Below are 544831 nucleotides of genomic sequence, written 5' to 3'. Positions count from 1 at the left end.
ATGATAACATTAGATCTATAATTCGGTTACATAGTTTATATAATAATACAATTTTTAACATAAGTGCTTTGTATCTTAACTGCTGACATGCATGTCACTAATCATTAACTATTATGTGTTAGTTGTTTGTTGATTTTATCATCAATCATCAATGATATTAATAATCAATAAATAATTAATAAATCAGATGCCAAATTAGTTGAGATAAATTATATATTATCATAGTAATGTTCCAAATGAGGAATCGTTAATTCATCAAAGTAAAAGATTAGAAATTTAAAGATTAAAAAATACACTTTTTTTCCCCACTATCTTTTAGTTTATCCCTTAATCTAATAAGGTAAAGAAATCCCTTATTAGATAATAAGTCAGTATTGTCAATTAGATAAGGTATACAATATTGCTTAATGGTTCCAGTCTCTAGAGTAAGTTCATGGAAAATTTAAGGAAAGTAGCCACTAATCAATAGTTTTTATTTTTATTTTTTATTTTTCCTTCTACTTTTCTTAGAAATTAAGCCACTTGCAGTTTCCAAAAGAAACCAACTTTAAATTTCCACAAATATTATAGATGGATAAGATTATTGAGAGCTCATTATAGTTAGTTAAGTTTGGGTTATTGATAAATACTTGTTTAATACTTATATTTAAGGGTGAGCAAACTCAATCCAACCCGATGGACTCAACTCAATCCAATTTAATTTTGACGGGTTGAATGAGTTATTATGGGTTAATTAGGTCAATTTTTTTGAACCCAATTAACAATTGGGTAAGGTTGGGTTAATTATGATGAATCCATTTAACCCAATCCAACCCACATCATCATCATCATCATCATCATCATCATAATAATAATAATAATAATAATTCTCAATTTGTAAAATCCTGAAAATCTAAACAGCTAATCTATTTTTTTATCCTCTTTTTATTTTTTTAATAAAAGAGACTATTTTGTTCTTACATTTACTATGGACTCTAATATCAGAACTAAAGTCACTTTCTTAAATCTCAATTCCCAGTCAACTAAGGTATTTCTCTGATTTATTCATTCTATATTCTTTTTTTTTTCAAATACTAGACCATGAATAGAATTTTCATGCTATAATATATTATATTTGATTTTAATAAGTTTTATTACAAGTTTCATATCTTCTTCTTTATTTAATTTTTAATTTTGATTCGATTTTCAACTCAATCAACCCAATCCAACTCGATGATTTAAGGTTTTGGTTGAATTGGATTGAATATGTTTATTTAATTGGGTTGAGTTATTTTTATTTCAATCTATTCAATAATGGATTGGGTTAAGTTTTCACAAACTCTTTCCAACCCAACCCATGCCAACCCCTACTTAAATTTGGAGTTAAATGATTGTTTAGTTTCTATATTTTAAAAAATGCTTCATTGCACCGTTGTTATTAATTACATTACATCATAACCTTACTTTTTCTTTGCTTTTACATAATATCCTTGTAATAATATTCTTGAAGACATTAGCGAAAAGAATATTAATTTATCAAATTGCCTTAAAAGTAAAATAAAAATTATTGTAAATTTTTTCCTTATTATATTTTAGGATTAATGTAAATTAATTTGTTTATAGAAGTTGGATGGTATTAATTTATTTATAAATAATAAGTAGCAAGATTATTGCAAGGGTACTGGAAATACTACTTCTTTTAAAATTGTTATTTATTAATTAAATTTTTCAATAGGTAAATTAATTGATATCAAGAACATTGTAACAATGATATTATTGCAAAAGTAAAGAAAAAGTAAGGGACAAATATAATATATTTAAGAGTAGTGATGTTTTGAGATATTTTTTAAAATGTAGGAGCTGAACGGGCACTTAAATTAAAATATAGGGATTAAAAGAATATTATCTATGATGGGCACGCAAAAAAGGAACTTCATAAAAATTTGTTGGAGGACAAAATGACACTAAAATCGCACACGTTAATTACCAAAAAATCAAAGGTGTAATGTCAATATATGAGATGATTTCTACTGAATGTATTAAGTAATCCATATTAATCACTGAATATATATAATCACTAAATAAATTAAAAAGTAGCCTCTAGGTTGGTTAATGAATAATGCTGGCTAACATTATTTGTCTTTAAGTTCATTTCGTGATCTAAAATGAGGGAATCAAGCAACTAAGGCCATGTTTGCTTGAGGGTACGGAAGTGGGGAGAGGAAAAGAATTTGATTTCTTTTCTACTTTTCACTGTTTGGTTAGACCAAGTTTAATGGAATTGAAGAATTTGTATTCCTTATCAATGATTAAAGATTTCAAATTTCTCATCTATTAAAACACAAATTCCAATATTATCCTCAAAACAAAATTAATTTTAAATAAATTAAAGTGTAAATAATTTATATTTATTTTTTAAATTAATAGGATAAACTTATTTGAAAAAAATAAAGTAGTAAAGTGAATCGCCGGAGAGTCATCGGAGACTCGCCGGAAACACGTTTTACCATAAAAAATGTACCAATGGAATCCTCATGAGCCGATCTACAACTATATGGAGTTAGAAATGTTAATAAACGTTGTTATTTACTTCAAGTCTTGTTTAAATGTTTGAGAAAATTTTTACTCTCATATTTCCTACTATATAGTGTATTTTTTGCAAAATTAACATTTTCAATGAGTAAATCATCAATTTCTTATCATTATTATGTATTTAACGCGATAAAAAAATGACAGTCAACTGCAGTCAACGGCACCGGTCAACGGTGGTGAGCGTCGGTCAACGTAGCTGCTGTCCATGACTTGATGCTGTAATTTAAAAAAAAGAAATCTCTATTTATAGATTAAATTAATTCATAGTTTAATTATTTTTATTTATTAACAATATTAACATTAAAGATAGTGGGCATATTTGTCTAAATAAAAAATATGTAATTTTTTTTCTTTCAAATTTAATGTAAAATAAAACAATAAAAATTAATTTTACACTCTGCTCCTCTCATCATCTTTCCACGCCTCTACTTTTTTCTTCTCCCCTTTTTTAAAACCAAACACCACCCAAGTAGTCTCTCACATAATGAGAGAGAGAAAACCACACATAGATGCATGCGCTTGATCTTTTCCTTTTTGTTTTTCCCTTTTCATGCTTTTTCCTTCCGTTTTCCTTTTCCCGAACTAGATAATTACATGCTTGAAAAGTCTTCTTGGTTATGTTGCTTTAAAGTCCTCTGTCTTTGTGGGATTGTGCAAATTATCTATAGTAAATAATAAAAAGGTAACAAGAAACGGCTAGAAGTGAAGAAACAAAAATAATTACTTTTAAAGAAACACATGAAAATAAGTGTAATATATATATATAACCGCAGCTAGCGATACAATTATATATCAGCCAACCAAGACTGTGATAATGGGAGAAACAAGAGTGATGATTGTGGTGAATTCCATAGAGCAAATAACAATATGCAAACTAAGTACGTTCTTAGAAGTTTCTTCTTCAACAACATTCTGAAAGGTACATTATTAATAAGAATATATCACAATTTTCTTTTGTTCGTTGTCATTTGTATTCAACAACATGCTTCTTGGTAAGTTGTGAACTATTTTACCATAACTCGTTAATGCACATTATTGACTATTTTTATCACTTTTTTGTGTGTCTATAATAATAAGAAAGCCTAAAAAATAATAATAACAAAAAGGGCACTGATTTCAAATAATAAGTCATTCTTTATATAAAATTCAATTTAAAAGTTTAGGATTTGTTAATTTGAATATATTAATTACAAGACAAAGACTTATCAAATTAGGTTTCCGATTTTATAATACTATTTTGTATTCAGTAAAATTAAATTAAATAATAGATAAATGTTATGACCCTAAACTACTCAAAAATTAATTTTAATAGAGTTTGCTTAGTATTTAATATCTATATAATTCAACCGAATTATCAAATATTAATTTGTAATAGCGAATCAATAATCGAAGTATCTACATAATTTTTTGTTATTAATTAAGTATTAATTATTTGATTGTTAATAAAAATAAGTAGAAAATGTAATTTAATTTTTTAACTAATAATTGTAAAATAAAAAATAAAAAAGATTTAATATTTCACTTAATAGAAAAATAACTTTTACCATGCTAAGTTGCTGACAATCAGGTAAAAGTGTTATTTGATTGTTGTTTGGAAAACATACAAGGTTATATGAAATAGAAGCTTCCGATTTGATTCTAAATTGTAAAGTATTGGCAAGCAAAAGACTAGAGAACTTGCAATGGAAGTTGTCGTGGCTCGGAAGCTGTATTGTAGGGCCGATATTGAATGCGTGGCACTGGGGTGGGGCGCATCGCATGTCCCTCAAAATTCATCTTCGCAATCACATTTTACTATATTAAATACAAATTTTTTTTCCCCCCTAAAATCCTTCGAAATTCTTTATATCATTACTGCATGGATACGACTATACAAAACATAAAATAACACGCTACGTGCACATGTCTACGTCCCACCCGGCAACCTGCACCATCATATCACTACGTAATTAGACAAATAAATCCCACGCAACGCAATAATAAGTAATATTAAATCATCAACCATAATCCTCTTTTCTTATCGTCCACCAGTACCATGGCCTCTCTTTTGTTGGTGCATAGAAGTGGTACCCTTGTTCTCTAGATTGCTTAATGAACTGGAATGAACATATAACCGCATTAACTAGTCCAGAACATTTTTCAATACTTGTTTAGTGTTTATATTTGGAGTTAAGTGGTTATTTAGTTTTAGTCTCTATATTTTAAAAAAATGCTTCATTACACCCTTATTATTCATTATTATACATCATAACCCTTACTTCTTCTTTGTTTTTACATAATATCCTTACGACAATGCTCTTGGAGATATTAATGAAAAGAAAAAAATATTAACTTATGAAATTGCCTTAAAAGTAAAATAAAAGTTAGTATAAACTTTTTTGTTATTATTTTTCTTTTAGGATTAATTTTGTAAATTAATTTGTTTATAACTTAATAATTAGTAAGATTGTTGTAAGGGTATTAAAAATTGCTTGAAGATGTCTGGTATTGATTTATTTATAAATAATAATTAGCAAGATTATTGCAAGGGCACTCGAAATACTACTTCTTTTAAAATTGATATTTATTGATTAGTTTACTAATAAATAATTAACTTTTACAATAAGTAAATTAATTAATATCAAGAATATTGCAGTAAAGGTATTATTGTAAAACTAAAGAAAAAATAAGGGAAAAAATATAATATAATTCAAGAGTAAGGATGTTTTGAGATATTTTTTAAAATGTAAGAACTGAATGGACACTTAAACTAAATTATAAGGATTAAAAGGACATTTATCCAGGATGGGCGCGCAAAGAAGGAATCTTACAAGAAGGTGTTGTAGGACCAAGTGACACTAAAATCGTACACGATACTTACCAAAAAATCAAATGTACAATGTGGATATATGAGATGATTTCTGCTGAATGTATTAAGTAATCCATATTAATCATTTGAAGATATATATATGTATGTATGAACAAAGAAGTAATATTTGAGATCTTATCACTAAGTAAATTAAAAAGTAGCCTCTAGGTTGATGATTAATGGAGAATGCCAACTAGCGTTATTTGTCTATAAGTTCATGTCATTTCCTGAAATGAGGGAATAAAGCTTACTTAACATGCGGGGTCTCCCACAAGAATTAGAGAGAGGACCGCACATGCATGCGTGCGCTCGATCTTTTTTTTTTTGTTTTTCCCTTTTAATGCTTTTTCCTTCCGTTTTCCTTTTCCCCGACTAGGCAACTACATGCTTTGAAAAGTCTTCTTGATCAACATTAACTTACGTCGTTATGTTGCTTTGAAGTCTTCTGTCTTTGTGGTATTGTGCAAATTATCTATAGTGAAAAATAAAAAGGTAACAAGAAAACAGCTAGAAGTGAAGAAACAAAGTTTTCTAGCCAGTAAATAATTTCATTAGTTACTTTTAAAGGAACACATGAAAATAAGTTTGCACAAATTTAGGTATCCAACTATCAAAAATAAAATTGAAAAAGCGCACACCTTTCACTGAGTTCATGTATTAAAAAAAAATAAAGCAAACCATTTAGTTCATTTAATTTTTAATATAAATAACAGCAGCTAGCGATGCAATTATATATCAGCCAACCAAGACAGTGACGATGAGAGAAACAAGAGTGATGATTATGTGATCGCCGATGAAGATACTAACGAGTGTTTCAAACAACTTCTTTGCCATCTGGAGCTTCTTGTTGCCTTTGGTCCATTTCTTTGTTTTCAACTGTTTTTTAATAGTGAAGAAATTGTAAAATTGATAAAGTGTTGCTGTTTGGCAACGGAGAAAATAGAGGAAAATTTCTTATTTCATTAATGAACTGTTATTTTGTACATAATAACAATCTGGAATATGTAGCTATTTATACATGTTTTTCATACTCTAACTGATTGCTCACTAACTAATTATTAAAACGAAATCTAACTCTGCTAACACATAACCAAATACAGAGTGTGCATTGTGAAGTTAGTTAGGCTGTTAACTGCTGCTGACTTGGATCTTTTGACGTGGCACTAATGACAGCTGGTAACTTGACATTCTTGATACAAGGCTTAACACCATGCTGATTCTTCTTCTTTACTTCTGCATAATGAGCTATCTTCACAGATAGGCTGCTGAACATTCTTGGGAACCAAACAATCATTACCAGAATCTGCTTTTTCCCATTTCTCTAGCAACATATGAGTGCTGCAATATGCATGGCAATTGTATGTCTTGCAAGCGGACACATAAGACCACCCTGAATTTCCTGTTACACTTCCTTTGAGCCTTTTCTTGTTGCACCAAAGGCACTTTCCCGATAACTCCTTATCCGAAAGCTCGAGTTCAGCATCAAGAATTTGTAACTTGATTGGAAGATTGAAACAACATGGATGCAAATCACACCCATTCTTTTCGCAGTGATACACAAATCCTGGTGTGGGTTTCACGCAGGCCTCACAGTATTTATAGCCATCTCTGGAGCCGCTGTACTTTGGAAGTTGAGTGAAGAATTGGAAAGTGGAGTCTTTGAAGTGGTCATGGTGCTTGTGGCTTGTAGTGAACATGCAGTCTGTGTGAAGATTAAAGTTGCAAAGCTCACATCTGTACATTAACCCAAACCCTTTGGTTCTGCAGCCGTTACATTCGAAAAGTGTTTTGTAATTTTTCAGATGGAGCTCATGATCAGGCCTGTGGCTTTCATGGACTGCCCTGCTTGGTAAAGTTTGACCTGTTCAAATTAAGATCCGGTTCAATAGTAATTAAGATATGTCACTATCGTCAAAGTTGAGCTACGCCACGTAGGACGGAGTAGTCCTGTTGCCCTGATCATTGGGTATGATCTCCCCCTTGTCATGCTGCCAAACAGCAACGCAGGAGTACGTCGTCCCCAGATCAATTCCGATAGCAACTCCAGCTTTTCCGGCCATAATAAAATAAATGGAAATGAAAATTTATACGCAAAATGTAGAAAAAGAAAACCGTTTGTATAGAGCAAACTAAGTGACTATATGTGTGCTGTGGGAGTGAGCTACGGACTGATATATACATACACACATACATATATATATGTTTATATATATATATATATATATATATGTATATATGTTTTTTTTTCTTTAAAAGAAAATTGTAGACCATAACGCGTTCATCGGATGATTCGTGCCATGTTCGTGTTGCTTCGGGGAGAAGCCTCACACTCTTACTTCTCAGTGGCCCGCTATGGCCTGAGTGGAGCTTCTGTATTTTGGAACAATAAAATTAAGACATATGTCCCAATTTTTATAATTTTATTTCTTTTAATTAGAGAGATTATTTACTGGATGTTACAGGAGCAGTATTGCTCCAAAAACTTTTCCCTTCTTGCTTGCATGTATCTTTAGAGAATGGAATATCGTGGCCAAGAAATGAAGAAGACGTACGAGCCTTCGCATCTGGAAATGACAATATTGTCCTTCGTTGTCTTCGAGATCCCAAACCTTCGCATCTAGCATCCCCTAACTCCTAGGCCCTAGCCCAACGTCTCCATGTGGCTTCTTTCCCTTCCTTTTTTATTGGGCTCGCCATTTCGTGTACTTTGATGCTCCAGCCTCATTGATACCCAGGTTTCGGGCTATAATGAACTTTGATTGATGTACCTCAATCTCTGCACTTACCAGAAATATTTTCCAATGACATTTTGGTCCTTCAATTAATCAAATTTATGTAATCAGTCCTACCAGTTTTTTTTATATAATTGTTTTTATTTTTCTGTTATAGAAAATTTCTAAAAATGATAAATAAATTTTAAGTACAGTCACATAAATAACTTTTAAGGTAACTTTAAATTTATAAACTCTATTACACTTCTTAAATAGTTATCTTGCTATTTTATGATAATATAAACTTTTATACTTACGGATGAAAATAATTTGAAACGCTAGTAGCTAATTATATATAAAGCAGTAACTTTTAAGTTTTTATTCTCTTATTTTTTTTTACTTGTCAATCTTCATGGAATTTTGAAAGGTTTAAATTCAAAATTTCTTAAGGATTCATGTTTTTTTTTCCGCTTACATTCTGGTTTCTATGATTGAAAAGTCTTTTTTAAAATAAGATTTTGATGAGCATGTCCGAGTGGTCATCAAATAGCTTTCTTAGATTAGGCACTTGAGTTCAAATCTTAAGAAAAACAAGAATTAATTTAATAATTATATTTGATAGTTGTTTCTTTAATTGATTTTAGATGATGGGGTGTATGGATAAGGATAAATCGATTGTAAGGGTAAATTAGGATTAATTATATAAGATTGATCGAGGATGAATTTTTTTTGAATAATAAGACATTACCATTAGAATCCTTTTGATATATTTATAATCGAGATCTATTGAGACTAACCTAGATTTATTCTATTAAAATGAATTTGGAGGAATATATTTATCTACGAACTAATTTGTGGAAGAAATATATATTCCACTCAATGATTGCCACCATTTAAATTATATTAATTAAACCTAGAGCTAATGAGATAAATTAAGATAAATCGAGGGACCACATTGTTTTCTTATTCCCGCCTCTTCCTCCCCAATTCTCATATTCTCTATTCACTTACGTATTACTTGGAGGGTTGGAGTGGCTATATATGTTTGGCAAGGTCAATCTGCAGATGCGTCCGTGTCATGGTTTAATTCCGTATATTTACATTTTTATATATTGGTATGTAATGTTGTTAAAGCAGGTATATTAGAAGAAAGAGCAGAAATTAATGGCAAGGTTTAGTGATTATGTACTGTGTGTACTGATTTCCGAGGCATTCATGAGAGATATCACTAATTAAGTTTGTCTCTGCCAATGATAAAATGTTAGTTAGAAAAAGATAAAACATGTTAGCATTGCTTTGTGACAGTGGATTAGAAATTTAATTGGAGTCACAATTCTACATGATTGTTTGTTTTTATGTCTGAGCATTAAATACGTTTCAGCTTCAGCTATTAAGAATTGAATATGTTTTAGTTTCAGCTATTCTGTTACTTTAAATGTAAGTTTAGGAGTAATGTGAGATAACTAAACTGTCAAAGCCGAGCTGTTAAGGTGTTTGGTTACACCTTGTAATTGGACTTTGGTAGCTCAACAACTTAAAAGCTAAGGTTTTTACTTTACAACTATGACTTTTACTCCACAACAGCTACAGCTTAAAAGTTACAGCACCTCACTCACAAACACATCCTAAATTCCTGAGTTTTTTAGCTAAATTAATTCCAAAAGTTTGATAATTCGTTGTGGATTATTGAATTTCATTAGAGTAAGCCGAAATATAAAGAAACAAATTATTTTTACCATTTTAATTATATGAATAGTTTTAAAATGAGAATTATAAAATAAGTAATTGAATTGTACTTATTTATATGACTAATTTAGTGACTTGTTAATGGCGGAGGTAGAGTAAATAGTTGTTTACATCACCTCAGATAAATTTTTGAGAGATTTTTTGGAATATACAGCATTGCTCTTTCAGTACACAACGTATTGAACTTTTTAGATAGAAGGATTATAGACTAAAATAACGAAATAGAGAGGAAATGATTCTTTATTATTATTAAAGGAGTAGTACAATTTACAAGGCTGTAGTACCTGCAATTATAGTGCAATTTATGATTTTGCAATGAATATAAACAGGAAACAATTAAGTTAACTAAGGAAACTAAAATCTTCTACAATTGCAAGGTAAAGCAGGTTGTCTTTCCTTTACAAACTGCTGAGACCATTGGCTTTGTTGTGCTGGAAAATCTTCCCAATTAATTTCTGAATTACTGAGGTAGGATTTGTATCTTGGAGGATCTTCAAAATCTTTTACATTCCCCCTCATGCGATAGGTTTTGGAAAGAACTTGGAGCTTACAACGAGGGAAATTAAATTTGTCGATTGAGAGGGGTTTGGTAAGTATATCAGCAACGTGATCTGAACTCAGGACATACCGAATTTCAAGCTGACCATTACTTACTTTGTCACAGATGTAGTGAACATCAATCTCAATGTCCTTAGTGCGAGAATGGAACTCTGGTTTTCTGTAAGAGAGGTAGCACTGTTGTTGTTGCACCAGAGCATCGGAGGGTGATATAAGGGGACATTTAATTCTCGGAGGAGAGAAGTGAGCCAAGAAATTTCAGCATTATGATGGGCAAGTGCCGGTATTTAGATTCGGGATTAGATCGAGCAACAACATGCTGCTTCCTAGAGCTCCAAGATACTAGATTACCTCCAAGATAGACATCATATCCCCAACGGATCTCCTATCATCCAAGTCACAGCCTTAATATGCATCATTGTAAGCCATAAGGTCCAATTTATCTTAAGATTGTTGGAATAATAGACCATGGTTGAGAGTGCCTCGAAGATATTGAATGATTCGCTTACAAGCTTAATAATGACGACAACGAGGTGTGGCTATAAATTGATTTAGTTTGTTGACATCAATGGCCAATTCAAGCTGTGTTGAGGTGGCATATTGTAATGTACCAACTATACTCCGATAAAGAGTAGCATCAGGAAAGACCTCGCCTTTATGCTTAGTGAGTTTGTAATATGTGCTGAATGAAGTGAAACATTATTTTTAGTTATCCATATTAACCCTGCGCAGTAAGTCTTGTAGATATTTGGTCTGACTTAAGTGTAAGGTAGATGCTGTCCTAGTGACTTATATTCCCAAGAAGTAGTGCAAGTCACCAAGATTTTTAAGAGAGAATTGTTTGTGCAGAGTAGAAACAAGGTCCCAAGGAGCTGTCGATTATGGCCAGTAAGAATAATGTCGTCCACATAAACAAAAGGATAAGAACAATGCCAGCTGGGTCATTTCGAAAAAACAAAGATGAATCAAATTTGGAGCTGTTAAAGCCCCATTGAGCTAGAGTTGATTTAAGTTTCTTGAATTAAGCTCGAGCGACTTGTTTTAAGCTATATAGTGCCTTCCATAATTTGCAGACATGATCAGGTTTGGATGGATCCACAAAGCCCTCTGGTCGTGCCATGAAAACATCTTCTTTGAGGTCCCCATTCAAGAATGTTATATTGACATCGACTTGTCGGAGGCACCAATTGAAATGACTAGCTAAACTAAGGATGATTCGAATGGTTGCAGGTTTGACGACGGGGCTGAAAGACTGAGAATAATCTATGCCAGGAGCCTGATGGAAGTCCTTTACTACAAGTCTTGCTTTAAGCCTGGAAATGGAACCATTTGGATGTTGTTTAACCTTAAATATCCATTTGTTACCAATAAGTTTGAGGTGGGTTGGGAGGGCACTAGAGTCCATGTGTAATTGTTAATGAGACCCTGATATTCGGTTTCCATTGCCGGTTTCCAATAAGAGTTTACTAAATTAGCTTTGGTGTAATAAGGAATATTAGTGGATAGGGTGGTGGCGTTGGTATGGTATAACTTAGGTTTGAAAATGCCATTTTTGGATTTTGTGGTCATATGGTGTCTCGGCTGTGGTGCTAAAAAGGGATCCGTGTGTTGGGAATTTGTTTGATCCTCTGTTGGTTGAAAGTTATTTGTAGGTGGTGCATCCTGTGGTTGGGCAGTAATTTGAGGGTTTGGTAAGGAAGAGAAAGGTACAGATAGAGTGTGTTCTGCAGGTTGATTAAGGTGGCCAGAGGTTGGAAAGTTGCTGTAGTCGTGTCCGAGGAAAAGTTTATATCAACTACTTGCTGCCAAATGTGTGCTTGTTAGTGGTGACACTTGTGGACTTAAAGATACATTTGGGACTTTGAATTGTGAGTGAGAGCTGAAGGGAAAGACAATTTCATTAAACTTCATATGACTGGCTAAATAGACTTTGCCTGATGGGTGTGGACACATATATCCTTTATGTTGAGGACTGTAACCTATGAAAGTATGGAAATCAAACTTGTGATGGTTATAAGGTCTAAGGTAAGGATAGCAAGCACATCTAAAAGTCTTTAAAAAGCTATAATCTAGCTTGGTTTGAAATAACTTTTCAAAGGATGAGATGTTGTTAAGAGTAGAAGTTGGCATTCTGTTAATAAGGTGACTAGCTGAAAAGAATGCTTCCCACTAAAAATTTATCGGCATGCTGCTTTGTGTTATCAGAGTGAGGCCAGTCTCAATGAGATGTCTGTGTGTTCTTTCCACAATGTCATTTTGATTATGGGTATAGGGGCAAGAGTATCATATTTCTATTCCATTTTGTTTTAAAAAAATTTGCAAGTATCTTAAATTCCCCTCCTATATCAGATTGTAGGGCCTTTATTTTTCTTTCTAATTTCTTTTTTATCATTTCTTTAAAAAAGATGAATGTTTAAAGGTGTCTGATTTGGAGACCAGAGGGTAAATCCAAGTATATCTAGACCAATCATCCACAAAGGAGACATAATATCTATGGCCATGTTTGGAGGGTACTGGTGAAGCTCCCCATAAATCAGTGTGAATAACTTCAAGTGGTTTTGTTGTTTTAGTTTCAGTGGTGCGAAAATGAAATCTATGAGATTTTCCATACTGACGTGCTTGAAAAAATGATGGAAGAGTAGCTGAACTTTTATTAATATGAGAATAAATATTACAATTTGATAGTATTATTTTGAGGACTTTTTCAATATTATGACCAAGTCTTCTGTGAAGTAGATCTAATGAATTTTTTGTCCTCTGCAAGGCTACTGTATTGTAATTTTTATTCTCTAAGCTTTTATGGACTCTCGATTCTAAACTGGAAATTGATAACATAAACCCTGGTTTGAGCCACAAATTATTAATGGTGACTCTAGACTGAGGATGTCTGACTGATTTTGGTGGATTTTATAGTTGATATAAACCTCCCTTAGGCATTCCTTGCAGCAGAATATTCCCCGTCCTCTTGTCCTAAATGAGACAGCAAAATTTAGTGAATTCAACAGTAATGTCATTATTGTCAAGTAGTTTGGAAATGCTAATCAGGTTCTTGGTGATATGAGATACTAGCAAAACATTTTCAATTTAACATGCTGCTGATTAGATATAGTAGACATATTGATTTAGCAAATATGTGTAATGGTGAGGGTTTGTCTACTACCTACGGCTAATCTTTCATTACCTCGATATTCTGACTTCTGGGTGAGGTTGTTTTATGTCATTTGTGATATGGTTGGTGGCGCCACTATCCAGGTACCAGGCAGCATCTCCAATAGTTTCAGGTTCAATCACATATGCCCCAGATCCCTGATTCGATGGCTGGTTCTGGTGGTGTCCATAATTTCTTCCCTAATTATTGGTATGTGAGGGCACATATTCTTTGTCAAACTTGTGATAACACACAGCAACATCATGACCATTCTTGACATATACTTGGCAGGAGAGTTTGGGGATTTCCTTTATCACTATTGTTGTAGCCTTTGCCATCGTTGTTTCTACCTCTGCCTCTTGCCCCTCGATAGCGACCTCTGATTTGGTTGGCCCAGTTGTTGTTGAAGTTTCTTCCAATATTTTGTTGGTTTCTTTTGTTGTTGTTCTGAGCAGAATTGGCTGACGGATTATTAGGGCCAGTGATGTTGCTTGCCACCAGGAGTTGGTCAAATCTACTCTCATGTGTCAGCAGCATAGAGAATACTTCCTGCAGGGTCAAGGTTTTAATCCTAGCAATTAAATTAACGACAATAGCATCATAATCATTGCCTACTCCCGCAAGGATTTGAGTCATCGATTCTTCATCAATGAGGGAACCTCCTGCAGACCTGAGATTATCGCCAATGGTTTTCATCTTATTGAAATATTCTACAATGGTCTTGTCTTGTTTTTTTGTTGTTATGGAACTAGATGTGAAGTTGCAAGGCTTTTGCTCATGATTGCGAGCAAAAAATTCTTTCAAGTGATTTCCATAAATTTTTAGAGGTTTCACAGTTCAAAACGGATGTTAAGATTCTTTGGTGATTGTTGAGAGTAGCCAACTGAGCAACAATTGATCTTTTCTCCACCAAGCTGAGAATTCAAGATTATCTTTGGTGATGATGTTTTCTTCATCATCTGTCTCGACCAAGGTGTGATTTGGACAGGGTTTATTTCTAATAAGGAATCCTTCAAGGTCATTGGCACGCGCACTAGGGAGTACTTGAGATCTCCATAGGAGATAACTGTTGTTGTCAAGTTTGGTAGGGGTGGTAAAGGTCAAGGTTGCATTGTTTGGATTGAGTGGGTTGGTTGTGTTTGTTGAGGCATTGTTGCTGGCTGACGTCTGCGGCCATTTCTGCTCTGATACCAACTAAAATAATGAAATAGAGAGCAACCGATTCTTTATTATTATTAAAGGAGCAGTACAATTTACAAGGCTATAGTGCCTGCAATTTATAGTGCAATTTATGATTCTGCAATGAACATAAATAGGAAATAATCAAGTTAACTAAGGAAACTAAAATCTTCTAGAATTGTAAGGTAAGGTAGGCTGTCTTTTCTTCACAAAGTGCTGAGACCATTGACTTTGTTGTGCAGGCAAATCTTCCAAATTAATTACTGGATTACTGAGGAAGGATATGTGTCTTGGAGGATCTTCAGAATCCTTTACACATAGTACAACTTACGGAAAGATTAAAAAATAAAAACCTGAAGTTTGTTTCAATAATCATGCCACATAATTAATTGTTTTGTGTACAGCAACATTGTTGGATCTTGGAGTATAAATGATATTTTGTCTTGAATTTATGAAATTATCTGGAAAATTTCCTTCATGTTGCTCTCTTTCCCCAAAATCAACTAAGCTATCTTTATATCTCTGTCGAGCCTAAAAATTGAATTGCACAAAACAATAAGTTTAATCCATTGCTGATTGTTGAGTGCATGAAGAACACCAGGTCGGCCATGCAACTAGTTCCATCCCAGAACGGATTGCTTCATCTCTTATATACGAGCAGAGCATGTGGGCAAGCATGAGCCGATCAGAGGAGAGAACAACCAGGGAAACATACCGACCAGAAATATATGCCGAGCCAATACTCATCCCCAGGAAAGCGGGAACACGATCCCACAAAACCGCGGTAGTTGCGTTTCTCCCAGAACGGTTGAAGGACACGCGAGATCCACGTTTGCCCACAATCTAACAGTTAGAGTCCCATGAGGGGCTACCACCACCCGAAAAAGGAGGAATCAGGGGCAAACGGAAAACGTGGGACAAAGGGCGGCTATAAAAGAGAAAAAGGGAGAGAGGGGAAACGCTGCCAAATTGCAACCAGGCCATTTCCTTACAAATTTCCTGAAATCATATTACACTGTTTTCCCGTAAACACCTTGTGCTAACTTAGGCATCGGAGGGTTTACGCCGGCAAAACCACCGGCGTCTCTGATCCGTTTTTGGTGAACGCAGGTCTAGCGAGGGAAAAGAAGGTGATTCCAGCCTGAGTGGTTCGAGCAACAGTCAATAACGTAAACGTTGGTGAAAGAATCTGGTCGGTCTAAGGACGAGCAGATTTCAGCATCAACATTTTGGCGCCGTCTGTGGGGAGCTGGATAAAAAGCTACCACCGAATTAGGAAGTACCGGAGAAACAGCGAACGGTTAAACATGGATGTGACGAGGAAGGACGCTCTGAGGGAGGATAACGAAGCTGGGGAGACAATCACTCTTCGGGAAATTGCAAATGAAGCCCGAGAGAGGATGACGCAAGATAGACTGGAGCGGATGGAGAAACAAATGGAGACTCTTGCGGCCGTATTGTTTGAGCTGAGGGACGAGCGGAGAAGAGATTGCGAAACCCCCGTGGGAAGAGATGGAGTTGGAGCAGAACCCAGCCTCCGGGGGCGTAGAGTCGGGGAAATCCCCCCGTACGGAGACCAACCTAACGGGGTGCATCCCCACCGAAGTACTGGTCGGGTCCCAGGGGAACACGTTGATGAAGGGAGAGACCAACCTCGCCCCGGACGGACACTGGAAATAAATGGCCGAGGGGCCAGTGTTGATGAAGGAGAGCTCAGACAGCGATTCCAGAACGCCGAGCAGGAGCGAGACCAGATAGCTGCACGTGATCCTGATCGTGCTGTAGAATTGGAGGGGGAGGTGCGCAGATTGGCGCAGGTGATAGAGGAGATGCAGGGCAAGAGAAAGCCCCCGAGCTGGAGGATAATGCTAGATGAAGAATCTCCGTTGTCAACGGAGATCATGAGTACCATAATCCCAAAGGATTTCCGCTTCCCCGACCTCAAATACTCCGGGCGAAGTGACCCGTTGGTACACATTGAGCGTTTCAACGACATGACGGGTGTGCAGGGGCTGACACCAGCTCAGAGATGTAGGGTGCTCCCGTTGACCCTAGAGGGACGAGCCCGAGAATGGTACCGCAAGCTGCCCCGAGGAGGAATAAAGGGGTATGAGCAGATATGCCAGGAGTTGGCCGAGCAGTTTCGGGGGGCAGTGGCCCCAGAGGATGACATGATGGAATTGATGGGGATGAGACAGGAGGAGCACGAGTCCCTACGAGATTTTATAAAGCGATACCACCGAGCCGTACTTGATTTGTGAGCTTTCAATCACCCGCAGGCGTTGAAGGGTTTAAAGGAGGGTGTGAGGATAGGCCGGCTATGGTATAACCTGAGAAGCCCCCTGGTGCAGAATTATTCAGCAGGATATGAGCAGGCAAAGAGAGATATCGAAATAGAGGAAGAAAAATCGGCAAAGATAAAGAGTGAACAGCTGGAGGAGCTAAGACGAAAGGAAAGGAGAACTCCCAATGGGAGCAGGTCGGGAAAGCGAGCTGGGGAACCCTCAGAAAGGGGCGGAACATCAGCTAGATCCCGCCCTTACCCCATAGCTACAAGATCACAACAGTTCCAGCACAATCGGGCTCAGCCTCCACGTCTCCCATTCCCAGATCGGCAGCGAGAATTCCGGCAGATAGCTGCCGACCCCTATCATAACACTCCCAGAGCATCACATGCAACCAATCCCAGGGCCAGACGACCAGATCAGTTAGCAACTATGCCAGCCCGAGATGACGTTCATGATAGCCGAGCCGTTCAGCTGGTAGACCAGAGCTTGACATATAGACAACACACTCCATTAAAGATCTCCATGGAGGAATTGTATGAGAGGATTGAGGGACGAGGCCTGCTATACCCCCTGGCCCCAATAACAAAACCAACTCACCGACGGGATAAGAGCAGATTCTGCAAGTTCCACGACACTCACGGTCACACTATCAACCAATGCCGTGACCTGAAGACTCAGGTGGAGGATTTAGTGAGGAACCGATACTTGGACGAGTATGTAGATGGAATATCCCCTGCCACGGAATCACAGTACACACGGGATGAAGGAGTTGAGAGGAGTTTAGAACGTGAGCAGTCGACCGTCCGTGTGATAGCAGGAGGGCCAACATTGGCCGGAGATTCGAACAGGGCGCGGAAGAACTATGGAAGATACGCCCTGACTAGCAAAGAAGTGCTTTTCAATTTGCCAGCAGCCAAGAGGGCAAAAGTACGGCAAGTTCCTATTATGTGGACAGAGAATGACGAAGAGGGCATTTTGTACCCTCACGAGGATGCACTGGTAATTAAAGCGTTGGTGGCCAGTACAGAATTACGGCGAATACTGGTAGATACGGGCAGCTCAGTAGACATTCTGTTTAAGTCGGCCTTAGATGATATGGGGATTTCAGACTTAAAGCTGGAGCGAACGAATACATCCTTGAAGGGATTTGGAGGGGGACGGTTAACTCCCATGGGGGTCATTGAACTCCCGATTACTGTGGGGACAAAGCCATTTGAAAGAACGATGATGCTGGACTTTGTAGTGGTAGAGGAAAGAAGTCCTTATCAGATGATATTGGGGAGACCATTCATGAGGATAAGCCAATGCGTAATATCCACGCATTATCTGGCGCTGAAGTACCGAATAAATGGAGTTGTGGGTGTAGTGAAGGGCGACCAGAGAATGGCCAGGAGCTGTTATGCTACAGCGGCCAAGGAAACGCTGCAGGTGACCTCTCTGGATAATCGAGGGGATTCAAAAAATGGCCGCCAGGAACCTGTTGAGAAGCTGAAGGAAGTTGTTGTAAGCAGGAGCGACCCTAGCAAAGTGGTTAAGGTCGGATCAGAATTAGGCGAAGCAATAAAAGGCGAGCTGGTGAAGTGTCTACAGTCCCATGCGGACATATTTGCCTGGTCTCATGAGGATATGCCAGGTATTGACCGCGGGATAGCTTGTCACAAGCTGGCGGTCAAAAGAGGGGCAAAGCCGGTGAGGCAGAAAAGGAGGTGCTTCAACCACGAAAGGTACGAGGCCATAAATGCCGAGGTGGAAAAGCTACTGAAAGCAGGATTTATAAGGGAAGCTAAGTACCCGGAGTGGATTTCCAATGTGGTACTGGTAAAGAAGGTCAATGGGAAGTGGAGAATGTGTGTAGACTTCACGGACCTCAATAAGGCATGCCCGAAGGACAGCTTCCCCCTGCCGAAAATAGATCAGCTGGTGGACTCAACCGCGGGTCATAGTCTGCTCAGTTTCATGGATGCCTTCTCCGGATACAACCAGATACCCATGAACGAGCAGGATGAGGAAAGCACCACCTTTATAACTAACATGGGTTTATTTTGTTACAGGGTGATGCCCTTTGGCCTGAAAAATGCAGGAGCTACCTATCAAAGGTTGGTGAACAAGGTCTTCAAACCATTGATCGGTCGCACTATGGAAGTATATGTGGACGATATGATCACCAAGTCAAGAGAACCGAGGGATCATGTGAAGCACTTGGAAGAGACTTTCGAATTGCTGAGGAGGTACAAAATGAAGCTGAACCCGGAGAAATGTGCATTTGGGGTCAGCTCGGGCAAATTCTTGGGATACCTGGTGAGCCATCGAGGTATTGAGGCCAACCTGGAGAAGATACGGGCGGTGATAGAAATGAGGTCTCCACGAACAGTTAAGGAGGTGCAGAGCCTTACGGGGAAGCTGGCAGCATTGAACCGATTCATTTCACGAGCCACTGATAAGTGCCACCCTTTCTTCCAAATCATAAAGAAAGGAAAGAAGATGGAATGGACACCAGAATGCGAGGAGGCATTTGGACAGTTGAAGGAATACCTAGCCCGCGCCCCGTTACTATCAACTCCGAGAGAGGGTGACCAGCTGCTTTTGTACTTAGCAATCTCCAAGCGGGCTACCAGCTCGGTCTTAGTGAGGGAGGAAGAAGGGAAGCAACACCCGGTATACTACACGAGCAAGGCCCTGGTGGACGCAGAAACCCGATATCCACCAATGGAGAAGTGGGCGTTGGCTCTGATAACAGCAGCACGTAAACTCCGACCATACTTCCAAGCCCACCAGATCGTTGTAATGACCGACCAGCCACTTCGGCAAGTACTCCAAAAACCAGATGCGTCTGGTCGGTTAGTAAAATGGTCCGTGGAGCTGAGCGAATTTGACCTGTCCTATAGGCCCCGAGGAGCAACCAAGGCCCAAGCCCTGGTAGATTTTATGGTGGATTGTGTTGAACCGGGGGAAGAGGTCCAAGAGGAACAACCGGAGGAGCAAGAGGATTCAAAGGGGACATGGCTGGTAATGGTTGACGGGTCATGTAGTGAGCAAGGGTCCGGAGCAGGAGTGGTAATACGGAGCCCAGAGGGAACCGAGATAACATATGCGGTGAAGTTCGAATTTCAACTCACAAACAACCAAGCTGAGTATGAAGCCTTTATCACCGGGCTCGGACTTGCACACGCTCTCAGAGCAGAAAGAGTTGAAATTCGAGCAGATTCCCAATTGGTGTGTAATCAGCTCAATGATCAGTTTCAAGCGAGGGGAGAAAAGATGGGCCTTTATTTGAAGAAGGCGAAGCAGATGGTTAGGCTTTTCCAAGCAGTGGAGGTAAAGCAGATATCCCGGAATGAAAATTTCCGAGCAGATATGCTGGCTAGGATGGCAGCCATTGCAGACCCAAAATTACCGAAATCGGTTCCATTAGAGGTAAGGACCTCACCAAGTATTGAGGAAGAAGCAGAGGTGATGAGAGTAAGTATTGGAGAGTCCTGGATGGACCCGATTCGGGCATATGTCCGCGATGGAGTTTTACCAGAGGACAAAAGGCAAGCAAGGAAATTAAAATGCCGAGCAGCAAGGTATACGCTACTGGATGGAGTGCTGTACCGCCGAGGGTTCACCTTGCCCCTTTTGAGATGTTTGGATGATGAGGAGGCGGATTATGTGCTGAGAGAGATTCATGAGGGAATATGCGGCAATCACTCGGGAGCAAGAACTTTAGCCTTCAAGGCACTCCGGCAAGGATACTTCTGGCCAACCATACACCAGGACGCCAAAAGGATGGCAAAGAATTGTAAAACATGCCAAAGCTTCTCCGAGGTTCCTGCACAACCCCCGGAAAAGCTGACGGCGATGACATCCCCATGGCCTTTCGCCCAATGGGGAATCGATTTGATTGGTCCATTGCCTAAGGGACGAGGAGCGGCGACATATGCAATTGTGGCAATAGATTACTTCACCAAATGGGTGGAAGTAGGAGTCCTCAGCCAAATCACAGAGAGGAAGACAACAGATTTCATTTGGAAAAATATCATCTGCAGATATGGGATCCCCTACGCCATCATCACAGACAATGGGAGGCAATTTGACAACGGCAACTTCAGGGAATTTTGCCGAAACCTGGGGGTGGACCTGAAGTTTTGCACCCCCGCACACCCCCAGGCAAACGGACAAGTGGAAGCGGCCAACAAGGTGATAAAGAAGCTCCTAAAGACTAGATTGGGAGAGAAGAAGGGAGCTTGGGTCGACGAGCTAGCAGGAGTACTGTGGGCCTACAGGACAACTCACAAAACCGCCATAGGAGAAACACCGTTCGCTTTAGCCTTTGGTCATGAGGCGGTAATCCCAGCAGAGATTGGAGTGGGAACACATCGGACGGAATATTTCATTGAGGAGCAAAATGACGAGCAGATTTGCTTAAGTCTGGACCTGCTGGAGGAGAGAAGGGAAGGAGCAGCACAGAAAGTGGCCCAGTGCCAGCAAAGGGTCATGCGTTATTACAACAAGAACGTACGCGTAAGGCAGTTCCGAGCAGGAGATTGGGTACTTAGGAGGGTGAACCAGAACACCAGAAATCCTAACCATGGCGCTCTTGGCCCAAAGTGGGAAGGTCCGTACAGGGTGATACGAGCCACTGGACCGGGAGCTTATAAGTTAGCGTACCAGGATGGACGAGACGTGAAAAGGTCGTGGAACGCCGAACACTTGAAGAAATATTTCCAGTAAGCAGAGTCCTCTACTGAATTCCCATTTTGATAAGTTATTTCTGTTAACCGCATGACGGCTTGATGCGCATGTAAATATTCAGTAGTTTTGTAATACACTCAAATTTGAAATAAAGATGAATTCAGCACGAAATCCCTTTGCTAACAAGCTCAACAAGAATTTTACTAAGGCCAGCGAGTGCCTATTTCTGTTCGGTCAGTGAAGACCAGCAGCTAATTTTCCTAAGGCCAGCGAGTGCCTATTTCTGTTCGGTCAGTGAAGACCAGCAGCTAATTTTCCTAAGGCCAGCGAGTGCCTATTTCTGTTCGGTCAGCGAAGACCAGCAGCTAATTTTCCTAAGGCCAGCGAGTGCCTATTTCTGTTCGGTCAGCGAAGACCAGCAGCTAATTTTCCTAAGGCCAGCGAGTGCCTATTTCTGTTCGGTCAGTGAAGACCAGCAGCTAATTTTACTAAGGCCAGCGAGTGCCTACTTCTATTCGGTCAGTGAAGACCAGCAGCTAATTTTACTAAGGCCAGCGAGTGCCTATTTCTGTTCGGTCAGTGAAGACCAGCAGCTAATTTTACTAAGGCAAGCGAGTGCCTACTTCTGCTCGGTCAACGAAGACCAGCAGCTAAAGCTTCGAAAATTCCACTAAGGCAACAAAGTGCCTGTTTCTGCTCGGTCAACGAAAGACCAGCAGCTAATTCTACGAGAAGTTTACTAAGGCAAGTAAATACCTACACCTACTCGGTCCACTAAGAAACCAGCAGGCAAGATCAGATAAGTCGTGCAATTATTTTGCAGAAGCAGTCTATGAGTAGACATTAAACAAGGGAGCCAATAAAGAACATCTAAAAATTTATTAATGTTCAGTTGGTTACAAAACTAATGAAAATCTAAAGTCTATACAAAAATAGACCTAAGGATTAGGAGGGACAGCGGCTTCAGCAGGTGAAGGATCTGTTGTCCCGGGAGGTGGGAGGTCAGTAATCTCGGGAGGAGGGGGCACGGACCCCTGTCCCACTTCAAAGACACGCAGCCCAGCTTCTCCCTCCTGCACCCCATCCGAAGGAGCATCCACCTGTTCCTGCTCACCTTGCTCCTTATCTGCTTGGTCGACCCCCGCCATATACCGCTGCACTCCGGCCTCCAGCTTGCTCATGTCCAGCTCGGGATATTCATCCTTAAGCACAGACATGATACACTTATAGGAGAAGGCAACCCCAGAATCATACTCGGCATCCAGCCGGTCGTCCACATCAGCGGATTTGCCTTTCTCCTCAGCCAGCTGCTCACCCAAGGATTTAATTTCCTCCTCAAGGGTGGCCCTCAGAGTATCCCTTTCAACTTGAGTAGCCTGAAGATCAGATCTCAGGTCACCCAACTCGCCCTCAAGCTGGGAGGAAGTGGACTCAGCAACTGCAACTTTCTCCTCTAGCTCCATATTCAGCTTGTTCAGCTCAGCCAGCTTCTCCTTGGAGCGATCAGCAGAGTCAGCCTTCTTCTTCAACTCCTGATTGTCGGCTTGAAGCTTCTTCTCATGACGCGCGGACCCGGTCTTGTAGCACGAGACCATTGTGGTCAGCCTGAAGGAAACTCTCTGAACAGAAGCAGCCAACTCGGAGAGGCTCATGCTCTCGATGTCCTTCACCATCTTGGGCCCAACCGATCTTTTATAGTCTTTCTGATATGGACTCAGGTAATCACCTTGATCCCGAGACGGGAGAGGAGAAGATCGGTCCCCAGACTGCAAGCTGACCTCAGGGCCCTTGTCGGAGGTTTTATCCCCACCACTCTTACGAGGTGGAGGAGGAGGCAGAGCAGGAATAGACGCCTTAGAAGGACCAACGCTAGGTTTCTTCGGAGGAGGAGGAGGGTTGCTAGAGCTGCTCGGAGCCCGACCACGCTTCCTGCTCATCGCGCTGAGGATCTTGTTATCCATTCCAGCGGCTAAATCCACTAGGCCCGAACCGACCAGGTTTGTTGGAGACAGGAGGTCTTGGCAGGTAGAAGCGTTCACCAGAGCAGTTTCCACCTGAAGCAAGGGTCGATCTTCAAGCCCCCCGATCAGACCCCACGACTCTGAAATAGCACAAAAGGTTAAAGAACCCAATAAGTAGCAATTTAATTAAGAATATAGGCAAAAATGAGCGACCTGGGGTGACAAAATGGGTGGGAAGATAAAGATCCCCACCAAGCGACCGAACTGCTGGGCACCATTTCCCTCCAGCAAAGAAGAATTTGTTCTTCCAATTTTTGCAAGAAGATGGAAACCCAGTGATCGGTTTCCTCTTTGCAGAACTGGACATAAAGTAGTACCAGCCCGCCTCCTTCGGGCTACTCCGCAGCTGATACAGATGTTTCACTTCAACAAGGGAAGGCTCCTCCAACCCGCACCTCTCCCACAACACAAACATTGCCGAGAGAACCCTCCACCCATTTGGGTGTAGCTGACCTGGGGCCAGGTGCATACCGCTCAGTATCTTAGCAAAATAAGGTTGGAGGGGCAGCCGAGCTCCTAGTTTGAAACTCTCCAAGTGCATCGTCACATACCCTTTCGGAGGCCGACTGGGGACATCCCCTTTTCCAGGAACTACAAGAAGAATCTCGTTGGGGATGTTGTAGAGATTCCTAAGTTTAAATAAATCGGTGGGGGTAGTGGCGCAAGCCAGGAAATCAATAGGGTAGGAATCAGCCTCCACCCTATGACTTAGGTGCCTTTTCTGAGCAGGTCGGCTCGGTCCGGAGCTGCTTCCCTCACCATCACCTACTCCTTCAGGGAACCCAACCCCACCAGAACTGTGATTCTCACCAGAGCCCGACGCAGGTCCACCTCTATTCCCTACAAGCTCTAATTCGGGGGAAGGAGAGATAACCAAAGGGCGTGGGTATTCAAGGGTACTCCTGCCATGGGAATGACCTACACTACTGGAGGGTCCTAAGTTATCAGTGGGTATTGGCACATCGAAGCCTGAGTCCCCTGACTCTTCATCACCCTCATCAACAATCAACTTCCTCTTCCGATTTGACATACCGGAATCCCAGAAAGGAAACAGAGAAAACTCGAGTATATGGACACAAAGAAGGCAACACAGAACCCAATCAACAAACAACCAGAGGAGAAGTTAAAAGGACTATACCTGGAATAGACTGACACTGATAGCGCCGCCGTGACACAGAAAACACCCGGCGAATGGATACTCCGGACGCTGGAAGTGTGAGCAAAGTACAGAGAGAATTTGGTTGACGGCGGAGAAACGAATAACAAAATGATGAAGACCCCAGTTTAGGGATTTAAAACGAAAAGGGGAAAAGGGAAGCATTTAAGTGATGGGATATGCCAGCTCACCCCCCCCATATATCGAGGACGGATAGCCCGTCGTTTCAAATTTCAAATACGAAGAGTCTGGAGATGCCGCGTCACCAACCGTTACAAGGGGCCAGGTTAGATGTAAGCCCAGATATGCTATGTACAGGTCACTTAGGCCCATGCTCAGATCGGGGCCTCCTCAGTAGAAAAATAATACATCAGGTCAGGCCCGTCTCAGTAAAAAGAGGGTCAGATGAGAAGCTCCCTGGGCTGGTGTGATTTGACCATCAGTTTCTACTCTTAACTCATTTCACTCGCCAGACCAGAAACTGGGGGACTGGTGTTGAGTGCATGAAGAACACCAGGTCGGCCATGCAACTAGTTCCATCCCAGAACGGATTGCTTCATCTCTTATATACGAGCAGAGCATGTGGGCAAGCATGAGCCGATCAGAGGAGAGAACAACCAGGGAAACATACCGACCAGAAATATATGCCGAGCCAATACTCATCCCCAGGAAAGCGGGAACACGATCCCACAAAACCGCGGTAGTTGCGTTTCTCCCAGAACGGTTGAAGGACACGCGAGATCCACGTTTGCCCACAATCTAACAGTTAGAGTCCCATGAGGGGCTACCACCACCCGAAAAAGGAGGAATCAGGGGCAAACGGAAAACGTGGGACAAAGGGCGGCTATAAAAGAGAAAAAGGGAGAGAGGGGAAACGCTGCCAAATTGCAACCAGGCCATTTCCTTACAAATTTCCTGAAATCATATTACACTGTTTTCCCGTAAACACCTTGTGCTAACTTAGGCATCGGAGGGTTTACGCCGGCAAAACCACCGGCGTCTCTGATCCGTTTTTGGTGAACGCAGGTCTAGCGAGGGAAAAGAAGGTGATTCCAGCCTAAGTGGTTCGAGCAACAGTCAATAACGTAAACGTTGGTGAAAGAATCTGGTCGGTCTAAGGACGAGCAGATTTCAGCATCAACACTGATTTTATTTATGCTTATCTTTTAATAATGTTTTGTCATGCATATATATTTATAACTAGGTGTATGATAATTAATTAATTAATTACATATTCTTATTCAATGCATATCAATTATAATTTTTAAAAACAATAGTTAGTAAAGTACTGAAATTATATTTGTCTATTAAATGACCTATGTTTGTTTTAATTTTTTTTTTAAGATTCAAAACTGTTAAAAAACTTACTTAAAAATCACTCGATATTAAACATGTGACCAAACAATTATTTGCATAAACTAATTTGATGCAAGCAAATAACCCACTCCAATTTAGCAATGAACATTTATTGATCTTTTTTTCCCCAACAATTAACTCGTAATATAAAGGAAGGAAATGGATGATCACTCACTCACTTGTCGAGCCTCTCAAAACCAACTCAATTGAGCTTACAGTATATGGGTTTCATCATATTTCTTTTCCAAATAATCGAACAAGCTTTGGATTTTCAGATGATTCTCAGACTCCAACTTATAATTTTACTATTAGGAGTGGGGTTGGTTTAAATCATCATTTAAAGTTTTGACTTTATGTGGATTTTTCATTTTTGGCGCTTTGATCACTTGATATTGAAAAATGAGAAGATTTTGGATGATGGAAGTGTTCAATGCATTTTTTTTGTAAATAAAATTACAAGCATATGATGAATTTTCAAGTAGCTCCCTGTAGGCCAATTGTCAGTGTCATGGTTAAATTCCTTGAACATACATTATTAATTCAAAATGTTGTTGTTAAAGCGGGCAGATTACTAGAAAAAGCAGAAATTAATGGCAAGGTCTAGTGGTTTACCCGATGAGTCGGTGGTCGAGATTCTTGCAAGGCTGCCTGTAGACTCGCTAATGCGATTCAAGCTAGTGTCTACGGAAGTCATGGCATTCTCTCATTGCAAGCCACAAATTCGTAGTTAAGTAATTCCGTAACCAGATTTATAATAGAAAAAATAGTGTTTTTCTCAAGTGCAAGTTCTGCGGGGAAGAAAGTCTAATTTCTTTCATCTTTGGTAAGAAAGAAAATGTCTTATCCTTGCTCTCTTTTGATTACAAAACGGAAAGGTCACTTGGTGAGGATCATGTTCCTGTATTTTGGAAGATTATTGAGTTGTCTAGTTATAAGAATAGCGGGCTTGTTTACATCTTGGGTCATTTCCATGGCATTATATGTCTCACTTCTGATGATTGTGGTGCAATTGTTTTAGCTAACCCATCCATTACCGGACTTAGAGAACTCCCTCAATCCCGTAACCGTCCTTCACACCAATTGCCATCTGTTCGGCCACTTTGTGTTGGCTTTGGTTATGATCCCAAATTTAATTATTACGAAGTCGTCCAATACCGGCTTCGAGGGGGTCTTGCAGGATTGAGGTGTACACCTTGTTTACAGATTCCTGGAGAGACCTCAACAACATAAACCACTTAGGAGCAAGGATTGGTTATAGACTCATCACATGGGAAATTATGGCTATATCACAATGATATGTTTTAAATGCTATTGCAAGAGCGTCTTCAATACAAGCCTGTGAAGAATTTTGAAGTCACTTTCCTCCTTGCTATTTGCAAGTGCTGCTTAGGCTATTAGATAAGAATTTTCAATGATAAGGACACATTGAACAAAAAGTAGCCTTAAAAAAGATGCATGAATTTAATAATATCAATTAATAAAATAAATTTAAGATTATTTTAAGAAATAACGTTATCAAAGATCTAATAATTTTCCTGTGGCTGGAAAACAGAAAGGGCTTCTGAGGTTGTATCTCTCCTTGTGTTAAATCTAATAACAGAATTGGGTTGGTGTTTGAACCTCAGCTTTCACAGAAGCCCAAGTTGATGGATGCAGCACAGACACAGCTCCATTTTAACTACTAACAGTTGGCAGGCCGAAGTGGGTCGCATAGCACTGTGATGTGGATCCTAGTTTGTCCACTGGTGCGAAAGATCGCCATCGCGTTCACAAAGCATGAACAAGTAAAGAGTAACAATTGATTAATTATTGGCATGCTGATTACACAATTCTTAAATAATTGGAATCTCCCTCACTGATCTTCCTTGAGACTCGCACGTGGCCAGAATAATCACCATCATATTTTAAAATACTTGCATATGTTGGCACTAGAGAGTTGTTACGCATTCTATATATAGTTACTCGATACCTAATTTTTTTATATTAACTTTGTATGGATGGAAATTATAAATTTTCATTCCACCTTCGTGACGCAATTTTAAATTCACATCTTTTTTTATAGTTTCATCATCTAAGAGATTTTTATCGTAGAACCAACTAACACTCGTTAAAGCTAAATAAAAATAATCCGACCTTAGAGCTTCTTGCATCAAATTTGATATCAATTGTCACCTGTAAAGTGTGATACGTCATCATACATGAATCTTTATATAATTTGTTATTTCCAAATTCCAACGTACTATTTCTCAAGGGAAATTGAGAAAGAGAGAGGAAGATGTGTGGGAAGTGGAGGTGACAGGAAGGGAAGAAAATAAAAGGGAGGCAAAAGCTGCAACCCTACCTTTGCTTTCTAAATACAAGAAGGGAGCTTTATTTTTTGCATGGAAACGAGTTAAAGATATGTTCCTGTTCTGCACTGAGACTAATTAGCTAGCTAGCTACAGGGAATTAGATTCCGACACCACTAACCTTGCTAGCTTCCCTTAAAAATAATTTTTCTACAGGTTTTGTTAAATTTTACCAAATAAAATCTTTATTATCATCATCGTGCATGATCTTCTCTCAATAAATTAAATAAACAAATTATAATACTTCAGCAAATTGGAAATGCTCTCACTTGAGTGTTTCTTTTGTTATTTTTATTTCCTTAAGAGGAATGGCAGCTTTAGGTCGGCTCTGTTTGGCTTAAATTATTCTCATTATATCTTCTAATATATTGTTGCTTTTCCAGTATTTGTAGTTGAGATTAATTAATTAGTCGCTTGATGGCGTAATTTCAACTACGGCATGTGATTAGAGATATGATAATAGACACTAAAAAAAATTATTATTTATTATTATTACTATTATTTTTTTTGTAAAATATAGATAGGTTGTTAATAGGATCAATATTCAAATAGGTCACCTAGTTGTGCAATTTCATTTCATTATCAAGTGAGGTGAAACATTATGTCTAAGATTTTTTTTAATTTATGAGTAATATTAATTAAGCGCAGGATTTCTGATTTTGATTTTATTAGAATAGAAAAAAGTAATACATGGCTATGTATTGCACCTTATATATGTGTATATATCTTGACATATTTTTGAAAACGAATTCTATTATTTAGGGGAATTTTTGCTGTTAATATATCCGTAAAAATTAAGAAAACAAAGCAAGAAATTTGCATAGGATGCATCATGATCTTCGGTGCCAAAACATTTTCTAAATTATATTAATTATTAACTTGGCTGAATGTCAGTGTATTTGAAAAGAATAATAGAAAAAGGCTTTTCAAAATATTAGGTTCTTACCACTTATGTGACCAGGGTTCAAATCTTAGACTTATTGTATCATCACAAGAGTTTTTACTAGTTAAATTAACTAGGTTCCACAAATTAAAATAAGCTAGTTTTATTAGTATTTGTTGGGGAGAATCATTTTTGCCTAAATCAAATTGGAAGTGAACACTTTGTATTATTAATATTATTGCTGAATGGGGAAACTGAATGTTGAAAAACGCGTAATGTTTAGTGTTGGGGAGTAAATTAGGAAGAATATTTTTGAACTAATAAATGAAAAATACGTGGACAATTACCAGGGTTAAATAGGCATAATGCTTGGAGAAGTATAAAGATATCATTTGGAAGAATTTACTACATTGGATGGGCTTAGGAAGTTAAAGGTTAAGGTTGGACACATCAAGATATTTATGAAAAAGAATAAACATAATACGAAAAGAATATTATTATCCTTAAATACGACACATACCCCTAAAAAGTGTTATCTCATTTTAACTTAAGGATGCCATCTAACCCTAACTTTTATGCACTCCCCTTATCACTAGCCTCCACTATATAAATGTCTTATTCACTCATATTGGAAGCTATCATCTCCTTGCCTCCTCTTCTCTCCTCTCCTCTCTCTCTCTTTCTCTCCATTTTTTAGATCATTATCCACTTCTCTATTTTGGGAGGTTTTTTTTATAATTCTCCACCTTCATCATCTTCTTCACCATATTATCACTTTCCATATTTTTATTCACCATCTTCATCCTTATCAACATCAAACATCTCTATATAGCTATCCAGCTTGTGTTATTCATCATGGATAATATAGCATCTTATATAGTGGATTAGTGATTTTTTACTCCTGTGGACGTAGGCCAAATGCAGAACTATGTAAACATTATGTGTTCTTTATATTTATATTTGTTTTTCTATATTTTCAATTTGAGGTTGAGATTGTGTTTCACGTGTAAGCTTACTTGAGCTATCCTAGTTACACTAACTATGCAGTGAGACCATCTAAGCTATCCCTTGAGTGCATCTGAGCTTCACCTAAACACATATTAACCCTCCATATCAAATCCTACGGGGCTCCACTAAGCTCTCTCTATTTTTCCTCATATGGCCAGCTTAGCTCACTATGCATATTACTTTATCTCACCACCTAGGATAACTCAGCTAAATCACATACCCTGAACAACAGAAAAACACACCTAAACTCAAACTTAGCACAACCTTCCCTCAAATATAAATTCATTTGTTTGACTCAGATTTGCGTTGGATCTGATAAGAACCACCCAATTAGTTTGATTCGGATCCTATCAAAAATCCGGTGAAAATATGTAGTAAATTAACAATCAAAATTGGTAATAGGAGGGACCAAATTAATAATTAATACAATCTTGCCATTGTTCTAGAAAACATGTTGAGAAGCAAGGCAAAAAAATTTGCATATGCCCCTTTGATTGATTCTTGTCATATAATGGAACTCTTAGTATTCATCTCAATTAGTCAATACACTTGACAAAAATTTAATAGAAGGTCGTGTAATGCTTCAAATAACCAAAAGTGCTTTATATAGAAAATACATAGATTTTTGAATTGGTATATTATTAATGTATGTTCGGTTTTGTACTATCTACACATGTCCTATATATTGACAACAATATTATACTACGTGTTTATCAAAATATTTTATGTAGCCATTGTATCGCATAACATTAGAGATTTGTTGGATCATCAATATCAATCAATTCAATTTAGGTTTACATTAATTAGTAGCTAAAATGATGCATCACGGGGGAAAAACAACTCGATAACCTTTCAATTTTAGGGAAATTGAAACCTATCTTCTAATTACAGGAAACAAAAATTTCCATTCTTAGAAGTTGATAGAGAGCTTATATTTGACTGAAGCTAAGGTTATATTATTAATAACCACGAATATCTTGTCTTAAATATATACTTAGACTTATGAGATGATTGGACATAATTGCTTAAGTTCAAGGGCATGTTTGGTATTGATGAGGTGTGGTATCTTTTATGTTACATATTGAGAAAAAATAGTAATTATAAAATAAAAATAATAGTGTGTAGTAATTATTATATTTGAATAATAATTTTTACAAAAATATTAAAGACATCATAGATTTTTCATCATATAAGTGGTGGGTCAAATCAATTTAATTTTAAATCATAGTGGTTAGTGTTTACTAAATTTTAATACTATAATTTAATTTTAATTTACAACTGTCTAATTTCATACCAAACATGGCTCAAACTGGGCCATATCAATACCAAACACGGCTCAAATCTAATCAATCAAGTTTCATCAATTGAGCTGAAATTGAAATCAGGAGGAAATCGGTGGCTTCACCTTGTGAACAATTTCAGGGAAAAGCTACAAATATTATATCACACATGCATAGCTTTTCAAAGCACATGGCTGATTGTAAATAATCCGGTATGTATTGAATGAATCCTGAAAGAAAAAGAAAAGATTCTGTTCCTTATTATATTTACAATGGCTTCTGCATGTACTTGGTCAATATAGGTATGATTAGCCCCAAGTAATCAAATTATATATGCAAAGATAATAATAAAAGAACTTGGACATCCATATATGAATATAATATAATTTTGATTTTGAGTTCAATTATGCTAAAATCCGGCAAAAAATGACTAAATGTCGATTGTATTATTTCTGTAGCGTGGGTGTTTGCACATATTAAAATTTGAATCTGAATCCTATACCATACTGTATATAACTCTAATTTAGCACTGAATAAGAATAATACGCAATTGTACAAAACTAGTTTCAAAATTTTATAATAAGTGGATGCCTGTATGAGAGAGAGACACGTGCATCAATTAATAGTTCGCCATAAGGTGATGTTTGTTGTACAAAGTGCTACAGGACCACTTACTTTTAATTTCCAATGGAAGACTGAATTGTGTTTCTTTCTTTCAGACTTTAACAGTGACAATGTCTACCATATATGTATCCATAAACCAGCAATATCACTACATGACTTTGAAGCCCAATTTTACTTCCACATCCATGCATGTTGCCATGTTTCTCTCTAGCTTCTGTGTGTTTTAATTTGCAATATAGATAATTGAGGAAGTGCTTTTATTGTTCACTGATTCAGCTTTTACACAATCGACTGCTAATTAACCTTTTCTGAGAAATCATCTCTAACTTTTTTAATAACACTAATATTACAGACAAAATAAATGGTGAATTTCTCTTTAGTACCTAAGGTTTGGCGTTCGATTCTCAGTGTTAAATGTTATAATTTTGGTGGGAGTTGGGGAAGTTATATTTTCATGAGCGATACGCATCATTTTTCATGTTACGGAAATTAATAAAAAAATTTGTAAACCGAAGACAAACAAAAAATTTCTTTAGTAATATATAATTTTTAACTCGGTAGCTTCCCAAAATCGAACTTGAGTGGCTAATAAATAAGCAAAAGATGTTGAAAGCCATTTGGCGGGTCTTTGGGGAGCAAAGACCAACTAGGGATTGATGCATGCCTGCCCTTATGGACAGAAAGTCAATTTACCCCAAAATATATATTACAGTTTCAATATTAAATTAAATTAAATATACCTACGTCTATATTTAATGTTAATTTCTAGGATCAATTTCTCAACCCCGCACACCTTACATTTTTCACAAGCCACAACTCAATGTTTCCGGCTAAATCTAGTGTATGGTTGGGGATATACCTAATTGAAAATGAAGGGAGACAATGATGTGCGAGGTCTCGGTGTAGTCCATGTGCCCTTTGCTTTATTACTCTAATAATTACTTAAATTTTCAATTTCAAATCGAAAATATATTTGCATCAAATGACGTTATTAATTAATTGTATGCACCCTTTAACAAATTAAGGATTAATTAATAAACAATGTAGTTGTTAAAACTAGAGTTAGATATTTGATTACGCAATGGTTACCAGTAAATTAGAAGAGGGTGTGTCATATCATGGTGTCCCAATCTGGTCATCAATCTAGCTATTAAAGTAGATTCGAGCTAGATCACTTATTCACTCTCTCATTCTTCTCTTCAACTCTTCCATTTCTTTCTATCATCTATTATTTTTGTGTGTATATTTGTTTTTATTTAAGGAACTAATACACATGTGTAGGGTATTTATTTCATCTATTATTTCATTGGATAATGTGATAATTAACTATTGGACATATTATTTTTAAAAATATTTAGAAGATCATGAAACTTTCAGCCGCTAGCCTAGAATAATTAATTAATTACTTGGTCTATCATGAAGAATTTTAGGACATTTTTCTATGTCAATTTTAAGTTTTGACTTATTGTTATTTTTTTTAAAAGGTAGAAAGTGGATAAAGTCAAATTAATTTTTTAATTCCTTACCTCTACCCAAATTTTAAATTTAAATGATCAGTGAAAGAAAGCTCCTGCGAAATTTTAACTTAATTGCTGTATGGTAAAATCATGCCTAATAATTAATATTTATAATCATAGGAATAATTAATATTTATAATTATAGGAATTGTCCAAGAAGACGATGCAAAAAAATAAAAAATAAAAAGCAATTGCAGGACACCATTTCATTTTCATGCATCATATAAATAATGCAACCAACAAAGCTTTTTTCGTACAACTACTTTTTGGTCCTAATATTAAAAAGGAAAAAACTAGAATAAAAAAAAATTATCATCGAGGAGCCATAATATGAAAGTTGCTGATGAATATTGAACGAAGCCACATCAAGATAATGAGCGATCAACGGTGGAAACTATAATGAATGAACAACGGTGGAAACTATAATGAATGATCAACGGTGGAAACTTGATCGCTAGGTAGGCAATATTTGATGCCATGATCTATTCATGCGTGATTACGAAAATCTAGGCCACATGTTTCATGAGGTGGGGACCTTGAGACCAATCCTTTTCACCGACCCAGATCATGGATACGAGAAAAAGAATATTATTTTGCAAATATTTAATTTAATTTAGCCACACCAAAAAAAAAAAAAACAAAACAAAAAAACGAGCATATAGAAATTAATGAAAAATTCTAGCTAGGGTTTTGGCCAGAGACAAGAAACTTACAAGAAGGTGATGTGGGACCCGTTTTGAAATCCTACGTGTCACCTAAAAAGATAAATGCCCCGACCGTGAGCATCTGATCTCATGAAGATAAGTCTCGCTTCCCCACTACATAGGGCGGCTTGGTCACCACCACCACTTTCTTTTCTCAGCCCTATTGAAGTTCACATATTTGATTAATTATATAAAATTATTAAAGTATAAATTTGTGTGAAATAGAAGTCCAGAATTAACGCCAATTTATTAAATTAGGCACATACTTTTTTGTTTTCTTTTCTTTTCGGTTTTAGCAGCAAAGAATAGAAATTTTAAACTGTCTTTAAATAATTTGTCACAGTAGTCAAGCGTTAGACGGTTAATCTCATGTTGATCGCTCATCCAATAAGCGTTCGACAAGTTAATTGCCTATCAATTGCTTGAGAATTAGGCACTCTTAAGTGTTGATCACTCGTTGATTGCCTATATAGTGAATAGATTAGTTCCAAATTTTTTTAATAGACATTTTTAGCTACTAAAACAAGAAAAATAATAAGTGGGGCTACTTTTATAAATTAGTCTTAATCTTAGGAGGCGATTTTCCAATATTTTCTTCAAAATTTGAACTTGTGATTTGAGGATAAAGTCTGAATTTGGAACGTGTTACTAAAGTTATAAGTCTTGCACTTGAGTTTAATTAATTGAATATGCATATAGGAAACAGAATATATAGGAAGCAGACTTTTCCAGCACATTGTACGTATGAAGAATATGGATAAAGTGTTGCCAAAATTTGTTTGGTGATTTTTCTTTTTTAAGCCGCCTTGATTAGTGGTAGAATTGGAAAAGCGGAAGAATCGAAGTCTTAATTGGAATATTCTCCAATGGCAGCTTAATTAATTAATTAATTAGATAATTTTGACTGACTAATTGTGACAATTTTTTTTTTTTCAATTTAAGCGATATATAGGTCCGTATGAATGGAGATTGACAGTAGGTTAAAAATATAAATGATCAAAAATGAAATTCAAGCAGATAGCATAGCAGAGCGTCCACAAATTCACATGCTTGTAATTTAATGTGTCTTCAAATACATCAACATCCTTTTCGTTTACTATTCAAGAACAAAAACATCGATGTGGAGATAAATTACGGAAACAAGAAATGGGCATGTAATGGGGGATTCTTTGTTTGGTTCTTTGAAAAATGCTTCAAAACTCAAAAATGATTACATTAATATATCATGTACCTACATTCCTTGATTAAAACAGGTGAAAGGTTTTTTTTTTTTTTTTTTTTAACCACGAAGTGGTCCTGAGTGGACCCCAACTATAAGAGGTACCTTTAAACCCGTACCACAACCCATACTATTTTGGTTGAACATTTGATAATTTCTAAACTATTTTGGTTGTGGCACATTATATCTTGGGCTACTATTCATTAAACGGCAGGGTTATTTAAACCTATTAAATTTCTCATATTCTCATTTTAAAAAATAAATTCATTATTAAAAATTAAAAATTTAAAAATCTCAAAATTACTCTTCACTAATCACTTTCTCTCTCTATCTTACAGTTGTATAGTCTCTTTGTACACTCACATTCGGCAAACTAAACACCCAATTTCACTCCCTTTTTGAATTTATGTTTTTTTCCTTTCTTAATATATCTCATGATCTATCTTTCATGCATTTTATATGTAAGAATTTTTATTTCTTTATATTCATTAGCTTTTGTATTTGGTAAAATTTCTTGATATTCATAAACTTTTATGGTTGATAAAAATTTCTTCATGTTCATATTTTAAATTATGGGTTTTGTTTCTCTTAGTTAGTGATACTAATTATTTTAAGCTGAAAAGAATATATTTGAATAAATTGATGAGAATTTGTGAAATTGAGAAGAAAAAGAGAAAAAAATAGTTAATTAAGTAATTTTTTTTCAAAATTAATTTGGATAATAGAATTCTTAATTAAAAGCAAAGGTAAAAAGGAAATTGTTGGATAATAGAATTCTTAATTAATTAAATTGGATCATTAGTTTACTGTGTAAAAAATTATACTACCTTGATAAAAAAAAAATAATCATAATCAATAAAAGGAAATTAAACATTGGGTCACATAACCATTCAACAGTCAAGCGGATTGTGAACATGTAGTTTCTTGGATCATGAATTAATTTGATTTTTTTAAAAAAATTAATTCTTTATTTAGATACCTACAGAATGTGTAATATCACTAAGTAGGGTATGTACTAATACAAATGCCTTTAATACTTCATCTCTTTTTTTATATTTTTGGCAAAAAACAGCCCAGAATTTGTTGCCAGCTTATAGCAATCCGTTTTCTTCCTAATAGTTGGTGAGAATTCTCACAAAGCTATCTGCAAATATGACCATATATAAAGAGCTTGATATTGTTTATAATACAGCTTACTCTAAAATGATAATCTACCTACTAAAGAACAGTAAAAAGTATATTAATTAATTTTACATGCATGCATTAAAAAAAAAAGAAAAAAATTGAAAAACTCTAGGACAGCCCTAAGAAACAAAGGTGCATTCGATCATGATATATCCACCCCACAAAGGTTAACCTTTTTACTTTCTTAATGACATAAATTTCATGTTGATTAACATATAATTTATATTAAATATTGAGCTTAGGGTTCCTTTTTCTTTCTCTGTGTCTACTTGCATGGTCACTAAGATCTTTTTTGAGCACTGTAAAACAGTGTATATATTAAAAAAAAAAAAAAAGCTTACATGTTAAGGAAACTTGTTATATACTGGTTTCCTCTACAAAACCCTAAAAATTTAATAAAAACAAAAAGATAGAGAGAACAAAGAACAAATAAATAAACCCCACTCCTTTATCTCTTTTCATCTCCTTCTCTCTTTCTCTTTCTCTGCAACTCTCTCTTCTTTGATGTGATTCTCCACCATATTTCAAAAACTTTACAAAAGAAAGAAAGAAAGAATTAAATTTCAATAATAACTAAGCACTATGGTTTTTTCATCAGTTCCTGTCTATCTAGATCCACCCAATTGGCAACAGCAGGTAGTGTTTTAATTTAATTTAATTTTAATTTCTCCCATTTTCTTTCTCTATGGTTACTCGCAAGCTTCTTCTCCAAAAAAGCAAATTAAAAGATGAATAATATTCCAATCCTTTTAAATTTATCTTGTTTTTGAATATACCATAGCAACTTGTGGTTACATGATTTTATTATTCTTTTTTTTTCCCCGTTGCTTCTTAATTTTATAGCAACCAACTCATCATCAGCCACAAGGAGGAGGAGGCGGCATAGATGGTTCTCAGCTTCCACTACCGCCGATGCTACCTATGGGTAGCGGCGGTGGTAGCACAGGGGCGATCAGACCTAACTCAATGACTGAGCGAGCTCGAATGGCCAAGATGCCACAGCCTGAAACAGCACTAAAATGTCCAAGATGTGAGTCAACAAATACCAAATTTTGCTACTTCAACAACTACAGTCTTTCGCAGCCTCGCCACTTTTGCAAGACCTGCCGGCGGTACTGGACTAGAGGCGGTGCACTGAGGAACGTCCCGGTTGGCGGTGGCTGTAGAAGAAACAAAAGAAGCAAAGGAAGGAATAGTAGATCCAAGTCTCCGGCTGTAACTGAGGGCCAAGCCACAGCTGGGACTAGCTCCTCAAGTGCGCTCTCTTCTCGTAATATTATAGGTCACATGCAAAATCCACAACAACAAATACCCATGTTGCCACATTTACATCATCTTAATGACTACAATTCAAGCGATATTGGGTTAAATTTCGGGGGAATTCAGATTCCATCACAAGGTGTTGCTTGTAATGGCAATGATATTGGATTTCAAGTTGCTAATGGTACTTCAAACTGCGGGTCTATTTTGTCAAGTGGACTAGTTGAACAGTGGAAACTGCAGCAATTTCCTTTTTTGAGTAGTGGCTTGGAGCAAGCAACTGGGTTGTATCCATTTGATACTGAAAATATGGAGCCACAAAGCTATACAATTGGTCAGCTGCGGTCTAAGCCTGCAGCATTGGATTCTGAGGCTACTCAGTTTGCAAATGTGAAGATGGAAGAGAATACTCAAAGTTTGAATTTGTCAAGAAACTTTTTGGGTATTAATTCAGCAAATGATCATCAATACTGGGGTACCAACAACAATGCATGGAGTGATCTTTCTGGCTTCACTTCTTCTTCCACCAGCCATCTTCTATGACTAATATGTCTTGAAAGGAAAAAAAAAAAAAAGGAAAAAAACCTTTTGTTTCATCATCGGAGTGAACTTTAGAAGTGGTAGGTTTCTCTAGTCTTGAATTTGATTTGATGTTCATTTTTTTTCTTGTATTTAATTGGTACGTTTGTAGGTCTCTACATGTGTGTTCATGAAGTTTGGTATCTGACATGAAGGACAAAATTATTATAATTATATGAATTAATATATAAGTTAAAGCATTGTTCATAACTTATTCATTTTGCTTTCCATCATATTGCTTCTTAATTATTTCCCAAATGCTCATTGCCAAATGAACTTCATATAATTAATTTTTGTTAACAAGTGTTTTAAGTCATGACCAATATGGATCATGTATAAGAAGCTCATGGATCAAAGCGGTCTTCAAAACAGCAAAAAGTACTCAGTGCTTCAAAGCTTGACTGATTTCATGAAATGTAAGCCTCTCCCATCTCCTGCAAAACTCTCTCTTTTTCTCTACTATTTTGCGGCACGCTTTGCTTTTTTGGACCAATTCATTGAGTAACTTCCCTTTTCTAGTGGGTTGTCAATGTTTCAGTATTTTTTATCTGTTCATGCATGCTTTTTTTCATCACTGTCATACTCTCTTTGATCAAACTGCAGAGCCAATACATCTAGTACTCTCTGTTCCTTTAATCATCTGCTATGCAATTTCAAATTTCAATGTCTCTTTTGGTCTCACATTGTTTTAGGATTTTTTGATTTTACCTTAGGTTAGTTATTTTCTACCCTCCCAAGAAAATATAGCATCCTTTTACTTAAGAGAGACAAAATTTTGACAATGATGATGATTTTTGCAAAAATAAGAAAATCAACTGAAGAGATGGTGCTTTACTTGTTGCTTTGTGACTTGAGAGTGTTGTGATGACTAAAATGATTGTGTAATTATAGGAATTTTGACCAAATTATCACAAGTACTTATTTGTTGTTTGTGCAGAGTCCAAGAAGAAGCGAAGAAAGGTAAAGAAAAGCCAAAATCCCACTCAAAACCATGCAAGAAAAACAAATAAATAAAAAGGATAAATCCATATAGGATTCTTCAATTTATGTTAGCAAAATTTCTAACGTAAGACCACAATAAAACAAAAGAGTCAAAAGTAGCATAATAACAACAAAGAAAAATTCTCATCCTTTAACTTTTATTAGCCTTTTGTTTGATTTTAGTTCCTCAAAATTCTTCTAATTATTATGAGTTGCATTTTATATAATTGAACGGAATCTGGGTTTTTTTTTTCCTTGATCTGCTTTTGCAATAACCGATGCTGTTTTACTAGCATGGAATAAAGCTACAACTGTATAAAGGGATAAAGTAGTCACTGTATTTTTTAAAAAAATCCAAAATATCCATGTTATTTTGGTAGATGATGGATTTGATTTTTTTAGGGTGATTGGTAGATGATGGATTTGATTTTTTTAGGGTAAAATAGTATTTATATTTAACATAACTCAAAATTTAAATAAATCTAATATGCAACAGGTGAAAAATAGACAGCATGGACCTTTTGAGTAATTTTCTAAAATACACAGACTATTTAGACAATTAGTTTGAACTATAAGGACTAAAGAGCCTTTATCCATTTATAAATTAATTGTTAAAAAAGCAACTTGTTTTTGGTCGGTTGTTTATGTGGTACTGGAAATTAAAGATAAAAAACCGAACATATATTGTCGATAAAAATGGGGTCGTTTCTGAGAAAAAGGAACGAAAAAGAAAAATAATTCAAGATGATGATGAAGAAGAAGAAGAAGAAGGAGAAGAATTGGTCAGAAATCCAAGCAAAGGAAATAAGCAATACTTCAGATAGTGAGTTGTATTGTTGACTGGCTGACGCCCACATGTAATGTGTATAGGCGTGAGATGTTCTTTCTGTTTCCATGGCAGCTTTCACTTTATGAATGTCCTTGTTTGCTTTGCTTTGCTTTGCCCTCTTTTCTCTTTCAGAGATTCCAATCTATGCCCTTCTTCTTTTCCTCTTCACAGTCATTGCACGTTCTTCCACATGTGCTCAATCATATTTGTGTTTAGATTCTTCTGCCATTTCTAGAACTTTGATTGGCTAATATAATTTGTGTCAAAAAGCTAGCATCGATCAAGATTGATTTATTATATTTTTATCGTGGATCATGACTTCTAAACTAATTACCCTACTTACATGATTACATCTATTAATTTAGAGTAAAACATATGTTAAAGTTTCCTCTAAAATTACAGTTAAAACTATATATTAAAAGTTTAATTCTTCCTTTAATCTTAGGGTTATACAATAATTACAGTTGGTCTTCCTATTTTAAAAACTTGCCAAATGATACCTTTTGAAGGAAAAGAAAAAAACTTCTTAATTAATCTGATGATTAATAATTGGATTTTTTTTTGTACCCTTAATCAAAATCTAATTTTTTAAATCTTTTAGAAAGTAACTTTTAACACTAATAGAAGCAGCGGTTAAAATATTTTAGGTCATTTTGAAAGTACGAGGATGAAGTAGAAAATTGATGCCCAGTCCTACGGATTAATTTTTTTTTGTTAATTTAAAGATAAAAAAAAATTGAGAAGTACTAGTGGCATATCAGGGGAGGCTATTAATTGGTATTACCTTGATCCATTAATTAATTGAAGGCTGTAATGATATATGGTTCTTTCTCTTTATTGTCGTTTTATTTACTACTACCTAATCTTGTGAGCCCAGGATAACTCCATGCATGCAATGAAAGCTCTTCCATTTCAATCAATCGCCTTCGGATTCAGTCGTTTATGGAAGCTTGCGTAATGGAGCATTAATTTCATGGATTTTATCTTTTATTCTTTATTGAAAATTTTGATATGCAGTCAATAAGGCAAACCCTTTTGGATGTTTCCTTAGTGAAGGGTGAAGATGACCAAATTAAAAAAAAAAAGAAAAAAAATCAAAACCTGTGCACAATTAATGGCATGAATCCATGAGAGCCAAACAATAAAATATAAAGTTTGATTCAAGATTTGGAGGGGGTAGTATTTGAGTGGTCAAATCTCTCTTTTTAACCGTCTCTCTCAAATATTTCTGTCTTTATTTCTCATGATTGAAGAATTGGAAGTTGAAATAGGACGATTTTTTTTTCTCCCTTCTCATTTTTTGAGAGTACAATTTCTTTTCTTTATCAACCTTTAAATGTTTCGACACTTTTCACTACGCACCCAAATATTTTAATAATTTATACTCCACACCCAACTCTGTTAATTTGATCGTTATTTTTAACGGAACTATTTGAAATTTAATTAAAAGTCCGAAATACCCGTATCTTGAATTAGAGAAGAATTAAATGAGATAAAATGCTAATCCAATAATTGATATTTACATTAAAAATTATTAATTAAAAGGTAATTAATAATAATCCCATCAATTAACTTATCAAATAAATTTAATTTATCATCATCAAATAATATTTAGGGTATGAACTTCCAAATTTACCCTTTAACTGTTAGATTAAACGGTCAAATTAGCGGATTTGGATGTGGAGTGAAAATTGTTGAAACATTTGAGGGCGCGGTGGAAAATATTGAAATATTTGGGGGCAGAGCGGAATTAACCCTTTTAGTAAAAATAAATGCATTAGTAATCATTAGCTATAGTCTTCCTTCATTGCAGATATTTTTATGCATACTAAAATATATATAGTGGTTAACAGTTTGATATTAAATTCAGTAGTTTAGCGCAGAATTGCTAATAACTTTTTTTTTTTGAAAATTCATACTTTACGAAATTGAAAAAAAAATTTGGATAGAATGAAATTAATAAACAGTGGAAACAATTTGAAGCGTCGTATGAAAAACAATTTCAAACTCAGATTCAATTTCTTTACTAACTATGCTAAGCATGTAGTGGCCCTATACGATTAGATTGGAGAATCGTGTGCCCATATAAAGGTCACATCTAGTGTACTCGGGGTCCATGAACTTTCAATTTTAATTTTTGCCACTTCAATTAACAACCAATCAATTTGTCTCCCATTCACAATTATATATATACCAATCTTTATGACCGATAATTTGTCCAAGAACATTCAACCACAGACGACTTAAATAATCAACTTCCAAAAATAGATGTTAATTACTAACTTAATTCTTAAGTAAATTAATTATATCGACCAGTCTTATCATCACCTACAAAAACAAGAAAGCAAAAAAAATCTCAATGTACTAGTACGCTATTACTTGATAAGTGAAGTAGTGAACGATGTAGACCTTAGTGCTAAGTGCTAACCCGTGTAGAACCCGATAATGATGCCGATAGGCAAACAAATTTTAATATATGCTTTGTCATTTTAAGGCCACGATGAACTTTGTCGAAAGGATTAACACCAATTGGATTTAAAATAAGTGTGGCTTTAATTTCTGTCATCATCTTCGTAAGTGGAGTTTGATTAATTAGAAGCTAATAATTAAATAATAAACAGGCCGTAAAAGTACCACTAATTGAAAGAATTGCAGTCAATGTGTAGCAATCGCAATAAGTCCCTTAATTTTATAGGATCAGTAGTTTTCGTTTGGCTGTATATTTTGTATATATGACACTATCAAGAGTCATCCTAAAACGCGTAATTGTTGGCTTTATTTTATGTCTCACTTTTAGTCCAAAGTTGATTGAATTATGCCACCACAGGATTTGTATTAAGATTTGAAATATCTTTTTGTCCTATATACATATTGACTCAAAATATATCAAAGTAGTGACAACTAAAAACAAAGAGGGTTCATTCTTGTTCCCTCTCCATCGATTCCTTTTACTCTTTTAATTTATCTTAGGAGTTAAGACGCTTTTTAATGTTCTAATTTTAATTGTTTTTCTTAAAGAGTAAGCTCCTGAACACTTGCTTGAAGACCACCAGATAATATTTTCTATAAAATCAAAACGCAAGATTTTGCTAATATTGATTATTGCATTTGATTTTTGATTTAGAGGAAAGCCTGGAATAAATCAATTTGCAAAATAAGCTTTTTGATACGGAACAAGTTTTTGGCCAATATTTTTCTTACGTAAAATGTGCTGCTTTTTTTTTAATTAAAAAAAATATTTAGGAGCAGAGAAAACACACATTAAATCTCGACTTGACCCAAGATTCGATCATCGATGAGCCGAAAAAAATTTGCTTCAAAAGCATCTATGAACATCATTAAAATCCAAGAGAAGTTAAAAATAACTTTAAATTTTATTTATTTTAGTTAAAAAAAATTGTCTTGTCTAAATGTTAAGAAAGTTTTGACGCAGGAGGAGAAAATGACTTGTACTTTAAGTGCAATTATTAGGACAACAATTTTCTGCTATTTATAGAAATCAGACTACACGTAGTTTTTACTTCTGTTAAAATTTTTGATAAAATAAAATTTTATATCTTGAAAAAATATATATATATATATATATATGGCACGGCATCAATTCTCCTATTTAAAAGAAAAAAGGTCCAAAACTGAATTTGGGTAACCTCAACTGATGAAGGGGAGATATTGACTAGCCCATTTAGTGGCCCAATTATCACTATGTGTGGCCATATATGGGTATCATCTTCAATAGTAACTTTTAGTCCGAAGCAATCCTGATAAATGGCTTCAGCTTGGAATTGACTAGACAACTTACCATGAGGTACCAGAAATTTAACCTGAAGATTGTAGCAGAGAAATAAAGAACTGACAGGAATCACAAACCAAATTAGTCCCATATATTTGATTTTTAAAGAGGCGCAATCTGTATCAGCAATAGCGTTTAGTGTTAAAAGACTGTTTGATATTTTGAGGAACCAAAGAACATAGGCAGTTTCTCAAACAATTTGCCGGTGAATAGAAGCAATAATTTGATAATCATCAAAGCTTCTGAAACAAAAATGACCAAACTAGCTACAAGATACTGAGAAAATCAAGAAACCCACATCAATGTGTTAAGTACACATCCGAGTTATATATCCATGAACAATCTATTGCTTCTTGTGCCTCTTATTTGCTTGATCCCCCTCTTTCCTCTTATTCCCACAATCCTCAGCAAAATTTGTGAAGGCCATTGACAGAACGAAGCTGTTGTGGCTAAGGTTTTGCTTTCCCGCCGCCGCCGGCTCTTCCTTTCATCTTTAGAACCACCAAGCATCACCTCTTTAATCTCTTTCTCCATGGACACAACTTTTCCTCAGCAAAATTTTCTGCTGTTTCTCCACTTTGATGACCATCAGTACCCCATATCAAGTCCCCCAACTGAGCCATTTCTAGGTCAGGGACAACTAAAGAACTTGAATCATCCCTTAATTCTTTCCCTTAAATCGCTCGGTGTAACATCTACTTCAAGCCAATGTGTTACGAACCATTGCAATGCATCGTCATCAACATATGCGTAATGCGTATGTCGATTATAGTACTCGACAATGGCCCTCAAAAGCCCTCAGAAGCCCATTCTGAACATTCATATCATTTTCCAAATGATCGAGATAAGGCTGTGATTGATCATTTGTTGCAATTTATTTTATCATCTCGATTGACCAACCTATAACCAATTTCTTTCATTTTTTTTTCTCAGAAATTGAACTACAGAGAATGAGGGATCTTGAAAGAGTATGTTATTCAAGAAATATAAAAATTTAAAGATTCAGTTTAGTTATGAGGTATATTATTGACGTTTAATCTGGTGCCACATTCGCAATTTAGCAGATTTCTTTACAACCGTCTGATTGTCAACTTAGTATCTGTCTCTGCATCTAGTCGAATTTTAACCATTAATCACATGTAACACTTCATCTGATGATGATCAAAATGTCATATTGTCGTGACTTCAAAAAACCGTTTAAAGGAGATAGTTGTTGAAACTCATATCATCTGATGGGAGTGCTACTAATAATTGATCGTTAAGATTAAAGTAGATAAAGAATCAGACGATAGTAAATAAGTCTGGTGAGCACAGGGCCACCTAATTGAAGCTCAATAAGATTCCTTGTAACAGAATGAGACCGCACAAACTTCTTATAACTGAATCTTGAAGTTCCTACATTTCCTGAAGAACATTTTCTTCCAAGAAACCTCTTCAAAACCCTCACGTTTTCTCCTTAAACCTCTTCAAAACCCTCACTCTTTCTCGTTCGCTTCTCAGAGAAAAAAAGAAAATGAAAGAAATGGAGTCAGATCAACAAGAAGAAGAAGAAAAAGCAGGAGGAAAGCAGCCACGGAGCAATGAACAATCTCAAGAAGAGTCTTCTAAAGAAGAAGAAGAAAAGAAGAACAAGGGTGATGGGTTAGGAGGCAATCTTGATATAAATATCAATATTCAAAGAGACAAAAAGAATCTTGATGGTGCTAATAATCGTACAATCTCAAGAAATGAAGAAATGCTTAATGTGTTGGATGGAAGAGAAACATTGATCCACCCTCAGCCTCAGCCTTGTGTGTCTTTAACATCAGAACCAGATTCTACATACATGAACCTGCAGGATATTGTTAATCTTGATGAAGATGATTTCAATTTTACTTTTGATCCGGAAGAAATCTTGCTGGAGTTGAATGGGCCTCAAGACAAGCCTGGTGAGGGCCCTCTGTCTGTGGAGAAGGATCCTGTTCCTCTGCTGGGCAGTGCTAGTGGTAGTGGGCAACACGGGCAACCAACACCAAACCCACAGCTTCATTCTCGCTCTGACAAAGGCGAAGGCCTTCTTCAAGATGAAAGGGAGAGTACCAAGCCTGTTTCTTTTACGTTGCCAATTAATCAAGGTCAGGGCATTCTTAAGGTGCACTTTAGGAACCCACAACTTGAACCACCACGGCTTCATTCTCCGAATACCAGTCGTTTTAAATGGTTGCATAAGCCAGGTCGTTTTTTGCGAATTCCTTCTGGGATCACCCAGCGGCAACTTAATAGTCGAGCCAGCTTACCTCCGGATTTGCATCATACTATCTCAACAGAGGACTTTCAGAAATCTGAGGAAGACAGGAATGATGAAGCAAATAACAAGAAGCTGAAGAAGTAAAGGCAATGAAGACAGCAAAGGAATTGTTTTGGATGCAGTAACTTGGACACTTTGATGTGGGTTTTTAATTGCCTCTACGTTCTGTAGTTTAGCCATTTTGATTCAGGAACGTTTTATTCAAATTGATGCTTCTATTCATCAGTGTAATAAGTGAACTGGCTAGTCATGATAATGGTTCTGTTTGGACTCCAATTTGAACTTTGAAGAATAAAATTGGAACTAATTCAGGATTAAAGTGCGTGTTCTTTTGTTGCAGCTAATGCACGTTTCCAAACACTATAATTCTAAATGATTCACGTTCAAACTGTTCTTCCTATTCTTTTCTGTGTATATCACAGCTAGGAAGGGCACTGCTTTGAATTTCAATTCATCCTAAATTTTCATCAAACAAAGAGATCTGTGTGATGGTTCATTAATGCGCGTACCAGTGTAGAATAATTTCATGTGCAATACAATGCAGGGTGTGCTATAGTTCTTCTCATATAATGCAACCTTGGGTTCTGTTTGACTGATTAAATGCACATGTATCATCAGATTAAGTTATCTAATTAGCTATGTGTTCAATGTTTGAAAACCTGACAGCTTATCTAGCCAATGGGGACTGTTTGATTCCGTTATGATTGCTAAAGGCTTCAATACTACTGTTTTGGGTAAGTGGTAACACGTGTGGTATCATCATAGCAGGTTAATTTGTTGTTTGTCACCCAAATGAGTCTTGCACACGAAGGGAATATTAAGGTCTGAAAGCTACAATTTGGGTACTTAAAGTTTTGAGATCAAATTGTAACTCAATATTAGGTCAATTGTTCACTCAATATGTATATAATATACATAGCTGATTGTCTATATTTGAGAGTTCATTAGCATGTGTCTTAATATATAAATATCAAATACGAACATATCTTGACCATGAATTTGATTCCATGTTGAGCTGAGCTTTGTGTTCAGACGGCTCAAGTTGCTAGTCCAATTGCCCACAATTCCAAGCCAAGAGCCTAAGACAAGGATAAGAGTGCTAGTTTGGGCCGATTCTGAAAATTTTTAGGCAACTCTAGCACACTCAAGCTTGTACATATCTAGAATTCTTTACTCATTTCTAACTCATATAAATATCTAGAATTCTAGACAAGTTGGTAGAATTCTCTAGAATTGTAGAACTTGTCAAGCATCCCATATAAATAAGGCATGGCATTAGGCATTTGAGTAACAAGCTTAGAATAAGCAACTCAAACACTTGTAAGCTCTCTTGTAATATCTCTTGCGAGTAATATAATTTCTCTCATTCGGCTACATTACTCTCTTCTCTCTAGTTCTTCGAAAACCTCTAGGCTTAGCTAGTCGAGAAGCTCAACGCTTACTTATCAACATTCGGCAAAAGTTGTCTAAGTGCTACACGGGTTCGTTGCGCAAAACACTTATCCTGTGACATTTGTCTATCTTTTTATAGTCTTTTGTTGCCATGCCATTCATAAAATTATACAATTAGAAAATTTAATTACAATATTATTTCTTATCTAATAACTACCAATCACATATTATAAGTAGCTCAACATAAAATTCAGCTCAACATTCAAATCCCTTGCCCATTGAGCTGTTAAATTGGCTACCTAAGCTGGTGCTGCCAGAGAACAATTCCGTTCACATTTATATTTTTGTCCCATATGTAACGTTCTGTGAAAAGCACACGTTTCATGTTTTAGATTAAAAAAATACTTACACCCAAAACCAATTGGGTTGTGATATTTTCTTCCTTCATGTTTTCAATTTGTGAAATTTTCTCTTCTCAATCTAACGACTGTAATTTTTAAGATTAAGATTAAGGAAAAAGATAATGGAGTTCTTTACTGTACGCTTGTAATCATAACATCGAAATCGAAGGCATCAAATCCTGATATTACATAAAGATTTTATTACACACATATCAGCAAAATAATAAAGAAATCTCAAGAATCAATGTACAAATAGCGTATGACATTGTGGCATTAAATGAAAATACCATAAAATAACTGGATCAAGATTCTCTCATGATCTGATAATGTCCTAAGCAAATAACTTAATTACTTATTAGTTGTTAATAAATAAAAAAGTAAAAAGATGTTAAATCTTACCCATACACTACCACTAAAAGACACATGTCAAAAGATCCTTAAAAATTTAGTAATACTTATATCAGAAGAGGACCATGTTCCAAAATAACTTCATGAGAAACTGCAGGTGATTAGTTTCCAATCCAATAACCACTAACCAACCGCCATCATTAACTGGACTCGGCAAAATACATACCTCTCCGTCCAATGAGGGATTCATAGTTCGGGCAAGCACTGGCTGGCCCCATTCAAAAATTATCATCGTACATATGCATGTCTGATAATTTGGCAGTAACAAGGTTAGGACAATTAAGAGTTTTGGCCTCTCAGCAGGAAGATTTTTAAATCAGGCTGTTGGTTTAAGATGTGTTTGGGATTGAGGTTAGACAGCTATAGTTTAAAAGATATAGCACTAAAGTGTTTGGTAAACACTAACTGCTGTACCTTACTACCTTAGAAGTTATGTTGATATGAGTTTTCACTTGTATGATAAAAAAACTATTATATCTTTAATAATTTTATCAAAATTATTATTTAAAACTTATATTTACTATATATTATTAACTTATATTTTATAATTATAGTTTTTTTTTCTATATTAACTATAGTTTAAAAGTTACAGCACCTCAATTTCAAACAAGACCTTAGGAAAGAAAAAGCTAACTAATAAATCATCAATGTATTAAGTATCTTGTGCATTCTTTTTATTATTGTAAAGTTCAACTATTTCAATTGAATATCACCTAATAAGGCTCCTGGTGTGGTGTTTAAAACTATATTGCTCCAAGGAGACTTTAGAATTTAATTCAAACTGTCCAAATCTGAAAATATCTAACTCGGTGGCTTGATCAATAGACAATTCACGTTCTTTGCATACAATGCCATATTTGTGTTACTACAATCTCAAATTTGGTGTAATTGATCTATGATCTTTTTTTTTCCTTTTTAGATTTTTCTTTAAGAATATTGATTTGATCAAATGATAATTTCAAAATTACAGTGAAAATGGTTTTATGATATTGATCATGATCGTTCATGGGAGGAGGCGCGTCTTATTGGATGTGGTAGTGGAATTTAGGAGAATTTGGGAACCTAATATCTGGTATAGTTCGATCAACAAATAGTGGAATGCTTACAAGAATGCCATGTGTCATCTCAGCCCAGGATTTGATGAAATGATGCGTCATAACTCCAATATGAACTCCTCTGCATTTAAAATGGGTTGCCTGAAAACGGCCTAAAATAAAATAAACCGATGGTGGACAAACTGAGCAATGAAGCAGAGGGAGTGAGTATAAATTAATTAATTAATCTTGTACCTTCGGATAAAAAGTGGATAAAAAAAAAAAAGCATCGTTTGTTACTCAACTGTTGGAACAAGCCGCATGAGCTTCAAGTGTTGTTCAATAACGTTACCGAAATCATCAATAACACACATTGTTTGTGCCCGTACAAAAAAAGCTCCCTCTCGATTACATTGTAATTTGCATCTCAGTTCTGACGTTTTCGTCCTTAGCCAATGAATCATCATCAACTTTTGGGTAATGCGTATGTTGATTATAGTACTGAACAATGGCCCTCAATAGTCCATTCTGAACATTCATATCATTTTTCAAACGATCAAGATGTGCCTGTGATTGATCATTTGTTGTTGCAATTTACGTTCAAGATTGGCCAACCCACCACCAATTTCTTTCATTTTTCGTTTTATCAGAAAGTGAACTAGAAAGAGCGAGGGCTCTTGAAACAGCATGTTTTTCGAGAAATATAAGAGTTCAATTAGAAGTCAGTCATGAGGAATCCTACTGAGCTTTAATCAGGTGCCGCATTGTCAACTTAGACGATTCCTTTAGAACCGTCTGATTATCAATTTAGTATCTGTCTTTGTATCTAGTTGAATCTTAACTTAACCATCAATCATAAGTAGCACTTCATCTGGTGACCTTTCTGTCACTATCCATATAGCTAACCGTTTCACGTTTGTTAAAAGCAGTGAAAAAAAAAAAGAAAACTAATATGAGCTGTTACAATCTGAAATCCCATCTGCATTTAATTCGCTTGTCTGTAAATGGAGGCAGTTGCTGAAACTCTTTATCTAATGGAATGCAATTAATAATTGATGGTTAAGATTCAACTAGATAGAGAATCAGACGGTTGTAAAGAAATCTGTTTAACTGAGCCCAAGGGCGCCTAATTGGGGCTCAATAAGATTCCTCATAACAGAATGAGACAGGGCAAACTTCTCATAACTGATTATTGAAGATCCTATCCTATATTTCCTGAAAATCATTCTCTTCCAATAGCCCTCTTCAAAACCCTCTCCTTTCTCGTTCACTTGCTCAGAGAAACCCAAAAAAAAAAAAGAAAGAAAGAAAGAAAGAAATGGACACAGATCAACAAGAAAAAGAAGAAAAAGAAGAAGGAAAGCAGCAACAGAACAATGAACAACGTCAAGAAGGGTCTAAAGAAGAAGAAGAAGAAAAGAAGGCGGGTCATGGATTTGGCGGCAATCTTGATATCAATATCAATATTCGAAGACAGAAAAGAAATCTTGATGGTGCTAATGATCGCACAACTTCCAGAGATGATCGAACACAGCACTATCTCGATAGCTTGCTCAGGAAAAATGATGTCAGTCTTCGGGGAAGGCTCGAGAAGGCAATTGGTGACTACTTCGATGAAAATGAGCGATACCCAGATGCTAACTATGGCACACTGACATGGTTTGTAACCAAGTGGCTTGATTTAGTTGATGTTCCACCATGTGATTTAAGGAATTTAATGCATGGAATTAAAGAGTTGAGGGAAAAAGATGATGATGCAGAAACAGTGTATAGTGTGGCCTTAAAGAGGATGGGAATGATGCCAAGAAATCAAGACTATCTTTGGGAAGAAGACTATTTTTTGGATACTTAAGATGAGGAAATGGTATATTTTGGGTCACACCCTCCAACAGAAGACTTTCAGGAATCCGAGGAAGCAAATAGTAAGAAGCAGAATAAGTAGCAGTAATGAAAACGGAAGAGGTACAATTTTGGATGCAATAACTTGGATATTTTGACGTGGGCTTTTAATTGTCTTTTATGTAGTTAAGTCATTTGAACTCAAATTGTTGATTTTTCATCAAGTGTAATAAGTGAGCTTGCCAAAACCATGGTTCCATTTGGACTCCAGTTTGAAGATAAAAAATTGTAGTTGTTTTGAATTTCAGTTCCTGCCAAATTACAATATGCATAAGAATGTGCAGCAATTTAATCTCAATACAAGAGATCGATGCAGGGTGTAATATTGTTCATGGTTCTTGTGAGTCTAAATGCATATGTGTCCTCAGAATAAAAGTCGCCAATAGGGACTGTTTGATGGTTAATTCCTTTATGACTATTAGAAAGGATTCACTATTAGCACTTGGGTAATTGGTAACTCGTTTCAATATCCTTGTTAACAGTTAACACCGAAATGGGTCTCGCACACTAGAGGTAGAGGAATATTATTAAGGTTTGAAATCTACTATTTGGGCACTTACCTTTGAGTTTATTGGATAACTCAATATTCTGTCAACTGGTTACTTAATATATATGTATATAAATATTGGTGGCGATATTTTCGTCCTGCAAGTTTTGAGTTTGTGAAAAAAGAAAAAGAAAAAAAGAAAATTGAAGTTTTTATTACAAACTTATTTATAACAGTGAAATTGCAGGAATCAAACACTCATATGACATCAACATTTTATTACACACATATCAGCAAAATAATAATGAATCGCGAGAATCAAATATCCAAAATATCACATTGAGGCATTAAGGAAAAATGCCATAAAATAACTTCTTGAAGAGCTGCAAGTGATTAGTTTCCAAGTCAATAACCACTGACCAGCCGCCATCATCATTTGGACTTGGCAAAATGCATACCTCTCCGTCCATATTGGCATTAACGGGTCGTGTAAGGAATGGTGGGCCCCATCCGAAGTTAACATCGTACATAGGCATATCTGCTAATTTGGTGATAACAAGATTAGGACAATTAAAAGTTTTGGCGTCCCGCATGAAGACTTTTAAATCAGGCTGTTGCTTTAGGAAAGCAAGCGCTGACTTCATGTACTTGTCATCCATTAGCTTAAGCGCCTTGTGAATTCTTTCCGTTGAATAATTCAACGATTCCGATTGAATATCACCTGCTAAGGCTATCGGTGTGGTGCTGAACACTACATTGCCCCAATACTCACATGGGATTTTAGGATTTAATTTAAAACGTCCGGATGTGGGAATATCTAACTTGGTAGCTTGATCAACGGATAACCCACGTGCTTTGCATACGCAACGCCATATATGTGCTGCTACAATCTCAAATCTGGTGTACTTGGTAGCAGATTCATGGTCTTTCTTAGATTTTTCTTTAAGAATTTTCATTTGATCAAGTGATAGTTTCAGGATTGCAGTGGAAATGGTTCCAGGGTTCTGAGTAGGATCATTCATGGAAGGAGGTGGGTCGTATTCGATGTGGTGGAATGCAGGAGATTTTGGAACCCCAACATCTAGTATAGTTCGATCAAAGAATGGTGGAATGGTTACAGGAATGCCACGCGTCATCTCAGCCCAAGATTTGATGAAATGGTATGTTGCTGTTCCATCTATCAACGTATGGTACGTCATGACTCCAATACAAACTCCTCCGCATTTAAAATGAGTTACCTATATTCAAAATAGCCCATAGTAAAATAAACCGATGGTGGAAAAATTGAGCAATAAAGTAGAGGGAGTGAGTATTAATTAATTAATTAATTAATTAAGTAATCTAGTACCTGCGTCATAAAAAGTGGATAGAAAGAAGCATCTTTTGTGTCATCAACAGTTGGAACGAGCTGCATAAGCTTCAAGCTTGATTCAAAGTCACCAAAATCATCAATAACACAATTTGCTTGGGCCTCTACAAACAAAACTCCCTCTCCGTTGCATCGTATCTCAGTTCTGCCGTTTTCATCCTTAGTCAATCTTCCAGCCAGTGGGTAAAACGCCACAAGAACTTTACTCAAAGCCTCCTTCAGCAAACCAGCTTCAAAGAATTTGGAAGAACCATTTGGCCGGCGGTAGAAATACACAGCAGGGATATGTTCTGACGGCATCAGCAGGTCCAAGACACTCATCCGTAGGCAATGCTTGGGAGTATCTTGGGCAGGTTGTATCATCGTTGACTCTTTTACATGAATTTCCATCGTGTGATCACCGCCTGCATTATAGCCTTGTATTATAAGATAACAGTTTTGGGCTTTTTTTGGAAACTTAAGTACATATACATTTATAGTACGTACCGCCCAGAAGTTTACTTCGCATATTTGGAAAATATATTAGATTTTGAATAAAGAAAACATTAACGTTTGTGTAAATGTTCGAAAGACAAGTGAAACAATGAGTTTGACGATAAGTAATCCTAAAGATTTAAAAATCAACAAGAAAATAGTTAAAAAAAAAAAAATCAAAACTTAGTAAGGGCATTAATTATCTGCCTCATCTCCGCATAGTGAGGCTCCGAGGAAGCTGGTTTGTGTTGGACACAAATAAAAATAAGATGATATATAAATTTTCATATCGATGTGATGATCATAATAACTACTGTTAATTGAGAGAAAATGAACTCTCCAATACTGCACAAAGCTTGGAAAGCTGATGAGTAAATAGAAGAAAAGAACCCCGTATACCTTGTGGCCGCTGAGAACAAGCTTTCTTGTGGTATATGAACAATGCGTTGATTTCGGATGGCCGATCAAGTTCATATTTTATACTGAGAAATTAATTTGTGTGCTAAAGCCAATATTTTTAGATAAATCTCTTTCGATGAAAAATATGTAGCGAGTCCACACACGGAACGATCCAACCACCCAGGTTCTGCTTATTTACCTAAAAAGCCAAGTGCGTATCCACCTAATCATTATCATTCTGTGGATTTTCTAATTCTGGGGGTGGGGTGGAGTTTACTTTGTACTTTATCTTAGGCTTTAGTAAATATGACTTATAGAGGATAAAATTATTTTGACTTCTAAATTATACTTACAAGTATTTACTACTATAACTTTAACAAAGTGAAAATATATCCAAAAAAAAAAAAAAAAGGGCACTCAGTGCTGTGATTTTATATAATTTGTTACATATTTGGTTATTTAAATTTGGAAAATAATTAATGTGGAATCGCAAGTTTCCAAGATTGAAATGATAAAAAGAGCGAAATCAAATCTTAACCACAAAATTTATCGATGGCACACATTATGATTCACAATTTGGTAGACAAAACTTTAATAATAATGAGAAAATACGTCAAAACATTGCATAAATACGTCAAAAACATTGCATAATGTTTTGCTATTCTTATGGTATAACTCTTATTCTCTTAATAATGATTCTACCTATAGCAAAGATTCAAATTAATGAAGACAACGGTGGCGTTAACGTAAATCAAAGTTTAAAAGTTGGTCAAAATAATCGACGAAGGTTTTAAAGTCAGTCAAGGTAAAAAATACAGGACCTATCTCAACCATTTTGAACTTTCTCTTATTAAATAGAATGTCTATATTAAACCTTGAGTTATTCCATTCGAAATAAGCACTTTTTCTCCGCTAAAGATATGTCATTCTCTTTTAGGATTTATTCTTTTCACATGATATAAATAAATAAGTAGTACTTATTGGATCCAAAACCTTGCGAATTAGTTTTCACTGTGCTTCCTCTGGAAGAAACTATCTCAACATATCCAATTCTTATCAGGTGATATAGACTTGTATTATATAATTTAATGTTGAGAATGTCAAATAAAATGGCATTGAGAGAAGATTTCAAAAGCATAATACGCACTTGTCAAGGGCAAGATCCGCACTTATCAAAGACACGATCCGCACCGAACGGATCGACACATTTCCTTCCGTAATCATTTATGTAATTTTTGAAAAAATATAGTCTCAGCATCTATAAATAACGCCCAGCGTATAATATTTTATTTAAGAAATGAAAACAAGTTTATTCATTTAAGTATATGAGAACGATTAATAAAGCCAATAATTAAGCACTGAGAAGTAAAAAATTGTCAATGTCATTAGCGTCAACGAAGGCAGCTGTTTACTTTTCCTTTCTATGAACGCCTAAGGAAACCACTATTATTATTTTTCGTGGAATAGCATGAAGCTTCGGGATGTTTACGAGAGTCTGATTGGACATGACTTACAAATACAAGTGGTAGTAGTGGAGGTGGTCCGGAGGACCTACCTATTCGGCCTGAGCCTCACTCTAATTTTTGTCACGCTCGATCTCTATAACCGTGTTTATTTTGACCATAATTTTATTTCCTTGCAAAATTATCAAAAAGGACTTAAAAGAAGAAAAAGGGCTTACAAATAGCCCAGATTTTTTTTTTAAAAAGAAAAAGTGGCTGTCAACTCTAAACTCTGTAACAACTTGAAGGAACGGATTAAGATTGTGGTGACTTTGTTGATGAAATAATCAGTTGGATATAAAAAACAGCTAGGTGTTTGTAAAATGAACGGTTGAGAGTGCTGAGGGTTGGTTTTTAAAAGTATAATTTATATATTTGGTAAATTCAATTAGTAGTATCATTTTATTTTACAAAGATACATAATAGTTGTTCAAATTATCTAAGTTGCAATGTAAGCTAAAAAGTTTGAAGATAAAAGTTATCAGACGCTGCAGCTCTAAAGGCGATTAAATAAAAGTACATAATTGAGGGTCCAGCTCCTCCACATAAACACCGGTTTGTACAAAATAATTCTTCACTCCTTTATTCATTTCACTAGTCGATAGATATAATATTGAGGTAAAGAAATCCATAAAATAAAGGTCATATCTATCAGGAAAATTAAAAGAAATCAAGAACATGCATAAAATAAGGAAGTAAAGGACCATTATTTGCCTCAATAAGTGAACCTTAACTCAATTCACCAAACCCGACTAGAGTTGCATGTAAGAACCACATCCAATTGCATAAAGATTGTAAAGGCTTCTGTTGGAATATTTTATAGTGGCCCACGTGCCACATTAATAAATTAGTAATAATAAAATAGACTGATATCTTATTAGTCAATTGAAAAAAATAACTGCCTACTTTGATGGAAAGGTTTTTATTAAAATTAATCCTCTCTCCATCCAATATATAAAAGGATATCACATTAATTTTTTTTTTATCAAAAAGTGAGTCAGTCTAAAGGGGTCAAGAGAGAGAAATTAATTTTGCTAATCTTTAACTTTTTGCAGTGAGATTTGATCAAGAAAAATTGCTATGGATTAAACTATGTTTTCTCTCAATTATGATGATGTGAAAATCATGATATTTTATGATCTTAGGGATTAAAGTTTATTTAAATTAGGATTTATTTGCTTTATGGGAATTGAAAAAATTCCAGCAATTGGTATTAGAGCATGTTTTGAGAATTCATGATTTTCCATTAAGATCTATAATAACCCTCTCATATTTTCAATTGTCCTTATGGATATGTGCCAATTTGGGTTATATTATTTTATTATAAAACAGTAAAGAAACAAAATAAAAAGGTATCGGGGGCGCAACACAAAGAATTCTCGGTGTGAAAACAGAGACGAGAAATTATGTTTTCTTTTGGGTATTTTCATTAGACCGCCTAAGGTTTCCATGATTTATGTTTTCATCCAAAGTTTAAGAATTTTATTGCATTTAAGTCCAGAAAAATTGACAACGATCGTAACATGCTGCTGTTGCTGTCTTAGGCCGAAATTTAGGAGTAAATTGCATGTAAAATTTTAATTTAGTCCCTGATTTTTTATTTTATTAAATTATAGATATGATTGATTGGGTTTACAAAAAATATAATAACTACATTTTGCAAATACCTCTAAATATTTAAAAAATATCTAGACTTAGATATTTTTAATTAGAAATATCTTCCATTCTTTATAAAATTCTTGAATCTTCCATGGATTGGGTCTTGAACTTGGGTTTTGGCAAATGTAATTGGATTGGATCGTTAAATTGGTGTTGGACTTTTAACACTTCCCCTCAACACTAACTTTCATCCTTTGATCCATATTGAGTTGCTAGCGGAACTCTTTAAACTTTGTGGTATTAAGACTTTCTGTAAATAAATCCGCAACTTGATCGTTTGTCTTGGTGTATCGCATTTCAACTTCATTTTGTAAGACCTTTTTTGCTAATGAAGCAATACTACACCTCCAAATGCTTAGTTCTAACATGAAAAATTAAAATTTCTACCAAGCTAATCGCCGATTGATTATCACAATACAATGGTACTACATAATCTATTGGTTGGTATAGATCCTTCATTAATTGCATCAATCAAGTGCTTTCTTGAGCTGCCACTGCTGCTGCCTTATACTCTGCTTCTGTCATTGATAATGATACAATTTATTGTCTCTTATTAAAAAAATTAATCTAAACCCAATTCTCAAAATATACTCAGAAGTTAATATTCTTGTATCATGATCTCCAGCGTAATCAGCATCACAATAGCCAGTCAACTTGTAACTTTCACCCTTGTTGTACAACAGACGGAGTTGATTGTACTTTTCATACATCTTAGTATTTGTCGAACTATTTTTGTAACACCCGTTCTTTTTTGTTTGAAGTTAATTATGCTTATCTATTTATTTGTTTATCTTTTGTTTGTGTAAATTTATTTTAATTAGAGTTATTTCAGATAACGTATAATATTTTTTTATTTTTTAAAATAAATTATAAGGGATTATCTATCTTTATCGTATAATGTATTTTTATAATGCCATGAGTTTTTATAAAACTTAAACTCTTCCTATCTCCCTACGATTTAAAACTCTTTAATTAAACAAACATATAAAAACAAATAAATTATAGGGTTTTCTTTTATGCACGTTTGAAAGAAATTTTGAGGTATTTATCCTTCTTTAGTATATGCTCACTATCTTATGTGTTTGATGATGAATGCATGCATTATTCTCCTTATCATGAATGACTAACTAGGCATTGTGAGGCATGAGCAATGTGGTTGGATTAGTGTTTTTTTCCTTTAATTTTTATTTAATTTCTGCATGAATTTTTCCATAAAATTTAAAGTAGACATCCTAAGGTTTTCAATGAATTATTTTGTGTAAAGAGATTCCAAGTAACCAATTTGTTGTGATTTTTGAAGTTGGAATAGTAGCATGTTCCGATTTCTATAACCAGCCAAATAATCTTTGAAAGTTATGGTGATTTTTTTATATTTAATCTTCATTATATCTACTTACATATGTTTAATTTCATAATTTTTGTTGAGTATAAAAATAATTAAAATTCATTATGTTCAACTGCTGCAATTTTGGAGACTACTTTCTAGAATTGCAATGGCTGATGGTAAAAATTACTTTAGGCTGTTAAAAGGCTTTAAAATGACCTATAAAAATTATATTCTTATAAAATTATGAGCCTTCTATGATTTAAAGTTTATTTGACTAATTTTCATTGAGTTAAGTTATGAATTTTTGAAGCACAAACACAAACCTAAAAAGTTTTTGGGCAGGTTTGCTGGTCTATTAACATAAATTTGTTTAAAATAGTTTCACATCTTAAATTTTTTTTGAAATTTTATATGTTGTTTTTTTTTGTTTCTACTGTTGTAAAATCAAGTGCTAATTTTATGAGTTTTATTAAATATTTTACAAAATTTCTAATTTAGTGACCTCTGTTTTTATCATTGTTGGACAGTGTGGATATTTGCACGTAAAATTCTTCTTGCAATATGTTTCTGACTTTTATTTCATTTTTTTGAATTTTACATGAAATGATAAACATGTTTATGGTTTTTTTTTTTAAGTTTTAAAAATTTTCAACATATGATTAGCTTGGTAAAAATCAGCTTGTGTGGGATGGTCAAGTTTAGACTAGCTTTGATGGTTTAGTACTTATGATTAAGTTTGATTATGTTGGATTTATATCAAGGTCAGAATGAGTAATAATATTAATAAGAATGTGGCCTGATGTTTTAGAATGAGAGTGAGCTTGGTGTTGAGGTCACTGTTATTTTTATTTTTGAGGATCGGGGTAAGTAGACTCATACATGGTACATGTATTTCATTATTAAATTACTTTTAATAGGAGATATGTATTATGTTGAATGAAAAGTATATGAAACTGATTTGTTTAGTCTATTAAAATATTTTGTTAAGTAAAATCATTATTTAAAATTATTTATAACAAAACTTTATTTATCAAAAACTTATGTTATAAATTGTCTTAAAAATGAAAACCTTTATTAAATTGTTTTAAGTTAAATACTTTGAAATAACTATTAATTATTTAAATGTAATTTATTGAAACTTACAAATGATTAAAAGTTTAAGGATGGTTTTAAATGATTTGGCTCATTGTCCATAGTGATGTTATATTATGTTATATTATGGAAGGCTAGCCGGATTTTGTGCACATATGATGTTAATGTTAATGATTTTTGCGGGGTATAGTACCCTGGATGATGATATATGGTTGGGTTATTGGGTTTACAAGTGATACTATATGACATGAGTTAACTATGTTTTATGTGTTTAAAATGCTTTTGTTATGTTTAAAGGATTTAAATAACTTTATGATGTTCTGATTTATTTATATTGCTAAATGGTGATTTAGAAAGGTAATCTCCCTTTTTATTGTTCATATCTAAGAAATTCCATTTATTATATTTTAATAGTTTTTAGTATTGCGCATGAATTTTACTTACTGAGTTGATTGCTCACCCCTCGTTACCATATTTTTTTACAGATAGAGTTGGATAATATGAGCTTATGGTCTTAAAAGGAAGAATAAGAGCTTGGTTTCATTTTGGGGATTAATGTTACGTTAATAATTTGTGAATATTTTAGCTCCTTTGGGATGATATTTATTTAAGGATATGTTATTTCATTACTTATTTTCTTTTGAAGGTTTAGAAATTTATTATTGGATTTTATTTTGGTGGTTTTAGAAAAAAGAATGATGAAATGCAATTTTGCTTCAATTTCATCTTTGTACTTTTGTTAGTGGAATGATGGTGTTACAATTTCTAAGTGACACTTATACGTGTTTTGTATGTGCCGACTCATTACACCCACTATACATGAGCTGTCGTTTTCATAGCTTCAACTCAAAACCTCTTTGGTATATTCTTTAAATATATCATATTTCAAAAAGTCTCTACTAGATACTGATTTTTCCATTTTGCTACGCTGTTATATTATGGTGTACTGGCACAAGTGAACTGATGGCACATCATATAGCGTTAAAGATACTGAGAGAACTCATGTGATGTATACTTTTCTCCATTGTCTGTTCGTAGACAACGAACCGTCTTTCCTACTTCTCTTTTGGCTATGTCTTTAAATTCCTTAAACTTTGAAAAAACCTTAGGTTCTTCTCTCATAAAAAAGACACAGACAACCTTGAGAAATCATTGATAAATGTGATGCATGCCACTGGTAGAAAATTGCTTAATAGGCCCAAACACATAAGAGTGAACTTCGACTTCTCATGTAGAAGTTGGTGAACCTAGTCATATTAATGCATTGCATACATCATGTCTACTTTCACATCAAAGTCGGACAGACTTCTAAGCATTAACTTATTCATTATCACCTTCAACTTATGATAGTTAATATGTCCCAACTGAGCATACTATAAATCTACTTTCTCATTCTCTCAAGTTTTGTCTACATAAGCAGACTCTGCTAAAGAAAAAGCAGAAAACAAGAAACAAATGAACTCAACTCAGCAACAACACCATGAAGAAGAAGCGGGTAATAAGTTTGGTGACAATCTTAACGTTCTTAACGTTAATATTCAAACAGTGATCAAGAATCTTAATTGTGCCATAGATGTAAAAGATATTGATAGTCAACGTTATCTTAATCATGTAAGGGGTGACATTGATATTGATGCTCAGATTCAGGTCTTGAGGGCCATTGGTGACTAATATGAACGAAATGGCCATTAATTGTGCCATAGATCCAAAAGATATTGATAGTCAACGTTATCTTGATCACGTAAGGGGTGACATTGATATTGATGCTCAGATTCAGGTCTTGAGGGCCATTGGTGACTAATATGAACGAAATGGCCATTAATTGTGCCATAGATCCAAAAGATATTGATAGTCAACGTTATCTTGATCACGTAAGGGGTGACATTGATATTGATGCTCAGATTCAGTTCTTGAGGGCCATTGGTGACTAATATGAACGAAATGGCCATTATCCATATTTCGATAAAGATACATTACAAGGGTTCATAACCAATAAACTTTAATTGGTTGATGTTGCACTAGAAGTTTTTTTAATAAAGGAATTAAAATGTTGCAATCTACATATAAGTGGTTAAGGATGATTATTAATGTTAATGGTGCGAGTTGTCTAGTAGGCCCTGAAGTTATGATGGTTCATTTGGGGGATGAGATACTTTGGAGTGTTGAATCAAATGATATGCCTTTAAACTGTTAATTCAAAGATAGTTTTTGACAAAATTGACCAAATGTTGGCCAAATTGTCAAAACTTCAGTGCCCACCAAACAAACTTTAATAATTTTAAAAGTTAGCAGCAATAGTGATACTATGCACTCTTATAAATATAGAAGAGTTTTTCATTTGTTTGCATCCTAAAAATTGAAGAGCTTAAGTGATTTAACTCTCATAAGAGAGTATAGATAATTGTAGAGCATTTGTTAGTGAGCTTTTAGAAAGTTTGGGAGAGCGTTTCCTTGGGTGCTTAGTTAGCCTCTGCAATATTTATAGAGATATGAGAGATTGTGTGTTTTGGGAAAGCTAATTCCTTCAATAATGTGTGAGAATACTGGTATTTGGGTATTTAGGAAGTGATTTTTCGTTACTCAAATTTATATTCTATTAATTGTTAGTAAAACAATTATTTCTCTCTTACTTTCATGGACGTAGGCATTATTACCGAACCATATTAAATTTTGTGTCCTTTATTTATTTGTGTAAATTTAGTGTTTATTGATTCCGTATTTGTGCACAAGCAGTATTATATCACAATAAATGATGCTTTTACAGCATAACAAGTGGTATTAAAGCCAATGGTTTGTACTTAAAGTATACGTCACTATTCACATATACATATTGTTGGAGCAAATGGTTTGTGCTTTGGGTATACATCACTGTTCACGTATACTACTGTTCATGAATATGAAAGTGCAGATGGTTCGTACTTAAAGTATACGGTATTGTTTATGTATACAATATTGTTGACATATACGATAATATTAATGTATACAATATTGTTCATGAATACTATAGAGCTAATGTTTCATATTTGAAATGAATAATGGCTTTGTGTAGTAGTGGTGATTTGTGCATATTTAGGAAAGTTCTGGCAAAAAGACATAACATCTAAAAAGTTTAGGTTTTAAGTGGGACCAGTGTGACCCCTTTAGTCTTTCTTGAAAACTTTCTTAATGTATTTTTCATATAAATAAACACAAAATAGATTGTTTTTCTCAAGTGTAAATAGTTATTGAAGTGATGAAAAGATGAATGAGAGATCTACCTAGATCTACCTAACTATTCCAGAAGTTGTTTGTACAAGTGCTAGATTAGAGGAGTATTATAAGAGGCGAGACTAGTCAACTCATCATATAGCACTAGTCTTAAGAACCCAAGAAAATTATTTTTGAAAAAGTTGATGGGAATAACTTCGGCATGTAAAGTGTGGGGTTATGGAGACGTTTTGGGTTCATGTGAATAAGAAGAGCTTTTTATCAAATTAAGTCTTGCTTGTTTAAAGAAGTGAAATACATGGTTTAAGATGTTGAGTGCATGATTGTTCTATGGTATACTTTAGATGCCAGAAAATCGTATTCATTCAATGAGCTAAGTGTATGGTTTTTAAATTAAGCCTGGGGTGTCAATGCATGCACATGTATCAAGATTATTTGAAGAATCTTGACGAAGAGATCATGAATGAAGTAAAGGCTAAGATTATCTTATACTCACTTTTAGAAGAATACAACCACTTAGTGACTATATTGTTGTATGAAAAAGCATGATCGTTTTAAAGATGTCGGCCTAGCATTGACTAATTTAAAAATTCAGAAAAATGGTAAATATTTCAAATGAGTATAGCTTGAAGCTTTAATGAGCGGAAGATAGACAATAAAAAAGGTATAAAGCACGGTGCAAAGAATTCTCGAATTAAATCGAGCAGCAGAATAACCTGAGATAAGTGTACCTTTTATTGTGGAAATGACTGTTAAAGGAAAGATTGTCCGAGACTCAAAAGAAAGATGAGAAGAAACTAGTAGCAGAAAACATGGCATATGATGAGTATTATGCTTATGGCGTATGTGGCAAGTTCAAACTAGTGGATACTTAACACTGGACCAGCCTATCATTTGTGTTCTTTTAGAGAATTATTAACGAATTTCCATGACATGAAATCCAGTATAGTTGTGATGAAGGGTGATCAACCTTGTTGCAAAAATGAAGATAGGAACAATTCGGGTCAAGACGTTCAACTAAGTGCTTAAAAAATTAGAAGAAGTTAATTATATTCTTGTTATAAAGAAGTATCTAATTTTTCATAGGTGTTTAGAGGCTAGTGCTACATGGTTATTATCGAAGATGACACAATGAAGTTTACACATGGGGATATAGAGATTCTATAAAGATGTCTAGCATTACAAGTTATATTATTGAAAATGAAGCACAAGTAATGATGTGAACATTTTTTGCACATAGTGACACCATCGAGCTATAACATGTATGATTGGGGACATGCATGAGAGAAGTCTTTGCAAATTGAGATAATGAATATACTTTTATAAGGTACCGAAACCTGAAAAAATAGAGTTCTATGAGCATTGTTTGGTAAGCAAGAAAACAAGGGTCAAGTTTAGCACAACTAATCACAATACTCATCAAATCCTTGAATGTTTAGAGCGATGTAAAATAACCAACCAAGATTGCATCAATTAGTGGTAATCATTATTAAGTTTCGTTTGTTTTTCTAGATATACATGGTGTTCACTATACGAGCATAGGATGAAGTTCTAGAGATGTTCGTGAAATAGAAGAAACTGGTGGAGGCCCAACCTGACAGAAAGATCAAAGTATTGTGTACTGATATTTAATGATATACTTATGATCCATTCTTGCAAATATGCCAAAATGAAAGTCTAAAATGACATTTTACAATAAGATGTACCAGTGTGGCTAAGCTTATGGATTGTACTTTACTGGAGAAAGTACAATGTATATTATCTAATGTTGGTTTAGATACGAGGTTTTAAACTAAGACCGTAAGCTATGCAAGTCACTTAGAAAATCGAATTTGCATTTCTGCTGCAAGTGGAGGTAAAAATCTTTTGAAGAAGTGGTCTGAAAAGCATATACAAGTCTATAATTCCCTTCATATGTTACCTTTGTGGGTTTTAAAGTTGGATCATTGGGATTTCAAAGATAAGAAGCTTGTGTATTGCAGAGATGTCAATTTTTATAAAGCTTCAATGCAGAAAGCTTCTAGTTCTCAACGAGTGGTAAACAAGGCCAGTAAGATATTGTAGCAGGTGGGAATTTCATGCAACTCTAAATGATTAGACAATTTTATATAATAAAAGAGTTCAACTTCAAATGTGACACCAAGAGTTGAAGAAGATGTTGTTTCTATTAATATCCCACAAAAAAAAGTTGACGATGTAGATAAAGATGATAACAACAAGAAGATAAGAATAGAAACCAAGATAGCTTACATAGTGCTAGCCTCTTGCACTTCTAGTTACCGATAATGATATCCCCAATACTTTCAGTGAAATAGTATACAACAATGAAAGTGAGCAGCAAAAGTTAGTTATAAAGGAAGAAGTGAAATTTCTTTATCAAAATTAGACTTGGGAATTCGTAAAGTTACCTAAAAGATTGAGGGCTATTGACAATAAATAAGGGTGCTCTAAGGAGTAAGGATCTCTAGAGCAAGCAACTTTTCGTTATAAAGCACGACTCATGGCAAAAAGATTTGGTTAGAAAGAAAGTATTTTCTCTCTAGGAGTAAAAAATACCTCTATTTGTATCTGACTTGCTTTAATTTTGGAATGTGAGTTAGAGTTAGCTCAATTGGATGTTAAGACATGTTCTTAAATGGAGATTTAGAGGAGGAGATCTAAATGACTCAATCTTATGGTTTCGAAGTTGTTGAAGAAAGAATCATATATGTAAGATGATTAAATCTTTATAAAGATGAAGCAGTTAAGAGACAAGGGTACAAATGATCACTGTGTTTACTTCAGAAGACTATAAGATGGAGCTCTCATCTATTTGTTACTCTCTATCAACGAAAGACTTATAGCTTCAAAAAATAGAGATGAAATTGAAGAAGCAGATAACTTCTAAGTTTGAGATGAAAGACTTAAGTGATGCACAAATAATACTTAGGTGGGATATTTTGCAGATACATGTTGAGTAGAAGGTTTATTTTGAAGAATGTGCTAAAAAAGTTTGGCATAAATGATAAAGACTAAACCAATTTGTGCTCATCTAGCTCTTAAGCTCTTTTTTATGTCGTTCTCCTCAATTGAAGCACGAGCATATGGCTCGTGTTTCATAAGCTTGTGCTATTGGTAGTCTTATGGATGTGATCATATGTAGAAGGCTCGATATGTCTCAAGCAATAAGCATGGTTAGTAGATTCGGGTAAAATTCACTAGCTTGCGATGATGTGGATTCTTCGATATGGCTATGGGATTATTTATGAAGGCATTTTCTTTAGGAATGGTGAGCCATGATTGACTTGATCCCAATAGCTAGGTACATAAGTAGTTGAAGCGACACAACAATTTTAGATCTTGAAGGATTACTTTGGGGATAATGGTTCATTAGTAGTCGACTTAGATTAAGATAAATCTTCACCGAGGCAGCGAATTGTTAAGTCAAAGAAAGATTTTGACAAAATTGGCCAAATATTGACCAGAATTTCAAAAATTTTGGTGCCCACCAAAAACATTTTGACAAATTTGAAGGTTAGGAGAAACAATGTTACCATGCACTCCAATAAGTAGCGAAGAGTTTTTCATTTGTTTGCATCCCAAAAATGTTAGTGCTTAAGTGATTTAGCTCTCATGAGAGAGTGCAAAGAATTGTCGAGCATTTGCAAGTGAGCTCTTAGAAAGTTTGGGAGAGCATTTCCTTGGGTGCTTAGATAAGTTCTACAGTATTTATAGAGATATGAGAGAATATGTGTCATTGTTTCCTTTAATAGTGTGTGATAGTACTAGTTGTATTTGGGTATTTGGGAAGTGAGGTTTCGTTACTCAAATTTGTATTGTATTAATTGTTAATAAAATAATTATTCTCTCTTACCCTCGTGGACTTAGATATTATTGTCGAACCACGTTAAATTCTGTGTCTTTTATTTCTATTTTTGTGAAAATTTGGTGCATATTGATTCCGCATTTATGCACAAGTGGTATTAGACACAACAAATGACACTTTTGTTGCATAACGAATAGTTTCAGAGCATAACACAAACTCAGAAGTTGATGATGGATTTGGCGGCATTCTTGATGGTGTTAAAGATTAAAGTGATGATGAAAAAGAAGAAGAAAGGGAAAACAATCAAGTGGGTGATGGGTTTGGCAGCAATTTTGATGGTGCTAATCAAGATGCAAGAGATGATCTTGATGAAGATTTTCATGATGATCCGAATTTTTCTATTGATGTTGAAGAGTTACTACCGAATTAGGAGGAAGATGAGCCGAATTGGAGGAAAAAGAGACTCAGTGGGAAATGTAGTAAAAACAGATAAGGTATCTAGCTATAGACTACTTAATGCAACAATTTGGGTACTTTTTATGTGGGCTTTTAATGTCTTTCCGCAGTTTAGTTGTTTTGTGTTGACACCTTCTATTGAACCCTGAAAAAAAGTAAGATAGTTTAAATCATTGTTCTATTTGTAATTCAATTTGAGAAGAAGTGTTGTAGATTTTCAGAAAATGAATGTTCTTTGGTTCATTGAACTTCTAATAAACTTTCCTGCACTACACACTTTTCTTGGTGTAGATTATATTTTCCAAGCACTAGGTTGCTAAGTCATTTAAAAGTCATTTATGTTCAAAGAGTTCTTCCAATATATCCTAGTGAATTTAATTTTGTTCTTTTCAAATACATGGTGAATAATTTGGTTGTGATTCCTCATAGTTATTCTCTTTCTTTGTCATAATCTTTAGGTTAAGTTTCTAGTATCATTTCTAATTTTAGTTGATATCAACATTTGAGAGGCAATGTATGCGATAAGTGATTTGGAAGAATTTTCCTTTCGTTAGTCATTTTGTATCAGTAACTTTGATGATGGTCAAATTAATTATTGCTTCTGTTCATCATCTGTGTAATAAGTGAGCTAGTGAGAGTTATCTATTTATTTTTCTCTGATTCAATCTTTGGGTTAAGTTTCTAGTGTAATTGCTACTCTTAGTTGAATCTTCTCCCATAGTAACACCTTGCCACAGTTGCTTGAATTTCAATAATGATCACGTTTTTCATTTTTTTGATTATCAATGTCAATAGCAATGTACTTGTCCTATAACGTAATCATATTGTTCTGTTTAATAAATGTTTATATATGATTAGACTAAGGCACACTAGCTCGTTATGTACACCAATTTACAACAATTTCATGTGGAATACAAGAGAAGATTTAACTAAGTTAACACGCATACCAATGTACAACAATTTCATAAGGAAGACGAGAGATGCAAGGCATGTAATTTTTTACTTTTGCAAAATAATTTTTGATGTTACTCCATCTAAAAGCACTATGTCCATTTGTATGTATATATACGGTTGCATTGGCATAGGAAGCAAAACTAGAGTGCCATTGGAATTAGGTTTACTTGTTTGGTACGTAATCAGAAGTTTTGATGATGATCAAATTGTTGCATCCTTACGAGCTACCCTTACTTCTTCCAAATCCAAGAAGAAGCGATTTTTCAGTCTTGGTGAAATGGTTTTGGAATTTGGTGTGTTCAGCTTATAATTCAAAGATTAGTATATGGTGGCAAATTTGGTCTATCCTTATCACTTAAATATCATATAAATTAAGGCTTACAATCATAAAAGGCTTCAGGATTATGCTATTAAGCCATTAATTGCCAGACCATCCAGTGGTTCTTGTTAGTTCTTATTTTGTTTTCTCTGTTACAACTTTTAGGTTAGGACTTTGGTGTCATTACTATTTTTAGTTGATCCTTCTTCTACCATTAACACTCAGAGAGACAATTTTGTCATAGTACAAATTTTACAGGGTTAACAAAAGTATAGTAAAAAAGAAATCTAATATTTAGAAGTGTTGATGCCGAAATCCGGATGAGTTGGTTAGTGACTCGATCTCAGATCCCTGCATTAGCATTAGATTTGTTTGGTGGGAAGCTGCTGGTTGATCTCCAAGAAGATCCTCCGACTATGAGCAAAACATTGATGAGAAGATAATCCATGAGCAGACAATCCATGAGCAGATGAACCATGAGCAGACAACCCGCGAGCCTGTGAGCACAAAAAACAATCAGGGGACGCCGGAAGTTTTTCCGGCAAAAATCCTCCGACGCTCAAGTCAGCGATTTAGGTCTATTTGGGAAAACTCATACCACAATACGCGTGGCTTAATTATGAATGCTTTAAACAAAAACCTTTAAGTAAATTTATGGGAAAACAATAGAAAATAATCAATCTTAAAGAAAAAGAAATCATAAGAGAAAGAGAAAATTTCCAGTGGTAGAGAGAGAGAAAGATCCAATGGGTTCAGTTGCCCAGCGAGAGAGAAATAAAAAAAATCTACCCTATTTCCTTCCCCTTCCCCGGGGTTTTTAAAGGAAATTATAGCGGGTTTTATCCTCTCCCCTAGAATTCTCAAGAAAACTACTAATTTTCAGCTCACTAAGAATATGGTCCCTAATATTTCGGAGAAAATATTTTGACTGAGTTGTGCTTCCTGGTAACCTCGTGGTCGAGATGATCTGGTCGAGGTGACCAATAACGTCCTGGTCGAGGTGATGTGCTCGAGTTAACCGATAACATCCTGGTCGAGGTGATGTGCTCGAGGTCACCACATATTATTCTGGTCGAGGTGACCAATAACATCCTGGTCGAGGTGATGTGCTCGGGGTCACTAAATAACATCCTGGTCGAGGTGATTTGCTCAACCATTTGCTCACTTTTACTTTGAGGAGAGCACGATAATGTATGAGCAAACACCTTATCTTGGATATCCTATTTCATTCCCCAAACAAGAAGTTAGCATGCAAGTATCGGATTTTGGTATGCTTGGTAAACGAATCATGATGGATGAATGAATGAAGATTATTAATTAATTGTTGTTGGCTCGTTCACATGCATCAATCCACTCAGCATATATATCGATGGGTTCGGTTAAAGCATGGATTTGGGTGCAAAACCTCTCAAAGCAATTCCAACAAAAAGCCTCGCCGATCTGAATCTTCTTGAAAATACGACATTCAACACTTGTTCCGTGGCCGCAGAATGGACATCGGAATTGAGTATCCAGTTTCCATTCCCTTCCTCTTCTTAACACCTACAGCCTTTGCCTTCCTTGACTTCCTCTTCCCCATTGATGCACAAAGATTTCAATCGAGACTCAGAGAGAGACACAGAAAGATTTTTAATTTTTGAACAGGAGGCTATATAAGCACCTGATTTCCTTATGCTGTCAGGATACGTTACCTTTCCTCGTGCTATCAGGATAGTATTGAGAGACGACAGTTAACTTCTGTCGTCTATCTTTACAGCAATGTCACCGACAGGTCGTGTAAACATAGACGATGCTGCAAACTGTCATGTAGAAAAGTAGAAGACGTTGTCGGTTCGGTCTGATTTGCGGTAGACTTCAACAGGATTACATGACCAATGTATGAAAGCAATCGAAACTAATTGAGGGAGCTAAGGTAGTTAAGTAATTGGGGGAGAACAGTTGTGGACTCTCTTTTCATCAGATTCAGATTGAGTGTTATTTAGGGTCGTTGGTTGAGATTTGATCTAAGACCCAGAAAATGACTCAATTGAGAATGCAACGGTTGCAAAGCGATCCATCAAATGTGCATTGTAGCACCCAACTAAAACTCAGTAAGACTCCTGGTAATAGAAAACTGTCTATTTGATTGTTATTAATAAAGGAGATAGATTTGACTGTTATTAATACGTAGTGTTGAACATGTTGTTGAGTGTTTTTATATTTCTGTCCCGGCAAGCACGCACATATATCATCACATTAACATGTTGATTACTTCCCCCAAAAAAAAAAATGGCTTATATATGTCAAATAAAATGTGAGAATGACTAAGGAAACAATTATTGGATGAATAATAACCAAAATATCACTTACAAACTTCAAAGCAAACACAACTTTTGATCTATCATAGATCAGACTATCTACCATACGTTGGGTGAAACCAGACCACCCACCCAGCGCTATCAGATGTTGGAATGCAACAAAAAGCAAGGAGGGGAAGGAATCGAGGGACGGCGGAGCATCCTCCCTTATCGAGCTACAAGCGCACACGCTTATTCAACAAATCCAAAAACTAACTCCAGAGGGAAGACATTCTAGCCTAGCACGTTGGGTGAAACCAGGCTCTCTTCGTATGGAATTGCTTGAGCTATACGGTAACCACAAATGATCAAACGTTCAAGTGTACTCCTATATTTAGGTTTAAACCTTATCAATTTCTCCTCATTGTTTAAGAATACAACTTCATCATCCTGATCAGCTCTTAATTTTGCTATAAAGCAGAGCGGTCTCAAGCTGTAGTGAAAATTAATTTCACGAAAATTCTCAGCTAATTTAAAGAGCTTCTGCCACCTTGACTCCACTCCATATTCCTTCATTGGCCATAACTATACACAACGACCAGGATGTGACGAATTGACTAAACAAATGCACCGATCTAGAACTGACAAAAGTCCTGAAATGTATCGGTGTTTCAATTTTAGGCATCGGCAATTCACTGAATTGCTCTTCTTTCAAGTCAAAAGCAGAAATCCTCAATGAGCTATGATAACAATCTATAAGCCAATGGAGGGTTCCATTCAATAGAGACCCTTGTGGGAGATCGTAGTGGCTGCAGTAAGCACTGCTACATTGAGGGAGACGGTCGTCATATATCAGCTCTCTCCAAGAATCTGTTTTAGTTGCCAAAATGCAATATCTGTAGTCACTATCAGGATCACAACAATGCCTTCTGGAAGAAGCTATAGTGGCACAGACAACCTTATAGTCATTAATGGATGAATCATAACCGAAGCCCCACATAAGTACATCCCCGATTAAATTTAATACTAAATCAGGTAGTTTCTTATAGATCCCAGTAGATGGGTTCCATAAAAATAATTTCCTGTTATTTTTTTGTTATCATTAATTTTAAGAGCCACAACTACCAAACCGTTGCAGGAGCCTTCAATCTCAATGCTACTAAAATTAATAATTTTATCATATGATGGAGGAAAATTAAGGTTTGTCAACGCTCGTTGGAAAGTGAAAGATGCTTTTGAACAGTCCAAGGATTTTAGACCAGAAGACGATGATATAAGAATTTTAGGGCCTCGAGACGCTAGCACGTTAGCGAAGATGGGATCCAAAATCAGGCACAGCAATGCCTTGCACAAGCATTTAACCCGCGGCAGAAACTTCACAGGCAACAGTGAAAGTATCTCAAACAAGATTTCACGAGGAAGAAGATTCAACATCATATCCTTCTGAAAATTTAATATTGATAATTGGATATTACTCTGTCCGTTCGTATATATAAATTCGTATATATAAATGGTGGCATTGCCGTTACAAGCAAAAGTAGAGTGCCGTTAGAGTTTGGCTTACTTGTTTTGTACGTCATCAGAAGTTTTAATGATGATCAAATTGTTGCATCTATATAGTCATAGTCATGCATGACTCTGTTTGGACTTCTAATTGGAGAATAAAATTTTAGTTTAAACTACATTTGCTTTTTTAATGCAAATTAAGAGAAGATTTATTATTGAATGCTATGAAAAAGTAGATTACAAGCAATAGCCCGATTGTAATTCTACACAAATAAATAATATGTCAAATAATCATTGACCCTCAATAATTAGACTTAAGTACTAAAATAAATACGAGTCAAACAATGAAACTAAAATAAGTAAACATGCACCACTTCATAAAAGTTTCTGGAGTTTTTGTTTATATTAAAAGAAAATTCTGGATAATAAAAGTTCGTAACCCATGTAGCTGCTAAACCCTAAAATAATCCAAATTACTTGTGAAGGAAGGAACCAAAAAACCTATATACATATTAAGAAAAAAAATCAGGTATTTGAAATGGGCATGATAATCTATTTGTTTCTATTAAAAAATTTTGAACTGCTAACAACATGACTCCTGAAATTGCGTGCATAAAGTACAAAGTTTAATGTTCTTTAACACGAAAGTTTGACCAAATGGCTTTTGAGCAGCTTTCTTCAACTAAAATAATTGCACAAAATTGTACAAGAAGGATGCACAGGGCATATCTCATTGATGTCTTCTTCTTCCACAAACTTCTAAAAAGAATGCTCCCGGTGAGACTTAATTACTACCGATAGTATAACCAAGTATGAATTAGTATTAAACTAACTAGAAGGTATAAAAATTACAAAAGCATATGCCTCGAAAATACCATCTGATTAAACTAAAAAAAAAAATGCTATGACCATGACTTTTTTTTTTTTTTTAAATAAAGCATGGCATCTAACCAGTGCCTGCGGTACTATTTATAATAAATGGGGAGTAACCCTTGAAATAAAAAAGATATAAGTCCGGTAGCTTTAAAACTAAGATGTTTTAACTGTGGGAAAGTATAGACTGAAAATTGCACTAGCCTTGAAATTGCCTTAAGGTGTAATAATTGTAATCCAATTTGCGTTTTGAAATCGTTGAACTTTCAACAAATTGGAAATTTGAAACTACAGATGAACCAATTGATAAGTTCTTGAAGTGAAGAGTTTTGAATAAGAAAACAGAATGAGAGGAACTATCTATCTATGCAAATCAATCATAATCTTGACCCCCTTTTTTTATGTGTTTCGCATTTGTAAAATTTAGGTATTTTTGGATTATATTGGGTAAAAATGTCTTCCAAGATTAGTGTACAGATAGTATCTTTGTACTTAATTAATTATAGTATGATTGAAAAAAGGAATAGATTCTCAAAGTACTTGCAAAAATGTTATATTGTTAAACGAATATGATGCTACTGTGTGTAAACTTTTGTATGAATGTTTTTAGTATGGAATATCAAAACTAGTCGTCGGTTGTGCAATATAATTCTTGTTGATTATTTCTTTTACATGAATCATGCAATTCATTGCTACCTAGCTAATTTATTCACATGCAATTCTTGTTAACTTTTGCTATAGAAAGGGAGAGTTTAATTAACACATATCTAGGGAAAAAAATGGAGAATCCTCAACCAAATCAAACTAGAAATTTTCCTCAAATTGGAGAACTGAAATACATATTTACGAAAAAATTGACATATGGTGATCTGAATTAGGCTTTGCGTCTCACTCGAAGCACAACTGATTATTCCTATGAATTTACAGAATCGATATTTGAAGATGGATTGTTGGTTAAGCTTTATACACCAGCAGCGGATTATGTAGTTATGCAGCGCTTTAGAGAGAAAAATAAGCTTTACTACAGGCTAACGAAGCAAACCTAGTGTGTGGACAATGGCATTGCCCATGTGAATGGCTTTTCTACTAGTGATCAAATCGATTGCTGGTGTGTCTACAATCTAGAGGGAGCTAAAGGAGAAGTCATCAGCTTACTTATTCAGAGGGTAACAGCCATTAATATGTATATACACATTATGTTTACTTGAATGCTTATGCTTGGCTTAATTTGCTTTGCTTTTTGTGTGTAGGTTCAAGAAAACTATCCAGCTGCACTGCAGCAAGGCTATTATCTATTTTAATTATCTAGATATGTTATTTTTAAAATAGTTACTGAAGGTGAATCAGTAACTACAAAATTTCAGCCAAAGTTGCAACAAAATCTTACAGTTACTGAAGGTCTCTCTAGCAAAGGACAGAGTTTCAGGAAAGAGATTAAGGCATCACTGTTGTGTTTTTCATCATTCTCATAATCAATCCACCATAACTCCTCTAATTTGCTAAATTGTACCCTGCAATGTGGGCAACTCAATGCTTGTAACAAAAAGTTCTAGATATAAAACATCCCTGCACTGAATGGGACAACAAAAGCAAAGAGAGCTACCTGTAAAGTGCAAAAATTGATCAAAGCATATACCTCATGAGTCCATCTGCATAATGCAAGAGTTTTAGCACTTCTCAAAGAAAATAGATTTTGGCTAAATTAAAAATCATTGATGCTTTTACTGGGACCTTTTCTCAAGCATGGCATCTTCCATGGACACACCATAATGTCTCAAAACCACAGGAAGTATCTCTCTATACCTCAAAGATTTAAGACAGGTCGCTCTAATGCCAAAATACATTAAGCCAGGGCAATCAAAGACTGATAATTTCAAAAGCCTTGGACTTGCAGTAATAAATAAAAATTGTAAGCCTTTGCATTTTGCAATAGTAAAACTTTCAAGAAATGGGAAATTTGAAACTAATTATGAAACTGCCCCAGCTGTATGATGCATTACTGATACTAAGTGAAGATTTTTGATTAAATTGATACAATGATGGGGCTCGTTGATAGGGATTCTGAAATTTAAAGCAATGGATATTCTTGTTCCCGGTTGAAAGAACTTTAAGTATTTATGTTTGGCAAGCGAGAAAGCTAAAAGAGAATGAAAGAAAATACAGAAATGAACCAATTGATAATATTCTTGTTATTAGATCTGAACGGATTACACAATTATTTATATTGTAAAGAGAGCAGCTTGTTACATTTGTTAGTAATCTGTTACACACATGTGAAGAATGCTTAATCAGAGTAACTAACTAAGCCACGTCACCAAGCCACATCAGCTGAGGGAGTGAATCTGCTGCAGTCAAGTACAGCTGAATAAACTACACTCGATTCCTCTGTTCTTCATATTAAGCAGCTTCACTAACATCCTCTCTTAAACTGAAGCTTCTTTTCTGTTCTCTACAAATCATCAGCTTCACTAACATCCCCTCTTGAACTGAGCCTTCTAGGATGAACATTTAACTTGCTACGCAAATAATGAAACTGAGTGAAAGTGAGAGCTTTAGTTAAGACATCAGCTGTTTGATCTGCACTAGGCACAAAACAAACAGTTAACTCTTTAGATGCCACTTTATCTCTGATGAAATGAATGTCCAGCTCAACATGCTTTGTTTTAGCATGATAAACTGGATTGTAAGCCAATGCTATTGCACCCTGATTATCACACCATATAACTGGTGTAGCACTTAACTCAATTTTCAGCTCAGCAAGCAAAGACTGTATCCAAATGACCTCTGCTGCAGCATGAGCCAAAGCTCTATACTCAGCTTCTGTACTGGATCTTGAGACAACTGCTTGTTTCTTAGAAGACCATGAAACTAGATTAGCACCTAGATAAACTCCAAAACCAGCAACTGACTTCCTATCATCTCGATCACAAGCCCAGTCTGAATCAGTAAAACAATTTATCTGCATAGCTCCACAGTTGTAGAACTGCAGACCAAAATGTATTGTGCCTTTTAGATATCTTAACAACCTCTTGCAAGCTTCCCAATGTGCAGTTCTTGGATTGGAAAGAAACTGGCTGAGCTTATTGACAGTGAAGGCTATTTCTGGTCTAGTAAGAGTAACATACTGCAGGGCTCCAATAATGCTTCTATATTGAGAGATGTTGGAAATCTCAGAACCTGAAGCTTTGGTTAGCTACTGGCCTGTGGACATAGGTGTGGGCACTGGACTGCAGGTGACTAAATCATGCTTTGCCAAAACATCAGCAATGTATTTAGCCTGAGACAAGTGAATTCCATTTTGAATTTTAGAAACTTCAATGCCTAAGAAGTAACTGAGTTCTCCTAGATCTTTCAAGGCAAAAGTCTGTTGCATATCTTGAATGACTTGCTGAATTTTTGCTGAGCAGGAACCAGTGACAATAATGTCATCCACATACACCAAAACCAGAATTAAGTGACCATTTTCTTTCTTATAAAAGAGTGAATTATCTGACTTGGAGTTCTGAAAATGCCACTGAGAAAGCATAGCTGTTTTAAGTCTAGCAAACCAAGCTCTTGGAGCTTGTTTCAAACCATAGAGAGCTTTCCTTAGTTTACAAATGTGCTGAGATTTATGAGGATCAATAAAGCCTTCAGGTTGTGACATATACACTTCCTCATCAAGAATGTCATTTAGGAAGGCATTGTTTACATCTATTTGTCTAAGAATCCAATTGTGCATGACTGCAATGCTTAGAACTACCCTGACAGTAGAAGCTTTTACTACTGGACTAAAGGTTTCAGTATAATCAACACCATGTGTCTGATGGAAACCTTTAGCAACCAGCCTTGCTTTGTACTTCAGAACAGTTCCATCAGGATTGTATTTGATTCTGAAAACCCATTTGTTACCAACTACCTTAACAGGAGTAGTAGGCAGAACCAAATCCCATGTATGGTTAACCTTTAAGGCTTTAAACTCTTCTTGCATAGCTTTGAACCATAATGGATCAGATAAAGCTTGAGAAACAGAGGTAGGCTCAGAGGTTTGTGCTAAAAGGACAGACAAATAAGACTTTGGCTTGAAAATACCATTCTTTGATCTGGTTGTCATAGAATGACCAATGGAATGAGGTGCAGGAAGAATATGAGGGGGAGAATTATGGGAATGAGAAGTAAATGGTGAGGTATCAGGTATGACAGTAGTTGAGTGTGATAATGAGGTATCATGTGCATGAAAACTTTGAGACAATACCTGATGAGAGTTGGAAACTGGAGAGATAGGATCAGCTGCTGAAGTTACTGTTAAAGGAGCTTGGAATTTGGTAACAGAAGAAGACTCAGGAACTGACTCAACTGAAGAATTGATTGGAACAACTTCTGTGACTGATGAAAAATCTATACCAGGAACATAAGGAAAAGATTTTTCATCAAAGACCACATGATTAGAAATATAGACCCTCCCAGATGAATGAAGACATTTATACCCCTTATGATGAGAGTTGTACCCAATAAAAAGACACCTCCCAGTTCTGAACTCAAGTTTGTGTCTATTATAAGGTCTAAGATAAGGAAAACATGCACAGCCAAAAATTCGAAGAGTAGAATAATTTGGTGTTTGATGAAAAAGTTTCTGATATGGAGAGATATTATTTAGAGTTGGTGTGGGAAGTCTGTTGATCAAGAAGACTGCTGTATGAAAAGCATCCCACCAAAAATGTAAGGGTAGGTGAGCTTGGGCAAGTAAGGTGAGACCAATATCAACAATATGCCTGTGTTTTCTCTCAATTCTCCCATTTTGATGATGGATGTGAGGACATGGATGCCTAAAGTGTATCCCTGAGTTATTTAGAAGAGATGAAAAAGACCTGAACTCCCCACCCCAATCTGTTTGAACAACCTTGATGTTTCTTTGTAGATGTTTTTCAATAAAATTTTTAAAATTAACAAAGACAGGTAGGGCATCAGATTTTGCACTTAATGGGAAAATCCAAGTAAACCTGCTAAAATCATCAAGTATGGACATGTAATAGGTGTAACCTTGGCTGGAAGCAACATGAGAAGGTCCCCAAAGATCTGCATAAAGAAGTTGTAATGGTGCTGTAGAGATGGTTTTAACAGAATTAAAATGAAGCATATGGTTCTTCCCAAACTGACAGGCATTACAGAATTCTAACTCTTGAATTTTATTGATATCAGCAAACTTGTTACATGAATTCAGAACTGTTTTTAATGTGTGAATGGCAGGGTGCCCCAATCTTCTATGAAGAAGATTTACATCAAGAGATTTTTCAGTCACAGCAGACAAACAAACTTTGACACTGCCCTGATAAGAATTTGAACTAAGTTTCTCACAAGTTGACTGAGGAAGATAAGCAAAAAGAGACTGAAACTTATTTTGACTAAGAATGACTTTATTGACAGCAGCTGACAGAGTGACAGACTGAGGATGGGAGGATGAGCTAGGACTTTTGATTTTATAGAGGCCTCCTTTAGCAACTCCTTCAAGCAAGATGATCCCGGTGCTCCTGGCCTTAATGAAACAAGATGTGCCAACAAATTCAAGTTTAACATTGTTGTCAGCAAGCAGTTTAGAAACACTAAGCAAATTTTTGGTAATTTTTGGTACATGTAAAACATGATTAAGAAGCAGTGATTCAAAGGTGTATGTAACAAGCTGAACTGATCCAATATGTTCAATAAGCAATGCATTTCCATCACCAACCAATAATTGTTCATTACCAAAATAAGCTTTAGAATTGACAAGCTTACCTAAATCATTTGTGATATGATTTGTGGCTCCACTGTCAATATACCATGAGGGATCTTCAACAATCTCAGGATTTGCAGCACAGTGTGGCTGAGTTGGCAGAGCTGAAGTACTAGGCATCCCATTAGTGAAACCAGGAGCATATGGTGAGAATCCATTAGTGTAACCAGGAGTAAAGTTATTAAACCCAGTGGGGTAGTTAAGAGGAGGATAACCAGAGATGATAGCACGATCTGAGTATGCCATATGAGCTTGAAAAGCAGCACCTCTTGGCACATAAGAGTTTCCAAAATTTGATCCAAAATGAGGACCAAGAAATATTGAGCCCCTTCCAAAACCATTAAAGGACCTGCCTCTACCATATTGACCTCTGAAATTTCCTCTACCAAAATTCTTCTGAGGCACAAAAGAAGAATTAAACCTGTTCTTGCACCTATTTGCTCCATGTCCAGGAATGAAGCAAATTTGACAGACAACATCTGAGAAATTTCTTCCACCAGCAAATTGAGATCCATTATTATTATAACCACCATTTGGATTATTATCACCACCAAAATTACCTCCAAAGTTTTTCTGAAAACCATTGTTATTTTTACCAGAATATGGACCTTTCTGAGCTACATTTGCTGACATGTGATGCATAACATCACTAGCAAGTTTACCTTTCTTTTGTTCAATTCTACTTTCATGATTTAGAAGCAACGAATACAGATCATCTAAGGTAATGGTTCCTTCTCTAGCTAAAACAGCAGTTGTCAAAGACTCATAATCAGAAGAGTCAAGACCAGTCAACACATGCATAACAAAATCATTAAGCTCTACTGATTTTCCTGCTAAGGCTAACGTATCAGCTATTCGTTTGATTTTAGTAAGATACTCAACCATACTCATAGATCCTTTCTTAATAGTTTGGATTTGCATTCTAAGAGTTTGAATTCGAGCTTGAGACTGAGAAATGAACATACTGTTAAGTGAATCCCAAAGCTGTTTTGAAGTAGTGCAGTCGATCATAGTTGACAGCAAGCTTTGCTGAATAGATGATAGCATCCAGCTCAAGAGGAGTTGATCCGATTTCTCCCAGGCAATGAAGTCAGGATTTGCAGATCGTAGCTCACTTACATTTGATGATGAAGCTTCACCAGTGCTAGTAAAAGGAAGAAATGGCTCTGGACATTTCAAACCACCATTGATGAAACCTTCTAATCCATTTCCTTTGACTGATGCTAAGACTTGTGTCCTCCACAGAATAAAATTGTTCTGATCCAATTTTACAGGTGTAACAAAGTTGTAAGAAGTATTAGATTGAATCATACTTGCCATTGGTGGCTCTGATACCATGAAAGAACTTTAAGTATTTATGTTTGGCAAGCGAGAAAGCTAAAAGAGAATGAAAGAAAATACAGAAATGAACCAATTGATAATATTCTTGTTATTAGATCTGAACGGATTACACAATTATTTATATTGTAAAGAGAGCAGCTTGTTACATTTGTTAGTAATCTGTTACACACATGTGAAGAATGCTTAATCAGAGTAACTAACTAAGCCACGTCACCAAGCCACATCAGCTGAGGGAGTGAATCTGCTGCAGTCAAGTATAGCTGAATAAACTACACTCGATTCCTCTGTTCTTCATATTAAGCAGCTTCACTAACACCGGTTGAAAAATCAAGACGAGGTTTATTACCACCCAGCGAAACAGAACATAATTGCACGTTGCCTTTGCCAAAGTTGAATTGAAATCCCCATAAACTGTTTGATTCATAATATAACTCTCCATAGAAGCCACAAACAGCATCAACAGCATCATCTGATGTTCCAATCCTCTCCGAAGTTATCTTCCAAAGGTTTCTACATCGGGTCGAAAGGAAGCTGCTTTTAACAGCAGATTTGAAAGGGAGCAATGAAATAATGCGGCATAGAATGTCATTCGGTAGACTGCTAAGAAGATCAACTGTATTTTCTTCGTTATGATCAATCTGTTCCAAAATGATTGGTTATGTACTTCACATGTGTGTTGAGATTCATCGGAGAGTAATTGTAGTAAAACTAAAATTGTGAAGAAATTAACAATTCTTACTTTGTATCATCTCCAATTTTTATTGGCTGCTTCTGTGATTGATAGAATCATCCCTCAATTTCATCTCATATTTCTGCCACAAGATTGTAACTCTTGCCATCAAATCTCTTGGCGTAACATCAACTCCAAGCCAATATGTTAAGAACCATTGCAGTGCATCATCATCAACATATGGGTAATGTCTATGTTGATTATAGCACTCAACAATGGCCCTCAAGAGCCCGTTCTGAACATTCATACCATTTTTCAAACGATCGAGATATGGCTATGATTGATCATTTGTTGCAACAAGATTGACGGACCCCTCACCATTTTTCAAACGATCAATTATGTTTTTCAAGAAATATAAAAATTTAAAATCATTCAGTATAGTTATGATGAATATTATTGAGCTTTAATCAGGTACCACATCCCCAACTTAGGAGATTTGTTTACAACCATCTAATTCTCAATTTAGTATCGGTCTCTCTATATCTTGTTGAATCTTAGCCATTAATCATATGCGGTTATTCATCTGATGATGATCAAAATGTCTTACTGTCACTCACACCGTAGCTTAAAAAACATCCGTTTCAGTGATTTAAGGTAGTTAATTAATTAAAATTATATATATATATATATATAATATGAGCTGTTACAGTTTGGAATCCCATTGCATATAATTCACTTGTCTGGAAATGGGGGACGGTTATTGAAGCTCTTATCATCAGATGGAGTGCTACTTATGATAGATGGTTAATATTCCACTAGATAGAGAATCACACGGTTGTAAAGAAATCTGTTTAAGTGAGCACAGGGGCACCAAATTGAAGCTCAAGAAGATTCGTAGTAACAGAATGAGACGGGGCAAATTTCTCATAACTGAATCTTGAAGTTCATATATGTCCTGAAAAGCATTCACTTCCAAGAAACCTCTTCAAAACCCTCACTATTTCTCGTTTACTTTCTCAGAGGGGGAAAATAAAAAAAGAAAAAGAAAGAAATGGAGTCAGATCAACAACAAGAAGAAGAAAAAGAAAAAGGAAAGCAGCCACAGAACAATGAACAATCTCAAGTAGTGACTAAAGAAGTAGAAGAGAAGAAGGCTGGTGATGGGTCTGGCAGCAATCTTGATATCAACATTGAAACAGAAAAAAGGAATCTTGATGGTGCTAATAATCGTACAGTTTCAAGAGATGCTCGAACACAACAATATCTCGATAGCTTGATCAGGATAAATGATGTCAATCTTCAGGAAAGCTTGGAGATGGCCATTGATGACTTCTTTGGTCAAACCAGGCAATACCCAGATGTTGATTATAATACAATGATAGGGTTTGTAACAGATTGGCTTGATTTAATTGATGTTCCACCAAGAGATTTAAGGAACTTAATGCATAGAGTTAGAGTTCTGAGGGAATATGATGTAGATGATGATGATGATGATGAGATAGGGCAGGGCACTCAAAGGGCAGAAACAGATTATTTTGTGCACTTTGATATGAAGAGAATGACACAAGAGGAAAATGCCAGAGGGGTTTTTGATCATGGGATGCCAAGAAGTGAGGGGGAATATTTTACTGCTTTGGATCAAGCAATTCGGAATACTCAAGATGAAGAAGTGGCAAATTTGTTGGACAGAGGAGCAACGTTATTGAGTCACGTTCAGCCTCAGCCACATAAGTCTTTAACATCCGAACCAGATTCTACATGCAAGAACCTGCAGGTTTTTGTTAATCTTGATGAATATGATTTCGATTTTCCTTTTGATCCGGAAGAAATCTTGTAGGAGTTGGATGGTTCACAAGACAAGCCTGGTGAGGGCCTTGTGTCTCTGGAGGTGGATCCTGTTCCTCTGCTGGGCAGTGCTAGTGGTAGTGGGCAACAAGGGCAACCAACATCAAACCAACAGCTTCATCCTCAATCTGAAAAAGGCAAAGGCCTTCAAGATGAAAGGGTGAGTCGCAATCCAAGTTCTCAGCCTCAGGCTCATATGCCTTTAACATCAGAAGCAGATCCTACAAAAATGAACCTGCAGGATATTGTTAATCTTGATGAACATTATGTGGCCTATGATAAGAAGGAAGTGATGCAACAGGTGAATCTTGGTGATGGTGGATTCTTAGATGAAATGATGTCAATAAATGAAGAAGAAAATTTTGCTGCTTTGGATCAAACAATGTGGAATACTCAAGATGAAGAAACGCTAAATGTGTTGGATGAAAGAACAATATTGCTGGGTGACCCTCAGCCTCAACCAACACCAAACCCACAGCTTCATTCTCACAACGGCAGTGACCGTTTGTCGCGAATTGTTGGTCGGAGGTCAGTGGATAAGAAAAAGCTTCAAGACAAAGCTGCCCAAGGTTCTGAGAGTTTCATTCGTTTTGAATATCAGCATTTTGGTGGTTTTTTGCGAAAAAATAATCGGACGAATCAGGAGCAGCAAGAAGTTGAATATCCTATGCATTCTTATTCTTCGGTGCCGGGCGGTGATGATCAGATTCCGGGCCATAATATGAATCCTGTTCCAAACCCGCAGCTTCATTCTCAAGTTGATGATGATGATCTACTACGTCAATTTATGCCGGTTGGAAAGGAGTCACAAGAACTTAAGCCGCCGCATCAGTCTCCGAATACCCGTAATGTTATCTGGTCAGCCCGGCCACCTTTTAGTAGTTTCTTGGAAATTCGTTCTGAGATCACTCAGCAGCAGGATCGGGATCACAATGTAGAGCGCCTCACGCAGCAACTTAATAGTCCAGGTAGTTTACCGCCAGATTTGCATCATACTATTTCAACAGAAGACTTTCAGAAATCTGAGGAAGACAGGAAGGATGAAGCAAATGATAAGAAGCAGAAGAAGTCGTGGCAATGAAGACAGACAAGGTATTATTTTGGATACAGTAACTTGGATACTTTGATGTGGGTTTTTAATTGCCTCCATGTTCTGTAGTTTAGTCATTTTGATTCAGGCAAATTGTTGCTCCTATTCATCAGTGTAAGAAGTGAGGTAGTTAGTCAAAATCATGGTTCCTTTTGGACTGCAAATTGAAATATAAAAATGTAGTTGTTTCAGAATTAAACTGTCTGTTCTTTGCCCCTAAGTGCATGGTCGGGTTGGTAACAACATAAAACTTGTAGTAGCTGACCACCCGGGTTCGAGCCTTGGGAGAAGTAAGGGAAAAATAAAAATTATTTGGGTTTGTCCCACCCCTTACCTTTTAAAAGGAAAAAAAAAATGTCTGTTCTTTTATTGCAGATTATGTATGTTTCTGAACTCTATTTCAATGTCACTCAAAAGTCATTCATGTTCAAACAGTTCTTCCTATTCTTTTCTTTCTATATCATACATAGCAAGGGAGCCGCTGTTTTGAATGTGAATTCACGCAAAATTTTCATCAACAAAGACATCTGTGTGCTGGGTTATATGCATATAAATGTACAGTAATTTCATGTGTTCATGGTCCACCTGTAATGTTATTCTTGTTATGTAGAGAATAATAATCATGGTTCTGTTGGACTAAATGCATATATATCACCACATTAAGTTACCTTAGCTATGTGTTAATTCATTAATTGTTCCAGAAATTACAATGTTCTTTTACTCTTCGACATCTAAATTCCTTTATGGATGTTGAAGGCTTAAATACTACTGTTTGGATAACTGGTAAGTGGTTTCAGTTACCTTTTTGATATCAAATTAAGATAATATATTCAACAAAGGGAAAAAAATATTTCCGGCATCTCTAAAATGACAGTCTCTTTTTGTTTATTCTGAGTTTTAATCTCTAGAATTATAAGGCTCATTTGATTTTAACTTTTTTTAAAAAAAAAACTATATTAACAAATAAATTCAAATCATTTTATTTACCTACTAACGATGAAAATACATTTTAATGTTAACAATTTCTGAAAGCAAACTATTTATCTCTTTACACTATTTTATAGATGCCAAAAGTTATTACATCCGTACAATGTGGGTTTAATGAATATGAAAGGAAACATTAATTATTAATTGTTCAGAAAAAAAAGGAGTACCATTTTCTCTGCTTTAATTTTCCTCATTTAAGTAGCTCCTTGTTACTTTTGTATTAAAGATTAAAAAAAAATGGAGTTGTTTATTACACACTTATAAGCGTAATATTTAAACAATCGCAGATCAAACCCAGATTTTACACGATTTTTTTTATCACACGCTTATCAGCAAAATTGTGAAATCGAAAGTATGAAAATCCAAAATTACATTCTGGGGTTCAAGAAAATTGCCATAAAATAACTTCTTGAAGAGCTGCAATTGATTAGTTTCCAAAGTCAATGACACAATGACGACCAACCGGCTGCCACCATTAACTGGACTTGCTAAAATACAAGGATTATGGTTCTCTCCTGATCTGATCATGTCCTTAACAAATAAATCAATTATTGATTAGTTGTTAATAAATAAAAAAATAAAAAAATTAAATTTTACCCATACACTACCACTAAAAGACACGAGATAAAAGATCATTAAAAACTCAGTAATGCTCAGATCAGAAGAGGATCTTGTTCCAAATACAAACCTCTTCGTCTAAATTGGCATTAATAGGTGGTGCAAGCACTGGCCGGCTCCATCCGAAATTAACATCGTACATAGGTATGTCTGCCAATTTGGTAGTAACAAGGTTAGGAATTAAAAATTTTGGTATCTTGCATGAAGACTTTTAAATCAGGTTGTTGCTTTAGGAAAGCAAACATTGGCTTTTTATATTTGTCATACATCAACTTGGTCCCTGTTTAGTATTGAGATGCTATAACTTTGAATCTACACTTATTATAAAAAAAATTATAATTATAAAATAAAAATTAATAGTATGTAGTAAATATAATTTTTAAATAATAATTTTGACAAAATTAGTGAAGATATAATTGATTTTTCATTATATAAGTGTAAAATCAAATCAATTTAGTTTTTAAATTACAGCAATTAGTGGTTACAAAATACTTTACTGTTATAGCTCTTAAGCTACAGCTCTCTAATTTCAATCCCGAATAGGACAAAGGACCTTAGTCAATCTTCTAGCCAAGGGGTAAAACGACACAAGAACTATGTTCAGATCCTCCTTCAGCAAGCCAACAGTAAGTGAGATTGTAGTATTTTGTGGTTTGAAATTTAGAAAGAAAACGGTTAACCGTTATAGATAAAACGGTTAGCCGTTTTCGTCCAGAGAGTAGGTTTTGAATTTTACAGAAAACGGCTGGCCCTTTTTTGAGAAAGCGGCTAATTGTTTTCGTCCAGAGAGCATGTTTTCTGTTCTACAGAAAACGGCTAACCATTTGGAGAAAATGGATAACCGTTTATTTCCAGAGAGCAACTTATTTTGACATTCTGAAATAAAACGGCTCTCCATTATTGAGAAAATGGCTAACCGTTTTCTTCCAGAGAGCGTGTTTTCACATCAACTGGAAAAACGGTTAGCAGACTTGAAATTTCAATTGTGAATGGATACAAATTTCAAACGAAAATAGTGTCTTTGAAGAAGTACCATTTCAAATGGTTGTATTCTTTCAAATAAACATCTTCTTCATTAAAATAGACACACATATTAGATTAAAATCAGATTTTTTTTTTTACAGATTTCTGTTGTGTTCTTGGAATACAATCTTATTTGCTAGAGATTGTATTCAGGATTTATTATATCTTAGGGGTAATTTGCCATTAAAACTCTATATCAAACCAATATTGGTGAGAACAAATAAAACCTTAAAGGAAAGTGTGCGAACACGTCTCAAATCCTATCAAATTCTCTTACTATTATTTGCCTCCATATTCGAAAATCCACCAATACCAACTTCAAAGAATTTGGAAGAATCATTTGGCCATCGTAGAAATACACAGCAGGGGATACGACCTGACGGCATCAGCAGGTCCAAGTCACTCATCCACAGGCAATGCTTAGGAGTTTCTTCGGCAGCTCGTATCATTGAATAATGTTGTGTTTCCTATAATCTTAATAATGATTGAATTAATTTTACATTTTAATGGAATTTATCGTGTAGATAATCATAGGCATAACAGTAATAATAGACGGCTCAAAAATTATCTATATACAGCGAAGATCCCGAATAATGAAGACAACGGTGGCGTTTTATTTTAATGTAAATTAAGTTTAAAATAATGAAAACGAAAGTTTAAGAAGTAGTCAAATCTCAAAAGCAGAGAGCGTATCACGAGAATTAAAAATGAGCTTATCCCATTAGAAATAAACACTTTTTTAGTCGGACGACCCTTTTAAAATTTTTTTTTTCATTTAATTACAAAATACTAATATTCATTCTATCTATACGTTAAAATAACAATAGAAAAAACACATACCGTTAAATAATAAATATGATATTTTCATCTCTTTTAAAAATAAAAAGTCATACAAAGTTGGATTCTTATCCTCTAATGAATAGTCTAATTGGTTGGTCTTTCATCGTATAAGCAAGAATAATTATTTTGGAGCGGGATATGAATGAAACAGAGTTGCTTAAAAAAGGGAAAAAAAAAAAAAAGAGAGAGAGAATTGCGAATTTGCTAGCTATGAATTAATAATATTAAGGTACGTAACGTCAACAAAGGCAAATCTCTTCCAATAATCTTCAAAAATAATCTAAAGAAATTAAGAAAGTAAAAAGTGGTCATTAGCGTCAACTGTGGCAGCTGTCTTCTTTTTCTTTTTCATAATTTGGGGAAACGATTATTGAGATTTCTAAATTTTTAATTTTGACCATAATTTTTTTTTAATTTCCTTGCAAAATTACTAAAAAGGACTTGCAAAATGCCCAAATCTATTAAAAATAATAATGGTAATTGCTGTCAAGTCTAAATCCTAAACCAACTTGAACGGATAGATTTAGATTGTTGTGACTTACAAAATAATCAATATCTATAATGCTGATGAAATAATCAATTGGAATTGTTGGTAAATATTGTGTTATTGAAAGGGCTGCTAGTTTTAAAATCAAAATTTATGCTTTTAGTAATTTCATAATAGAAAAAAGTTTAAATTGTCTAAAACTCAATGTGAGCAGCTAAACATTTTAAATCCCGTACAAAAAAAGTTTCAATACTGGTAAACATGTGATTGGACCACGTGATTCATAAATAGTATTTATGAAAATATAATATGTAATTACCCTTTTATTAAAATAATAGTTTATAATAGAAACTCTAAAAGAATTATCAATTATCCAATGAATTACTTAATTTATAAGAAATTTTAAATGTATTGTCAAAATAAAAAAAATATTGATTAAATAAATAGATTAAAAAAATTACTAAACACTTTTTTTATTAAAAAAATTATGAAATAAACTCCTCTATTTAAATAACAATCCCAAACAGGAAGGAAGGAGTGTCAACGCTAAACTCTAAACCAAAGGTATATATTTATTTAAAAATCTGTACAGTTCCCATTGCCCTGGCAGTTCTTCAAATCAACTTCTCATCGGATTAATTTAATTGTAAGGCTCTGTATCATATATTCCTTTATTTTTATTTGCTTTTTTTTGTATCTAATCCGACTCCTTACTAGCAGTGGCAGGCCTCTTCGGAAATTAAACTGTATTATATTTGAAGATTTTCTAAACCCTTGTGCAATTACAATTATTTGTGGTAAACATATCGTACGCACAGGAACTGAGTTTGAAGAATTTCCCCAGAATATTTTCTTTATTATATGAAATTCATATGTTTTTAGTTCCGAATATTATTTGATTGCCCTTCTTTCCTTTCCTTTTCTTTCTAGTAATAAGATGATGGGAATATAAGCATAGGTTATAAAACATTCTGTTCCTTAAATATGATGCTGATTAATATATGAATAATTTGAATATTAAATTACAGTACTGATTGCAGATTATGTATGCCAAGGGCATGGATCGAATAACGGAACTGCCTACGTTTATCATTCATCATATTATGTCTTACCTCTCTGCTAAAGAGATTGCTCGAACTAGTATCTTGTCAAAGAGATGGTGTCTGTTCTGTATTTCGTTTCCAATTTTGGAGTTTGACCAATGTTACTTCCTGGGAAAAGCAATAACGTTAATGGATATATCTGACGAAAAGAAATTCATGGCATTTGTGGATGCTTCCCTGTTTCGATTCTGCAAGCTTAGGTTTCGCATGCAGGAATTGAGATTATTCCAGAGCTTTCTAGATGTTAAGGGATCCGCTCCTCTTCTTGATAAATGGATAGGATTAGCCGTTGACAATGGGATTAAAGATCTAGTGTTGATGGTTCACAACATGACACAAGAAGACACTGTGTGCATTTTGCCTCAAACAATCTTTTCGGCAAAATCGATGGCTACATTAAGTCTATTTGGGTGCAGGATGGAGCAGCCTTCTGATACTACTACTATAAGTTTAGATTCTCTGAAAAAGCTAACAATTGAGAATGTCTATATCAATGATCAGATGTTCCAAAAGCTTACTAGTGAATGCCCATCACTTGAAGATTTTGAAATTTCCGCTTGTTGGGGTTTAAAGAATTTGTGTGTCTCTAAGGCTCACAAACTCAAGAAATTGGCGATTTACACATTTTACGAGGACATTGATATTGTTGAAATTGTTGTTCCTAGTCTTCAGCAGTTAACCCTTTTATTCTGTAATGGGGAAATGAGGCCACGGGTAGTTAAGGCAGTTAGGTCTCCACATTTGACAAAGTTGATGTTAACTTCTGTATGGTTTATGGATGAAGAATTTGACAGATTTATCTCAAAATTTCCCCTCCTTGAGGATCTTTTGCTGAGGTTCTGTCGTTTGCCCGAAATGGTTAAGATTGCAAGTAATCAGCTGAAGAACTTGCATTTTAATTCCTGCGAAAATTTGAAGGCAATTGACACTGATACTCCCAATTTACTATCCTTTACCTTTAGTTATGATTTTAATCCTATTCCCACAATAGCAATGAATGCTCTGTGTCCATGGAAACTTTGTTTTTCGTGTGAAGGTAACCTTGACATGCATTGGTACCTTCGACTAAAGAAATTTCTTGGAGTAGAAAAACAAATTGAAAACTTGAAACTATCTTTGGAAACATGCGAGGTATTGTACAAGTTTCGTATAATGCTCATTTACATTTTACTTTTAATATTTCATAATGTTTTTGCTGCCACTCTATTTGTTGATCTAGGTTTCATTTAATTTGGATGAACTCAGTGGATGTTCTCCTTCCCTTCCTTTACAAGTTGGGACTCTAGAGCTGTATGCAAATGTGCCATTATCGGATTATGAAGCTTTGTTGGATGGTGTTTTTCAGATTTGTTATCCTAGGACTTTGCGAGTTTCTACAATGTTTGAAGAAGATAAAAAACTCATAGAGGTATATATATCCACTTGTATTATATACGTGTCATAGTCTACATATTATCATTCATGTGTTTAGGGCAAGTACTATACAACAGCTGATTTTTTATCCGATGTTTGGTTGAATTACAGTGGCTGTATGAGCAGCTACGGAATAGAGATGTGACCTGTTGCAATCCTCATCATATCAAGTACTGTTGGCGGCATCACTTAGAAGATATAAAGATTCAGAGATACTTGCAAATCGAAGAGAGCTTCGTAGTAATAGAAGACAATAAAACATTTGCTGATTCAAAATATATGATGGATGGAAGGTATCCACTTACACGAGAGGTTTCGGAATTTAATCTTGATTGGTCTGTTCCTGTATCTAATGATGAGCAGTGTTGACTCTTGAGGTTTTCCTTTAACTTGTGATTCTAAAAAATCATAGAGCTTACTGAAGATATGGTGATTTGGTTGTATTCACCCTTTTTACTTCAGTAACAGGATGATGATGTTATTGAAACATTATATCAGTAAAGCTGACTGTTGATTTATTTCTAATATTACATGTTTGATGTGAAGGAAGTCTCGTTTCCCCGAATATATGATATAATAGTCCGATGATCAATGATAGATTACGAGCTGCTTACTTTCATGTTTTATCTTAGAAGCATGAGTTTTAGATAGTTTTGTACCCAAATAGCATTTGCATGTGAAGTACTGTAATGTAAATGTGATAGCTTGGTCACGATTCATTCAATAATGATTTCTGTATAATGTTGTACTGAACCACACATTAAGTTCATTTTCACAGTATATTTGACAGGGGAAAAAAAATGTTAAGCTATTTGTGCAACAAATTCAGAATCCATTTACCAGAACAGAACCATAAAAACACTCATCAAAGGTCTCTTGTACTCGAAAAGAAAATCATATGCATGTACTGTAGCCCACGCATCTCTTGTACTCAAAAGAGATGACAGCTTCTGCCCCAAATGACAAAGAGAAGGGAGATTCACCTGTATGAGTCCGTGGAGTAGTTTTATAAGACCATAGGACAAATGGCAACTCAGCTGGGCACATTCCTTTGGCTTTCTCTAGCTTAGTTCATGTATTTTTATAATTAAATATTTTTTAATGTAATTTTATAAAATTTACAAAAAAAACTAATTAAAATAAAATTTCAGTTGATGATACCCTTGTGGGTATCTGCCGAATTTTTGTTAATATCAAACCCACCTGCAGCCCCCATAATTACCAGCAGTGGGCAGGTTTGGGTGAACTTACATATACCAGTGCCATCCCTTATCATTCTATCCAAAAGCACACCAAGATTCACCTCATCTTTCATATTCTTCTTATCCTTCAACTTGGCAAAAGACCTTCCCCGCATCTTTCATCTTATCCTCCTCCATAACAACTGCCTTCGACTCGAATGATGTATGTAGGACAAGTTTATCCAGTGGTGTATGTTTTCTTATTTTTTTCCTATTTGTTTTATTTAGTTTTATTGTTTGACTAGTATTGTTATATTAGTATTTTAGTTTAATGAGGGTTATTTGGCTTATTGAGTAGAATTACAATCTGTCTGCCAATTATAAATTCAAATTTCCTAACTTTCAAGAATAAATCTTCATTCAATTGCATCAAAAAAGCTGAACAGTTTCAGTGCAAAAAAGGAAATTGCAGTTTCATTCTGAAACCACTACAATTTTACACTTCAAATTGAAGTCCAAACAGAACCATGACTATGACAATATAGAAGCAACAATTTTATCATCATTCAAACTTCTGATAACTTGAGAAACAAGTAAACGAATCCTAATGTACTCTACTTTTGCTTGCTATGCCAACGCCACCCAAAAACAGAACTATAAAAACACGAAACAATATTATATCCTTCATCTCTTGTATTCCAAATGAAATTATTGTACATCGGGAAGGTGTTAATTAAGGAGCTAAAATTAGCAAGGTGTTAATTAAGGAGCTAAAAGTAGCAATTATACCAGAAACTTAACCAAAATATTGTGACGGAGAAAATAAAAAACTAACAGGGATCAGTAAATCACAACCAAATTAGCACCAAAATCTGCATCAGAAACATAGCATATGGAATCTGAAAGCTTATTAAATGTTTAAAGGAACCAAAAAGAACATACTACGGCTTCTGAAAGAACTACAAGACTGCTAGCTAGCTCTGCAAATTGAAGTTCAAAACAGAGCCACGATTATCACAAGCAACAATTTGATCATCAATAAAAGTAATGGTAATAAAATGACTAAACCATACTACAAAATAGAGAGACATTTAAAGGACACGTAAAAAAATATTTAACTTGTTGGATTGAGTAGTTTATAGCCAGATACCTTTTCTTGTCTCACTACATCTTCCGCTACTTCTTTGTTTCTCGCTTCTCCATTTCCTCCCATTTTGGTAGTAACTGTTCCACACCGCCAAACCCATCACCAACTTCTTTTTCTTCTTGATCATTTTTTGCAATTTTAGCACTATCAAGATTCTTTTTCTCACTTTGAATGTCACCCATTTGCTTTTTTTCTTCTTCTTCGTCTTTCTCTTTAGACTCTTCTTCAGAGGGTGCACTATACACCGGCTGCTGCTGAGCTGAATCTTGAACTGAAATTATCTTGTCCCAGAGAAGTCTCATCGCCTCCAGGATGTCTCTCTTTGCTTTATCCTTGTCCATCACCACCAGAAGTTGTTCATCTTGAGTTGGGATCACTCTATCCAAAACTCCACCACCAAGATTCACCTGATCTTTCATTTTATCATCCACAGGATCCGTCAACTTATAATCCTTCTGCAACTTGCAAAGTCTTTCTCCTAAACCCGTAAAATCTCTGGATGGAAAATCAACAATCTCGCGGTAATCGGCTATTAACTTTTCAAATCGAGCATCATTTTGTCGACCACAGTAGTTACGAATGGCCTTAGAGAGCCCACTCAGAAGATTGATATCTTCGGACAAGATATCATGATATTGTTGGACTGTAACATCTTTAATCTGTTCTTGAGAGGGTGCAACGTTCTGCGACTGCTCTTCTCCTCCTTCTCCCTCTTGTTGTTGTTGATGCTTTTTTTTGGGGATCATTCTGTCTAAAATCCCACCAGGATTCACATCATCTTTCCTCTTCTTCTTATCCTCCCCCTTCGTGAAGGCCTTAACCTGGCCTCTCGTCTTCCTATCCTCCTTAGCAAAGGCCTTCGCCTCATCTTTCATCCTATCCTCTTCCATAACAAATGCCTTCTACTCGAGTGATATATGTAGGACAAGTACTTATATAAGTGGTGTACGTTTTCCTATTTTAGTTCTATTGTTTGATTCGTATTGTTATTTTAGTATTTTAGTCTAATGACAGTTGCTGATTGTTCGGCATATTATTTGAGTAGAATTACAATTAATCTACTGAATGTAATCTAGTTTTTCATACCTTTCAACAATAAATCTTCTCTTAATTTGTGTCAGAAAACACATGCAGTTTATTCCCCAACAACTACAATTTTACTCTTCAAATTGAAGTCCAAATGGAGCCATAACTTTGAACATATACAAGCAACAGTGTTATCGTCATCAAATCTTCGGATTACGTACCAAACAAATAAACGTATACCCATTATTTTATTTTATTATCTTTTTAACTTATCTTATCCTGTTTTCAAATTTTAAGTGTGATAAACCCCAAAAAAACTCTTTTATTATGTTAAAAATAAAACTCTTTTCTCCCTTTGCACAAACACTATTAGAGAGAGAGAGAGAGAGAGAGAACACTTTCATTGAAAGAAAGAGCAAGAGAAAAGAGGTGGTGTTGTGTTGTTGATTTTGGGAAGAATTTTGCTGGGAGTCTTTTACTTTGCTTTGGGTTGGCTTTGCTTTTGTAAGAAGGAGGCTAAACTCTTGAGGTATTTCTTGTTTAATCCGTGAACATGCTTTCTTTATGCTGGTTGGTTTATTTATAATTATCGCCACCTGGTTAACTCTCAAATGTGATGAGAATATGTTTTTGGTAACTCTATGATGCTGTGAACAGTGTGAATAATATACTGAATATCTTTTGATTTAGCTGGAATGATGCGAAATTAATTATATGTTTTTAAACTACATTTCCTAAGCTTTTGTTGATATGTTCATATTCAAGAACTTTAATATTTTAAATTGTTATGATTTTTCAAATTTGGAAGAGAAACTTTAATATTTCCGGCGGTAGTTCTCACTTCTACAATTTATTCGGTAACCCAAATAGTTTCTATGAATTATACGAAATTTTGAAACAATACGTCTGTATGTTTAAAAAAGATCAATAATAATGTTGCTGTTGTAGTTCCGGAGGCTGTTTCTCAGATTGCAGAGTTTGAATTCGAAGTCAGTTTGGGTTTCTTTTTTATCAATAAATGCCTTAAGAATTTAATACAAATTCCTTATTGTTTCCTTAGTTTGTTCAAACTGGAATTTCTATTTTTTGGACATTTGTAACCAAATATACGAATTTTTTTATTGTTTAATACCAAATTTGGAAATTCTAGATAGGTTTGTTATATAAAAAAATAATAGTACTTTTAAATTAGTTCCATAAGTCTATAAATTCTGAAGTTTATAGATATCTTTATTGGGCGTGTCTACTGACACTAGAACAAGTGAAATGAATTTTCTGAGTCCTAATGAATGTTTTATGAATTTTCAAAGTTGTAGACTTCGGCTGGACAGTTCCGTGATTTTGGCTAAAAGTTAGTTTTTCAAAGATGTTCATCACTTGTGTCAGTTTTTGTGAATTTTCATATGTAATGCCATAACTGTGCGTAATAGCTTAGTAAATTTTCATAAATTTCCAACATATGTATAGGTTATTTAATGGTTAGGTTTATGTTCAGTATAGTGAAGTGCTATATTAGTATAATATTTATGGAATAAGGACGTTTGAGGTTATCTTTGAGGTCATAATTGATATGTTATTAATAAGAATGTTTTTATTATGATTATAGGACATGGGTGAGTCTGTGATAGTGGACGACGTTCTCATTAATTTTTTGTTATTACAGTTGGAGGTAAGTAGGTTCATGCATAGAATACTATGTACTAAAAGTTGTTTAAGATATAAGAATTATGTAAAAACATAATTATTTATTTTTTAGTAATCAAATGAATTTTATAATGTAGAATCATCTTTGAGAAATATTCAATATAAAATATTTACTTAAATCAAAACTATCTTTAAATGTGTTTTTAAACAAATCTTGTTAAGAAATTTTTTAAAAAAATAAATGTTTTCTAAAGGATTCTATCAAAAGGTTTAAATGATTAAAGAGAAGATTAAACATTATTAAGTACTTTCAAATGTTATTTATGAAAAAGCATGTAAGATGGATTCAAATGTTGTGGCTCATTGTCCATAGAAATATATATTACGTTATGTTATGTTATTTATATATGGCTAGCTAGTTGGATGATGATATGCTATTTGATACTATGTTGTGAATAATGCGGGGCACAGTACCCTAAACAATGATAAGAACTTTGAGGCATAGGCTAACTCTATTTTATGTTTACATGTTTTTAGGAAATTTTGATTATTTAAATGCTTACATATGAATCCATCACTTATGCCAAATGATAATGTTCCAAAATGATCATTATGATGTTTAATTGTTTGTGATTAATAGTTTTTAATATCGTGAACGAACTTGCTAACTAAGTTGAGGGCTCACTTTTCGCCTCTAACATTTCGTAGACTAATTAAAGATGTTGTTTATGGTCTTCAAATATGGAGAATCTTGGGGAATACGCCAGTTTAGTTTTTAAAGGTGTTCTTTTAGAGGGTTATTTGTTAAGTTTATTATGTTTTGAAGTTTAGCAATAAGTATGATGATATAAGGTTTCATTCCAAATTTCTATTGTGTTTTCAAAGGTGAATTTGGGGTGTAACAGTAATTCTAATGTCACTTTACTTTTGTTTGCTCTGCCACCCTTTACACACACACACACACACAAACAGACGGAGTGTTTTTGATGGAATAATATTAATTTGAAGAGAGAAATTATCTTTGCACTATCTTTATTTTTGTCATATGTATATTTAGCCACCACAAAATTTGGACATGTTTTATGCACCACCTTTGTTACTAAACTTGCATCAGTCTACCACTTTGACATAAGAATTTAAATAAAATAATTATTTTGCTCCTAAATAAATTAAAAGACTATTTTATTCTACAAAATTTTAAAAATAATAAAATTATTATTACAAGAATACCTTTGAATTTAATAAAATAAATAAATCTCAAAATTTTGATGTTAATTTTTATAACTATATTTCTTAAATGATAATTTTTGTAATTATATTTTTTTATTATTCAAAGTTGGTTTAGACTAGTTTTATTTAGTGATTAGTTTAAACAATGAAAATTGTTTGATAATTGTGAAATCGTTTGATAATTGTAATTGTATTATTGATAAAAAGAAAAAGAAAATATTTGAGATAAGTATTACAAGTTTTGTAGGTTAGAGGATTAAAAAAATCAATAATATTTTATCAATTAATTAAATGATACTCACACACCCATTTTTCAACAACATTTCATCAATTAATTAAATGATAATAATAATTTTTTTATTTTTAAAAAAAAATTTGAGGATAAAATTCATTTAGGAGTAGGGTGGTCACTTTATTTAATTTTTTAATGTCAAAATGGTTGATTGATATAAGTCTAAAAATAAAATAAAGATGGTGTAAAAAATAAATAAAAATTTTGTAGTGGTTAAATGTACATATGACCAAAAAAATAGTAGTGTGATAATTTCCTATTTGCAAAAGCATGTTGATCTTCTTCCACATGAATTGTTGCTTTTATGGTTGCTAGTGAAGTTTCTGCCATGGATTAAATGCGTATGCAAGGCATTCCTGTGTCAAATTTCGGATCCCATCTTCGCAAACATGCTACTATCTAACGGTGGGCAAACCCAATCTAACCCAATAGATCCAACTCAACTCAATTTAATTGTGACGGGTTGAGTGGGTTATTATAAATTGATTGAGTCAACTTTTTCTAATTCAATTAGCAATTGAGTTGGGTTGGTTTAATTATGATGAATTCATTTAACCTAACCCAACCCACATAAATAATAACAACAACAACAATAATAAGACAACTCTTAATTGTAAAACCCCAAAAATCTAAAAGGCAAATCTATTTTTTATCTTCTTTTTATATTTTATAAAAGAAACTATTTCATTTTTGGATCTACTACACTAAAATTTTATTCCAAAATTAAAATTACTCCCTCAAACCTCAAATCTCTAATTTATTCATCCTATATTCTTTTAGTTTTATGTATCGAATACTAGACCATAAATAGAATTTTTATGTTATAATATATTTATATTTTATTTCAATAAATTCCATTTTAAGTTTCATATCATTTTTTTATTTAATTTTTAACTTTGTTTTGTTCTTCAAATCTTTAACCCAATCCAACCCAACCCGATGATTTAAGGATTAGGTCGGATTAGGTTGAACATGTTTAGTTAATTGGGTTGGGTAAATTTTATCTCATTCCATTCAATAATGAGTTGAGTTGGATTTTCACAAACCCTATCCAACCCAACCCATGTCCACCCCTACTATCATCTTGTGGCCTTAAATTTCTTGTATCATCATTTTTTGGTCTAAAATCCTTGGACTGCTCAAAAGCATCTAAATCAGACCAAGGTGAGTTGACAAATCTTGATTTTCCTATTAACGATAGTTGATTATTATGAAATTTTTTACATTGCTATTTGGTCATATTATTATTGTTAAATTAAATTATTTATTGCATATTAAATAGATTTTATGTTGTTTCCAAAAAAATAGATTAATATTATTGATAAATTAATATACTTTTATTATATATCTAAATTATTTATTGAAAGTTTCTAAATTAGTCAAATTCTCTCTCTTGAGGCCAAATTTTCAATGATGGGGAAGAGGAAATCAAGGAGGGCAAAGCCTGTGACTGTTAAGAAAATGAAGGGAATGGAGAAACTGGATATTGAATTCAGTTGCCCATTTTGCATATTTTGACGTGAAGATTTTGATTGGCGAGGATATTTGTTGGAGCTCGGTGAGAGTTTTTGCACCAAGTTCCATGTCTTAACCGAAATTATGTGATTTTAAAAGTTTCTCATACTTTAAAATTTCTGACTGGAACATTTCTATATATATATGATAAAATGATTCATGCACGTAAACGAGTCAACTACAAAAGTTACTAAAAGGAACCGCAACCAAATTGAAACCATAATTTATGAGATGTTCAAGGAACCAAATAGTTAAAGACATGCAGTTTCTGGTCTTATCACCACTAAAAATGAAATTGATGTCTCTTCAAATTGAAGTCCAAAACAGAGCCATGCATGATCATCACTATATAGCTCAGTTGTTACACTGGTGAATAGATAATTATTAAATCTTGTGATAAGCAGCAACAGTATGCACCACTAGTGTCTTGCGTTTTGTCCCCCAATGCCAGCTCCCGCCTATCACTCACCCAATATTTATCATCTTAACTTGAATGAATCACTGACAAAAATTATTGATGACCAAGTTTTTGTTCTTTAATATAGATAAAATTTCGAACTTGATGAAGAATTTGGTTAAAGATTGTAACAAAGAAAATAAACAGGTAAAAGGGATCACAACCAAGTCTAGGAACCAAAAGAACATATGAAACTTGAAATTTCTAAAACAACTACAAAGACTGATATAGATATACAGTGGTAGTAGAGAAGCCTAATCACCATTATGATCTCACTCTGCTCCTTGAGTCATCCTTCCTCTCTTCCTCCGATTTCGGCTGAGGATGACCCAATATATCTCTCACGAAATCGAGTTCTTCATCCTGAGTGCACCAAATTGTGTCCTCTTTTACTGGGATCATTCTATCTAAAAACCCACCAAGATTCACCTCATCTTGCATCTTCTTTTTGTCCTCCTCCTCAGCAAAGGCCTTCACCTGGCCTTTCATCTTCTTATCTTCCAACTTAGCAAAGGCCTTCCCCACATCTTTCATCTTATCCTTCTCCATAGAAAATGCCTTCCACTCGAGTGATGTATGTAGGACTAAGAGCTATTACAAAGTGGTGTATGTTTTCTAATTTTAGTCCTATTTGTGGTACTTAGTTTTATTGTTTGACTGGTATTGTTATGTTAGTATTTTAGCCTAATGAGGGTTATTTGGCTTATTGAGTAGAATTGCAATTAGTCTAATATAGTTTTTCATACCTTTGAACAGTAAATCTTCATTTAATTTGCATCTAAAAGCTGAACAGTTTCAGCGTAAAAATGAATTTACAGTTACATTCTGAAAGGACTACAATTTTACATTTCAAATTGAAGTCCAAACAGAACCATGACTATGACTATATAGAAGCAACAATTTGATCATCATTAAAACTTCTGATACCGTACGAAACAAGTAAACTCAATCCTAATGTTTCTCCTACTTTTCCTTGCTATGCCAACGTTACCCAAAAACAGAACTATAAAAACAGAACCGACATTATACCCTTCATCTCTTGTATTCCAAATGAGGTTATTGTACATTGGGAAGGTGTTAATTAGGGAGAAGAAGCAACTAAAAGTAGCAATTATACCAGAAACTTAATCAAAATATTGTGACAGAGAAAATAAAGAACTAACAGGAATCAGTAAATCACAACCAAATTAGTCACCATAATCTGCATCAGCAATAGCATATGCTATCTGAAAGTTTATTAGATGTTTAAAGGAACCAAAAAGAACGTACACAACTTCTGAAACATCTACAAGACTGCTAGCTAGCTCTTCAAACTGAAGTTCAAAACAGAGCCATGATGATCACAAGCTCACTCATTACACTGATGAATGAATAGAAGGAACAATTTGATCATCAACAAAAGTTCTGACAAAATAACTAAACTGTACTAAAAACTGCAGAGACATTTAAAGCCCACATCAAAAAGTATTTAACTTGCTACAATGAGTAGTCCATAGCCAGATACCTTTTCTGCTTTCACTACATCCTCCGCTGCTTCTTCGCTTCATTCTCCTGCTCTTCCTTCAATTTCTGTAGATACTCATCCAAATCATCAGTACGGAAACCTTCATCAAGAGAAGGCAGATCTTTTATATTCGAAATTGTCTGGTCCAACTCCAAAGAACCCTTATCTCTTGCTTCTTCATCGGCACCATCAAGATTGCCGACAAACCCATCAAAAACTTGATAGTTTTCTTCTTCTTCATCTTTGGACTCTTCTTGAGATTGTTCATGAATGTTCTTTGGCTCTTCTTCTTCATCTCCATCTCTTGCATCTTCATTAGTACCGCCAAGATTGCCACCAAACCCATCACCAACTTCTTTTGCTACTTGATCAGTTTCTGCAATCTTGGTACACACTTGCTTTTCTTCTTCTTCTTTTTCTTTAGACTCTTCTACAGAGGGTGCAACAGTCACTGGCTGTCGTTGAGTTGAATCTTCAAATGAATTTATCTTGTTCCAGAGAAGTCTCATCGCCACCAGGATGTCTTTCTTTGCTTTATCCTTGTCCATCACCACCAGAAGTTGTTCATCCAAAAACCCACCACCAAGATTCACCTTATCTTTCATCATATCCTCCACAGGATCCGTCAACTTACAATCCTTCTGCAACTTGCACAGTCTTTTCCCTAAACCCTTAAAATCACTTGATGGAGAATCAACAATTTCACAGTAATCGACTATCAACTTTTCAAATCGAACATCACTTCGTCCACCACAGTAGTTACGAATGGCCTTAGAGAGTCCCTTCAGAAGATTGATATCTTCGGACAAGATATCATGATATTGTTGCACTGTAACATCCCTTGCAATTCTATCATCTTTAGCACCCACTTGCTCTTGCTTGTTTTCTCCTCCTTCTTCTTCTTTTGTCTGTTCTTGAGAGGGTGCAATGTTCTGTGGCTGCTGTTCTTCTCCTTCTCCTTGTTGTTGCTGTTCTGCGGCCGCTCTCCTTCTCGTTCTCCTTGTTGAACTCATTTCTTTCAATTTTCTTTTACTCAGAAAGAGTGAGGGTTTTGAAGGAGGTTTCTTCGATGTTCAAGAAATATAGCAACTCGGAGATTCAAGATTCATTTATGAGAAGTCCCATTTCTGTTATCAGGAATCTTATTGGCCTTTTATTAGGTGCTACAGTGCACACACGATGGATTGCTTTACAACCGTTAAACTCTCAATTGAGTCGATCTTTTTCTGTGCATTTGATTGAAACTGAACCATCAATCCTATATGAAGCTGAATACAAAGTGTACAATTTTTTTATCACTAATGCTTAGCGCATTTTGCTCGCTAGCCAACAGGCCGCTGAGCCAGCATGCTTTGTCACGTGCGGTCAAGCTCGGTCAACAATCGGTTAGGCAGTTAGAAATGGCGGGAACTCACCTGGGTTTGGTTGGCAACAGCCTTTGTGAGTGAGTCAAATCGATTAGACTAGTGTTTTGAACATTTTTAAAAAAAAATGAAAATGATATTTTAAATTTGGTAGTTTTAAGACTCGAGATAATGGACCATTATCTCGGCAATAATATGAGCCAAGCTAGCATTTACGGTGAATCTGTGCTTGATTCAAGTACACAGAACATAAAATAAAGTAGGTCTTGGATGAATCAAACAGTGGCAAAATATTTATAATATAAGAGATGAATTAATCAACTGATGGCGTCCCTTAAATTTGATTTCTAGTTATCTCTATTCATGCTTCGCGTCTCATAACCGTGGCTCCCATTGTTTGGGTGTTACTATCTTATTTTTTTTCAAATTTAAGTTTTCTTGGGCTTTGTCCCATCACCGTGTGTGCCCCAAATCAGTATAAAACATCTGAACTGTTTCAAGGTTCGAATACTTTAACAGCCCAAACCCAAAAATTAAGTTTTGTTATTGGACTTTACAACTTAAATATATCAAATTAAGTGTGAGAGCCTATGATTTATAAATCATTCCGGAAACTCACTCGCCAATGAATATATTACAAACATATCTACTATGCTTTTGGGACGGAGTCAGTTCTATATGGGCGCCTTTGTTTAGTCTGTTCATGGCGTGCTGACCCCAATGTAGAGCCATGGACAATAAAGGAATACGGAGTGGAGTCAAGTTGGCAGAAGCTCTTTCGATTAGCTGAGAATTTTCACGAAAATAATTATCACTACAACTTGCGGCCTCTATGCTTTTACAACACAATTAAGAGCTGATCAGGATGATGAATTTGTCTTCTTGAACAATAAGAATGAATTGATAAGGTTTGAGGCTAAAGACAGGATACTTGAACGTTTGATCATTTGTCTTTCCCGTGTAGCTCAAGCAATTGTGTATGAAGAGTCTGGTTTCACCCTACGTATGATAGATAGTCTGATCTATAATACATGTATGCACTTACCAAAACAGAAATATAAAAACCACTCAACAAGTTCAACATTATGCATTAATAGCAATCCAATAGATCTCTTTGTTCGATGAAAATGTAGAATGAATTGGAATTGAAACATTGGGAAGCTGTTAAAATAAGAGATGCTAGAATCAACTACAACTAGCAATGGATACCAGAGACTTTAACAGAAAATATTATGGCAGAGATAATATGGAACTAACAGGAATCACTATCAAATTGGTCACTATATATTTGAAAAGAACATCAACTCCCTAGATAGTCAATTAAATGCTTAAAGGAACCAAAAGAACATATACAGTTTCTGAGACAACCCCAAGACTTCTTGCTAGATCTTCAATTTGAATTCCAAAACAGCGCCATGGTTATCACGAGCTCAAAATCATTACACTGATGAATGAGTAGAAGCAACAAATGATGCCTCCAACAATATTTGAGTACTGTCTCTTGATACCATGTCTTGCTTTACTGTTCCTTGTTCACTTTTCCCCGTTAGAATCTTGAACTGATTTTATCTTGTTCCAGATAAGTCTCAGGATGTCCTTGTCCATCACCACCAGAAGTTCCTCATCTTGAGTACGCCGAATTGTGTGCTTCAAAGAAGAGAAAAAACCTTGATCATTTGTTGGGATCTCATTTAATCATCCATACCAAGGGCCTTTGAAACTAGAGGTTTCTTATATGTTCAAGAAATATGGCGACTCTGAGAGATTCAAGATTCAGTTATGAGAAGTTGCTCCCCTTATAGAGCTTCAGTTACGTGCTACAATGCACACTTGAAAGATTGCTTTACAACGGTTAGATTCTCAACTGAGTCCTTCTCGACGTCTTTGATCGAATCTCAACCATATCCTAGATTACACTCCATCTGAATCTGATGATCAGAGACTCCATAACCGTAACCTCCAATTACTTAACCACCTTAGCTCCCTTAATCAGTTTCGACTTTCGATTGCTTTCATACATTGGTCCTGTAATCCTGTTGAAGTCGACCGCAAATCAGACCGAACGACGACGTCTTTTACTTACTACAGCACAGTTTGCAGTACCGTCTATTTCCGCACGACTCGTCGGTGACATCGCTGTAAGGACAGACGACACAATTTTGTTGTCGTTTATTTGTACTTAGGTAATGCACGCGCAAATCACGTGCAGTGCTTAAATCAGTTAAAGACCAAAACGACGGGGATTTTAGCGTTTTTGTCCACTCAAGCTTGGTTAAAAATTAGTTAGGGTGACTTTAGACATGGCGGGAACTCACCCGGGTTGTTTAGCTAATAATAGCAACAGCCTTTTGAAGACAGCCCGTCTAAAATTTTTATTGTGTAAGATTAAATTATTGTTAGTCAAATCATTGAATTCTAGCAATCAAGTTTTTAAATTGATTATTGATAGATCATAGATTAGAAGGAGTTATTTTCATGAAAGAGAAGGAGAAATGCTGAACCAATTGTCCAGATTATGTTAAAAGAATCAACTGATATTAGAAATGATACCAGAAACTTAACTTAAAGATTGCGAGAGAGAAAGAGCATAACTATGAGGAATCACAACCATATGCTTGAAAATAACATAATTAAATTCCCTAGGATATATTGAAAGGAATAGAAAGATCTCTTTGAACATAATTGACTTCTAAATGACTTAGAAACCTAATGGGCTCAGAAAACATAATCTGCATCAAGAAAAGCATGCAGTGCCAGAAAGAGTATTAGAAGTTCAATGACCAAAATAAAATTCATTTTCTGAAAATTCTACAAGACTTCTTCTCAAAATGAATTCCAAGGACAGAACCATGATTAAAACTCTCTCTCTCTTCTTTTCAGAGTTTAATAGAAGGATCAGTTTGATCGTCTTCAGAAGATCTTAAAACAAAGTGACTAAACTATATTACACAAACTGTAGAGACAATCAAAAGCCAGCATAAAAAAATATCCAACTTGTTGCATTAAGTAGTCTATCGCCAGATACCTTTTGGCTTCATCACCACAATTCAGCGTCCCTACTTGTTCAGCTGCTAGTTTGCTTCAATCCGCCCTCTTCCTTTAATTTCTGTATATACTACTCCAAATCATCATCCCAAAAAGCTTCATCAAGAGAAGGCAGATCGTTCATTGCAAAGCCAACGGCCCCCGAGGTTGAAGGCAGATCATTTGATACTGTACTACTGCCCACCAAATAAAGCGTATCTACCTTTTGATCTCCGAAAAGTATTGAACTCCAGTATTGATCTTTCTCTAGATCAGGGAGTTTCAAGTTATCCTCCAAAGCAAAAGCCTCCAAGTTTGAAGGCGAATCATTTATCCTCCACATTGTCTCCTTTCTTGGGATCCTTTCATCTGAAAACCCATGAAGATTCTCACTTTTCATAGTTGATTCACTATTGCCAAATGGTGAATCAATGGCCTTCAAGAGGTTAATCTCAGTGTCGATATCAACTTTGCTCCTCAAATTTTCAAGATAGCGTCGACGTTGATCAACTCTTGCATCTTTAGCACCATTCTTTTTCTCCATTTGAATATCAACATCAAGATTGCCGCCAAACCCATCAGCCACTTGATTGTTTTCCCCTTCTTCTTCTTCTTTAGGCTCTTCTTCTTCATCTTCATTAGCATCATCAAGATTGCCGCCAGACCCCTCACCAGCTTCTTTTTTTTCTTGGTTATTTGTTGCAATTGTAGCACCATCAACATTCTTTTCCTCGCCCACTTGCATCTCTTCTTCAGAGGGTGCAATACTCATTGGCTGTTGTTAAGCTGAGCCCATTTCCTTTTTTTTTTTTTTTTCTTCAGAAAGAGTGAGGGTTTCGATGAGGTTTCTTGGAAGGGAATGCCTTGACAGAGACGTTATGAGAATTGAAGTTTGGCGCTCTCTCATTTCTGTTACCAGGAATCTTATTAAGCTTCAATTTGGTGCTACAGTGTACATTTGACTTGATAGATTGCTTTATAACCGTCAGATTCTCAATTCAGTCTCCCTCACAATTTCTAGTTGAATCTCAACCATCAATCATAAGTGGAACTACCTTAGCTCGCTAAAACAGAGTTTTGAGGCAACAACAAAAAAAATAATAATAATAATACCGTTCTTATGATTGATGGTTGGGATTCAATCAGATACTAAATTGAGAATATCTGACGGTTCTGAAGAAATGCATTAAATACGCACAATGGCACGTGATTAAATCTGAGTAAGATTCCTCCTAACAGAAAGTTTATATATTTCTTTACATTCTGCTAAACATTATTTAGTGAATAAATAAAAATATGATGTTGATGGCTTCAATATATGTGTTTAGTTCATTTTACACTGAACACACACCGCCAATCCTGAAACACACACTGCCAATCCTGAAAAATAGCAACAGCTTTCAGAAAAAAAGGGTAGCTGCTAAGGATGCAATTAGGTAAAGTGAAGCATTAACAATCAATACCAGATCTCGTTTCATGAAAATTTGGCATGCGCTCAAATTCAACTGTTAATATAGGAGGAGAATCAACTAAAAGTAGACTTAACATAAAGATACAAGTAACAAGACTCGCAACCAAGTCTACTAGATGTTTAAGGAAACAAAAGAACTTCTATGAAATTTCTAAAACAACTACAAAGACTACAATCGGTATATACTAGAGAAGTCTCATCACCTTTATGCTGCTTCATTCTTGTCTTTCTCCGATTTCGGCTGAGGATGACCCAGTATATCTCTCACACTATCGAGTTCTTCATCTTGAGTACGCCAACATTGTATGCTCCAAAGAAGTAATTCCATTTGCGGTTACCGTAGAGCTCGAGCAATTCCATACGAAAAGAGCCTGGTTTCACCCACCGTATGAATGTATGATAGATAGTCTGACATATGATAGATCAAAAGTTGTGTTTGCTTTGAAGTTGGTAAGTGATATTTTGGTTATTCATTCAATAATGGTTTCCTTATGTATTAGTAACAGTCAAAAAGACAGTTTTCTGTTACCGGGAGTCTTATTGAGCTTTAGTTGGGTGCTACAATTCACACTTGATAGATCGCTTTTCAACCGTTAGATTCTCAATTGAGTCATTTTAGAGGTCTTCGATCGAATCTTAACCAACGATCCTAAATAACACTCAATCTGAATCTGATAAAAGGAGAGTCCACAACTGTTCTCCCTCAATTACTTAACCACCTTAGCTCCCCTAATCAGTTTCGGTTGCTTTCATACATTGGTCCGGTAATCCTGTTGAAGTCGACCGCAAATGAGACCGAACGACAGCGTCTTTTACTTTTCTACGTGACAGTTTGCGGTATCGTCTATGTCTACACGACCCGTCGGTGACATTGCTGTAAAGATAGACGACACAAGTTAACTGTCGTTTCTCAATACTATCCTGATAGCACCAGGAAACGTAACATATCCTAACAGCATAAGGAAATCATCAGGTGCTTATATAGCCTCCTGTTCAAAACTTACGAATCTTTCTGTGTCTCTCTCTCGTGTCTCGACTGAAATCTTTGTGCATTAATGGGGAAGAGGAAGTCAAGGAAGGCGAAGGCTGTAGGTGTTAAGAAGACGAAGGGAATGCAGAAACTGGATACTCAATTCCAATGTCCATTCTGCGGCCACGGAACGAGTGTTGAATGTCGTATTGACAAGAAGATTCAGATCGGCGAGGCCTTTTGTTGGAATTGCCTTGAGAGGTTTTGCACCCAAATCCATGCTTTAACCGAACCCATCGATATATATGCTGAATGGATCGATGAATGCGAACGAGCCAACAACAGTTGATTAATAATCTCCATTCATTCATTCATCCATCATGATTCGTCTACCAAACATATCAGAATCAGATGCTTGATGATTAGTTCACGCATGCTACCGTCTAAATATTAGATTTCTTTTCTACCGTATTTTTGTTAACAATGTAAAATTAGTATTAATGAAGTCAATTTATTTTTCTCCACTACTAGCAGATCCGACTTGCTATGTGTCTCTCTGAGTGTTAATGGTTAGAGAAGAATCAACTGAAAATAGCAATGACACCAGAATCTTAACCTAAAAGTTGTAACAGGAACCACTTGATCATGCTTTGGCAATTAATGGCTTATTACACATAGTCCCGAAACTAACAGTAGCAATTATACCAGAAACTTAGCCCAAAGATTAAAACAGAGAAAAATAAAGAGATCACTACCACTAGCTCACTTATTACACAGATGATGAGCAGGGGCAATAATTAATTCGATCATCATCAAAATTACCAAAACAAAATGGCTAACAAAAAGGAACATTGGTAAAAGATACTTGCAAAACACCTATCGCATGCATTGCCTCTCAAATTCTTTATACCCGGGTCTGTATATTAACATCAAACATATGCCCTTATTTGATGAAAATATGGCATGATTTGAAATCAAAACTGCATCAAACTACTGATATAGTAAGAGAATCAATTAAAATTAGAAACGATACTGGAAACTTCTTTGAGGTATCACAACCAAATTATTCACCACATATTTGAAAAGAACAAAATTAAATTCACTAGGAAATATTGAAAGAAAAGGAGGAACTCTTTGAACATAAATGACCCCCAAATGACTTAGAAATCTAGTGCTCAGAAAATATAATCTGCATTAAGAAAAGAATGTAGTGCCAGAAAGTGTATCAATAGAAGTTCAACGAACCAAAAGAAGATTCATTTTCTGAAAAATCTACAACACTTCTTCTCAAATTGAATTACAAACAGAACCATGGTTAAAACAATCCTACTTTTTTTTTGGGGGGGAGTTCAATAGAAGGTTCAATTTGATCATCATCGAAAGCTCTGAAAACAAAACGAGTGAACTGCAGTGAGACAATTAAAAGCCCACATCAAAAAGTATCCAAATTGTAGCATTAAGAAGTCTGTAGCCAGATGCCTTTTCTGTTTTCACTACGTTTTCCTCCTCTTCTTCGCTTCATGCTTCTCCTCTTCCTCCCATTTCGATAGTAACTGTTCCACATCAATCGAAAAATTTGGATCATCACGAAAATCTTCATCAAGATCATCTCTTGCATCTTGATCAGCACCATCAAGATTGCCGCCAAATCCATCACCAACGTCTTTTTCTTCATGATCATTTGGTGCAATTTTAGCACCACCCACTTGCATCTCCTTTTCTTCTTTTTCTTTAGACTCTTCTTCAGAGTGTGCAATATCCAATGGCTGTTGTTGAGCAGAGTAAATTTCTTTCATTTTTTTTTTTTAATCTTTTTCTCTGAAAGAGTGAGGGCTTTGATGAGGTTTCTTGGAAGAGAATGTTTTATTGGAACTTGTAGAATTCAGTTACGAGAATTGTAGTCGGTGCTCTCTCATTTTTGTTACGAGGAATCTAATACAGCTTTTCAGTTATTAGGTGCTACAGTGCGCACTTGATAGATTGGTTTACAATCGTCAGATTCTCAATTTAGTCTCTGTCTCAGTGTCTAGTTGAATCTCAACCATCAATCATAAGTGAAACTCCATCTCACGATCCGAGATTCCACAACTGTCTCCCAATAACTTAACTACCTTAGCTCCTTATAACGGTATTTTTGAAGCAGCAAAATCGTAATTAATAAATAAAAACTTTTCAGGGAGCTTCGGTCGTTAATAATTCGGAGACAGTTGAGAAAGCTCTTATCATCAGATGGAGTGTAATTTAGTATTGATGGTTGAGATTCAATCAAATACACAGAAACGTACTAGGAGCGCACTGTGGCACGTGATTAAAGCTCACTAAGATTCCTCATAACCAACTTCTCATAACTGATCTTGAAATTCATATATTCCTGAAAAGCATTCTCTTCCAAACAAAAACGAAAGAAATGGAGCAGCAGCAGCTTCAGCCAGAGTACTGCTATGGCTAGTTCAAAAAACCAATCAGGAATGTAAGTCTATTGTATGGCTAGTTTGAAGGGTTTATGATATAAACATGATTCTAGTCTTTTTTTTCTTTTTTCCTTGTATTTTCACATCACCCAAGCAGAATTTTGTGTCTAAAAATCTTCTAGTGTATGTCAGAATATTGCTCTTAATTTACAGCCTTGATATGGCTTGAACTTTGAATTGAGCGCCATACTGAATTTTCTTTGTTTATGAATATGCAGGACAAGCTAAAAGATGGTTCCTTGTATAACAAAATCTCAGAAATACTTTTACTGTCCGCCTATGCAGAGCTCGCTGCCTTTAAGAAATAAGTAGAAGAGACAAGCCCCTGGTATTGCAGGGCTGGTGGCCACCAATTGAGTCAGACAAGCTAGGATTTGAAGGGAGGAAGAATTTAAAATGATCAAGATTCAAATGCATTTGGAGGCAACATATTGAAATCTGAGGATGAGAAGAAATACTGAACTTTTGAAGATCAAAGTTTTGATGATTATCAAATCGTCACATATATTAGTCAGTGTCATTTATCACGGCTCTGTTTTGGAATTCAATTCTAAGAGCTAGCTAGCAAGTCTTGTACTTGTTTAACATTTTATACTAGCGAGGTTGTGTTCTTTTCTGGTGTCGTTGCTATTCTAGGTCCTGCATTAACACTTTGACAATATTTGAATTTCAATTCATGAGAAATTTCTTCATCAAACAAAAGAGATCTGTCTGATTCTTAATGTGGAAGGTTTAATCATGGTTCTGTTTTGGTAAATGCACATCATCAGAATTTGGTGGTGTTAATGGCGAAGGCTTCAGAAAGATTTCAAAGTACACAGACCCGTAAGTAACTAAATTAAAAGAGTAAAATGAAGAATATACAAACGAGTTTATAATCACATATTATATATGTCTGCTCATTAATGTAATTGATGCCTTGACAACACATTAATGGAGCATCAAGTTGGTGAATGAATTATGATTTAGTATAATTGAGTATGAATTAATGGTTATTGTATATTCTCATAAGTAATGACACCTATTCAAACTATGATAATTAAGAATGTTTTAATTCCTTAATGGAATCCAAATACACCAACTCACTTGACAATTTTCTCAAATCTCGCCAAAAAGTTTGCGACATTGGACCGAGTTGAAGAACGTTTGATTAAGCAATTAAAGAATTTTATTTTTTAAATGAAGCAAGGTGATCACCATACCTTCTCTACCTAAAAATTACCAACAGTCCTTTGTTTTATCGCTCTAGTTTGTATGTTTTTCAGCTCCAAACGTCGACATTCAAGTGATTCGTGCTTACATAACAATCAAATGACAGAGAAACGAGATAGAAAATATTAGTTCTTTGATAAGCATGATTAGTTCAGGAAAGGCCAGAAAGCCCTTGCTTGATTAAAAAAAAAAAATCTTAAATTGCACCCATTCTTTAAGTCCCTACTTATGTGAGATTTGTTGATAAAACCCATGAGTTGAAGTTGTGACTCCTTAAGCTTCATTAATTCTTAAATTTAACCCACATGAAATTTAAACGTATTTTCATAATAACAAAAGAGTTGAGTTTTCTCAGCAGATGATTAATTTACGGTCATGACAACTTGAAAGTTGAAAAACCAAAGGCAAGAGATCAATTAAGAAATTGATTCTAAACTGTTTGGGATTTGCACACAGATTATCAATTGTTAGTCAACGAACCCAGCACGTCTATCGCTTAATAACTTTCAAAGTCAACCCTCTCTTTGTTGTATGCAAGAACTAGAGAGTTAATCCAGTTGGCAAAAGCTCAAGTAAACGCTTACTTCGCTATAAATTGTAAGCAAAATGCTAGGCAAATGCCACCATATTAATCAAATTGCGAAAGCAAAAGCACTGGCATATTTTCGTTTTGCTAAAACAAGAAGAAAACAAGATCATTAAGATGGCGCCGCCACCACCCTCCATGAGTTGCCGAATTGCAGCACTATTTCTGAAGGTTCTTACCTTTGTTTGTCTTTTGGTTTCTGTAATTCTGCTTACTACCAATAAAATTGAAGAGGATATCGACTTTGAGACAATATTTAAAATGCGTTTCAACGATATTTACGGCTACAGGTAAATGCCTTGATAATACATATTCTTTTTAGACATTCACCTATCAACTTATATTTTTAGGTAAAAAAATTTCATTTTAAATTTTATGACCATCATTTCTGACCATGTTCTAAATAACTTTGAATCTTTGATTCTTCGGATAAGTAAAAGCACTTATTGTATAAGCACTTACAAACACACATGCATGCAGTACCAAAATCAAGCTCAACATTTGTTTGCAATTAATGTAGATACTTGCTGGCGACAACTGTGTTTTGGGCATGGCCTATACACTCCTGCAAATTGCCTTCACACTGTTCAGTATTAGCACCGGAAATCTCATAATCAGCGGAGATGGAAGCTTCACATTTGATTTCTACGGTGACAAGGTACGCACGTACATACAAATTAAAAATTGATATAAATGTTAATTAATCCGGTACTTTTGTTCTCTTAATCTTTAATTATGGTCGCGCAACCTTGCAAGCTCAATGTTCCTGATAATATATTTTGTTTAATCATTTTCAGGTAACATCATATCAGCTAGCCACAGGTTCTGCTGCAGCATTTGCGGTTACAAAGGAATTGAAGAGATCTGAGCCGATTGAAGGAGTAGAGGACTCCATCGACAAGTTTCTGAACAAAGGGTATGCATGCGCTAGTCTCGTCCTCATCGGGTTTGTTTGTACCGCAATGCTTTCTGTTTTCTCCTTCAATTCACTTCCCAAGAAGTGTAATTGAATTAATGTCATCATTTGAGGTTCTCTTTAGCTGTATTGTTGTTAATTTGAAGAGCTAGCTTGATGATGTTTTTCTTTTTCTTTTGTGATTGTATATTTTGCTAATTATCGTGATCAAATTTACATGTTGGTGTTTATGTTTGAAGCTTTTATTTATTCTCTGAGCACTGAATTAATTGTCCTAGAAGGTTGGAATTGCCCTTATACCAATATTTTTTATGAATAGTAACCCCTGATTCCCCCCCCCCCCCCCCCTCTTTTGGGTCAGAGTAGATTTTTTTTCTTTTTTGTTTTTCAGGTGTCAGAGTAGATTTGATATTTGTATTTGGTACATTCGCAAATGTTTAAAAAATGAGTAAATTGGGTCTAGCCCATTAGAAAAGAGTTAGTAGGCCCAAACCTTCTGATATAAACTGGGTCCATCACATTCCCCAGGTTGAAAAGAAATTCCAGGGCAAACGAGGCAGAAGGCGCCTTATACAAATTTTATGTTTGCCACCCTCAGTTTACATATTTTTTGTATTGGCCTCATCAACTCAGTAGTATGTTTATTTTGACCCTGTTGAACCAAAATCCCGGTTCCTCTTTTGACTGCGTAAGAATTAGTGTTGTATGAAATAGGTGGTTAGATGATGGAGAGAAACAAAAAATCAATGCGTTTACAATTTATACACCATTATTTGTATATGATTCTTGCCTTCTTGAGTAAATTTAGAAGTAGTTTGCAAATAAACATCAAGCCACGACGCCCGGTGCTCATTCCTCACAAGTTCAGGATATATTAAGCATGGTGCACGCATATTTTCTTGTTATATAAATTTACATAAAATTTTAGGCAATTTTCTCCCATCTTTGTTTGTGAAAAACGGACTAACTAAGGAAGCAGATTAAAGATTCGATAATATCTCTAAACATTATTTTTTTTCATTCAATTTTTACCATGTATTTATAAATATTTTCATGATTGATTGAAAAATAAATATGGCAAGCAGTGAATGATCAAAAAAGGAAATATTGCACCAATCCCACCGAAAATGTTTCTTAATTTCTACCAAATACAATAAACCCAAAAAGACGTATTACAATTTCTTTGAAGTACAAGTGTAGAATTCCATGGAAAAATCCCACACACATATGTAGGCTCCGTTTTTTTCTACAAGTGACGGTGATACGCGGTATGCACGACTTAATTAAACTAAAACTTGTAAGGAAATTACCAGACATCAAGCACACAATATGTAACATCATAACGAAGCTTGGCTGTTAATTTGTACACAAACCCTAGTATCAGTTTGCGACCACGTCGACAAGAAGCCCCGTGAGAACTACTGTTGGGTCACCCAGAAGAATACCCACAATAGTTTTGAACACAATCTTCACTACCTTCGTAAATTTGCTACTACTCCTTCGATTGCCACTCAAGTGTTGGCGCAGAACAGGAAGCTCCAAGTTCTCCAAAGCCGCCAAACTATTGCCATCTTGATTATTGAAAGCACCGTTCCTCCATCCATCTATTACCATGTCCATCGCGCAATGGACATGAAAATGATACTCTTTACATTCGGATACATAGGACCAGCCCCTGATGCCGGACACAGTGCCTTCAAGATTCTTCTTCTTGCACCATATGCACTTTGATGACACCTTATTGCGAAGCTTAAACTTAATATTTTCAATAGGCAAATTATTCGGAAGATTTCGGCAACAGGGATGAAGATCCCACCCTTCTTTTTCGCAATGGTAGTGGAAACCTCGAACAGGTTTTCCACAAGCGTAGCAGTATCTTTGGAAGTCCTGAGGTTGATGGAAGATTTTGAAGGTGGAGTTTTTGAAGAAGTCGTGGTGAGCGATGGGGGCTGCGAGCATGCAATCTTGGTGAAGATCAAAGTTGCACTTGTCACATCTGTAGCGTGCCCCAAACCCTAACTCCTTGCAGCCATCGCAATTGTAGGGTTTTTTGTAGCTTTTCAGCTCCAGCTTGTGACGGTGGATAGGATGAGTCTTTCTTCTACCTGTAAACCGAGACCTGATTTAAGACACAACATTAAGTCATAGATTAAAATTTAAAAAAAAAATTCTAGGGTCGAGATTTTCATATATGTATAAATTAATATATAAAAGGACATGTACAAAAAAAAAAAAAAAAACCTTAATCCAGAGGAAGATGAGAAATTGGAAGATACTTGCCCCATAATAAAATTAATAAAGAACAAAAGGGAACTGTATAGTGTATATATATATATATAATGGCAGGCATTAGAGGCCAAGGCTCATCTTATATGTCTATAGCTATGGTTATTCAAATCGTACTGTATTTTCTTCTCCTTTTCGTTGGAAAATAATTGGGTTGATAATGAGAAATTTCGTGGGAACCCCGTTGAATAAGATTATTAAGCCAAGAGATTGGTCATGCGTGGGGCATGCAAAGCTATTATTGTGGCAAGGACTTTGGGATGTTATTGAGTGCAGTTTGTTGACTACGTGTCCACTAGCTTGTTAGCTTAAAATTAGGTTGAGTCGTGATTATTTTATTTTGAATAATCTTTGGCGATTTTGTTGTCATTAACTACCGGTTAATGTTCTATTTGTTAGGGATATTATCTAGGAATTAGGAATGGTTGTTAATTTATTTTGTATTTAAATTCTTTGATAGTTATTAATTAAATGAGGCTAAATCCAATTAAAATTATTGTGGTCTTTTTCTCACCCTGAGAAAATACTATCGTTACTATATAATTTACAGCTTTGATTGGGACCTATCAATTGGTATCAGAGCTACGTTATCCATGGCAACTAACAAAGAGAGAATTGAGCTCTTGGAAGCTGGACTTGGCAGTTTGCAGGATGGCATGAACCGAATGGAGCTTGGAATAAATGACAGGCTACACCACTTGGCAGAAACACTCAACAAGTTAACGGAAACAATTATGGCATCCAAAGGAGCATCAATTCAAATCGCCCATGATCAAAGTGGCTTATCACGCCCAAATTGTAAGGAGCATGAAGGGGGGCGACAAAACTTTTCATTCAAGATGGCAAAACTTGAATTTCTACGGTATTCCGACGACAACCCAACTGAATGGTTTAATCGTGTTAATCATATTTTTGAATTTCAGGGTATCAACAATGAGCAAAAAGTATCTCTAGCCTCATTCCACCTTGAAGGCGAGGCTAATCAATGGTGGCAATGGTTGCGGAGATCATATAAGGAAGAGGGTAAGGAGGTGACATGGGAAATTTTTCATGATGAACTGTGGGCAAGATTTGGTCCTACTGATTGTGAGGATTTTGATGAAGCATTGTCAAAAGTTGAACAAGTGGGCTCCTTACGTGATTATCAAAAGGAATTTGAGCGGCTGGGAAATCGGGTACAAGGTTGGACACAAAAGGCTTTGGTAGGGACATTCATGGGAGGACTCAAACCTGAATTAGCTGAGGACATTAGAATGTTCAAGCCGAAATTATTGAAAGAAGCTATTAGCCTTGCCCGGATGAGAGTTGAGCAGCTGATGCGCCAAAGGGAACCACAAGACGCTTCAACCGATCAGTTGTTGATTTCTCTTCATCAACAAAATTCACACTTGCTTTAATTGTGAGGAGAAATTCACACTTGGTCATTGGTGTACGAGTCCACACCTACTACTCTTGGAGGGATGAAATGGGAATTTAGACGAGGTTTGTGAATGTGAACCTTGAGGACAAGGTTCCTGTCAAATGAGGGGGCAATGTTAAGCCAAGAGATTGGTCATGCGTGGGGCATGCAAAGCTATTATTGTGGCAAGGACTTTGGGATGTTATTGAGTGCGGTTTGTTGACTACGTGTCCACTAGCTTGTTAGCTTAAAATTAGGTTGAGTCGTGATTATTTTATTTTGAATAATCTTTGGCGATTTTGTTATCATTAACTACCGGTTAATGTTCTATTTGTTAGGGATATTATCTAGGAATTTGGAATGGTTGTTAATTTATTTTGTATTTAAATTCTTTGATAGTCATTAATTAAATGAGGCTGAATCCAATTAAAATTATTGTGGTCTTTTTCTCACCCTGAGAAAATACTATCGTTACTATATAATTTACGGCTTTGATTGGGACCTATCAGCTAGCTTCCTTCCACTTTCATTTCTCTGTTAAACCGGAAAATGGTAGCAAGAGATCTTGTGGAAAATAGGGTCCTGGTTATGCGTTTCGGAGAAATTCTCTTGAATTTCTTGTTGGTGTTTCTGAATGTCAATGAGTTGGCCTTCGCGTGTAGGGTCACGCGGTACATGAAATATATGACGACATATTTTTTGTATACAAAAGTTTGAGAACAGTTTGGTAAGATTGATTACTGCTAAAGTAGGTAAGGAGCGTGGCCTTGTAAAGAAGATGATGCGAGATTGGCAACAGTAGCTTGCGAGTGGGGACAAAACTTCTTGTCTTCAAATATGTGACTTGGACATGCTTGGTAAAACAATTTGATTCTGACTTTGGAATTGAGATATAATTTTAAAAACATCAAGTGTGTCACGATATCTATAATAAGTTTATATACATTTAGTCATTTAGGCGCATCAAGTTGTCATGATTGTTTTCAGTTTACTTTAACATAATATAATTCTACTCTTTTTTTGTTAATCTCAATTTGTGAAACTCTATATTTTTATTTTTGCAGCTGTCATGGTCATGGGCTACGAAGTTGAAACGGCATTTGCTGAATAAAAATGACTCTATCATGATGCAAGATGATGAAAAGATCAGATGATTATGAATATCTAATAAACAAAAAGATTAGCTAATGTATAAATTATCTCTAAAAATGGGGAAAAAGCAAAAATGCAATAATATTTTTTAATGCTCTTGTTCGGGAGAGAGAGAAATTTATCTAGATTTCTTATTTTCTTGGTAACATCTCAGTTAGGAGCATTTGGTTTACCGTTTAACATTTATGTAATATCTTTAGATAATTGGGAAAAAAAATTCTAAACACACATAAAAAATATCAAGCGATGAAAATGGTTAGGAGGCAAAAAAAAGAAGAAACGAAAGGAGCTCTTCGTCTCCTAAATGTACAAAGAGTCTGATAAACTTGAGAGAAATTAAATAGCAAACAACGTAAGCATGATTCTTTATGAAAAGTAAAACATGGCAGGCGAGGACTCCAGATCAGTTTAGCATTTATTTTATTTCGAAGGGGGCTCATTCAACATTAGTTTTCAACTCTTCATTAATAATAGCAAACATGACAATTACTACAAATCTCTGACTCGAGACATGGTTAATGAACAACAATTAACCTAATCAACAGGACTAATTATCTGCATATACGTGGATGAAGAGCTGAATTAATTACAGGTAATGGTTATACAGTTGCTTAATTAGGATATTAGTTATAGAGAAACGAGTCAAGATATTAATTACTTATCAAATTTCATTTCCAACCGCAAAACACAAAGCCGACTATCAATGTTGTGCGTGTAAGAAAGATTGCCCTTGTTTGGAAGCTAATGAGGTTTTTCTGCCCTGTTTCCTACGTTTCTCAATAAACATTACAACACTATTTTTTGAAAAATAAGTTTAAAAGAAAATAGCAGCGTTGACAAACCTTGATTTTCCTCCATCACGTGATGAAATTATTAATATTAGCAGCATTGAGATTGAAGGTTCCTGCAACGGTTTGGTAGGTGAGGCTCTTAAAATTAATGATAACAAACAAATAACAGGAAATTATTTTTATGGAACCCATCTACTGGGATCTGTCAGAAACTACCTGATTTAGTAATAAATTTAATCGGGGATGTACGTATCCGGGGCTTCGGTTATGATTCACACATTAATGACTATAAGGTTGTCTGTGCCACTATAGCTTCTTCCAGAAGGCATTGTTGTGATCCTGATAGTGACTGCAGATAGAGAATTTTGGCAACTAAAACAGATTCTTAGAGAGAGATCAACAATAGAGAGAAAATTTTTTTTCATCTGTAAAAAGTGGCTGTCCTCTTTCTTTTTCTAGAGAAAATAAGGTGGCGTTTGTTTTTTAACTTAATGACTTAAAGTGACTTAACTTAATTAATTAAGTTAATTAGAGATGTTTGTTTTTATAACTTAACGAGACTTTTTAGATAATTTTGACTTAATAAAATAAGTTAATATTTTTGGCTTTTTATTTAATGGAGAAATCTGAATTAAGTCAATTATTTGCTAATGTCAAAAATATCCCTGTTTTATAATTTATTTTTCATGTCTATCCCAAAAGGCCAAAACTCACCCGTAGATATTTACTCCACATAAAAATATCCCTGTTTTTCTTTCTTATATTATATACTATAAAATTTGAAATTTATGGTATTTTATATATTAAAATTCTAAAATAATTATGTATTCACTTGAATATAGTTTTACTTATAAATATTAAAATATTGTGGTATTTAATATATTATTTATTTGACATTCAAATTTAATAAGGATACAAATGTAAAAGTACATATTTTCAACTTTTTAAGTTGAAAAAAAACAAACAACTTAATACTTATTTTTCGAGATTCAGACGAAAAAACAAACATATTATTCAGATTCAGACATTCAGATCTATTCAGAATTCAGACTAATTCAGGTCTATTTAGATTTCAGACAAAAAAACAAACGCCACCTAAGTCTTTATATCTCCTTTTAGTGAAAACCCTAGACTCTAAATAATCTAGACTCCAAATAATAGAAAATAAAAGTCACTTTACTTGCTTTTTCTATAGAGAGCCCATCTTGTAAAATAACATAAAACCTCTTATACATAAGCATATTAAATAGAGCCTCCCACTAAATGATATATTTAGACTTTTTACCCAAATAGATACTTATCTTACTTATTAATCCAGTAATGGTGCAGTCAATTAAATGAGCTAACTCGGTGATCATTTGGGAACATACAATAGTGACTATAATAATTAGGCCTGTAATTAAACTAGCTCAATTATTTAATTCCAAATCTACTCCACTAAAAGATTGGAACTGACCTCCATAACTGTATGTTCGAATAATAATTCATCCCAAACTACATTCATTTCTTTACTGCACAATCTTTTGTACCACATCATTAATTAAATCGATATATCAATTGTCCAATCAATTTAATTACATCTTGTTCGTTGATTCTTATTGGTTTTCTCTAATGATCATTTTCAACATACTAAATATGTTGACACACTCTGGCCAGAGAATTCTATGATCCAGTGCTGAAAACTCATCAAGAGATGTGTTGTACAAATTCTATATTGTCAATATATAACTCCAAACTCATAATTGCTCCCACCAAGATACCGGGTAATCTTGACTACATGTATGTGTCGTGCCCATTGGTAACTCAAATGGAATAACAATTATAGTCATGAAATTATAATTAACTCAAGATTAAGATTACAGTAAAATCAATGCCTATGAGATTTAATAAGTCTAACAGTTATTACAAAGTTAATTAAATCTCATATGTGATCCTATTCAATGTAGTCGTACTACATCAATAAATTCATACATGATTAAGACAAATCATTCAATGAATTTATTACAGTCTATACCTAAATAAAGTGCCCAACTTTAGCCGAGAATGTCAGTTTGGTCATTTTTTCTTCTAAACAGGATTCACAGAGTGGCAATGATTCATTTTCTAATAGACCCAAAAGCCCATCTTTGATCATTCTCTGTATCCTATTTTGGTTGATATGACCCAAACGTAAATGCCAGAGGTAACATTAGTTGGAAGAAATATTTCTTTTCTTAGATAAATGTGTATGCTCATCATTATTGATCACTGTGTCATGCATAGAATGGATCATTGGATTTAAATGATATAAATTATCTTCCAATGTACCAGACCAAATAAGTCTTTTATTATAAAAAATAGAAACAGAGGATCCAAAATTTACAATGTACATTTGCTTTGACAAACAAGCTACTGAAATTAAATTCCTCTTAATGTCTGGAATATAAAGACAATTATTCAAAACTAAAGTCTCATTATTAAAAGATAATAAAACATATCCAGTCTTTACTGCTGGCACGAACTGTCCTGTCCCTAACTGCAACTTGACGCTTCCTTCACTTATTTTCCTAGCTTCCTCAAACAAATAAAAAGTGAATTACAAATATGATTAATTGCTCCTGAATCCAACACCCAAGTGTCAATAGGATTCTGAACTAAACAGACCTCAATTACAAAAAGATTTCTCATACCTGATTTCACAATCTTAGGGCAATCCTTTTTCCAGTGACCTTTCTGTCCACACTTGAAGCATTTGCCTTTCAGCTTGCCATTTTGCTTGATAGACGGTCTCTTTTTCCCAGCTTTCTTCTTACCTTTGCTTTTCGGCTTAGGTCTAGAAGAAGAACCTTTTTGAGCAATATTTATGCTTCTCAGAGATTTCTCAGCACAATAGATCTCTTTAGCAGAATGGAGTTCGTTCATCAATTCAGTTAAAGTCATGTTTCTTTTGTTCATGTTATAATTGACCTTAAACTCCTTGAATGTTTCTGGCAGAGATTCTAGCACCATGTCAATCTTTGAGTTATCATCGATTTGTGCTCATTGAATCTCAGCCTCATTCAAATAGTCCATCATTTTGAGGACATGATCACAAACTCTTGTGCCCCTCCCCATTTTATTGTTCATAATTCCTTTCAGCGCTGCTTGTCTCGCGGAGCGAGTACTCTGCCCGAACATTTGTTGGAGACTATTCATTATTTCAGTGGCAGTCTCCAAGTTCTGATGTTTGGTTTACAGAATATTAGAAATCGAGGCTAAAATGTAGCATTTTGCCATTTCATTGGCCTTTTGCCATTTTTCATAAAATCTCCTCTGATTTCTATCAGCATCATCCGCTGGAACTTGAGGGTATGATTGGGTTAAGACATATTTATAATTTTCAGCAGTCAGGACAATGAATATATTTCTTTTCCAATCTATATAGTTCTCTCCAGTGAGTTTGTTTTGACTCAGAATAATAGTAAGTGGGCTCAGGGAAGACATTTTCTGAAAAATAAAACATCCTTGCATAAATAATTTGAAATAATATTCACAATAAATGACAAAAATGCATAAAACCATAAATGCATTTTAATTTATTGTAACGATAATCTAGTACCGCTTTGACAAGCTATCCGTTGGGGAAGTCATGTCTACACTTACTAGACTCAATTACTCATTGGATTATTTACTTTCATGTAGACACATGATAAATAATTATCGTTATCCTTTTGGGCCTAAATTTGTTAACAGAGCTTCGTTGGGAAGGTTAATAACAAATATTAGTTGAGTGTATAACCATTGTTTCAATCTACGTATTTTTCATACAATAGTCACCGTTTGGGTGAACAATCGATTGAAAAATATTTTAATTTTATCTTTGAAGAATTTCATCAAATAAAATATCTAATATATATACCCTCCGAATGGAGCATCACCGTATCATAAAGTCGAGGTATATATATAATTTTATTATTGAACTAACAATGGAGCCTGTGGGAAAATTATCTTGAATTTTCCCTCTCCCACTCAATATTTTAAAATTGATTTTTTTTCTTTTAAAACATACATATTGTTAATTGCATGCTTCCTATAATATTATTTAGATGATATCCAATATTATTAAGCATATGCAAATTTCAAACAATATAATGAGATTCATAATTAATGAATGACATGTACCATTATGCATAGAGCGACACTATATATTCTATATGACATGTTATCATGGCATGTTATCATCCAAAACATAGCATATAGAAAAATAATTAAATAATCTTAATTCATAGATTTCCTAAAATGGAAAAATACATTAACCCTAAGCCTAATCTTCATTGGGCTTCTTGTCAATGTCCATCTTCCATAAGCTTGTCTTTGTTAATGGACTAGGGGAAATTTGGCTTTTAAATTTATTATTGGTCCAACTTTAATTTTAAAGGAAATAAATAAATAATTAAATTATTTTATTAAAATAAAATTTTGGACCAAAAATAAATTTAATGTGTTCAATTTTATCTATACATCTTAATCCATTAATCTCAATTTTAATTGGGCCTAAAACTAGGATTCATTAAGCCTAAAATTATTTTTGAACTTAAATGTAAAAAATTAAAACTTGTCAGTCCAAAGAGAAAAATTATAGAAATATAGGGACCTCAATGATAAAAATCATTGAAACCCTAAATCCAACTTTTTCTCTCTCCACCCACCATCACCACAAAGGGCAGCCACTGTTCACGCATCTCTAACGTCGATTTGACCATCGTCGCTGCACGGGAAAGCTACCAAACGACATTCGCCGCTAGCAGCAACCGCCTGCAATTTTCCATCCCCCGCGCGCGCGCTCTAGTTGCTGGTAGCACTGTTGACCGCGCGTTGCATCTGCTGTTCGCGAGGGCTGCAGCTGCTGCGTGTCCAGCGCTTGCTGGCAGCGTGAGCTGCTGACCGCTGCGCGTGCAGCGTGCACCGTAGGTTGCTGCTGAAATTTCCAGCCTTCATTCTCTGATCATTCGTCGCATGATAATTCTCCAGCGATTTACAAATTTCCTAGGCCAATTTTGGCTTACAAAAAATCTATAACAGTAAAATAAATCAAGAGGAAAATCTGGTGATAAAAAATCACCCCTCTTGTTACAGATCTAAAGAAAAAATACAGTGAAAAATCTAACTATGAATTAAGACAAATCAAAACATAATTTATTCATATATTAAACAAATAATATATAATTGAATAAATTGTGCCACTCTAATACATAAATATCAAGATTGATTTCATACGAAATTCTTAGATATTAATATGAGATGGCTCTGATACCAATTGTTGGAGAAAAATTAGTTTTTTAAATTTTTATAAAACCTTTTAAGATCGCTCTCATACAATATATAAGAATTTGTAATTTAGAAATCGTACCTTGAAAATCCGATTTGGCTTTTTCCCCTGAAATAATTTAGGCTCCCAGATCACGATCCGTCACCACCACTTCTGTTAGATCACGATTCATCACCACCACGCTTGTTAGATCACGATTCGTCACCACCACGCTTGTTAGATCACAAACTGTCACCAATGATCTTCCAGGTTATGACTCAGGTTTGATCTGCACTTGACGTGTGGGTGCCTTTATCACCACTAAAGCAACTAGTACGAGAAAATTTTTCTCTCAACAATAGAGAGAAAAATCTTTTTCTCTGATCTGTATAAAGTGGATGCCCTCTTTCTTTTTTTAGAGAAAATAAGTCTTTATATCTCCTTTTAATGAAAATCATAGGCTCCAAATAATAGAAAATAAAAGTCATGCTACTTGCTTTTTCTATAGGGGGCCCATCTTGTAAAATAACATAAAGCCCCTTACACATAAGCATGTTAAATGGAGCCTCCCACTAAATGATATATTTAGACTTTTTACCCAAAAAGCTAGTTATCTTGCTTATTAATCCATTAGTGCTGCAGTCAATTAAATGAGCTAACCCGATGATCATTTGGGAACATACAATAGTGGCTATAATAATTAGGCATGTAATTAAACTAGCCCAATTATTTAATTCCAAATCTACTCCTCTAAAAGTTTGGAACTGACCTCTATAGTTGTATGTTCGAATAATAATTCGTCCCAAGCCACATTGATTTCTTTACTGCACAATCCTTTGTACCACATCATTAATTAAATCGATATATCAACTGTCCAATCAATTTAATTACATCTTGTTTCTTGATTCTTACTGGTTTTCTCTAATGATCATTTTCAACATACTAAATATGTTGACACACTCTGGCAAGAGAATTCTATGATCAAGTGCTGAAAATCCATCAAGAGATGTGTTGTACAAATTCTATATTGTCAATCTATAACTCCAATCTCATAATTGCTCCCATCAAGATACCGGGTAATCTTGACTACATGTATGTGTCAAGATCCATTGGTAACTCAAATGGAATAACAATTATAATCATGAAATCATAATTAACTCAAGATTAAGATTACAGTAAAATCAATGCCTATGAGATTTAATAAATCTGACAGTTATTACAAAGTTAATTAAATCTCATATGTGATCATATTCAATGTAGTCGTACTACATTAATAAATTCATACATGATTAAGACAAATCATTCAATGAATTTATTACAGTCTATACCTAAATAAAGTGTCCAGCTTTATTTATCAACTGCGAACTAAATTTATTTAATCATAAGATAACTTGTATTTATGTCTTCTGTGAATCCACATGGTGATCACATAAATACATATAATATGATTAAATGGACTTTAATAAAAATATTAATGTAATTAAGATATTTGAATAAAATACCTCATTTATTTTATTAATCAGAAAAATTATTTATTATAATTAAATAAACACATATACTTTTAAAGAGCATATTTTCCCAACAGTTTGTACGGCAATGCTTTCTGTTTTCTCCTCCTATTCACTTCCCAAGAAAGTTTAATTAAATTAATGTCATCATTTGAAGTTCTCTTTAGCTGTATTGTTGTTAATTTGAAGAGCTAGCTTGATGATGTTTTTCTTTTTCTTTTGTGATTGTATATTTTGCTAATTATTGTGATCAAATTTACATGTTGGTGTTTCTGTTTGAAGCTTTTGTTTATTCTCTGAACATTGAACTAATTGTCTTAGAAATCTGGAATTGCCCTTATACCAGTATTTTTTATGAATAATAACCACTGATTTTTCCCCCCACTTTTGGGTCAGAGTAGATTTTTTTTCTTTTTTTTTTTTTCAGGGGTCAGAGTAGATTTGATATTTGTATTTGGTACATTCGCAAATGTTTAAAAAATGAGTAAATTGGGTCTAGCCCATTAGAAAAGAGTTTATAGGCCCAAACCTTCTGATATAAACTGGGTCCATCACATTCCCGAGGTTGAAAAGAAATTCCAGGACAGACGAGGCAGAAGGCGCCTTATACAAATTTTATGTTTTGCGCCCTCAGTTTACATATTTTTTGTATTTGCCTCATCAACTTAGTAGTATGTTTATTTTGCCCCTGTTACACCAAAATCCCGGTTCCTCTTTTGATTGCGTACCAATTAGTGTTGTATGAAATAGGTAGTTAGATGATGGAGAGAAACAAAAAATCAATGTGTTTACAATTTATACACCATTATTTGTATATGATTCTTGCCTTCTTGAGTAAATTTAGAAGTAGTTTGTAAATAAACTTTGAGCCACGAAGCCCCTGGAGCTCATTCCTCGCAAGTTCAGGATATATTAAGCATGGTGCACGCATTTTTTCTTGTTATATAAATTTACGTAAAATTTTAGGCAATTTTCTCCCATCTTTGTTTGTGAAAAACGGATTAACTAATGAAGCAGATTAAAAATTTGATAATATCTCTAAACATTTTTTTTTCATTCAATTTTTACCATGTATTTGTAAATATTTTCATGATTGATTGAAAAATAAATAAATATTTTCATGATTGATTGAAAAATAAATATGGCAAGGAGTGAATGATCAAAAAGGAAATATTGCACCAATCCCACCGAAAATTTTTCTTAATTTCTACCAAATACAATAAACCCAAAAAGACATATTACAGTTTCTTTGAAGTACAAGTGTAATTCCATGGAAAAATCCCGCACACATATGTACGCTCCTTATTTTGTACAAGTGACGGTGATACGCGGTACGCACGACTTAATTAAACTAAAACCTTCAAGCACACAATATAATACATCAAGAAGAAGCTTGGCTGTTAATTTGTACACAAACCCTAGTATCATTTTGCGACCAAGTCGACAAGAAGCCCCGTGAGAACTACTGTTGGGTCACCTAGAAGAATTCCCACAATAGTTTTGAACACAATCTTCATCACCTTCATAAATTTGCTACTCCTCCTTCGATTCCCACTCAAGTATTGGCGCAGAAGAGGAAGCTCCAAGTTCTCCAAAGCCGTCAAACTATTGCCATCATGACTACTGAAAGCACCGTTCCTCCATCCATCTATTACCATGTCCATCGCGCAATGGACATGAAAACGATACTCTTTACATTCGGATACATAGGACCAGCCCCTGATGCCGGACACAGTGCCTTCAAGATTCCTCTTCTTGCACCATATGCACTTTGATGACACCTTATCGCGAAGCTTAAACTTAATATTTTTAATAGGCAAATTACTCGGAAGATTTCGGCAACAGGGATGAAGATCCCACCCTTCTTTTTCGCAATGGTAGGAGAAACCTCGAACAGGTTTTCCACAGGCGTCACAGTATCTTTGGCAGTCCTGACAATAATGAGAACATTTTTGAGGAGGTTGGTGGAAGATTTTGAAGGTGGAGTTTTTGAAGAAGTCGTGGTGGGCGATGGGGGTTGCGAGCATGCAATCTTGGTGAAGATCAAAGTCGCACTTGTCACATCTGTAGCGTGCCCCGAACCCTAACTCCTTGCAGCCATCGCAAGTGTAGGGTTTTTTGTAGCTTTTCAGCTCCAGCTCGTGAGGGTGGATAGGATGAGTCTTTCCCATACTTGTATACGGAGACCTGCTTTAAGACAAAAAATTATTTCATTAATTAAAATATAAAAAAATCTAGGGTTGAGATTTATATATGTATAAATTAATATGAAAAAGGAAATGTACAAAAAAAAATACCTTATTGTTTTAGCATGTGCAATGAACTGATCATCTCTTGAAGAGGAAGATGAGAAATTAGAAGATGCTTGTCCCATAATGAAACTAATAAAGAACAAAAGGGAACGATATATAATGGCAAGCATTAGAGGCCAAGGCCAATCTTATATGCGCTATAGCTATGGTTATTCAATTCACTGTATTTTCTTCTCCTTTTCGTTGGAAAATAATTGGGTTGATAATGAGAAATTTCGTGGGAACCCCGTTGAATAAGATTATTACCAGTAACTATATAATATGCCACAGTTTTTATTATTTAGTTAAGCAGCAAAGGCATATCAGATGGTTAATTAATCCAAAATTAATTAAAACAGTAATTAAGGCAGAAACGCAGAAGTAACGTGACCAAATAACTTTCATTGCAATTGCAATGACAGTCAGAAAATGGAGAGACAGAATCAAGAAAACGACCGAGGCATTAAAAATACTGCTAGCTTCCTTCTACTTTCATTTCATCTATTAAACCAGAAATGTTAACAAGAGATCTTGTGGAAAAAAGGGTCCTGGTTTTGCGTTTCAGAGAAATTCTCATGAAAAATTGGGAATTTTTTATTATTTAGTTAAGCAGCCAGGGCATATTATATGGTTAATTAATCCAAAATTAATTTGAAACAGTAATTAAACTGGAGGGAGAGGCATGCAGAAAGGCAAAAGAAACATGACCAAATAACTTTCATTGCAATTGCAATGAAATTCAGAAAATGGAGAGACAGAATCAAGAAAACGACTGGTGCCTGAAAACTACTGCTAGCTTCCTGCTACTTTCATTTCATTTGTTAAACCAGAATGGTAACAAGAGATCTTGTGGAAAAAAGGGTCCTGGTTTTGCGTTTCGGAGAAATTCTCTTGAATTTCTTGTTAGTGTGTCTGAATGTTAATGAGTTGTAGGGTCACGCGGTACATGAAATAGGAGGTAATGGCAATGACTCGAGACATGGTTAATGAACAACAATTAACCTAATCAACAGGACTAATTATCTGCATATACGTTGATGAAGAGCTGAATTAATTAAAGGTAATGGTTTTACAGTTGCTTAATTAGGATTAGGATATTAGTTATAGAGAAACGAGTCTAGATATTAATTACTTATCAAATTTCATTTTCAACTGCAAAACACAAAGCCGACTATCAAGAAAGATTGCTCTTGTTGGGAAGCTAATGAGGCTTTTCTGCCCTGTTTCCTACGTTTTTCAATAAACATTACAACACTAATTTTTGAAAAATAAGTTTAAAGAAAATAGAGCCCCTAGTATGGGCCTCAGCCCAAGCAAATCTTTTGGGCTTGGATTCCACAATTCCTCCTCACATAATTGTTTTCCTGTGAAAGGCACTGAAGTCACTGTGCTCATTCGTTCTTTCCTTTCTGAAGAGAACATGAATACAAAATTCGGAGCAAAGCAGCCCACCGGGACTCCGTCACTGGCGTGGTCTTGCGTCGTGGTTATCGTGTCGCTTCTCGCCGGCGCCTCTGTCGTCCACAACATCTATAAGCCTGACCTTGTAATTATATTTCTCTTGTTTCTTTTCTTCACACTCGGAAGCTGTTTGATAAAATGCCTGACTTACAATTCTCGATTGCCCGTAAGCTGTTCGATAAAATGTTTTAATTTCTTTTGCTTGCAGACACTGCCTCCGGTGGAAAAAATTGATGGGGCTATCGGCAAACAGCATCCTGAGAAATGATGCTACGGCATCTGTAGCTGAAAGTTTCTGTTTTTTCCTTCACTAATTCTTGTGTCTTGTTGTGTCACTGTTTCGATAAGAAAAGTAATGAATATTTGGATGAAAACTAGGGCAACAGTTTTTTCATTGTTTAACTTTTTTCGTTTGTCTTGTCATCTTAGACACTATCTTGTACCTTTTTAAGTTATCGGTACATACAAAGATTGGGACACAACCGAAGTGCTTGCTGCTTAGCAGTTTATATTAAATAATAAAATTGTCTTCTCCAGGAAACTTGTTCTAACAAATCTGCTTCAAGTCATTCTACTAATATAATTATTAGAATAATGGTGGCAATGAGTAGGAGTTCGATACTTCCCTGGAGAGGAAGATGGTTGCAACGCGAACCAATATGCATAGCGGTGTCTATAATCACCGGTTGGCTTCTCGATTCTACAAAGATTTCTCAATCTGGCTCTATCATGGTGTTGTGGGAACGCCTGGCCCAGCACCATGGACTCCTGCAAGAACACCGGCAAAAACACTACTGCCTGGAGCTAGAAGTTTCGCCTCGAGTGAATATTATTCAACTCCTCGACAAACTCCTTCCCGCCCAAAAACTCCAGTAGTTTTTAGCACATCATCAGATTCATATGCTCCTTCCGAAGAAGAGTTAGAGATGGAAGAAGAACAAGTCCTCGATGAACCATACCAGAGTCCCAAATTTGCAAACCCATGGCTCCAAGAGGTTGCTGTTCTCTCATGGGGTACAGCACTGAATGTGATTCGAACTCCTGAAATTGTGTTGACGGTGATGGCACTCATACTATGCTCACTATTCAAGCACTTGAGCCACCATGACTTCAAAGCCGTTAACTGGCTTCTCAGTTTCTGCATCCTTGCATTATGTCTTGTTTTCTTCTCTTTCAATGATGATGTCCCAACCTTCGTTCAAGGAAGTTTCATCTTCATTAGAGAAACATCCCACAATGCTTATCGTGCTTCATCTTATGTCATCTCCTCCCTGTCAGTTTATATGCCGTTCAAGGCTAGCCTAACATTTGGTGCAATAACCAAACGTCTGCTTAAACTTCATATTAGTCTCTTCAACTTCTGGATGATCTTTCATGCATTACTCATATCCACAAATGCTTATCTGATGCTTGTCAGTGCACTTTTACCCAGTTACATCACAGGTTATGCTGTTGCGATTGCCACAGCCGCTCTTTGCTTCCATACATGCAGATTTTTCTCGACGCAAGGGCATCGTCGCATTTCTGCAACCAGATATCCGTTGAAGGCATTGCTCACAAACGAGGTTAAAGGCGCAAAATGCGATAATGGAGGTCCAGAGGATCTTGCACCCGAACCTCTGGGAGAAGTTAAGAGGAGCGAATTGCGTAACACAACTGCAGCACTCGCAAGACCAGATTGCATTTTGATCGGAGGAGATATCGTATTTTGGATGGATATTAAGCCGGAGAACTTTTGGGATGACATCCTTATCGTGCTAGCTCTTTGGGGGATCAACAAGCTCTACTTGTACCTTGTTCCGATATTCTACTCCAAGAACATCAGAAAATGACCGTCATCAACACCCCGTATTATGACAACAATTCATCAATCTCAACTCCTTTCCTCCTGCTTCTGTTTCAGATTTTAGCCATTACATAATGTACACATGTATTATATTTATAGTATGACGAGACATTTTTATTTTTCATTTCTCCTTTTGCTTTGTTAGACTACATGATATTATGACATGTAATGAAATTAACAACATAATTGACACCTGACGACGGCAAAAAATTGTTAAGAAACTCCATCAGAACTCTCTCAGAGGCTGAGGCAGGTACATTTTCAAATTTCTATGCCCACTAATGCCACTTGCTGTCAAATTGCCTTAATTAGCTCCATATCATTTCAAAAAAATCTGAAATAAACTCTGACTTTATGCAAAACCATGCATGCATGCTTGATCTAGCGTAGAATTGCACAAACAGTCTGGTCTTTTGGCGGAAACAGCTGTGTCAACTAGATGCAAGGCTTTTGTTGCTTAGCCTAGCTTTGACAATTTTTTTATTACCCATGCAGGCATTCAACCTTATTACCAATCTAGTTAGATGCCATGTCTGGTAGCTAATGTGTGATTTTCCTGTAACATTCTGAGTTTCATTGGAATCTTTGTGCCTTGGTGCGTTAAATGCTAATGATGTTACCATCGGAGATAAACCGAGAATAATAGTGAACAACAATATCCAACATACGTAAAGTTTGTTTAATATCGATGTGTTTCTATTGAATTTTGAAGTTAAGTAACCAATTAATATTTCCCAACTATCCACTCTAAAATTTTATGGCAGACACACGAATTAAATTAACATAAAACACTTTCTAATTCTTTATAATTTAACAATTATTGAGTATGATAAGTGTGTGCTTCCTTATTTGATCAAGTGCTTTTAGGTATTTTTATTTATTTGGCCACTGAAATTCATGTATCGGAAGTAAGAAATTAAAAAAAATAATAATTTGTTCAAAAAATATGACAAGTGTTATGAGAAATTCTCGTGGACTGGGGAGACAATCCCCATAACTGCTGTTGCTACCATAATTCACTCGTCCTATCATCAATTAATATAAGTAAAACTAAAAATAATAATAATAATAATAATAATACCCTGCTATTTTGTGCACTAAAAAGCATTGAATTGTCAAACTGAGTGGATATAAGTTGGTGGATGGCTGCTAAGGTTCACTAAATGTTGTAGGACAGGACTCGGAAAAAGACTTGAGAAATCATCATCACAATTTCATTCTTCTATTTCTTTTAAATCATAGCAGTATAAATTTATAACGACACAAAGTTAAAATGCTAATGGTGCTTTGTTATCGGGTTTAGGTCCACGAACAGTGAGTGAAGGTATTGTTATAGCAAAGTATTTTCACAGTATATTAGTTTGTCTCCATGTTTGTCACTTTGTCAATATTGTGATTTGACGTCTGATTAAAGGATTAAGATTCTTTATTTCTTAATCTGAGTTATTATAAGTTTTTAAAAATTTTTTAACACCTACATTTTAGTGTTAAAATTTTTTAAAGTTCTGTTATTTACCCAAGTCAAACCCAAAAACAATAAATGACATCGTTTTAATCTCTCTCTTTTTTCCTTTCATTCAAGTTAAAACGACATCGTTTTAGCTTTGTTAAGGCAAAATTGTTACAGCCCCAAATTGCTTTCTTTTTCTCTTCGTCTCACAGCCTTTCTCCTTCTATTTCTCTGTTTCTCTTCCCCTTCGTTTCACAGCCACCATCACGCATACCCAACCATCAACACCCACCACACCAACAATCATCAGCCTGGCAACCACCATCACGTAGAGTTCCATCACATATACCTAGCCATCGGCACCACCAAAAGACAAAAAAGAAAGTTTGAACAATGATGAGTGTCGGCATTGTTGTTGAAGGATGAGTTTCGGCATTTACGATAGCCGCGAAAATTTTTTGACAGAAGATTGAGTTTCGACATCTACCCTTGAAAGTTAAGTTTTGATTCTACATGACTTTCCCAGTAACTAAGGTCCTCTCTTTGTTGGCAGCAGCTTATTTTCGAAGCTTGAATTTTACTTGAATTTGGCAACATTAGTTTTTCTTATATATATTAGGGAAACTAGTTAGCTTTCTGCTGTGAATAGAAGACTATCATGCAATTTGTTGGTAAATTATATGCTCACGCGCCATTGTTAATTTTGGCTATTGTGTAATTTGTTGGACTAACTATTAATTACATCTCTAGATGTCCTGTATTGCGCATGCAGGCCAAGATTTCCTTATTAAAACTGTTTGTATTTGTCAAGTTTATGAGAAAGCCGTTTGCAAAGAATTTGTTGTTTTATTTTGTGAAGCGATATTGCTATTGATGTTAAATTAAGTTAACATAATGGGTAATAAGCTGAGTATTTGTTTCTATGTTTGTGAATCTTGAGTTATTTCATTTTGTTTCTATATTATAGTTTCCAAATTTAACAAATTACCGATAATTAATGGTGGGTATGCGTGATGGTGGCTGTGAAATAAAGCGAAAGAGAAACAGAAAAATAGAAGGAGAAAGGGGTTGTGAGACGAAGAGAATGAGAAAGCAATTTGAGGCTGTTGTGAGACGAAGAGAAAGAGTAATTTGGGGCTGTTGTTGATTTTGCCTTAACCAAGCTAAAACGACGTCGTTTTAGGAAGAATGAAAGGGGAAAAAAAAAGGATTGAAACAACGTCGTTTATTGCTTTTAGGGTTTGACCCGGGGCTTGACTCGGAGTAACTAGCATTTTTTAAATTTTTAACACCTATATTTTAGTGTCAAATTATTATAAAGATTTAACTATTTTTATTTTTTAATTGATTAACCACTAATTATGTTAATAAAATTTATTCGAAAGAAGATTTGATCATAGGCGAATTTAAATCCCAAATAAAAATAATCCAAGTGTCACATTATCGCCACTCTTAGATAGTTCAGAGAATCAGTAAAAATTAACTTAAATTTAGTTATCTAACAGGTACTTAGATTGTGAGATATGATAACCTTAGATACCGTGTAAAATTTTACAAGAAAAAAAAAGTTAGAAATCGATTTAATGACTTAAAAAAAACAAACAGTATGAAGTATTAACAACTGATTTCGTTGACTTTGAAAACGAACCGTCCATTTTTTAGGATGCAGTAAACTGCGGATCTATCGACATTAATCAAACGGCCCAGGCGGAGTGATTTAACAGCAAGAGCAAAATTGAAACAAGCAAGTTCTCATAAGAAATAACGAGGGAAGGATTTGTCAGCGTGGTTCATCGGTTCGCTTTGGTTAGCTCTCCTACCCCCAACCACACGCCTTTATTATGCATCTACATCTACTTGGCCACCCAGTTCTATCATCGAACTCGTTTCCACTTTCCAGATCTCATTAAATTTCCCATTTCAGCTTTCAGGCTTATCGTCTTCTCTACCAATCCTGCTGATACTTAAAGGGTTTGTTTGTTTGTCTATTTGCTGAAGCGGGTATCTTCCGAAGAAAGTAAAAACAAAATGAAGGTGACTGTAATTTCACGCAGCGGTCGAGAAGTTATCAAAGGAGGGCTTGAACTTAATGATTCAGTATGTTTGTTCACTTTGTCCCTTAAAAAATCTTTTTTTTGTTCTGTTTGTTCACTTGGACAATGGAGACAATTGAAGTGTAAACTTTTTCATGGTTGCTTTATTTGATTTTTTGTATTTTCTTTGATTTTGTAGGCCACAGTGGCTGATCTGCAGGAGGCAATTCATAAGCGAAGTAAGTCCTATATTTCTATTTTTTTGACTTGTTTTAATTATGCCATTGGTTGTATTGGAGGTTTGATTTCATTCAGAAAGATTGCATTTTGCTTCTTCTCACTAATTATTGCAGCATCCTGAGTGTTTGATAAGTAGTTGAAGACTCTGTTATGCATTTTCTTTAGTTGTGGATAGACATTTGTGTGAACCATGTCTTTAAATTTTTACTATGAATTAGTTGGTACTAGAAATGTTAGAAAAAGTAAACGAAAAGAGTAATAAGAAGTGAAAAGGACAGAAACTTACAACAATTCTTGAAGAGGCTGATTTTTATTGATTCTTCGTGCTCACAGTTGTATCATTTCTATCGTTTGCTGGTCAGTGGTCCCTGGCTTTCAAGTTTTAATGTAAATTAGTTATTTGCAACATCGCATGATCCACTGTTCACTGTCTAAACTTTTTCCCTAAAATACCATACCCTGTTAAAAATTTGATTTTGATAATTCCATTTGATTGAGCTATTTCACACAATATATTTGTATATTGGCAATCCCAGATGTAATTTCAATTCTATAAGCTAATTTTTTGTGCCTTTTCTCAACAGCCAAAAAAATTTACCCTTCAAGGCAGAGGCTAACCCTCCCACTCCCTCCTGGATCCAAGCAGAGAGCTACTGTCCTCGATTACAAGAAGAGTCTCAAAGAATACTCTGATGGAAACTCGGGCAACTTGACTGTAATGTTCAAGGACCTGGGTCCACAAGTTTCCTATCGTACACTTTTCTTCTTTGAGTACTTGGGTCCTTTGATTCTCTATCCCATTTTTTACTACTTCCCTGTCTATCAATTCTTTGGCTATAAAGGGGAGCGTGTCATTCACCCAGTTCAGACATATGCTTTATACTACTGGTGTTTCCACTACTTCAAACGAATTATGGAAACATTTTTTGTGCACCGCTTCAGTCATGCAACGTCGCCAATTTCGAATGTGTTTAGGAACTGTGCTTATTATTGGTCCTTTGGTTCTTATATTGCCTACTATGTGAACCACCCACGATATACCCCAGTTAGTGACCTCCAAATGAAGATTGGCTTTGCTTTTGGAATAATTTGTCAGATCGCAAACTTTTATTGCCATATATTGCTGAAGAATCTTCGTAGCGCTGATGGAAGTGGAGGGTATCAAATCCCTCGGGGGTTTCTGTTCAATATTGTGACCTGTGCTAATTACACTACAGAAATTTATCAGTGGCTGGGATTCAATATTGCGACACAGACTGTTGCAGGCTACATCTTTCTTGTGGTTGCTGCACTTATTATGACCAATTGGGCCCTCGCAAAGCATCGTCGTTTGAAGAAGGTAACTTCTTAGCTTGTAGTTGTTTTTTTTTTTTTTCAACTTGGATGCATAGCTTTGGAATTCTTCATTTATACTGGACTGATTTACATCTTCCTTTTGATGCCTTTTTCCACATTTAGGCCTATCTAGGTTAGGAGAACTGAATCTTGGTAGTGTCTGATACTAAAACTATATACTGAAATGATACTGTCTTTTGTGAATTATCTTTTGTGTATGAGAATTCATTTGTTTGCCGTGGATGCCTATCACATCTACTGCTATGCGAATCTACACATTATGGTTACATTATATACACATTAGATGAATAATATAGATGCGCACATAAGTTCAGAAGTGGCTGACGGTGTGGCCAGACTTGGATAAGTAGACTCAATTTCTCGGATGTTATTGGATCAGACTTTTATCTTGTCTGAAATTAAACTATCAAATTACCTTAGTTCATTCAGATCAAGTGTTGCATAATTAGTGCTTTCTTGTTCGGTTTAGATCATAATCAGATTTATTTGGAAACCTAAATTGCTTTTGGCTATTGCATAAATAGAGAGGGTATAGTTGTTACATTAACTGGTTCATTGAAATTATATTCCAGGTAGGAAAATCAATTGTAGGCATTTGAAAGTCTTGATAATCTTGATTCCTGAAAATGAGAGCATTGATAGTTTTCCAATATTCTTGTGTTGTTTTATATAGAATGTTTTGCTTACGTTCACCCCTTGTGATCTGCAGCTATTTGATGGAAAAGACGGAAGGCCCAAGTATCCACGGCGATGGGTAATACTGCCCCCATTCCTGTAGAAGTGAATGGCGAGCCTGCCGCTCATTGGTTAAGTTTTGGATTCAACTTCTTGTATTGAAGACTATCAGTCCTTTCTCTTCAGATATGAACTAGAGCTCCCATGTTAACCTAGTTTCATTATTGGTGTTTAGACAGTTTAGACGTTGTAATTCATTTGAGCAGTGCGAGCATATTTTCTTTTATCTAAATCAAATTACTTAGCAAAGTGTTCAGACTTTTCTTAGCTTCATTGCATGTTCGTGGCTAATCTTTGATACGCCGTTGCTTCTTTCTTTCTTTCTTTCTTTGTTTGCAAGTAATGTGTAATCTAGCAGCCTTTTGGCACAATGAAGTCCTCAATTTGCAACTTTGGCAAGGTTGCACCAACAATGAATATATATTTGTGCCACTGATGTTCATCATTTGCAAGATTTTTTTTTATTCTGTTATACACAGATTGTTACTGATATTACATCAGACATTACAATTATAATATTTACAATCGTATTAAACAACTGGGACCACGGTCATACACTAACACACGGAATTACTTGTCCAAATACTTTAAACGCTCTTTAATATTCGAGAGTGTCTACTTCACTCATATTTTGTAAGGAAGAGATTGTCTCCACTCAATTAGTTGATAATTAATGAAGAACTGAAATTAATTTTTATAATATTTTTATGGAGGTTCAAACTCTTACACTCAACATTATAAGTGCAAGGCTTCTTTAGTTGGATAAAGGCCTTTTGGTCATCGTTTGCAAGGTTAAAAACAGTTTTTCCCCACCGGTTATCACAGGCATGACGTGACAAAATTGATTTTCTTTATGAGATATCCTCTTTTCAGTAGACATAACACATAAGCAGCATAAGCTTTTGAGGAAGATGACGTTATCTTTCTTTGTACCTGAATTTTGGAAAAGATTTTGCTGCCGAAAGCAACCTTATCCAGCCATCAATTGCTGCCACAAGTCCAGCCTACCAACCCACCAAACATTACATTTGCGTACTCGGATTTCGCTGTCATGCCAAGCATTAGAACCTCAACAAGGGTCTTCGAATTTTTTGTTTGCTGAGGAACTTGTGCAAACAGCATGTTTTAGTTGATTGATTATTTTTTAATGAAAAGGTTATGAATTATTTTTCTTTTATTGGACGGAGGGTCATAAAACCAACGTGCATATTAAATGGTAGATTTTCTCGTAATTTGGGTTTTTATTTTAGGTAATTATGCGCATGTTAAATGTTAGTTGATAGGCGAAGTATAATGAATAAGTATAAACGCCGGATTCTTCTAATGTTAAGGTTAAATCATGTCAATAAAGAATCTTAATCTTATAGGAAAGGAAAATCTTAAAATGAAAAGTGTTCTCTAATAGTGTCTTAATAAATGAGACTATCGAATCAATAAATCACATTTTTTCTTATTCACAAATTATCAATACTAAGCATATTGATAGTGTCTCTTATGTGCTGGCTAATTGAATTAATAAAACCTCTCATGTGAGAATAAGATATTTGAGCTTGAATTCCCCTCATATGGATAGGGAGGAAATTTGATTGTTATTACTTATTAGACTATAATTTAAAAATATCTATATATCTCTTACCAAATACTTCCAAAAGAAAAGAAAAAAGAATTTCTATTTATTCAAATCAAATAATTGGATTGATTTTCTTTTAACTATTTAGAAGTAGATTCAGTTTATTTTAAGTCCAGATATTCAAATTGTGTTTCACAATATTGATTTAAGAAAAGTCCAATTAGTTTTTTACTACAAAATTTAAGTAAATTATGAAATAATAAAAATCTAATAAATAATTTTTTAAAAAATGTGAATATTAAAAAAGAAATTAATGAAAGAAAAGAAAAGGGTAAAATGGTCATTAGAGCGGAGGATTGTGGAGGCAGACCGCAGACTGAATAATAACCGGAAAGGCCCAAACGAGGAGGAATACAAGCTGTAGCCACTAATTTAATCCAACGGTCCAAATCTCATCTCTCGTTTTCCTTTAAATTTTATTCTCTCAATTTCCTCGTCTTCTCTTTCAATCAAATCACAACAAAAACCAAACTAAAACAAAACAAAACAAGGAGGCGTCCATTTTGTGCGCCTCGTAATTCGCTCGTTCTCATCTCATAACCGGTCAATTTCTCTTCCTCTTTCTCTCTCTCATTTCTATTTTTTATAATTAAATTCTCATCAAATTCTCATTTTTTTTCTTTTTTTCTTTCTTTTCGATCCGTTCAATACCTCGTAGATCTGGTGAATTCTTGTTAATTTTCCTTTTTTTTTAGTTTAAATTTGATTTCGGTAATGTACTAATCGAAACATCTACAGTCTTTATTATGTCATTGAGGCTTTAATCATAGATTTATTGATTTCTGTTTTAGTGGCTATTAGATTGAATCCTTTTCTGTTTTGATATATTTAGCTTATCTTAAAGATCGAATTTTTATGTTCATTTCTTCGATTTTTTTTTAATTATTGTTATTAGTGTGATTTGATCATTGTTAATAAATTGGGAAAATTTATTCTGTATTAAAGCTACGCGCTAGTTTGTTGATATGATCATGAATGTCGTTATCTATATAATGTGATTGTCTTGCTGATTTTATCTTGTGTATTGTGCTGCAGGTAGCAGAAGATGGCAGACGGTGAGGATATTCAGCCACTTGTTTGTGATAATGGAACAGGAATGGTTAAGGTAATTAAATTAGCTTGAATGCAATAGAAGCTGTTTTTTATTGTTTTGCTTACTGGTAAAACTCCAAGTTGGTACGAATTGGCTGATTGCAGTTTTTACTGTTTAGGCTGGGTTTGCCGGAGATGATGCTCCACGGGCGGTGTTCCCCAGTATTGTTGGTCGTCCACGTCACACTGGTGTGATGGTTGGCATGGGTCAGAAGGATGCGTATGTTGGTGATGAGGCTCAATCGAAGAGAGGTATTTTGACTTTGAAATACCCCATTGAGCATGGTATTGTGAGCAACTGGGATGACATGGAGAAGATCTGGCATCACACCTTCTACAATGAGCTTCGTGTTGCCCCTGAAGAGCACCCTGTTCTTCTTACTGAGGCTCCTCTCAATCCGAAGGCTAATCGCGAGAAGATGACCCAGATTATGTTTGAGACCTTTAATGCTCCCGCTATGTATGTTGCCATCCAGGCCGTTCTTTCCTTGTATGCGAGTGGTCGTACCACTGGTAAGAATTGCAAAGTTCAGAAATTATGTTATCAATGTTTTGACATATCTTGATATTAGGCCAAGTCTAGAATGGCTGGGGTATTGTCTTGATTTATGATATAAAACGGGAATCATGAGGAGGTATCATTTCATTGGCTTGATGTATAATATTTCACTTATATCATGAGGCAATGGCTTTTATTCTGGTTCTTTTCTGTAAAGGACCTTGTCAACTTGGTTATAAATTTTTTAATTTTTGGAGAAGTTCAATTTCTGTGGTTGTTTTGGTTGGAGTTCATTCAGGTGTTATTCAAATCATGGGGATGTTCTTTTTTTTCCCCCTCCCCCTCCCCCTCCCCCCTTGATTTTAAGACAGTGATGTTGTCCCTGTTGCTTGTAGGTATTGTGTTGGACTCTGGTGATGGTGTCAGCCATACAGTTCCTATATATGAGGGTTATGCCCTCCCACATGCAATACTTCGTCTTGACCTTGCTGGTCGTGACCTCACTGATAACTTGATGAAAATCCTCACTGAGCGTGGGTACTCTTTCACCACCACGGCGGAGCGTGAAATTGTCAGGGACATGAAGGAAAAGCTGGCTTACATCGCTCTTGACTATGAACAGGAGCTTGAGACCTCCAAGACCAGCTCTGCAGTTGAGAAGAGCTATGAGTTGCCTGATGGGCAGGTTATCACTATTGGCGCTGAGCGTTTCAGGTGTCCTGAGGTCCTTTTCCAACCATCCATGATTGGTATGGAAGCAGCAGGCATCCACGAGACCACTTACAACTCCATCATGAAGTGCGATGTTGATATCAGAAAAGACCTGTACGGCAACATTGTCCTCAGTGGTGGTTCCACTATGTTCCCTGGCATTGCCGATAGAATGAGCAAGGAAATTTCTGCCCTAGCCCCAAGCAGCATGAAGATTAAGGTAGTGGCACCACCTGAGAGGAAGTATAGTGTCTGGATAGGAGGCTCCATCTTGGCTTCTCTTAGCACATTCCAGCAGGTTGGTTTTCTATGCATATATATTTGGGTTGATATTTAAATTGATTTTATCAATTGATTCTCATTTGCTGGTTTTGCCTGTGCTTTTGAGTGCAGATGTGGATTGCAAAGGCTGAGTATGACGAGTCCGGGCCATCAATTGTGCATAGAAAGTGCTTCTAAACTGTTCACCAATAGGATTTTTGAAAGAATTACTGTTTTCCAATTGCAGTTTGCAACCTTTTTTCATTTTAGCTTTGTTATCCATGTGTTTATTTTCGTGTTGGAGCGATGACTTTGAGAAGGCTGAGTTGATTTTCAAAATGGTCAAGTTCTTTCATTCTCATCTATTATGAGAAGTTTTTTGACCGTTGATATCCATTTTCTTTTGGCTGCCTCTGTACCACTCAAATTTTCTCGAGGGCAACATCAAAATTTTCCAATGGGTGATGGTCCTTTTATTTATTTATTTATTTTTAACAGCTTCCTTTTGGACCATGGAAATTGAATCTTGTAAGACCTCAATCAAGAATTCTCTAGGATCTCTGGTGAATCGGTAATAATTTTCTGTTTAATTGCTTAATTAAAAGAGTCGGAGTAATATTTAGAGTACATGTTTGCAAGTGAAGTTCGAGATTTCTTGCCATAGAAATATAATCGCTGAAAATTCGCAAAGAAATTGTTTTTGTTCAACGGAGTTTCGATATTCATCTAAATAGCTTGCCTTGCATTGCCTGCCTGTGATTGAAGTTTCTGTTGAATCTGTTTGCCTATAACTTGCGTCTTGCATCAAAGGAAAAGCCGTTTTTACCATCTACAATGTCAATATATAACTTAAAACCTCAAACATGGTAGCTATTTTGTATACGAACACAAAACACAAACACATCCACACATACTCACTTCATTCACTATCTTCATGAATCCTAATTTTTCCTGTTTCCTAAACTTCAATCTGTATCAGAAAGCAATGATGTTTTGGTTCCAAGCTCATCATTGTCGAAGAATAGATGTTTCTCTGTGATCCAATTCTTCCTTGGCTTTTCCGGCAGTGCTTTCTTGATGGAATTTTCTTCCTTCTCGTTGCTTTTATCGATCAACAAACTCTCTTTTAAGTCCAAGAATTTGTTACGTTGATTCTGATAATAATTATAGTAAGAACTCGATCTCCCGTATCTTCTCATAAACGAGTCTCTGAAACTATCATAATCATCTGAAGAAGATCTCTTGCTGAAGCTCCCAAATCCTTTGATCTCTCTCGTTAGCTTCCGAGCTCGTGCTCTCTCTTCTGTGAGTAGCTGCTCGCTTTGCAGCAGTTCTAATATCCTCTGTGATAACTTTGTAACACTCGACCCCCAGTTGAATCTGCATGAGAAACCCAGAAACGGAAACGAATGTTTATATTTTCATGAAATCAAAACGTGAATGATTGATGAAGAATGTAACACATATAACAAACCCTTTCTCGTCAATATATTGAAAGTTGCCCATCTGCTTAATAACATCTTCATGATCACTTTGAAACTCTTCTGCAATTCTTTTTGGTCCATGGGTTAATAGATGCTCCAATAAAATTAAAGCGTTGTAGGAAGCTCGCCAGTTCTTCTTGTCAAATTTCAGTAACCTGGAAAATCTTGTAAGTCAGAATTCAGCTTATATATATGAACGCATATGCAAAGAAACTTATAAATTATAGAACCTTTGGTGTAGAATCTCCACAATTCTCCAATAATCATCAACTTCAAAGGCAGCCCTTGATATTATGTTCATCGTACGTGTATCCGGCGGCCATGGATTTCCATTTGTAGCTTCTTCTGTCAAACTTCAAATCACAGTCAAATGAATTACACATGCAAAGCAGTATATCAAAAACAATATGTATATATTGATGTATATAGAGAGAGAACTCACAGTTCCGCCAGCGTAACATCAGTGATAGCCAATCGCGCAGTTCTGATCTTCTCTTTGAAGTAGAAAGAAGCTTGAGTTTTGAAGTTATGGAAGATGGGACTGGCCATAATGCTGTTATTGCTCAGAATGTTTAACATGATGAATAAATTCTTTGGTGGGGTTACTTTCAAAGCCTTAACTAAGTACGTAAGAAGTGTAACAACTCCAATACAGCAACAAAAAGTACACTAACTACTCTCCAAAAGGGACTTGGCACGTAATAAGATGTAATTTATGACAAGAAAAGACCAAGTAAAAAATTTTACGACTTAAGACTGAAAAGAGATGGTGATATCAACGCGGAATTTATAGTTAATCGTAAATGATTAATTAGTAGGCATCTTTGCTTAAAAGAAGATATATTGTTTGAGGTCAAAACGATGCAGTCTGTGACCTAAAATTGGAACCATACCTTCTTGAAATTCGGTTCATGATTTTGACCGGACAAGATAAATTAGTTCATTAACAACCTACTTTGCTTGTTAGTTATCTACCTAATTATTTAATTAAGTAATGCATTTGATTCCAGGGATAAGCCTCTTGTTATGAATTCTACTAGAAGTCCCTCCTTTAAAAGGTTTTCCCTTAGAAGTAATTAACATTAATAATGGAGTTCTGTATGTGGAAGTGTGGCCTACCACTTCCAACCATTCATGACTATTAACAAATTATCCATTAACATCTTAAGATAGAAATTCAATGCAGAGAGAGTTTGGCGATTAAAAATAAATTAATTTCTAGTCGTTTGGTCATGACTCACGAGATAGACAAATGGATATTCACCTTTTATCAAATCTCATAACTTTCATCGCAGTCTTCAACAATGCTAATAAACCTGACAAATGAACCTAACTTTGGTGGCTGAGATCTAATCACCAATACCATAAGCCAAACTCTTGACATTGTTTCCAGGCTGAAATTACTGCTGCCGGCTCTCTAGTTGCCGCAAACAGCATCACGAGCAATCGGATATGAATATTATGTGTGTAACAGAATCAATAATCATTCAAGGCCCTGCAACAGCACTTGAAAACTGACGAATCTGAAGTCTAGTACATTTAAATCCCAACAAAAACAAATAGGGTAAAAATCGTAGTCTAAATAGTACATCACTTTCATTTTTCATGAATGATGCTTTTAAGTCAAGCGCTTAGTCCTAGAGCTATTCAAATAAATCATATTACAAAATTAAAACCTCATGGTTAGCTCATCATGACTTGCATAAGACAGGCACAAAAAACCCGAGTTTTGCTTGCTGCAAACATGATTTTGAGGATCTGTATAACTTAAACTTTGCCTAATCAGGTGTGTCACTTTTGTATCCACAGCAGTAAACTAGATGGAAAGGCTTCAGGAATCATATTACTTGTACTCGTGGATCGAAACTCAGGAATGAAGGTTCATGTGCGAACTTTCCACATACCAGTCCTGTATCCCACTGACATGAGTGCAAGCTCCCAAAGCATGTTGGGAATGCTCAATGGATTCACTTTTGATCCAGGAATTTCAGACCAGTTGACAGATATCTCAATAATTGGGATGCCAAACCTTTTGCACAGATAAACTAACTCGACATCAAAGCACCACCTACACAAAGTCCATTTGCTCAGCTAGTTAGCAAATTTCAAAATTTCTAGTGAACAATGAATAGCACAAATGGAATGGTACATATTACATAACATTGCTCGCATAATGCCACCGAAAGATTCATCTTTTATCTATTTTCACGTACATGTATTAAAATTTCAGTGCAGGGATGGTAAGAAAGATCATAGTCACCTTTTCAAGCGGATGTTTGTGAAAAGCTTCCTGGCTGCAGCTCTAGTAAACATCTTGAAACCACACTGATGCATCAAGAAGTCCATATTAGATAAAGAAGCAACATTGTTACTCCACAACGGAAGAAACAAATGCGAAGAAGAAACTTACCTGTGTATCACGAATTCCAGGACCAGCAGTCAAGATAACAACAAGATGGAAACCCTTCATCAAAAAATTGCGGTACCACTTCCTCTGAAATCAAGTGAAGTATTTCAACTAAACAATGAAATGTAAATGAAAAGCAGAGAAAAAGAAATATACAAATGAAGCAGCGTGGGCAGTCACAATACTGAACTGTAGCCAAAGCTTTCTCTTCAAGATGCGCACGAGAGCCAAAGGCAGCTATTGGGATATCAGATATTCTAAAAGTTGAATCAACAGTCACCGAATCTCCATGATTATACTCCTTTCTGCCAACTGCATGGATCTATAGGCAAAACATCAGGTAGTTGTTGTAACATACTTAAACTTTTCACACGAATTCAATTGAATTGTGAAATAACTAAACAATTATGAAAACAGCACTTTTATTAGTCACACCTAATACAAACCTGACTTTCAAGCTTTTCCAGGTCAGTAACCTTAGTCGCACCATCAGCATCCAGCATCAGAAGTAATTCACCCCGTGAATGAAGCATTCCCTGTTTTACAATGCTTTCGCAGAGGTAACAAGCTTCACTCAATATTTGTCACGCATAATGGAAAAAACACAACCCCTTCAACACCAATAAAATATTTTCGGACAAAGGAAATGAATTCTTTAGATTAGACTCACTTTTCGGATAGCTTCACCCTTGCCATGATTTCTACCAAGAAGGATAATCCTCACGTTGTCCACTGTATACTTCCTTACAAAGTCAAAAGCTACTCTTTTTGTCCCATCAGAACTTCCATCATCAATGATCAGCACCTATATAGGAACTCAATAGTTAAAGCCTGGCCTCAAATGGTGGCTAGGCACTAATCAATTACAGACTGTGCAAATTAGTAACTTTGAATGCTTATACATCTTGCAGAACAGCGACAACCCTATATTTTTCCAGTATAATGGAAGTATAAAGTTGCTAATCCATGTAAGAATTTGCTTAATGCCATTCCATATTAATATGGTAAGTCAAGGAACTGGGAACGCTATATTTTGCATTTCTTAGGTGAATCTCTCATTTTTCAAAATTTCATTATATTCCTAAGGCAATGAGACAAAACCAAGACATATTTTACATGATTTGATTCTGGAAATTAAGCTACAACCAGTCCCATTGGAATAAAACCTGATTCGGCTGATCTATAAAATGAAAGGGATAGAAAGTACCTCATAAGTGAATGATTTATCCTTTGCTGCACGTTGTTGAAGGTAACTACAAAGTAAGAGATGTCATTATGATTTAATATTGTGAGTCTTTCTGCAATAGCCAGACATTTATTCATTTTATCACATCACATGAGCAGATATGGAAAACTGATGTGCCTTTGTACAAGCCACCTTCTTTATCTACCAGAAGAGGATGAAACAAATGCAACAGATTGTGAACAAAATTGGATGTACCAACACTTGAGTGGATGTGTGCATAGCTCTGAGTATTATTGGAGGTACTCGTTGCCCCCAACACATTCATTACCTCATCCTAAAACCAACAGAAATTATGTTGGGTAATGCCATCTAATTGCTGATTGTAAAGTTAATCATTAACTAGAATAATCACTTTTCCATATTTTCTTTTCAAGCAACTGGTGTGAAAATTTATTAATTTATTAGCATCATATAAGAAATGATTATGGAATATCAACTACATATTTCATGTTTCCCAGTTCTCCGTTTTCCCAGTCTTAGCTAGTATCCAAATGCACATAAATTCAAATAATAAATATAGTTATTTTAGAGCAACAATAAAAATAAAAGTAGCTTTATTTCTACTTACTTGAGGGTTTCATCAAGGGCTCCAGGAAGCCTGTGCTCCTCATTAAATGCAGGAATTATCAAAGATATATATTTCTCTGCTGGATCAGTGACAGAGGGACAAGGAACCTGAAACAAATATACCTAGAACATTTATCATCATTTAACACCACTTCAACGACATTAAAAGTCATTGATATCTGATAGAAAACCTTAAGGGAAAAAAAGCACCAAATAAGCAACAAAAATTCAAAGACTTATGGCTAACTATGAACTATCCCAACTGTCAATCACTATTATCACAAACATTTTCAACCAATTTTGGAATTAGGTTACTCAATAAAAAAAAAAAAATTCAATTTTTTGATACAAACAAAATCCACAAGAAATCTCATAATTGTTTTGCGAAAACAGCATATTTACTAGAGCTTTCAGTTGTAAAATACGAATAGGTTACTTAGCTAGCTACAATGTAATATTGCAACATTGCTTCATCAAAAGAAACAATTTTTAACGTTTTCCATTTTCTAGATATTCAATAAGCGTATTCATTTATTTTTTGAATGTGTTATTATTTTTCATTAATTTTTCAGTAAAATTCTGAAGCACAAAAGTTTAGATAAACCAACGAAAAAAAAAAATTCAGTTGCAGATGCTGAAAAAAAAAATGTTGTAAAAGAATGCAACTAAAATGAAGCAAAATAACAGCAAATAAATAAAGTTAAAAACAGTTACTTACCTGCTTCAACGAACTCGGATCCTCGAAGATCGCAGGAGCTTCAATGTGACTATTCAAAAGAGCAATAATGAATTAGAATAAGATAAATAATTTAACCCAAAAAAATAAAAAAAGGGAAGAGAATCAAGAGATCGAGAAAAATAAAAATTGAAAATTGGGGTCATTAACGTACGCGTGATTGTCTCTTCTTCTATATGCTTCGAAGATAATAGCAGAAATCAATCCAAATAAAATTATCACAACCACAACCAGCAGAGCCTCCACAATCGCGCAGACAAACCCCATTGTTTTTGCGTTTACAAGTTCTGTTTGGTCAGCTCGTAATTTTGTTTTGCAGCTTTGTTTGATCCAGTTGATAAATAATAACATCGAACAATTCCCTGCGTCTTCACAACTTTGTACTGTAAAATATAATTTTGCGTTCAATTTGACAACAAGCCCGTCTAGCTCAGTCGGTAGAGCGCAAGGCTCTTAACCTTGTGGTCGTGGGTTCGAGCCCCACGGTGGGCGTTTTTTTTTAAACAACATTTTTCTTATTTATTTTTTTTCATTTTTCCTTTCAAATATTATTAGTTCCTAGCTTAAACCATACTTCTTTAAACAACATAATTCAAACTTGAACCAATTAAACTCACATCTTATTAGAAAAGCACCTTCAACTAATATATATATCCATTTATGAGTGCGCGCATGCACAAAATGAATTGTTATAAGACATCCTACAAAAAAGAAATTATTAAGGACATTGCGGACAAAGAAGAAATCTTAATAAGTATCATTTACAACAAGATTGTGTTAAAGGTTAACTTGCTATATTACATATACATATATTTGATCTGAAGATGATCTAAATCTTATATTTTAAGGGAGCGTTTGGGACAATGCTCCTCCCCTTATATTCTTATGAAAACCCATGAGAATATAAGGGGTGGAGCAGCTGCATTGTGGCAGCACAACTACCCCTCGGGGTGGGCATTAGTTCAGTTCATTTTAGTTTCGAGATAAACCTTCGGTTTCAATTTAGTTTGGGTCCAAAATTCAAAAATATCGCTCGATCTTTAAAGAGAATAAAAATCGAACTAGAACCGATAGTTTGGTTTGGTTTGGGGTTCAATTTTTGTTTTTTTTATAACAGTTCGCTTAATGGTTCGGATTAGCAAATTGGTTTTTTGGTTCATCTTAACCTGCACACAAGACCTATTATAAACAATGTCTAATAAACAAAAATAAAATAATTTACAAATTTGTATCCACCAAAGAAAAAATTGCAAGAATTTTAGACTAAAATGAAGATGTTTCAGAATTATTGTCATTTTTTAATATCAAAACTTTTGGACCAAAATATAAATAAAATAAAATAAAATAAGTTTATGCGCCACGTAACTTTTACCAAAACTTTAAGGACCCGAATGATATTTTCCCCTATTGACTTTCGAGTATCCTTTTGAAAAGTTAACAAAATTTCCATATGCAAACATTTCCTAAACATTGGGTGATACTAAAATTTTATAAAGGAAAGGAATCCAAATGATATTGTTCGTTCGGTTCTAGGTTTTGTAATTTTTGATCCATATTTATACATTCAATTTTTTAGCTTCAAAAAAACTGAACCAAAATCCAAAAACCCTAAATTGAACCGAACTTTCTCTGTTTCGATTCAATTTTTGCCCACCCCTAGCTGCCCCATACGCAGCTTAAAGATGGGTTAGCCATAAGTCACTTGTCGTTTATCAAGTTTCTGTTTATATTTCATTTAACTCCGTCATTCAACTCAGAATCTTTACAGTATAAAGCGTCATTTTATTATCTGTTTCAAACAGTTTTTGTCAAAAAGATCATACACCAAAAAATATACTTGCATACTACCCAGAAGAAAAGAGAGAGAGAGAGCTCCTTGTATGTAGCTTCCATGTACATATTGCGCAAAGCCACCTACAAGAATGCAATGATTTTTTTTATTTTTTTGAGGAAAACAAGAGTAATTTTTTTAATTATTGAAATGAAGCAACTACAAGAATGGACCGGTCCGTAGTACACAGTTACTCAAGGTTAATATTAAAGTTTTAAAGAATGAGAACATATACCTCCAATTTTTCCTCTTTAGACCGATGATTTGGGAGAAGTAAACGGAATTCTTCTGGCAAGCGAATACACTCACATTTTCAGGAGAAATAAAGTGAATTGCTACCTTTATGCACGGCTGCGAAAGATGAGCATATAAGTATCGCATCAGAAATTTATATTTATACGCACCAACATTTATTGAGTGGACTAGTAAACATAAATAGTGCATCAATGCTAACAAATTACTGAGTTATAAATTTCCCTTGAGGTTCCTGACCTCATGGGGACATCCCGCAGAAGCGAAAACAGCTTCTGAATGAAAGTCAAGGGCTCAATTCCTGAGTGATGTCATATAGCCATATAACAATAATCAAGACTAGGGTCTAGAAGCTTTTAATTAACCCAGTTCCCAATACTGGCAAATTTCTTTTTAAAGGGAAAAAATGCATTGAATTGACAGAAAGGGAATATGTACGAAGCGTGAACAATGTTTCAGCACATTTTAACCACATACCATATTCCTGCTTGAGCTTTGCTTTGTCTTCCGACGTGAGGTAAAAGATCTGATCATGTATAGGATGAACAACCCATACCATAAAACAGACAGTAAATGATAAAATATTAATTTGTTTAAGCATGAATAGGGAAAAACGAATCGCTTCTGGATGTAGGCTTAAGCATGTAAACATGAGCAATATAAAGGTTAACCACAGTTTATTGACAACATCAAATCCAAAACCATCTTCAAATGATATTGTACTCAGCCCATCTAGGCTTAACAACTCTGCAGGACCGTAACAGCCCCGGATCCCAATGTGTATGACCCTTCAAAAAAACACAGCTACCAGATTAGTAGTTGCCTTAAACAACAGTTTTAGCCAAAGAAACAAACTATCATTGCTTCTTAAGTTTATCCTGCAGCTTAGGAACATATTGTCTCCGGAAAATTTCCCAGATATATAGCACCTCCACCAGCTGATTCTAACTCATTTTCAGGAAAATACCTTCCTTATTTTACCTACATCTCGTTGAATAACACCATCATCAGGCTTCTTTATACTAGTAAGATTCTTAGGACTGACTCCGAAAATTTCTATCTGGTCTTGTGCTTTGGGCTGCTGTTTCAACTTCTTTATACTAGCAAGATGTTTAGGTTCAAGTTTCACGTCTGCATTATGGGTCAAAACATGCACCTATTTGAACAAATAAATGAAGAGATGCTATTAATTGGCAAATTTTAACACAATGATAGGGATACACTTAGGATTATTGCATTCGAAAAATGGTCTATAAACGTTTGCAGAATCTTTAATTTCGCAATATTTTATTACTAAAATGTCATCAATTCCCATGGGTCCCAAGAAAAATTCATATATATCCCAGTTTAGAGTATCTTTTGAATGAAAAGTACAGGATATAATGCAAGCCAAAAACTATGATCGCACTAACTTGAAACTTGAGACCACAGAAAACAATCCATATCAAATTTATGCAATTTCTGAAGTGATAAAATAACAAAAGGGTGACCCAAGCAATGGCAAAACACCCACTGCGGGTGCGGGATAACCTCCAAAAGACATACAAAAACAACAGAAAAATAAAATGTAAAAGAACCTAAATAATGTGTAATTGTGGCAGTAGAGACATTGATTTGTAGATAATACTTTCAAGAAAATTTTATCAAAGATGCCAAGGGAGCGTAATGCCCTACTTTCTTGCACTTGCACGTAAGTTATAATGCTAATCAATCAAACAATTTATTGAGGCAGTTGAGGTTAGGAGGAATAACATATTCTGCAGAAAAGAAATTTTTTTTCCAGAAAATTGTAAAAGTTGCAATGGCTTAAATAAATCTTCAACTTTAAAAAGCTTGTGAATTCAAATGAATGTAAAGAATTTTCTAATCATTTCGTACAAAGTGACATCTAAGGTTCCATCCGTCAATGTTTTTAGGGGGCTGTATTTTGTTTTCTGAATCTAGGAAAAAAAAAAGTGATGAATTGGTGTTTTATAATAATGACTATGAGAACAGTAAAATCAATTTCTCCTTTTAATACAGACAATGTAAACAACAAGTTTGAACTACTTTCATCATTTTCTATTTGGATATCTGCCAAATATGTTAGAAATCGAATGTGGTTGCCCCGCAGCACTTCTATAGCTTTGCTATTATTTCATTTTTGCTATTATAAATTTAATATTTATTAAGTGAATGGAGTACCAACTAGCAACTACATTGAAATAAATTAGAGAAATAATCTAAAATCCATGGAGAAAGTGGAAAAGTAAAAATTAATTTGACTATATAATCTAGTTTTTTATATATTCATTCTTTTATCATTTGAAATATCAATACTAGCCACGTTCTCTGTTTTCATCTTTGAATACTTTTTTTTTTTTAACAAAATGATGCCACACAAGTTCCAATATTAATTTGCATTTCCTTAGGCTCTCACAGATATAACAGATATATAAACTACAGATCTGTCTCCTATGCAGTTCGCTCAGATAAAATATTGATCCTTAATCTGTTTCATGTATTTCCCATAAAAAGTATAAAGCAAAAATCCAAGCTCTTGAATTGGATAGGAAGAAATGTCTTGGGATACACCGGTTAAAACCATCAATACACAAAATTAAAGATGTGAAGACCACGCATTAATTAGGGAATTCTTTTTTATTCATCTACTACCAGATGACACAAATATTTATAACTAGGACAATCCAAACTTTTAGCAAATGCATTTAACTTCATCAAAACTGTTCATTTAAAGTGCCCTTAGTACACAAAGCAATGCCCAAAATTAAGTATCAGAACTAAATGTTCCGAATACCTTGTGTCTTGGCCCCCATCAACAGCTCTTCCATTTGTTCTTCACTAATCTCTCTGATGTGGGGGAGAAGTGTTCGAGGTAAATGCTTGGAGTGCTGAACTATTTCAGGATTAATAACTTACATCAACTTTAATTTTACAGTGCAGCCTGGGTAAAATAACTTACATCAGCTTTAATTTTGTCTAGTTAACACAAGCAAGAAAAGTATTGAGCATGAAGTGAAAAAATAATTTTTAGTGGCCCCTCCGTGTGTAAGCAAGCTATGCAATCACAGTTACCCTCGCAAACAGGACAAGAATTGGCAATTTCATCTTCTGACATTTTAGAAGGCACAAAATAGAAAAAGACGCAGATGTTTTCATGAGAACAAGAACAATTAAGAGTACAAAATCGTAAAAAACCTCAATGATCCAGTTTAGAAATCTGTAAAATCTACTTTCTTTTGATTTTTTTGTTTTTCATGTACCATGCACCCTACCGGCCCACCCATCCCACCCTCAAAATTAAACTCATCGCCCTCCAAGGTTTGTGTGAGGGGAATTGAACCGTTGACATATTGCTTCCACTACAAGAGGCCAAATATGTCTTGGTACTTAAATTTACATCATTGAATTGTGTCACTGATTAATGCAAATAACTTGTATCCTTTTCTGCATGTCAAACAGAAAATTTTCAACAAATTTTAGATATATATATGACTCCTTATTGTACTGCCGATAGGAAAACTTGAAAGCAATCAGTACTTACTAAATGAGGGGCCATCATTTTTCATTTTTATAATATGCAACGAATTAAGAAATGCTTTGAAAATCCTAATGGTTCCTAATCAGCTGATTTAGATCAAATTTATTAACCAGATCCAAATTTCATCACCCTCTTTCATATGCTAAATTAAATAAGATTCTAAGAAAGGATTAATTAAGCTTGCACTTCGACAATTCTACTGACTGAAGATCCAAGTTCATTCTCTCAATGGATTGAATTTGGATTTTGGGCTGGGATTAGTGTTATTGCGAAAATCAACTCGTGGGGGTTTCAAAAATTGGCACCAAACCATAGGATTTTTGCATGGATAAATAACATTAGGTCCATCATTTGTTACGCATTCACAAATAATACATAGGTTTATCATTTGCACCAAAACCATTCCTTTAACTCTACTGATATGCCATATGACCGAATGCCCTTATGGCATGTTTGATCCGCTGATCTAACGATAATATATGTGCTTTACCTAGGGGTGTCAAAAAAGCCCGCCCGGCCGGATCCGGCCAATCCGGTCCGGGCAAAACCCGGACCCGAGTTTGAAATTCTCAAACCCGGACATTTCCGGGCCCGAGTCCGGGTTCAACACCAAAAACCCGGAACCCGGACCGGACCCGGTTTTTTAATAAATTAAAATATATATATAATTATGAATTTATGATATATTGGATGTTATTTAAATTTATTGTGTGATTATTGTGTTGTTGAATTTAATTTATTTATTTAATATATAGATTGAATGAGTTTAAGTTAGAAATTGGATGAATTTAGGTATTAGAAAGTAGATTGAAATAATTTTAATTTATCATTTGTGCAAAATTTGCATTGTTAGTGTGTTATATATTTGTATTTGACTATTTTATTTTTTAAAGTTTGAGATTGAATGAATTTATTTGATTATTTCCTTTTTTAAAATTTACATTGTTAGAGAAATGAAAGAAAAAATTGAAGAAAAAAAATTAAAGTTATCACGTGCGGGTTTAGAAAGCCCGGATCAAAACCCGGACCCGAAAGGTGCCGGGCTCAAGCCCGGACCGCACCCGGAAAAATTGGGTTTTAACCCGGGTCCGGTCTTGCATTTCTCTCACCCGGTCCGGTCCCGGGCAACACCAAAACCCAGACCGGACCCGGATTTTGCCAAGCCTAGCTTTACCTAAGTTGTGTATTTGATGTTTACGGTCTATCTTGCCTCTTTTTTTACTTTTTCTAAAAGAAGGTAGGAGGATAGACTAATTTCAAATTAATTTTTTACTCTCTTACTGTTTTTTTTTTTTAAGATGTAAATTTGGATGTCATTTGTAAACAAAATTGTTTCAAAATTACTCTATCAAGCCACTAGGAGCCAATCCATAGCAATAAATAAGTTAAAACTTAGAACCAGAAGTATATAAAAAGAAAATTAAAGAAATGATTGAAAGAGTTTACTTGTAGGTGTTTATAACTAGCTGTCTATATGATTAATGTACTCAACAATCACCATGAATTCCAAAACGGATACTAATTGGAATATCTTTTGAATTGATTTTGCATAAAATATGTGGAGTGAGTGCAGAAGAAATGAATCATGATTGGTAGCTGCCACTTCTCGGGGTCATCATTGCTTCAGGGGAGGGGGTTACGACCTTTTTGAATGCTCCCACTTGCCCTTTGGCACATACAGTTTTCTGAAAGTTGCACTCTAGAGATGGTTGTTAATGATTCCAGTCATTGGTTGTAGTTAATTATGACAGGTAATTTTGTTGTTAATTACGCTTGTAGCTCATTTCCATATTGTTGATTACACTATATATTAATTAGATCAAAATCAAAGGCAAGGCACGCCACCTTTCTCTAGCTAGATTAAAATTTCATGGCATTATTTCTTATCTAGTTTGTTAATTCAAAGCCGCAACCCTAATTAGACTGCGTTAACTATGAAATCGAGTACTGTTGGGGAAGTTATGCTTGCACCATGAAAAGTCTATTCTGTTGTAGTGTCTTTTGTTCATGCGATGAATTGAGGGGGCTGCGTTTCAAAAACATTGAGGAGCTAGAACTATAGTTTAATGAATTCTTGGGATAATTGATGATTTGTTTAACCTTGTTTGGGATTGAGGTTGAAACTCAAATAAACTATTTATTTTATAATTTTTGATAAAAACTATGTTTGGTAAATTTTGTAAAAGTTGTTTATTTTATAATTTTCTCCAATTTAACAACGGCTTTAAAAAGCAGGTGAATGGTTGCTTTTTATAAGTAGCTTATTAAATAAGTAACCACACCTTTTTAAAGTTCCTAATATAACTTTAATATTTTAACAAAAAGATAATTATGTCGTATTTTTTTACAAATTCTAATATATAAATAATTAAATATCATATTACCACCACAAACGAATTACGCTAATAGCAATTTATGTCATTGCACAATTATATAAGAAGGCATGCACAATATGATCTTCATTTGACAACATTGAAAGATTTCCTAATTCAATCTTTGATGAAGGAATAGAAAGAGACAATGACACTCAAGAAGATTATTACAATACTAATAGTTTTGGATCACAAGAATGAACAATTTTGAGGATTGTTTTTATAACAAGTTTAATGCAAATGTAAGGCATATTACTTTATATTTTATTTGGATTATGTATTAGTATGAATTTTTATCATATTTTATGTAACTAATCATGAAGTTCATTAGATTTTATTTATTGATTTCTTTTTCACTTTATATAATTTTATGTGTTTTAAAAAGAAAAAAAAGCATGTCTACACAATTTATTAAACATACTCTAAAAAAAAAATTGAAACTTATGTTTATTTTGGTTATTACATAATAAAACAATACTTTTATAATAAAATTTACCAAACACATGATAAACTCACAACAACCTATTTTACCTTTTAATTTATTGACATTAGATAATCTTTTTAATGGATTAATGTTGCCCTTTAATCTCTTGTAAAAATGGACACTTAGAACCTACTTTACTATTATACCATCTTCAAAATGTATATTAGTTTATTTGTTTTAATATTATATTTGTTTGTATTATATAATTTTGAAGTAAATTTTTAGTATTATTGTGGTTAAACAGTGTAATAATGAAAGAGTGGGACTGAGTGTCAATTTACGATGTACGAGAGTCAAGCTGTATAGGAACATATATATTTACATGATATATATATATATATATATATATATATATATATATATATATATATATGAATTTCAAATAATAATTACGTTTCCAGTTAATTATTATTATTTTTCAAATAATATTTACGTTTCCAGTTAATTATTATTACTATTAATTTTTATTATTATTGATAAGCAGTTAGTTAAATTTTTAGATTCCCTTTCTATCATATATGAACGAGACAAGCAAATTAAGTTTCAGTACATATATTTTATGTCCGCTAGCAAATGGCCAATCTTTAACATAAATCTTGCAGCAACATCAGTCCTTGTCTTGTTAGATAAATTGTGTCGTCAGCTTTTGTTCCCCATGCAAGCACTTGCCTCCCATATCTCATAATTCTTATATGCTATGACAAAATTTCCTATCCCGATCACGAGATATATTGGTGAATTTAACCAACTCTATTGTTGCTTGCAAGTTGCTATCACTATTTCGAAATTTCTTTAATTACAAGTCTCTTATTAATAGAGCTTTTACAAATTAAATAAAGTTGTTGTCAACTTGTCTTTACAGCTTATTGTGTACACATTACAAGTTAACAAGTTAACAATTTAACAATTTAACAATAATTAGCTGTCTAGCTAGATGGAGGATGGTTACTTCTAAACTGCTCCAAATTTCAACTTTTTCCTAATACAATATGATATATTTTATTGAGTACCCATAAATGAAACAAATATAAGGACGTTTTGAGATTTCGAAACAGTTTAGTAGGTTCCAACTTTCCATATGAGTTTTGAAAAATTAAAGATATGGAGATTAAAGTGATTATCTACCAAAATAATTTAACTTTTAGATTGAGTAATTTTTTAATATGGTATGAGAATTAATATTTGTATTCGCTTTTGTCTAATTTAATTGTCTGATTCCATATCTTTCTCTTTTGAGTAATGATATAGTCACAAACTATTGTATAAATTTATCTCGTACAAACTGATGTGGCATGATATAATTGGTTAAATTAAATGTCTCTGGACCCACGTGATTTATTTTTATTATTTTATATTTTCATTTAATCAATGAATTGATGCCACATAAGTTTGTACAAAATAAGTTTGTACAGGAGTTTATGGTCGTATCATCATTCTTCTCTTTTATATGAATTCTTATCAAATTCACGTATAGTATAAATAAAAATGATCGTTAAACTTTTCGGTTGAGTGGTTTCTTGAATAGGAATGAGTGGTTGCATTGATATGCATATTTATGTCATAATCATAATCACAATGGCTTAACAAAAACAAGTCATGCTTATATCATAATGACAGCCCAGAACATCTATGTATGTGATGAAAGTAACACCCACTAGTATTATTTATGAGAGTGTCTTTCGCCCACCACTCCACCGCCCCCTCACAAATATATCCACACCATCATATCCATCTAATGTACATGTTTATGAACAAATACTTCTAATTCTTGGGAACAATTAACACAAAACTGTACACACATACCGAATTAAGAGCAAGCTTGTGTATTCATTCAATTCAATTTGAAGCTGCTGCAAGTGTGCAACAGATTGGCACGACTCATGTGAAAAAAGGTGGTTGGAATGTGAAATTCTCATGGTATGATTAAAGCCACTGGAATAAAAAAGAAATTTTTTTTTTCTTTTTTTCCCCACTTTTGTAGATCATAAAGCTTTCTTCTTGGTGGAGAGGTTGGCCCTTCACCCTGCCCCATCTCTTCTTTCCATCATGCCAAACAGCCTTTTTCACCCCTTCGCAACGTCTCTCTCAAATCATATTCATGCATATGCTCCATGCATCATTAGTCTCATGCATGTGTGTCAATGCGTATGTATGTATATTTAAAAAAGAGAGAGAGATGGACACAACCTAACTTAATTTTGTAATTCTTTTCATTCCTTCTCTTCTTCAGATTTCGAATTCAATTAACCAACTAATTTAAGAAATTATTTAAAAACCATTTAATCAAGCTCTCGAGCATAGTATATTTGCTCCCTATAAAAGCCAAATCTAATTTCCAATGGTAACACCATTTTATTAAACGAAGTAACTATTCACAAGTCAGTAATCATTGACATTTATTCGTTTGGTTTTAGTCAAAGTACCAAACCTAATTAGAATTTTTGAATGTGTTTAAATTGGTTTTTATTATTTTTTCCCCAAAAATAAGTCGTTTTAACTATTAAACTCTTGTATAATTGGGATTCTACTTTCGCTTTCTTTCTAACGAGAAAAATTCCAAAATATTCTTCATAGTAAAATATGATGAAACCTGATATGTGAACACTGGTTTTAATTTCTAAAGGATGAGCAATTTAGTTAACATTATTAAAATTTAAATATAGGAATACGTGTACAAAATTTTGGGGAAAAAATATTAAATAAATACAAGGACAAGGGGTTTTAGCAAACCAATTTGCAAGCGGTATTCACGGGTTAGATCTGCGCACAATTCACAAGAAAACAGTAGTCGAAGCAAGAATTTTTTGGATGCAAATGCAAAGCAATCGGTGAAATTTAAACGGTGGTGACAGTGATAGCATAACCATTCATTTATTAATTTGACTCCAATAGTATAACTAATAAATAAACAAATTGATCTCTCAACTTATAAAAAAATTTTAATCAAGGAACCCAAATCAATTTCTAGCATTTAATTGCATATGTGGGCAGTCATAATTTCACTATATAGTGTCGGTTATGGTTGCTTTGTAATGTGGCAAAAAATAATAGGAAAAACAAAAGAATATAAGAATGGTAAAATGAAAATAAAAATAAAAATAAATATTATTTATTCAATGGAATATGCTTTTTGATAAAAAGATTAACTGCTTCTGCTCAGATTTGCCCAGAAACATAAGCTGCTGCAAAATGGTCCAAATTTATTTATTGATACAACAATATAATTCTTTTTTTCACAAACTTCAATATCAGTCACTAACCAATAATAAACCAATTAACCCCCATCATAAGGAAAAAAAATAAAAATAAAAGTGATCAAAATGAAAAACATTACTCAATGTAATGCCTAGTGAGCTGCCATGGCGACTTGAGGAGTACAATAGCTAATGCTTCTTTGATTAGGCATTGCGAGCATGGCAGTGTGATCCAAGAAATCATTAAGTGCAACAACAGATTGCAAAATTGTTCTCAAATCATCAGCACAAGCAAATCCCATGTTACCTTGTCGCCTCACTGCATAAACATAGAAAGTTATGCAACCTTTTCTGAACTTGAATCTTGCCATTTCAAAGCCTGTGAAGCCTCTGATGAGCTTCTTGTTCACCTCCCCTAGAGGAATTTCCGGTGGCCAAATTCTGTCCACAGCTTGCTTCATGCTCTCAGATTCAAATACAAATAAAACTACTTTTGATTTTTTGGTGCCAAGCCCTAGGGTTAATGTATGCCAAGCATGATGAGCTAGTATTGTGAAGTTTGTAGGCAAGTAACTTGTAGTTGAAGCAAATGGGGTTTTGTTGTTATTGTTGTTGTTGGTTTTGGTTACTACAGCTGGGGGATATGAAAGGATTTTGAGAAGCTCAAGGGGTCTTGCTCGCCGGATGGTGAACGATTTAACGATGAACTGGCCGCCGAATTTGAGACCTTTTACTTCAGAGCTAGGCTTGAAAGATATGTTATCTGATGATGATGATGAAGATGCTGATGTTGGTTTTGTTGTTTGGTCATTTGGGTGTTGGTGTTTTTGCTTCTTGTTCTTCTTGTTCTTCTCTTTTTCTCCCATGGCCTTTGTTGAGGGGCTTTTTGATGATGGTGGTATGGTGATGGTGGTTTTGGTGGCTGATGAGGGTTTTGTTGTGTGTATGATAATTGATAACAAACCAACCTACAGCTTTTGGTAGTGATAGATATTGTATTATTGGTTTTATTTTTTCTGGGACATGCATTTTAGTCAAAAAGAGAGTTACCCTACTTTACATAAATGTGATTTTCTTTATTGATAAATTTGAACATTTATGCAGAATAAAATATAAGGCTGTAACTAGTAATATAATTGAATAATAATATGTCACAGTAATTAAATCTTCACCAATCCAAAGAATCCGGTGCAAAATATTGAAGAAATTATAGCTAATTAGATCCAAATGTATGAGGTTGAAAAGAGTATTGTAAGATCTTTATGTATGTGAATTATTTTTTTAATATTATATTACAATCCCATTAAAGTTTATTTTTAATATTATATTGTAATTTATTATTATGTATTTGGACTCAAAATGAGTTAGATTTACCTCTAATTAATAGTAAGAAATTTATCTCCAAAAAATATATGTAAGAATAGAAGTGATTTACCATTTGATAAATAAGTAATTTAATTTCATGTGTGTATATGTACACTATTTAAATGTGGGCTCCAAAACCAACAAGCGCGTATATCAATTGGTAAGGGCATGTTCTAACTTAACTAAGATTTTCGGTTTGAGGCTTGAGAATGCAGCTGCATTAAATACTTGTTGGAAGAGCTTTGCAGCCCCAATGGTTCTACTCGACTCGAATCTGAATTAGTCGAGACCTAATGTAATTTTCGGATAACATATGATTTAATATACCGAAAATGTGGGCTCCGATATTGAAGAGGTTGACACTGGAGATAAATTTGGATTATCTTAATTTATTTTATATAATATCATATTACATATATGTAATGCAAGTCAATGTATTATTTAAAGTGGGGTTTAGATGAAAGTAGTTGGAGTAGTTCTTGATTACTCTCGTATTTTGATGTAATATCTAATGATGCTCCCACATCTCTGATTTTATCTTTTTCCTGTGCATGATGATGGCTTGGAATGAACTATTTTTATGTGCAATGTATGGCAAAAAAGACACATATATGGGGAACAATTTTACCAAAATCAAGCCCATTCACAGTTGTAATTAGGTGTTGAATCATTACAAACTAAGTTGAGTGACAATAATTAAGATTCATTTTATACACCATCAACAGATTTTAATCTAATAAAATCAATAAAAAAAAACTATTGAATTCATTCATCGATTCTGATAACATTAGCTCCAAAACCAAGAGCTTCAGAAGCATAACATGTGAAGGTCTTGGGCTCATGAGTAATATATAAAATAAAATAAACCATTAGTTTTGGTCTCTGTGTTTTGATAAGATCACTGGACCACACATTAATTTTATTAATAATTTAACAGTTTCATAACCATAATTACACCCATTTGTTTTTATGCCCTTACATCGTCGGATGACTAAACATTTTCTTTAATCAGAATATGCATGTTTCAGTACCATTTCACAAATTATTGAAAACAAAGCTGCTATATAGATCAGCAATATTGACTGGAATTGGCCCCATTAATTGTCATAGGTTTGGTGGAGTTGTTCGGAGACAAAAATAAAATAAAATAAAGAAAAAAGTAGAGGTTATTGTATTTGATTCCATGTGGGTTTATTATTTAATTATTTTTGTTTGCAATTTTTTTTTTTTGGGTTTTTTTTGGGGTGGGGGGGAGGGGGGGGGGGGGGGGGGGGGGGGGGGTTTGGAGAGAGAGATGGAGAAGGTTTGGCTGACCTCATTGCACAACCGATAAGTCTTCTCATTAAAGTTGTTTCCTTCTAAAGGCACCATTGCCTTTAATCATTTGATGAGAAAAGCAAAATTCTGAGGTCTTTAGCAGACCAACTAAAAGCAGCACTCTTTAAATTGGGGCCACGTTGGGCCACTGGGAAAATTCCGCCAGGTTTTTGTGATGGGTGGCTTCCATTTAAGATTTATCATACTTTTAATGAAAGTGAGAGATTTGTTTAGAACATGTAATATAGGCATGTATAAGAATCAAAGTTTTGCCAACCTTAGTTGTTAACTTTCGTAATCACATTCCTACTAGTAACCACAATATATACACAACATCATGTTACCTAAATTTTCATATATTTTCAAGTAAGGATTGTTGATTGAGATAAAATTCATTTATTGGATTCTATAATAGGCTAATAAGTAGTTGTTTACAAGTAAAGAATTTAACTAATATATGCATATCGAATAGATCTTGCTTCCTATTGACAAAAATTAAATAATACGACACTTCTTAAGTAGTAAATGAAATAATAATCATCTATTGGATTGATTGTACGATAAGTTAATATGTAGTTGCTCAACATCATGGTCCCTAAATTTTCATATATTCTCAAGTAATGACTTGTTACATCCATTTATTGGATTCTATAATAGGCTAATAAGTAGTTGTTTACAAGTAAAGAATTTAACTAATATGCATATCAAGTAGATCTTGGTCCCTATTGACAACAATTAAAGTACCCTTATAATTAAATCAAATAACGCGATACCTCTCGAGTAGTATCTCAATCTTTTTTATTTTAAGTGAAATGACATTCTTCTACTGGATTATATGATAAGCTAATAAGTAGTTGCTTTATATAATTTAAGAAATTGACTATCTCATGTAATTTAAAGACATCCCTCGAATATTAAAGAAGATATTCTCATATAATATGAGTTATAATATAACTAATAATCTCATATAATTCATTAAAAAAAACCTATACCAGTAAAAGGGATGTGAAGATTAAGAAATTATTGAAAAAAAAATGTAGTATCACTCTATTAGATTTTAACTATCAGTATGTAAGAATAATGTAGCTTAGCAGAAAAACTTTCATTTTAGTTTGTAAATTTTTTTTAAGACGGGTAGACCTCGTGCTGAGGCCCGAGAGCCAAGCCCAGCACTTGCAGGCAAATGGCAATGGGCTAAGCCCGTGCCATGCCCTAACAATCACGGAACGAAAAATACTATCAGATACCTAATTTTTTATAATTTCACAACTGAGGACATAGTTTTACGTTTTATCAAATAGGCCCCTGATGCAATAATGATGTGAAGATATGAATGTCCATTTAGGATTGCTTTGGCAAATAATATTAAAAGCAAAGTATTTGCATCAATTCATTAATGTCACTACTAATGTTATTAATTGAACATCTTGTAATGATCAATTTGTATAAAGAAAAAATGAATCTGCATCAATTCGATTACAAGAGCTAGCCCCTTAATTAATTAGCAGATCACCCGCATGATCAATGAACTATTCCAGGCAAAATAATCTCAAAACATTGGACATGTAGCATTACCTGCAATTAAACACAAAAAAAGGGAAAATAATTCATGTTAAAATCTCAACATAAAAATAATATCTTGAATAATTTGATTTATATAAACATTTTCTTTTTCCTGTAAGTAGTACTTACTTGGATTGTCATATGTAAGCATGGCGTTATTGTTAAAATAGCAGCTGGCTTCATCGCGGCCGTGGGCGTTGAAGTAATAATTCATGACGTACGCCGCCTTGACGTACCACGATTGATCGGCACAGCTGATTTCTTTCATGTTGACGACGGGATCGCAATCAACACCTTGCATGCAGCCCCATTCTATCTGTTCTTTCAATGTAACTTCGCTAAGATTTTCCTTCGGCACACAATATTTCTTGCCTGGAATAACTGCGAATGCAGCGCTAGCTTTCCTTTTCTTGAATATTTTGTGCTGTCCCTTAAGTACTCTTTTCTCGGGCTTTGGTGCTGATGCTACTCTTGCTGATTGGACCTCCTACAATAATCGAACATCATTTTCCTTAATTAGCGCGACGACAAAAGCATTATATTAATCAATACATGCACAAGAATTTACCTGTCCGGTGGCTGCTTGAGAAGAAGGTACATCGGAGTAGGAGGCGGTGGTGAGATGGAGGAGGAAGGTGGCGAATACGAGGATGCTGATGGTATTCGCCATGGCGACGACCTATATAACGTACGGTGGCCGGCAACGGACGGCTGTTGATTACGTATGTGCATGCAATTCATAATCATGACATGGATTAGCATTTATAATTAGAAGCCTCCAAATGATTATTTCAAATTTAGGCTAATGGGTAATTTGAGGTGCAGCAGAATTGACAGACGGGGATCACTAATTATAGCTCGAAGTATGCGGTAGCTAGAAAGATTTTTTTTTTTCACCTGAAACTAATCAAAAATAGTTTTATTGCTAGCTCTAATTTTTTATTGGAAAAAAAAAGGGAATCATGTTAGAATTTTGATTTGTGTACGATAAAAATTTATTAATAACCTGAAGTGATAAAAACAAATTCTAAGAGAAATGAAAGTATAGCTAAAACATTGTCTGTTCATTTATAATTGATCAAAAACATTGTCAGATAATTTTTGATTTCATCAAACACGCCAAGCCAACTAATCAATCCAAATTAGATCTTCCGGAGGAGGATTTGTACACCGTATCGAGGCTCTACAATCATTCTGAAAGCGGGAGAGTGCTTGTAATTTGGTGATATTGAGAAACTAAACTTGGAGACAATTAGAGAGAGCACAATTTTCAACTGAACCATCGCAAAGTTTCTGCCCAAGCACAGCCGAGGCCCCACTCCAAACGGGACATAAGCCTGAGGGATTTTGCAAGCTTTTGAGATGCCTTCCGCAAATCTCTCAGGTTTAAACTCGTTTGCATCGTGTCCCCAAATGTCAGTGTCCCTGTGTAGAGTCGGAATCAGAGTCCATAAGCATAGACCCTTTGGAATTTTAATGTTCCCGATTTGAGTGTCTTCAAGTGCCTCCCTTGACACGAATGCTGCCGGAGGGTATAGCCGCAATGATTCCTGAATCACCATAGTCACCTGTTGAATGCAAGTTTTGTCATATTACTAGGTACCCTATTGTAACCGACATGCTTCAGCTTAATTTTAAAAACACAACTGAAATATTTGGTTAGTGGATTCGTAAATTTCGCTGTCACAAAACAGTGCAGAACCAGGATTTTAGATCAATAAAAAACCTATGAACTTGAGAGGGCAAGAATCAAAATGCTGTAAGCTAATGGGAACATTTTTTTTCACCTAAAACCTGTAATTCAAACTCGCGCTCACATGAATGAAGATGGGTCTAGTTTCCATTTACCGTTTTCAAGTGGGGAAGTGAATCTGCATCCAGCAAGCTATCCCCGCAAACCTGAGTCAGCTCAGTGCGGATATGATTTTGCCATTCAGGATGCAGTGCGAGCAGCATCAGGCACCAGGAGGCAGCAACAGCAGTGGATTCATGGCCAGCAAAATAAATGTTCTTGCAATTATCAACTATGAATCGCTTTGATGAATCCTTGCCAAGACTCTGATCTTTGACGGCACCCTCCAGTATCAACTGCATTAGATCCGATGACGAAGACGAAGATGCCCCTGCACATTGTTGCTCACGTTCCTTCACTGTGTCCCATATTAATGATTCAATTTCCTTTTCCAAATTTCCAATATTGTCATGCTTCTTCATAGCTAAAAATCTGCCTCTGCATTAACAGTGTAATTACAAAAGTTGCAGGTATTAAAATGTAGCTTATTATGTAGTGATAGTGATTGAAAGGAAAACATGCATACGCAAAATTGGTGGCCCCGAAGAGGAAGCTTTGATTAGAAATGGCTTTTTGAAGGCTCCTAAGTTTTGCGAAAATTTCTTTGCCTCTGAGATTGGAGCTTCCGAAACTAGCCCTGGAGATTACATCTGCCGAGACTTCCCTCAAATCTTCATCCACTCTAATGTCTGCATTCACTCCATCTTCAGCTTCTACGCAGTCTTGCCACTTTCTCAACAATGGTTGTGTAGACTCTACCATTATCCCCACCATCCCCTGCTCAACAAGGGGCCACATTTGACATTTTCACTAGTAATACTACAAATACAAATTGACTATTCAAACCAATATGACACTATTATATGATTGTCTGGAATTTGATCTAAAATTTTCTCTAAAATAGAATTAACTCCCAATTCAATCTCTACTGCTTTATATTAGTGAAAGATGAATTTTATGAATTGATAAGATACTATGCTACCATCTTAATACTCAAATGTTGATATTTCTAACATTACTCCTTTATAAACAGTGATGGAAGAGCAATTGTCTAAAATTTTAAATGAACAGTGATGGATGTGTTGTTACCTTGACCTTGTCCATGAAGAATTCGGGAGCAACAATTTTTCTCTGCTGAGCCCAACAATGGCCATTGGACCTCGAAAGGCCATTGCCAAGCATGGGAGCAAGTCTCTTAGTCACATACGAAGGCTTACCTAGGTCCAGAGAAATGCTCTGATTCATTTCCTTCACTAGCTCCGGTTGATTCACATACAAATGTTGCCTCATTCCTGTTGAATACGTGTATATTGGACCTGCATGCCATGCCATGCCTTTAAATCAAATTACAAATAAAAATTTGCGGATGAGCACTACAAAAATTTTGTTAAAAAACACAAATTCGAACACAATAAAATTTGTAGAAAAACAAGTAAAATAATTGTCTTTTAACAACTCATCCCCATTTTGAGTCCATTTTAATTGAAAAAACTAATGTTCAGAATAGATACAAACTTCTACTAATAACTAATGTTTTAGAATTGTACAATGATTGTGTTAAACTGTTGGGGTACCTTAATTAAGGTTCTGAGGATATCTAGACTTTAATTATTGAAGGGACCAAGCCAGGTTTGAGCCAAATTGGTTTTGGATTTGACCAAAATCTATCATCATAAGAATAAAATATCATTCACCATCAGAAAGTCGTTAGGTTATACATATGTTTTAAATTTTAAATTATTAGTCCTTGGAACACAATATATCACTATTAGTATCGTAATACACGCAATAAAAGAATCACATATTAGTGAAAAATAAAAATTGGAAAAAATAATAAAATCTGCCGACTAAATTAGTCGTAGTCGATCTCATGGCGAGCTGTTTCAGTCAGACTGAACGAGTAGACCTAGCCATGCACCTTTTATGCAAGTAAAGTTGACTTACTGATCACACAGCCTGGCATTATTTGGCAAAATTTTAGCATCTAGCCAGCTTACATATGTATGTTCACACTCAGTACTAGACTATTGGTGATTCTCCTGTGTGAACGTCGCCATCTTAGTGATAATAACATATTTATAAACTTGAAATTAATATAAAGTCTCTCTTCTTCTTTTTTTTTTGGGGGGGGTCAAAATGGAAGCTTACCGTATTCTTTTCTCCATTGCTCGAAGTATGGAAAGAGCGTCGAAGTGTAGTCGTGGGCGACAATATCAGAAGCAAGACTAGTACTGGATGGTTTGGCAGCGTTTGCTTGGATCTTTTGCATCTCCGGCAAGTTCCCGTATAGAATCGAAGGTGGCGGGCCTTTGATACCTTGCATTCGGAGCTTCCTTCTCATAGTTTCACACTTTAACCACACCGTTTTGTAGATATGACCCAACAAGAAAGCAATCGCTAGAGCTACCGCTGAATTTAAAACCAGAGCCGCCTCCATTACTACCCTTGCCTTTGTGTTTCTCTTTTGAGTCTTTGACTCTCTAGCTTTGTGTGTAGTATATGAAATACTCCTAATGAGCTTATTTATTGATTGGATTGAAAGAGGAGAGAGAGAGGGAGATGGGACTTCTTGATGATTAATTAATATGGGGAGATGTATTAGCATAAGGGCAAGTAGATATCAAACAACGAATGAGGAGAAGCCACACACATGACATACGCTGATTGATACTTTTAATTGTTTTCATGTGATGATTGGACACCATGAAATGACCTCTTGAACACGTTTATAGGGACATAGATGGCAATCTTAGTTTTACAATTCCTTCAATAATGCAATTCACAAACACACAAATTAAGGGCAGCTAACTCATTGTGAACGGCATCTTCAACACTGCTTAATTACTAGATTATATTAAAACATAAGGGTGCGATTGGTTAACATGCATGAAGTAGTTCTATCTTCCATGTATGCATTGTGCAGCCATCGCCATTTTTTTTGTTATAATTATATTTCTTAACTTTTCTGGTAGATGGACGTTCGTATCTTGATGTTTTTAGAGTTTGTTTGTCCTAAGTTTTGACAATTATAACTTTTAATACTTCTTGTTGTAACTTAAAATTATGGTGAATTTACCTACATTCATTTGATTAAATATTCATATAATATTTATTACTTTTATCAAAATTATCATTTAAAAAATTATATTTATCAACTATTATTAATTTTTATTCTAAATTTATAACTTAATACTAAAAACAGCAACACTACAATACCACATAAACTCTTCATGTAACCCAAAAAAAAAAAAATTAGGGATCTTTTTATATCATAGATTGACAGATGGGCTGCACCGTAGGATGAGTTTGGTGCTTAATCTCCCACCTGAAGGATCCAATCAATACCCAAGGGAAAAAAAAAAAAAAAAAGGAATAAGGTCAAAGCTGATTGATGTAAGACGAGCTAATTGTGATTGGTTGATTTGTCTAATGAATTCGGGTTGGTCCGGGAGCACTAATTAATTATATGAGAGAGATGCTCGATGCTCCTGCAATTCTTTTTCCAAAGGGAGCAGGACCATCTTCATCTATGAATTATGATTTTTGTACAAGACCAGCCGAAGAAGGACCACTCGATTAGCATTGCCTAGACTTTTGTTTCCTGTAATTTTTCAGAGTGCTGCCATTGAGTTGACAGCAAGTCACATGGTGGTGGGCTTTGCTGGGCTTTGTGATTTTATAAATATCTCTGAATTGAGAGCCCAAGCAGTGTCGTAATGCGAGGTCCGGAGACAGAATGCTGGGCTTTCAATCAATTCAATTGTCCTTTTTATCCAGATTGTATTTATATCTAGGATCCTATCCAGCATTCATCTGCTGGGTTTTCCTACTATGCATCTGTTGTTTGCATGCTTCATTTTGACATGACATGTAGCTAATTAAATTGTTACATTTGTGCAATAATAATGGTAAAGTAATTGGTTATTCCGGCTGAAGTCACAACAATACTTTTTTCTATGTTATGTTCCATGTTGCTTACATTTTGTCACAAGTTGTGTATCAGCTCTCCTATTATCACAACTGTTATTAATGTTCTTAATATTATACCCAAGTCCCAAGTACTGTACTTAGGCTCTTGTTGTGTTAAGTTAACTAGTGAACATTAAGCCGAAATTTTCATTCTTTCACCAAAAGACCAAAAAATTTTCCAAGGGGTTGACATACAATATACACATAACAGTTTCTTCCATCTCACCGAGCAAATACTCTCAACCTAGATGAAATTGGATAAACCAACCCTAGTCAATCCAAAATCTGTGTTCACCATATTTCGTTCAAACCCATTTACTGAGGCACTAGAGTATTCATGTCATGTTGCTGTCTAGTTGTAGTCTTTTGCCGTTCAAATCTCGTCGCCATCTTGTACAACCAAAATCTCTTCATCATATTGCAGGTAAATGGTGGCATCTTTTTACTTGTTGTATGTTGTGAAGTTAATTTAAAAATTAATAGCGTCTGAACATCTTTTATAGTTGCACCAAATATTGATTTTATCTTGACTTTATAATGTTATTATGTGTTGGTTTGGTTTAATTAGTTGCAAATAACTTTGTTTCTTGTTATTTTCTGGGTAGCGGCTTTGAAATTCCCCCAATTGGACCGTAATTGGATTGTATGTTATACAAGTTTGTAAAATAGAAACTATAATTGGACACTCTATTCACGGCGGTGGATCCATTGGCAGTAATCTTGATCATTGAGTGCTGCCATAGTAATGGTTTCCTTGCTGTACAAATCTGTAGATAGAGAGAAATAGTTGTACTCATGGCCTGTTGTTAGGGATAGTCGTTCTTGAAGTAGGGCATTCGTGATATTATGGGTATATGATTGTGTTTTAACTTGTTTTTATTCATTATTCTTAGCATTATACATAATAACATTAAACTATGAGAACGAGAGAGAGTTGCCTTTTATTAATGAATATTGAATCTTCCTTTATCATAGAAGAGTGAAGGATAAAAAGGAAAAGGAGAAGCCGCCCAAAAAAAAAACTGAAAAAATTGAAGAAATTTGCAGAATCTATTTTAGATGAGTTGAGAGCTAGTGTTGAGCTTGGGAATGATATGGCTCGAGCCAAGGATAGGGCTTAAGTCCTTTTAATGGAGCACCAATAGGTAGAACCATAAGCTATGCATTTTGTTATTAGTTTTAGAAAGTAATATGTTTTATTATCAACTTTACTGGATTTATTGGATTGCATTGATGCAATGATGACTTAATATAATGTCTTCATTTAAAAAGATTTTTTAAAAATAAAATATGATTTATTTAATGTATTTAGATTTTATTACAAATGGAGTTCCTACAAATTCATTTTCCTTTTGTTTTTTTATTTTACCTTACTGCATGTGAAGCAGCAAGCTTTGAGCAGCAGAAGCTGTCCATGCATCCTTACGAGAGGAAAATATATGATTGATATGATACCATGACAAATACAATTGGTTTCTCAAATAATTTGCTTAGATTTTTTAATGAATATATTTGGCAAGTTATTTGCTAGCTAAAACTTTAATTTTGCCTTTAAATTTGGACGATGGACATGCCTTTAGAGTTCATTAGTGCATGTCATTTTATTAATGTCAGCAATTAAGGTTTCTCTGTTCTGATTGTATAACAATGGGTTGAATGAATTGGATATTGTTATTAGCAGTTTCAGTCTTCAACTAAAACTTTGTGTGGGTTTATATCAATATTATCCTTTTTTGAAATTGAGATCTAAGAGGAGATGAAATGTTGATTTTCACTTACTCTCCAAAATTGCAATTCCATTAGTGGATGTAGTAGTAAGACCATTTTTTTTGGTCATTGCCTTATACTTTTCTTTTATAGATTTATGGTCTCTTTTACTAAAATCTTAATTCATTAATTTTTTTTTGTACATTTTTTGTCTGTGATTTTCTTATAATTCTCTAATTTTTGCTTAGAAGTTAACGAATTTGAAAGAAATGAGATATTGGGTGGTAGATAAAGAAATATATGTTCATGATTTGGCCTATATTTAGATATATTCAATACTGGATTTAGTCTATAGCCAGGGCAGAAGTTATAAGGGACAGGGTGGCCCCAACAAAACCTTTGTTTCTTTGCCAATTACTATACCCAATTTTTTTAGTTTCTTCGGTTCTTATTCTAGTTTTGTCCGTACTTGAGGATGATATTGTGTGCAGAATGAGAAATGCTTTAATGAAAGACTGGTCAAGACTTCTAGTTGGATTCCATACTATGTCTGTATATATGTATGTATGCATGTATGTTGTATGTGTTAAAGTAAGTATGCACGTGCTCATCATCTCCGAAAAAACAAGTAGTGTGGGCTTCCAATCAAATAAAGAAATGTTACTTTGCAACACAAGGGAATTAAAGAAGTCTGTAAATTTTTTACTTATGAAATTAAAACTAGCCTAAATTTAGCTTCAAGTCTAGTATAGATAATTTGTAGAACTGGCTAAATTGCATAGCCAAGTCATGCTACTGAATTTTGAGTTGGTGTCTTGATGGACTAAATTTTTTGTAGTAGATGGTTCCAACCATAGAGCCAAATTTTTTAACATTTTTGCTGAGCATGCGCCATTTACATATATGCTCCAATCTTCTTGTATATTAGGTCTCCGTGTTTAGAGTTGAAATTAAAGTGGCATACCAAATGCTAGGCATTCAATTATCTTAAAAAAACATAGGGTCTGCAATCTTCTGACCCATAATGCTGTTGTGGAACACCAAATCAGATCCGGACAAATCTGTAAATATTAAGGCTTATGTTCACACCTCTATTATTAACGTAGAAGTCTAGATAGTAAATTGAGAATCGAGGCATTAACACACACAGTGGGTGCATGTAAGTCAAAATCTCATCATCTGTAAATAATATTAGAGCTTGATTGTAAATTGTGATAGTTTTGTCGACTATATTTACCTTCCCAGCCACCCAATGTACTCCACATAAATTTATTGGCATATATATCTGCAAAAAGGAAATTTTAGCTAATTAACCAAGACAAATAGATCATGATGTTCCTAAAATAATTGAAACATAATACTCATGCCTCATCGATAATTGTCCTTGCTATTTTGCCCTCTACAAATCTTTTTATGATGCCCTCATCAAAGCAACCTCGTATGAACATCAGTGTCAGTCTATGATTATGTACCCAATTTTCTTTCATAAGAGGTTAAACAGAAAATGAATTATTATGTAAATTAATATATCAATTTATACAAGTCCATGTAAAATTCGACAATACTTTGTTGCACTGTTATTAAGCATACCCAAAATTCATGATCAATTACACCACATCTATTTCTAACATTTTTAAGATATCTGATCATCCGATGGTGAATGATATTGATGTACATGAACATATGCTACATGTGATAACTATCCAAAAAATTAAATTAAGAACATTGTACGAAAAATTATAAAGGTTCATTTATTATAAAAATAATAATAAATATCATACTATTTGGAAGATACTATAAAATGTCTCACTGACCTCCGATTAGTTTGGTCCATCATCATCTCCCTCAACAGATTCTGACATCACTTTTGTTGGTTTTTTAATCTCTTCCCTCATCTTAGCTTTGATTTAATTCTTAAAATTTTCTAACTCACTTCTGATACTTCCGACAACTACTTTAAAAATGTTTTCATACATTCTGTTATCAATGTCGACAGTTGGCATAAGAACATCATTGTTTTCCTATTATACAAAAAATGCATGCATTATCAGCATCCTTAAAAACCATGCGTACCATACTTCAAATCTTATGGTTTTTATTTTTTTAATATATTTAATTCCACATGGTCTATTAATGGAACCAGTGCATAGTAGCAGCAGCCTCATTTGCTAATACCTGGCAGAACGAAAGTTACCACTTTATGATACTGTTAATCTAACTGTCATTAAGAAAATTTGAGATCAGGAAGTTTACAATGTCATTTTCACTTCGTTTGAATGCTACCAATTATGATATTAGTTTAGCTATAAGTAATGTGTAATTTCCCTTTTCATAATATTAACTACTAATTTTGCCAAACAATTTCTATATGTCCCAACAACATATACCTTGAATGAAAGAATTCAACAAGACCATTCGCATTCTTGCCACTCTTTCCCTCCCATATAACAATTAGTTTATATTCTTATTTATAAGCAGATGATCCTCTTAGAATTAAGTTATTTTTTCTATAAAAATAATTTGAAATGTTGGAGGAAATTAAAATAGATTTGATACCATAAACACTTTTCCATCAGAATAAAACTTGTATTATTTTTACACGAATTTTCATTCATGAACGAGTTTGTTGCGCTTAATATCTAAATTTTAGGGGTGTCATTTTTCTCATTTATTTTCTTTTTCAACTTTGGAATTTGTTAGTAATTTTTGGATGATTCCATTGGCCTCCATTCAATGGAACATTAAAAAAAAAAAAAAATCACTTTTCACATTTGTCACTCTCTTGGTTTTATATTAATTGAACTCTATGAATATTACTGACAATTATAAAAATGTGAACAAGGAGGATATTTCCAACAGTAATGAGCACAAATATATACAATACAGTGTTTTTATGATAGATAATACTAGATAAAGGGCTCAGTTGTTTTGAATGGCAAACCTTATGAGCGTGAGGCGGCTGTTAATTAAACAATTTTTAGGGAAGTATAATCAAGTGATGGATAAAAATTATGATATCAATCATATAGTTTCTTCAATTTATGTAGGTTAAAAAATTTGAAAAAAAAAACTTCAGTTGTCTTTTTTTTTTTTTTTCTTTTTTTTATACATGTCAAGTATTTTTCATCTTGCCATTTAATCTCCATCCTATAAAACACCATCATATTTAAATTGTGTAAGTTCAACGATTGATATACATATTAGCAAAGGAAATAATAGACCCTTTAGCCCGATTGGAACATTTGTATGCTCATCCATGATGTCATAAGTTTTCATCAATATCTCCTCAAAAAAAAAAAAAAAGTTTTCATCAATATGATGTTATTAATGTTAAGTATTGAACTCGCCAAGAATGAATTTAAAAGTGAATTGTTTATCTATATGAAATACCTTAATATTTTTCAAAAGCAAACATGATGAGGATAAAAATGATTAAAGGAAAAAAAAAAAAGGTTTGAGATTTGATTTCATATACTATTTTTCATTTATTAAAGGAAAAAAAAAAGAAAAAGAAAAGAAAAAAAACAATAATCAAGAGTTTATTTCTTGGTGTCAGTTGGTTGACTTAGTAAATCTCTTTCTTGAAAATAAAATTGGGACTCACTCTCAAGAATAGGGGGAGCTTTAGGTTTGCATTACTAAATGAATAAAAGAGCTCACCATGCATGCATGCTTAAGTAATCATGTAAATGATGAACACCAAAGCTGCTCATCATACAATTTCTTTTTTTTTTAAGTGCATCTTATCTCTACATAAGTTTTTGGAAATTCTCATCTAAAATAATAAATTCTCCAAATTAGCTCCGCTGAGCTTCTCACAGTTACAATCACCATAAAACTAAACCAATACATTGTCACCATTCCTCTAGAACCAATAAATTCTAATAGCTTCGACCATAGTTTTGGCCTAAGCTAAAAGTGGGCCAAAACATTTGTCGTGAAATACATTGTCTTTTGTATTTTTTTCCATTCAAGTAATTATTTCTTTGAAAAAAAAGAATTATATTCTTAATATTAACTTGGAAAAGGAGTTGTACAAATGGAGTTGTTTAAAGAATTTTGAGTGCATTTACATGATCATTAGCGAGTTTGAGTGATATTTGAGTCCAGCCCCAAAGTATAGAGAGTGGTACTCTTGGCACACCATTAACTTTCTTAGCAAAAACTTTTCCTCGCAGAAGATAAATTTTGCTTAATAGTTGGACTATTGGCACCCCTTACCTTCTCATAAAACCCCCTTTTTAGTTATATTTATTTTATTTCTGAAAATACCCTTATTTTAAATACACTTTTCTAAGTTCTCAATTTTCATTTGATTTATTTTATTGTTAAAACTCAAAGTATTATTGTGCTATTTTTTAATTATTTTTAATTTTATTATTAATCTACACACAAATTAAAATGTTATATGGGTGATAAGTTTTTTAGTGTTCATCATTAATTGCTGAAATAACACATATTTCAAATTATAATTTCAAAGCAATTTTAAGTATGAAAATATTTAATCAATAAGAAATCAAAAGAGAACAATGGATTATTCTAAATTTATAAAATTTATTTTAGTTAAATAGGAAGTAACATATAGAATTTTTTTTTAAAGGATTGATTATGAATTAAGTAATTTATTGGAAAAAAAAATCTATATATGTTTAATTTTCAATTGTCCTTAATTGTAATTTTATTTAAAGTGGGGTTTTGTAAGAATAATGTAGGGGTGCCAATAGCTCCACTCATTTTGTAATTACATATTAATTTAAACCCCATCTTAATTCTAAAATTAGCCTCATTCATTGTTCTTGAACTAGGAACTCTCTCCACAACTTTATGGTAACAAGTTTTTTAACTCATAAAATCTAAAATCTTTAACAAAAGTCTCTTTGATTTTGATGATGGGTGTCAAGCCTCTCTCTCTTTCCAGTCGTACCAAATCAATCATGATTGAAAATGGGTGTTGAATAAAAATTAAAAATGTTTTAGATGCTTCACTGTTTAAGTAAGGACAAGTTTTGAAGTAAATTAGAAAACAAACTTGGAATACAGCACTGATTTGATCAGCTCCAGAAAGCAAAGTAGAGCCTGGAGATGAATGTGATGAACCACAATTGCACTAGAAGTTACAGAAACATTACCCCCCATGGCACCAAGCATTCAAAATTGGGATTAACTGAGCTGTCCAAGCCCACTGAAATTCATATGTAAATTAACATTCAGGTCTCATACTTTAATATTTTATGTTATAAGTCATAACTTGTCAGTTTTTGTAAATAGGTTCCAAACCTTATAAAAACATTTTAAAAAAATTATCATTCGTATACCCTATATTTGTTCTATTATAAAAAATACTACAATATTTTGAGGGTGTATCAATCGTCCACCCTTAGTTGACAAAATGTATCAGCCGACCACCAAACCGTTAATTGTCGTTTGAAAGTTAATAGAATTACAGTGAATTGACGATTTTACCCTTAAAAATTATCGCTTGTATACTCTTAAATTCTCTTTTTATCACTTGTATACCCTTAAATTATCACTTGTATCATATGAAAAGACCAAATTACCCTTCTGACATCATCATACTTAAACAATAATTAACGATTTGGTGGTCAGCTGATACATTTTGTCAACTTAGGGTGGACGATTGATACATTTTCAAAGTGTTGTAGTAGTTTTGATAATAGAATAAACTAAGGGTATACAAATAATAATTTTCCAACATTTTTTGACTTTTTCCAGACCTTGGGCCAGTTAGTTGAATTTTGACTACCAGATCCAGGCAACTTAAAAGAGGACCTATTGTCCACAACTAGACTGAGTATGTCTATTTATGAAAACAATAATCAATTAGGGGTACAAATGTTATTATCCCGCTAATAATTTGATTTCGGGCACTATTTGAAACGAAATCTGGAGACGACACCGTAAAAATTGAAAAGAAAATCCAAAAAAGAAAGGAAAAAATAAAAAATCTCCCCCGCTGCATACTAACTCACAGTGGATCGACGGAGAAAGGATTCAAATTGAGTATGAAATTGAGTGAGTGTTAAGTAGAAGACTCAATTTTGAGGAGTTGTTATAGAGAGAGAGAGAGAGAGGGAGGAAGGGGAAATGGAGGGCGGCGGAGGAGGAGGGAGAAGGATATCGGCGAGCCCAAGGCCTTGTAGTGGAAGAAGGGTTTTGGCGAAGAAACGGCGTCGTAATTGGGCCGGCTTTGACGGCTTCGTTAACAGCGTTAAGAAACTTCAGCGACGCGAAATCAGTTCCAAACGTGACCGTGCGTTCACTATGACGGATGCCCAGGAAAGATTTCGCAACATTCGTTTGCAGGTTAGCTCTTTTCTTGTTCATTTCTAAAACTTTTAGCCTTTTTTTTTTTTTTAATTTTTATATAGGTCATTAATTAGCTTAAGCCTGGGAATTTATATTTCCAGCTATATGAATGGATTTTGCTTGATGGGTAGCTGAGTTTGACTCTTTTTCTTAATGAGCATTTGATCTAATTTGCATTCTTTTAGTGTTTCACTGCAAATTTGTTAAATTTAACTGCTCTGGGACTAAAAGAGCAAAAGACTCTACTTTTAACTCCTAATTCAAGCTAAATAACCTTTCCTATTTTTCTTTCTTTTATTTATTTTAGTTTATTTAATCTCATCTACTTGATTTTGAAGTTGCGGGTATGAAATATTTTGACTTTATTATCCATTGTTGAACGGCTAAATAATTGTGTTTTAGTTCTTTTATGTGTTTCTTAATATTGCTTGGTTGTTGTTTTAGCCGCTGGTCATATTTCGAATATGTCAGAGTTAGAATTCTTGGGAGATTTATTTTCTCAATTTTGAAATTGGATTTAGAAACAATAGTTACATTTTCTTTGTGATCAATATCTGAAGATAAGTTTCATGATTTACGTTATGGACATAGTTCTAGTAACCAGGAGCATGGAGAGTAAGAGGAGGACGCATACAAAATTATGATATTTCTGCAATTTTGATGAATTTAGCTGGGAGCAAATAATGATTCCACCCTATGGTGGACCATTATGACCGACATTTGACATACATTTAATATATGTATCATTTAGGGTCAATTATTAATGGATGCTTCAATTGTGTATCATTCAGTGTCGTTTAGGGCTTTCTTATTTAAGCTCTGCTTCTTACTTGTAGTGTTATTTTATACACAGGAGGAATATGATACACATGATCCAAAAGGCCATTGTTCCATGGTTCTGCCATTTCTGAGGAAGAGATCAAAGATTATTGAGATTGTGGCAGCACGTGACATTGTGTTTGCCCTTGCGCAGTCTGGTGTCTGTGCAGCTTTTTGTCGAGGTTGAGCTTTACTTTTGATTCCTCCAAAATTTTGTGGCAGCACATGATATTTTTCGTTTTCTGTTTTACTCAAGGTATATTGAGGAGAAATATTTACCTTTTTTTCTTTTTTGGTTGGATGCAGAGACTAACCAGAGGATATGCTTTTTAAATGTCACTGCTGATGAAGTCATAAGAAGCTTGTTTTATAATAAGAACAACGACTCACTTATCACAGTTTCCGTTTATGCTTCAGACAATTTCAGTTCTTTAAGATGCAGAAGCACGAGAATAGAGTACGTGTGCCCTCTTCCTGCCTTACATTAAAATGTAAACAAGGGAGGGCAACTGGAATTGAAGAGACACATGAGAGCTTTTAAATTTTGTCCTAGAGTTTAATTTTTCTTACTGAAAACATATCCCTTCATTTTTCCAGATACATACGGAGAGGTAAACCTGATGCTGGTTTTGCCCTCTTTGAATCAGAGTCACTGAAGTGGCCTGGTTTTGTAGAGTTTGATGATGTAAATGGAAAGGTACTCACATATTCTGCACAGGATAGGTAAGTATTTTACTGCCCTGGAGTGCTTTTATGCTAAGATATCATCATCTAGTGGACAATTAATTTATTGATTTTCTTACTTCTTTGTCTTTTTTGTTTCTGTGTCTTTTATCAGTATATACAAGGTGTTTGACCTGAAAAATTATACAATGTTGTACTCCATATCAGATAAAAATGTTCAGGAGATTAAAATCAGGTAATATTCGTTTACACGATGGCTTATTTTCTACCTGCACATTCGAACACTTACTAATAACTAGTGGTTCATGTGCTTGTTATAATGATTAGAATTTATATGTTTTTTTAATCTTGCTTCCTATGTGCTTATTTGGCTTCGTGTAATGGTTTTTCAACAGTCCTGGGATCATGTTATTGATTTTTACTAAAGCTAGCGGCCATGTTCCTCTTAAGATTCTTTCAATAGAGGATGGAACTGTTCTCAAATCTTTTAATCACCTTCTTCATCGGAATAAGAAGGTGGATTTTATTGAACAGTTCAATGAGAAGCTTCTTGTTAAGCAAGAAAATGAGAATCTCCAGATTCTTGATGTAAGGATCTCGTTATTTCTTCCATTACAATTGCAGTTTATTGAAATATAGTATTTCTGACTTCTTTTACATTTAGGTTCGGAATTTTGAGCTGACTGAAGTTAGCAGAACTGAATTTATGACCCCATCGGCATTTATATTTCTATACGAGAATCAGCTATTCCTGACCTTTAGGAATCGAACAGTGGCTGTTTGGAACTTTCGAGGCGAGCTTGTAACGTCGTTTGAGGATCATCTCTTGTGGCATCCTGACTGTAACACAAATAACATATATATAACAAGCGATCAAGATCTTATAATCTCTTACTGCAAGGCTGATTCCGACGATCCATTAGCCGAAGGAAATGGTAAGCTCTTTGTCTCTCTTCTCATGTTTGTTACATGTAAAATCTGATGGATTATTATCTAGCTGTAAAATCAATTTTAAAAATCATGCTGTCAGTCATTTAGGAAAATTGGTCCAGTTTCTTATTTGACATGTCAACCTGTTGAAGTACGAAATGCATGAAAATTTTATGGTACATACTTATTTTTTGATAATTTAATGGGACTTGAGAATGCCTTTAAGTAGGTATTTGGTTGGTGCTTTGTTAATAGGTTCTCTGACCGTGCAGTTTGGTTTTTAGGATTCTTATTATGCTATCAAGTTGAAATGTTGTTGAAGTTTTAGTTCCATATGTATTGACCTGGAACTCTTTGCAACATAACATTCTCATTGTGTGCATTGGTTATTCTCTTTATTAGTTTCACTAGCCTAGATTAAGCCTTTTTGGATTTGAATTTGGGAGGCTTTCTGTCAATGGAAGCATGAAATGATAATGATATCAATTTCTTATTTTGTGTTGCTCATGATACCAGTAAATGCCACACAATAGGCAATCTACAATCTAGACTCATTTGTGGTGATACTTAGCTTCTCCATGGATGCCTCACATCCATGATCTCAAATCTTGCCCAGAGTTTCTAATCTCACTTGTATGGTAAATTCCCCTTTTGCAAAACTGCTTGTACTAACACCTTTCACATATTGGGTGCAGCTGGGTCAATCAATATCAGCAATATCTTGACTGGAAAATGCCTTGCTAAAATAAGAGCAAGCAATGGCCTCCCTGCAGAAAATGAATGTAGTTGCAGTGGTGATTATAGCAGTGGCAGTTGCAACGTGAAGAAGCATAGCCATGCCTCCAGAATTAGGAGCACGGTTGCAGAAGCCTTGGAAGATATTACTGCTTTGTTCTACGATGAAGATCGTAATGAGATTTATACTGGCAATAGGCATGGCCTAGTTCATGTATGGTCAAACTGATGATTCTGATTTGTTCTTGTTTTGACGAAAAGCTTATTTCACCAATAGTTCAAATGGTTGTGCTGCCGCCCTGGATCAATTTCCTGAAACTGTACCATTGAACACTCTTCTACCAATTTGTTGTTCTTTTTGTTTATTTGATGGCCTGTTCATCTTCATCTTCATCTCACTCCCTCTGCTCTCTCTCTATCTTGATTTCGTTTATTCTGTTCGTTATGGGTAGTAGACGTAACATGCAGTTGTTTAATTCTTATATTAGTTCATCAAGTAGGAAAATAAAATATTAGGGATATTCACGAATTTTATTTTGCGGATTAAATATCAATTCATATTCGATTCATAATTTTACGGATTATAAATTTTTAATTCAATCTAATTTACGAATTAGTGAAATTCAATTCAAATCTAATCCATACGTCTACAGATTAGATGCGGATTTAATTCAATCCATCATTTTACTAATTGGTTTGTAGATTAAAATTTTTTAATTATGTCTTATCTACAAACTAATTAAATAAAAAATAATATAAAAATAATTTTATTATAAATCAAATTCAAAATTAAATATTTTTTAAATAAATTAATTGTTTAAATAAAATTAGAAAATACATTCAAAATTTCAAAATATAATACACTAAAAAGAAAAAAAATCTCATTTGTTTAAATCAGTACATAAAAGTTAATTGCTTAAGAAACTATATTTTTTATTTAATTATTTTTATTTTATATTATTGTCGGATAAGATATAATATGATGTTAATGTAATTATATTTTAACTTATTTATTTATTAGTAAGCATAATGTCATATTTACAAGTTTAATTTTTTTACTAAATAATTTTTTTTTATTTTTTTGCGGATTCGCGGATTTACAAAAGTAAATCCATATCCAACTGTGGATTTTCAAAATTTTAATTTAATCAAATCTATCAATTTACGGATTAAATTTTTACAAATTAAACAGATTGAACGAATCAGATTGAATTCTGTATACCCCTAGAAAATATCCTCCTTGCCTAAATAGGGGAGTAAGTGGGCTATATTTATGGTGAAGTGGGATGATATAGACTTATAAGTAATTTCATAACATCTATGGAGAAGCTAAGTAGGGCTGATATTGATTGACATAACATTTGTGATATAGACTATTGCTTGTAGTATGAATTAGGGGTGTCAAAAAAGCTCGGCAGCCCAGGCCCGCGGGCTGACAAGGGCTCAAGAAAAAAAGCCCGGACAAAGCCCAGACCCAATACTTTAAAAAGAAAAATTTTATAAATTAGAATAATATAATTAAAATTGAAAAGTAATTTAAAAATAAAAAAGAAAACTTAAATTCTTAACTTATAAATCAATCATGATTCAAAAAATCTAAAATTATGATACTAAATTCTCTTTTTTGTGTCAATTGATTAAGAGAGCATTTAAATTAGAAAATCTAGTATTAAAGAAAATTAAAGTTACGAGCTTTTATTTGCTTTATTTATTATTTTAATTTGAAATATTCATTTTCTTTAATTTATCTATGATTGTAATAACTTGTTGATCATTAATTTATTTCAAATTTACAATAATTTAAAAAATTTTAAAATAAATAAATAAAGCCCAAGTCCGGCCCAGGCCCGCTGTTTGCCATCCCTAGTATGAATCTACCGCTTGATTGACCCAGCTACTCCAAATTAGCGGTGATAATCTGGGTGAGGACTCATCTGATCAATTTGATTAGATTTAAAGTATACGGGTCTAGATTTGAAAAAATTAAATCGTTTAATAAATGTGTAAAATTTATTTGATTTATTAAATAAATGAATTGAATTTGGGTTTGAGGTCATTAATTTGTTTATAATACGTTTGTATTTTGGAAGATGTTAATTTTGTTTTCCTTGATTTTTGTTTATTAATTATTTTTTTAAAAGAAAATGTAAAAGATTCTATTGATTTGTTATTAGTTATTCATAAATAAGTTAAACTAATTGTAAACGGATCTAAATTTGGTTTGATTCCTTTAATTTTGTACTTAAAATGAATTAAATGGATATTTGTTTAATAAATAAATTGAATCTAAATCCTGATATTATAATTCATTTAATAAACAATTCGAATTTGAATCCATTGAATTTTGACCTAATTCATTACAATTCGATTCATTTATTCGTTTTACCACTTTTACACCATATATGTAAAATTACTTAAATATTAATGTCTTTTAATATGAACCTATCACTTATATGGTATAAGTAATTTCATAACATTTATGATACAGACTTATAAGTATTTTCATGCAAGTGATAGGTTCATACAAGTGATATAGACTTATAAATAATTCGTTTATATTGATTGACCCACAGATATATGAAAATTTCATATAGCATACAAGTGATACAAGTTGTACCATACAAGTGATAGGTTCACATACAGAAGTTTCTAAAAGATTATATGAAATTACTTATACCTACTGCTTGTAATATAGACCTATAAGGTTATGTTTGGAAGTAAGGATTAAGTGTAAGATTGGATTAATTTTGGGATTAATCATTTATCTTATGTTTGGCAAGTTTTATTTTGAATTAGATTAGGAGACTATATTTGAATTTAATCTTAAATTCATGGGATTAACAATCCCGGTATACGCATAGATTTAGTTAAAATTAATTGTAAAAATAATTTTCTATTTAATTAACCATTACTTGTATATCTAATGTAATATTTAGTTTAATAATCACTATATTAAAATTAATCATGAAAATTAATAGTACCAGTAAGCTTTTATATATATATATATATTATTTGAAACTTTTTTGATAAAATAAAATATATTTAAAATCTGTAATAAAAAGTAAATAAAATATCTAAATAGTTTTTAATTTAATTTAATCTAATTTATATTTTGTTTATTATAATCATGATTACCTAGTAACTAATTTTCTATATATTTAATTTTTCATTAGTTGTCTTTTGAATTAATTTTAATAATTATTTTATTATTAAATATTCATGAATAGTTCATTTTTAGATTTAATGCGACTTAAATGCTATTTAATTTCGTTCAAATGTAATTTAATATAGTCCAATCCAATATTGTATTAAATATAAGATAGTATTATATAATCCAATATAATCCAATCAAATTCAATCTAGTTCAATCGTAATAATTAGTCCAATTTAATCATGCATGCTAAACATAACCTAAGTATTGACTAAAGGCGGATAAAATTTCTCGTCTTTTAGGTATTTTTGAAGTTTTTTATTTGAAGAAAATGAAAAGTCATTAAAGAAAATTTTAAAACTTCACAAAAAAGAATTTTTTTTTGTCATGGTTTTATCATAGTTTTGTTTCTTTATTATTATTCAAAAATAATTTTATATCTAATAAAATGAATGCCACTTAATGTAATTAGTGTAACTAGAGATATAACATTATTTATCTTTTTTAAATTATTATTATTACCAATAAAATGTGAGTAATAAATTCAACTTTTGCAATAGCATTAACATCAAAGTAGCGCCCCATTTTGTCTATTAACAATTTTAGTTTAAGAGTAATACATCAATTATTGTTATGTTTATTTTAACTATTATAGTATGCATTAAATTGATGGTTTATTATATTACATAAATGATACGAAAATTATACATTAATTATAAATTCCCATATCCTTCCAACCTTTTTACGATTTCGCCAATAATATTTGGCTTACCATACAAATCCTCCCTTCCAAAAATAGTTTTCTAACTCCATTTAAAAAAATTTGAAATCTATAAATTTGATAATTATACTTACTCCGTGAATTGCACTATTCTTGTTCAATCATTTGTGTAACTACCTATAATGACATAACTAATTATATAGAAATGATTATATAAGAAATGAAGTGTATAATTTTTGGATGAGTTTAGACAATAGTTTTTATTTGATCCATGAATCTAATCATGGTGGTCATTAGCAAGATCTGCGGATGATTGTATACTTCTCTTTCAATTAAGTGAATAAATTTTATTGTTCCTCTAATCCATAGAGTTAAAGTATTGATTGGATTATGTCACCTCTTATTAGTTTTCTCCAATATCTTAAAATCAATTTTAGGCAACATTCTCAAATTTATTATTTTTTAAACTCAAAGTTTTAGATAACTTTGTGAAATTTACTCCATTTCACTCAAAATTTAAATACGACGCAAGGAGTTTACCAATTTTATTGGTTCATGAACCACAAGTTGCGGCTTAAGAAATGAAATGAATGTGAAAATTGAAGTCTCATATGCAATGATCTAATTTTCCACCAACTTTTGACAGGCAAATGGTTATGGCCTTGTGCATTTGTTAATCATGCCATTTTGATTATCATGAGCTTCTATGTAGATTTTGTGGGAGAAACGGCTACGAATTTTGGGGCGAATATGGTAAAAGAGGAAGGTTATATGTTGGAGAATATAATTAATTACCTTGATGCACTGCAGATTTTCCTCTCAATTACCGGACATTTTGTTCTCTAATTTTATTTACTTTCCTACTTTTATTTCTTTAATTTAGGGATTGTACAGCTTTGCATTTAGTTGCTTTCCTTTATTAATCTTTAGAAGTCAACTATAATTTTGTATATAATTCCTTGTATTTTATGATGTAAAGCAATAAGATGTGATAGCATTTTTATCATGGTATCAGAGCAGTAATTCTTATTGCTATTCATTTCCCCTTATTTTCAAACTTTGGATACTAGTCATCATGACTGAAAAATCGGATGCCACAAAGGACAGCAAAAATGCTGCCTTTACACTACATCCTTCAGATAATCCTGGAACCATTTTGGTTTCCTTTCCATTAAATGGAGAAAATTACACCATGTGGAGTAGGGCCATGATCAAAGCACTAAGTGCTGAAAACAAATCTGGTTTTATCAATGGTGTAATAAAAAAGCCTTCCACTTCAGATTCAAACTTCGAATTGTGGAAACAATGTGACGACATGGTAGCCTCTTGGATCGTGAATGCTATTACTCCAGAGCTTGCAGGAGATACTATTTATGCAGAGACATCTCATGATTTATGGGTAGATCTTCAAGAAAGGTTTTCTCAAATTAACGGGCCGCGTATTTTTGAACTACAAAAAAGAATCAGTTCTATATCCCAAGGTTTGGACTCCATTACAGCCTATTACTCTAAGCTGAAAGGTTTATAGGATGAATTAAATATATATTCTCCCATGCTCGTTTGTACATGTGATTCTAACAAAACCTTTGAAGCATATAGAGACAGAGATCGTACCATGCAGTTTCTTATGGGCTTAAATGAAACATACACAGTCGTGAGAGGCCAAATTTTACTGATGAATCCAATTCCACCCGTTGGGAAAGTCTTCTCTTTGGTTCTCCAAGAGGAGCGACAACGCGGCATCATTAGTACGCAACCTGCGCAGACACAAGAATCTGCTGCTTTGGCTACCAAAGGAAATAATGTTTCAGGTAAATTTCCAAGGCAGAATACATCTAATTATAGTAAACCAACTTGTGATTTTTGTGGAAGGGTGGGACATGTGAAAGAAAAATGCTACAAATTGCATGGATATCCTCCTGGCCATAAGTTGTATAAGGGCCAAAATCAGCCTGCTGCCAATCAAACTTCTATGAATCCTCCAGCATTGCAAGCTTCTCTTTTCACGCCAGAACAATATCAACAGATCTTGGCCTTAATCAACATTCAATCAAGATCAAATCTAGTGAGTAACAATGTTCCCCAAAGTAATTTGACAGGTATTGCCCTCAATGTTGTTCATTTACCACACCCTACTTCTTGGATTATTGATTCTGGAGCTACTGATCATATGGTCAGTTCTCCCTCAATTCTTTCACATATCACGTCTCACTGTTCAAGGACAGTTAAACTACCTAATGGGGTTGATGCCCCAATTACTCATATTGGTACAATTCAATTGACACCGAATATTGTTTTGAATAACGTTCTTTATGTTCCCAGCTTCCAATTTAATTTAATTTCAGTTGGAAAACTCACTCATGATGCAAACTGCATTGTAACTTTCTTACCCAATTCTTGTCTTATACAGGACCAGTCCTCGAGGAAGGTGATTGGAGCGGGTAAATTACATGATGGCCTTTTCTTATTTCAATTACCAGTCACTCATCCAAAATGTCTACAATCTATGTCTTCTTCTAATTTGTGGCACCAACGCTTGGGACATCCAAGCAATCAACATCTTCAGTTACTTTCCCTTTATATTTCTGATTTAAGTGTTTCTAATCTAAATCAAGTTTGTGAAGTCTGTCCATTAGCTAAACAAACTCGTCTTCCTTTTGCTTTAAGTAATAAAAATTCTCTGGAGCCTTTTGATTTAATCCATTGTGACATATGGGGAAAATATCATGTTGCTTCTTTATCCGGTGCTCATTACTTTCTTACTATTGTTGATGATCATACAAGATGTACTTGGATTTTTCTCATGAAGTGTAAGAGTGAGACTTGTTTACTCATACAATCCTTTTATTCTTATGTTGAAACCCAATTTAACAAGAAAATTAAAGTTTTACGTTCTGATAATGGGTTAGAATTTAACATGATAGATTTTTATCGTATTAAGGGAATCATTCATGAAAAGAGTTGTGTTAACACACCCCAACAAAATGGGATTGTGGAAAGAAAACATGGCCATCTATTGAATGTAGCCCGTGCTTTGCGATTTCAAGCAGTACTTCCTTTACAGTTTTGGGGAGAATGTGTTTTGACTGCTGCTTATCTTATAAATCGGATGCCAACTCCTCTTCTTAATGGTAAGACACCCTATGAAATGCTTTTTGAAGCAATTCCTTCTTATTCACATTTAAAAGTCTTTGGGTGTTTGTGTTATGCTACCAATACAAATACTTCAAAGACAAAATTTGATGCTAGAGCCACCCGTTGTATTTTCCTTGGTTATCCATATGCTCAAAAAGGTTATAAATTGTATGATTTAAATAACAAAAAAAAATTTCATATCCAGAGATGTACATTTTCATGAAAATATTTTTCTTTTCCTTCAAAAGTCGTCCCCACCTTCTAATAAAATTGTCGTGCCCCATTCTATTGTTGAACAAAATCATGATAACCCTAGTCCACCAATTGTTGAACAAAATCATAATGACCTTAATCCAACTCCTATTGATGAACCAATGTGTCAGGAAAATAACCAGCCAGTTGATGACCCACCAACAATGATTCGACGATCCACTCGAGACACTCATCCTCCTTCTTACCTCAAGGATTATCATTGCAAGCTGGCCTTATGTGATTTATCATCTCCAGCATCTTCTTCATGTCTTGTAAGTAAATCTTTACATTATCCTATACATCATTATCTTTCCTATGACAAATTTTCTCCTTCTTATCGTTCCTTTTTAGCATCAATTTCATCCACCACAGAACCAAAAAGCTTTAAACAGGCAATGCTTGATGAAAATTGGAGGAATGCAATGTCCGAAGAAATCAAAGCTTTGGAGGATAATCAGACTTGGAACCTTACATTTCTACCACTAAATAAAAAGGCTATTGGTTGTAAATGGGTGTATAAAATCAAGTATAAAGCAGATGGGACTATTGAACGCTATAAAGCTCGCTTAGTGGCCAAAGGATATGATCAACAAGAGGGACTTGACTACCAAGAAACTTTTGCTCCAGTGGCAAAGCTCACTACCATGCGTTGTTTATTGGCTATTGCAGCTGTGAAAAATTGGAGTCTCCACCAACTTGATATTAGTAATGCCTTTTTACATGGAGACCTAAATGAAGAAGTCTATATGCAACTCCCTCCTGGTTACAAAGAATCAGAAAATCGAGCTGTAGTCTGCAGGCTTCAAAAGTCCTTGTATGGTCTTAAACAAGCCTCTCGCCAATGGTTTGCAAAACTTTCCAATAAGTTGCTGGATGCTGGATATCGACAGTCAAAGGCGGACTATTCTTTGTTTACTAAGGTAGTCAATAATTCCTTCACTGTGATTCTTGTGTATGTAGACGATATCATCATTGCAGGTGATGATACTATCGAAATACAAAAACTCAAAGAGAGGCTACAGAGTAATTTCAAAGTAAGGGATCTTGGCAACTTAAAGTTCTTCCTTGGCATTGAAGTTGCTCGTACTAAGAGTGGGATTTATTTAAGTCAACGAAAATATGTTCTGGAATTACTCGAGGATTTTGGTCTTCTTGGCTCTTGTCCATCCAAAACTCCCATGGAACAAAATTTAAAGTTGACTAATTCAGATGGTGAACTTATCTCAAATGTATCCTCTTATTGGCGATTAATTGGACGATTACTCTACCTTACCATCACCAGACCAGACATAGCCTATTGTGTTCAAACTCTCAGTCAATTCCTTAATGAACCACGTCAACCCCATTACCTTGCTGCAATCAGGATATTACATTATTTAAAAAGGAGTCCAGGACAAGGAATACTTCTCTCATCATCTAGTGCACTACATTTGCAAGCATATTGTGACTCAGATTGGGCAAGTTGCACAAATACCAGGCGTTCTGTCACTGGTTATTGTGTTTTTCTTGGTCATTCTCCGGTATCATGGAAATCTAAGAAGCAATCAACCGTATCTCGCTCCTCTGCTGAGGCGGAATATAGAGCAATGGGAACAACTTGCTGTGAGATCAGTTGGCTACTATATTTACTTAAAGACCTTGGAGTTAATCATCCTCAACCTGCACTTCTTTTTTGTGACAATAAAGCTGCCTTACACATTGCTGCTAATCCCACTTTCCATGAACGAACTAAGCATATCGAAATTGATTGCCACTTAATTCGAGAAAAAATTCAGAGAGGAATTGTTCGCACAACCTTCATTCATTCACCACAACAACTAGCAGACATATTTACTAAACCTCTTGGAGCTGATTCTTTCCATCGAATGCTTTCCAAGATGGGCGTTCAAGACCTTCACCTGCCATCTTGAAGGGGGAGTGTTGGAGAATATAATTAATTACCTTGATGCACTGCAGATTTTCCTCTCAATTACCAGACATTTTGTTCTCTAATTTTATTTACTTTCCTACTTTTATTTCTTTAATTTAGGGATTGTACAGCTTTGTATTTAGTTGCTTTCCTTTATTAATCTTTAGAAGTCAACTAGAATTTTGTATATAATTCCTTGTATTTTATGATGTAAAGCAATAAGATGTGATAGCATTTTTATCATTATATGTCTATTTAACTGTGGAGTATGTAATCAACTTGGCCAGATCAGAGCCCCGAGGCAAAGACATTAACATCAAGGAGAAGATATTTTAGCTAATTTTGGAGATACAAGATTTAAATTTGATACTGGTCTGCTAGAAATTGTAGCAAGGAAGCTCGTGGTTTAGCTTAATTTGCTATTATTTTAATTATCCCATTAAAATTTTGAAATATAATCATGTCATTAGTCAGAAATAACTCATAGTGTATGAAAAATTTATCTTTTAACTTTTGAGTGTTGTCAGGTGTTTAGAAGGATGAGAGAAATACGAAAGAAACGGCAGCATTCGCTCCCAAAATCTTCATCTTTTTTTAATTTAAAAAATTAAAATATTAATTAAAAATAATAAAGAAAACATAATCTTATTCACTTCTTACTCCATTTTTGCAACTCTCTCTCTCACAATCTCTGTCAACAGCCCTCTCTCCCGCTATCTCTCACTATTTCACGATCTCTCTCCCACTCACGCACTCCATTTCACAATATGAAATTCTTTAGAATTTTAGAGTTAGTTAATTTTCAAGTGACACTTTCAATAGCCAATTGATTTAGTAACCATTAATTACTTTAATTTCCATAAATTGTAATGACAGTGCAAATGCATCTGGTTGTGACAGCTAAAGGCCAGCATGAAGAATTAAATTTCATCAGCTATTACAGGAAAATGCTTTTGCAGATAACGTGGTGCTTCACTTCAATTTCAAAATTCTCATGAGTTTTCCATTATTGTCACAAACCGAGAAATTGCAAAATACACGGCCTGATTCTTTGGCGATGACTGTGTCACCGTCGACGGTTGTGTCGTCGTCGGCTAGTCTTATTCGACAGAGATAGTGAAAGAGAGGATTGTTTGATGGAGATAGTGAGAGAGAGTTGCAAAGATGGACTAAGGAGATAATAATGAATTCTATTTTCTTTATTATTTTTTATTAATATTTTAATTTTTAAAATTAAAAAAGGACAAGAGATTGTGGGAGCGAAACGACAGCATGTGCTGCCGTTTCTCTCGTGTTTTTCTGCCTTTCTAGACACATAACATTTTGTTTAATTTTCCAACATAAAAAAATATAATTGTACTTCACGCGACAACAATTCACAAGGACAATAATAACACGACGTTATCGTATTATTGCTATGTTATTTTCTAACTTTATTCATCTACAATATATATGACACAATAATTTATACAAAATAAATGTGTAATTTTATCCAGCAAGGCAGGAAAATCTTGCTAAGCACCAAAGGATGGGGATATTTTCACCCCACAATTTTTATAAATTCATCCCATTTAAATAAAATATATATATAAAATATTCACACCACTTTTTAAATTTTAAAATAAAGAAAAGTTAAAGAATTAATTAAATAGATTATTTTGTTTACATCAGTTGCTTGACCATTGTTGATCACTAATATTATTTTAACATTATTTTATTTTGATTATTTTATCCTTATACTATAAAATGACTAGATTTTCAAAAACATGTGCTTTTGCGCCATAGGTTTAAACAATTAATGAGGATTTAATTAGTTAATTGTTCACATCTATGTATTCTTTATTTGAAATTTTTAAAAATTATTTTAATCTTTATAATTAATTTTATTTTGAAGTCGGTGAGTTTTACACAATTTGAGGGGCGATGATTATTATTTGAGTTAATTCGAATTGACCTCCTAGTAAATTAAATTATCCTCCAAATATCTCTTAAACTATTTTAAGCCTCAATCTACTCTTATTTACCATTCAAAAGATTTGGTAAAAAAATATAAATAAAGACACGTCGATAATTTTTTTTTTATTTTCTTAACAATAATTGAAGGTAAGTTAAGATTTATAATCATTTAGGGGTATTGTTGAGAATAAAAATATTCTAATCTAAAATTTTAAAATAAAAAAAATCTAAAAAATATATAAATCGTGAAGTTTAAATAGCACAGCTAGTTTAATGTTTCTAAGCAGCAAATGATTGGTAGTTTTGAATTTCCTTCATTTGTTTTCTTAGAGTCATTATGTATGGGTGTCCTATTTGTAGGTGCTGGCATCATTTTATTATTCTGTTAGAGACGTGACATGACTTGCACTTTGATATTGATGGAGTTCCTTTTTCATCTAAACTGCTTCTTGTAATATGAATATATGTTGTCCACTTCGTGCACTTATGTAGGAAGAATATGATACATGTGACCCAAAAGACAATTGTCCCATGGAACTGCTGCCATTCATGAAGAAGAGGTCAAAGGTTATTGAGATTGTGGCAGCACAAGACATTGTCTTTGCTCTTGCTCAATCTGGTGTTTGTGCGGCATATAGCCGAGGTGGGGACTGTAATGGATATAATCTCATATCACGTTTACAGCTACAGGGAGGAGACTGTATTTGAATTTTCTTTGTTGGATGCAGAGACTAACCGGAGGATATGCTTTCTAAATGCCACTGCCGACGAAGTTGTAAGAAGCTTGTTTTTTAACAAGTACAACGATTCACTTATCATCGTTTCAGTTTATGCTTCGGACAATTTCAGTTCGTTGAAATGCAGGAGCACAAGAATTGAGTAAGTGAACCTCCTTTCTTCTCCCATCATAAAAAGATGAAAGAACGAGGGAAATAGATTTACTGACTTGTTTTTCACTTCTCTTCTTATTGCCTTTTGCTTTTCCCGCTGAAAAAATTACCCTGCATATTTTCCAGATGCATAAAGAGAGGTATTGCAGATGCTGGTTTTCCTCTTTTTGAATCTGAGTCATTGAAGTGGCCTGGTTTTGTTGAGTTTGATGATGTAAATGGCAAGATAGTCACTTACTCTGCAGAGGACAGGCAAGGGTTATACTGTACCAACGTCACTTTTTATGCTAAGATATGCGCTTACCTACTCTAAAATCAAATGATTGTTTCTTACATCTCATTTCCTTTCTCGATCTTCTATTAGCACATACACGGTGTTTGACATGAAAAGTTACACGATGCTGTACTCAATATCTGACAAAAATGTTCAAGAATTTAAGATCGGGTAATGTTTCTTTACATAATTGTTCTCTTGATCTTGCTTCATATCTACTTACTAGATTTTTGTTTAATGACTCTTCCCTACAGTCCAGGGGTTATATTATTGATTTTTACCAGAACTGGAGACCATGTTCCCCTGAAGATTCTTTCAATAGAGGATGGTTCTGTTGTCAAATCTTTTAACCATATTATTCATCGGAATAAGAGGGTGGACTTCATCGAACTGTTCAATGAGAAGCTACTTATTAAGCAAGAAAATGAGAATCTCCAGATTCTTGATGTAAGGATCTTTTGCTATTCTCTTGCTTCATAAGTGCAATACTATAGCATCCACTCATTAACTTTCATATACTTGACGTTTTTTACTATATTTAGGTCAACAATTTTGAGCTGACAGAAGTTAGCAGCACTGAATTTCTGACACCATCAGCATTTATATTCCTATACGAGGAACAGCTATTCCTGACTTTTAGAAATCAAACTGTGTCTGTTTGGAACTCCCGTGGGGAGCGCGTAACTTCATTTGAGGATCACCTTTTGTGGAATCCCGATTACAACACTAATAACATCTATATCACCACTGATCAGGAGCAGATAATTTCTTACTGCAGGGACGATTCAGATGATCCTCAATCAAAAGGAAATGGTAAGCTTACTAAGCTGCCTTGAAATGTTGTTATACAATTGTGAATTATAGCCATGCGTGCCTCAAATAGAATTTGCATCTCTGATGCTGCAGGGTCTATAAATATCAGCCACATATTGACTGGGAAATGCCTTGCCAAAATAAGAGCAAGCGATTCCCATTCCCCTGCCTCCAGAATTAGGAGCACGGATGCAGAAGCCTTGAAAGACATTACCACTCTCTTCTATGATGAAGCGCGTAACGAGATCTACACAGGGAATAAGCACGGTTCAGTTCACGTATGGTCTAGGAGTTATCAGTGCCGGTCTCTTCTGTGAAAACTCCGCAAACACAAAGGCATTTTCAGGACATGTTATGTTTTGATTGATGGTTTCGGTATACTTTATATATAACAGTCATGTATTGTTCTCCACTGTACATTTGCATTTCAATTGCCTCAAGTTTACTTGTTTAATTCTTGAACGCAATTCTATCATTCATCCAAAACAGAGAGTCACGGGTACTTCTAGTGCTATATATTACACCGACTTCATTAGATTCTCGTCGTGTGTACTTGGAGCCATTGCGCTGTGGCATCCAAGCACAACGCAGCCCCCAAATGGAGAAGAGTTTAAAATTATTCTTTAACTGCTGCTTTGTGCGGTACAATGGTCCCTAACGCCTAAGGGGGCGTAATTCACATGGCAAGCATCCAACGAAAAAGGAAGCATTGCAGTGAAAGTAGCGAAGGTCTTTCAGCTTCTGACATAACTTTGCTAGCTGGTAGAAGGGTGCTTGTAGAATCAAAATCCCATTTTAACAAGAATCAAACACATGGATTGGAATTCGATAGAAGCCATCAATTGGGTGGATGCTTTACGATTTTCCAACCTCTAATATCCCAACAGCGCAGCACTAAGCAATTGCTGAACCGGTAAGTCGAAACCGCTGCCTGTCTTTTCACTTTTGGCACATATGCTCGTTCACATCACATGACCGCTTTTGAGATTAGTTGAGTCCATGCACAAGCACAAACAACATCGTAGTCAGCTATGTCCCACTATTTTCAATTTTATATTTATTCACGAATTTTTTTTTTTTTTAAAAGAACAAGATTAGTTTAGTGAATTCTCTAATCCTAAAGCGTTTTAAAAAAGATTTTTCATTATTTACCGTCCAACAAGGCAACAACCTTGAAAATGAAAGAAAAGTCGCACTAAGAAAAACTTTATTTAATTAACTTGAGGTAAATAACATTTGAGTCCATGATTTTGATGATTTCTCAAGTAAAAACATAGTTTGTCTAGTTGTATTTAATCGGTATCTTTACCCATGCCTTTTTTTTTTCCCTTAAATTATATTACAATTTATTGACAACCAAGGGTCTATTTTTGAATTATAAATTCCACTTTACTTAAACTTATTCGAAATCTTCTCTCACCCCTTTTCTTTCTCAACCCGACCTTGTTCCCAAATACTTTCGCTTTTCCCTTTAATTTTTTATTGCATAGTCATAACTACACAAACTAATGAATTAATTGAGGTAGTATTCATTTTTTTTTTGTTTAAAATTTAAATGGATCTAAATTTTTTTAAAATCTTAATGAACCCAAAAAATATGAGCGGCCTTTATTTGTTTTTATAAAAAAAACTTAAACATAGTTATTCATATTTATGTTCTTGTAAATTAAAAAAAAAAGAGATTAGGTTTTATAGTTTAGGAAATAAGTGTATTTTGTAGAGATGTTTTTGAAATATAATATATACTTCTCCTTTAGACTTTTTTCCTATTTAAATAAAAATCACAAAAGTTTATTTTTTTATTCATATATAAATGTCTGAAAATCAGACATAAATTATAAAAAATAAACAAGAAAATTAAAAAAAATTGAAATTAATAAAATTTTAGACTTCAAACATTTAACGAACAAGAATAGAATCTTATTTATTCTTACTAAAATTTTAAAACTACAAATGTTTCAATTTTATTTACAATTTCACACAATATATATAATTCATTAATATTAATATATGCCTATATATTCATTGCAGTAAGTCAGTGCTAATGTAGTGATGATATAATTCCAAAAAAAAAAAAAAAGGTAGTGATGATATACGATTGTGGGAGAGTTGATACAAATAGATTAACCATGTCCTTACTTGAGAAAGAACACAAAAATTAGGTATCTTGCTGTTATTATCCTCTTCACGTCGTGGGGTCAGCCGTTAGGAGATGATTAGGAAATAACAATCATTAATAGATCACGGAACCACACAGGACAAGAGGACGTGAGCACCACGTGTAACGACGACGCGTGGCATTAAAAGACTTCTGTTTAGTCAGAGAAATTGAAACGCAATCAACGGCACCACGCGCTAGAAGATGGAAATGAGATAACATGCTGCGGCTTTGGTGTGTGTTTGTTGTTTAAGATTAACTCACCGTCACTTCCCTTTTGTGTTGCTCCTCTCTTTAGTAATCAGTATTACTTTGCTCTCACTCACTGTCACAGACTCACTAGTATCATTATCAAATATCAATCAATATAAATATAAAAGGATTTTTTTTTTTAATTTTTCAACTCTGAACCTTTTTTTTTATAAAAAAAATAGAGAATAAATAGATGAAAGCCACATATGAAATAAAATGAATTGAAAATAAATCTGAGCTCTGTGATTCAAGATCTCTTTGTTTTTTTGTCTATACTCTTAACGACCAACACAGATTTTGAGAGGAGCAAAAGCTAAAGCTTCGTCTCTTTCTCTCCACCTGGAGTTCAAGGTAACTAAATCTTCCTTCAGCTCACTCACATTTCACTTGTTTGCTTGTTTTTTTTTTTTCGGCTAGATTCAATCAACATTTTGAGTTTTAAGAACGAGTCTTAAATTTGAGATTTTTTTTTTTTTTTTTTGGTTTTCTATTGGCTCTTCAATTTATTTCATGCTTGCTGTAGCTTTCAGCACTGTCGGTGGTGTTATTTTACTGCATCATCATTAATATTGTTAATATTTTTTTTTCTCATTTGCTGGATTAATATATTTTTTTCTCATTTGCTGGATCTGACTTCAATGCATTAGTTTTTGTTAAATAATTTTTGTGTTTTTAATTAGTTTCTAAAGTATAATTCAAACGTACCAGTGGTTATTCAATGAGTTTGCCCCGTAAAGGTAATTCCAATAATGCTTGTATCCGTGAATCCTGCAAATGCATAGAATTGATTTTGTGATGAGTTTTCTTTTATTTTTAATTTTTTTTCAAATTTCTCTTAAATTTATTTCCACTACTATTGGAGTAATATCTGCACATAGTTTGAAAATCCTTGGGAACTTTTGGTTTCATTATACTTTACATAAAGGAAAATTGAAGCATTACATGATCTGAGTCTAGTTTAGCATTTCGTTGATCCTTATTAGTCTATTCTCAGTTTCTGGTGCTTCTGAGCCAGTTTATTGAAATGGAGGGTGGATTAGATGCTGATTCACCTTTGGATTATGCCAACATCCAAGTGTTTATGACCCAAAATAGGTGAGACTGCTTTTCTGTAAACTTCAGTTGACTATTTTCAAAGAAACGTATAGATGATACCCCTGTTTTATATCATTGCAAGAGAGAGAAACTTGTTGCATCAAAATATCTAGTTTAAAATTCATTGTCGAGATAGTTATCAGATGATCTATTGTTGGATTTGAATTGGATCTTACATCTTTAAGATTTTGATTTGACTTTGATGTCAGAAGCTAGTGGGTTCTCTTGCAACGGCATATCTGATTCTTATCCAACTTGTTACCATGTCAATATTATTGTCCTTCATACTCCACAATTCATGCTATGAAAATACATGAACAATGAGCAAACTACTTGTTTCATGCAGTCACATTCTGGTACATGCATGCAGCTGAATCACCATTTCTAAATTATACCGAGTTAGTGTATTCAAGGCTTCCAGTCGTAAACATGGCACATGTCTATATCTTCAAATCAAAGTACTATTTTAGTTGAGTAGCATTGCTACTCTTGCAAGTAATCTTTGTATCCTGTAGGGCTAACCTTTAAATTATATCAATCATTTGAATGTCTGCCAGTTTAAATATAACTTTATCTTCTTCCAACTTCTGCTCATCTACTTTAAGCTTTCTTTTTCATTTTAGTATGTATAAACTTCTGTAATTTTTTGTTGCACTTGTAGGTATGAAGCATTTGTTTGTGGCAACAACAGAGAAGAGAAACTGGCAGTTGGGCCTCTGGACCAACTCTTGCCGCATATACCGGGACTAAAAGCCTTGCAAGGTGAAGGATCTTTTGCTAACCTCAAACTTGAACTGCCAGGGAATGTCAACTGTGCAGCATGGTTCACAAAATCAACTTTAAACAGGTTCTTGTCACATAAGTGCTTTTCTTTTCTATTTGTTTCTTTTGGTGCCCCCAAACAAAATGAGTGCCTACTTTTCCTCTAACTATCATTTCTCTTAGATTCCTAGATATTGTTGGCTCCCCAGATGTAATAAATATCACTAAGGTTATTGAAGGTGAGATGTCTCAATTGGAAGAAGCCAGAAAATTTCATCTTTCTTTATATTCCCAGGTAATGTTTCAAGTCCTTGTGTGAATTGATTTGTGATACTTGCAGTTGCTTATCACAAAGAATTTTAATTCACAGGGCCATCAGGGTAAATTTGAAGATGATGGAACAGGTAACTTGTTCTCAGGCTTGTGTATTAGAAAATACAATTATACTGGAGTATTAGCTGCCTCAGTCTGATAAATCAGTTTCTACCTAAGCTCTTCTAATTTCTCCAACAAAAAGGGGCCATTCTTGTTGTGAATGCAAATGAATGATTTATGTTTCTACATAAATCATAAAATGAATCTCGCTGTATCTGTGTGTGTATAACTGTTCCCATTTCTCCTTAAGTTTGGTCTTTGCATTGCACCAAATATATCTCCAATTTGTTGATTTCAGTATTGTACTGATGAATGAACTTTTACTCCTTTTTACAGCTGGCCACAACTCAAATGAAATGGCACCATTAGTCAAAGTAATAACTTTTCCCTAATGCTTTTTATAAATACTTTTTCTATGTTTTCCGCCAAACATTTCATTCATTTAGGAGTCTCTGCTTTTTATTGTTAAATTTTGCTGTATTCATTGCTTTAATAATTTTTTCTTTTATTTTTGCATGCTAACAGCCTGAGGTTCCGGTTGCATCATCAGACAGTTCAAAGTATATTATCTAATTCTTATGTTTTGCAATCAGCAATTTTTTGAGGTTGCCTCTCCTAATGTATGGAAAACTACACTTCCAGGAGTGAACTGTTGCGAGCAATGGACTTGAGAATTTCAGCATTACGAGGGGAGTTAGCTGCAGCTTTTAGTCAGGCTGCTGCTGCCACCTTATCAAATGAAGAAGTTGCTGACTTAGCTAAATTTGTTCAACATTTTGGGGCAGCAGATTTAAAGTAAGTTACCTCCCTATAAAAAAGATGTATGAGTCATTCAAAGAATTCATAGATGCAATTGTTTCAAGTGACAAATCTATTAGTTGAATGTTTAAAGAAAAGTAATCATGACCTAAGAAGTTCTTTCTTTTAACTGCCTATTGCAGAAATTCTTTGTGCAAAGTTTTAGAGCTGAGTCGAAAGAGCCAGAGTGATGATCTCCCTCGTGATGATAAGCCATCATTTGAACGCGTTTCAAGAAATGACAGTGGAAGGAATAGCAATTGGACCTCTCAGCCTGCAAAACTTCCACATACTGAGACGCCAGTTAAATATGGTGTTTCACCAGCTAAAGTTGCGCAACTTGAGCGCCAGAGCTCTACAGAAAGTGGGGAGTCTTCTGACTCTAGTGATGAGGATCAAACATCTGCTGAAAGAAGTCGGGCTTTAATAAGGTCTGCGACACCTAGACGGTCAGCTTCTCCAATGAGGAGGGTTCAAATAGGGAGAGCTGGATCACGCCGGGCCCCAGCTCTAACTATTAAAAGCCTCAATTTTTTTCCTGCTAGGGAAAGAACATTGTCTCAAAGAGATGTAGCTGGAGACAGCAGTGAAGAAGGATCTGAACAAACCAGTACGAAAACTGAGAATCATGTACGAAGAATGAGCGTTCAAGATGCAATTAATCTTTTTGAAAGAAAACAGAGGGATCAAACTGCCGACTCTCAGCTGAGAAATTCCCTAGCAAATACCTCTCTTAATGGAACTAAGTCCGTACTGAGGAGATGGAGTGCAGGTATGGGGGAGTCTTCTGCTCAAAGCCAACATCATATTGATTCTGATGATTCGATTCCAGTGGCTTGCAAGGATGAAGGGGACAGAGAGTTTTCAAATGGTTTGAAAGAGGCGAAATCAGAGGCTGATCTTGTGCCTGGAGATCAATCTAAAGTTGAGACAGCTGAAGTTGATGTACCGGTGGAAAGATTGGCAGAAAAAACCTCTAAAGATCAAGCAGATACTGATATTACTCAAAGAGGGGAAATTAATGAGAGATTAACATCCTCAGCTGAATGGACACGACAAAAGGAAGTAGAATTGAATCAGATGCTGAAGAAGATGATGGAGAGTCAACCAACTAAAAGTAGGAGGCAGTCAACTAGCAGAAACCAAAAACTTTCCTCTGAGCAGAGAGGTGGATTTTATGATCACTACAAGGAGAAGAGAGATGAAAAACTTCGAGGAGAGAATGCCGGACAACGAGCGGAAAAAGTAGCACAATTCAGAGCAATGCAGCAGATTCTTGATGAGAGGAAGGCTGCAATGGCCTCAACAAATGGAAATGATGTCAGTAAAAAGCCTACTCTGAAGAAATCCCAAAAATCTGCTAAGAACCTACCTCAGTCCACAAATCCCAAGAAGGAAACTCCGAAACCATCTTCTGCCAAGAAAGTTTCATCAAAAACATCACCCTTGCCTGCTACTCGTAAGTCATGGCCGTCAACACCATCTCCAAGAGCTGCAGGGATATCGTCTGCTAAACCTCCTTGTGGGATATCACCAGCTAAAGCTTCTGGTGGGGTATCACCAGCTAAAACTCCTGGTGGAATCTCATCTGTGGGAACCACTCCTACGCGTCGAAAACCTCAATCAGCACCATCACATCCTCGACCAACCCCTAAAGTAGAAGGATCGCAGAAGAAAGTGGAAGCATCACAGAAGCAATTGGGAAATGTGAAGGAAACCCAGACCGATAACAGTAGGAGATTGAAGGGTTTGAATGCGAAAAAGCAGCAAATGGTTGAAAAAAGTAGCAAAACTACGAAAGCAAAAATTGCAACAGCTGCTGGAGACAACTCTGGTATGGTCCCAGCAAAGCCTAGTTTCTATAGCAAGGTGACCAAGAAAAGCAGTGTAGTACCTCTAGAATCAAAACCCTTTCTTCGTAAGGGCTCTGGAACCGGCCCTGGTGTTGGTACAGTTAATAAGACAAAAAAATCTGCTCCAGTGGAGGAATCTTTGCGAAACTATGAAAATATGGTTGAAGCCCAGGAAAATGAGGATGTTAATGCTTCTGTCATAGTGATGGAACACCAAGAGCAGGATATTGTTTCACCAGATCACTGTGATGCTCCTATGGAGTCGGAAACTACAATAAGTAGCCAACAGATTTGCAATGAGGTGGAGAACTTCAATGAACCTGCTGCTGATAATGATGATGCCTTGAAAAACATGACTGAGATGCCTTTGCAAATTCAAGTTGAAGAAGAATCTATCATATCCCCATCTGCTTGGGTGGAAATTGAAGAGGATAATCATGACCTGCCTAATCCACATCATGACAGTACTTCTCAACTTGCAAATCCAGCTAATATTGTGCCCATTGGATTGTCAAGTCCTCGTGTCCGGCATTCCCTATCACAGATGCTACAGGAAGATAGTAGTGAACCTGAAACTACTGAGTGGGGTATTGCGGAAAATCCTCGTGCCTTGGTGTACCAAAAAGATGCTCCAAAAGGATTGAAGAGGCTTTTAAAGTTTGCTCGTAAGAGTAAGACAGATGCAAATTCATCAGGTTGGTCTAGCCCATCTGTCTTTTCTGAAGGGGAATCTGATGTTGAGGAATCAAAGGCTTCTAGTAAGAGAAATGCTGACAATCTACTGAGAAAAGCTGCCCTTAATGCCAAGATCTATGGAATGCAGAAGACATCAGTATTGGAAGACTACGAGAAACATATGGATGCTCATCTCCTCTCAGGTACATTTCCTCTGGTATTGCACGGCATATGCATTCGACATAGTTTTTGGTGTTAATTGAAACAAGATGACCATAAGTGAAATTTTTTTAGGAAATTATCATTCTTTAGCTTCCAAAGTTTTATCTGTAACTCTTAACGTGTACTTGGATGTAATCTTAGACTATAAGTATGTGTCTGCAAATGATAATTAATTTTGTATTGAAATAACATGGATATTCTGGTTGCAGCCCAATCAGATATAAGCAGGTTTGATGCCAATAACTCTGAAAAGTTGCAAAAGAACCACGTCGCAGCTGTAGCACCTACAACTAAAGGTAGGACTTTGCTTACTAATGCACAGCTTGTTTCCTCATTCCTCTTCTTGTTATGCCTTATTTTGAATATATTCCAACACCCTGTACTATTTTTGTATTTCAGCTTCGAGGTCATTCTTCTCCCTTTCAGCATTCAGAGGCAGCAAACCGAATGAAACAAAGCTTTAATTAAATGCCAGTATGATTAAAAAGTACAGATCATTAACATTCACTTAAAATCTCCGGTGCCATTGACTAGATTTGGCTCGAGGCAAACAGTTTACTGGATCCCATTACCGTTTTCATGTTTTGCTTTCTCCGCTTCATGTCCGAGGCCAGGGGCCATCCTAATGCTTCAGCATGGTATTTTCATGAGGATGTGCATGTAGATTCAATCTTAGATAGTAAATTTTAGAATTTTCATCTTCTTAGAGATATGGATTGTAATCAGTTAGTTCTTACCTCAAGGTATCTAGTATTGAAGCTCAAGGTATCTAGTATTGATGACCTCATGATTTAATCCAGTCCAACTATTAACGGGTGATAGTGTTTTTTTTATTTTTTTGGTGTATGAATTCATTTGTAATATCATATCCAATTTCAAGTTTGTTTATTTTTTTTTTTCAAGTTTTCACGTATCCTTATCAATAAATTTTGTTCAAGTATGCTTTTTGGAAAGAATTTTTATTCAAGTAAACAGTACAGAAATACAATCATATTTAGGTTTGAAGGGATAAATTGTGCGTTTCCATATATAGGTTTTGTCATGGGATAGGATCAAATATGATTGTGCTGGATTATATTCAGTAGTGTTTTGTAGGTAGTATAGGATTGGGCTTTAAATAATTGTATTAATTTTGATGAAAATTAAATATAGTATTATATTTTAAATTATTTTATTTATAATCACAAGCTAATTATTAAAAATTTATGAACGACTTGCCGATAACAATATTTATGTAACATGTATGACATGTCGGATATAAATTGAATACATAAATGATACGTCATAATATTTTTATTCCGAAGTAACAAATTAGTAATTGTACGACTATCAAATTTAGATGACACCTTGTAAAATTTTGACAAATAGATGTTATGTAAAATTTTTGCCACTTAAGTTTTAAATTTAATACCTTTTTTTTATTAATTTCTCTCAAAAGAAATAATAAGTAATGTTTTAATAGAAGAGATCGTGACAAAGAATATAAGTTAGAAATAATAAATCAAGATATTAAAAAGTTAGCATACGGGTTTAGAAGATTGTTGATGCTGAAATCTGCTCGCCCTTTGACCGACCAAATTCTTTCACCAACGTTTATGTTATCAACTGTTACTCGAACCACTGGGGTTGGAATCACCCTCCATTCTCTTACTAGACCTGCGTTCACAAAAAACGGATCAGAGACGCCGGTGGTTTTGCCGGCGTAAACCCTCCGATACCTAAGTTAGCACAAGGTGTTTGTGGGAAAACAGTTCAATTTGGATTGAAGAATGGTTTCTAATTTATTCGAAATTTGTAAGAAAATGACCTGGTTGCAATTTGGCAGCGTTTTCCCCCTCTCAATTTTTTTTGTGTCCTTCTTCATCGTTTTCTTCTTCTTTTATAGCCGCTGTCCCACGTTTCCATTTATCCTTCATCCCCCCTTTTTTGGGTAGTGGCAGCCCCTCATGGGACTTTAACTGCTACGGTGTGGGCAAACGTAGGATCTCGCGTCTCCCGCAATGGTTCTGGGAAAAGCGCAACTACCGTGATTATGTGGGATCATGTTCTTGCTTTTTGGGGGATTGGTATCGGCTCGGTATATGACTCTGGTCGGTATATTACACTGGCCGGTACTCGTCTCTGGTTGGCTCATGTTTATCCCCGTGTTCTGCTCATACCATTTGGCTAAGGTGATCCATGCCGGGGCGGAACTAGTAGCATGGCCGACCTGGTGCTTTTATTTACTTAACACTAGTTCCCCAATTTATGGTCTTGTGAGTGAAATGAGTTAAGAGTAGAAACTGATAGTCAAATCTCACCAACCCGGGGAGCTTCTCATCTGGTCTTCTGTTTACCGGGACGGACCTGAGATACCATTTTTCTTCTGGGGAGATTCCGACTTGAGCATGGGCCTAAATGAGCATGTCCATTGCATACCTAGGCTTACATCTATCATGGCCTCTTGTAACGGTTAGTGACGCGGCATCTCCAGACCCTTCGTATTTGAAATTTGAAACGACGGGCTATCTGTCCTCGATATTCGGTGAGTGAGCTGGCATTCCCATCACTTAAATGCTTTCATTTTCCCCTTTTCGTTTCAAATCCCTAGACTTAAATCTTCATCGTTTTGTTATTCGTCTCTCTGTCGTTAACTAACCCCCTCTTTAAACTTTGCTCACACTTCTCGTGTCCGGAGCGTCCACTTGCTGGGTTTTTTTTCTATCACGGCCGCGCTATCAGTACCAGTTCAATCCAGGTATTACTTTTAATTTCTTCTCTGGTTCTTGTTGATTGGGTTTTGTGTTGCCCCCTTTTGTATCCGTATACTCGAGTTTTCTTTGTTTTCTTTTGGGATTCCGATATGTCAAATCGGAAGAGGAAGTTAATTGCTGATGAGAGTGACGAAGAAGTAGGGGATTCAGACATTAACTTGTCAATACCCACTGATTTTTTACGTCCCTCTAGTAGTGTAGGCCCCTCCCATGGTAGGGATACCCTTGAGTACCCACGCCCCTTGGCTGTTTCTCCCTCCCCCGAACTAGAACTTGTAAGGAATAGAGATGGACCTGTGTCGGGCTCTGGTGAGAACCATAGCTTCGGTGGGGTTGGGGTCCCTGAAGGAGTTGGTGATGGTGAGGGGAGCAGTTCCGGACCGAGCGGACCCCCTCGGAGAAGGAACCTTGGTCATAGGGTATAAGCGGATTCTTATCCTATTGACTACATAGCTTGTGCCACCACCCAAACTGATCTGTTCAAGCTTAGGAACCTTTACAACATTCCTGAGGAGGTTCTCCTGGTGGTTCCTGCGAAAGGTGATGTTCCTAGTCGGCCTCCGCGGGGGTATGTGACGATGCACCTAGAGAGTTTCAAATTAGGAGCTCGGCTGCCCCTTCAACGCTATTTTGCTAAGATACTGGGTGGTATGCACCTGGCCTTAGGTCAACTACATCCCAACGGGTGGAGGGTTCTCTCAGCTATGTATGTGCTGTGGGAGATGTGTGGATCAGAGGAGCCCTCCCTTGTTGAAGTGAAGCATTTATACTAGCTGAGGAGCAGCCCGAAGGAAGCACGCTGGTATTATTTCATGTCGAGCTCTGCGAAGAGGAAACCAATCACCGGCTTCCCCTCTTTGTGCAAAACTTGAAAGAATAAATTCTTTTTTGCTGGGGGAAATTGGTGTCCTGCAGCTCATTCGTTGGGTGATGATATTTACCTTCCAACACATTTTGTCACCCTAGGTCGTTCATTTTTTGCCTAAATTCTTAATCAAATTGCCACTTATTGGGTTCTTTAAGCTTTTTTGCTATTTCAGAGTCGTGGGGTTTGATCGGGGGGCTTGAGGACCGACCTTTGCTTCATGTGGAGACTGCTCTGGTGAACGCATCTACCTGTCAAGACCTCCTGTCACCAACAAACCTGATCGGTTCGGGATTAGTGAACATAGCAGCCGGAATGGATAACAAGATCCTCAGTGCTATGACCAGAAAGCGTGGTCGGGCTCCGAGCAGCTCCAGCAACCCTCCTCCTCCTCCGAAGAAAGTCAGTGTTGGCCCTTCTAAGGCTTCTGTTCCTTCTCTGCCCCCTCCTCCACCTTGTAAGAGTGTCGGGGAGAAAACTACTGACAAGAGTTCTGAGGTCAGCACACGCTCTGGGGACCGATCCTCCCCTCTTCCGGCTCGTGATCAGGGTGACTACCTGACCCCGTATCAGAGGGACTATGGGAAGTTAGTGGGACCGAAGATGGTCCAGGACATTGAGAGCATGAATCTCAATGAATTAGTTGGTTCTGTCCAAAGGGTCTCCTTCAAGTTGGCCACCATAGTATCTTGTTACAAGAATAGGATCACGCGCCAGGAGAGGAAGCTCCAAGCTGAGAACCAGGACTTGAAGAAGAGGGTTGAGTCTGTTGATCGCTCGAAGGAGAAGCTGGTCGAGCTGAACGGGTAGATTATGGAGCTAGAGGAGAAAGTTGCGGTTGCTGAGTCCACTTCCTCCAAACTTGAGGGTGAGTTGGGTGACCTGAAGTCCGATCTTCAGGCTACTCAAAGTGAAAGAGATACTCTGAGGACCACCCTTGAGGGAGAGATCAAATCCTTGAGTGAACAGCTGGCTGAGGAGAAAGGCAAATCCGCTGATGTGGACGATCGGCTGGATGTCGAGTATGACTCTGGGGTTGCTTTCTCCTATAAGTGCATCATGTCTGTGCTTAAGGAAGAATATCCTGAGCTGGACATGAACAAGCTGGAGGCTGGAGTGCAGCGGTATATGGCAGAGATCGGCCAAGCAGATAAGGAGAAGGGTGAGCAGGATCAGGTGGAGGCTCTTTTAGATGGGGTGCAGGAGGGGGAAGCTGGGGGACGTGCTTTTGAGGTGGGACAAGGGTCTGTGCCTCCTCCTCTCGGAATTGCTGATCTTCCACCTTCAGAGATAGCTGATCCTTCACCTGCTGAAGCCGTTGACCCTCCTAATCCTTAGGTCTATTTTTGTATAGACTCTAGATTTTCATTCGTTTTGTAAATATTTAAACATTTATAAATTTTTAGACGCTCTTTATTGGCTTTCTTGTCTGGTTTTTGCTCATAGATTATTTTTGCAAAATAATTGGACAACTTATCTGATTTTGCCTGCTGGTTCCTTAGTGGACTGACCAGGAGTAGGCATTTACTTGCCTTGGTAAAATTTTCGTAAAATCGGTTGCTGGTCTTTTGTTGACCGAGCAGACGTAGCCACTTACTTGCCTTAATAGAATTCTCGTAAAATTAGCTGCTGATCTTTCGTCGACCAAGCAGAAGCAGACATTTATTTGCCTTAGTAAAATTTTCGTAAAATTAGCTGCTGGTCTTTCGTTGACCGAGCAGAAGCAGGCACTTACTTATCTTAGTAAAATTCTCGTAAAATTAGCTGCTGGTCTTTCATTGACCGAGCAGAAACAGACACTTACTTGCCTTAGTAAAATTCTCGTAAAATTAGCTGCTGGTCTTTCGTTGACCGAGTAGAAACAAGCACTTACTTGCCTTAGTAAAATTCTCGTAAAATTAGCTGCTGGTCTTTCGTTGACCGAGCAGAAGCAGGCACTTACTTACCTTAGTAAAATTCTCGTAAAATTAGCAGCTGGTCTTTCGTTGACCGAGCAGAAACAGGCACTTACTTGCCTTAGTAAAATTCTCGTAAAATTAGCTGCTGGTCTTTCGTTGACCGAGCAGAAGCAGACACTTACTTGCCTTAGTAAAATTCTCATACAATTAGCTGCTGGTCTTTCATTGACCGAGCAGAAACAGACACTTACTTGCCTTAGCGAAATTTTTATTAGGCTTGCTAGCGGGGGGATTTCATATTGAATTCATCTTTATTTGAAATTTGAATGTATAACAAAAATACAGAATATATACATGCGCAACAAGCCATCATGCAGTTAACAAAAATAACTTATCAAAATGAAGATTTAGTAGAGCACTTTGCTTACTGGAAATACTTCTTCAAGTGCTCGGCGTTTTACGACCTCTTCACGTCTCGTCCATCTTGGTACGCTAACTTATAAGCTCCTAGTCCAGTGGTTCGTATCACCCTGTACGGGCCTTCCCATTTCGGGCCAAGAGTGCCATGGTTAGGATCCCTAGTGTTTTGGTTCACCTTCCTAAGTACCCAATCTCCTGCTCGGAACTGTCTCACGCGTACGTTCTTGTTGTAATAACGCATGACCCTTTGCTGACACTGGGCCACTTTCTGCGAGGCCCCTTCCTTTTTCTCCTCAAAGAGGTCCAGGCTTAAGCAGATCTGCTCGTCGTTTTGCTCCTCAGTAAAATATTCCGTTCGATGTGTCCCCACTCTAATTTCTGCTGGGACTACCGCCTCATGACCAAAAGGTAAAGCGAACGAGGTTTCCCCTATGGCGGTTTTGTGAGTTGTTCGGTAGGCCCATAATACTCCTGGTAGTTCGTCAACCCAAGCTCCCTTCTTCTCCCCCAATTTAGTTTTCAAGAGCTTCTTTATCACTTTGTTGGCTGCTTCCACTTGTCTGTTTGTCTGGGGGTGTGCGGGGGTGCAGGACTTCAGGTCCACCCCCAAATTTCGGCAAAATTCCCTGAAGTTACTGTTGTCAAACTGCCTCCCATTGTCTGTAATGATAGCATAGGGGATCCCGTATCTGCAGATGATATTCTTCCAAATAAAATCCGTTGTCTTTCTCTCCATGATTTGGCTGAGGACTCCCACTTCTACCCACTTGGTGAAGTAGTCTATTGCCACAATTGCATGTGTCGCCGCTCCTCGGCCCTTAGGTAACGGACCAATCAAGTCGATTCCCCATTAAGTGAAAGGCCACGGGGATGTCATAGTGGTCAGCTTTTCTGGGGGTTGTGCAGGAATCTCAGAGAAACTTTGGCAGGTTTTACAATTCTTTGCCATCCTTTTCGCATCCTGGTGCAAGGTCGGCCAGAAGTATCCTTGCCGGAGTGCCTTGAAGGCTAAAGTTCTTGCTCCCGAGTGATTGCCGCATATTCCTTCATGGATCTCCCTTAGTACATAATCTGCTTCCTCGTCATCCAAGCATCTCAAAAGGGGTAAGGTGAACTCTCGGCGGTACAGCACTCCATCTAGTAGCGTGTACCTCGCTGCTTGGCATTTTAATTTTCTTGCTTGCCTTTTGTCCTCTGGTAAAACTCCATCACACACATATGCGCGAATCGGGTCCATCCAGGATTCACCAGTGCTTACTCTCATCACCTCTACCTCCTCCCCTATACTTAGCGAGGTCCTTACCTCTAGTGGAACCGACTTAGGTAATTTCGGATCTGCAATTGCAGCCATCCTAGCCAACATATCTGCTCGGTAATTCTCATTCCGGGATATCTGCTTTACCTCCACCTTTTCGAAAAACCCAACCATCTGCTTCGCCTTCTTCAAATAAAGACCAATCTTCTCTCCCCTTGCTTGGAACTGATCATTGAGCTGATTACATACCAATTGGGAATCTGCTCGAATTTCTACCCTCTCTGCTCTTAAAGCGTGTGCAAGTCCGAGCCCGATGATAAAGGCTTCGTATTCAGCTTGGTTGTTTGTGAGCTGAAATTCAAACTTCACTGTATACTAGGGGTGGGCACGGGTCGGGTTGGGTCGGGTTGATAGCCAACCCGACCCAACCCGCATATAGAACGGGTTGAAAAAATTCAACCCAACCCAACCCATTACATTTTTCAACCCAACCCGACCCAACCCGCAACTCTGCGGGTTGGGTCGGGTTGGGTTGATTGGGTTGGGCTTTTGAAAAAACCCATTTTTATTGTTTAAATAAAAATAAAAAAATAATTAAAAAAAATTAAAAGAAACACAAATACTAAAATTCTTACAACAAATCCAATATTTCAAAATTTAGCAATCAAATTATTAGTACATAACTAATGAAAAAAAAGTACATAAATTTAAAATCTTGTTTAATACAAAACATTAAAGTCCAAAGAGTGAAATTATAAGTCTTCCATACATAGGAAGAGAGTTTTCCCGAAACCATTGCTACACCAACCAATAGGAGTGTAATGAAGATCAGTCCAATGACATCAAAATCCAGATCAATCCAAATTAATGACATCAAAATCTGATGCCAATCTTGAATCTATATAACAATAAAAATAAAAATATTAGGCATATATGATATAACAAATAAATACAAGGAAAATATAAATAGAATAAAAATAAAAATCATAATATAAATATTTACCTGATGTAATTGATTCATAAAATGCCATATCTTCAACCGAAGATGTATCCTCTTCTACGGCAATACGAGAAGAACAAAGCCAATTTTGCCCACATATTAAGCTCTCTACCATTTTAGGACTCAAAGAAGCTCGAAATGGATCAAGAATGCGTCCTCCTGTACTGAATGCAGACTCAGAAGCAACTGTAGATATTGGGATTGAAAGAATGTCTTTGGCTATATTAGACAAAACTTTATACTTCCCACCATTTACCTTCCACCAGTTCAACAAATCAAATGAATCATCAAAGCAATTTTCACAATCATCTAATAAATATTTGTCCACTTCATTTTTCAACTCTACACCATCCTCTTCCAGCTGCTTCTTTTTCCATTTTGAAAGTTTTGCTACCTTGGCTAGTCTATAATCAATAATATCACTTTTTTTCTCTAACTCGGATGGACAAATGACAGCATTAACAGATTGGTTTTGGCTACCACTATCACATCTAGAGTTATTATTTGTGTAAAAATCATACAAAGAAGATAATAAGCCCTTAATCACTTTTATGAGCTCACACACAACATTTTCATCATACAACTCCTCAAAACAAAATTTCACAAAACTCAATTTATAACGCGGATCAAGCACAACAGCAACAATTAACAACTTATTTAGAGTGTTGAGGGAACCCCAATATTTGTCATACTTCTCTTTCATCTTCTTGGCCATTGCACTGAAATAAGAATCATCACTTACTATCAATCCTTTTAAATTTGACTCTATAGAATGCATCTCATGAAAATACAAATGTGATGTAACAGACAAAGAAGCACTAAATTTTTTTGTAATTTCATAGAAATTCTCCAAAAAATTATTCAACACACTTGCATTCACCCAATCTATATGTTCCGGTGGCCCAATCCTTTTTTTTCCACCCTCTTTCTCTTCAAAATAGGATCTATAAAATCCATCATCATCCTCCAATCGTTCAAAAGCTTTTTGATATACAAGAGCACTCTCTAACATCAAATAGGTGGAATTCCACCTAGTAGGAACATCCATCACAACAATACGTTTAGAATCAAGTTTTTCATGCTCAACACATTTTCTAAACCTTACTAATCTAGCCGGTGATGATCTTACATATTTCACAGCATTGCGAATGCTAGAAACAGAATTATTCATCTCTTTCAACCCCTCAGTCACAATCAAATTTATAATATGTGCACAACATCTAACATGAAGGTAATCACCATTCAACACAAGCCCACCCCAATTATTTAGCTTCTTTTTTAAATAAGAAATGACCAAATCATTCGAACTTGCATTATCAACAGTAATTGTAAACACTCTATCAATACCCCATTCAAGCAAGCAAGACTCAATCAATTTTCCAATTGTATCTCCTTTATGATCATCGATCTGGCAAAAGTTTAATATCCTTTTATGAAGTTGCCACTCATCATCAATAAAATGGGCTGTAATAACCATGTAATTCAAATTTTGTATTGAAGTCCAACAATCAGTTGTTATACAAACCCTATACTTATTACGAGCAAACACTTTTTTCAAATTATTCTTCTCATTTAAGTACAACTGATACACATCTCTAGCAACAGTTCTCCTAGAAAAACGATCAAGTTTTGGACAAGCTTTGCTCATAAATTTCCGAAACCCTTCTTTTTCAACAAAACTAAAGGGCAATTCATCGATAATTATCATCTCAATGCATGCTTTTCTAATGTCCTCTTTGCTACAAGATATTGCCACAAGATTACTGCCACCACCAGTTGTGTTATCCTCAAACACCAAGGTTTTTTGTTTTAAATCAACTTTCCTATCAGCATAGGCTGTGCATGCTGCCAAGTGATTCCATAAAGTACGGGTCCCAATAAATCTAGAATGATACGCATACACTTTAGAACAGTAGTTACACTTACATTTTGTATCATTCTCTAATTTTGTGTAATGTTCCCATACTTTTGACGCTTTTCCACCTTTTCCATTGCCTGCATTTGTATTAATAGCACTATCAGTTGTACTTTGAGTTGTTGAAGGTGTAGAGATATTAACTCCTGGATTACTGGATGAATTTACTTCCATCTACAAGGAAAAAATTCCAGGCCAAGAATATTGTTATTATCCTATTAATAATTAACAAATAATCAAAAAAATAACAAATAGTGGTCACAGCAAGCTTAAAGCTCTTTTATTAATACATTTAACCATGTTTGGATACTACAATAAATAAATATGATTAAAATAATTTTATGAAAAAAAAATCCATCGGAGATAGAATACATATGTGAATTTGAGAGCATGACTAGTTAATAGTAATACTGAATATATTTCTGCAGAACAATGCCCAAGAGATGTTTGTCGAAAAGCTTTTTCCCTAAGATTGTAATAATAACAATTATTTTATTTATGTTAATCCGATTGTTGATTAAGCTTGACACCATCATAACAACCAAAATTTGACCAACTTTTATCAATAAAAAAATATTATAAAGCACCAAATCATGAAATCAAATGACCAACTTGTTTCAAAATAATAATAAATTAGTAAAATAGAAAGAAGAAAGAACCTAAGCATGTGACGATGTGTAGTTTGAGCAATTTGAGCAGCTTTTCAAGAAACGTTGAGTTGTGATGTTGTTGTGTTCTATGCGCGAGCAGATGAGCAGCTGCAGCTGTTCTTTAAACAAGAAAATTTGAGTTTAGGGTTCAGAGAAGTTGCTAAATATATATTCATATATACGGGTTGACGGGTCGGGCTGGGTTAAAAATTTACAACCCGACCCAACCCGCAAACAGTGCGGGTTGAAAATTTAACAACCCAACCCGACCCGTAAATTTTATCAACCCAACCCAACCCGCAAAAATTCATACGGGTTGGGTCGGGTTCACGGGTTGGGCGGGTTGGTGCCCACCCCTACTGTATACGTTATTTCGGTTTCTTTTGGACTTCGTATTACAACTCCTGTTCCGGATCCTTGCTCACTACATGATCCGTCAACCATTACCAGCCACACCCTCTTTGGTTTCTCCTGCTCTATTAGTTGCTCCTCCCGAATTTCTTCCCCTGGCTCAGCTTGGTCAACCATAAATTCTGCCAGAACTTGGGTTTTGATTGCTCCTCGGGGCCTATAGGAGAGGTCAAATTCACTTAACTCCACGGACCATTTTACTAACCGACCAGATGCATCTGATTTTTGAAGTATTTGCCAAAGGGGCTGGTCAGTCATCACAACAATCTGGTGGGCTTGAAAATATGGTCGGAGTTTTCGTGCTGCCGTTATCAGAGCCAGTGCCCACCTCTCCATCAATAGATATCTGGTTTCTGCGTCTACCAGAGCCTTGCTTGTGTAGTATACCGGGTGTTGCTTTCATTCTTCTTCCCTGACTAATACCGAGCTGGTAGCCCATTTAGAGATTGCCAAGTATAGAAACAGCTGGTTACCCTCTCTCGGAGTTGATAGTAACGGGGCGCGGGTCAGTTATTTCTTCAGCTGCCCAAATGCTTCCTCGCACTCTAATGTCCACTCTATCTTTCTCCCTTTCTTTATGGTTTGGAAGAAAGGTTGGCATTTATCTGTGACCCGCGAGATGAATCGGTTCAATGCTGCCAATTTCCCTATAAGGCTTTGCACCTCCTTAACTGTCTGTGGGGACCTCATTTCTGTCACCGCCCGTATTTTTTTCGGGTTGGCCTCGATCCCTTGGTGGCTTACCAGGAATCCCAAGAACTTGCCTGAGCTGACCCCGAATGCACATTTGTCTGGGTTCAGCTTCATTTCGTACTTCCTCAGCAATTCAAAGGTCTCTTCTAGATGCTTCACATGATCCCTTGGCTCTTTGGACTTTGTAATCATATCATCCACATACACCTCTATAGTGTGTCCAATCAACGGTTTGAAGATCTTGTTTACCAATCTTTGATAGGTGGCTCCTGCATTTTTTAAGCCGAAAGGCATTATCCTGTAGCAAAACAAACTCATGTTAGTTATAAAGGTGGTGTTTCCTCATCCTGCTCGTCCATGGGTATCTGGTTGTATCCAGAAAAGGCATCCATGAAAATGAGCAGACTGTGACCTGCTGTTGAGTCCACCAGCTGATCTATTTTGGGTAGGGGGAAGCTGTCCTTCGGGCATGTCTTATTGAGGTCCGTGAAGTCCACACACATTCTCCACTTCCCGTTGGCCTTTTTTACCAGTACTACATTGGAAATCCATTCCGGATACTTGGCTTCCCTTATAAATCCTGCTTTCAACAGCTTCTCCACCTCGGTGTTTATGGCCTCATACCTTTTCTGGTTAAAGCATCTCATTTTCTGTCTTACCGGCCTCACCCCCTTCTTGATTGCCAACTTGTGGCAAGCTACCCTGCGATCAATTCCTGACATGTCCTCGTGAGACCAGGCGAATATATATGCATGGGACTGTAGGCACTTTACCAGCTCGCCTTTTACTGTCCCGACCAATCTTGGCCCGATCTTAATCACTCTGCTCGGGCTGCTTCTGCTCTCCGCTCCAGCTTTAAGTTTGAAATCCCCATATCATCTAGGGCCGACTTAAACAGAATATCGACTGAGCTGCCCGTGTCCATCAGTATTCGCCGCAATTCTGTACAAGCTACCAATGCTTTAATCACCAGTGCATCCTCATGAGGATACAAAATACCCTCTTCGTCATCCTCCGTCCACATAATGGGAACTTGCCGCACTTTTGCCCTCTTAGCTGCTGGCAAATTTAGAAGCACCTCTTTACCAGTCATGGCGTATCTCCCATAGTTCTTCCGTGCCCTGTTCGAATCCCCGGTCAATGTTGGCCCTCCTGCTATTACACGGATGGTCGGCTATCCACGTTCCAGACCCCTCTCAACTCCTTCATCTCACGTGTACTGTGATTCAATGACAGGGGACACTCTATCTACATACTCATCCAAGTATCGGTTCCTCACTAAATCTTCCACCTGAATCTTCAGGTCACGACATTGGCTGATAGTGTGACCGTGAGTGTCATGAAATTTACAGAATCTGCTCTTATCCCGTTGGTGAGCCAATTTTGTTATAGGCACTGGAGGGTACAACAGGCCTCGTCCCTCAATCCTCTCATACAATTCCTCAATGGAGATCTTTAATGGAGTTTACTGTCTATATGCTAAGCTCTGGTCTACCAGCTGAACTACTCGGCTATCATGAATGTCATCTCGGGCTGGTATAGTCGCTAGCTGATCTGGTCGTCCAGCCCTGGAACCAGTTGCATGTAACACTCTAGGAGTGTTGTGATAAGGGTGGGTAGCCATCTGCCTGAATTCTCGTTGCCGCTCCGGGAACGGGGTGCGCGGAGGTTGGGCCCGGCTGTGTTGGAACTGTTGTGGTCTCTGAGCTATGGGGTAAGGGCGGGACCGAGCTGATACTCCGCCTATAACTGAGGATTCCCTAGCTCGCTTTCCCGATCTGCTCCTGTTCGGGGTTCTCCGTTCTTTTCGCCTCAGCTCTTCCATGTGAATAATTTTGCACTGGGGGGCTTTTTAAGTTATACCACAATCAGCCGATTCTTACACCTTCTTTTAATCCCCTCAACGCCTGTGGGTGATTAAAAGCTCCCAAATCTAGCACGGCCCGATGATATCGCTTTACAAAATCCCGAAGGGACTCATGCTCCTCCTGTTTCATCCCCATCAGTTCCATCATGTCGTCCTCTGGGGCTACTGCTCCTCGGAACTGTTCGGCCAACTCTTAGCACATCTGCTCGTACCCTTTTATAACTCCTCGGGGCAGCTTGCGGTACCATTCTCGGGCTCGCCCCTCGAGTGTCAACGGGAACACCCTGCACCTTTGAGCTGGTGTCAACTCTTGCACCCCCGTCATGTCGTTGAAACGCTCAATATGCACCAGCGGGTCACTTCGACCAGAGTATTTGAGGTCGGGGAAGCAGAAATCTCTTGGGATTACTGTACCCATGATCTCGGTTGATAACGGAGATTCTTCATCCAACATTATCCTTCAGCTCGGGGGCTTTCTCTTGCCCTGTATCTCCTCCATCACCTGCGCCAATCTGCGCACCTCCCCCTCCAATTCTACGGCACGATCAGGATCACGTGCAGCTATCTAGTCTCGTTCCAGCTCGGCATTGTGCAACCGTTGTCTGAGCTCTCATTCGTCAACACTGGCCCCTCGGCCATTGACTTTCAGTACCCGTTCGGGGAGAGGTTGGTCCCTCCCTTCATCTACTCGTTCTCCTGGAACCCGACCAGTGCTTCCGTGGGGATGCACCCCGTTAGGTTGGTCTGCCGACGGAGGGTTTCCTCGACTCTACGCCTCTAGAGGCTGGGTTCTGCTCCAACATCATCTCTCCCCACGGGGGTTTCACAATCCCTTCTCCGCTCATCCCTCAGCTTTTACAGTATGGTTGCGAGAGTCTCCATTTGTTTCTCCAATCGATCTTGCATCATCCTCTCCCGGGCTTCATTTGCAATTTCCCGAAGAGTGATTGTCTCCCGAGCTTCGTTATCCTCCCTCAAAGCGTCCTTCCTTGGCACATCCATGTCTAACCGTTCGTTGTTTCTCCGGTAACTACTAATTCGGTGGTAGCTTTTTATCCAGCTCCCCACAGACGGCGCTAAAATGTTAATGCTGAAATCTGCTCGCCCTTTGACCGACCAGATTCTTTCACCAACGTTTAAGTTATCAACTGTTACTCGAATCACTGGGGTTGGAATCACCCTCCCTTCTCTTACTAGACCTGCGTTCACCAAAAACGGATAAGAGACGCCGGTGGTTTTGCCGACGTAAACCCTCCGATGCCTAAGTTAGTACAAGGTGTTTACGGGAAAACAGTTCAATTTGGATTGAAGAATGGTTTCTAATTTATTCGAAGTTTGTAAGAAAATGGCATGGTTGTAATTTGGCAGCGTTTTCCCCCTCTCAGGTTTTTTTGTGTCCTTCTTCATCGATTTCTTCTTCTTTTATAGCCGCTGTCCCACGTTTCCATTTATTCTTCATCCCCCCTTTTTCGGGTAGTAACAGCCCCTCATAGGACTTTAACTGCTACGTTGTGGGCAAACGTGTGATCTCGCGTCTCCCGCAACGGTTCTGAGAAAAGTGCAACTACCGTGATTATGTGGGATCATGTTCCCGCTTTTTGGGGATTGGTATCGGCTCGGTATATGACTCTGGTCGGTATATTACACTGACCGGTACTCGTCTCTGGTTGGCTCATATTTATCCTTGTGTTCTGCTCATACCATTTGGCTAAGGTGATCCATGCCGGGGCGAAAATAGTAACATGGCCGACCTGATACTTTTATTTACTTAACAAAGATAAAAAATAATCTAGATATCATAGGTATATGATCTACGTTGAGTTTATGTATAAAATATGATTAATATTTAATTATCTATATATATTTTATTTATATTTTACCCGGCGCACGAGCGTAAAAACGTGCATGGTTACATTATTAAAATGTTTCATATTTGGCAATTATATAATGCACCACTTGAAATCGATTCGAAAATTATATATTAAGCTAGGAAATAAAACGTACTTCGCACGACTTAAAAAAAAAAATTAGTTTAAATTTTTTTTTATTCAAATATACATTCGAACAAAGCCTCATGGATAATAACTAACGCGATTTCTTTCTCATCTCACACGAAGTAATAAAAACGTACATAGAGCTCCAAGCCACTCTGAAATCAACAATGGCCGCGAAGGTGAATCCCGAATTCAAAAATTTCTCTTTTATTCTAACATTTTCACTCATTTTGTAATGATCATTCTTTGTTATGATTTGCAGAAGAGAAGCATTTTCAAGATTCAACAAGCGTCTACAAAATCAATGCCACCCATGAATTTGAGACTCCAAAGATTTTGGAATCCAAATTCTCAAGGATCAAACAAACGCGTCCTTGTCAGATTTTGGCGATGGCCCGTCTTACTATATTTGCAACAAATTCCATTCAAGGTTAGCTTCTTGTCCCGACGTGTATAAATTGTTGAATAAATTTTGACTAGTGATATAATTTTCCAATAATTCTGTTGAAATGAGGAAATTTTGATTGGTCTATAGCGTTTTTGAGAATTCCAGAAGCCAATTTAGTGAGAGTTAGTGCTAGTAATTCATTTTTCGTTCTATGTTTCAAGTATTTTTTTATTGTATGTCTTGGCATTTGGTTGTGTCGATGTTTTCTTTCTTTTTTTTAAAAAAATAAATTTGTGACCATGATGTTAGCCAAGTTCCTTCCCACAGGGGTGGGAGCCGGGCTCGAACCACATCCCTCTTGTATTACCACAATCGATTTTAACAGTTGAATCGACTGGTAACGACGGCTTACATTTTTGGTCATGTCAAGTAAAAGTGAAAAAAGCTTTAGCTGGGTCAAAGTTACACTGGGGACAGTGACCAAAATACAAAATCGAATGCACTTTCTAGTGTTATCACTGCACTATATACGTTACTAAAACTGCAGTGATCTGGCGTTTAGTTTGGAAGTTGTATGTTGCCAATAACAAGTTTACACATAAGATTCATCACAGTTGCACATACTGTGTATGTCATATATGTGTTTTATTATGTCAAATGTGACAAAAAATATGACATAATTGGTACAAAGACGTATAATTTAGTTGTCATTTAATTGTTCTAAATTAGTTTTGATCTTACTGCAAGACTGTAGTTTGTGAAAATTTGATGAAGAAATTATCGGAAAATGCTTGATTGTTTGGAAGTGGAAAATGTTATTACTTTCAATGGATCCTTGTTGCTTCAAAATATTGGAAAAAATTATCTGACAACTTTGGCTCGAGATTTTTTTACCTGAAAGTGGATTTGAAATTAACTACGAGCATTTTTGTGGACCCTTGTTGACGTAATTGAAGATTATTACCCTGCCGACGTGGCATCATTGCCAGAAAGCATCTACACATCCATCATACAATTGTCAATTCTTTCTCAGCATGCAGCGAGAACCTTTTTCTAGTCATTATGCGTTCATATCTTGGAAAATCCACCAAGATTACCTTAAATGGGTTCAATTCATTAAAGGCTCTATTAATTTCCTTGTTGGGAGTGGGGCTTCATAAGCACTACGACAATGGTGGTTCTGAGAAATTGAGTGAGAAGCTCTGCAAAATCTTTCGCCGCTTGGTTGCTGAAAGGATGTGTATTTGGTAATGTGCCCTTCTTCGCTCTATTGATTATGGTTGTATATTCTGATACTATCATTACTTTCAAATCTACCTAATATGCTTGTGCACATCATCCCATTTGATCTATGCATGCCATGTCATCGTATCTCTCACTGAAAATTTCTAGTTGCTTTCCTTTAATGTCATATGGTGAGTCGAATGGCACAGAAGTGGGATAATTGGATAATGAGAGTCCATTGGATTTTTTTAATATGTATATATATATATATATATTTTTTTTTGTAATTACCTATTGATCTCACTACCGTGATCAAAGCACGAGGGATTTTAAGATTTATTTTTGGTAAATTTACTTAGTTAAATCAATTGAACGTACATGATAGTTTTGTTAATTTTTTAATGTGTTATAGTTGAATTGTTTTGAAAGAAACTCCTTCCTCACTAGAAAGGAAGTAATTACATGGGTTTTTCTATTTGATTCATTGAATGCCCCATAGACAAATGCTTGTGAGATTATACTATAATGAGCCACAAGTATTTGTTTTGACGCAGATTTCCTACTTTTCCAAGAAATGCCTACATCGTAATCATACGTTTCTTGAATCTAGTATCCATGCTTGTATCTCTATCCTTATCGTAACTTCATAAATTTCATAGCTTTGATAATGTCTCTTGACGTCAGACTGATCTGACTGAAGCAACTGCCCAGGTTACATCAATTCTTTCATTGGAGATTCCAGGCTTCATTATAAGTGTTGATCTTTCTCTTGTTGGTAATTAGATATAACACCAAGACACGGAGTGTGAAAGTTGCCTCTTTTCTCTTGGATTGAGTTTTCTTTGGGCTACAGCAGAATATGGTTTTCTGCTAACCATTTATGATAAGCTTTCTGATGCATAAATCACATAGTTTATCGGAATTTAGTGGACACCTATAGCCTAATTTGTGCATATGTGTGACAATCCCATATCAGACACAGATCATCACTTCTGTACTTTATTTATAAATTTACCTAAAAAACTGTTTGAATGATTACACTACTAATAAAAGTATTTCTGTAATTTTTTTCCACTTTAAATCAGGGTTTTACATGATATTAATGATAGTGATATCTTTATTCTTTTTAAAACAGGATAAATGTTTCTGGTTTGGTAGTTCCAATAATATTTGCAATGTCTTGGGAAGTGATAGAAAACCTAACTTTTATTACTTGGTTATGAAACAGGAAGAAAAGAAAGTAGAAGAAGAAGAAGAAGAAGAAGAAGAAAGAATGCTACTGTGTTCTATTGCCTAAATAAGGTTAGAAGATTTGGATCTTACAATTATCATTGTAGCATAACAGTAGCATTCATGTCGACTGGAGAATATCGAAGGAGTGCACGTATATCTGAATTAGATGCACGGAGGGCCCAGAAAGCAAAGAGCCGAAATGAGGGCAATAGAGCAATCAATTCAAGAATGGCACAAGGTCAGGGTACTAGAAAAAGTTCTGACCACAAGCTGGCTAGAAAAAGGAAGACCAGACCTGTCCATGATCTGGTAGATAACGATGTTGAAATCCAAGTTCGGAAGGTACCCCTGTATTTTTCATTTATTTGCTCTACATTCACATCACTTGTTCATTTTCTGAAAAGGGTTAGATTTCATCTATACAAAAGTTAATTCCTACAATTGGCTAGCTGGAAGTGGGGAAATGTCTACGCTGCCAAGTGTCCTTTTTGGTACTCCTATGGTTACATGCTGGTCAGTTGTATTATTCATACATGATTTCGCCAAAGACGAAAGTATTGATGAAAAAAATGCACCTAGGAAGCATAAATGACTATTAAGATTGCTTTTAGTTTGCTACCTGCCTGCTTGCCTTCTATTGTTTTGTTTATATCCACATGTGCATGCTTGTGCTGTTTATTATCTGGGTAAAGGTCTTTGCTCATATTTAGGTTAAAAGGAGAATGTGTGTAGGAGCAACATATTATCTAATTTGAATTTGCAAAGACGTATCATTTTAATTTTTTTCCGGGAAGAGTAGTGTCTGGCTTGACACACTCTCAGTCTTACACTCCTAAAGGTGATTCCCAAAGCAGTGAGCTATCATTTTTTCCCTCTATTTTAATGGCACATACAACGAAATTATATTTCCTATAGTGGAAACGTGTTTGAAGCATTTCATTTGTGCTACTCTTTTTCCTTGAATGAGGCATTGCTCAAACTTTTAACCGTTCGTGTTTGATTTCACGTTGGCACCACAGACTGGTGATGGAGATCATCACACAAATGCTGGTGAGCTTGTTTTCCTATTTAAAATGTAAATTGCAGTTTTATCTTTATGTAAATCAAAACATGTTGATAGACTTTCATATAATAATTAACTCATTGCTTATTATGAATTCAAGCAGTTGACATGTCATCTATAATTGCAATGCCGGAAAGAAAAATGCTTGATCTATTACTTGATAGGCTGAAGAGGTATGTACTTTCTTAAGTTGGGTTATGACTAGAATGCACAAGTGTTTAGCACTCTTTATCTATGAATGAGTCAGAAGAATTTTAATTTCTTCTGCATAAGGGAATTGAATTTTGCATTTTATTTTAACTACAGGAGAGACTCCTACAAAATCTTTGCAAAGCCAGTAGATGGGACAGAGGTTGTATCCAGTTACTTATTTATTGTTTGCCATATGATTGATGTTGACTATCTATATATCTTAATTTGAAAGGTTGAAGACTATTACAAGGTCATTAAACACCCAATGGACCTCAGCAAAATTACTGAAAAACTCAATGAAGGAAGCTATCAAACACTGGGAGATTTTGAGGTTTGATCTTTTCCTTGTACTCTGTCCCCTTTTTCCTCAGGCCCATAATAGAAAAGCTATCCTTTTTAGGAATTTGGAAACAAATACTCTTCTCATCTTTGGTCTTAATGATGTAAATTCTCATGTCCGCTTCTTAGGCACTTGGGTTAAGGAATGCAATCTGTACCTTCAAACACAGTTTTTCCCTTATAAATGATGACTTCTGGAACTGGGCTATTCTTTCTTTTTGTCGGTTTTCAGCCTTTGGGAAAAGGGAGGGAACCAGTTGTTTTTCCTTGGAACTCTTACATCTTTCGAAATTTTGATATTGATGTGCCTATTATTATTGTTATTTTTCTATAATAAGAAACTGAAGCCTTAGTTAATAAGGATTGAAAATGATACAAGGTGGACCAGAAATCTGCATGGAATTGATGTGGATAATTGATAGTAGTCACTATCTGTATTACTTCTTCCACAGTTTCTCTTCTCGCATATCATTTACAGTCAACCTTAGGTAGGTCGGACTATGGATTACTTCAATCCTGGAAGTCATTGCATTATGAGGCCTTTTAACCTCTCTTTGACATTTAGAACTTGTGCCTTTTATCCACCAATGTAATGTTTTTATTTACCTTATTTTATTTTTTAATAAGCTCTGGATTATGTTTTGTTAGTCTAAATTTGTAAGTGATCTACTTTCTTAGTTTGATGAAACTTCATAATTGGTAGATTTTATAGGAAGAAGAAAAATAGGATATATTTTTTCCATTATTTATTAATAGAAATACTCGTAGTTTCTTATTGAAAAAAAAAAAAAAAATTGAGACTAACCAAATCCTGTCCTCCCCATGTGTGCTGGGTTCGAACTACTAGATTGATCGATTGTTTGTTCATTATTGATATGCAGCACGACATATATTTGATGTTCAAAAATGCAATGCATTTCAATGCTTCAGATACTGTTTACTACAGACAGGTAAGTCAAATCATTTTGCTTTAGTGGATGAACAAAATATTTCCTTTTTATCTGTGTTGGCAAAATTTTACGCTCTCAAACTCCACATTGTTTCTCTTTTCAAATTCTGAATTGTGTTTTACCAGGCTCATGCAATGAAAGAACTAGCTAATAAGCTCTTCCGAACTCTGAAAAATGATCCCGAGAATTTTGAAGCTGCATGTTCCATGAGAGGTCGTAGGAGGAACAAGGCCATATCTGGACCTCTGAATTCTCACTCCTGCAACAAGACAACTGGTACTATCACTTGTTCAATGAAGTACTAGTAATGGTTGATTGTTCACAATATATATTTTGTCAACTACCTTGAATATTTTGCGCAAGTATATAGTATGATTTCAATTGTCCAATTACTTCTTCTGTCTTTCCTGTGAACAGGCTGTAGAGGTGAAAGAGGATTAGAAAATTTTGAAGTACAACCCCGTCAGAGCTATATTCCTTGTACTTCATTCCTCTCTGAGAATGAATTGTCAGTGACACAAGTTTATAACAGCTCAAAAAAATTTGAGCCGGTAGGAGAACATGAGCATGGCTGCGTATTTGTATTTGCTACTATTTGCGTCTTTGATTCAAGTTTGTTAAAAAATTTTGTACAACCTACTATTATCTAACTTTCCTTCAACCTTAAATAGAAACATGAAGAATAAGAGGAGAGTATCTGCTATGCTGCTTCCTAATTGTTTGGTTTATGTTAAATCTTTGAATTTATCTTTCTTCTGCTTGTTGGTTATTCTCTGTGTAGGGTAAGCAGAACAAAATTGGATTTGCTAAGAGCTTGATGCAGTTTGCTAGTAATTTGGGGCCAACAGCTCAAATGGTTGCCCAGAGGAAGTTAAGAAGCACCATAGCGGAAACTTCGAAACTCCAGACTGCAACTTTCAACTGTCATCTTCAAGCTCCAAATACTTTTATATCTGGTGTTGGATCTGCACTTGAGAATATCTCCAGTACTCCCTCTTTGAAGTTCCCGGGAAATTCTGCTGGTTGTCAAAGATCTTCAGAAAGGGAAATGGACAATCATAGTGCTTTGAATGGAGGAAAAGCACCTATAGTTGACACCATAGATATATATGATGTCTTAAGAGGAGGAATTGCTCAGGCTAGTACCACCATGAAAGCCCTTGATGAGATGCGCGGGAAAATGGTTCAAGCTCCGAAGAATACATTCACTGGTGCAGGATCGGCACGAAAGAGTATCACTGTTGCTCCATCAGTGAAACTCCTTGGGAATTCTGCTAGTAGAGAATTGGATATTTGGAATGGCAATTTAGGTGGGCAGAAGACGTCTGTTGTTGACACCATAAATAAATTTGGGCCCACAAGTGAAGCAATCACTCTGGGTATTAGGACAAATGAAAATCTTGGTAAGGTACAAGGAAAAATGGTTCAGACGACAACCGGTGGTTTTGATACACTTACTGCTTTTAAAAACCCCATCTCCTTATCTGGATATGAAGAGCTAGATATTCCTGCAGCATGGATCAGAGACGGCAACCTAAACAGTTTCAGTTTTGTAAAGTTTATGCTAGATTCTATTAAGAGTCCAGACCAGACAAGTAAGGTTGTTTCTTCAGGGTCTGAAGTGCCAGATTCTGTATCTGCAGGATATAGTTGTCCATCATCATCTTCCATGTGGCTAGCTATGCCTGGAGGGTCAAACAGTAGTCAAACAATTGGATTCATGCCTGAGGTGGATTCACTCAATCATGGTGGAGTACATCAACTTCAAGCTATCCAAGATAGGGAAGGCCCAAGCTACCGATGGGGTATAGAGCAGGGAGGACAGGTTGATTGGTTGAAGCTGAACATTGAAGAAGGGTCAAGTAGCTCTCAACCCTTTGGCTCCTTTCAGGGGTTAGATTCAAATTCTGTTGGTGCAGTGCATCAAATCCAATCTGCAGCTGACAAGGCAGGCCCAAGCTTTCAAGGCAGTATGCTGCCATCAGGTCAAGTTCCAAATTGGCTTAGGCCGATAGTGTTGGGGTCAAGTAGCACTCAACCCTTTGGCTCCTTTGAGGGGTTAGATTCAAATTATCTTGGTGGAGTGCATCAAATCCAACCAACAGCTGATCAGGAAGGGCAAGGGCATGTAGACAGTTTACTGCCAGGAGGTCAAGTTCCAAATTGGCTTAAGCCAACAGAGTTGGGGTCACGTAGCACTCAATCCTTCGGTTTGTTTCGGGGGTTAGGTTCAGATGCTCTTGATGGAGTGCAGCAAATCCAAGGGACGGCTGATCAGGCAGGCCCAAGCCATAGTGGCAGTATACTGCCAGGAGGTCAAGTTCCAAATTGGCTTAAGCCAACATTGTTGGAGTCAAGTAGCACTCAACCATTCGGCTCCTTTGAGGGATTGGATTCAAATTATCTTGGGGGAATGCATCAAATCCAACCAACAGCTGACAAGGCAGTCTCAAGCCATGGAGGTAGAATGCTGCCAGGAGGTCAAGTTCCAAATTGGATTAGGCCAACACTATTGGGGTCGAGTAGCGCTCAACCCTTCAGCTCCATCCAGGGGTTGGATTTAAATTATCAAATGCAGCCAACAGCTGATAAGGCAGGCCCAAGCCATGAAGGCAGCACACCGCCAGGAGGTCAAGTTCCAGATTGGCTTAAGCCAACAGTGTTGGGGTCTAATGCAGCAGGCACAAGCCTTGGCAACAGCATAAATGGAGGACCATTTTCGCATTGGTTCAAGCCAACAGAGCTAGGTTCTGATGCAGTGGGCACGCACCATGGTGGTAGTGCCATCAATGGAGGACAATATTCAAATTGGTTCATGCCAACAGAGTTGGGGCCACAGCCTAGCACTGATGATTGGCTCCAGCAGCAGTGTAGATCTTTAACTGCAGCCGAATTGTCATCTCAAGCTCAACCCTGGCGGCAGCAGCAACAGCTTCAGCACTACTGGGAAAGCACTCCTGGTGGAAGCATGATTTGGCCACCAAATTCAAATTTGTATGACAACGGCAAGGGTGCAACTTCTGGACAGGGACAGTTGACAATTGGAGCTCCAACAGATAATCATCAGAACCAATCATTACAGGATTCTGGCTTCCCTCAGTTGGCTTATCATCCTTGAAGTGAACATGCGTAATTTGCAGTTACCATAAACCAACTATAACATGACCATATCTGGTCTGTTGCTATATATTTAGACATCCTTTCTCATCCTGATTGGGAATTTAAGAAATAATGGGTTTTATATAGAATTATGAAAATCCAGTTGGTACTTTATGCCTCACATTTAAGTGGCTGGAAATTTGGTGATTTTGTGTTTATTTGTTTTATTTTATTTTATTTTATTTTTTTCCCCTCTTTGATAATTCTATCTTAATCCTTATCCTATATTGTGTGTATATATATGATATTCTATATCAAATCCAGGGATATGTTTGAGATCTAGCTGCCGGGACTTTTAAGCCATCAGATAATAGTGGGTATTTCAAAGATGTTAGTGAAAGTGGGTGTTTATCAAGCACGTTAAATTACTTGGTTTTTTTGGAAAGTAAGAAATTAGCCATTATCATAGACTCGAGATGTAGTACAAGAAGCCACATCAGTTGAAGAAGAGATAGAAATTTAAGTATCAGAAATGGGATTTCTTGCCGCTACTGCTGCTGCAAGTGTTTATCCGTCCGCATACATGGAATTGAGATGGGTAAGAGGAAGAGGAAAAGGCAAATGCGAGCTCAATTTTAAGCCTTCAATGATACCCATTTACATATCAACAAACCCATCTGATATTAATCCTCAAGAACTGAGTCGACTCTTCATAAGCTGCAATCATTCTTGCAACAGGTTTCCCATTTTGGACTCAAGAGACAGGACAATTGAAGAAGCTGTTGACATTGATAAGCTATGCCTTGCTTTGTCTCACAGTTTTGTCGTTGTCTCTGTCTTTTCCAGCTTGGCCTTATCCGATGATGAATCTTCAAAGCGGTTGATGGTACCTTTGTTGGGAAATTTGGCGCAGAGAGTGGTGCCGGTCACTCCATCCAATGGCCAGCTTGTGGGTTTTGGGCGGGCTGTTTCCGATGTGGGATTAACTGCTTCTATTCATGATATCATGGTAAGCTTTCGCAGTTTCAGTATTTGTCGCTATCATTTTTCTTAAATTCATAATAATTTGTAATTTGACTATCAGGTTATCCCTTCATTACGGCAAATGGGAATTGGCCGGATGATAGTTCAAAGAATCTTAAGGTTTGTTAATTTTCAATATAATAAATTTCTTTCTTTCTTTCTTTTTGTCTGAAAAATGATTCTTTTAAAATTATTATTTTGGAAATTTTGAATTAACAAGCTTGTGGACATTGAGCATTGATGCCCTTACTCTAATTGATGCTATTTTGAACTCTGCCTTTTCATGTGTTTTCTCATGGCATATGTTTTCCAGGACACACAGTAATACAAAATGTTTCTTCAATTCTTTAAGCCTATTGATTACTAGGAGATTCTATTCATACACCTTGCTTGTCCGTTTATGGTATCTTAGTAATTTACCCATTTCTCCTCCCAGAATGCTCACAAGTAGAGAGATTTATGACATAGCAGCCCTTTGCTCAGAGGAGGAGAGGTATTTATAACTTATCTTTCTTGAATCTTGAAATCTTAATGTTTCTGTCTAGATGTGTTTTCTATGTTATTATTAAATCTTTTTTGAATATGCAAGCATCTACTTGAAATTTACCCTAGTATCCTTTTACTCTGTCAAATTGTTGAGGCTGTAGATTGCTTCATGTCTGGATTACTCAATGCAATTACATGGAAAGACAAATAACTGCTGATCATGATCTATATGGTCTTTCGTCAGGCTCTTCTTTGAAGCATGTGGATTTGGAAATGACATTTTAGGATCCACTACCATGATGTATGCAAAAACGGCATCAACTGGTTTTGGAGGCAGTCAAATGGTTAAACGTGCGGGTAGAAAGCTTTTGTTAGTTCCCCCATTAAGAGGACCTCTTCATCTTTGAAGCTTATCTGTTCAAAAAGTTGATTTACGCCGCACTTTCAGCTGAAGGTTTAGAATCAAAGATAAAAGACTTTTTTGTGTACCTAACAGACATAGAGTGAATCTGATTCCATATTTTCTTACTCTGGTTGCTTAAAAGATAACAGATTATCAAAGTAAAAGCAAAAACCAAGAAAAGGGTGCTGTACAGAAAGGGCGGTGGCCATGTGGCTTGTGGCTTGTATATAATGTATGGTAGTGGTATCCAAATTTAGACTTCACAATGCAGTAAAATCTTATCGTTTCAATATTGAGCTCCAGAAAGTTTAATCTTTGACATTAAGCATATTTTTGTTTAGAAAAAGCAGCATTGATGGCACACTCACACTTTTCCACTCGGATAATACAGACTTTTTTTACTTAATTTTAACCATTGTGCCACATCTTACGCGGATTCCTGCCATCTGTGATGCACTTTGTAGGAGAAAAGTTATCACAATGTTGCCCCACATGACATGCTCAGGTATAAGAAGTTTCTCATCACCAAAGTAAAGTAGCCTTCTAAACAATGCACAACAGTTTCCTTATCCTATTTTTCCAATCAACTTTATCAAAAGAAGAACCTACAGGAGACAAAATTCTCTCACTATCTCTCATTTTCTTCACTTGCCTTGTATGGGGAAAATCTGGGTTGAAGTTTGTCTCATTTCTGCCCGGGGACTCCGGCGATCTTCCTCTCTTTGGAAGCTCCAATGGTTTGCTGTCGGGTGGATTGATCCTAACAACAAGTACTGTACTAAGATTGATGCTTCTGGGAAGGAAAATCCTGTATGGAGAACTAAGTTTGCTGCTGTAGTTGATGACTCAAACTTTCAAGACGCGGCGCTGCACGTTGAAGTCTATAGCAGAGAGCCTATTTTTCTTAGGGAAAGGCTCCTGGGAACCGCAACTATTGCCTTGAAAGAATTTTTGGCCAAGTATAGTAAAAATTCTGAGGGTTCAAGATCAGGAATTGAAGAAGTTGGGAGCTACCAGCTGCGTAGAAAAAATTCTAACAAACCTCGAGGATTTATTGACGTTTCCGTATGTATCTCAGAAGAAAGGGAAGAGCCGAGTTCATACCCAGGTATCTGACGAGTCTGTCAAGTAACTCCTCCCTGTAATTTTTTATGATACATTTTTGGCATATGAATGAAGCTTTTAAGTATATGAACGTTACATTTAACTGGCAATTTTTTAGGTAACGAGGGAGGAATCATGCTCGCGGACCACAGCAACAACTTTATGTTGCCCACTGAAGGTGCACCAGGACAAAACTACCCAACACAGCAGCCACTAGCCTCACTCCGACCAGATAACCAATTACAGTCAAATTATCCATATAACAATTCAATACCATACTCTACAAACTACTCAAACCTATCCCACGGAGGACCAAGCTATGCTCCAGCTGCTGGACCTAGCTATCAGCCACCACGAACACCTCCGCCGCCACCCCCACCTATCAATGTAGGTTACATACCAACTTTTATGCCCAGAACGGGTAATTTGTCCGAGACTCATGTTAATATGCCGTCATCTGGACCCCCTGCAAGAGGGATGAGACCAGGCTTTGGCATGGGAGTAGGTGCCGGAGCACTAGCAGCAGGTGCTGTAATCTTTGGGGATGACTTCATGTCAGGATTTGATGTTCCTGCAGGCTTACATGATGCTAGTCTTACCATATCAACTGATCCTCCTCTCTGATGTTATTCTCTTCTGTAATTATGGTTTTATTACATAAGAAAGCAGCAAATTCAGTTTTATAATGATCCGATTACTTTGGTGAAACAATTATACACAAGTCAGTTCGTTCATTTGTTCAAGGCTTATATGGCTGCAATAGCAGATATTGAGGGAAAGATATTACAACACCAGCGTGAAAAGATCAACTACCAAGTTCTCTAATAATTTGCGTTTCCTATCAAATAGCAAAACGTATGAACCGCTGTACGACAGAAATATCGACATCAATACTATGTTACATCTGTTGTGTATTCAAGCGATGTCACAACAATCACTTACATTTCCGTGGAATTTTTTGCAAAGCTGCGGACTTAATATGGGTTTACAATTTGGTGATTACCGTTTAATTAACTCGCCAATCCGCTCTCTAAACAGCATAAACACAAATTTATAAGGCGTACAGATTCTAACTTACTGCTTGCATGCTCTTCCCCTCTGATTCTGAATACCCAAAAGCTCTTTGCAAAAACCTTGCAACAATTGAAACAAACTCCTCCACTTTTTCTTCTTGGGGCACGTGGCCACAATTCTTAATTACTTCAAAGGTAGATCCAGGTATGGCTCTTGAAAGTCTCTCCGCATTCCAGGAGGGGACAATTCGATCAGTGTCGCCCGTGACAATCAGAACTGGGTTTCGTCATGAGAACAACAAATATTACCAAGAATTTATATTGATTAGGCTTAATGATAGGATAAAGAAGAGTAAATTCTAAGAGATCAATCTTTGATAGGATGCAAGGAAACATGCATGCTTTACATTGGCTTAATACAGTCTAGATTAGATGCTCAAGTGCTCAACTAAGATATAGCTTGGTGTCATTACCAGGACATGAGATTTCATGAAGTCTTTTTGCCAGAGGTGGATTCATCTTGGATTCATTATCTATTAGCAGTGCTGCTGTGAATTCCACAAGAGCCCTGTCCCAACCCTTGACCCTCAATGGCTGCATAAAATACAAATTCCATGTCAGTGCTCTGTAGACACGCACTGATTATGCCACTTAAATTATCCCATTGATTAAAGTTCTTTACTCTGCCTTACAGAAAACTGAGAAGAAACAAGAATAATAAAGCAATATTACCTTTGTATAACCCTCTATGACATGTTCAGCAACTTCTTTAGAATTATACCATGCACGCCTAACAGCAGCTAGGCCAAATTTATCAATCAATATTCTTACCTGAGAATCATGTAGGCAAGTCATTGGTAAGTATATAATAAGGTCTGTGAAAAACTTAAACCTAGTGTACCATGAAAATCATCTAGAAAGAAATTATGTACCAGTGTTACACCAACAGCAGAGCGCAGAGTTGCTGACAATACTTTCTTATATAAAGAGTGGAGCATATCTGCCATCCCCTTTGCTACTTGCATCATAGCCTGGGTGATGTATTTTAAAAACATTGACAAAATCGTGTAAACTTTGAGAAATGGCTTCAACAGATTAACTAAATTTGATGTGTCTCTTTCAGTCTGCTCATTTCTTCCCAGGGGATTTCCTTCATCAACCTTTTGTATGAGACGTGGGGCCAATATAGCAGGGGCAATGAGGATCAGGGCAGCGACTCTTTCAGGAGCTTCAAAATATGAATTAACTGCTACAAGGGCACCAGCAGAATGCCTGGCAAGCCATTGTTTTACTAAGTTCAGATAGATCATGGTTTTTGTGCAAGAACCGAAATGCCTAAAAACTATTTATAGATGGACAAATTGCACATATTATGATCCAATTTGAATGAAAAGGGAAAAAGAAACTTCTGCCTAGCATGTTGGTAACTGTGCCGAAATTGACACCCCAATGCAAGCTAGACATTTAAAATGAAGAGAGCAATCAACAGAATAAAGCTGTAAGGAACATACCCTACAAGAATTGCCTTCTCAGCTGCCAAAATATGAATGAAGTACAAGGTAGCCAGCACAGAAAATGCCATAGAGTATGGATTCAAAGGCTTTTTATTCTCAGTATCAGGTGTTGGCTGCTGAAAAGGAAAAACCCTTGATGTCAACCCAAAGGCTGGCCTATCAAAGGCAAGAACTTTGGAGCTGGTGGTCTTTGCCAAAGGCTTCATAGCTCGATTCCATGAGAAAACTGAGGCTCCAAATCCGTGAAACAAAATCATTGGAAAACCAATTTTCTTAGTTGCTGGAGGAAGCTGAGAGGCAGTCTGGCTTTGTAATGAGTTATGCGATTGTGATTCTGCATCGTATACCTTGTAGTGTAAGTGCACCCCATTGAACTCGCAGAAACAACTGTCTGGATCAGCCAAAAGTTTAGGATCCACCAATTCATCTTGATCAATCCCAGCTATCCTTTTCCTTTTCTGCTTTGTTTTCACATCCAACAGTTGCTCTGAAAACTCAAATCAAACAATGCAGTATTGTAAGTAGCCATTGGAAAAGGGCAAGGAAGAACACAATAAGTCTAAAAACTCACTAGCGCACAATTTTTACAAAAAAAATATATATATATATATTTCCTTTCCCTCAATGTCCAAAGCACCCAACAGAAAGCGAATACTACAAAAGAGGAAAAAAGAATTAACAGTAAGTTGATCCGAGTCAAGTACCATTATACCAATTACTGCTATCCATTTTGCCAGGCAAAGTTTTTGTCATAAATCTATTGTTTGAAGCAGGAATGTTAATATAACAGCAACTCGAACACTTTAAAAGACCATACCAAAAAAGAAAAAGAAAAAAACTGGTCTTGGATTTAGAATTTTTCTTGATCTTTTAGCTTTATCTTCAATTTATTAAAGGGCTCCATCAACTAAATACATGAGAATTATTAAATGCATGATAAAAATGCATGTGAGCACCGGCAAATAAAAAATCTTTAACAATTATTTAAACGAAGCAAGGTCCTCAATTTCGCAAGTGTTGTGTGTGCAGAGGATAAGCAATAACTAAATGGATAATATAAAAAAAAAATTAATAAAGGGACAAGAAAATAAACCGGGGTAGTGGGCACCGGGGGCTGGAGAGGAAGAAGCAGCAGCATGGGTGGTGATGGTGGTGGTCCTCTTGATCTTCTTGGATATGCTGCTACTAGCAATGCAACTGACTCTTGGCTTGTTCTTGTCCAATTGTTTGAGATTGTGGCGCCTAAATTCATATGTGAACTTGAAAAAATCTGAATTTACAGCAACACCCATTTTAGCATTCTTATAGAAAATACAACTTTAGATATTCAACTTCATAATTCAAGCCACACACTCGAGCACCCCGAAAGACAGGAGAGTTCAAGAAGAGGAGAATCACAGCACGTCAGAACCCAACTGACAAGAACACAACTGTTAACTTAAAGACAACGATGTCGTTTCGGCAGCCGTATCCCTACAGTGTTAGAAAATAATGAATTAGTTTATAAATTTATCACCTTTCTCAAATTGGTCCTCGGAAAATATAAAGGGTGACAAATTGAAACGACACGGCATCTATTAAATTGATCGACTGAATTGACAAACACACGAACTAATAAAAAATTACTCGAACCAATGTGAGCTTTTTTGATGATAACGCCTTACATTTTCATAATAAATTGGAAACTTTGAAGTGCTTGACTCGAACGAAGATGGAGGCACTGGTGTGCAGGAAACTGGGCGATCCAACGGTCTCAATTCACGATGAAAAATCGCCGATTCTGTTGAGTAAAACTGAGCCAATTCCACAATTGAATTCTTCAACTGCAGTTAGAGTCAGAGTGAAAGCCACCAGCTTGAACTACGCTAATTACTTGCAGATATTGGGGAAATATCAAGAGAAACCACCATTGCCCTTCGTCCCCGGCTCCGATTATTCGGGCACTGTTGATGCGGTGGGCCCCAATGTCTCAAATTTCAAAGTGGGTGACACTGTTTGTGGATTTGCTGCCCTTGGCTCCTTTGCCCAATTCATCGTCGCTGATCAGTCAGAATTGTTCGTACTTTTTACTATTTTTGTTGTTTAATAATCTAAGTTGGAATTGGGATGATTTTTTAATTCAATTTCATTTGATATGTTTTGCTTTATCAAAGGTTTCCAGTGCCAAAGGGATGTGATTTGTTGGCTGCTGCTGCACTTCCTGTTGCATTTGGAACCTCACATGTTGCTCTTGTTCATCGGGCCCAATTGTCCTCCGGTCAGGTAACATTATTCCTATGAATAAGAAATACCACAACATTCAATTTGCCAAATTGACAAATTTGGCAATCGGTGCCAACTTTGTCATGCAATTGTAGTCAAAGCCTACATGCTAGCTCAACAATTGCATGCTTGAATTTTGCATGCTGTGAAGGTTCTTGGGTCAGAACCTCTCTTCTTCATCCTTGGTCGATGGAGAATCACTATCCAAATTCAAGCATGCAATTGTTGAGCTAGCATGTAGACTTTGACTACAATTGCATGACAAAGTTGGCACCAATTGCCAAATTTGTCAATTTGGCAAATTGAAGCCAAATTGAATGTTGTGGTAGGTAAGAATTGCTTGCCTATAAATATAAGTTACCGGGGATATGTTTAAATCTCTTGTTGTTGGGTATAAGCGAGTGGGTGATTGGTAAATATTAGCTGCGATATTAAGTAGAGGCACAGCAGTTACAAACAAACCCTTTATAATTGTTAATGATGGATGGGTACTAGGTCTTGCTTGTTCTTGGTGCTGCTGGAGGTGTTGGTGTTGCCGCTGTTCAAATTGGCAAGGTTTGCGGAGCCACTATCATTGCCGTTGCTAGGTACTTTGTTCCCTATTCAACAATTCCTTTTATACCTGTTTTTGCTGTAAATATTTAGTTTTCTATTGGTCGATTGATTTCCTTAGGTATTGTTTTATACCTATACATAAGCTTTGTGTTGAATATTATATATCAGGGGTGCTGAAAAGATAAAATTTTTGAAGTCATTGGGCGTCGATCATGTAGTTGACTTGAGCAATGAGAGTGTCATTCCGAGTGTCAAAGAGTTCCTCAAGGCAAGGAAACTCAAAGGGGTTGATGTTCTGTATGATCCTGTTGGAGGCAAGCTTACTAAAGAATCCTTGAAGCTTTTGAACTGGGGTGCTCAAATCTTAGTCATTGGCTTTGCAAGTGGGGAGATTCCAGTAATCCCTGCTAATATTGCTCTTGTTAAGGTACTTGATTCCTACTCACTCTTTTGAAATTCCTATAGTCTTTTTTCTGTCTAATTTTTACACTATCACTGGCTGACAAATTACTTAAAAGCTTCTTCATTTACATTCCTCCAAGAAAAGGAAAAAAAAAGGATTAAGAGATTGTTTAGTTAGCCTAATTTACACCCGAGAAGCCATATGATGGGCTAATTTTTTGTAATAATGACATGAATAATTCTTTTTGACATGAGAAACTGTTGTTTCTGACATCTTTTGTCTGAATAATGATACTAATTTAGTGTTTATGCAGCCTACAAATTACTGCTTCTCTCTAACAAATTACGTGTTCTTCAAATGTATGCCCTTGTACAGAACTGGACAGTACACGGACTTTACTGGGGTAGCTATAAAATACATCGACCTCATGTGCTTGAAGATTCTCTTAGGGAGTTACTCTTATGGGCTGCAAAGGGCTTGATTACCATCCATATTTCTCATACTTACAGTCCATCAGAGGTGAGAAGCTCTCTAATGCTCTTTTAAATTTTATTTTTTTTTAACCGAACATTGTAAACTTTGTAAAGTATCAAATTGTGGGTACAAGGTAACTTGGCTGGTAAGATTTGTAGATTTGTGAGAAGTCTTGGGACCACTTCCCACTTAGACCAGGTCACGAGGGTCGAAGTGGGGCTTTGGTCCTTTTGGACAACACAACCTGGCAACTCACTGAGAGTACATCTGTAGTTATTCTTTCCTTTCTTTGATCTTGCAAGGAAGGTGGTCACCTTTGATCTCCTACTCTATATTTTGATCTATTTCTGACTGAGTTTTGTTGGTTGGTATGGAAGGTTGCTTTTGACAAATAGAATGTTGCACCTTTTTTTTTTGTGGGGGGGGGAATTAATCATCTTATTTTTCCGCCTATAAATTGGGGATTTTTCAATTGCATATAATGCGAGATCTGACTTGCTTGATCAATTTTCCTTTACAGGCCAACCTTGCCTTCTCTGCCATTGAAGATAGGAAAGTAATTGGAAAGGTGATGATTGCTTTTGATGACATGAAAAGTATCAGGCCTAGGCTTTAAGTTGATCATCATTACTGGGCTGGTATGCAATGGAGAATGTTTCTGCGGCTCTTGATCATCAAAATTAGCCTTAATTAATACATGGCACATTTAGTTGCTCTTATATGAGAGAAAATCTATGACTTTGTTGTGAAGCATGAGAATGCAAGTCCCTGGCAATTAAGGTTGTCAAAATTTGGATAACAATGAATGCGAAATACGTACCGTAAAACCTTCTCGTGTGGCCTGTCTAATTTTTTTGAAGCACTTCTTAACTTATTTACACAGTAAGATCTTGGTAAATTAATAGTCTTGGGACAATGAAAAATTTATTAATTTAATAAAGATTATGTTCATAAAAGAAAAATTATGAAGTACAGAGGTAGCATAATTAGAAAATTTAATGATTTTGTCAAGTTGTATGATATGATTTTGATTTGATCTTAATTGATTGAATCTATCACTTGATAATTTTTTTGTGGGATTGCATGATTGGATCACAATTATACAACAACTGGTCAAATGAGACTTTTTAGAAATAATATATTAAGCTGATCATTTTAACTTCTCTCAACATGAATTTATTAAATTATTAATTTATCGCATTGACTTCAAGTTGGAAACTAATAAAGATTATTATTTAATCAAAATTATTAATTTATTCAAGTTGGAAACTAATAAAGATTATTATTTAATCAAAATTATTAATTTATTAAGTATTAATTTATCGATATTTTACATTACATTGTCTATAAAGCTTTGGATTACATCCTTTCTACTTGCGCTTCACAATTTCACATACTTCCGAGCAGATGCTGACTAGTTACTACTTATGCACTTTCAAATGCTCTGTCAAAAGACTTGTGCCTCGTGTAAGGTTGCAAATTAAAATCAAATCAACAGACCTTCCAGTTTGTATACCATGGGGAAAATTCAGCAACTAATTGCAGGATCGTCTACAAAGTACGAACAGATTAATATCAGTAGGGAACGTTGGACTTACAAAAATACAACATGGAGCACAGACATTCATAATCACAGACGTTATTCATTGCTCGAACTAGAGTGAGGTGACATGCAACAGTGTCCACTAACATAAGCACTTTATTGCCATGAACATTCTGCTACATGTCAATTTCAAGTCATATACATTAACAAGCAACAAATTGTTTTGCAAGAAATCAGTATATTTACACTAACAACAAATTCTGGGTTTCATATTTACTGAGGGCAAGAATGTATATTAGGTGCAAATGGCAGAATTGCCCTACCGGGGCCTGCTGACTGTTTTCAGAAAGCGGACATATTCTTGCTGCAACATCTCTCCTCCATGTACTGGATCAAAGCTGCACCTATAGAAGCTGAAAATGGAGAAAAGGATGTATGAGATGGATGCCGAAACATTCAAAACTTTGTGCACATCACAGCAACTAAGCAGCAGAAGCTGTTCAAAGAATAGAGGAGAATCGCATACCTTCCATCCATGCTAACAATGACGACAGTATTCTGAGAACCAAATGCTGCAATGAAATGGGTGACTTCTGGTACGTGGAACTGAGCAAATGACCACTCTGAGCTAAAATATTTTGGTAGAACTCCTGGCAGAAGATATCAGAAGAATGAAAAGTTCAGGAAACAAACACTAGAATTTAGTTATTCAACAATCTCAACAGCTAATGAACTCTATCCAACTTCAGACCTTAACGATAATTATCTATGCTGATTACTGCTACCACAATGTTTCTATAATGAACAAATCTTTCTTACCTCTCATAAAAGACAATGATGAACCAGGGTTGGCCCCAGTGCTTGGAGAAATAAGAGTGTCAAAAGAAGAAGAATGGTTAAGAAGTTCTGTACTCTGAGAAGGAGTAGAAAGAGAGGATGAGGAGTCCTCGCCAACCACTCTAACCCTGAGACTGAATATATGAACAGTGCCTTTGTCACTTGCCACAGCCAACCATTGGACGTTTGGAGACAGAGCAATACTGTAAATCTCTGCTCTGTCAACACCTCTTCGAACCTACATGGAAGCAATTACATTCAATGTACGTTTGTAGATGATTTATGGGTTCAAAACGTTACAAAAACTCCACAAACAATTTAGATATCATGGACAATGGAACTTAATTGTTACTTTTCATACTATATTTATAGTACATTGTCAAAGAAGTTACCCCTGGCAAAATAAATCTAACTGAATATCAATAGAGACCTACGCTAAGCTTATTAATATGCTTTATCATTTAACCAATGGGTATTCGTATTTGTAAAATGAGTAATTTTGAAAATGTTGTATGAGATAAAACAGCATGCGCTTTAAATGATAGCAATATTAGCAATAATTGATGATCCGTTAAGCTACCTCTTGCAAGCGAGTACCATCCACCGTGTTGAAAATTCTTATCAAAGTGCCCCTGGTACTAGCAGTAGCAAGAAGCAGGCCATCCAATGTGAGGGTAAAGCACGCAATATGAGAATCATGAGCATTTATTAGCTTTATCATATTGAGCCCAAAGTGCTCAATGCGAACCTGTCCACGTTGGAGACCCGGGCAAGCCAACACAGAAGTACTCGAATTATGAGAAAGACAACAAAGCCCCCTCAGATTCGCGAGAGTCTCAATCTGATGAAGCAACTTGAGATCAACAAAACTATAAACATATATCTTATGCTCAAGAACAACCACAATTCGTTCCCTACTCAATTTCACAGAGCGAACATCAGACCTAAACGCAAACTCACCAATGCACCTGCTCTGATGATCATCCCAAATAATAACTTTAGTAGGAGGATACTGAGAATTATCCCCAGCACCAACGAGTGCCAATATATTACAACGAAACAACATCTCAACAATCCTAAACCCACCACTTTTCAAATCACGTCTAAAAGTTTCCTTAAACGGCTCACAATTATAAATTCGAAACCCACAACTAGTTCCAGCGGCAAAACAACCATAGTCCTGGTTCCAAGACACAGAGATCAACTCAATTTCGTCAACATCACTGAACCCCGTTTGCGGGTGGCCAAATGAAGCCAAAGCCGAAGCCGAAGCCCCAGCATTGGGGGATCCAAAGGGGCCCGGTGGAAGAATTTCTCGAGATGTCGAAACAGTTGAAGTCATGTGGGACGAAGAAAGGGTCAGCAGCAGCAGCAGCAGCAGCAGCAATCAAATATGAAAATCTTCTCGATTGTGAATAATTTCAGTGGCACCCCCTGTATTCACACAATATTATGAAATGTCATACAAATACGCTAATTCCCACAGATTCTGCAAACTTCTGTATCTCTCATAGCATGTAGAGTTAATGCATCTAATCACCAGCAGGCAGCAGCCAGTGATCAATGATCAGAAACGGGAAATTTGCGATCGTGAAAATATCAGTCGGGCCTCCTGATTCCTTACTATATTATATAATTCCAAACAAATAAAGTGATTTAATCGAAGAGTACAGAAAGCAGAAATCGAATAGAGACACTAACCTTGATGCTGTGATATGAGAAATCAAATTAATGATCATCAGATCAAATTTTCTCTTTCGCTTTGTGAGAGATCTGAAAGAGAGAGAGAGAGAGAGAGAGAGAGAGACGTAAAGGAAACAAAACAGCCCAAATTTTTTTTTTTTCTTTTTTTGAATTATTCGTGGATTTATTCTGTTCCCTCCCCAACAAATCAATTGGTACACGTGGCGATCTTTCATTTTCTTGTGACGTACGACTCGTGTCTGCCGCTCAAAACTTAAGCTGCATCGAGTGGGTTAATGATTGTCACATACACTAACAACGCTAATACGTACGAGTAGAAGTAGAAGTAGAACTGGGCTGGACCCAAACAAAAATTTGAAGACCGTTCATTTTATGCTTTTACAATTTTGTTGGGTTTTCTCTTGGACTCTGGCGATGGGAATCGAAGGGTACCGTGCCCCCAGAATTTGGCACAATTCGCTTATCAGATTTTGTTGATTTTTTTTGTTCACCTGACAGGAAAATGATATTTGGCCAAAACAGAGATAGAAACTTTAATTTTGTATGACCACAATGATGCTTCTTGGATACAGAGAAAATTATGTCGCCAAATATAATTGCTCTTTGTCGTCACGTACGTACCATGCATGTTGGGTACAATGTATTTAGAAAATTTGCAACTCTTTTAACTTTGTAGGCTCTATTATGATACCAGAGGTAATTTAAAAGAATTAAGATGTACTCCCTCAATAATAATAATAATAATAAGCGAAATTATTATTTATATACTCTTAGTTTATTCCATTATCAAAAATACTACAACATTTTGAGGGTGTATCAATCGTCTATTCTAAGTTGACAAAATGTATCAGCTGACCACTAAATTGTTAATTGCCGTTTAAGTATGATGACGTCAAAAGGATAATTTGGTCTTTTCATATGATACAAGTGATAATTTAAGGGTATACAAGTGATAAAAAAAAGAATTTAAGGGTATACAAGTGATAATTTTTAAGGGTAAAATCGTCAATTCACTGTAATTTCGTTAACTTTCAAACGGCAACTAACGATTTGATGGTCGGCTGATACATTTTGTCAACTAAGGGTGGACGATTGATACACCCTCAAAGTGTTGTAGTATTTTTAATAACGGAATAAACTAAGAGTATATAAATGATAATTTCCCTAATGATAATAAGGTTTACCTCTCTTAGAGCTCAAATTTATTATGTGCCCGAGAATGGAATGTATATTTAAAGATATTTGTGATTATGACTCTCTTTTTACCGTCCATCTTTTAATAATAATAGCATATGAGAAAATCAAATCATGCATTATTATTTCTTTGGATTTATCATAGATTCCAATAGTTATCCAACTGTTTATGATCAGAAACGGATGAACTAATCTAAATGTACGTTACTGTTTATTATTTACTCCCGAGTTAAAATTTAAAAAAAGAAAAATTTTCGTAATAGCGAACAAGGAAGCGAGCACACACTTGTGATCAAAGAGAGAAGCAAGCACAACTTTCCCCCTCGCATGAAATAGCAATAGTTCTCATGATGATATCATCCATTTTTTGGTGACCCCATTTTCAATGAAATTATACGTAAATAAAGTGAGTCGTAGACAATTACATTACCCACACACACAAATAACAAGCGTTAGATCAAACATCATTGTTTGTTTTTTAATAGTTTCATGTTTGGTTCTTCTCGAGAATAAGAATTAAATATTGCCGACAATCATGTCTCACAACTTGCATAGTTTTGGCAGCTGATGCAAATCTCTCTTCTTCTTCTTCTTTTTCTTTTTCTTTTTTTCAATTTTAATTCATTATTCTGAACGATTTGATTCCTGATTTTATGGTGGACCAAACCAAACGTCGAAACCCAATTAAATAAAGAAAAAAAGGGGGGGAAAAAACATATAGAATTGGCAGAAACAGACGCTAGGGCATAGGGCTATAGATGAAGATGAAGATGGAGATGGAAGGGCTTCTTGACTCAAAGACTAATTTCTAAAACCGGTATGCTCATCCATATTTGGCAAATTATTACACAACACAACGTATAACACACACGCCCCAATCACAAAACACAAAGTTGGGCAACAAGTACCGAAGCAGTATTCAAGTTGAGCAAAGTACTCGAAAATTGAATAAAATATGGCGAGTAGACCAAAAGCGAAGTGGATCCGACTGTACTTTGTCACTTGAATAATGAAAAGATTAAAGAGTTTTAATTATTTAGAGGTTTTTAATTCCAAAATGGGTCTATTTTATGCTTTCTTCTGTACTTGGTTACTCACATAACTAGTTATTAAAGTATATGCTTTCACCAACTTTTCAAATCACCAGTCATAAACCCTAGATTTTAGTTTATTTTACTCCCAAGAAAAATTACTGTCTAGTTATATGTTGTACATATATAAAAGCAAAAGCAAAAGCAAAGCAATGTATTTGAAACTGCTGCAAATCAAGTATACAACAACATGATCAGTAAGCTTTGGACTAAAATGTAAAATTGGGATGAACAGTAAAAGTTGCCTCATCTGATTGCATTGCACCGTGCAAGTAGCTAGTGTGGCAGAGGGATCGAGCTCATCACAACCACCAAAAGGAAAGTTTGTGTTTGCGTAGCGGACAAAACTCAAAAGCAAAGGTTATTAATTTGATTGGTTGGTGGAGAAGCCCACCGCAAAATCGACTGTGGTTTCTGGCTTTTTGGCGAAGGAAAAGATAAACTCTTCTCTCCTTCCTTCATTCAATGGATCAATCATCCTAGCTCCACTGAGAGTCTCTGAGTCTCGATTCCAGGCTAGACTCAATGCTCCTTATTCTTTAATAATAACCAATAACCATTCATCATCTCAAATATTGATTGATGAGTGAAAGTAACCTGAACATGCTCCTTATTTTGGTTTTTCCAGTCAGTTTAGGCTTTTAGACCAAGACGTCACTTAGTTAGAGTTGAAAGTGCATCTCCTAGGCAAAGATGAAACAGGAATAACTTTGAGAGCAATGCTAATTATCACAATAAAGTAGAGAAATTAATTGCATATAAATATGTAAGAATTAAATTAATGAATGAAAGGAATAGAACGAAGGAGCTCCCTTCAGTCCAAGCACAGAAAAAGAGAGGAGGGAAATTATCTCCCGCATCATTCACACAATCACAGTAGCGACAAAAAAAGCACGTCTACTGAGTGCTTGAATGAATGAGTCGGCAGCTAGTTCGTCCCCTTTTTCCCATCCATGAGTGGGCTGAAGGAAGCTCCCTCACACCATTTCTTCATCACACACACACACACACACACATGTATATCATCCAACTACTAGCTTAATTAATCAGCTTAGCTTATTACAATTAATTCCTAACAATATGTGTGTGTGTGTGTGTGTGTGCGTGTGCAAAAGAAACTTTCAATATCAAGGGCTAATTTTGTGCCAACAAAATCAAGGCTAGCTAGGAGAGATTTCAATGTAGCTGAAAATGCCCAAATTGGAGTCAGGATTAGAAAGGTACTATCAAGAGATCAAGCTAAAGCTAATGAGTTAATCTGACTGCAGCTTCAATCATACACAAGAAACAGTTTCTGCTTAATCTATACATGTTAGCTATATGTGCCTTGAAATTGGCAATTACTATGTACAAGACATGATAATTAACCCAGTATGAAAATAACAAGGTAGGGACCCAAACTGTGATGTAATATTATGATAGGAAAAAAAAAAAAAAAAGAGGCAATCACTCAACAAACTAACAATTTAATAGCAAATATTGCTTCAGGGATTTTCTTTCTGCTTGATCTTCTGAAACGAAGAAACATTGATAATACTTGCAATCAAAACATCCTCAGAAAGGAAAAAAAACATTTAATTTACATAAAATCAGACACCTAAATCTTAATCCTTGTTCTCTCATTCTTGGAATCCAAACAAAAAGTTATGTTCTGAGGAAGAATGTCAAGCATACATCTAAGAACATGATATGCTAAGTTCCCTCCAGAAAACATAATTAAATATGAAAATAAAATTAAAGAGCATATTAAGATTTAATTAATTATCAATGATACAAGAAAGTAGTTGGAAAGATACACAAAACAAATTAAAGAAAGTAAACATGATTCAACTTAACTGGGCATCCTTGCTTTCTCCATACACTGAAACCCTAAATCTCAAGTAATGATCGTGAAGTTTGAAACCCTAACTTTCTGTGATGTTATTAACTATATTAACTCACACTTCACTGAGCAAAACAAAGAGGGCCAAGTGTGAGAAAAGTTTAAGAGAAAGCTCAGGTAATGTTTGTAGAAAATAAATACACAAAAGAAATTGTAATAAAGAAGAAAAGAGAATAAGTTGCAAAAAATAAGGAAGGTGGAGATAAAGAAGTTTGATTTCATAATTCATATGGGAAGGTAGCTGCAAAAGAAGATGATGGGTCATTTTCTTTCATGAGAGTTAGAGACAAGAAAGCGACTCTAGCTAAGAGATCTTAACAAATCCAATGGAAGAGAGAGAAGAAGCAGAAGCAGAAGCACAAGCCCAAGCTTTTGCTTTTCTGTCTTTGGGGGGGTATTGTATTTGTAGCCAGATGAAAATGAGTTGAAGCAAATTCATAATAAAAGTAAATGAATAAATGAGCAGGAGTTACTAATTTCACTTTCATAATAAATAATCAGCAAAAATAAATAGATATAGGCATTCCAACTAGTTGACTCTGGCCAGTGGCCACATGAAAATATGAAAACACTTCCACTTCCAAGATAGCACCACTGTGAGTCTGTGACTGTGAGTGGCTGTGAAAATTGAATGACTGAATCCACTGTGCAATAGACTGCACTATAATTAATGCCTAGTCCTTTGCCATAAATTGATAAACATGACATGAATGATGGATTCACACTTCACAAACACTGCTTATATACACTTCCATATTCAATTTTCAAATGTTGCTAGATGATGACCAAATTGGGGATAATATTTTCTTCTTATACTTTTAGTTATTAAATAGAAAATAAAGAAGTACAATAATGACATTTGAGATAAATCTGATTCCCTTTCTGTTTGAAATATTGTCATTAATCTAAGCATATTGTACTTTGTTGTTGTCAAATTATTAGCATTGATTCTTTATATATATATATATAGTTAACAAATTCCTAGTTTTAATTATGTGATCGCATCATTAGATTTTAAATTGATTTGGCACTTGTAATTTTTAATCTTAAATGTATGTGGGTCACTATTAATAGATTTAGATGCAAATGACAGATTGATACGCAATTTACTTTTCATTCACATTATCACATAAAATAAACTAGTTCATTATGGAACTTAAAGTAATTAACTCAATCAGATTATATTATAAAGCAAGTTCTTAAGAAACTTAATTGCTTTTCTTGATGCTGTTGATTTAATAAATATATATCAGGTGTTTTCTTGAACCAAAGGTCGATCTCATAATTTTCTGACGTTGTACTTGATGATACTAATATATTTCAGGTGATTCTGATGTAGGACAAATTAGGGTTTAGTAACTTAAGTTGTCGCACCAAGATTTTTTATTTTTGTCAATTCAATTAAAGTCATATTTGGCATGTATTTTTAGTCTTTTTCCTGAATAGAGTAAAATTTTCTTTTCATGTCTGAGTTAACTTTAAAATGTGATCTTTCCATTACTATAAATAACCAAATAAACAGGGCAAGCATATATGTGTTACTTAATCATTCTTTTAGTCAATAAATTTCCATTTCCTTCGAGAATTATTGTTCTGTGCATTTGGGAAAAGTTTTGGGTGTTCCATGAGTACAATTTTTTTTAAAAAAAACTATTTGTAACGTGCATACTTACAGTGGCATAGCTAAAAAAATCAAATTCTCCAGAAAAAATAAAATGTATAGAAATAAACGATGATTTCATCTGTCGTATCTGAGTTTTAGCTAGAAACCAAGACTTCAGCCTTTAGGAGAAAGGCAACAAAATTCCCAAATGGTGAAAAATTAAAATATGGTTTTAGTTTTTTTTTTTTTTTTTTTTGGGTTAATAATGAGTTTAATGGATTCCGTTAGATTAGGTATTTGTGCTTGATTTAAATTCAACAATTGGGCTAAAAGTTATAAATCGACGAGATTTTTTTAGATTTAAAATTAAATTAGCGAAATAATCAATCCAATAAGGGCAAGTTTTTAATTTCAATGGAACAAGATAAAACACGTCTTTTAAAGTTTTTTGAACATGCATGGACAATTGTTTTTGTTAAGTCTCATAGGAGCTTAGCCATCATATATTTATCTAATTATGATAATATTCACACGCATACGGTAAAAAGAGAAGAAATTACGATGCTATATGAACATAAAATGACTCTTCTCTTGGATTTGACAACCCTCTTCTGAACTTGAATTTTTCCTTTACAAAATTCTATTTTTCCACTGAGATCCTTACGTTGTAGATTCGACAACCCTCTTGAAAATTCGAGAAATTTCACTTTTTCTCTTTTTCAATATACTTAACCCGCTGTCGTTTTCCTTGTTGCTTAAAGTTTTTTGCAATTTGATTCGTAAGGTTAAAAGTAACGTCTAAAGTTTAGTGTACATTGTTAGGTCATACGTGTCCCAATCTCTAAACTGTTTATGGATGAAGCTGATGCACCAACATGTTAGAACATTTTCATGCTAATTAATTTCGGAACAAGTACTCAAGGACGAGGCTTCCGGTAACCACTTGCTATTTCTATTGATTAAGACATTACTCTGTTGACATAGAATACTCAATTTCGAAGGGTTAACGAGTCTTTAGCAAAACCACACGCACAAGGTGAACATAAAATGCAATCATCAATAATTTGTCAAGTTTTTAGGAACCATGAGAGCCTAGAATTGAACCTAATGTAGAAAAATTCATGAAAAAAAATGGATGTACTTGCATACATTATTCCTCATCGCTATGAATTATGAATGAATGATGATACAACGAGCCAAGGAGTACTTAAGTGGGTGGAAAACAGTTAAGCAGGTACACACATATATATAAGCAGCAGTAGCGGTGGCAGCAGCACGCAGCTTCTTTTAAGATAGCCCGTATATCTATAAAGCTCTTAGAATGCCAGAGAATTTCAAAGGGTAATAAGTGCTTTTACCTATTGACTCCTCGCTGCTCAGCTGCATCGTGCAGGTAATTCATAGAGATAAGTGCTTTTGTGGTGACCACACGTTAGCTTATTATCTACTTAGGTGGTGCACACACACACACACTTGAGTCTCATTTGGTATCATCACTCATCCAGTTGTCTGTAGCTATAATGCTACAGGGAGAGGATGAGCTTTAATCTGCAAAGTATCAACTCGTGAAAATCATGCAATTGGATCCTGGACATATCACATATGATCTGGACACAACTTGAAAGGAGTTTTGTTTGTCATGTTAAGGTCAGCAGGCAATCCTAACGCTAGTTGCAAACCAAACCACGCATTGCTAACTAGTCGCTGAGATTTAGGTGCCTTTCGATGGATAGACTCTTGTGTGAAGCCCAAATGTAATTCGTGACAGGAGTATTTGCTTGAATAGTTGCTATATTTTAGGTTAAATACTTGTTTAGTTTTTATATTTTAAAAAATATTTCAAGACACCTTTGTTATTTAATATGTGATACTCTTACCATTCTTTTTTTTTTAATCTTTTAGAAAAGACATTAATCAATTATTTTATGAAAAAAGTTAATTAATAACTAGTATGAATGAATTGATACTTTTCACACCCTTACAATAATCTTCTAATTATTTAAAATAAATAATATTGGATGACTTATAGCAATGTTTAATACTGTTGCAATTATAATCTTACTAATAATTATTTGTGAAAAATAATAATTTACTAAATTAATTCTAAAAGAAAAATAAAGAAATTAAATTTATTTTTAGTTTTAAGGCTAAATTGTTAATTAAATAACATTTTTTTATAGATAAACTAATTAATATTCTCAAGAATATTGTTCCAAGAATATTATTGTAAAAGTAAAGAAAAAGAAAGGGCATGAGTGTAATATATTTAATAATAAAGATTTTTTGAGATATTTTTCAAAATGTAAGGACTAAATAAACTCTTAGGCTAAAATATAATAACTCAACAAACATGTATCCTCCATGAAAGTGAAGGATGTGTGCTGACTCTATTGAGCTTGACTCTAGTATGACTTTATGAAATGACTTGAATGGTGTAGTATAAGTGGAAGTTGGAGACAGTGAAAAATGAAATACTACTAGCATTAACATTATTTTACGTATTCTGTAAATCGAAAGCTAGCCACTACCCCTCTTTTTGGACCAAGGCACCCTCATGGCCAATTCAGACGGAAGATATTATTAGGTGGGAGAGTTTGGCTAGGTATCATCTCAAGATATACATTTGAATTGAAATCTTTTATCTTAGGTTAATGATAGGCATATTTGTATAATGCACGAATATTTATACAATTTCCTATACTCTATTGAAATCTCTAAATTTACAATAGTGGATATAATATCTATCTAGAGTCTCAATAGATTTTAGATTATATAAGTGTTTCTGTTTAGAATCTCAATTCATACATAAAATCATTTCATCTTGAGATGAAATGAAGATAGATTTCTCCCCACATATTAATGGTAGTAAATTTATGATCTTACTGTTTTCTAGATCTCTGAACATTATTAAAACCATCTCCAGACCCCTAAACTATACTGTAATAAGCATTTTTATCTAGAGTGCATAAAAATGATCTGATGGCCAAGGAATACAACAATTGTACAACAAAAAGAGGTAGATATGTTGAGGTTGCGAGTATCCCTGACCAGAAAAAAACCCAAATGGAGGGGATGAGGCCTGAGTGTGCTGTGGTCATATGTTGTGAGTTGTAGCTTTGGTCAAGTATAAAATAGTTTGTCCTTTTGTCTTGTTATTTTTGTGGTGAATGTGAATCATCCCACTATCAATGTTGGCAAAGAAGAAACATGAAAAGATACTCCGAGATAACAATAATGATGCAAATATCGAAGGGTCAATGCTGTATACAAATCCCATCATGTGATGTTGACGAGTTTTTGAGTTTCACCACACAGCCGTGGGCCCAAAACTTCCTGTTAAGACTCAAGCACTGTGCAAAAGGTCGCACTTAATGGTCAGTGTGTCAGTAAATGTTCTCAATCTTACTAGCGAGCTTGAAATGATAGGGCCGTCCAGGCAATGTAGTACAATTGCCATTTTATTCTGATTATTATTAATTAATCTGATGATAAATGGGCACTACGGCATCTACGTAATCAAAATTGGCCAGCGTGATCCAGTTCTCAGAGGTGCTAGGATCATTTTTGGAGTCATAAGTTTGGTGTCATGAACCCATATGAACTAGGCAGATTCTGGCCTCATTCAGATCGCTGCACTTTTAAGGAGTCCATTAGAAATTTAGAAGAAAAGATGAATAGTGCATGCGTCCACCGCCGTCAGGTACAGAGGGTCTACTCCCATTGAAAATTTTAAATACTTGGTGGCATCATTATAAAAAATTTGGAGTTTTCAGGAGAGAATGCAAGAGATAAAACTAAGTCCAACCTGATTTATAACTGACCACGGCTGTAATGTAGATAATCTCCAGTTGATTTCCCAATTCCCATTCTGAATTAAGTGTGTGAACGAAAGATGAACATAAAATAAGTTGCAAACAGCTACAAGCTTCCTCTTTTATCAGAAAGTTAAATGTATGAATGGAATAGGGGTTAGAATTCTCTCTCCTTTGTTTAACAATCCTCGAACTTCACATATGTAACGAATGAACTCATTACCAATCTGATCTTGATTCTGGTAATATTTTTCTTTTCCACCTCTCTAGCCAATCCACGAATTACGTTTTAAATGATATGCATCAGCTATTTGCATGTGTAAAGATATACAATGAAGCAAAAACATGGTTTTAGAACAACTGGAAGAGCAAGCTTGTTGATCCATCCCCAAATGATCGCAGATCAGCAGGCTTAACCAAAGCTCTGCACAGTGGGCAAGTCCTTTCTCTCTCCAACCTGAAATGCAGACATTGAATTGGTCAAGTCAAAGAAGGAAGCCTTGCAATACAGTCTATACAGTTGATATCTGCTTGCCTATCATAATTTATAGAAACATTTTGTGCCCGACTAACTTGAAATCCATTTATTGAGGTTGAAGAAAATCAACATTATGCAGTCCAGAATATTAGCTCCGGAAGCAACAAGTTATTAACTCCTTCTTAAGCATCTTGGACTATACATTTAACAATATAACAGTCTAAAGGTTAAATGAGGAAAATGAGACCATAAACTCACCATTCAGAAACACAGTCCTCACAGAATAAGTGTTTACATTGCAACAGGATAGGAGCGTGCATCTTTTCCTGGCAAATAGCACAGAGATCCCCTGCTGCATTTACCTGCACAAAGATTATCTAGGACTCAGAATGCATATATTGGAGAACTCGCTAATAGAAATACAGGAGTTCACATTATATGCACAGCTGGATTTATGGAAACCAAGAAAGCTTCTTAACATAAAGTAACATCAACAGGTCCTTACATTCGGCCATAAGGCAGAGAAACCAAATGAAAAGATCAATCACAATGCTTTTTAAAAATAAAACAAAATGACTCCATTATACCTGTTCTGTAGTGGCATACGATCCATAGTGTACTTCTTTCCGTGATAATGCCCTTATGGCAGCAAAGAGACTCTGAACCTGAAGCGTAGCTCCAATTTGCCAAAGATAACAAACCAAACCATTTTAAACAACACTATAAGCATTTCTTCCTATTCAAAGGAAACAAAGTGCAACCTGCAGAAAATTAAAGACCCTGATGGAACTGTACCTTATCAACAACAGTCGTGAGCTTGAAAGTTAAATACAGCCCTGTTGTCAGAGATGAAAAGAGGCTTCCATAATCTTTGTTCAAGAAAAATCTGTACCAGACAGGTGTTGGCAACAAGGCACGGTATAACAGCAGTGCATACTCTACTAGAGTTAGTATTTGACCCTTCAAAACCAGATGCAAACAGTCAGAGAATTCTGAGAGAATGAAAGCGATATTTGCAGTTCCACATTTTATTTGGAAACAATTTAGTGATCCAGGGAATCATTGTACCTGCCGACGGAAATTGTGGCCTCTTCCATTCTTGTAATATATTAGCAGTAGACACTTCATAGCCATAGCAGCCTGCCTTACCATTGTATCTGAATATGATAAAAATTGAAGCAAATGCTCAACATGTCAGCACATTCAAAATATCACTAAGCCATAAATTTAAGGCATATATGCTGTGAAAGTAGTGAGAAAGGGCAATTGGACAAATCAATTGAGAAAGGAAAGCAAAATCTTTTATAAAGCTACAGATTGCACATCCACATTAATGATTTTTCTGGAGAAGTGAAATGAAACAAAGTCATGACCACACAATAACTGAAATCAACAAAAAGAAACCATGTGATAACTTCACAAAATGACTAAATAACTGGGAACTTAAACCAAAAAAACTTAATTATTACAGGAATCTTCATCATCAGCACAGATGCGAGAGTTCAAATCCAGGTTAGAAGCAATCCAAAATCTCTATTGTACTAATTACAAAACAAGCACAGTAATGACTAATCAAATACATACCATTCACTAAGATGATGAATACGGCATGCCAGAAAGGTGGTATTGTACTTGGAGGAATCATGAGCAATGGATATAAAATATCATCACTCCGAAACCACCAGTAGATACCAATCACCTGAAACATAAAACCTATAAAGATCATAAAGAGAATATAGTTTTTCCTCTCTCCCTGCAAAAAGCAACAAGAAATTAGGTCGTTGCTTGGGAAAAGAAAATAAGTGGGTTGGAGAGTGAGTTTGAATTCAAGGAACTTTAAAAGTTGGAAGACACGTCAAACCACCTTTAAAGCAGTCTGCTTTCGAAGAATATCATTCGACTTAAAAATTACAGCTGTAATCCAAACAGTAACAAAGAAACCTGCAACAAAGAAATTGTTACTAAGAAAAGTTTCTTCAAAGAGTTGAATAATTAAAGAACTAGACACAGAAGCTATACATGATCAGAGATAATGCAATAAAAGCTTACTTAAAGTTTCCAAAATACCAATCAAACTTCCCTAACAGGTTGTAGGTTGTTTCATGTGATGAAGAATTAATATAGCTGCTCTAGCATTAGGGTAAATCATAGGATCATATCTTCACGGTTCTTAATTTCTCTCTTTCCTTTTCTTCTTGACATAATAGACAAATACTTTATCAGTACAAACAGAAGGATACAGAAAGGAAACACATTTCCCTGTGAGGAACCTAACTTGAATGCATTCTCTCTAATTGCAGCTTCTTGGACCAACCGGTCACTTTCAAGTTGTCCAATCAAGGTCTACAGTAAATTAACATCCGCAACATCTTAGATTAGACCACAATCTTGCTATTATGTAACATTTTGAGACCAAATAGACGCATTTCGACATTGAAAATTACCAAATGCATATAAATTGCTTTTAATACCCACAATACTTTTGAAAACAAATTCGATTATTTTTTCAGCACAACCACCAGCGATCATTTTAAAAGCCACAACAATACCAATCTGACCCTTAATCTCGCCGAACCTTGAGTGAGTTTTTCAAAATTTTCTCCATCATACAACCCAAACTAACAGCCTAAACAAGAACACGAAGCACATGGAAATATGTTGTAAAGGCAACTTAATAAGTTTCCATTCACTAACAAAACCTTCATCCACTGACTAACCCAAATCCGATTGCTTTCCCATCCCAAATTCAAAAGTCAAAACACATTAGCTATTGAAAATGGAAATTACAATAATAATATGTACAACATTCAGGATTTGAACAATCAGAATCAGGAACAAGTACCTTGCAAATGCTGACGAACAAAAACGACCAACAACAGCAAGGAAAAAGGAAGAACTTGTTCCACCCACCGAGCAAACTGGTGAATATCATAGCTCTGATAAGAACCTTCCCTACTGGTGCTACCTTCTGAAGCCGCCAACGGCACCGTTTCACCTTCCCCAATTGCATTTCCCTCATTATCTTCTCCTGCCCCCGTGGCTTCACCATTTTCTTGCCTAATTATCTGAATAGAGACCTCCCCTGTACTCAGAGCAGAATTGGGCAGCTGGGTTTGACCCCGAGCTTCAGAATCAGCATTGACCGTCAAACGATCCTGCTCAGATTCTTGGCTTGTAGACATGACACGAGAATATTCCAATAAAAGAGAGAGTGGTGACCGGAACAAGTTGAGCGCAGCTGGTAACTGAACCTCATAGCTTCTTGAATTATCACTTGCACTAGCACTAGTACTAGTACGATCATCATCCGGCAGCGGTGAAGAAGAATGACCGGGAACTGAAGTTTCCATTTTTAACGAGGGGACGCGATGATGCAGACACAGTGACCTTGGACCTGGGACCTGGGGGATTGTTTGAAAAAGATTGAGACTTTGGAGGGTATTTAGTCGATTTTGACAAAAAAGATTAAGCTGAAGAATGAATCAGATGTGGAGATGACGATGATCCAATATGATTGGCTTGATCTTCAAAAGGCTTTTTCTTTATTCTTACGCTGCAAATTGGACGAAAGTGATGCGAGAACGCGTCTCTCTATCTACAGCTTCAAAGTTAAATTTATTAAAAAAAAAAAAAATTATTCTAACCTTCCCCGCAAGTACCGGAAAAGTGGTGTCTGAGATATTTTCTGTTTCCTTCTGATTTTCCATTTTGTCCTCGAGGAAATAACGTGTAAACCCCTATTTTTTTACTTAATTAGTTCACAGATCCTCATTTATTTCAAGAATGAACATATAAACCCGCCCTAAATTTGGGTAGTCACTTTGCACTTGCGAGTTCTCTAGTGATTCTTTTGATAAACCATTCTCAGCATCGCATGGTTTAGACTTTAGAAGAATAAAATATAAAAATATATTCAATATCCTAAAATAATTAATAAATATTAACAAAAGAATATGTATGTAAAAGAAAAGTATGCTTATTTTTAAAATATTGTGTGCCCATTTCTTAATTGTTAAGGAACTATTATTATGTATTACAGTAATTCTTAAATATTTAGGTACTCATAACAATTAAAATAATCAACTCCTTTACATGTATTTTCAATAGTCTCATTAATATATCTATATATTCTTCTGCTAAGAATAATTATGGTTAACATTGTATATGACTCATCCATTATTTCTTTTATGAAACAGCTCTTGTCATCCCAAAGAAGTCAAAATAAAATCCCACTCGTTGTTCAAGGTGTCTAAATAAGCCAAAAAAGAAAAAAACAAAGAAAGAGGGTCGTTCTGTCAATTCTTAGAACATCGGGGTGGGCAAGTAAATTAAAGCAATCCTTGGCATCTTGTGTATTTTCTGTCCTTTTTTATTTCTTTTAATATGTGATTTGGTATTGGTATCAGCATCACGTACCAGTTGGTAATCGCTTTCTCTGAGTTTTATATATATTTTTTCGCAGACCTGCTCCTGCTGGCAATTTACCGGTATTATAACGCCTAGTCAATTCAAATAATTAGAATTAAGAAGTGTCATGGTTTGGATAAAAATAAAAAATAAAAAAATCATTTTTTTTAATAGGAATTTGATTTAAAAAATCATTTCAAAGCTCGTAACATTTTCATAGATCTGGTACTGTTACCAACCGCACAAATGAAAAAGGATGAAGTCAAAGCAGTGTAGTCGGCAACCCTTGAACTGTAATTGCACGTCATGTTTTGAGGGGTAGCGAACCACGGCGACCATTTTTGTTAATATACCCCAATTTATTTTATATACAGATTTTTAATTTAATTTTTTTTTTTTTTTTGGAGAGAATCCATTGAAAAATCTTGAGTTACCAATTGAAAGATGGATAGTTGGGGATAAAACTAGAGATTTTGTGTTGCAAAGGAACTGGGGAGAATTCTACCCATGCATCCGGCTGAAGCATGAACCCCAGTTGAGGGATGCCAGCAGCCTAAGTCAAAAAAGAAACAATTTATCTTTCACTCTAATAAAACACTGAGATCAGGGAACTTAAAACAATTCCAACATTTCATCATTATTAGCATAGGACAAGCAACATCAAGAACACAACACTAACATGAGCCCGTTTTAAGTCGAAGCAAACAACTGGGAACCCTGTAGCCTGTAAGTTTCAGACATTTACAAAACAAACCAAGTTCCATATATGGCACCATTCCCACCCCAAATAAATAAACAAAAGCAAACTGGGGTGGAAAAAATGTAAAGGCTTGATGCAGGTCCTTAATCAGCCTCTCCAATTGTCCTTTCGCTTCCTTATCTCCCGGAGAGCTTCAATGGGATCATTGAAACCAACCAACTCCTGTAAACAAGGCAAATATCAACATCAGAAATATTGCAAAATGAAGCACTCTGAAGGAAATGCAGTGTCGTGAATTATTGATAGCTTTTGACGTGGGCTGAATAATCTGTGTCCAAACATTAAATTGTTTTATTCTGCACAACTGAAAGGTAACTCTTTTGTGGATATTAGGTGACCTGAAGCTCTGGTAGATCAACACGCATGAAGGGGTTCGTCTCCAACTCTTCCTCAATGGTTGAGGGAATGGTTGGCAAGCCAGCTTGCTGCTGGTTCTGAGCCCACGCCAATTTTTGCTGTAGCTTCACATTGCTTGGTTCGACAGTAAGAGCAAATAGTAGGTTCTTCACTGTGTACTGGAGAAACAACAAATCAAATGTTACATTAACCTTTAAAAAAAAGAAAGGACAACAAAACTTATGCCAGTTCCTTTATAGTAAAAATTGGACTTAAGGTAGAACATAACAAGTTTCAACAACTACAAGGGAAGGAATCCATTCAACTCTAAACTTCATACTTACACATTGTTGTATTATCACATTCCCGTGGGATGCAGCTTATGAGTAAAGTATTTAGCAGGTACATTTTGTGCACAACAGGGAGAATCCAGTAACTAGAAAATAGTAACTAGCACTTGAGAGTATTAAGGGTTTTAGATGCTTAACTATCTCACAAGTCACAACCTCCATTGCAAACTACCTGAAGCTGGCGTGTAAATTTCTCACACACCAACCTTGCTCTAAATTTTGCAGTTTCACTGACAGCTGTAGTCAGTAACCTATGCTAGCTCCAGATGGTCGAAAAACCGATTTAGTAATTCTGAAATCTTTTTTGGAGGTTTTTAACGTAATGATAGTCCATTAAGAGAATTGCACAAAATCTGTAGAAGCAGGATTTCATATGGAAGGCTTATAATTACTCATCTACTAGAGTAGGGAGTTTTAAGTTATGACCAAACTTCAAGCTTATCTTAAGAAGTAATTTCAGCATTTTAGTTTCAATAGTTTACCTCATGGCCACAGTAAACTTGAGTTGGCTGAGGTAATGAGCCCAATGTCACGCACAGGGATTGATACATCTGTTCTGCCGAGCCTTCAAAAAATTTTCCACAACCAGCAACAAACTGCATATTAAAAAATGGTCAGGCAACAGATATACAAGTTAAAAAAAAAAAAAAATTTAAACAACGTAAGGACAACCGCCCAATGACTGATCAACAAATTTCCAATAAACAGGGATTTTTGATGGTCCAAAATGCAAAAGGCTTAACACATCCATGAATTTTGAGAATCTAACTGTAGGCTTTGAATTTGCTGCTCATCATTTTAGCAAACATGTTCTCTAACTTGCCCAAAGATCTCTTGATGGACAGCTTCATGCAAAAGGAAGCAATAAAATCCTTCCTAAACTCACCAGTGTGTCTCCAGTGAAAACAGCTGGGTCTTCTCCCTCTTTTCCAGTCACATAATAACTTATGTGACCTTTGGTATGGCTGGTGGTAAGCAAATCAAAAAAGAAGTCAGAAACCCTCGGTAAACAGAAAATAAAGCAAGCTGTGGATTAAAAGACTCATGGTCTAAAACCATATTGGAAGTTGGAGGTTCACAGACTTTGCAAAAGATGTTTGTTAAGTACAAAAGCAGGTTCTGAAATTAAAGAAGAGTAAAGAGTAATCTATAGATGCAAGGGAACCGAACTAAAATCATGTTTGGTCTGGGTTTGAGGAGTTGTGCTTTTTAAGTTTTAATCCAGAGCCTCTGTGAATTAGAATTACTAGCTGTCAAACATAAAAGAATATGCAGTTCGTAAACATTAGCTACCAAATAAAATTGGGTGTTTATTAGACACTTCAGTTGTTGTGCTTACTTTCAAAACTTAGTGAAACCAGTCACAAACATACACTGAAAACACAGTCATAAATAATTAAAAATGAAGAAATATTTAAGAGAACAGGTAATTATAAGCATACCAAGGTGTGTGAAGAGACAGTACATTGACATGAGCTCCAATTGAGAACTTATCACCATTTTCCACTTGATGAGTGCACCCCTTTACATTATCAAGTGAGCCACCATACACCTTAATCCCAGGCACCATCTCCTTCATCTTTTCGTTCCCTCCAGCATGGTCCCTAATCATACACAAACCAAACTGAAAAAATAAAAATAAAAAATAAAAATTGAACAATTCTTTTTTTTTTTTTCAAAACAAAAGCCAAGTACCAGTGATGATGAGTAGTGAGAACGGTGGTGAGATTGACACCATGTTGTTTGGCAGCCTCAATGATCTTCTCTGGCTCCACTGGATCAACAACCGCAGCTTCTTTAGTGGTCTCATCAATGACCCTGCAAAACCCAGAAAAAAAAGGAAAAAAATTTATTTTTTATAATTAAAAAAAAAAACTAATTTTCTTCATCAAAATATTTAAAAAAATAAAAATTTATGTTAATTTACAGGTAGGCATAGTTGTCTTCCAAACAAGGAATATGAAAGATTTTCATTTTTATTCTCTGCTCAAGTGCACGAAGTTCCGGCAGCTGTTTGCTGATCCTTCGTTGGACATATGGGCAATTAAGTCAAAGGTTCGAAGAAGAGACACGTAATCATCTGGAGAGTTCCACAGGACTAGCCACGTCGTCAGCTTTACCTCACGTGGCAAGGAGACAATTCTGGAGAAATGTGTTTGGGTGAGGCGATAAGCGTATCCATATCCAAGCTTAACTAAAACCGGTCGCGGGTTAGGTTATAATTGGGAGCTGACTGCTGACTGCTGAGGGCGAGAAATTGCGAGAAATTAAGAAACAAGAGAGAGAGAGAGAGAGAGAGAGAGAAAGCAAAAGACATGGGAAAGCAGCCGGTGAGAATGAAGGCGGTGGTGTACGCACTGTCGCCATTTCAACAAAAGATTATGCCGGGGCTTTGGAAGGATCTGACCGGTAAGATCCATCACAAGGTCTCCGATAATTGGATCAGCACTATCCTTTTGCTCGGTCCTCTCGTCGGCACCTATGCGTAAGCTCTCTGTTTTAGTTTTATTTTTATTTTATCTTATGTATCCAGGCTCCATGTTAAATCAATAGAATTTGCTATATCTCCTAGCAATTCAATATAGGGTTTGGCAAATTCGATTTTTTCTAGTTGATGACTTATTATTAGGTTAAAAAGTGTTTGATTTATCGCATTCTCTAGGCTGACTCGCTGTAAAAATTTGTAGTTTTTTTGTTTGATTTATTATTTGAGGGATTGAGAGCATAGATTCAACATGTTGAAGTGAAAAATCTAGAAATGGAATATGTGTGAAGGTTGCATAAGGATCATGGTAGCTGGAAAGCCATTTGTAAATTTGCAAACTTGGTGATTGGCCTTTGGTGTGTGATGAAGAGGGGGAGAAAAATTAAGTGAACATCTAGAGGTTAGATGGGAAATGGTCTCCTAAGAATCATGGTAGTAATAAAAGCACAAAGACCGTGAACTAGAGTTTTACCGTGTGATGTAGAGCAAAAATTTCGTCATTTTGGAGTGAACCTGTAGATTTGAATGCAACATGTCTTCCTAAGCATCATGGTTGTTATAAAAGCTCAAAGAGATTTGAAAAATTGCAGACCTGTTTCAGCATCTTAGTGTATTCTTGACATTTGACATTTTGTGAATGTGTTTATGACTTTGAAGCCTTCAATCTGTGACTGTGTTTATGATTTTGAAGCCTTCAAACTCAATTTAGATAATCCAAGTTATTGTGTCTTTAAATTTCTCACCCAGTATAAGCTGCCCTAGTTTGGGGATCTGGTCCAACTTCTTGTTGTTATGTTGCCATGTAATACGGTGTCGATCATGCACATATTCCAGGCATTAGAAGAAAGATGTGTTAAAGATGTATGACTCAGAGATGCTTGAATTGCACTGTCTGTTTGTTCTAAAATTAACTGTTGACTAAGGTTAGCATTATCTGTGCCAATTACCCATTTATTTTCTGACTCTGAGAAATATATGATGTGCCAAAAATCTGTACTGCACTGCACTTGGAAGATCAAACAATTTTGCCCATTTTCTGTTTCCTCTCTTCCCTCTATAAGGCCTGCCATTCTTGGCTTGTCGGATATTCTTACACAGCTAATGTAATTACTCTGTTTATTTATATGCTGGATGTTTGTAATTGGTGCAGTTATGTCCAAAATTACCAGGAGAAGGAGAAGTTGGCACACAGGTATTGAAGCAAGCTGATGTGCCTCTATTTTTTCAGAAGCTTAAGGTTCTTGTGAATTAGCTACAACTCTTGTTGAAGTTGTGAAACATAATTGAAATTGCTATGTAGTTGAGACTACAGTAGTTTTGATTTGTGGGTTTTGTTGATGGATTGAGAACTATTGTCAAAATTCTGAGCAATATTTTCTCTTTCTTTTGATGAAATAAATTTGATGCATGGATTGCTAAATGCACGGATGTTGTTGTTTCTGTTTTTCAATAATTTTAAAAGTATCGAATGTGTTTCAATTGTATTAGCGAAAAAGCTGAAACATCCTGTGGTAAAAGAATTTAGGCTGGAGTCCTTGCTTCTTCTTGGGAAGAACCATCTTTTGCTGGTCTTATTCCAGATGGTGGGAGAGGAATCACATGGTAGCTTTGGGAATTCTCTCGCCCTAATGAATTTCTTCATCTTTTGTGCGGGTGGGGATCTGAATTTGTGGTGCGTTTGATTTCTCCAAATTGGAGTAAATTGGAATAAAAAATAAATTGTTTATTTGATCTATGAGAATTGACCATGAACTGAAATGAGTTGATATAAGAATAAATTGTTTATCTGAGTTATAAAAATCAAAATGAAAATAAATTGTTTTTTCATTGATGTATTTATTTTTATTTGTAATTAAAATAAATTGTTGCTAGTTATTAGAATGTCTTTAAGTTATATACATATTTATTATAATATTGAGTGTGGTAGTATAATTTTTTTTAAAAATGTAGTTATTATTATAAAAATAATACTTATAGTAATAATTATTATTTTTATTATAATAATGGTAATAGTAATAATATTAATTTTTATCAATATTAAATTAATATTTAAATAGGATTTTCAAAAATAAATATTTAATTTCTTCAAGGGTATAAGTGTTAATTTTTTCCAAATTTCTATTCTCTCATTTTTATCATTTCTCATTTCCAAATTCTTAGATTCCATCTAAAATTTATTTTCATTTCTTAATGTTTTTAACAATAGAATACAATTAATTATTCCAATTTCTAAATTTAAGATGTAAATGCACCTTAAATTTTAATCGACATGCGAGTCTTAAATGATTCATTATTCTTTATTAATGCAAGTGTGTCGTTCTTGTTATAAACTTAAAATAAAATATATAGTCTAATCTTCTATATATATATATATAAAGTTGGGACTAAAGGAGGTGATGTGGCATCACCATTTCTCATCTTCTTGTAGTCTCTATTATCTAATAAATTGGTTGAGATTAAAAAAATAAGTACATTACAAAATATTAAAAATAAAAAATAATTATTAAATTACAAAAGATTACATGTCTCTTCCTCTTTATATTTAAATTCAATAATAAGTAATCATTAATAATAATTAATTATAATTCTAGAAACATTCAGTTATTTTATTATGCTAACAATTAAACTTTAGTGGTCTAAATACATCAATTAATTAATATAGGAAGGAAGGTTCCTTCATCTTCCCTCAACAATGTCATTAGGGTCTAATTTTAATGTCATAATTTCATATTTAATTATGCAATCTTTTGTTTAGTACCTTTTGGCTTCTTCAAACTCTATAAATATTAAGTAGTTAAAATTTGTGGCACCATTATTTCTCATCTTTTTATATTCTCTATTATTAAATATATTGGTTGAGATTAAAAAATAATTACATTACAAAATATTAAAAATAGAAAATAATTATTAGATTTTAAAAGATTACATGGCTCTTCCTCTTTTTATTTAAATTCAACAATATGTAACCATTAATAATAATTAATTATAAGTTTTGAAACATTCATTTATTTTATTAAGCCAACAACTAAACTTTAGTGGTTTAAAATACATCAATTAATTATATATAGGAAGGAAGGTTCATTCATCTTCCCTCACCAATGTCACTAGGGCCTAATTTTAATGTCATAATCCCATATTTAATTATGCAACCTCTTATTTAGTGTCTTTTGGTTTCTTCAAACTCTATAAACATTAAGTATTTAAGATTTGTTATGTTTAAGTTTTTTTGTTATTTACCCAACATCCTCTTTATAAATGTTCTTGTATTTTTATTTTTTAACTTATTTGAATTTTTAGTGTTGTGTGCTTCATGGAGTACTCTTTTGTTTTTCTTCATGAGTTGTACAATGATAAAGATAGTTGGGTGATAAGAGTTAGGTTTTGTAGGATGTGGGAGTCTGTTAATATCAAGAAGAATGGAGAATTGATTAGTATGAACATATTTGTTATTAATGAAAAGTTGTGTACACTTAACTATACACATTAATATATATTTTTAAAGTTAACAAAAATGAATTAACTTTCATAAATAATATTAGTTTTATAAGACTGCGTCATCTTTAAAAAAAATAATTTATATTTTTTATTAATTTCATAAAGTACAAAGTTAAAAAAAAGATGATACTAATTTTTTTTTAAAACCGCGTAAAGTGCGATTCTATTTCCTAATATACTTATAAAACCGACATTGTAGAAGGCATACGTTGAAGTACTCATTGTTAACTGTTTTGCTCACGAACTATTTGTCATTCATAATTACCTAGAGTCAACATGTCATCTTATCTATTCATATAATTGATAAGCATAAATTGTATGCATCCACGTTTAATTTTTGTTTATAACGACATGTCATTCTATCCATTCATACATGCCTATACTTTATGCGTTGGTATATAGGTTGATGACTTCTTACTTACTTTATTTGTTTTTTTATTTCCATTCTCTTTTTTCCAATCTCACATTCCCATAAAAATGGAGTTTTCATTTCTCATCCCCAATTTTATGTGGTTTTCACCTAAAATTCATTCTTATTTCCTAATGTTTTCATTTCGATTTTAAATCCAATAAATAAACGTACTCTTAATGTTTTGCACCTTAAGAGATTAGAATTGGTAAGACCTTAGGTTTTTTTTTTTTTTGGCTCTCTTAAACTTTTAAAGATTTTGTAACTTATATTTTTCTTTATTTTTGTCATTTATTAACCACTTATCAGCACTTAAAATGTTTGCATAGTATAAGATTAGATCATAAAAACATGATTTAGTTGGAATTCGTACCTCGTTTAAATGAAAATTGATTGCATCTTTTTTTTTTTTTAACAAACTAATGTAACACAGAAAATTTAGTAAAAATCGAAAATGAAAGGTGTGAAAACTGACAAATAGACATGACTGTCTCATAGCTCGTAAGTCGTAAACACATACATAGTTGGTAAAAATAGTATACTATTCTTCATGCTTGTTCCTGTTTTTTATATAAAGATTTTTCGTGAAGAGAAGTGACACTGATTTTATAATTTATTTCAAATATAATTATTTGTTAGCGACAGTTCTCTTTACTGGTAATAATATTTCATCTTTTTTTTTTCCGTTTATGAATGCTTGGCCTTTTCGAGAATTAGAAGTAGAAGATGTTTTCAATCGTTCAAAGACCAAACGACACGTCGTACATCACCGTCATAACTAATAGTAGGCTATCAAATGTGGGCTTCTGGAATCTTTGACCACTCCTCCATTGGGTTTTTCAAATCACAGCCAGCCCACGAAACCGCCACAGTCCACACGCTTACAACAATGGCCACGTGTGATAACAGAATTGGTCGAAGCGTAGGGTTTTATCCAACAACTATATAAAGGATCTTATTAGCCGCTCCTACGCTCTTAATCTCCACCGTCGGAGCCGAGCAGAAAGAGAGAATAGCTGAGACCGAACACGAACGCTCGCCATGGGAAGAAGTAAGTTTCATTTCAATTTATTTTCAATAATCGCGTTGCTAGATTTTATTAGATCAAAGCAATTTCAGTTGACTTGAGATTGAAAGTTTTGGATTTAATTAATTCAATACGACCTAACTTCTTTTAGGACCGGCAAGGTGTTACCGCCAAATCAAGAACAAACCCTACCCAAAGTCCCGCTTTTGCCGCGGTGTCCCCGATCCCAAGATCAGAATCTACGATGTCGGGATGAAGAAGAAAGGCGTCGACGAGTTCCCCTTCTGCGTTCACCTCGTCAGTTGGGAGAAGGAGAACGTGTCGAGCGAGGCCTTGGAAGCTGCCCGTATCGCTTGCAACAAGTACATGGCCAAGTACGCTGGCAAGGATGCTTTCCATTTGCGAGTGAGGGTGCACCCCTTCCATGTTCTGCGCATTAACAAGATGCTTTCGTGTGCTGGGGCTGATCGGCTCCAGACTGGAATGAGGGGTGCTTTTGGAAAGCCCCAAGGAACCTGTGCTCGTGTTGCTATCGGGCAGGTCTTGCTTTCTGTCCGTTGCAAGGACAGTAACAGCCACCATGCTCAGGAGGCCCTTCGCCGTGCTAAGTTCAAGTTTCCTGGTCGTCAAAAGATTATTGTCAGCAGGAAATGGTATGCGTTTTTATCCATGACTGCATTCATGTTAAAGTTAACTCGTATTTGCTTGTATTATATGGATTGGCGTGTCACAAGATTAGCAGATCACATGGATTAAGTTGCCTGGTGCTGGTGTCTCTAGTAGTGAGTTTAAAAAATCTACCCTTATTTAAATTTTTTTCTTTTTTCTTTTTTAAAGAAAAAACACAATCAATTAGATGCCTGTTGCTGGTAGTCTCTAGGTTTGGGTTTAAAAAATTAACTTCAGGTAGTGTAATGGAGCTTTAGGGACATATGAGTGTTAGATTGAATTTCTATTTGTTTATTCTAGGCTGATCGTGCTTTTTTTTTTTAAAATACCCATATCTATATGAATGCTCTCTTAAGATCTTGTTTGGGTTTACTTTCTCACTATTGCATAATTATGCTTGTTTTTAGGGGATTTACCAAGTTCAGCCGTGCTGATTATCTGAGGTGGAAGTCGGAGAACAGGATTGTCCCAGATGGTGTGAATGCCAAGGTAACATCAAACTTTATTGGAGTTAAAACATTATTGCATTGCAATTTTGCTTTACTTGAGTTCTTTATAAAATAGTGTTGTCAATCTCTATATTGTGTGTCGAAGCAATCTGCTTTTGCCTCAGTCGATGCATTATTGTTCTGTTCTACTTCTGGAATTTGTTCTCTTCAATTTAGCCTCTCGTGTCCTTTCTTGATTTAGTGTTTATGACTGATGGTATTTGCTTGGCTGAGAGATAATTCTAGTTTCTGATAACTTAATGATAGATTGGGGTTGCATTGCAATCAATGGATCTAGCCTGTTGCTTATAAGTTTTGTTTTGTTTTTGTTTAGCTTCTCGGATGTCATGGTCCTTTGGCTCAACGCCAACCTGGAAGAGCTTTCCTGGAAGCAACAACCTAAGATATTTACTGTCTCAAAATAGCAGAGCTGTGACTACTGTCTAGTTTATTATTTTCCATTTCGTACCTTTTCTCAGTTGAACTGGATTTCTCAAGTTGAAGTGACATGTTTATTTGGTTTAACTATGTGATCCTTGCAGTTGTCTTAGTGAATTTGCAATTTGCACTCTTCTATATGATTTGTATGGTTTATTTTTATTCACCTTTTCTCCTCTTTGCTGATTGGGCAACATGGCAAATTTGGTTTGTTGCTATTATCTTAATCACCAAGAGTCATTCATGTTTAGCTGATTTGGTAAAACTCTGCTGATCTATTAAGTGAGAATAATCGTGGTTTTAATAAATTGCATTTTGAAAATTTTTACTGGAATGGATGAATCTTTATCAATTAATCAGGGGAAATAGAGTCCCCGTGTCTGAGTGGTTACGTTGAAAATTTACTATACTCTCAAATTCAACAATGTAATGAATATTTTGGATGTTTGTGTGTGTGTGTGTTAAAATTCAATTTTTTTTTGGTAAAACTATCCATACCTTTTGGAATGTGTGTTAAAATTCAATTTTTTTTTGTAAAACTAACCATACCTTTTGGAAGTATAATTGCCAATAACGTGAAACGAAAGCACTGCACTGAAAGTGTAACAGTGAACTTGGAGACTTTGTGACGGGTTCTACATTTTGATAATGGTTATATGTTTAACAAACGAGGTTCCACGTTTCTGTGAATAGCAGTCTTGGAAACTTGCTCCATCGAAGGAGAGACTTGCTGTCAAACTCAAAAACTTGCTCGGTAAAGAGAGACCTGTTTCAATGTGGCCTAAATGGTGCATTTCTTTTGAAAATTTGCTCTATTAAAGGAGAGGCCTGCTCTCAAATAAGGAGAATCTATTTTCGTTAAGTCTACTTCGACAAGTCTTGTTAAGAGATTTGCTATATTACTGGTTAAATGCTAGATTGGTTTTCTTCTAAATTACAAGAAATCTACTTCTACGACAACATTGTACATTAAATAACTTGAATTGCGACAGAACAATTCATTCATACTATAAACCTGATAGGCAAATTAATCATAAAAGGAGTTTTTTTTTTTTAAAAAAAAAAGAAGAAATGTATTGCACAAAGAAAAGAATAATTTCATCATTCTAATGTACTATGATGTTTATGGATTGCATGGTAAGGTGATGAATATGATGATTTGAAAGGTCAATAAGCTAAGAATTAAGTTAACTATTGTTAATCTTATGTTCAAGTATTGTATTCGAATCTATTCCCACATTGAATTTTCATTACCGTGATCGTGAATTATTGGCCGTTTAGGCCGGTAATGAAAAGTTTACTCTCCTCCCTCAAATAAAAAAAAAAAAAAAAATCGGTGCCTTGTGTCTCTTTTCCAACGTCATAGGAACAAATGAGTTCCTACGAATCTCTAAGCACAAAAATAACGACTTCCTGCGATGATTAATAATCACTGAACTTGTCTCTTTGTTCCTATGTCTGGTCATTTCAAATCAAAGGTACAATTTTTCTTGGTTCTTTCTCCCATTCACTGTCATAAAATTCTTGCGTTTCATTGAATTGCATTCGAGTTTGTGTGTTTTGTGAATCTAATTCTAATCTGTCTCTCATTATGTCGAAACCCTCGAAAGCAATCATCAATGGCCTACTCAGGCTCCATTTCGACCACCTTCTTAGAGTCAACCCATCTTCCAAATCAAAACCCTCACTCTCCTCAGCATTTTATTCTCATTTTTCATCAAGAGGGTCCTCAAATTTCACAACTTCAACTTCTCACATCCACTCCACTAAGCTACCTTCAAAATTCACTTCTGCAAATCTTGGTTTAGCTCAGATTTTATCAAATTCCCGCAAACCCAATGTGAAAATTTCTCCTGGGTTCAGGTTTTTTTCCTTTAAAAGTGAATTTGGTCAGAAGCTTAATGGGAATTTTACAAAAAAGGTTTTTGAGAAGCCGGCCTCTGTCGTTTCCTCTACTTTTTCGAGGTATCGTGAAGCTATAGGGTTGCAAATTGATGCTTTTTTCAAGGGGAACTATCTGCTTCTGTTTGGTGCCGGTGGGGTTGTGGTTTGTATGTTGCTGTGGAGGATTATGTTTGGCATTGCAAATACTTTTGTGGGGATTTCAGAAGGCATGGCCAAGTATGGGTTCCTTGCACTTTCAACTGCTATTGTTGCTTTTGCAGTAAGTTCTGCTTCACAATGTCTAATGCATTTTCACTTGTTTGGTTTGCTTGACTTCCTTTGCATTTGGAATTTATATTTGCTGTGTACTGAGGGGCTTGCAATTAGTGGCAAGGATAATTTTGGTGTGGGTGTTAGTTTATTTAAATTATTCTTGTTTGCTAATTGAGTTGTTAAAGGGCACTTAAGGTTCTTCTGGATATACTTTATTTTGTCCTTAGGTGTGACAAGAACTTGGAACATGCTATACGTAATATGCTTGTGGTGATCAATGAATTGTTTGTATTATACTTATCACTATTTTCTGTTGGCTGAAAGAGTAGTGTTAAACTATTAATAAGAAGCTCCCCTTTCTTTTTTTACTGGTGATTGATCCATGGATGAGGTGGCGTTTGCAGTTACACTGATAAAATGTGTGCTCGTCTGCTGGTATTCTTAAGATTTAAGTATTTCAACTCCAACTCTGTTTCTTAAGTTGATATGTTCTCTTATTACAATCTGGATCTCAATATGTTATTTGAGGAATTCTATTTGTTGTACTTGTTCGTTTTTCTTATACTTGAATAGGCAAATAAGTGGAAATCATCAGGAATATTTTTTTTCTGATTTCCTGTTAGATGGATCTACTTGTTGTTGTAGTTTATTAAATATGAAAGTTGTAATTATCTGCAGATATTGCAAGTTTAGTGAATGATTTATTTTTTCCTAAAATTGTTGTCTTACAAGCTTTTGTTTTGGATCTAGAAGTACCTTTTTGTAGCATTTTGTAACAGCATCATAAATCTGTGAATTTTGGCCTCCTGATTTATAAGTTTCCGATGCTTACTGGAGAGCAAAGCATCATGAATAATGGTGCACAATACACAAGCATTTAAGCCAGAATCAGTCAATATGGTGAATCGTTGGTGATACATGAGAGGAAATTCAAACAAATTATTATTACTGCAGACATCTGAGCTTGAATCTGAAACCTCTAGCAGTGTCATCTAGTTAGCTCATTGGCATAAAACCTTCCCTCTTATCAATTCATTTGTAAAGCCCACATCTATAGATCCTGAGTTTTTCCCAGTTTATGCTGGAATGTTGCTGACATCATTGTGGAGAGCTGTGTCTTATGGCTTATATCTTATGAGTGTCTGTGTTTTTTATTTCTTTAAGGGGTTGTACATTCGCTCAAGGTTCACAATCAATCCTGATAAAGTTTATCGAATGGCTATGAGAAAGCTCAATACTTCTGCTGGCATTCTTGAGGTAATGGGTGCCCCTCTCTCAGGAACAAGTTTGAGAGCGTATGTTATGTCCGGAGGTGGAATTACAATGAAGAACTTCAAGCCAAGGTTCCGGAACAAGCGCTGTTTTCTCATTTTCCCAATACGAGGTTCTGAGAGAAAAGGTCTAGTCAGTGTTGAAGTCAAGAAGAAAAAAGGACAGGTTTGTTTCTCATTCTCCCCATTCTCCTCACACCCAACACCATAGCATGCATACGGCTCCTCATGAACTCCCATACCAGGTGAGGTTGCTTTTACAGAGAACATAAATATAACTTCCAGTTTATGAGTGAGGCATTTTTTTCTCATTCTGCCTTGACCTTTCCTTGTGACGTTCTTGAAATTTAACTTTGTTGATGGCCTTTCCTCTATTGTTGATATATATCAAGCGATGATTGAATTGATTGCTAAACTCTATGTTGTCACGCACCAATATGGTTTTCCCTGTATATTACCCTATTCACTGATGAGTTGAGTCTCATCTAACAAATTCTGTGCCACACTCATTTCTTTTCTCAGGATGTTACATTAGTTAATTATTGTTTGGTGTTACAAAATATGTATTGCTATTGCATCAGTTCATTAGGAAACGGAATATGGCAACTATGTGAATGTATGAGTATGGGAAGAGAGAGATCTCTTCATGAATTCTTAAAGCATGAATCTAGCTTATTGAAGAATTATGTTGTTTGAATATGCAGCATGATACGAAGCTGTTGGCAATTGACATTCCCATGAAATCAGGACCTGACCAGCGATTATTCCTGATTGGGGATGAAGAAGAGTACAAGGTTGGAGATGGCCTTATAGCTGAGCTAAGGGATCCTGTAGTGAAAGCTATGGCAGCAACCAAAGAATTCGATGATCTTGACAGAATAGAGGATGAGGAGGATGCTGAGAGAGAACTTCAGGAGGCTGAAAGAAAACACCGTGAAGAAATTAAGAAGCTTGAAAAAAGCTAGCACAGTGACTGTTTCAGTCCCCTTGGCTTGTTTTCATTTTGTTTCTCGCAGGAGTTTTTAAAGGTTGCATAAGGCTTTGACAATCTCAGATATACAGAAATGATGCAGGAGCACATTTCATCCATATCAGACTGTTTGGCGAGGTTGTATTACCTTGTTGATAAACATCGTTTGGAATTCCAAATTTTCAGCATTTAAAGCAGACACAAATAAAGCGTACAATTGAAGTATTGCGGGCTTTCGAGCATGCTTTATTTTAGAAGTGTTACTTTTTCTTGGCACTTGTTTAATACTCTGTTTACTGTAAAAAGGACAAGAACAAGCGGTAACCGGGTGCCAACACCCACCATCTGTTTTGAACGGATGGTTTAGTCTCATTCTGAAGTAAGTTAAAGGTTCCTTTCTGGTCTTTAATTCCTGTGGACTCCCTTAACAGTACTGGAAAATGACACCTTAACCTTAGCAAGACCTAAAGATGTGGCATTTATTTGTTAACAAATGCATTCTGAGCTGTGACTGTGTCTTTATCTTTGCTGTGCTGTTGCAATGCCAGAAAGATTTGTTTTAAAGAGGAAAAGGACCCCCTTTCTAGATGGTATATACCATGAGAAAAAGATAATTACAAAGAGAAAGAAAGGGGCCTACCATGTGAGCAAGCACAAGTTTCTCTCTTTATGAAGATGATTATGATAATTTTGAACTTTCTGCTGTTTGGGGTTTGAAGTCAAAACAAAGATTGTTATGTGATAATATTTTTCTGTTTGAATTCATAATTTCCTTTTGAAGAAGGCATTAATGTGCCATCATAATCCCATTGAACCATGACATAATGTGATTGCTTAATTCATCCTTACTACCAACCGTCAGTTTTAGTAGCTCCACTTGTGAAAGTTGCAGTTGCATCGAGCAGATCCTAAACCCAACCATAAGCAATAATTTAGGCTATTAATTACTTAGGGGTGAGTTGGCCAAGTAATCACCCAATTTTTTTAACTGGGCCAGTTAGTTACACCAACCAATTCCCACTGGTCCGCATCAAAAGGCCAAGATTACATACCCACACAAATATTACATCAAATTGGAAATTTGCTGGCTATTCTGTACTCTCCATACTCAAAATATGACACAATCAATGAAGTGCATGCTTTCATTTCTATTTTTTTACGTTTGACATTTGCTTTGAATAGCTTTTTTATTTCAACAAGAAGACATTATTTCATTATGGGGTTGTTGGTTGGGTAATGACTCATTACTAATGAGAGCTTTAAAGGCATATTGAAGACATCGTAGAAAGGCTAAGTGATTCTGGGACGAGGGCTGTCTTTCTAATAAAAGACACTTGAAGATTGTAAGTAAATTTGTGTGTACTCCTCGGCATGGTAGTGGAGTGATCAGTACATTACACTCTGGTGCTCATCCCACTGCCATATGCTGAGAAGTTTACGTAGGGCGCTTTTTTTTATCTGAGTCCCCTGCCTAGTTTATGAAACAGTGATAAGTAAAAGCTAAGTATAAACATTGCCAAGCACTTTTCTTCCATTCCTAATTTTCTAGACAAGCAAACAGAGCATAATTAGCCTTTCCCATGTGCCAAACTTGAATATGGACTGGCCTTATTTCCTGCAATAACATCTTCACTCCAGGTAGTTTCTATAGTTGTGTTATAGTTCACACGCATGCTTCTCCGTCATCATCATTCTAAAATTTCAACTTTCTGTAGTTGTTTGCCGCACTTTTTTCCACGTCCAGTGTAAACTCATTGTTGCTTCCTAAAGAAATGAGCAGTGGAAGTTATTTTTGTCAATTATAAGCGTAGATCCTGCAATCAAGGCATCTAAAGCTTTGATGTGTGATTGTATATTAGTGATATCCTTTCATTAGTATTAAAAGAGAGAGCAAGGTTGCTTTTAGCGTGGCACATCCTCCCTTTTACAGAACAAAGGAAAATTAGCTTTTGCTTTTTCTTCTTTATGATGACAAATAATTTTCTCTTGGTTTCTTTATAGAATTAACATTTTGCTTTTGTTAGTGGAGTACCTTTAATACTTGTTTCTCAAATTTTTGAATTTTTACTTGGAATTTTTTTTTTTTTAATTTAAACTCAGCTTTTCTTTTTCTGATATAAAAGGTTCAATCAAGTATCATTACTATTTTATTTCGTCAAAGAAAATTCAATCCCACGTACCGTACTTTTAACATAAAACAATTATGCTGAAAGGTAGGAAAATGCATGAGCTGATATTGCTTTAGAATGATTCCTGCTTATGTGATGCATGTTCAGCTAATTTTGTCTTGTGGCCTTTCTTGATTGATCCAGGAGAGCATACTGAAGAAATATCCATGAAGCTCCAGATCTCCATGGTTGTTCCTATTTTCCTTTTCACTGTACTTCCTATCTTTCCTACGGTTGTTGCTGATCTGAACTCCGATAAGCAAGCCCTGCTTGACTTTGCTGACGCCGTCCCACATGCCCGAAAGCTCAACTGGAATGCTGCTGCCCCTGTTTGCTCCTCTTGGATTGGTGTCACTTGTAATGTAAATAGAAGCCGTGTGATCGGCATCCATCTTCCTGGCATCGGATTCACTGGTCCCATCCCAGCCAACAGCATCGGAAAGCTCGATGCTCTTAAGATCCTCAGTCTCCGATCCAACTATCTCAACGGAACTCTTCCTTCTGATATCACCTCCATTTCCTCCCTTCAATACGTTTATCTTCAAAATAATTATTTCTCCGGTGTCCTTCCGGCCTTTCGTTCCCTCCAACTCAATGCATTGGATCTTTCCTTCAACGCATTCACTGGAAACATTCCACCCGGATTTCAGAATCTTGCGCGACTTCATTTGTTGAACCTTCAAAACAATTCCATATCTGGAGCTATTCCCCCACTCAATCTCCCCAGGCTGAAGATCTTGAATTTCAGCAATAACAACTTGAATGGCTCCATTCCTGACTCCCTCCAAACGTTCCCTAATTCTTCATTTGTTGGGAACTCTATGTTATGTGGGCTACCACTCACCCCCTGCTCCACGGTTTCCTCTTCTCCTTCTCCTTCCCCAAGTTACTTTCCAACAATTTCCCCACATAAAAATGCTTCCAGAAAGAAACTTAATTCAGGTTCTATCATTGCTATTGCTGTTGGGGGCTGCGCAGTGCTGTTTCTTTTGCTAGCATTGTTCTTTTTATGCTGCTTGAAGAAGTTGGATCGCCAAGGCAGTGGTGTGCTGAAGGGAAAGGGCACCGCTGAGAAGCCTAAGGACTTCGGAAGTGGAGTGCAGGAAGCCGAGAAGAATAAGTTGTGTTTCTTGGATGGCTCTTATTTTAATTTTGATCTCGAGGACTTGTTGAGGGCTTCAGCTGAAGTTCTTGGCAAGGGAAGCTACGGTTCAACTTACAAGGCCATTTTGGAGGATGGTACAACCGTGGTAGTGAAAAGATTGAGGGAAGTTGCAGCGACCAAGAGGGAGTTTGAGCAGCAGATGGAAGTCGTAGGGACGATTGGAAAGCACTCAAATGTGGTGCCAGTCCGTGCTTATTACTACTCAAAGGATGAGAAGCTTGTAGTCTACAGCTACATGCCTGCGGGTAGCTTGTTCATGCTCTTGCATAGTAAGTTTCACCTCCACTCTACATTAGTATCATTATTCAAACAAATCTATTAACTCTTTAGCAGTGATATTGAATTGTTGCTTCAATTTTGTGTTTTCCTGAAACAACAGGAAATAGAAGTGACGGTGGAACTGCACTGGATTGGAATTCAAGAATGAAAATTGCTCTTGGTACTGCTAGGGGGATTGCTTTCATCCATTCCGAGGGTGGTGCTAAATTCACACACGGCAACATCAAATCCTCCAATGTCCTACTCACCCAAGACCTTAATGGTTGCATATCTGACGTTGGCTTGGCTCATCTGATCAATTTCCCAACAACCGCAACTCGAACCATAGGGTACCGTGCTCCAGAAGTAACTGAGACCCGGAAAGCGTCTCAAAAATCCGATGTTTATAGCTTCGGTGTGCTCCTCCTGGAAATGCTGACAGGCAAAGCCCCTCTCCAACACTCGGGCCATGACGATGTGGTTGATCTTCCAAGATGGGTCCGTTCTGTTGTTCGCGAGGAATGGACAGCCGAGGTGTTTGATGTTGAGCTACTGAAGTACCAAGATGTTGAAGAGGAGATGGTGCAGATGCTACAGATTGCATTGTCATGTGTAGCAAAGGTCCCAGACTCTAGGCCAAAAATGGATGACGTTGTTAGAATGATAGAACAAATTCAACAACCTGAGTTGAAGAACAGGGCATCTTCTGGAACTGAATCTAATGTCCAAACACCCTGATTGCTTTGAACATTTTGCATTATGCTTCAAGCCAACTTTGTTTGTTTGTTCAATAACCATGTTGAGCTAAGATACATTTGTATGTTGGGCCATTCTCCCTGAATTCGTTGAATTAGTGAATTTCAAATTCAGCTTGTGGTACTATTCTTTTTTTTTTTTTTTGTAAATATGTGTGTAACTGTTGTGCTTACTTTGGAAAATATTGCAGCTGCCTCATACTCACTCATTCATTTTTAATATATGGTGCCTATTGTTATATTTCACTAATATTTGGATCTTCATGGCCTAAAATGGGCTAAAAATAACACTGAAAATCCAAACTGTAATGGGCTGCCTTGTAATAAGGCTCATCCAGTCAAAAGATAACGTTAATAATTAAAAATAAAAAAGTGAATATTTAACAAGGGCAATCAAAAATAAAATTTTATTAAGTTACATTTAATGTAACTTACAGTAATGGTAAAATATGTAAATATTTGTGACATGATAGTGGGATCGACTGTCATGTTTCAAGAGTTGTAAGTTACATTGATTGAAATTAAGCAAGACTCTCAAAACGAAACAAAATATGACCTTATTTTGTTGTTATAAAAGAACCAATAAAAAAAAAATTATAACTGACAATTTCGATAAACCGTTTGTTGGGCGAAAATGGAAAAAAAATATAAAACGAATGCATCAGAGGCACTTGGAGATGAATCAGACGGTTGATATTTGAACATAACTGGTTGGTATGATTCTAATTCAATAGGATCCAGCTAAGCTCATTAACAACGACATAAATTTATCCGTATTAACGGCCTTCACCTATTTTCACGCGTTCGTTATAAAACTTAACCAACACGTCAGAGAAAAAAAGAGGAACCAAGCCAAGAGAGTCGAAATTCAAAAAACACAACCAAATTAAAAACCAATGTACCAAAAACCGTATCAAATCAAGTGATCATAATAAATTCAATTAGTTTTCTTGTTTCTCTTTCTTATTGTGTAATTCAAACTTTGCCTTTATGGGTTTTTTCTTGGGTGATGTTAACTTTCTTGAAGGCCAATAACCACATCATGTAATCTCCAGGATTAACAGGTTTTTTCTTTTATCCTACTTTTTTTTTTCATTTGTTGTTTGTTTTGTGGCAATGGCAGCTTTTTTCCCTCTTCATTATTAGTTGTTGGAGATTTTGACACAAATTATGACAATGGATTTGAATCCTGGAGCACACTTCTAATTTGGGATCGGAACAAAATGGCTCCAATATGTTTTCCAGCATTTTATAAGTAATTTGTTGTTGATCCTCAAATTTTCATTCTTGACCCCAGAAACTTGAAGCGTCAAATAATACACAATAACTTAATGGTTATAAACGAAAATTTTCAAAACCAATAACAAGATGATTGGGAAACTTGAGGTTTTCATAAATAGAATGGGATAAAATGTAGCACCCAATAATTATCTCATAATTTAGATATGAAATGTACGCCACCGCTCATATGAATTGTTGTAGGCAAATTATAGCAATGTCATTGTAAAACACAACGGAGGGATTATGATTTGTGGAACTTGACTGCTTGCTGTTTCTTCTTCTAGGAACCAGCTGTGAATCAATCACCAGAGTTCCATCTCGCTTGTGCTTGTGACTGTGCATGCTGGATGGGACATTGTTTGACCAAGGTGAGTGTTCTGTCCTGTGCCCTGCTTCCTTATGAAATACATCTTGTTCGTTCAATACTGCTTCAGGTTTACACATAATTTTTCATTTTTTTTTTTCATTTTTCACATTATTTTGTGTACTGCAGTGTTGCAGACGCGATGTTGAGGAGGACGATGTTGATGAGTGCCGTGATCATGTAGAGTTTGCCAGTAAAAATGTGCACCTTATAACTACCATAGTGAGCTGGGAGGCAAAGGTATCAGAATCAATCAAGGACGGCAAAATTGTAAGTCTAATAATAGTAGTCCACATAATGTTGGATAGTTTTTTATCCTATAAGGGAAATTAATCAGCCTTGTGAGTTGTGTCAAATGGGTCTAATTTAACTGTCCAACAGGTTGTGGCAAATTTCAGTGCTCAATGGTGTAGTCCTTGTAAGAAAATAGCACCAGTATATATTCAACTTGCTGATAAATATCCTTCTATGATATGTCTAACGGTGGATGTGGATGGGCTTCCTGTAAGTATGAACACTTTCTGTGCAGGGCATCAAAATTTTCTTCAAATCAATGGTGTAAAGTCTTGATAAGCTGTGATGTGGTGATTCCGCAGGAATTCAGTAATTCATGGGGGGTCACGGCCACCCCAACATTCTTTTTCCTTAAAGATGGACGACAAATAGACAAACTTATCGGATCAAACAAGCTAGAGCTCCAGAGGAAGACAGCTGCCGTCTCTAAACTTTTGAGATAAGTCAAAATACTTGACACTTCTAGTATCCATATCCAGTGCAATTTTTGTTGTTACAAATATAGTAAAAATCATATTTTGTGTTTTTTTTTTTTTGGGTGTTATCATGCTCTGTAATTGGCATATGATTGTTTACACAGTTCATTGCTATTTTGGATCCTTTCAAGGTTGTTTCAAATTTGAATCTTGCGTTTAAGGGCTTTATTTTTAGAAATTTTTAACCCCTCAATATGGAATCAAAACTCAAAAGCCCAGGTTATGACAGGAAAAGGAGAACCAAGTTTTCAGAAAGCTTTCTGTTATGTTTATATAAGCAATAAGCACTTTGTAATTGGGAATTTGGGATATAAAAAAGGAAAATTAAAACATACATCGTATTGTGATTTGATTTCTGCTGTTCATCTATATTGTTACAATATCTACACTTAATTTTCAAACTTGTGAACTTACTGAAACTAGTCTTATTGTCTTAATCTCGCACTTCTCAAATGAGTGAGCTTATTGAAGTCCATTGTCAAGTACAAATTACAATACCCATACATAGTTTTATAAATCTAAAGAGTACGAAAACAGAGTTCATGCAGTAAACAGACTCATTAACAAGAGTGTAGGTAAAACTGAGACAAAGAAAGTAATTTTACTCCCGCCAGCGTTGCTTGGGACTATAATTCCATTAAATCCTGCCCAAAAAAAAAAAAAGGGAAAAATACACAAATGTTAAATGCCTAAAGTCTCTACTCATATTTTTCTTGAATAATGTTATGAGACTCTAAAACAGTAGTACCTGAAGCACATCCATTGGCGATGAAGTTGGTGACATCCTGCACTGTGGCCCTGTTCACAAACTTGTAGTCATCTTTAACCAGTTGAATGCATGTCAGCACAGCCTTGGTGTGCTCAAAACACCCTCCGGTGCAGAAATCTCCAGCATCACCATCAGTTACATTCAACCATCCGGAATCATTTAGCGTATACTTGTCAGGGCAACTATGTGAAACCTAATCACATCCAGCACGAATAAGTAAGCGTATGAGGAAACAATTCGTGCAAGATAATATCATATGGCGGATCTGTTGCTTATGATTTGCAGTGGAAACTGGAAAGTTTAGACAACATGTGTAATAGATACACGTGTTATATTTTTCATGTTCCTCTCAGGTAGCATGACTACTTAAGGGGAAGGATTACATTTTGCATGCATTCATAAGCACTTCTCCACTTTTCAAATGGGCTTAGATTCACATTTCCAGTAGGGTCACCAGGTTGTGCATCTGCAAAGAAACAAGCAGGCAAACGTAAGATTGAAAATTTATTAGTTCCAGCACAAGTAAAAGAGAGGGAAGAAAGAGAGACCTGCGCGGTTGACGCAAAGCAGAAGAGAAATCATCAATAAGCCATAGAGAAAACAAACTTTTCTTTCAGCGGTTGATGCAACGTCCATCTTCAAGTGTGGTGCTCCTGTAATTCTAGCAGTTGGGCAGAAAAAATCTTTCCAAACAACCCCTTAAAACCTATGGATTTGAAAGAACATGTATGTGAAGAAACCAATGGAGTAAGTGTTTGGTGTGTGGCATATACCAAGTATATATACATATTAAAACTTCGGAGAAATATTCTATACTGAAACAAGACAAGGTGGCAGATAATTCAAGCGATTTATCCTAAAACTAGATAACAATGACTTGCACTTCATAGGTAGCAGAAGATTACAGTAAATACATGTAACAATCATTGAGGTAGCCAAAAGAACACAAAAATGACAAAGTGCAGAGATTTGTCCGTGGCGATAAAGACCAAGTTTTCCAAGACTCGTATGGTTTTCAGCTGTCTATTTGCTGTCTTGATACTATCGGCGATTCCAACAAGACGTTAAGTACAAAGGGAATTTCTTGTGTACCAACGAAATATCTGAAAAGACTTCAAGAGAGGCAGAGGATTCAGCCAGTAGCATAAATTATGCCTCAACTCTTCCATTAGCAATTCATCTCTCAGGCAGTATCAGTCTCTTGCAAGAACACCACAGGCATGGCAGAAGGAACGCAAGCCATCTTCTCATCTCTTGACAATGCCAGGACACAACTTTACCATTTCAAAGCTATTGTTATAGCCGGAATGGGATTCTTTACTGATGCTTATGATCTTTTCTGCATCACTACCGTTACCAAGCTCATAGGTCGCCTTTACTACTATGATCCTACTGTTGCTGGAGGCCCCAAGCCAGGAACTCTCCCAAAAAATATCAGTAATGCCATAACTGGAGTTGCTTTGGTCGGAACATTGGCTGGGCAACTATTCTTTGGATGGTTAGGTGACAGGCTGGGGCGGAAGAAAGTTTACGGGATCACTCTAGTAACTATGGTGGGATGTGCCTTGGCATCCGGTCTTTCATTCGGCTCGTCAGCTAAAAGTGTGATTGGTTCTCTTTGCTTCTTCCGCTTCTGGCTTGGATTTGGCATCGGAGGGGACTATCCGCTCTCGGCCGTCATCATGTCAGAGTATGCCAACAAAAGAACCAGAGGAGCTTTCATTGCTGCCGTCTTTGCAATGCAAGGAATGGGAATATTGTTTGCGGGAGTAATATCCTTGATTTTCTCCGGCATATTCTTACATGTTTATAATGCCCCAGCATTTAACAGGAATCACGTGTTATCTGCTCAACCACAAGGAGATTATCTTTGGCGGATTGTGCTCATGTTCGGGGCAGTCCCGGCAGCTTTGACATACTATTGGCGGATGAAAATGCCAGAAACGGCTCGGTACACAGCCTTGGTCGAGGGAAACCAAAAGAAAGCTGCAGTTGATATGGCCAAAGTCCTTGACACGGACTTAACCGTTGCGACATCAGCTTACCCAGTTCCTGTCAGTCCTGAGGCTTCTACATATGGGTTATTTTCTAAGGAATTTGTGCAGAAACACGGGCTTCATCTTCTCGGTACTACCAGTACCTGGTTCCTGTTGGATATTGCATTCTACACTATCAACCTTGCCCAGAAAGATATTTACCCAGCTACTGGAATTGTACGTAAAGCTGCAGCAATGGATGCCATAGAAGAGGTGTTCAGAATCTCAAAAGCAATGTTCTTGGTAGCATTGTTTGCGACAGTTCCCGGGTACTGGTTCACGGTTTTCCTGATTGATAGGATTGGACGGTTCATAATCCAGCTTGGCGGGTTCTTGCTCATGTCCATTTGCATGGCAATTCTTGGAGCTCGCTATGATTCTCTTAGAGGAAAAAAGTGCGATCCCAAGAAAGATCCACTGCATGAATACTGCGACGGAAACCACGCGTGGTTTATGATTCTGTACGGTCTGACCCTCTTCTTTGCGAACTTTGGACCCAACAGCACAACTTTTATAGTACCAGCAGAGCTTTTCCCTGCAAGGCTTCGTTCAACATGCCATGGGATATCGGCAGCGGCGGGAAAAGCAGGAGCTATTGTTGGTGCATTTGGGGTACAGTATTATACCCAAAAGGGTGACAAACAGATTAAACAATCAATCATTACACTAGCTGTAGTGAATTTCTTGGGGTTCCTCTGCTCTTTCATGGTCCCAGAAACAAACGGGCTGTCACTGGAGGAGCTATCTGGTGAGGACAAGGAAATTGCTGCTGTCACGAATGGAATCGCAACCAACGGAAAGCATGAGCATGAAGACAGTCAAATGGTTTAGTGCTTTTATATTGATTGATTCCTTTTCTCTGAGATTATGTATCAATGTCTAATAATCAAGGGAAAAAAAAGCAAAAAAGAAAAAAAAAAGCTCCTTTTTGTGTGTGTGTGTGTTTGTATTCCTGTATTTTGTGGCCGCAGTAATAAACTTGCTTACTTGATCTCGTAAATTTATGATTTGGTGTACACTTGACATGGTACATGAATAGCGATCGGTTAAGGTTAAGTTATACCTTACACTGAGTCAAAATTCAACCACGAAGAGAGGCTGTTGGGTTGGGTAGGGGGGGATTGTCTCTAGTTCCTGGCATTCACATATAAACCTTGCCACCCTGGCCTCGTGGTCTCATAAAATCATCTACAACTTGGATTTCCACAATTACACGCTCTAAATATATCATAAACATTGGCGATGACACAGAAAACTTTTTCAAAAATAGACTTAATTTAACTGCACGAGTTTCGTCCAAATCTTGACAAAAAGTAACCAAATTCGGGTGCGTAAAAGATATTTGAAACCAGAGTTCGGCACAGCATATAAATAAAGATTACATGATATTACTCTCCTTCAACAATCTCCATGAATAAGAACATTATTTCCTCTCTCTTTCGGTCATAATTCAGCTACAACGAAAACAAATATCCAAGTTTTTCAAGAACCTGCAAACGAGGGGCTCAAAGGTCCCCTGACAATATCAAGTGTTCCTTTGAAGAAATGATGCCGCAGGCCTCACATAAGTAAACCCCTTGAACGGATTCTCATTAAATTTTGGACTGGCAACAGGAGAATCCAGCAATGGCATGTTAGTCCAGCACTCCTCAAAGTTAGCAACACAGTGCTTGCCAGCGACTTCAGGAAGAAAACTTGGCCTAGTTTCCCGAGCCTCCAATTTCTTCCAATTGATCATCTTGAACCATTTGTGGGATTTTATCTCCTGACTGCCACCTGGTCCGCTGCCAAGGCGCTTGCTTGCTTCTTTCTGCAGCAGCTGGAAGAGGGAGACCAAAAGAAATATTATTCTCAATTTCATTACTAATTTTCATGGACAGACATGCAATGCATCATGGAACATTTTTGCATTTTTGTCTCACCAGCCTAAAGGATGAAGATTGTAAAGCACTAAAATTTAAATTATTTGAGGATGGGATCAAAGACTAATACAAAAGCAAAATAGATAAGTGCTTAAATCGTACAACTATTGGATCCCTCAGGGACATGTGCCAATTTTTACCAACGAACTCAACAGATGGAAATTACATGTTCATCTTTTTTTCCATTTCTTTTCCTCACTATGACAACTAATTCAACAGATGGAAAGATCATGCTCATCTAGAAAGCAAAGGAACAGATATTGACAATAGTGAATTTACCCCTTTTAAAAGTGAATGTGCTTCACTTGACAAAAACGCAGGCAACTTGATCTTATCCTTAATTATCTTCTGCTGGATTTTCTGCCTGTTCCCACCAGTAAAAGGCGGCTGTAGACATAGCAAACAAGGAAGAGATACCAGGAGTCAATTTAAAAATGAAACATGAAACATTCTACAGTTATCACATTGTCTCTCTGTATCAAGGACGAGCATGGTCAAATTGAGTTCATCCAATCATACAGAAATTTTAAAAAATCAAGAAAAACTAAGCTCATTCCCTAGAAAGAGAAACAAATATATGCAAAATGACCATCTCCTTCAATTAAAATCTTGGACTTCACAAAGGAATTTGCAGAAGTATAGATAAAATGTAGTATGGACAATGAAACAAATACTAACCTGCCCAGTAAGCATTTCAAAAAGAAGGATTCCAACACTCCACCAGTCTGCAGCCTTATCATGGCCTTTCCCAAGGACAATTTCTGGCGACATATATTCTAAAGTTCCACACATTGAGTTTGATCTAGTATTTTCGTCAAATTGCTTCGCAAGGCCAAAATCAGTCAACATTACCTGGAACAAAGTACAAAACAACACCAGGACTCACAGGGGCAGGCTATATCATCAACATAAATACATAAAGCTAAGCAAAAGCAAATAGAGCAGGCAGTCACACAGGCTTGCACGTGAGCATGTACATAAACACAAAGTAGACAACAGATTTCAGGATCTTACATGACCATCTGCATCTAGAAGAATATTTTCAGGTTTGAGATCCCGGTGCATTATGCCATTTGCATGGAGATGAGAAACAGCAGAAACAATCTCAGCAGTATATATACGTGCCAAATCCTCCCTGTGTAGACAAAGGTGCCAATTGTTAGCGGCCAGCAGGGTCATGTTACAAGGATTTCGCATCATACCACAATCACAAAGGGCAGAAATGACATCATACCTGAACAAGCCTTGGCGATAGAGCTGAAAGAAAAGGTGGCCGCCATTGACAAAATCAAGCACAAGGTACAGTCTATATTTGGTCTGCAGAACAGATTAATTTATATAACTGCTGTATACAATATGCAAAGCTCCATAAGTAGGGCAATGGAAATCTGCTATCATGATCAAACTAATCTTGAGATCACTAACTAATTAACTGAATCATGAAGGCAAAGCAAAGTGCATGGAATTCACATAGTCCGGTGCAGGGTTAAAAAGACAAAACATCTTATGTGTGATAAAGATAAGACATTACTTGAAATGAGTATCTGAGCTGCACAATGAAGGGGTGATCTACTTTCGTCAGTATATTCCTCTCAGATTTCATGTATTCCGCATGATTTTTCTCCATAATCTTGTCCTTGCGCATGACCTTCATTGCATAAATTTCTAAAGTACCGATCCTCCTCACCTGGTATACTTTTGCAAAAGCACCTTGGCCAACAACCTTCAAAACCTCAAAATCTTCAAGTCCTACACACTCGTTTTCAGAAGGAAGATTATCTATGTGCCCGGTAGGTTTCCCCAGGGCAGCATCAACAACAGATAGGTTGTTAGGCCCTTCCTGTGTCTCTTCATTGATTCCCTCCACAAGTCCCAAAGAATCTTCTGCCTCATGCAAGGTGAGCTTGCTAAGCTTCAATGATTGGCTAACATAACTTGAAGGGCCAACCAAAGAATGTGAACGGCTGTGGATGACAGCTGGCTGATCATACGCTAATTCATTTGCATAAGAGATCTCACCACCAACTTCTATAGATGCTTGAACTGGAGCAGGACCAAATACATCAGAGAAATCAAACTCAACATAATCAGAGGAAAGAGCATCAGGTGGTCCCCTTGGAAGAAGCAACTGATTCAGGAAAGGCTTCCCCGCACAATCCCCATTCAAGCTAGACAATTGCGAAGAAACCATGTTGCTTGTATCAACTTCGCCAAGCACACAGCAGACAACTAAGCTAAAAAAATACTCACTGCTATAGACAGATCTCTCCAAAAGTCTCCAAGATGTGAAGAGACGACGACGGACACCTGACAATAGCCTTGAACAAGAAGAAGTTGATGTATGCAATCAAAGTTCCAAGGAAAGTCGGGGGCAAGCAGACCAAAATCCAGTAAAAGAAATCGTTCTTGTTTCCCGATTTGCAGGAAACAGTGAATGCAACAGTGCTTCTTGAATTCATGAAGATCACGTAATTGAGCTGCCACAACAATATATCAATCAGTCCCATCCATGCGTGTGTATATAAAATTACAAATCAATCATATCACCCACTATAAAACACAATTCATAATTCGAATCATATCCCCTGATTTTCAATTAATCAAACTAATTGAAGCAGCTAAAAATTCCATCTTTTTAAAGGAATATTCATAAAGATGATAAATTGAGTCCATTAATGAACTTTCTTTTATGGAGCATTAGATCTGTAAATAAAAACAAGCAGGCTCGAGTTTGGAAATTGCGAAAGCCAAACCCTAAATAGCTGCGAAAATTTTCAAGTAATAACAACAACGGCAACGGGCAAAACAGAAACAGAAATTAAAGACAGAAGCTTAACCTTAACAATTCGAAACGAACCAACCAAACATTAACAAAATGTACAGGAAGAAACTGACCTGTGAAGGTTGCAAAAGAAACGCGGCGAGGAGTCCGGGCGTAAAGCGTAGAGAGGATTATAAAAAAAAAAAAAAAAGGAATCCAATAACTTCCTGAGATTGATGCCTCTCAGTTCTGACGACGTGGCTCATTGTGGTTGGCTGTTCTGCTATAAACTTTGTATTCCACCTGTTATGTCGATTTACGGTAAATTGAAAGTCATTTTCTATTCGTACATATTCTTTTTTCCCCATTAAACAACTTTGTGATGGTGTTTTATCATCTGGATCCTTAACTACTTTTCTTTTCTCAATTAAGGGTATAACTTATAGTGTAAGAGTTTCGAACTCTCATGAAAATGACTAAATTATGTTAATATTCAATCTTGACCAATCAAATATTAGAGAGTTTTTGTTACTGATTTTGTAGACTAATAATACTCATACCTTCAATACATATAAAGAACTTCCTTTAAATAAAAAGGGATATTGTCAATTTATTACTAAAATTTTACTGACATATCACGTCAGTACTAAGATTTGCCGAAAATTATATTTTACTATTAAAATTTTGCGCGTTATCATTTTAATACCAATCTGTTAACAACTTTAAAAAATTGTTAATGTGTTGCTGATGTAATAAGGGTATAAAAGACATTTCCGAATATAAGGGCATTAAAGACATTTTGAGTTGAAGTAAAACACAGTGTTTTGACAGAATATTTAAGAACAAAATCAATCGGCCCCCTCTCTCATTCTGAAACCTTCGTTTCCAATCTCTCTTCGTCACTGCTGAGTGACGGTCGACTCCACTACTGTTTGCGCTCTCCACTGTGAAACCTCCGTCTCCAATCTGTCTCCCTCGCAACTGAGTGACGGCCGACTCCACTAGTATTTGCACTCTCCACTGTGAGTTGTTGACTCTGCCTTTTTATTCGCTTATTGTTCATTAATTTTTTTGTTAGTTAAATTGTTATTGTTTTTTTTTTTTGTTGTGAATAATACTTGAATTTCATAGATTATAATATTAATTTTGTAGCATAATTTTTTTTAATGTGTTCTTTGTCGTTGTCCATGGTACTAATATTAGAATTTTGTTAATTTTTTATTAATTCTGTTATTGTTGGAGATCTAGCTTTGAGAATTTTTCCTTATTTTTTGTGGATCTTGTTACCAGTATAAGATTTTCTATTATTGTTTGCGTTTTATGATTAAGTTGTGAATTGTGTTATGTTCATATTACTAGAATTAACGTTACCAATTTTTGTTCACTGGTTGCTTTTTGTAGATCATGTTACCAATACAACTACAAATAATCTACAAAGGCAAGAACCATTGTAAAGGGTTGATTGAACCAGATGAATGCAGTCTGCTGCAGTTGAAGAATGAGGTGGTGAAGATTACAAGTGAAGATGGGTTAACCACTCCTGAAAGTGTGCAATTACTTGTCACCAGCCCAAGGAATAATGTGAAAGTTATTGTAGATACTGATGCAATGTTGCGGATTATGTTCACGGCACATGACTCATTACAAGTGCCAGTATTTAAAGTCATTGTGTTGCCAACCCTACGTCCTGATTTAGAACTTGGTGGGGTGATACAATCTCTGCTACATGCCTTAGGAGTTCAGCTATCTGCAGAGCAAGTTGCATGGGTAAATGAAAGTGGAAATGAACCACCATCTAGGCCTGGAGGCATCCATGGGCCACAAACAAACCTTGCTGAGAATGTTGGGTGTGAGACTAATGCTGATGAAGATGAATCACCTTCCAAGAGTGAAGGCAGAGATAAACCATAAATTGTTAGGAATGAGAATGTTGATGACAACGACGACGATGATTGGTTGTTAGATTTTGACAAGGAATTTGCTGCTGATGGTAGTCGTATAAATCACCAAAACATAGCTGAGGATGCAGAAGTTATAGATGATGGGGGATCTAACTCTGACGATGAATCAATTGATGCAGATCCTCAATTTTTGGCGAATACATCTGACTCAGATTTTGATTTGGGCACTACTCAATTGAAAGATTATATTGAAGTGCATATGTATAAGCCAATGCCTGATGGTAAGAATAGGCTGAGGTTAGGAGACATGTTTGATGATGTTGACCAGGTTAAGAAGGTGTTGGGTGAAGTGATGGTGGATAAAAGCTTTGAAATTACAAAGGTGTACAATGACCGTAGGAGATTTTACGGTAAATGCAAGACTGATGGTTGTCCATGGTATGTGGTGGGAGGTAAAATCAGAGGTAAGGGTGGATTTGTAATTAAAGAGTTGCAGAATAAACATGATTGCAGACAGACCGAAATGTCAATGAATATGTCCAGCAAATGGATAGCAAAGAAAATAAAGAGCAAAGTCGTTGTGGATCCCCATGTGAAGATTTATGTTCTTCACGAGTTTATGCAAGAGACATTTGGTGTGAGGATAGGGAATTTGAAGTTGTATAGAGCTAGAGAGAGGGCAATGATAGACATTCATGGAGACCATGCAAAGGGTTATGAGAATCTCTTTCAATATGCTACAGTGATTCTGAAGTATGATGCAGGTGCAATTTGCAAAGTACTTTGCGATGTAGTAACTCGGCCAGAAAAAGTGTTATTTCAGAGATTTTTTATGGCATTTCCAGCCCAAATAAATGCACTTCATAATGGCTGTAAGCCATACATTGAGTTAGACGGATGTCATTTAAAATCAAAATATTGTGGAGTTCTATTATCTGTTGTAAGTATGGATGCTAATAATGGAATAGTTCCATTAGTAATAGCAATGTATGAGATAGAGAACACTGAAACTTGGACATGGTTTTTAGAAATTCTGCATTCGTATTTCGATAATGGATCATATCAGATCACCTTTTGCAGCGATAGGCAAAAGGGTTTGTTGGGAGCAATTGAAAATACATGGCCGACTGCATTTCATAGGTCATATGCTAGACATATATATTCTAACTTCTCTAAAGATCATCCTGGAGTTACTTTGAGGAATCTGTTTTGGAGAGCTGTCAGTAGCACTAATAAGTTTGACCATGTAGCTGCAATGGAAAAGTTGAAAAAAGAGAAGTTAGAGGCATGACAGTGGTTAGAGAGAGAACTTGCTGGGTTTACTTGGTCAAGATATAAGTATGACAAGAATTGCAAAGTGGATCACACAAGTAATAACACTTCGGAGTGCTTCAACAGTTAGATCTTACCCTATAAAGAGAAGCCTTGCCTGACTATGCTTGAAGAAATCCGATGCATGTTTATGACACTATTCACATAAAGAAGAAAAGAAGCACAATCTTGGTCCAATATTCCACCTCGAGTGAAAAATGAATTAGATGATGCTTATGAGACCGGAAGTAAAATGATTGCAATGGCTTCTGGTGATCTTCACTTTCAGGTATAAATCTTAAATATTTTTGTTTTCAACTATATTTTTATATAGTTGAACTGTGACTCTATCAAGTTTAGAGTAAAACACATATTTATAATTGCTTGAAATTACAATCTGAATTCACTTCAAAAATTCTAGTAGAGAAAGAGTTATATTTATAGTATATGTTTTTTTAAAAAAAATTCTAGAAGTTTAGTTATGTGACATTATTTTTCCCTATATGCTTTTAATTATTATGCTATTGCTCTCTGGTTAAAGACAAGAGTTATTATCGAGCGAGGAGGTTCATCGTTGATCTGATGAGCAGGTCCTGCGACTGTGGTCATTGGGAACTATCTGAACTCCCTTGTGCTCATGATATGGCTGCAATTAGTCATGCAAGACACGATAAAAGAGTACCTGCCAAAATACTTCACGAAACAAGCATATTTAACACTTATGTTGTGATGTTTAAGTCAATTCCTGATAAGGTTACTTGGGACCCATGTGATAGACCAAAACTTTCTCCACTTGAGATTATTAAGAAGATTGGAAGACCGAAAAAGTCAAGGAAGAGGGCAACCACAGAGACAGTGAAAAAAAAAAACAGATCATTCTATGTCTGCTGCTCCTTTTGTGGTGAGTTGAACCACAATGTCCGAAAGTGCACATTGATGCCATCAATAGCAAGACAAATAAGAGATCAAAATCATGTATCAATGTATTATTTTTTTTAATTATTTTTGTATATACCGAGCTTAATTCTTTATTTATTTTTGTTGAATATGTAATTTTAAATAGGGTCTCAGTGGGCCGGGAGAAAGTTCTAATGCAGAAACTACTTCGAAGAGAAGAAAAAGAATGGTAAATGTTGGTTTGAATATGGAATAATTTTTAGTTTGTTGCAGTTTTTCATAATTTTTTTTATATTTATATATTTCAATTTAAATAGGTTGTGAGTAGTCCAGATGAGAGGTTTACGCATAGTAGGGGAAGAGGAGGTAACAAGGGTCGAGGTAGCAGAATAAGAGGAGGTGACAGAAGAAGATGAATGGCATTTAGAGGTAGAGGTCGAAGTAGCAGAGCAAGAAGAGGTACTATGGTGTTTTTTTATATTGTTATAATTTTCTGAATACTTCATAGATACTGAAGATATATATATATTGTGTGTGTGTGTGTGCAGGCCGATATGAAGTTGTCAATCTTTCTCTAAATCCAACTCAAGGCTCACAAGTTTCACAGATCATAGATGGTTAGCAGAGTGTTATTGTTAGGATATTATATATTTGAAATGCACAAACTTGAAATACAAGTGTGCAACCCAAGAGGGGGTGAATTGGTATTTTAAAAATTATCCTAATAAAACCACACAACAATCAAATCTAACGCCTTAATAAATTCGAAAGCAATAAGTTCGATAAAAGCACAATAACAAATGAGTAAGAGAAAAGAGAAACAAACACACGAATTTTTACGTGGTTCGGCAATCCCCGCTTACGTCCACGCCTCCAAGCAATCCAAGCTTGAAGATTTGACTATCCAAGCCTTCTAAGGCTTCAAAAGTTTACAATTGACTTCAAGGTGTCAATGAACATTTACAACAAAGAGATTATCTCACAATCTCTTCACTCAAGTGTCTCACACACTTAAACACTTACAATTAAGATGAAGAAATGAAAGTTACAACAAAACTCACTCAAATAGTATGTATTCAAAAATGAAGAACAAGAGATGATTCAATGTGTTTTGTGATTTGTAAATTGAAAGTTCAAGATATCTCGTGTGCTTTTTGTTTATGCTTGCTAGAGGGCTTGAAAATGAATTGGATTTGAGTTTATATAGTTTGAGCTAAAAAACTAGCCGTTATGCACATTTTGGTCATAACCAGCTTACCGTTTATGGAATCCGGTTAGCCGCTTTTATGTTACCGTTAAGGCAAAAATTTGAATTTCAGAATATCTGGTATGCCGCTTTGCATATTCGGTTAGCCGCTTTTGAAATCCAGATTGCCGCTTGCAAAATCCGGATAGCCGTTTATGCTCCAGAAGCTTACTGCCCAGAATCTGGATTGTCGTTTACCATATCCGATTAGCCGCTTGCTACAGTAACCGGTACAATGCACTATTTTCTAAAATTATAATTTGACCCCAAAACCAAAACTTTATAAAACTGTATTATGGCCTAAAATATTATATTATTTTGCAAACAAGTCCAATTTTAGAATCTTTAAATAATGCTTGATATTCCTAAAATTTTTTAAAATTATGATATGGCCCAAAATGTTATGAAACTTTTCCAATAAGTCATTCTCCAAAATTTCGAGCAATACTTATTGATTTCAAAGTTTTCAAAACTCTTTCAATTAAATCATAAACTTGAAAAACAACTAATTTCATAAAATTATTTTTCTATTAAATATAAAACCTTTATAATGTGAAAATAATGGTTTATTTAAAATATATAAAAAATAATTTGAGCTTAAAAGATTAATAATTCTTAATCTTGTTTGTTATCATCAAAATCAACATTATGGAAACATATATGTTAACAAAACTGCCACTAGTGCATTAGGTTACTGTGGTGTTTTTTTTTTAAATGCACAAACTATTATTAGTGCATTAGGCTGCTGTGGTGTTTGTTGATTACACAAACTATTATTAGTGTATTATGTTGTTGTGGTGTTTTTTGAATTCACAAACTGACAGTACTACGAATAGGCATTTCAAGAACAAACTCTTATTTTTCACCATTGATAATGGAAGCACTTTGGATTACTTTTTACTTTGCTTACATATTAAATTACTTTTATTACATTACTTTCTCATAAATAAGCCTATCAAGAGGCCACAAATAAAAATTATGACCAATTTTAGCTTCGCTTCAATGCATCGTAGTCTTTCATTCATCTTCAGTACATATTCATTTAGGATCAAGCCATAACTAGATGTGCTGTTACGCATTTATAAATCTTCTTTTGCTGCCCATTGCCAAAAATTACACTTTTTATACCTGCATATCCAAAATAATTTGTTAGGATTTTCCGACGTAGTAGATACCATAGCACATGCCTGCACTCCACAGTTGTAGTATTAAAGGTAGTAGGTTACTTCTGCTGGTTTCTTAGCTCGACCCCTAGAACTAATGCTTGTGTGGCTGTTGAAGGCCATTATTCTGTTAGAATTTATATGTGTGAAGGGTGAAAAATTGTTTGGTTTTGATTTAAGATAGGAAAAATGTGGATATTGTGTTTTCAATGAATTCAAGTATTTGCTGTGTCTTATTCTTGTTGTTTTGTATGAAAAAAGTGTTTAAATTTCAGTACTTTTGGTGTGAGATTGTTGGTGTTTAGTTTGAGGTTGCAGGTGTTTACTATGGGGTTGCTGGTGTGTTTCAGAATTGCAGGTATTTAGTATTAGACTGCTGTTAATATAGGGTTGTTAGGGTTGAAATGAGGCCACTGGTGTGTTTGAAATAGGGTTGTTAGTGTTTAAGTGAGGTTGCTGTTTGAAAAAGGGTTGTTAATGTTCAAGTGACGCAGGTGGTGTGTTTGAAATAAGATTGTTGCTGCTGAGATGGGATTGTTAGTATTCAAGTGAGGTTGCTGAGGTGTTTCAAATGAGTTTGCTAGTGTGTTTATAAGGTTGCTGTGTTGATTATGATTGTGAGGCTGCTGGTGTTGATGAAATGGTTTGCTAATATGTTTGTAAGCCTGTAAATTCTAGCTTTTATAAGCCAAGAAAATAGTCGTTTTTGGTTCTAACGACTATTTTTTTGGGCATTTCTTGTAACTTTTGCTTTTGTTGTTTCTTTCTTTTTAAAGGATAAAATTTTCTTTTACGTTCCTGGGGGCAGAATCGTCTTTTAACATAATTTCCGTTGAGCACTAACGTTTTGTTAACAGATTGGTAGTAAAATGATAACCGCGTAAAAATTTAGTAGTAAAATACACTTTTCAGCAAACCTTGGTACTGACATAATATGTCAGTAAAACTTTGGTAGTAAATTGATAATATCTCAAATAAAAATAAATATTTTTGAATTAAAGCTTTGAATTTTTTTTAATATATTAAAAAGTCTATATATTTAGAATAGATTTTAAAATTATGGAATCAAAGTAGATTTTAGATTAAATTATAACCATTTAAAAAAAGAAGAAGAAGCTAAAGGGTATTTTAATTAATTCATCAGGAAGTGGGGACTTAATAAGACAAATGTATAAACTATGCTGTTATTTGGGAAATAAAAAAACTAGAGTGGAAAAACTAAAATTTGATTTCCTAATGGGGAGGGCCGGCGGGGTGGGGCGGCTTAGCGTGTGGTTTAGGCACACGCATCACTCCCACGTGCTTGTTCAATCACGTTGTTTAATTACTAATTGTTAACAATTTGTTAGTAAACGAAAAAACTCTTATCATTTCTTTGAATATCAAATCAAAATAAGTTATTATTTTTAAAACTTTTTAGGATTGGAAAAATAGACATATTTTTTAAATACTGTTTTTTTATAATTGTTTTCCAAACGAGATTACCAATGAAACTGAAGTTTATCAATGACTATTATCACAAATATCAGACATTTGGATACATTTATGATTAATCAAGCTTTTAATCATGTTTAGACTCCGCAGCTTGCAGTAACCATCAAATCATTCAAATGTGCCAACTAATTTATTCAACTAATTAATTGCCAATAAAAAATGAAAACCGCTGAGCCAATGCATGCTAAGCCTAGTTGCAGCCAACAGAAGCGGCAGCTTTAATAAGGAAGCCGGCGAGAAGAAATGGGGCCGAAAAGAATGGGCTGTGATCACTATCCAAAGCATATACTTCAGACGGCGGCCACCTCTTTATCATGGCATCTTGTTGCTCTGGTTTGACAACACGATCATGCATGGTCTTGATGTAAACACGTGGCACCCTGTCCACTTCCTCATGATTCTCTCCTGTGAACCGGGCTGACTCTAATGCCAGGATCGGTCCTGGCCTTACAAGCATGGCAGCTAGTGTTGAATCCTAAACCCAAAATCAGTAACCAATGTGCATTTAGAATCTATACAAAACAATACAAAAAGCATAATTATAGAGGAAATCCAGGCAGCATTTAAGGTGGGTAAAAATGTTCGAGACCAATCCGACCCACCCACCAGGGCTTTGGTTAATGGTTATCAAGTAATTGAACAAGGGAGAACAATTTACTTATATACTTAATCGACATTCATAAAAAAGAATTTCATGAATTATGAGTTTAATACATTCTGATTAGCAGAAAGATGGATATTCTTTGCTCATTATTAAAGAGTCACTTGTTCACAAACTTCTTATGGGGCTAATAGTTTTCATTTTTCATCCCATAAAAAACTCTTTTCGCTCTGCCTAGCTTCTATCCCTCTCTAGGGGTATTTTAGTGATAGGTTCTATAGGAATTAAACACTCCTATTTGGTTAAATACCTAGTGGCAAACTCTTATGTTCCTTTCATTACAATATTTTTAAATAAGTTCTTAGATGACAAGTTTAAAGGTTTTCTTATTGATATTATCAATGACGTCAGAGACAATATTGATGTTCTGTGAATTTAAGCCTATTTTGGGCTAAACTTGCCCCGAGCTTACATAATGTACCTTAAATTGTTTTTAGATTTTTTTAAATATTAAATTTAAATATAAGGTCATAAATCCCAAAATTTAAAATCATAATCACTATACAATCATTAGATTCTAAGTGATGGAGTCATTTTTATTTTTAATAGACACAATGTGTAATGCATGTTAAGCATTAGGTCTAACTAGAGCCATGTTTGGTATTAAGGTTGGATACCTGTAGCATTTAAAATACAATATTAAAATAATTAGTAAACACTAGTTGTTATTACTTGAAAGCCAAATTGATTTGATTTACCACTTATATGAATAAGAACTCATGATATTTTTATTATTTTTGTCTAATTTATTATTTAAAAATCATATTAACTACACATTAATAATTTTTATTTTATAATTATAACTTTTTTTATAACAGTAATTTAAAAAGTACAGTACTTCAATATCAAACAGCCAAAAAGAGCCTAGAGTAATGATAGAACTACACTTTATAACATTTTCTTATTGCTTATTTGGCTGTAAAGTTACTATATTTGGGCATGATGTGACTTTCTAATACAAGCTAGTTCGATCTTTGCTAAAAAAAAAACATAAATTTCGATACAATAATGGACTAAAAAAAACATAATTTCTAATGTATTAAAATTTTTGTATTTTACTGACATCTCACTTTAACTAAATGATAGTACTCTCACTAGAAAATGACTATATATGTATATAACTTAATTAAAGTTTTATATCAATTTTTTTGTAAATATAATTATTTAATTAGTTTAATGACATTAAAGATAAGGCTGGTATGAATTTAGTCCACAATTCATCTTAAAATTAGTGGCCTAGACAGTAGACACAGTGTCACTTTGCGTTGAGAGACACAGATGATAAGAACCAAGAGTAATACAATTTTCCCAGGCAATTCTCCGAAAATTTCCAAGGCAACCAAAAATGGAAACGCACCATTTACAGATTTGGCCTGCCTAGGAAAATATGAGGCACAATTCCCTGGACAAAATAGTATTTTTGAAACCAACATGATGGTGGAAATACACCGGAAGCAGCCAAAAGATGTCTTCTAGCCTTCTAGGTGGGGTTATGGCCTGACAACTTAAAATTCGGAAAGGAAATATTGGACTTAAATCTTCTAGCCAAACATGTGAGAAAAATCAGTGTATCATTTGCTCTGTCTATTCAATTATTTTCCTTATTGAGCTGTCAAGTGTGTTTCCATGACCACGTAAAGTCTGTGTGGCCCTAGTTCATCAACTGTGTCAAATGTCAACGAATCAATGTGGTGCAAATCTAACTTTTCAATCGTGTATGTTTGTGAATCAGATTAAAAATGTTTGCTCCATGATTCAGGAATCATCAAGATGGCAAGTGGGGCAGTGGCTACAATAATATACACACCCAAAAAGGCATTAAAAGAAAAGGAGGCTATAGGCCTATAGCATAGTGCTGTGCTGTAAGTTGCAAGCGGGTGTGCTGTGTCCACAATTGTTGCAAAGTTAATTACCTCTTGAGGACTCATTTGATAGATGATTTTGCGCTGCAATTCTTGCTTGACAATGGCGCTGGTTGGAGGTTGATCAGCTCCTAATCCAAATCCTAATTGGTACACGTCGTCGCCGAATCCCGATAAGTCAGGTACCCCCTGCTTGTCATTTAGGAAGCAAACACCACAAAAATTTTTAACCACAATCATGATCTCATAAAGTAGCTGCATAATTGTCACGGCCCATAGCTGAATCATTGGAGGGGTAGATTGAGCATTGAGTAGTGTGATTTAAAAAAAAAAAAGTAGGCCATCATTGAAACATTGTCAGCTCAGTGCCATTTTATCAAGCATTCACAGAAAAAGCAAAGAGTATGCCTTAAATAAATAATTGAAGAGAAAACTTCTATGCAATGGGAACTGGAAATCACAACCTTGCTGCTAACACTACTTGCATTTGATCTGAATCTGAATATGTTCTTCTTTCTGCTGACCCTTAAAACTAGAATTCAAAAACACTATAATTATAATTCTAACACAACAATATTCATAGGAAATTACAGTTCCCCACATATCATTCTTGAAAAAAAAAATAATAATAATAAAAACATTATTATATATATGTGGAGCATGATCACAAAGTCAAAAACTATCCACCATTATATATGCAAGCTTTGAATGCAAGTTATGAAGTGCCAAAAGAATTTTGGTCATATATATTAGGTAGCTGCTGATGTAGCCTGACAAATATGCATCATCTGCCTTGTTAATAAGAAATTAATTTTTCTTTCTGTATAATCACTACTTAAATTGTAACCATTTGGATAAGTCTTGACTGACAGCCAAATTTTTTATGGAGACAGTTGGCAATCATGCCAATTTCTTCTCCATCGCTGCAGAAGCATCAGATTCCCAACAACAAGAATCAATCAATATATTACAAATTAAAACCAAAACGGACTTATAGATTGAAAGTAGGGTCCAAGAAAATGAATAATTACAATTTTAACATCTTCATCTGTGCAGAACCCCAGTTTCAGCATCGTGGCTGCCAAATAAACCGCCAGCCGGATTTTGTTACCAAATTTGTGACTGGCCTGAGTTATGCTTAAGCCTCCAGCACTGTGCCCCACCAATATCACCTGCAAAAGTATTTACAATTAATAACAAATTAGCGAATCAATACAGTACAGTACATAATCATGCATGCAATTTAATGATGATCGAGGAGTAATAATAGATGCCGTACCTTTTCATTATCAGTCAAAGAAGACATGAAGTCCATGAGAGGTTTGTTATAATCATCAAAAGAATGAATAGAATTTGCATCGGATGGATCAGTTCCAGCACCTTTGAGATTGATGCATGAAACTTTGTAGCCTGAATTCTCCATGAGGCATCTGACTTTGTACCAGCACCATGCTCCTCCACTTATGCCATGCACCAGCACAAAGTGTGGCTTCTGTACTTCAGCTGGTTTTTTAATTTCTCTCATGTTAATCTCTTCTCCCATGGGTTAATAGCTAATTTCCTTCGCTGTACTCTTGTCAACTTATTGAGACTCGGGGACTTTAAGAGTTGGGATATCATTTATAGTTGGGATATCGTCATAAGGAGTCATGATTCATGCTACTTTAAGAGTTGTGGCTATGTGTGCTCAGTTTCATCGTAAGATGTCTCAGGTCTTGTTAAATAAAGAAAATGACACCCGGAGACTACAATTGCATGCTTGATTGGAAGAAAATGGAACATAGGCAATGAATGGAAAAGAGAGAAAGAGAGAGAAAATGAGGAAAAAAGGTGTTCAATCTCAATTTTATTGTTTGACTTGACATGGAATCATATCTTTTTTTTTTCTCCTTTCCTCACTTTCTTTCCTCTCATTTTATTTTATTTCTTCAAACCGAATTTGCTTTAATGCATAAGTTTTTTTTTTTCTGTATATTAAACCAGGTATTTAAGACTACATTAGGCCCCGACTAATTCATATTCGAATCGGATATAACTATTAGGGTCGTAAAGTTTTCCCAACAATTATTTAACACAACTGCATCTTCAAAACTCGAATCATAACTTCGATTAAGGTATAACAGATCTATGTCAGCAAATTTAAACTCTTATTGGTTATAAACATATTTTTTTAGGGAGCCTCTAAGTTACAATAATTGTAACATACATCTCTTATGTGAACCACACAAAATTGTAGATTGTCATAGCCAACATTGAACATGTCGTCCCTCCACTACTCGTTTTGTGAAACTAATTTGATCTACACTATTTATCTTGGCAATATAATCCTATGGTATGTTGTAAATCCTCGAATAAAATAAGAAGCATTAATGAATGTGGGTTTGTACATTCCTTCCTCAAATATTAAAAGTATATATCGTGGCAAATTTTATAGGTTAATGATTGAATGCTAAGCTAATTTTTTTTTTTTTTTGGGTGGAAATACTGAATTAATGGTTGTCCACAAGAAAAATAAGAATAAATTTGACCATTAACTCAATATTCAACTCAAAATCAATTCAACACTGAATCTGAGGTGAGTCCACATGGCACCAAATTGCATCGCTCACACGCACTGTTTCACATGATGCAGTTACAAGCAAGGAAGACAAGTCGTGATAAACAAATGAGAGGGCAATCCTTGGCAAAAGTTATCTTTGGAAATGGAGATTTGTCAATGAATAGTGAAGCAAGAATTTTTGTATTCCTTTTCATTACATATATGAAATAAATATTTGATTTTGATCTTACATTAATTGTCGGCTACCTGACAAAATTTTTTATTCGTCAATTAATTTGTTTATAAGTATATTGCAGGCCGACCCATGTATCCTTATTTATTTTATTCTGTTTATATATCATTTTTAAAAACACACTTGTTCCCTCTTGAATCTCTTCAAAATGGACACACAATGCCAAAAAAATATTGTAAATTTCGCTCAGTTGACGCATCCGTGGAGCAAAGCTGCAGAGGTGGCTGATACGAATTGGTAAATACTTCGATTATATTGCTAAGTTTTATGTACTAGTCTAAATAACAACAGCAAGTTTTCTGTTTGGTTCTTAAAAATATTATTGGGAAACTTGGTATAGAGAGGGTAAAGAAAATGAAAGTGTGATACATTGAGAGAAGATGTGCACAAGAAACGTGTTTACAAGATTCTGGAATTCACACCGAGCATTTTGCTCAGTTTTTCTGAAAATGCACCAAGAAAAATGAAATAATAATTAGCAGTTATAGCAACATTGGAAAGTGAGCCATTGGGCTATGTAACTCAATACAATATGGAGCTTTAAAAGAGCAATCAATGCCAGCAGCCAGACGGTACATAAATTGGTGATCTCAGGGATCAACATGCACTCAATGCATTTACTGAAGGAAAGGTTTGCCAAGAAAAGACAGTGCCTTAATAAGTCACCAAGCACGACGAAAAAAAAAACAAAATGTAATTGCTCGATCCACTGACTTTAGGGTGCGGTGTAGTTTTCAAATGGAGAAGACTTTCAAGTTCAGAAAAGTAATTACACTATTGAATTTGTTGTAACAGTAGTTTTCTGATCAGAAATTTTAAAGTGTGAGAAATCCGTGTAGTTTTAAAGATTTCTCGCATTTTTCCGCATTTTAAAATTTTAGACTGGAATATTTATATTTATTGTAATATATTGATTTTCATTGTTATGATTCTTCATCTAAATAATATGAGTGGAACAAAATTTGTGGTTTCATTTTATTAGATGGAGATGAAGAAACAACATTTGAAATGGCCACCGAAAACCTATCTCCATTATTTATTTTAACTTCTTATGGGCAGGCCAAAGCATTAGCATACAAAACACATAGTGAAAAGGGGAAAAAAAGAGTCTAATAAAAAAATGACATAAAAATGATGTAGCAACCTCTTTGTGTTGATGTGTATGGTCCATTTGGAGGTAGATTCTGGCCGTGAAATCAAAAATGCTTCTTCTAATGAGAAACAGACGAGCACTAAAGGCCAATGAAGCATGGATAACTATTAATTATTGCTTAATTATTAGGCAATGCCAAACTAGCCTATGTTCAAGGGATTTTAACATTATTGGTTGACAGAATGTTAATCATATATTTCAATATTGTTAGATATCTCATATTCCAGTCTTAATGTAAGTTCCATTAACATGACAATTTGTTTATATAATTGTCACATCATGCTAAATATCAAAAGTATAATTCATTTGTTTGAAATTATTTTCAATCGTCAACGTTCGCTTTTACCCCTAATTGTTATTTCTTTTCAATAGAATCCTTTGTAAAGTTGTTAAGCAAATTAAAGTGGAAAAATGGTTTATCTGAAAGGTATAAATTATTTCTTTTAAACCTTTTAGTCGAATCTATTCTTTCTGAGAAAAAAAAAAAATTAGTCTAAAACTAAATACTGAAAAATCTCAGTCACTCGACTAAAAAGGAAATTGACTTAAAATTAAAAATTAATATTATCAGTACAAGTTTAAATAAAACTCGATATGACATTTTTCCAGAGGTAGGAAAATGAACAAATTAATAACAATATAGGATTGGTATGGTATTTATCATGAGCATTTTGAAAATAGACAAAAGAAAAATTATTTGATCATTTTTAGTGGCCAAGGCTGGAAAGGGTCAGAATGAGCTAAGCCACGTTAAATGGAAGCCAAGAATCAACAAAAAGTTGGGATAAATAAAAACTAGAGCTATAAAAAAGCTACGGCCTCCATGCACATTCTGTCAAGGTCACTCAAGCAAAAAGCTAATACGCCGAGGGATGGTAAAACTCAGATCTATCCGGTTCCACTTTAAAGTTTTGATATTTAGATACGAGTAATATTCACACAGACTGATAGCAAAATTTTTTAAATATTCAAATCTGCATAATAATAAATTCAAACATAATTTTAAATTTAATAATTTATTTAATAATAGGGGTGGGTAAAATTGAACTGGACCCGAAATATTATGGGTTCAATTTGATTTTTTGTCGGCTCGGTTCCGTACTTTTTTTTAAGGAAAAACTAAATATTTCGATTCTGTATAAAACCGTATACTTTTATTTGGTTTTTGATTCAAAATTTTAAATCCAAAAACCAAACCAACAACCCGAAAAAATAATTTTCAAATTAAAAAAATGACATGTGGCGTTGGGGGAGGGCAAAACTAGATTGGTTTGGTTAGGTTTTTTTAGATTTGGTTTTTCATAACTAAAAAAACTGAATGGATTAACACCGAAACCAAACTTAATAGAATTTTTCAAACCAACCCAAATCATTGCCCACCCCTACCTAATAATGTCAAATAAAATCCAATTATAATTCAACAATCAACAATTCAACATCAATTCAACATAAATAACATACAACAACACCATAGATCCACAAATAAAAATTCCACAACATAAATCAAACATAAAAAATTAAAAATAATCTAAGGTAAACTGATTCATTACAATATTCTGTAATTATTATTATTATTATTATTATTATTATTAGTTTCTTAACTTATTTTCCAAAGTCAATGAAGATTATAGAGTTAATTATGCTTATGCATATTAAATAAATAATTTAATTAGATAAATAATTTAACTTATATATATATTTCAATTGAAATTTAATCAAATAAATAATTTAATTATAATATAGTGCGGATTCGGATACCCAATTTTTCGAATACATTTACACCCACATGGATCTTAGATTTTAGGTTTTGAATCCAAATTTGTTCAGATCGAAATTTTCCAAATCTTTTTGAATGGGGACCAAATCGAGATTTTCCAAATCTTTTCGAATGGGGGCCAGATCCAGATTTTCTTACCATCTCTAACTACTCTCTTCGTTGCTTTTGTTTAAGTACTTCCCATAAAAGCACTTATAATTCCGATCATGGAACGTGTAGGGAAGAAGCTAACCATTCTGCTACATCTTTAATCGAAATATCAATATTCCTTCCCCCATACGACCAATTTATCTCTTCGTACCATATCAACATAATTTATTGGTTAAATTAACCAGCACTCGCTTATATAATTAAATTAGCTCACGCACTTATAGTAGTTTTTTTTTTTTAAGGGCATTGTTTTTCAATTAAAATAATCATCTAACACATAATTTTGTACCCCAGTGGTTGGAATTATTTGGCGGAAAAAACCAAAAAAAAGAAGAGAAAAAAAAAATATGACCCCAAAAATCGAATGCAACTTCTTACGACTTCCAATTCAGTGAGGGAGATGTTGAGGCCACGTTGGGTTGTCTCCACGAGTGCTCGACAGTTGATGCCCCCACTTTGCCTTCTCCAATCCCAAACTATTGCCTTTTTCTTTGCCACCCAAAACACATTTTAGTGTCCATTTTTAGTCACATTATACCATACAATTCAATTAAATCTTGATTACAAATTTTAATTGAATTTGGAATTTTATTTATTTATGTTTTGGTCAAACATCTGTCCGAAATGAAATGAGAGCAATTTCACAAATACGAGATAGGGGCGACAAAATCTCAAAATCTAAATTAATTTTTTTTATTTTTTATTTTGAATTTGGAATTCGAATAGTTAGTTAAACAAAATTTCTCGAAAATTTAATAATAATACTTGATTAATGGTTAAATGCCCATTTAGGATCAAATTAAGATATGATGAATTATTTTAATCAAATTCGTGAATCATGATGATGGTGATTGATGAATGCGATGCCTAATATAAACGTAATGCAACTTGCATAAGGAATAGCAAACTGAAAATAACGAAGGAGGCATTCAAAGCTAAAAATTCAAACATGTGGCCCAACAACAGATAAGAGATGTTTTGGGAGCTTGCAGCTCTTTTCCGATTTTCCTTCCAACTGGCAATTCCAGAAGTAAAAAGCGAAAATGATGCCTCACCAACTCCACAAAAAAAAAAAAAAACTTATCTGGTGGGCCATTGAGCTTGAAAATTGGAAATGAACTATTCAAACTTCGAAAACAAGAATTTCCCGCCAAAGTCCACCAGTCGGTTGGTCTGGCCCAGGCCCATCCGTTCGAGCAAAAGAATCGGGTTATAAAAATTTAAAAAAAAAGGCTATTTTAATTGAACCGAACTGACTCGAAACGGTTCGGGTTGATTCAGTTTTATTTTTTGTATTATGAAAAAAAAAAGAACCAAATAAGAAAAAATACAAAAATAAATTTGATGTGTTCGGTTCACTATTGATTTAAAATTTTATAACCTAAAATAAATAAATAAAGACTCCTAATTATTTTTACTTAATTAGATGGACACCTTTAAAATTATAGAAGAATGTCTTATACAAAAATGTTGAAAAAAAATAAAAATAAGTGTTTTGTTTTCATAATTTTATTGAGTTGTAAATTGAGGGGGGGGAAAAAAAGGTTTGAAATTTAAAAGAGAAGGCAATTCGGGGCAATACAATTTTAAGTGAAAAGGCGGGAGTTTGTGTGGTGCCCAAAGCACGGGGAACGGTGCTCGACAGCCGACTGTCAAATTTCACTCCAATAATGAAGAAGAATATTTTCATTGAGATCCTCCTTTTCTCTGCATATTTCGTTTAAGGTGCTTTTCTTTTTTGGGAGAAATAAGTGCAAAACTAAGTAAAGACTAATTTATGATGATTGATAGAATTATGATAATGTCAAGCGAATTCTAATTCTTCTACGGTCAGCAAGTGAGATAGGAAGTTTACGAAATTTCATATTAGAATAAAAGAATTTTATAACAAATTGATCGAGTTATTTTCTAAGTAGTATTTATTGATAGACGACTTGAATTTAAATGTTAGAAGAAAAAGAGGTGAAAAAAATAACTCTTGTGGAGGAGATTCATTTTCATAGGTAGAAATTTTTTAAATAAATATTCAATCGTAAACACTCTACAACAACTAAGTCTTTGTTATTGATTTGTATCTAACTCTAATGTACAATTATCAAACTCACATATACGTAAAATAAAAATCCACTTAATTTAGCTTGTTTATTTACACACATAAGTCAAGTTTCGACATAATCAACTTCCATAAGCACGTAGAGCAGGGACAAAACATGCTAATTTTGACTACAGGGGTCAAAGAATTTATACAAAAAAGATCAACATATTTCATTGCACTTATTCACAAGATAATCTCATATTTGTTGATGTAATCCCGGATAACATTGTAAATAGTTTAGATTATCATCTTTCTTGATTCAATTCTTAGAGATTTAAGGAGATGTTGCATGTTTTTGCTCAAGAGTTAAAGATTCAACATCAATTAAATTCATAGTCAAAGAAGTTAAATTTTTTGATGCATATTTTCTCTAAATAATGCATCTAGAGTCTTTGTTCCTTAACTATAATCTATGGGGGAAAAATATATATATATATATATATATATATAGTTATTGGACAACTAACAATGCAATGGTAAAGAATTATTATTTATAAAAATAAGTGAACATTCAATTATTTTTTAATTTCTAACAAGTAGAGAGATTTTTTATTTATTTATTTGGCTCACTATTAATTATCTGCTAATGACAAAAAATTGGAAACTGAAAATTCATTATTTTAGAATCAAGACAATCATAAACTAATACTAACAAAATCATGTTTAAAATCAAGATTTACCTTTAATTGAGAAGTTTTGCTAATTTTTCAGCTAATCAAGCATCACCTGTGGGATAAGAAAGTTGATCTTCTTCATTTAAGTTTTGCATAAGAAAATTTCAATTTAGTATTTCTTCATTATCGTTAAATTTCAATTTAGGTCTTCTTTTTCTTTTTCGACTCCTCTTCTTTTATTTTTTTAATTATATGACCAACCAATAATGCACAAGTCTATAAAATGGGTGTTTTATTAATATCAAGTTATTTTAATATAAAATAATGATTTTTAATTTTTAATTTTTTAGATATTGTGGCTCATGCCAGTCCCTTAAAAAGATCCGCCCCTGAGTAAGAGGGAATTAAATCTTGACTTATGGAAGTACATTTCTCTCGTCCTTGAGGTATAACTCTCTCTGTGTGCTTGTGAAAAACAATTTTGTTAAGGGATTTGAAATACTAATTTCCGAAGGATTGCCCATAAATAATATAGTAAAAACAGTTGAGGACCATAACGAAAATACCCAAATGAAACAAGCGCAAATACCCTCCTAAAAAAAAATCAAATTAAGAGCGCCTTTTTATGTTCCCTCTCTCAGCCTTTTCTCGTTGTCCCCATTTTCTTCAGGTTCTATCATCAACATATCTCTCTCATAATAATTCCCTGCATCAGATTTCAGCTTTTCATCTGCCTTGCTGTATCAAAACGGTTAGTAAATTGAGCTTCCTCATTACTACTAGTTTCATTTGATTTGATTTGATTTTATTTTTTATGATTTATGATGTGTTTGGCTCCTGAGATTTACAAGATCTGTTTATGCTTAATAATTACTTCTCTTCGTCATTATAATTGAAGTTTTCTTTTTTGAATTTCCGATCGGTTTAATTTTTCAGTAATTGATTGAATATTTATCAAGTACAAGATGATGAAATTCCATCTTTATCTCTATGAGCTATAGAGTCTTAAACGTTATAATTAATTTTTGTTTAATTGTGGATTTAAGGCTGGGTCTAGTCTAACACTGTATTGTAGCTACTCTTGTTAGACATGGATGTTTAAGCCTCAAATTTACATTTTAAAATATGCGGATTAATGTTAAGAGCTTGTATTGTGTATGGCATATAGTAATTGAAGTCAGATGGAGACTGATATGAAGCAAACAGAATCCAATGAGTCGCGATCAAGCTCAAGATGGCTGGCAGAAAATCTTGAGGGTAAGTTGCTGCATCCTTCCTTACTCCCTGTTTGTTTCTCGGTAATTTATTTGTTTGCTGGTTTGAAGTTCATTCGTGAGCTCATTTTTATATTCCAATGGTAGGATTTTGTGCTTTCAGTTGAGCATCATACTCTTGTTGGGATAATGGTCTTTTCTCTGATGTTGATTTACTGTTTAATTCGTTCTAAAGCGCTTAGTTTGTACGAATGACAAAAAAATCGTGAAATTTTGCAGAGATGGACCAGAGTGTCAAGCAAATGCAGAAACTGATAGAAGATGGTGAATCTTTGTCAAAATTTCATGGGCCGGAGTTGACTGCTCACATTGAGGATTTCTATCACTTGTATCAATCTTTGGCTGAGCGCTACGATCATCTGACTGGAGAATTACAAAAGAATGTACCATCAGATATTCCACTGCAGGGTTCTGGTAACACTAAATCTGGCTTTGCCCAAGGCTCTCCACTGCTGACTCCTGATCGTAAGATGGGTTTGCACAACACTAGCTGTCAAGCTACATCTTCTACCTCTGGTGGCAGCTCTAATTTTTCTTTGAAGGAAGGGGCTGAATTATCTTCACCCTCATCATCGGACTCAGAGTCAGAGTTTTCTAACTCCTCTGTCAAAATCCACCTGGATGCACCTATAAACATTGATGGCAAGGAACTTACCGAGGAAGCAAATGAAACTTATGAAGAACTACTTGGGCGTGTTATTCAGTATGAAGACAAGTTAAGGGTTTTAAACTTAAGTCTCCAGCTTTCAGAAGAAGAGGTTGCCAGGTTGAAGAGTGAGCTTCATTCTCAGATTGAATTGGCAAAGAGCGATGTCAATATCAGGGAGGCTGATCTGGAGATGGAGAGAAGACAAGTGTTTGAACTGCAAAACTATGTGAGTGAGTTAGAAACTCGTCTTTCAGAATCAAATTTTGAGATTGAAAGGTTGATGAAAGAGCTTGAAGTAAGTAGTGACAGACTTAAGGGATCGGATGAAGAGATAAATCGATTAAACAATCAACTTGCTAATGAAATTTCTGAGGGTACTCATCAACTGCAAGGCCAGCTTAAACTTGCTCAAGATGATGTGACCACGTTGAATGCAAAGCTTGATTATGAGAGAATGCAGGTTCTGAAGTTTCAAGAGAGGATTGCAAAGGTTGAAACTAATCTCTCTGACCGTAATAATGAGGTTGCAGAACTGAAAATTGCATTGAGCGACGCAGAGGAAAAGTTCACTTTAGACAAAGCACAATTGCAGTCTGAAATGTTTTGCTTATTAGAGAAACAGGCCCTTTTAGATGCAAGGCTCAAAGAGTGGGAATTGCAAGGAAAAGCATTGGAAGACAAAATAAGGCAGTGTGAAACTGAAAAAATGGAGATCACAGGTCTGCATGAGGCCCAAGAAAGGGGGATGCAAAGTGAGATTAATCAGTTGAAAGTAGAAGTTTGTGAGAGAGATAACCGCATTGAAGCTTTGAACAAAATTATGGACAGTCTTAAACTGAAATATGACATGCTTATGGCAGAGAAAGATGAGATTAATGCAAAGGTAAACACACTCGTGGCAGAAGCAAGATCCCGAGACAATCACATTGGCCAAATAGAGGAACACTCACGAAAGCTACATATGGAACATGCGGAATTGATTGCTGCATCTGAATCTTCAAGGAAGCTAGTAGATGAATTAAGATTCAGAGTGAAGGAACTGGAGAATGAGGTGGACCGACAGAGAATGGTCATCTTAGATGCGGCTGAGGAGAAGCGAGAGGCAATAAGGCAGCTTTGTTTCTCGCTGGAGCATTATAGGAGTGGGTATCAAGAACTTCGCCAAGCGTTTCTTGGGTACAAAAGGCCTGCAGTTATGGCTGCATAAATTCGATTTCGCTCCATTATTGGTCTAGTAAATTTCCAAAACTTGAGCTTTCATTTTCCTTTGAAGTGTTGTATGTTGTTGAAGCTTAAATATTGTCAACTAGCTTTTCAAATATCTTTGTTGCTGGGAATTTTTTTACTTTTTAGTTGGCATCTAAACCTGTGTGAGTGTGTTCAACTTATACTGGATGTTTAAATTAATGCTTATTGCTTAGGCAATCTATAAGCTGATGTTACTCTCTATTTTTGTGTTTTAAGATGAACTAGAAATTACTACATTTTTTATATGGACAAAGTAGGGTATGTGGTAATTCAAAGCACAAGTATAAATGAAAGTGAAAATGCAGTCGGTTCTATTTTGATAAAGAAAAAGAAAAAGTGCCACATTAATTTTATTTTCTCGTGTTATTTTATTCTGTTTGTAAAATATTCTGCACAGATTTTCATTTTATTAACTTAAACCTTTAGATAGACCCTCAGCCAAAATTTTCGTGCGTTAATATCACTAAATTTGCACTCAGATACTAATTTTCATGTCCTTAGAAAATATAATATACATGTTTTTTTTAAATATTTATTATCACTTGTTATTATTTATATATATATACACAGAGAGAGAGAGAGTAATAAATAATTTAAAATATTAGAGGAAATTAAAGTAACAATTTATTGACATGGATCACTCAACCACATATCAGAGGCTTTTCATAGACTCCAATGGAGTAATAAGTAATTTAATTTAATAAATATTAAATAAACAATTTAAAATATTCGAGGAAATTAAAGTTACGAGGTACTCACGGTTTTTTGGGAATCTGTATATTTGAAAACTTCTATTTTCTTTTGAAATAATTAACATATTTCTTGTCAAAAATTCGCAAAGAGTGTAATGATGCGAGTAACTTTTTGATTGTTTATTTTAGTTTTATTTTTTTTAAATAAATCCATTTAAAATTATTTGTGATGGCTGATCGAAAATCTTGATAATTGTGTTTTCAAAAAATGAGTCCAAAATTTTTTAAAAACTTTCAATCACATAATTATAATTAAACCATAAGACATACGTGTTACTTTCAATTGTATGACGTTTTCATTAACTTTAAAAAAAAAAGAAAAAAGTCATTGTTCCAGAATATTTCCCCTCTTTAGAAGGAAGTACTAAATGTGAGGGCGCTTTCAAATGGTCCGTGTACAAAATGAACACAACAAATTTCAAGCGGTCTCTGCCCGGACATTTGAATCGTGACTTCTTTATATGCACACGTTATATTATATTTGACGTCATTATAATTTAGGGTTAATTTTGTCCTACCCCCAACTGTTTCAATATTTTTTGTCACGCACCCATATGTTTTGAAAATACTCATTCCACACCCAATTCCGTTAATTTGACCGTTATGTTTAACGGAGCTATTTGAAATTTAAGTAAATATCCGAAATACCCCTTATCTTGAATTAGAGAAAAATAAAATGAGATAAAATGTTAATTTAATAATTAATGTTTACATTAAAAAATTTTATTTAAAGGTAATTAATAATAATTTCATTAATTAAATTATCAAATAAATTTAATTTATCATCATCAAATAATATTTAGGATATAAATTTTCAAATTTGCCCTTTGACCGTTAGAATAAACGGTTAAATTAACGGAATTGGGTGTGGAATGAGTATTTTCAAAATATATGGGTGCGTGGCGATAAATGTTGAAACAGTTGGGTGCTGGACAAAATTAACCCTATAATTTATTCCATTCTTCTTTGAACTCTTTGACTCTGACCAAGTTTTTGCATTAACTTGGGGACACCATTGCTTTCCATTTTAAAGCAGAGAATGGTATTGATTGAATTGAATGTTTGAATGTTTCGTCCAATTTTTTTTTTTGCCCTTTTTAAATTAGCAGATTGATTTAGGGATGGCAATGGGGCGGGGTGGGGGTGGGGATGGGGATGTCTACTCCATTCCCCACCCCATTAAAAATTTTTGACTCTATTCCCTACCCTATTCCCCAATAAATTTAGTGGGTTGGGGATGGGGAATCCCCACGTGGAGAATGATTCCCTCATCTCCACCCCATTCCCCATTTACTTATTTTATAATAGATATAAAAATATAATTTCAGTAAATCAAAAATTAGAGACTTAAAATAAAATCATTACCATATTATAAAGTATTGAATTTTTTAAAAAAAATCTCTAAAAATTTGAAACAATATCTTAAAATGATATTAAAAGTGAAAAATATTTAAAGAGAACATATCCTTAAAAGAGAAAAAAAATATAATAATGTTTTAAAGTTGAAAAATATTGTAGGGTTTTCTTTTATTCATATTCTATTTATATTACATAAAAATTAAAAAAATTATTAATTGACATTATAGTTGATAAAATAAAAATTATTAAATAAGAATTAAAAACATATTTATATATAATGGGGATTGAGGTGGGAAGTGCAATACCAAACCCCACCTCGTTAATAATTTGAGGATTACTTTTCTCCCTTTCCCCACTCCATTCCCCAAAAATTATTAAAAATTTTTCTTATTTGGGGTGGGGCTCCATGGGACCCCAAACCCGAGGATTTTGTCATCCCTAGATTGATTCTTGCCAATTCCATTTCATAAATCGTTTGACTTAAAAAAATTTTTTTTTTTCAATGTAAGGTTTCTTACAGTCAAAACTCAAGCAAAGCATTAAGAAACTTAATGAAGAATTAAAAACTGAATCAGTGGGAAACAAGGCCAGTCCTCCAAGTTTGGTCTTAAACACCAAACGGGAATTTGAGCAGAGCCAGGCTGTTTTGACAGTGAAGGCAACTGACAGCGACGCCAGGTGGCGTAATTCGATTGGATTTCCTAATTAACGATGGAGTCCCGCCGGTCGTCGATGGTAAGATGTGGTACCCACTTTAGACTTCCTTAAATTCAGAGAAATTACTTTGATCTTTACAGCTCAGGTTTTTGTATGTCTGTCGCCTGGATAAAAAGAGTGCCACGTGGAGACTTTGGGCCACTTCTAGTCTCCCCCGATGACTTTTCCAACCAATTCCACCGTTGACCCACTTGTATTTATCAATACATCCAATATTGACCTTTTATATGTTCATTGTTAGTTAATGTATTTTGTATGTAAAATCTTATATTGAGTAATACTCACTTAGGTAAGAATGACTACAATACAGCCGCAATCAGTATTTAAAAATGATAAAATAATGAGTGTGATTTAAGATTCCGTACAAGACCTATATCCAAATAGATTATATTTAAATTCATATCCACACTGATTTTTATATGTTAACGAGTTACTATTAATGTATTTACGCATACAAATGATTGATTTTGGGCAGCCTATGTATTTATGAGAGTGTACTCCTCTAAAGTGATAAAAAATTTAATTGTAGAGTTTTCTCTTTGTATATCGGGAACACATTTCTTTACCCTAGATAGAATTTAATTAAACTTTACGTATTAATGTCCCTTCTCTTGATTGACATACATGGCAATCATTAATTCTCATTGATTTAGGTAAGGTGAAATACATAAATTGTAATGATGCAAATAGTAGTTTGATTATTATAAACGGCAGAACATAGTGGAGTTTTGTTATTATTTAAGATAATTGGCCAAACCTACCAAATAACTTAACTTCTAAACTCATCTAAGTCAACTTATTATTTTAATTATTCACTTAATATAACAAAAGGCCAAAAATAATTTTATTTTGTTTTTTAGTAAAAAAGTCACCCAACTAGTAAGGAAGAACTGATAGATTGAGAGAATGGATAATATATTATTAAAGAACAAAATTAGGGTATGACTTGGTAAATGTCAAAAAAAAAATTTCATAAACTTACCACTAATCATACAATAAGATCACTGTAATAATACACTTTTTTCATTTCGTTAGTGACGTTTACTTATCAGAAATAAACTACTACTTAAAAAATATTATATTATATTTTAAAAATATAAATTTTAATTTAATTGATAATTATAGTATATTGCGTATTTTAAAACGTGTAAAAATCTGCGTAATATTAAAAAGAAAAAAGAAAAATGAAGAAGTAAGTGGACAGCTTATGAGAGTTGATGTGTGAGAGAGAGAGGCAGCGCTAGCAGGTGTGTCTTAAATACAATCGGCACCGACGTCAACGCTAAGCCTCCCCCACCACCTTTTATCTTTTAAAACCAACACCAGCACCCAACACAACGAAAAAACACACAAATTTAGGAATCAAAACAACACCAAGAACAAGAAGAACAAGTTGTGGAGCAGCTGAGCTTGACTTTTAAAAAGTCCTCAAAGAAGCTTCTGAAGCACGTACCGAAAAAGAGACTGACTCCAGAAAGAAGAAAGAAAGACTTTCACGTGTTTTGATACTTGCGTACATACAAGTCTATATACAATCTTTATCTATACATGTATGCGTAGAAATTGCAGCGTCTCAAAAGCAGCATCACATCATCATCATCATCATCATCGACATTCAGCAGCAACTTCGCCTCCACGTCAAGAATCTTTCTTCCGGTGCTTTTCCAATTTCCAGTAAGGTTCGTTAGTCTCTGACTTTTTACCCATGTCTATCCGTTTTCACCTTTAATTCCCTTCTATAAATATATGTGTTTGAAAATTCGTTTAACATTAACTTTTTTTCTTGTTTTAACTCAATATCCCCAGATCTTGTAAATTTTAGTTATTGCTATTACAGGTATGTGTGTGCATGTATGTTTTTTTTTTCTCTTTCTCCAAATTAACATTAAGATGCTGTCATTTGATCTGATGATCAAAGCTGTTTAGTTTAATTTCCTTGTGTATTCCAGCAATCTTTACTAGATTTCATTGCTCATCATCGTTTACTTATATATGCGTGTCTGTCTATATATATATATATATATATATATATGTCTGCATACGTCTGATGTTGACCGTTGCATAATTCTATTCTGTTAGTTAATTTGCTAGCAGTGGCTTGTTGATAGGTTATTGATTAAAATTAGATATTTTGATGCCCTTAATTAGTGTGTTTTTCCCAGTTTAGTAGATCTCGGATTGCTGCTTGATTCATTCTTGATTTGATCAAGGGAAAATACAAAGCTTGTTTTAGACAACATATCTGTTTAAAGAGATGAAATTATTTCAATGGGTTGTTTTACATTTGTATTTCTTTTGAGCTGAAATTTAAGAATCTCTCCGTCTGGCTGCCAAAGTGTTAAAAAGATTGATACCTTATTACTACTTTAACAACTTTGTTCACTTGCTTTATGATGACAGTTTCTTAAGTTTCTCTTTCTACTTTAAACTTTAACTTCTGTAACGATGCCAATTTTGCAGGCATGGGACTGTATAATCTTACAACAAGCCGCTTCGTTCATGGTTGAATCTGGGTTTAATTATGAACTCTGTACTGTGTTGAAGTTAGTGTTGGAATCTAATTGACTGCATAAAGCATACATCTTGAGGAATATGGAGAGTGGACCAACTCATAGTGTTCGAGTGGTTAGATGCCCAAGATGTCGAATGCTGCTTCCAGAGCCACCAAATATTCCAGTATACAAGTGTGGTGGATGTGGCACTGTTCTGCAAGGTAACTACTTAAGAGACTACTCAGTAAGAAACTATGGTATATCATTCTTGTCATGTGAGATTAGAAATTCTAAACTGTTGAGGAGTGTGCTTAGGATGATTTGGTTCTCCAATTTATCGGTCTACTCTAAAATTTTTCTCTATTTGACTGAAATTAAGGATGTAATTACTCTTGTTAGATTGACATAGTCTTTTAGTGTAAGATTTTGAATAGTGGTACTCTCCATTGTACGGAGTGTTTGCTAATTGATATAAGTTCTTATATTGCTAAGCCATCCTTGATACATGTAATTTCAATGCCATGAATTCCTTCTACTAAGATTTCTTTGATGGATTAAGTTTGTTAACTAACTTCTACCAATTTTCTTCCTGCCTGCAGTAAAAAATCGAAAGAAAAATGCCAATGGCACTACTTCTGTCTCACATGAGACAGAAACTGCTCAGATGAATGAGTCGAATCATGTCTCTGAGGTTGGAGAACCTGGCAGCTCTAAGCAAAAAGCAATTCTTCCTTCTTCAGCCGAATGTTGTTCGGATCAAAACCAGGGAGGAGATCAAAAAATGTTCAGATATCATGTCTTTGAGGTTGGAGAATGTAGCAACTCCAGTCAACAAGAAAATCTTCCTTCCTCGGCTGGACGTTCCTTGGACCAAAATGGGGAAGGGGATCAAAAACAATCCGGAGATCATATCTCTGAAGATGGAGAAGCTTGCAGCTCTAGTCAAAAACAAATTCTTCCTTCCTCAGGTGAATGTTCTTTGGACCAAAACAGTGGAGGGGACCAAAAAATATCCACAGATCATGTCTCTGAAGATGGAGAATCTAGCAGCTCTAGCCAAAATTCAATTCTTCCTTCCTCAGGTGAATGTTCTTTGGACCAAAACAGTGGAGGGGACCAAAAAATATCCACAGATCATGTCTCCAAAGATGGAGAATCTAGCAGCTCTAGCCAAAATGCAATTCTTCCTTCCTCAGGTGAATGTTCTTTGGACCAAAACTATGGAGGGGACCAAAAAATATCGAGAGATCATGTTTCTGAGAGTGGGGAATCTAGCAGCTCTAGTCAAAAAGCAATTCTTCCTTCATCAGGTGAATGTTCTTTGGATAAACAACTATCCAGAGATTGCAGTGTTGCAAATTCTGAAGAGTTAAATTCATCAGATGAAGATCAAAACAACAAAAGTGATCACTATGAGTCTCAGGATTGCAACATCAAACAGCCTGGAGTTTCCATTAAAGTTTGTTCATCATTTGAGGATGCTAATCATGAAAATGAAGATCTGTCTCAATTGGCGAGAGCAAATTCAGAAGTGGAGTTAAATGAGATGAGCTCACCGCATGCCGGAGCAAAATTGGCAGAGGACGTTAATAGTCAGAGTAATACAACTGTGAGAAGCTCAACTACTGACAACATGGCAGGAAAGGAAAACAATTCTACTGTTACTTCTCATAAGCTGGCAGCAGAAAGCTTTTCATCGGATGTTCTTTTATCTTCCCCCGATGAACAGCCAAAGCAGCGTCAGATGAATGTCAACCTCAGTTATGAACGCAGAGATTTTTTCAGCCCCCAATCTGACGTCAGCAGCAAAGCTGAATACTTCAAGGCTAAATCCCCCAGATTCAGAAACTCTTATGAGTATGATGGCAGTGTCTCGTCATATGATGGAGCGGATGACCAAGTCCCTCACCAGCATGTGAATTTACATGAAAATACTTTCCAGGTTGCGAACTCCGTTACATCTGAAAAACGGTGCAGAAGGGACAAGTTGATACTGGGGAATAGCATTATGAATGGTAATTCCAAAATGCAACATCCCAGGAATCATTCATCAGCTTCGCCTGATACAAGGCCTTATATCACAGATTACAGGAAGTGGAGTGGGGATGAGTTGCTAGGATCCACAGGACATGGCCTTCCAGTAAGCAATGTGACAAGATTACAGGATGATGAATTTGCATCTCCATTGCCTTTCTATCAAAGACGTTTTCCAGCTGGCTATGAAAGTGTTAGCACATCCAGTCCATTGCAAGATGAGTTCCATCACAGCCCAGGTGAACAGGAAAAGATCAAACTGCTGAAAATGGTTTATGAACTGCAGGATCGAATTAACAAAACTTGCCATGTAAATGAAAAGGCAAATAGAAGGGTTTCCGCAGGCATTGCTAGTATGGAGAAGTATAATCCTGCCCAGAACAGTAGTGAGATACCCGAAGATGAATTTTTACATGACTATTATAGGTGTGCTGAAAGAAGGATGCCGGTGAGCAACTGGCCTCACCAGCATAAACTCCCACACATACCCTTCTCAGGGGAAGCAACAGCCAATAGACAGCATATGAGCTGCTCCTATATGCATTGCTATTCGCAAGACTTGCAGTGCTCAGTGCCATTGCCTCCACCCTTCCTTTCTCATAATAAAGGACTCCGTAGCTTCCCCGTCCACTCTGGTGCCAGTTGTTACAATTCCAATGGCCCTTGTCCCTCAAGCCCCCAACAATTTGCAGACTCCAAATTCCCCCTATGGCACTGTGAAACCAAGTCTGATTATCAAAGGCACGAAGATCATTGTTTGAAGGAGAAACATTTCGTGGCAAAGAGACATCTCCGTCCCACAGCTGGAGGCGCCCCTTTCATAACTTGTTACAGTTGCTTGTATCCACTGCAGCTCCCAGCAGATTTTCTTGTCTTCAAAAGGAGGTTCCATCTGCTAAGGTGTGGTGCTTGTTCTAAGGTTCTTAAGTTCTCACTTAAAAGAAGAACTCACATAGTTCCATATACACCAGAGGCTGCAACCCCTTCACCTAGTCAGCTTGTTGACTACAATGATGCTATTAATAGAAGAAATTCAGTTTCTTCTTCTCGTGGCAACGGTTGTTCACCTGCTGACCCTGTCTCCTGCTCAGATGATTATGGACTATCACATTGTAAAAGTTGCTCTACTGATGGAGATCCTGTTATCATTGCACCATTTCGCAATGGCCAGGGAATCACAGGTGGCAGAAATTTTTCATATGATTCTTCTGAGTCAATGAAAGAGAGGCCACAGTTTGTTAGAAAACAGCCTGGAAACAAAAATAAGAATCCTGTGGAAACACAAGCATCACCAGAGCCTTCCTTGAATAAATCCAGACCAGGGAAAATATCTTCAGAAATTGAGGAGTTGCCAGCAAAAGGTTCCCCTCTTCACCAGCTGATGGGATATTCTTCTCCTAGCCAAGTGCTAAAAGGGTCTGGTCCATCTAGCTCTGGGACAAGCTCACACTACATATAAAGAAACCTGAGGTCACAAAACAAAAAGAGTTTGCTCGAAACAATGCAACATATGGACGTGGAAGGTGAGAAAAGCAGTGGTTCGTTACTTGTTGCTCACCCGATAATTTTTTGAGGTTTTTCTCAATACATATAGGTTCTTTATATTTATATAATTGGCATAGAATTGAATTCATTGTTCTGAAGTATATATTAGAAGTATAAAATAAGGTTTTCATTTTTGCATGATAGAAACTGGAAAAAAATTCTATCTTATTTGTTCAGTTTTGTAATGTACAGTGGACCCTTTGATCATGTAGAATAAATATTCAGATTTTTGTTCATTCAGTTTTGTTACGAGCAGTGAACTCTGATACATTCTAAACTAGTACAGAACTGTATACAAATTGAGAGAATGTTGACATGGGCATAATTAAAGAGTGCAGATGCCATTCTCACCGGAAATTTGGATTCAGTTAGTATAGTTTCTTCCTTTTTTTTTTTTTTCTCCCAATTTCCAATTACAATAACTGCATTAGTTTTGTACTTAAAATTCAGATAATCTTCCTATATTGCAGCTGCGTTGGAATGAAAACCCTAGACCAAAAAAGTGTAGAAAATTTATTTGAATCTTGCACTTTATTATCTAACCATCGCCGGAAACCAAAAAAAACAAAGATTGCAAATCGTGGCACCATAAACACTTAATCACCTATCATTCTTTATCAGACATCCCCCCAACATTCATCAGAGAACATAATCATAAGTTGAAACAATGACAAACGATAAATCAGCATGACTGTAGGGCAACTATTATGCACCCGCTCGCAGGCAATATTCAAATGCAGGGCGTGCATTTCTGAGAGTACAGAGATTTCAACTCATATGAACGTACATGTATGAGAGTCCACTAATAGACCAACTTGAGTGGCAAATATGTTACTATCGGCGCGGGTAAGGCGTGTGAAATATGAATCATCCATCTCTTGCCGCCACCTGTTACTGCATGCATGCAATTCATATAAAGTGAAGACTTTGATCAGGTTTGTTCCTTATCGGTGAAGCTGCACCATTTTTGAGGATGATTTTCAAAATTTTACTTTTCTTTTGGTTTTGATTTCAGTCCTTCAATAATGTAGTTAGTTACTAATAACATACTCACTTAAGCAATACACAAAGCTACTACAATACTTTCATTCACTGAAAATCTCAGCTTTTGCCCGGGGAATGTGTGACTAACTCAAATTGTGCTCCAAGCAGCTTTTTCTTGTATGTGAAATCCTTATAAACAATACATTTACTTGATAGGTTCATTTGAAACTGTCTCTATATCTGTTTCTTCGATTTGAGACTATGGAAATTCTCTGGTCCTGAAGCATGTTCATGTTGGGGGCCAACAATCGCGTATACCGATCAAAATACAGAAGCTGCTTCAAGAGAAGTGCAAACTCTCTAGGGAATTTCAGTCCATAGGACTCGCTAACCCGAAGCTGTCATAAAAATAAAACAAACATTAGGCACAAGGAATTGAAACCATGTAGAGCAAAGATTAATCAGATTTAACAACTAAATCTATTTCAACAAAATCTTATAATCCCTTTCCAGAATTGTTTGCATGCTTTCCTGGTCTGACTTCTGCATATTCCGAATCCTTGCTCATTTCTCACCCTCTATACCCCAAAAAATTGACATGTGATGATTACCCTTTTTCACACTCTATGTCCATACACACAAATTTATTTTTCTAATACATAATTCATAGCTGTGAATTAGAGGTAAAAGTGAAAACGATTCATGACTTTCTTTCTGGATATTCAAAGGCTGCAAAAGTGTCACCTAAGGCCACAGCAGTAACATTTGGTAATTAGGAGATCAAGAACGACTGATGAGCTCGAGGAAATTTAAATGGTGTACGCATTATATGTAGCCGTATTGAAGCTTATGCAGTCATGGAAAAAATTTAAACAGATCAGCTTACAAGATCAAGGAAAAGAGCATTCATCTGTCTCTCATCAACCACTATATTTGCAGACACAGCAGTAGTATTTGTAGTTGTTCCTCTGGCTGTTGCAACAACTAATTCTGTATCCAGTTCCTGCATACATTCAAAACACAGTTGACTAGAATATAAGGATCATGGATACAAATAGTCAGAAAGACAAGTAAGAATAAACAACATTGTCAGTTAAGCAAGCTTAGCTAGTCACAATCTGGTTCATTGCCCAGCAGATGGTTGCTCAAATTGAATTTGATAATGAGGTGGCACAAACAAATTTAAGAACAATAAAAAGCATGCATTTAGTAGTTTAATACTTGCCTGTATAGATGAAAATATCTTTTCCAAATCTCTAGCAAAGGCCTTAGCGTCAATATCCTTGTCTGTAGCTCCCATTTCAATCAGGGCTGAAGCCATTGACTCGTATTCTTCGGTTGCAATTGATGCCAAAAACAAATCCATAGCAGCCCATGTTTTTGGGGATATACGTCCAACAATTCCTGTAAAATAAGTTGAGATTGTGTTACTGCATGAAAGTAAATGGTAACTTTAATGGAATGACTATAAACCCTCATAGCCCCTAGCCTATAATGATCACATACAGGCTCCTTGAAACACTCATTATTAATCAAGCATGAACAGTTGGATATTCTCAAAATGAAGCTTAGACAAATTTTTAGTACTGAGAGATCTCAGACTACAGATTATGCACTAAACAAATATTTAACAATCAAGACCTCATCCGATGATGAGTTCAAGTTTCATACAGATCATCAAAACAATAATGAAGCATTTAGTAAGAACTCATGATAAAAACTGCAGAATCTAGGAAGAGACCAGAGTTATAAGCCAATCATATGTGAGAAGAAACAGATGAATAAATACCAAAATCAAGAAAACCAATCCGACCATCACGCAACAACCATAAATTGCCAGCATGAACATCTGCATGGAATGTTTCGCAGGCGAGCAGGCTACCAAACCTGCAGGTTGATATCATTTACATGTTCAATTTTTTTAACATTGGCCATGTCCACTAAGACCATAAAATTTTTCAAGCAAGTGAAATTCCTGTTCATACCACACATTTAGGGCAGTTATGAGACTGTTCTCTGGACTAGAAACAAGGGAGCTTATAGAGTCAAGGTCGGTAAGAGGAACTCCATATAGCCTCTCCATTGTCAGAACACGACGGGTGCTGCAGTGTTGATAAACTTTTGGAGCTGTAGCTTGCCTTGTGAGTCCCATGGCTTCTAGATATCTCCTAAAGGACTCAATGTTTGCAGCCTCCTTCTTAAAGTCGACTTCTTCAAGCATCGATTCCCGTATGTCTTTGACAATACCAACCTACTAAAGGATGAAAGATTAAATCTCAAGTACAAGAGTTAATTGTTTCAATAAGAAAAGTGGTCAGTTGAGTAAAGGAAATGCGTGGATGAAGAGAAATACTATGTCAGTCAAAATAAAGATCACATGAGGAGAAACCGACAAAAAGTAAACACAAAATCAAGGGAATAAAATGAACCATATTAATGGCTTATTTACTACTCAATTATATGTTATATAGCCATACGCTCTGGTCCTAGGAAACGAGCAAAATTTACCATTGATGTACGGCTCAGTTCAGGATTCAAGAACTCCAATATGCGAGCAACAACATAAACAAAGTTCAAATCTGCCACTAATACATCCTCTATCCCAGGTTTCAAGACCTTGATGACTACATCATCTTGGGAACCTCGGAGCCTTGCACCATGAACCTAAGTCGAATATTGAACATTTCCATATCAGTATCCTTGAAATATTAAAAACAACTAAGGCAGAAATGGTGGGAGAAGGGACAAACAATAACCTGTGCTACGGAGGCTGAGGCAATCGGTGTTGGGTCAACATATTCATAAACACTTTCTATTGGCCTTCCTAAATCCTCAAGCAAAGTCCTTTTTATCTCTCCAAATGGAACTGCAGGAGTTCTATCAAAACAGTTCTGAAATTCCTCAACATATTCTGGAGGGAATAAGGTGGGAGAAGATGCTATAAACTAGCAAAATAGAATCCAGATTAAACACTATACATAATACTCTACATAAGAAAGAATGAATAACTAACTTACGACCCTCACCTGGCCCAATTTAATATAAGTTGCTCCCATGCGTTCAAATAATCTCCGCAAATACAGAGGGGACAACAATCCCAGCTGCAGTTCAGTTGGTAATCCACTGGTTGAACTTCTTGACTGCAATTTAAAGGATTTTCACAACATTCTCAAAATATAAAAATTCCGAACAAAACTCTAGCTGAAAACAGACCCACATCAGAATTTGTAACTATTAACAGATAAAATAATCAGAATTTAAAAGTAACCAAACATAAACAAAAAACCTTTGATACATCAGTTAGCCACTCGCTACCAACCCCAACAAATGCTTGTATCCCTTGAGCTAGTCGTATAGCGCCACGTGGGCCCGTGTTTATAGATGTCTGAACTATATCCTCCACCAATTTGGGCAAGTTCTCAATACTATCTGCAATTAAATATATAATGACAGTTGATAAAACTCCAATAATTTCAGAATAATTAGTGAAATTTGACTAGAAAAATGAAAATAAAAAAACTGAACTTTGAAGGCGAGAAGAGAAGAGATCCTGTGTTTGTGAGTACTGAGCAAGTAAAGTGAATCTCTTTGACCGGTAATTGAACTTCCTCAATCCAGATGGTACGCCTCTAACTGCCGGCAACTGTAATTCATCCCCAAAAAAAAAAAATTTAATAATAAATTTTAATTTATTATTATTTATTTTATAAATGGATGAGTTGAAGAGAAAATTTTAAGAAACATGTAAGAAAGGCAACCTGAGGAGGATGCAATAACGGCAAGCGAGTGCCTCTGAATGCTGAAATTGCCATTTTCTCGTTCCGCTTTTTCTTGACAACAGCTGGTAGACTAGCGTTAACAACAAAACAAAACAGTTGCTCGCTTATATGTTGTTTACTATCTGGTGCGAAACGTTGTCGTTTCGTTATTGGCGGCTTTTCGGAAGTTCTGATATCAACACGTGGAAGGAATGATACCACGTGGCATGGTTTTTAACGACCCGCTTCCCGCCACGACCGGACTCTCAGTTTTAGATTTCCTGTCGGATATTTCCTAATTATTTTGTTCAAAGTTCAGTCTAGTTTGACTTGGCAGACATGTCGTAGATGATACAGTGCCTCGTAACTTGTTATGTAACGACAAGTCGTTCGATTTGCTCTTTTAAATTGGTAATAGGTGCTATGTTGTCGACATTTGACACTAAAAAAGGCGGTTCATATCAGAAACTTAAAACCAAATGAACGAACAATTAATGGTAGCCGTGTTTCATTCTTTATGTTGGTGGGGTGCAAAAAATTACATCTTCAAAACTGAACACGAAGTTATTGATAGTTTATGAATCTGTGTCTGATTCCGAATCAGATTCTGATTGTGTCTGCAACTCCATCGGCTTCATTCTATTGGTGTTGGCTTCCAATGGGGGAAGTCCATCATCATCATCGGATTCAGATTGATCATTCTCTTCATGGTTGCAGGCTTGTCTTTCCAAACTTCCATTAGCATCATCTGAATTGGTAGACTTGAAAATCTCTGGCCTGGGTGAAGTAGTAGAAGCAAAGTTTAACCAACAAAAAATCAGCCCGAAAGAAAAGATGCAAGGATTGATTTTGTAGATTGGCTAAGTAGTCAAAAAAGGCCAAATCTGGAAGCTATAATTGTGTACAATTGCCCCATTGAATGGTTGAAACTTTATGGTTACATTATAACCATATGTTTATGGTTACATTATAACCATACAAAACCTCCATTTCATTATTTACTTTGTTAATGAAGCTTTATTCATGTTTATTTTTTACTAAACAGCTGAACTAGGTTTTAACTTGCTAGTTACCCTGAGTAATAACATGAAAGTTGACCTAGCAATATGGAAAATTATTTGATCATTTGCTACATCTAAGATGTGAAGAGAACACACCATTCTGTAGATTTCTGAAGTGCACGAACTTGTTCATAAAAGAGAACTTTGGTTACAATACAAGCCACCTTGCTGCCATCTTTGATTGCCTTCTCCTTTCCACTTTCGTCAACCACAACAAAACTCCCTGCGCAATTGAAGACCAACTTAATCTCATTTTCCAGCATATCAGATAATGTCAGCCACTGGAATGCATATGAAAGCCAGAATGTTCACAAAGTTGATACTTCCCCTGCCTCCACTACTTTCCAAACAACTGTTTACGGTTTTTCCCAAAGTCCGCTATATATATTGATGGTATTGGAAAATGAGAAAACTAATGTATGACTGTTCAGAGAATATAACATTTAAGGTGAGAAGTAATATAAGCCAACAGTAGAATGTCCGAGGAAGCAAATAACAAATATGATACTAATGAGTGCACATTACGAAAATCAAATCCATAGGCAGATTTAGAATCTCAAGTATTTGAACGAAGACTCGATTTGAACTTATTTGAAACGAACCTCGTTTTATCCACATGCTCTTCTGAAACTTTGCTGGAAAGAGAGCTAGTGATTTCTCACCTTTTGCATCCAATACCTAAAGACAGAGCCAAATATAGAAGAAATACAATGGAACCTTAGAAGCGTATTCAGCAAACACAGAAACAACCTCATTGTTATGCAGGGTAAAGAAAATTCACAACAAGTGTGAGGAAAAAAATTGCCATTAATCTAGTCATCCATTTTATTTGTAGCAATACTGCCGTATCCATATATGACAACTAAGAGCATTTCTATATTCCAGAGAGAGTTGGGGAGGTCAAAATTTGATGAATTAATTGAATATTGAAGATATCCTCTCAATTAATAACACATCGAACTATTAGCAAAATTAATCTTTGAACAAAATGGACTGAACTGAGATGATCCCTACAAAAATTGAACACCAGCTATTTGAAAGGCTGCCTAAAATTAATGACTCAAATGCTAAGAGCTAATGTTTGAATAAAATTAACGATATTAAGCAATTAAGAAGCATAAAATGGCTAGCATTATGGTAAAATGCATACATTAATAAATTAAACCACAAGCTAAAGTGAACTTAATATTAACAACCCACATACACTATTACAGATCAATGAATAAAACAAAATTAAAATTTCAAAACTAAATAAAAATGTAAACTTCTGGATTAATGAATACCTCAATTAGATTAGAACCTCTAAGAGACACCACTTGCATGATACTTTGACCATCTTGAAGTGTTAAGCTTTGCTCTTCCGCTGCCCTCTTCAAATTCTTTCTTCCTCCTTTCATAGGTTTCTCCCTAATTTCGAGTACAATCAAACAATCACCAGTTAGGTACTTAAAATCCCTAAATTTGCAAAAATTAGGGTTTTGCGCGAAGAGGAATTTTACTCCAAATGTGCTTACAAAACTGCTATTTCCAAGTCTAAGCCCGTTTTTACAGAACTATACGTTTCTATTCCAAATAATACAATGAAAATACGAAATTGCCCTCATAAAATTTGTTACTGTCACTTAATTAGATGACAGTCGGACTAAGGATGTCAAAATTCGGATCTAGATCCAGATGTACTTACATCTGGATTCAGATTCGGATTGACATTTTTATATTCGGATCCACAGAGTCGCCCGCAATATGTAGATCCGAAAAGTAAATTTAACAATTTAAAATATAATTTTAAAAATTCATCAATTTATAAATTAAAACCGAATCTCAAAATCTAATTAAAGTAATTTATAAAGTGGGTTACAGTATGTGAAAAAAAAAATTAAGTATTTACATTATATTAAAAATTGATGCATTTAATTAAAGTAATTAAATAAATTAATAAATAAAAATACTCAAAATTAAATTAAATTGAATTCAGCAAAGAAAACTAAATGCCAGTAAAATTTTAAAATTTAAACATTTTACGTTAGATTGAACTTGTTAAATACAATAAAACAATCAACCAAATACCAAATCATTAACCAGAATAAAAATGCCATGTAATTAATAATACCAGAAAAATAGAAACAAAAGACAAAATCACTGGCAAGAACGGTCCAATCAGGCAAGGCCTGGACGACGGCGACGCGGGCAGCTACAGCAGCGTGTTCAGGCTAGGCTTCGACGACGGCGAGGCGTGTAGCGTACAGCGACAGCAGCGGGCCCAGGCGAGGCTTCGACACTAGGCCTAGGCAAGGCAGATGGTGACAGGCTGACGGTGTTATAGTCCTTATGGATTTGGGGGATTTGGGCGTTACGAATTTGTGGGTTGCGGTTGCCGGTGAAGTACCGCGAGTGTTTGTGTGAATACGATATTGACATTAGAGTTAGAGACTTAGGTTTTGTTTTTAATTTAAGTTAATATATATATTTTAATTTAATATAAATTAATCGGATCCGGATATTCTGTTCTCGGGTGCGTTTACATTCAGCTCCGGATTCGATCCGGATCTTTCCGATCCTTACGGATGCGGGCCGGACCGGTTTTATTCTGAAGTTGGCAGTTGCTGTCGGTTTAGTGTCGCCCTTAATAGAAGTCCATCTGCTTATTGTATAAAAAATCTACGATACTCGCACAACTCGCGCGTGTTTTCCATTCTCCGACCGGCCAACTCCTCTCTCACATACATGCGCATTCTGCACCCAGGCCTCAGCTTTCCCATATAATTCATAGGTTTGCATGGAAAAAAAAAGTTTATTATTTATTTATTTATTTACTTATGTATAACTTTTAGTAATAATTTTATGTATTATAGAACATGGTAATTCTTGATATCTATCAAGCAAAATTGCAATCTTTTTGGTCAAATAATCAGGCTGTATTGCATTTATTTTGATTTAATATCACTAACTATGCAGTGAATGCAATTGTTTGCGTCATTTATATATTTTTTTCCTAACTTTTCCTTATGCTTTTGTGTTCATTGTTTAGTTTCAGTTTGCAGTTATAGCTTAACTTAAATTGTTGCTCAAAATTCGTTTTTAATTGTTGGCATCTTATTAATGAAGTTTGTTCTTCTCTTGGTTGTTTCTATAATATTTGAGAATTGAGCTTTTTTAAGTAATTTTACGTTCTTATATATGGTATTCATTACTTCCTATTTTGCTCAGTAGTGATGGGTAGAAGGAAGCAATCCCGTCCACATCGATCAGGTGGTGTGACCCTAGAAAACAATAATACAACTGAATCAGAATCGAATAAGCAGAAACCACATGGAAGTGAGCAACCAGAAAAAGAGGAACTTGCTGATGTTGATCATCCATTTTTTGTGGAAGTTAATAGGACTTGTTGGCTTTTGGATGAGCACCTTGATATTTCTGAAATTGTCCTAACAGATTTGAAGTTACGAGAAGAATTTTCTGGTTTTATAATTAGTGAGGATTTTTATCAGGTGTCCAGATATACCTTAAGGCTTCATGTGTGCCATGTAAATGAGTTTATTGGGCGCATTAAGTTGGGTCATTGGCCTTTGTTGTCCTCGAATGATGTAACCTTGGAATTTGTTGAAAAATGCATGGAGGAAGAAATGGAAACATGTAAGATTATGTTATCTGGGAGTTTTGATGCACCGGATGAGGGTATTACTGGTCTTGTCCATCTGGCAAGCATGGAGTTTTTGACATTGAGGCCGACTCTAGGCATTACATTTTCAGAGGACATGTCATCGCTCAGGGTGAGAGTGGAGATACTTAAGAGTGCGTTTGATGCTTGTGAGTCACTTCTAGAAAATAGCAGGAAGACATGGAAAAAGAGTATGATTAATGTCATGTCTTGGCTCCGTCCAGAAGTTTTGACTTCGGAGGCTAGGTATGGAGTTAGTAAATCAATGGAAATGGATGTCGAGTTGATGACAAGGACAAAAAATGATGTTTCTGCATCGCAGAAGCATGCTAGTTTTGATGTGGCAAGGTTTTATGAAGCCATTAAGCGATCAAAGTGAGTCTCAGCATTTCATCCATGATCACAATTGTTTATCCTTCGATTGGTTATAATAGCAAAAGTTGTATCTTATGAACTCCTAACACTTTTTGGTTCAACTCTGTACAGAGCAGAACCTATGCTTGAAGAAGATTTACCTGACTTGCTTCCTTTGCTGAGGCCATACCAGCGTCGTGCAGCATACTGGATGGTACAGAGAGAGAAAGGAGATTCAGCAAGTTCAAGTGAAAGGGAAAGAAGTCAGTTCTTTTCTCCTCTATGTATGCCCATGGATTTTCTTGACACTTATTCAACACTGTTTTATAATCCATTCAGGTATCCTTTTTCTTTTTCTAATGATTTGGTGTGGTTTGGGGGGGGGGGGGGGGGGTCTCAAAAGAAAATAATCATATCATTGTCTATATTGCTTTTACTATATGTGAGTCCTAGTTGTCTCTGTCTACATCCTAATTCTTTCTTGCATATTATCTTCAGTGGAAGTCTGTCATTATCCCCAGATTACACTTCATCCTATGTCTTTGGTGGTATTCTTGCTGGTAAGTTATTGTGCTTCTGCAATTTGATTATATGTTGTGGGATATGAAGTATTTTGTACAATGGCCCATTAATATTCTCAAAAGACTGATTTTTTCAACTGAAATTTGATGTTTTCCTTTATTGAATATTTGTTAGAACCTAGTTGTCAAAGGCCCTGGGTGAGTCTAACTGATGACCATTGTTGTTTCCTAAAGAGTTCCACTTCCGCACACCAAACAATGTCAGATATAAAATTATTAAACAACTTACTATTCTGTCTCTACCTCTGTCTTCAATCTGTCTGCTATGTGAGAGGACTTGGTTGGATGCCCAAGCATCAAGGATCACTTTGGATTTCAGTGCTTAGATTTGCCATAGTGCATACCTTAGCTAAAAAAGTAACCTGAACATGTATGCATGAGTTGTGAGGGGTGTTTAGTCATGAAACTGGCTCCTATAAGAAAATGCCTCCATGTTCCTCTGTCCATGCATGCCAATTAAAGCTCTCTGTGTCTCTTGGGAGGAGTGTTGATGAAGGAATTTGCTTAAGATTATATTCTTCGATTGAGTACATATACACCCATTTTTCTTATTCTGCCCCTGGACTATATTAGATGTGAAAGTTTCATTGAATCGCTAGAGAACTGATATACATTGTCTTAAATTTGTGGCTTTATTTTCAAATAACTTTTAATTCTTTAGCAGTTACAAGTGTACTCATTTCTGATATGGTTTTACTTGCATTGGCTATGGACTCTTGTGACTGTAATAGATGAGATGGGCTTGGGAAAAACAGTAGAGCTTCTTGCTTGCATCTTTGCTCATCGGAAGCCAGCATCTGATGATAGTATATTTATTGATACTGCTGTGCAAGTTACTGATGACCAGAAAGTTAATCTAAGACGATTGAAAAGAGAGCGTGTTGAGTGCATATGTGGAGCTGTGAGTGAAAGCCGGAAATACAAGGGATTATGGGTACAGTGTGACATCTGTGATGCTTGGCAACATGCCGATTGTGTTGGTTATTCCCCAAGGGGCAAAAAGAGAAGGTCAACATTTGAGTTAAAAAAGCACACAAGAAAAAAAGACATGACCAATATAGTTGTACGAGATGGAGAACACATTTGCCAGTGGTGTGACGAACTGATTGAAGCTACTGATTCTCCTGTTGCTACAGGTGCCACTCTGATAGTCTGTCCAGCACCTATATTGGCCCAATGGGATGCTGAAATAACACGGTATACCTCTTGCTTGATTTGTCTCTGGGAACTTACAATTTCTTGAATCTGTTAGGGTGCAGAGTGGTGCAAAAAAAAGGAGAGAATTCTTCTTAAATTTTGAAAATGAAGTTGCAAAATATGAATCAAACCCACTTCATGTTTCTAAGTAACTTTTTATTTCATTATTGACTTTCAAGTCATGTGCTCTGGCTTCCATAACTGCTGATTCCTCTCACTTCTTTTGAGTGAATTTTTTTATAATAAGTTTTCGTTTTATTTAAAGCAAAATTCACTTGATAATTCAATTCTTTTGATGCATTGCTTGTGGTACTAACTGACCTTTTAATTGTTATTTACTTTGTTAGTCACACACGTCCAGGTTCCTTGAAAACTTGTATCTATGAAGGCGCAAGAAATTCTTCTCTTTCAGATACATCCATAATGGACATTAGTGAACTTGTCGGTGCAGACATTGTCTTAACTACTTATGATGTGCTTAAGGAGGATCTGTCGCATGATTCTGATAGACATGAAGGTGATCGGCGCTTCATGAGATTTCAAAAGAGGTTTCTTCATAACTTGTGATTTGTAATTGTTTTTACAACTAACATCTGTGGCTGATAAAAATTGGGATCTTATTTTGTAAGTGTAACTTGAGCTTCTAGATAATGTAGAGCATAAGTTAGTAGCTTTTGCAAAATTCCTACTAAAGGATTTTGACTGCAATTTACAGTTAACAGGAGATTTACAAAACTCTGATGTCAATCACACTCATACACATAATCCGTTTGACTCATAATTTACACACTCTATAGCTCTCTCTGCCTTTATTTCTTCTTTTTCTAGGAATCAGTAGAGACAATGCTGGTCTTCACATATGATTCATGTATAAGGGATTACCCTAAACACAATATTTGTGACGTTCGTCTGGTTGTCTAAGATTCCAATTGGATCCAAGTACAAGAATTCAGGTTCTAAGATGGTCTGTAATCTTAAAAAGGAAAAAAAGGTTCTAAGATGGTTAAATTCCAGATACCATTTCAACAAATATGCATGTAGCTGAGTAATTTTGAATGAATTGTCTTCAGCTCATTTTATAATTTTAATTATGATTATTATAGTTGACTTCAGCTCATTTTATTTTCTTTCGTCTTTGGTAGATTAATTAGGAATTACAGTTGGCTTCGATGTTATCTGATTTTCTAACAAAAGTAAACACCATAACTATGTGTTTTAAATGAATTCTGCAATCGTACTGTCATATATTTTATTATTTCCTCAACTATCTTGTCTTTGAAATTCTACTGACTTTTTCTATGAAGAGCTTTCTGAACTGAATTTTTAAAATATATGTCCTGGTCACTTTCTGCAGGTACCCTGTTATTCCAACTCTTCTGACCAGAATATTTTGGTGGAGAATTTGTTTGGATGAAGCTCAAATGGTGGAGAGTAATGCTGCTGCTGCCACAGAAATGGCTCTACGGTTATATGCTAAGCATCGATGGTGTATTACAGGGACTCCTATACAACGTAAACTTGATGACTTGTATGGACTTCTACGATTTCTTAAATCAAGCCCGTTCAATAACTCTAGGTGGTGGATTGAAGTTATAAGAGATCCATATGAGGTATGAAGTTCAGTACATTTATTATGTTTCTACTGATCAGGAATTTTCCAGGTGACTTTTGGGTTGCTAAAGCTACATACAATAGGAATGTTCATTTTGCATAACCTCAATTAATGTTGCTTCTTTTTCTTTATAAGTTTCTTTAGCTGATCCTATCTCATTTTCCTTACCATCGTCTCGTAATACTTTCAGCTGCTTAACTAGTAGTTTGACCATGGAACTTAAGGTTGTATCAGACACACTCCATCATTATTATTTGCTATGTCAATGCAGCTTTCAATACTCACAAATGCTTTCTTCTGTATTTTTTAGTTCCTTGTATTGACCTTATCATGCAAACGTCTTACTTGCTTCCATTCTGTTCAATTAGCTGTTTGAATTATGATTTGCTTGTTCTTTTGCTCCTTGCTTGGCAGAACGGAGTTGTAGGAGCAATGGAGTTTACTCATAAGTTCTTTAAGGAGATCATGTGGCGTTCTTCCAAAGTACATGTTTCAGATGAGCTGCAGCTTCCCCCTCAGGAGGAGTGTGTATCTTGGCTTACCTTTTCACCAATTGAAGAGCACTTCTATCAGAGCCAACACGAGAAATGTGTTGGGTATGCTCGTGAAGTTATTCAACGTTTGAAAGACGATATTCTCAAAAGAAATGTCCCAGGTTTTTAATGGAAGTCCTGCAACTTCATTAGATTTTAGTTAATGCAATGTACCAATCTTTGATTGGAAGTAGTCCACTTCTTTGACTTGCTATATCTTCATGCTGTTTTCTGACAGGTCATGCATCTTCTGATGCTTTGGACAACCCTATAATTACGCATGCGGAGGCTGCAAAGCTTCTGTACTCACTCTTGAAACTTCGCCAGGCCTGCTGCCATCCTCAAGTGGGAAGCTCTGGACTGCGTTCTTTGCAACAATCCCCTTTGTCAATGGATGAAATACTAATGGTGGGTTTTGCTGACTAATTAAGTCATTCTAGTTTTCTTTTTCTTTCCCTTTTTTCTTCCCCCACACAAAGGAATTTGAAAAAAAAAAAAAAAAACAAGTGGATCTCAATCTTTCAAGGAATGTCTGTTTGTAGGTTCTTATTGGTAAGACCAAGATTGAAGGGGAGGAAGCCCTCAGGAAGTTGGTTATGGCCTTAAATGGTCTTGCAGGAATAGCATTGATTGAGAAAAATCTCTCTCAAGCTGTATCTTTGTACAAGGAAGCAATGGCTGTAGTTGAAGAACATTCTGAAGACTTCCGCCTGGACCCTTTATTGAATATTCACCTTCATCACAATCTTACAGAGATTCTTCCAATGGTTGCAAACTGCGCAACAGAACTCTCCCAAAACGAACAACATTTCCCTGGATGCTCTGAGAAGGCCTTTAAGATACACAGCATTGAAACATGCGATGAAAATGCTCGGAAGTGTCAAAGAGTGAGCAGGGAAGAGAATTCGGATTTTACTGATGCTGAGGATCCATCTGGTCACCTTTCTGACCTATCAGAAAATGGCTTCAATGGTGACAGAAAATCTGATTGCTGTGTGTCATCCTCATCCTTTGATGATGCATCTTTGATTACAGTGTGCGAGAACTTGAAGCAAAAATACTTGTCTGGATTTAGCGTAAAGCTATCAGTGGCTCAACAAGAGTTTAGAAAATCATACATGCAGGTTCATTTCCTTCAACCAAATCCATCTTTAATGTGTTGGACTCGTGATAGGATCCAAAGTCTCTCTACTGACCACATGTAAATCCGTGCGCATTGGCGTATAAATATTCCTTGGAACCATTAATCTCTCGATGTGCATAGCTGAATATAATTAACAGATTTTCTTGTGAATTTTAGCACAAATGACCTCATGCATGACACATGGATCCAAACACAGTAATAGAATGCGGGATTCAAATAGATACCTCTTGTTAACATCGTTCTAATACCATGTTCGGTAACCATTAATCCCAATTACTTAAATTCCTAGGAAAGGACCTAAGTATTGTGTTTTCTTTTTGAAGGTTTGCAATGCATTGGATGACAGAGAAAAGCAATACAGTGCTTGGTGGTTGGAAGCCCTTCATCATGCTGAGGGAAACAAAGATTTCTCAGCAGAGTTGATCAGAAAAATTGAAGAAGCAATCTCAGGAAGTCTAAACAAATCAAGGGCATTGAGAACCGCATCCCGGTTAGTGAGTCTTTGAAATGTTATATCTCTTTTGGGGTGCATATGCACAATCATTTTTTGCTTCTGCTTCTTGTTTTTATTTGAAATTGTGTCATTTTTTGGTAGTACATCTCTATCTCAAGGTTGATGCTCATACTCTTGTTGAGGGAAGATGCTTTTCTTCTGATTGTCTTAAAGTAATCTGAAGGAAGTCCTGATGCCAGCAGTTTGGGCAACTACCAAGAGATGAGGACTAGAATATGTGTATTTTTAATATAACCTTGGCTCATGATTATTTTGTGTGGGAATTAATTAATTTGTATTGCTTCTAATCTAGGTACCGAAGCATAAGTGGCTTGACGTATCATATCCAGTCTAGTTTGGATCAATTGGAAGCCTCTAGGAAAACATTGCTTGATCGGCTTTTAGAAATTGATCAGACAATGGAGAAACCAAAAGAAGAGGACATGGATCGCATGAGGCATTGCCGAATTTGCTATGGTGTTGGTGATGGCCCCATTTGTGTTCATTGTGAACTAGATGAGTCATTTCAGGTTTGGTATTCAAACTTGCTGTAAACTTATTGTATGTTTAAACTTATTGTAAACTTATAGATGAGTCATTTCCACAGGATTATGAGGCAAGGCTGTTTCGTCTCAAGAAATCACAAGGAGACATTGCATCTGCTGAAGAGGCTGTAGATTTACAGAAAAAGAATTCTTCACTTAATCAATTTTATTGGTACTTATCACAGCCAAATAAAAATTCAACTTCATCAAGTGTTGGTAATGAAGAAATAAAAAGGAGAGATGTTAGAGAGACAGTAGTGGTCAGTTACTTTTTCTTTTCCACTTCTCTGTGTTGAAGTTTTCTGTTGGCTTACCCATAGTTTGTTTATGCTTTGACAAAATTCAGAGTATCTTTTCAATATAAACCCTTTAAGGAAAATTTCTTTTCAATACTGGCTATTAATACAAAATATAGCATGAGTGCTACAAATAGGTAGGTTGCTTACCTATTCTTTAATTAATATTGCCTGAAATATGATTGAACAAAACTGGTTGATTATTCATTTACAGAAAAGATCACTTTTATAAGTACCGGCTTTCAAATAGCTTGCTACTTTCATTTAGAATAGGAGAGTTAAGGAAGTCAAAGAAAGGAATTATCTTCTTGGGTAGCCTGCTACTAGTCTTTTAGGCTATCTAGGCTTCTCTGGCCCACAGATCTATGGTAAATGAATTAATTTTATCCTTCTGTAATTAATTGAGATAAAATGTGCACTGTATTTCCCCGGCATTCTTTCATTACATATTTTTTTTCTGCCCTCTGTTATCTTCTTTTCATCTCTCGTTCAGTCTTTATTTACATTTTTTTGGTATTCTTCTTGATTTCTAGATTTATATTTTGTGAGGTCTGAGCTAGAACATGTTGGAAATTTAAAGCTAGATGTGTCTCACTAGTTATGTTTCCACCGTTGACAATCAGCAACGGGGAAACTTGGTTTATTGTGTTTTGTTTGCATGATGCAACTAATCACAATCCCCTTCCCAACAAAACTCTCTTGCTATTAGACGGGTAGTTGTTAAATTATAATCCATAAGTATTCCCAACTTTTTGAGTTTCATTATTTGATTGCTTTGGGGGTGCAATACTCTTTTCATTTTTGCGAAACTGGTGCAACACTCTGAACCTATTGTTTGTTTGTTGATGCAATGGTTTGGGAAATAAAATTTCTTCCATTTCATGATGAGCAAAATAACCTTGCTTTAATAATGCATAGAATTTACTTTACCTATTTGCTACTGAATATGTTGACTTGATAGGTTTCCAAATCTCCTTCTGAATTGGAGGTTATTCTTGGAGTTATAAAGAATTATTGTAAGACTCAATTGGGAAGGGAGGCTATCTCAGCATCCAGCAAACAACTACACATACTGGAGGTATAGCCTGGTGGATTCTTTCATGCTGTTAGTGACTATGAGACATTCTCTGATAGTTTTTCTATCATTGAATTATTGAAGGAGATTGTAATAATTACCGGTTCTAGTTTTCTGCTCTGGTATGGAGGACTTGTTGATACTGTTGCATGCAAGCATTCTGGGTTTTTTTTCAAAATCTGATTTTTTTTTCCCCTCTTTTGCTTTTTCATTTAAATAAGGCCATGCGAAAGGAGTATGCCAATGCAAGGTCCTTGGCGACTGCTCAAGCTCAGTTTCTCCGTGCTCATGATGAAATTAGGATGGCAACAACACGGCTGCATCTAAAAGAAGATGATAACGATACATCTGTTGATGCTTTAAGTCCAGACGAACTAGCATCAGCTAGCGTGACCAACTCTAGTGAAAAGTTCATATCTATGACCTTGCTGTCACAAGTTAAGGGCAAGCTCCGGTATTTGAAGGTAAGCACAGAGTGTTTTTGAATCTTTTACATCCAAAATAAATTTCTCTCTTTTGTCGCTGAATAATGGTAGCTTAAATAGGAACATGGGAGCATGGGACCCAGAGTTAATGATCAGATAGTTTTTAGTTTGGGTCACTTATTTGAAAGAAAGAAGATTCATCCATTATTGTGTCTAATACTCAACTTAGGAGTGTTACCTAGCTACATTGATAATGCAAAAGCTATCATCTAACACCAATATTACTTGATGATATGCATGAGTTTGTGCTAATGGGCATGCGTCTGTCAGCATATGTAAATGTCGCCTGATGTTAAATATTTTCTTTTGTACCCTACTTACAGGGGGCGATAAGAAATTTAACAAAATAGAATTGTGATAGTTTCTCTTGTTCTGTGTATGGATCTATCCCTTATTTTTTTCCCACTATATATACTCCCCAATACTAATCATTATAGAGGGAGAGGGAACTCCCTTGTAGGGTATGCCGGATGATTCTATTTAGAAAATGAACTGGAGGATTATAGAGGAAAGCAAGTAGTTTGAATTTTGGTTTCTTATTTATCTTTCTTATATGAGTAAGTAGAACCTGGTAGACCTACTTATTCATTTTCATGGAACCTTTTTTTTTTTTTTTAAAGTACTTGCTTCTTTCTTAACTTAAAAATTAATATACTCTTTTGCCTTTCAGGGTTTGGCAAAATCCAAAGAAGAATTACCTTTAGAAGAAAGTTCAAATATTTCCTCGATGACTGAAGAGGTGGTTACCATTTCAAATTCTACGAAACATAGAATTGAATCCCTATCCAAAGCTGACGAGGAAACATGCCCAATATGTCAAGAGAAACTAGGCAACCAAAAGATGGTTTTTCAATGCGGGCATTTTACATGTTGTAAATGTAAGTTTTATGCAATCAAAGGATGGTTTTGCTAATGCCTTACAAGAATAATTCTGCATATTACAAAACTTAGCTCAAAAGATTCATCCTAAATGAGATGATACGTGATGTGGCACTCATCAATTGATTAATGAATGTCTCATAATTATTAAAATAAATTTATTGCAATTCACATGGTGAGTTCTATGGGATGAATCTTTTGAGAAACATCCTCGGATAGCTAGTATAATTGTATAAATTAGCGTATGGAACTCAGCGAGGAGGCTATGTAATGAAAAATTATCATGAAAAATTATCAATCATAATGTCGAATGAAATGATATTCTTCTGGAAACAAAAAGATCAGTTGCTTTTATGAGCATCTTCATCAATTCACATGTATGATCTTGCCTAAACAGTTTAATTGGATGAACATGCCATTAATCATTCCCGTTATTTTCTACTTGTGGAATCCTGTAATTGAGTAAACGAAGGCCATAGGGTTAAATCTTTTGCTACTTACCCCTGCTCCTCTTTCTTTATTGGTGTGTGACCTTTAGACTGTCTCAGTTTCTCAACTTTCTGAAGGATTTTCTCTTTACCTGATAGTGCCACTGATGGACTTTTTATTCGAATTTTTCTTTCCCCAGGTTTTTTTGCAATGACTGAGCAGAGACTAATTCATGATAATAAAGTTAAAAATGAATGGGTAATGTGTCCAACATGTCGGCAGCGTACAGATATTGGTAATATTGCTTATGCTGATGACAGACAAGACAAATCTTGTAATTCTGATATGCCGCATGGAGTTCAAGATTGTGAAAAGGGTGAAGAATCTTTCACTGTCCAAGGTTCCTATGGAACAAAGGTAAACTTCTCATTGTTACATCATAAATTTATTGGAAATTATCAAACACCCACCTAATAAGATTGAGAAAAGTGTTTGGGGAGGGAAACTAGAAAGAAGAACCTAATGTGTGTAGCGCTGATGTGGGGTGTTATGAAGATTGAAGTTTGTATGACTAACTTGCTAAGTCTTGTGTGGTATTATGAAGATTGAAGCAGTTACTAGAAGAATTTTGTGGATCAAATCTACCAATCCAAAAGCAAAAATTCTTGTTTTCTCAAGTTGGAATGATGTCCTTGATGTGTTAGAGCATGCCTTCATCGCTAACAATATCACCTGCATCAAGATGAAAGGAGGCAGGTAAGATGATCTATTAGAAAGTTTATTATGATTTATGCTGATTCTGTGGACTTAGCTGCGCAAAGGCACTCTGTATAATGTATTGGTAACTAATTTGAAAAAGTGAGTGAATCATTCGAAGACTCCAGAATGGTAACAGAACAATTTCCATACACAGCAAGAAGATTACGTTGATAATATGAATATTTTGCACATTTATAGGGGCTGAGAAAAGATGAATGTTTAGATGACTGAACATAAAAAACAATAGCATCAAATGTGGTGTCTATTTCTTATTTCTTCCTTTGTGATTTGATAGTGCACTTCCGGTCACTTTTTTCTCATTTTTCTCTTTTATTAGTAACAGCTTTCTCATTTCTTCAAAATAGTTGTCATTTGCTTAATCCTGTATTAGAACTTGTAAAGAGAGAGGGAGGATGAGAAGTGCAGAGAGAGGGAGAGACAAGTAATCTAATCATCTCTTATCTATGACAAGTCTTGAACTTTTAATGACATTGCAGCAAAAAACGAAGGAAAAATCAGTCATTGGAGAATTTTTTGATATAGATTAAGCTGTTTGCTGTGCTTCAACATATGCTCTTGTGTATGATTATGGCTTTGCAAGTGCAGAAAATCACAAGTTGCCATCAGCAAATTTACAGCACAGAAACGCTCTGCAGAAAGAACTGACAAGACACATGCCCAGCAGCCAGAGCCAAAGCCTATTCAAGTGTTATTACTCTTGATCCAACATGGAGCCAATGGCCTTAATCTTTTAGAAGCACAACATGTTGTTCTTGTTGAGCCACTACTCAACCCAGCAGCAGAAGCTCAAGCAATCAGCCGGGTGCACCGAATTGGGCAGGAGAATAGAACACTTGTTCATCGATTTATTGTATGTTCATCTTTCTACATACCTTTTTTCTTTCATATAATTTATTTTCATTTTTAAACGAGAATGTATTGGATTATACATGGATTATTGTACCACGTAATTCATTGTCTCTTGTTTACTTTATCATGTTAGGTTAAAAATACAGTTGAAGAAAGCATATACAAACTAAACAGAGGCAGGAACACGAGTTCATTTATTAGCGGGAACACGAAAAACCAAGATCAGCCTCTTTTGAGGCTGAAAGATATTGAATCACTATTCGCATCAGGCCCTTCCACAATACCAGAAAGTGATGAAAAGCCAACTGATACTGAAAGTCTGCGGCATTTGCCTCCTTCCGTTGCTGCTGCTATAGCAGCTGAGAAAAGATTCAAGGAACATAGAGAGCAAGCACAATGAATGATATTTGTACCATCATTTTCTCATAAGCCCAGGAATTCAAGCATTCTGGTATCAACTCCAGCAGGCTGTCGCTACCTTGACCAGTGTGAATGGCACTTAACAGAAGAATGCCATCCCATCCCAATTTCGGGAGTGAAAATAGGGAAGCAAAGCTGAAGCATCAAAAGCAAGCTGGGAATACTCAAATTTGATGGCGAAACAGCCACATTATATAAAATTTACATTCTTTCTTTTCTTTTCTTTTTCCCCCCTTAAAAGAGTTCGGTATCTGTACGCAACGAGTTTAGCCTAGCTTTCCGTCCAACTAATTCACTCAGTTGTTGAACACACTGCCTGAAAATTAGCAGAGCAAATTAAAATGCAAATACTTTATTTGTTTCGGCAAATAAACAAGTATTTTGTTTTCTTCCGTTGTGGAACAAATTCGAAAATCTCATTTCTTGCTCCCAAAACTTGATAATCTTCCCACATGGGATTGAGTTTCATGAATGGCTAGCATCTTTATTGAGGATTTAGTTGTATTTTTAAGTCGGAACACTTGCACGCTGTGCATGGACCATATAATGTGAATGTCAGCACATTCAAAGAATTACCCAAACGAAATTTGCAACCACCTCAGACTTTTTAGTCGCAGAAGTTATAAACTCCCATTCAGCAGGATAAGTTTTACTTTTCGTCTTAGAAATAAGAATTTGACAAGGACGTGGCTACCACACTTTGGAGCGCATGCCTTGTTCTCTGGTTCCTCAATCTAGAAAAGTCCACCTTCGTTTTACACGTTCCTCGCACTCTTGCATGTCATCCGTCAGTCCACCAACCTGGTGACACGTGTCCCGATGAAAGGCTGTTAAAGTTTTGAGCCCCCAAATGGCTTCCATATGAAGCCCACCAAAGCCAGAAGCAGCACACCACTAGGCGAATATGGAAGCAACGTCTCTTTGTTATTCGAATGTACGAAATCTCGTTAGGAACAAGACCAAACACTTTTCGAAACAGTGTGGAAACCCCTCTGGAAGCTTGAAATTTGGGCAGCAATGTAAGAGCAAGAATAGGCAGGCCGCTGGGTGTGTGGCTTTGTCAGTGTCGGAATTGGAGAAGCGACTGGAAGCTGAGATGAAGTCGGAAGAGGAAGAGTGGCTAAAAATGGAAATTTCGAGAGGAAAATGCAAGGACAGGACAGGCATGGTGGAATTGTTGGAGTGCCTGGAAACAGAAGCTATCATGGGCGATGACGAAGGAAAAGAACCTACTGATTACAACAGAAGAGCCCAGATTTTTGACAAGAGTTCCAGAGTTTTCCAGGCTCTGAAGGAGCGTAGCATTAGCAGCTCATCCCATTAATCTTCTTGACTTTGATTTGGTCGTCGTACTGTTACCACCCACACACCATGGCCATTTTTTTATCAGTCAAGATAAAACTGTATGTGGCAGAAATAATTATGTTGATAATAAACAATGAAAACATCTGGTTCAGTGATTCTGGTTGTGTTCTATTTTTTTTCTTTCATTCATGGTTTTCTGTTTTCCACTATATCATGCATTCTCATTTTCACGCGCACGAGAAAACAGTATTATGCCCAAAGTTCATTAAAACAACACTAAGATTCTGTATATAACAAACGTTTTCTCCTTGCTCAATTTGGAGAAGCAGCAGCAAATCGTAGCCTGAGAATATGAGAATATTCAATGACCCCCTGCCGGGCAAGGTAAAAACCAGATGAACACAATCGGAAAGAGTCATAAATTAAAATACCCAAACCAAACTTTAAATCACATTCATCAAAATTAGTTTCCCCAAGTTATTGCAGGGCAATAGTAAGTGAAAAATTTAACCTGCCCCTTTAAGGCAAGGTCAGTTCTTCATTATCTCTGTATGAGAAAGCATCGCAATCAACACAATTGAAACCATGCATGGATAAATATAAATAAATTGTGGAGGATAAAATTTCAATGAAAGAAAAAGAATTTTATCACTTCCTTTTTAAGGAGAAAGGGCGCGAGAATGCTCACGAAGAAATTTCAATGAAAATTAACACAAACTTGCGGGTCTGAGCAAATCAAATATTCTCAAAAGTTAAATGCCAAAAGGCCTTAGGACATGAAGTAGAAAATGAAACTACATTATTTCAGAACAAATATGTCCATGTTCTTCTCATCCACAACCCAAAAGCAGACATCAAAAAGCTTCACCGGATCGTCAACGTCAATTTTATTTTTCTTCAGACTTCTCCAAAAAGGTCTTCTTCAACCAATCAAATGGCTGGGGAGGAGAAAACATAATGTTTAGCATAATTTCCAGTCAACCTAATCAATTGTAAGAGACAATAAAAGGGTGCATTTTGATATGAAAACCCTCTAAAATTCCCCAAACTGTGCAACAGAAACAAAAGTTCTCAAAATACAAAACAGCCATTTTCAGAATATCACCACTAACCAACCAATTACATAAAGTATGTTTGCTTGAAAAAGAAAAGACAAAAGAAGAAGTCCAAATGACCGGAAAGAACAACTTCAAAAAACTAAACAAATCATAAGTGATTTTAAAACACTTGAACCAACAATCTCCAAAACATGATTAGACACCAATATGTAACTAGAACCGCGGACATCATTAGAAATATATAAAGACCTCAACGAAGAAAATCAACAAAATCAGTCAAAAAAAGGTATAAGGAATAAAGAAGCATAAAATAACCTATAACATAGCATAAGAATCCATGAACACAAAAACATGACATATGTATTAAAAACATTCATCATTTCTATAGGGCAATTAGAAACATGTTTGCATATAACTGACTTGGCTCTGCCTCTCTACCAATTTGGTGTGAACACAAGCTGCCAAACCATTTAATTATCGATGTAATATCCCCAAATTTCCAATTATTCATTTGATATCAGTTTGTTTAATGCCTACCCTAATTCGAATTTCTTATTTTCAGTTATGCCTCATAACATATGTGCTCCTATGCTGGTGAAAAAGACAAAACACAAAAAAGACATCCTCGGCGAACTTTTTATATGCTTTCTACTAATTTAGAAGGAACAAATACATCTTTTACCTTAGTTCCACTGTTATTATAGAGCACATATTTTCTTGCAAAAAGGAACCAATCACCATAGGGAGAATAAATGACTTCTAAAGGTAAAAGAAGCTCAATGACACTATGACAACAAATTCAACAGTCCCCGCATTTCCCATCTCATTTCTTACAGCAAGTCTCTCCAGATTAGTTATTAGACACAGCAGTAAAAAATTGGCTCAAATCCTAATCGTTATTCAATAACCAAAAAAAAAAAAAAAAGAAGAAGAAAAAGGGCTTACATGTATACCATCATTCATAAGCATATACAGGAAGCCTGAACATATAACTAGCAATTTCCAAAAAAAAAAGAATATAAATTCCAAACAAAATTCGGATCAAAGTAGAAAAGACCAATTCTTTTTGTGTCGTGAAAGCAGCAGAAGATAAGATCAGAGACATAAAGTTCGGATTTTTAATCAATAGCTTCTCTACAATCGTCAGAAAAAGAGGAAAAAAAGAAGAGCACAAATATAATAAATCAAGATTTAATGGTAAAACGAAATGAACAAAAGAAAAGGAAAATACTTGGATGAGGTAAAGAGCACCGGACACAGCAGCAACACCCCAGAAGGCGGCGGCCTGTACGTCTACGGGTTGCAGACGCGACTTCGGCTTCAGAAACTTCAACATCGAAGCTTCGCCTGCCATTTCTTCTTGGATCTATAAACCCTAACCAAGCTTTTTAATGCACCAAATCTTTGTTCGTCGAATGCCAATGTCAATGACCACCAATCCAACGTTTTTCCTTCTTCCTCTACAGAGATGCTCGGCAGCCTTATAAGAATTTCCGATGCAATTTACACCGTTGGATTAGTTTTTTATGGAACGGTGGAGATCAGGAATCATTTTGGGTTGGACCGACCCTGTATGTTGTTCTGGACCAAACTAAATTTTGGGCCACCCTTGTTATGGGCTCAAATGGCATCCTGGACATTCAATTTTTGATGGCCCATAAAATTTTAATGGAAAATTTATGGAAATAGTCAAAATTAAAAGCAATTAATGAACTCACTATTTTCTAATTGCTTTATGTCCAACAGGCAGTTGAGAAAGACATGTACATACATGCGAACCAGTTCCGGTGGATCTCGTTATGAGACCAACCAACTTTTTTGTTTTTGAAAAATAAATCTACAAAAACAAAATAAGTGGATCCCGTTTAAATGGTAAAGCTATCGTTCCCAACAGTTTTCCCACCAACGCACTTAGGACTTTTAACTAATACTTACTTCAAAAAAATTTATAATTATAAAATAAAAATTAATAATATATAATAAATATAAATTTTAAATAATAAATTTAACAAAATATTAACGACAAGAATTCACGTCGATCAAGTAAACCAGTTTAAAGTAGGAAACAATTCTCCACGAGGAATCAAACACCGGATTTTGAGATTTCTTTTCCCATTAAGTGTCGGATTCTCTCATAAACCAACCAGCCTGGCTTCAGGAATCATTAGACGATTCAGAAAGAGCCGCACACGAGTCCCTACATACATATATAGAGCTCTGTTTCCACTTTCTCTCTCTGTCAATAAGACTCCGTCGCACGTTCAAGAACCCGCCATAGATGGCGTCGAACTCCGAAGTGCAACTCCCGCGTGTAGTCCCGGTTAAAAACAAGGCCCCGAACCCAATTTGGACTACAGCCGAGCAGCTCTTCCGAGAAGCACGTGACCGCCACGTGTTAGAAGTAATCCGTCGGCCGAAGCAGAGAATCAACGACGAAGACGAACTCGGCGAGTACCGCCTCCGCACACGCGAGGGATTCGAAGACAAAATCGGACGGGCCCGAGACGACCTCGGCGAGTGGAAGAAGTACGCGAGGTGGGAAGAGTCCCAGAATGACTTCGTCCGCGCAAGGAGAGTGTGGGAACGCGCGCTCCAGGTGGACTGCAGAGACCACTCCCTGTGGGTTGGTTACGCCGAGTTTGAGATGAGGAACAAGTTCATAGACCACGCCAGGAACGTGTGGGACTGGGCCGTCCAGCTCCTGCCACGTGTAGACCAGCTCTGGTACAAGTACATCCACATGGAGCATATGCTCGGAAACGTCGCCGCAGCCAGACAGATATACGAACGGTGGATGAAGTGGGCCCCGGACGAGAGCATCTGGCTCTCTTACATCACCTTCGAGCACAAGTACAAGGAAACCAACCAAGCGAGGCAAATCTACGAGCGGTTCGTTCAGTGCCACCCTACGGTAACAGCCTGGCTTAAATACGCCGAATTTGAGATGACAAACAAACAAATCAATCAAGAGAGGAGCGTGTACGAACGCGCTGTGGAGAAGCTGTCCGAGGACGAAGAGGCTGATAAGCTGTTCGTTGCGTTTGCGGAGTTTGAAGAGAGGTGAGAGGAGACAGAGCGGGCGAGGTGTACAATATATGAGTACGCACTGAATCATATCCCGAAAGGAAGAGCTGAAGAGTTGTACAGGAAGTTCACGGCGTTTGAGAAGCGGTGCGGGGGAGGGGAAGAGATTGGAGACGTGATCGCGGCGAAGAAGAGGTTCGAGTACGAGGATGAAGTGAGGAAGAATCCGATGAGCTACGATGCGTGGTTTGATTACATTCGGTTGGAAGAGAGCGTTAAGGATAACAAGGAGAGAGTGAGGGACGTTTACGAGCGCGCCATTGCGAATGTGCCGCCAGCGGATGAGAAGAGGTACTGGGCGAGGTATTTATACTTATGGATTGAGTACGCGCTGTATGAGGAGCTTGAAGCTAGGGATATGGAGACGACGAGGGAGGTTTATCGCCGGTGTCTTAAGTTGATCTCTCACAAGAGGTTTTCATTCGGCAAGATATGGATTATGGTAGCGAATTTCGAACTGAGGCAGATGAATTTGAATGGTGCCAGGAAGATTTTGGGGAATGCAATTGGGATGGCACCTAAGGGGAAGGTGTTTGTGAAGTACATTGAGATGGAGATGAGGATGGGGAATCTTGATCGTTGTCGAAAGCTTTATGACAAGTACTTGGAGTGGGCACCTGATAGCAGCTTTGCGTGGAAGAAATATGCAGAGTTCGAGCAACATGTTTGTCAAACTCAGCGGGCCAGAGCTGTTTTCGAGCTTGGGATTGGACAGAAAGTTTTGGACGTGCCTGAGGATTTGTGGAGGGCTTATATTGAGTTTGAAACATCACAAGGTGAATATGAGAGAGTAAGAGCACTCTACGAGAGACTTTTGGAGCGGACGCAGCACTTGAGGGTGTGGATTAGATATGCACAATTTGAGGCTTCTCTTGTATCTAAGGAAGAAGAAGGAGGAGGAGGAGGAAAAGAAGAGGACGAGGATTGCATTCAGCAAAAGAAGCTATGTGTTGCGAGAGCAAGAAGGGTTTTTGAGAGAGCACTTGAGTACTTCAGAACAACAGGGGCTAATCTAAGAGAAGAAAGGGCCTTGTTGTTGGAGGGTTGGTTGAAGATTGAGAAGAGTTTTGGTAGTGAGCTTGGTGATGTTAGCTTAGTTCAGGCTAAATGGCCAAAGACACTGAAAAAAAGAAGGCCGATTTTCGAGATTGGTCCGGTCCGTCCGGAGGCAGCTGCCTATGAGGAGTACATTGACTACATATTCCCAGAGGAGGCACAATCGCATGCAACAAATTCGAAGATACTTGAAGTCGCTTACAAATGGAAGAAACAGAAGACTGCCGAGTAGCTGTTTTTGCTTTTATTTAACTTTGCGCAAATAAAGAGACTATTTATATTAGGGATAATATTTTTGCTATCCAAAGTGTAACTATGTCCGATAATTTACTAGTGCTCCACTTTTGCTGCTAATTTCTCTCTTGCTTCCATACATCAAAATTTCTCTGTAGAAGTTTAATGCAACAAAGATGCACATTAACTTACTAAAACACAAAAGGTATGCAATTCCTAGTAAGGGTAAACATATCAAATGAACATTTGAAATATAGAGATTCTCAAAACTCAATGATCCATCAAAATTGATTTTCTTATATCTCAACCATTTGATGAGCTAATATGAATTCGAAAGCTTAGTAAAGCTTTTATTTATACCATCAGGCTTTGATCTTGGTCGACGACCTTTGTCGGGACCACCAATAATGCCCCAAGTCTCGAATTGTCTTTGTCGTGCTCTAGCCCTCTCTTTCTCTTCTTCAGATTTTGATGAGTAACAGTATGGACAAGTAACTCCATACTCCCACAGTGGGGATTCCATGTCGGCATCACTCACCGGTTGCTTGCATCCATAGCAAAGCTTGAAAGTTCCCTGCACCAAACCATGCTTAACAGATACTCGTTTGTCAAACACAAAGCACTCACCCTCCCAGAGGCTCTCTTTCTTTGGAACTTCCTCCAGGTATTTCAGAATCCCACCTTCCAAATGATAAACCTGAAAGATCAAACCACGATGCACATCATCGACCTTAATAATATGTCCCAAAAAATAATTTTATTAGGAGTAGTTCTATAGACAATCCACCTCTTCGAAGCCCTTGCTGAGGAGGAAACTTGAAGCTTTCTCACATCGAATTCCTCCTGTGCAGTACATTGCAACCCGCTTGGGCATCCTCTTTTTTGGAGAGCCAACTTCTTTATCAGTGATTTCATCTGTTATCTCCACCTTTGACTCCTTATGAGTAGTTTTATCATTCTGGAACTGATCCTCCACCCAAGAAGGGAACTCACGGAATGCTGTGGTTACTGGATCAACTGCCCCTTTAAACTTCCCAATTCTAGTTTCATAGTCATTGCGCACATCGATCACCACCTAAATACATGTAACATCGCACCAGGAACTGATTAGGTGCATGTAATTTTTTTTTTTAAAAAAAAAAGCTCTTATGCCCAGATATATAATCTTTTTTTTTTTTTTAATTTTGGAGTTTTTTTGCCGGGTCAATAACTAAGCCAACCTACTTTGAAGAAAAATATATAGTCCAACCCCTTTCCAAATATTTATGTGTATGGATAAAGTCCTGAAATTTTTAATTCACTCAAGTTGCATTTGCAAGTAGATTGCAAATTCTAGATCTGCTTTCATAGTGAATTCCTGTTCTATTTTGAAGTACTTTTGCCAAGATATATGCATAAAGAAACAATTAAGAAAATGCAACTTCAGAATATTGCCATTGCAAAAAAACTAGTAGACTATATAATACTCCTCAGACTATTTTAATAGGCCTTGGAAACTATGTGTGTCTGTAAAATTCAATATCAACAACAACTAGCTTTCATTTTAAAAATAAAAGCTGAGTAAGCTAATTAACTGAAACAGAGAAGAATAAAATGCCACAACAGCATTTCAGTGACTCACTGTATCGGGATCACTAATCAAAGCATTCCATTCTCTGGGCTTCACGTACTTCCCAACCCTTTCAATAGGTGCTACAGTTGGCATTCCAAGAGTAACAATCTGCATAAACAGAAGAGAATGAAAATAGAATGCATCAAAACAAGTTTGATACATTCTGTTACCATGATATAAGTCACTACTTTAAACCACAAGGCATCGGCCAACTAAGAAATACCTCTTTCTTCAACTTAACCCTCACATGATCCCATCGGAAGGGAGCATCTTCCCCAGCTGCAAGAGGAGAATTGCTGGTGTGTCCATGATGTATAGCCTCCTCCTCAGGACTGACAGGAGACTCTATTTGTCTTAGCCCCTTTAAATGTTCATCACTTTGAATGAACCCAAGAACTCTTTCCACCGACTCCCTGGTACCACAAATGCTTCCATTGATTCCTTCCGGTGCAAGAATGATGCCCCCTGAAACACGCTGAGGAGTATCAGCTTGGTAAGGTATGTATGAGAATAATGCACAATAAATAATTCAGTAGCTCACAATGTACAAACCAAATGAGAATGAAATCATAATAAGATCAAGCGACAAATTAAACTCTTTTGCCAAATTTGATTCGACAAAGCTATTGTTTTAACCAATTGACAGAATAAATTCTTGCTTGCAATAGTTGGATTCGATCATATGAACAAATCAACCAATTCCAATTAATTCAGTACACTTAAGATGCTTCCTTTACTTTTTTTCCCCCAACTTAAAACAGTATAATTCAATACATAATTATGAACTCCAGCATTCGAACAAAAAACATGCAACAAAAAGAAATAATAAAATTAGACAAGTACCAGCTCCTCGCAAAGCCGCTTCAATGGCTTTCGCAAATTAGCGTGGTCAGGAAAATCCGCAAACTTGTAGAATGAGATCACCACGAGGGAAGAAGAGTTCGGGTCGCCCGATTCGGGAACCGAATTTGTTAATACGGGTCTTCCCGAAATGGTAGTCGGGTCAGTGGACCCAGTGAAGCAACTGGTAGAAACTTGCATGGCTTGAGAAATCCTAATAGGGTTTGAGATTAATTGAGAGGTTTGCGAATTCTGTGAGGTGGGTTTCAGAGTAAAGTGTAATCTAGGGTTAGGGTTAGGTTTTGGATGTGAAGTGCAAGATGATAGCATTCTCAGCGCCAGTAATGGAGGCGACCTGTACCTGATCATCAAGGCCAAGTTTTGTAATTTGTATCACCGGAGCGGTACTTTACGGTATGGATGGTCCACACCAATATAATTTGTTTGGATAATTATATACTTGTGTCCTCAACTACTTAACATTCTCATAAAAGGATGTAGTTTCTCCATTTGCATTAATTTAGCTACTTTATTTTCATATACAGATTTTTAATATATTAAATACTTTTTCTTATTAGTGATTTATCAATTCAGAATATATATATATATATAGAGTAAGGATTTATTATTACACTATATGGTGTAATAATTAATTAAATAGAAATATTATAACACCATATGGTATCATAACATATTTGTGCAAAATTCGCACTTGAGACGGTCTACATATGAGAGAGAGAGTAGCATTCCTACACTTTAATGAAGTGCAGAAACCATCATCAGATATATAAAAGTTGCAAGTAGGGGTTTTTAACTATATTAAAGTTAGGGACAAACTAAAAGATAACAAAATACAAACTCCAATACAATATATTTTATCATGTAGTGTATTAAAATCTTTATTTTTTTTATTTTTATCTTTTTACTTATTCCCGATTTTAATATGGTTAGAAATCCATGATTGAAAACTCACTTTACATGTATATATAGTAATTTTATACTAAAAGAACCCTTATATGAAAGTAAAAAACAAGCTAAAAGTTAAAAAAAGAATACAAATTTTTATATGCTACATGATAAAGTTATAACTTAATTTACATACCTATTTCTATCATGCGCTAAAGCTTTTTCTAGTCTTCTTATCAAAAAAAAAAAAAGCTTTTTATAGTCTTTAGTGAAGGCTGAGAGAAAAAAAATATGATTCATTGGCTGAGATTTGGCAAAGATACAACAATATCCCATTTACTTTTGTAGATTATAGTTTGACTTTTACAAGAGCATCTATTGAAGAATGCAAGCAATTGAAAGTTTTATTTGATCGTTATGCTCAAGTTTTAGGACATATTTTTAACCTTGAAAAGTCTTCAATGTTCTCTAGTGCGAGAGTTCCAGAAGGTCAAACGGTAACAATTAAGACACTTTTTCAATTAAAAGTAATATCCAAGCATGAGAAACACTTGGGACTACCCTTTACGATAGGAAGAAAGGAGATGCATTTATTTGATGATGTCAAGTTGAATGTGTTAAACAAGATCTCTACCTATCATAATAAACTCTTTTCTAGTGGGGGTAAAGAAGTGTTAATTAAGGTAGTTGCACAAGCAGTACCAACATTTGCAATGAGTGTGTTTAAGCTTCCAATGGGCCTTTGTAATGATACTCAGAAAGTTGTTGCCGGATTTTGGTAGGGTTTTAAAGAGGATAAAATGGTATCCATTGGGAAAGAATAAGTTATTCTAAGAGCAAATGAGGCATGGGGTTTAGAAACTTTTCTAGCTTCAATCAAATAGTGATGGCCAAGCAAGGGTGGAGATTATTGCAGTTCCCTGAATCGCTCGTAGCCAAGATTGTAAAAGCAAGATACTTTAAACAAACTAATTTTTTGGGTGCAACAGTTGGATTTAATATATCTTATATGTGAAAGAGTACTTTGTGGAGTAAATAAGTTATCCAACAAGGTGCAAGATGGAGGATAGGAAATGGAAGAAAGATTCAGGTTTACAAAGATAGGTGGATACCAAGGCCTGATTAATTTAAGCTTATTTTAGTTGTGACGATGCCTAAAGATGTTGTTGCAGATATGATTAATTTTGAAAATCAATAGAATGTACACTTGGTCAAACAACACTTTTCTAAAAAAGATACTGAAGCTACTTCGAAAATACTACTTCCGAGGAACAAAAACCAAGATGAGATATGGTAGCATTACGATACAAAAGGGTCAACACTTTGTAAAGAGTGGATACCAAATAACCCTTAAAATCAAGTTTCTAAATACTCTTTGTTGTTCAATAACTTGTTGTAGTTAGTGTTAACACATATGTTTCCATAATATTGATTTTGATGATAACAAACAAGATTAAGAATGATTAATCTTTTAAGCTCAAATTATTTAATATTCTTTTTAAATAAATCATTATTTTCACATTCTTTTTAAATAAATCATTATTTTCACATTATAAATGTTTCATATTTAATGGAAAAATGATTTTATGAAATTGATTGTTTTTATTCTTTTTAAATAAATCATTATTTTCACATTATAAATGTTTCATATTTAATGGAAAAATGATTTTATGAAATTGGTTGTTTTTCAAAGTTTATGGTTTAATTGAAAGAATTTTGAAAACTTTGAAATAAACAAGTATTGCTTGAAATCTTGGTAAAGGACTTATTTGAAAAGTATCATAGCATTTTGGGCTATACCATAATTTCAGAAAATTTTGGGATTAACAAAGCATTACTTAGAAATTCTGAAATCAGACCTATTTGCAAACTTTCATAACGTTTTGGGCCATAATATAGTTTTATAAAATTTTGGGGTCAAACTGTAAATTTAGAAAATATGTCATTGTAGCAATCACTGTAGCAAACGGCTAACCATTTATTTAAAACGGCTAACCGATAATTTTCAGAAAGCATGTTCTGCATAGTATTGTTAAAATGATGCTACTGGAACATAACGGTGAACCGTTTACTGAAAACGGTTAACTGATTATTTCCAGATTGCTAACCTTGAACCGTTTAGTAAGAACGGTTAGAATAAATTTGTTTTGCAGGTCTCTGGAATTTAACTGCGAAAGGGTAATCCTAAACAGTAAACCGTTTATTTGAAAATTAGCCCAACGGTAACTTTGACCAGCCTAAACGGTTAACCATTAATGGTTAACAGCGAACCGTTTTCTAGCAGACAGTCTATAACGGCTAGTTTTTCAGCTCCAACTATAAATAAGCTCAATCCAATTCAAACAAGAAGTTTTCCAACGATCATCATTGAGCAAAATATTAAGAATACAACTTTCATTGAGCTTTAAATCTTTGTATTCATCTCATTCATTCACACATTGAGCTTTCACTTGAGATCAAACACATTGTGTGAGAGAGATTCATTTGTAATCTTTTTTGTAAAATCAAGTTAAAAGATTGTAAGTGTTGGGATACACTTGGGTTAAGAGATTGGGGATAATCTCTTGTTGTAAAAGTCCATTGACACCTTGGAAGTCAATTATAAGCGTTTGAAGTATTGGGAGGCTAGCTTAGTGAAATCCTCAAGCCCGGTGTGCTTGGAGGCGTGGACGTAAGCGGGGATTGCCGAACCACGTAAAAATCCTTGAGTTTGCTTTCTCTTCCCTTACTCATTTATTATTGTGCTTTTATTGAATTTATTATTTTCGAATTTATTAAGGCATTAGATTAAATTGTTGTGTAGTTTGCCTAGGATAATTTTTAAAAATCCAATTCACCCCCCCTCTTGGGTTGCCTAGTTAGTATTTCAGTTAGTAGAAGATAATTTGAAACCTCTTATTGCCATAAATGATAAAGATTTTTTTTTGTGGAGAGTAGTAAAAAATATGTTACCTACTGCTGAAAATATTTGGAGAAAAAAGATATTACAAATAAGGATGGCAATTGGTCGGGTTGGGCTCAGGTTTAGCCAAGCTCGAGCTTGACCCGATTACTGAAATTGAAGGCCCGACACAAAAAAAATACCACAGAGTGCTTTCTCCCTACCTTAAATATTTTACTTTATTTGTCCAATTTCATTTTGCTTTGTCCGATTTTGCATTGTTTGTCAATGATGTAAAAACAAAATTGTTTTGTTCTAAAACCATTATATGTCCATAATTTTTCATAAAAAAAGGGAAAAAAACTAATATCTTATACAAATAAAAACACACAATTCCACCACTCAACAAAAAAAAAAATTCCCTATATAAATAATGCATTGCACCAAGAAAAAATATATATTTCCTCCAAAAACCTAAAAATCCATAATTTTTTTTTAATTTAGGGTCAGGTTTGGTCAAGTTAGTTCGGTTAGGGCTTGAACCCTACCCCAAAATTGATCAAACCTTAATTTTTGCCCCAATCTCAACATGGGACCCAAAAATTCGGGTCAAAGTCCAAAAAAAGTCCAAAAATTTTGGATTGGTTAATCGAGCCAAAATTCAGGCTGAGTCAAATTGTCATCCCTAATTACAAACACTCATGTGCCAAATATGTAGAAAAGGTATGGAAAACATACCACATGCCTTATTTGATTGTAAGGCAGCTCATAAAATCTGGACGCTTGCTCATTTTGATGATCAATACATGTCAGTTTTTCAGGACAAAGATAGGATGAGTTTTGTTTTAAATACATTGTAGAATCTGAGGAAGACAGATAAAGAATTGCAGGTATGTATTTAGTGGGTTGCGTCATGCGTGGAATGCAATAGCTCGTTTTCTTTTTGAAAGAAAAAGGTCAAATCCTCTTCTGTCCTTGGCCGAAACAGAAGCAATAATAGACTCCTTCAAGAGAGTTAAACTGAAGATCAAGCACAGAAATTGAGAAACCTTCTAATAAAAATCAGTGGAGACCCCCACCTTGTGGGTAATTTAAGGCCAATGTAGATCCTGCTATTGATGTGGAAAATCAGAGAGCGGGACTAGGAACAGTAATTAGAGATTCCGGAGGTAAGATTGTGGTAGTTTATACGAAAAGCTCCAAGTATTATGATAATATGACATTTGCAGAAGCTAAAGCCATTGAATGAGGAATGCAAATAGCAAAGGAAGCAGACTTATCATATGTTATTTTTTAAACAGATTGCCAAGAAGAAGTTGGATGGCATCCGGCATTCAAGATAGGAGGAAAGATTTTCAAAAGGTTCAGATTCAACACACTTCTAGAATATGTAATACTAATGCCCATTCCTTAGCTAAACGGGCTGTAGGATGCAAAGAACCTGTCGTATGGATGAATAACGTGCCATCAAAAGTTATGTGTTTATTTTCACTTTAAATCAATGAAAGCATGACTTTTCTATCCAAAAAAAAAAAAATTATAACTTAATTTTTTATCAATTGGACTCACTCGAACAATGTTAATTAAGGATTTAAAGTTATATAAATGATATGTCATAAAGGCCTATGGAATGTGTATGAAAAGTTATTTACACGTTCATATTATATCCGACATATTGTAATAATTTTACTCCGGAGTTGAAACTATATGCTGTCGTTTACATGTTAGATCATAGATATGACATGCTCTTTCCACATTCAACACATGGAAGACGTTTTTACTGTGTACCATTTCTAGGTTATTCACATTGCTGACGTGGCGGAACATATTAAGGACACGGTATGAGATGTCATTTAAATTAGTTATTTAGTATGACTTTTCGGAAAGGAAGATTTATACTTACTAAAATCACTTGAGATAAAATTCTAGTTTTTATCTCATTAAATGAAAAGCTAGCTAAATAAATTCATTTTATTTATACCAAATTAAAATTGAGTAATAAAAGTAATCCAATCCCAACTTCTTTTTCAATTTTTTTTTTTATCCCTCCACCAAAATTACTCTCTGATTCTCAGCGTTAATATATTTTACCGTGGCATTTCCGTAGTTCAAAAATTTTGTAAAGAAAACGACATTGCAGATTCGGTTTGTTGAGTTTGGTCTACAGGGCCATATAAATTAATATAATGTAAACCTCCAATAATGTCACATTTGATTATGATTAAGTAGCAGGCCAAATGGGATTAGATTTAGTTAATCTAAAACTAAAGTTGCATTAGATTATACTCAAATTTTTACATTGATAGTTGTGATTCATTGAACCTGATTTAGGACACGATACTTCAATTCTTCGGGGAAAACATGGCCAGATCCTCGGTCGTTGTCCAAGTTGTGTCTATTTTCTATGGGAAATTAATTATCCACTGTCAAAATACCAAAAAAAGAAAAAAAAAACGTTTTTTTTAAGTAACAATTCAAAATTTACAAAGTGAATCACTGTTTCAATTTTCTCTTAAAAAATCCCAAAAAAAAATCATGTTCCGCCATTCCTCGCTCCACCGGTGAAGCGGCTGCTTGTTCCGGCAAGGAAGCCGCCGCAGTGGTCGCACTCGTTTTTTCGCCGGTGTTGGCTGATTGCGACGGTGGATATGGCTCTCTGCTCGTGGTAGCTGAGATTGTTAATAGCTGTGTGGTCTGAATTATTTTGGCTTTTGGGTGTACGGTTGAAACGACAAAAAAATTGAGTCGTTTTGGGTTTGCTTTTTACAAAGTCCAAAACGCAAATTTCAGCTGCCGTTTCGCCTTTTTGTAGGGGTGCCTATCATCACTACTCTTAGCTTTTTGACAATTTTAGCTTCTTGCCGTCAATAAAATTTTAATGGGTCATGAAAAGTGTGGAAAAGTGAATTGGTGCTGCAAGGAAAAAAAAAATTTAATTTTTTTAAAAAAAATATCAGATCTTATCTTGCTGTTATCAGCATTGCGGACATCTTATTTAGCTTGACTTTGAATTTTGTAATCTCGCTTGATAACGTTAGAAAGACACAATTGGAAAATTTTATAATAAAGTTTGAATTTAGAAAAGAAAATAATACTCATTTTGTCTAATTGTTAAGTCTCTAGAAGTACACCACACTTGGCCAATAAATAAGAATGTATTTGGGATTATGGGGACATCAGGATATTATTGTTAGACCAAAAACAGTTTAATTTAAAACCTTTTCATCATCACCATCGTAATGTTTGAATTTCGATTAAATGAACATAACCGGTTATTGAGATTAAAATTGTTTGGATTTTCCAAAAGCCTATGTTGCAATTCAAAGTAGCTCCCAATTTGATTTTGTTAGAATGAAAATTATGAAATCGATTGTTCCATTAATTTGATGAAAATGATTATTGGCATTAAAATTGAGAATCGTATACGTTTATATAGTTTATATCAAAAGTAAGTGCTAAGTTACGTGTATTGTAATTTATACCACTCATATGAATAGTGAGTGAACCCCATACTACCTACTGTTTAGGAAAATGAGTGTAAATTACAATACATGTAACTTAGAGGCTCCCTATATCAAAACAAGACAAACTCATAGCGCACCACCAAAAATTATCCAAACGTAGTAATAAATTGGGATAATAACATCATATTCCCTAAGTTACATTTTTACAAACAAAGATTTTGTTTAAATTCCATATGCTGCAAATGTGTCTCAAAGCCAAGATTCTACCTATCGGTAGGTTCAAAATGATTTGATTTAAAGTATCAAAAACTGGATTAGTGGACTTAACCATCATGATAGAAGTAATAAATATAACCAAACGATGAGGATATTTCAGTCCTTTCAATAGGGATGGTCGAGTTTCTCTTTAGTCTTCATCTTTCTAATTGAGAAATTATAAAAAAAAATCAAGGACCCAAATGATATTATCTATATTCGATTATACGTATAATTGGACAAAATTAACATCATCAATGCATCAGCAAGCAAACGCAAGCACAGCTTAGTAAGCAATAGGATGAATGTGGGATGAATTTTTTTCTTTTCTTTTCCTTCCTTACATCTTCCTCTTTATTGCTTCTCTCTTTCCTCATCACCTTTATCTTTAACAAAAACCGCATCATATATCTAAACCACTTACTCATATATATATATCGATCAATTCATCCCCATTACACGCACAAAAAGCCCAAAAGAGAAACTGTTAAAAAAGATAATAAAAAAAAATAAAAAATAAAGGTGAGGTAGCAAGATGGGCACTCTTTGTTCAGAGAAAACATCTAGGGAAAAGATGGCGAAGGAGCTTGTGAAGGGTAAGAAATTTGCCCACCAGCTTCAGGTTCTCCTTCAAAAGCCCTTTGAAGAAGATGGGTTGGTTTCGGCTGAGGATCTTGTTGTGAAGATCTTGAGATCTTTCACTCAGACTCTTTCTGTGCTCGGTACTACTGTTACTACTTCTTGTGATGATGATCATGAGAAGTATCAGCAGCAGCAGGCGAATTCTTGTAATGTTAATTCCGATGACTATCGCCGGAGATCGGAAGATTCCGGGGAGAGTAAGAAGAGGCCGGCGGCGAAGGACAGTGTCAGTAAGAGAGGATGCTACAAGAGAAAGTAAGATTAACTTTTTATTAAAGTTGTTTCTTTTATTAACTTACTTGTGGTTGTGGGTAACTAAAATAGTGCCTAATCTCATATGAGCTGTAAACTTATTTGATTATTCAATGATCTGTTATTTTGAGCAGTTGGGTCCGTGATTTGGCTTCTGCAATAACAAAACTTACTAAAATTATTTGGTTTGCAGGAAAAATTCGCAAACATGGACAGTAGTTTCTTCAACCAGTAATGATGGTCATGCATGGAGAAAATATGGCCAAAAGGAGATCCTCAATACTAAACATCCAAGGTGATTAGAAATGATCTAGTGAGCGACTGAAAGTGAACCTAATGCTCCCACATTAAAAAATGAGTCGCTATAAATTTTATGTGTAATTTTTTTTTTTTTTTTTGATGATAGAGGAGTATTTTTTTATCTTGTGTAATTCTGTATATAGCAGCGCCTTGTGAATGTTATTAACTATTGATGGCTAACTATGAATAGATCTTTATTGTTATTGATTACAGGAGCTACTTCAGGTGTACGCATAAGTATGTGCAGGGCTGCCGGGCAACGAAACAAGTTCAAAGAAGAGACGATGATCCACAAATGTATGATACAACATACATAGGCCATCATACCTGCAGAGATATCATCAGCTTCCCACAAATTGTGGCTGAAAGTTCTGAGCCTAATTGGGGTAGTACTATTAGCACTGGTGGTTCTTTTGTAGTGAGTTCCTCGTCTAGCATCCCGACAGAAGAAATCAAACAAGAATGCAAGGAAGAGACAACAAGCACAGATCATCAAGATTTGTCCTCTCTGGATTCAATTGCGTGGGAAGATTTTGTTTCTTTTCAATCATCTGATGAGCCAGAAGCAGCAGCCATGGTGTTTTCATGTAACAATAACAAGATGATCTCTTCTCATAGCTTGGACATGTACAATGATTTTGAGCATGGGTTTCATTTTGATGACAGCGGAATCTTTTAGGATTCTTGTAAAGTTCAATTAAGCACAGTTAACCCACTGGCCATTCCTTGTACACTAGTATAATTACTTTTGTGGAATAACAAAACTCCATCCTTTTTGCTTTTCTTGAATTTCCATACATTAATTATGATTAGCCTCCAAATTTTACTACAGAAAAAAAAAAAACGAAAAAGAAAAGAAAAACTGCGAAGTAACTTAAGGCGACTGGACAATTTTTTAAAATTAAAAAAATAATTTTATTTTATCTCCAATGTCATGAATGCTACTCCACTTTGAATGTAATTTTGGAGGTTAATTAATTAAATAAGCTTTGGGATTATTTAATAACTCTATGGAGAACATGAAAGTGAGTGTATTCGAAAATGATCAATCATTTCTTTTACTCTGATCTCAAAATAATAATAATAACAATAAGACACTTTTTTTTTTAACGTTAAAATAGAGTATTTTTCACATACTTCTCTTAATATGTGATCCATCACACTGCAGCATGAAAATTATAATCTGCCCACAAAGCAAACTCTGTGAGATGAGATTTTGTTAGGCATCTTGTGGTTAGCTTCTGAATTGTGTTAAGTTAAATATGCTCAAACCTCAGGGGAAGTATATATATATATATATGTACTCAAAGCAGGGAAAGTACTAGCTAGTTTTTCTGATTTTGAGTAATTATTTTATTCTGAAATACTAGATTTATCAAATAAGTGATCATCAAGCACAAATAACAATCATTATTTTGAAAAATTATAACTGGGGACTAAAATAGTAGCAAAAGCGTCGTAGGTGGCTTCTGTGGATTATAATAATCTCTTCTGGAATTTATTGTGGAAAAATCTGTACAAAATATGTTGTGATTTTGACAGGGATTAAACATGCAAGTTGTTTTGTTAATTGCTTTGTTGATATTTAATTGATGGAACGTATGATATTAGTGGACGCGATTAACTTTAAATTAATTTGATTATTTTCAATCAGTTTGCAAGTTGGAACTTGCTTGATGCATCATATGTCAAAGTAAACGGCATTCAATATGAAGCCACGATTTTACACTGACTAAGCAGAATTAGGTTCGATTTTTTTTAAAAAAATAGTTTACTGAATATTAATAAGTTAAAAATATATTAATTTAGTGAATATTGATTTAATTTATTAATTTATCGATAAATTAATAATTATTAATTTATAAAGATAATACCATGTTCATGATATGAATTTTTATGAAGTACAGAGACAGCAATATGTGGCTGAGGAATGATGAATCCCTGTTTGATGTGTAAAGATGTCCTCACACTAAAACTCATCAACGGTTATCACATCACCCACTCTACAATAGTGATCGTGAAACTCACAGATATTTGGGGACGGGTGATAAGCCCTAAAACACGGCACTTCTTGGCCTTCTCAAGGGGGCGCCACACCTCAAAGGAGAATCCAATACTGTAGCGGATTTCCTTTCTAGACCAATCACAATGATCCACAAATGTCCTGTGAATGGTATCAGATTGTTTGTCAGAAATTGGTTGGTTACTGGATCTGTTACTGTTTTGGGTTTCCAATGAGGAACCAAATAAGTTTGGTTGCCAACATACAGACAAAATGTGCATTTAATAATTTTGTTAATTTAATACTGTTGAGTGAATTAGTCACTTGATAATCCTTTAACTGGATTGTATGGCTGTATTATGTTTATATGGCAACTCATCATAATAGCAAATAGAATATAATAATAGCTTCTCATATGAAATTAAAAAGCGTAAAGAAAACAATAATGATGGATGAATATGAATGTACAATAAAAAAAATCAGGGACATATTATATATATTTAGTTTGAAATTAATTTATTAAGTATTATTATTATGATAATGACAACGTGGTGGTAGTGGTGGTGGTGGTGGTTTCGCTTTTGAGAGGGATACAAGAAAAGGAGTGGAAAAAGTTTAAGTGTCGAATATAGCAAGCCTTAATTAGCGGATCTGATTGAGTAAATAATATTTTACATATGTGCTCATCGTTCAGGCATTAATGAAACCAAAATGTTCGTATCATGTTGGAACCATTAGAACAAATTAATTGCGCTTTCAAGATTAAGGAATCGTTAGTCGAATTTTCTCCCATGTTTTTCAGCGCCGCTAATATCGTTCTCCCCGGATTTATCAACTTGCTCGCACGATTAACTTTCTGTGTCAATACCGAGACATGAATTGACAGAAAGTGCTGATGGGCGATTCCTATGCTGTCTGTCGCATGCAGCAACCGTGTTTAAAAGGGTAAGCGAATTAACGTTTTCCCGGGGAACCAGCAGCGTGTTCGAAAGGTAAAGTGGGAGAAAATTATTAGAGATTGATTCCAAATTTAATATATCTTCTGTTGGATCGGATTACGTCCCACAACTTGGACATTGTCCAGAAATTGACAAAAATTTAATTGATGGTACACTCGTGCTGTGGGGTTTAGTGTCTTTAAAGCATCTAGTCACAATTGTGTTCTGGATCCCATAATCATGAATCATAATCATCTTATCATTGATGAAACTTGTGCGCACCATTAAAGTTTTATCTAGTTTTTCTATTAGCAACAGAAAGCTCCCTGAAGACAATAAGATACATATCTTAAAAGAGTGTTGAAGTTATAGCAGGCAGCTGAATAGTTTTAAAAGACAAGTGTGATTCTCATTTAAGCTAACTCAAGACTTAAAATCAAAATTCGTGTTAACGGGAATGAATAAAAGCAACATGCGTGGCAACTCGAGGGTGCCATTTTTCAAGATATCATAAATGGTGCAAATTAAATTAACTAGTTAGCCCTATAGCTATTAGCTAGCAATCAAAAAGACGAAAGGTTAAGGAAATCAATTGTGTAAATTAGGTTGTTACTCTTTCTTGTCTTCAGGGTGCCCTTTCTCTTCTACGTTGGAAGAAGAGAAGAGAAATTCCATGCTGTTGCTGCTGCTGCTACCGGAATTAAACATCGCATCAGCCATATTTGCCACCAAGTAATCTCCGGGAACCTCTCTTTCGTATCGAACGGTCGAGGGACCGGCACCGGTGCTTGAACCTCCGGCAGCTACGTCCATTGTGAGCCATCGGCCAATGTTGCTTGTTGATGAAGGTTGTTGCACGGTGACACTCTGCTGTGTCGTCATCCCTTGTGTGATTTCTGCTGATGATGACGCGGGCACCATCGACGGCGCCGTTGCCGACATGTGACACGTGTGGTCTCCATAGTACGCTACTTCAAATGTGGAGGGGTCATCATCCAGCCGCTGCACTTGCTTCTTTGCTGGGCATTTGTACAACTTCTGGTGCGTGCACCTGTAATAACTCCTGAAAATTAAAGTAATGATTAACAATAATGGTTAGTCTCCTTGTTATGACTAAATTAATTTTAATTAATTTAGGTATTTGATTTTTCAAACATTCTTAGATGTTAATTTTTGGTGGGGTAAACGACTAGTTAATTAATAATCAAGGAGTCTTCATAGTTTACCGCAGGATCAAAAGTAAATAATTAATTAACTGGTCAATCTCGATTACCCGCATGCATACTCAGTCAAATTTGAGCATGATTATTATGATCAAACATTTTGAAAAACAAAAAGGAGAAGTTGATAATAAATAGAGCGGTTTCAATCAAAGTCGTTGGATCTTTTTTAAACTGCTGCGCAATCTTTCTTCATGTGCTTTGAACATTGAATGTGTCAAATAATATTTCATTAATCATTGTTCAAAATTCATAGTGCATGGACTAGCTTTCTAGCTCTGACTAATTTCGTACCTCGGATACTTTGAATTCAGAATCTCTTTCTGGCCATATTTTCTCCAAGTGTAGCCATCCTCCGGCGGAATTTCTGTATTTCCGATCTGCGGCGCCGGTACTGTCGTCGTTCTCGCGTTCCCACTATACATAAACAACCAAATTGGACATTACATATCATACAACCTGGAGAATATATTTGTTGCTCATATGCTGCCAAAATAACAATAACAATTATAATAATAATAAATATGGTAACATCATGAGACATAGCACTATGTAATAGTATTTTCTAAGAAATAGCATGGAAATGCTTTTTGTATCTTTTACAAGCATTTCCCTTTCGGCAATAGCAATTCCCATGAAATTGCTGTAGGGTTTGCCGATGGATCCAAGTCATTGTGAGTAAAGCACAAGTCACCTAAAAATTTAGGTTACATCAGAATTTGATCGATGCAATGATCCAATAAGTTTCATCACATATCACACTAATTGACATCAATCAAAGGCTTAATGAAACGGTAATCTGAGCATGTTTTAGGCTCATTTTGAGGCCATGACTGGGCATAAATATAAGTATATCTATCCCCATTCATGGGACAGGTGCCTATGATATGGGAGCTCGAACCCTATACTGCGCGCTCGTGGGCTAATGGATACATTAATTAATCTCAGATGAAGAAGCATAAATACGTGTTAATGTCAATATATATGTACCTTCTTCGATGCCTCGGCTGCGAAGATGATGAAGCTCTGCCAGAATCTGAAACATCCATTGGCTGAACGTTATGATGATGATGATCTCCTCCAAAGCTTCTCAATCTTGTCGTTGAAGTTCCTTCCATTTCTTTTGCACCCATTTCACCGATATGAAATGGGGTTCTCCCAACGAAGTGCTGCGTTTGCATTAAGCTCATTGTTTGCGTCACACTAGACCTTAGCCATTCCTGCAAACTTGCATCAATGATCTGCTGCTGCTGCTGCTCATGAAATAATGTCTCAGCGGCCGCGGCGGGCGGATAAAACAAAGCTGCAGGAGCTTGATGATGATGAGCAGCATTCAACCTTTCCTTAGCTGCACAGAAGCTCTTAATGATTTCATCACATGATCTTGAAATCGTTTCAGGTTGATTTGCAATGTTTGGTAGGTTAGCTTCAAGGTCTTTAGCTAACTTGCATCCATTAAGGATCAAAGAAAAGATCTCCTCCATGGCCTGGCTTTCTAGTTAATTTTTTTTTTTTTTTTTGCTCACTTTGCTAATTTGGCTTGTAATGGAGAAAATTAATTTAAACGGCGGCCGGGTTTCCAAATCTTTGCCTGATCAGTATGCTTCCAAGTAAATGGTAGTTATAAAAAAAAAAAATACTTGTATATTCAAAGTAACATGTGTCTCTTCTACACGGTATACAAAGAGAAAGAACCCATGAAACATGAAAACACGACCAGGTCGCGGTCTCCTTTAAAAGTCAACTATTTTTCTTAGTCTAGAGGAAGACTTGCCAATTCTTGATTTGAACCTTGAAGAATTTTCCATGCTTTGAAGCTATGACCCGCTAACAACAGTATGAAAATTTCTTCTTCTAGACTTCCCTTTGAAAAATTTTTAAACTTAATCAATATTATTATTTTTGTTTAATTACCAAAATATGATCCATCACTTGGTAGCAGGGACTTTTAGCCCTTCAACCCTACGTCATGGGTCATGACTGTGTCACATCTTGGTCGAGATTCCATTCGCCCCAAATTGTATGTACGCTTGAGACTATAACGCACCATATTATGGTCTCTCTCTCTCTTTTTTTTTTTTTTTAATTTTTAAATTATTGGTTTTAAGGTTTTAATGCAATTTCATTTCTGCTTTATATTTATTGAGTAGTTAGCTCTTTCAGTTTAAATTTTAGGGAGACAAGGGTAAAAAAATTGAGTTGAAATTTACCCATCTTTTTACCCTTCATTTAGATTTTTTCTATTGCATTTTTTTCCCTTAATAGAACTAGAATAGGCCTGTTCAATTTGAGGGAAACATCACAATCATACCAATTAACTAAAATCTCATCAGATACATTTTGATTGAAATTGTACTAATTATGGTAGTAACTATACTTAGACGACTGCATTTTACTTAAAAATAAAACAATTACCATATTGAGAACAAAACTTTAAAAAGAATGTTAGGCATGAAAAGTTGAGATATAAAATTTATATTTTAACCAATATGGTAGATGATGTTATATTATCTCATAGGACGATATGATAATAATTATTTTTTTTTATAGTCATACAGTAAATAGTTATTGAGCCTTTATTATTTCATATCACTCAAAATTTAAAATATGATTAAAAAAATTAAAAATATGTGAATTTTGTCAACATCGTACTAGTAGTGTGTCACATGTAAAAGACCACCATCTCGAACAAAGTTTTGATGGGGGCCATCGAAAAGAGTCAAAAGTCGAAAAAAATGATTTCCCACATGAGTCGTGACCAAAACAATTAAATAAATAAAATAAAAAGTGTCGCTTAGAGCATCTTTAAAAGTCTTTTAAAATTTTATTCTTTAAAAATTAATTTACTTCTTAAGGTGGCAAATAAATAAATAAAAGAATATAATTTTTTTAAAGAAATTTATCAAATTAGAATAAATTAATATTATTTTAATAAAATCTTTTCTACTATCAATTTGAATTGTTGTCATATTTTTGAAAGAAAATATAAATAATAATTATTGCAGTCTTATTTTTTCAATAAATAATAATAAAATATTAATAAAAGAGGAAAAAACTCACTTGATAATATTAAAGAATTAGAAATAAATCTTATTTAAAGAATCTAAATTATGTATCTTTTAGAATATTTAATATTAATATGATTCTTCAAATAAAAAGTAAAATTTTATTTGAAGAGTCTTTTGGATAGGGTAATTTTTAAAAACCTCCCCTGAGATTTGGGCTTGTTGCAAGTAGATGGCGATAATTGATTTATTTGTAAAAAACCCTCTACCGTCAGTTAATTTTAACATTGACCGTTAGTTGACCGTGCAAAGACAATATTACCCTTAACAATAGTTTATAAACGAAAATAACTAAAAAAAACCAAAATTATTAGCTATTTTACCCTTTTTAAATTATTGATATTTTCTTAAAGTTCCTATAAAAAAATTAAAATTAAAAAATTAAAAAATCATCTTTAAATTATTGATATTTCCTTAAAATTCCTACAAGAAAGATAAAATTAAAAATTTAAAAATGAAATAGTCATAATCTTTACCTATGATATTGTAAATTTTTGGAATTGACAAGGATAAAATTGTCAAAAAATAGGATTTGTGCTTTTCGCACCAATAATTTTGGTTTTTTTTAATTATTTTCGTTTACAAACTATTGTTAAGGGTAATATTATCTTTGCATGGTCAACTAACGGTCAATGTTAAAATTAACTGATGGTAGGAGATTTTTTACAAATAAACCAATTCTCGCCATCTATTTGCAACAAACCCAAGCCTCAGGGGAGGTTTTTAAAAATTACCCCTTTTGGATACTCTTAGCATCTCTCGAATTCTTGATGTCGGTGTACTTTGATTTGCAGGGGTGTATACAGTTAGATTATCAATTAAAGATATATGGGCTCTTAATCAGACGCGGTGCACTAAGTACATTCAGACAAAGCGTACGGGCCAAAATCCAGCTTAACGAACTCTCAGCTAAAGGCTTTGATGATTCGAAGAACAACAAACTTTCGCCGTCTGCGTAGCACAGGATGAAACCCACCCCATTGGCAATTTACTCTTCGTTTTCAATTTCGGTCTCCTACTGTCTTACACAGATCTCATATCTCTTTTTCCCTCCATCTCTCTATCCAGATCGTCTCTTTTTTCTGTTTTTGTTTTGTAATTTGATTACAAAACGATCAAACCAAAAATAAAAATAAAAGGAAAATGTTCAAATTCTTGAAAGGAGTGGTGGGCGGATCTGGTGCGGGCGTCAAGGATCTGCCTTACAACATCGGCGACCCTTACCCCTCCGCTTGGGGCTCCTGGTCCCACTTCCAAGGCACCTCCAAGGTAATTCAATTTTCATTTTCATTTAATTTTAATTATATTTCACTTCGACTTCATCAGTCAAATCAATCAGTCACGATTCATCAAAATTCTATCTAATTCACTCTCAATCAATCGATCAATTAGGATGATGGATCTCCAGTCTCTATATTTTCCATCTCTGGAACCAACGCTCAGGATGGACACTTGGCAGCTGCACGGAATGGCGTCAAGCGTCTACGCACTGTATGGAAACTTTGTTCATTAGTGTGTGTATTTAGTTTGTGAGAATTAAGCAGTTATTCGAATTGGATTGAATTTATTTTCAGGTTAGGCATCCGAATATTCTGGCGTTTCTTCACAGTACTGAGGTTGAAAATATTGACGCTACGAGTACGAAGATCACTATCTATATTGTTACTGAGCCTGTTATGCCTTTGTCCGAAAAGATCAAGGAATTAGGTCTTGAAGGTTCGCAAAGGTACAAAGCCCTAGTCTTGTGATCTTTTTGCTCAGTTTTGATTCTCCAATAATGCTACATTGCATCCTTTAGTGTAGAATCAGCGTGTTAAGCACTTGTGTTGGCACGTACTCATGCATATAAGGTTATTAGGGTTCAAACTCATTTTAGGGGCTCTGTCGCTCAATATTATTTGTTTTGACACTATTTTACATCTCACTTCATTTGCAACTTAAATTTACTCTGGACATGTTTGTAACTTTGCTTAATTTCGAAAGCACAACAGTTTGAGTACTTTGTAAACACTCACTTTTTCTTCTTGTTGATTTCATTTTCTTCATCTCTTTCTTTTAATGGATTTTTGGTTTGGTCTTGGACACACTGTGTCTGCTGTTATGGATGTATGTGACAATTTACATGGGGTGTGGGATAGTGTTGGCCATTCAAAATGTCCGTGTGTCAATGAGTTTGTGATATTTGGTTTGTTTTGACTTGTGACATGTGGCAGAGATGAGTATTATGCATGGGGGCTGAACCAGATAGCTAAAGCTGTGAGCTTCCTGAATAATGATTGTAAACTTGTAAGTATCGTCCATTAATATTTATTAGAGTTTTAATTTATGTATTTTTTTGAATTATTATTTAACTTCAGAAAGGAAAGGGCTGAGATTCATTTTCATTATATGTGCTGTTTATTGGAATATGCTATGCAAGTACACAGTGGGATAATTCTATTACAGAAATTATTCACTTTGTTCTTGTGAATTTGCATTATCAATGAATCATTGTAGTAGTGATTTTTTTTTTTTCACTCTTGCATAATGGATCTGGCTAAAACTTGTGGGAAGTTCTCATGTGACATTAATTATGAGCTTCTCCCTGCCTACCCCTCCCTTCTTTTCTCTTTCCTTAGTTTGCCATTTCACTTTTTGACTATGTTGGTTCTACAGGTTCATGGTAATGTTTGCCTGTCCAGTGTTGTTGTCACACAAACTTTGGACTGGAAGCTGCATGCTTTTGATGTTTTGTCAGAATTTGATGGGAACAATGAAGCTGCCAATGGACCAATGCTGGTAGCTTTTGTATTTGATTGAAAAATTGGTTTTTCGTGCATTTCATATGCTGATTGAGTTTATAAGTTCTAAAGGAAAGAAAGAGGTTTATATGTAATTGCCAGAATTTGCTAAGAAGGTCAAATAACTAATAAAGGAACTAAATTATATTACTCTATGGAGCCTTTTGAAATCAAATGTTTAACTTATTCTTCTCAACAATAGCTCTTTGTCTAATCATGTTTTCTTTTAAAAAAATCGATTATAGCTTTCTCTTATAGGTCTTTTATATTTTGACTGGATTTCTATTCCATACTGGTTCTTCCCATAGTTAAAGCTGGGTTTGGTGTCTCACATAAGTTAATGTCTTTTTCCCTTCCATTCAGCAATATGCATGGCTTGTTGGAGCTCAATATAAACCTGTGGAGTTGGCAAAGTCAGATTGGACTGCAGTTAGAAAATCCCCCCCTTGGTCCATTGATTCTTGGGGCTTGGGTGAGTCTCTATCACTACTTTTGCAATTTGAACATAACAATGTATCTTTATGCTCCACTGCATTTTCTGTTTCTCCTTTTTTCCTTATCACCTTTCTAACTGGGATGGTTCACATTTGATGATGTTACGTTCAATTTGAACATATTTCCTCACTTAAGGTTTTGTGAGAAGGATATTACATTTTAAAGGGAAAATATGCTCTCCTAAGAAATGGTTTTCTTTATGCAAGAGATTGATGTTTACTGAAAATTCATTGTTTGGAGGTTATGTGCATGATGCAATTCCACTTTAAACTGCTTCTGTTTATGTGTAGACGATTTTCACATGCTTGTGCTTAAATATGCTAGCTTTCTATTCAGATCGCTCTCTTGTTTCATATTATCATTTGTATGACTAACTTGTTTTAGTTGATAGGCTGCCTTATCTATGAACTCTTCTCTGGTATGAGGTTGAGCAAAACGGAGGAGCTGCGAAATACCGCTTCCATTCCAAAGGTTTGGCTTTTATTGTTTGGGGTGACTCCATTATGACTGATTGTATGATCTCGGAGTTCTTTCTCTTTTTCTACTTAAAGTATATTTAAAATGATTGATTTCTCTTGTGTGTGTCTTTTCCTCATGAATGTGCTTCTGTGCACACAATTTCTTGGTTGTTTAGATATTGATTAATTTGAATATACATTTTCATTTGTGATCTGCCCATTTCTTGTCTCACAGTCTCTGCTTCCAGATTATCAGCGGCTCTTGAGTTCTATGCCTTCTCGCAGGTTGAATTCATCCAAGCTTATTGAAAATAGTGGTGAGTTTTTCCTTTTAACTCTGGGTTATATTTGGCTTGTTGCTTTGAAAAGTGTTGCATTTCTAGGAGTACTGTATGCAGATTGCTTTATGAGAGACTTATCCCATTAGATTATCTACATTGTTTGGACATATTCGGATTGCTCAATGTTATCATTGAGCAAATTCTAGGTTGTTATGACTCCTTTTGGTCTTTTGGATTTCTACTATTGTTGCATTTGTTTCTAAAACTTATTTTGCTCTGCCATTCTTCTCATTACGTGCTAATAAAGTTGGGGACTTCTGGATGACAGAATATTTTCAAAATAAGTTGGTGGACACAATACATTTTATGGAAATTCTGAATTTGAAAGACAGCGTTGAGAAGGATACCTTCTTTCGGAAACTTCCAAATTTAGCAGAGCAACTCCCTCGCCAGATTGTGCTGAAGAAGGTTTGGTTTTAAAATTCCAATGTTATTTGCTTCTTCATTTTTAACAGGTTCTTTTCCATGCTAGTCATGATTTTGTCTTCTGGTTTACAGTTGCTTCCTTTATTAGCTTCTGCCCTTGAATTTGGTTCAGCTGCTGCCCCTGCACTGACTGCACTGTTGAAAATGGGTTCTTGGCTTTCGACTGAAGAATTTAGTGTCAAGGTTAAACTCCTTCAGCTTTTTTGTGGTCTTTGATCCCCCCTTTTTTTTTTCATTCTCAATTCATTTATTTTACAGTTCCTGTTTGACTAGGGTTATTTTCTTTTTGTATTTTGCAGGTACTGCCAACTATTATCAAACTATTTGCCTCCAATGACCGAGCGATTCGAGTTGCTCTCTTGCAACATATTGATCAATATGGAGAGTCATTTTCTGCGCAAGTTGTTGATGAGCAAGTATGTTGCTAATAGTAGAATGATTTTTATGTCTGCTTGATTCTTGCAAATGCTAGATGGTACTAGTGTTTGTATGAATGCCTAGATGACAAATTCTTAACTCCACTTTGGAATATTTTCCACTAGGTGTACCCTCATGTTGCTACTGGGTTCGCTGATACATCTGCTTTTCTTCGTGAAATGACTCTTAAATCCATGCTTGTTCTGGCTCCAAAGGTATGTGTCTCTTAGTTTATTGGCAGCAGTGTCTTTATTACTTGACGAGGAAAACCAAACATTTTTATGTAAAAAAGTGCATAATGGTTATGTTGAAATTTATGTTGCAAAAATATTATGACTTCCTGGTCAATGTTGAGAACTTACACTGACATTTAAAGTTAGACATTGGTAATTATATTTCTTAATCATCTTCTCCTAGTTTTTGCTTGTATTGTAATCCAGTATCGCCTTTCGATGTAAGCTTATTTTGATTGTTAATTTACTAATCCTTAATAACTTATCTATTTATTCGAAAAGGCGTGGAGATGAAAACAATACTTGTCATGCTTTGTGGGGACGTGACAATGACTATTGCTAAAATGAGGATAGTCGATGAGTGCTTATATAAGAATTGACAATATGAAGAGATACTTAAGCAATTCCAGGTGTGGTGCTCATTGTGAAGTGTGGATAATAGAATGCTGTCTAAGATGGTTGGTCTTGCAAAGCAGTAAGTAGAGGCCTTTGCGGCAATAGATCAAGTATATATAAAGAAAATAAGGATGAGGTGGTACTGTAATTTTGCGATGCCGCTGATATTCGGAGGACATGGCCCTAAATTGATAAATGGCAAAACATAAACTTAATAATTGGCCTCATAAGGAGCAAATGTTAATCTTGGTTCTGTTAAGTTGATGTCTTCCTGAAATTAACATTGTAATGTAGCGCTACTTTTATAATGGGTCAGACATGCTTGATGCTTCTCCATCTCGTGTTACATTGTGGGTCATTCATCTAGTCTATCTTGTGGTTATTTCATCTTTAGGCTTAAGGTTTCTTTCTGTAGTTAATTGTAATGGTGGATAACGAACTGTGGTTTCTGTGTCCTTTCTAATGTTGTCTTCCTGTGACATTTTGCAGCTTTCTCAACGTACCATATCGGGGTCTTTGTTGAAATATCTTTCAAAGCTGCAGGTACTTTGTTGATAGAATTGAAATCTATTGGATTTGGTTTCTAATGAAAATCAGATATTCCTTTTATTTTTTATTTTTTTGGGGATGTCCTGAAATCATCCGACATTCTTAGACTTAGAAATTAGTTTTCTTTATCAACTGAAATTAATTATTTACTTCTTTTTTCATATTTATAATTTTAAACATTTTTAAGTTTTACAGGTTGATGAGGAGCCTGCAATCAGAACTAATACTACCATATTACTGGGGAATATTGCAAGCCACCTGAATGAAGGGGTAAGTGCTGCAAGTGGCTTCTTTTTCTCTTTCATTTTTTTCTTTTCAAGCATCTTGAACTTCTATTTTTTATTGGAGGCGGTTAGTATTTAGTACCATGGTTTATTTATTTTTATTAATTAACAGATTGATTATATTTGTTCTTTCATTGAAGCATCAACTGATGTGTTTGAATGTTCAATGCAGACAAGGAAGAGAGTTTTGATTAATGCTTTTACAGTCCGTGCACTGCGGGATACTTTCTCTCCTGCCCGAGGAGCTGGTAAGGAAGTTTGAATATAATTCTTGTCTAAGTGAATTTGTTAGCTAAAATTCTTTCTTATTTAAATTGGTTTCGTTTTTTTTTTAATGTACTTGAAAAAAATGAAAAGGAAAAACTACCTTTCAGAAAGTTCTTGGTTGTGGTTAGTTTCTTCATGCTTTGAGTCAAATATCCTTTTTTGAGCTCTGAACTTGGAAGAAGTCTGCGGTTTTGTTTTTTAAATATTTATCAACTTTCTAGGTGTTTATTAACCCTTTCAGCTTCCAAGATTGAAGTTGCTGACCTGTATAACTTTACTCTGTGCAGGAGTTATGGCTTTATGTGCCACCAGTTCTTATTATGACATCAACGAGGTTGCAACTCGGGTTCTTCCAAGTGTGGTTGTACTTACAATTGACCCTGACAGGTTATATCTCTTTAGATGATTTGACATTTCCTCTTTTTCCAAAAAAAATGTTTACCGCTGTGTAATGAATGAGGTTGCTCTTTCCTGTGAACAGTGATGTCAGATCAAAGGCATTTCAAGCAGTGGATCAATTTTTGCAGATTGTAAAGCAATACCATGAAAAGGTGTAAATGCATGCCCTTTTTTTTTAATTGCATTTTTTCTTTGTTTTTCATGTGACGTTTGATTACCTGATTATTTGATATTTTGTTATACTGATATCTTCTATGATTTCATTGTAGACAAATACAGGAGATGCCACTGGAGCTTCAAGTGTTGGAATCTCGTCAATGCCAGGGAATGCCAGTTTACTTGGGTAAGTGATCGAAATTTTCATTATGGGGAAGTGAGACTCTTTTGTGTACTCTTATTTGTAGGTATGATTGTTTATCTTGCCTCCACCTTATTTTGAACAATGATATGGAAAATGGTGGATTTAGAAGATTTTTTTTTTTTGTTGCAAGAAAATCTTAAATCTGGTTGTTATATGCTATCTGTTTGCCAAGGAGTTCCGCTTGGCAGTTTTGACATGTTTTTTATCCTTGAGTTTGCATTGACTCAGTTATCATTACCATGCAGATGGGCCATGAGCTCCTTGACACTCAAAGGTAAACCTTCTGAGCAAGCACCAGTTGCTTCTGCAAATTCCATTACACCTTTGACTTCAACAACCTCCAGTACCAGCTCAGGTATGCATCTTGAGACTGAATATTGTTGTTTAAAGCGTTCAGTTTATTGCAAAATGCATGTATAATTCTTTTTTGTCTTGTGTCCTATTACTAGCTATATATTTAAGTGCTTGTATAGAATGATCAACCAAATTAAGGTTGTTAGATGTTGACGAATTGAATGGTTGAAGGATACTTCATTGTTACTTAATGAAGGGGAAAGAGTCTGGTGTGTATCATCACCACCTAATCAGAAAGACTGGTAAGCGGGACTATTGATAAATATTTCTTAGACTGATTTTGTGTAATTTGTCTGTGCAAAGCATTAAGGGTGCCAAATTGCATAATGAGTACTGAATGTTATCATAAGAATGCAATGGGAAGTTTTTGAGATTTGGCACTGTTGTTCACTTATTCTGAAGTGACTATAGCGAGCACTGTTATTGGGTTGGATTATTTGACTCTATCCGTCGGTCAATTTGGAAAAATTGAACTTCTTGTCTTGACTTCGATGAGCATAGATGGGGTTGTGAATGCTGCTTCTGGGTGTTGAATAAGAAATCATGGTTATGAAATGGATTCTTCAATATATGTGATCCACTTTTTATATGGATGCATTCACTCTTCAGTTCAATCAATCCCTGATGTTGGTTTTCTGTTGTAATTTCAGTAATGGAAAATGCAATCAACGCACCACTGCGTCATGTAAGTTTGGGCACAGACTTCGCTGATCAACCAGCAGGTCCGGCACCACCATCCCCTACTTCAACAGATGGATGGGGAGAAATTGAAAATGGACTTCATGAAGATCATGACAGTGACAAAGATGGGTGGGATGATATTGAACCTCTTGAAGAGCCTAAGCCATCTCCTGTCCTCGCCAACATCCAAGCAGCTCAAAAACGACCGGTTTCGCAGCCAAGACCAACAGGTATGTAGCTGTACTTGTGTGAATATGTGCACTTAAATGAAATTCAAGACCTCATTCAAATGTGATGATTAAATGATTTATTTATCCCTTCCTCAGCTACAAGCCTACGACCAAAAAGTACAGGAAAGGTACCTAAAGAGGAAGATGATGATTTGTGGGGTTCCATTGCTGCTCCTGCTCCAAGAACATCTTCAAAACCTCTAAATGTGAAACCAGCAGCAGCACTAGATGATGATGATCCCTGGGCTGCCATCGCCGCTCCTCCACCCACAACCAAGGCTAAACCTTTAGCAGCAGGTAGAGGCAGAGGAGCCAAACCTGTCGTACCTAAACTCGGCGCACAAAGAATAAACCGGACATCCTAGGGGATGTAAAATACGCAAGAAAGAACAAAACAAACGAAAACAAAATGTGCTGTAAATTTTTAGCTTTCTCCATTTTGGGTTACTGGATATCTAATCTAAATACAATGAGTCCAGCTTACCCAGAGTTGTGTTGGTCAGTTTCTGTCATTATTTGTAATACCATTCTTTTCAACCAATTATCTCAGTGTTTTGAAAGAGCAAATTCATAGTGTTTGTAACCATTCGTGGATGGAACGTGTCGTATATTTTTGTAGAATAGCAATGAAAAGTTTCTGCCTACGAGATTGTGTTTACAATCTTAGATTGTAGAAATCATTACATTTACAGTAGCGCAAAGCCTATTTTGGAAGACGTTTGTACTGATTCACAGTTTGATCATTCGTATGTCATGTTTGTATTAGCATTAACCATAGCTAAGATAATCATAATTTCAGGTAGAAAGTTTGTATTTTAAAAGGATGTGATTGGAATTCTAGACGCTCTTCTACCATGATATTTTACCACTTGAAGCATACCAGTAGAACCAACTCTAATATATCAATATTATATGTATGATGAAGGTTTACCAATGGAGGCGTGGTTCGAAAATTTACTGAGCATGGATAAGTTCGAAAATCTATGTGAAATGATAAGAGCTCTGATTTTTCACTTGTAGACTTGTGAATCGGGGAAATAAATTTGTCATCACTCTTTAAGTATGGCCGTCTCTTTCATAGTTTTATCTTAGGTTACAGTGAAGTTGAAAATGTTGAAATAAAAGGAGAAAAACGAAGCAGAGAAAGACGTAATTGATTGAGTAGGCAGCATTCTCTTTGACTATGAAAATAATTTAATATAACCACGTGAACTATTGTACTGTTTCTATTCTTTCTCTTTTAAGAGAAAAATAAATAAATAAATCCGACTCTTCAGAAAAGTCAGTGAAGGAAAAAAAAAAAAAAAAAGGAAAAAACACAATGCGTTGTAGAAACTGCAGCGCCATGTCTGATCCATTCCCAAATGGGTACAACTTTTGCATAATTGTTATGTATTTAAGCTGTTATTTGATAAGCCAAGTAAATGCTTCGGTTCATGAATATCATAACGAAGGTTTCATTCATCGTTCAAATTCTTATTTCTTTCATGGCGGCAGTGAAGGCCTTTATGCCTCCAAGGCTCGCATTGATGCTGACAAACCCACTTCTAATGAAGACAAGCCCATCAATGGCAAGTCCTTTATAAGGTAAAAAGGAATGTGCTTTGCCTTTTTGTAAATTTTTTCATCTCTTTGTTTCCCCGGAAAATTTTTACGGTCGAAATGAGAAAGTGGCTATGAGGTTTTGTTGTAAAAAGAGATTTTGGATTGATTGATTGTTTGTTTAATGAGCTTCGTTGTGCTTGGTTTGTTGACTTTTTATGATGTTAATCATAAGACTTTTTAGAAATAGCTAGCTGACAATTGGCATTTCCAGTGTTGGATTCACCTAAATATTGCCTTTGGCAACCCCCTTTTCCGAAATAGAAATAGTAACAAGGCATCGTTAAATCATTTCTTAATCTTTGTAATAGTGAACTGGGAATGTAATTGACTGAAGGCAAAATGAGATATTCCCAAGAGATCTGAGGATGATTGGGATATTAGTAAAGAGGCCTTATAGATTGTCTGCTGTTATGTGATTGTTTCCTGAGTTCTTAGAAATGATAAACCCTTTTATTCATCCATTTCTTAAGAAACGGTGGAAACATGTGGAACATTGCCACATCGTTGCCTGATTCCTGAGTATTTTTAATCCAGCGTCTATGTAGAAGAATTGAAAAACAATTTAAATGACAGGTTATTATCCTTGTGTCAATTCTCTTCCAGCAGATGCTGAAAATATGATGAAATTAGTCAGGTTATTTCCCTGATCTAGTGCAAATACATACCTAAACTAGCCATACTTGCAATAGTTGTTTTGTTATATTTAGATACTGTGAACATTTTGTGTTGTCTATCTTTGTTATAACATGTGTGATTTCAGGTTTGAGTCCATCAATTTCCGAAGAACAAAACTGTCTGCTGAAAAGAAGAATGAGATGCAGCAAAAGACTGGATTGGTTGAAGCTATAATTGTTGAGGTTAGAGATAGGGACAAGATTGGGGGCTCTTATTTGAAGTCTGATGCTATATGCTGCACTCCAGAACTTGCCAAGAATGGATCATGCAAGGTAGGAGAGGTGATTATCCACCAAGACCCGTATAACCTCAATGGGCCAAAACGGGTTCAGACTTTCTTTGAAGGCCAAAATGAAGAGGCTAGTATGGGACATGAAACAATTGAGATCAACAGTACTGGCATGTATTATCTGTATTTTATGTATTGTGATCCAGAACTCAAGGGTTTGCAAATTAGTGGGAAGACAGTTTGGAGGAACACGGAAGGTTATCTTCCTGGAAAGATGGCACCACTGATGACATTTTCTGCTTTCATGTCTTTTGCTTACCTTGTTCTCGGTCTTGTCTGGTTTGTCAGGTTTGTACAATATTGGAAAGATATAATGCAATTACACTATCACATCACAGCTGTGATTGGTCTGGGAATGTGTGAAATGGCTCTCTGGTATTTTGAGTATGCAAACTTTAATTCAACTGGGACCAGACCCATGGGAATCACGCTTTGGGCAGTTACCTTCAGTGCTGTCAAGAAGACCGTCTCGCGTTTACTTCTTTTAGTGGTTTCTATGGGCTACGGTGTTGTGCGGCCGACCCTTGGTGGAATAACAATGAAAGTAATTCTTCTTGGTGTAACATATTTTATTTTCTCAGAAGCACTCGGGCTTGTCGAACACTTGGGGAATATCAATGATTTCACTGGAAAAGCAAGGCTACTTCTAGTGCTTCCTGTTTCTCTATTGGATGCTTGCTTTATTATCTGGATATTTTCTTCTTTGTCCCAGACATTGGAGAAGCTTCAGGTAATGTTACAATCACATGCCTCCTTTCTATGACCTTGAAAGTGCACACATTTTAAGACATTGTTTCTACTCGTTTCCTTCTGTTAAAGGAAAAGAATAAAATATTGTGGTTATGAATAACTAGCATGCTGTCTGCACATCTTAAATGACTCTGCCATCCTCTGCTTTCTACACAGATTAAGAAGAGCTTGGCCAAATTTGCACTGTATCAGAAGTTTACCAACTCCCTGGCAGTATCAGTGCTGCTTTCTGTTGCTTGGATCGGTTATGAGGTTGTTCAAGTCCTTGCTATTTTTACTATTATTATTATTGTTTTCATCTTGCTTCCAGTGAAAATTGTATAATGGTAAGTAAATTGAAATATATTCTTGGTGTGCATGGCAAAAGGCCCTTGATCTAAATTTTCATTAGATTTTACCTTTTCTAACTTAATTAAGTTGAATGGCATATTAAATTTTCTTCTTGGTTAATGTGACCCTAAAATTGTACTAAATTGATTTCAGTTCTAGACTTGCAGTCAAATCTGAGTTGTATTTGTTCAGTTATACTTTAATGCAGCTGATCCATTGAGTGAACTATGGCGAAGAGCTTGGATAATTCCAGCTTTCTGGACTTTACTTGCATATATAATCTTGGTGGTGATATGCATTCTCTGGGCCCCGTCACATAACCCAACTAGGTACTCTTTGGAATTTATACCTTTTCTTTTGCAGATTGATATTTAATGAATGGAATTTGCATTTATTCTGGAGTACTCTCTTCATACAGAATGCCGCTATAAGCTTTGCATTTTGTTTGCTGGGCTTTTAGATGAAAGTCACTTGATACTTGATATTCATGTAAGTAGGATGCTGATTAAGAGGTCGCTTCAACCTTAATCTCCATCTGATCAACTCTACTCATTGTCTAATCAATTTTTTGAATTTCATACAACTTAGGAGCTTGAATGTTTTTGCCTGTATTTAATCCTGTCAAGACAGAATTGCTTACCTAAGATTCTAAATTGATAGCCAACATGAATGTTTCCAGAAATTTTAAGCGCTGCCTGCTACAGGATTTGTTTTCCATTTTCTTGTTAGAAATGATAGTTGATTGGGTTCTTGATGGTGTAGATACGCATATTCAGAGGAGACAGGGGATGATCTCGAGGAAGAAGGCATCCCCCTCACTGGTGGTGGAGTAATGGTGGCTGGAGATTTAGCAACCAAGGTGGATATAAAGGAAAGGAAGGTGTCAAGTGCAATTGAACCTCACGTGTTTGGACTAGGAGAAGATCTTGAAGAGGACAAAAGGGTATAATTGTCCCGTTTTCTCCTGTATTGCAATTGAACTCAAAAAGTACAAATAGCAGCTGTAATCAGGAGCTCCCTCTCAGAACATAATTGTCACAACTTGTACATTGACTGAGTGAAAAACACATGGCAAACTTCTTGAATGGCAGTTAGAGGCCCAGGAATCTCAACCATTTCGAAGCTCAGCTCTATCTCTTTTGCTTGTGGGTGGAGATAAACCAGAATTACAATTGGGGCTTGTGGCTATGTGGGGAAAGAATGCTCGAGTTTCGGAAATATGCTCGGAGATTGGTGTTATTATTACTCTCTACATAGCAATTTGAGAATACATTATCCTTTATAATTATGTCGCTGTCAAAATTTTAATACATGCTCTACTGTAAGAAGTAAACTATCCTCTACCGTTACAAAATCTGCCTGAACAGCATCTTTATATAAAAAACATAATTGGTCCAACGCAAATGAACCAAATAAGGGATAAAAAATGACACGTCATACTCCTTAGTTTGATTTCAGCTATCGCCAACCATCACAGGGTCATGCAGAAGAGTGAAAGGCAGCAAATCTCTTATGTCATCTTTTACATGCTGCAACTACTGAAGAGAGGTGATAATTGTCAATCACCCGGCCAATCTTCAAAATCAGTTCAATGCCTCACTTAGCATTTGTTTTACTAGGAAATTTCCGTTTTCCAGATTGACCCTTTTGCCTTTGATCCCTCTTCCTCTTCTTGGATTGCTTTTGGAACGACTTACCTACCAAGGAGGGTTGTTCTTTCAATGCAAAGCTTTTAGCAACATGCCCCAGGTGAAGCTTCTTCAATGTAAAAATTCTTTTCAGCTCACCACGATGGGCAGTGTATGCACGAACCCAGGAGCAAAATGCATCCTTGGCCAATTTCTTCATTTTTGACTGCAGGACAATATCTAAGGCAAAGTATTAATTTGAAGCAGATAAAATGCCACTTAAAATCATTTAGGTAAGTATGGTTATGTTGGATACAAAGCCTGAAAGAAAAAAAAAGAGAAAAGAATATCGTAAGGAGTGAAGATTCACATTGTCTGATTGGTTGGAGAGGAGATTCACATTGTCTAATTGGTTATCAGTTAATATATATCTAAACTAGGTAAAGACCAATACTTATTTGATGCATTGTATACAAGCATTCTCTGCTAGGATGTACCTGAAGACGTACCTCATGTATAATGAACGATTCAAGTGCATTCTGCAAAGATAGGATCCAAGGATGTGACTCTGTGGTAAGAAATTTTTTCACCCGGGGCTTCTGACCATACAATGGGAAACTATCTAACACTTTCAGAAGTGGATACTCCGTCAATGATACACCATGCTTCTCCAAGTCTTGTAGATAATCCATTTCAACCGGCTGTAGGAATAGCAAGGAATCTCCTCTTTCACCCAACCTAGCTGTCCTACCAACCCTGCATTATGGATTGGAAAAAGAGGCACAATCAACGGTGAAGGCAGGTAAATTATTATGGACTGTCAAGGATGGTTACAAAAAGAGTGAAGGCATCAGCAGATTGCAGAAATGGAGTTCTTAAAGAAAACAAACAATCAATGGAATATTAAAATAAAAATTTCCAACAGGAAGATGTTTGAAATACCTATGCACGTATTCAGTAGCCTCCCCTGCAGAATCATACTGTATAATACATTTTACTTTCGGGAAATCCAGACCTCTAGCAGCAACATCAGTGGACAGTAGAAGAGCCTTCTTCTCTATTTTAAAGGCCCCAAATGTGGTTATTCTATCCTCTTGCTTCATATTCCCATGTAACCTGAAGGTTTTGCATCTCAAAAAAAGCTGTTTGAGTTCCATATCTGGTTGTGAATGGGGTGACCATTGGAATTCACTCAATAGTGAATAGTGAAAATCCACCGCATCACATGTCGAAAAGAACACCACAAGCTGTTGAAGGCAAATTAATACAATTTTAATTAGTATCAGCCATTCCACCTTAAAAGCATAGAAATGAAACTATGTTCCCAACCCACAAAAAAAAAAAAAAAGGTGCCATAACATAATTGAAGGACAGCCCACCTTACCTTTTGGGAAACTTCTGTGTCAAAAAGATGTTTTAAAATGGAAAGAAGTACTGCAAGCCGTGAACCACAGGGTACTGCATAACAATTTATTAACAGTCTTAGAATGCTCTACCAAATGACACTTCTTTTTCTTTTTAAATAATTACCCAGATATAATTAATTTCTGTTAAGATATACCTTTCACATATCTTTGAACCAATTGAGCTGGAAGCTTAAAGTCTTCAGTTGTAGATCTCATAGTTGTGCTTGGATGTTCTACTTCTTCCTTAACATCTGATTCCAGGGATCCAAAACGTACATGTGATTTATCTTCTGGCAACTTCTTTTCATCAAGACCGATCAAGACTGGAGTTTCCAGACTAATTTTCGCGAGATGGTTTACTTTTTCATTTAAGGTAGCGGACAACAGTAAATTCTGCCTCTTAACATTAGAAACTTCATTTCCCTCACCAATAGACCCAATGTTCCTTGAACCCAAAATATCTAGTATCTCCTCTATTTCTTTTCCAAATCCTAATTCCAGAATTCTGACAAGAAGCATAAGAAAAATTAGGGGAGGCACAAAAGACATGAAACAGTAACGAAATTAACAATCCGTTAAAATACTGCAACTGAACTCCAATGATAAATACCTATCTGCTTCATCAAATATTATCCAACACAAATTTGTATGCAAGAATGATGATGTATGCTTTAAGTGGTCCAAAAGACGTCCAGGTGTTGCAACAAGAATAGATATGCCTGAAAAGAGTCATATGAAATATTAATGTGTCTCTACAAATCCATCAACAACAGATGAAGGATATTTCCACCAAACATTCATCCGACTTAAACCTGAAGACATACATACATTGCCATAAATACCAGACCCATCAAACCAGGCCAACGAAAAAAGAAAGAGATGTAGAAAATCTTCACCTTTACGCAACCTGGCTTTCTCTTTTGACCGGTTCTCCCCACCCATTACATAACCAGGCACAATCCAATGAAAACGATGCAATAACTTATGTAAAATCTCATAAACCTGCAAGCATAACTCACGGGTTGGCACAAGAACCAATGCTGCCAGCAAGAACACATCAATTCATCACACTACATTAGAAATAACAATAACAATAACAATAATAAAAGTAGTAACAAAATACAAGTAATCAAAGCTCATCCTTACCAAAAGTTCCACTCGAGCGATCAATTCGAGGACTGTAACTCTGCAAGTGATTAATAATGGGTGCTAAATAAGCCACCGTCTTGCCCGTCCCAGTAGCCGCATTAACAAGTCTAGATAATTTTTTTTTTCCACATCAAACAAAGCTCATTATAATCAAACAAAAACATTAAAACTGGAACTATTAAAAAGCAAAGAAAGGATGATTACACGTGTCGGCCAGAGAGAATAACAGGGATTGCTTGAGCCTGAACTTTTGTCGGAGCTTCAAATCCAAGTCTTTCTGTCACCAAATTACGAATTTTTATCATCATAATTAACTTTAAATTAATGTTAAAAAAAACAAAAACAAAAGCAAACCTCGTAGCTGGTCGCATAGAGTAGAGTGGAGGCCGAGACTGGAGAAGGAGCACGACGCGAATATTTCTTTTACTGTTTCTTTCTTCTTACTCATTTTTATCATTCTTCTCCTTCTGCGAGATTGTCTGGGAATTTAGGGTTTTGGGAAAGAGCTGAATTTTTTCATCAGGGTTTATCTAAACTACTAAAAACCAGAGAAACGACGCCGCATCTATTAAAAACGGCACGTCATTTATAGTGAGAATAAGTAAATTTCTTTTTCACCAGAACGACATGTCATATAGAATACTAACTAATTGCACGATGTATCGTAACACCTCTAATTTTTTTTTTATTTGAATTAGTAACGCCTCTAATTTAGTTTAACAAACCTGCTATACGCACGTATTTGATATTAGTTTTCTTTGGAAGAACTTCCATTAAATTATTGAAACATTCTTTCCATTGTTGACTAAATGAAAGGGTTTAATTGAAGAAAATTTCACCCACACTTAATTATATATTTATGCAAACATCAAATTGATATATAAAATAGTTATAAATCATTGTAATCATCAGGAAACAAGTTAGAAGCAATCGTTTACCTGTTCGGAGAAGATATGAAAGTTTAATGTCACATGTTGATATAGAGTTTGTAAAATCACCAAAGGAAGGTTGGTCTATGTCGGGTACATTAGGTAATCAAAATGGTACGTGGGATACACCATATCGAAGGAAGAAAAGTTAAAGAAAATGAACAAAATATTAGTTACGTGAAAAAATATCATCATCGCCTAAAAATTGATTTTTTAGAATCAATCAAGGAATATTTTGCTAAAAAAGAGGGGACAATAGACTGTCACACCAATAAAAAGCACAAAACAACACATCAGGACAGTGGTCTTTAATTATCACGCCAAAAACTGCCAAATAATTTTTTGAGATATGTTAGACCACCCAACAATGTTTGCCATGTGTAAAAGTGGAGAAACCGTGATTACAACGCCCTAATTGCTCTTCAAGAATGCTACTAATGGCCCAAAATGATGATAAGAGTAAAAAAATGAAAAAATCCTTATGAGGACAACAAAACCACCAATAAAGATGCACCTGGTGGTAAGGCAGCCAGGGATCCCAGGCTATTTTATATAAAGACACCAAAGCTCGATCTTTTTCACTAGTAATAAAACACACACTCTACAAAGGCTAAAAATTTCTTCAACCTCCAACCATCGTTACCAAAAGCTTGCAAGCTCATGATGCCAAAATAGTCTTTAAAAATTGACTTCAGCATCGTAATGTGATTGCCAACCACCGCCGACTCCACCTCTAACCTCATTTCTCTATTTTGCAAGATAAACACAATCTTCAAGATTGTGAACCGAACTTGAAGCGAACCAAAACCAATTGGTTTTGAAAATTGTAAACCAAACTTGAACCGAATTTAGGAACCGAACCGAATCGGTTCAAATTTTTTATTTTCTTGATTTTACAGATTTACCTTAATATTATCATATTTAATGCTTTCCACTTAATTTTACTTAATTTTGCCGTTTACACTCCCATTAACTACCAAGTACCAAACCACACTCTACACACATAATATTAATAACAATATATATGAATAAACAAGTATAAAACCGTTAAATCAAAGCAAAATAATAAAAGTCCTAATACAAAATATTCGCAATTCATAAACACGCTTAAACTTAAAAGTCTACTACAAATTGTAAGTCCATGGCAACAAAAAAAATAATAATAATAACAAGTCCATAATAGTGCATCAATATTCGATAAAACTCCACCATAACACAAGCCATAACTACATCCACCGCAACAAACAAGCCACAACTATATCCACAATCCACAATTCCACATCACCTAAATCAAAATTCAAAGTGAGCGAAAGCAAATAATTAAACTAACTAAAATGAAGTGATATTTAATAACAAATAAATACATATCAATTTATTACCTAAAAATTATTTATGTTGATCTTCCAAGTTAGTTGGCAGTTGTTGACTTACGAAGTTCTACATTAAAAAAAATTAACAAATTAAATAAGGTTCATATTACTTAAAAAATAAATTAAAATTAAACAAATTGTATAAGGTCATAATTCTTTAAAAGTAAACTTAAATTAAAATTAAACAAAATATACATTCCGCAAGTTGATCCATAAACTCGTTGTGTTCAACTAACTTATTTAAGTTCGTTGTTGGATCCACAAAAAGAGAAGACTGCAACAAATTCTGTAATAATACTAGTGCCTCAACTATGTCCGGAGTAAAAAAAACTTCTATATTGGTTTAGAATACAACCTCCAGTACTAAAGGCGGATTCGGAGGCAATAGTAGACACCGGAATAGCAAGAACATCCCTTGCTATAAGTGACAAAATTGGATAATTGACATTATTCACCCTCCACTATAACAAAATATCAAATTTAATTCCTAAATTACCTTTTGCAATTTTTTCCGTCTTCTCCATCAAGTAAAGATCCAACTCATTTGACAATTCCGGGCTACTTTCACTAAATTCGGAGAAAGAGTCCTCAATCATAACATCATCATCACCACTCAAATCCCAAAAATTCGAACCACTTCCACTTTCAATATCTAAAATTTGGCTTCCACTTGCACTCCCACTACCACCCGATTTATATTGTGCATTGTAAGACTCATAAAGCTTAGTCAACAAATCTTTCACAATTTCTTTCATCTAAACACATTTGGCATTATCCTTGCCATATAATTTCTTAAAGCAATGTGTTGCAAATTTCAGTTTTCCTCGTGGATCAAGTACAGAAGCAACAATCAATATTTTATTTATCTTGAAACAGCCCTCCCAATACTTATCAAATTTATCTTTCATTTTAATAGTCATCAAACTCAAAAGGCTATCATTACTAGCAGACAACGATTCCAAAGATTGTTCAATTTAATATATCAAATTGCAACAAGTGTTCGATGTCACCTAAAATAAATTCTATATCATATATCAAAATTCAAAAGCATAATAATGCTAAAATAAATTCCATATCATATATCAAAATTCAAAATCACAATAAAGCTAAAATAAATTCCATATTGCATATATCAAAATTCAAAAGCATAATAAAGATGTGATATTACCTTCAAAGAATAAGAAAAGTACAAAGTTGCATTATAAAAAGTCTTCAGAAATTTAACTATGCAACGAGCACTCTCTCAATCACTATACAGCGGTGGCCCCTCCCTTTTCTTCTTCGCCCCCTCTTTTTCATTGAAATAAGCATCATAAAGCTTATCTTCAAGTGTCATCCGATTAAATGCCGGCTTAAATTTCAATGCTGTACTCAACATGGAATATGTAGAATTCCACTGAGTAAGGCAATCCAAAATCACACTTACTCGGGAATTAATCTTCTTTTGTTGCACGCGAATTTGAAATGCTTGCATCATGGCGGTGGAAGACCTCACATTCTTCACAGCATTCCGAACACCAACTATACTCGGCTCAAGTTCCTTCAACCCTTCAGTCACAATCAAATTCAATTTGTGTGCACAACAACGAACACACAAATAATCCTCATTTAACACTAAGGCATCATCCCTCAAATTCTTTAGTCGATCAATTAAGTGTTAAGATACATTGCCCACCAAATGTGGAATTCGAACAGTCACAACACATGAACCACATGCAGCCACATGAGTCACGCACCAATATGGAAAAAATCAGCACACCAACTCAATCCCACATTAACAAGGCAAGTTGCAAACCGTTGGAAACAAATATGGCAATCTGTATTGCTCTTGCCAAAGGCTTGCAACAATCATCTCACACAATCCCGTGACATGCAAACTCACCAAAGAAAGATGGCCAGTCATTATTCAAGTCCATATTCTCTTCATATCTTAGCCAACGGCTAGTCAACGACTAAGTTTAGAATTAATCTCATAATTTCTGTAAAATGTTTCTTCCATATATAGTTCCTCTACTCGTGTATAAATACTCGATCTTGTTCCTTAAGAAGGGAAGTCAATAAAAACTTTTAATCCTTTTCAATACTCTTAAATTTTAGCATGGTATCAGAGCTTATGGCTTCTTCATCCAATATCCAAACCGAGGCCAAACTCTCACTGCAAACTATCCACCAATGTGCCAATCTAATATCTATTAAACTCTCCAGCAACAACTATCTCTTATGGAGGTCCCAAGTCCTTCCCCTGATCAGTAACCTAGGACTCAACAATCACATCTCTGATGACTCACCACCCCAAACAATTTCCAGTAATGGAAAGTCTATTGCCAACCCTGACTTTTCAGTTTGGGCACACAATGATGGGTTGCTTCTTACCTGGTTACGTGGAATGATGATGGAAGACGTCCTTACACTGGTAGTTGGAGGACAAACAGTGAAAGGAGTTTGGCTCTCCATTGAGGAAAATATGCTTCCAGCCACCAAGGAGCGAGAGTCTTGGCTTAAAGACAATCTCTTCTCCTTAAAGAAAGGCTCCCTGAAGCTTGATGACTTCTTGAACAAATTTAGAGGACTATGTGACAGTCTAGCTGCCATTGGAAAGCCCTTGACGGATGATGACAAAGTCTTTCAATTGGCACGGGCACTAGGATCCAAGTATGCCGACTTCAAAACGGCTATGCTAACCAAGCCACCTTATCCAAGTTTGAAACTATTCCTGTCAGCCTTGCAGAATCATGAGCAGACTGTGATCGCTCAGAAGAATGATGGCAAAGAAGCGGATCCACAGCAAGCCTTCTTTGGGCAACGTGGACGTGGGAAAAGTTTTCAAGGACAAGGACAAGGACAAGGACGCGGCTTCAACAACAATCTTCCACTTTTCCCAGGACAATGACGCGGCTTTAACAACAACTTTCATGAAAGAGGAAATTATCCCTCTAACAATGGGCACAACAATATGAATCAATCTTTCAATATGAATCAATCACCCTCTAACAACTCTCTGCCATAACCAAGGTTCAACAATAATGGCCCAAATCTGCCACTTGCACCAAAACACTACAGTACAGAACATGTTGATCAGCGAAAACACAATTCCAAATCAGGTATAATCTGTCAAATTTGTGGTAAAACTAACCACAGTGTTGCAGTTTGTAGGCACAGGTATGACTACTTTACCCCTGAAGAGGAAGCACTGCAAGCCCTCGCGGCCATGAATCTGCAAGACGAGAATGACCCACAACTTTATGCTGATTCAGGTGCTACTGCCCACATGGTAAATAGCACTGATAAGTTAAAGAAATTTATACCCTATGGAGGTTCTGATAAGATTTTTGTAGGGAATGGCCAAAGCTTACATATTTCTCATATCGGTGATACCATACATGGGAAATTAAACTTGAAAGATATTTTGGTTGTTCCCAAACTTAAAAAGAACCTCCTGTCAGTAAGCAAACTTGTGGATGATATAAATTGTTCTGTGGAATTTAACTCTCTTGGTTTTGTTGTAAAGAGCAAGGAGAATCAGGTACTGGCTCAGGGAACTAGGCAGGGGGACTTGTACGTGCTCAATGAAGGAGGAAACTTAGCTTTTCAAACAATAAGAAGAAACTCAGAAAACCAAGACTTGTGGCATAAGAGACTTGGCCACCCAAGTCCTAAAATATTACAAGTCTTGCGCACTAATGGGTCTATCAGTATAACTGATTAGACTAAGAACACTAGTATTTGTGTTTCATGCCAATTAGGCAAAATCTGTAAACTCCCATTCAGTTTATCAAATAAAATTTTTGATTTCCCTCTTGATAAAATTCACTGTGATTTATGGGGTCCTGCTCCAATTGCTTCTAATCAAGGTTTTCGTTACTATGTATTGTTTGTGGATGATTGTACACGTTATTGTTGGTTATTTCCCTTAAAATCAAAATCTGATTTTTTTGAGTGTTTTCTTAAATTCCAAAAACAAGTGGAAAATCAGATGGAATGAAAGATCAAAATTTTTCAAAGTGATGGCGGGGGAGAATTTAACTCTATCATTTTCCAACAACATCTTCAACAATCTGGAATCATCAAACAAACTTCATGCCCTTATACTCCTCAACAAAATGGAGTTGCCGAAAGGAAACATAGACATATAATGGAGACTGCCCTTACTATGTTATTTGAATCTTCGTTACCATTAAAATATTGGGTGGAGGCTGTTTTAACAACTGTATATCTCATTAATAAATTGCCACAAACAATTATTAAGATGCACACACCTCATGAGTTACTTTTTAAGGAAACTCCCAGTTACAATGAAATTAAAGTTTTTGGTTGCCGTTGTTTTCCCTCTCTGAGGGATTACAATAAAACGAAGTTTGACAAAAAAAACTCTCCCTTGTATTTTTGTTGGTTACAGTCCCACTCACAAGGGATACTGCTGTCTTTTTCCACAAAATAATAGAATTTATATTTCTCGTCATGTAACATTTGATGAATTATGTTTTCCTTATCAAAATCTAAAAGATTCTTCTCCTGTACAGGATGCTTGTAGCATTCCCACTACTCCAAATGTGTCACAATGGCTCCCAACAACTTGGACAGAGTCCTTCAACAACACTTCTCTTGGGCACATTAAAGTTGCTAATCCAAACTACACTGCCACATCTCCAAATACGAATGAACCATTGTCTCTCACTCCAAACAAAGTTGTGATAATTGAAGACCTTCATGAACCACCCACTTATTTACCCGAAAGTCCCTCTACAAATTCACCTCAAAAGAGCCCCTCATCCAATAACAAGACTGCTGCTTCTGCCGATAATACACATATCCACACGACCTCCGAACAAACCTTAGATAGTGACAATCGTGCTCCATCTACCTTAAACGATCTCTCAGGAAAGTTGTTCGTTGAACTAAATATCTCTCCTGTCAAAACAACAGAATCTCTAAATACACATCCTATGCTGACACGCAACAAGCTCAAACAAAATCCTACCTTAGCTCTTCAAACCGATCATGCCACAGTGACCGAACCAAAAACATTAAAATCTGCTCTTAAGCATCCTCTATGGCTACAAGCAATGGCCGAAGAACTTGCTGCCCTCCATCAAAATAAGACATGGACCTTAGTTCCTCGACCTTATGATGCCAATGTTATTGGTTCGAAGTGGGTTTATAAAACCAAGTATAGAGAAGATGGTACAATAGATCGGTTAAAAGCCTGTTTAGTTGTGAAGGGGTACACACAAGTTCCTGACATTGACTTTAACGAGACTTTCAGCCCCGTCATTAAGCCATCTACCATAAGGCTTGTCTTAGCACTTGCAAACTAGTTCTAAATGGCTTATCAAACAACTGGATGTTCGAAATACCTTCCTTCATGGTCAACTAAAAGAAATTGCCTACATGGAGCAACCACCTGGCTTTACGGATCAAAATCTTCCCGACCATGTTTACTTACTCCACAAGTCCTTATATGGACTCAAACAAGCACCACGTGCCTGGTTTGAATGTTTATCATTAGCACTTCTAGAGCTTGGTTTTACAAGCTGCAAAGCCGATCCTTCCCTCTTTATTTTTCATGCTAACGATATTCTTATTTTGTTGTTGGTGTATGTAGATGATGTAATTATTACAGGAAATAATCCCGATAGAATTCAATCCATCATCAGTCATCTCAGCACTCGGTTTGCATTAAAAGACTTAGGCTTATTGAGCTATTTTTTAGGGATCGAGATTCGGCGCTTTCCAGGAGGCATTTTTTTGTCACAAGCCAAATACACTCGTGACTTATTAACCAAGGCTGCTTTACTAGATTGCACCTCTAATCGGACCCCAATGGCTGTCAAAACCCAACCATATGATGACGATCAAGAACCCATACACGCCACTCACTATCGTTCCCTTGTCGGCAGTCTATAATATCTCACATTCACCAAACCATACATCACTCATGCTGTCAATAAAGTTTGTCAACACTTTCAGAGCCCTACTAAACAAGACCTCAAGGCTGTTACAAGAATTTTGCGTTATCTTAAAGGCACTCTCGACTTTGGACTTCGATTGGGCTGGTTGCCTTGAAACAAGACGTAGCACGACTGGCTTTTGTGTTTACCTTGGGGCAAACTTAATCTCATGGTGTAGCAAGAAACAAAGCACCGTTGCACGCTCCACTACTGAAGCAGAATATCGGGCTTTATCTTCCACTACCGCTGAACTAACTTGGATTCTTTCTTTATTGCAGGACATTGGAGTCTCACCATCACACATTCCTCACCTTCTTTGTAATAACACAAGTGCCATCTACATGACTCGCAACCCCGTGTTTCATGCGCGCAGCAAGCATATCGAAATTGACGTCCATTTTGTTCGTGGAAAAGTATCTCAAGGCCTCCTTAAAGCCACACATGTTCCCTCCTTGCAGCAAGCTGCAGATATCCTTACCAAACCATTGGGCAAAGATCTTGTCTTTCTCTTTCGACACAAGCTCGGCGTTCACTCTATGACCCGGCCGACCTTGAGGGGGGCTGTTAAGATACATTGCCCACCAAATGTGGAATTCGAACAGTCACAACACATGAACCACATGCAGCCACATGAGTCACGCACCAATATGGAAAAAATCAGCACACCAACTCAATCCCACATTAACAAGGCAAGTTGCAAACCGTTGGAAACAAATATGGCAATCTGTATTGCTAATGCCAAAGGCTTGCAACAATCATCTCACACAATCCCGTGACATGCAAACTCACCAAAGAAAGATAGCCAGCCATTATTCAAGTCCATATTCTCTTCATATCTTAGCCAACGGCTAGTCAACGACTAAGTTTAGAATTAATCTCATAATTTCTGTAAAATGTTTCTTCCATATATAGTTCCTCTACTAGTGTATAAATACCCGATCTTGTTCCTTAAGAAGGGAAGTCAATAAAAACTTTTAATTCTTTTCAATACTCTTGAATTTTAGCATTAAGTACCTAAGAGCACCCTCATTTGGACTTGTATTGTCAATCGTTACAGCACACACTCGCTCTATGCCCTAGTCAATTAAATATTTTTCAATTTGCTTACCAATTGTCTCCGATGAATTATCATTAACCGTGTTAAAGCTGGGAATCTTTCTATGTAAATTCCAATCCTTGTCAATAAAGTGAGTTGTGATAACCATGTATCTAACTGTCGTAATAGAAGTCCAAATATCAGTGGTCAAAAATACTCTCTGCTTATTTCCAACCAATAAGCTCTTCAACTTTACCTTTTCCTCGACATACATATCAAGAGTATCCATAGTAATGGTTCTTTGTGATGGAAGAAGATATCTAGAAGCTGCCACGCTGCAAAAATGCTTAAAACCCGGATTCTCTACAACAGAAAAAGGCAATTCATCAAGAACAATCATCTTAATAATTGCTCGTCTGCAAGCGTCCCAACTAAGACCTCTTACTACAATTTCATCACTACCGACATCTTGAGTTAAAGTCGTTTGGTCTTGCTGAAGGTCTTTGTACTTTTGACACATTTCTTGGTAATGAGTCCTCAAAGTGCTAGTTCCGTCCCCTACCGAGCCACATTCAAATTCATTACCGCAGTAGTTGCATTTGCACTTCTTATTATTATCTGGAAGTCTAGTAAAATGTTGCCACACTGCTGATCTTGGAGCCATTTTTTTCCTTGGTAGTGGCGGTTTGGATGACGAAGACTTTTTCCTCTTGTTTCTGCTAGTGACAATTGTTGGCGAATCATTTTCACTATCATCAACTTCAACTTCACGCTCAAGATCATCGGCTACACAATCGAGGTTGTCTTGAACTCTTGAATAATTAGACATCTTCAATGAATAAAATAAAAAATAAATAAGTAATATTGTTTTATTAACAAGGTATTGAAATGAAAAAGATCAATTACATTTAATTTAACTACTAGCCAACATATCATAATTTAATTTAATTTAATAAGTTAGGCCAACTTATCATAATTTACTTCCAATAATTGTTAATTTAATTTTAAATGTTCATGACAAAAAGATCAATTAAATTAAATTTAACTAATAGCCAACATATCATAATTTAATTTAATTTAACAAATTAAGCCAACATGACAACATATCATAATTTACTTCCAGTAATTGTTGATTTAATTCAAAAAATCCATGCCAAAAAGATCAATTAAATTTAAATTAACTACTAGCCAACAAATCATAATTTAATTTAACAAATTAAGCCAACATATCATAATTTACTTCCAATAATTGTTGATTTAATTTAAAACATCCATGCCAAAAAGATCAATTAAAGTTAAATTAACTACTAGCTAATAAATCATAATTTAATTTAACAAATTAAGCCAACATATCTTAATTTACTTCCAATAATTATTAATTTAATTTGAATTGTCCATGCCAAATTGCAATTCACGAAGCTAATTAAGTCATTAATCATTATGTCAAATAAGTTAAATAACAAATATTATTTCTAATTTTTCATTGATAGAAGCATTATACATTTATCTATTTTCAATTGTTCTATTCCCAGCCACAATATACAATGCAACATTACAACCATTTCAGTTCACTGCCACAACTCATAAGCCTCCACAACCACTATATTTGCCCACCATTTTTAACTCCACCAACAAGTATATTATATACCTCAGCAGTCCACAAAATCAAATAATCAATCCCTAACACAAGTAACACTAGCATAAACTAAAGACTCTTTACACACTCTGTACGGGCCATGCCATAAATTAAAAAAAAAAAACACCTTTAGGTTGCAGCACCAAAGAGAGGGGTTGTGCTAGGCGTGTGAGGGGCCGTGCTAGGTTGCAACATCGCGTGTGAGAGGGGTTGAGCTGACGCGAGGGAGAGACGCTCACAAGGAAGAAGCCGAGACATAGGGGCTGAGCTGAAGTTCTACACCTTGTGGAGAGGGAGAAATGTGCGACAGAGGGAGGTGTTGGAGATGAGAGGGAGATGGTGGGTTGCAAATTGAAACGCAGGTAGGGATTTGAGAGATTTGTTTTTGGTTTATATATTTTCATTTATTTTTCAATTAAAAAATTTATTTATAATTAAACCAAACCAAATCGAATAAAAACCAATCGGTTCCTTAATTTCAGTTTGGCTCGACAAAAACCAAATAGTTTGCTCACCCCTACTTTTTCCGAAGAAAAATACAGGATGATATCACATACCCCTTTAATGATACCTTAACATAACATTAAGGGTCACTATTGGTCAAGTGACAAGAATGTTGATTGACACCAGTAGCTCCTTAAACATTATCTTTAAGAGCGCGTTAGATCAATTGCTAATTGAATCTTAAAAAATTACTCCAACCAATATGCCGCTTATTGGTTTTACTGAGGATGTTTTCATTCCTAAAAGCATCATTACATTGCTCATTTCTATTGGCAAAGTACCCAACAAAGTTATCCAGATGATTGACTTCCTCATTATGGATTGCCTAGGTGCTTGTAATATCATTCCGAGCAAACCATTTTTAACAAAAACTAAAGCGGTGGTATCTATGCATTACCTTATCATGAAAATTCTAACTACCAAAGATATTATCACCATAAATAGAGACCAGTAGGCAGCTCAAGGTTGCTATATTGTCGCCTCTAAAGAAAGCTATTAAATTGCTTCTGAGGCCCAGTTGAAGGTGTACCTCACCGAGATAGCTTATCATCACACAAGGAACTGGTTCGCCTAACCAAGCAAGCATTTGTCAGAAAAAGGAAAAGTGCCAATAAAAAAGTTTCACAAGCACGCCAACCGTAAATTGCAAGGGGATCCACTTATAGAAGTAGACTCAATAAATATTAAGACATCAGAAGTGCTCGATGATACACACTCAAAATTCATAGGCCTCGTTCGACTGTTAAAACTCAAGTCATTGTTGATTTCTTAACTAAATTCCCTAATGACTCCAAGGGTGTGGGAATCTTGGGATACCCGAACAAGGGAACGCCCACTACAAAAGAAGAACAAATCTAGATTGCATTGATGGCTCTCCTACACATGAAAGTGGTGTGGGAGTAACCATCATCAACCCTAATAGAGAGAAGCCATACTAATAATAAAGGGATAACACTTCACCTCCTTATATTTGTTTCGTTTGTTTTCTTTAATGCTTATGTATTTGTAATATGTGATTAGTCATGAGGGGTACCCAAAGTAACCAAGCTATTCAATTGCATATTTTTTTTTAATTTCTTAAGTCTCCAACAACAAGAACAGGTGATCCCGGGATTCGTAATCCACCTTAGATAACAAAAATAGTGTCATATAATGATTCATACCTCTACTACCTATAAATACATTTCCTTTGCAAAATATGATGATGTGTGCTCTTTTGTTTGCCTTTTGATTATTTAAAATGGATGAGTAGTTTCAAATGTTATTCAATAAGAATATGTGTGCCATTAAACTAACTTTATATTTATCATTATGTAGCGTTTATTATGACGCAACATAATATCAAGAGATTGCCTTATTCTAGAGAAAACTAAGGCATTTGACCTGTCGTGATCATAATAATCTACTCTAAAATTAGACTCATCAGAAAGAATGTAAAAAGATCATTAGTAGCTTTTTAGAGTGATTATATGCCTGCTTGAATGAAGAGTGTGAGAATCAAAGAAAACCCAAGGGTGAAGTATACAGTGATACCCTAGTGTCATAAGGATTCATTAAGATATACATGTGCCCACACTTCTATTTTCTTGCTTAAAAGTGAGGGATAGACAACTTATGAGTGAAGGACAATCACATGAATTAGATGTTCGAAGTACTTATAAAGGCAGACGAGCAGTCGTCTTTGTCATTATTCATCTTACTAATTTGATTTTAAGCAAATGGCAAATTATGAGATTTTTTACTATTTTATGAAAAAGGACAACAAAGGACTTTAAGAAAGCTCAAAAAGAGCAAGAAAAAAATTCTTATCTTTGTTATTACGCCAATTGTGGTTTTGCATGCTTAATCAATTTGTCGTGCCGATACTTTGATCATTGATTACATGTTAAGAATCACCATGATCTTCTAAAAACAAACAGCAAATATATCTAGATAAGTCGTCATACTGTAATGAAATTGAGTTGCTCCACCATAAAGAAAGAGATAGCTCAATGAATGTTTAAGCTAAGAAGTACATGAAGTACCACATAAGTTGAATCAAGTTTTAGAATGCATTAAAGAGACAACATCCAAAGCTATGGAAAATGAAAATACCATTATAGGCAGTCATAAAATAAAAGGAATTTGTGAGTACAACATTGAAGCAATTAAAATACACTAACAAAACAAGGAATAACAGGTAATCGAGAAAATATTTTCAAGTACATAACTGGGGAAAAGTGCCAACATACAAACAATAATGCCAAACAAAGTTACATAGCAAGTAGATCATCTTCACCTTTGTCTTTTATAATAGGGAGATCAATAAAAGCGCTGGATGTAGCAGAAGCATGAGCTTCGAAAGTTAAGGTTCTTGATGGTGACTTTGGCTGAGGTACGCCGGATAACCTTTGTAGGCTCCCAGATTGGGGCAAACAGGATTCCCTTTCGATCTCGATCGCAGCCAAGATAGCCGACTTATCTACCCACTTCTCCACTCTAGGCACCACAAGCCCCGGATCAACACTCCACACCTCAGTCATAATACGCTCGAATACACTGTCAATCATCTCTTTCTGCTGAGATACCAAGTCCTCATGCTTAGCTTGGAGCTCCTCAAGATCTTTCATCATACGAGCCTTCTCCTTGGAAACTTCATTAAGGCGTCCCTTCAAAGTTTTGTTTTCTCTCGAGAGCTTCTCCTCATAGGATCTGCAGCTTTGGAGCTCACTCTTTAGCTTTTCATTCTCCAACTGAACGTTGGCAATAGCTGCGAGATCTTGGAGGCTACGACTCAGGAGGAAAGTCACCCGCAACCAACAAAGGGTACCCTAAAATTAAGTGAATCGAGAAACAGAAGGAGAAAACATAATGAAAAAGGTACTCACATCCTGACTAGCCTTTAGCGCTCGGTTATAACATTCATCTAGACCCAACTTGTCCATCTCCCCAGCCACCTCGGGAGTAATGTTCTCGCTAGTGTAATGGACATATTCCGCCAAATGGGAAACCTTTTTGTTTGCCACTGGATCTAGTTCACCTTCTATAAAGTCTTCAGGGAGGGAGAAGAGGGAGCCCACTTTTCTTTTCCCAGTACCCAAGGTACCTCTGAAGTCGCTTAGAGAGGAGTCATGCAATTTTATTTTCGTTCCAAGGGCACATAGAGGAAGGGTACCCTTCAGTGAGGTGGATCCTGTGGTAACTGAGGAACCACTTCTCAAACGGTTGAAAAAGGCATCAAAGTCTTCGCTGGATCGATCTATATCTGCAAATCGCCATACAAAACAAGATGAAAAGGTCAGACAATCAAAATAAAGCCTATGAACATAAATAAAAGAGGGGTCAAAAGCAACAAAAATACAAAACTGAAAAATAAAATATAGGGTGATAAAAGGGTACCTCTAAAACACGCTATAGGCATGTATCAATCCTCACCTGGAGTAGACGAGGGATTTTGGCTAATCAACCCCAGCCTCTCCCACTTGTCCACACTCAATAAATCACTCTCTCTTTGAAGCACTAAAAATCTCTCCTAAAAAAGAGCCTCCTTCTTACTCATCTCCTATACAAGACACTTCCCCTTGATCCATATAATATCTACAAGGTCACGAGGAAAAAAAAAAAAAAGAGGAAAAAGGGGAAGGGACACATACTACCTTCATCAAACGAGCTTTTCATTGACAAACGCTCGTTGTCAACCAAAATATCATGCCTTTAATCCCCATCCATCACAAACCAACCATATTTATAACCTTTCTTTAAAGTAAGGTCCACTTATACTATGTACCATGGGTAGGCCATGTGGAAAAATAAGCAACAAATGAGCCTACAGGCTTCTTTAATTAATAAAATCCTTCAACTCTTCAAAGGAGATATCCTCCCCGAATACCTCCAAGCGCAACACTTAGAGGCCTATAAGCATTATTCATGTTGGTAAGAAAAGCTATCTAAAGGCAGTCTAGAGATAACTAAGCATTCTCTTAAAGAAAGGTTAGACGGGTAGTTAAGGGCGGAAAAATTCGGGTTTGAATCGGGTTTGGATAAACTCGATTGAATTTCAAGTCAATCAGGTTGGAAAAAATATAACTTGAATTTAACTCGAACATGAGACCCAATTCGATCCGAAGGATTGGATCGGGTTAAAGGATTGTACTTGTTTTAGCTTTGATTTTTTCGGATTTCGAATCAACTTGATTCGATCATGATCCGATCCGATTGTGTTGGCCAAAATCCAACCCAATCGGGTTAGAGCCTTCATCCGAATCCGATCTAAATCTGAATTTTTTTTATCAGATCGGTCCGAGTCCGATCATTGCCCACCCCTAGGGGTAGCGGAGATCGCTGTCAAAAAAGTCGATGTGTAAAGCTATTCCGACTGTGGCAGGGCATTTCAAGGTTTTGTTTTTTCAGGGTGCCTAAGTTCAACATATAAAAGGATATCATATTCGACCCAAATATGCTCTAGATCTTTAGAGGTAGCCTTCCCCCACAAAGAATTAGGTTTATAAGATTTAGAGGCAGAAAGAGAAGGTGATTATGGGTTGTGATTTGAGCTTTACCCTTTCCTCTAGACTCATAAACAAGGAATTTACTTCCAAAATTGGGCCCCCGGGTATGAGGAATTTCACTAGAAATCCTAGGGCTTTTACTGCTAATGTTGACATTACAGGAAGTCTCAATACCATGGCTGCCACCCTCTGAGCCAGGCAGGGAGGGTTTGGCACTCACTAATTTCCATGCGGGTAACCAACTAAGGCGAGGAGCCGCCCTCATTGGAACCTTCTACTATGCTACACCCCTTAATCCCGATCCTCTTTTTACCCATCTTTCTTAAAAACACAAAAGCAAGACCCCAAATCAAAACTTACAAACCAAGACCTACAAACCATACCCCTACTAACTCATCTAACAACTTTAAAGCTCATACACCAAAAGTTACAAATCCAAGCACAAAAAAAAGGCATAAATTGGGGATTTTTGCTTAAAATCCAAAATGAAAAGTCCATATAGCGAGCTATATGGGTAAAAAGAGGAAAAATGGAGTACTTAGAGATCACGAAAGGAAAAATCTAAGTGCCACAAAATTGGATCTAAGAGCAAGGAACAACGTATGCTGCAAAAAAGAGAAAGTGAGGTGAGTCACCTTGCAAATCCCGAGGGAAAAAAAGAGAAAAAGAAGTGAAAAGGACGAGAGCCACTATACTTGGTGGACGACGGAGGAGAGAGAGCCAAGGTTACCGCAAAACGAGCACCAAAATCATCACTATAACGCATAAGAAAGGAACACCTTTTTGTGAATTTTTTTGACGATGAGAAACATATGAAAGAGAAAGAAAAAGAAAAAACAAGAGAACTTGGGAAATAGGAGTACCTGGTTAACATCACCGGAGTAGAACGCGAACCACCGTTGCGGCACTTGAGAGTGGAGAAGAGAAATTCTAGGTATTTTCAACAAAGAAGGAAGAGGCACGGAAGGAGGAGAAAAAAAGAAGTAAAACGATAAAGGGAGAAATGGTGTGGGAATGTGAGCATCTTCACTTATATTGAGAGAAGAAGAGCAAGAATAACAGAAAATTTTAGGGATTTCGAAAAGGGATGGGAAAAAGGAAAGAAGGAAAAAAAGTAGTCAAGGTACTACTTCATTAATCATCCATCTACGAGGAGTGGCCAAACATGCGCCATTCGCAATTCTTCTAAGAGTTTCTTATGCCTCAAACATTATTAAAAAACTGGAGGAATATTGTTTGGGGAAGAAATGAAAGTTTAATAACAGAACGCCACGTGTCAATATAGAGTTTGCAAAGTCATCGAAAGGAGGTTTGTCTATGCTGGGTACACCAGGTAATCAAAATGATACGCGGGATACACCACATCAAAGGAAGAAAGGTTAAAGAAAATAAATTAAATATCAGCCATGTGAAATGTCTTCATCGCCTAAAAAGAACAATTGATTTTTTACAATTAATTAAGAAATATTTTGCTTAAAATAAGGGGGGGGGGGGGAGTAGGTTGTCACATTAGCAAAAAAACACAAAACAGCACATCAAGACAATGATCCTCAACTGCCACGTTAGACACTGCCAAATCAATTTTTACAGAGAAATGTTGGACCACCCAGCAGTGTCGTGTAGAAGTAGACTAACTATGATCATAACGCCCTACTTACTCTCTAAGAATGCTCCTAACGACCCAAAATGATAATAAGAGTAAAAGGACAAAAAAATCTTTGTAAGGACAGCAGAATCGCCAATAGAAATGCGCCAGGTAGTAAGGCAGCCAAAGACCCTAGGGTACTTTATATAAAGACATCAAGGTTATATTTTTCTCACTAATAATAAAACACATACTCCAAAAGGCTAAGGTATTCTTCGACCTCCAGCCGTCATTATCAAGAGTTTGCAAGTTCTTGACTTCAAAATAGTCTTAAAAACTAACTTGTGCATCGGAATGTAGTCGCCGGCCACTGCCGGCTCCACCTCTAACCTCCTTTCTCTATTTTGCAGGATTAACACAACCTTCAAACCAACTCTTTTCAGATTTAAGCCCTCACAACATCCTCATTTTTTCCATCCTCTCTCAAACTTCACCTAAGGCCATAACGAGCAGCACACTTCAGCTACACGAGGCACCTCTATTACCTTAATACAAGTTTCATTGTTTTAGCTAGGTTTTTGTTTTTTATTTTTTCTTTCACCCCAAAACCTAGTTAAAACAATTGGTGCCATCTAGGTAGTGGGAGCGCACAAAAATTCATTAATAGTCTTAGAACACTCTACCAAATGAGACTTCTTTTTCTTTTTCAATAATTACCCAGAAATATTTAATTTTTGTTAAGATATACCTTTCACATATCTTTGAACCAATTTAGCTGGAAGCATAAAGTCTTCAGTTGAAGAGCTCAGAGTTGTGTTTGGATGTTCTACTTCTTCCTTAACATCTGATTCCAGAGATCCAAAATGTACATTTGATTTATCTTCTGGAAACTTCTTTTCATCAAGACCGATCAAGACTGGAGTTTCTAGACTAATTTTAGTGAGATGGTTTACTTTTTCATTTAAGGTAGCAGACAATAGTAAATTCTGCCTCTTCACATTAGAGACTTCATTTCCCTCACCAATAGACGCAATGTTCCTTGAACCCAAAATATCTAGTATCTCCTCTATTTCTTTTCCAAATCCTAATTCCAGAATTCTGACAAGAAGCATAAGAAAAATTAGCGGAAGCACAAAAGACATGAAACAATACCAAATTAATGGTACTTAAAATACTGCAACCGAACTCTAATGATAAATACCTATCTGCTTCATCAAATATTATCCAACGCAAATTTGTATGCAAGAATGATGATGTATGCTTTAAGTGGTCCAAAAGATGTCCAGGGGTTGCAACAAGAATAGATATGCCTGAAAAGAATCATATGAAATATTAATGTGTCTCTACAAATCCATCAACAACATAAGAAGAATATTTCCAACAAACATTCATCCGACTAAATCCTGAAGATATATATACATTGCCAGACATACCAGACCCATCAAACCATGCCAACAAAAAAAGAAAGAAATGTAGAAGATCATCACCTTTACGCAACCTGGCTTTCTCTTTTGACCTGTTCCCCCCACCCATCACATAACCAGGCACAATCCAACGAAAACGATGCAATAACTTCTGTAAAATCTCATAAACGAGCAAGCATAACTCACTAGTTGGCACAAGAACCAATGCTGCCAGCCAAAACACATCAATTCATCACACTACATTAGAAATAATAATAATAATAAAATACAAGTATTCAAAGCTCATCCTTACCAAAAGTTCCACTCGAGCGATCAATTCGAGGACTGTAACTCTGCAAGTGATTAATAATGGGTGCTAAATAAGCCACCGTCTTGCCCGTCCCAGTAGCCGCATTAACAAGTCTAGATAAATTTGTTGTTTCCCACATCAAACAACGCTCATTATGATCAAACAAAAACATTAAAAATGAACAATGAAAGCAAAGAAAGGATGATTACACGTCTCGGCCAGAGAGAATAACAGGGATTGCTTGAGCCTGAACTTTTGTCGGAGCTTCAAATCCAAGTCTTTCTGTCACCAAATTATGAATTTTATCATCATAATTAACTTTCAGTTAATTTTTCCAAAAAAAAATTAACAAAAACAAACCTCGTAGCTGGTCGCATAAAGTAGAGTCGAGACCGAGGCTGGAGAAACAGCACGACGCGAATATTTCCTTCACTGTTTCTTTCTTCTTACTCATTTTATCGTTCCTCTTCTTCTTCTTCGAGATTGTCTGTGAATTTAGGGGTTGGGCAAAGAGCTGATTTCTTTAATCAGGGTTTGTCTAAACTGCTAAAAAAACCAGAGAAACGACGCCGCATCTATTAAAACGATACGTCGTATAGTGAAAATAATTAAATTTCATTTCCGCCGGAACGACATGTCATATAGATCACGAACTAATTAAACGATGCATCGTAACACCTCTAATTTAATTTAACAAACTTTCTATGCGCACCTATTTGTTATTAGTTTTCTTCAGACGAACTTTCATTGAATTATTATTGAAACATTCTTTTCATTGTTGACTAAATGAAAGGGTTTTATTGAAGAAAACTTCATCCGCATTTAATTGTATATTTATGGAAACATCAAATTGATATGTAAAATAGTTTTAAATCATTCTAGTCATCGGTCGGACAAAGTAATATTGTTGTATATTGATTTTGCGTGATGGGGTTATCCCCCAACCTTCAACGAAGTAAAACAAATTTACAAATTGAAAACATGTGTACAGGTTCATGGAAAGCACAGAAAAATCTTTTATTGAGGGGGCAAAAAATAATCATTCAAGGATTTGAAGATATAGTTCTTCGCATGGCGTAGTCTCAACCGCAAAATTATTCCTTGAACAAACTATGAACTGATAAATTCCTACCATGTACATTACAATTGTCAAAATTTTGTTCTTGAAATCACTCGCTGCCATACTAGAGTTTGATATTGGGCAATAGAATGCTGGAAAAAGCTCATAGCTCTCACACTTCTTCAACCTACAACAAGAGAAATTAAAGGTTTAGCAGTCAACAGATTCTTCACGAATCTTTAAATCGAAAACTAAGTTTGACAGGCTGAATATTTTGTTGTTTTCTTGAGTTTAATTGAGAGTTCAAATGACCTGAGGGAGACTCATTAATTCGAGAACAGCTTTCTTTGGGGTTAGTTCATTGTCTATGATCCGAGCAACTGCTGTCAAAACTGGCATCTTAACATTATACTTCTGAGCCAGAGCAATCACAGCCCCAGCAGTTGATACACCCTCGGCTACCTACAACACTCGGTCATTGTATGAAAAAACCAAGTGGCTACAATTTGCCTAGCAAAGGCTGCATGGAGGGATTTACAAGTACCTGATTCATGGAACTCAGTATATCATCGAGCTTCTCTCCTGATCCAAGACGGACTCCAACTGTTCTGTTTCTTGAAAGATTCACAAAACACGTAAGCATGATGTCCCCAGTCCCTGATAGACCGGTAATTGTCGCTGGCTTAGCCCCCATCTTCAAGAAATGGAGTAGAGGGAGATTTTGTGAGAGAGAAGGAAATACGGGAAACAACATTTTTTTTTCTAATAAGCAGTGTAGACAAATTGAATTCAATTGAGTTGCAGACTATTGAAGGTAATATGAGAACCAGTTTAGAACTGCAGAACAAAGTTATTTTTGGATGAGGAATAATTTTCTATGAAAATAAGATTTACCTTTGTTGCCAACCATCGTATCTCAGAGCAACCTTGTGCAACGAGAGCTGCCATAGAATTATTCCCAAGATTCATCCCTACCACAATCCCTGCTGCTATTGCGAGTACATTCTTAAGTGCACCTGCAATTTCCACCCCTGTAACATCACTGGAGTTATAAGGGGGTTACAAGCTGAGCACAACAATTTAATTATACATATGGATCACGGTGGTTCTTGACTTTCCATAACATAAACCACTAGAACCTATATGACACTGATAGAGATACAAGGTAAAGACTCTGGAATTTGTGAATACATGAAATGTGGAACATCTGCAAATTAGAGTGTGCAAGCAACAAGGAAAACTCCTGCTTTCACTTGATTAATTAACTGGATTTACTAAAGATCATCTACCTAGAAGTGCTGATTCTTAAGTGCTTAGAAGCAAGTAGCTGCTGAACTGCATTTGCCAATTTTCTGTCTTTTGATGCCACGACCATTGCTGCAAAAGCAGAAGCCAATAGCAAGACTATAAAAACCACTACTGACTTAAAAAGGTATTGTGTCTACTCTCTTACATTGTTGTAATATACTCAATAAATGTAAGTCACCTGTTGGTAATTTATTCATGAGTTCCAGTGCAAATGAAGGACCTGATAGTGCAATGAAAGGCTGTCGAGGGTTCCTCAATGCTTGGGGAATAATCTGAGACATCATCCTCAATGTGTTCAGCTCTAAGCCTTTGCTAAGGGATATGAAAGGCAAGCCAGGATCAACATAATCCGAGATGCCCTCAAGAAAAGATGAACTGAACTGCATTAAAATGGACAAGATTCAGGCAATCAACCCTGCTTCATAAACTAAATTAGTGCAACAGATTAAAGATTTCTTGTGAAACTTTTAATATTTGATAATACAATAAAAAGCAACAGAATACAGAAACTTGAAAGACCTGCACGGGCACAGCATGGAGACAATAGTCCGCGCCAAGTAAAGCAGTTTTGGCATCCGTGGTTGCAATCACATTCTCTGGAAGCTTCTGTTCTGGGAAGTACCGACTAAAAACAGAATATATACGCCAACAAATTGCATCATTATATATCAAAGCATTGCTTAAGTTATTATTTAACAGAGATAATCCTTACCAATTACAATGTTTTTCATTTATAGATTGACAAACAACAGGATCACGCATGAGCATGTAAACTTTCAATTGAGCCTTCCTATTTGCCACATGGGCTGCCATTGCCGTACCAAATGACCCTCCCCCAAGCACCACCACCTACCAAAGTAAAAATTAAAAAAAAAATGACAATAAATAAAAAAATAAAACTATCACCCACCATGGATAAATGGATCATTTGTATAAAACTTTCCCATATTATATTAAAAAAAAGGCATGGTAATCTGAACATTGCAATGCAAGATATAAATATGTAAAACTTTTTAACCTTGTTAGTACGTTCAAGAATGTCAGTCTTTGCCTTGGAACGCCAAGTGCGAGACCACCGGACCAACTTATCCCACGCAACTTTAACAATTTTACGACGGTCCCTACCGTCCCGGGTCCTGGTTTCTGAAGAAACAGCAGAAACTGGTTCCGGGTCCGGGTCATCAGGATAAGGGGTGATGATTGTATTATCATTATTATTATTGGTCGTGGCAGAACCAGAAGAAGAGTTGAGAGTGAAAACAAGTGTTGGGTTTTTTGTGGGAAAATGTGGGAGTTTGAGTTTGAAATTTTGAATATGAAGTGAGGTTGATGAGTTAGTTGTTGTTGATGTAGTGAAGATTGGATTCAGGAACAAGCGCGGCTCTATTGAATTTGAGGCTGCCATTTGTTCGCAGATGAAACTGCGAGACTTGAGAGTGAGAATTGGTATTTTTTTTTTCATCTTTTTCTTTCAATCCTTTTACTACGAGCGTTCGTCATTTGGGCCATTTCTGGGCTTCATATAAATGATACTTGCTAAAGGTTAAAAAGAATGTTACTATATGAGCCCGTCTGAATTCTTGTCTTAACCCTTTTAAGAATAGTGTAGTCTAAAGGGGTGGGCTTCTTGTCAATTGAAAACAACACCATTAATTAAACGTTGAAATTCCAAAAGAAAATAAATGAGCAACCACAAATATGTTCATTGACTGCACCACTTAAGTTTTAAAGTTTCGTTTGGTATAATTTTTTAAATAAAATTTATTTAAATAACTTTTTTATTAATTAAATTTTTATAAATTGAATTTTTACTTAAAAATTTTAAGCGTTTGCTTGTCAATGAGATATTTTATTAAAAATTATAAAATTACTTAAACAGACAAAATTTCTAAAATTATGTTATAAAAAATGAAATAACAATTTTTAAATAAGTAAAAAATATTTTAACATTTTAATATTTAAAAAAGATTTTTCAACCTCTACTCACAAAAGTTGAAGCACAAAATTTCAGATTTTACTAATGGAGACAAAATAGTTTATAATCTTCAAAAACTCTACTAAAAAATAACTAAACAATATCAAAAATTTTCATAAAAGTTTAAGAGATTAAATAAGTAATTATAACCATTAGATAAATTATACCAAACAAGCAATAAGTCCCTAGAAAGAAGTATATCACATTCCCATTGGCATCTTATAAATACATGTGTATGTTGCATTATTGAGTAATTAGGAAAAAAACTAAATAATAATTAACAGGATACTATTTAGGACATTGTTTTATTCCAAAATTTTCTGTTATAAATAAAAAAATTTAGATTAAAACAAAGTACTAGACAATACCTTATTATTGCCTATTATTTAGCCTTTTTCTTAGTTACTCAATAATGCAACATACACCTACATTTATAGGATGCAAATGAGAGGAGGGTAAACTTCATTCTAACTTGGGACTTAAGTTAGTGGAGAAGTTAATAGTTTACAACAAATATTATATTATCATCATCTAATAATTTACTACTAGTTCTTTAAAATTCTGGGTAAGCTTTTTAAGAAGAGACACATACTAAAGATGTCAATAAGATTAGTCTGATAATTGGGAACACATGAGACAAGAAAGGTCAAATTCCTTAAATTCAGAAAATGAGCAAATTCTCATATGCCTAAAGTCCTGAAATCATTTTAGTTCAACTTGAATCATAACTGATGTGACGTTCATCTATTAATATCTTATTTGATATTGAGGTGTTGTTTTAGGAAAAAAAAATGATATGTTTGCATGATAAAATAAAGCACCCAAAATCAGGTTTTCCTTAAAACTTGACTCTGCTCATCTAGCCATTCCAAGTAGTCCAAAGAGTGTTGGTGAGCTTCCAACCAGTCTAGAGAGTAGGGGTGGACATGAGTTGGGTTAGATTGAGTAGGGTTTGTCAAGACTCAACCAAACCCATTATTAAATGAGTTGAAATAAAATTAACCCAACTCAATTAAATAAACATATTCGACCCAATCTAACCCAACCCTTAGATAATCGGGTTGGATTGGGTTGATTAGGTTGAAGATTTAAATGTCAGATCAAAATTAAAAATTAAATAAAAAATATATGAAACTGGAAATAAAACTTATTGAAATCAAATATAAATATGTTATAACATGAAATATTCGACAAAGAAAATTGAAAAACCAACTATATTAAAATTGAGAAAATTTCAACAACGAGCTTCTAGACTTTGTTCTTGGCATCCCGCATCTCTTTTTTTAATTCCAAATTCACACCTTTTAGATAATCAGCTAGTATCATGTCCTGTAATAAAATGAAATTGATTTATAATTATGTACTATTAACTTGTTAAGTATTTACTAAAAAAAAGGAGAAATTAAAACTAAATTACTTTCAAAATTAAATTTATAAGATAATAAATTTACAGAGCAATTATATGCTACCACGTCAATCAACAGCCACAGGCTCAACTGGAATATTTACCAACTCTAAAACAAATAAATGACAATGAAAAATTAGTTTAAGAAATAATAAATAAACAATATAAAAAAATATACACCACAAGCAATAAAAAAAAATGTTACCTGCTTTAAGTGATTCATAAAATTCTTTCTCCTCCATTGATGGCTCACTATCTAATGCAACTGGAAGATTGTAGCCAATTTTGTGAGCATATTAAAGCTTCTATTGTTTTTGGATGTAATGAACTTCAAAACGGATCAAGAATACGCCCTCCAGTACTAAATGCAGACTCAGAAGCTACTATTGATACTGGAATTGCAAACACATCTCTTGCAACATGTGATCAAATTTGATACTTTGAAGAATTAACTTTCCACCATTCTAAAATATCAAATTTAGTATCACATGGATCTTCACTAGGCTCCAACAAATTACCTATCTACCTCATATTTTATTTCAGCATGTACCTTCTCTTTCATTTTCTTGAACGTAAATAGCATTGCAGTACAAAAATCCTTATTACCATTTTCCTTTTCCACATCAACTACATTGACCAAAGGTGCATAATTAGAAACTTGGTTATTGGCAATACCGTGACTATATCTAAGGTAGAATTCATAAAGGTGTGACATAAGCCCTTTGATTCCCTTTGCCACCTATTCTACTTTTGTTTCACCGTACATTTCACCAATAAAAAATGTAACATAATCTAATTTATACCTTGGATCAAGAACAATTGCAACAAGCAGTAATGTGCTAACGTTTTCAATTGTTCACCAATACTTATCATACTTCTTTTTCATGCTAGCAACCATACTACCTAATAAAAAGTCTTCACTCTCAGCAAAAGATGTCATCTCAGATTTAATTGAATGTAAGTCATGAAAGTACATGTGAGAAGTAACAGATAAAGAAGCACTAAATTTTTAAGTGACTTTGTAAAAAGACTCCAAAAATTTCACAAATATTTCAGCATTAGCCCAGTCTATATCCTTTGGTGGACCCTTCTTTTTTCCACTATCATCTTCTGAAAAATATATCATATAAGGTTCATCATCGTAAACCAACCTGTCAAAAGCTTTTCAAAATTTTAAAGCACTTGTTAACATCGAGTAAGTAGAGTTCCACCTTATAGGCACATCTAATGTCACTGTACTTTTACTTTCAATTTTTTCATGCTCACGACATTTCTTAAATTTTTGTAACCGTGAGGCTGAAGATCTTACATATCGCACGGCATTGCGAATGCTAGCAATTGAATCATGCATGTCCTTCATCCCATCAGCTGCAATTAAGTTAACAATATGAGCACAACATCTTATGTGTATAAATTCCCCATCTAACATTAGGCAATCACCATTCCAATTTTTTAGTTTCTTTTTAACATAATTTACAGCCACATCATTTGAAGTTGCGTTATCAACCGTGATTGTAAAGATCCTCTCAATACCTCACTCTAGTAAACAACTCTCAATCAGCTTCCCTATTGTCTCTCCTTTATGGTTGGGAATTGTAGAAAAACTCAATATTCTCTTGTGTAACTTCCATTCATAATCAATAAAATGGTATGTGATTACTATATAATTGATATTTTGAATAGAAGTCCAACAGTCAGTGGTTATACAAACTCTTTGGGTATTTTCAATAAATAGCCTTTTCAAATTAAGTTTCTCATCTAAGTAAAGTTGGTAAATATCCCTGGCAATTGTTCTTCTGGAAGGAGGAGTAAATTTTGGACAAGCAACACTATAGAAATATCGAAACCCTTCCTTCTCAACAGAGCTAAAACACATCTCATCAAGAATTACCATCCTAGCACATGTCTTTCTCCATTCTTCCTTACTAAATCCCACAGGTACTAGACTACCAGGAGCACATATATTGGATATTTTTGCATTCACCAAACCCTTTTGCTTTTTATCCTCTCCTGCCACAAAATTCTTATATTTTTGACATCTTAACTTCAAATGATTCAACATATTCTTAGTCCCAAAACCTGATTCACAAGAATAATCTTTTTCACAGTAATTACACTTACATCTATTACCTCCGACATACTTGGTAAAATGTTCCCACACATTTGATGGTGATCTCATAAGTTTTCGCTTTTTACGCTCGTCATTAGGATTTTCAGTTGCTCGAACATCAGCATCATTGACTTGCAAAGTCGAATTGTTATCCATCTATCAAAAACAATAACAATAAATGAATAAATATTGATAACAATAAAACAATCTATATTTAAATAAAGAACCTTTTTATAATGTTTTCATGGCTTGTCTTCTTATGGCTATCAATTCCAACTTCTAATATTCTATATCCGAATTCCGAAACATGCATGTTCATAAAATAAAAAAGAATTATTTCATGGTTTGTCAATGAGTAAATTTTGTTAGTTGACAGTTAACGCACTGAATTTTCTTCTTTAGAACATGCATGCATTTCTCAATTATTAAATAAAAAAAAGAATCTATAGAAAGAATTGTCTTCTTTAGAACATGCGTGCATTTCTCAATTATTAATATTTTTATATTAAATTTTTAATGCTGGTAACGTTGCTCACATCACGAGCGTTTGATCAAATAATCATGCATTTCCCAGTTCTTTAAATAATTGGCCGTCAATTCCAATTCTTGACAGTTAATGCACTAAATTTGCTTATAGGCGTCAGTTCTAACCTCCAATATTCTATATAAAAAACATGCATGTTCATAAAATAAAAAAGAATCTAGAATAAATAGATCGGAGAAAATACTTACTTGTCTGATAATAGAGATTTTAAAATTGAGAGAGTGAGTTTAGATATAGAATTAGAGTTTAGAGCAGTAAATTCAATAATGAAATAGTCTCTTTTATAAAAACAATAAAAAGAATATAAATAATAGATTAGTCATTTAGGTCATTAGGGTTTTGTAATTAAAAATTTTCTTCTTATTATTATTTATATGGGTTAGGTTGGGTTTAATGGATTCATCACAATTAACCCAACCCAACACAATTATTAATTGGATTCAAAAAAATTAACTCAATTAACCCATAAAAACTCACTTTACCCGTTAAAACTTAATTGTGTTGGATTGGCTTGGGTTAGGTTGGGTTAGGTTTGCCCACCCCTACTAGAGAATGTTGGCGAGCAGTGGTGGGCGAGTAGTTGACTTTATGAAAAAGAGACCTAATCAAAGCCAACTTCATGTCTCGTCTAAAATTCTAGGGAAATTTACACCAATAACCATAAACATTTTGACTTTTTTCATCTTAACCCTCCAAACAAACTTCTATCAACATTAGCCATAAAAAAGCCTTTGAGACCAAAATACCCCTCTCTCTCATCTCTCCCCCAACAATCTCTCTTTCTCCCATCTCTCCCAAACCGAAGAACCTCCCATCGTCGGTGGCGTCGACGGCAACTTCAGCACTCGTCGGCGGCGACTCCATCCCTCATTAGCGTCCGATCTACCATCTACAGCCTTGAAAAAACCCTAAGTTAGCCATTTTATTTATTTTCATTAATTTAAAATGAAATTTTAGAATAATAGTGGTTGTAGTTTGAGAATAATGGTGGTGGTGGTGGTGGTGTTTGTGGTGGTTGTTGTTGTTTTGGGAGTGTTTCTTTCTCAATTTTCATTGGCATTCATGAGGGAACCACTGCCTAGCGTGGGTGAATCTGCCTCTTCGTGCGACAGGCTGCATGTCGCACCAAGCCTTGGAGCGACAGGCTTCGTGCGACAGGCAGCCTGTCGCCAGATTCACCTACGACTCGCTTTTCACTGAAACTTTCGAGCAAGTTCAGAAAATAACTCATACCACTATGTGATGCCGATTAGTATTGGATCTGAATAGATTATGATCGGATTTCACTTTTATCGTTGCATTTTGCCGTCGCCGTTGGTTGATGATTCAAGAGTGGAAAACTACCTTTGGTTTGACGAAAGGGGAGAAAGAATGTTGCTTTTGGTTTGTAAAGAAGGGTAATTTGGGGAGAAAAGTGTGTGTTTGACTAATGTTGATAGAAAAAAATTGAGAGGGTTAATTATGAAAATAATAAAAATTTTATGGTTATTTTTATAAATTTCCCAAAATTCTAGGGATTGGATTTTTATCCATAAAGCTCACAATTGCGTGATTTTTGAGGAGTGGGAAATAGAGTCTTATCCAACAAATCCATAACCCTAGAATATAGGGAGGATAAAGGGTAGGTTTTATCCAAAAAGGCCCACTCCACCGATGTCCATGGGAGGGAGGATTTTTAACTCTTATAAAACTCTCAAAAGACTAAGGATAAGGGGACCTTTTGAACTCTGAAAATCTTACATAATTTAATAAAAATTAGAAAACTTATCTCTGATTTTTCTTATCCTTTCTATTTTATTATTATTTTTGCCCCCTTATATCTTTCTTACCTATTTATGGAAGAATTTCTTCTTACATTTGTTCATTTTTTACTCCTTTTTGTTCATTTTTACACAAAATTTGTACACTCGTTTATCCCATGAAAATCCTAAATACTAACTTGATTGGATTCCTAAATACAACAGAAAAACTTCTGCTCGCCAGGTTAAAATCGTGCTCGTCATTTCCTGCTTGTTAGATTGGATTCCTAGTCGCCAATTTCTGCTCAAAATGACAAATCGAAGCTAGAGACCTTCTCTCCAACAAATAAATTTAAATCCTAGTATTAAAATCTGGTAGATAGCCCACACACCGACCCGACCAAATTTTGGCATCAACAATATTTATAAAATAAAAGAATTTGATACGGCTATATATGCTCAATATATATAAGCCGCTGACCTAGAAAAAATTTCACTCATCATGTTCAAGTACCATGGAAATGGCTATGCTCAATATAAAAAAGGATTAAAAAAAAATCAAAACAAAACGCGACTCCGTGTTTGTAACATCGACAGGTGAGGCTTAAATCCAAATCCCATTAAAGCGGCTGGAGCTTTCAGTATTTTGATTTATGGTTCTAAGAGTGGTTTTCATCATTTGATGCTTGCCTCAAGAATGGATGATGTGCTGAAACATTTCATTCCTAATTTTGCTCATTCAGTATTATTGTTAAGCTGACATTGGCATGCATTGGTCTCATTTTGAATAACCATTTTTCCTTTGTATAAGCACTAAAAAATCATATGAAAATTTGACACTTCAAATGATCTTTCAAGCCCTATTACAGGGCATGATCTCAGGGGCCATGCTGGGGTATGCCGTGGCAGGGCCGGCTTTACAGTATTAGGGGCTTTAGGCGAACTTTTTTTTTTTTTTACGAGACTTCTTTTTATTTAGTAATTTCAATACTCAATAAAACAATAAAGAACTGAAAATCCATTTTAGTTTTAATTCTTGAATTTCAACAAATAATCAAGAAGATTCTAAAAATTTTCAAAAACAAAATCTAAAATTTATCATTAGAAATTATACAAAAAGAAGCAAACGAATAAATGAGAACAATACTATTTTCAAATAGAATATTTAAAATGGTGGCACATAAAAAGTTGAGATCATGAATTGATGGTTAGATAATGGATATGGACTTTGTATTTCAAGTAACTAATTTTTTCTTTTTCTTTTTTGAATGAACTAATGCATGTAATAATCTTCATTGTAGAGAAGAGAACAAGAAATTTTTCATCTATAATTTTTTAGATTATAAGATTTTTAGTAGAAATTAAAAGGAATACTCAAAGTCAAAGATTCTAATGTTGAATAATTGAGCTTTTTTAAGAAGTTGAAAAGATAAAAAATTTAGTTATTTTTATTAGAAAAATTAATACTGAATAAATTAATGGTTAGACAATATTATTAATTATATCTCTTTAACAATAAGATAACCAATTATAGGTTTTTATATAAAAAATTATTATTATTAATTATAGGATAATTATTAATTAGAGATATGTCTAATAGACTTTTCAACCACACATATAATTTTGTTAAAAGATTTTATTAACTAGAGAATTATTACTAATACTAAAAAATTGAGGCTTTTTTTAAAATTGAGGTCTTAAGCGACCATCTTGTTCGCCTATACTTAACGCCATCTATGTGCCGTGATTGTTGAACTTCCAGAAACTAAACAGGGGTGATGGAGCATATTATCTTAAAATGTTTCACTAAAACATGAGACACGAGGTATTTTGGCAATAAAAGTCTTCACTTCTCTATAATTTTGTCGTGCTTACCCAGAAAATGAAATGCGCTCTCCAATTTTTTCACCTATTGGTGGAAGTAAATTAAGGCTCTACAATGGTGTTATCTTCATTAAAACACAAAGCACCTAGTGGGATATGAATTGCAAGCACAAAGAAAAATCAATCTCATTGCTTTAGAGTTGTTTTAAACATGAGGTAAAGCTGCCGGTAAATAATGCACTCCTCAAGACTCAAGAGTCATAATCCTTATTTGAAGACGGTAGGCAAACACATATTTGATGACAATGCCAAAACATTACCAATCCTTTGGACTTCACATCCCGTAGCTTTCCAGGGTTTAACGTTTGTGACTGTTTTTCCCCTCCCTTGGAGGAAGGGTTGGAACACAGAATGAAAGCAAGGGATCAAAGAAGGAACTTTTTGACTGTATCGCTACGTAACAACTGTAGTATCACATTTACTGAAACCTACAGCTATATATTTACTTTACCAGTTGACCCACCTGATTCTATTCACACAAGTAATGTAAAGCACTGCAATGGAACACTAAGCAATCATAGAATAAATATATCTCACCGGAGGTTCATATCCAGGCTTCTCTAAGGATATCTTTCCAATTAAATCACCCAAAGCTTCCTTGCTCTGTGGCATACGATGACTCTCGGCAAGAGAAAGGGTTTGCCGTGCCCTTCAATAAAGCTTGAAACGGCTTTATTCATTCTGAATCTTGGAAGAAATGACAACAGATACGGATTCTTGAATGGCGAATACATCGAACAAGTTGAAGAGTACACATCAGTTATAGTCACCAACACTGGAAGCATGCATGTTGTCCGAAATCAAGAAAGAGTCGGTCTCCAATATGTTAGTCCCTGGCATGCGACCATTGGGGTGCCTTCCAAGCTACGTTTCTTTACTTTACAACACTAATCCGGCTGACTAACTGCGATGTTGGCCTCAACAACTTGGCCAAGAATCACAACAATATATCAGCTGAAGCATGCTCTTTTTAAAGCATTACCACAGGATTCTTATGTTCAGCATGAGGCTCTTTCAGCTGCTACGTATTACAACGCTTTCATGGAAGAAGATGGATTTCATACGAAGATGAACAAGTACACCGTGTACTACACGGTGGTGGGAAAGCTCATCAGCCGCAAGAGCTTTGTTCAGCCAGAGTTTCCTAATACAAAAATCAATAACTAGCTAGCTTGCACTTCATAATAAAACACTACTGGCTTGAAAAGTTATTGTTTCTGCTCTCTTCAATGGTATAATAATCTCAAGAAATGATGGACAGAACTGATTTGCATTAAAATGGGACAAGATTCAGGCAATTACCCCTGCTCTAGTGCAACAGTTTAAAGATTTCATTCTCTTCTCATTTCTACTGAAATTTCTGAAAGTTGATAATTTATCCAATCAAGAAACTTGAAAGACCTGCACGGGCACGGCATTGAGGCAGCAACATCCTAATTCATAGATGTTTTGATATTTGATTCAGGGAGGGGGTTGGAATGTTTTCTGATTTTTTTTTTTTTCTGTCGATCCTTACCGTGAATGACATTTGGGCCACTATTCGACGTCATTTGGGCCGGAATTGGGCTTCATGGGCTGCACCGCGCTTGATTGGGATTTAAAATCATTTTCGCGTTAAAAACAATTAATAAGCAGCATTATTTACTTAAAATAATTATTTTTTAAATGATGGCTTAAAACCAACAGTTTATTATCTAACGGATTTTTCTGTTCTAATACTCCATCAGAGAGTACCAATGGTTCGTTATTGGAGCATATAGCAACAACCATTTCATCTGACATCTATATTTTTTATTTTTCAATAGATTTACATCTTTATCTTATATATAGAGAGAGAAGAGAGAGAGAGAGAGAGTCATTCTCTAGTGCAGGCTCCCTTACTTTTTTATACAGACATGCTTTTTAAGCTGTGCAGTTTAAGAAAGTTAGTTTTGAATGCTATTAAATCATATGGCTTTATAGTTCATTACAAAATAAGCCTATTAAACCCCATAGTTGAAAAGCGTGTCCGTACCTGATAATGATCTCACACACAGACACAAGTATAATTTTGAATGCTATTAAACTATATGTCTTTATAGTTCATTAAAAAAATAAGCCTATTAAAATCCAAAGTTGAAGAACGTGTCCGCACCTGAGAATGATCACACACACACAAGTACGGCCATATAGATGTACAAATAATTTATCTCATAGTTGGTGGCCTATTTATGATGATTATTAATTTTTAAATAATACTCATATTGTTAGTTTGATTTAATTAATGGACAACGTTGTTAACTTTGCAATGAACGGTATTGACATTGTCACATAATCATCTCCTTAATATTTTAAAATTTTTAAAAACTCATTTAGGAGATGTGATATGTTAGGTGTTGAGGACGGTATTTATTAGCACATATCTATCTAATTTATGACTACCCATATTATTTAAGACATCTAAACTCCTCAGTTGAAACCTTTAAAAAAAAAAAACTTGCTCTTAAGTATAATTAAAAAAAAATTAAATACTTTTAAAATACACTCTTTTTTTCCTTCAACAAAACCTGCTCTTAACTATAAAAAAGTATTGAATGTTCTGGTCACTCGCTAAATTTTTGTCACGTATGCATTTATTCTTATCTAATTGGTTGAGATATGTATATACCATACCATATTACATGAAAAATAATGTATACGCATAAAAAAAAAAAAGAGAGTACGTAACACTTTTATATTATAAATATACTCAAATATGAGTATTATTATAAAACACAGATTGCCCCAGAAAAAATTCCCATCTTTAATCTTATCTGAGAATAGAAAATTGTCAAATGAATCAGTTGTTTTTTCACTAGTTGAACTCATACTTTCCCAAGAGGTTGTTTGTTGGCCGGTAGCACGTAGTATTAAAATTACACGCAAGAGGCAAGAGACATATTACACGCACACGCTATCTACGCGGCTGCAAGTTTCAACCGGCTCACGAGTCACGAGTGGCTTTGCAGTCGCATTGCGTTGCCCTCTCAATTGGTTATTTTGTTATCTTGCTTGCTCAATCCAGAGAAGTCTCTCACATTGAATACTCTCTTATCTTTCATATTCTTCTTGCACAAAATCAAAATTGCCAGTCTTCTCCCCGTTAGGGAACTTTAAAGGTAACCCTTTCCAGGATTTTTTGTTTTTTGTTCTTGGTTTTGGTGAGTAATTTTCGCAGCTATGAGAGAGCATCATCAACAAAGTGGGCAGCAAAATCGGCAGAAGAAAAGAAGCAAGAAAAGAATTAATGGGGCGGCATCGTCAGCATGCTGTGGTGGGTGGTGGCCAAGTTATGCTGTTGCCTCAGCGTTTAGAGGGGTCGGTAGATGCATGTATGTTGGGTGTTTTCCTATTGTCAGATGCCTTGGATTGGATGATTGCAGACACCATCACCACCACCACAAACATTTTCATTGAGAATGAACGAATTTTGTTGCTACATGCTTCTTGCCTTTTTCATATTTATGTAAATATTGTATTGCTGTTAAGATTGGGTATGAGTCTAAAAACATCCAAAATTTTTCCCTTTTGGAATTGTTTGTGAGGTGGGTTTGTGCTCTTCTTCCTCACCAAGACTAGTCTGTATGCTGTAATTTTACATGAATAAATAGGGAAAGAAAAGGAAATAGTTGTTGTATTAAAACAGAACAGGGTCATTCAAACTATTGAATTTCTTAGTCATACAATAACAACATGTGTTGTTGTAATAAGGCTTAATATTTGAGTAAAACAAAATTCAATAACTGGCATATTGAAGCAAATTAGTCTAATGAAATTACTAATTGTCTCCGGTTGAAAGATGCTATCTTTCAATTGACCAAATGGCCTGTCAGTTTCTTGACATCAGATGGTTTGAGTGGCTTGAGCATGAACATTTGAGCCCCTTCCTCTAAGCACCTGTTGATATGCAGATTGAAATTCTCATTAGATTGACACAAATAAAAAAAATTATTGCAAATTAGCATAAGAAATCACGTAGTATTAGCGAATAATTACTCGTTAATACGAGTTGGAATGTTCTCCGACGACACAACCACAACCGGAACCTCCTTCATAACTGATGATTCCTGCAAAAAAAACAAAGATTGAATGAAATGAATCTTGCAAAACCAGAGTTGCAGATCCAAGAAGATTAATTATAAAGCACCTTAATTTTCTTTAGAAGCTCGTATCCCGTCATTCCTGGCATACAATAATCTGTAATCACCAAATTCACCTTTGTGCCCTGCAATGAATGAAACAAATCGATCCCATTTACATACATTGCTTATCACTCCCACAATTAAGAACTAAAAATTGAAAAAAAAAATATTTACATTGCTGTTCAGGTTATTTTGTTGTTCTTGTTCATCAACTAAGCCCAGAAACTCCAGTGCCCGCATCCCATTCTCTGCTGTTGTCACTGCCAAATCAATTTATACAATTTGTGACTGTCAAAAAATGGGAGGGAAAAAATTTACTCTTTTCGTGTCAAGAGTAATTAAAAGTACCTTTACAAGCGGAGTTTTTGAGCAAATTTTCTACAATTTTGCGATCAACAATACTATCATCAACAGCCAAAACATGGGGTGGTTTTGGATTTGATGATGATGATGATGATGATGAAGCAACACCACAAGCATCCATTACGGCACACAGTCACACACTGCTGTGTGTTGATGCTAAAAAATTAAGCAGAAGCAGAAAGCAAAAGCACTTCTTATGTAACAAAATTGAGACAAAACAAACTCACAGGAAATTTGTGAAGATGGTATTTAAAAAGTAAAAAAAAAAGAAAAAGAAATAAGCAAGTTGGTGGGTGATCAGAGGAATTTGTAATTATAATGAATGATGAATTGTTATAGGAGATGACATTAAAATCAAAGAAGATATATCACAGATATTTCGTGATCCTTTTTGGGGTTTCTCATTTTATATTTATTTTTATTTTTAGGTTTGATTGAATCGGTCCCCATCTTTTTCTGAAGATCTTCATGCAGTAAGAACAAGTTTATACGTAATGTGGGATTTTGGACCACATGTATAATATTAGGTTTCTGTTCTAACTTATTTTCTTCCCGCAATTTAGAGATTATTTTGTCTTAGTTTTAGGATAATCATAAGATTTTGCATAGATTCTCCCAGATTTTGTTTAAATAAAAACGTGATTTTATTGATTTCTTTCCCATTTTAAACACTTGTAAAAGTCAAAAACTTCGTATGTGGGGGGCCAAAAATTCTCTTGGGATTCCTATTTTTTTTCTTTTTTTTTTTAGGCTCACCTTTATCATGCATCCAACTTGTTCGATTCAATTACAATTTTTTTTTTATTTTCGTTACTACAACAAATGTCCTAAGTTGTCTGCTATATACTCTTGAAAATATGTGTTACATTTTCTAATTTGTAAATAAATATAAATGAATCAATTTGGGAAGAGTGACGGTAAAATTAAGCACGATATACTACTCTTAACGAATGTAAAGTAAAATTCCTCTTGATTTTAATGTCTTGCCTGAATTTGATGAAAGAATAATGGTAAACATCTTGAATAAAATTTAAAAAAATTTGCGTCTTAAATAATGTGGTATATGATATATCATTCATATATCGAGTGGTAAATTATAAAATATGACACGTTATGCCAAACAATTTTAAATTATAAATAATCATTACATAGTTAACTATTTCACAATGTATCTGATATATGTCACATCAGTTGTTATTATTAGGGTTTGGTGGGCGTAAATGAAGAAAAGATGAATTGGGCTGATACTGGCGTGAAGTTTGAAAATAAAATGGAAGATTTAATGTGATATGAAGTGGTTCAAAACTGGATAGTAAGAATAAGATCAATCTTATGCCATAAAGATCCAATTTGATACGACTTTGGAATCTCATAGGCAGCTGGACAGATATGCAAATAAATTTTTTTTTTGAATTTTGTACAACAGTCAACAGATTGACAATTTGAATTTCACTTTTAAAAAATGTCAATATTTGCATTAGAGAATTTAAAATATCATAATCTTACCCAATTAAGTAGATGCAATCATGCAAAATGTCTAAAACAATGCAATTTGCATGCCCTTCATTCATTGCACAAAAAAAAAAAAAGATTTAACTTAGATAATTGGTTGCATAACATATAAATAATAAAAATAAATTATGTAAGATATGTGGTGTTCTAATTTATCGAATTACGTTATGCAACATCAATTTGCACAAAAGAAAATTGTTGCATCGTTAGTCTGATGAAAAATTATTTAGTGCAAATTATGAAATCTGAAGTGGGTTGATATACAAGATTTGATATGATATGATGTTATATGAGGAACATGAAGTTGTTCCAAATTCAAAGATACGCATAATGATATGATATAATTTTTGAATTTTATGAAAACAGATAAACATTGCAAGCAAATGGTAACATTTTTGCTGAACAGAATCTACATCAATGGTAATTTGTTCATGCGGAGCTGTATCGGTACGGATCATGGAGAAACGTCCAAGAATCTAGTTAGTGATTACCATTATTAGTCTTATTTTTAAATTTTGAAATCTTTCCTTCTATTATATTATGAGATTCACTCCCGTGTTTGATTATGAGATTATTTTTCACTTTTAAACATTTGTTATATGCACAGCTCATGAAAGTATTCGCAAAAAAAATTTCATTTTTGTAGAGTGACACTTGCTCCAGGAACAAAAGAGCTTACACAAAACATGTTTGTAGATTGTAACATCGACAGGTAAGGTTCAAATCCAAAACAAAATCCCATCAACGGGGCCGGAGCTTTCAGTTTTTTTGTTTATGGTCCTAACAGTGGTTTTCATCATTTGATGCTTGCCTTAGGAATGGATGATGTGCACGGCCCTGCAGATGTCATGAATGGTATACCCTTGAAGGTGGCCACACCCTTGTCATCCGTGAACAGATTCTGCACCCATGAAAAAGCCAGAATTATATACGGAAAATGAGTGAGTCTCTAATGACCACATTTGCTCAAGACTTGACACAACCATTAATAGATACAACTAATGCTGAAACTATTAGCAATTCACGGCTATAGCTCATGATTTGCTGATACATTTCAGATCTAATATCAAGGACATGTGGATGGCAGAATCCCCAAATAAGTTTAAATATTTAACCATGCTACTAATGAACAATTCACATCACCCGTAAGTATCTCGCATTTCTATAATTTTTTGTCTTAATAAATAATGAGCAAACTCATTTCTGAAATTAAATAAAGAGTGGAAGGTAATGAACAGTTTGGATATGCGAGGTATGAACTAGAAAGTAATAGCCACAAATTGGCAAGTGTAGAAAAGAGGAAGACATACCGGCGTAATCTTCTCCAGCTGCTTCTTTTTTGGATTTAGAACATCTTCTGGTTTTCCATCGATCCTGTAAAAGATATGAAAAATCGTATGTAAGATGAAGCAAATACTGGGGAGAAAACAATTTTTGCAGTATTAATAGGGATGGGAGAAAATTTTGCTTATTCAGTATTATTGTTAAGCTGAAATTGGCATGCATTGGTTATTTATACAAGGAACTGAACCATCTTCAGTTCTCATTTTGTATAATCCTTGTTCCTTTGTCTATGCACTAAACAATCAAATGAAAATTTGGCACGTCAAATTATCTTTCAAGCCATATTATACAGCCATGGTGTCAGGACCATATTGGGGTATGCCGAGATTGTCAAACTTCAAGAAACTAAACAGGGTGATGGAGAATATTATCTTAAAATATTTCACTAAAATACGGAACAACAGGTATTTAGGCAATTTTGTCGTGCTTACCCAGAAAATGAAATGCGCTCTCCAATTTTTGCACCTTCTGGAGGAAGTAAAGGCTCTACATTGGTGTGATCTTCATTTGAAGCACAAAGCACCTAAAGAGAGGAATTGCAAGCACGAAGACAAATCAATTTCATTGCTCTAGAATTGTTTATAACATAAGGTAAAGCTGCCAGTAAAAATTGCACTCCTTAAAAGTCATAATCCTTATTTGAAAACAGTTAGCAAACACATATTTGATGAAAATGCCAAAACATTACCAATCCTTCCGACATCACATCCCGTAGCTTTCCAGGTTTAACATTTATAATCAGTGCAACACGACGATTCTGAACAGCACAGGAACACTAGCTTCAGAATTCAATTATTCAAAAACCAATAAAAATGCATATGAGAGTAGCTCTTTAACTGAGGAAGCAATTATACCGTCAAGTCATCTGGATTACAATATTTTGCCAAACCACTAACTACCTGCCGCAACTTGGCTTCTCCAACATCTATCTCCTCAACCAATAAACTACGTTTCAAGTAAGAGAGTAAAAATTATGTTTTCTTATATTGATAAATGCAACCATACATCAGATCTCAGAAAATTCAGAAGTTAATACTACTTCAATTAAGAGTGCATCAATTCGGCTTTTTGAAGAAAAGAATAATTCAAGAATAGAGCTTGTAAGCATACCTATCAGCAGATGGATGCTTCCATGATTTGCGAATAAGACCAACCTGAATATTCAGTAAACTGACACTAAGTTCTTTGTCCTTGTCCACTGCTGCAGTTTCAGATGATTTCTTCTTTTCTTGACCAGCCTCCTTGTCTCCCACAGCCTTCTTTGTCTTGTCTTTATCAACAGCTTCTGTTTCCACTGATTTCTTCTTCTCTTGAAGAGCCGTATCCCCTTTCTTTTAAGTTCTCAAATAACAAAGTAGACATGTCATATTGGCTAAGAATTCTACCAAGATGGACATATCTAAAACCACAATGATACTCTAAAACTTTGATCCATGACAAAAGCTGGTATAGGTCGAATAATGCAAGGACAGAATAGTTTTTCCTTTTATTCAAAAACAAAAAATTGTTCTTTGCATTTTTATTATCAAATAAGATGATTTTTCAACAAATTTTTAATAGGGATCTTTATTAAGAGACTTAAAATCATATAATGCCAAGTATGTATTAAGACAAATCCAAAAAACAATTACCTTAGCATCTCCGGACTTTAAATTTGAGGGCGCTTCTGACTTTTCTGCATTATTTGTGCTTTGCACGGTCTTTTTTGCATTTGAATCCACAGCACTTTTTGCTCCATGCAACTAAAATTTATAATGAACATCAAAAACTTAATCAAGAAAATGCTTGATTAGTAGACAACTAACTTGCAATTTTTTTCCCTCTCTCTTGGAGGAAGGATTGGAACACAAAATGACTGAGAAGCAAGGGGCAAAGGGTCCTTATATCAGAAGAAACTTTTTGTCTGTGTGTTTCAAGTTTAAATATTCAAGCAACCTCTATGTAACAACTATAATATCACATTTACTACATTTACTGAAATGTATATATTTACTTTACCAATTAACCCACCTATCTCTATTCACACAAGGAATGTAAAACACTGAAATAACACTAAGTAATCATGGAATATAACTCACCGGTGGTTCAAATCCAGGCTTCTCTAACGATATTGTCCCAAATAAATCACCCAAAGCTTCCTTGCTCTGTGACATATAATGACAAGACATTTACAAGCACAAGATAGTTATATTTTCTGTATTTCGAGAAGGATAAAAGGGTGTCCAGATCACTTCTCCAGATATGTCTCAATTTTTTAACTGAACAAGATCTGTAAGTGTTCCCACCTGTATGTAGTCCATCCATCTCATCACGTGTGGCATCTTTCCTTGGTCCAAATTTGCAAGGCCTACCTGAGAACAAGTATCCGCATAAAAGACAACATCAAAATTCACATAATTGCTTCAGAAAGGATGATAAAGTTCCTTTTTTGATGTTTTATATCCCAAAGTTCCCCTTTTCCTCAACTCAAAGTAAAAATCAAGCTCATTAAGGAGAAAAGCAATATAACTAGAGTAAATTAATAGAAGCATTACAGTTGTCCAACAGTGTTGCTGTCCGAACAATTATCTAGCAACACGCAAAAGCATACACTCACAAATGAAGACTAACTGTAGAATAAGATGAAAAATGCATACCACAAAAGAATGTACTGCAGAAAACACAATAACATCTGCTTCGGAAGTTCTCAATCCATTGCCCAAAAGCACAGATTTTGTAGCCAACTCTTCATTTAACTTGATAAGAACATCAAAGCATGCCTTAGAATCAGCAGGAAAACTTTCTGCAAACTCTATCCACTTCATCACCTAAACAAAGTCAATTTCACAGATGAAGAATCAATAGCTCGATACTGATATTGCCAACAAGAGTCAAGCATAAGCAACTCCTATACAGCTAAAGTACAAACTCTCTCTTCATCAAGTGATGTTATCTTATTTACAGCAGCAGAGGAAGTCGGCCCACTAGTCATTCTAGATTTCTAGTCATTCATACAACTGGACCAAAATCCAACTCGACCAATGTTAACTACCACTATTTTGGTTGTCCAGTCTAGATAATATACAACACAGAGATGAACAAAATCAAGTTTACCTCATCATTGGATCTCTTTCCCGAAGACTTTAAGATATCAGAGTATAATGTCTTAATATCCTTCTCTGCAGCATTGCTCGAAAAATCTTTCTGCATCAATAAATTCTAAGTTCAGCAAGTAAAATTTAAACAACATCACCAAATTCAGCACAAGATAACCATCATCCCAAATTACCTATACATATCAGCTATCGTTCATAGAAAAGCACCAAACTTTACATAAATCTATTCAACAGCCAAAAACTATTACGACCCAAGCAAGAATTTAGAAGCAGTACCCACTTACTAGAGACAATTAAATCGTACGAAAATTTGCATGTTACAATGAATCATTAAAGAAATTATTCAAGAAATGAGACTAGTACAGCAACTAATTGAAGTAAGAAGAAAAGATTTATTATTTTTAATGCTTACATGGTCTAAAGAGAGGTGTTTGCAGAGAATTGATACAATCAGCTGCTTCCTTGTGGGATTCTTACTGCCGTTTGCGGCCATGGCTTCGATTTCGACCGAGCGAGCTCTCAGTGTCAGTGGGGTTTCTTTTAAGTTTTAAGGTTTCGTTTTGGGCTTTTGATGAGTAATTTTGTAAGAGATTAGCAGTTGATGAGTTATTTTGACAAAATATTGAACAAGTTTTAAAATCTAATTCAATACTTTAACGAAAAGACTAAAATGCCCTTCAAATGTGTCAAATTGGCATATAACTCGTGGTGCAAGCATTTTAGGTAGGGCTGGCAAAAATATCCATCCAGTCCGGACTGGACCGTATTCGAGTGTTGTGATTGGGGTATTATTTGGTTTGGGTATGAAATAAGATCAATTTTAGACATCACTTGATAAATTCATATTTCAGTTCGGAACTCATATTTTATTAAAAAAATTATAAAATATATATTATTTTAAACACTTATATTTATATGACTATTTTATTATACATATATAAAATTTTAAATACTTAAAGATTATATTTTTATGTCAAATTTTATTGAAATAAATTTAAGACTTATAAAATTACCAAAAAATTAAAAAATATATACACATAATATTTAAAATATAAAATCCGAATACTTGGATTAAAACCTGGCTCGGCGCTGGGCTTAAAAACTCCGATCCGAACATATAAAAATTGAATCCGAACCATTGCAATACCCGGACCCCGCCTGGGGTTTTACCAACCCTAATTCGATGTACCTCGTAAGGGTGTGTTTAAGGTTGTTTTTTAACTTAAAGATATATATATATATATATATTTGGATTTCACATAAAAAAGTACAATGAAATAAGAAACAAAAGTTCAAATAGATAGTCACACTCACATAAATCTCTTTGTGTAAAACCTTATAGATTGCAAATGAAAGGAACTAAAGATGGAACAAAAATCACAGCAAGAATACATTGAGCCAATTTTGATTTCAATTCTTTTCATATATTGGCAATGGCTTGACAATGAATAGAAAAATTAACCATAATGTTGATAAAAATCCTATTTGTAATTGAGGCGCTGCATCTTTTAAAGTATAATTACTGTAAAAAAAAAAGATATAATTATAAAACAAAAGTTAATAATATGTAATAAATATAAAATTTTAATAATAATTTTAATAAAATTATTAAAGATATAATATATTTTCCTTCATACAAATAAAAAATTATATTAATGTAGCTTCCAAAGTACAACAAGTAGTGTTTACCAAACGTTTTTATTACTGTACATTTTAAGTATTGTCCAACCTCAATCTCAAACGCACCTAAAATCTATTTATATTATGTTATTCCGCATTTTGTAAAAAGAAAAAAGAAATAATCTTTAATGTAGGGCTGAAATTAGAACTTTGAACATTATGGAGAGTATCATCATCCTATCATCGACTGGCTCAGTTCACCATTGAGGTTCTGTAGCCCAATGGCAGGCATGTTCGTACCAAATGGTTGAATTGTGAGATATTGCCTGATGCATGCGTATTCATTGTTTATAGAGAAAGGAAGGAACCATAATTAAGTATCCGTTATATGGGTTCTCATCTACTAAATCTTATTATATAATCCTGTTTTTACTCCAATAAAATTTCATCATTTATACCAAAAAAAAAAAAAGCGAACAAAAAATGAAAGTTTATTTTGGAATTATTATTAAAATGGAAGAACGAAAACAGAAATTATAAAATCAGAATGGTCCCAATCAATTTATTCCCAAACAGTTTTATTTATTTGCCAATTGTAACTTGGCGTTGACCCAAATGACGAGGCCCGTAAAAAGACAAAAGCCCCATCAAGGCCCTGTCGTTTTACTGTCCGTCTTTATTTGAGCCTGGGAAGAAGCAAATAGATAAAGGGAACAACCATTTGACTCTGCGCCTTGTTTCAACTTTCCATGGCGTGGGATTCTCTTCGAAATTTGCATCGAAAACTGAAATCAAACATAATTTTCACACACCCCCTTAATAGCAACCCAGCTCTATATGAATTAAGTGCATGGAGACAAATGTATAGCTAATGTTTATACGTATATGTCATGTAGTATTGTTGTGTTTGCAGTACAAAAATTTGTGCCGTAAATGAGTCCGGGCTTCAAAGCCTGAACTCAAGGCGATTGATGAATCGGTGACACATATCCAATTCATTTAATCCGAGCTTACAAATTTGCGTCGGGTTCAATTCATTTACACCAACCGTCAAAACATATGCAGGGGATGCGATAAATGCAAGGAAACACAGAAGAGAAGTTTCTGAAACACGCAAGAGCAACGGTGAGTGACCTTGGGTTAAAAGAGTGAGTGTGCTGGGATTAATGGCATCAAATTCAAATTCATTAAATGATGCATTCAAGAAAATTGCAGAGTGGGGGGGACCCCTTCTGGGTTCTGTTGAATGGAATTTAAAAGCAGAAGCTTAAAAGCAAAAGGATCATGACTCATGAGTCCCTCTCACCCTGCAACTGGCAACTGCAACTGCAACACACACACACACACACCAGTTACCTCCTTTTACTTTATTGCATTGCAATACCCACCACGACCATCTCCACCAACTTGCCTTTATTGCTGCCAAATGCCTAAAGCCTAATGCTACTGCCTCTCCCCTCCTCTCTCTCTGTTCGTGACTTTTATTTGCCCATCATGCATTCTCAATAAAGACTATATTTTTCAATTTAAGTCATTATGGATAACCTAGATGTTTCCATTAAGAGATGTCGATAACATGTTAATAATCAAAGACTCATTGCAACAATAATTCTACTTGATATTCAACTAATAATCAAAGACCCATTGCAACAATAATTCTACTTGATATTCAACTAATAATCAAAGACTCATTGCAACAATAATTCTACTTGATATTCAACAGCAATTCTTCATCAAAATCAGTATAGTCAATGTGGGGTAAGTAAATTCAGGTACATTGCACATATAATTTGACCATAATGTAAAGAAATTTAAGTTTCTTTACATGTATAAGTGGAAAGTAAATCATTGTAAACATTTCAAAATAAATTTGATCTGGTCCAAATAATGATTATAGCAAAATTTTTTTAAGTAAGTCTTAATAAATTGTTAATCTTAGGGAATAGTGATACACAAGATATTTTAAAATTAAGGAGAGCACCAAAAGAAGATTAGTGGAGATTAACTAAGTTAAAAATGTCACATTAGTAATTGCCTGCAAGTACAAGCCCTATTCCAAAGTTGGTACCCGAGTCACATTCCAAGGTGAGCCAACAGAGGATCATGCCACGTGTGCAATCCACCTCAAATAAATTACGAACGACACGTGTATGCCACGTAGGATCACCGTCCACCTCACGCAACGCTCCACGTGTCCACAATCTCATAAATAGCCACCCAGTCGGGCAGTCCCCACCCACTAAACCGTGGCCCACGTTCTTTCCCGTTAAATGAAAAACTTTAACTTTAACAACAACCTATCTCCCTCTCTCATCAAACAGCTACCAAGACACCACCCACCGTCACTCTCTCTCTCTCTCTCTCTCTCTCTCTCTCTCTCTCTCTCTCTCTCTCTCTCTACCCCTATAAACTTCCGGCCACTCTCACCGGAAACCTAAGCTTTCAGTTGACCAAGTAAACTTTCCGGCGAGGCTTGAAACCCATGAAATGACAAACCTTTTTCCACTTCCTTCCCGTTTCAGCTAAAGTTTTTCGCTCTCAAAGTCTTCTTTCACCTCCAAATTTAGCCGTCACAGTGTCCATTTTGGTTGTTTAAGCTGCAGCTTCACATGGGCTTTTAGTATTTCTTGGTTCTGTTGTTTCAGTTTGTTGGAAAGCACACAATGGGAGCAATGTTGAAGATGAAAGCTTCTGTTTTCAGTTTGCTTACATTTCTTGTTTTGGCTTCGGCTTTAACAAGATCTCTGAACCCATCACTGAACGACGACGTTTTGGGGCTGATAGTGTTCAAGGCAGACATCCAAGATCCCAATGGAAAGCTCTCTTCTTGGAGTGAAGATGATGACACTCCTTGCAACTGGTTTGGTGTCAAATGCAGCCCAAGATCCAACCGGGTCATTGAGCTCACTCTAAATGGCTTATCCCTTACGGGTAGGATCGGTCGTGGCCTTCTGCAGCTTCAGTTTCTGAGGAAGCTCTCTCTTTCAAGTAACAATCTTACTGGAAGCATCAGTCCAAATCTTGCTAAGCTTCAAAATTTAAGAGTCATTGATTTGAGTGGCAATAGTCTATCTGGGTCAATACCAGATGAGTTTTTTAAGCAATGTGGGTCGTTGAGAGTTATATCTTTAGCTAAAAATAGGTTTTCTGGGAAGATACCCAGTAGTTTGAGTTTGTGTTCAACTCTCGCTACAATTAACTTGTCATCTAATAGGTTTTCATCGCCTTTACCTTTGGGGATTTGGGGTTTGAGTGCACTAAGAACACTGGATTTATCAGATAATTTTTTAGAAGGTGAGATTCCAAAAGGAGTTGAAAGCTTGAAAAATTTAAGGGTGATTAACCTGAGTAAGAATATGTTTTCTGGGTCGATTCCGGATGGGATTGGGAGCTGTTCGTTGTTGAGGACTATAGATTTTAGTGAGAATTCATTTTCTGGGAATCTTCCTGAAACAATGCAGAAGCTTAGCTTGTGTAATTTTATGAACTTGAGGAAGAATTTATTTTCCGGTGAGGTTCCAAAATGGATTGGAGAATTGGAGAGTCTGGAGACATTGGATCTTTCAGGAAATAAATTTTCTGGTGCAGTGCCTATTTCGATTGGGAATCTTCAGCGGCTGAAAGTGTTAAATTTTTCAGCAAATAGATTAACTGGAAGCTTGCCTGATTCTATGGCGAATTGTATGAACCTTGTGGCCTTAGATTTTAGCCAGAACTCGATGAACGGTGTTCTACCTCAATGGATTTTTAGCTCAGGTTTGAACAAAGTTTCTTTTGCAGAGAATAAAATTAGGGAAGGGATGAATGGTCCTTTTGCTTCTTCTGGGAGCTCATTTGAAAGTCTACAATTCTTGGATTTATCACATAATGAGTTTTCTGGTGAAACTCCTGCAACCATCGGGGCTTTAAGCGGCTTGCAATTGTTGAATCTATCAAGGAACTCACTTGTAGGTCCTATTCCAGTGGCTATTGGGGATTTGAAGGCATTGAATGTTCTCGACTTGAGCGAGAATTGGCTAAATGGAAGCATTCCTCCGGAAATTGGTGGAGCATATTCTCTTAAGGAACTGAGGCTGGAAAGGAACTTCCTAGCGGGGAAAATTCCAACTTCAATCGAGAACTGTTCTTCGCTTGTGTCTCTGTAAGTTTTTTTTACCCTGCCTTGTATTTAGGTTATGGTTTCTTGTTTCCTTTGGTTTTGATAATCAATTTGTAAATAAGAATGTGAGCCGTTGTTGAGTGGCAAACAGTTCAATGGTCAGAGTCATATGTCCTTGCATTCTTTGTTAGTGAAGCAGCTATTATGTTTTGTTCTATTAACATTCTTCTCTTTTCTTGTTCCTTATTCCTCTTTTTGGTTGGATTTTGTAGTATACTGTCAAAGAACAACCTGACTGGCCCAATCCCGATTGCAATAGCAAAACTTACAAACCTACAAAATGTCGACTTATCTTTTAACACCCTTACCGGAGGCTTACCGAAGCAGTTGGTAAATCTTGTCCACCTATCATCATTCAACATTTCACACAACCATCTACAAGGTGAACTGCCTGCTGGTGGTTTTTTCAACACCATATCACCTTCCTCTGTGTTGGGTAACCCATCGCTTTGTGGTTCTGCTGTTAATAAGTCTTGCCCTGCAGTCCTTCCTAAACCTATTGTCCTTAATCCAAACTCCTCCTCTGACTCCACAACCAGTTCGGTAGCTCCAAATCCTCGTCACAAAAGAATCATCCTGAGCATATCTGCTATCATTGCCATAGGTGCAGCTGCTGTCATTGTCATTGGTGTGATTGCTATCACTGTCCTCAATCTCCGTGTTCGTTCATCAACATCTCGATCTGCAGCAGCCCTCACATTATCTGCTGGGGATGACTTCAGCCGATCCCCCACCACAGATGCCAACTCTGGCAAGCTTGTCATGTTTTCAGGGGATCCTGATTTCAGCACTGGAACACATGCCCTGTTGAACAAGGACTGTGAGCTTGGGCGCGGTGGGTTCGGAGCTGTCTATCGGACAGTTTTGCGAGATGGCCGTCCAGTCGCAATAAAAAAGCTAACCGTCTCTAGCCTTGTTAAATCCCAAGAGGATTTTGAAAGGGAAGTTAAGAAACTGGGAAAAGTTAGGCACCCTAATCTTGTGACCCTTGAAGGTTATTACTGGACTCAGTCATTACAGCTCCTCATATACGAATTTGTCTCTGGTGGAAGTTTGCATAAGCATCTGCATGAAGGATCTGGTGGAAATTTTCTTTCATGGAATGAAAGGTTCAATGTGATTCAGGGGACAGCAAAAAGTCTGGCTCACTTGCACCAATCGAACATTATTCACTACAACATAAAATCAAGCAATGTCTTGATAGACGGCTCAGGTGAACCTAAAGTGGGAGACTATGGCTTAGCAAGGTTGTTGCCAATGTTGGACCGTTATGTCTTAAGCAGCAAGATCCAGAGTGCCCTTGGGTACATGGCACCAGAGTTTGCCTGCAGAACAGTGAAGATCACTGACAAATGTGATGTGTATGGCTTTGGCGTTTTAGTTCTGGAGGTTGTTACTGGGAAGAGGCCTGTTGAGTACATGGAAGATGATGTGGTGGTTCTCTGTGACATGGTTAGGGGAGCATTGGAAGAAGGCAGAGTGGAGGAATGTATCGATGAGAAGTTGCAAGGGAAGTTCCCGTCAGAGGAGGCGATTCCAGTTATGAAATTAGGCTTGATTTGCACATCACAAGTGCCCTCAAATCGTCCGGACATGGAAGAAGTAGTTAACATATTGGAATTGATCAGATGCCCTTCTGAAGGCCAGGAGGAATTGATATGAAACTCCACTTATTATTTTCAGTTAAGAGAAGGGTTTTATAATGGCTTGTCCGGCGAAAAGGAATCCGGTTTTGTTCGTTAGCTTAGAGAGAAGAATACTGATTGTTGTAATATTTTTGCCTTCTTGTATCATTTCTTCTTGTTTGTTTCCAATTTTTACGTTGCAAGTTCTTCTCGGTTTTATAGTTAGATCACCGGATTCCTTTTCACCGGGTTCCAATTTGGGACCCTTAATGATACTACTACTCTGTTGCAAATCTCCATTCTTCTTCCATTGTGATCCTCATTATTTTATCAGCTTATTGTAGCATTAACTTCTGATAGAAGGCAAACCGAGTAGGGCAAATAAACCTAAATCTCCGTGGAATGGTTCTTGGTTTGTACTTTGTACAATGAGGTCACATTGATCAATTTTTTCTTTTGCACTTCTTTGTAGGGGGCAAATTTGACTTCTTAACTCATCTTGATAAACTAGAGAGAACAATTGTCCCATTTATCAAAATCATGTGTTCCCAATGATAGTTATGGTGAGGGCATTAAAATACTTGAATTTACAAGTCAAAGCAGACTCAATTGCGTGAGGACTCACAAAGATTCTTAGCACCCACTTCCAAGCAAGCAATGTTTATTGCTCAATAGAATAATGGAAAGTGGTTAGCAAACAGTGGGGAAAAGGGAAAAGTACAAGGATAAAGAAATAAATAAAGAGCTAGCGAATGGCTCATGCATATCACAAAGATAATGTTTGTGTAGTTATGGAGTTAGAATATTACACAACATGATGTTGTCGGAATAGAAGCACTTTTTTTATGGATGTAGCCGTGTCTTTAGTCCTAATAATCAACTTTTCTTAAATGCATTGTTTGTTTCTCTCATTATAAACTTGTCTTCTGTGTTGCCCATTCCAATGGGTTACAGAGATTAATCCCAATTTAAACAATGCTAATATGGACAAGCAGGGGCGGATGCAGCACATGACGGCCAAAAAAAAAATTAAAAAATAAAAGAAAAAAATATTTTAATTTTTTAATTAACCCCGTTAAATTTATTAAAATAGTCACTATAAAATATAAACCCCATAAAATTTAAACTTTTACTTTAAAAAAATATAAAAACATATATTTTAATTAAAAATAATGATAGTCCACTACTCAAAATATTTTCTATTCTAAAAAATATGGTTAATTATTTCAGTTTATATAATAATAGTAGAACGAACATTTTCAATAACAAAACTCATGAGGAATCATCTTTAGAATCGGATGGGATAAATGATAGTTTGATTGTTTATATAGGAAACAATAAATTTAATAATATTGATAACGAGTCTATTGCATAACATTTTTAAACTATAAAAATGTGTAGAGACTAATTATAAATATTTTATATATTCAAAATTTTAATTTTTTATATTTTACTATTATCTAATTTAGCCCTCGATAAATTATTTTTCTAGATCCGCCATTGTGGACAAGTGCCTCGCTAATTGAACATTAAATTACCATCCTTCTTACACATAAGAAAGGGTTCAAAATTTTAGCGAGTGTTTTAATTGGAGAAGATCTTGTTTTAAAGATTTGGAAGCAAACTAGAGTTGCCGTGTACTAGAGGGAGAAAGATTCAAGTCCTCGTGTATATATTAATGGGAAAATGACTCTCTTTCAGAAATTTGTGAGCCCAAATTTAATCGGGTCTTCCAATATATCAGTCTCGACATATTTTTAGCACCTCTTTGATATAATTTATTTAATAATCATAAATAATTATATACTTGCATAAGGTCTTATACAACTTTTTATTTTTGTTTAGTAATGTTTTTAATAGAGCTTTTGAAAATTAAATAAGTTATTTTACCTCTATTAGTAAAAGATCAAATTTTAGGCTTTAAAAAAAAGGTTGAAAACCTTTTTTAAAATTTTAAAATATCTAAAATATCTAAAATATCCTTTACTTATTGCATAATCTTATTTTATTATTTTCATAATATAGCTTTAAATAACTTCCCTATTAAAGTATTTTTTAAAATTTTTAATAAAAATTCTCATTGATAATTAAACAACTCAAATTATTTTAGTGAAAGCTCTACTAGTAACAACTCTAATTAAATAAGGTTTATTTGAAAAGTTATACGAAACAGAGCCTAATTTTGAAGCTTTTGGAAGTAAATGTTGAAAATTTTATTTCATTCTTTTCATAACATAAATTTTAAAAAATTATCTATTAAAGTAATTTTATAATTTTTAATAAAAACTCTCATTGATAACCAAACAGTTAAAATTTTTAAGTAGAAGCTTTACTCACATAAACTTTACCTAAATAAACTCTATTTGAAAAGTTATAGGATCTTTTTGGTACAACTAAACTAATGGGTATAAGTGCTTATTTAATCCAAAAGATTTTTTTTTCAAAACTTTTATTATTGTTTGAGTTTTATTTTGAGTAGAGCTTATGAAAATTAACTAAACTATTTTACCTCTATTAACAAAACTCAAATTTTAGATTTTTGGGAGTAGAAATTATTAAAAAAATTTAAAAAGTTGAACCATCGAAACATCAATTATTTATTTTGCATTCTTATTTTATTCATTTCATAATATAATTTTAAAAGTGTATCTCTTAATGTAATTTTTTAATTTTTTAATAAAAACTGTCATTAATAATTAAAAAATTATTTTTTAGATAAAAACTCTACTTATATAAATTTTCCTTAAATAAACTTTATTTAAAAAGATAAACCCAATGAAACCTTAATAGAAATTTATATTATTAACTTTGTAATGTAAAGGGCAGAAAAATTACCAATATGACATGTGGTTGTTATGTCATTTTCCTAAAATGACATTAAATAAATGAAAATTACCTTGTGGGTAAACCTATCTAGAAGTCCTCCAAACAAATGTACCCTGCAGTCTGTGGAAATCTTAGTCAAAGATTTTTGAGTTTTAATTTTGGAGAAGCATGTGGCATGGGTTGCAAAGAATGAGTTGTCTCAAGTGGAATTTTTTATTTTTTATTTTTTTTAATAATAGAGAGGGGTGTTTGGCCCAAGAAAACCTAATAATAGATTAGCTTACTTTGTCATCATCATCAACAATCACATGGGTCCTTAATAATCTTCATTTTGTTTTGAGAGAAGGGAATATACAATTCCTCTTTGATTACTGGAATTGACAGAAAGAAAATACCGAACTTTTTTGTATTGTTTCAACTTAATCTTTTAATTTATAAATCAAACGTGAACCCAAGATGCATGGTTGCCGTATACAAAAAGACCAGGGTCCCATTGCAGACAAATGCAGTGGAGACGCTTTGGTCAATCAAATTTTAAAACTTTAATTTCTTGAGAGAGAGAGAGAGAGAGAGAGAGAGCAATCTTCTGCACTATTTGAAAAGAATAGATATTATGTAAAAGAAAAGAAAGCCAGCATTATGTCCAATTAAAAAATGGGTAATTTTCAGAAACCTCCCCTGAGGTTTGGGGTATTCTCACCTTGATAGAATGTATTCACGTATTCTCAGTGACCTCTCCTCATGTTAGTATTCCGTTTCATATGAGTTAAGCAGGCAAGGGTAGGATCGTAATTAAACAAATTAAAAAAAAAAAAATTTAATATTTTCACCTTGGGCTTTGAAATTGGTTTGAACTTTGTTAATATCCATAGGGTAATAAATTGAAACATGCTTTTATACCTTGTAAACATGCTTTTACTCAACAAATATTAATACAAAATGAAAAGTTATCATCTCTTTCCTCTGCCAAAGCCGAAGCAACCAAGCTTAAAATCTATTTCAATTTCTCTCTTATACTTTCATCAAGCACTTTGCCCATAAATTGAGGACCATGACGGTGAAGTTGAGGACTCCAATACGGGCGATGAACGATTTAAGGCCGCGAGGTCAGAGAGTACCGACCAGTGAGTTTCATGGGCTACCAGTTAATACCTTACTTTTTCCAAGCCACAGATGAGGTATGTATGAAGAACTTTTAGTGCATGTTAGTTTTTGTTTGCTTTGTTGATGAGTTGAGTAAAATATGAAAATGGATCTTCAAAATTGATTGAGAATATGGCTGATGCTTCTTATTTTTGTCATCAATTAATGTTAGTTGTAGTGAATGGAGTAACCCAAATGCATGTTGAAAATAAATTGAAGTTTGTAATTAGTATTCTATAAAAGAAAATGCTTCAATCCTTTTCGCGGATAGCTTTTTGGTATTTGACATGCCTTGATTGAATTTATAACCATTAGGAGTAAATGTAATATTTAAGGACATTAGATTTTTTTGTATTATTGAGATTTTCTAGTTTTAGAAAATCCAAGATTCTGTTCATTTTTAGTGTGATTTTCCATAAAGTTGTAAGATTATATATGTATGCAGCAACATGTTAATACAAAATTCATTTGAAAGGTTATCTTCATCAACTGTGTTCTATAGTGTTAGATGGTTGCCAACCATTTTGTGTTGGGTCAGTGTGTTTAGTCTTTAAGATTCACTTAAATGTTTTATTTGGTTGTTCATCAGTTGTAATTTCATCAATAGAAAGTGTCAATAATGAAGCTGCATGATAGGGCTTAATATTGGTGTACATTGAAATAATAAAGTAATGGTTCCATAATGTTAAAACAAGAAAAAAAAAAGATATAAATTTTGTGATAGATCAACTGCAATGACTTGGTGATTGGCAATAACTTGTTATTTCTGTTATGAATAAAATCTTAGTTCTGTTATACGTAGTCTCTTTGCATTAAAATTTCTGCAAAATGTTGTTAGATTGAATAGAAATATAAGTTGCTACTACTGTTGAAATCAAGTATATCGTAGTATGTTTTGCAGCATAACAGTGTTTAACGAGTAGAACCACGATTGTTTGAATCTACTTATGTATGTGTTTACAATATTTCCATAACTTATATTCACTATAAATTGCATACTAATACGATATTTTTATTAATAAAGGGCAATTAACTCAAGCCTAAAGAGATAGTCGATAATTAATCATGCAGCAGCAGCTTTGGCAGCAAGAGTGTTCTTTGAGAATACATTGACATGCATAGGTGTTCCAACTTTGAATAATGATTGGAAAGTGGTGAGATTTGAATGATTTTTGAAGAGTTTGTAGATGCATGGTTGATATGGAGGTATGAGAGGATATTGGTAGTGATGTTTTGATAATGTTGAAGGAAGAAGAAAGCTTTAGTTATGAGTAGCAGAGGCTTTGTTGTTTGTTGAGCTTGGCAATAGCTAATTATATAGCCAACAAACATAAATATTGGCAGTAACAATTATAATTTCTAAATTTATTTTTAATTTTTTTACCCTAATTCAGCTGTAAATTATTTTGGGAATGGATGATAATGATCTGGTAACTTTATTGTGTTTATAGCCTTTGGCGCCAAAACAGATGTAATGCTATCAACCAACAATGCACTGTTTTGAACATGAAAAATATATTTTTCTTAAGTCAATGATATTTTAGACATTTTGTCAGTCAACAAACAGTCTAAGAATGAGAATACTAACGTGAGGGGAGGTCACTGAGAATACGTGAATACATTCTATCAAGGTGAGAATACCCCAAACCTCAGGGGAGGTTTCTGAAAATTACCCATTAAAAAAAATATATATATCTGCACTTTAACATGCTGTTCTGTCATTTTCATTTTCTTTTCCCCAAATATTGAATATGATTTGAGTTGCTTTATTGAGAGGCAAAATGATACCTTAACAGCTTTTGTTGAGCACAGAGCAGTGGTGCATACCCGAGAGAATTTGATATGGCATTGGTGCCTTGGTAGTGGGCGGAGGTACAAAGTAGATTCCAACAGATACCCGCTTACATTTGTTTATGAAAATTGTGTACGCATTTGCAGGATTGTTGTATATTTTTCAAGAGGATTTTTGGGGAATCATTTACTGATTTCATTTCCTCTGAAGATTGTTGGGTACTTACAACAAGATTTCTAAGTATTCGATTTAAAAGACTAACATTTTAAGTAGTGTGACCTACTTCTTTATAAATCAAAATATCTTCCTTTTATTTGTCAATGTGAGACACAACTCAACAATCCCCTCTAGACGAAACCACCGTCGGATTCCGATCCTTTTGTCCGTCACACCTGAATTGTTCCACCACTACATTCCAGCTATTAGGATCTAACTCTGATACCACTTGTTGGAGGGACTTAATATAAGATTTCTAGGTATCAAGCCCAAAACACTAGTCTTTTAAGTGGTGTGACATACCTCCTTATAAACCCAAGAATCTCCTTTTTACTAACCAATGTGAGGCACAACTCAACAAAAACTGTCTTTTTGAATCCGCCGTGAGAATTTGAGTAACTCTACTATTTCACATCTTTGAAATGCCAAACCTGCACTGTTAATTCCCGAAATGTTAAACCAGCAGTGTGAGCCTATGCAGAAATTGCAGCCTGACTATAATTCGTCCAAGAAAATTCACATCGACGATAAGCTAAGCTGCATCCATGTAAATGTAATCGTAGCAAAATTGAATAATCATCCCAGGAGAAAGCTATTAAACTGGAGTCAAACTTATGACTGACTCCATATCTCACAATAAGGAATACAATGCAAGATTAGTCGGAAAAAGCATGTGGGAACTGGAAAATAAATTGAACTATAAACTTTTTTGAAAGATAGTAGAAAGAGCAAACCAGTTTTACAGTTTGATTGATCGAATTAAAAACTTACTTTAACATCATTGCAATATGATGAAAATTTAACAGTCGTTTTCTCTTTTTGTCCCCTTTTCTTCCTACTTTGCTTTGTAAATCTACATTTTTTTTTCCCATTAATCTGCTGTTTGCTTTACTCTTCCAAGGCAATGGAAGAGCTTTTAACTATTCTTAATCTAATCATCCCAATCATTTTCCCAGCCATCTTTATCAGAAGACCTTGAAGTTGGGCCATTTGTGGATCCATTTTCCGGTTGATGTTTACTCAATGACTGCACTGCCTCTGTCTCATCCCATTTATCACCCCAATCTTGATCCCACACTTCCACTGTTTCCACATGACCAGCCGCAAGGGATTCTGGCTTCGCCATTTCAAGGTCCTGATACAGCACTCCATCAACGTGCCGCTTGCTTTTCCTGGACTTGCAGCAAGCCCATGTCACTCCAGCTATCAGAACTGTTAGAAATAGTAAGTATGCTCCATAGACAGGAGTTCCACGGGTGGCATAAAATGAAAAATGCTTTAAAAAGTCACTGTTTGATACCGAGCCCATGAGAAATACACATTCCCCATCTCCAGCATTTAATACTATCAATGGTCTTCCACCAATACTGGTCGAGATATTAATCTGAAACAACAGCAATGTAACTTAAACTGATCAAAAGTATAGCTTTAGAAGCAAAGTTCAGGTTCTTGAAAGGATCAGTTGGCTAACTATTTTTTTTATTCAACTTGAAATCTTGAAATCATTTTTCTGACCACACAGTCTGTTTTTATATTCACGCACTTTTTGCTCCATAAAAGAATCAGTTTCAGAGTATGTCACCACAAAAAGGAAGTGTCCAATTCCCCTCCTCCACCCCTCCCCCCCCCCCCAAAAAAAAAAGAAAAAAGAAAAAAGAGTATGGTGCAGAAGAATAAACAGCAGAGAGGCTCAGGAACAAAACCTTTTTGGTTCCTTGTTTGGGAATTTCTATATCTAACAATGAAGTCTTAGGATGTGAAATTGTAACATTGAGTTTCAGAGGGCTCTGTCCATCATTCTTGACAAATAGAAATGCTTCTCCGGGATCTACACAGGAAAAGATAGTTAAGTACTTTCCTCTAGAAAGCTAAGAATCAAATTGAAATGCTACCTCAGAATTTAGATGAAAACTAATATATCATTACATATTTGCTTCATTGTTAGCAAGCAAGTAGAAAACAAGAGTTGAGGAACATCAGTAGTGGCTCAGGCATAGCTTTAGAAAACCCAAGTTGACTTATATACAATTATAATACTTAAAATCAAAAAAACAAACACCTATTTTCCAGAGCATAATTCCATAGAACACAGCAATGGAAAGCAGGTTCTCATTGATCATCTTATTTCATTGTGAGAACCTTGAAGTCATACCAATGGATACCTAAGCTGTCATAGGTCCCAACATATATACTACTTTGATCTTTGGTTTATACACATGCAGTGTTTATCCAAAGTCCTGAATCCTAATTGTCCCAAGTTATACTAGAACAATATTCTCATACAAAACTGCAAAAGTCACACTGCGATGCCCACTCATATTGGAGAAGCCCATGTTCCTTGTATGAAGAACCATACCGCATGTTTTTACATCAGGCAGTCCCATAGGTACATGAATACATGATCAATACAACTAGCTCGCGCACACACACACAAACTCATTCATACATCAAATTTTGTCCAATTAATAAGTGCTTCCATCACAAAAATGAAATAATGAAAGCATACACTCGACATTATATTATTCCAATTAAGGAATCCATTGCCCCAAAAAAACGCTCATTTAAAACAAAAAGCATCCCATGAGAAACACTTGATGAGCACAAAGAAGACAATCCACCAAAACATTTAACTTACCAGTTGGTGAGAATTGAAGGCAACCAGTCAAGTTCCGGCGGTCGTGGCATCGACTGAGACACTTTTTCTCATCAACCCAGCCATAACTTGGTGCCGGCGCCGGTGAAACGTTTGGTGGCTCAGAAATCTACAATCACACACAAGAGACACGACAAATATAAGTTATGTGACAAAACAACCTTTCAGTTTTAATCAAAACACGACCTCTTTTTCACAACCAACGAACAAAACATATAAAACATGTTGTCAATACACCATATGATATACCTCTGAAGATCCAAGTGTTGCTAGTTTTCGAACCGAATGTGCTGCTGACACATATAGAACAAGTGTTATTAGAACGAAGAAAGATGGTGCAAGATTTAAATTTGGGTTCATTTTTGTGAAGAAAATTGCAAATGTTCAAGTGGGTTCGATTAGTTTCATGAAAATAAGAAGTCAAAGCCATGAATTGTTCAAGTCAATGTAAAAGTCTATGCAACTTCTTCCTCTTCTTCTTCCTTGTAACGTCCGTTCTTTTTTTTTTGTTTTTTTCCCATTCGTTACTTTCTAATTGGAGACTTGGACACGTGGCAAAGAAGGAGCAGTAAGCGTATGCCCATGTTTATTTTAGCATTATACTTGTATTTAGTAAAACTTTGAAGTAAACAATGAGGATTACTGATGATAAATGAAAATAATCCAATTAAGGTGGGCCGCGCAGCTGGATCCATTAATGTATTATATATATCCTACTGAAATCCAGAAAAGATACTAACATTTCAACAAAACTCTAAAAATAAAGCAATTTAAAAATAATTTTGTAAATTTAAAATCTCAATTTTCATAGATTTACAAAAGTATTAAACTTGTGATTTCTATAATAAGAAAAGAAGAGAAATTTTACGCAGTCATCTTTTCGTGTTTTTAGTGAAGTGTTCCAAATGTTTTCTATAAAAATAAAACAATTTCACTAATCTCATAACTTTTTTTCAACTCACATCTCTTAATCAAATATATAAACCTTTAATTATCTTCAGGTGCGGACGTCCGCATTTTTTTTAATACTGACACACTTTTAAACTGTGCAGTTTAAAAGAGTTAGTTATTAAATGAACTATAAAGCTATGCAGTTTTAAAGAGTTAAAAACTAATTCTCTTAAATCTTGCAATTTTAAAGTGCGTCCGCATGAAAAATAAATAAAGGCACCCGTATTAGAAAATGACTATATAAACTTTTATTAAAGCAATGTTTGTAGAGGAGGTGAAGAAGAAGAACACAAAATTTAGAACAAAAGTTAATTTATAATATTTTTGTTGAGGTTTTTTTTATAAAACATTAAGCGAAAAAGCAAAAATTATATAAATACAATAAGCCTTTAATAAATTAATAGCATTAGGATTGTCAAGAATTTATTAATTCAACAAATTTTAACATATTGATACATTAATAAATTATTAATTTATAAAGAAAGTTATTATTTTTAGAAATCATGATCACATTTATAGTGTTTATTTACCTTGATTTTAAGTAACATTTTTTTTCTGAAATCTATCTGAATTTGACTGAAATATCTAAATATGAATGTATGAATAACATTTTTGTCTTTTTATTGTTTAATATCTAAATATAAGTGGTGGCATATTGTCTATTTTTATATAAATAAAAAATATCTTAAACAAGATTATTTGACATTTATATTCATATAAGTCAATTTGAGAAAATGAATTAACTTGTAAAGTTTAGGAAATAAAATTATTTTTTTCTCTTCAAATGTAAATTTTTAAAAATTAAACATAAATTAAAAAATAACAATCAAATTTAAAAAAAGTTTGAAATTAATAAAATTTCAAACTTTAAACATTTATAATAAACAATCCCTTAGTACTTATTATATTTTATTTGAAATTTTGAATAGTAGTTAGTTGTCTTGCGTCTGTAGTAATTAGATTACTGTAAAAATTTTATTTTTCTACATTAAAGATGACATATAAAATTTGTCTTGTACTTGTTGAAAAATAATAATGTAGACTAAAATTTCGCATTACAAAAAGAGTTAGAGATGAAATTCAATTCAAAATTAACTTCAAAAAGCAACAAATAATTTTAAAACATATTTACAAAAGTTACATAACATATTATATAGATTTAGTTTTAATATAAGTAATTATTAATTAATATAATAAGTAGATTCTATAGGAAAATAGGATTTTCAAAAAATTATTGTCTTACAAATTTATGAAATTATTAATTTATTATAATGACCATAGTTTAGGACTGATAAAAATTATTATTTAATTAATATTATTAGTTTATTAAACATTAATTTATTGAACATCTACATAACTTTCAAAATTTGGCAATTTTCATAGTAAAAAAAAAAAAAACTGTAAAATTTTGGTAACTCGCGTGATGACTGATGACCAAACTCCAAAGCATAGGATTGATTTTGTGGTACCCACAAACTAAGCGTACTCACAAAGCAAAAGGTGTGAGGGCCCACACCTGATTCCTCGTCCTTGAACTTCCAAATAGTATTTGGTCCAATTGTCATTCTCTATCCAATTCAAAACGACACCGTTCCATTCTTAAAACCCCAGAAACTCTTCGCTCTTTCCGACTTTCCGTTCCATCTACGCCGTCGTTTTCTTGCTTCTGTGTGTTTCATCCCCAAATGTTAAAACCCTAAAAATCTCCACTCTCACCTAGAAATTCCCCAAATTATCCTCTCAAATCCGATTAATTCATCAATGTCGTCTGACGAAATCGCGCTAAACGGTCTGAATACTCAGCTCGTCTTTCAAGATGACCCCTTGCGGTCGTTCAATTGCCAGCAGCACCGGGTCGGAGATCCGGGTCCCAAGACTCGAGAACTCACCGGGTTCATCGACGACAAGATGTTCTCCGTCGACCGCGACCGCTATTTTCGACCTCAACCGACGATGTTCACCGAACACCACCCTGAACGTCGCGATCCACCGCAGGCTCGTGAGTGGAGCGGAAACGCCACTTCACCCAGCACTGACGAGTCGGACGGCGAAGACGACGATGTTGACGACGATGAAGACGACGATGACGTCGATGAAGCTGAAAAAAATAACAACCACAATAGTAATAGCAATGTTACGAATTGTAATAATAACAATAATAGTACGAACTGTGGTATTTTGACAGCAGGGGTTGAAAAAATGGGAAATGGGAAAGCGAAGAATCAACTGAATTTTGGTAATTAAATGCAAAGTATTATTTTTTGGTTGTTTGACTGTGGAAAGTCTGTATTTTTTCTTGGTTACATAGGTTTAATTTTTTAATATTGTTGTTTTATTCTTAAAAGGAAAGATTGGTAATGCCGGGCAAAATGTTAACAATGGTGCAATTGTTACGGTGGCGGAAGCAGATAGTGACGTGTATTACTCCCAGTATTTGCAGCAGGGGACTGAAGGTTCATCTGGGTCTGGGCAGAAAGAGTGTGTTGCAGTGGATAATGGGTGTGGTATTAGTGGGTCCGGGGACTCGCTAAGGGCAATTTTGTCTGATCCTGTCACGTAAGACCTTGTTGATTTTTATTTTAAATTTATACAATTCGTGTGTATTTGTTTTAGTTTTGATTACTGGTTGAGATACGTTGGGGTTGGAGAATTCTAATCATTTGATCAATTTGGTTAATGATCTTCACAACCACTTGTAATTTGTTTATTTTGCGAAACTAAAGATGCTGTCTTGACTTAGTGGTTTTAGATGTTAGTTTTTTGTTACTGAGATGACTTTCCAATGTGGCATGGCAATGTTGATCAACATTGCTTTTCAGCTCGCATTAGGAGCTTATCATGGAGGATATAATCTGAAAATGTTGGCTCTTGTGTGACTGGGAATTAGCTTTCTATTGCTGAAACAATTTTATTTTGTGGTTTTTTCTTTCTTAATAGATTTTTTTATTTAATAAGTATTTCCTGACATTATTAGTATTTTTTCATCTATCTTGCTTTTTCAAAATTCAGGGGAAATCTCATGGATGATGCAATGATATTACCTTGTGGACATTCTTTTGGAGCTGCTGGAGTGCAGCATGTTATTAGAATGGTGAGTTCTCAGTAAATGTATTCTTCCTTGCACATGCGGGCAAAACTCTGTCAATTATAACAGTTATGATCACAGCAAATTCAATACACCAGAATCTGAAAGAAAAGCCTTACTGCCTCGTAAGTGTAATTCGACTTGGGGGTTGGTACCCTTGATTTCTTAACATAAAACCAGTTTTGTTGCTACTGTGTGCATATTTAACATGATGCCTTGAGCCATGTTTTTCAGTCCCATATCCTGGGTGCATTTTCTTTCTTGATATGATTCTAACTTCTAGGATTTTTAAGTGCATTAAACTAACAAGTCTCTCAAAGGAAGTCATGAAAGTGACATCATCTTTGAACTAATAGAGTTCTTAATCCTCTGTTGAATTATTTCAGAAAGCATGCTATACCTGTTCACGGCCAGTTTTAGAAGACTCAATAGCTCCAAATCTCTGTGAGTAAATATTCTGTTATCATTGAAGAATATCATTATTCTCTTTGTTCAAGTTATATGTTAGGCAAATTATACTAGATATTGCTTAAACTGGAAAGTTGTCATCGAGGGGTAAGATATCAGTTTTATGCTTTGAAGGGATTGGAAGAGGGTTATGTCCCAAGTTTAGCTCAGACAAAGTATGTAATAAGTATAATCGTACTTATGCAGTACTTGCTATTATAACTTCTGCTTCTCTCTTCATTGTGGTACATTAAATACAGCTCTGCGAGCTGCTGTGCAAGCATTTCGACGGGAGGAAGAATTACAGTTTTATCGCACATGTAAAAGGAAGAGGGAGAAGTTTGACCAGGTTTGCAGTTTTATATTTTATTAAATAAATTATAATGTAGTCTAGAAGTGAGAGGTTTCACAAAGGAAAACAAGATTGACGGCTAAATTCATTTTTCTTTTAGGTGATTAAGATAATAATGTTACATGGTAGATGGAAGGAAATACTATTCTTCCTATTGTGATGTAATGCATTGCTGTCATCTTATTGTTGTCTTTTTAAGTATCCATTGTGGCATGTTCTGTTATTCTTTTTATTCTTTCTCATGCATTATGTCTTGGATGAGATAATTATGTTTTTTTTTCCTCTTTCCTTGTGTAGGACAAGGGTAGTTACGGTGATTCTACTGTTATGGATCCTCCAAGGGGTAGAGGTGTTCAATTTCCATTTGCTGTGACTGATAGGGTGATCATAAAGGTTTGTCTAGCTAAGTCCCAAGCTTTTGGATAATGTGTGTTAATATAAATGGTAATTAATAATTAGAGAAATAATGGAGCAGGGGAACAAAAGGACACCGCAGCGGTTTGTTGGACGCGAGGCTGTTGTGACTACACAATGCTTAAATGGATGGTTAGTTGTATTCTACTTACCATTTATGTTAATGAGTGATTTTATGGCTTGGCATGTTGTTGAGACTTAGTTTTTGCACCCTACTTGGTCTCTTTTTAGATGTTTGGCCAATGAATGTCACCTTGCCATCATCTTGTATATAGACAGAATTAATCAGCTTATCAATTTGCTTCAAGTATCAACACAAGACATATTTATTTATGGTCATGTCTTTTTTTCAGAATTCACTCGCCAACTTTGTTAGAAGCAAAATTTATTTCAATCATTAATCAGAGCATGTACACTTTGTTGTCTGTTTCCTTTTGTGCATAGTTAAGGAGATTTCATTCCTTGAAATCCTTAGAAAGTATCTCCCGGAAATAATTTTTAACACAAATCTCTTTAATAGGTATGTGGTGAAGACATTGGACAATGCAGAGAGTGTTAAATTGCAGTATCGCTCGCTTGCCAAAGTTTCGGATGATTCATCCTCAAAGCCAACCTCAAGCAAGATGGCACCAAACTGGCTGTAGACCTGCTGTAAAGAATCAGTTGTAACGGGATGAGATATTTTGTTGGAAAGATGTCTCATTTGGATTATATAACCTAACTTTGCTAGTCAAGTAGTCCTGTTAGTAATGTAGCTGCTGTATGCTTACCATTTGTAATATAAGCCTTTTGTAAATTATAGAAGTCCTCTCACAAGAGTAGAAAGATATTTGAGCATATAAAATCAATTTGCTTCAGCATGTGAATGGCTGTATTTGTATTTTGGTATGCTTGTGTACAAATACAAATATTATGTAATCTTTGCTTGTTAAATAGTATACGAATGGCACAAATTTGTTTGTTCATGTTAATGTGGGTGTTATCTAATATGATGGTGCATTTACCAGTTGATAATCAAAATGAACTCGAATGGAAAGAAAAATCAAAATAAATTATTTACTTAAATTTTAGGAATTGAAATCAGAATAGATTGTATTCCTATTGATCTGATTACTATGTCTAAGAATTGGAACAAATTATTTTAAGTTATTAAAATGCAATTAGTTAATAATTGTTATTTTTATTAATAATAATAATGAAAATAATAATAATAATTTTAACAATAATAATTATCATTATTATCATGATGATGATTATTATTAATATTAACTACAATTACAAGAATAAGAATAATAATTTAATAATATAACAATATTTTAATAATGAAATTATAAAGTTTGAGCAGAATAAAATGGTAATTAAAGGAATGAGAACTTGACTCCCAACTCTGAAAATCAAGTTCTCATTTCTTAATTTAAAAAACATGTGGAACTCATGTTTCATTCTCATTTTTCCTTCCATTTTAACAAGTAAAACATCATCAATTATTCATTCAAGATTATTATTTCCCAATCCCACATGTACACACACGATAAGAGTAACGGAATATGCCTGATTGCAAACTTCAGCTCATATTTTTTCATTTTTACAGGTCTATGAATGAAACAACCTTTCTACTAAACATAAACAGAAACAACATGATATAATCATTTTTGACATGAATGCTCCTGGAAATGAAATCTGATTCATTAGTTATTCAAGATGAAGCACAGAGAGTACATCAAAAACTATGAAACTGGTTAAATAAAATGATACAACCTTTCCAACTGAACATTCAAAAGTTCTACTAGTAAGTAGATATTGCTATTACACCAATGAATGCTAACAAAATAGCAAGATCTTATGCTAATCACTACTTTGTCAAATGCACAAAGAGTTTCTAGGCTAACGTAAGGGAGAGAAAATATAATCAGATGATCAGCAACAGGATACATTCTCCTTCGATGCTAGGAAATTGCATGTAGAGTAAATGGAAGCCGCAGCTGCCCTAACAGCCAGTTCCTTCTGTGAGCTATCCACTTTCCCTGAACTGCAAAATGAAACTATTATTATTACATGAACAAAATTCCTATGGTTCAATCCAATAATATATGCCCAACTTTAGCACTTGATATCAGCATGACTTGCTGTGTTAGTAGGAATCTATGCTCACATTTTGCCCCAAAAACACTTAATAACAACGTACCACTTTAGACTCTTCCAATATCCAAAACAATTGAATCCATTATGATAATATTATTTAACTCCACTGCCTTTTTTGGTATGTTCCAGATAGCATACATGTGATCAGAGGAAATGTTAACCCACTGATCAGGGATGTAATTTGGTGTTACATTATTTTTATTTAAGTTCTATAGTTCACTGAAGTAGTAGCAAAACTAATTCAATGGAGCTATAGAACAGCACAACCATGTGATGAACATTCCATAATTTTAGAGTTTAGCATCAGTTGGCTTACCAAGGGTACTGACAAAGGGAAGTTAAAACAACTTGATATAATAAGGAAGAATAAAAAATAAATAAATAAAATAAAGGCCAAGAAATGAAAGAGAAAACACATAGCAAGATCATTGAACATCAAAGCATCTGATGGTGGCTATACTAGTCAACGCAGTTGGTATAAAATCAGCCAGACACTGCTTACAACGAAGTTCAAAAAATAACATCTCCGTTCTTCACTTTTTTTTTTCCTCTTTTGTCAAGGACACTGCTTACAACCAAGATAAAACTCTCTATACCTCCACCATAAACTTGAAGTCATATATATTTCGATTGTCCTGTATCTTTTCAACTCATCAGGTAATATATTGTTTTCCATTTCTTGTGTATCTTACAAAAGTAAAATTTCCCTGGTTATATAGAATCTGAGGCCAGTAACTGAAGCACTGTATTGTAGTAATTAGAATAGTACTTGTACAGACAACTAGAAGAACAATACAATAGTCCAATAGCTTTACCTGAAGTCATGTTCTGATATTCCCGGATGTTGGAAACCATAACCTGCATTGATGTGGATATATTGCAGGCCTTGATCACAATGCAGTTGCATTTCTTTTACTTGGTTAAACCAGCTTTCCTAAAATTTAAATCCAAGAAGGAGATCAAAATTACACTGCATTTTTCAATGCATAATGGAGGACCGCGAATTTAATGATCAGTGACAATAAAATAGATAATGCAGAGTCAGAGGGAAGAGTGCAAATCATTTAGCAGCAATTTCATGTTCGTGTATGTAAAAAGAGTTCTTAGTGCTAATGAAAAGACTGGATAAGAGCTACCTTCTCCATTCACACAAAAGTAATTTTGACATCCACAATCAATTACGTCAAAAAACTGAAATCATATCCTTATTTTCAAGCAGACAAAAGAATCAGTTTGAGGGAAATTAAATACCCTTAGTCCCTTGACCCCAATCTTAGCTTATATCTTAGATGTGAAGGCCAAATGTCATGTCATAGAAAAAACAGCACGAATGCCATTTCTTAAAAGATAAATATGTAGCAAATACTTCTAATATACTCACAAGCTGCTTCTCCTCTTCAGTAAGTGCTTTATCCATCTGATTGAACAACGTGTTCCATCTTTCACGATGCATATGAGCGGCTGCAACACAATTATTTACAACGCTTGGATCGTTCTCTTGACCAGAGGAGAATTCTTTTGAAATTAAGAAAGGTAACTCTGTACTAATCACAGCCCGGACTCTCTTCTTGCTGCGATGCAATGCTGCAAGTACAAAGTAGAACATCAATGTTAGAACATACTGATCTGTCAAAAACATCCAATAACAATTTGAAGAAAAGAGCAATACCGGAAAGCCGTCCTTTGATATCCTGATGAAGAAGTTCCAACCATTGTGAAGCAACAGAAGCAGCTAAAATACCAAACATCACCATCAGTCAACATTCTTTCACTTATCATTGTTAAATCCTTAATAACTAAGACAGAGGTATGGTCCATTAGTTTTATTGGTTTACAATCAAGTTGCCTACTAATTTTTGCTAACTACTCATTTCTTAAAAGTACAATGATTTTACTGTACTTTATATTCTCTCCCACCATTAACTTATTTTGAAAAACTAACAGAGAGAAGGAAGTAAACATCTAAAAAGAAAGCGAAAGAAACTAGCTGACAGATGCTCAGGTGCTGACCTTTTGCAGACAGAGATGACGCACTGGGAAAGTTAGTTGATTCCTCATTAGATAATGTGCAAGCATATTCTGAAGCCTTATTTGATGATGACAACTTCAGTGCTAGTGCATCATCTTCACAGTCTACCATGCTTGAGTCACCATCTGCACTTTTTCCCTCTGAAATTGAAGGATGAGATTTGTTTAGTGCCATTGAGGACCCACTTGTCTGCATGCTGAAACATAGAGTATTTGACGGCCTATCTTCATAAGAGTGGATGAGCCGATGTATTCCTGAATCACTCATATTTGCTGGGGCCATGAAGTTATCAGTATCTTTACTTCCACTTCTTAGATAGCTAGACTGATTGCTTTCAGAGAGACTCTTTTCACGTTTTTCAGACTTTACTATGGCCTCTATAATGGAATATACCTGTTTCCTATTTCGTACATTGTTAATAATCCCAGGATTCAATTCATTAAGCAATCCGCTTGGAGCAGCAATCTTGGTGAACCTGTCAACATTTTCCCTCTTTGCGAGCTCCATCCTTTTCTTTTGTGCATCATTTTTACTTTTCCTCCCACGTTGCTTTGGCACTGGTGGCATCCCTCCTTGAGAAGAGAGAAAACTATTTTGCACAGATATGCCTCCATTAGAAGATGCGAGGAAACTATTTTGCACTGATATGCCTCCATGAGAAGATGAGAGGAAACCATTTTGCTTCATCTCCTTCCAAAGTCTCATGGAATCTTTTTCCTCAAGTGATCCGGTGGAACTCGCACACTCAGAAGCATCTCTCATATTCAAATGCTTACGATTTTTGCAAGGATGAAATGAGTATTGGTTAACTGAGCTAGCAACATCTTCTGCATTAAGATCCAAGCCAATACGAATTGTGGATGCACAATTATTATCAGGTTCCCTACTGTGCTTCCCATGTAAAGATGACAGCTTATCAGAATTCTCAACACATTTAGGACTGGCTTCACAGTCTGTTCTATTAGCAATGCAATCATCAGAAGTGAGATCTAGTGGTCCAGGGGCAACATCTACGACAACTTGTGATGTACTTTTTCCCGTTCTTTCCACTTGAGAAGCCTCCAAATCCAAGGTTAAAGGCACCTCAGTAACTTGAGACATTTCTTCTCCATCAGACCGAAATTTATCATTAGGTTCCTTGTTTTTCAATGATTTAGAATGATGGGAATTGATTTCTGTGGCATAGATGCAAGAACAAACAAATTTGCACATCAAATACTGACCTATTGCAGACACCAATTGCTGTGAAAAAAAAACAAGTCTCTAAGATTGATGCGAGCAACCCAGATAAGTTCCCAACACTTGACATGTGAGTTCAAAATACAATATAGTTTCTAGGCAACTATATGCACACATATCTGAATTCAAAGATTTAAATTCATTAGAAAGAGAGATAATTACTAAACAACAAGTTAAAATAAAAACACATCTGAATTAAAATTTAAATCTGTGGAGTTGCTTAGAAGTCATTAAAATCTAAAAGATAAAAAATTGGAACTTTTACAGGAATTACCTTCAGATTGAATCACATCATCAAGATCTCTCATTTTAACACGTTTTCGAGCAACTTCGTGTTTCTCTCCTAATTCATCACTGCTCCGCTTCTCGCCCACCTCCTGAAAAAAACACACGAGTAATATCAGAAAATGTTCATTAAAAACAAATAAAAACATAAATGCTCTCAAATGCAACCAATTATAATAAAAATATAACCTTTGTATCGGATCTGGGTACCAATGAAGATTGACCCAAAACACCCGCCAAATCGCCAGGATTCTCCATCAAATCAAAACGCCCACCTCAAATTCAAGATTATGCGCCGACCCTTTTCTTAAAAATCAAGAAATTCGATTTATGGGTCGGTCAAAGAATTGAAAAAGATTGAAGAAGCATGGGGTTTCTTCAAATGGGTAGGTTTAAAAAACTTTGTTCTTCACAAGAAATGAAAGTTTTAAGGTTGAAGATAACATTGAAATGGGTTATTGAGTTAGGGTTTGAACTTTGAACTTTGACGTGGGTGTTGGGAGATCTGCTTGTGTTATTAAAAATTTTGATTTGAATTAAAACAAGAAGCGCGCATTCGAAGGTTGTCTCCAAGTTTCGTACTTATATCGTTTGTTCGTTTTTTTCAGGTTAATAACATTAAGGTTCCTATTTGTTTTTGTTTCTTCCATTAATGACATAGTTTCTCTATTTCTACTAAATAGGTCCTCTTCTCTATGAAATGACTAAAAGACTAAAAATACAACTACTTTTAGCCTTTAGGTGCAACTTGCTTTCCAATGGGATGAGGATACATTGGGCATTTCAAAATAAAAGTTGGACCTATTTATTATAGATATAAGGAATATGTGTTTTTTCTGTAATAATATAAACATTAAGGTATCTAAATGTTATTATTCAGTAATTCTAGTTGGAGTTCGGCAGCATGGGCTTGTTTTAGTTCGAGTTTTCAAATTCAAACAAGAGGTTAGAGCGATGGTCTTTGGAGGGAGATTTAGGTTTAAAAAGTTGTCACGCTTTCTCAAAATTTATTCATGCCATTTGCTATTTATTTTTTTCTTCAAGTAAATATACATAGCCTATATAAGATAAATAAATACATACATAGCCCAAAATATTTTTAACTTTTTTTTTTAACTTGGGTAAAGAATATTTGTTAATCAAATCCACCAATTTGATCTTCTTGCTTATAAATCTAACGCAATCAATTTCAATTATTGCAGCCAATTGTTGAATTGAATTGACATTGAACATTGCTATTAGTGGAAACTCATATAAATCCTTGAAATTTTTATTTTTTGAACGTACACCCCTAAATTTTCATACCTATATCATATTTGTACAAGACTCAAGGACAAAAATTTTCTGTTTTTGTTTCGAATTAAGATAGACAATCTTAACAAGTACAAATGAAACAATATCATAATGTGTAATTATATTTATCTATCTAAAACAAATGTTTAAAAACCACTCGATTAACCCTTGAAAATAAATACATTTGTACAAACTTCATCATCAGGATAGTATTTATAATATTGTTGACCTTTAATTTTAAGTTCATCTTATCGTTATTCTTTTTTCTTTTTGAAATTTTGACTTTTTATTTTTATTTTTATTTTTTACCAAAGATTTTCTTTTTAACTAACTCATGTTTCTATATATGAATTGAACAACCCAATTTATTTGAGAGGATACTCAACACCTACGCTTTTATGAGGACTTAAACTCGCATCACCCATATTGAGTGTAATATCCAAATGCGAGAGTTGTCAAAATATCACATCATCTGGTTTCAAACAGTTATTGGAATATATTTATAGATTCAACTATCAAACAATATGAGACATTTTGAGTATATCTAAAAGCAAAATCGTATGACACCTGCCCGAGAAGCATAATATCATACCACGTAGGAGCAAATCGTTTCGGATGCTATTTGAGTTGGACTTGGACCTACATCACGATATGGGTTGGAAAGCCCACAGTCTAGGCTAGAGATAATGTTTATGGGCTGTGTCTGTGATCCGTCTGGTCCTAGTGACGCCGGGTGTAGATCAGCAATGGTATTACTGTCTATCTCATTCCACTTGTCATAATCAATTATCTCCATGGGTCTTTCTCCAATAGCTGCTAAGCAATTATTTTTTCTCAGAATTGCCCTCATATTCATTTTCCATAACGAGAAATTATTCCCATTGAACTTCTCAATTTCATACTTCGCCGCCATTTTGTTGATAAATATCATACACAAGCTAGTGTACCACCCTTGAATAGTTGTGAGTGTGTGAGAATGCACACCAAGAAAGTTCCCAGAAAAGACTGGAGGGGTTACAATGGTTCCACTTAAAACCCAAACTTCTTAGGCTCTTATCGCTTTTCTGACAGAACTTTCATAGACATGTACAAAATCACACAGTTGCTCTACTCACACCACTACTCCCTGCTTTGCACCATAAAATTCTTGGATCGCTCCCACCGTTTCTCGTGAACAGTACAATATATATGAACAGTGTCGTATACGTGAACAATGCCGTATACGTGAACAGTACCCCTTACGTGAATAGTACCCGACTCCAAAAATTCAACCAATAGCTTTGATACCACTATTAATAAATTGATAGGTGTAGCAGACGCGCAACTAAATTGAAATTGAGAAATAATGAGACACAAAATCACACAGGGACACAAGAAATTACGTGGTTCAGCTTTTAACATACGTCCACGGGCGAAGACAGAAATAAAATATTTTACTAATGAAAAGGAGTTACAAATATTGAGTATTTTAGCTCACTACCCAAAATCTCAATACACCCAAACTCTCAAATTACTAAACTCTTAAAATCACTCTCCAAATAAAGAAAAAGAACTGAAGAACTCAATGCACAAAATGAGGGAAACGCCCTTCCTTATATAGCTAAAATTCAGCTATTGTGCATTTTATTATTTTATTATTTATTTTTATTTTATTTTATTCTTTACGCGGGCCGTCGCTTTGTCTTTTGTTTCTTCTTCTTTTTCTTCTTTCTTCTTTCTTCTTTCTCTTTCTTTCTTCTTTCTTTCTTCTTTTTCTTCTTCCTCTTTTGTTTTCTTTCTTCTTTTCCTATGCCCTTTTCGATGGGGCATTGGCAAGTTAAAGGTGGAGTAGCATGCAATTTTTTTTGTAAAAATATTTGTTTCGGCTATAATAATAATATACTTTAGGGCTTTTTTAGTAATAAAAAATTAAATTAAAGAATGAGTCTAATGAGCATTTTGGAGAGTTCGAATAGCTCACACTTATAAAATTTATTCTATGAGTTGCAGCAAGAAGATAAGTTTGGTTTCTTAAGGAAGTTAGTGGTGTGATAGGAGCACTACTTCCAATATATGAGAGGACTTAGAAGCATCGGTTAACAATGATCCGAGCCCATAATTAAAAAAGAAATATTTGGTGAAGGAAAAAATTTTGGTGTTCCTTTTCCTTTTACTCACTGATATATACATAATTCAACTAATTATAATATTATATATATATAAATAATAACATAAAATATTAATGTAATTTAAATATATTAATATAATATAATATTTAATTTAAATTAATTAAAAAATAATACAATACAATATAGCACCAAACATTATATAATATTATTATAATATAATATATTAATATTAAAATAATATAATATAATACAATACAATATATCAAATACACCCTTATATTAAAGATATTTTGGATGAAAGCCGTACCACAAACGATCCACAACGCGGATACAACAACCGACTAGTTAAAATTCTATCCCCATTGTCCTATTCATTACACATGGAGCTTCTAGGGTTGTCCTCCTCCTTGCTCATCCTTCTAGCTATTCTTCTCTCTGCCTTCACTTTGCTGAAACTAGAGAAGAAATCAGAAACCAATAACAGAATCTCAAATCTACCACCAGGACCATGGAAATTACCTGTAATAGGAAATTTGCACCAGCTGGCTGGCTCCCTCCCCCATCATGGACTACGCGACCTGTCCAAGAAATACGGACCACTTATGCTTCTACAACTCGGGCAAGTTCCAACCGTTATTGTATCTTCCCCTGAAGTTGCCAATGAAGTTATGAAAGCCCATGATGTTATCTTTGCATCCAGGCCTCATTTTCCTGCAGCACAAATCATGTCTTATAATTATCGTGATATAATTTTATCACCATATAGTGACTCTTGGAAACAACTGCGAAAAATCTGTGTGTCTGAGATTTTGAGCGCCAAAAGAGTCCAATCTTTCCAATCAGTAAGAGAAGCAGAGGTATCTTATCTCATTAATTGGATTTCTTCAAAAGCTGGATCCGTTGTTAACTTAACTGAGAACGTTTACTCATTAATGTACGGTATCACTTCAAGGGCGGCCTTTGGATACAGATCCAGAGACCAAGAAGCATTTGTCTCAGTTATAGAGGAAGCAACAAAAGTGATCTCAGGTTTTAATATTGCAGATATTTTTCCTTCCATTGGATTGGTTCAGTGGCTTACTGGAAACAAGTCTCAGGTGGAGAAGCTGCATCAAGAAGCTGACAGAATAGTTGAAAACATTATCAATGAACATAAGAAGCGGAAGGAAACATTGAAGAATTGCAAGACTGGTGATGATGAAGATCTGGTTGATGTTCTGTTGAAAATTCAAGGGCTCGGAAATTATGGTTCTTCCTTGACTACAGACAACATCAAAGCAGTAATCTCTGTGAGTAACCATACATTTAATATCATCAATTCAATTTTTTTTTTCCGTTATGTTGTTTCTTTTAATGTTAGCCTAGTGTTATGTGATAGGATGAATGAGACCATATAACTGTCTGCGAAAACTCATTTACATAAACACCGTTTCAGGACATTTTTGGTGCTGGGAGTGAAACATCTGCCACCACTGTGGATTGGGCAATGTGTGAAATGATAAAAAATCCAAGAGTTATAAAAAAAGCAGAAGCTGAGGCGAGGGAAGTGTTTAATAGAAGGGGGAAAGTCGACGAAACGGGCATTAAAGAAATGATGTACATGAAGCTAGTTGTTAAAGAGACATTGAGACTACATCCTCCTGGTCCTTTGTTATTGCCAAGAGAATGTGGAGAGCGATGTAAGATTAATGGATTTGACATACCTGTGAAAGCTAAAGTCATTGTTAATGCATGGTCGATTGGAAGAGATCCCAAGTACTGGACCGAACCTGAGAGCTTTATTCCAGAGAGGTTCCTCGATTATTCTGTTGACTACAAGGGGACTAATTTTGCGTACATCCCATTTGGTGCTGGTAGGAGGATCTGCCCTGGAACGTCATTTGGTCTGGCCAGCATGGAGCTTACACTCGCGATGTTATTATACCATTTCGAATGGAAACTACCAAATGGAATGAAGCATGAGGATTTGGACATGACTGAGGCCTTTGGCGCAACAGTAAGAAGAAAACAAGATTTGTGTATGATTCCTATTCCACACCATCCTTCATCTATTGCATAAGAAACTAAAGAATAACTTTTGTAAAAGAGGAGTGCTTCAGAGTGGCTGCATGAGCAGAACCATAGAAAGGTATTTTGTTTTCAATCATTTATTGGAGAGAGTTATTATGTGAGATTATGGCTCAGGTTTCAGCAAAGACTAATCTATATGAGGTTGAAAGCTTATCCCTAAAATCATCTTCCGTCATTGTTATTTGTCAAAGCTTGGGCTTATTCTGCTAGAGCTATAGCAGAAATTAAATAATACTTAATGCAACTTCCTGCAGCAAGTAGTATGTAGCACATAAAATGAGTTGAAGTTCATCTTTAATTCTTTTTTAATGTTAGAAATCATATCCTCCTTTTATGTTCATGCTACAGAGAAACAGAATACTAATTATTTTTATGAAATGTCTTAGATTGATATGTGTTAGTGTTAATACCAACGCCCAATATTCGGCTGTAACTGGTGGTACTGGAGTGCCATTTTAACAAGAAAGCAAAACCAAAGGTTCGGAAGATGAAAGCTGACTAATTTGAGCTAGATTTTCATGAATCGTAAGTAAATAATGACATTCCTATGTTAGCGTACCAGCAAATGAAGTTGGAAAAATCCTTGTAATTGTCTTCAAAGGTTCTGATATATAAAAACTCCTAAACCGTTGATTAAAAATCTTTTATTGAATTGTTCTCCGTCTGCAACTTTTATGCATAATTGTATGGACATAAAACAAATTTTCTGTAAACAAAAAAGCTTCGGCTGCATGATTAATTTCCCCAAAAAATATAAGGAATTTTTTACTTGGTAAGAAAGAATAACTAAGTATTGCTGCATGCATAAAATGCCCTCTGTTTTGTGCAGTTGAGGCAAGCTTTTCAAAATGAACCAGTTCTATTGCCTATAAGGGGACTAAATTTGAATAAATCCCATATGGGGCTAGTGAGAGGATATGCAGCCCCGGAATGTTATCTGATCTTGCCACTGTTGAGCTTCCACCTGCAATGCTGCTGTACCATTTTGACTTGGAACCTTGAGCAATTTATTTGAACTTCAACGAGTCCTTTGATATGATAGTCCGGAGAAAAGATGATCTGCACTAAATCCGATTTCCTTGTCATCATTTATAACAAGGAAAATTGATACATATAATCAATATTAAACAATATCAAACTCTAATAATACTGGAGGACAATACCACAGGTAAGATATCTTATAAGATATTTCATTGAATAATCTTGTGTTAATCTGTCCTCTGCTTTCTCCTCTGTTCCTGGAGGAGGGACTAGCCATGTGGTAACTATAGCAGGTCCACTTGCATGTTCAAACGCCATGGTTGACAAACTCAATTGAGTAGTATAAGATTATTCTACTTGCAAGTTAATGTTTAGAACTTGATTTTCTTTCCTCTTGTATTACCTCCCAAAAGCGTTACAGAAAGTGTTTCAAAGATACTTGCTTTTAGAAATTAATTAATTTTGTTTAATTATTTTAACTATTTAGCTGGCTTTTCTTTCCAATCGCTAGAAGAGCGTTTTGTTTATTATCTTTTGTGTTTGTATGTTCCCCAGAGGCTTTTAAATGGAGAGGATATAAATTCGTTACCTTAGTTATTAATTCATATTGTACTGAGATTAATTGGAGAGCTATTATATATTTTAGTGCATCTGCAATGTGTTTAATTGGAAAGTAATTTTACTGAAATGGCATAACCGAGGGCTAAGTCGAGACACCTGATCAGTTTGACTTATGCTTTATGAAAGTTTCATGAAAGAAAGGCTTAGTTTGTGCAGTTTTCTTCCGTCTTGCTAATTGTTGAATAGTTGTATCTTGTTCTTTCAACTGATTTCCAGGCAGACACTGAATGTGCGTCATCATTGACAAATGAAAATATTTGTTGCACAGTTAGATCTTGAAACAATGGAGTAGAAAAGGAAAGCACTTACCTGTGGGAAGCTTTCCATGTCCTCTTGTAGAAACTGTTGTTTGAATTGCATTTGTTCTTTGATGTTGTGTTCTTAAATGCATTATGCCTTAATGTATTCCTATCTCTCGTTAGGTTAGGGCCGGGGGCCTGGTTGCTAGCTCTAGAGACTCTAAAAACTGAACAAACACCTTTAGTTTTGGGAAGTCTTTTTACCAAGCAAATCACATCAAGTAAGTGAGATGGAAACTTGTCTTGAAACTTGAACAACCTTCTGGAAGTTCCTTGCCTTTTGCTCCAGGGCCATACATTTCTTTGTTAAATTTTATTACCATTAAAATGGGAAAAGTGGGTGACAATTGGGCGAGGGGCTGGCAAGTCCTTATAGCTGCCACTTCATGTGCTGGCTTGCTTTGGAATTGTAGGGATCAACACTGTAATGGCCTTTACTTTCCTGATTACAGGTTCATTGTTCATTGAAAAGCTTTTTCATGTAAATGTCAGTGAACAATCTGACTATTGAGGGTCTTCCACTTCCTTTTGATAATTGAATGTTTGTTATTGATGTTGATTACCTTTTTGGGGACAAAAAATGAGACTGCTTCTTTCAGCTATGCTGTGCTTGTAGAGAAGGTAGTCTACCTTGCATAACTTAAGGTGACTTGGATTTTATTATTCTTTACTATGGAGTGGGTCTTAGTTCTTTGTGCATTTTTTATCATCACAGAAAAACTTACCAATTTCAATTAGCTATTCTATTCCCTTAAAAAAGGTCAGCTATTTTGTTTTGTTTCGTTTGCTTATCACTGCACGCACAATAAATGTAAAAGAAAATATTTACTAACTAAAAGGGTTGATTAGCAAATAAGAAGAATTAGTTTCCTGATTTATCATTGGGCACGTATAGCTGCTTTTTCAAACGGCACCAAAATCCTTCCGACCAATGATAAAGATTCTTTATTTAGTTTCCTGATTCTAAATAAAGATTATTATTTAGAATGATTCTGTGTATAGCTGCTTTTTCAAACGGCACCAAAATCCTTCCGACCAAAAATGATTCTTGTTTTGAACAGTAACCTCACCATTATCACCACTAGCAACTTCACCACTGCACATAATGTCTCACTATTGCCACTACAGTGTGTATGCTCTCACTTGCAGCCACCACCACTCTCACTGAACTTAAAGTCTATAGATCCACTCATCTGACTAACTTTTTTTATCACCATTGTCGGGATATAATTTCAAGTCGTCGAGTTGTTTAATATCAGTATTGGAGTCGTTGAGTTGCTCTAGCAGTTGTTGCATTGAGATTTCGATGACCTAGGACGAGTAAAACGCTGGGGGATATAAACCAGGGCAACAAGTGCCAAACATACAACGATGCCAGGCTAGGTTAGTTCCTTAAAATTTCTCTCGTGCTTAAGTAGTTTTAATAGGTAAAATTTTTCTCTCTTTTCGATTTTTTGTGATGGTTGATAGAGGTCACTAGGGGTGGGCATTTTACCCGATCTGACCCGACTCGACCCGATAAATTTCGGGTTCGGGTCGGGATCGAAACCCGATCGGTTTGAAATTTACAAACCCGATCGGGTTGTGATCGGTTCGGGTCAAACTTGACCCGATCTGAATACCCGATCGGGTTGTGATCGGTTCGGGTCAAACCCGACCCGATCCAAATACCCGATCGGGTTCTTAAAAAAAAAAAAAAAAAAAACGCACTGACCCGAATTGACCTGATTTCAACTGACCCTATTTCAACCGACCCGAATTGACCCGAACTGACCCAAATTGACCCGAATTGACCCGAACTGACCCAAATTGACCCGAATTGACCCGAACTAGCCCAAATTGACCCGAACTCAATCCTACCCATTTTAAATCCAACCCGATCCAACCCGAACATAACCCGAATTAATGACCCGACCCGAACCGACCCGAACTATGTTCGGGTCGGTTCGGGTCGGGTCATTAATTCGGGTTATGTTCGGATTGTTCCTTGTCTACCCCGAACAACCCAAAACCCGATCAGATTGACCCGAACTCGACCCGAACCCAATTTTGTCCACCCCTAGAGGTCGCATTTATTTTATCCCTGAGTCTTAGGTATTATCCTATATATTTTATTTAAGTTGGATATGATTGTGTATTTATACCTTTATGACGTTATATTGTTGACCATTTTTGGTTTTTGAATGAAATTCGTTCTTTTCATTGAAAAAAAAAACGTACAACTAAAAGGAAACCAAGATACGTTATACCTTGAATTTTTTAATTAAAAATTGATAAAATCAGCTAAAATGAGACAATTACATCTCAATCTAGTAATACCAAGATTAATTTACCAAAAAAAAAAAAATCAAAATAAACCCAAAAAAAAACTCAAAATGACTCATAATCTGAATTGAGTTAAATTGAATTTAACCTGAATATGATCCGATTGAAATGTAATTCAAATCCAAACTGATCAGAAGTTCAGATTGAAGTCGGATAACTTTTTCCCCAATCCAATCAACTCAAAATTCGATCAAGTATATCGGAATCCAAAGTTGCCTCTTTTATCTATATAAAGCTTCATATTTGTTTTGAAAAAAAGTATTCGCCCACCGAATCCATAGTTGCCACTTTTATCTACAAAAAGCTTCATATTTGTTTTGAAAAAAAGTATTCGCCCATCAACACAAAATCATATAATTAAGCACCGATTGTGAAATATAATATATTTTTTTTTTCAAAAAAAATTTAATTGCATTTGAAATATATAGAAATAAAAGTATTGTATGTATTTCGGGGTTAAAACAAATCACTGAGCACTACTATAAAGTACTTTAAGCTCTTTTGAAGCAGTGCGTTCGATATCTGTAAAAAAATATCCCTACTTACATGCACAACACAAACTAGAGCTCTACCATAAACTACTTTAAGCTCTTTTGAAGTATGTTTGCTCCACCAACATGATTGACCAAATTAATTGATGTATCAAACAATATAACAAGGCTTCATATTTAAAATAAATAGTAATTTTACCATAAGCCCCCCCCCCAAAAAAATAAAAACTTAAGTCTCCGCGGATCTAAATCTAAACCACCATATGAATTTAGATATATATTAAGAAAATCCATTGTAAATTCAGACTTGTGAAGAGAGCAAAATTAAGGAAAAAGTTGTTGGAATAAAGCTGAGTTGGAAGAGAGAATGATAGAATAGATACCAAAAAGCAACGTAATTATCTAAAATGGATACATATGTTGATAAATCCTTATATACAACTTAAATTCTTCCTGGGGGTTTTCATACAATCACAATTTTTAGTTACACCAATCAAATCTCGTTTCCAGACTTGCGGACGAGATTCAAACCCTATGCTCCTGTGCCATCACAGGGAATTTTGCTAGCGGGACAAATAATCTTTTATTGATTTACAAATAATGTTTTAATTTTTAATTACCCTAATCACCTTAATCAATTTAACAACCAACAATTCTTGAACTGGGCCTCCGCCGTTTCCCTAAAACTCTTAACCTTCACCAAACAAAAGTGCGTACAGCACAGCCCCAGACCCGAACCCGCCCCAGCTCGACTTGTCTTCAACAAATAGCAAGCCGGCCCACAACCTTCGCCCTTCGCTTGCACCAAAATACCCCACGCGCGCGTGATCTCACTCTCCCCGCCAGAATCATCCGCCGCGTCCTCTTCTTTCAACTGTTCAACAAAAATAACGCCCTCCGGCAACGGCGTCGTTCCGTCCTCCCATTTCGATTTCATGAGAGGCCAATCATCCGGGACGGCCTTCTCCGTTTTCAACCTCGTCGAATCGCCGCTGCCGCTGTCCGAATACACGTGCACCAATAGCGGCGTTTCACGTAAGTTCTTGACGATCTCCACGACGGAATCCTTCATCCACTTGTCTATCACATTCTCGCTCCAAACGCTCCGCTCCTGTTTCCGCTTCGGTTCCACCAGATCAATATCCGCACGCGAGGACGATATCGGAATCGGCATCGCGTGACATTTCCTATTTTCGCTCATCGCCGGCGTCACATTCAATGACGCAATCGGAGAACGAATTTTCGTAATCGTTCCGCGGCGGTTCGACGAAAACGTCGCTCCTGCTCCTCCTCCTCCACCACCGCCGTAATGAATGCCAAGCGACGCCATGGAGAGGAAGAGGGAGAGAGAGACTGATTAATTGATCAAATGCAAAACCAAAACCGAAACAAAGTTTGGATTTTTGAATTTTTGTTTCGCGTGTTTCTGGTTTTGGTTTCGTTTGCGTTATCAGAGAGTTTTAATGGATTTTTGAATGAAGCAAAGAAGCAAATTATTGGACGGTCAACATTGGCTTGAAGAGTTGCGATTGGAGGAAGGATGCGTTTGATTTTTCGCGTGAGTTGGAGGAAGGCTCTTTATAGTTTATAATTTCGCCGAAACTTGCAATTTGTTGCAACACAGGTCACCCATCAGAGTCACACCTCACCAGGAGGGTAAGGGTTCCCTGGTCCCGGTCTTACGATTATTATCGTGGATCTGAGTTGATAAAAGGAAAATCAATTTACACGTCACTTTTGAGTTTTGAGTGTCCCAACTAAACTGCATCTTAAATTGATAAAATTATGTTACCTAATGAAAAAATAAAAACTACATATTAATTCTTAAACTTCTTTGCCAAGTAGTAAATTTATACATGTGGAAAAAAAAATTACAAATACTAAAGAGCTCATTTTTTTTTTAAATTTTGATCAAATTTATAGTGCATTGACTAATTAGTAATTAGAATTAGAATGAACAAAAATTGAAATGGGTTAAAATGAGATTTTTAGAATAAATTATTTATTTGAGTTATAAAATTTAAATGAAAAACATTTTTATTGATGTATTTACTTTATTTAAGAACTAAAATGAATCATTCTAAGTTATTAAAATATATTGATTTAATTATTCCAGTTATTTAATAGTTGATTGATATAATTCACATATAAAAATAAAATAAAATATACTTAGGTAGGGGTTTTTATTTTTATTGTTCAGCAAGCCAATTAATATTTGTGGATTAGAATTTCATTGTATCCCCATCTAAGCTGATTATTGTTGATAATTATAGTTCATAAGGCGATTATTTTACTACCGATTGTAGAGGATTTGAACCACGCTGAGCAAAGTGCCACGAGGTCCACGAGAAGCAAATCTTTGGCAGGGACGGAGTCGAACACGAGGTTTGCACGAGGTCTGCCAAGTGATTAATCGTAGCCGTTAATATTGATCGAACGGTCAACAGAGGTGAATGTGATGGCTTCAAATGAAATGCGCGCAAGCACGTGGTCGCTCGTTGAGATTGCATGCACCGCCTATGCGGCCACACGCTGCGCGTCTCCTCTAACGCAACTCTTTTCATGTTTTCCACGTGGTGTCCATGTCAGCAATACACATATGGCAGGCAAAACGATAAGTGTGGATAGCCAAATCTTTCCATTTCCCCACGTAGGCTGTCAAGGCACCAGAGCTACATACATACATACATATACATACACACATACATACACACATACATACATACGTGTGTGTATATATTTATTTATTTATAGACATATATAAAATAATTACAAATTAAATGTCAACAATAGAGTACTTGCAAGAAATACTATAATAATTAGTTTTACAAATCCTCTCTCAATTATTGTAACAATATCACTACTATTTTTTACTCTATATTGCGGTAAAATTGAAATATAATGTTAGAGGTACAATATTTTTTTGGCACAAATTGTGTTACAAAATCAGAATTGTGGCCTGACATATATTATTTATTCTCATTGGTTGCATTGTTTTCTGGTTTAATCAAAGCTTTCATTTTGCATCAGTTTATGCACACCAATTAATAATTATAGTCTTACACTATGAATTTTAATAAACTTTGCAATGGGACACGTTTCGTGTTTTTATTCGCGGAGCTGTATTATGGGTTCTACAACGGCATCAATAAGAACACTTCATGTGTCCCAAAGCATTATAGGAGCTCTCAAGTAGAGATGGCAAAACCCCGGGCCGGGTCCGGGTATTGCCATGACCGGACCCTGCCCGGATGCAACCGGTCCGGGTCCGGGTCCGGGCCGGGTTTTAATCTGGGTACTCAGATTTTATATTTTTTAATATTTTATGTGTATATATTTTTTATTTTTTGATAATTTTATAAGTTTTAAATTTATTTCAATAAAATTTGACATGAAAATATAAACTTTAAGTGTTTAAAACTTTATATATGTATAATAAATAAGTCAAATAAATATAAAATATTTAAAATAATATATATTTTATAATTTTTTTTAATAAAATCCGGGTTCCGGGTTTATCAAGTGATGCCCAAGACCGACCCGGCTTCATACCCGGACCAGGTAATACCCGGCCTGCAACACCCGGGTACGGTCCAGGTCCGGACCGGCCGGGTATTTTTGCCATCTCTACTCTCAAGCAATTACCCAATATAATTTTAAGAAAATTATTCTCTGTTAATTAAACTTTGACCGAGTTTGAATGATTTATTGATGCTCGTACTTGCATGGGATGACTAAAATCTTCGCACGACCTCGAACATATGGGGCCCAACTACTTTGCGATGGGTATGGCCCTACAAAAGCCTTTAGAATATAGTCGGACAATGAGGCGCCATTTCAATCAATAAGGTGATGTACGGATGTTTGGTTGGGATGAGAAAATAGAAGAGAAGAAAGTAATTCAAAATTTATTTTTATTTTTATTTTTATTATTTAGTTACACAAAATATATAAGAATTTAATTTTTATTAAAATTTAACTTTTATTAAAATTTAATTTCTATTATAATATAGAATTTAAATTCCACACCGAGGAGTAAAGAATTTAAAATCCTCTTATGTTGAAAACTGAAGTTTTCAAAATTATCCTTCAACATTTTAACTTGTTTAATGCTATTAATAATAATTATTTTATCAATTTAATATTATAAATAATTTTATATTACTTAAATTTAATGAATGATTTAAGAAACTTAATAAAATAAACAAACTTATTTATTTATTTTGAAAATATAGAAATATAAATTAACAGTTGCATGAACTTCACTGGATCTCCACCGGGCCATCGCTGGAAATTAGCTAGACCCTCAGACCATCATCGAAAGCTGCCAAAATTTCAACAGAAAGTCACCCGCCGGTGTTGACCGTCGTTGACTGCTGTTGACCGCCTTTTATTTATATTAAATTATATAAATAGTTAGTATATTAAATTATTTTATATTTTATATTAAATATAATTCTTGAATTGTTTTAGGACTTTTTGACATTAAAAAAGTTTGGTATTGATATTAAATTATATTTCATTACTAATATAGGTAATTTAGTATTTAAGGTCAATGATAAATTTGTCCAAAGAAAAAAATTGTAATTCATTTTCCTATCAAATTTGATGTCAAACTAAACAATGAAATTTAATTTCACTATTCTCCTCCACTCATTTCTTCTCATTTCCTTTCCATACCATTCTTTTCCTCTCCTTCCCTTTCTTTAAGCCAAACATGGCCTAAGAGCTTATTTGATCACCTCATAATGTTGCATTAAGAGTGAGCACTATATTACATTAGTACTATATCATTTTTGGGCTTTATTAAGTACTGTATTGGATCCAAAAAAAAAAACTTTCTTAGGCTAAAACGGAGGAAAGGTTCTGTAATAATAATCCTCCAAAATAAATCACTTTTCCAAAGGCAAATGGTAACTTAAAAAATTAATTAAGAAAAAAAGTCAAGGCAAGAAGAGCATGCCAAGCCACGGGAAGACTAATGTTCAACAAGGCAAACAAAGAATAAGGAAAAATAAAGGCTAAGGAAAAACCGAAGCAAACAAAAACTTGGCCACAAGAGCAAGCCAAGCCAAGAAAAGTCACTTTGCAACAAGGCAAACAAAGGCTAAAGAAAAATAAAGGCTAAGAAAAAACCGAGGCAAACAAAAGCCAAGGCCACAAAAGCAAGTCAAGCTAAGAAAATGTCACTTTTCAACAAGGCAAACAAAGGTTAAGGAAAAATAAAGGTTAAGAAAAAACCGAGGCAAACAAAAGCTAAGGCCACAATTGCAAGCTAAGAAAAGGCCAATGTTCAACAAGGCAAATATAGGCTAAGGAAAAATAAAGGCTAAGAGAAAATCGAGACAAACAAAAACCAAGGCCATAAGAGCAATCAAATCTAAGAAAATGCCACCCTTCCCTACTTCAAGAAGGCGAGAAAGCTCTCAAATAATCATTTTCGGGAATCACTCATTTTTCCTAAGTTAAGAAAAATGGAAAACTTCCCCTAGGTCAAGTAGGAGGAAAAGTTAGATAATAATATTTATTCAGAATAGCTCACTTCTCCCTAGGCTAACAAAGAGGAAAAAGAAAAACTTGTTTAAGAGAAAAATGAAAAATTTCCTACTTATATTCTTCTAGAATAGATTACTTTTTCTTACACTAATAAGGAAAAGTTCCCAAACAATTCCCTTAAAATAACTCATTTTTCCCGAGATCAATAAAAAGGGAATACTTCCCCTAGCCAGATAAAGAGAAAAAGTTTCATAATACTATTCCTCCGGAATAAGTCACTTTTCATCTACTAAGGAAAAAAATTCTAAAGACCAACAAAGAGAAAAAACTTGCTATGCCAATAAAGAAGAAAAGCTCCTTAACATTATTCTTCCGAAATAGCTCGTTTTTCCCTTACACGGATAAAGAGGAAAATTTTCATAATAATATCTTTTTGAAAAATATTTCATTTCTCCTAAAGTTAATAACAAGGAAAAACATACTTAGGCTAATAAGGAGAAAAAGTTTTGTGATAATATTCTTCCATAATAAATCATTTTTCCCTATGCCAAGAAAATACCAATGCCCTATAAGGCACCTGGAGATTAAGGAAAAACCTAGGCAAACAAAAGTCAAGACAAGAAGAGCATTCCGAGTCATGAGAGAGCCAATACCCAACAAGGTAAACAAAGCCAATACCCAACAAGTTTTGAGCTTCTCAAAACTTTCGCAAGATCGCAGCATTTTCTTGATACGTATAAAAAGCAATCCCATATAAATAGTTATCGACAACCAAAGAATCACATGCATGGTCATGAGTTTTGACCAACAAATGATTGATTTGTTAATTACTTGTCCTTCATGGGATGTGTATAACATAAAGAAACGCTTGCACCACTGGTCTAAACATGCAATTCTTTAGTACTTGTTTTTTATCTTTGCAAACTCCGGCTGTAGGAGAGAAACATTATTAAAATAAAACAAATAGAGTACACTTATTACAGGATGAATAAATTAAAATAAAACGATGGCGATATCATCTATAAAAAAAAACAAAAAAAGGCATGCCCAATATATTGATGTCATTCAATTAGCTGGGTACAACTCAGCAGCCAACCGGGGCTTTGCACGTGCACGCAACGGCTTAGCCATAAGGAGGTCGTATTTTGATTCGGAGAGGTCAATCTTCTCCTCACCTGATGGCGCGCTCCATTCAAACCCTTGAAGAAGCCTTGCCAAAAGCACTACAGACATCTCAGACCCAAGTGCCATGCCCATGCAACTGCGCCTTCCTCTGCTGAATGAAAGGAATCTCAATTCTGTTTCCGCCAACTCTACTTGATGATGATGATCGTCCACTGAACCAATATGACGTTCAGGTATGAATTTCAATGGATCTTTCCAGACGTTAGGGTTCCGGCCAAGCCCTATTCGGCTCAGCAGAACGTGACTGCCTTTGGGAATGAAGTAACCGGCGACAGTGGCATCGCGAGTTGAAACATGAGGCAGGTTAAACGGTGCCACGGGATGAAGGCGAAGCACTTCCCTTAAACAAGCCTTGATATAATTGAGCTGCTGGACGTCAGATTCCTGAACAAGTCTTTCTTTTCCAACAACTCTATCGATCTCCTCTGTTGCTTTTTGGAGAATTTCTGGCTGGTTGATCATCTCCGCTATTGCCCATTCTGCTGCATTCGATGGATTATCCACTGTTGCAAGTGTCAGATCCTGCAAGTACGTACATATGTTAATTTATCGATCGGTTAATTTGTCATTAAAATTCGAGACCGCGACCTGATTATATATAACATGAGCAATTAATAATATAAAAATTAATGTATTAAATAAATAAGATATCCAACGTACCATGCATTGAGATTTGATCTCATCTACGGATAACAATGGATCCCCATTTTCATCCTTTGCTGAAATAAGAACATCTAGCAAGTCCTGGTCGTTGTGAGCTTCCTTCTTGTTGTCAGGATGATGTCTCCGTTGTTGTACTCTCTCATCTATCATGGAATCGTGATACTTGTTGGCAGTTTTCATGGCCGCACTTATAAGCTTTTCATGGCCTTCTAGATCGAATACTCTCATCCAGGGAACGTAATCTGAAAGAGTGAAGGAATAAAGGTGTTGGAGTACAACGAAGAGTGATTCAACGTGTTCTTCTTCTTCAAATCCTGGCCCTCCATCTTCTTTTCCTTCGCCAAAGTATCTCCTGTTGAACATCATCTTCCTAATAACGTTCCCGCAATAATGGCGGGTCGCAAGTCTTACATCTACAACTGTTGCGGCAGAAGCACTTTTGCGGCATTGGTTATAAATGAATCGAACAATATTGTCAGCTTCTTCTCTTCTCTTAGAGATTAAGGAGTTAAGTCGGGCTGAGCTCAACACGTGAGAAGCAACCATCTTTCTCATTTTCTTCCATTGTTGACCCCATGGCACGACTGCCACTGACAGGAATCCACGGCTAGAGTACTCTGTCCCCATTGTGAGCGGCCTCGTTGCAAAAATTGAATCGTTATCTTTTAGAACTTCCAAGGCTATTTCTGGGGAAGTCACTGGAATCACATGAACATTTCCAAACCGAATGCAAGAAATATTGGTGTTAAGTTCTTTCATCACACTGTGTATCCATTTGAAGGTCGGCTTATTCCTCCACATCTCTGGAAGGTTCCCGACTATTGGCCATGCAGCCGGGCCTGGGGGCAGAGGTGGTTGCTTCATTCTTTTCTGGTCCGTACTTCTTCGAATCTGCTGGATAAATTCATTCATTTGCAATAAAATTAGTTTATATGTCAAATAAAAATATACAATTATTGTTCCTAATAAATAAATAAGGGAAACCGAAAAGTAAATATAATATACCTTGAACGGTTGATTCTGAACGAATGAATGCATGTCCATCACATACTTCCGAATAGTTTTGGATTTCAGGTGGAAGCTTGTTAGTGTAACAAGGGCAACAAGTAGCGTCACCCAAACAATATATGTGGATTCAAAAATGGGAATATCTTCAAGATAAGAAAGGAAATCCATAATATTAATGAAGGCAATTTTTGGATTCAAGAGTAAAGCCAAACGATTTGTGGCTATCAAAACAAAAAAAAGCAATTAATATTATTCTTGATGGATATTGATTGAATGAAGAGGGGGTTCTCCATTCGTCATTATATATAGAAGGGTGGTATGGGGTTGTCAAGTTCAACGAAACTCATGAACAACGTTTTCGACATGCAACTTGATACATGATTCGTCTGTATCTATACTAAGAAATAAATTTATGTTTTTCAAAATTAGTCGTGTAGTGATTTGTCTTCGGTCATCACTCACCAACGGTCCATTACAAAACTTATCATAATCCCTTAATGAAGTTCTGACTTATAATTAAGTGAAAGGAATATATTCCACAGATAGTTAATTAATTAGAGGGGAGATTCAATATTGGCAACAAGAAAAGAAAAATTCAAACTCTCATTTTATTAAGATTATCATTAGTCTGGTTCTATTCTCATAGTTTATTATATCTTGCTTTCTTTTATCATTTTTTTATGTAGCCATGCTTCATCCCTTCAAGGCGCGGTTTCACATCTTCAATATTGGCTGTGACGGACGGGTAGATTGTTACCTTGGTTGATAGAATAATCGATGGATTTTGCGACGATGGTGGGTGGAGGAGTGATCTCTAAGAAAAAAAGAAAAGCACAGTGTATGGATTCGATAGATTTTACATTGTGACTATATAATTGCTATTATAGCCATAAATCTTCTTTTTCTTTTTCCTTTTTTAAGGGAATTTTAAGAATGGATAAATATCTTTTGTTGTGATACTTTTTGCTAGATATAAAAGATAAAAAAGAAAGCTAAAAATTTGACCAAACATTATACTGCTATCTTAATCACTGCAAGAAAAATGTTATTTTATTAAAAAAATTTAGTCACAAAAGATAACAAATTAGTCATCTTGTATTTTCTGTGACAAAAAATATATCGTCACATGTTAGTCGTAAAAAGACCGTCTTAAAAAGTTCTAGTAACCAAAATTATTTTCAACATATTAAAAATATATTTATGTGACAAAAATCATTGCCTTAAAATTAAGTTAAAATTGTCACAAATGGTATTAAAAATGGTCAAATTAGAGATTAAAAAATACAATTAATGACACTTCATATTTGTCACAATAAATGATTTATAATGACTATAATATTTGTCTCAAGAGTTTGTAAATAAAGTCTCAATAATTATTAAAAATCATCATTTGTGTGTTCAAATATATAATTAGCAATGCTATTTTTCTATTGTTGAAGTTCACATATTGCGACGTTATATAATTGTCTCAAGTAGTTGTGATTTGTGATAATTTTTACAAATATAATTGGTAATTAATTTAGTCTCAATGTTTTTTATAAAGGCAATTTATATAGTCTCACATAATTTTAATAACAATATGTAGCCATAGAAATCAATTTTTTTTTTAAATAAAGAAAGATGATAAATTACATACCAAGATGAAGTGAACAATAATAGAAAGATCCCCAATTTCTAAAGTTCTTATGAAGGAATATTTTTTTGGAGGGGGGATCTAATGTCATCACACCTAATTCCTAAATCCATTGGCCAAATTGAAAAGCAAATTCATCTTCATATCCTAATTTTGCAAAAGTTTCTCAAGATCTGCTAAACTTCGCTTCCAATTTCCTTCATTTATTGGCATATTTTATGTTTTCTTTTACTAGATTCCCTTAGGAATTTTATCAAACACTTGATAAGCATAAAAATATTCAAATAATAGCTCCAAGAATTTCAAACCCCTAATTTCACCAAACACAATATATATATATATGAGTAGTTTTCTGGTCAGGGATTTTAAAGGGCGGGAAAGTCTGGGAAAGCTTTAAAACCACACGGCTTTAAATGCTTACAGTTTTAAGCCTTTAAAACCATGTGATTTTAAAGGTTTCCCGCACTTTAAAATTCCTGATTGGAACATTTCTAATATATATATATATATATATATATATATCTGATGACAAAAATTAATACTTTTACTCAATAAACAATGCCCAGATAAGGAAATTGAACAAAAAATTCGAGGAAAAGTTGAAAATTATTGTGAGTAGAAGAAAAGACAATATGGTTGTTTGTTAAACTAATCCTGAAATAATCATTCACACACACACACACACGTAATTGCAAGAAGGGAGGATAAAGTTGAGTAGTTTTTAACGTTAAGTGAATAGACAGAGAGAAGATTTAAGTTTTATTTAAGTTTTAGTTTTTTTTTTTATATGTATATATAAGAGCATCTCTAAAAAAACTCTTCAAATAAGAATTTATTACTTATTTGAAGAGCTACATCAATATTCAAGATTCCAAAAGACACTCCAATTAAGATTCTTCAATAAGAAATGATTATCTCTATTCAATTTTGTAGAGCTGTTTTCTTACTCTTTAATTTACATTTATTACTTTTTATTAGAGGGAGAGAAAAAACAAAAAAGTACTTTAATTACCATTTACTTTCATTTGAAAAAATATTTATTTGATTAAAATAATATTAACTTATTTCTATTTGAAGAGTTTTTTGGAGAATAACATATAAAAATAATATTATCTTATTTCTATTTGAAGAGTCTTTTGGAGAATAATATATTTTTTCATTCTTCTTTTTACAACATAGGTAAACTAATAGATATTTAAAGAATAAAATTAATAGAACTTTTTAGAAATACTCTATCTTAACTATTTTAAGGTTTTTCAAAAAATAAAAAAGAAGCTATTATAACCGGTGGCCGGTTATAAAATCACTTAAAAAATAATAAAAAAACGGCTGCATGAGATGCAGCCGCCGCGTTTTACAAGCGAACGCCACTCTTGAGGGCTTTTGACAGATTCTAGCCAACGACAAGGCAGATGATGGTTGGTAGAAGAGAGTTGGCTGAAAAGATAGATTTGATAGTCGGAAAAGAATTAATGATGCGACACTTGGAGCGACCAATTAAGAGTGAATTTGAACAAGACGTCGTTTTTTTTCCACCATGTCGCCATTGTACTTGCTTGGGGTGATTAATTGCTTCAGGCTACATGAAAACGATGCGTTCTGCAACGATAAACTTTTTTTTGTTTTTTGTTTTAACCTTCAAACTGTAAGTTAGTCAAGGTATATTTAATTGCATGGCATAAAATAAATCGTCACGACAAAGGTTTTAGCCACCGAAATTGTATTCGTCGTTTAAAATAATATATTTTTGCCTAAAGTCTATATCATAGTGCTTGTTTGAGGGAATCGACGGCCGAGTATTGCAACGGTGGTTGGCTGTATTTTTTGGTATAGGGCTAATTTTGCACTAAGGGTGTGTTTGGACTTTGGAGTATGTGATTATAGTGTATTATAATACTTTTCACATTAATTTAATATCAAGGTCATGTTTAGAAAGAAATTGTATTGAGATAAAGGGGGTGTGCTAATGCGGTAACTACCGTATTAACGTTTTGCTTTTGCTTCTCTTATTTATTTATTTATTTACTTTTGCTTTTTTCAATAATAATAAATAAATATAACTTTTTAATTTAATAGATTATTTGATAATATTAATATTTATTTTTTATTTTTACATCATAATTATTAAAAAAATTAATAGTTTTATAATTTATTATTCATGTTTTAATTTTTATTGTATTAAAAATATAACTAAATAATGTATTATTTAATTATTTAATAATTCATGTATAAGAATTGATTATTATTTAAAAATTTAATATAACTAACAATAAATATTTATATATGAATAAATTTAATTAATATTAATTTAAAATTAATAACAATAAAAATAATAACATAAAATATCATTCCGTTATGATATTATTTAGAGATTATTTGATTAAATTATTCACTTTGATCTTTATTTCACATTTTATATATTTAAAAAATACTAAAAAATAAATGTTATGCTGCCGAAAATATAAGGCTATAAGTTTCGATCTTTACAAAAAATTATGATACCTTTTAACATTTATACTAAAAAATAATGTTAAATTTCTAAAATTTAAGACTTCTATATTTAATATTTTTCTATGTACTAATAAATATTATTTTCTAAATATATAATTTAAGTTAATCATAAAAAATTAATACAGTACAGTATAACACCAAACGTTATACAATATTATTATAATACAATGCTAATACAATATAATATAATACAATACACCTGCATTAAAAATAATTCAATACATCATAATTCAATGCTAAACGCACCTTAAGGGAAAGAAAAATGATATGGGCATGAGATTTGTTGAATATGCTGAGCAATATCCATTAGACACATGGGATAGATTTCAAGTAGTCAAGAACTAATACTTTGAATAAGAACTAGTGGCATTAAATAGTAAGTATTGATTCCTTCGGTGAAGTTAAGACTCTTATAATATTTCGCTTTCAAAGTTGCCGGCTGGATTCTTGATACAATTTAAAGCAATGAATCTCTGAACTCTTGGTTATGGAGAAACTTCCTGCTGTTTCTCTTTCTTCAAATAATTAACGATTACAATGCGATTTATATACGACGAAAAGATCAACTTGTCCAAGTAAAAGCAAATATATATAAGGGAAAAAGACAAACACACCCCTAACGTTTAGACAAAGGGATAAAAACCTCCCTAGCGTTTTAAAAAAGATATTCACACCCCAATTTATTATAATTTTACCATTATACCCTTTTAGTATAAAAAAAACTATTAGATTATCCAATTTGTCTATATATTGTTAATAAAATTATAAATATACCCTCATTACCTCATTCTTCTATTTAAATTTTTATCAATAACCAATTTTTAAAAAAGACATCTACACACTTAAAAAAATTGTAAATAAATTATAATTTTAAAAATAAAATTGATTATTAATACTATAATAAATAACATAGAAAATTAGTTATAAATATACAAGTTTAAATGATTGACATGTGGAGAATTGTTAAATATACAAGTTTAAAGTTTAAATAAAATTGGTTATTAATAACCAATTTTATTTTTAAAATTATAATTTATTTACAATTGTTTTAGGTGTATAGATTTTTTTTTTGAAAATTGATTATTGATAAAAATTTAAATAGAGGAATTGGGCAATGAGGGTATATTTATAATTTTTTTTTATAATATCCAACTTGTCTATTTATAATTTTATTAATAATATATAGACCAATTAGATAATCTAATAATTTTTTATATGCTAGAAGGGTAGAATGGTACAATTATAATAAATTGGAGTGTGAATATCTTTTTTAAAACGTTAAGTGGGTTTTTGTCCCTTTACCTAAACGTTGGGGGTGTGTTTGTCCTTTTCCTTATATATAATATATGGATTTAACTACCTTACATTTCATATAAGGTACAGTCTTTTTTACTGATAATGAAATTCATAGTTCAGTTTTGTGAGCGACTGTACCTTACTAAAACATAAGGTAGCAGTTCCCATAATATATTATACTTGAAATAATTGTGTAGAATTAGTAGAAGCAAATACTTTATTGAGAAAAATCAAACCCGTCACTTACGACTTACGTTAAGAAAATTGACGTGCGCGTTAGTTAATTAAGAATAATGATAGAGAGAAGGAGCTCACTCCAACCCCAGCAATCCCATATGAAAGAGTAAACAGAAGTTAAAATAATGATAAAATTATTCTAACTTTTGAATTAATGACAAAATTTTGCACAATAAATTCGCTTTGGTCGGATTGAGGCGAGTCTCGCTAATTGGTGGGTTGAATATAATTTTTCATTATTTAATGTACAGATCAGAAAGATCACATTTAGTTATGGCATAGATCTTGTTAACTCAATTGTAGTCAAGCATATATTCTTTGACCACTAAATAAAAAAATATATATATTATTTGGCCATAAGAATACGTGGAGTTGATTCCTCACTTAATATTGAGTCCTTCGTTGAAGTCTAGACACTTATTTCGTAGTCGTCAGCTTGATAAAATTGAAAGCACTGTAATTACCAAGAACGCAATTTTTTTTTTTTTTGACTTTCTGAAGGAATTATATTGACTTCTTCGTTCTAATTTGACTGGAAACTACGTAAGTTATCAAGTAATTCACTATGAAAAATTTAGAATAATTATTTGGGAAGACTGTAGTGTATTAATTATATCATATATGGGAAGGTCAGTTTAAACGACTCGTTGAAACATGTAGCACCATTTTTTTTTTCTTTTAAAATATGTGTTGCACAATAGGAAAACCTCAATAAATTGATAATTTTGAGTAAACTAAGTTTGCTAGTTTCGTGTTCAGACAGATAGGCTAAATACAATTTTACTAAATTTATAAGATAATGCACTATAGAAAAATATTTGTAGTTTCATATAAGACAACTTAGTCTTGACCTATTTAATACTTATAAGTTTGAGATAATTTTCAATTTATAAGCTAAATTTTGAGTATGAATTAGACACAAGCTTCTATGTGCTATCGATGCCAAACTCATCCACAAGTGGAATCACGCTACCTTTTTCATATGATAAGAATTATGTAGAAAGATCAAGTTGCACGTAATAGAAGGTGTTAAGAGAAAAATCTCATATTAGTTGTAATGAACCTTTAGATATTTATATAACCCTAAGGTAATTCTTGACTCTTGAACTAGTTACTATGTATGAGTTTGGCCATGAACTTTTATATAGTATTATAACCAAAATCTTGTAAGAGTTGGCTCACGCAATCTTACCAGATGATAGGGACTAATAAAAATGATCAATCAGCATGTAATTAGAGATGATAGGGAAAACATCCAATGTTAATTGAGAAAAATATTGAGTATGAATTAGGCTTATGATATCATAGAAAAACTCATCCATGAGTGGGCCATGACATCTCTATTTCTGACTATAAAGAAGCACAAACTTTAAATTATTATTATTATTATTTTTGGGTTTAATTTCAAGCTCCAGTTTTTCTTGTACTAGTTAATTTAGTTCGTTACATTGAACAACAGTTCTTCATTGAAATCAGTTTCTGGAGAGGTTTATATGTACACACAATCCTCGAGTGAAATAGAGATTACGACAAACCCTGTTGAAAATAAATCTATCATACAAAAAGAAAGGAGTTAATGTGTTATCCAATTCGAGAATCATTGGGCTCGACCTGTTGGTGTGCATTCTATAGCAACATTAACCAAAATATTGATGTGCCTAAATAAGACCAACAGTCTAGTTAAATGGCATCAAGGTAGTAACTTGAATCATTCAAAACATTAGCAGCAAAAATATTGCAAAAGAAAAAAATAAAAATAAAAGGCAGAGCAAACAATATAATATAGAAATAAATAACGAAAATAGCAAATGTAAGTGCCAAAATATTTAGCCATGTGTCTAAAAATATTTTAAGGAATATATTTAAGAACAAGTAAGATTACTCCGGATCCAAACTAGAGTAAAACCAAGACGTGATCACATAAAGAATTACACGACTACCCATACAAAACTCGGAAAAGATTGTTGATCTAATGAAAAAAATGTAATAATAAGTGCACATGATTACTAATAACATCACGTATGGAAAACTTGAACACACCCAAAAAAAAGGTTATAAAATCTAATGGTGTAAAATATAACAAAAACAAGGAAAGGCAGAGATTTATATCTAAAATCAAATCTCTTGTTAAGTCCACTCTTTTCGATCTATAAATACAAGTCAAAAGGATTGAGAAGGGACTTTTAGCTATTTTTTCACTCAAAAAAGAGAAAACTAGATCCGGATTTACTAGAATTCACTGAACACAAAATTGACAAGAGCATTGGAATGCCTTTGCAGGCACACACTCAAGTTACGATGATCTGCAGAGAAAATGTTGAAGACGAGAAGGAATCTCATGCATTCAAAAGAATCAGGTTTAATTCAAATCGATACTTCTTTCATGTTATGATCCAGTCTATTGAAGGATTTTTTATCCTTCAGTCAACAATTTTCCTATTGGGAAGGCAGAAGTGACATTGATCTAGTCACAAGTAATAACCTGAGTTGTCCTACAAATTCATCTGTACTAAGAGTATCCACGGATGAACGTTTGTTTATTAAAAAAAAAAAAACACAGCACATAATAATACAAACATCAGAAAATTGTACTTGGATAAGGATGGAGAGAGAGAAAGATGTATTTCGAGATGGCAAAGCTTTCAAGATAGATAAATCGTGAGATAATGGAGAATTACATTAAATTAAAGAATTAAGATAACATAAAGAACGGTTAACAACATATACAATTCAAGAATTTTAATATGAGGTTAAATAACTTCTCATCATTTAATTATTATGGTGCGTTTGAGATTGAGATCGACTAAAATATTTGGTAAACACTAGCTGCTGTATCTTGGAAGCTATATTGATATGATTTTTCACTTGTATAATGGAAATCTATTATATATTTAATTATTTTATCAAAATTATTGTTTTAAATTTACATTTATTATATATTACTAACTTTTTTTTTATAGTAATCGATTTTTCCACAGGAACTGTAGCTTAAAAGTTATAGCACCTCAATTCTAATCGTACCCTTGGTACAACTCAGCAGCCAACCGGGGCTTTGCACGTGCACGCAACGGCTTAGCCATAAGGAGGTCGTATTTTGATTCGGACAGGTCAATCTTCTCCTCACCCGATGGCGCGCTCCATTCAAACCCTTGAAGAAGCCTTGCCAAAAGCACTACAGACATCTCAGACCCAAGTGCCATGCCCATGCAACTGCGCCTTCCTCTGCTGAATGAAAGGAATCTTAATTCTGTTTCCGCCAACTCTAATTGATGATGATGATCGTCCACTGAACCAATATGACGTTCAGGTATGAATTTCAATGAATCTTTCCAGACGTTAGGGTTCCGGCCAAGCCCTATTCGGCTCAGCAGAACGTGACTGCCTTTGGGAATGAAGTAACCGGCGATAGTGGCATCGCGAGTTGAAACATGAGGCAGGTTAAACGGTGCCACGGGATGAAGGCGAAGCACTTCCCTTAAACAAGCTTTGATATAATTGAGCTGCGGGACGTCAGATTCCTGAACAAGTCTTTCTTTTCCAACAACTCTATCGATCTCCTCTGTTGCTTTTTGGAGAATTTCAGGCTGGTTGATCATCTCCGCTATTGCCCATTCTGCTGCATTCGATGGATTATCCACTGTTGCAAGTGTCAGATCCTGCAAGTACGTACATATGTTAATTTATCGATCAGTTAATTTGTCATTAAAATTCGAGACCGCGAGTCCGCGACCTGATTATATATAACATGAGCAATTAATAATATAAAAATTAATGTATTAAATAAACAAGATATCCAACGTACCATGCATTGAGATTTGATCTCATCTATGGATAACAATGGAACCCCATTTTCATCCTTTGCTGAAATAAGAACATCTAGCAAGTCCTGGTCCTTGTGAGCTTCCTTCTTGTTGTCATGATGACGTCTCCTTTGGTGTACTCTCTCATCTATAATGGAATCGTGATACTTGTTGGCAGTTTTCATGGCCGCACTTATAATTTTTTCATGGCCTTCTAGATCGAAGACTCTCATCCAGGGAACGTAATCTGAAAGAGTGAAGGAATAAAGGTGTTGGAGTACAACGAAGAGTGATTCAACGTGTTCTTCTTCTTCAAATCCTGGCCCTCCATCTTCTTTTCCTTCGCCAAAGTATCTCCTATTGAACATCATCTTCCTAATAACGTTCCCGCAATAATGGCGGGTTGCAAGTCTTACATCTACAACTGTTGCGGCAGAAGCACTTTTGCGGCATTGGTTATAAATGAATCGAACAAGATTGTCAGCTTCTTCTCTTCTCTTAGAGATTAAGGAGTTAAGTCGGGCTGAGCTCAACACGTGAGAAGCAACCATCTTTCTCATTTTCTTCCATTGTTGACCCCATGGCACGACTGCCACTGACAGGAATCCACGGCTAGAGTACTCTGTCCCCATTGTGAGCGGCCTCGTTGCAAAAATTGAGTCGTTATCTTTTAGAACTTCCAAGGCAATTTCTGGGGAAGTCACTGGAATCACATGAACATTTCCAAGCCGGATGCAAGAAATGTTGGTTTTAAGTTCTTTCATCACACTGTGTATCCATTTGAAGGCCGGCTTATTCCTCCAAATCTCTGGAAGGTTTCCGACTATTGGCCACGCAGCCGGGCCTGGGGGCAGAGGTGGTTGCTTCATTCTTTTCTGGTCCGTACTCTGCTGGACAAATTCATTCATTTTCAATCAAATTAGTTTATATGTTGAATAAAAATATACAATTATTGTTCCTAATAAATAAGTAAGGGAAATCGAAAAATAAATATAGTATACCTTGAACAGTTGATTCTGAACGAATGAATACATGTCCATCACATACTTCCGAATAGTTTCGGATTTCAGCTGAAAGCTTATTAGTGTAACAACGGCAACAAGTAGTGTCACCCGAACAATATATGTGGATTCAAAAATGGGATTATCTTCAAGATAAGAAAGGAAATCCATAATATTAATGAAGGCACTTTTTGGATTCAAGAGTAAAGCCAAACGATTTGTGGCTATCAAAACAAAAAAGCAATTAATATTATTCTTGATGGATATTGATTGAATGAAGAGGGGGTTCTCCATTCGTCATTATATATAGAAGGGTGGTACGGGGTTGTCAAGTTCAACGAAACTCATGAACAACGTTTTCGACATGCAACTTGACGCATAATTCGTCTGTATCCATATTAAGAATTAAAATTAGTCATGTGGCGATTTGTCTTCGGTCATCACTGACCAACAGTCTATTACAAAACTTATTTTAATTCCTTGATGAAGTTCTCATGACTTCTAGTGAAAGGAATATATTCCACAGATAGTTAATTAATTAGAGGGGAGATTCAATATTGGCAACAAGAAAAGAAAAATTCAAATTATCATTTTATTAAGATTATCATTATTCTGGTTCTATTCTCACAGTTTATTATATCTTGCTTTCTTTTATCAATTTTTTTTTTATGTAGTCATGCTTCATTCCTTCAAGGTGGTTTCACATCTTCAATATTGGCTGTGATGGGCGGATTGATTGTTATCTTGGTTGATAGAATAATCGATGGATTGTGCGACGATGGTGGGTGGACAGTGGAGGAGTGATCTCTAAGAAAAAAGAAAGAAAAGCATAGTTTATGCATTCGATAGATTTTACGCTGTGACTATATATATAATGGCTATTATAGCCATAAATCTTCTTTTTCTCTTTTTTTTAAGGGAATAATTTGAAGAATAGATAAATATCTTTTTTTTTTTTGGTACAATAAGTAGCCCAAACAAAGCTAAGCAAGATAAATATGTTTTAGGGTTATTTTAGGGACCTCCCCTGAAGTTTAGTGTATTTACAGTCGGATAGAAAGTATCCACGTAATTACAAGCACCTTCCCTACCGTTAGTATCCAATTAGTTTGACTGTTAGTAGACCGTTAAAATTACAAAAGTACTATTCCCCTCAAAATAATAAGTTTTTTTTTTCAGACTGGTTCTCCATTTTCATTGAAATTTTCTCTCACTTCCTCTCACTTTTTCTTGACCTCCAAACAAAAACATTTTTTAATTATTCATCAGTAAACAATAGGATAACAAGATGCAGCAAAGCAAGCAAAACTTTAAAACTACATCAAATACAAAAAGATCCACACAGCCCCATCCATAACCTTATTCAAATCCCAAATGGTCTGCAATCAACTGAAACTAATCTGTTTCTTTCCTCCAACTTTCCCACCACCCAAACACACACTCCTACGAAATTTAAACCACATCCTAGTACAGATCAATCTCAGTTACAATTACACAAGTACCGGCTTGCTTCAAAGTAGCAACACAACCATTGCCAACATCACCATAACCGCAAACAACAACAACATTTCCGGCAATCATAACATCAGTAGCTCTCATCAAACCATCGATGGAAAACAAAACAATAAAATGGATCATCAACCACGTCAAAAAATGAAGATGATTAAAATAATGATCTATCGATCATGTCGAACGGCAACCATTGATGATGACGTGGGGAAGTAATTGTGGTACCTACTGCCGTATAACACAGTGGATCGACGCCGTTGGAGCATGCCGTAGTATCAGAGAGCCGACGTCAGAACTAAAATTAGGTTGACGAATAAGCATGCAAATTGTCGAAACACGTACGCGCTCTTTTTGAAAACTACGCTCATCGTTACCGATACCGTGTCTTCGAACCTAATCATGTCCTCATTTTCAATCTTTTCTTTGAGATCATGTGCCACTCACTTTGTGCTAGTGTGACAATGAATTTGAGATCTGAAGCAAATCAAAGTAAATTACCTTGCTATTGGTGACAGAGTCATTGACATTGATGGCATGGAACAAGAGGGTTCCATTTTCTTGCATCTGGTACAACCAATCTGAAACTCGGCGTTGTCAGTGGAGGCCGGGTCGGGTAGCTTCCGAGTCTTCTCGTAGATCTCCTCAACTTTGACTCTCTCGTGGATCAACAACATGGCGTACCACCGTCGTCAATGATGAGATCTGGGCCGCCGCCGGGACCCTAGTCTAGAGCTTTCTCCGTGCACCACCAATACTCCTAGAGGGTCTCGCCCTTCCAAGCGAAGACGGAGGCAAAGTTACGTACAATGGCGGCTGCCACGTGGTCTTGGGTTGAGAAGATATTGCAGGACCACCAGCGGACTTTGGTGTCGAGAGCGGTGAGGGTTCCGATGATGTTGGCTCCTTTGAAGGGCTATGAAAGGGCCGAATCAACAAAATCATCGCACTTTTGATTTTTTTATTTTAAATATATTTTTACACATTTACCCTTACATACTGATGCCATACGTATTTGAATACTAACGTCAGGGGAGATCCCTGTAATTAAATGCATACTTTCTATCTGACTGTAAATACACTAAACCTTAGGGGAGGTCCCTTAAAATAACCCATATATTTTATTGTGATACTTTTTGCCAGATTTAAAAGATAAAAAGGAAAGCTAAAAATTTGACCAAACATTATATTGGTATCTTAATTAATTTCTTGTCGATATCCTAGAACCACTAACGCACTTCCACATCTTCACTCTTTCGGCGCAAAATATTATTCAGCCCCCTATACTCTATATTATTTACAATTATTTATAAGTATTATAAAACTTTCTGTCTAGTAAAATTTTGTTGAACCCCTTGTACTCTGTTTTATTTTAATCAAACTCTTGGAGTACCAATTTACCCTCTATACTTTTAAATTCCCAAAATACCCTACATTTAATTAAAAAATATAATAATTATTAAATAAATTATAATTATAATTATAATAATTGTTTATTATAATTATATTTTTTAAATGGATTATTATTATTAATATTATTATTATTAACAAGAATAAAAAGTATTATAATAAATTAATCTATTAATTTTTTAGTTAAAATATTAATAATAATAATTAACAATAATTACTATTAATAATTAATTTTTGAATAATAATAACAATAACAATAATTAAAATACAAAATAATAATTATGATAAAAATTAATGAAGGATTTTATACTAATTTGTTACAATTTAATTTATTCTGATTTTTATTCTAAGACAAAGTAAACACATAAATGGTAATACAACTCATTCTAATTATGATTCCTGCCGTTCAAGTAAATAAATTATTCTAATTCCAATTTCTCATTTGAATTCTAGATATTTCGATTTTAGCTTATTATGTTTTCAGTTAATTTTTATTCATGTTTAGTGAATGCACTATAAAATTCATAATACTTATAAAAAAACTGTAAATAATATAGAGTGGTCTAATTGAATATAAATTGATTTACAATTTTATAGTGCATTCATTAAAAATGAATCGAAATTAGCTGGAAACATAATGAGTTAGAATTGGAATAACTATAATTAAAATAAAGAATTGGAATTAAAACAATTTATTTACTTGAACTGCATGAATCGTAATTAGAATAAACTATATTATCATTTATGTGATTATTTTGTCTTATAATAAATATCGGAATGAGTTAAATAGTAACAAATTATTATAAAATCTTTAATTAATTTTATTATAATTATTATTTTTTATTTTAATTATTGTTATTGTTATTATTGTTCAAAAATTAATTATTAATAGTAATTATTGTTAATTATTATTATTATTGGCATTTTAACTAAAAATTATTATTAATTATTGTTAATAGATTAATTAATTATAATACTTTTTATTCTTGTTGTTAATAATAATAATAATCCATTTAAAAATTATATTTATATTTATAATTATAATAATTATATTATTATCTATTTAATTAGATTATATTATTATAATTATAATCTATTTAATAATTATTATATTTTTTAATTAAATGGAGGGTATTTTAGAAATTTAAAATTATAGGGGGTGAATTAGTACTCTAATAAAGGTTTCAATAAAATAAAACAGAGTATAAGAGGCTCAAAGACATTTTACAAGACAAAAAATTTTATAATTCTTATGAATAAATTGTAAATAATATAGAGCATATGGGGCTAATTGATATTTTGGGGGTCAGCCGTAAGTTACGCTGAATGTAACTTAGGCGGACCCCACTCTTAAGGGCTTTTGGTGGATTCGAGCCAACGACAAGTCAGATGATGGTTGGTAGAAGGGAGTTGACTGAAAATTGTGGGAAAAGACTTAGTGATGCGACATTTGGAGTGACCAATTAATTGTGAATTTGAACTGGTCATCCTTTTTTGCACCTTGTCGCCGTTGTACAACTTGTACTTGCCTGAGGTGATTAATTGCTTCAAGCTACATGAAAACGATGCGCTTTGCAACAAGAAGCCTTTTTTTTTTTTTTTTTTTTTTTTTTTTTTTTTTTAAAAAAAACTTCAAACTTAGTCTCTGAAAATTGCAAGCTAGTCAAGGTATATTTAATTATCTGAAAATTGCAAGTTAGTCAAGGTATAGTTAATTGTATGGCATAAAATAAATCGTCATGACAAAGGTTTTAGCCACCGAAATTGTATTCGTCGTTTAAAATAATATATTTTTGCCTAAAGTCTATATTATAGTGCTTGGTTGAGGGAATCGACGGCCGGCCACTGCAACGGTGGTTGGCTGCATTTGTTTTGTATAGGGCTAATTTTGTACTAAGTGAAAGGGTAAAAAAATGATATGGGCAAGGGATTGGTTGAATATGCTGAGCAATATCCATTAGACACATGGTACAGATTTCAACTAGTCAAGAACTAATAATTTAGTAAGAACTAGTGGCATTAAATAGTAATTATTCGGTGAAGTTGAGACTCTTATAACATTTCGCTTTCTAAGTTGTCGGCTTGAATCTTGATGCAATTAAAAACAATGAATCTCTGAACTCTTGGTTATGGAAAAACTTCTTGCTGTTTCTCTTTCCCGAAATAATTAATGATTACAATGTGATTTATACATAAGAAAAGGATCAACATGTCGAAGTAAAGCAAATATATACAATATATTATACTTGAAATAATTGTGTAGAATTGATAGAAGTGAAAACTTTATTAAGAAAAATCAAACCCGTCACTTGCGTTAAGAAAATTGACGTGGGCATGCATGAGAGCTGAATTGGTTAATTTAGAGTAATGATAGTGAGAAGGAGCTCACTCCAACCCCAGCAATCCCATATGAAAGAGTAAACAGAAGTTAAAATAATAATAAAATTACTCTAACTTTTGAATTGATGGCAAAATTTTGCACAATAAAATCGCTTTGGTGGGATTGAGGTGAGTCTCGCTAATTGATGGGTTGAATATAATTTTTCATTGTTTAATGTACAGATCAGAAAGATCACATTTAGTCATGGCATAGATCTTGTTAACTCAATTGTATTCAAGCACATATTATTTGACCACAAGAACACGTGGAGTTGATTATTCACTTAATATTGAGTCCTTCGTAGACATTTATTTCCTAGTTGTCAGCTTGATAAAATTGAAAGCAGTGTAATTACCAAGAACGTAATTTTTTTTAACTTTTTGAAGGAATTATATTGACTTCTTCGATCTAATTTGACTGGAAACTATGCAAGTTATCAAGTAATTTACTATGAAAAATTTAGAATAATTATTTGGGAAGACTATAATGTATTAATTATATCATCTATGGGAAGGAATTATATTTACTTCTTCGGTCTAATTTGACTGGAAACTATGCAAGTTATCAAGTAATTTACTATGAAAAATTTAGAATAATTATCTGGGAAGACTATAATGTATTAATTATATCATATATGGGAAGGCCAGTTCAGACGAGTCGTTGAAACATGCAGCACCAATTTTTTTTTTAATATGTGTTACACAATAGGAAAATCTCAATAAATTGATCATTTTGAGTAAACTAAGTTTGGTAGTTCCGAGTTCAGACAAATGGGCCAAATAAAATTTTACTAAATTTATAAGATTATGTACTATAGAAAAATATTTGTAGTTTCATATAAGACAACTTACTTTTGGCCTGTTTAATTCTTATAAGTTTGAGATAATGTTCAATTTATAAGCTGAATTTTGAGTGTGAATTAGACACAAGCTTCTATGTGCTATCGATACCAAACTCATCCACAAGTTGAATCACGCTACCTTTTCATATGACAAGGATTATGTAGAAATGCCAACTTGCACGTGACAGAGGGTGTTAAGAGAAAAATCTCATATTAGTTGTAATGAATCGTTAGATATTTATATAATCCTTTTCATATGATAAGGATTATGCCATGGACTTCTATATAGTATCATAACCAAAATCTTGTAAGAGTGGACTCACACTATTTTACTAGATGAGAGGGACTAATAAAAATGACCACCCTGCATGTAGTTAGGGATGATAGGAAAATCATCCAATGTCAATTGAGAAAAAGAACTATATTTTGAGTATGAGTTAGGCTTATGATATCATAGAAAAATTCATCCACGTATGGGCCATGACATCTCTATTTCTCACTGCCAAGAAGCACATACCTTAAATTATTTCATAGTTTTTTTTTGTGGTTTCAATTTCATGCTCCAGTTTTTGCTGTACCAGTTAATTTATTTCGTTATAAGCCATAAAGGTATTCCTATGGTACATTGAACAACAATTCTTCATAACAATCAGTTTATGGGGAAGTTTATATGTACACAAAATCCTTGAGTGAAATAGAGGTTACAACAAACTCAATTGAAAATAAATCTATCATAGAAACAAAAAGGAGTTAATGTGTTATCCAATTTCAAGAATCCTTGGGGTGAACCTGTTGGTGTGCGTTCTATAGCAACATTAACCAAAATATTGATGTGCGTGAATAAGACCAACAGTCTAGTTAAATGGCACAGGGTAGTAACTTTAATCGTTCAAAACATTAGTAGCAAAAATATTGCAAAAAAAAAAAAGAGTGAAAGACAGAACAAGCAATATAATATAGAAATAAATAATGAAAATAGCAAATGCAAGTGCCAAAATATTTAGCTATATGTCTAAAAATATTTTACAAAATATATCTAAGAACAAGTGAGATTACTCCGGATCCAAATTAGAGTAAAACTAAGATGTGATCACATAAAAAATTACACAACAAGCCATACGAAACTCCGAAAAGGTTGCTGATCTAATGAAAAAAATGTAATAATAAGCACACATGATCACTAATAACATCATATGTCAGAAAACTTGAACACACCCAAAAAAAGGTTATAAAATCTAATGGTTTAAAATATAGCAAAAACAAGAAAAGATAGAGATTTATATCTAAAATCAAATCTCTCGTTGAGTCCACTCTTTTCGATCTATAAATGCAAGTCAAAAGGATTAAGAAGAGACTTTTAGCTATTTTTTCACTCATAACAGAGAAAACCATATCCAAATTTACTAGAATTCACTAAACACAAAACTAACAAGAACATTGGAATGCCTTCGCAAGTACACGCTCAAGTTATGATAATCTGCGGAGAAAATGTTGAAGACGAGAAGGAATCTCACGCATTCAGAAGAATCAGGTTTAATTCAAACAGTTACTTCTTTTATATTATCCGGTCTATTGAAGGATGTAGAACTTAAGGTGCTATAAACAAATCAAGCAACCTTAGATCCTACCCAAGATCACCAACCAAATTTATCAAGATGCTTCAAGATTGATAACTGAAGAACTTGACTAAGATTAATCAATGGAATGTGACAATTAACCGACTAGAATTAAGAAAACAAAAGATATAGAATGGACAAAAAACAAGAGAGATTTAACGTGGTTCAGCTAGATCTCTCTAGCTTACATCCACGGGAGGGCAAATATGACCAGCTTTGATTGATTCTCAAGATGATTTACAGAGTAATGCTATGAGCCTTTACACAAGATCGAGACTGCTTATTTATTCCAGCCCTTTCTCTCTCTACAACTCTCTATCCTTTTGAATCTGTTGCACCAGAATCAGCTGCTTCATAACAGCTTCATAACAAACCCAGAACTTCCCCAGCAACTCACGTGAGTTCCTAATGCTTTAACGACATTTAACGAACCTTGTGAGCTGGATACAAGCACGTGATGTTCGCATGCTTCACTTAAGGGTAAATGGCAAGCTTGTATATAGGGGTGGGCGCGGTTTGGTTCCGTTCGGTTTTTTACTAAATTTTTCATAATCGTTCGATTACGATTATTTTAAAATCATAATCGCGATTAATCAAATTATCGAAATAATCAAATATTCGATTAATTGAAATAATTCGATTCGATTCGGTTCAATTATTTCGATTATGGGCTTATTTTGGGCTTTTTTAAATTTAAAACCTTAAATTAATAAATCTACCACAAACATAAAAAGTTAACAAACAAAAAATCAAAATATGTCTCAAAGTATATTCAAGAACACATAACATGTTCAAATACCAAGTTCAAATCAAAATAAATAAGCAAAAAGTCTTTTAAACTTTAACAAAACTACAAAAGCAATAAACATCAATCAACTCCCAAATCCCAATTACTCCTCTCAGTTGCTTGTTCTTGTTGAGCTACTATTGGCCTACCAAATTCTACATTAACAAATTAAACAAAAATATTAGACCGATTAGTTAAGAGTGAAATAACCAAAACAATATATCAAAATATAGTAGTAACATATTACCTGCTTCAATGACTTCATAGAATTCAGTTTCCTCCTAAGTAGGTTGTATTATCTGTTCTACTAATAGAGTTTAGCGAAGCCAATTTTAAGTGCAAATCAATGACTCAACAGTTTTATGAGTTAAAGAACTTCTAAAAGGATCAAGAACACGCCCTCTTGTGCTAAATGCCAATTCCGAAGCTACAGTAAACATTGGAATTGCCAAAACATCCTTGGCAATCTGAGACAAAATTGGATACCTATGCCCATTCAACTTCCACCAAGTCAAAATATCAAAATGGGCATTACTAGTACTCTCATTAGCATCCGTCAAGTACTTTTCAACACCATTTTTTGAACTAATGTCATCATTTGAACTTTGCTTCATCTTTTGAAAGATGAAAAAAGATCAATTGACATTATACTACTACTAGCACCACCACCACCACCACCACCACCACTACTACCATCATGGATATCACCAAAACAAACACCACCACTATTCCTCACATCACTCCCACCAATATAGCTATTATATAGCTTCATCAACAACTCTTTAATGTTAGATTTCAATTCTTCAACCTTCCTAAATTCATACATGCTACTAAAACAAACTCCAATTTACATATAGGATCAAGCACAATTGCTACAAATAATAACATGTTAACCTAATCAAAAGAATCACCCCAATATTTAGCAAACTTTTGTTCCATTTTTTTGGCCATTTTCCTCAACAAATCATCACTAGAAGTAGCAAGTGACTTCAAATGAATTAGAACTTTTGCCATTTCATTTAAGTAATCATTGGAAGTGACATCAAGAGAGCTACTAAATTTCAAGGTCATATAATAAAAAACCGATAAAAAGTTGACTAACCTCCTTGCATTTCCCCAATTGTCATCGCTCGGTGGCCCCTCCCTCTTTTTTTCACCCTCATCCTCAACAAACCAATTAACATAATGTTGATCATCTTCCTTCATCCTATCAAATGTTTTTTCAAACACAGCCGTTTTGTGCAACATCAAATATGTTGAATTCCATCTAGTAGGCACATTCAACACCATAAGCCCTCCATATGAGATTTTCTCCCTACCAACACATGTTTTAAACTTTTGCAATCTTGCTGGAGAGGATCTAACAGACTTTATTGCATTGCGAATACTAGCTATTGAATGATTCACCTCCGCCAACTCATCTTGCACAATCAAATTTATTATGTGTGCCGAACACCTCACATGCATATATAAACCATTCAAAACCATTGAATTCACACTCCAATTTGCTAACTTCTTCTTCACATAAATTATTGCAATTTTATTGGCACTTGCATTGTCCACTGTAATTGTGAACGACCTCTAAATCCTCCAATCAATCAAACATGTCTCAATTAGCTTCCCAATACCATCTCCTTTATTATTAGCTATAGGTGTGAAACTAAGAATCCTTTTGTGCAACACCCACTCCGCATCAATAAAATGAGCAGTAATGACCATGTAGTTAGACAGTTGAATTGATGTCCATGTATCTGTGGTAATACACACCCTTTGCTTGCTTGCACCCAAAACACTTTTTAACAACCCTTTTTCATACTGATACAATTCAAGAATATCCCTTGTAATTGTTCTTCGCGATGGCACATCAAATCTTAGGCAACAAGTTTGCATAAACTCTAAAAACCCTTCAGCCTCCACAAAGCTAAAAGGTAATTCATCCTTGACAATCATCTTCACAAGTGCCATTTTACAAGCCTCTTGACTAAACCCGCCACTAACTTTAACAACTCCATCATCTTTATCTTTTCCCTTTTGACGGAAAAGTATTTGTTGCTTCAGATCCCCTTCAACCTTCACATCTTGATATGACCTACATTTATCCAAATGATTCTTCAAATTAGTGGTATTTCCTCTATTAGCTGCAAAGGTTTTACGGCAATGATGACATTTTCCTTTGTTTCCACAAGGTAGTTTGGTAAAATGAGCCCAAACATTTAATCTCAAAGGCATTTTTCTTTTTTTTCCCATCATCAACCTCCACCTCTTGCACTTCCTCCTCATCATAATTTTCCATTCTACACAAACACAAAATCATTCATGCAAAATTGTGGCAAATCAAAAATCAGCAGCAACAAATCAACACAACAGCAACAACAAATAAAAAATCTTGGGGATTATAAAATAAAAAATATTATGACATTGCGGCACAACTCAAATTTGTGATCGTTTATATTAATATGTCTATCCTATTAATATTAAGGAGATATATCTATTCATAATTTATTAAGAGAGTAGTAACTTTAGCAATTTATACTACATGATTCATGAATTAACTTTTATATACTCTACATGATTCATGAATTAACTTTAGCAATTTGTTCAAACAGAAAAATAGTATTAAAGTTCTATAATAAAATCACCTTTTCACCCATTCGAACACTATAGTTCTGAATTCTCATGTCACCACAAGATAGTTTAACATGTGAACATGAGAAATAGCTTTCTATATTTTTTTTTCTTAAAATCTGAAAATATTAGATGGGTCCAGTGACATATAAAGCTATAAACATTTATCCCAAAAAAAAAAATTTCAAAATCACTTCAATCACATGAATTATGCAAGCAAACAATAAAATGGATTGGATGAAGGTTTTTGGAAATTGGTTGAACCCTCTGTAGAATACAAGCATGAGTAGCTTTATCAGACCTTTCATATTTCTCAACACCTTGGTCTTTTTTTTTTTTTTTTTGCCTGTTGGAAAAGTTCAACATCTTCATTGAAGAAAGTGCTCTTACCTTGTGCATAAATCAATCATAATCAATCAATCATAATAACAATAGCAGCAATAATAACAATAACAATAAACAACAGCAAGAAGAAAATGCTTTGCACCTACACAAATTCACTTTGTCAAGAAAGTGGAGGTGGAGTGCTAATAATCTAATTGTTAGCTTTAGCAATTAATTAATTATTTCCACCAACATTAATATAACTATTGGCTCACAGAGCAGATCAAGTGACCGCATGTCTCTATGCACTTGTCCTAAACTCACATGACAGCGGCTGCAGCACGTGGCTGAGAGTTTTTGTTGACAGCGACTGCAGTACGTGGTAGCAGCGGCGAAGACTCGGCGACGAGCAGCGGCGGGGACGAGCAGCGGCGGCTGAAGGTCACGCATTCGGTTTCGGCTGAAGATCATAAGTGGTGTTTAGTTTAGACTTTAGGGATTATTGGATTGTTATTCAGTTCGTTTTTTTTTAAACCGAACTGACTGGTTTTACTATTTTCATTATATTACTTATTCGGTTTTTTATTAATCAGCTTTTTTTGCCCACTCCTACCTGTATATCGTTCTGAAGAGTGTTTAACTTGCTCATCAAAACGCACATATCTCTATCGTTTGGCTTAAGTGATTCCAGCTTCAAAACACAAGATCCTCTGTCGTTTTGAGTTTCTGGATTTGCTTTCATCAAAACAAAGGATTTTTTTTATCTTTCAATCAACAGTGCCAATTTCCTATTGGGAATGCAGAAGTGACATTGATCTGGTCATAAATAATAACCTGACTTGTCCTACAAATTCATTTGTACTAAGAGAAATCTCTGTTAAGTTTGTTTTGATGAATGTTTGTTTACTTGAAAAAAAAAGGCAGCACAGAAGAATAGAAATTTCATAAAATTGTACTTGGATAAGGATGGAGAGAGAGAAATATTTATTTCGAGATGGCAAAGCGTTCAAGATAGATAAATCGTGAGATAATGAAGAATTACATTAAATTAAAGAATGAAGATAACATAAAGAACGGTTAACATCATTTAATTATTAGCTGGGTATAAATCAGCAGGCAAGCGGGGCTTTGCACGAGCATGCAGTGGCTTAGCCATTAGGAGGTCGCATTTTGACTCGGAAAGGTCAACCATCTCCTCATCCGATGGCGCGCTCCAATTAAAACCTTGAAGAAGCCTTGCCAAAAGCATTACAGACATCTCGGACCCAAGTGCCATGCCCATGCAACCGCGTCTTCCTCTGCTGAATGAAAGAAATCTTAATTCTGGTTCGGTCAACTCTACTTGATGATGATGATCATCCGGTGAACCAATATGACGTTCCGGTATGAATTTCAATGGATCTTTCCAGACGTTAGGGTTTCGGCCAAGCCCTATCCGGCTCAGCAGAACGTGACTGCCTTTGGGAATGAAGTAACCGGCGACAGTGGCATCGCGAGTTGAAACATGAGGCAGGTTAAACGGTGCCACGGGATGAAGGCGAAGCACTTCCCTTAAACAAGCCTTGATATAATTGAGCTGCGGGACGTCAGATTCCTGAACAAGTCTTTCTTTTCCAACAACTCTATCGATCTCCTCTGTTGCTTTTCGGAGAATTTCAGGCTGGTTGATCATCTCCGCTATTGCCCACTCTGCTGCATTCGATGGATTATCCACTGTTGCAAGTGTCAGATCCTGCAAGTACGTACATATGTTAATTTATCGATCAGTTAATTTGTCATTAAAATTCGAGACCGCGACCTGATTATATATAACATGAGCAATTAATAATATAAAAATTAATGTATTAAATAAACAAGATATCCAACGTACCATGCATTGAGATTTGATCTCATCTATGGATAACAATGGATCCCCATTTTCATCCTTTGCTGAAATGAGAACATCTAGCAAGTCCAGGTCGTTGTGAGCTTCCTTCTTGTTGTCATGATGTCTCCGTTGTTGTACTCTCTCGTCTATAATGGAATCGTGATACTTGTTGGCAGTTTTCATGGCCGCACTTACAATTTTTTCATGGCCTTCTAGATCGAAGACTCTCATCCAGGGAACGTAATCTGAAAGAGTGAAGGAATAAAGGTGTTGGAGTGCAACGAAGAGTGATTCAACGTGTTCTTCTTCTTCAAATCCGGGACCTCCATCTTCTTTTCCTTCGCCAAAGTATCTCCTGTTGAACATCATCTTCCTAATAACGTTCCCACAATAATGGCGGGTTGCAAGTCTTACATCTACAACTGTTGCAGCAGAAGCACTTTCGCGGCATTGGTTATAAATGAATCGAACAAGATTGTCAGCTTCTTCTCTTCTCTTAGAGATTAAGGAGTTAAGCCGGGCTGAGCTCAACACGTGAGAAGCAACCATCTTTCTCATTTTCTTCCATTGTTGACCCCATGGCACGACTGCCACAGACAGGAATCCTCGGCTAGAGTACTCTGTCCCCATTGTGAGCGGCCTCGTTGCAAAAATTGAGTCGTTATCTTTTAGAACTTCCAAGGCAATTTCTGGGGAAGTCACTGGAATCACATGAACATTTCCAAGCCGGATGCAAGAAATGTTGGTTTTAAGTTCTTTCATCACACTGTGTATCCATTTGAAGGCCGGCTTATTCCTCCAAATCTCTGGAAGGTTTCCGACTATTGGCCACGCAGCCGGGCCTGGAGGCAGTGTTAGCTGCTGCTTCATTGTTTTCTGCTCGCTGCTTCTTCTATTCTGCTTGATTAATTCATTCATTTTCAAAACATTTAATTAATATGATCTATTTTAGATAAGAATGCACAACTACTGTTACTAATAAGTAAGTAAATCATGGAAACCGAAATACACACACATACCTTGGACAGTTGATTACGCGCAAATGAATACATGTCCTTCGCATATCTACGAATACTTTCAGATTTCAGCTGAAAGCTCGTTAGTGCAACAAGGGCAACGATTAACGTCACGAAAACAGTATATGTGGATTCAAAAATGGGATTACTTTGAGGATTGGAAAGGAACTCCATAATGGTTGTATTTAAATTCGGGCTCAAAAACAAGCAAGCAAAGTGTTAGTAGCGGTGGCTGTCAAAGCAAAATGTAATTTTATATATTGTTGATGACGGACTGAATGAAGAGGACGCTCTCGTTATGTTATTTATAGGGAATGGGAGGTACGGTTCAAGTTCTGGGAAGGTCGCCAATAACCAGCACATGCGTGCTGACGCGTGATTTGTCTGTTTTTGATAGGAAGTGGAATATTCAAAGAATAATAAAGTGCTGATTTTTCTTCGGTCAGCAGTCAGCAACAGCAGTCATTCGGGGGAAAATTGTCTGTGTGCTTCCTTTGACGATGGAATCGACCGCTTAGTGGCAACTGCGGTGGTTGGAGGATTAACGACGGCATAAATTTTATATTGTAAATAATTCATAAAATAAGTAAAAGGGTAATATAATTACTAATTAAATGAAAGTGAACATGTACTTGATTAAGAAAAAGAAATCCCTGACCTACATTCAGAAAATTGACTAGCTACGGGCCTACGGCATGCATGGGAGTTTGGTTACTTACGGTTCAGACTTCAGAGTAAAATTACTGATAGTCAAGTATTCAAGCAAATGCTATTTGACCATCAAATAAAAAAAAATATCTATTATTGACCATAAGAACTAGTGGAGTTTATTCGCGATGAATAAGTTTAGGCATGATCGATTTTTTGGAAATACAGGTAAGAACATATAGTCTTCGTCAACGGAAATATAAGTGCTAAGGAGTTGCCGAAACACACCGCATCATTTCTTTTCTCAATTTTTAATAGCGTTTTGCCATGATCAACACCGAATGTCATCAATGAAAGAGTAATATCATATTCACAAGCCACTTCGGCTTTAGCAGTGGTGAACCGCTACCTCAAAGTTAAGAAGGATTAAAAATAATAGTTTGAGCCTCTATAGACTCAATCTCCCTCAATTAAATAAAAATTGTGTAGAGTTAATTTGTAAGTCTTTCTCCCTTATGAAATACGAGTGAAGTAGAGACATCTCTCGTATGTGAGGGTCATATGTCTGAGCATGTACTTCATAAAATTAATGTAATAATATAAGTCCCAAGTTATATATCTGATGGTAAATATCAGTATAATGTCTGCTCTAATAGAGTTGTAAATATTTGTGTAATACAGTAATCTGATGTGTAATCAATATTTAAAAAATATATATATATATATCTGATGGTAAATATCAGTATAATGTCTGCTCTAATAGAGTTGTAAATATTTGTGTAATACAGTAATCTGATGTGTAATCAATATTTAAAATATATATATATATCATATTCACAGTATAGTAATGACAGTATCTCAAATCATATCACGTTTACTTTGACGAAATATTCACCACGAAATATTAGAATATTTACAGTATAGGAAAAAAAATCTCGACTTCTAACATTTGTCTTAGTGATCATATAGACCTTATTAATTTCAAAAATGATCATAAAATCTCTTTTCCTACGATCATATCTTTCTACTGTAGTCAAACTTTTATAATACCATAATTAATCGTAATCTTTGTAAACAAAATATAAGACTTGCAAACTTAACATAAATCTTATATATCAACATTAAGGAGCCGTTAGTTTTTTTTACTTAATAATTTGATTGACTTAATTTCAATCAATTAAATCTGTTTCTTTTTCAACTTAATAGAATTTTTTAGTCATTAAGTCATCAAGCCAATTTTTTTAGCTTTTTATTTAATTTAAAAAGTCTAGATGATATTACAAAAAAATATTCTCCAAATTAAAGTATCCTTAAATCATTAATTTATTCTCATCTTTACCTAAATAAAATTTAAGAATTGATATTACTTTGCACCTTTATTTTCATCATTTTTTATTTTATACCTGGAAGTTTTTATTTTTTTTCAATACCTCTTATATTATTTTACTTTCCATTTACAAGTTTTAGGTGTAATCTACAAAATTTATTTTTATTTTACAATTAATTGATAAATTGGTATATTATTGGTAAACAAAACAAAAAATTACAAATGTAATGTAAAACTTAAAAATCAACATTAAGTGTAAAAATAAAATATAAGACTTATAAATAGAAGACAAAATAAGTAAATTAACAATAGAATGATAACTTAGTGTGACAATGGAGTGATATATTAGTATATCATTGGTAACTAAAACTCAAACTTACAAATGCAACACAAAACTTGTAAATCAACATTAATTGTAAAATAAAAATAAATTTTGTAGATTACACCTAAAATTTGTACATAGAAAGTAAAATAAGTAAAATAATATAAAAGATATTGAAAAAAAACTAAAAACTTACAAGTATAAAGTAAAAACTGATTATAATATTGATTATGTTTTATGTTTACTAATTTTGAAAATTTATTCTTTTCAAGTTTTTCAAAGGTAGTGGAAGATAAGGTGATTTTGCATCTTTTAAAGGCCTTATTTGGTATTGAAGTTAGACAATTATTGTTTTTTCAGCTATACCTTAAAATGTACAACACTACAATGTTTGGTAAACACTAGCTACTATAATATAGAAGTTAAATTAATTTGATCCACTGCTTAGATGATGAAAAGCCTTTAATAACTTTATTATTTTGTCAAATATATTATTTAAAAGTCATATTTTTACACACTAACAACTTTTATTTTATAGTTATAACATTTTCTCCACAATAAAAATTACCACCAAGTATGTTTCTGAATTTGATAAAATCTTCTACGTTGAGTGGTTTGGTGAACACATCAGCTGCTAGATCTTTTGTCATCGCGTAATCAAGTTGTACATTCTTTCTTGTGATGCACTCTTTTATATAATGATAGTGAGCGTTGATATATTTGCTTCGATCATGGAAAACTGAATTCTTGGATAGAGCAATTGCTGACTTATTATCCACACAAATCTTGTTTGGCTCTACTTGTGGCAAACCCAACTCCTTTAGCAAATTTCTAAGCCAAATCGCATGGCAAACACTTGATGTAGCAGCTACTTACTCAAATTCACAAGTGGAAAGTGTGACAATTGGTTGCTTCTTTAACATCCATGTGAAAACATTATCTTCTATAAAGAACACAAATCTGGTGGTTCTCTTTCAATAATCTACATCTCCACCCCAATCGTTGTCGCTATATCCAACAAGCTTATAGTCATTAAAAAATGAGTACAATAAGCCGAAATCAATTGTACCTTTGATACAGCGAAGGAATTTTTTTTTTTTTTGCAGCCTTAAAATGAGTGATCTTTGGGTTCTCCATGTATCGACTCACAAGTCCAACAACATAAAGGATGACAGGTCTCGTACATGTCAAATAACACAGACTTCTAGCAACGCTTTTGAAAAAAATTGAATCTACTTCTTCTCATTTGTCATACTTGGATAGCTTAACTCTACACTCCATTGGTGTGCTTATTGGATTGCAATCATTCATCTTGAACTTCTTAAGTATCTCTTTTGCATAACTTTCTTCATAAATGAAAATGTCATCCTTTTGTTGCTTGACTTCAATGCCGAGGTAATATGCCATCAATCCGATGTGAATTATCTCGAACTCTTTAATCATCACTCTCTTGAACTTTTAAATAAGCTTGGATTACTTCGAGTGAAGATGAGATCATCCACATACAAACACATAATTAAAATATCTTCATCATTTTCTTTGACATAAAAAGTATGTTCATATGGGCATTTAGTGAAGCTGTTTTCTTGAAAATACTTGTCAATTTTGCTCTTTCATACCCTTGGTGCTTGCTTTAACCCATAAAGAGCTTTTTTTAATCTCATAACTTTGTCTTTATCAGAGCCAAAATCTCATTCTCTTTCTTCATAAAAAATTACATCTCGACTGATCAAGATCTTCTTGTTGTTTGGATTGTATAGCTTGTATCCTTTAGAATTGTTGTCATAACCAATGAAGATAAACTTTTTACTTTTTCCATCCAACTTGGCTATTCTCTCGACTGGTACATGTACATGGGCAATGCTCTTAAAAACTCTCAGTTGAGCGATGCCGGGCTTTCTTCTACTCCATGCTTTTTGTGGTGCCTTACCCCACACACTTCTTGTTGGTGATCAATTGGATAAGTAGATTGTACATGCAACAACTTCAGCCCAAAATTCTTTAGGTAGCCTCTTACTCTTGAGCATGCTTCTTGCCATGTCGAGAATGATTTTGTTCTTTTTTTCTACAACACCATTTTGTTAGGGGGATCTTGGAACTGTCAAAAGGTGTCAAATTCCATTTACTTCACAAAATTCTATGAATTGATTAGAAGTGAACTCTCCACCTCGATCAAATCTCATGGCTTTAATCTGGTATCCACTTTCATTTTCCACTGCAGCTTTAAACTTATTAAAAGCTTCAAAGACTTCTGACTCCTGCTTCAAAAAATACACCCAAGTTTTTCTTAAAAAATCATCAATGAAAAAAAAAAGTAGTTACTTTTACAAGGGAGCTTGGCTTGAATGAACCGCACACATCAGTATGAATAAGCTCGAATGGCTTCCGAGCACTTCAGTTTGACTCCTTTAGAAAGTTTTTTCTAAACTACTTGCTAAGTAAACATCCTTCACAAAGTTGATTAGGATGATTGATTGAAGGTAAGTCTTTCACCATGTTTTTTTTTTATAGTAGCTAGCTCTAGTCCACTAAAGCTGAGATATCCAAATTGAAGATGCCAAATCCATATTGGATTTTTGTGAAAAGCCTTGAGACACTTTGCAACATCATTTTGAATATTTAAAAGAAATATTATATCCTTCGACATTTTCACCTTTGCTATTAGATTTCTTTTGTCATCTTTTAGAAAAAAACTATAATCTTTTAAGTGAATATGATAGTCTTTTTTTCCAAGAGTCGACCTAAACTGAGGATGCTGCTTTTCATACTAGGCACATAATAAATATTTGAAATTAATTGGTGGCTACCATTTTTTGCACGAAAAAGAATATTACTTTTACCCTTCACTAGTACTTTTAAATCATCTTTAAAAGCAACATTGATATTCACATATTCATTTAGTTCCACAAACATGCTTCTATTTCGCTAATGTGATTACTAGCACCTATGTCAAGATACCATGTATTTTCTTGACCTCCGCTGGTGTCATTACTTGCTAGTAAAAGTGTACCATCTTCACAATTCTTCTCTTCAATATAATTTACTCTCTCATCAATTCTGGTACTTAGAGCTCTGCATTTTAAAGCATAATGCCCAAACTTTTGAGAATTATAGCATTGTACTTGGGATTTGTCATACATCGATCTTGGATTACCTCTGCTTCGTCCTCTGGTTGAGTTTTCTCCTTTTGCATATTTGGAGTTGTTGTTGTTGAAATTCCAACCTCGTCTATGACCACGACCTCTTCCTCAAATATATTGCATTCTCCCGTTGTTGGAGTTTTCTTCTATTTTCTTTGGATTAACTTCCATATTGAGAAGTTGTTCTTCAATTCATTTCTTATTTTTCAATTTTTCTTCATAGGCTTGCAACATTCCTTGAAGCTGCTCAATCGTCATTGCCTCCAAATATTTTGTTTCCTCAATTGTCACAACAATATGGTCAAACTTCGAATCTACTGATTGAAGTATCTTTTCAATGATCCTTACCTCTTTTAACTCCTCACCATTTCTTTTTAGTTTATTGGAAATGGTCACAACCCGAGTAAAATAGTCAGAAATCGACTCGGATGCCTTCATGTGTAAGGACTCAAATTCTCTTCATAATGTTTGGAGACGAACCTTCGTTACTTGCTCTGCTCCTTTGTAAGAGGTCTCTAACTTCTCACATCCTTCATTTGAAAAAGGTGCACCAACAATCTTTTCAAAAGTATCTTCATCTAATGATTGAAATATGAGATACTTTGTTTTATTCTCTTTCTTCTTTAATTCTTTTAAATTCTCCTTTAGCACTGCAATTAAAGTAACTTCATTTTTTGGCACAGTAAAACCTTTCTCCACAACTTCACATATGTCATCTGCACCCAATCGAGCCTCCATTTTGATACTCTAGTTGTCGAACTTACTTCCCTTTAATTGTGGAACTTGAAATGACATCATACCATCATTTGCCATAACTCACAAATTGAGTGAGAATTTGGAGATTATAAATGCACGGATGGATCCGGAACGTCAAAAAGCTATGGGAGGAACTCGGATCAACTTTCGGTCAATGGTCAACTTGGTCAACATCGGTCAACAGTCAACAGTCAACTGTGGTTAACAGTAAACTCTGGTCAACTCAGGTCTGGGTCGGTTCGGTTCGGTTTGGTTCAATTTGGTTCAACTCAGTGAGTTGACTCAACTTTAGGACAGAAAACTTCCGGCAGCGAGTGTGGGTGTGTTTGGACTCCGATTAAGCTGATTTTTACGGCGTCGCGTTACTCTCGTTGAGATCTTCGATTTGATATGCTATGTGGCTATATATAGCATCAAACACTAGCTCTAATACCACTTTGTTGGAGAATTTGAAGAATAAAACACAAATTTTATTAGAGAAAGCTCGAAAACATTACAAGAACAATTCACACACTCTTCACAAATTACTCTTAGAAGCTATTTTGCTTCTTATACTTAATGTATACAACACAAATGGCATAGGCATTTATAGTGAATGAAATACAAACATAATCATAACAACACACATCACCTAACATGTTCCATCAAGCTTTCATCATGGCACCACTTTACCTAACATGCTCTAAAGGAATCCTTTAATGGCATCCAAAGTGTAAAGCTAATCTCCACTTAATTAGATGCTTCATGAACATAACATGGTAGGACCATGATAATGGAGTATAGTGATTAAAGGGTATGTAGACCTCAATACCTCATTCCACTTAAATGAATTATTTATGTAAAACAAGTTTATTGTTTTCAACAGTAATATATGAATATCTTTTTATTTTGTTTTGGCTAGATCTACTTCAGGAAAAAGAATTTTGTTTAACTTGTATTAGTTAACAAGTAACACAATAGAAATGAAAAAAAAAATATAAATAGCCTATAATAAATTAGTAATGATACAGCCACAAACTCTTGTACAAACTTATTTTGTACAAACTGATGTGGCATGATAAGATTGGTTGAATTAATATCACTTGGCCCACATGATTTGTTTTTATTAATTTATATTTTCATTCAACCAATGAATTAATGCCACATCAGTTTGTACAAAATAAGTTTGTACAAGAGTTTGTGGCTGTATCATTACTCATAATAAATATAGAATTTATGGTTAAATCAATTCAATGAAACTTATGCCAATTGTTTTCAGTATAATTTGTTTATTTGCAATTATGAGTTATTATTTTTCTTTATTTAATTAAATTAAATGAATAAACTATTTTTTGTTTAATTAAAGTTTAATGTTTATTTATAATTTTTATGTGATTTTTACAAAGTGTTTGTTTTCTTTACAAGTTTAAAACACCAATTTCCGCTCCTACATTAATTAATTTATTTTATTTTCTATTTACTAGTCTTATATGTAATTTATCAAATTTATGTTTATTACTACACCGTAATTTTAATCACTACATTATAAAATATTTTTACATGTAAATATAATATTAAATAACATGTAATAATGAAATATTAGACTTGACAGAAAGTTAAGCGGAGAAAGAACGTTGGGAATCAGGCGTCAAAGCAAATTATTTTGAATAACTATTTTAAATCTATCTGATAGATTTTGTTAATATTAAATTCTCGTAACCCAAAAAAACCGACTTTAAAATTTTATGGTAAATTGAACATCTCTAGTTTTGTCTCGTTTTGCTGGCATGTGGTGTGAGCTTCTCTAAGTGGCACATGTATGGATGACATCATATTGTGAAAAGTATATATAATGTTATTTTATGCACTAAAATATTTATATGGAATATGTCTATTTATTTAATATAAAGACAATTAGCAAATAGGCTTCGGCATATCTTTATGCATATCGAATTAATTAAGGTAGTGTTTACTTGCTGGAGTGGGAGTGTGGAGTGTGGATTTCTCCCACTTCAGTGTTTACTTACTTTAAAAAAGGGGAGAGTGGGAGTGGGAATCCGTAGGTCCCACTTAATTTTGGAGTAGGGAGTGGAATTCCCACTCCCATGGGGGGAGGTGGGAGTGGGAATCCACTCCCCCCTCTTCCCATTTTATCCTTATAATTAAAATAAAAATAAATAAATAATATTTAATAAAATAAATAAATAATATCATATTTATTAAAAATAATAATTATATCATATTTATTTTATTAAATTTAATAAAATAAAAATAAATAAATATTATATTTAAATTAATAATATTAAACATTAATTTTAATAAATATTAATTATTTATTTAATTAATAATAATAAATATTTTATTCTAAAAAAATATTAATTTTGTACTATATTATCAATAATAATATTTCATTTGTGTTGCTATTATTAATAATTTTTATTCACATAATTTAAATTTAAATTAATAAAAAAATTATGATTTACATAATTAAGAATATTAGTAATTATTATTAATTTATAAATATAATAAAATATTTATTTTATTTTCTAAATATATTTTTTATTAATTTTTTAATTACAAATTATAATTCTATACATAAGAATAAAATTGTAATTTAAAACAATTTACTCTCAATTTAAGACAAAATAAACAAATAATTTGGATTCTGATTGACAATTCATATTTTCATTTAGTCTAAGTAAACACCATACTCTCACTCTCACTCCACACTTCTAATCCAAGAATTTCCACTCCTCAGTATTCCCACTCCTCAGTATTCCCACTCCAATTCAAAAAATAAACGCAGCATAAAAGCAGTAAATGTGGTCAATTTCTTAATTATGGGAAAGCACCCAGGAGTGGACTTTGATTGTTAACAGGCCTATCACTTAAAAATATTAATTTATCCTAATTACATCGAGAAACGGAAACTTACGTGAAAAAAAAAAAATTGAACATTTAAGCTGATACATTGTATCTAGTAGAGATCAATTCATTATTCAAAGTTAATCAACTGGCAATTTTGTCTTGGTCACCATTGAGCCAAAGTTGAATTCAGATAATTATATTAATTCCATCATATAGAAGTTTTAAATGATGTTAACATATTCCATGACGTTAATATTAACAAAGGGAGATTCAATGTTCACAATTTGCATATCCCCCCATTTTTCACGTTTCTAGCAAATTGCTCAGGTATTCATGTCACTTACGCTTTTTACTAGCAGTTTGACACTTAGCAGTCGCTAATTGAGAAAAATATCAACGAGGGCAAGGCTCAATCTTGATTTTGAAATTAAGAACAATAGCAGACATATATGCATTGAATCTAATTTTCGAAGGAAATATTTCACCCAACAATTTCATTTATAAGAATAAACCACCCTGTAAATGGTGTGCATAATAATTCTATTTTATGTTGTCGTTAAGCCAGATTCTGTTGAGCGATTAAGCCAGCAAGCTGCAACAGGTTACAGGACCCTCTCAGGAATACTTAAGAGCTCAAGAAAATGGCAGTCAAGTTGGACCTAGCAGACAGCCCTAGATCTTCCCTTCCCGTTTTGTCATATCATTGACCTTGGGGAATTATTGGGTCAACCGTATACCATATCGTCGTTTATTATTAGCTCCAGTTTATACGACAACTACTTCCTCTTCAGTCGCTATCCTTGTCTAAGGCTTTTGTTAAGTTAGTTACTGAAAATGCAAATTAGCATGAGCACTTTAGAATACGGTTAACCAACATGTTAACTAATCGATTACGATAAATTGGATCGGATTTTGCTGTTTTGTCTCCTCGAAGAAGTTGAGATTCGAAATTCTACTCTCATTAATGTATGTATGGGGTGAAATGCACCCTTACTTTAAGGGATAAGCCTTTTGGAATTTTAACTCATGTCCTCAATATAGGTACGAGTACTATTAGGATACAAGCCCAAAAGGTATCAGGAACCCTTGATTAATTTTATAACCTATTTATCATTTTGAGTAATTTTATTTAAGGACAAAATGATAATTAATGTAAAAGTGATTATCGGTGCTTGATGAGATTAATTAACAGGGTTTAATATTACGATTAAAGAAAATAAAAAAATAGAAAACCCAACATCGACAAAATGATTAATTTCTATTGATTTGAGAAAAAAGTCTTAGTTGTTCTTATAATACTGCTCATTTTCCATTCATTCCTTACCTCTTGTATACGTTAACAGCCATGATAATATGCATACACATGTGGCAAGAGTGAATACTTGAGAAGCAATGTTCCAGAAGCAGCAAAGAAGTATTTCAATACAGATACAAGGATGATAATACCTATTTATCCTTTTGAGTAATTTTATTTAAGGACAAAATGATAATTAAAGTGATTATTGGTGCTTGCTGAGATTAATTGACCGGATTTAATATCACGGTTAAAAAATAAAAAATAAAAAACCAAACATCAACACAATGATTAATTTCTATTGATTTGAGAGAAAAGTCTTAAGTGCTCTTGAAATATTGCTCCTTTTCCATTCATTCCTTGCCTCTTGTATGCTTTAACAATCATGTTAATATGCACACACATGAGGCAAATAATGAATAGTTAAGGAGCAATACTCCACAAGTACTAAAAACTTTTTATTTAAGAATTCTCAAAAATCTGCCATGATATCATATACTAAAAAGTTAGTATGATAAAAATATTTAAAATTTAGTCAGTCAATTTTAATGTTAATTGATAATCTATTTTTGCGCCCCCCAGTTTTGTAAAGTAATATGATTAAATTATGAAACATTGTTTGAATTAATGCATCTCAACCCAACCTATTGCCTCATGGATTTATTTTGCAAACTCATTGCATTATAAATCTTTTTTAATATAATAAAATGCAACTAATTAAAATTTTTGCAAAATATGGGTAAATGCGATTTTCTCTATACCGACATTAGTTTTTTCAAAAGTAAATAAGGGGTAGTTTCATTGATAAGTCTTTTCCAGTGAATTGAAATTCGGTAAACATGGAGAGCCTCCACTTTATTCAATCACATCAAGAATTGCTTTCAGCTAATTTTGATTTAACCATGGTTTTACAGATGTAGCTGCTATTTTTGAAATAATTAAAAAAATTGGGAGGAAATCATGGAATATATTCCCCTCATTTAGAATTTCAATATGAAAGCAATAAAATACTTTTTTGGCAAACTGACAAAATTGAATGTTGACCAATAGAAATTGCTATAGGCTTAAGATCCTGTTTAGTACGGACAATTATAATTTTTAAGTACAATATTAAAATATTTGGTATAACTAATAGTTTGAAAGTTATGTTAATTTAATTTCATATTTATACAATGAAAAATTTATAATATTTTTCATAATTTACTCAAAATTATTATTTAAAATTTAAATTTATTATACACTATTAATTTTTATTTTATATTATAATTTTTGTTATAAAAGTTGTGGCTTAAATGTTACTATACAAAGAAGGCCTAATTTTAAATAATTTATTAATTTCGTAGTCGTTATAATATTTCAGCTTGTGTGAAAGCGTCAGTAAGTGACCAAGTCCACACTGACTGCCACGTTTTTAAAACTAAAAAAATAAAATAAAAAAGTCTGAGCAGAGAACTGAGTAACCATTATTTAAAATTAATGGAAGCAACCTGTGAAATTTCATTACAATCATCCCGATCTCTGCACAATGTTATATATAGAGAGAGCCTCCTCTCCGTTCAATCGATATCGATCAAGAATATTAATTGCTTTTCTGCTTTACTCTTGAATCAAAAAATTGCCTTCATTAATATTATGGATTTCCTTTCTTATCTTGAAGATAATCCCATTTTTGAATCCACATATATTGTTCGGGTGACACTACTTGTTGCCGTTGTTACACTAATAAGCTTTCAGCTGAAATCCGAAACTATTCGGAAGTATGTGATGGACATGTATTCATTCGTTCAGAATCAACTGTTCAAGGTATACTATATTTATTTTTCGATTTCCCTTACTTATTTATTAGGAACAATAATTGTATATTTTTATTCAACATATAAACTAATTTGATTGAAAATGAATGAATTTGTCCAGCAGAGTACGGACCAGAAAAGAATGAAGCAACCACCTCTGCCCCCAGGCCCGGCTGCGTGGCCAATAGTCGGAAACCTTCCAGAGATTTGGAGGAATAAGCCGGCCTTCAAATGGATACACAGTGTGATGAAAGAACTTAAAACCAACATTTCTTGCATCCGGCTTGGAAATGTTCATGTGATTCCAGTGACTTCCCCAGAAATTGCCTTGGAAGTTCTAAAAGATAACGACTCAATTTTTGCAACGAGGCCGCTCACAATGGGGACAGAGTACTCTAGCCGTGGATTCCTGTCAGTGGCAGTCGTGCCATGGGGTCAACAATGGAAGAAAATGAGAAAGATGGTTGCTTCTCACGTGTTGAGCTCAGCCCGACTTAACTCCTTAATCTCTAAGAGAAGAGAAGAAGCTGACAATCTTGTTCGATTCATTTATAACCAATGCCGCAAAAGTGCTTCTGCCGCAACAGTTGTAGATGTAAGACTTGCAACCCGCCATTATTGCGGGAACGTTATTCGGAAGATGATGTTCAACAGGAGATATTTTGGCGAAGGAAAAGAAGATGGAGGCCCCGGATTTGAAGAAGAAGAACACGTTGAATCACTCTTCGTTGCACTCCAACACCTTTATTCCTTCACTCTTTCAGATTACGTTCCCTGGATGAGAGTCTTCGATCTAGAAGGCCATGAAAAAATTGTAAGTGCGGCCATGAAAACTGCCAACAAGTATCACGATTCCATTATAGATGAGAGAGTACACCAACGGAGACGTCATCATGACAACAAAAAGGAAGCTCACAAGGACCAGGACTTGCTAGATGTTCTTATTTCAGCAAATGATGAAAATGGGGTTCCATTGTTATCCATAGATGAGATCAAATCTCAATGCATGGTACGTTGGATATCTTGTTTATTTAATACATTAATTTTTATATTATTAATTGCTCATGTTATATATAATCAGGTCGCGGTCTCGAATTTTAATGACAAATTAACTGATCGATAAATTAACATATGTACGTACTTGCAGGATCTGACACTTGCAACAGTGGATAATCCATCGAATGCAGCAGAATGGGCAATAGCGGAGATGATCAACCAGCCTGAAATTCTCCAAAAAGCAACAGAGGAGATCGATAGAGTTGTTGGAAAAGAAAGACTTGTTCAGGAATCTGACGTCCCGCAGCTCAATTATATCAAGGCTTGTTTAAGGGAAGTGCTTCGCCTTCATCCCGTGGCACCGTTTAACCTGCCTCATGTTTCAACTCGCGATGCCACTATCGCCGGTTACTTCATTCCCAAAGGCAGTCACGTTCTGCTGAGCCGAATAGGGCTTGGCCGGAACCCTAACGTCTGGAAAGATCCATTGAAATTCATACCTGAACGTCATATTGGTTCAGTGGACGATCATCATCATCAAGTAGAGTTGGCGGAAACAGAATTAAGATTCCTTTCATTCAGCAGAGGAAGACGCGGTTGCATGGGCATGGCACTTGGGTCCGAGATGTCTGTAATGCTTTTGGCAAGGCTTCTTCAAGGTTTTAATTGGAGCGCACCATCGGATGAGGAGATGGTTGACCTTTCCGAGTCAAAATGCGACCTCCTAATGGCTAAGCCACTGCATGCTCGTGCAAAGCCCCGTTTGCCTGCTGAGTTGTACCCGGCTAATTAATTGAGAATTACAGTATTATCCGTTAACGAAAAATAAATTACGTACGAGACTTATCTTAACATTTTGCTACGTTCGGGCCCAACATCTGTATGTTGTCAAAATCCGGACCTGAGAATTTGTAAATTTATTTGTTATTTAATTATTTTAATTTCTTCAATATATCAGTACTATTTGTCTCTAACTAGTAGCACGTTCCTCTCTCGATACAAGTCTCCCTCTCGCCCATATGCCATTTTCTCTTGTTTTCTCTTCTTTTTCTCAATGACATCTTCTCTTTCTCTTTTATTTTATTATATTTTGGGACAAAGGAAACATTCATTGAAACAAACTGAAGAATTGTAACATTCGAATAGTTTTCATTGGAGCATTCTCGAGCAATCCAGAGGGAAACGTCGAAAATAAGGGGGGTAAATTAGGGTTGAGATCAGATTGATGGGGTTTCAAGGTCGAAGATTACTCGAAAAATAGTAATCTGAACTCGACCAGAACTTATAATGCGATCTGATCTAATCTGAGTTATGTTCAAATTGGACCGGATAAAAAATTTATATTTGTGTGTATTGTGACTTGGATCAGATTAGATTTGACCCGATCAGATTGATTGGCCAAAATCCAACCAGATCAAGTATGATTCTTATTTCGTATCCTATCCAAACTCAAAGTTTTTTTATCAGGTCGGGTTATTTGCCCACCCCGACTCGTAAAGGTCACGAGAATGAACATTTTTGCTTGGTCGAATTTGGGTGGATGGTTTGGGTAAAGTGTTGGAGACAACGATGTCATTTCTAAGATAATGATTTGTTTTTTAGTAAGTGAAATATTAAAGGAAAATGATAAAGAAAAGACAAAATTATGACGATAACATTTGCCTTTTAGTTAAAATTTTAAATTTTTTTATAATTTCATATTTTTCTTATTTTGAAATGCTCAAAATATAGATTATAATACTCAATGCCACTTTAAGTGTGTGTAAATTTCCATTATGTATATTGATATTTATTTCTTTATTTTATTTTTATTTATTAACCATCAATGATATGATTTAATCAGGTAAACACACAAATTAAGATATAATTATATTTAGTCAGATAAATACTCAAATCAAATCAAGAGGAGAGAAGAGATAATACTAATAGTATAATACCTTATTTAAAATAAAGAAATTAAGAAAAGCCGACAACAATCACGAAGACTTCCATACCTTTTTTACTCACTTGTAATTGTGCAGAAGCACATTATTTATTTAGTTATCTATTTTTTTATTTCTTCAGTTACTTCACTTGCAAACCCATGCAATAGTATAACCTCGTTCTCATATTCACAAGCTGTATGAGCTTGGATTCGAACGGAAAATTTAAGTTCGAACGGCAGCATTGCTAAATCCATTGAAATTGGTTCCACAAACAGTGTATTGGCACGTTTATCGGGAAACACAAGCCAATCGTTCACCTCAAGTTCCGGTAACGGGTGGCCCGCAAAAACCTTACCGACTGCAGTACACGTTGGTCGAAACACCGTCGACTTGTAGGTAGTCTGATTATTGCTGGAGGCGGAAGTACAAATATGAGTTCTGCACTTAGTAATCACTTGCTCATTTGATAGCCACCCAAAAGATCAGTATTTCCCATCACTAATCCAGTACTCTCTTAGTTCATCTCGAACGAGCTTCCCTATAATTTTAGTAGCCAGCGTGAAAGCCAAGTCTGCGAAGAACCGGCCTGCCTCTGAAATGACACCCAAGTATCTAGCTTCTGCTTCATTTTTGGAAATAAGTTTGAAGAGCGTCTTTTATGATTCAAGCCGCTTCATGGAACTGTGGGTCGCAAGCAAAGCCACCGCCAATATCCAAGATACGCATTTTAGTCGTTCAGCCCAGCTGCCGCCGCGAAAACCGTTTTAGCCGCAGCTATAGCTGCCCGAAATGCAGCTAGGTTTGTGGCTTCGCATCCTATATGGAGTGCAACACCCATTAGAGGAAGCCTTGAAGCTTCAGCGGCTTCAAGAAGTTGCACAGGTTCCCCAGGATTAGCACCGAATTCGGAATCCAACGTATACCTTGCTCCACCATCTACCGGGGACTTGATCCGGATCGATAACTCACATTTCGAATGCCACATCCGAATCTTATCAAGCTTCCCCCTTCGAATCAAAAGTTGTTAAGTTGACTCCAACACTCTCAGTATACTTAATATGAGAGATTGGGTTACACGCGTTGGCATAATTAATGCAATCGATCGGGTGAAACACCTAGTGCCAAAACAGATTCAATCTCCGAAGGGCTTGCGCAGTCAACGTTTGCGCCGAGAGCATCAAGTGTTTCGAGGATAGCACTTGACGGCGTAGTAGGGGTGAACCATCGGAAGGTTGGAGATCAATGATAATAGAGAGAAATGATGACCTAAATCCAGTACGTAAAAGGTTTCATCGAGTTCTTGTCGCTTCAAAACTGTTGACTTCATGAATTCAACGAACCCATCTTCTGTTGTCACTGTGGGGACTCCCTCGCTTGTAACAACTAGTGGCACATCCAAATCCATCGTGCTTGTGATTTCCTTGTGCAACGACCCCATGGCAGTCGATCTCGATAGATTTGGAAAGGGAAATAAGTAACAGATAAAAGATGCAAGCGTTGATAATGAGCATGTTGTATTGCCATTGGAACGCTTAAATAGAGAGAAATTATCATATATTTATTATTAGGGAAAATTCTTGGGTGATCATATTAGAGTATTGCTCTTTTTCGTCATTAATTATCATTTCTATGTTTTAATTTGTATACATATATGGTAAGTAGTAAATGATTAAGGAGCACTAAAGATGCATAATAGTTGAGATTGAAATTGAGATTTAAATGCTAGAATCTGAATCATTATTATACTTTAAATATATAATAAGGAAGAAAGAACGAAAGTTTATTTAGCTAATTTGTACTATTTGGTTGTTGAAAAGAGCAAAAGGAAAAGCAAAGAGAAAGTTGAGCATCGAGAGAGAAAATTCTGATCAAATGAAAGTAATGGTTGTCATTAATCATGAATTTGATTACAAGGCTTTTTATATCAACATCTGTAATATTCTACACACACCAAATGCATGAGCTAGCTGAAGTTAATTACAAATAAACTTGTTACCAAACTGATAGCTGAGTAACAGACTCATAACTAACTTGCTGACTAGGTTGCCAAATCATCGCCCTTAGTTAATTAATAGATCAAAGCACTTGAAGATTATATTCCTTAACATCCCGTCTCAAGCTTAAGGTCTGGGAAGTACATTAAGCTTGCTTCGAACATAAGCAAAGGTATCAAAGGAGGGTTTAGTGAGAATGTCAACATACTACTCAGAGCTAGAAACATGAGTGATTTGAAGTTGTTCTATGCAATATGTTCTCGAACAAAATGAATATCCAGCTCAATATGTTTTGTTCGAGAATGATACGTTGCATTACTAGCCAAAGTTCAGCACTCTTGTTACCACAATATGAAGTGGGAATATGAACTAAGGAAATCCTCAGCTCTGGAAACAGATAAGTAAGTCAAAAGATCTCTAAAGTTACTAGAGCTAGAGTTTTATATTCAGATTCAGCTGAAGAACAAAAGACAATGTGCTGCTTCTTGAAAGACCAAGAAATAAGATTGTTGCCCAAAAACACAAAATAACCACCAATGGATCATCGATCATCAGGATCAGATGCCCCAATTAACATCAGAATAAGTAGTCAAAGTCAAGGAGCTTGAGTTGAAGAATTGAAGGCCAAAATGTGTTGTGCATTGAAGATACCTTAGAACTCGTTTACAGGCTTGCCAATGAAGAGCAGTAAGCGGAGCTAAAAATTGACTAAGCTTATTCACAACATAAGCTATATCAGGTCTGGTGATAAGAACATATTTCAGAGAACCAACAATACTTCGATATAAGAAAGGATTATAAAAAACTGCACTTTTCCCTTTATGAAGTTTATCAGTGGTATTCATAGGTAAGATTAATACAGACCTTGCATGAATGGAGTGACCTCAAGGCTAAGAAAATAATTGAACTCCCCTAAATCTATGAGTGCAAACTCTGAATTGAGGTTGTGAATAACATGCTCAACAACTTTGGAATTTGATCCAATTATGAGAATATCATCCATATAGATGAGAACAAGTAAAATATCATTCCCAAAATACTGAAAAAACATAGAAGTATCAGATTTGAATACATGAAAACCTCGGTCCAATAAAAAAACATTTTAACTTGTCATACCAAGCTCTTGGAGCCTGTTTAAGGCTATATAAGACTTTGTTAAGCCTACAAACATTAAAAGGATAAGTAGAGTCTATAAAGCCCTCCGGTTGGTGCATGAATACATCTTCTGTAAGAACATCATTAAGGAATGCATTAATAATGTCGGGCTATCTAATTTGCCAGTGATGCATAACAACTAGGGTTGGAAAAAACCTGGGTCCGGTCTGGGTTTGGCCTTCCCCGAGACTGGCCTGGATCAATAAAACAGCTGCCTGGACCCAGATTAGAGCCTGATTTTTTCACATCTGGTCTGGGTTAGGCCTGGCACCTCTCGGGCACAGGTTTTTTATCCGGGCTTTCCCTACCTGGATAAAATACTGCCCTACTGGTTTTGGAATTGATTTGTCGCAAATAAAATCATTTACAGATTTTTTATTTGAAAATGACTCATTATAGAGAAAGCCAAAATCAAGGAAAAAGGCAAAAAAAAACAAAGAACCATAGCCATATAACAACACGTAAGGCCTATCAAATGCTGCTCAAGCACTCAAGAGTCAAGAGCTAAGCCTGTCAAGTGGTGGTCAAAGCACTTAAGAGCCAATACCTTTTGCTTTTTGCAATCAGATGATGATTTTGCAGGATGTATAAGATGCTTTTGCAATCAATGCTGGCTTGGAGTGTTTGTTAGGAGTGTTTGCTTTTTGTAGCCGGCAACTTGTGTTTCCTTTGAATGTTGAGCGGTGGCCGCTAGCTTGGAGTGTTGGAGAGTTGGAGGTGCGACAGCCAGCAGCACTGCTTGTGTTTACATAAGAATATGATAGAAAATTAAAGTAAGTTTCAATTTTGGGCGTATTATATTTATATTTTCTTTTTTTAACTTATCAAAACCCGAACACGGATCCAAGTTCCGAGTTTTTGGTGCCATGACCGGAACCAGACCCGAAAGCATCTGGATTTTGAATTTCAATAACCGAACCCATTTTTTATAGATGCCCGGACCGGATTAGCCGAGTCCGGGCCGGATCAAGTCCGGGCGGGTTTTATTGCCACCCCTAATAACAACCAAACTTAAAACTACTTGGAAAGTACAAAGTTTTACTACTAGGTTGAAGGTCTCAAAAAAATCAATTCCATGTGTTTGATGATAACCCTTTAGCACCATACAAGCCTTATATTTAGATACAGTGCCATCAAGATTGTATTTAATTTTGTAAACCCATTTATTACTAACAATTTTAGTGGCTGCAGTAGTAAGAACTAATGTCCATGTATTATTTCTTTGCAAGGCCTCTATTTCTTCTTTCATGACAGAAGACCATCTCGAATCTTGAAGTGCAGCTTTGACATTAGTTGGTTCAAGATCTTGAGATACTGCTAGATAAATTTTATGTTTGAAAATCCATCATTGACTCTGGTAATCATTAGATGTGCAGGAAGAATAAGTTACGTAGGAAAATGTTGAGATGAAGAAAAGAATGGTACTGATAATAGTTGATGGTCCTTCATGGTTACTGCCAACAAGAATAAAACTTTGAAGGAAAGTAACTTGAGAAGGTGTTTGATCAACAAGATTAAACATAACAGAAGTAGATTGATTTGAAAACAATTATGTGTAAGGAAATTTAGACTAATTAAATGTGACATGTTAGCAATAAAGACTTTACCAGATTTGTCTAAATACTGATAGCCTTTATGCAAATGACTTTAACCAAAACACATTTTTTAATATAAAAATCAAGTTTATGTTGATTATAAGGCTTGAGTAAAGGAAAGCAAGAGCAACCAAAAACTCTAGGAAATTGATCATCTGGTAGTTGATTATGCATCTTGTGAAATGGTGAGACATTTCTAAGTATTGGTGTAGGCCTTCTATTGATAAAGTAATTGGTTGTATGAAAAGATTCCCACCAAAATGAAAGGGGCAAGTGAGATTGAGCTAAAAAAGTGAAACATGTTTCAACAATGTGTCTATGTTTTCTTTCAACTACACTACTATGGTCATGAGTATAAAGACACCTATGTTTAAAATAAATACCCTCTTATTGAAGAAATGATTTAAAGGCTGTGAATTCACCCTCCATGTTAGATTGTAATCCTTTAACAGATAAAGAAAACTATTTTTCCACAAGAATTTTAAAGTATTTGAATGTGTCAAGGGCCTCAAATTTAAGTGTTAAAAGAAATATCCAACAATATCTTGTAAAGTCATCAACAAAAGAGATATAATATTTGTAACCATCCATAGACAATTCAAAGGCTGGACCCCATAGATCAGTATACAAAAGCTCAAGTGGAGTTTTAGTTTTAATTTCAATAACAAGAAAATACAACTGATGTAACTTGCCATATTGACAGGCATCACAAAAATCAATAGAGTTATTATTGACAGAATGCAAAGTAAGAAATTTTATTATAGCTAGCAAAGTATGCTTATTAGAATGACCAAATTTGTTGTGCAACAATTTGATTGACTCATTTCCTAAAGACAAAACTTGCAGGATAATGACTAGAATTAAAAAGATTTGAATGAACTGACAACTGGTTCTTTGACTCTTATAAAGAGTTTACAACTTTATTGGTAGAAAAGACAGACAACATAGAATTAGGATTGAGACATTGATCTGCAGATTGAGGAGAAGATTCAGCTTGTGACAGTAATCTATCGAGACCATCTTCAGCAATCTCATGTGCCAACAGAGCTCCTTTCATCTTGTCTTTAATAAAACACAAATTGGAAGAGAATTCAATGATGATATTATTATTTAAGAGAAGTTCGGATGTGCTAATAAGGTTTTTAGTAATTTTAGGCACACATAAAATATTGTTGAGATTTAAACTGGTTCGTAAAGAGGTTAAGAAGCAAGTGCAACCAGTATATTTGATTTCAAGACCATGACCATTACCCACTAGCAACAACTAGGAGCCAAGATAGGGTTTACCTTTAGTTAACTTGTGGACATTATTTATGAGATGATGTGTGGCTCTATTATCCAAGTTCTAGCCTTGATCTGCAACACCTTATGAACTCACCATTTAGGCAGCTTTAGGGATGTGATTCATTAAAAAATAACCATGAGCTGAGAAATTTGGAAGAAAGTTTCTATTAAATCTATCTCTATAATCAACTACTGAATGATTAGGTTTGAAGTAAATTTGGCATATAATATTTCCTTTGCCACCTTCTCTGCCAAAGCCATTAAAAAGACTAGAGAAACCATCACTTCCATAGAAACCACCCCTGCCTTGATTAGCATTCCAACCTTTTCCTAAATTATGTCCAGAAGGATTACCACTTTTAAAAAATCCACCTCTTCTTGATCAATAATCTCCTATGTTTTTTAAGTTTCCATTCCAGTTACTATTTGCATTTTTGTTTCCAAAATTTCCATTCCAGTTTCCGTTATTATCATTATTCCAGTCACCATTTTTACTCTATTTTTTTATTATTATTTCCAGCTTGAACAATATAGGCTGCATAATTCATCTTAATTTCTTACTAGCATTAGACATACACTTTCCAATGTAGCCTCATGAGTCAACAGCATAGAGTAAGCCTTATTGATACTCATCTTAAGGACATTAACCTCAATATAGACTACAATAAGATAATAAGATTGACCTAGACTAGAAATCAGATGAGTAGAATTAAAATTAGGAATTAGAATTAACATATCCAAAGTTAAAATTAACATTAGAAGACAGTAAAAAAAAAAGTTTATAATATTATAAATTCCTTCCGAATTTTAATTTATAATATCTGTATAAGATCTCGCTAGGCGACGAGAGTGATAAAATAGAGTAACGAAGAAAAAAGCTGATTAAATCCGACTTTATTTTGTACAATCTGGTGTCAAAGTAATCCGATGTGCATTTTTTTTTTCCCTTTTTTGGCCCGCTCCTTGTATTAAAATTAAACGATGAATTCCACTTCGTACCGAGCCGCTCCATTTTACATGGGTTTGTAAAATGTGAATTGGAATGGGCATCTTATAAATGAAAATGAATAAATAATAATGAAAAATAAATAAAATGGGGAGAGGGTAGGTTAGGTAGAATGGGTGGCTGTTACTTGTTTTGTTTAGGCAGCTGAACACGTGGATAGCTGAATCTCCTCAAAAATTAAATAATTAATAAAACAAAAAATGCCGAGGGACTTACTTTAATTTTAAAACCCTGTAATTCTGCTAAAACCTTAAAAACAACACATCCTTTGGATGGTAGCACTCTAGTTTTCTCTCCTCTCATGTATATATTTAAAAAAAAAATTACATTTTCTTTAAATACGTAGAAGTAAATTTTAGTTAGTGACAAAATTAAGAACTTATTTTAATTCGGATTAAATTAAAATGATGTGTACAAAATTAACTACTGTTCTATATATATAGGAATTTTGTTGAAGCACTAATATGAATATTGTTTATTCTATTATGGATTATAAAAATAAAAAAAAATTGTTAAGGATCAATATGAAAAGTGTTTATCTTATAGGATACAAGAGAAATAGTTATAGTCCTCTCTACCTTTCGCCGCTTACTTTAGTCTATTTTAAACTCAATTTTTTAAGATAACAAAAATCTCAACATATATTCCTCTAATGTTGTATTATAATCAACTAATATTTATTTTTAAAAAAAAAGTCAAGATATCTACTATATACCCGTATAAATTGAATATCTCTGCTGATTTTTCATAAATTAAAAGAAAAAGAAGAAGAAAGTTTAATTAAATAATAATATCGCAGCACCGAATATTCAACTTTTGCCACCTACTACCAGCCTCCCACCAAACACCGGTGCCATAACTGAAAAAGATTGGTAGCTTGAGAAATGGTAACTAAAGAACACAGTCACTTGCTTAAATATCAGCTTCACCCTTCATTTTTATTTTATCAAATTATCAGTTTCTTTTTCTCCATACTTCATCATTTTCCAATAATTTCCCACTAAAGATTACCAGTGAGTCTCTCTTTTAAGTTTATGTTAACAACTTTTTTTTTAATCAAGCTAATGAAGCTATCTATATATTTATTCGTAAATACTGTGACCTAATTTTGGTTTTGTGGAACATTTAGTGGCCACTGAAGTTGTAATGGTGGATGAAATCCCATTTCCTCCTCAGATCACCACCACCAAGCCGTTGAATCTTCTGGGTCATGGCAATAATCAATCCATTTCATTTCATTATGAACAATTTTGTCATTTTAGAGGTGTTTAATGGCCATTATGAAACTTGTTGAGTTGGGGGTGCTGCTGCTTGCAACAGGTTTAACAGACATTGAGATACACTTTCTCCAAATCAAGTTCACGGCAATTGGAGTCTACTTGGATCCTGAAATTTTGAGTCACTTGCAACAGTGGAAGGGCAAACAGGGAAGTTCCCTTGCACAAGATGATGACTTCTTTGATGCTCTTGTCTCTGGTAATTAACTATTATACAGTTTGATTTTTTTTTTTTAACTTTATTTTTCTTTAAAGTTTTTTTATTTGTATATGCCATGCAGCTCCAGTAGAGAAATTTTTGAGAATTGTTGTGATCAAGGAGATCAAGGGGTCACAATATGGGGTTCAGTTAGAAAGTGCGGTGAGGGACAGATTGGCCGGAGCTGACAAATATGAAGAAGAGGAAGAATCTGCCCTTGAGAAAATCGTTGAATTCTTCCAATCCAAGTATTTTAAGAAGGACTCTGTGATTGCTTATCATTTTCCGGCAACATCCCCTACTGCTGAGGTACTAAAAATTCTACTGGTTATTGATTCTCTCGTGATCTAAGCTGCTTTTGAAATTTGAGTAGTAAGTTCCAGATTACGAGGAGAGAATTCTTCTAATTTTTGTCTCATCACCTTCGTTTAGTTATGATGTTATATGTATTATTATTATTATTATTATTATTATAATTTTTAAAAATTATACTATGTTTTTTAATTTAATTTGCTTGTAGACTAAATTTCTGAACGTGGGTGCAGATAGTGTTTACAAGTGAAGGAAAGGAGGACTCAAAAATCAAAGTGGAGAATGCGAATGTGGTTGAGATGATCAAGAAATGGTACTTGGGTGGAGCAAGGGGAGTGTCTCCTACAACAACATCATCTCTAGCCAATACTCTCTCAGCTGAGTTATCAAAATGAAGCAGCTCTGCGCTTTCTAATAAAAGTGCTTCTTCACTTGGGTTTTGGAATTGCTGTAAATTTGTGCAATTTGAATGACGTGTTTACCCCGCAACCATGCTTCTATTTTAATGAAAATTTGCTTTGCTAAGGTCCTTCAAGAAAATTTCTCGAGTTTGTTCATAAATCATACGTTCTGAGCTCAGAATTTGTCGATTTAAATGGGTGTGTAGTGAAATTTATCCATGCATACATGTCAATTTGATATAAGGCCCAGCTGCCTTCAAAGCCCATGAAACCCACAACCACAAGAACATAATTTATGACCTAATTATTATTATTTTTTCAAATATTGATATGTTACAATTAAATAGTAATCGGGACTCTTTTTTTATGATTTTAGTATGACACAGCTCGAACAACAACACTTACTTAATATTGAAGGAAAATTTATTTTACTCCTAAAGTGGGGAGTCAAATAAATTCTTATTAAGTCTTAGCTATTATTGGGACTCGAACTCATTCACCCAAAGTTATTGGGCGCATAAGTTGTCAATGAATTACGAGTCATTGGCGACCTAATTATCATTTGATATTCATTACTAATGACAAATATGACATAATTACATAATACACTTTTTTTTAATATATATTTTATAGATATAGTTGTCAAAGTATATTGTGAGATAATTTTATCTTTCGGTCAAGGACTAGATGTGTAGCTTCAAAGTCTCTTCTTATCAGAAAAAGGGAATACTGTTGGTAGGGCTTTAAAAATAATTTAAACTACAAATGATGACATGCAAATGCAATGGATGCTAACGCAAAATTGTGCCATTTAAAGGCAATTAAAATGATTTCATTGCCTGATGCCAAGACCAAATAGGTAGTGCTTTGGCGGGCCTGATGCCGAAAGTGACCCAAGATATGAAGAGCATGCTGGAGCAGCCTTTCACAGCCGAGGAGGTTTCAAATGCGCTGAGCCAAATGTGCCCAACAAAGGCCCCTGGACCAGATGGACTCCCTGCTGTCTTCTTTCAGAAACACTGGCTAACAGTGGGAGGAGGAGTGATTGAAACGTGCTTGCATGTGCTGAATGAGCAAGGTACATTATCTCAGTTAAACCACACTTACATTGCTTTGATTCCAAAAGTCCACAAGCCTAGGAAAGTTACAGAATTCAGACCAATTAGTCTTTGTAATGTAATCTACAGACTTATTGCTAAGACTATAGCTAATAGAATGAAACCTATCCTTGCTCAGATTATCTCACCCAATCAGAGTGCATTCATACCCAATAGGCTTATTACTGACAATATCATTATTGGTTATGAATGCCTCCATAAAATTAGACACAGCAAGGGGAAAAGAAATGGGCTAGTGGCTTTAAAGTTAGACATTAGCAAAGCATATGATAGGATGGAGTGGGATTTTTTGAAGCACACAATGATTAAACTAGGATTTCCAAATAGATGGGTAGAGCTGGTCATGAATTGTGTTACTACACCATCTTTCTCTATAATTATTAATGGCAATCCAAAAGGGCTGATTCACCCTCAACGAGGCCTTAGGCAAGGCTGTCCGTTGTCTCCATATCTCTTCATTTTGTGTGCAGAGGCCTTCTCCAACTTGTTGCTGCAGGCAGAGCGTAATCACCTCATTCAAGGGCTGAAATTCGGGAAAGAGCTCACTATCTCACATTTACTTTTTGCGGATGACAGCCTTGTGTTCACCAAAGCTTCAGTTGACAGCTGCAAGAACCTAAAAGCCATTTTTGAGTGCTACGCAACTACTTCAGGACAACTATTTAACTTTGAGAAGTCATCCATAGTGTTTAGTGGTAGCATTCCAGAGGACAGAGTTGAAGTAATAAAAAACATTTTCCAACTTAATGTGGTTTCTAGGCATGGAAAATATTTGGGCCTTCCATCTATGGTTGGAAGAAAGAAGACCAGCCTCTTCAATGAGGTGAAACTGAAAGTGGTGAGTAAGATTGCAAGCTGGCAGCATCGGTTGTTCTCAAGTGGAGGGAAAGAAGTTCTTATCAAAGCTGTGGCTCAAGCGATACCAGCCTATGCAATGAGCGTCTTTAAGTTACCCCTAGGGTTGTGTGATGATATTCAGAAGGCAATGGCCAAGTTTTGGTGGAGATCAAAGAAGGACAAGCGTGGAATTCACTGGGCAAGATGGGGAAAGATGAGTCATGCTAAGAGTAGAGGAGGCCTCGGGTTCAGGGAAATGTCTAGTTCCAACCGGGCTTTAGTGGCCAAACAAGGGTGGAGATTGCTGCAATACCCAGACTTATTGGTCACCAGAGTGGGGAAGACAAGTGCTGTAAAAAGGAATCAGATGGAGGATCGGCAATGGAGAAAAGATACAAATATGTAGAGACAATTGGATTCCAAGGCCAGAAACGTTTAAGCCAATATCAATTCAAAATGTGGCAGTAGATGCTTCAGTAGCAGATCTCATTAGTCAAGAACATAATTGGGATCAAAGAAAGGTGAGACAATGGTTTATGGATGAGGATGCAGCTGAAATTCTACGAATTCCGCTGCCGAGAAGACCAAGAATGGACGAGGTGATTTGGCACTTTGATAAAAAAAGGGCAATATTCTGTAAAAAGCAGATACCAATTGGCGCTTAAGATCAAGAATCCAGATAAGCCGAGCTGTTCATCCAAGGGTCTGCATCACTGAAATTTGTTATGGACCCTTCAATTGCCGGAAAAAATTAAAATCTTCATGTGGCGAGCATCTCACAACCTTTTGCCTACTGTTGATAATTTATGGAGAAGAGAGATACTGCTAGAGCCTACATGTCAAATTTGCAAGCAAGATAAAGAAACTACAGCTCATACTCTGTTACTATGTAAAGCTGCCAAAAAGGTCTGGAGGTATGCCCCCTTTGAAACATGTTTCCCTAATGCTGTTAACCAAGACATGTTGGAAATTATGGTTGAAATGGCTAAGAAAATAACAAAGTCAGACATTGAAGTTATGGTAGCTATCTGCTAGACTATCTAGTATGGCAGGAATAAGTTTCTGTTTGAAGGAAAAAAAATGGAACCATTACTAACTATTTCAAGAGCTAAGGCTGTGGTGGAGACCTATAGAAGAGTGAAACAGCCGAAGTTGGATCCAGAGGCAAAATATTCTTCCAAGAATCAGCAAGTATGGAGCCCTACTCCTGATAATACATTCAAAGTTAATGTTGATGCTGCTGTTAATTTTGACAGGCAAAAGGCCGGCCTGGGGGTTGTTATTAGAGACTCATGCAACAAAGTTAAAGTGGCTGCTGTGAAATCCACTCTATTTACAGGGGATGTAAAGACTGCAGAAGCTGAAGCTGTTGAATGGGGGTTAGTGGTGGCAAAAAGTGCAGCTTTTCAATGCATAATGGTGGAGTCAGATTGTCAAGAAGTGGTGAAGTTAATTAACAACAAAGAGGGCATTAGGACAGAGATTATGTGAGTGATTTCAGAAATTCAAAGTCTTAGCAAGGATTTCTAGAATTTCAGCTGCTATCACACTCCTAGATCATGTAATACTCATGCCCATTCCTTAGCTAAGTTAGCTCTAAGGAACAATGAAACTGTTGTATGGCTGGAACCAATTCCAGTAGAAGTCGAATTTGTATTATCATCTTTGATTTATTGAAATCGCTTATTTCCTTCTCAAAAAAAAAAAAAAATGATTCCATTGCCCCCCTCTTTGTCCAAGATGAAGGCCCCATCATAAGACTCAAGATAGTAGTGACATTTTTCTATAACTACAACTGGGCTGCGCTCCTTCCATGATTATGAAATGCAAAAAGATTTTATTATTATTATTATGTACAAAAAAAGTTGTACGTGTATCCCTTGTACGATGTAGTTTTAGTGGCCAAGCAGTAATACGCTAACCGTGTATTGGCTCTTTGCTAGTGGGAAATGGGAATATTGTTGAAAGGATTGTAAAAACTTGTAACTCGACTATTTCAATTTCACTACCAAAAAATAAAATAAAATCTAATCTTTCGTGCAATCTTTTGAACTGTGGAGAAATCCTTGTGATATATATTCACCCAAAAGGTTAAGAGGAAGTCTTTTGTGAAGTTGACCCATAATATCAATTGTGTATCTGTTTATAAAATCTTAACACCTGTTGTGATTTAACTGAAAGAATGACTATAATATGTGGTCAATCCTATAAATTTTATTTCATATTGCTCAACTTATCCCATGCCATTTATATTGTTGTAAAACTTATAATATTAGCAACAAAAATTTGGTGCAAGTGAAAATTAGGGTTTTTCAGTCTCATGTAAGCCTTCATCAAGGAATTAAAGGCTGGTCCAATATTTGGGTTTGGTGCTACATTCTACAGGGTTCTAATTACTTGGACAATTTTGATTTTGATTTGTGGTGCCTGCATGAGATTTTCTTCATTAAACTGGGGACCAAGTAGGCCCACCAAAGATTTAAAAGAAAGGAGAAATAGAGAGTTTGAGATTCCAATCTATCAGCATAATATTAAAGGAAAAAAAAAAAAAAAACTCTTTGCCCTTTTCATTTCACAGTTATCTTTAGTACTATTAATGAAGTTCCCATGTTCCAAATGAAACAATGACGATACTTGCAGCTCCAAGTGGAGTCTAGAATAATTTCTTGTTCAGAATTTGCTTTGCTGGATCCATGACCATGACTTATTATCATCTATTTGAAGTTGTTAAAGATTACAGGCTTGTTTACAAATTACAATACCCAGAGTTGACTTGATTGACATCTAGCTACGAGTGGTGAAATTGAAAGGCCTCTTTTGTTTCTAAAAGATAAATATAAGCTCCAAAAAATGATACTAAAAACTTTCACTAGTGCTTATCAAACAACTACCACTTTTTAATTAACAGCTAAAGCTTTTCATTCAAACATTGAATGGAGCAAAGATTGGGAGTTAAAATGGCAAGTTTGATATTAAAATTTAATTCTTTTCAATTCTTTCTGCTCTAAATGCGTAGTAGTGTACTTGAAAAGATCCATTTAATTACTCCAAATCCTTTTTTTTTTTTTAGCCTAATAGCAATCCTTTATGGGGCAAAAAAAAGTTTGGAAGGTAGAAAGCATTAAAGCTCATTCTTGTACTTCAAGAAATGAACATTATGTCAATACAATTCAACAAATTTCCTCTATATTCTTCACTATGCAGCATAAATTTGATTCTCAAAAACTGGAAACAACAAAAAAAAAGGCATAAACCATCAATTGCTTCTTCTTCTTTTTTTCCTTTTTAAGTCTGAAATATAAAATTGTAAGAGAGCAACACCAATCATTCATTTCATCAAGTGAATATACTATGGGTATGTGGTGTGTCAAAACAGAATTGAAACTAAAACCATGTCCTGTCTTTAACCCAAAGTATGTACCTACATAGTATATAGCCTCGGGATCATTTCACATAATTCTTTTAGTGAAATTACAACAAATGTGTCACTCTATGCCTCACTCGCATGAACAAATAAAAAATCACTAGAAACACCACAAACGAACTCTCTCTTTATTCATACGCAGGGTCGTTAAACAACCTCATCCGTAGCTATAGGAACATCAGCTTGCTCTCCTCCTGGTGGATTTCCCGGGTGCCGGATCTCAGAATCCACCTCCGCAGCATCAGAACTTGTTGGTTGATCCAGCAATGACCGCCGGCAAGTTGGACACGACGAGTGTGACATCAACCACGTGTCTATGCACCGTACATGAAACCCATGGTTACACTTCGGCAACACCCTGACTTTTTCACCATCCATAAAGTCTACAAGGCAAATTGCACAGTCTGTAGCCTTAATCTTGACGCCTGCAGTTCCATAGACAGCCACCGGAATCTGTCTCAATGCACTCTTCTTAAGTCCTCTGGCTGCCAGTCGCGCTGCGGTCTCATCCGGGGTCTCAAAAGCAAACCTTCTGCTACAACGCAGAGCACAACGCACTATTGAATTTAATCCTAGGGCACAAATCAATGCGCACAACAGGGCTGCTAGTATTATCACCATGTTGGTGTCAAAATTGGCTTCATTGGAGACCGTGCTCCGCGTTCTGCTTCCATTGGTTGGCGGCGTGCTTGGTTCTGTATCCAAAAGTAGGCGATGTGGACGATGATTGAGTGTCACCATTGCTTGAACTAAATGATCAGAGAGTGCAAAAGCTTTGTACCCTTTTGCAACTTAAAGACTATTTGATGAGCTTATGCAAACAGGCTTGCGTTTCTATAGTTCCAAGCTTTTCCCTTAATTATGAATCGAACCACAAATGATACTGAAAGAAGGAAATTCATGACACTCATGTATTGAGCGAAGCCTTTACTTGTTAGCTTCACTTTCGTTTTGATATTGAGCTTCTACGATCGATCTGTGAAAGTCTGATAGCTAGCTGGTTGTTGCTTGAGGAACTTAAAGGCGGAGTTTCACTTGTGATTGATAAATGAAGAGATGGAGTGGGGACATCAAAGTGCGGGCTTGTAGTTGCCTTGCCTTTGAGTTATGGCAACATCTGTCGTGATTCCAACTAGATAAAGACCTCCAGAAAAGGCATCATCATTATCACTTAGGTAACAGTATCAAATGCAAAAAAATGGAGAAATAAGCCTTACCAGGTTCTGAACTTATTGGGAAATATTTCTGATTGCAATTCAGTAATCGATGAGAGAAGCAAACCGATTTTGGTGATGCATAGAGAGAGAGGAAGGTTGATTTGTTTTGTGATATGAGTAAACTATGCAGGGTCGTCTATAAAAGGGAGCTTACGGTCTTTGAATGGGGCTGAGAATCACTGGGGTATAGATGGATAATGGGTTTAGATACCAAATGAAAGTAAGATGTGTGAGTTATATGGAGTCTTTTCACAACACTATAATTGAAAGCAATGACTTACAGATGGTTAAAGTTTTAGAATCAAGTAGAAGGGCAAAAAGTTGATAGCGAATTTTGATTATGGCACCTGATCCCACCTAATCTCAATTAGCTTCAAAAATTAAAAAATGCTTATTCCTCAGCACAAATCCTTCCCCCACTCCTTCACTTTTTTTTCCCTTTGATCAAAAGTTGCAAGTAAATTTTTTTGTCACATTCCAGCCAATGCCAGTTTTCTTAATCCAAACACTGGTAATGCTGCGAATGTTGCCATGTTTTCCTACAAAATTCATAGTGTAATCATAAACTTAAGAGTTACTGTAATCCAAGGATGATCACTTTATTTGAGAATCACTACTACAACACTATTTGGTAAAATGCTTTCCACCTTCCCTCATCTTTATAAAGACTTTATGTGTTTTCAAAATTTTTTTATCTTGACTTATATATGATAGATTATGTATAATTTGTAATGTGAAAAATCGATAGCAAAATATTTTAAGATGTAACAAAAATACTAATAGTAATAATATATTATGAGTTAGGAACCATATTCATTCGTATTTAGGAGAATGACTCAAACTAGCTGCCTTCAACTATTGGAGAGGGAACAAATCCACCACAACTTGATTAATGATAAGTGAAACTGTGAAAACTAAATAATTGCTAAATTTTTCCACTGCGTAATCTTATCCTCGTGACTCCTGAGGATTGTGTGCGAAGACAGGATTGGGTTTTGCACATGGCAATTGGAAAATGGAAATCATGCGGTGAAGGGCAGATCCTATGCGGGCACATGAATGATTGAAGGCCCGGAAAGCTAAAGCTCCATAGATTGTCAATTTTAAGGGAAAATCTGTGGTGCAACTGTGGTACCGTGCCACAGTTGCATCCAGCTATTGGATACCAATAAACTCCACTAATCTAAGTGCATTCAACGGTTAGATGTAACTGTGGTACGGTACCACAGTTGCACCTTAGTCTGATCCCAATTTTAGTCCACATTCATTAATTGCCCACGTTGTCTCTCTTATATTAACTAGCACTAGCTCCATACATGATCCATCAAAACCCATTTCATGCCCTCACCACCGACTTTGCTAGCCCCAAATTAAAACAACAGCTTTATTAGGTGAAGAAGAAGAACGAAAATTTTATGTTCAAGTTCATTTGTGATCACTTTATTTCAAATCGTAGGGTGGCCGTGAAATGTGCCGGCATCAATACCCCACTGCCGCTGAATGAGGCATTAGTGCCGTAACCATAATTTAGTGATAGCGAGCAAGTCTCTCCAATAATGTTCCCAATCTCTATCGTTCAAATGGCAAATTCACATCAACTTTTTAATTCCATGAAAGCCAATAATTGGAATTTTGATCACGGTTTCAGCCTGTTCACACATCTCATTCATTCTCACATGGGAATTTATTTGTGTGTTTAATTTTTTTTCAGACATTAATTTATTTTAGATTTTTTTTAACTTATCACTTATTTTCAGACAATTTTATCTAAATAAAAAAATTTGTTTTTATTTAAAGTTTGAAGTTTAAACGGAAAATTTTAATTTCAAATCTCAAAAATACCCTTAACAATTCATGTATTTCTAATATTATGTATAAACCTAATTTTTTTATTATTTATAAAGTTATTTTTTAATTACTTTAAATTTTTATTGACATGATAACATTAACTAAACTGAAATATTGAACAAATCAAATTATATCCATTTTGATGAATCAAAAACAAAACATCAGTGTTGACTTTATAATAAAAGTTGATGTTATAATTACATCTTTTAGTATTAAATTAAATTAAGATCAACAATAATAGTATTTTTTTTAATTCTACCAAACTAATCAATCTATGAAAATTATAAATTGTGAAGAATAAATATATGCACCACTTAAAAGAATATTTATATCAAACTATTAGTTTTTAAATTTTTCTCTCCAGATGTTGAAAAAGAAAAAACAAACATGTTATTTAGACATTTTCATTCAAACCCATCCAAACTTCAACTAAATTCAGACATATTTAGATTTCAGATAAAAAAATAAACGTAATTAGTTTCATTGATAAGAATTAATCTCTCTAAGACCTAGATTTTGAATTCGAACTCATTGATGTGCGTGGGGTGAGCCGGTGAGTTAAATAAAAAAAATAATTAAAAAAACCTCTTTAGTATTTTCGAAATATTAGTTACTTACTAACTTGGCTATTACTAATGGCTTATCACTGAAGTCTTTGTGTGTACATATTCGATTATGTAAATAAATCCCGAATACAGTTCAAGTAAATGCCAATTTTCCTTTGGTTTTTTCTCATTATTATTTTTTTACCCATCAAAATATAAATTATAAAATGATTAATATCATTTAAAATAAATTTAAAAAAATCCATTTTGCTATTTTTAGTCTTGAACAAATTGAATTAAAAAATTTTAAATTACTTTTTCATATTATATTTTATCTATCAAAGTAATATAAATTATGAATGAAAAATAAATAAATCCAGTCAAAATTTCAATAGAATTCAAAAAGAAAATCATACCAAACAATGTCATATGAAAAATATTAAACAAAATATGTTACTAAATTCAGAAGGGTCCAACGTGTCGAGAAAAATCCGATCATTTACTTTAACAATATTAAAGTATTATTTTGAAAATTAATGACATATATGTGTGTGTAATTCTTAAAAAAATATAAATATATCCATACTTATAATAAAAAAATCTATTAAATGACGTGACAACAATCAATATATCTAAATGTAAAATAAATGGAAATTGTTTTCAAATTATGCATTCAAGAAAGAAGAAGAAGAAGAAGAAACTTGCTCATTGATGCATTATGCGCATGGGCAATTCGAACTCATCATCAAATGTGAAGTAGGGGTGGCAAAAAAGCCCGGGCTTGTCCAGGCCCGGCCAAGCCCAGCCCAGGCCCGCACGGATGGGCTTGGATATGGGCCCAAAAATTACAAAGCCCACATATATTGGACTTGGATAAGGGCTTCGCAAAAAAACCAGGACTTGGCCCGGGCTTTTTAAATTTATGAATAAAAAATAAATTTAATTTAAATAAAAAAAATTTAAAATATTAAATTAGTTTAATTTTTTATATTAGTATTTGTTATTTTATTAGGTTGTATTACTAATATTTCATGTATTTGACCATTATTCTATTTATATATTAGATTATTATCTTTAATTTAAATATTTTTTCTTAATTTAAAAAATATTTTATAATTAATTTAAAAAACTCAAGCTCGGCCCGAGCCCGGTCCAAGCCCGTTTAGGCCCGGCCCGAGTTCGGCCCATCCAAGTTGAACGGGCTTTTAAAGGGCCTAGGCTTCGTTTGAATGATGCGGGCTTGGGCATGGACTTTAAAAAACCCGGCCCAAACCCGCAAATTGCCATCCCTAATGTGAAGATATAATTGAATACCCAAACTTATAAATTATAATCACCTTAACATTATTGGTTAAATTTTAATGTCTAACTAAATTTAAAAAAAAACTCCGGTAATAATAATTATGACAACATCAACAACTAAAAGTATCCTTTTTTGTAATTCTTTTTTATCTAAAAGGCGGAAAAAAAAAAAAAGGCTTTGCTCTCAACGTGACCGTAGAAGAAGATAAAAACAAAAACGAAAAAACACTCTCTGTTCATTCCGAAATCTGGATCTCTCTCTCTCTCTCAATTCTCCAAAATGGAAAGCCAAGATCCCCCGAATCCGAACCCGAACCCCCCGACCCGCGGGCCGTACCACCGTCGATCACAATCCGAGGTGCAGTACCGAATTCCGGACGACATGGATCTCGTTTCGGATCCCATTTCGGATCCTTTATTCGACGGCCCCGGGGGATCCGAGGACGACTTGTTCTGCAGCTACATGGACATGGATAAAATCGGATCCAAACCCACCGGAGACGACCCCAAACACGAGAATGCAAATGTGAGTGTTGGCGCGAGGCCGCGTCACCGGTATAGCAATTCCATTGATGGGACGACGTCGTCATCGTCGGTTTTGGAGTCAATTGAGGCCAAGAAAGCTATGGATCCTGATAAGTTAGCTGAGTTATGGACAGTTGATCCCAAACGAGCCAAAAGGTGGGTTTTTTTTTCCCCCCAAACTGTGGTACATTTACGTTTATTTTGTGGAATGTGTATCGAGCTTATAAGGAAAAGAGAGAATTGGTGACCCTTTTGCAAAATTCTATTAAAGTTGAAAGCTTTTTTTTTCCTCCAAAAAAGAACAAATTTTATTTCATTTGAAGTGTGTGGAAAGAGCAGATTTATCTTTAAGATTTGTTGAAACGCATTTGTCAATGTGGTCAACGTTATAGATAATAAAGTTGGATTTTTTTTAAGTGGGTAAAAGAGGAAATTTGATGGGCTTTGCATTTTGGTAGACGGGATTCATGATTTTTTGCTTCGCTGGAAGATATTTGCTTTTGCTACTTTTTTTATTTGTTTGTATGTGAACATACTCTTAAGTGTCAGTTTTCAGTGATTAGTGATTCGAATTAGCTACACGAGTCTGATTTCTCTTCCAGGCTTTGATTATTCTCTGTTGCTGAGGTCAATAGTGTTTATGGTCCTTCATTACACGAAAATTGGGTTTAGGTTGAATTTCCATCTGCTTGTGCAATGATACTACACCTTTTAGTATTTCGGTCTTTACATGCTACTGAATGACAGATTTATACTCCTTAAAACTGCCAGTTTACTTTTTTCCAACGTGGTGATCTAGCTGCACACTCATACTTAAAGTTTGGGTCACTATACATTTGATATTCAATTAATAGCATAATATTGAATTCTTATCTCATGTTCATCCTTTCTTTTAAAATCGAATGTTTTCTAAGTGATGGATCATTATATATTAGAAATTTTTCAGTTGGTTTTCTTAGCCAAAATACCTTTTGTTATGGGATCGGAGTTCGGCATATTTGCCGAACCTTATAGAATTTTGTTTTCACTTCAAATTCATTTGATTGGCAGAATTCTGATGGTTTATGGTAGAAATGGAATTATAATTTACTTAACCCTTTGATTGTTTGTTTATTTATTGATGTTTCCTTTTACAAATTGCTTTTCTAAGCAGGATTCTTGCAAATCGGCAATCTGCTGCTCGTTCAAAAGAGAGGAAAGCCCGTTATATATCTGAACTTGAGAGGAAGGTCCAGACACTTCAAACAGAAGCAACTACTCTATCTGCACAACTCACGCTATTCCAGGTCCTTATTTCAACTTGTACTCCACTTGTATATTTCTAGTTATAGGATACATGTGCTTGGCCTCCATTGCATAATAACGGAGCCTGGTTTTATTCCTTGTAGAGACTGACATCTGATTTGCAATATTTTGCTTCCAGTAAATGAAAAGATTAGTGACTGGTTTTTAATTTTTCTGAGGTTTCACGGGTCTTCAAAATTATTTCATTGGCTATCTTTTCAATCTTATTCTCCAAATTGAAGAAAAATAAACTTGCCATCTTTCTTTATCATGTCATTGCCGTGTTTGTTCTTATGAAATCTTGTTTTCTTATTAGAGGGACACAACAGATCTGTCTACTGAAAATACAGAGCTTAAACTTCGTTTACAGGCTATGGAACAACAAGCTCAATTACGTGATGGTACGTTTATTACATACCTGATTTTATTATTTTCATTTCAGTCACTTTCCCATAGTTGGCATGTAAAGGGACATATTTGCCTCCTCTTCCCTATGCCACCCGTCGATGCAGTATTTTGTGCCAGCCACAGGGCGGGGAATTTCCTGCTATCTATATGGTCAAGCTACATAGTATCTTCTATTCTGTCAAGAAATGCAATAAAGTACAACTCTCTATGCCATCTAACTTTTGGGCATCAATATACTTTGAATCTTTTACTAAAGGTGTTAGATATATTTATCTTGAGACAGAACTTGTCTCTATTCTCTATTTTCTCTCCAATTTTTGGTCATTCATGGGTAGGAATGGAAACTGTAACTCCAGCCCATTCTTCATCGGTACCTTTGATTCTGCTATGGCATTTCACTTGGCCCCATCATCTCATTTTGAAAAATCTAAAGATTAGTAACAGGGTCTAATAACTGGGTCCTCTCTATGGGGATGGCTTCTCTGAATGACAATTTTCTTTATTTTTCCTTTTTGCCCAAGTTGTTTCTCCCGATACTTTACCCTTTTGTTTTAATGTTTTCTTGAGAAACCATTGGCTTTTTATATCTTGTCATGACATGTCTCCAAAATACAGCTTTGAATGAAGCTCTAAAAAAGGAAGTGGAGAGGCTCAAGGTTGCAACCGGTGAAATGATGACACCCACGGACACCTATAATTTAGGAATGCAACCAATTCCATATAACCAATCATTGTTCTATCCGCACCACCCTCAAACTGGGCCTGGAGACACCCAGATCATACAATTGCCAGAATTCCATCCTTTTCAGCCTAACATGTCAACTCCCCATCAGCCTATGCTAGCTACAGCCAACTCACATACCTTCTCAGAGATGTTGCAGCAGGATCCTCTTGGAAGATTGCAGGGGCTTGATATCAATGGCAGAAATTCTCATCTAGTGAAGTCTGAAGGCCCCTCAATTTCTGCTAGTGAAAGCAGCAGCACATTTTGATGCAAATGCTGCCGATTTTTGGTCCCAACATGTTTGTTGAATTGTTCATAGACTGACCTTATTGACAGACAAAGGTACTTTGTATTTGAATTCCATTCTTTCACGTGATTGAGAGTTTAGTTTTTCGGTAGCTTTTCCAGGTCTCAAGGTATCATTGAGTTCTTTGACTTATTTCTTTGTTTCATTCAAATTCATTTCTTAGGGGCACTCATCAGGGAATAGAAGGTTACTTTTCAAGGAGTAGAAAAGTGCATATTTTCTTGCTAGGCGCCCCCATTGTATTGTCTGTTTGTTATTGTTTAAACTTTTATTAACAGGAAATAAATTAAAATTTTCCAATTTTTAAATTTTTTTCGTTGTTAATTTTCTGCATTGGTTGACAGCTTCTCCCTCCACAAACCAAACAATATTCAATCGGTGATAGTTAAAAATGAATTGACTTTAGTAGATGCAAGGTTGCAGAAATGTCATTTGTTGACTATATCACCCAACTGGAAGGGTGGTTAAACTATTTGAGTCTCCATTATTTAAAAGAATCATATGAATGATGTTAAAAATACAAACTAAGGCTCGCCAAGATTTAATAAAAGTAAGCTTAGTCTAGTACGACTACACTGTCCCCAAAATTCAACTCTGCAGGCTTAAAGATTTCGATATTATCAACATTAAAATTTCATTATATCTCTCCATCATTGTTTCAATCCAAATTGTGTTGGAGGTTGGTGATGTTGATGTTTCTCCAGAGAATTAATAATGCTTGTATAACCTACAATCTTGCAATGGACCATGTCCACTTGTAGTGACTTGAATTTCAAGCAATCCCCATCCTCGAACAAGCCATAGACCAACTTGTGATTTTGTTGTTGCCATGCATATCATAAAGTTGGTATTGATCTCGATGGAAACTCTCCGGGCCATCAAAAGTTTACCTATATGGCATCTGGCTGCCATGCATTTTTTCACCAGTTACGCCAACAACTTTTAATACTCATGATTGGTAACAGCAGCAAGATCAACTGATCATCATGGATTCAGAGCCAGAGATTAAAAACTTTTGAGTCTCGTATTAACTTTTCACAACTGAAAATCAAGTTGAGACAGCACCTGAGAATCATAAAATACCAATTATTGCAGAAAGGTGATTCTTCTTCATCCCATGTGGAAGTACATTGTTTCTCTCAGGCTTTAATGAGATCAGAGCCTATGGCATCCAAGATTAAGATAACTGACTTGAGTTGTCTGCTTGTACAGAGCCATGGGTGGCCTACCCCAACAAGTTGCTATTAAAATGCACATGGTAGGTGTTTAGAGTAGGGTATGCAATTGCTGTCAATGTAGGATATTTCAAGTGCAGCTGTTTGCTTGCTGCTGATATATGTGACCAATTTATTAATTACCAAAAGAAATTGACTATTCACAAGTTTGTATTGGGCGAGTGTGGTCCATATTCATGTTTTGGGGTCTGAACGAGTCGAAACTAACCTTGTGAAGGGCACTTTCATTTGTTGTTGACGGAATACACATTTGGATAAAGTCGACATGCTTGCTTGTGGATCTTATTACTAGTTTGGTATATGTTTTCTCTCCTGGGAAGAAAGGGTTTGGTCTAGAGCACTAGCATCACATATTTTGATCCCACTACGTCTGAAGAACTTGGATTCGTAGATATCAAAAAACTGTAAGCCATGAAAATTTTTATTATGTGGGAAAGGAAAATAAATGCTTCATAAAGCCGAATTTGCTAATGCTGGTGGTGTCACATGAAAACCCCAAAACATGCATTGAATGAAAAACTTTGAAATTGCCCCCATGCAGGATCGAACTACAGACCTCCAGTTTACAAGACTGGCGCTCTACCACTGAGCTATAGGGGCTTGCTGGTCTGACCGACGCATTTATTTAAAGTCTTATTACTGTAATTCCCAGCTTTAGATAAAACTCTTCCTTCATCGAGATTTTGTTTTGATAAATTACAATAATACGTTTATTAATTATCAGATACTTATGAATTAATCTAGATCAACTCTTTTATTGCACAACTTAAAATATATTTATCCCCCACTAATATTAGAGAGTTATATCTACTCTGCCTACCATTTTGAGGGAGAAATATCTATTATTATATAACCTAAAGAAAAAAATTTGAGTCCAAACTCCTGTGCCCTCAAATTTGAGGGCAACAGTTTGTGCCACTACACCAAAACCCCAATTATCTTGATAATTTATAGGTTGATAGTTATCAATAGCAATCAAATCATATAGTTTTATCATCATTATTTGATATATGGATGGCAATGGGGCATATATGGATTGGATTTATTTTATTCCAGATCTAGATCCATAAAAAAAATTAAGATCCTTAGCTGCTCTAAATCCGTCATGAATTCTAAATCTCAATAATAAGATAGCAATAATTTTTTAGAAAAAAAAATAAAGACTAAAATGCATTGGTAACAATTAAATTATATAATTTATATAAAAAATCTAATAAGTATTGTAGCTTATACTTTTGCACCAAAACAGAAAAATAAGAAAGATAATAAAATATCCATAAAAAATATTTATAAGGATAAGATCATTGTAATATTCTAATGTCTCTTTTACCATCTTGATATTCACGGCACACCATCATCATTCTTATATCATTAAATAATAACATATAAGTTAAATACGATTTTTTATATTCAGTGCTTTGTTATTTTTATTATGACCATATTTAACTAAATATATGATCAGATTAACATAATTATTTTATATTTGATAGTCACCACTGATTGGTGATTATACAACATAAATAAAATATGAGAAAATGATAGGAAAAAAAAACTCAAGTTGAGAGATTTTCCTAACAATTAAAGGACTGATCCAAGCATTCGAATAAAGTGAAGAAGCTATAATAGACTAAAGAGAACGAAAGAGGCTAAATTGTATAGTGAAAAATTTTAAAAAAATTAGGCCTAGATGTCCTAATTTTTTTCTTATTATCATTTAAATACTTTTAAATTTTAAGATTCTTAAATAAATGCCACTAATATGCTATGAACAAATTTTATTATCATTTATAGTTACATAATTGTTAAGAAATTTTTAAAATTAAATTAAATTAACTGGTGAGTAGATAGGGATCTGGATTTAGATATTAAGATAATCCAGACTTGTTCCAAATCTGTCTTAGATCCACACATCGATATCCAAATTCATTTTAGTCCGACCTAAATTTGATCTAAATGTATTTAGATCACGTGAATCCTATGTGATCCATTACCATCCCTAATTAATTGTAGTGTTAACTATATAAGCAGAACAGTTTCAAAAAAAAAAAAAAGCTATATACGCAGAAAATATTAAGTAAGATAAAGCACATTCTTTTATCAAATCGCATGCCCAATTAAAGTTTTACAAGTAGCTCTACTGTCATTTTGAAAAATGCCAACCGTTAAGTGAGAGAGAACAATATTTATTACATAATACTAATAATTTCAATGGACGGCCGGTAAAAGTCTAAAAGAGAGGGAAATATTAAACTTAGACACCAAGATCAATAGACAACTTAAGCATCAGCTGAATATATTTTAATGCTGCTGATTGATAATCTTTAAACGCTGAGTCGACACCTTCCATAAAAAATATTATTCCTAATTCCTAACGGAAGAAACACATTGAAGTTTTGGTTAACTAATTCCAATTAATCAAATAAAAATACAAGCCAAATAGCATCTTGATTGTTCCCTTGCCATATCATTTGTCAAATCAAGTCGGTGTCTCATTATCTTTGATCTCATATTCTAAATGTAATTAACTAGAAATGAAAGCATCCTAATTCATATGAAAATGATGTATGAATACAATTGACCGTGATATTCGGGACTTGCATGTGCTCATAACATGGTAGGTCCCTCATCAAATCCCTCCCCACGTAAGTCCATACAAAATTTGTAGACAAAAAATATGAATACATTGTTGACTTGAGATTTTATAATAATCCCACTTTGGTTTAATAATTTCAACGATGAATTATCATAAGTTACACCCTTATTTTTGTATTTCCAAATGCATCGATCTATGAGATTTCACCACGTGTGTGATCCCGATTCCATACTGTATATGCTAGTGGTTACTTTATGTTTGATGATTTAAAAACCTTATTACAAAGCATATTATAACAACCGACGAGGGGATTCCGCCGTGGAGTTTCTGCTGTGTAATCTTTTGATGCCTCATCTGTAATACTAAAATATGATTGGTTTGTGGGGATTAACATATAGTCCTGTACGAGAAATTTTAATTAAAACCCAGTAAGCTTAAACAAAATTGAGAGAAAACTTTTCTGACCAAACAAGCAGCACATTGCACTAGAAAAGTAAGGCTTTAATTTGAGATGCTCTTTGCTTGCAAGTCGGTTGCCTCCTAATCCCTGCATATGCTTTCTTGCCGTTTCAATTCATGCATCAAAACTGGTCACTTTTGGTGACATCTTTAGACCAATTAGGCAAAAATTTCTTTCATACAAGGCATGTTTATTTTATAATGACAATTGTAATTTGGGAGCCCCTAAGTAACATCCACTCACATGAACAGTTCATGTGAGTGGATGTAAGTTACATTAAATGTAACTTAACATTTGCCTTGTAATTTTTACAATTACAAGCTTGTCAGTACTCAATCTAAACAGCTTTATATCAAGAGGATTTAAAGTTTATAATGTTAGTCTATCATTCATAAGTAAAAACTACGATTACTTAAATAGCTCTGTCTGATGTCGGAGTCCAAAAAAATTGGACCTAAAACCAAATAATTGTAAAAAAGAAAAATCATTTCCGTGATAAACATGGAAATTAACTTGAATCCCTGTATACATGTGGGAAGGAAATGACTAATGGGTGGTTTAAACATGAAACTTGCATGGCGTTTGTAGAAATGAAAAACATTAAGATTTGAGCACATTGAACTTTGGACTAGAGACAGCAACGATAGAACAAGAATGCTGACAAAATTAGCACTACTTTATGATACATTTTCCACAGCCAACCAAAACGGACCTCAGGAACAAGAAATTAACCTCAAGTCTCCTTAATCAAAGGGCTTAAAAGTTGAGCTGATTTGCGGTATTTCAGGCAGTTTAAGGAGAAATTTATGCATTATCAAATGTAGAAAGTATTGAAGAGTGAGAAAGGGAAGAAAATTAAATATGACAAATATAAGATAACTGAAACGGTTGATAAATGCATGTGGGGGTGGGGCCAATTGAGATAGCGGTTGGTGCTCTAACAAGAACATTTGCATGTGCAGTTTGATCCCTGTAACAATGCCTGACGAAATGTGATTTAATTCGGTGGCTGTAGCTTTACAAAGTCCGCATCTCACTGTCTATATAAAGGAGGCTCCATTCCCCCTGCACTAAGGCACTAAGCACTCAAAGCATCTCTCTTTTTCTTAACAAAAAAACACATAAACATAAGCAGCCAGCAGTAGCAGCCATGGCCAATATTGCAGCATCATCTAGCGTTGCTCTCCTTTTGTTTGTGCTCAATTTTTGCTTTCGTGGCACATTTGGAGACTATGGTGGTGGGTGGCAAAGTGGCCATGCAACTTTCTATGGCGGGGGTGATGCTTCCGGCACAATGGGTAAGTGTATAAGTAACAAGTTAAAACATTTGTCTCTTTTGTTGCATAACTTTTTGGTCAATTTGCCATGATGGCAATTGATGTTTTCTACTTGGTACTGTAGGTGGTGCTTGTGGGTATGGCAATTTGTACAGCCAAGGCTATGGGACTAACACTGCAGCACTTAGTACCGCTCTATTCAACAATGGCCTAAGCTGTGGTTCATGCTATGAAATGAAATGTGAAAATGACCCCAAGTGGTGCCTCCCCGGCTCCATCATTGTCACCGCCACCAACTTCTGCCCACCTAACCTTGCCCTGTCTAACGACAACGGCGGTTGGTGCAATCCTCCCCTCCAGCACTTTGACATGGCTGAGCCCGCTTTCTTGCAAATTGCCCAATACCGCGCCGGCATCGTCCCAATTTCCTTCAGAAGGTAACAACATATCACATTATAAAGTTGATGTCACTACACTTGTAAGCCTGTATGAATCTGATTTTGACATGTTTCTATCCGGATTTGTAATCAGGATCCCGTGTGCGAAGAAAGGAGGAATAAGGTTTACCGTCAATGGACACTCATACTTCAACCTGGTTTTGGTCACAAATGTCGGAGGAGCAGGAGATGTACATTCAGTATCAATCAAGGGTTCAAAGACTGGATGGCAAGCAATGTCAAGGAACTGGGGCCAAAATTGGCAGAGCAATTCTTATCTTAACGGCCAAAGTCTTTCTTTCCAAGTGACAGCCAGTGACGGCAGGACTGTGACTAGCAACAATGTTGTGCCTGCAAATTGGCAATTTGGGCAAACCTTTGAGGGTGGTCAGTTTTAGATTTTAAGATTTTAAAAAAGTGAATCAGAAATTGTATATTTAATTGAATTTGGCATTGTGTTTGTGAGGGAGAAAGGGTGAGAATAGGGGTAGGTGAGGCTGAGGCCTGGCCGATGTGGCCTGTCTTGTTGCTGTGGTGGTCTGTTGGCACCCGCTAGGCCTCTATAAATAGAAATGATTGTGTTCTATATATAGTTATTACTCCAATTGAATGAACGGGTATAATTTCATTCAACGTTGTGATTTCTGGTTATCTTTTGAGACATCAATTAAAAGTTTATTGATAAAAAAATTTCAATCTTAATGTATAATTCAGAATTTTGTTTATGAAAAATAAAAAATTTCCTCTCCAAATTATTAAACTACGTAACCCGACCTATATAAAAATTGATTTCCACCAACATTATATTCATAACACAATTTTGGATATTATTCTTAAATTAATTCATTTTTACATAAATTTGAATACAAGTGCAAATAATTTATAAACAGAAATCACCTCAAGAACATTTTGTTTTCTATCATACCAAAAGTTAATGGATGATTATTATTATTATTATTATCATCATCGTCCAAAAGTTAATGGATGATTATTATTATTATTATTATCATCATCGTCGTCTTGGTCTTCATCGTCGTCTTTTGGCTAGATGATAAATAAACAATTACCTCTTAAAAATGTGATAAAAAAATCAAAATCAAAGGCCTCATATTTATGTTACTTATTCTCCACCTAATTTTGAGGAATGAATGGTATGCCTTTGATAGTCACATATCATTGTTAATACCATTGCCGCAAGAATTAGCCCCATCACAAATTTCATTCATATCATACCACACAATACCATTTAAACCGATCAAAATGATTAGAACGACTAAAACGATTTATAAAACTAAAATATGAGCTTCTTTCTTCAACAATTTGCCATTAATTTTGTTAATCGAATATAATTTACAAGATAATGCTAATGCTAATTGTGGGACACGTGTAAAAAACCCAGTTGATATCTGCATTAAAAATTTATCTCGCTAGCAACATCTACATTACCCACTTTCAGAGTCAACAAATAGCATGCTTACAAGAAGACTGATACGATTTCTGTTACCAGCAACGCAACTTCCCCAAGCTACTAATTCTTCAACTTTCCCGAAATCTAGAACTTCAGTTTCTGACAACTCTCTCGCAACAAGAGCAAAGGCAAAGACGATCTCAGTTGGTGATCGTGGTGTTGGTGTTAGAGCTGTGAGTGTGACGATGTCGTTATCGAGTGATCAACGAAGCGAGGAGGGTCATTTCAAGTTGTCTGAATCGGCCGCTCTAGTGATCAAGAAAGGTGATATCACTAAGTGGTCCGTCGATGGTTCGTCTGATGCCATTGTAAGTGCCTTCATGTATTTCTCTTTTGCGATTTTTATTATGTTATCTTGGACAGGGTTTATTTTGATTGCTTGAACTGGTGAAAATTTTAAATGTTGGTATCAATTTTTCGGACTCTTTAATGCAGTCACAACTTGCTAGTTTCAGTTTTCCTTGATGATGGGTTTATTTTATTTTATTTTGTGGACCGTAATTTTAATTTCAATCAAATATGCCCAATTGAACGTAGCGATTGCTTGATTGTGTAATTGAATTCAAAATGCATGATTTCACTGATTGAATGGCTACTTACTGAAGGTTAATCCGGCCAACGAGAGAATGCTTGGAGGTGGTGGTGCAGATGGAGGTACTTTCCCTCTATATTTTAATTTCTATCAGTTATTGTCAATGTAATTTAAGCAACCCGGTGATAACTTTAGATGGATTTTGTTAGCCATACATAGGGCTGCAGGACCAGAGCTCCGAGAAGCTTGCTGTAAGGTTCCAGAAGTCCGACCTGAAGTTCGCTGTCCCATCGGAGAAGCACGAATTACTCCGTAAGTTATTCCAACTGAACTTCTGTTATATCATTCTAGTCTAGTATTTTGTGTGATGAGCATACTGACATCCCAAAACTGCTCAGAGGTTTCAAGTTGCCTGCATCGCATGTGATCCATACTGTTGGTCCTATCTATGATGCGGATAGTAATCCTGAAGCCTCTCTGAGAAATGCATACAAGTAAGTTTATTGCTTTGCTTTAACTATGGTTGTAGTAGTATAATTTTTCTTTCTAAGATTGATATTCTGTGTACTTCAATTTGTTACAGGAACAGCTTGAGCGTGGCCAAAGAAAACAACATTCAATACATTGCTTTTACTGCCATCTCATGTGGTGTATATGGGTATTTGTTCTTGACTTGAGGATCCATTTTCTCTTTTTACATTTTCCTCTTTAAATGCATGGAAGCTTTTCATCTACGTGGAGTTCGAGACAGCAATTCAACCTTTGTGTGAAAGTAGGTTGATTGGAGAAAGTCTTTTGCATCTGTGTAGCTGGCTGACTTTAGTTTTGGCTTCCCCAACTCATAAGCTGTTTCTATAAAGTGTTGGATAATATTCCATTTCATCTAATTCATTTGTATCAGAGTTGGTCAAAATATTTACAGATTTCTAGTCTTCTGTATTAGGTGTCTATAACATGTATCTAACTAGTTGTTTCTCGTTTTATCATTCTTCTATAAAATTTTTCCAGATATCCTTATGAGGAAGCAGCCGCGGTAGCTCTATCTACAGTCAAAGAATTTGCAAATGATTTCAAAGAGGTATCATTACCGATGTTTTTGCTTCATATAACAGCCCTAAATCATTGCATGTTTTCATTTGCTTCTAGATTTTTGAAACTAATAATAGATTGTGGATGAAATAAAATCGATCTGCTCCCAAGGACCACTGTGGTTGTGATTGGAGGTGCTAGTGAAGGCCATCTGAACTGTTTCAAACTAGATTGTTGGTTTTTGTTCGCCAAAGCTTTAATCTGCTCCATTTACCGAAATGAAATTATTGATGAAACCGTTGATGAGATTGACAAGAGTTATTTGAAACTTATTGATTGCCCTTTGCAGGTGCATTTTGTTCTTTTCTCTGATGACATATACAATGTTTGGCTGAACAAAGCAAAGGAATTGCTCAAAGCTTAGCGTGTTATTGGCTTGAATAGCTTAACATCTTAGCATTTTCAAGGAAGCATGGATGTTGAAGCTGGAAAGCATCAATGCAGTTGTTATACTATGTTATGTGTTGAAGCTCTGGTTGAGATTGGATAGATTGGTGCTTGGAAGACAATGAATCTCCTTAGATTGCAAACTTTTATATCAAGAATGGTTCTATTAAATGGATCTGCAATTAGTGATAATCTCCATCGTACATCAATTTGGGCGGTCATTATCTTTCATTGGTCTCATATTTTTGGACTTTTGTCCTTGATCTCTATGGATCCAACCGATCATTAAGCTGAATCGTATTGTTGATGTATATTAGCCAAAGTCCATAAGATCGCCAGCCAATTTGTACTATGACTGTGCGCAGAATGCCAAGCACAAATGATGTGTGAAAGCCTCAATTGCACCGTAAATGCTGTGTAATAACATCTCAGCGAGCTGGACAACAAATGTGAGAAGGCCATGCCAGCCATATCAAAAGAGAAGTAGAAAAAAAAAATACTTTTGTTGGATTTATGCGTATTTTATCTACCCCATACATTTTGGTAATCCATTTTGACCCAGAAAGTTTGTCTCTGTGATATTTAGTCCTCTATTGAGTCTATAAATAGTCTGTTGTGAGGTTACTCATCGCTAACTAATTTATAAGTGCGAAGCGGCCCTCTCTTGGTTGAAAAGGGTAAGCTAACACTCAAAACAAGCAAATAATATTTCACAAAAATGTTCTTTCTAATGGCCGTCACGTCAGTCATAATAATCTAGTAAAGAGATTTTCACTTCCATTCTTTTTAAATCAATGTCAGTTTTAGATTTACAAGTTATATGACGCAATCAAAACAAATTAAATGTGATTTTTTTCTTTTTTCAACCTCTAAACCCCTTTCTGACACATTCAAAGTATTTTGAAAAAATATATATATATGCAGATATAATCACCGTCAGAAGCAGAAGCATTTCATCTTCCTTGTTTTTGTCCCTATAACAACGATCAAGATGTGATGTTTTTGTATAGACAGATATGCAAGATATGATGCGCTAGTATGCGTGCATTTCATCTCCATCAGAAGCAAAAGCACGGCAGAAAAGCACAGAAAGTGCAACATCATTGCTTCTCTTGCCCCTTAACCTATTTGGGCGTTTGTTCCCTTTGGTAGGTTTGGACAAGAATGAATGAGCGGGCTAGAAATTTTGTCTATATATCCCTTTCTTTATGCATGGTCAGAACTTCTAACCGTTAGTTGGAAAAATAAAAAAAATGGGCAAAAGATATCACTAAAGGTACCATTTGTGTTAACACACCAGAACAAAAGGAATTAAGATCAGATCACATACTTCTGAATGTAAAACTTTGGTAACTAACTTTAAATTCAAATGTAACAAATTTGCTTCAAGACTTCCTAGATCAACAAAGAAATACAGTGCATCTGAAATCAACAATAGAGTAACATGCAACTGAGGCTAAACTACTATCATTACAAGCTTATTCCATACAAACTTACACAGATAAGGCTCGCAAAATTGATCCAATGTCCTCCACCCCTGCTTAATCATACAGAAGGCCTTGGAGAAACAACAGAAATCTTCTCCAATTTAACTGAACAATAGAGGCTCTTTCAAGAATCAATAAACAGAATATGTATAGGAAAGCAAAACTTCAGAATTGCAATTTTGAACATGCCGGCTAATATTTTCTCCTTATGTCGATGTGCGGCCTAGGCGGATTGCAAGTTTACTGGTTCAAGTTTCAATGAAGATAACATTGGAAAACAAATCATTCTGGTCCAACGGAAATGAAACATCACAAAATGGTCTTACAAGAGCAACTGAAACCTCAAAATAGTTGGCTACCAAGGGGAAGAGAAACTTTGACAACTCTGCATCAATTCGATGCTCCAAAATTCTGCGACATTCACTCATACCGTTATGGTTCTGTTTTTCCTTTTTAATAAACTGTCATCTGTTAGAAAAATATCAAAGTTATGAAACTTTGTCCTTGGATAAAGTCCTTGGAATTCGACTAATAACATTTTCGTCCACTACTTTGTAGTGCTGAGATATACTCTTATGGATCATCCCGCAATATCTATCCACACGTGCTTCAAATCTGCTGTACAATGCAGGAACTGTAATGGATAAGAGAGTTCCTGTCAACAAATAAAGGCAATTATGTAGATAGGAACACCACAGTGAAATTTCTATAAATGAACCATCCTGGAAATTAATACACAAATGAAAAAACAGCTCATCTATTAATCCAAAAACTAACGGAATTTTTTAGGGAAAACTCAAATGGCCATAAAACAGCATGATTTCAAGAAAAGCCGGAAACTTTTGCAAACATATCTTAAAAAGAAATAATACAATGTTTCTGGTCAAAAGACTAATCCATAAGGCAATTTGCTTGAGAATTTATAGGCCCTCTTAAGGAGTAGTAGAGAGAACATAAAGAAAAACGAATGAATAGTGGGGGAAAAAAAGGCCAAACAGTTCAGTTGACAAAAAAAGGATGAATCTGCATACCGATATAGGCTAGAGTGAAGAATGAGAAGTAGCTACCAATGGCAGACAGGAGCCAAAGATAGGCCACCACCTGTCAAATAAAAGTAGTCCGGTGAGATTCTAAACATACTGAAAATTCACTCCACACCACAGACTGTAGAATGGACAACTAGCATTATTTCATACCAATGGATATCAAGGGATATACACTAATTGCAGATATCTAAAAAAATAATAGAGCTTGTGACCCAAATACCGAGGTTTGCATGTTACTCCATCAAATCAACAACTCCAAATGATGACATAACAAGAACGAAGGCAGAGTCTGCAGAGGGCTATCCTGGGGTATAGCCTAGTCGAGCCCCCCCAATACTTCATAGTACACCCAAAGTTATTACATTATCATATAAATTATAAATACTTTTTTTTTGGGGGGGGGGGGGGGGGGGGGGGGTTTCCACATTCCATCTAATTCTTACTCTATATCTGCAAAACCATTTAATTTTTTTCTTTTCATTTAGTCACATGAGTAATTAAATTTTTTATTGATCTGGATTAGACAAAATATTTTCTCTACTTCTAGAATCTGTAAGACACAAACTTCAATAATGTTTGTTCTTTATGTTTATATTTTTTATAATAAACACACACTTTGGAATGGATGACTTCTTATATCTACCTTACAAAGCCCATTTATTATTTATCTATTAATTTTAAATAAATATTCTTTTTCAATTTAGCCCATATATTACCGAACAAGCTATGCTAAGCCACTGGGCATCTACTCCCTTTCACTTACTTTACCTTACCCCAATCCAATCTTGGCTTACTGAACCAGTTTCCATCCATACAACTCAACCTTAATTGGTCGGGCAATTTTACTTTTTTTTTTTTTTTGAAAGGGCAATTTTTACCTTGTACGCATTGAAGTTAGAGATTTACATGCCTGTCTTTCATCTTTATCTATCTTCGCTAGAAATAAATCTTAAATTCCCAACGCTGCACATCACCAAGGTTCCAAGTTCTAGCACTACAAGAACACTCAACAAATTCTTTAATCCAAATAGGGTTACACCGACCTGGAAAAAGAGTCTAAAATCCTTGCCAACAGTGATGTCGTGAGCCATAAGGAGCAGATAGTTTATTTTAACACGAAATGATGCTGCAGCATTATTAACCATTTCCTCCGATACCTCCAACTCAGGTAATGACTCTAGTTGTCTGCTAAAATACGAAAAAGTAAGCCTCATTAGGAAGCGCCTATGCGCATCGTAAACACAAAGCCACAAACACATAGCGAGCAGATTACACATACTTATTTCTAAAAGCAGCAAAATTGGCACGAAAGAACATCAAAACGATCAGCAACAGCAAAACATCCGAACAAACAGACAAGAAAGGTAACCCAGACCGCTCAAATATCAGCCATGCAACGGTAGCAACCACAATCACACCAAAAGAAACACGGCGTCGTTTCCATAACAGCACATCAGCAGCTAAGCATAATCAAATAACCAAATTTTAGTCAAACAATTAGTCGCACAATCATCTAAAAACAAAATAAAAAAAAAGAACATAATTTTCCGTACGAAATATTAAAAAGAATCCATTTTGGTTTATTTTAAAGGGAAAAATCAGACTTTTTTTAACACCGAGAATCTTACTTCTACCGCCGCCCATGAACTGGTGAACTGTTCCGTGCCGATTTAAAAGCTTAAATCCTCCGGCGCCGGCGGCGGGGGCGGATGTCGATGAGGAACTGGTGGCAGCTGCGTCTCCATCTCGATCGACTATATCGCACGAATCTGCCGAATTATCCATCAATCAACGCCGGAAATTTAGCGGCCAATGTAAACGACATTCAAAATTCATATAAATCTGGGGATCAATTTTGACCTTGTAAACAAATACTCTAGATCTTGTGAGTTATTTATTTTATTATCGTCCTTTTTCGAACTACGAAGACCGGGCGGCCACGGTTCTTGGAGACACGTGTCGACAGATTAGAGGTTGCAGTTTTCGCCAGGTGAGCAGATCGCTTGCTCTGTGCGACTTTCTTGTCTGACATGGCAATAACTATTGCAAAATAATAAATTTGATAAACTTTGCTCGGATTGAAATTTGAAAAGATGTAATAACAGATGGATCCCTAGTAATTTTTTTTTCTTAACTTAAGAAGACAAATTTTTCTTATATATCCAATAGGTCCCTGGTCGTCAGTTATGGGGGTGACAACTATGACCGAATTACGTTGAATTTTGACCATTTGCGTCAAACACGTCCTAAAAGCATGTCGAAAAGTCGAAACTGAAATGACTGTGGTTCACGGGACTAAAACATTGGAGCAGGTCAAGGTCGACTCCGCCAAATTTTTTATTGGGGTTAAATATCATTGCGCCCCTTCATGTATCTTACAATGTTCAACTGTGTGTAAATTTTTTTTTAATAAATTACGATGGGTCGACTGGTCAGTATTTTAATTGGGAGGATGTTGATTTAGTGCGCGCCAAAGTGTGGCGAACTCTCATTGAGAGACAGCTCTGCAGCAGCGCCCAACGTCCCAGATGAAAGCTCGCCACGCACGTCACATAGCATCATAACGTGCGCGTCGTTGTGCACCAAATCACACCTCTTTATTGTATTAATGCACATATTATATCATTTATTTAGCCATTGTGTAATGATTTATCGACATGGATTTTTATTTGAAAAAAAAAATGGTTATGCAAATGGAAAATACGTTTCTTCTAATTTCTCACCACAATTTTAGTTCTGAGAAGCCTCCGCTCAGGTACGCCTACTATTCATTCAAATGTTCGTTTCCTCTTTCTAAATGATTTTCTTTAAAGTTTTTGCTGCCTATTACAAGTTTCATCATTTATGTCAGCTCTTTGGTTCAGTCTTTTGAGTAATATCGCTAACCCGCTATCCTGCACATTTCATTTTAACCTGTTGGTTATTTACTTTTAGTAGATGTTGTGTTGCATTGACCTTTAATCGTTGAATGGTTTGATTGTATCTCATTGTATACTGAATTTGAGCTCAACCCATTTCCCATTTTCGATTTTCTCGAAAGGGTGTGAATTTGATTTTAAGACAATAGGTTAGAAAGAGAGAGAGAGAGAGAACAGGCAAAACAAGGACGAGAAGCTTAAGATTTAGGAGGACGAATTTGTTAGTAGCCTCTGGGTATGTTTTAGTTAAAGCTTTATTTATATAGAGTATACTTAATTATGACATTCTATGGGACGATTAGAGGTACTGATAGTGAGTCCGCAAAATGCTTTTGCTTGGTTGCAGAATTGTATAAGATACTAGCTTCTGTTATTTATCACTTGTTATATTGCATTGTGTATTGTACATTCTGCTCGTAGGAATTTCAATCTGCAGCATCTTATGGACTTTCTGTTTCTGTGTCATCCTACCTTTTGATTGATTTCTACCAGGGTAAGTAGACTTTGTCTGTTTCTGTGCTGGAGGCCCTTAGGTACTTGAACTAAGATTTGTGTGCATGAAATCAAGGCATCCAAGATCAGGCAATAAAGATGTCTGGATTTCATGCACATGTTGGATTCCGGAATTCAAGATTTGCATGAAAGGTTGATTGTGTCATCAATCTCCTAGTTGTACAGGTTTGTCCCTTCTTTTTCCTCACTGCTGCTGGCTTCAGCACTATATCTAAGTAGAAATTTGATAGTTTATGGTGTAATCCATTTGAAGCTTTTCGAAACTCCAGATACAAGTTTTGTTAGTTCTATTTGTTTTCCTGTTTGGATTTATTTGAAATATAATAAGTTGACCCTCGAATATAAGAATGAGAAACTTTTCACTATTCTTCTAGTTATCACTGTCTCATCTCAATATACTAGGTGCTTATTATTATTCATTCTAAAGCAATAGAATTAACTAAGAAGACTGGCTTCCTCTTCTGAGGACTGAGTCAGCTCCTTGGCCCTCTGTGCTTGGAGCTTCCAATCAGTGCAAAACAGAGTAATAATCATCATGACCACACATGAAGCCTGCGCTGCTGCCAGCCCATACCACAACCCCAAAAAGCCAATTTTCAGTTCGAAAGCCATGAGAGCTGCAACTGGCAAACCAATAATGTAGAAAGCACAGAAATTTATACAAACACCAAGCTTTGGCCGGGCAGAGCCTAATAGGATTCCACATGCAGCTGTCTGAGGACAGTTGCCTAGCTCGCACAAACCCAATATTGGTAGAGCAGCTTTTGTCAAGGCAAGAACTGCTGACTCACTTGTATAAAGCTTCCCCCATGCATCTCTTACTGCAAATGCAAATGCAGAGGCCAGTACACCACCCACAAATGCCACAATGATCCCCATTATGGTAGTCCGCTGAGCACACCCTGGCTGCTCAGCCCCCAATGCTTGTCCGACAAGCGTTGATAGACCCTGGTTTAGTGAGTTGGGAAAAACATATAGCAAACCTGTAGTTTGTATGAGGATTCCCATGGCGGACACACTTGCCTGTGGATCACTAAGTAGGCCACACATTATAAGCATTATCTCGTACCACCACCACTCCAAGCAGATAGATAATAAACTTGGCAGCATTAGGGACAATAAAGACCACCAACCTTGATTGCATGAGTCAACTGCTTGCCAATCCCATGGTTTTAGTGCTGTTCTTGAGAAAATGAGATATACTAGCAAACCCAAAATTACAATAAATGTGTGCGAGGCAGCAGCCAGGGCAACTCCCCTAACCCCTAAATTTAAAACCATTGCAAGTATAATGTTGATTGCAATGTGGAAGATTAATGCAAAACTTGCTGCGATGGTGAGGGGTTTGTTTATATTTTGAGTCCTTAAAAAGATCCTCAATGGATTGAGGAGAGCCTGAGCTATTAATTCAGGGATGGAGTAGATGATATATACCTTGGCCACTGATATAATGGCTTGCTCTTGACCTAAGGAAAGAAGGATATGTTCAATGTTGACCCATAATATGGAGATCGGAAAAATTATGACTATCAGGATGGATAGTGTTCGTCTACATGCTTGGCTGAGAATTGTCCCCTTTTTGGCTCCATATGCCTGCGAGCATATGGGTTCCATGCCCATGGCTAGCCCCTTAAGAACAGAGTAACCTGTTATGTTTGCAATCCCGAGTGAGAGAGAGCCCCCAGCTAACTCAATATCCCCAAGATGTCCCAAGAAAAGCATAGAGATGATGGATTTGAACTGAAAAAGCAGCCCTGTTATTGCTACAGGGCATGCAATTTTTCTTAGCGAGTTCAGCTCCTCTGCTACCTGCATTAGATCACACATGAGATGCTAAGCAATGTAAAACACATAAAGCTGGAAAATTTAATGACTTCTTCATCATACAGTTGAGATTTTATTTACCATGACGTTGAAAGAATTACTATCACGCAACAAGATTCACGAGATTTGGCTGCCTCCAACCAAGATCCGTATTAAGAAATTAGGGATTTTTTACTTTTCCAATTAGAACCTGCTCTTGCAACCCTAAATTTAACTCGACCGAAAAGCACCAGCTATAGGAATAATGTACTTCTATAAATTAGCGAATGTGATCAGAACCAGCCATCAGATTCAGATTATATACCGTAAAGGTCGGGGGGGGGGGTGGTTTGGGGGTGGGAGTGGAAGGAGTTGTCTTCAATTATAATTTCCTAGAAGGTCCACTCGCCAAATCATGACACCAGTTACTGACACCTAGAAAAGTTGGTAATTTGTGGCAAGGTGATGGATTCTCTTCATAATTCATATTAATAACCTTACTTGTCATTTGTCACCTAGAATGTCATTACTCGTAAGAGGGTTTTTCAGGAAACTATGAAGTAATAGTTATGTACCATAAATGCCATTGTAGATATGGAGGAAGATTGGGTTTGTGAAGAATGAGAAAAAAACTGAATACTGGTTGCCAACCTGGTGACTTATATGTAATTCATACATTTCCATTTATTCATGCTACTATCAATTATTACTTGAAAACTTAGTCAGTGACACTAATACATGTTCAGACTGCTGAAGAAACCCAAAGACACAATAATCAAATTTTGTTATGGCATCAAACCTTGTCTAGGCTCATTAAACATGGCAGGATAGCCTTGGTAATTCAGTCACAGGAGTTTTAGCAACAACTGGAGTTTAGATTTTGAAATGGCTGAATAAGAGAGAGTGTGATGGTTGTTATCACAATATATACAAAATTTAATGACCCTACTGTTAATTCTATGATTTTTGAAATTTTTGGAGTCGTTCTCGACAAATCGACGGTTGTTTTACTCAGACTACACAGAAAACGACAGACTGGTTGAACTCTGTATTTTTGTTTTCTGTTTTGTGGATGCATATCTTTTTTTGGTCAACTTGGCTGCTATTTGTGGTCTTAATAAAAGTAAGATAAACACATATGCACACATGTATATTACTTTGGTCGGTATGAGAAAGTATTCCTCAGTAAAGTTAGGTCAAAGCAATCAAATGATGTTGAATAAGAAGGTTAATGTTTACTTATCAATTTTAATACGGAAGCAGTCATCTAAGAGTTCCA

At 35.2% G+C, this 544831-nt stretch overlaps 72 protein-coding genes, 5 long non-coding RNA genes, 3 other non-coding genes and 4 pseudogenes across 123 annotated transcripts in view; 42 read left to right on the top strand and 42 right to left on the bottom strand.

Annotated features, from left to right (window-relative positions):
- Nucleotides 1-6621: 6621 nt before the first annotated feature.
- On the bottom strand, nucleotides 6622-7479 carry LOC107176329 (uncharacterized). Its single transcript, XM_052439330.1, has 2 exons — nucleotides 7374-7479; nucleotides 6622-7280 (listed from the first exon to the last, which is right to left on the bottom strand). Exons 1-2 carry the CDS (start codon nucleotides 7477-7479, stop codon nucleotides 6622-6624), a joined length of 765 nt encoding a protein of 254 aa, XP_052295290.1.
- Nucleotides 7480-14100: 6621 nt separating this feature from the next.
- Nucleotides 14101-14239, bottom strand: LOC112499078 (small nucleolar RNA Z247). The gene has a single exon (XR_003066604.1). It is a non-coding gene; the product is annotated as a small nucleolar RNA Z247 (small nucleolar RNA).
- An 8422-nt stretch (nucleotides 14240-22661) lies between these two features.
- Nucleotides 22662-24774, bottom strand: LOC107177300 (uncharacterized). The gene is made up of 2 exons (XM_052439329.1): nucleotides 23937-24774; nucleotides 22662-23824 (listed from the first exon to the last, which is right to left on the bottom strand). The coding sequence occupies exons 1-2, from the start codon at nucleotides 24772-24774 to the stop codon at nucleotides 22662-22664; spliced, it is 2001 nt and encodes a 666-aa protein (XP_052295289.1).
- Nucleotides 24775-37362: 12588 nt separating this feature from the next.
- On the top strand, nucleotides 37363-40870 carry LOC102618074 (dof zinc finger protein DOF3.6). 2 transcript variants are annotated; one of them, XR_008053994.1, is made up of 3 exons: nucleotides 37363-37660; nucleotides 37868-38904; nucleotides 39801-40870. XR_008053994.1 is itself a non-coding variant. In XM_006486032.4 (2 exons), the coding sequence occupies exons 1-2, from the start codon at nucleotides 37607-37609 to the stop codon at nucleotides 38825-38827; spliced, it is 1014 nt and encodes a 337-aa protein (XP_006486095.1). In that variant the 5' UTR covers nucleotides 37363-37606; the 3' UTR covers nucleotides 38828-39077. The 2 variants fall into 2 exon arrangements, 1 of the variants encoding a protein (XP_006486095.1); XM_006486032.4 differs by lacking the exon at nucleotides 39801-40870 and having other exon boundaries at nucleotides 37868-39077.
- An 11693-nt stretch (nucleotides 40871-52563) lies between these two features.
- LOC102618363 (shikimate O-hydroxycinnamoyltransferase-like) lies at nucleotides 52564-54712 on the bottom strand. The gene is made up of 3 exons (XM_006486033.3): nucleotides 54614-54712; nucleotides 53720-54144; nucleotides 52564-53609 (listed from the first exon to the last, which is right to left on the bottom strand). Exons 2-3 carry the CDS (start codon nucleotides 54128-54130, stop codon nucleotides 52719-52721), a joined length of 1302 nt encoding a protein of 433 aa, XP_006486096.1. The 5' UTR covers nucleotides 54131-54144; nucleotides 54614-54712; the 3' UTR covers nucleotides 52564-52718.
- Nucleotides 54713-88777: 34065 nt separating this feature from the next.
- Nucleotides 88778-91319, top strand: LOC112498989 (FBD-associated F-box protein At1g60410-like). 2 transcript variants are annotated; one of them, XM_025101346.2, is made up of 4 exons: nucleotides 88778-88885; nucleotides 89280-90473; nucleotides 90562-90750; nucleotides 90867-91319. In XM_025101346.2, exons 2-4 carry the CDS (start codon nucleotides 89283-89285, stop codon nucleotides 91122-91124), a joined length of 1638 nt encoding a protein of 545 aa, XP_024957114.1. In that variant the 5' UTR covers nucleotides 88778-88885; nucleotides 89280-89282; the 3' UTR covers nucleotides 91125-91319. The 2 variants fall into 2 exon arrangements, with proteins under 2 accessions (XP_024957114.1, XP_024957115.1); XM_025101347.2 differs by lacking the exon at nucleotides 88778-88885 and having other exon boundaries at nucleotides 88897-90473.
- Nucleotides 91320-100765: 9446 nt separating this feature from the next.
- On the bottom strand, nucleotides 100766-101764 carry LOC112498927 (uncharacterized). Its single transcript, XM_025100803.1, has one exon. It carries the CDS (start codon nucleotides 101762-101764, stop codon nucleotides 100766-100768), a length of 999 nt encoding a protein of 332 aa, XP_024956571.1.
- Nucleotides 101765-111966: 10202 nt separating this feature from the next.
- On the top strand, nucleotides 111967-112888 carry LOC102608548 (CASP-like protein 4D1). Its single transcript, XM_025100804.2, is given in 4 exon segments — nucleotides 111967-112139; nucleotides 112370-112394; nucleotides 112397-112507; nucleotides 112647-112888. Coding segments are annotated over 4 exon segments (522 nt in total). The 3' UTR covers nucleotides 112860-112888.
- Nucleotides 112889-113893: 1005 nt separating this feature from the next.
- On the bottom strand, nucleotides 113894-115176 carry LOC102618645 (uncharacterized). Its single transcript, XM_006486034.4, has 2 exons — nucleotides 115007-115176; nucleotides 113894-114884 (listed from the first exon to the last, which is right to left on the bottom strand). Exons 1-2 carry the CDS (start codon nucleotides 115048-115050, stop codon nucleotides 114146-114148), a joined length of 783 nt encoding a protein of 260 aa, XP_006486097.1. The 5' UTR covers nucleotides 115051-115176; the 3' UTR covers nucleotides 113894-114145.
- Nucleotides 115177-126349: 11173 nt separating this feature from the next.
- LOC102608837 (uncharacterized) lies at nucleotides 126350-127554 on the bottom strand. Its single transcript, XM_006486444.3, has 2 exons — nucleotides 127465-127554; nucleotides 126350-127354 (listed from the first exon to the last, which is right to left on the bottom strand). The coding sequence occupies exons 1-2, from the start codon at nucleotides 127539-127541 to the stop codon at nucleotides 126592-126594; spliced, it is 840 nt and encodes a 279-aa protein (XP_006486507.1). The 5' UTR covers nucleotides 127542-127554; the 3' UTR covers nucleotides 126350-126591.
- A 1273-nt stretch (nucleotides 127555-128827) lies between these two features.
- LOC102618941 (uncharacterized) lies at nucleotides 128828-129474 on the top strand. The gene is made up of 2 exons (XM_015532609.3): nucleotides 128828-129004; nucleotides 129128-129474. Exons 1-2 carry the CDS (start codon nucleotides 128879-128881, stop codon nucleotides 129185-129187), a joined length of 186 nt encoding a protein of 61 aa, XP_015388095.2. The 5' UTR covers nucleotides 128828-128878; the 3' UTR covers nucleotides 129188-129474.
- An 83-nt stretch (nucleotides 129475-129557) lies between these two features.
- On the top strand, nucleotides 129558-131019 carry LOC112495480 (ABC transporter G family member STR-like). The gene has a single exon (XM_025100465.2). The coding sequence runs from the start codon at nucleotides 129558-129560 to the stop codon at nucleotides 130749-130751; it is 1194 nt and encodes a 397-aa protein (XP_024956233.1). The 3' UTR covers nucleotides 130752-131019.
- A 2860-nt stretch (nucleotides 131020-133879) lies between these two features.
- On the top strand, nucleotides 133880-137026 carry LOC102619239 (very-long-chain enoyl-CoA reductase). 2 transcript variants are annotated; one of them, XM_006486037.4, is made up of 5 exons: nucleotides 133880-134021; nucleotides 134140-134312; nucleotides 134448-134487; nucleotides 135073-135827; nucleotides 136554-137026. In XM_006486037.4, the coding sequence occupies exons 2-5, from the start codon at nucleotides 134244-134246 to the stop codon at nucleotides 136620-136622; spliced, it is 933 nt and encodes a 310-aa protein (XP_006486100.1). In that variant the 5' UTR covers nucleotides 133880-134021; nucleotides 134140-134243; the 3' UTR covers nucleotides 136623-137026. The 2 variants fall into 2 exon arrangements, with proteins under 2 accessions (XP_006486100.1, XP_052296003.1); XM_052440043.1 differs by having other exon boundaries at nucleotides 133951-134312.
- Nucleotides 137027-138585: 1559 nt separating this feature from the next.
- On the top strand, nucleotides 138586-141162 carry LOC102619732 (actin). 2 transcript variants are annotated; one of them, XM_006486038.3, is made up of 5 exons: nucleotides 138586-138752; nucleotides 139245-139314; nucleotides 139421-139814; nucleotides 140196-140809; nucleotides 140905-141162. In XM_006486038.3, the coding sequence occupies exons 2-5, from the start codon at nucleotides 139255-139257 to the stop codon at nucleotides 140968-140970; spliced, it is 1134 nt and encodes a 377-aa protein (XP_006486101.1). In that variant the 5' UTR covers nucleotides 138586-138752; nucleotides 139245-139254; the 3' UTR covers nucleotides 140971-141162. The 2 variants fall into 2 exon arrangements, with proteins under 2 accessions (XP_006486101.1, XP_006486102.1); XM_006486039.3 differs by lacking the exon at nucleotides 138586-138752 and adding an exon at nucleotides 138794-138872.
- A 265-nt stretch (nucleotides 141163-141427) lies between these two features.
- LOC102620192 (ENTH domain-containing protein C794.11c-like) lies at nucleotides 141428-143129 on the bottom strand. 2 transcript variants are annotated; one of them, XM_015532679.3, is made up of 5 exons: nucleotides 142699-143129; nucleotides 142487-142609; nucleotides 142247-142411; nucleotides 141691-142152; nucleotides 141428-141601 (listed from the first exon to the last, which is right to left on the bottom strand). In XM_015532679.3, exons 1-4 carry the CDS (start codon nucleotides 142833-142835, stop codon nucleotides 141738-141740), a joined length of 840 nt encoding a protein of 279 aa, XP_015388165.1. In that variant the 5' UTR covers nucleotides 142836-143129; the 3' UTR covers nucleotides 141428-141601; nucleotides 141691-141737. The 2 variants fall into 2 exon arrangements, with proteins under 2 accessions (XP_015388165.1, XP_024956450.1); XM_025100682.2 differs by having other exon boundaries at nucleotides 141428-142152; nucleotides 142699-143125.
- A 634-nt stretch (nucleotides 143130-143763) lies between these two features.
- On the bottom strand, nucleotides 143764-147535 carry LOC102620481 (uncharacterized). The gene is made up of 10 exons (XM_006486041.4): nucleotides 147367-147535; nucleotides 147195-147243; nucleotides 146478-146584; nucleotides 145871-145916; nucleotides 145334-145468; nucleotides 145110-145199; nucleotides 144854-144985; nucleotides 144667-144750; nucleotides 144517-144581; nucleotides 143764-144324 (listed from the first exon to the last, which is right to left on the bottom strand). Exons 1-10 carry the CDS (start codon nucleotides 147477-147479, stop codon nucleotides 144138-144140), a joined length of 1008 nt encoding a protein of 335 aa, XP_006486104.1. The 5' UTR covers nucleotides 147480-147535; the 3' UTR covers nucleotides 143764-144137.
- A 96-nt stretch (nucleotides 147536-147631) lies between these two features.
- On the top strand, nucleotides 147632-147704 carry TRNAK-CUU (transfer RNA lysine (anticodon CUU)). Its single transcript has one exon. It is a non-coding gene; the product is annotated as a tRNA-Lys (tRNA).
- Nucleotides 147705-158872: 11168 nt separating this feature from the next.
- Nucleotides 158873-159879, bottom strand: LOC102620747 (uncharacterized). The gene has a single exon (XM_006486042.4). It carries the CDS (start codon nucleotides 159750-159752, stop codon nucleotides 159039-159041), a length of 714 nt encoding a protein of 237 aa, XP_006486105.1. The 5' UTR covers nucleotides 159753-159879; the 3' UTR covers nucleotides 158873-159038.
- Nucleotides 159880-162925: 3046 nt separating this feature from the next.
- On the bottom strand, nucleotides 162926-164046 carry LOC102621040 (PLASMODESMATA CALLOSE-BINDING PROTEIN 5-like). Its single transcript, XM_006486043.4, has 3 exons — nucleotides 163700-164046; nucleotides 163261-163618; nucleotides 162926-163143 (listed from the first exon to the last, which is right to left on the bottom strand). The coding sequence occupies exons 1-3, from the start codon at nucleotides 163799-163801 to the stop codon at nucleotides 163118-163120; spliced, it is 486 nt and encodes a 161-aa protein (XP_006486106.1). The 5' UTR covers nucleotides 163802-164046; the 3' UTR covers nucleotides 162926-163117.
- A 128-nt stretch (nucleotides 164047-164174) lies between these two features.
- LOC102621309 (cytochrome P450 714A1-like) lies at nucleotides 164175-167562 on the bottom strand. Its single transcript, XM_006486044.4, has 5 exons — nucleotides 167072-167562; nucleotides 166013-166239; nucleotides 165450-165700; nucleotides 164980-165361; nucleotides 164175-164699 (listed from the first exon to the last, which is right to left on the bottom strand). The coding sequence occupies exons 1-5, from the start codon at nucleotides 167526-167528 to the stop codon at nucleotides 164274-164276; spliced, it is 1743 nt and encodes a 580-aa protein (XP_006486107.3). The 5' UTR covers nucleotides 167529-167562; the 3' UTR covers nucleotides 164175-164273.
- An 8943-nt stretch (nucleotides 167563-176505) lies between these two features.
- On the top strand, nucleotides 176506-194019 carry LOC102621592 (hypothetical protein). 2 transcript variants are annotated; one of them, XM_052440074.1, is made up of 8 exons: nucleotides 176506-176923; nucleotides 177780-177927; nucleotides 178052-178202; nucleotides 178343-178468; nucleotides 178584-178664; nucleotides 178825-179017; nucleotides 192925-193195; nucleotides 193289-194019. In XM_052440074.1, the coding sequence occupies exons 1-8, from the start codon at nucleotides 176705-176707 to the stop codon at nucleotides 193510-193512; spliced, it is 1413 nt and encodes a 470-aa protein (XP_052296034.1). In that variant the 5' UTR covers nucleotides 176506-176704; the 3' UTR covers nucleotides 193513-194019. The 2 variants fall into 2 exon arrangements, with proteins under 2 accessions (XP_052296034.1, XP_006486108.1); XM_006486045.3 differs by lacking the exons at nucleotides 192925-193195; nucleotides 193289-194019 and adding exons at nucleotides 179094-179364; nucleotides 180055-180481 and having other exon boundaries at nucleotides 176512-176923.
- LOC112499011 (uncharacterized) lies at nucleotides 185082-186815 on the top strand. The gene is made up of 2 exons (XM_025101479.2): nucleotides 185082-186065; nucleotides 186377-186815. Exons 1-2 carry the CDS (start codon nucleotides 185519-185521, stop codon nucleotides 186409-186411), a joined length of 582 nt encoding a protein of 193 aa, XP_024957247.1. The 5' UTR covers nucleotides 185082-185518; the 3' UTR covers nucleotides 186412-186815.
- Nucleotides 191674-192436, top strand: LOC102621895 (uncharacterized). Its single transcript, XM_006486046.4, has 3 exons — nucleotides 191674-191861; nucleotides 191947-192097; nucleotides 192235-192436. Exons 1-3 carry the CDS (start codon nucleotides 191750-191752, stop codon nucleotides 192419-192421), a joined length of 450 nt encoding a protein of 149 aa, XP_006486109.3. The 5' UTR covers nucleotides 191674-191749; the 3' UTR covers nucleotides 192422-192436.
- Nucleotides 194020-195614: 1595 nt separating the features above from the next.
- Nucleotides 195615-202283, top strand: LOC102622185 (uncharacterized). 3 transcript variants are annotated; one of them, XM_006486047.4, is made up of 11 exons: nucleotides 195615-195956; nucleotides 196600-196700; nucleotides 197362-197547; nucleotides 197646-197757; nucleotides 197833-197866; nucleotides 198174-198211; nucleotides 198363-198397; nucleotides 198480-198632; nucleotides 198779-201366; nucleotides 201595-201681; nucleotides 201785-202283. In XM_006486047.4, exons 2-11 carry the CDS (start codon nucleotides 196630-196632, stop codon nucleotides 201847-201849), a joined length of 3369 nt encoding a protein of 1122 aa, XP_006486110.1. In that variant the 5' UTR covers nucleotides 195615-195956; nucleotides 196600-196629; the 3' UTR covers nucleotides 201850-202283. The 3 variants fall into 3 exon arrangements, with proteins under 3 accessions (XP_006486110.1, XP_024956814.1, XP_052295592.1); XM_052439632.1 differs by lacking the exon at nucleotides 195615-195956 and adding an exon at nucleotides 196208-196342; XM_025101046.2 differs by lacking the exon at nucleotides 196600-196700.
- A 1944-nt stretch (nucleotides 202284-204227) lies between these two features.
- Nucleotides 204228-206341, top strand: LOC107178006 (uncharacterized; annotated as a pseudogene).
- A 2922-nt stretch (nucleotides 206342-209263) lies between these two features.
- LOC112498853 (zinc finger BED domain-containing protein RICESLEEPER 2-like) lies at nucleotides 209264-212888 on the bottom strand. Its single transcript, XM_025100592.2, has 3 exons — nucleotides 212589-212888; nucleotides 209580-211665; nucleotides 209264-209474 (listed from the first exon to the last, which is right to left on the bottom strand). Exons 1-3 carry the CDS (start codon nucleotides 212886-212888, stop codon nucleotides 209431-209433), a joined length of 2430 nt encoding a protein of 809 aa, XP_024956360.2. The 3' UTR covers nucleotides 209264-209430.
- A 4236-nt stretch (nucleotides 212889-217124) lies between these two features.
- Nucleotides 217125-225812, top strand: LOC102623363 (uncharacterized). 3 transcript variants are annotated; one of them, XM_052439498.1, is made up of 12 exons: nucleotides 217125-217285; nucleotides 217369-217536; nucleotides 218528-218741; nucleotides 219947-220293; nucleotides 220971-221001; nucleotides 221115-221187; nucleotides 221321-221366; nucleotides 221439-221537; nucleotides 222427-222495; nucleotides 222621-222771; nucleotides 222913-223046; nucleotides 223277-225812. In XM_052439498.1, the coding sequence occupies exons 4-12, from the start codon at nucleotides 220072-220074 to the stop codon at nucleotides 225611-225613; spliced, it is 3162 nt and encodes a 1053-aa protein (XP_052295458.1). In that variant the 5' UTR covers nucleotides 217125-217285; nucleotides 217369-217536; nucleotides 218528-218741; nucleotides 219947-220071; the 3' UTR covers nucleotides 225614-225812. The 3 variants fall into 3 exon arrangements, with proteins under 3 accessions (XP_052295458.1, XP_052295459.1, XP_052295457.1); XM_052439499.1 differs by having other exon boundaries at nucleotides 218451-218741; nucleotides 221118-221187; XM_052439497.1 differs by having other exon boundaries at nucleotides 218451-218741.
- Nucleotides 225813-225912: 100 nt separating this feature from the next.
- Nucleotides 225913-228116, top strand: LOC102622891 (uncharacterized N-acetyltransferase ycf52). 5 transcript variants are annotated; one of them, XM_006486050.4, is made up of 4 exons: nucleotides 225913-226603; nucleotides 226679-226737; nucleotides 227054-227110; nucleotides 227348-227831. In XM_006486050.4, exons 1-4 carry the CDS (start codon nucleotides 226127-226129, stop codon nucleotides 227508-227510), a joined length of 756 nt encoding a protein of 251 aa, XP_006486113.1. In that variant the 5' UTR covers nucleotides 225913-226126; the 3' UTR covers nucleotides 227511-227831. The 5 variants fall into 5 exon arrangements, with proteins under 5 accessions (XP_006486113.1, XP_024956986.1, XP_015388159.1 ...); XM_025101218.2 differs by lacking the exon at nucleotides 227348-227831 and adding an exon at nucleotides 227971-228116 and having other exon boundaries at nucleotides 225955-226603; XM_015532673.3 differs by having other exon boundaries at nucleotides 225955-226603; nucleotides 227265-227831.
- Nucleotides 228117-228163: 47 nt separating this feature from the next.
- On the top strand, nucleotides 228164-229299 carry LOC127898567 (uncharacterized). Its single transcript, XM_052439501.1, has 2 exons — nucleotides 228164-228614; nucleotides 228729-229299. Exons 1-2 carry the CDS (start codon nucleotides 228164-228166, stop codon nucleotides 229232-229234), a joined length of 957 nt encoding a protein of 318 aa, XP_052295461.1. The 3' UTR covers nucleotides 229235-229299.
- A 190-nt stretch (nucleotides 229300-229489) lies between these two features.
- Nucleotides 229490-232572, bottom strand: LOC102624347 (uncharacterized). The gene is made up of 6 exons (XM_006486056.4): nucleotides 232231-232572; nucleotides 231135-231624; nucleotides 230556-230895; nucleotides 230356-230454; nucleotides 230097-230217; nucleotides 229490-229900 (listed from the first exon to the last, which is right to left on the bottom strand). Exons 1-6 carry the CDS (start codon nucleotides 232427-232429, stop codon nucleotides 229680-229682), a joined length of 1470 nt encoding a protein of 489 aa, XP_006486119.1. The 5' UTR covers nucleotides 232430-232572; the 3' UTR covers nucleotides 229490-229679.
- Nucleotides 232573-232720: 148 nt separating this feature from the next.
- On the top strand, nucleotides 232721-235658 carry LOC102624635 (uncharacterized). Its single transcript, XM_006486057.4, has 6 exons — nucleotides 232721-233192; nucleotides 233291-233399; nucleotides 233895-233986; nucleotides 234123-234381; nucleotides 234733-234876; nucleotides 235352-235658. The coding sequence occupies exons 1-6, from the start codon at nucleotides 232849-232851 to the stop codon at nucleotides 235445-235447; spliced, it is 1044 nt and encodes a 347-aa protein (XP_006486120.1). The 5' UTR covers nucleotides 232721-232848; the 3' UTR covers nucleotides 235448-235658.
- A 452-nt stretch (nucleotides 235659-236110) lies between these two features.
- LOC102624915 (autophagy-related protein 18c) lies at nucleotides 236111-239073 on the bottom strand. 2 transcript variants are annotated; one of them, XM_006486058.3, is made up of 6 exons: nucleotides 238913-239073; nucleotides 237792-238645; nucleotides 237194-237449; nucleotides 236901-237024; nucleotides 236698-236787; nucleotides 236111-236382 (listed from the first exon to the last, which is right to left on the bottom strand). In XM_006486058.3, exons 2-6 carry the CDS (start codon nucleotides 238551-238553, stop codon nucleotides 236367-236369), a joined length of 1248 nt encoding a protein of 415 aa, XP_006486121.1. In that variant the 5' UTR covers nucleotides 238554-238645; nucleotides 238913-239073; the 3' UTR covers nucleotides 236111-236366. The 2 variants fall into 2 exon arrangements, with proteins under 2 accessions (XP_006486121.1, XP_024956445.1); XM_025100677.2 differs by having other exon boundaries at nucleotides 237792-238823; nucleotides 238913-239042.
- A 2176-nt stretch (nucleotides 239074-241249) lies between these two features.
- Nucleotides 241250-243771, bottom strand: LOC112498872 (uncharacterized). Its single transcript, XR_003066299.2, has 2 exons — nucleotides 243037-243771; nucleotides 241250-241883 (listed from the first exon to the last, which is right to left on the bottom strand). It is a non-coding gene; the product is annotated as an uncharacterized LOC112498872 (long non-coding RNA).
- Nucleotides 243772-248589: 4818 nt separating this feature from the next.
- On the bottom strand, nucleotides 248590-252601 carry LOC102625756 (uncharacterized). Of its 3 annotated transcripts, none has more exons than XM_052439500.1 (8): nucleotides 251818-252596; nucleotides 250840-250916; nucleotides 250560-250674; nucleotides 250044-250132; nucleotides 249771-249935; nucleotides 249563-249640; nucleotides 249234-249337; nucleotides 248590-248954 (listed from the first exon to the last, which is right to left on the bottom strand). In XM_052439500.1, the coding sequence occupies exons 1-8, from the start codon at nucleotides 252323-252325 to the stop codon at nucleotides 248849-248851; spliced, it is 1242 nt and encodes a 413-aa protein (XP_052295460.1). In that variant the 5' UTR covers nucleotides 252326-252596; the 3' UTR covers nucleotides 248590-248848. The 3 variants fall into 3 exon arrangements, 2 of the variants coding, with proteins under 2 accessions (XP_052295460.1, XP_006486125.1); XM_006486062.4 differs by having other exon boundaries at nucleotides 250560-250728; nucleotides 251818-252595; XR_001508888.3 differs by lacking the exon at nucleotides 248590-248954 and having other exon boundaries at nucleotides 249563-249651; nucleotides 250560-250728; nucleotides 251818-252601.
- Nucleotides 252602-253994: 1393 nt separating this feature from the next.
- LOC102626039 (hydroxyacylglutathione hydrolase cytoplasmic) lies at nucleotides 253995-256921 on the bottom strand. The gene is made up of 7 exons (XM_006486063.4): nucleotides 256756-256921; nucleotides 256524-256646; nucleotides 256271-256432; nucleotides 255715-255793; nucleotides 255311-255424; nucleotides 254481-254657; nucleotides 253995-254304 (listed from the first exon to the last, which is right to left on the bottom strand). Exons 1-7 carry the CDS (start codon nucleotides 256800-256802, stop codon nucleotides 254230-254232), a joined length of 777 nt encoding a protein of 258 aa, XP_006486126.1. The 5' UTR covers nucleotides 256803-256921; the 3' UTR covers nucleotides 253995-254229.
- Nucleotides 256922-257067: 146 nt separating this feature from the next.
- LOC102626330 (cytochrome b-c1 complex subunit 8) lies at nucleotides 257068-258733 on the top strand. The gene is made up of 2 exons (XM_006486064.4): nucleotides 257068-257313; nucleotides 258464-258733. Exons 1-2 carry the CDS (start codon nucleotides 257144-257146, stop codon nucleotides 258510-258512), a joined length of 219 nt encoding a protein of 72 aa, XP_006486127.1. The 5' UTR covers nucleotides 257068-257143; the 3' UTR covers nucleotides 258513-258733.
- Nucleotides 258734-262099: 3366 nt separating this feature from the next.
- LOC102626628 (60S ribosomal protein L10) lies at nucleotides 262100-264001 on the top strand. Its single transcript, XM_006486065.4, has 4 exons — nucleotides 262100-262268; nucleotides 262396-262897; nucleotides 263321-263402; nucleotides 263736-264001. The coding sequence occupies exons 1-4, from the start codon at nucleotides 262259-262261 to the stop codon at nucleotides 263802-263804; spliced, it is 663 nt and encodes a 220-aa protein (XP_006486128.1). The 5' UTR covers nucleotides 262100-262258; the 3' UTR covers nucleotides 263805-264001.
- A 1085-nt stretch (nucleotides 264002-265086) lies between these two features.
- Nucleotides 265087-268609, top strand: LOC102626917 (uncharacterized). Its single transcript, XM_006486066.4, has 3 exons — nucleotides 265087-266003; nucleotides 267161-267433; nucleotides 267972-268609. Exons 1-3 carry the CDS (start codon nucleotides 265431-265433, stop codon nucleotides 268230-268232), a joined length of 1107 nt encoding a protein of 368 aa, XP_006486129.1. The 5' UTR covers nucleotides 265087-265430; the 3' UTR covers nucleotides 268233-268609.
- A 738-nt stretch (nucleotides 268610-269347) lies between these two features.
- On the top strand, nucleotides 269348-272707 carry LOC102627189 (probable inactive receptor kinase At5g58300). 3 transcript variants are annotated; one of them, XM_006486069.4, is made up of 3 exons: nucleotides 269348-269580; nucleotides 270550-271839; nucleotides 271950-272707. In XM_006486069.4, exons 2-3 carry the CDS (start codon nucleotides 270573-270575, stop codon nucleotides 272564-272566), a joined length of 1884 nt encoding a protein of 627 aa, XP_006486132.1. In that variant the 5' UTR covers nucleotides 269348-269580; nucleotides 270550-270572; the 3' UTR covers nucleotides 272567-272707. The 3 variants fall into 3 exon arrangements, with proteins under 3 accessions (XP_006486132.1, XP_006486131.1, XP_006486130.1); XM_006486068.4 differs by lacking the exon at nucleotides 269348-269580 and adding an exon at nucleotides 269587-269875; XM_006486067.4 differs by lacking the exon at nucleotides 269348-269580 and adding an exon at nucleotides 269904-270450.
- A 692-nt stretch (nucleotides 272708-273399) lies between these two features.
- Nucleotides 273400-275178, top strand: LOC102627873 (thioredoxin H-type). Its single transcript, XM_006486070.4, has 5 exons — nucleotides 273400-273647; nucleotides 274149-274232; nucleotides 274358-274498; nucleotides 274610-274732; nucleotides 274825-275178. The coding sequence occupies exons 2-5, from the start codon at nucleotides 274212-274214 to the stop codon at nucleotides 274963-274965; spliced, it is 426 nt and encodes a 141-aa protein (XP_006486133.1). The 5' UTR covers nucleotides 273400-273647; nucleotides 274149-274211; the 3' UTR covers nucleotides 274966-275178.
- Nucleotides 275179-275292: 114 nt separating this feature from the next.
- Nucleotides 275293-276518, bottom strand: LOC107178007 (uncharacterized). The gene is made up of 4 exons (XM_015532626.3): nucleotides 276316-276518; nucleotides 276151-276233; nucleotides 275747-275960; nucleotides 275293-275642 (listed from the first exon to the last, which is right to left on the bottom strand). Exons 1-4 carry the CDS (start codon nucleotides 276401-276403, stop codon nucleotides 275539-275541), a joined length of 489 nt encoding a protein of 162 aa, XP_015388112.1. The 5' UTR covers nucleotides 276404-276518; the 3' UTR covers nucleotides 275293-275538.
- Nucleotides 276519-276835: 317 nt separating this feature from the next.
- Nucleotides 276836-278799, top strand: LOC102628168 (low affinity inorganic phosphate transporter 8-like). The gene has a single exon (XM_006486071.3). It carries the CDS (start codon nucleotides 276988-276990, stop codon nucleotides 278632-278634), a length of 1647 nt encoding a protein of 548 aa, XP_006486134.1. The 5' UTR covers nucleotides 276836-276987; the 3' UTR covers nucleotides 278635-278799.
- A 372-nt stretch (nucleotides 278800-279171) lies between these two features.
- On the bottom strand, nucleotides 279172-282786 carry LOC102628460 (serine/threonine-protein kinase AtPK2/AtPK19-like). Of its 2 annotated transcripts, none has more exons than XM_006486072.4 (7): nucleotides 282621-282786; nucleotides 281257-282202; nucleotides 280960-281042; nucleotides 280740-280860; nucleotides 280404-280577; nucleotides 280005-280112; nucleotides 279172-279622 (listed from the first exon to the last, which is right to left on the bottom strand). In XM_006486072.4, exons 2-7 carry the CDS (start codon nucleotides 281914-281916, stop codon nucleotides 279329-279331), a joined length of 1440 nt encoding a protein of 479 aa, XP_006486135.1. In that variant the 5' UTR covers nucleotides 281917-282202; nucleotides 282621-282786; the 3' UTR covers nucleotides 279172-279328. The 2 variants fall into 2 exon arrangements, with proteins under 2 accessions (XP_006486135.1, XP_024957026.1); XM_025101258.2 differs by lacking the exon at nucleotides 282621-282786 and adding an exon at nucleotides 282563-282614.
- Nucleotides 282787-290485: 7699 nt separating this feature from the next.
- On the bottom strand, nucleotides 290486-294815 carry LOC102628759 (methylesterase 17). The gene is made up of 4 exons (XM_006486073.4): nucleotides 294301-294815; nucleotides 294053-294193; nucleotides 293073-293210; nucleotides 290486-290973 (listed from the first exon to the last, which is right to left on the bottom strand). Exons 1-4 carry the CDS (start codon nucleotides 294562-294564, stop codon nucleotides 290689-290691), a joined length of 828 nt encoding a protein of 275 aa, XP_006486136.1. The 5' UTR covers nucleotides 294565-294815; the 3' UTR covers nucleotides 290486-290688.
- Nucleotides 294816-302196: 7381 nt separating this feature from the next.
- Nucleotides 302197-305018, top strand: LOC102629033 (protein NETWORKED 4B). Of its 2 annotated transcripts, XM_006486074.4 has the most exons (3): nucleotides 302197-302353; nucleotides 302771-302859; nucleotides 303096-305018. In XM_006486074.4, exons 2-3 carry the CDS (start codon nucleotides 302784-302786, stop codon nucleotides 304730-304732), a joined length of 1713 nt encoding a protein of 570 aa, XP_006486137.1. In that variant the 5' UTR covers nucleotides 302197-302353; nucleotides 302771-302783; the 3' UTR covers nucleotides 304733-305018. The 2 variants fall into 2 exon arrangements, with proteins under 2 accessions (XP_006486137.1, XP_015388155.1); XM_015532669.3 differs by lacking the exon at nucleotides 302197-302353 and having other exon boundaries at nucleotides 302711-302859.
- A 3847-nt stretch (nucleotides 305019-308865) lies between these two features.
- Nucleotides 308866-313908, top strand: LOC102629322 (uncharacterized). Of its 4 annotated transcripts, none has more exons than XM_052439325.1 (4): nucleotides 308866-309280; nucleotides 310062-310314; nucleotides 310693-311061; nucleotides 311176-313908. In XM_052439325.1, the coding sequence occupies exons 2-4, from the start codon at nucleotides 310194-310196 to the stop codon at nucleotides 313584-313586; spliced, it is 2901 nt and encodes a 966-aa protein (XP_052295285.1). In that variant the 5' UTR covers nucleotides 308866-309280; nucleotides 310062-310193; the 3' UTR covers nucleotides 313587-313908. The 4 variants fall into 4 exon arrangements, with proteins under 4 accessions (XP_052295285.1, XP_052295284.1, XP_006486140.2 ...); XM_052439324.1 differs by adding an exon at nucleotides 309408-309438 and having other exon boundaries at nucleotides 308870-309280; nucleotides 310693-313908; XM_006486077.4 differs by having other exon boundaries at nucleotides 308870-309275; nucleotides 310693-313908.
- An 818-nt stretch (nucleotides 313909-314726) lies between these two features.
- Nucleotides 314727-318582, bottom strand: LOC102630372 (uncharacterized aarF domain-containing protein kinase At5g05200, chloroplastic). The gene is made up of 11 exons (XM_006486080.4): nucleotides 318415-318582; nucleotides 318182-318299; nucleotides 317943-318085; nucleotides 317683-317796; nucleotides 317413-317601; nucleotides 317165-317320; nucleotides 316642-316907; nucleotides 316446-316543; nucleotides 315882-316060; nucleotides 315543-315659; nucleotides 314727-315054 (listed from the first exon to the last, which is right to left on the bottom strand). The coding sequence occupies exons 1-11, from the start codon at nucleotides 318466-318468 to the stop codon at nucleotides 314875-314877; spliced, it is 1614 nt and encodes a 537-aa protein (XP_006486143.1). The 5' UTR covers nucleotides 318469-318582; the 3' UTR covers nucleotides 314727-314874.
- A 267-nt stretch (nucleotides 318583-318849) lies between these two features.
- On the bottom strand, nucleotides 318850-321786 carry LOC102630681 (uncharacterized). 2 transcript variants are annotated; one of them, XM_006486081.4, is made up of 5 exons: nucleotides 321586-321786; nucleotides 320759-320882; nucleotides 320078-320153; nucleotides 319572-319698; nucleotides 318850-319191 (listed from the first exon to the last, which is right to left on the bottom strand). In XM_006486081.4, the coding sequence occupies exons 2-5, from the start codon at nucleotides 320870-320872 to the stop codon at nucleotides 318990-318992; spliced, it is 519 nt and encodes a 172-aa protein (XP_006486144.1). In that variant the 5' UTR covers nucleotides 320873-320882; nucleotides 321586-321786; the 3' UTR covers nucleotides 318850-318989. The 2 variants fall into 2 exon arrangements, with proteins under 2 accessions (XP_006486144.1, XP_015388166.1); XM_015532680.2 differs by lacking the exon at nucleotides 321586-321786 and having other exon boundaries at nucleotides 320759-320983.
- A 113-nt stretch (nucleotides 321787-321899) lies between these two features.
- On the top strand, nucleotides 321900-335197 carry LOC102630976 (uncharacterized). 2 transcript variants are annotated; one of them, XM_006486082.4, is made up of 20 exons: nucleotides 321900-322245; nucleotides 322686-323508; nucleotides 323620-323826; nucleotides 323986-324047; nucleotides 324800-325265; nucleotides 325613-325813; nucleotides 326620-326875; nucleotides 327292-327532; nucleotides 327649-327818; nucleotides 327953-328534; nucleotides 328878-329044; nucleotides 329361-329577; nucleotides 329655-329852; nucleotides 330850-330966; nucleotides 331185-331427; nucleotides 332119-332326; nucleotides 332956-333173; nucleotides 333361-333512; nucleotides 334122-334386; nucleotides 334519-335197. In XM_006486082.4, the coding sequence occupies exons 2-20, from the start codon at nucleotides 322688-322690 to the stop codon at nucleotides 334783-334785; spliced, it is 5058 nt and encodes a 1685-aa protein (XP_006486145.1). In that variant the 5' UTR covers nucleotides 321900-322245; nucleotides 322686-322687; the 3' UTR covers nucleotides 334786-335197. The 2 variants fall into 2 exon arrangements, with proteins under 2 accessions (XP_006486145.1, XP_006486146.1); XM_006486083.4 differs by having other exon boundaries at nucleotides 322683-323508.
- Nucleotides 335198-335636: 439 nt separating this feature from the next.
- On the top strand, nucleotides 335637-336295 carry LOC102606798 (uncharacterized). The gene has a single exon (XM_006486085.4). The coding sequence runs from the start codon at nucleotides 335710-335712 to the stop codon at nucleotides 336127-336129; it is 420 nt and encodes a 139-aa protein (XP_006486148.1). The 5' UTR covers nucleotides 335637-335709; the 3' UTR covers nucleotides 336130-336295.
- Nucleotides 336296-339053: 2758 nt separating this feature from the next.
- LOC102607271 (uncharacterized) lies at nucleotides 339054-341540 on the top strand (annotated as a pseudogene).
- Nucleotides 341541-341629: 89 nt separating this feature from the next.
- Nucleotides 341630-344446, bottom strand: LOC102607569 (rhodanese-like domain-containing protein 7). Its single transcript, XM_006486086.4, has 5 exons — nucleotides 343998-344446; nucleotides 343378-343629; nucleotides 343164-343262; nucleotides 342330-342617; nucleotides 341630-342239 (listed from the first exon to the last, which is right to left on the bottom strand). Exons 1-5 carry the CDS (start codon nucleotides 344361-344363, stop codon nucleotides 341862-341864), a joined length of 1383 nt encoding a protein of 460 aa, XP_006486149.1. The 5' UTR covers nucleotides 344364-344446; the 3' UTR covers nucleotides 341630-341861.
- A 7431-nt stretch (nucleotides 344447-351877) lies between these two features.
- On the top strand, nucleotides 351878-353477 carry LOC102607863 (WRKY DNA-binding transcription factor 70). Its single transcript, XM_006486087.4, has 3 exons — nucleotides 351878-352397; nucleotides 352588-352689; nucleotides 352908-353477. Exons 1-3 carry the CDS (start codon nucleotides 352036-352038, stop codon nucleotides 353371-353373), a joined length of 930 nt encoding a protein of 309 aa, XP_006486150.1. The 5' UTR covers nucleotides 351878-352035; the 3' UTR covers nucleotides 353374-353477.
- Nucleotides 353478-356096: 2619 nt separating this feature from the next.
- Nucleotides 356097-358515, bottom strand: LOC102608156 (WRKY transcription factor 55). Its single transcript, XM_006486088.4, has 3 exons — nucleotides 357845-358515; nucleotides 357149-357271; nucleotides 356097-356697 (listed from the first exon to the last, which is right to left on the bottom strand). Exons 1-3 carry the CDS (start codon nucleotides 358336-358338, stop codon nucleotides 356244-356246), a joined length of 1071 nt encoding a protein of 356 aa, XP_006486151.1. The 5' UTR covers nucleotides 358339-358515; the 3' UTR covers nucleotides 356097-356243.
- A 2263-nt stretch (nucleotides 358516-360778) lies between these two features.
- LOC102608448 (uncharacterized) lies at nucleotides 360779-369251 on the top strand. The gene is made up of 21 exons (XM_006486089.4): nucleotides 360779-361188; nucleotides 361312-361410; nucleotides 361494-361645; nucleotides 362133-362205; nucleotides 362575-362697; nucleotides 363063-363171; nucleotides 363586-363665; nucleotides 363888-363969; nucleotides 364262-364401; nucleotides 364492-364602; nucleotides 364719-364835; nucleotides 364962-365051; nucleotides 365955-366008; nucleotides 366210-366284; nucleotides 366471-366546; nucleotides 366853-366952; nucleotides 367047-367116; nucleotides 367234-367307; nucleotides 367571-367680; nucleotides 368330-368590; nucleotides 368687-369251. Exons 1-21 carry the CDS (start codon nucleotides 361063-361065, stop codon nucleotides 368953-368955), a joined length of 2391 nt encoding a protein of 796 aa, XP_006486152.2. The 5' UTR covers nucleotides 360779-361062; the 3' UTR covers nucleotides 368956-369251.
- A 484-nt stretch (nucleotides 369252-369735) lies between these two features.
- On the top strand, nucleotides 369736-373527 carry LOC102609512 (uncharacterized). Of its 2 annotated transcripts, XM_006486094.4 has the most exons (6): nucleotides 369736-369958; nucleotides 370088-370177; nucleotides 370956-371889; nucleotides 372066-372161; nucleotides 372432-372568; nucleotides 373002-373527. In XM_006486094.4, the coding sequence occupies exons 1-6, from the start codon at nucleotides 369912-369914 to the stop codon at nucleotides 373186-373188; spliced, it is 1491 nt and encodes a 496-aa protein (XP_006486157.1). In that variant the 5' UTR covers nucleotides 369736-369911; the 3' UTR covers nucleotides 373189-373527. The 2 variants fall into 2 exon arrangements, with proteins under 2 accessions (XP_006486157.1, XP_006486156.1); XM_006486093.3 differs by having other exon boundaries at nucleotides 369738-370177.
- LOC102609227 (DEAD-box ATP-dependent RNA helicase 17) lies at nucleotides 373494-396177 on the bottom strand. Of its 5 annotated transcripts, none has more exons than XM_052439601.1 (10): nucleotides 395991-396177; nucleotides 395840-395912; nucleotides 395634-395743; nucleotides 395405-395548; nucleotides 375884-375992; nucleotides 375429-375778; nucleotides 375252-375325; nucleotides 374810-375114; nucleotides 374377-374623; nucleotides 373494-374093 (listed from the first exon to the last, which is right to left on the bottom strand). In XM_052439601.1, exons 1-10 carry the CDS (start codon nucleotides 396082-396084, stop codon nucleotides 373836-373838), a joined length of 1764 nt encoding a protein of 587 aa, XP_052295561.1. In that variant the 5' UTR covers nucleotides 396085-396177; the 3' UTR covers nucleotides 373494-373835. The 5 variants fall into 5 exon arrangements, with proteins under 5 accessions (XP_052295561.1, XP_052295560.1, XP_006486155.1 ...); XM_052439600.1 differs by lacking the exon at nucleotides 375884-375992 and adding an exon at nucleotides 395119-395227 and having other exon boundaries at nucleotides 395991-396174; XM_006486092.4 differs by lacking the exons at nucleotides 395405-395548; nucleotides 395634-395743; nucleotides 395840-395912; nucleotides 395991-396177 and adding exons at nucleotides 376170-376313; nucleotides 376420-376529; nucleotides 376627-376699; nucleotides 376777-376968.
- LOC127901798 (uncharacterized) lies at nucleotides 378342-378920 on the bottom strand. Its single transcript, XR_008054127.1, has 2 exons — nucleotides 378731-378920; nucleotides 378342-378636 (listed from the first exon to the last, which is right to left on the bottom strand). It is a non-coding gene; the product is annotated as an uncharacterized LOC127901798 (long non-coding RNA).
- Nucleotides 396178-396622: 445 nt separating the features above from the next.
- LOC102609998 (glycerol-3-phosphate dehydrogenase [NAD(+)] 2, chloroplastic) lies at nucleotides 396623-399462 on the bottom strand. The gene is made up of 9 exons (XM_006486095.4): nucleotides 399017-399462; nucleotides 398711-398847; nucleotides 398518-398623; nucleotides 398177-398378; nucleotides 397980-398067; nucleotides 397585-397732; nucleotides 397235-397384; nucleotides 397003-397152; nucleotides 396623-396877 (listed from the first exon to the last, which is right to left on the bottom strand). Exons 1-9 carry the CDS (start codon nucleotides 399458-399460, stop codon nucleotides 396863-396865), a joined length of 1440 nt encoding a protein of 479 aa, XP_006486158.1. The 5' UTR covers nucleotides 399461-399462; the 3' UTR covers nucleotides 396623-396862.
- Nucleotides 399463-411290: 11828 nt separating this feature from the next.
- On the bottom strand, nucleotides 411291-412624 carry LOC102610311 (two-component response regulator ARR17). Its single transcript, XM_006486096.4, has 5 exons — nucleotides 412164-412624; nucleotides 411990-412075; nucleotides 411821-411898; nucleotides 411670-411740; nucleotides 411291-411570 (listed from the first exon to the last, which is right to left on the bottom strand). The coding sequence occupies exons 1-5, from the start codon at nucleotides 412297-412299 to the stop codon at nucleotides 411483-411485; spliced, it is 459 nt and encodes a 152-aa protein (XP_006486159.1). The 5' UTR covers nucleotides 412300-412624; the 3' UTR covers nucleotides 411291-411482.
- A 1683-nt stretch (nucleotides 412625-414307) lies between these two features.
- LOC102610619 (uncharacterized) lies at nucleotides 414308-418729 on the bottom strand. 2 transcript variants are annotated; one of them, XM_006486097.4, is made up of 12 exons: nucleotides 418542-418728; nucleotides 418128-418217; nucleotides 417671-417841; nucleotides 417320-417385; nucleotides 417113-417178; nucleotides 416666-416776; nucleotides 416145-416365; nucleotides 415889-415979; nucleotides 415723-415791; nucleotides 415466-415557; nucleotides 415001-415064; nucleotides 414308-414591 (listed from the first exon to the last, which is right to left on the bottom strand). In XM_006486097.4, exons 1-12 carry the CDS (start codon nucleotides 418620-418622, stop codon nucleotides 414487-414489), a joined length of 1227 nt encoding a protein of 408 aa, XP_006486160.1. In that variant the 5' UTR covers nucleotides 418623-418728; the 3' UTR covers nucleotides 414308-414486. The 2 variants fall into 2 exon arrangements, with proteins under 2 accessions (XP_006486160.1, XP_024957318.1); XM_025101550.2 differs by lacking the exon at nucleotides 418128-418217 and having other exon boundaries at nucleotides 418542-418729.
- A 1499-nt stretch (nucleotides 418730-420228) lies between these two features.
- On the bottom strand, nucleotides 420229-421274 carry LOC112498997 (uncharacterized). The gene is made up of 2 exons (XR_003066467.2): nucleotides 421106-421274; nucleotides 420229-420534 (listed from the first exon to the last, which is right to left on the bottom strand). It is a non-coding gene; the product is annotated as an uncharacterized LOC112498997 (long non-coding RNA).
- A 772-nt stretch (nucleotides 421275-422046) lies between these two features.
- LOC102610928 (probable LRR receptor-like serine/threonine-protein kinase IRK) lies at nucleotides 422047-425843 on the top strand. Its single transcript, XM_006486098.4, has 2 exons — nucleotides 422047-423890; nucleotides 424121-425843. The coding sequence occupies exons 1-2, from the start codon at nucleotides 422413-422415 to the stop codon at nucleotides 425568-425570; spliced, it is 2928 nt and encodes a 975-aa protein (XP_006486161.1). The 5' UTR covers nucleotides 422047-422412; the 3' UTR covers nucleotides 425571-425843.
- A 3403-nt stretch (nucleotides 425844-429246) lies between these two features.
- LOC107178017 (uncharacterized) lies at nucleotides 429247-430948 on the top strand. Its single transcript, XR_001508879.3, has 2 exons — nucleotides 429247-429537; nucleotides 430527-430948. It is a non-coding gene; the product is annotated as an uncharacterized LOC107178017 (long non-coding RNA).
- A 1250-nt stretch (nucleotides 430949-432198) lies between these two features.
- Nucleotides 432199-434625, bottom strand: LOC102611405 (uncharacterized). Its single transcript, XM_006486099.4, has 4 exons — nucleotides 434413-434625; nucleotides 434146-434272; nucleotides 433214-433338; nucleotides 432199-432894 (listed from the first exon to the last, which is right to left on the bottom strand). The coding sequence occupies exons 1-4, from the start codon at nucleotides 434521-434523 to the stop codon at nucleotides 432442-432444; spliced, it is 816 nt and encodes a 271-aa protein (XP_006486162.1). The 5' UTR covers nucleotides 434524-434625; the 3' UTR covers nucleotides 432199-432441.
- A 2054-nt stretch (nucleotides 434626-436679) lies between these two features.
- Nucleotides 436680-440377, top strand: LOC102611706 (U-box domain-containing protein 62). The gene is made up of 8 exons (XM_006486100.4): nucleotides 436680-437350; nucleotides 437460-437670; nucleotides 438124-438205; nucleotides 438586-438643; nucleotides 438907-438995; nucleotides 439296-439391; nucleotides 439474-439544; nucleotides 439933-440377. Exons 1-8 carry the CDS (start codon nucleotides 436876-436878, stop codon nucleotides 440054-440056), a joined length of 1206 nt encoding a protein of 401 aa, XP_006486163.1. The 5' UTR covers nucleotides 436680-436875; the 3' UTR covers nucleotides 440057-440377.
- Nucleotides 440378-441077: 700 nt separating this feature from the next.
- Nucleotides 441078-445654, bottom strand: LOC102611996 (uncharacterized). 2 transcript variants are annotated; one of them, XM_006486101.4, is made up of 7 exons: nucleotides 445297-445654; nucleotides 445097-445199; nucleotides 443565-444758; nucleotides 443224-443286; nucleotides 442936-443138; nucleotides 442370-442488; nucleotides 441078-441441 (listed from the first exon to the last, which is right to left on the bottom strand). In XM_006486101.4, the coding sequence occupies exons 1-7, from the start codon at nucleotides 445363-445365 to the stop codon at nucleotides 441330-441332; spliced, it is 1863 nt and encodes a 620-aa protein (XP_006486164.1). In that variant the 5' UTR covers nucleotides 445366-445654; the 3' UTR covers nucleotides 441078-441329. The 2 variants fall into 2 exon arrangements, with proteins under 2 accessions (XP_006486164.1, XP_024956234.1); XM_025100466.2 differs by having other exon boundaries at nucleotides 443565-444825; nucleotides 445297-445311.
- Nucleotides 445655-448823: 3169 nt separating this feature from the next.
- Nucleotides 448824-450918, top strand: LOC102612289 (cytochrome P450 71D11-like). The gene is made up of 2 exons (XM_006486102.4): nucleotides 448824-449797; nucleotides 449944-450918. The coding sequence occupies exons 1-2, from the start codon at nucleotides 448889-448891 to the stop codon at nucleotides 450565-450567; spliced, it is 1533 nt and encodes a 510-aa protein (XP_006486165.1). The 5' UTR covers nucleotides 448824-448888; the 3' UTR covers nucleotides 450568-450918.
- Nucleotides 450919-455646: 4728 nt separating this feature from the next.
- Nucleotides 455647-456849, bottom strand: LOC102612588 (uncharacterized). Its single transcript, XM_006486103.4, has one exon. It carries the CDS (start codon nucleotides 456623-456625, stop codon nucleotides 455930-455932), a length of 696 nt encoding a protein of 231 aa, XP_006486166.1. The 5' UTR covers nucleotides 456626-456849; the 3' UTR covers nucleotides 455647-455929.
- A 4817-nt stretch (nucleotides 456850-461666) lies between these two features.
- LOC102609684 (phenylalanine N-monooxygenase) lies at nucleotides 461667-463926 on the bottom strand. Of its 2 annotated transcripts, none has more exons than XM_025101163.2 (3): nucleotides 463645-463926; nucleotides 462637-463533; nucleotides 461667-462498 (listed from the first exon to the last, which is right to left on the bottom strand). In XM_025101163.2, the coding sequence occupies exons 1-3, from the start codon at nucleotides 463813-463815 to the stop codon at nucleotides 461857-461859; spliced, it is 1710 nt and encodes a 569-aa protein (XP_024956931.2). In that variant the 5' UTR covers nucleotides 463816-463926; the 3' UTR covers nucleotides 461667-461856. The 2 variants fall into 2 exon arrangements, with proteins under 2 accessions (XP_024956931.2, XP_006486508.3); XM_006486445.4 differs by having other exon boundaries at nucleotides 462637-463530; nucleotides 463645-463925.
- An 8263-nt stretch (nucleotides 463927-472189) lies between these two features.
- On the bottom strand, nucleotides 472190-474378 carry LOC102610000 (phenylalanine N-monooxygenase-like). 2 transcript variants are annotated; one of them, XM_052440145.1, is made up of 3 exons: nucleotides 474126-474378; nucleotides 473127-474014; nucleotides 472190-472980 (listed from the first exon to the last, which is right to left on the bottom strand). In XM_052440145.1, exons 1-3 carry the CDS (start codon nucleotides 474294-474296, stop codon nucleotides 472336-472338), a joined length of 1704 nt encoding a protein of 567 aa, XP_052296105.1. In that variant the 5' UTR covers nucleotides 474297-474378; the 3' UTR covers nucleotides 472190-472335. The 2 variants fall into 2 exon arrangements, with proteins under 2 accessions (XP_052296105.1, XP_052296106.1); XM_052440146.1 differs by having other exon boundaries at nucleotides 473127-474011.
- A 1211-nt stretch (nucleotides 474379-475589) lies between these two features.
- Nucleotides 475590-476640, bottom strand: LOC112498928 (adenosylhomocysteinase-like; annotated as a pseudogene).
- A 9941-nt stretch (nucleotides 476641-486581) lies between these two features.
- LOC102612895 (phenylalanine N-monooxygenase-like) lies at nucleotides 486582-488788 on the bottom strand. Its single transcript, XM_052440144.1, has 3 exons — nucleotides 488501-488788; nucleotides 487485-488378; nucleotides 486582-487346 (listed from the first exon to the last, which is right to left on the bottom strand). Exons 1-3 carry the CDS (start codon nucleotides 488669-488671, stop codon nucleotides 486702-486704), a joined length of 1710 nt encoding a protein of 569 aa, XP_052296104.1. The 5' UTR covers nucleotides 488672-488788; the 3' UTR covers nucleotides 486582-486701.
- An 11596-nt stretch (nucleotides 488789-500384) lies between these two features.
- LOC102613196 (phenylalanine N-monooxygenase-like) lies at nucleotides 500385-502594 on the top strand. Of its 2 annotated transcripts, none has more exons than XM_006486105.4 (3): nucleotides 500385-500634; nucleotides 500749-501633; nucleotides 501772-502594. In XM_006486105.4, exons 1-3 carry the CDS (start codon nucleotides 500464-500466, stop codon nucleotides 502411-502413), a joined length of 1698 nt encoding a protein of 565 aa, XP_006486168.3. In that variant the 5' UTR covers nucleotides 500385-500463; the 3' UTR covers nucleotides 502414-502594. The 2 variants fall into 2 exon arrangements, with proteins under 2 accessions (XP_006486168.3, XP_024956175.2); XM_025100407.2 differs by having other exon boundaries at nucleotides 500746-501633.
- A 1433-nt stretch (nucleotides 502595-504027) lies between these two features.
- On the bottom strand, nucleotides 504028-504983 carry LOC102610621 (ornithine decarboxylase-like; annotated as a pseudogene).
- A 6442-nt stretch (nucleotides 504984-511425) lies between these two features.
- Nucleotides 511426-512907, top strand: LOC102613490 (chalcone isomerase-like protein 2). The gene is made up of 5 exons (XM_006486106.4): nucleotides 511426-511592; nucleotides 511709-511792; nucleotides 511900-512055; nucleotides 512138-512364; nucleotides 512601-512907. Coding segments are annotated over exons 1-5 (630 nt in total). The 5' UTR covers nucleotides 511426-511591; the 3' UTR covers nucleotides 512763-512907.
- Nucleotides 512908-513457: 550 nt separating this feature from the next.
- On the top strand, nucleotides 513458-516421 carry LOC127901740 (uncharacterized). The gene is made up of 2 exons (XM_052439203.1): nucleotides 513458-513846; nucleotides 514357-516421. The coding sequence occupies exons 1-2, from the start codon at nucleotides 513648-513650 to the stop codon at nucleotides 515127-515129; spliced, it is 972 nt and encodes a 323-aa protein (XP_052295163.1). The 5' UTR covers nucleotides 513458-513647; the 3' UTR covers nucleotides 515130-516421.
- Nucleotides 516422-518101: 1680 nt separating this feature from the next.
- On the bottom strand, nucleotides 518102-520030 carry LOC102613784 (RING-H2 finger protein ATL74). 2 transcript variants are annotated; one of them, XM_006486108.3, is made up of 2 exons: nucleotides 519365-520030; nucleotides 518102-519291 (listed from the first exon to the last, which is right to left on the bottom strand). In XM_006486108.3, exon 2 carries the CDS (start codon nucleotides 518886-518888, stop codon nucleotides 518295-518297), a length of 594 nt encoding a protein of 197 aa, XP_006486171.1. In that variant the 5' UTR covers nucleotides 518889-519291; nucleotides 519365-520030; the 3' UTR covers nucleotides 518102-518294. The 2 variants fall into 2 exon arrangements, with proteins under 2 accessions (XP_006486171.1, XP_006486170.1); XM_006486107.3 differs by having other exon boundaries at nucleotides 518102-519279.
- Nucleotides 520031-523211: 3181 nt separating this feature from the next.
- Nucleotides 523212-526615, top strand: LOC102614282 (bZIP transcription factor 18). Of its 2 annotated transcripts, XR_371464.4 has the most exons (5): nucleotides 523212-523740; nucleotides 524738-524870; nucleotides 525185-525269; nucleotides 525892-526342; nucleotides 526471-526615. XR_371464.4 is itself a non-coding variant. In XM_006486109.4 (4 exons), the coding sequence occupies exons 1-4, from the start codon at nucleotides 523340-523342 to the stop codon at nucleotides 526266-526268; spliced, it is 996 nt and encodes a 331-aa protein (XP_006486172.1). In that variant the 5' UTR covers nucleotides 523212-523339; the 3' UTR covers nucleotides 526269-526615. The 2 variants fall into 2 exon arrangements, 1 of the variants encoding a protein (XP_006486172.1); XM_006486109.4 differs by having other exon boundaries at nucleotides 525892-526615.
- A 1455-nt stretch (nucleotides 526616-528070) lies between these two features.
- On the bottom strand, nucleotides 528071-528142 carry TRNAT-UGU (transfer RNA threonine (anticodon UGU)). The gene has a single exon. It is a non-coding gene; the product is annotated as a tRNA-Thr (tRNA).
- Nucleotides 528143-531694: 3552 nt separating this feature from the next.
- EXP2 (expansin 2) lies at nucleotides 531695-532942 on the top strand. The gene is given in 3 exon segments (NM_001288851.1): nucleotides 531695-531893; nucleotides 531997-532309; nucleotides 532404-532942. Coding segments are annotated over 3 exon segments (765 nt in total). The 5' UTR covers nucleotides 531695-531745; the 3' UTR covers nucleotides 532708-532942.
- Nucleotides 532943-533402: 460 nt separating this feature from the next.
- Nucleotides 533403-535988, top strand: LOC102614960 (uncharacterized). The gene is made up of 7 exons (XM_006486111.4): nucleotides 533403-534085; nucleotides 534383-534431; nucleotides 534519-534621; nucleotides 534708-534803; nucleotides 534893-534967; nucleotides 535318-535387; nucleotides 535688-535988. The coding sequence occupies exons 1-7, from the start codon at nucleotides 533780-533782 to the stop codon at nucleotides 535760-535762; spliced, it is 774 nt and encodes a 257-aa protein (XP_006486174.1). The 5' UTR covers nucleotides 533403-533779; the 3' UTR covers nucleotides 535763-535988.
- Nucleotides 535989-537096: 1108 nt separating this feature from the next.
- Nucleotides 537097-540301, bottom strand: LOC102615254 (reticulon-like protein B16). Of its 2 annotated transcripts, none has more exons than XM_006486112.4 (5): nucleotides 539947-540301; nucleotides 539598-539778; nucleotides 539362-539506; nucleotides 538304-538373; nucleotides 537097-537927 (listed from the first exon to the last, which is right to left on the bottom strand). In XM_006486112.4, exons 1-5 carry the CDS (start codon nucleotides 540101-540103, stop codon nucleotides 537761-537763), a joined length of 720 nt encoding a protein of 239 aa, XP_006486175.1. In that variant the 5' UTR covers nucleotides 540104-540301; the 3' UTR covers nucleotides 537097-537760. The 2 variants fall into 2 exon arrangements, with proteins under 2 accessions (XP_006486175.1, XP_006486176.1); XM_006486113.4 differs by having other exon boundaries at nucleotides 539362-539503; nucleotides 539947-540294.
- Nucleotides 540302-540756: 455 nt separating this feature from the next.
- The window catches only part of LOC102616045 (uncharacterized), a 4662-nt gene continuing 587 nt past the window's right edge, over nucleotides 540757-544831 (top strand). The window contains exons 1-2 of one of the 5 annotated variants that reach the window (XR_001508871.3): nucleotides 540757-541096; nucleotides 541729-541914. This is a non-coding gene — a long non-coding RNA (uncharacterized LOC102616045). The other 4 variants (XR_371465.4, XR_003066192.2, XR_003066193.2 and 1 more) reach the window with 4 other exon arrangements.

Source organism: Citrus sinensis, chromosome 4 (assembly GCF_022201045.2).
Source record: "Citrus sinensis cultivar Valencia sweet orange chromosome 4, DVS_A1.0, whole genome shotgun sequence".
NCBI lineage: Eukaryota > Viridiplantae > Streptophyta > Magnoliopsida > Sapindales > Rutaceae > Citrus > Citrus sinensis.
This window is presented reverse-complemented; position numbering and strand designations above follow the sequence as displayed.

Excerpts from the sequence above, each read along its gene's own strand:
- LOC107178007 (XM_015532626.3), bottom strand. The coding sequence starts at position 276,403 with ATGGACGTTGCATCAACCGCTGAAAGAAAAGTTTGTTTTCTCTATGGC. Across the intron at positions 275,961-276,150 it reads CTTATGAATGCATGCAAAAT|GTTTCACATAGTTGCCCTGA; the intron begins GTAATCCTTCCC and ends GGATGTGATTAG. Across the intron at positions 275,643-275,746 it reads CGCCAATGGATGTGCTTCAG|GATTTAATGGAATTATAGTC; the intron begins GTACTACTGTTT and ends TTTTTTGGGCAG.
- LOC102611405 (XM_006486099.4), bottom strand. The coding sequence starts at position 434,523 with ATGAACCCAAATTTAAATCTTGCACCATCTTTCTTCGTTCTAATAACA. Across the intron at positions 434,273-434,412 it reads CAACACTTGGATCTTCAGAG|ATTTCTGAGCCACCAAACGT; the intron begins GTATATCATATG and ends GTGTGATTGTAG. Across the intron at positions 432,895-433,213 it reads CCAAACAAGGAACCAAAAAG|ATTAATATCTCGACCAGTAT; the intron begins GTTTTGTTCCTG and ends CTGTTGTTTCAG.
- LOC102625756 (XM_006486062.4), bottom strand. The coding sequence starts at position 252,325 with ATGGAAACTTCAGTTCCCGGTCATTCTTCTTCACCGCTGCCGGATGAT. Across the intron at positions 250,729-250,839 it reads GAAAGCAGACTGCTTTAAAG|GGAGAGAGGAAAAACTATAT; the intron begins GTGGTTTGACGT and ends TGCTTTTTGCAG. Across the intron at positions 249,936-250,043 it reads GCCACAATTTCCGTCGGCAG|GGTCAAATACTAACTCTAGT; the intron begins GTACAATGATTC and ends CTGGTTTTGAAG.
- LOC102607863 (XM_006486087.4), top strand. The coding sequence starts at position 352,036 with ATGGGCACTCTTTGTTCAGAGAAAACATCTAGGGAAAAGATGGCGAAG. Across the intron at positions 352,398-352,587 it reads AGAGGATGCTACAAGAGAAA|GAAAAATTCGCAAACATGGA; the intron begins GTAAGATTAACT and ends TTTGGTTTGCAG. Across the intron at positions 352,690-352,907 it reads CTCAATACTAAACATCCAAG|GAGCTACTTCAGGTGTACGC; the intron begins GTGATTAGAAAT and ends TATTGATTACAG.
- LOC102610000 (XM_052440145.1), bottom strand. The coding sequence starts at position 474,296 with ATGGATTTCCTTTCTTATCTTGAAGATAATCCCATTTTTGAATCCACA. Across the intron at positions 474,015-474,125 it reads TTCAGAATCAACTGTTCAAG|CAGAGTACGGACCAGAAAAG; the intron begins GTATACTATATT and ends GAATTTGTCCAG. Across the intron at positions 472,981-473,126 it reads AGATCAAATCTCAATGCATG|GATCTGACACTTGCAACAGT; the intron begins GTACGTTGGATA and ends ACGTACTTGCAG.
- LOC112498853 (XM_025100592.2), bottom strand. The coding sequence starts at position 212,888 with ATGGAGAGGTGGGCACTGGCTCTGATAACGGCAGCACGAAAACTCCGA. Across the intron at positions 211,666-212,588 it reads AACCAAAGAGGGTGTGGCTG|ATGGAAGTAAATTCATCCAG; the intron begins GTAATGGTTGAC and ends TTTTCCTTGTAG. Across the intron at positions 209,475-209,579 it reads TTATGAATCAATTACATCAG|ATTCAAGATTGGCATCAGAT; the intron begins GTAAATATTTAT and ends ATTGTTATATAG.
- LOC102610311 (XM_006486096.4), bottom strand. The coding sequence starts at position 412,299 with ATGGATGCTTGTGGTGTTGCTTCATCATCATCATCATCATCATCAAAT. Across the intron at positions 411,741-411,820 it reads AGCTTCTAAAGAAAATTAAG|GAATCATCAGTTATGAAGGA; the intron begins GTGCTTTATAAT and ends TTTTTTTTGCAG. Across the intron at positions 411,571-411,669 it reads ATTCCAACTCGTATTAACGA|GTGCTTAGAGGAAGGGGCTC; the intron begins GTAATTATTCGC and ends GCATATCAACAG.
- LOC102615254 (XM_006486112.4), bottom strand. The coding sequence starts at position 540,103 with ATGGATAATTCGGCAGATTCGTGCGATATAGTCGATCGAGATGGAGAC. Across the intron at positions 538,374-539,361 it reads ATTTTAGACTCTTTTTCCAG|GTGGTGGCCTATCTTTGGCT; the intron begins GTCGGTGTAACC and ends TTTATTTGACAG. Across the intron at positions 537,928-538,303 it reads CTTCACTCTAGCCTATATCG|GAACTCTCTTATCCATTACA; the intron begins GTATGCAGATTC and ends ATTTGTTGACAG.
- LOC102628759 (XM_006486073.4), bottom strand. The coding sequence starts at position 294,564 with ATGGGAGAAGAGATTAACATGAGAGAAATTAAAAAACCAGCTGAAGTA. Across the intron at positions 294,194-294,300 it reads CTTTGACTGATAATGAAAAG|GTGATATTGGTGGGGCACAG; the intron begins GTACGGCATCTA and ends ATACTTTTGCAG. Across the intron at positions 290,974-293,072 it reads ATCAAATGAGTCCTCAAGAG|GATTCAACACTAGCTGCCAT; the intron begins GTAATTAACTTT and ends TTTTGGGTTTAG.
- LOC127898567 (XM_052439501.1), top strand. The coding sequence starts at position 228,164 with ATGGGGAAAATCTGGGTTGAAGTTTGTCTCATTTCTGCCCGGGGACTC. Across the intron at positions 228,615-228,728 it reads AGAGCCGAGTTCATACCCAG|GTAACGAGGGAGGAATCATG; the intron begins GTATCTGACGAG and ends GCAATTTTTTAG.
- LOC102610619 (XM_006486097.4), bottom strand. The coding sequence starts at position 418,622 with ATGGCCGCAAACGGCAGTAAGAATCCCACAAGGAAGCAGCTGATTGTA. Across the intron at positions 416,777-417,112 it reads AGCCTGGATTTGAACCACCG|TTGCATGGAGCAAAAAGTGC; the intron begins GTGAGTTATATT and ends TATAAATTTTAG. Across the intron at positions 416,366-416,665 it reads TAAAGTCCGGAGATGCTAAG|AAAGGGGATACGGCTCTTCA; the intron begins GTAATTGTTTTT and ends AGAACTTAAAAG.
- LOC102611706 (XM_006486100.4), top strand. The coding sequence starts at position 436,876 with ATGTCGTCTGACGAAATCGCGCTAAACGGTCTGAATACTCAGCTCGTC. Across the intron at positions 437,351-437,459 it reads GAAGAATCAACTGAATTTTG|GAAAGATTGGTAATGCCGGG; the intron begins GTAATTAAATGC and ends TATTCTTAAAAG. Across the intron at positions 437,671-438,123 it reads ATTTTGTCTGATCCTGTCAC|GGGAAATCTCATGGATGATG; the intron begins GTAAGACCTTGT and ends TTCAAAATTCAG.
- LOC102627873 (XM_006486070.4), top strand. The coding sequence starts at position 274,212 with ATGGGACATTGTTTGACCAAG. Across the intron at positions 274,233-274,357 it reads TGGGACATTGTTTGACCAAG|TGTTGCAGACGCGATGTTGA; the intron begins GTGAGTGTTCTG and ends TGTGTACTGCAG. Across the intron at positions 274,499-274,609 it reads CAATCAAGGACGGCAAAATT|GTTGTGGCAAATTTCAGTGC; the intron begins GTAAGTCTAATA and ends ACTGTCCAACAG.
- LOC102611996 (XM_006486101.4), bottom strand. The coding sequence starts at position 445,365 with ATGGAGAATCCTGGCGATTTGGCGGGTGTTTTGGGTCAATCTTCATTG. Across the intron at positions 444,759-445,096 it reads TGATGTGATTCAATCTGAAG|AAATCAATTCCCATCATTCT; the intron begins GTAATTCCTGTA and ends TCTATGCCACAG. Across the intron at positions 441,442-442,369 it reads ATATCAGAACATGACTTCAG|TTCAGGGAAAGTGGATAGCT; the intron begins GTAAAGCTATTG and ends TTCATTTTGCAG.
- LOC107176329 (XM_052439330.1), bottom strand. The coding sequence starts at position 7,479 with ATGGCCGGAAAAGCTGGAGTTGCTATCGGAATTGATCTGGGGACGACG. Across the intron at positions 7,281-7,373 it reads GATCATACCCAATGATCAGG|GTCAAACTTTACCAAGCAGG; the intron begins GCAACAGGACTA and ends TAATTTGAACAG.
- LOC102621309 (XM_006486044.4), bottom strand. The coding sequence starts at position 167,528 with ATGCTAATACATCTCCCCATATTAATTAATCATCAAGAAGTCCCATCT. Across the intron at positions 165,701-166,012 it reads TCTTCATGGACAAGGTCAAG|GGGATGGTGGGGATAATGGT; the intron begins GTAACAACACAT and ends CTTGTTGAGCAG. Across the intron at positions 164,700-164,979 it reads CACTTCCCCACTTGAAAACG|GTGACTATGGTGATTCAGGA; the intron begins GTAAATGGAAAC and ends TGCATTCAACAG.
- LOC102624915 (XM_006486058.3), bottom strand. The coding sequence starts at position 238,553 with ATGACTTCAACTGTTTCGACATCTCGAGAAATTCTTCCACCGGGCCCC. Across the intron at positions 237,450-237,791 it reads ATGGTACTCGCTTGCAAGAG|GTTCGAAGAGGTGTTGACAG; the intron begins GTAGCTTAACGG and ends GCTTCCATGTAG. Across the intron at positions 237,025-237,193 it reads ATCATTGTCTTTTATGAGAG|GAGTTCTACCAAAATATTTT; the intron begins GTAAGAAAGATT and ends ATCTTCTGCCAG.
- LOC102624347 (XM_006486056.4), bottom strand. The coding sequence starts at position 232,429 with ATGGGTGTTGCTGTAAATTCAGATTTTTTCAAGTTCACATATGAATTT. Across the intron at positions 230,455-230,555 it reads CTGCTGTTGGTGTAACACTG|GTAAGAATATTGATTGATAA; the intron begins GTACATAATTTC and ends CATGATTCTCAG. Across the intron at positions 230,218-230,355 it reads TCATAGAGGGTTATACAAAG|CCATTGAGGGTCAAGGGTTG; the intron begins GTAATATTGCTT and ends TATTTTATGCAG.
- LOC102609998 (XM_006486095.4), bottom strand. The coding sequence starts at position 399,460 with ATGAAAAAAAAAATACCAATTCTCACTCTCAAGTCTCGCAGTTTCATC. Across the intron at positions 398,379-398,517 it reads TCCATGCTGTGCCCGTGCAG|TTCAGTTCATCTTTTCTTGA; the intron begins GTCTTTCAAGTT and ends ATTTTAATGCAG. Across the intron at positions 397,153-397,234 it reads TACTGAGTTCCATGAATCAG|GTAGCCGAGGGTGTATCAAC; the intron begins GTACTTGTAAAT and ends CGAGTGTTGTAG.
- LOC102621895 (XM_006486046.4), top strand. The coding sequence starts at position 191,750 with ATGGAACTGCTGCCATTCATGAAGAAGAGGTCAAAGGTTATTGAGATT. Across the intron at positions 191,862-191,946 it reads TTGTGCGGCATATAGCCGAG|AGACTAACCGGAGGATATGC; the intron begins GTGGGGACTGTA and ends TGTTGGATGCAG. Across the intron at positions 192,098-192,234 it reads TGCAGGAGCACAAGAATTGA|ATGCATAAAGAGAGGTATTG; the intron begins GTAAGTGAACCT and ends CATATTTTCCAG.
- LOC112498927 (XM_025100803.1), bottom strand. The coding sequence starts at position 101,764 with ATGAGTTCAACAAGGAGAACGAGAAGGAGAGCGGCCGCAGAACAGCAA.
- LOC102626039 (XM_006486063.4), bottom strand. The coding sequence starts at position 256,802 with ATGAAAATCTTTCATATTCCTTGTTTGGAAGACAACTATGCCTACCT. Across the intron at positions 256,647-256,755 it reads GAAGACAACTATGCCTACCT|GGTCATTGATGAGACCACTA; the intron begins GTAAATTAACAT and ends TGGGTTTTGCAG. Across the intron at positions 256,433-256,523 it reads CTCACTACTCATCATCACTG|GGACCATGCTGGAGGGAACG; the intron begins GTACTTGGCTTT and ends GTGTATGATTAG.
- LOC102626917 (XM_006486066.4), top strand. The coding sequence starts at position 265,431 with ATGTCGAAACCCTCGAAAGCAATCATCAATGGCCTACTCAGGCTCCAT. Across the intron at positions 266,004-267,160 it reads CTGCTATTGTTGCTTTTGCA|GGGTTGTACATTCGCTCAAG; the intron begins GTAAGTTCTGCT and ends TATTTCTTTAAG. Across the intron at positions 267,434-267,971 it reads TCAAGAAGAAAAAAGGACAG|CATGATACGAAGCTGTTGGC; the intron begins GTTTGTTTCTCA and ends TTGAATATGCAG.
- LOC102618363 (XM_006486033.3), bottom strand. The coding sequence starts at position 54,130 with ATGGAAATTCATGTAAAAGAGTCAACGATGATACAACCTGCCCAAGAT. Across the intron at positions 53,610-53,719 it reads ATCCACTTTTTATGACGCAG|GTAACTCATTTTAAATGCGG; the intron begins GTACTAGATTAC and ends TTTTGAATATAG.
- LOC102623363 (XM_052439498.1), top strand. The coding sequence starts at position 220,072 with ATGTCGACTGGAGAATATCGAAGGAGTGCACGTATATCTGAATTAGAT. Across the intron at positions 222,496-222,620 it reads ATACTGTTTACTACAGACAG|GCTCATGCAATGAAAGAACT; the intron begins GTAAGTCAAATC and ends GTGTTTTACCAG. Across the intron at positions 222,772-222,912 it reads CTCCTGCAACAAGACAACTG|GCTGTAGAGGTGAAAGAGGA; the intron begins GTACTATCACTT and ends TCCTGTGAACAG.
- LOC102612289 (XM_006486102.4), top strand. The coding sequence starts at position 448,889 with ATGGAGCTTCTAGGGTTGTCCTCCTCCTTGCTCATCCTTCTAGCTATT. Across the intron at positions 449,798-449,943 it reads ACATCAAAGCAGTAATCTCT|GACATTTTTGGTGCTGGGAG; the intron begins GTGAGTAACCAT and ends ACACCGTTTCAG.
- LOC102628168 (XM_006486071.3), top strand. The coding sequence starts at position 276,988 with ATGGCAGAAGGAACGCAAGCCATCTTCTCATCTCTTGACAATGCCAGG.
- LOC102612588 (XM_006486103.4), bottom strand. The coding sequence starts at position 456,625 with ATGGCGTCGCTTGGCATTCATTACGGCGGTGGTGGAGGAGGAGGAGCA.
- LOC102607569 (XM_006486086.4), bottom strand. The coding sequence starts at position 344,363 with ATGATCAGGTACAGGTCGCCTCCATTACTGGCGCTGAGAATGCTATCA. Across the intron at positions 342,618-343,163 it reads TGATTAGTGATCCCGATACA|GTGGTGATCGATGTGCGCAA; the intron begins GTGAGTCACTGA and ends ACATGTATTTAG. Across the intron at positions 342,240-342,329 it reads TCAGCAAGGGCTTCGAAGAG|GTTTATCATTTGGAAGGTGG; the intron begins GTGGATTGTCTA and ends TTGATCTTTCAG.
- LOC112495480 (XM_025100465.2), top strand. The coding sequence starts at position 129,558 with ATGGTTGCAACGCGAACCAATATGCATAGCGGTGTCTATAATCACCGG.
- LOC112499011 (XM_025101479.2), top strand. The coding sequence starts at position 185,519 with ATGCTCGTTTGTACATGTGATTCTAACAAAACCTTTGAAGCATATAGA. Across the intron at positions 186,066-186,376 it reads TCCCCAAAGTAATTTGACAG|GACCAGTCCTCGAGGAAGGT; the intron begins GTATTGCCCTCA and ends TGTCTTATACAG.
- LOC102621040 (XM_006486043.4), bottom strand. The coding sequence starts at position 163,801 with ATGGCGAATACCATCAGCATCCTCGTATTCGCCACCTTCCTCCTCCAT. Across the intron at positions 163,619-163,699 it reads CTCAAGCAGCCACCGGACAG|GAGGTCCAATCAGCAAGAGT; the intron begins GTAAATTCTTGT and ends CGATTATTGTAG. Across the intron at positions 163,144-163,260 it reads GCTTACATATGACAATCCAA|GTAATGCTACATGTCCAATG; the intron begins GTAAGTACTACT and ends GTTTAATTGCAG.
- LOC102613490 (XM_006486106.4), top strand. Across the intron at positions 512,056-512,137 it reads CTTTGATGCTCTTGTCTCTG|CTCCAGTAGAGAAATTTTTG; the intron begins GTAATTAACTAT and ends TATGCCATGCAG. Across the intron at positions 512,365-512,600 it reads CAACATCCCCTACTGCTGAG|ATAGTGTTTACAAGTGAAGG; the intron begins GTACTAAAAATT and ends ACGTGGGTGCAG.
- LOC102621592 (XM_006486045.3), top strand. The coding sequence starts at position 176,705 with ATGGAGGGCGGCGGAGGAGGAGGGAGAAGGATATCGGCGAGCCCAAGG. Across the intron at positions 178,469-178,583 it reads ACATATTCTGCACAGGATAG|TATATACAAGGTGTTTGACC; the intron begins GTAAGTATTTTA and ends GTCTTTTATCAG. Across the intron at positions 179,018-179,093 it reads AGAATCTCCAGATTCTTGAT|GTTCGGAATTTTGAGCTGAC; the intron begins GTAAGGATCTCG and ends TTTTACATTTAG.
- LOC102608156 (XM_006486088.4), bottom strand. The coding sequence starts at position 358,338 with ATGGAGGAGATCTTTTCTTTGATCCTTAATGGATGCAAGTTAGCTAAA. Across the intron at positions 357,272-357,844 it reads CAGCCGAGGCATCGAAGAAG|TGGGAACGCGAGAACGACGA; the intron begins GTACATATATAT and ends GTTTATGTATAG. Across the intron at positions 356,698-357,148 it reads CTGAATTCAAAGTATCCGAG|GAGTTATTACAGGTGCACGC; the intron begins GTACGAAATTAG and ends TTTAATTTTCAG.
- LOC102609512 (XM_006486093.3), top strand. The coding sequence starts at position 369,912 with ATGCGTTGTAGAAACTGCAGCGCCATGTCTGATCCATTCCCAAATGGG. Across the intron at positions 372,162-372,431 it reads TTGCTTGGATCGGTTATGAG|TTATACTTTAATGCAGCTGA; the intron begins GTTGTTCAAGTC and ends GTATTTGTTCAG. Across the intron at positions 372,569-373,001 it reads CCGTCACATAACCCAACTAG|ATACGCATATTCAGAGGAGA; the intron begins GTACTCTTTGGA and ends TTGATGGTGTAG.
- LOC102629033 (XM_006486074.4), top strand. The coding sequence starts at position 302,784 with ATGGAGACTGATATGAAGCAAACAGAATCCAATGAGTCGCGATCAAGC. Across the intron at positions 302,860-303,095 it reads GCTGGCAGAAAATCTTGAGG|AGATGGACCAGAGTGTCAAG; the intron begins GTAAGTTGCTGC and ends GAAATTTTGCAG.
- LOC102622891 (XM_006486050.4), top strand. The coding sequence starts at position 226,127 with ATGGGATTTCTTGCCGCTACTGCTGCTGCAAGTGTTTATCCGTCCGCA. Across the intron at positions 226,738-227,053 it reads ATAGTTCAAAGAATCTTAAG|AATGCTCACAAGTAGAGAGA; the intron begins GTTTGTTAATTT and ends TTCTCCTCCCAG. Across the intron at positions 227,111-227,347 it reads CTTTGCTCAGAGGAGGAGAG|GCTCTTCTTTGAAGCATGTG; the intron begins GTATTTATAACT and ends GTCTTTCGTCAG.
- LOC102618941 (XM_015532609.3), top strand. The coding sequence starts at position 128,879 with ATGAATACAAAATTCGGAGCAAAGCAGCCCACCGGGACTCCGTCACTG. Across the intron at positions 129,005-129,127 it reads ACATCTATAAGCCTGACCTT|ACACTGCCTCCGGTGGAAAA; the intron begins GTAATTATATTT and ends TTTTGCTTGCAG.
- LOC112498989 (XM_025101346.2), top strand. The coding sequence starts at position 89,283 with ATGTATGCCAAGGGCATGGATCGAATAACGGAACTGCCTACGTTTATC. Across the intron at positions 90,474-90,561 it reads TATCTTTGGAAACATGCGAG|GTTTCATTTAATTTGGATGA; the intron begins GTATTGTACAAG and ends TTGTTGATCTAG. Across the intron at positions 90,751-90,866 it reads AAGATAAAAAACTCATAGAG|TGGCTGTATGAGCAGCTACG; the intron begins GTATATATATCC and ends GTTGAATTACAG.
- LOC102627189 (XM_006486067.4), top strand. Across the intron at positions 271,840-271,949 it reads CTTGTTCATGCTCTTGCATA|GAAATAGAAGTGACGGTGGA; the intron begins GTAAGTTTCACC and ends CTGAAACAACAG.
- LOC102620481 (XM_006486041.4), bottom strand. The coding sequence starts at position 147,479 with ATGGGGTTTGTCTGCGCGATTGTGGAGGCTCTGCTGGTTGTGGTTGTG. Across the intron at positions 144,986-145,109 it reads TGGAAAAGCTTGAAAGTCAG|ATCCATGCAGTTGGCAGAAA; the intron begins GTTTGTATTAGG and ends TTTTGCCTATAG. Across the intron at positions 144,751-144,853 it reads AAGAGAAAGCTTTGGCTACA|AGGAAGTGGTACCGCAATTT; the intron begins GTTCAGTATTGT and ends ACTTGATTTCAG.
- LOC102613196 (XM_025100407.2), top strand. The coding sequence starts at position 500,464 with ATGGATTTCCTTTCTTATCTTGAAGATAATCCCATTTTTGAATCCACA. Across the intron at positions 500,635-500,745 it reads TTCAGAATCAACTGTTCAAG|CAGAGTACGGACCAGAAAAG; the intron begins GTATACTATATT and ends GAATTTGTCCAG. Across the intron at positions 501,634-501,771 it reads AGATCAAATCTCAATGCATG|GATCTGACACTTGCAACAGT; the intron begins GTACGTTGGATA and ends ACGTACTTGCAG.
- LOC102629322 (XM_006486077.4), top strand. The coding sequence starts at position 310,194 with ATGGAGAGTGGACCAACTCATAGTGTTCGAGTGGTTAGATGCCCAAGA. Across the intron at positions 310,315-310,692 it reads ATGTGGCACTGTTCTGCAAG|TAAAAAATCGAAAGAAAAAT; the intron begins GTAACTACTTAA and ends TCCTGCCTGCAG.
- LOC102618645 (XM_006486034.4), bottom strand. The coding sequence starts at position 115,050 with ATGGGGCAAGTATCTTCCAATTTCTCATCTTCCTCTGGATTAAG. Across the intron at positions 114,885-115,006 it reads TCATCTTCCTCTGGATTAAG|GTCTCGGTTTACAGGTAGAA; the intron begins GTTTTTTTTTTT and ends GTCTTAAATCAG.
- LOC102628460 (XM_006486072.4), bottom strand. The coding sequence starts at position 281,916 with ATGGTTTCTTCGCAATTGTCTAGCTTGAATGGGGATTGTGCGGGGAAG. Across the intron at positions 281,043-281,256 it reads AGCTCAGATACTCATTTCAA|ACCAAATATAGACTGTACCT; the intron begins GTAATGTCTTAT and ends TCTGTTCTGCAG. Across the intron at positions 280,113-280,403 it reads TTGAAATGCTTACTGGGCAG|CCGCCTTTTACTGGTGGGAA; the intron begins GTTAGTATTTGT and ends CTATGTCTACAG.
- LOC102626628 (XM_006486065.4), top strand. Across the intron at positions 262,898-263,320 it reads ATTATTGTCAGCAGGAAATG|GGGATTTACCAAGTTCAGCC; the intron begins GTATGCGTTTTT and ends GCTTGTTTTTAG. Across the intron at positions 263,403-263,735 it reads CAGATGGTGTGAATGCCAAG|CTTCTCGGATGTCATGGTCC; the intron begins GTAACATCAAAC and ends GTTTTTGTTTAG.
- LOC102609684 (XM_025101163.2), bottom strand. The coding sequence starts at position 463,815 with ATGGATTTCCTTTCTTATCTTGAAGATATTCCCATTTTTGAATCCACA. Across the intron at positions 463,534-463,644 it reads TTCAGAATCAACCGTTCAAG|CAGATTCGAAGAAGTACGGA; the intron begins GTATATTATATT and ends GAATTTATCCAG. Across the intron at positions 462,499-462,636 it reads AGATCAAATCTCAATGCATG|GATCTGACACTTGCAACAGT; the intron begins GTACGTTGGATA and ends ACGTACTTGCAG.
- LOC127901740 (XM_052439203.1), top strand. The coding sequence starts at position 513,648 with ATGCCGAAAGTGACCCAAGATATGAAGAGCATGCTGGAGCAGCCTTTC. Across the intron at positions 513,847-514,356 it reads GCATGTGCTGAATGAGCAAG|AGGCCTTCTCCAACTTGTTG; the intron begins GTACATTATCTC and ends TTTTGTGTGCAG.
- LOC102613784 (XM_006486108.3), bottom strand. The coding sequence starts at position 518,888 with ATGGTGACACTCAATCATCGTCCACATCGCCTACTTTTGGATACAGAA.
- LOC102622185 (XM_006486047.4), top strand. The coding sequence starts at position 196,630 with ATGGAGGGTGGATTAGATGCTGATTCACCTTTGGATTATGCCAACATC. Across the intron at positions 198,633-198,778 it reads TTTGGGGCAGCAGATTTAAA|AAATTCTTTGTGCAAAGTTT; the intron begins GTAAGTTACCTC and ends TGCCTATTGCAG. Across the intron at positions 201,682-201,784 it reads TGTAGCACCTACAACTAAAG|CTTCGAGGTCATTCTTCTCC; the intron begins GTAGGACTTTGC and ends TTTGTATTTCAG.
- LOC102612895 (XM_052440144.1), bottom strand. The coding sequence starts at position 488,671 with ATGGAGTTCCTTTCCAATCCTCAAAGTAATCCCATTTTTGAATCCACA. Across the intron at positions 488,379-488,500 it reads CGCGTAATCAACTGTCCAAG|AATAGAAGAAGCAGCGAGCA; the intron begins GTATGTGTGTGT and ends TTAATCAAGCAG. Across the intron at positions 487,347-487,484 it reads AGATCAAATCTCAATGCATG|GATCTGACACTTGCAACAGT; the intron begins GTACGTTGGATA and ends ACGTACTTGCAG.
- LOC102624635 (XM_006486057.4), top strand. The coding sequence starts at position 232,849 with ATGGAGGCACTGGTGTGCAGGAAACTGGGCGATCCAACGGTCTCAATT. Across the intron at positions 233,987-234,122 it reads ACTATCATTGCCGTTGCTAG|GGGTGCTGAAAAGATAAAAT; the intron begins GTACTTTGTTCC and ends ATTATATATCAG. Across the intron at positions 234,877-235,351 it reads ATACTTACAGTCCATCAGAG|GCCAACCTTGCCTTCTCTGC; the intron begins GTGAGAAGCTCT and ends TTTCCTTTACAG.
- LOC102614282 (XM_006486109.4), top strand. The coding sequence starts at position 523,340 with ATGGAAAGCCAAGATCCCCCGAATCCGAACCCGAACCCCCCGACCCGC. Across the intron at positions 524,871-525,184 it reads CACAACTCACGCTATTCCAG|AGGGACACAACAGATCTGTC; the intron begins GTCCTTATTTCA and ends TTTTCTTATTAG. Across the intron at positions 525,270-525,891 it reads ACAAGCTCAATTACGTGATG|CTTTGAATGAAGCTCTAAAA; the intron begins GTACGTTTATTA and ends TCCAAAATACAG.
- LOC102619732 (XM_006486038.3), top strand. The coding sequence starts at position 139,255 with ATGGCAGACGGTGAGGATATTCAGCCACTTGTTTGTGATAATGGAACA. Across the intron at positions 139,815-140,195 it reads TGCGAGTGGTCGTACCACTG|GTATTGTGTTGGACTCTGGT; the intron begins GTAAGAATTGCA and ends TGTTGCTTGTAG. Across the intron at positions 140,810-140,904 it reads CTCTTAGCACATTCCAGCAG|ATGTGGATTGCAAAGGCTGA; the intron begins GTTGGTTTTCTA and ends TTTTGAGTGCAG.
- LOC102610928 (XM_006486098.4), top strand. The coding sequence starts at position 422,413 with ATGGGAGCAATGTTGAAGATGAAAGCTTCTGTTTTCAGTTTGCTTACA. Across the intron at positions 423,891-424,120 it reads TGTTCTTCGCTTGTGTCTCT|TATACTGTCAAAGAACAACC; the intron begins GTAAGTTTTTTT and ends TGGATTTTGTAG.
- LOC102614960 (XM_006486111.4), top strand. The coding sequence starts at position 533,780 with ATGCTTACAAGAAGACTGATACGATTTCTGTTACCAGCAACGCAACTT. Across the intron at positions 534,804-534,892 it reads TCTCTGAGAAATGCATACAA|GAACAGCTTGAGCGTGGCCA; the intron begins GTAAGTTTATTG and ends AATTTGTTACAG. Across the intron at positions 534,968-535,317 it reads ATCTCATGTGGTGTATATGG|ATATCCTTATGAGGAAGCAG; the intron begins GTATTTGTTCTT and ends AAATTTTTCCAG.
- LOC102608837 (XM_006486444.3), bottom strand. The coding sequence starts at position 127,541 with ATGGGACAAGCATCTTCTAATTTCTCATCTTCCTCTTCAAGAGATGAT. Across the intron at positions 127,355-127,464 it reads GCACATGCTAAAACAATAAG|GTCTCCGTATACAAGTATGG; the intron begins GTATTTTTTTTT and ends GTCTTAAAGCAG.
- LOC102620192 (XM_015532679.3), bottom strand. The coding sequence starts at position 142,835 with ATGTTAAACATTCTGAGCAATAACAGCATTATGGCCAGTCCCATCTTC. Across the intron at positions 142,412-142,486 it reads GTGGAGATTCTACACCAAAG|GTTACTGAAATTTGACAAGA; the intron begins GTTCTATAATTT and ends AAGATTTTCCAG. Across the intron at positions 142,153-142,246 it reads CAATATATTGACGAGAAAGG|ATTCAACTGGGGGTCGAGTG; the intron begins GTTTGTTATATG and ends TTTCTCATGCAG.
- LOC102608448 (XM_006486089.4), top strand. The coding sequence starts at position 361,063 with ATGTTCAAATTCTTGAAAGGAGTGGTGGGCGGATCTGGTGCGGGCGTC. Across the intron at positions 365,052-365,954 it reads TGCTTGTTCTGGCTCCAAAG|CTTTCTCAACGTACCATATC; the intron begins GTATGTGTCTCT and ends GACATTTTGCAG. Across the intron at positions 368,591-368,686 it reads TTCGCAGCCAAGACCAACAG|CTACAAGCCTACGACCAAAA; the intron begins GTATGTAGCTGT and ends TCCCTTCCTCAG.
- LOC102630372 (XM_006486080.4), bottom strand. The coding sequence starts at position 318,468 with ATGGCAATTTCAGCATTCAGAGGCACTCGCTTGCCGTTATTGCATCCT. Across the intron at positions 318,300-318,414 it reads CGTTATTGCATCCTCCTCAG|TTGCCGGCAGTTAGAGGCGT; the intron begins GTTGCCTTTCTT and ends GATGAATTACAG. Across the intron at positions 315,660-315,881 it reads AGATATTTTCATCTATACAG|GAACTGGATACAGAATTAGT; the intron begins GCAAGTATTAAA and ends GAATGTATGCAG.
- LOC102630976 (XM_006486082.4), top strand. The coding sequence starts at position 322,688 with ATGGGTAGAAGGAAGCAATCCCGTCCACATCGATCAGGTGGTGTGACC. Across the intron at positions 327,533-327,648 it reads TCTCAAAAGAAATGTCCCAG|GTCATGCATCTTCTGATGCT; the intron begins GTTTTTAATGGA and ends GTTTTCTGACAG. Across the intron at positions 329,578-329,654 it reads AACTAGATGAGTCATTTCAG|GATTATGAGGCAAGGCTGTT; the intron begins GTTTGGTATTCA and ends TCATTTCCACAG.
- LOC102630681 (XM_006486081.4), bottom strand. The coding sequence starts at position 320,872 with ATGAAAGGAGGAAGAAAGAATTTGAAGAGGGCAGCGGAAGAGCAAAGC. Across the intron at positions 320,154-320,758 it reads GAGGTTCTAATCTAATTGAG|GTATTGGATGCAAAAGGTGA; the intron begins GTATTCATTAAT and ends CTCTGTCTTTAG. Across the intron at positions 319,192-319,571 it reads CTTCAGAAATCTACAGAATG|GCCAGAGATTTTCAAGTCTA; the intron begins GTGTGTTCTCTT and ends TACTTCACCCAG.
- LOC102619239 (XM_006486037.4), top strand. The coding sequence starts at position 134,244 with ATGAAGGTGACTGTAATTTCACGCAGCGGTCGAGAAGTTATCAAAGGA. Across the intron at positions 134,313-134,447 it reads GGCTTGAACTTAATGATTCA|GCCACAGTGGCTGATCTGCA; the intron begins GTATGTTTGTTC and ends TTGATTTTGTAG. Across the intron at positions 134,488-135,072 it reads GGAGGCAATTCATAAGCGAA|CCAAAAAAATTTACCCTTCA; the intron begins GTAAGTCCTATA and ends TTTTCTCAACAG.
- LOC102606798 (XM_006486085.4), top strand. The coding sequence starts at position 335,710 with ATGGAAGCAACGTCTCTTTGTTATTCGAATGTACGAAATCTCGTTAGG.
- LOC102620747 (XM_006486042.4), bottom strand. The coding sequence starts at position 159,752 with ATGGGAGAAAAAGAGAAGAACAAGAAGAACAAGAAGCAAAAACACCAA.
- LOC102626330 (XM_006486064.4), top strand. The coding sequence starts at position 257,144 with ATGGGAAAGCAGCCGGTGAGAATGAAGGCGGTGGTGTACGCACTGTCG. Across the intron at positions 257,314-258,463 it reads CCTCTCGTCGGCACCTATGC|TTATGTCCAAAATTACCAGG; the intron begins GTAAGCTCTCTG and ends TAATTGGTGCAG.
- LOC102609227 (XM_006486092.4), bottom strand. The coding sequence starts at position 376,879 with ATGATAAAAATGAGTAAGAAGAAAGAAACAGTAAAAGAAATATTCGCG. Across the intron at positions 376,700-376,776 it reads TCTATGCGACCAGCTACGAG|AAAGACTTGGATTTGAAGCT; the intron begins GTTTGCTTTTGT and ends ATTTGGTGACAG. Across the intron at positions 375,115-375,251 it reads ACACAGAAGTTTCCCAAAAG|CTTGTGGTGTTCTTTTCGAC; the intron begins GTAAGGTGGGCT and ends TGCCTTCAACAG.
- LOC107177300 (XM_052439329.1), bottom strand. The coding sequence starts at position 24,774 with ATGTCAAATCGGAAGAGGAAGTTGATTGTTGATGAGGGTGATGAAGAG. Across the intron at positions 23,825-23,936 it reads CCCAGCAGTTCGGTCGCTTG|AGTCGTGGGGTCTGATCGGG; the intron begins GTGGGGATCTTT and ends GTGCTATTTCAG.
- LOC102618074 (XM_006486032.4), top strand. The coding sequence starts at position 37,607 with ATGGTTTTTTCATCAGTTCCTGTCTATCTAGATCCACCCAATTGGCAA. Across the intron at positions 37,661-37,867 it reads CACCCAATTGGCAACAGCAG|CAACCAACTCATCATCAGCC; the intron begins GTAGTGTTTTAA and ends TTAATTTTATAG.